The sequence below is a fragment of the Eubalaena glacialis genome, chromosome 2, assembly GCF_028564815.1.
Source record: "Eubalaena glacialis isolate mEubGla1 chromosome 2, mEubGla1.1.hap2.+ XY, whole genome shotgun sequence".
Classification (NCBI taxonomy): Eukaryota; Metazoa; Chordata; class Mammalia; order Artiodactyla; family Balaenidae; genus Eubalaena; species Eubalaena glacialis.
The window spans coordinates 155,450,138-156,026,853 of record NC_083717.1 but is presented as its reverse complement, the minus strand read 5'-3'; the positions used below and the strand labels follow the sequence as shown (position 1 = coordinate 156,026,853).

Here is a 576,716-nt window from a genome sequence, read left to right as displayed (position 1 = left end):
GTCCAGACACTATCAAACTCTTAGAGGAAAACATAGGCAGAACACTCTATGACATAAATCACAGCAAGATACTTTTTGACCCAGCTCCTAGAGAAATGGAAATAAAAACACAAATAAACAAATGGGACCTAATGAAACTTAAAAGCTTTTGCACAGCAAAGGAAACCATAAACAAGACCAAAAGACAACCCTCAGAATGGGAGAAAATATTTGCAAATGAAGCAACTGACAAAGGATTAATCTCCAAGATTTACAAGCAGCTCATGCAGCTCAATAACAAAAAAACAAACAACCCAATCCAAAAATGGGCAGAAGACCTAAATAGACATTTCTCCAAAGAAGATATACAGATTGCCAACAGACACATGAAAGAATGCTCAACATCATTAATCATTAGAGAAATGCAAATCAAAACTACAATGAGGTATCATCTCACACCAGTCAGAATGGCCATCATCAAAAAATCTAGAAACAATAAATGCTGGAGAGGGTGTGGAGAAAAGGGAACTCTTGCACTGTTGGTGGGAATGTAAATTGATACAGCCACTATGGAGAACAGTATGGAGGTTCCTTAAAAAACTAAAAATAGAACTACCATACGACCCAGCAATCCCACTACTGGGCATATACCCTGAGAAAACCATAATTCAAAAAGAGTCATGTACCACAATATTCATTGCAGCTCTATTTACAATAGCCAGGACACGGAAGCAACCTAAGTGTCCATCATCGGATGAATGGATAAAGAAGATGTGGCACATATATACAATGGAATATTACTCAGCCATAAAAAGAAACGAAATTGAGCTATTTGTAGTGAGGTGGATGGAGTTAGAGTCTGTCATACAGAGTGAAGTAAGTCAGAAAGAGAAAAACAAATACAGTATGCTAACACATATATATGGAATCTAAGGAAAAAAAAAAAAAGGTCATGAAGAACCTAGTGGCAACACGGGAATAAAGACCTACTAGAGAATGGACTTGAGGATATGAAGAGGGGGAAGGGTAAGATGTGACAAAGTGAGAGAGTGCCATGGACATATATACACTACCAAACGTAAAATAGATAGCTAGTGGGAAGCAACCGCATAGCACAGGGAGATCAGCTCTGTGCTTTGTGAACACCTAGAGGGGTGGGATAGGGAGGGTGGGAGGAAGGGAGATGCAAGAGGGAAGAGATATGGGAACATATGTATATGTATAACTGATTCCCTTTGTTATAAAGCAGAAACTAAGACACCATTGTAAAGCAATTATACTCCAATAAAGATGTTAAAAAAAAAAAAAGAAATGGACGCTGGGCGAGCAAAAATGTTCTTTCTCTAAACAGTATCGAGTCCATTACAACAAAATTGCAGTAATTTCCTCAGGCCACAAAGTTTTAAACTCTTGGAGGTATATGAGAAGTCCATGCTGTTTTTTGCCCACGTCAATACAAACGAATTAAACAGAGCAGAGTCAGCGTCAAACCATTGAGTTTTAGATCTGAAAGGAACCTCAGAGGTCAACTAGAACAATTCTATCACTTTACAAGTAAGGAACCCAAGGACTTGTGCAAGGTTCTACAAGCTAGTTACTGGCAGAACCAGGAGAACTGAGCTGGCCTCAGTCCCAGGCCAGGCTCTGTGCACTGTGCTGCATCACATGTCATCACAATAAAGTCTCCACACAGGAAAAGAACTTGGTCATCTCCTTGGCATTACATGTGATGCAGTTTAATGGCTCCTGAAGCATATTTTACCCACCAGTGTAGTCTCAAACCGTACTTTGTCTTCATGAAGTTTCCTTTGCATGACCATGCCTCAATTCTGGAGCTAACATAGCAGCTTTAGGATGTCAACATTCACAAAGCACTCTATGTTTTCAGTCATTAGAGAGTTTTCCTCAGGCTGATTTACCAGTTAAAAAAAAAAAAAAAAGAAAACTTAGATGACTAACATTTAATAAGCACTTGCTGATTCGCTGCATACTTTCTTTAAGCCATTTACATCCAGGTGCATGAGAATGTAATTCCAGAATTGTTAAAAAAAAATAGAAACTCAAAAATAATCTAAATGTCAAAGGGTTGAATCAAACCATACTATATCTATATGATTAAAAAGATTATACAATCATTAAAGTTACAGGCATGGAAATATCTCATGATACATAGTTGAATGAAAAATTTAGGCAACAAAATTCCATATTTCTACAGAAACAATAGCAATGCACTTATATGAATGTCTGTATAGATACACATGTATATATGTATACACAAACACATATATAAAAATATACGTATACGTGTGCATGTGCGTGTGTCTGCACATACATACACATATAAAATTTGTACCAAAATGTTGATTGGGGGTATAGGGCAATGAAATACAGGTGATCTTTTTATTTTTCTCCTTAATTTATATTTTTATATCAAAATTTATTTTTTCCTTAACTAGAAAATAAATTTATTTTATAAATTTTATTTTGTAGGATTGCTTCCGATAATCCTAGATGTGCCGGATAACCTAAGCCTCACTGTCCACAGAAGCCCACCCGTACTGAAGAGGCACAAGGCCCCCGGGGTCTGAGGAACTATGCGGTCGCTGCACACAACCCACTGCATTAGCTGGGGAAGGACAACACCCCCAGTGCACGCTCTCCTCAGAGCACAGGCAAGGAAGGGAATGGTGGGACCGCCCACTCTGAAAAGGCTAATTTTGTTTTTCCCAGCACCTCTTTTGTTTCAGAGTCCACAGATGGACCAGAACAGCTCTTGCACCATTGGACTTTCAAGAGAAAATAACGTAACTGCACTCTATATTCCTACGTGGAGGGATGGTGGTGGAGGGGTAGGAAAACAGGATGAAAAAGACAGGTGTGGTGGTTCCAACTGTCAGTGGTTTTCTTTTGTCATTTTAGAGACACTGAGTGATAGCTCTTGCTCCAGATTCAGGTACCTCCTCTCCAAAGCCAGAATCTTGGTGAAAGCAGACAATGAGAAAAGAGCTTTGCAGCTGTCCCCTCACCTTCCCCCAGCTCTCCTCTCTGACAGGCAGCATGGTGATTTAACTGTCAAACACTAGGCAGCACATCTTCTTTCATGAGGCTCCACAGACCACTCCATAAGCCGACAAAGGAATAGAACAAACAAACAAGTGCCTGAAAGCTTTTGTGTTGCTATGGCAACTAGCCTGGCTTTTCCAAACTCACAAGGGAAAAACTCTTCCACCAAAAAAAAGAGAATAACTAACAAACCTGACATTTTATTAATGCTTCTGTACATGCCAGATCAATATTTCTAAAGCAGCCACAGCCAAGGCTAACTACCAACCATATCAAAGCTGACCCGGGCTAGAAAGTCTAGCACTAGGCTTTTTTGCTGGTGATGCTGAGTGAGCAGAGGTGTCAGGCTGGTCCACTCAGCAGACATTTACGGGACTCACACCCCACAACCTAAGGAGGCTTCTACATTACATAACATGCAGCAGCTACTTACATGAGTCATGAGTAGCTCAACTTCATGAGTAAATAAGGTCTGGAGTAAAGATGAGGGTAAGGCAGAGATCAGGGAGATAAGAGGGTCTGTGTGACCCCATAGCAAGTTTCCTTTACAGATTCCTGACAGAGATCAGAAGCCTATAAAAACTGGAGGGGGCTATGATTCTGTGCTTGTTTTCTGGTATTTGGTGTGGTGGGAAGAGGAGGCCAATCGACAGACTTTTCTGAGTAGTAATGGTACCAATTCTCTGGAGGGACGAAAGGAGTATGTCTCAGTTATAACGGAGCTGGGTGTGCTAGTTGCTGACCATGATGCTGTCTGTGTTCAACCGGTGAAAGCCGTGCCCACTTCCAATGTAAAATTACCCTCTTGACACCTTTGATGTCATGCTCTCTAGTCCTCCCATGTATTCAAAAGATGGCAAGAGCATGAAGGTCAGCTGCATGAAAGGACGCTGCTGGTGGGAGTGCAAATTGGCACCGGTTTCCTGGAGGGCACTTTTGTGATATATACCAAACACCATAAAAATTCCAGAGACTTCGACCCAGCTAGTACACTTAAAGAATTTATTCTAAGGAAGTACCCAGAGACACGCACAAAGATACTGCAAAGATATTAATTGCAGTGTTCTTCATAATAGAGAAAAATTGGGAACAATATAAGAGTTTAATAACATGAGAAAGGAGTTCAAAATAAATTTTAGTACAGCCACCCAGAGGAATTCTGTGCAGCCATTAAAAGGGCTATAGAAAAACGTTCACATTATACTATGTAAAAATGAATATATATATATTTTTTAAAGGATCATCTTTCACATACCATTTTGATAACTAATATTTTAACAATAAGTAACTAGGAAACTACACATCAAAATAATAGCAATGGTCATCTCTGAGTGGCTTCATTGTGAGTTTTTTTTTTCATTTATCAAATTGGCTACAGAAAATGCTATTATATAATTTTAAAACAATAGAAGCTAAAAAAAGAAAGGAAGAAGAAGAAGAAGAAAGGACAGAATATATTTTGACTCCATCCTGTTCCCAGAAAGGGATATATAAAATATAATGTAACCAACTGATTTTTAATTTATCTCCTCAAACTAAAAATCATGAATTGGACCAAGGTACTGGAAAATGGGCTCTTTTCTTTATTCATTCAACAGTTATTAATTGGCCCCTATGTATAAAGTACTGAGGTGCTGAGTAGAAGAAGACAATGTAAGGGTTGGGGACCCACCAAAAGGTTTTAAGAACAAGGAAATAACATGAGGTCTGCGTGTGGATTGGGATGGTGGCACACCAGAGGTAGAAAGGCCAGTGCATTATTTTTTTATTGCTGCTGCAACAAATTATCAGAAACTTAGTGACTTAAAACCACACAAATTTATTATCTTATAGTTCTGTAGGTTCAAAGTCCAAAATGGGTCTCAATGGACTGAGATCAAGGTGTCAGCAGAGCCGCATTCCTTTCTGGGGGCTTTAGCAAAGAATCCATTCCCTTGTCTTTTCCTTTTTCTAGAAGTAGCTCAAATTTCTGGGTCCATGGCCTCTTCTTCCATTTTCAAAGTCAACAACAGCTGGTGGAATCCTTCTCCCATCACATCACTCTGACCTCCACTTCTGCTTCCTTCTTCCACTTGCACGGACTTTTGCGATTGTACTGGTCCCACCTGGATAATCCAGGATACTCTCCCTATTTTAAGGTCAGTTAATTAGCAACTTTAATCCATCTGCAACCTTAATTATCCTTTGTCATGTAAGCTAACACATTTACGGCTTCTGGGGATTAGGATATGAACATCTTTGGAGGCCATCATTCTGCCTACTAGAACCAGTTAGAAAATCATTACAGTGATGCAAAGGAGACTCTGAAGGATGGCAACAACCAGGGGAACAGGGTGAAGAAGGCAGCTCCATCAGACATTAGGTTGAGACCTCTAGAATTTGGTGGCTGGACAGATGTGGGGAATGAGTTGGAGCCTAGGTGCCAGGTGGTACCACTCACAGAGACAGGAAACACATGCAGGGGACCAGCTTGGGGAGAAAGAGAATGACATGGTATACATGGAGAACTTGAGATGCCCATGGCACATCTGGGTGTACGTGTCCTGTAGCACTTGGGGACGTTTGGACTGGAGAAAAAGAAGAGTCAGACAGGCATAAAGCTCCTGGGGGAAGCAGAGGAGATGAGCGCACCAAGCTGTCTTGAATCACATGGAAAGATCAGAAAAGGCTTTTTTTTTTTTTTTTACAGATATCCTCATTTTGTACTCCGCATCCACAGGTTGAGAAGGCCTAGGTAAGATGTGAGCAGTACATGGCGTAGGAAGGATTATACTCAAGGTGGATTAACCAAGCTGGCCCCTTCCTCACTCAATTAAAGCCATAGGAAGAAAAGTGCTTTGTGTTTCCAGAAGTTCAAAAGTACTTCTCTAAGTTAACTGTACCCCACAACTGCCTTATATATAATTCAATCTGGTGAGCTGTGTTATATAGAGGCGACAGTGTACTTCCAATAGTCTTAACTACTTTTTCAGTTTAAAAAAAGCAACTGAACAACATTTTAAAACATATTTAAGCCATCAGAAGTTTTAAGTCCCTCTTAGAGCTAATTTGGGGAACTCCTTTGCTAGGGTACTTTTTAGAAGCACTCATGGAGACAAATAAGAAAACCCATTTGATCACCCAAAGTCACATTCAAGCTTCTCACAGCACATATCCTCCAGAGACACAAATGCTCTAGCAATGAAATAGTAACACAAACCCAGGATCTTTTAGACATGCCTTCAACTGTAAATTCAGGGACCAAAGGAAAAAGGAAAAAAGTATTATTGGTTGTATCAATTTGGTTTTTGTCCAATTACTGCTGAAGCAAATATTCTCCCCTGAAGCATTTTAAGTTCAGAAAGAGGGATGAAGGTAGTAGTGAGATCCAGAAGGGTCCTAAAAGATAATCTAGTGAATGTAACCTCCTCTTCAATATGAGGCTGCTGTGTAACAAAGAGAGTTAGTGACATGCCCGAGGCCACGTTACCAACGGCAGCATCAATCCAGGATGCTGAACCCAACTCCCAGGCTACTATTCCTCACCAGGCCCTTTCCAAATCTCTCTTCCTTACCTGCCCAGTACACATTCTCCCCTACATACAATGTACATCCTTTATCTGCCCCTGTCCATCTCTCTGTGTGAAATTATACATGCCTAGAATTTTCTTTTTTCATTTCATGCCTACCACCCAAACCTCCAGCGAGTCCAGCAGTGTTTTTCTAGTCTGCCAAACCTGAGAGGTTAGAGAGGAGGCTTGACGAGCAAACTTCACAGAATCTGCTCCATCAGTTCCTACAGAGATGCACAGAGCAGAACTGGAAGAAATGACTACATAAATAATAACCAGAAGTTTCCTTCCAGAAGTCCCCGGACTACTGTTCCTTTGGGCCTCAGAATGGATGGAAAAGCAGAACTAAGCCAATGCTGAAGAGGCAAAGGAGCAAAAATTTGTTTAGCGTGAGGATTTTTCATTAGATGTTTAGCAATGTTCTTGCTCCATGGTACAGATTGAATTTCCCACACTCACAGGTTGTCACCAATGACTGTGCACAGGAAGTGTCAGGCTTACGTCTATTAAATCACCTTTCTTTCTGCAAGAGCCAGTGCTTTGGGATGCACTTTTACCCTTATTTATGTACTTATCCTCATTATCATGTTCCGGATAACACGCTGTGTACCATGCTCTAGCCCCCGAAGGAAGCAATACTCAGTTCTTAACCCAGGTTATTTTAAAAAATAACCAGATACCTCCAGTGGGCCTTTGAAGAGAGAAGTAGCCAATATCTACAGACATCAGCCAATCTTGTAGCAAAGACACAAGCTTTGTGAAGGAGAACAGAATGTAATTGCCACCACCTGCTCCTGACAATCCCCAGCAGACTGGTCTTCTCACCTACATGTAAAGGAATCAGGTCCACAAACGTCAGACCGTGCTGCCACGGGATTTCTGATGACTACAGATCCTCCTATACATCCCTTCCTACCTAGGTATTTAGACAAACAGATGGGGAAGCTATACACAGTCTCACTCAGCTCAAAGCTCTGTGCCAAGGTCAAAACTAGTTTAAAAATGGACACAAGCATAGGAGAGCAAACTTTGGTTATGTCCTTTCTTCCTGCCAATTGCTACTCAGAGAACAGCTTTTTTTTTTTTTTTTTTTTTTTTTAATTTATTTTTGGCTGTGTTGGGTCTTCGTTTCTGTGCGCGGGCTTTCTCTAGTTGCGGCGAGCGGGGGTCACTCTTCATCGCGGTGCGCGGGCCTCTCACTGTCGTGGCCTCTCGTTGCGGAGTACAAGCTCCAGACGCGCATGCTCAGCAGTTGTGGCTCACGGGCCTAGTTGCTCCGTGGCATGTGGGATCTTCCCAGACCAGGGCTCGAACCCGTGTGCCCTGCATTGGCAGGCAGACTCTCAACCACTGCGCCACCAGGGAAGCCCCAGAGAACAGCTTTCTATCACCTACCTCCCTTAGGGCCCTAAATGTCCGTTCCTATCTCTGGTGATGGGAGGAAAAAACAAAGCAGCTCCATCGAAGCTCTGGTCGACATACCTCCCCCCCTTTCCAGGCACCTGTACCACCTCCAACATCTGTCCACCTCCAACTTTCAACTCCCTCCATTTCCAGTCATGGTCAGATGAACTCATAAGACACAGATCCATAAGGGGTTTAAAAATCCCAGCACTAAAAGATGCTCTAATTAATTTCAAATAAAACAAAGCTTTAATAGGTTAAATATAAAATTTGCACCTATTGTAGTTCTTACACTATTTTCAAAAACTGTGCCCTTCCCTCAGAACACCAAAGTGAGCCCCAGAAATGTTCAAAACCAACATACCTGGCTCTGTCGGACATTCACGACTGCAAAGCAAATTAAATCATGGTATTTCCTCGAGAAAGTTGATTCAATGATTGCTTTATGGTTACCTAAATATTTCCTGAAAAAGCACCTCCACTTCTGCTTCTTCTCCAAATTCTAGATTATTAATTTTTCTCTAACTCCAAGTCATAATGACTTTTTACCCTCCTTAGAGTATGCTCTCCAGTAGATTGCAGTTCCCATCCAAAAGGGGTAAAGGAAAGCTAGCTGCTTACTTAAGTGTGAGACTCATCTAAGGAATGTTTGCTAAACAGGAGGCAGAGGAACTGGTCTTACTCACCACAGTAGCTATTAGAACCTTCTGCCTTAATAACTTAATTTTTTTGGCAAATACATAACCACCTGTTCAGTGGCATTATTAGTTATCTATGGGCAGAATTATCTTCCTGATAAATTTGCTACAAATTATTTTTCATTTGCTATCAAACTGTAAGTAATTATTGCCTTTGGGGAACAGATGTAATTTGCTGCCCTGACCAAACTCAGACTCTGGTCACAAATATTTTGGTTCATCATAAAAGTTCTTCGTTTCTCTTATTTGTACCTACAATGAAAAGCAAGTACAAGATCACAGCTGGGATTCTGATGGAGCAAAATGCCTTGTCTGCCATGAATATTGTAACCTGGAATAAAAATACAGTATTTCCCAAGCATTAATCACTTATTTCTTCGCTGCATAGCACTATAGAGCTTCAGGCTGAGATGAAGCCACACTTCCTGGAATTTAAAATCGGGAGGGTCACAGAAGATCACAGGTAAAACTGTGAAGCCAGGGACAATAGCTAAGCTGTTACTCTTTGAAAACTAAAAATGTGAAGTTTCATGGCATGAAAGACCATTGCTGCTGAGTTGTAACAGATTTTAAAATACTCCTGCTTCATACAAGAGGAGTCACATAGTTACAGCTGAGAAATTGTTATAGAATGTCTAGTCTACTTCCCCTAGGTATAAAAGAAAGAGAACTGGTATTTTATTTTCGTGCATACTTATTTTAAAAAAGCATAGGAACTCAGAGTTATAGAAGACCTTCATATCTCTGGAACTAAGAACTCCCTTTGAAACTGATGAAAGCTTTGAATCCTCTCCCTATGTACAAACAAAGTCTTGTAAATACATTCATAGAATATATTGATGTTCCCTTAAAATCCACCCCAAAAGCACTTTGAGATCCTCAAACTTCAGGTTAAGAATTTCTGCTTCAGAGGTGATATCTGGCCCATGCCTCAGTCCAATTCTCCCATCAAGCCAACAAGAAAAACAATTCCTCTCTCACATTATAGCTCTTCAAAACAACAGAAAGTGCTCTCCTTCCAACTGACCCTGATTAGACATTATTTTTACACTCATTTTTTCTCCTGGTCACACTCATCTTTTCCCAAAGCCATAGAAGCAGAGTGTTCTGGTAAATGGAATAGTATGCCTCAAACTAAATTGAGTTGCCCATCACTGTGGGAATGTACAGAGACTGAACCCTCACTTCTTAGGGGTGTTGCTGTGAAGATCCAAGAATCAGGAGGGAAACGGGAATAAACAGCCTCTGAAGTCCACTCCAATATGAGACTCATAATTAAGTTGTACTCCGATGCCTGTGTGTCTATGTCCTTCACAGGGGTGGTACTAAGAACTAAATAATGTGCTTCCCATGATACTCAACCAGGCCGAGCACATACTCTACTTTGGTTCTGTGCATTAATTTGGGCAGAATCAACCTCAACCTCATTTTACCTCCAAAATAAATTCCTTCTAGCAGCTAATGTCTCAATTTTTTGGAAGTCCCAACTTGACTCCTGTTAAGTTCTAAGTAGATTAAAACCCCTGTGTCTTTTACACATGTGCTGCTAAGTCACATCACTCACCATTGTTGGCAATTCATTTATTCAATTGGTTCATTTAGACAATATATTTTTATTGATAGCCTTCCATGTACCAAGCACATCCTAGAGATACAGCCATGATGGAGGCAGAAAAAGTCCCTGCTCTCACAGAGTTTCCATAGAGCCTTATACAATCTGAACTATGATTCTGGTTGTAGAACGTCTAAGTTGTCCTCTGATTTTCCATTCTTATGAACTATTCACAAGAACAGAGGAAAAATCACAAGTTCATGTGTAGGCCTCATAGAGCTTTCGGATAATTCTTCTGGGACTTCACCTTCAGGATGAGAAATTCTGACTCATTCACTTCAAGTGAAGAGAGAGAGACATAATAATTGCATCACAGGGCTTCCCTGGTGGCGCAGTGGTTAAGAATCCACCTGCCAAAGCAGGAGACACGGGTTCAAGCCCTCGTCCGGGAAGATCCCACAGGCCGCAGAGCAACTAAGCCCGTGCACCACAACTACTGAGCCTGCACTCTAGAGCCCACGAGCCACAACTACTGAGCCCACGTGCCACATCTACTGAAGCCCACGCGCTCTAGAGCCTGTGCTCTGCAACAAGAGAAGCCACCGCAGTGAGAAGCCCGCGCACTGCAACGAAGAGTAGCCCCCGCTCGCTGCAACTAGAGAAAGCCCACACACAGCAACGAAGACCCAACACAGCCAAAATTAATAAATATAAATAAATAAATTTATTAAAAAAAAAATTGCATCACAGAACGTTAGAAGAAAATAAAGCAAAATCATGAAAGACAGCCACATTAAAGCCTAACCTTGATATTTTCCTAAGAAGAGAATACATAATATATATGCACAGGAAAACTGTAATTATACACCTTAAAAATCCTGGATAAGAATCCCTTCTTTTTCATCTATTAATTACAACGGGTCTACACAGTACTAAATAGTTTCTGAAGTAATTTTGGACAGTGTTTGTTTTCCACATTTTTAAATGCTGAGAATATAATTAGGTACTTAAATACAAATGCTAATACATCAGTTTGTGTCCACAGAGAACACTCTTTGCACAACACATGATTTGATACTAATCTATGCCAAGATTTTCTTCCACAATCACAAATTAGCCGAAACTGGCCACAGGAATTCCTCCCTTACTGCCAAAAAGCTTTCTTCTCAGGCTTAACACTTTCCAATCTAAACATGAAGACTCATCCCAGGTGTGAAAAGCTGAGAGAAGGAAAAAGTGGGAAGGAGGGGAAGGGAACAAGCAATTGAAGAACATCTTAGGCCAGACACTATCTTAGGCTGCCAGGCCAGAGACTGCTAGCTGCGCCCAATATCTATTCTCTCCTTCTTCCTTAGGAGTAGAACCACCAATCATTAAGCAAGCAATTGGCCACCCCAGAACAAAGATGGCATGTCTCAGCACCCTCAACAACCTGATGAGGCCATACGATGAAGGGTGGGCTGGCCAAGGAGATGCAGGTGCAAATGTTACAGGCAACTTTGAGATTGTATTGAGGATGGTGATGCAACAAGACAGAAGGAGCCTGAATCCTTAACGATGCAGAAGCCAGGACAATGACCCCTAACTAAACTACCTGCGGACTTGGCTCAGGCGAAGGAGAAATAAACTTCTAACTTGTTTAAGACACTGTAATTTGGGGGTTTCTTTCACTTGTAGCTGAATTTAGGAGACAGCAAACTTATTTAATCCATACACTACTTCTATTAGGTAGGTAATATCATCACCATTTTACACAATAAGAAACTGAAGGCTGTATCTGCTCGGCCCCTCATAAGCAAGAGAATCCCATACGTGAAAAAGAAAGCATGGGGGCGTGAGAAGCAAGCAGCACCTCTTGGTGCAAGACATAGACAAGGGCACTAACTAGATCGTCACAGAAGGTTTTACATAGAATTTTGAGGCTTAATACCCAAACCAAGGTTTAATTAAAGTACGTGATTTTATACTCAAAAGGAAACACGCCCCAGTTCTGAATGCATCACATACTAGTTCTGAATGCATCACATACTAGTCGTTGACACACCAAATTGCTGCTCCTGCTACAGCAACTAACACCTTTACACTTAGGTTAAACTGCAACATAGTTTTCAAGTCTTGCTCTACAGTTTCACCCCACCCCCATGAGTCTCTCTGTGGCCCTAGCACAGTGACAGGTATAACTAAGGTCATCAAAAAAGCCATTCAAAGGAACTAATATGCAAGAATCACCACGTCAACTTTTATGTCAAAATAAATCCATCCTGACCCAGCACGGACAGTGGTGTTTCATAGCTAGCACTGTCTATGTATTAACTTTGCTTGAGTGAAATTTAACTTTTAAGAGAAACTATTCATTTCTCCAAACAAAAAGACTGACAGCAGTTCCAAAATATATTAATTGTAGTCTTAATGAAGAATGTAGTCTTATAATCATTTTTGTCAACATGGTTTGGAAGGAAGGTCAAATTTCCATTAGTAAGGTGTCAATTTTGAATCCTTATAAAGAAGTGATAGCATGACTTTCAAGAACTTTAGAAAACATACCAAATACTAGATAATTAAGTTGTGACAGTTAAATACTTAAGCTGAAAATTCTTTTCCATTTGTTTGGCACAGGCATTAACTGCACTGTGTCCCAATAATTGCATTAGTGGGTTCAGAGGCTGTAAATAATGTTTTCCTCCTGATCTTACTGGGACACCTAGAAGGAGACAACTGCACAACAATTAACCCAAAGTGTTACCCTCACTCATTGGCCAAAACACAAAAGAAGATTGTCATCTAGTGGTGAGGTCAGGAAGTAAGAGATTTGGGGAAGAGAGATTTTGGGTCCCTGGAATGGTTGCTTGACTCTGTGTAATCAACCAGAGCAGTAGAAATCGATACAACTTACCATGTGGCACTTTTAAAAAGAAAAAGGTAAAGATCAATACAATTCAAGCCACATGACAGTTTTTAAAAAGAAAAAGGTAAAGAGATAGCTGTTTGATTTTATCAATATACTGACTATGAATGAGTTTGGTACCATAGTTCCCATAATTTGTGGACCAACTACTTGGAATATTCCCTTGTTATCCTAATAACTTTCTACATAATTAAAAATTCACAAGGACCATTCTCTTCCAGCATGCCAGAATGAGCAGAAAGAATGGTGTACAAATAACCAGTCCACCTTTTTCTAACATTAGTTTCATCACCACCAATAAGAATTTATAAAGCATTTCTTTACTTCTTTACACGTGGCACTAGGAAAGGCCCTAAGTGTGCCCTTTCTTTTGAGACTTGCATTGACTATTCAATATGCACTAGATACTCTCATTTTAGATATAAGAACCCTGGGACAGCTTTGGGGCATGCAAACCCTGGGACAGCAATGGGGCATTTTTTTTTAGTTTAAAATTTTATTTTTAATTTTTTAAAATATTTTTATGTAATAAAAAGTAGAAGTCCTTGTCCAACCATCCTTGTGGGGCATCTGTCTGTGTCTCTCACACAGGTCATTCAAGTTAATGGGGAAGAAAGAACAGGTGGCCCAAGTCTGAGGTTATAAATAATAGAAAATAAAAGATCTTCATCTCCAGCGGGGGAGATAGATGAGAGGATGGAAGGGCAAGATGGGGTGGGGATGGGCAGGGGCAGAGCAGGAACCCCCCACCCCTGCTGGACCCTGGTCCTGCCCACTTTGAGGCCCTTCCCATTCAAGGTGCTTGGCAGGAATTCCCCAACTCCCCCAGAAGGAAAGGGGAATGGGGGGCTGGGACTGGTCTGAGCTGCTAGGGGAAGAGACATAGATCACTCCTCCCTCCACTCATGGAGGTCTCAGGTCTCAGCCAGGACAATCTTCAGTTCCCTGGGGGGTGGGAGGGGAGCTGCTGGGAGGGATGAGATTGAACTTGGCTAAGTCAGGAGACAGTCGGGGTCACTGAGAGGTGGGGAGGCAGTGGGGAGGGGGGCTGCTGGATCACAACTGAGCGACGATGGAGGGAAGCAAAGGGGTAAAGCAGCTAGTATTCTATTGAAGCTAAGACCTGAAACCAGGCCTGTCTCTTCCAAAGTCCTTTCTCATAACTACTCTACTATTACCAACTCTTTCATCTCACTACCAATAGGACATGTGCTTTGAGGTTGTCGCCCCACAGGTGAGATACTGTTATCTCTCCCCTGCTGAGTCCCCATGTAACTAATAACTTGCAGAGTAGCTGGTTTGAGTTAGACAATGTTAAAACAGAAGAGGCCAAGCAAAATGCTTCTTCTATGGCTCTGAGCCCCTTATTCAAATGAACAAAGCTGCCAGGGCTCAGAGAAGCAGCTCACAACCTAAGGTGACACTGCTCAATATAGAACACAGACAGCTAAGGAGAGAACTGAGAATGAATATACAAACAGGGCAGACACGAAATTAAATATTGACACTGCCTACAGAGCAAAGGTTATGCATACAATCGACACAGAAGTTTCCTGTTAGCAAGTATGGAGCTAGGAAAATGGTCCCCCTCACTTCTTATGATTAATTACAGATGGCTTCTCAGAGGAGAATTTCAGGTGCTGTCAGAAAGAGGACGTTGCTAGTGACCTTTGCAATAAAGAGCGATGATGTTGGACCTGATCAAAGGGCAAAGTGACACCTTGTGCAGGAGAAGATGCTAAGAGAACCCACTGCTACAGGAACATGAGTTATGCAATAAGAGTAAAGCAAAACAGGAGCATCTGTTTGGTCCAACAACAAGTTTTCAAATGCTTACTGTGCCTGGCTCTGTGATGGATGCTGAGGGAACAAAGATGAATAAGTTCATGTGTATTCTCCAGAGGGAGACAAAAAACACAGATTTAGCTATCACGTGTTAACTACCAAGCTGGAAGTGAGCACAGAGGGCTGAGGGAACCCAGAGAAGGTGCTCCTAAGTCAGCCTGGAGGTCTGAGGAGAGTTTACTGGAAACAAGCCTGAGACTGGTTAGCTGTCTAACCTAGTCATTGATAGCAGGAAGTCTGCAGACTGTAGAGGTTCAAATCCTAGCTCTATCAGTCCCTGCTCTGTAAATGAGGCAGATAACTTAGCTGGGGCTTCAATTTCTTCATCTGTAAAAATGGAAATAAGAATAGTACTATTTTGTGAGGATGTTCTTCTAAGTTTTTCTGGCACCTGCAGTAATCAGTCAATAAAAGTTCCTGGTTGTACTGCTAAATAGAACAATGAACATTCATTCAACAAATAAGTGAATTATTCAACAAATAAGTGAATGATTCAACAATCTGGGGGTGGTGGGGAATCAAGAGGAAGTCTGCCTTGAATGTCAAACGTCTACAATGCCTATGGGACACACAAGTAAAGGTTTCTAGTTGGCAATTATATATGCTAGTCAAGGGACAGATCTGGTGCTGGAGGTATAAATTTGAGAATCATCCGGTATTTGAAGTCATGAGAATGGATGAGATCATCTAAGGAGAGAGAGAGGACAGAGATGAAGGTTATGAACAAGTTCTGAATAGCTCAAACTTTTAGAATTCAGGAGGGGAAGGGGAGCCAGCAAAGGAAAGTAGGGAGATAGGAGGAAAATCCGATGTATAGGAACCAAATTAATAAAGGGAGGGATCAGCATCAGCAAAGGCACAGGGGTATGAAACAGCAATGTGTGTATGCAAGGCGGGGGGAGAAATTACTGTAAATTTAGTACTATCTGAGCATAAACTGAGAGTCAAGGGGAAGATAAAAACTGAGATAAAAGTAAAGCCAGACCCTGTACGTCTTTGGATGATTAAGAGGTTCGAAGGAGTTTTAATCAGGACAGAGTTCTAGCCAGGTGTGCATACTAGAAGACTTATTCTCATAGCTATGTGGATGATGTCTCTGGGAGGCAGAATAATGCCCCCCAAAGATGTCTATGTCCTCATCCCTGGAACCTGTGAATATGTTAGGTTGCATGGCAAAGGGGCATCAAGGTTGCAGGTGGAATTAAGGTTGCTAATCAGATGACCTTAAAACAGAGATTATCCTGGATTATCTAGATGGGTTTAATGTAATCACACGGGTCCTTAAAAGTAGAAGAGGGAATCAGAAGAGAGAACCACAGAAATGGTAGCTTGAGAAGAACTCAACTGTCTGTTGTTGGCTTGACGATGGAGGAAGTGGACCATGAGCCAAGGAATGTGGGCTGCCTCTAAAGGCTGCAAAGGGCAAGGAAATTCTCCCCTAAAGCCTCCAGAAAAAAACTCAGTGAGATACATTTCAGACTTCTGAACCACAGTACTGAAGGATAATAAAAATCTGTGTACATTTAAGCCACCAAGTTTGTGGTAATTTTTTACAAAAGTGAGAAGAACTAATACAATGTCCTTGAGAAGTAAAAAGATTGGAATCAGATCAGACAAGAAATAAAAGGAATCCAAATTGGAAAGGAAGAAGTAAAACTGTCACTGTTTGCAGATGACATGATACTGTGCACAGAAAATCCTAAAGACACCACCAGAAAACTACTAGAGCTCATCAATGAATTCAGAATTCATTAAGTTGCAGGATACATTAACATACAGAAATGTGCTGCATTTCTATACACTAACAATGAACTATCAGAAGGAGAAATTAAGGAAACAATCCCACTTACCATTGCATCAAAAAGAATAAAATACCTAGGAATAAACCTACCTAAGAAGGTGAAAGGCCTGTACTCGGAAAACTATAAGACACTGATGAAAGAAATTAAAGATGACACAAACAGATGGGAAGATATACCATGTTCATGGATTGGAAGAATATAGTTAAAATGACCATATTACCCAAGGCAATCTACAGATTCAATGCAATCCCTAACAAAATACCAAAGGATTTTTTCACAGAAATAGAACAAATAATTTTAAAATTTGTATGGAAACACAAAAGACCCCGAATAGCCAAAACAATATTGAAAAAGAAGAACAGAGCTGGAGGAATCATGCTCCCTGACTTCAGACTATCCTACAAAGCTACAGTCATCAAAACAGTATGGTAGTGGCACAAAAAACAGACACATGGATAATGGAACAGAATAGAGAGCACAAAAATAAACCCACACACTTATGGTCAATTAGCCTATGACAAAGGAGGCAAGAATATACAATGGAGAAAAGACACTCTCTTCAATAAGTGGTACTGGGAAAACTGGACAGCTACATCTGAAAGCATGAAATTAGAACAACTTCTAACACCATACACAAAAATAAACTCAAAATGGATTAATGACCTAATTGTAAGATTGGAAATCATAAAACTCCTAGAATAAAACACAGGCAGAACACTTTTTGACATAAATCACAGCAATATTTTCTGGATCTGTCTCCTAAAGCAAAAGTAGTAAAAGCAAAAATAAACAAATGGGACCAATTAAACTTAAAAGCTTTTGCACACCAAAGGAAACCATCAACAAAGAAAAAAGACAACTTGCTGAATGGGAGAAAATATTTCAAATGACGTGACTGATAAGGGGTTAATTGCCAAAATATATAAACAGCTCAAATAACTCAACATCAAACAACCCAATTAAAAAATGGGTAGAAGACCTGAATAGACATTTTTGCAAAGAAGACATACAGATGGCCAACAGGCACATGAAAAGATGCTTAAAGTTGTTAATCATCAGAGAAATGCAAATTAAAACCACAATGAGATATCACCTCACACCTGTCAGAATGGCTATCATCAAAAAGAACACAAAGAACAAATGTTGGCAAGGATGTGGAGAAAAGGGAACCCTCATACATTGTTGGTGGGAATGTAAATTGGTGCAGCCACTGTGGAAAACAGCATGGAGGTTTCTCAGAAAACTGAAAATAGAACTACCATATGACCCAGCAATTCTGCTCCTGGGTATATATCCGAAATAAACGAAATCATTGCCAAGATATGAAAGCAACCTAAGTGTTCACCAACAGATGAATGGAAAAAAAAGATGTGGTATATATATACATAGTGGAATACTACTTATACATTAAAAAAGAAAAAAGAATGAAATTTTGCCATTTGCAACAACATGGATGGACTTGGAGGGTATTATGCTAAGTGAAACAAGTCAGACAAAGACAAATACTGTATGATATCATTTACATGTGGAATCTAAAAATTACAACAAACAAGTGAATATAACAAAAAAGAAAGAGACTCACAGATATAGAGAACAAACTAGTGGTTACCAGTGGGGAAAGGGAAGCAGGGAGGAGCAAGATAGGGGTAGGATATTAAGAGGTACAAACTACTACATATAAAATCAATAAGCTACAAGGATATATTGTACAGCACCGAGAATAGAGTCAATATTTTATAACTTTAAATGGATTATAACCTTTAAAAATTGTGAATCACTACATTGTACACCTGTAACTTATTTTTAAAAGACTGGAATGAGAAAAAACAACGAGGAGGCTGTTGCATTAGTGCAGAGGAGAGATGATGATGGTCTGTCTTAGGAAAATGGAAACAGGGTAGGAAAGAAAGTGGTGCTTCTCTGAGCATCCACTGTTTACCTGTTCTTGTGATTATCGACATATTTCTATTAAATGGACAGGGAGGTCTCTTCATGGAACAAGGAAACGTGTATTTCAGCAAAGTTAAGATATATCCCCTTTGAAGAAAACCCTATGTAATAAGCTGAATTGGAAACTACTGCCAAGGGAAGGTTAAAATAGTGGTCACCCAGTGTTCAGTGTCATCTGAACCTTTAAGACTGCACACCAGGATCTGCATTTTCTTCTATGCCTCCTCCCCAAATGTTGAGTTTGGTTTTTTATTATTTCTAAAAGTTAGGAAAATGTTTTTATAACTCTTGATCCTCTCCTTTACATTTCTCTGACACCTAGAAATGCCTTGCCTGCATGCTTGCAATACTAATAATTTTCTCTCTCGGGAGCTACCTTCTGCTTCTGTTTTTTTACACAAGAAATTCATATTCATATTAGAAAAATTAGAACACAAACAAGCAAAATTTTTAAAAAGGTAAATCATTCTAATCCTACCCCCTGAGATAATCATTTTTTGCATTTTCAGAGGTATCTTTGAGAATGTTTTATTAATATTTATACATATTCATGTATTGGGGAGAAAAAAACAAGGGACCATACTCTTCTAAAATGTCATGCTTTTCTTGCCAGGCAATATATTATGAATCTTTCCATGAATATAAACAAACATTTAAAATACAATTCTTAAAGGCTACTAGATATTTCAATATAAGAATATAGCATAATTTATTCACTCCATCTCCTTATCACTGGACACTTGGTTTGGTTTTTCCTTTACCCCGCATCTTCTGTGTTCCCCCCTCTTCATCCTCTTTTCATCCAGATGTTCTTGGACATCACCACCAGTTACCTTTAGGTTAGCCTTGCTACAGTATATGGTTCCTACTCCCATGATTGTCCTGGGTGGCTGCTGTATCTTCCCCATCTGATTGACTACTCAGATCTCCCAGACCTGTCTTACCAGCATGACACTGGCTAATACAGAGACAAAAGTGTGCTTAAGGCAGAACAACAAACTCTACCTTTGTCGATAATATTAACAGTGACTTATGATATATATATCAGTCAGAAAATCCCTCAGTGCCAAAAGTTTGTTTACTAAAACTAAAAAGTTCCCTACTTTATTATTGCTTATGATGTATAGTTCTATATTTGTTTATAATCAGGAAAGACTTGCTATGTAGTAGTCCTGATTCTTCTTTGCAAGTGACAAAAAAGCCAACTCAAGTAGCTTTAAGCAAAAGAACAGGTTGTTACACATAAATTAAAATCTGACGTGATCAGACAGTATCAGGAAGCAGTTCTTCCTGACCTCCTGGCTCTGCTGTCAGTTGTGCGGGCTTCACTTTCAGGTTGGGAGGGGTTCCCCTTAAGGTGGCTGCAGCACTTCCAGGTTTCTATCATTATAGCTCCAAGTCCAGTAGAAGATTGCTTCCTTCCTCAATATCTCCAAAAAAAACTCGTGGAACTGGCTCTGATTGGACCATTAGGGTCATGTTCTTGTCCCTGTGGCCCAGAGGATGGATACCTTCATTGACTTAATTAGAGCTGGGTCACAGGCCTCCCATACTATGTGCTAAGCATAGTCAAAAACATCAGGTACAATTACCAGAAGAGGGAAATGAATGCTGTGTAATCGATACAGTAGACATCCATGCAAGGATGGAACGCTCTAGGACAGTGACCTTCACTTTTAGGATCACAAACCCCTCTGAGAATCTAATATAAGCTCTGCATGGAGGAAAATGAGCAAAAGCACACACAAACACACAACATTTGGCATACAAGGCAGTTGTGGACTGGAAATTTATTTCCTTCACACAAGCAGCCTTACAAAGAGTTATGTTTCTCGCTCATTTTTCATGCAAAAATTAATGGGTATTTCCTGAACAATGATGGAAATAAATCCAAATTTCTCCTCCCCACAGAAAATCTGCTCAAAGGTAAATTTCAACAAAAGCTTGAAGGTTTTTGACTTAAATACGAAGTTGAAAGCATGAGATGGTTCTGAAATAGAATGCAAGTCATCTTTAATATTTAAGCAACTTTTCATTTTGACAGCAACTGTCCCTGAGGGAAATGACTTGTAAAGACACATAGCAGTCAAGAATCAAAGCCCCCATCTTTCACCTTGACAGACAGACAGGCTCGTATCAAGGAACACAAGAATGCTCCAAGATTTGGGTTGAATTCAAGCTGTACCATTTCCTTTGTCCTCAAATCCATGAGATCATCTTTGGCAAAGACTGTATCATTGATGCACTGATGTCAGCAGGGAGAGGATTAATAATCCATGCTTTAATACAAAGGTCTTCCAAGTAGAAGCAACCTTCAAACAAATTCTGCAGTGTTTCCAGAGAGAGGCCTGCAGATTTCTGCCCACAGAAAGATCAAATGACAAGGTATAGTCACACTAGACTCCAGCACACAGGAGAAATTTTTCCAGCCATGGAATTAATATAGATAACTGCTTCCTTTATAGTGGCAGTCTCATCAAAACCATCATCTATCATGGCAAGTTAGGAAATAAAACATATGCCTAATTCATATATATAAATATATATGTGTCTGTGTATATGTATACACACATATTCGAAAAGGAAGCCAATAAAGAACTAGCTTCTCCCTGCCAAATGGTTCCACGTGGGTTTTTTATTTCTCTCAAAATAGTTCAAATGTGTGCCTATGGTTCAATCAGGTGCTTCAAAAATTTGCTGTTTAGAAGCTCAAAGAGTTTCTGGCAATAGGGAATTTCATAGTGTGATCCCATTCCATGGCTATGTATCTCATATATATAAACATATAATACATACATATACACATATATATACACATTAAAAAAAATCTATCATCTTAGAATATAAGTTCCATGAGAAAAGGGTCTCTGTTCTCTTCACTGCTGCATCTCTCTTGACTAAACATCTAAAATCATGTCCATCCATCAGATTTATCATGAAAAAGGCTGACATTTTGTTCACCATCTGACTGTCCTTGACATCCTATTTATAAAATTTAGAACATGACAGGAAAAGAGGGGTATTATTTAACATCTCCCCAAAACCGCAAATGTATGAAGAAAAACTAAGCAGGTGAAGGCACAGAAAGTGACAGAAGTAAAGAGGTTTTTCTTCTAGACTAAGTGATGAGGAGCTCCTAGTAAGGAGAAGAGTGGGAAGAAATGAGGTTGGGCCGGATCATGTATGACTTTCTGGCCCATGGTGAGAATTTGGATCTGATTTTAGATATGAATGAAAGCCAGTAGCGGGTTTTGAATGTAACAAGGCCTGATTTAGAGCTCAAGAGGCTCATTTTGCTGCAGTCTGGAGAATAGGCTAGAAGGAACAAGGGAGAAAGAAGGGAGATTAGTTGGGAGCCTCCCTCAGCAGTTCGAGATGGATAGTGGTGGCCTGTACCTAGGCGAACCGCGGTGGAGGTTGATATATTTTTGAAGGTAGAGTCAAGCCAACAGGTGTGGCTGACAGATTGGACATAGGGTGTGAAGAGAATGGAACAGTCAAGGATAATTGCAAGGTTTTGGCCTCAGCAAACAGATGGCACCACTTCACACAACTGGGGGATGCTTTAGGAGGAATAGGTGGTGGGGAGGAATCAAAAGTCTGTCTTAGACATGTTCAGTCAGAGATGCCTACCGGACACCCAAGTGAAGATGTCACTTGGACAAATGAGTCTGGATTTCAAGTCAAGACTGAAAATAAAAATGGAGAGTCCTAAGAGTATACTAAAATAGGATGTAGGGACTGAACAGGATTCCTTCACACAGAAAGCATGATTCAGTAACAACATAACATGTGGAGCTCTTGCTTCACCAAAACAGCAAGAATAGACGTGTTTCATCTGTGCTTCATCTGGCTACAGAGGCCAAGATTTTCCTTCCAGTTGGAGGGTTGCCTGGCTAAGAAACTTTCCTTGGACCTAGGCTTCAGAAGTCCTGAGGCTCCTCTGACCCTGAAGTGATATAAAAAATTACTACAGAGAGATTAATGCTCTCCCAGACTGAACAAATTATAACTCCCTATATCATTTCAAAGATGTCAACAACTTTTAAAATTTCCATGAAGGACCCCCCAAATAAGAAAAACAGGTGAGGTTATCATGAAACATCCCAGTAATATCATCCATTTGCATGCTAAAGAGATGTGACCTAACTGACTTCTCCAAAACCTGCTTCAAAATATTAGATGTGCCAGTAAATCTGGAGCTTCTCCAATTCTGTATGGCTCCTTTTCCTTGACACTGCAATAAAAAAGTCTGTAGCCAAGGCTGTTGTGTTGAGCAAAGCCAAGTTTTGGCCTCGTCCCCCGAAGAAGAGCCATTTGCCTGGTGTATTTTCAACACACACAAATGTAAGGTCTTTCCTTTAGCTTTACTGTCTCCAAGTTTTCATCAGCCAAAAAGAAAAAAAAAAAAAATGCCGTGCCACAGAAAGAAGGCTCATCTTATTTTCTTCTCTATCATTTTCAGTTGAAGCTAAACCCACAGTCCAGTGGGTTTAAGTCCAGTGTCCATAATCATAACAGAAGGGTATATTTTCTTTAATTTCTACCAACAGGAAATTATTTAATTTCAAAACACAGAAATGGCAATAATTGTGTATTACCTAACAGTATACATCAGCACTCCATGCCACCCTACTCTTAATGTATTATATAACTTTTTTTTTTTAAGGGCAATCTTAAAAGGTTTAAGAAGAAATAATTTAAAAAAAAAATTGGGGGGCCATCCCACCAATCTCTTCAAGGCCATAGACTTAGTCTTTGCAATCTAAAGTGTAAAGTCAGTCCTCATGCTTTCATGATTACAAACCGTATTCCCAGAACCCATCATTCATTCATTCCCTCATCCTTTCAACAAATATTTGGTGAGCATATACCACATGCTGAACACTAAGGCTCTGGGGATACTGCAGCAAGCCAGGCAAAATCCCTACACTCATGAGATCACTGTCTAGTGGTAGAAACAGACAAACTAGGAAACAAATATTTATTATATTTTAAGATAGTGACAAGTACTAAGAAGAAAAATATAGTGAGGTAAGGAGATAGATTTGCGCCGTTTACAGGGTAGGGGTGGGGAGTGGGAGAGGATTTTGAAAGGATGTCACATTTGAGCCAAGATCTGGATGCAATGAGGCAGGACCAAGACTCCAGATTCCCCAATAGAATTCATCACTCCCTACTTCATGCTTCTACTGAACTTTATATCTCCAGTCATTTGACAAATATTTCTTGAGTGCCTATCACATCCCAGGCACTGTTCCCAGAGCTCTATTGTAGCTTTAGTTTATCCTCTTTCTATCTGTCCCTCCCTACCAAGAAATTACAGTGATGAGGACTAGGTCTCTGTAACTCCTTTAGTGCTTTGTATTTGGGAGAATAGAGTATCTGACGGAGAGATGAAGAGACGGATAAACGGATGCATCACCCGAAACTCAAGTACTTCTCAGATTCAACACTGTTCTTTTCCTTGCTGCTCCCCCAAGTCAAAGTTCATCTTTTCTCAGAAGAAAGCCAAGGTTACAGAGGCTCCTCCTAGAGAACTCAGCATAATAAATCAGGTTAGGCCTACTGGGAAATAAAGGATTCGAGTAAAAGGAAATCTTTGATTAAAAATGTAGTTCATTATTCAACACTCTTTGCTAGACAGCAAATATAAAGGCCATAAACCTTGTCTTAATTCAATAATTAACAGAGCTCCCCAAACACAGGGTAATACAAGCTGACTCTTTTGAAATCATACCCAACAAGTGACTCACCGGTCAAAATTACACACAACATCACACCTGTGTGTGATGCTGTCAGTATGACAACAGTATTCAGATGTCAAAAACAAAATGAGTTTAGTAATCCTATCCAATCCTCCAATTTTAAAGAAGCCCACACATTTCTCTTTTTTTTTGCTTAATTCTATGTTTCTCAGTGCTTAGAGAAACGTGTTCAAATTAGAGGTACGTCTGATAAATCCTCAGTTTCCCAGGATGTACCTAGAGAAGTAATACCAAATATTAACTGCTTGCTCAAAATTAGTTATAAAATACCATTAAAGCCTGAAGACATGCCACTCCCATCACTATACTGAAAATATACATGACATTAATAAATTTGCACTTGAATTTTTGCCAGCATCCCTCATAAGGTATGTACCAAATGTCTTCCCAACAATTTCCTGCCTCTACAATCATTTGGTAAATTGCAGCAATAATACACTTGTTTCCCCCTAACTGCACTTTTTGGGCAATGCAGATAATATTCCTCATGTAAACTCCTGTTTCTGTTGTTTTAAAGATCAAACATCCTTTCACCTGAGAAGCACAGAATGGCTGGTTTCCCTGGCAACGTAATTTGCTTCCAGTTCAATGGAATATCAAGTTCTTTTTCATGGGTTCACTGCACTGAGAGGCCAATCCTAGCTTAGAGAGGCCCACTTCCTTTGCAAATCACTATAAAAAAAAAAAAGTCTGTTGCTAAGGTGTTTTGCTATGGTTAAATGAACCTCTTAAATATTGATTTTAATGCTTTCAATGTTTTAAGCTGCTCTGCTTTCCTCTTTTTCACATAGGACACATCTCCTCTGAGTCTCTTGTTCATTTGCTGTGGCTCTTTCACTTCAAGGTTGCAAATCCACTGGCATCTCCTTCTGTAGATGTTTCTAGTGAAAACAGCAATCATTTGACTGAATGAGGATGGGCTTGGGAGAGCACCTGATTTTCCAACTCTGGTGTGAACAACCTAGAACTATAACAATGTGAATGCCCCTCTAAATTGTCCAAATCTTGACTTCTAGACCTAATGTACTTAAAGGTACATTTATGGGGCTTGAGTCTGGATTAAAGGTAATGGCCTTGAACCATTCTGGCAAATGTCCGGTTCTGATAGCAGCTCTTCAAACCTGGTTAGGTTCTAGTGTGTGGCCAGACCTTCAAAATCCAACCTCTGCATCCATTTCAGGGGCATCTAGTTACCCAGTTGGAATTCCTGTGAAATGTCTGTCCAACAGGACAAAGGAAATCTGTCTAAGGGAATACCTTACAAATTTTATTCAGAAAAGTTCAGATAGGTCAATTAAAAGTGCTGCCCGCATAGTTAGTAAATAGGCAAGAAACTAATCAATAACAAAATTCCAGTGAAACAGCATGTTGTTACCAAAGGACACACAGCAGCTCAGGGTAACATATGACAATGAAATACAGAAAACAAACACAGGAAAACAGCTTCTGAAAAGTGGTGGAAAGCTATCTAATACTCCACATGGGGGTTTACGACCTCATCTCACCAAAGCTAACTTCAAGTTTCAGAACATACTTAAAGACAGTGGACATTTTATAGAAAGTGTTAAGATAATATGGTATCATACTGGAAAAAAGTAATATAGAATTGGAGTGCCTGTATTTATATGGATATACAGGATAACAAGGAGGAATAGAAATAGATATCATAATGGAAATACAGTTGTCATATTTGGGGCAGAAATTTCCTGTTCTTTAAGACTGAACTTTAAATGAAAACAAACAGAACCTGAAGACTAATTGTATAAAAATCACTGTGTCAGAAAGAAACAAAACCAGTGTTCAGCATGGAGTGTGGAAATGGACAAGGCACATCAGAGAATGGTGCAGAGGCAGCTTAGAAGTAAAAGAGACCTAAGTACGGACAAGGCCAAGGACATAGCTAAATCCTGCCTTAGCCATTCTTGATTAAAGGCTCCACAAATATTCAGTAAAAAAAAAAAAAAAAAAAAAAAAGAAAATTGATAGTTAACTCCAGACGTTACAACTTTATATTATACAGTTTGCTTTCATTTTTACAGTAGAGTAGTATAGCGGTTGAATGGTGGCGCCCCAAAAGATATGTCCATATCCTAACTCCCAGGACCTGTGAATATGACCTTACTTAAAAAAAAAAAAAAGTCTTTGCAGATATAGTTAAAGTGAGGATCTCAAAATAAGATCATCCTGGATTCTCCAGGTGAGCCCTAAATCTAATGACAAGTGTCCTTCCAAGGGACCCAGAGGAGAGACACAAGAAGAAAGGAAGGCCACGTAAAGACAGAGATAGAAGTCATACAGCCACAAGCCAAAGAACACCGGGAGCCATCCAAAGCTGGAAGGGGCTAGGAAAGATTCTCCCCTAGAACTTTCAGAGGGATCACAGCCCTGTCAACACCTCAGTTTTGGACTTCTGGCCTCCATAACTGTGAGAGAATAAATTTCTGTTGTTGTAAGCCACTAAGGCTGTGGTATTACGGTGGTCACAGGAAACTAAACAAGTAATCCATATACACCATGAAAAAATGCAGTATTCTCTCTTACGGGACTTTAAAGTTAGCAATATGAAGTAATAATTGCATATAGTCCAGATTACCTTGAAAATTCCTTGTATTACTCTGAAAGTACTCTCAAAAATATCCAAAATGGCTCATTTTGATTTCAGTGTTTGTAATGGATTGCTACGTCTTAGCTGAACACCAAGCTGGCTTGAATTTCAGGAACACTTACATTTAAAAACTCCGGTATCTCTAAGCACTAGATTTTCAATCAGGGAGAGAGGCTCACAGCCCAGAAGGCACTATGGAGCCCAGGCTACCAAGAGAGCATCACCCATCCCTGCTCAGTTTAGAGCAAATGTTCATTGAAATTTGGAAGCCAAACTGTCTGCCTATTAAAATTGTTCTCTTTCTGTATTTTATTCCAAATTGCAACTTATATTCGAACTCCAAGAAGTCTGATGCGCACTTGACTGGGCCCACTGTGATCTAACACAGTGTTTTTTTAATCTTATAGCAGGGGTCCCCAACCCCTGGGCAGCGGGCCGGTACTGTTAGGAACCGGGCCGCACAGCAGGAGGTGACTGGCCAGCGAGCCAGCAAAGCTTCATCTGCAGCTCCCCATCACTCACATTACCACCTGAACTGTCTCCACCCTGGTCCGTGGAAAGACTGTCTTCCATGAAACGGGTCCCTGGTGCCAAAAAGGTTGGGGACCGCTGTCTTACAGGACCTAAAAATTACCTGAAGTGCTTTTATTTTTAAAAACCATAGGCCTCTTCCTCAGAAGACCCTAATGCAATAGGTCTGGCCCATGCTGAGAATCGCACTTCAAACAAGTGGCAGGATCCGGCGAGTCACTGGTTTAGCCCATGTCATATGCTTGCCTCTCCTTGGCTTGGTTTTGTTGTCTTTAAACGTTTCAAATTAAAGGATTTGATTTACGACTTCACTAAGCAGCTAAACCTGGGACACCCAAATCAAATCTGCCATCGGTATGCTGGGGGAGAAACTGGGAAGGAAGGAAAGGCATGTAAGGAGTAGCCTTTCAAGACCAAAAGCTGGTCTTGTCCTACAGGGGTGTCCCACCACCTTTCTCATGTGGGGATCATGAAACAAGGGAACCCACATTACGTGGTCAACAAGGTTTTAAAGTTGCAACGTATTTGAAAAAAGAGGCTATAAAATCAAAACTGTATGGTTACCCACACAGCTCCACCTAAGACTAAAGGAGTCTCTCATATTCTGTGTCCTTTGGATGTGGCCCTAAAAGCCCTAACATGGCCTGAATCTCTTTGTAGGAACATAGTCGTATGCTCACGTGATTAAAGTGGTATTTCTAAGAGTGAAAAAAGCGTTATGGAGAAAGGATATTATGTAGCTGGCCAACCTTCAAGATGGCACCCAACGACCTCTGCCTCCTGGTATCCAGGCCCTTCTGCAGTCTCTCCCACATTGGGCAGGGTCATCTGTGTGACCGACAGAATATGGGAAAAGGGACGGTATGTCACTTCTGAGGCCAGGTCCTAAAGGATACTGCGGCCTTGCTCTCTCTTTTGGAGAGCACACTGTGGGGAGAGGGAGGAGCCAGGTCATGAGCAGCCCTAAGGAGAGGGGAGGAGCTGCGAGTGAGCCTTCATGGAAGCGTATCTTCTAGCCCCTGACAGGCCCCTGCCGACTTTCTAACTGCAGCCTCAGGAGACAGCCCGAGCAAGCACCACACAGCCAAGTCACTCCTGGGTTCCCGACATCACCAGCTATGAAATAATGTTTGTTGTTTTAAGCTGCCAACTTGTGGGGTAATTTGCTACATGCCAAAAGATAACTAATGCAGATGTCATTTGTAAACAAATTTTCATTGGTAATAATCACTCATGAGAACGTGATCTCTAGTTAATGTAGAGATCTCACTCAGGAAACACAAACCAGAAAAAGCCAGCACTCAAGACTCTTCATGATAGTTTGACCTAAACGTGAAGCAATTATTAACAAACACAGACCTTATAACGTGTTTTACTGAAAATACTCAGTACTGTCAGCTATAACCAAGAATAAAATGGTCAGTACTTAAAAGCCATTCAAGTTCCCATGAGCCAAGTGGCCACTGAGGGAACTGAGCCACTGTGTTCAGCTCTCCTCACCCTTAACGCAGTTCCGTTAGTTTTAAGAGCAAAGGGGTAGTCGGGCCCACCTTTGCTTCAAACAGCCTTTTAGAGCAGAAATTCTATGTACTGATGCCTACCGCAACTTCTTGCACAGGGTGTAGATGATAGGCATTTAAAATACTAATTCACTTCTAAAACGATTTCTAACTTTTAGAATGTGAGCTCTGTAAGACCAGGTGATGTGTGTCTCATTTATCACTGTGTTCTCAGAGGCTCACAGAGCTCCTGGTACGTAATAGGTGGTGAGTATAAGTGATGGATGGATGGATGGATGGATGGATGGATGCATGGATGGATGGATGGACGGACAGACAGATGAACAATACATCCTGAGCTACTTAGTGTAACTGCTTATTTGTGTAAGTTTGAAATTTTGACATGGGAGCCAGTAGTGAGGGGAAACTAAAACAATTATGCTCTACTGCTTAAGACTATAGGAGAGGATTTACAAATAGTCACTGCAGATTATGAAAATAAGAGAAGGAAAACTTTATGCTTAAGAAAGCTGAAGAGTAGGAGAAAAAATCTTAGATGTTAACTCAGTGAAAAATCCACCAATATGCTACAAGCAGTACACAGTCTTCACAAGAAGGATTAGGTAAGAAAATCTATTTTGGGGCCCACTGCTTGCTGTTCTACATCCTTCCTACCTTTACCCTTAGCCATAACCCCTTCTTCCTCTACCCTGAGGAATTAGCTGTCTAAAATTATCTCTCAAAACATATTTTTAATAAAACGTTTTACCACTTCGTTAGGGTAGCACTAGATGAGGTAATAGATAAACTCCAATTCTCGGTGGCTTAACACAGTAGAATTTTAATAGCAGCAGGAGGTATGGGTAGAGGGGAGATGTTCCACATAGTTATTCAGGGGCCTAGACTGATGAAGACCCTGCTGTCATCAACTCTTGACCTCCAAGGAGACCCGGGGCATGGACAATCTGCTAGCAGGTATAAGAAGAGGGCAAGTAAATAATTACACAGAAGGTTGTCACAGGCTAGCAGCTAACATCACTTCCATTCACATTCTGCTGGCCAGAACTCAGTCATATGGCCCCAGATAGATTCAAAAAGGGCTGGGAAATGTAGTTTCTGCCTAGACGGCCACTTTCCAGCAACAACACTACACTACAAAGTGAAAGCATGAATCTTCGCAAGATGGTTAACATCCATACTCACAAAACTCATTGACACAAATGTGTTAATACTTGATAACAAACTGAAAGCTTCCCAAAGAAGATTTGTTAGCAGAAATCAAGATGGATGATTTGGATGGGATTTCAGGCATATGAGAAGAGTACTGGGTTTGTCTCATTTGTAATGGCCCTAGGGTATAAATTGGTGCTGGTAGATTGTTGAAGGAACAAGGAAGAAATGTAAGGGAGAGGTTTTCAAAGTGGGTGATAAGTAAATGCATGATACTCTTATTTTGACTCCCACTATAATAGAAGCAATTAGATGGCCTTACTAACCTTAGGCTACCTAAGAAAATCTGTTCATGATTATTCCTTCATCTTCCCTAAGTGAGTTTTAATGATCTCCCTCTTTCAATAATTGCTATGTTTCTAACCTCCCAGTGGTCCCACAAATTCAATTATGATTAGGAGCTACTAATTATAGTAATGAGATATAGGAAAGAAAAGACAAAGGGAAAAATTTATAAATATAATACATGTGACAAAAGTGGGCCAAGCTTCAGCCGACCGGCCTTCAGAGGCCCAGGGAGAAGAGGGCAGTATGTCAGTAAGCATTCCACCCGCTCATGCCCCGACACTCAAAGTCACACAGATTTCCTTTCTCTGGCAGCTTCTCTTTATCTCAGACCATTACACTGTGGCTCGTGCTGTCCAGCTGGTCACACAGCAGATGGAAAGAGTATGTTTTAGTGACAGAGACATACTCCAAACGTGCACCTCTGAAAAGAGGCAAGGCAGAGGTTTATATTCTTCATCCAGAGATAATAAGTAGCTCTACAAACTAAACTTTCAAGACTCAAACCAGAAAAAGCCAGCACTCAAGACTCTTCATAATAGTTTGACCTAAACATGAAGCAATTATTAACAAACACAGACCTTATAACATCATGGAAACTCAAAAACTGACTCTACATTGTCTCCAGGGCATAGGGAATCCCAGATTTGCATTTCCCATCATACTGAGTTGCTCCCAAGGGAGCCCTAGAAAGAAGCTGCACCCTGCCCTTTGTGATTTGCTGTGGTGTGGGGCAGCTGAGCACACATCTAAGGAAAGGAGTCCACGGGGAAAGCAGGGAAGTGAAGGAAACAAGGCAAATGTTGCCCTCCTCAGAGCTGATAGTCCTAAATCAGGACCCAAACGTGGCATAAATGGGAGCATCCATGGTACAAAACTCCCTGGGAAACGCTGACAGAAGCCAGGGATGGGCGGTTCCAGTGGGACCAGACAACTATCAGTTAATGCCAGCTAATGAATGGGGATTGAGCTAAACATCCAGTTTGGGCAGCACACAGGATCAAAATTGGGTTCCAGTCTCCTGTGATTGGGAGTTTGCAGGAATAGACTGAAAATCAGAGTCAATTTTTCTCAGGAGTTATTGGCAAAACTTCCCTCCTTGCCAGGCTGGCACCCTTGAAGGACATGAAGGAACCCACCAAGACTTCAGGAGGTTGCTGATCTACAGACAAACAAACAAACAAAAAAAACAAATTCTAATGCCTTTAGCACCCCAGCAGTGGTTACCTTTATACCAGCCTCCTACCCTCTGGCTAGCAGCTGGCAAGAGTCAGCTTTACTTGCTAAAGCTTATGAATTCATCGAAACAACTACAGCAAAGACCTGGCCAGGGCAAAGACCAGCAAAGTGTTTCTAAAATTATCTATAATTTATTTCCTATCATCTTAATCCATTCATTCAATAGTTTCCATCCAACTAAAAATGTATGAATATTTAGTAAATATTTACTTATCACCTACTCTGAGTCAGGCATGTTCTGAGCACTAAGGATATGTTAGTCACCGAACAGGCAGAGTCACTTCTCTCGTAGGATTTATGAGATAGCAAGAAGAAATCCGAATCCACCTCTGCTTCATTCATAACCTAATGAAAAAAGCACAACTCCTCTCCTTCCTTCACACAATTTACTACCTCACGAAGGGAGATAAACATATACTGAACATTTTATGAGGGCCCACTATGGGACAGAGCACGTGGCACAAAGACGAATAAGGTGTGATCCAGTCTAGTGGGGAAGACCACATATTCACAAAAGGTTACAGTATAGACAGGTGTTAAGGGTTTAATTGTGGTCCCACCCCCAAAAAGACATGCTGGCATCCTAAACTCCAGTTCCTCAAAATGTGAGTTTATTTGGAATTAGGGTTATTGCAAACGTAAATAGTTAAGATGTGGTCATACTGGAGTAGAGTAGACTCTTAATTCAATACAATTGGTGTCCTTATAGGAAAACAGCCACGTGAGGACAGAGACAGGGAGAACGCCCTGTGACTGCAAAGGCAGATATTGGAGTTATGCAACCACAAGCCAAGGAATGCCAAAAACTACCAGCAAACCACCAGAAGCTAGGTTTCAGAGAGAAAGCATGGCTCCGTGACACCTTATTTCAGACTTGTAGCCTCCAGAACCATGAGACAATAAATTTCTGTTGTTCTAAGCCATCCAGTGTGTGGTTCTTTGTTACAGCAGCCCTAGGAAACTAATCCACCAGGTAAGTGTTATAGCTAAGAACAGACTATGACAGAAACAGAGGAGGAAGTAACTTGACTGTACCTGTGATGGGTGAGGAAAGCTTCCCACAGGAGATGCTATTTGCACAGTGCCTTAGAATAGAAACAGGACTTTGGCCAGACAGGTGGGAGAAGTCAAGACACCAAGGCCCTCTCCTAAGCCATATATAGAGGATGCATGGAGGTAGAAGACTACAGGCAAGAGTGTAAATGGTAGACGATGCCACTGGAAAGTAAAGTTAGACCCAAATTATGTTGGCACAGTAGGTAATAGGAAAACTTTAATTATAAGCAGATGAACAATAGGATCAAGTTTAATTTTTGGTGAGATATCTTTGGCAACAGGGTGCTGAATATACTTGAGGAATGAGAACCAGGTAACACGTTACTCAAACAGATCATGAAGGAGTCAACTTAAGCAGGTGTGATATTGTGATATTATAAGAAACACATATTTGGTCTTTGTTCCAGTTCCTGGCACAGAGCTTCTAAAGCCCTTGGAAATTTCCTGAGTGCCTGGAATGAGGAGAATGTCTTTTGTTATTCATAATAAGCCCCTTTCAACCATACCTGAGTTTATGCTAATGAGGGGACTCGGAGAATAGGGGCTGGTATCAAGGCAGTGGGAATAGAGGGGGAAAAGCAGAATTATTAAGACGTAGAACAGATGTCTGATGGGTGTGGAGGGTGTAGGAGGCATGAAAAAAAAAAAAGCAAGACTAGTTAAGGGCACAGACTCTTCTGCTACAATGCAGAGTTAAAATTCTGTCCCAGCTATTTGACCTTGGACAAGTTCTTTAACTTCCCTTGCACTGTCCTTACCTGTAAAATGAAGACATTAGCAGCATAAGGTGATGGGAAGGATGTAATGGCTTTTTATACAGACAGTGCTTAGGAAAGGCCGAGGACATATTAAGTGCTTTGTCCACATTTGCCATAGCAGCAGCGACATGTACTGGGGAGTTCTTGGGCCAGGAAAATGAGGATTATAAGAACATCTCCAAAAACAAAAAGTTTTGTGAGAGCACAAAAAAGGAAGAGATTTGGGCTTCCCTGGTGGCGCAGTGGTTGAGAATCTGCCTGCCAATGCAGGGGACACGGGTTCGAGCCCTGGTCTGGGAAGATCCCACATGCCGCGGAGCGGCTGGGCCCGTGAGCCACAGCTGCTGAGCCTGCGCGTCTGGAGCCTGTGCTCCGCAACAAGAGAGGCCGCGACAGTGAGAGGCCCGCGCACCGCGATGAAGAGTGGCCCCCGCTGGCCACAACTGGAGAAAGCCCTCGCACAGAAACGAAGACCCAACACAGCCAAAAATAAATAAATAATAAAAATAAAGGAATTCCTTTAAAAAAAAAAAAAAAGGAAGAGATTAGTTCCTGGTGAAGAGAAGCTGATATTAGAGTAGATGGAGCAAAGACACCCAGGTCGGAAACGGAAAGTTAGATGGGGGTAAACTGAAGGTGCGGGAAGGTGGCAGGTTCCCAGGGAACTGCTCTCACAGGCACATCCAGAGACAGAAGGAGAGCAATATCACAAAAGCCTTTCAATACCACGTCTCGGAACTTACGCCAAGGTCAACAGAGTTTCGGGAAGCTGAACCTTCCAACTAAGGTGCTCCAGGGGCTGCCTGGCACTCACTCCACCTTCTTTTTTTTTTTTTTTTTAATATTTATTTATTTATTTGTTTGTTTGGCTGCGCCGGGTCTTAGTTGCAGCACACGGGATCTTCGGTTCGGCATGCGGGCTCTTAATTGCAGCATGCGGGATCTAGCTCCCTGACCAGGGATCGAACTTGGGTCCCCAGCACTGGGAGCACAGAGTCTTAACCACTGGACCACCAGGGAAGTCCCCCGCTCCACCTTCTTATGGTAACCTTCCTCCTATTTCCTTGAGGAATTACCACTTCTCCATTGGATTACTCTTTGGGATTAAATCAAGAGGCTTTGCCTTCCCCTGACCAGGAGGTGGGTACCAAGTCCAGGCCAGGCCAGAAAGACCCTGCCTCTCTGGGATCGAATTGGGAGGGGAGTGAAGAAAAGACCGAATAAGGCTGGGGTTCACAGACTCCAGCGGTGGTGCTGTGGAGCAATTCCTGCCTCGAGACCTTCAGAGCTACCTGGTTCCTGCCCTTTCTGAGCTGCTGCTTCTACCCTGTGAGCTCTCTACATTGTTTCTGTTAATTCCCTTTTGACTTGAATTAACCAGAGCCAGTGTCTATGGCTAACCATCAAAGATCCCCAATACCCTAATGCAACTTCAACAAATGGGCCTTCCTGATCATTTGCTTTCAGAATAGAGGTATCAACAAGAAAATAGCAGAAAGTTGGAGGATGCCGCCCACTGCCTGGCAACCAAAAATCACTACCTGTGTCTGCCAAAGGTAGGATGTTGGAACCGACTTTCTTCTTTCCCTTAGAGAAACCTGAGCCTTGTCTATCCTGTATTCAACAGAGTGTGTGATATGTGACATCAGAAGTTATAATATGACCTAGATTTCCTACCTACATCTATCAGTTCATTAATCTCTTTTTTAGTTTTGTGGACACCAAGAAAGGGGTGCTGTTTCCAAAAACAAGTTCTCCCTTCTGAACACAGTTCCACCCTAGGAGACCCACTGATTGATTTCCCTCATCAGCACCTCACTGATGTTAAGAATAAAGGAATCTTCTCAGATCAGATCAGCCCATCTCTTTGCTCTGAGCCCAATTGTTCCCCAGGGCTTTGTTCAGCGAGGATTAGGTTTCTAACCAACAGGCCCTCCTGTTGGAGGCCTAAGGCAGAGACCATTCTAAAATCACATCTATTTACAGCAGAATCAGTGTTCTGATTCTTTCAAGTTCTCTTTCTATGGGCATGGTTGCAATATTCTTGTTACTACATCTGAGATTTGACATTCTTTCCCTTACTGATGCTTTGTACCTTTCAAATTTATTCACTCAACCAGTCCATACTGAGTCCTTTCCATGTGTTAGAACCAAATGTAGGCAGATTGTTCCATCCCTGGAGGGAAGTGAATGTTATTCATTTTGTATCCCATGCCTAGCTGAGCACCTGGCACATGAAAAAAGGCCCAGAAAGGTTTCCTTGTCAAAGGAGAAGTTTGCTTCACAAACAGCTTTGTGCAAAGTAGATTTCAGTGTCCTATCATAGGATCCCATCTGACCCTCAGCTATTAGGGTATGTGGAGAGGGTGGGACTCCAGAGTCATTACTGCCTGACCCAAATCCTAGCTCCTTCCCTTCTGACTATGTGACCTCAGGCTAACAAATGCACTCTTGAAAGCCTTAGATGCCTTTGTAGAATGGGATTAGTAATACATGCCTCACAAAATCATTAAAAGCATTAAAGGAAAAAATGCATGAAAATCATTTCATAGATTACCTGGCACATCATATTTAATAAATGTGACTATATCTGGTACAAATTTTATAATCAACAATTCTGGTGTGTAAGAAATATAACTTAATTTCCTATAACTCATTTTAATTTCTGATTTGGGGCCCCTATTCTGCCCTATATGAAAAATAAAACTCAGTTAAATAGAAAATGTTCTCTTGGTCCCTCTCCTCTCTGAAGTTATCCCTTAGTTCCAGCCAGTGCCAGCTTAGTGGTTGTGAGAATGGAGGCTTACAGCCTCCTTCTCAGGACAGAACTCATCTCATCCAGTCCTCGACACAGGCAATGAGCAGTGCTATCTAGAATAGCTCTCTGGAGCTAGTGATCCACTGAGATGTTGGCACACCGTGGGCAGAGTCTACCCATGTCCTGTCTTACCAAAGCACATCCCCCTGTGCTGTCTGCAAGACCCTTTCAGGCCTCTGGCATACACTCTCACTTGGTGTCTGTGCCATAGGAACTTTCGGATGCCCTGCAGTACTGCTGAGCATCTGCAGAGATCTCCAAGGCCTTCTCCAGCCTAGGCACACCTAGCAACTGGTTCTACTGTACAATAGTACCATGAGGACAACCAGAATTCCTCCATGAGATCAGCCACCTCCCTGAATCTCCCCTGTGATGTCAGGCAAGAATTAACTCAGTTTGAGGTGGGGAGCGAGAAGAACAGGGCACAAACACAGAGTGGTAAGGGGCGGACAGGAGAGAGGAAGAGAGGTGGGAGGGAGTGAGGGGGAGGGGGAGAAGGGAGGGAAGGGAGAGGGGAAAGAAGGAGGAAGAGAGGGGAGGGAAGGAGGGGGAAGGGAGAGGAGAGACAGGAAAGGAAGAGAAAAGACAGGGTACAGGGGGAGAGAGCACAGAGAGGAGATAAAGAGAGAAAGGCAGGAGAGGAAAAGAGGTATTCCTTGCTTCTTCTCTACCGCTCCCCTCTCTTCCTGGTCAAAAGGTCTTTTTCTACTCAAGGAGAAACACTGGGAGGGGATGAGAGAGGAAGAATGTCAGGGAGAAACTCAATTAGGATGGTTCTGACTCATCACACTGACTTCCTCAATCCTTGTTTCACGCTTCTATTTTACATTTAGAAGCTAAGAATTGCTACATTTTCTGCAATTTACTTCTGACACTTTCTCTGGGGTAAATGGTGGCTGGGAATGTTTAGGGCAAGGAAGAAAACCAAGAAGCTTAATCCAATCATTAACCTGTGACATCATTAAAACGAATGCACCATAAAAATGGGACTTGAGTGTAGATGTTGAAACCCTCTCCGATTTGGGTATCTCCTGGAAGAGCCCCCAGGGCAGCAGGTGCAGCCCCATGAGAGGTCGAGTCCCATGACTGTTAAGAAAGCCTGCCAGGTTCTAGGAGGAGAGAAGACCCCAGAGCTCCAGGGCACAGGGGATTCAGGATGAGAAGCCTAGCTCTGGCCCAGTCTCTTATCCAAGTGTGCCCATGGGTTTCAAATGGCTTTTATTTTCCCATTCTCTTCCAGACGGCTCACACCTGCCTCCCTTATCTTGTCAATACTGACATCTCTTTAGTAGCTTCTTGACTTGGGGAGCCAATCAGCCGACTGACTCTTGTGCTGTGTGCTAGCTCCCTCAATCACATATTCCAGGACTGTTGGCTGCTCTCTATTTTTCATCTACAGATGGCTTCATAAAAGCCATTCTCCTTATTCTGAGAAAAGTCCAAGTGGTAGCTGGATATTCATTTAAGATGCAAATCAGGTTATGCAGGTGGCATAAAATAACAGCAGGCTTTAAGAATCACGGATGAGGGGTGGAACTGACACAAACAGCGTGATGAAAGCACAACTTCTCCCGCCTGCTCTCCTAAGGATCAACGCCTTCGCAATGGGGCTGATTGCTCTTACATGTAGACCGTATAAATAAGATTCTAAACAGAATGCTCTTCCTGAATTTCTCTTCATGTTCATCCACATCTTAGACCAGAAGCCAGCAAACTCTTCCCCGTAAAGGGTCAAATACTAAGTATTTTTGGCTTTGCAGGCAATCCAGTCTCTGTTGGAACTACTCGATTCTGCAAATGTAGTGTGACAATACGTAATTGAATGAGCATGGCTGTGTGCCAATAAAACTTTATTTATAGACACCGAAATTTGAATTTCTGGAATGCTCACATATCGTGAAATATTATTTTTCTCTTGATTTTTTTTCTAACTATTTGAAACTGTAAAAACTATTCTTATGCTCTCCAGTCATACAAAGCAGGCAGCGGACTGGGTTTGGCCCACAGGGTGTACTTTGTTACCCTCTGACTTAGATCATCATAATCTAATAGGATAAATCTCAATTCTAACAAACAATTCTGGTCCCAAGTAATACAGGAAACTTTACTAATCCATCTCTTTTTTGAGTATATGATACAGGAGGAGGGGGCTAGAGTTTACATATTTCTTTAGAAATAATGCAAAATTATAAGATTCCCATAAACTTCATAAAACAAACTACTTTCAAAGTCTATACTGGAAACGCATTCTTATTTATTCTTTGAAAGTGTGACAGTGTCCATTATTGGCAGTATTTTATTGGCCTATGTTGAATAGGCCTGTATTCAGTCAAAGAAATTGTATTTCTTTGTGTTTAGTCTATAGTCCAGAATTTTCATTTGTCCATTCTAGCCTTACCACTACCACCTATTTTCAGTTTGAATTAGTGAGTTGTCCATATCCAGGAATTTTGTTCCAGAACAACTGTTACGGCACATGTTGCTCATGGTTGACAACGTACTTGACCCCTCACTGGACACCTCCATGCTATGATTTCAGAGGCATTGCTCAAGAACCTATACTCCTCCCAATAGCCTTTCCACCAATATAAAATTTTTCAAAAAAGCACTTCCCCGCTCCACACTCAGATTTCCTCCACGAATGATGAGTTTTGATTTGAGGAATTGGGAAAGACAAAAAGAATAAATTTTGAAGGGTGCTATATTTGTACTGGGGGAGGCAGGGGGTAGAAATACAGAGATAAAGCAGGAAATTATAGGACATCCCTTAAGTTTGGGGAGCCCAGGACAAGGAGGCTTGTGCCTCATTTCCTGAAGTATAGCCCAGGGAGCCTATTGGCTTTGCAAGAAGTCCTCTTGTCCAGTTTGGTCTCCAAAAGTGCTGGGGCAAGAATCCTGAGCTCAGCCTCACAAAGCATATGGCCAGACAACATCTCAAAATTTCTCACTGGTGTCTGTCAATCCCACCCCCACCAGGCCCAAAAATGGCTCAGAAGAGGCCAGCCCAGACCTCAGAGATGTGTGAAGACAGAGGCCAAAGAACAAAATACAGCAAAGACAAGGTAGTCCCATGCAGATGGAGGATAATTATGGACCACATGGCCCTGCCCCCACTGATGGTTAGCTCACCCTCTGAGGAAAAGAAAACTGGTGGGAAGGGGAGTTTTCCAAATAACTATTTACCTAAAATCCAGAAGAGAATAAATTCACCTTAAATTGACATGGTTAGATATTTTCTGCAATTAGGAGAAATACCGGCTCAAAAATCTAAATTAAAAGTAGAAATAATACAGCAGTAGGTAATGGTAGTAGTAGTAGTACAGTGGTAATAATAACAGTGATAACAGTAATATACAGTAGTAGCAGTTATAGTCATGGTAACAGCAGTAGTAACGTAGTGGTAGCAGCAGTAATAACAGTAGTAGGCAGTGGTGGTGGTACTAAACAGTGGCGAACATTTGAGTGCTTTCTATTTGCCAGGACTTGTTTTAAGTATTTTACTTAAAAGTGCTCATTTAATCCTTACAACAATCCTAAGAGATAGGTATTTATCCCCATTTTACAGATGAAAAAAACTGAGACACAAGAAAAAGATAAAAACTTGAACAAACAAAGACTCGATGAATATTTGTTCAGTGGATGAATGGGTTCATTTAGGAACTCTATTATAAACAGGAAGTGGTTCCCACATAAAATCAGAAGGATGTGGGTATCCCAAAATCACGGACAAAGCTCTGGATTTAGAAACCAAAGTTAGGGGAGGAACCTTTAAAAAAAATCAATCAGTAAGAGAACAGAGATAATGACAGGTAACCAATACAGGCTAACTTGTTATCAACTCACCTTCTCTCTCTTATAATTTCCTCTATCCCTTCACACCAGTTCCCAACGGATTCCTTTATTCTTCCTCTGAAATAATGTTATTAGTGGTATCAACTTCCAAAATGAAGTTTCTAGAGCGAGTTTTTCCTGCTATTCTGCAAGCAGTGGGCAAGGCTGAGGAGGGAAGGAGCTGGCAGGAAGAACATATCTTTAAGCCCAGATGGGCCAATGATTGAAAGATGACTGGAGCCCACAGCTACTCCTGATGCAGATACTGCCCCCGCTCTCAGCCATGGCCTCATCTCTTTAGTGATTTAATACCCTGTCATGTGATTGCTTTCTCTCCATGCAAAAGTCCTTAGTGATATATTTATACTTTAAACTTAAAGTGATTTTAAGTCTTTTAAAAATGGTGGCTTCCTACTCAGCCACAGGGAAGGTTTGTAGTCCCAATTAGGAAACGAACTGAAGGGATTCTTGGGCGTGTGTGCAACCCGGCCTCCCTTTCCGAGAGCAGACAACACGGACCCTGGCTGATCATGCCACCTAGCGGCACACTCGTTCTCCCGCGAGCCTCCTTCAATCTGAAATGAGGGTGCCCAGCCATCAGTTAAATTATCCCACCTCACAGCCTATGAATTTCAATAAATCTACCATCTGTTCACCTTCTGTGTGGGAGTTCAATCATCTTCTTGGCAGGGGGATTATTCTACAGCAATTACCTAGGTCTTTATCACCTCTCATTGAGCTGCAGCAGCATCTCTGTAAATCCGACAGGTTTTCAACCACTGTTTTGTAGATAGGACAGTCTCTAGGGTTAGAGCACAGAAGAATATCTTAACTGGGAGGGGGACCCACAATGTAATGAAGTGAGCAGGTTTTCCTTTGAGCCGTGGAGCAGGACCACAGAGCTTTCATTTCGAGCTCGTTGAAGGGTCAGGACTAGAAAAAGGGAAAAGCCACACTGGAGAGGGGAGCCTCAAGCTGAGAGACGCTGTCAGGAGATGTGGGGGCCACCTCCAACTCTGCCACCAGCCCACTGCGTGACTGCGTGCAGTCAAGGCTACTCTCTGGGCCTCAGTTTCCTCTTCTGTAAAATGAGGAGGAATGGGTGACCCCTGAAGTGTCCTTTAGCTCTGAAACTGTAAGATCCTTGTGAGTGGAGAACTGGAGCGTGCCAAGCAGCCCCCTCCTGCAGGCACCACCCACTTGCTGAGCTCCACTGAGTTGCGAAGTAAAATCATAGCTAGAAAAAGAAAACGTCGCGACTACCAAGGTGATCTGAATGCCTTTTTTTTTTTTTTTTAAGATATAACTGACATACAGCTTCCTATTAGTATCAGGTGAACGCTTTTTAAATTTGGATTATTATTAATGATATTTTCTTGCACAAAATAGGCATATCTCATTTCACTGTGCTTCACTTTACTGCACTTCGCAGAGGCTGCAGTTTTTACAGATTGAAGGTTTGTGGAAACTCTGTGTCAGGCAAGACTGTCAGCACGGTTTTTCCAAAAGCATTTGTTCACTTCGTGTCTCTGTGTCACATTTTGGCGATTCTCGCAATATTTCAAACTTTTTCATTAGTATTGTATTTGTTATGGTGATTGGTGATCAGTGATCTTTGATGTTACTATTGTAAAAAGATTATGACTCACTGCAGGCTCAAATACTGATTAGCCTTTTTAGCAATAAAGTAATTTTTAATTAAGGTATGTACTTTGTGTTTTTAGACATAATGCTGTTGTACACTTAATAGATTACAGTAGAGTGTAAGCAAACTTTTATATGCACGGGGAAATGAAAAACTTCTTGTGGCTCACCTTATCACAATATTGGCTTTATTGCGGTGGTCTAGAACCGAGCCCGCAATATCTCCAAGGTATGCTTGTATATGAAAGAGGAAACAAAGGCTTAGGGAGGCTAATTTGTTCAAGATTACCCCTAGAAAATGGGAAGCTGGGATTTAACTCATGCCGTTTGGTTCCAAAGTGCAAGCTCTTAAGTACAGTGCTATATTGGAAGGCTTCATGGAAAAGCAGAATTTTAGGACAAGGTGTAGATCCAAAGAAAGGACGGAAGCGTTCCAGAGGAGAGCGTATACGTATATCTCATAAATGTCCAGCATTACCTTTATACTGGTTCAGTTCTGATGACTTGCCATCTAATCACATATCCAAACAAGCTGACTGTAGCCCTAAGGTCCTCAAGCCCTGTTCATTTCATAAGAACACTAAATTCCTAGCACCCTTTCAGTTAGAGTGAGAACAAGGGATTGGATTCCGGCCAATGTGATGTGGGCAGAAATCCTGTACACTATCTGAGAGTGGCCATAAAACCCTGTGCGTTTCACACTCTTTCCCTCCCATTCAGGCAGCTGGAAGTGAAGGACTCCAATATAGCAGCACCACATGATGAGAAAGCCTCCATCCCTGCATCGTCACTTCGAGGGAAGCCTTATGAAGGTTGCCCCACCTGCACTGGGCTGTGGTAAAGTGAGAAACAAATCTTTATTTTGTGTCCTATTGATATTTGGGGGTCACTTGTTACAGCTTTCTAAATTTTGATTATTATTAATGATAGTTTCTTGTAGAAAAGTAGTCAGCAGACCACTAGTCGGTAGACTGGCCAATAGTAATGGCACCTTATTTCCTGCCTGCCCAGGATCCAATACCGTTTCTTCTCTCTTCTGAATCCAGTCCCAATTCCCCTCCTCTAGTACCTTGATTTTTCCTGAACTTCAGTCCACAGGGTTCGGAAAGGGACACCAGCACCTCTCCCCAGCTCTAAGGCCTGGCAGCATATTCCAGTCCCCACATCAGCCAAATAAGAGGCAATCTTGGGACTGTTTGTGAAATTTACTGTGAAAGAGAAACTTTCTCTATCCGGAAGGCTAAGCTGGACAATATAAGCCTGGAGGTGCTGGGAGGTCCCTGTAGAAGACAGCTTGCCCTAGAACAAAGTTAGCATGTGGGGCAACATACTATGAGAGAGGCAGAGAATAAGGAGAAAGGGGAGTAGAGAGGGGGAGGAGGCAAAGGGGGGGTGGGGGGCAAAAGGGAACAGAGCGGGGAGAAGAAAGGAAGGGGTGTGAGGTATGAAGGACAGGGGGATGGCGAGTAGGAGCAGAGGGGGAGGGCTTGGGAGGTACACAGACTGTGGGATCAGACGGAGAAATTGGCGGGCAGAGGGGGGAGGGGAGCAGGGGGGAGATTTGGGGGGAGGGTGGGAAAGGTGGAGGGAGGGGCAGAGTTAGAGAGAAAAGTCCAAGCGAAAGACAGAGGAGGAAGAGAGAAAGGGAGAAAGAGGAGAGGATTAATGGTTGGGGGGTGGGAGCTAAGGAGAAGGAGCAGAAATGCAGAAGGAAAGAGAAAGGGGGAGAGGGAGGGAGGAATGGAAAGAGGGAAGGAAGAGAGATCCTTATTGGGGTCCAGGCTGGGCCCTGGGTCCAGCCATACCTAGTCAGCCTCACCCCTGGACTTCTCTGTTTATGAGTCAAATTTTCTTTTGCATTTTATCCATTTTAATTGGGGTCCTGCCACATTCTAGAGGGATTATTTTTTATATTCTCCAGAACAACCTTAAAAATAGATGAAGGCAACCTGTAAGTATCAAAACATGGACACATTGTTATGTAAGACAATCAACAAAAACTATCTTCTACCAAAATAAGAATTTTCAATATTCAAAGTATCTCTATCAATTTAGCCTTTTAGTCTTTCCCAGATGAGTTATTCAGTCCTCTCCTAGCCTCACATTCTATTACATTATCTGATTGGATTCTTCTCTCTCTCTCCCTTATTGTTCCCTATTCTAATAAGTTGTTCTGTGTTTACCGCCTTTTCCTGACGCAACTTGCATTGTTTCCATCTTTTACATAATCATTTAGAATTCTGTAAGGGTCCCGGGTGTCGGCCCCTTCAGTCCCACATCTACTCTCAGCACTGCGATGGTTGCTACTAAGGCCCATGAACTTGATCCCACAGGCTGCCGGCCCTAGGTGCTGCAGCTCAAATCATCCAACATGAGTCAACAGTGAGCCGAGATTCATTATTCTGAATGTCCCTAACGTCACAATCTCAAGAGCAGAAATCTGAAATGCTCAAATTCCCCAGGGTAAAAAAAAAAAAAAAAATGGTGAAAATGTGCTTGCCACAAAAAACAAATGCAAGAGAGACAGACAAAGAGACAGAGAAAAAGATTCTGTGTGTGTCCACAGGGGCACATAGCCTAGAAGGAAAGGGTAGAAGATAAATTCCAAGGGTCTAGTTCACAAATGCTCATCAGGGAATAAAACACTCTGGCATTCTCCAGAGACTGAAAAAAAAATGACATGATGTGTGGAATTTTAAAAGGCAAAAGAAGGAAAGCACGTTAGCCAAAGCCAAGGGAGCCATTTTACAAACTGGGGGCAAACATCACCTGCTGTCTCAGTGCCAGCACCTGCAGGAGAGTGGCCAGCAGGGAGCCCTGCACACCAGGGACTTACTTATTTTCCCAGCATATTTCATAGTCATTCAAGCAAGTTCAAGCAAAACGATATATGTGACATTTGGGCACGGGTCTTTTTCAAAGAGAAAAATCAACCCAGCCAAGCTAATTGTCCTCATGCATCAGCCACCCTGCCCACCCCTCCACCGCCAGGTTTCCACCATTCACACACAGAACCGCAGCCAGGAGACTGCTCAGTACAATCCCAGAGGATACTCTTAGGACTAGTTTACTAACATACGCAATTCCTGTCAACAGTGGCCTCAGTTTTTCATGTATCAATGAATTTCAAGGCTCCGTAAAATTCTGGATCCAGATAAAAGGACACTGTAGACAAAGAGCTCAGTTTTTTTCTAAAAAGAAATAGAAATTGTATTTCATACAATTAAGTTTTGTTTGTTTGTTTTTGGTTTTGCAGGGTGGGGAAGAAGTTATCATGATGAAAACACTCTTGATTCCATTTAAAACCACCCAACTCCTTCCTTCATCTGCACCTCCACGCTCAGGAGCTCCAGGGACAAAGGGAGCCCCTCCACTTTGGACAGGGCAGTGAACCTGACTCCTCATCCCTCTTACTAGCCTGTGAAATGAGATGAGCAACTTGAAAGGAAACCCAAAGCACCTTCTCTCTCATTCCCCGGGGCCTGCTCGGCATCCACAGCTCCAAGACCTGCCCTCACCCCCCTTCTATCCAGGGCAGCAACCCAACCCAAACTGCTCACAGCCGCGGCCCCCCGACCCCAACTACCCTCCACACTTCCACCAAAGGTACCCACCCAGTCTTGTAACAACTGAAACTAAAGGTAGGAGGAGGAGAGGGAAGTTTGCCCGGGCTCCTCCTAATCCAAGGTAGAGCAATATCCTACCTCTTCCCCATCTTTCTCCACTTGTCAAAGGTTACAGTCATTCCCCAATGGCTATCCTGAGTTATATGACCCTGGGGGCTGCAAAGCCCTGTTTCTCTGCAGGGACTACCAGAACCTCTCCCTGGACCTCCTAGTGTGAATACGATTCTATGCCTTGTACCAACACCAGCAAAAACTCAAATGTGAAAGTAGATTATAAGATGTGGCATTATAGAGAGAGCTATCAGCTTTATCCCCATCGTTGTAGCTTTTTAGGAAAAAATAGGCAGAAATAAGATCTGTCTTTCTATTAAGACAACATAAAACATGGATTCCATTTTTTTATTTCCAAATATCTTGCTTTGCCAAGCCTCAAATGACCATTTATAAAGATTAACCTGGCTATATGTGCAAGGATTCATCCATCCACAGATGTGAATGCCAGGTTGAATCTACCTTCAGTGACCCCTGAAAGACCAGAAAAGAACTTTTGGCCACTTCCTTGCAACCTCAATCATCACAGTGACATTAGTAATGGTCATCACTATCTGCCACACATTTTACATAAATAAATTTAATTATCACAAAAATGCTCTGTGGGAGGTACTCTTATCTTCCCCCATTTTATAGATAAAGAAACTGAGGCAAAGATTAAGTTACTCACCGAAAGTCACACAACCAGCTGAGTCAAGATTTGAATTCAGATCTCTGGTTCAAGACCCCAAGATCTAAAGCATTCTACTCCGCTACCTCCTTGTGCCCATTTAAAATAAGGTACTTTGTTACACAATATTAGACAGATAACTCATTGCTAGCGCTACTGCCTGAAACAACAGGACCTAAGAAGAAAAGAAAGCTGGGTGTGACTCAACCAAAGAAATCAGTAGATATTATTTTGCTCAAATCTTTCATGGGAGAAATCATTCCATTATGTTTATGGCCTTATGTCAAAAGAGGACAGTTTGACTTTATTTCCTGGAGTCCTCTGGTTTTTAGTGGGTCCCATGTGAGAAATCTACTGGAGCCTTTTCAATGTTGCACAAAGCTGCCAATCACATTTATTGACTTTCTGCCCTACCAGCAGTGGGAAGAGTGACATCATCCCTCAATCCACATAACAGATCTTGACAATGAATGAGCAAATCTTTTTGCACTCCAGAAAAGCAAATATTTTCTGGGGAAAAAAAGAACCAACTTCTTAGGCACAATGAACCCACATATTAATGTCATTCTGCTACTCTTGCTAATTCTGGAAACAGGAAAGTAGTCACGCCATGTCGCTCTCAAATTTTAAAACCATGCGCATCATCAAAACCAAACGACTTTTCAACTTTGTCCTTTGATTGGTTGTGCTTTTCTGCAAGCAACTACTTAGACACCAACTGATGGAGAAGAGAAGCTGTTTAATGTCACCTTAAACTTACGTTGTGGTTTTTGTTGCAGGTATCTAGTTATCATCGAAGCAACAGAGCCCTTTAGTAATTACAAAATGCACTTCATTAACTAGTTGAAAATCTATGTCTAACTAAGTAAGGAAAGCAATAATAAATTGACTTTGGATCGCTAAGAATCCTTAATATTAATGTAGGGAGGTGGTAAAGGTCTCTTTTAATGTTTTTACAAGACTGTTGTTGACAAATGAATCGCCAGGTAGTGCCTCAACCCCAGATAACTAGTTTTGCTTATACATTTCCTTCTAATGAGGAATGAAATCTGCCCTCTGTTACTGAAAAAGAGCCTATAGAACTCAATTCTAAGAAAAGGTAGGTGCAGAAATAGAAAAGCACCTGATGGGTCAATAGTTGTAGAAGATAAAAAAGTTGTACAAAAATTCAGAGGATGCTTTCAAGATTTGGAAAAATACTGATACTGAAATTAAGTACAAATGACTTGATAAGTGCAGTCCTGCACTGTTTTGCTTACCCCATGTAAATTTTATTTCTGTATTTCAGAGGACAGAATATGACACAATGTCTGCTATGTGAAGGTGATTTAACTAGACTTGTATTTTTAAAAGGACCACTTTGGCTGCCATGTAGAGAACCAATTGGAGGGACGCAATACCAGAGTTCAGAACAGTTTAGAACAAAAACAGTTCAGAAGCTGTTGCAGTAATTCAACATGGTAGCATCCGGAAGGATGAAGATGGAAATAAAGGGAAGTAAACAGATCTGGAAAAGGTACTTAGGCAGGGGTATGGTCAGGTATTAGAGATGGGTTGGATGTGGAGATGAGAAGAGGAACTAGTTAAGGTTTCTGATTCAATGGGTGGTAGTGATGTGTACTGAAAGAGGGAACACTAGTAGAGTGAAGAGTTTGTGATATGATAAACTTATTTTGGACCTGTTGAATTTGAGGTACCTGCAAGACATCCAAGTAGACATGAGACAAAAGTGATTGACTGGATATGCACGGTAATCTCTAAGGCCCAGGCAACAATCTACTATCTATCAGACACCAGACTAGATGCTGGGGATGGAGCAGTGAAAAAGTTAGACATCACCCCTGCCCTGTGGAACATGGAGTCTTGGTGAAGAGAAGGGCTGTAAACAAGCAATCACTTAAGTGAATAAATGGAAGCCATGAAAGGAAGTATTTCAAGACAGGCAAGGGCCAATCACATCAGATGATGCTAGGAGATGGAAAAGGACACTGACAGAGCTCTCTATTGGATTTGGTAACATGAAGGTCACAGTAATCTTGACAAGAGCTATTTCAGTAGAATTCCAAAGACGGAAGCCAGAATCAAGTGAGTTGAAAAGAAAACTGCAAAGTAAGGAAACAGAGACAGTGACTATAGAACATTTGTTCAAAACGTTTCTCTGAGAAGGGGAGTAGCAAAATGGAGTAGTGACTAGAAAGGGACATTGGTTAAGGAAGAGTTATTTAAGATGGATGATTGTAAAGCCATGCTTGTATGTTAGGCAATAGTCCAGCAGAAAAGGAGAAAGTGATACACTGCATGAGCCAAGTCAAGAAAACCAGAAAAAATATTAAAAGCACAAGAGTTATTCTTTGGGGAGGTTGTGATAGAAGGGCGCACTGGTGGCGGCGGGGGGGGGGACTTCCAAGGTACAAATAATGTTCTGTTTCCTGATTTAGGTACTAGTTAAATAAGTGTGTACATTTTGTGAAAATGTTTCAAGAGGTAAGCTTATGTGTGCTCCTTCCTGTGTGTATACTGTATGTCAGTAAAAGGTTTTTATAAGTGGAAGTACTGGAAAGGAGAAAACAAAAACCATCGTTTTTTTTGCAAGTGATATGATTGTCTGTATAGAAAACCCTGACAAATTTATAAATTTATAAATAAAAAGTAATTTTAGCAAAGCGGCTGCATATGAGAATATACAAGTCAACTGTACCACAACAAAAAAATAGAAGAAATAATCTTTTAAATACAACATTTACAATAGAAACAAAAACTATAAAATACCTAGTAAGAAATTGACAAGATATACATTCAACCTGGATACAGAAAATTGTGACATTTTACTGAAAGATATTCAGGAAAAAACAAACAGAGCACTACATTTGTTGATGAATAGGAAGATTTGATTTTGTAATGATGTCAGTTCTCCCCCAAACTGATCTAGACACTCAATGAAGCTCCAGTCAAAACCCCAACAGGATTTTGTGGAACTTTATAAACTGATTCTAAAATTCAGATGAAATAGTAAAGGGCCAGAAAGAGCCAATACACTTCCAGCAAAGAAAGGAAGGGAGGACTTGCCCCACCATGTGTTGGGACTTATTATAAAGCTAGGTAACTACCTGTAAAGTAACTAGGACAGTGTGAGAGCAGCATAGAGCTGATCTGAACAGATCACCCCATGTATGGAACTCTGTTATATAACTGAGGGGCCCATATAATTTATCATCCAAACTGTAACACTATACAGGAACTACTGATTCATAATTATGTCAGGCCAACAAACATAAACCATTACTGAACTGGACAAGTGAGGGTGCAGACTCAGTACATCTATGACACAGTTGGAAGAGAACAAGTAGAAACAGCCTTTCATGGGAACAAAGACACTTCATCTGCAGATACAAGTGGGAAATGGAGAATGGATCAAGATATAAGAGGGTTGTTAGATTTGACGATGGGTATTTGGCCTGCCTTTTACTTTTATTTCCTCAATAAATTCTGAGGCAAGGTCATCAGTTGAAGGTAAATGGGAAAGGAGCCTCAGAGTTGAGAGTGAGAGAAGACAGTCTAAGTGTTCCAGAGAGTAGGACGAATATACTAAGTAGGTGGAGTAGGATTGCCAAGCAGTGTCAAGGGTTAATTTTAGATTTCTGTCACATGTTTATAAATAAAAGAGCACAACAGTGCATTTTCCTCCTGCAACGTGTAGCTGCTTAACTAACAAAAATGACAAATGGTGTAATCTAAACTAGGTAAAAGAAAAAAAAAAAAAAGAATATAAAAAGGGGGATGGTAGACAATGGAAATGCAGTCGGGCAATGGATTAGAAGTCTGCCGGGTGATAGGACTAAAGAAGGTGAGCTGGGAGGATGGGATGGGTGTCAGAGAGCAGGTTCCTCAAAACCAAGATGTTTTAAGTGATACTGCCATTTCTTGGTGATAATAATGGTCAAGGAACCATGGGAATGGGGGATCTGGAAATACTATTATTTGAGTCACAAAATCATGGATCATAAAATGTTAGTACTGAGGTCCAGAGAGGTGAAGTGACCTGCCAAAAGCGGTAAGGGAGAACACATACTGAACTCTCATTATTTGCCATGAGCCCAAGGGCAAAGGTATGACAAGCGTCATACATTAATCAAAGGGAATCGTTACTTCTTGGCAGTTGCAATCTCTCTGCCACTCATTTTATTAACTTGGAGGTCAAGTAGGAGAGGCAAGAAAAGGCACACTTTCACTTTTATTTTTACATCATTATGGGAGCCAACTAGGAAAATGATTAATAATAAAGTTACTAAGTATTTGCTATGTGTGAACACTGGTAGCTATTCTGGTGGTGGTCTGAGGTGGGGCGTGACTGACCTCCTCCTTACAGGCCTTCCTTATCGGTCCTATAGGCCTATTGGGAAAAATGGACTCACACAAAGAAACCGAAGTAATAGCAGGAGATGGTCGGGGAGAGGGGCCCAAGTCTGCAGGGATGGTCTGGGGGCTGCGAGCCAGCACTCTCATCATCCTAAGTAAGCATTATAAAGTAAGTGTGCTTGCTAGATACACACAGCTTCTAGAGAAATCCTCTGCAGCTCCTAGACTGCAGTCCAAGCCCCTCCCATTCAGCAGCTCTGCATCTCCCACGGCAGGCTGGCTAAAATCTCTCTAATGTCCTCTTGGGCTGTTCCTAGCCCACATCATCAGAAGAGGGAGAGTTTCAGTTCATTTTTGGATTCTGCACTAATATGAAGGGAGTAAGTGGGGCAGGGGGCCAAAACAAAAAAGAATCAAAAATCCATATTACTTCAAAACCCAGGTTTCACTGTGAATCTGGTTGAAATGCTTTCCTTTTCTTCTTTCTCAAATCCGCAATCCTTAGGCTTTGGCAAGCCAGTGTAAGAGATGCGAGTCTGTCTCCAGTGCGACCGTGAAGCACTGAGATTGATTTCATGGCCAGGTGCCCCTGAGAATCAGACCCATTATGGTTTAGTCACATGCCTGCATTCGGGAATCATGCAAATTAGAGCTGCCCACGGAGCTTCCTTTCCTGCACGTGATAGCTCTCTTTAAGATGAGATTTCTGGATAAACTCTGGTGTTTCCACAGATGGCCATTTACATAACTGAGCAAAAAAGAGCCAAGTAATAACTGCCTTCGGCTTGTGGCTTTCTAGGAGAAATGGTCAACACTTCTTTTATTATTATACTGAGGATATTTTAAAGATTATATAATCACCTTCATTTTCAGGGTAACAATAATCACTGACTTCCTTCTTTTGAAGACAAAAAGAGGAAAATGGGAACTACATCTCGTTCCCTTTTAAAATTATTTGCTGCTACAACAATAATGCTCTTAATTAAGCTATTCAATTTTCCTTGAACCCCTAGAGAAGGGTGCATAGAATTAAGAGGTGTTCACACCCTCCAGGGCCTTTCTCAGGCCTGATATATTTATGATGTGTGCCTATGTGCCTAGAAGGTTCTACTCTTACCACTCTTCCAGGTCAGAAACACCTGGGGATCAGGGCTCTTCTAATCAGTTTCCTATAGCCTAGTCACCTTCTAGATATTTCCACTATGTTTCTACCCAACTACAAGCCTCAATTCTCCTTCTGAGTGCTCCTTTGAGAGTAACTCTTCCCACTTAAACTATGAAGACCAAGGAATTCATCCTTGAACAAATCATGTGACCATGAGTCCACAGAGCTTCCTAGGGAAGACACAGGGCAAGCAAGCAAATCTGAGGAAGCCCAAGAACTCCATGTCCAGGCCTTTCTGTCCCCGGCCTGGTTCTGGGCATCCAACACTCTTCAGCAGGGGCTGAGCAAGGAGAAACGGGACTGAGTTTTAAGTTGTAAATACCTGGGAAAATTTTATACCAGCCCGGGCTGTATCAAAGACTCAATGAATCAGAATTTGGGGGAGTAAGTCTCAGGAACATACATTTTGTAAAGCTCCAAAAGAGATTCATGTACACAGGTAAGGTTGCCAATCTTTGCCCTGCCTTCTTAGTACCAGAAAGTGGGGCCCTCAGACTTCACAAAAGATCAGTGTTCCTGCCTCCCTCCTTGACTTCAGACCTAAACGTGGGAGTGTCTGTGTGACAACCTTCCCTCCTTGAGGTGCAGGTGAGGATGCCAACAAGATACCAAACATCACATGCCGTTCAGATGAAGGACAGCTCTACGCCCCACTCACATGGGGTTCCATTTGCTTTCTGGTTGAGAAAAGTACCCAAAGGCTAGCTCCTGAAGAAAATCTATTGTTTTTACCCCCAGTTAATAAACTTTTGATTGGCACAGTTTTGAGACAATGCATTAGGAATGGCAGAGAAATTTGCTGAATGGAAGAAAGCCGGGGGGTCTAATGACCCACCACCCTGCAAAGCCAAGATGAAAAGAAGGCTCACTTCAGCTCTGTTTGAATAGGAGATAGGTGAGCTCTGAAAGTAAATTACCTGGTTCCTCCAGCTGTAGCAAAGGCACAAGATATTTCTGTTCCTAAGCAACAGACAGAAGCCTTTATTTCCCATCATTGCTCAGGCTGGAAAAATTCCATTCCCTGTTTCCCTTACATAACACCCCCTACTTCCTACCTACCTGCAGAACAGAAGCTTGAAATAGTGCCCTGCCCCTTCCCTGATGCTATCTCATACACAGGCAAAATTCTCAGAAAGACCCAGCCCTGTTCTTTTTGGGCATGAGGAAAGGAACACAATCTAGAACGCCATCTGTCATCCTGAAATAGCCAATAGTGGCACTATTTTTACCCAGCAATTATCAAACAAATGGAGTCATTTGAAAGAGTCACAGCTGTTCCCCTGTGTTATCTCAGTACAAATATGACACCGTGCATGCTGATTTTGTTTCTGCTTTGTGTCTCATGTACACCAAGCAAGTGATCATTTCTCAACCTCCCAGCAGAACACAAGTCAAAGTGTGTACTCCAAAACTGAGTCATCCGGGCAAATTAAAAATCCCTCGTTATCTTGATTATGTGGGTCAGGGTTTCACTAAATGTGATTCTCATTTAGAAAATGAATGCAACGAACTCCCTATTTCAGAGTGAGTGCTAGGAAGTTTTTTAATCTCACAGAAACATCAAGTTTTCTCCTGGTTAAATGTGACCTAAAAGAATGAAATGTGTGTCAGCCCTTTTAACAAAAAAGCAAAATCCTGCAAAATCAATTCTATTTCCCTATGATCAACCATCATCATAAAGTCAAAAAGGTGTCCTACTGAAATAAATGTCTCTAGTAAACTGAACACACACACTCGTTCACACACGCATGTGTGCACACACGCACTCACACACCCAGGCAACCCTATCCAACATTTGTCGTGCTTTTTGTCCACCTGCATCCCAACCCTCTGCCTATGGATGGAGAATTCCCAGCCTAAGGGGCAGTGCTCACCTCCCACAGTAACAGTGAACACGCCAAAGACTTGCTTTCCCAGCTTCTTTGCAACTGGGACAAAGACGACACATGATGTGGGCACCACCACTCAGACGAACCCACCCAAGAGTACAGAGCGCACTCAGAGCTGCCTCTGGGCACAGAGATGCTACAAGGAACATAGAGTCACTGCAGTAGCAGGGCTGGTGTGGGCATGCAGTGTTTGGTACCAATGGCATCGGGATGCAAGTTGCATCCTCCAATGCTGTGCAGTAAAGAGGAGTGTCCACCAGACCAGCCCTGAGGGCTGACTCAGGTTCCGTCCCTGACTCCCCAGCCCACCCAGAGACCCTGTGAATCAGGCAACACCCTTTCAAACAATTCATTTGCTGCTTAAATCAACCAGCAGTGTTTAATTGCTACAACCAAGAACCTTAAGTCAAAAAGTATTTTTTCAATGGTTTTAACCATGTGAATATCAATAATATGCTTGGAGTTGTTATTCTTCAAAATTGTCCAGCTCTTTCCCAATTCCTGAGTCTCTTTATTTTCTGTACACCTAATTCAAAGACATTTCTCTAACTCCTGAGAATCCCCTGATTCCTCACTTTCAGCTAGGAATGTAACCGAAAGCAGGAAGACATAAGTCATAGGAAGAAGATACACTTTAATGCATAAAGTGATGATGCACTGGCAGACCTCATCATTTTTGAGCAGTGCCTCTTAAACTTGACTGTGCTTATGAATCTCTTGGGGACTGTGTTAAAATGCAGACACATTCAGTAGGCCTGAGATTCCACAGCCCTCCCAAGCTCCCAGTGAAGCCCATCCACAGCTGCTAGTCTACAACTGCACTGGGTATAGCAAGGCTGTCAGAGATCCGGACACTCTTCCTAAGTCCCCAAAATGAAACCGTCCCAGGCCCCAAAAAAAATTCAATGTGTTCTCTGTTCATTTTCTAGAGCTCATCTCCTTTACCTCTCTTTTTAATTTTATATTTAGAATAATTAGACTTAAAGTGGCAATACACTCCATCATTTGGCACGCAACTCACACCAAATGAAAACTTCCCATGTGCAAAGTGTTGTAATATATGAAACACATTAGATCTTGCCTCACTGGTTCTCAAAATGTTAAATTCTATAAAACTAGCCTATTTAATACAAAAGCCACTTAGGTTTTCTGTTTGGATCCTCCAGATTAAATGGTATTAGGGACCTCTACTGTTTTATAGCTTCCAAGATTCTCACTTGGGTGGCCTTTAATTTTTTTCAAATGTGAATTAAAAGTATAAACGCTTATCTTTGAAGCATAGTAACCCTGTAGTAACAGAGGTGTAGGGACACAAAGAAGAAATATTCTCTGTACCTCACCCTGATGTAAAAATATATTTTGTATGTATTGTCTCACTTTCCCTCATGCACTTGATGGAGTTTTAAACAGCAATGTCTTTAAAAAGGGAAGGCCTGTTTCTCTTCAATATCAACAAAATTGTCTTGCAAAGTGTTGTGCATTTAGAGTTCATATCCACCATCCTCTATAGAGCTCAGATACCACTTCAGCAGCTTTTACCCTGAAAATTGGTCGTCATATTTTTCTCATCATAAATCAATATCATTTCTGAAGGCAGGCCGTACTCTACTTACTTGTAACACTGATAACTCCCCATTAAACATGTCCAAAATTTCATAATACGTAAGAAAATTAAGAGGGGGCCACAACCTTTTTTCACACATTGAGAAACAACGTAGTCAGCCAATAATTTCCTAGAAAACCGCAGGGTAGCTAGGAACATCATCTTTTAACTCTCCTAATATGAAATTCTATCTTTTTTATATTATGATGGACAGCTGGGATTAAGGTTCAAAAATAGGAAAAAAAATAGGAAAAATTAGGGACATTTTATCACTTCTATTATGAATATTAATCCTTCCTGTGTTACAAGGGGATTCTCTGCTCCCTTTGCCCTCTTTGTAGAAGGCAGGCGTGCCAATCTTGGACCTGGCTGCAGACCTAGAAGCAGCCTCACCTCCCTGTGGACTCAGCTCCAGCCCAGCTCATCCGTAATCCTACCACTAGCCCCACGTGCCCACAATCCTAGAAACGGGTCTACTGACTGGACCCACTGCAGATGTGGAAGCGGCCCCATGACCCAGCTCTAACCTCGCTCAACCATGGTCTCAGAAGCAGTCCTGGACACCTGGGCACCCAGAAGGAGCCATGCTTGCCTGTGCCCCAGGGTGCTGGCCCACCAAGCCCAGGCCTGACAGTAGACCCCAAGCCAGCCTCTTGACTGAGATTCAGCCCCACTCAACTGTGGTCCCAGAGGCAGCTCCCTCAGCCTGGGGACCCAGCAGGATATAGTTACCTGCTGAAACCAATCTGTAAAAACTGGAAGAGGTGACTGCTCCTTCAAATGCACAGACACCAATGCAGCACTACAAGGATCATGAAAAATCAGGCAAACATGATACCACTAAAGGAAACTAATAAAGCTCTAGTAATTGACCTTAAAGAAATGGAGATCCATAAACTGCTTGATAAAGAATTCAAAATAATCATCTTAAAGCTCAATGAACTACAACAGAACACAAATAACTAAATGAAATCAGGAAAACAATATACAAATAAATGAGAAGTTCAACAAAGTAAAAGAAACTATAGAAGTTTAGAAGACAAACTGAAGGACATCCTGTGTTCATGGATTCGAAGAATTAATATTGTTTAAATGTCCATCTTTCCCAAAGCAATCTACAGGTTCAATGCAATCTCTATAAAAATACCAATGGCATTTTCTCCAGAAATAGAAAAAGCAATCCTAAAACTCATTTGGACCACAAAAGACCCTGAATAGCCAAAACAGTCTTGAGTAAGAAGAACAAAGCTGGAGATATCACACTCTCTGATTTCAAAATATATTATAAAGCTACAGTAATCAAAACAGCATGGTACTGGCATAAAAACAAACACATAGACCAATGGAACAGAATAGAGAGCCAGAAATGAACCCATGCATATACTGTCAACTGATCTTCAAGAAGGGTTCCAAGAATACACAATGGGGAAAAGACAGTCTCTTCAATAAATGGTACTGGGAAAACTGGATATCCACAAGCAAAAGAATGAAATTGGACCCTTATTTCACACCATATACAAAAAATCAAACCAAAATGATTAAAGACTTAAACACAAAGCTTGAAACAATAAAACTCTTAGGAGAAAATATAGGGAAGAAGCTTCTAGACATTGGACTGGGCAAAGATTTCTTGGATATGGCACCAAAAGCACAAGCAACAAACTAAAACACTTTTGCACAGCAAAGGAAGCAATTAACAAAACGAAAAGGCAACCTAAGGAAAAGGAGAAAATACTGTAAACCACATATCAGATTAATATCCAAATATATAAGGAACTCATACAGCTCAATAGCAAAAAGCAAATAACCTGATTAAATATAGGCTAAGGGCCTAAATAGACATTATTCCAAAGAAGACATACAAATGGCCCAAAGGTATATGAAAAAGTGCTCAACACCACTAATCATCAGGAGAATACAAATCACCTCACACCTGCTAGGATGGCTAGTATCATTAAAAAAGGACAAGTATTGGTGAGGATGTGGAGAAAAGGGAACCCTTGTACACTGTTGGTGGAATGTAAACTGGTGCAGCCACTATTGAACACAATATGGAGGTTCCTCAAAAAATTAAAATTACAATTATCATTTTATCTACCAACCCCACTTCTGTGTATATATCCAAAGGAATTGAACTCTAGATCTCAAAGAGATATCTGCATTCCCATGTTCACTGCAGCATTATTCACAATAAACAAGATACAGCAATAGACAAGATATGATGGAACAATGTCCATCAATGGATGAACAGATAAAGAAAATGTGGCATATACATATATACAATTGATTATTATTCAGACTTAAAAAAGAAAGAAATCCTGCCGTTTGCAACAACATAGATGGACCTGGAGAACATTATGCTAAGTGAAATAAGCCAGTCACAAAAAGACAGATACTACACAATCTCACTTACATGTGGAATCTAAAATAGTCAAACACAGAGAATGGATGGTGGTTGCCAAGGGCTGGGGGAGAGGGAAATGGGGAGATGTTGGTCACAGGGTACAGAGTTTTAGTTACACAAAATAAATAAGTTCTGGAGATTTACTGTGCAACGTAGGGCATATGATTAATAATACAGTACTGTATACTTACAATTTTGTTAAGACGGGAAAACTTATGTTAAGTGTTCTTACCACATAAGGAAAAATATCTACAGCTTTTTGTATGCAAAAAAAGAAAAAGAAAAAAGAGAAACAAATAATCCAAAATGCCCTCATATCTATTAAAGAAATTGAATTTGTAGTTTAAAAAAAAAAAAACCTCCAGGACTGGATGGCTTCACTAGGAAATTGTACTAAACATTAAAAGAAGAAAGAATACCAGTTTTGCACAAACACTTCAAGAAAATGGAAGACAAAGAAACATCTCCCAACCTATTTTATGAGGCCAGAATTATCTTGATAAAAAGACTGGGCAAAAACATTAAGAAAACTTAGACCAGTATTTTTCATGAAGAACACAGACATAAAATTTCTCAAATTTTTACCCAAAGAAATCCAACAATACATTAAAAAAGGATAATACATAAGTCCAAGTGGTCTTTATCCCAGGAATGCAAGAATGGGTCAACATTCAAAATCAATGCAATTCAACATACTAACAGACTAAGGAAGAAAAATCATATGATCTTCTCAATAGATGCAGAAAAAGCAGTCGACAAACTTCCACATCCATTCTTTTTTTTTTTTTTAACATCTTTATTGGAGTATAATTGCTTTACAATGGTGTGTTAGTTTCTGCTGTATAACAAAGTGAATCAGCTATACATATACATACATCCCCATATCGCCTCCCTCTTGCATCTCCCTCCCACCCTCCCTATCCCACCCCTCTAGGTGGACACAAAGCACGGAGCCGATCTCCCTTCCACATCCATTCTTGATCAAAGTGCTCAGCAAACTAAGAATAGAAGGCAATTGCCTCAACCTGACAAAGGGCAACTACAAAAAAATCTACAGGTAACACCAGACTTAATGATAAAAGACTAGATGTTTTCCCCCTAAGACTGGGAGCAACGCCTTTCTCTTCAACAGTATCATCTTTAGTTACATTGTTGCCTAAGTATTTCACATTTTTTATGCCAGTGTACATAGTATTGTTTCTTAATTGTAAATAGCACTGTGTTTTAAGTTAATTGCTAGAATAAAGAAAAAGATTGTGGAGTGGTTTTTTTTTTTTTGTATATTTTACCCTGCAACCTGTGAAACTGCTAGCCTCACTTAACAGTTCTAGTAACTTTAATGTAGACTACAATTGACAGCTCAGGGCATATAGATCTTCTAGGTATTGAGTACAGGGGTAACCCTCAAATGAAGATGAACTAGCAAAATTCTCACCAAACACATGAGGAAATGAATCACCATGAGAATAAAAACTGCAAATAAAGAGAGTTTTACTTCTTCCTTTTCAATCTGTATGTCTTGTCTTTTTCTCCCCATACTGCAATATACAATATAACAAGAAAATCCAGGAGAACTTATTCATAGAAATTGACACACTGATTCTAAAATTTATATGGAAATACAAATGACTTCAATTACCCCAAACCCAAAGCGTTGGAAAAAAAAAAAGGAGAACAAAGTGGAAGGACTTACACTACCTGATCACAACACTTATTTTTCTTTTTGTATAATACATAATATACAGCATACTGTCTATAATATACAATAAGTATCTGGTGTAAAGACAGAAATATAGACCAATGAAAGAGAACAGACACTCCAGAAATAATCCCACACATATATGGTCAATTAATTTCCAATAAAAGTGTCAAAGCAATTCAATGGGGAAAGGATAATCTTTTTCAACAAGTGGTGCTAAAACAATTAGATGTCCATGTGCAAAAAAAAAAAATGAACCTTGACCCTTTGTTAACAACTTGAACAAAAATATAAAATGGATCATTAGACCTAAATGTAATATCTAAAACTATAAAACTTCTAGAAAAAAAAACATTGGAAAAATTACTTGAGGCTTTGGTTTAGGCAAAGATTTCTTAAGTAGAATACAGTAAGCACAAAACATAAAATTTGTTTAAAGGAAAATTAGATTTTATCAAAATTTAAAACTTGCTCTTCAAAATACACTGTTAGGAAAATGAAAAGGCAAGCGACAGACTACAAGAAAATATTTGTAAAACATATCTGACAACAAACTTGTGTTGATTCCATCTACCTGAAATTTTAGAAAAGGCAAAACTATAGAGATGGAAAACAAATCACAGTTGCCAGGGTCTCCAGAGGGGCACAAGCAAAATCTGGGGGTGAGGAAAATGTTCTATATTACGAATGTGATGGCGGTTACAAAATTGTCCACAGTTTTCAAAACTTACAGACTGCTGCACCTAAAACTGGTGAGTTTTATTTCATGTAAATTGTATGTCAATAAAGCTATAAGAATATAGCAATAACGTATGATCAAATATCATTAAACAGAAAGTAAAAAGCACCTGTGATTCAGCCATCCAGACACCTCCATGGTTAAGACTTCTGTGCACTAAAATGCTTATATTTTTACCGTAAAAATGATCGTTGTAAATTTTGCAACTTAACTTTTCAATTGTTTTGTAACCCACCTTTTTTTTTTCACTCAACATATCCTGTGTCCACAAAGAAACAGGACAACCACATGACTTCCAGTGGCTTCAAAATTATCCATTGTATTCGTGCAAAATAACTCATTTGGTTTCTTTCCCAGTGTTTATTATTGTGAGCAGTGTTGTCAAGAATCCTGCTCTCTGATCACCATCTCCCTTATTTCTAGTTCACTCCTCTTAGAACTCCCAATCTCACCATCTGATTCTTCCATGACTGGCATGCCCTCAATCCCACTACCTTCTCAGAATCTCTCACCCTCCTCAAGATTTGCTGCCTTCTTTCCCCAGCTCCCAACACCATGGTCGGTCACCACACATCTCACTGGACACTCCCTACACTCACTGCATCTTCCCACTGCATCAGACCCACTTAGCAAAACCACCCTCCATAAAATCCAACTCTGCCCCACAGATGAACGAGGCAGGAGGAAACCAGTGGGCGAGCTGAGTGGCCTCACACTGTACTCTGGGCCCCTCAGTGCTGTGCAGCCATCAGGCTGTATCCCTGGTCCCTTCTCTCCCAGCCCAGTGCCTCTCAAACTATCTGTTGTGAAGGACCAGATGTTCTTATTTCCAATCCATTATAGACCAACATTCTTGTAAAATACGATAAAAGCGTTACAGCAATGCCAACTGCTATAGATGTTTCTAAATGCTGACTCTCACTTTCTGTGCTGGTGTCTTCACAGGTGCACCCGTGCCCTGCAATCCCAGATGACCCTCCCACACCTTCTGCTCTCCTCAAACCACCAGCACGCCCACCCCTTCTTCTCTCTCAGTGATGACCTTGTTTCCTCCTTCTCAGGGAGGGAATGAAGACGATCAGAAGGGGCCAGGCTTCCCATACACTCTCTCTCTCCCTTTACTACAGATGAACTGTTTACAAATGAGGGATCCACGTTCCCATCTGAGGCCAAATCCTCCATTTATGCACTGGGCCGCACCCTTCTCATCCACTCAAGAACACTCTTCTTTCTCTCCCATCCAAGATTCTTCCCTTTCCACTGGATCACTCCCATCCATCTAAACGCTGTTGTTTCTCCCATCTTAAAAAAAAAATTAGCCTCCCTTTATCCCACTTCCCTGCTGCCTCTGGATTCCACTTTCCTTCGGTGCTGTTATACTTTCTCCAGTCTCTCTTCCCCTCTCCTCAACCTACACCGATCAGGCTTGCCCCACCGCTCCATTCAACTGCTTTCTCAAGGTCAAAGACATCCACTCGGTAAAATCCAACAGTCAACTGTCAGTCTTTGAAGCAAACACGTGTGATGGTCCACATCTCGTTCCCTGGGCCCACCTGTGATCTCAGCCGCAGCTGTAGCAGAATGTCCCATGCTCACTCGCAGCCTTCCTCATCAAGCACCCACCTCACCTCTCTGCTTTTCTGCCTCAAGGCCTTCTCCCACAGCAGCCTGCAAAGCGCAGAAGCAGAGGGGAGTTAACACTCCCAGGAAAACCCTCAACCAATGGGGGACTGGATAAATGTCCCAGCTTCCCATCACTTGTACAGACAAGTCTGGGGGCACTCTGGCTCCTTCTGAGATGTCTCAGTGGAGCTGACCCTATAATCTAGAGCAGCAACCTCAATCACACACCCTTTAATGGCTTTCTTCCACAATCTCACCTCTCATTCCTGTTCCTTGGATCACCTCCAAATAAATACCTGTACCAAAGACCTTGTTCACAGACCCTGCTTTTAAACGAACTGACACTAAGGCAAACCTTATCTAACTTACCAACCACATTTGACATGGTTGATCATTCTCTCTCCCTTGAACAGATTCTCACTTGGCTTCTAGGACATGAGCTCTCCTGTTTTTCCTCCCACCTCGCTGCTTGCTCCCTGTAAGACTCTGCTAGCCCTCCCTGACCCCTGAGTCCTTCGCCACTTCTCTTCCATGCCTATGCTTACTCCTTGGGGGATGTGAGCCAGTATCATGGCTTTAAGTATCACCCAAATGCTGAAGACTCTCAAATTTCTATATTGAGACCAGATCCTTCCCTCGAACTCCAAACTCAGGCATCCAACTACCTACTCAATATCTTTATTAGGATGTTTAAAAGACATCTCAGACTTGATGGTCCCAACACTAGACTCCTGATGCCCACTCCAGTGCCAACCTTCACCTGCCCAAACCTATTCCTTCCACTGCCTTCTCTCAAAGTTCATGGCAACTCCTTCCTTCCGGTGCTCAGGCCAAAATCCTTCCAATGACCCTTGATACCTCTCTCTCATACTCCATGCAATGAGTGAATTCTGTCAGTTCTGTCCTCAGAAGAGTACCTATGTCATACTGGAGATGAGTGAGTGTGTGTGCGTCTCTCCAAATTCTGACTAGCTCTCACTGCTTCCACTGCTACTCTCCTGAATCAAGCTACCATCATTTGTGGCCAACATTCTACTTAACTGGGGTCACCCTTTACCCACCTTTCATCAATTCTCAAAAAAGCAGCCAGAGTAATACTGTTAAAATGTATGTTAGATCACATTGCGTGTGCCATCAAAATCCTTCGCAGCTTCAAATCCCACACAAAGTAAAATGCAGTCTTCACACCAGGTCTCAGGACTACCCCACCTGACCCTGCAGCACCTCCCTCACCTCACCTCCTCTTGCTCCCCTTCTCTCACCCTGTTCCAGGTACACTGGCCTCCTTGCCATTCTCACCTACACCAGGCACATTCCTGGCTCTTCCTTTTCAAATCCTTTGTGGACTTTAGGGATAACATTTGAGTGGGAAGATATAAAATTCGTGTGTTGATTTGATGTGTTAGTTATGAGCGTTTTTTTGCCAGCTGTGTCCTTTTTAGACTTCTTCAAACCACTCACATTTATTACAAAAGGACTGGATCCCCTTTCATGGGATCTGCTGGATTCTGTTCCAAACACACTAAGAAGTATAAAAACCTTGCCTGGATATTATAATTGATAAATAAATAAATAACAACATAATTACCACTCTACTCTCATGGTAAACTATTTTGCAGAATAGTTTTGAATTTCTTAATAATCATCCTACTATATACATCTGTAGTTCCATCCAAAATTATAGCTTAATTAATCTACCAATGGGCATAAGATAGGCTTGTTCCTTTAACTATACTTAGGAAACGAACTTGGATTCAGATAGCGCTGAACAGAGTCTGGCAGTGCACACCTTCCCTCTACCTGCGTCACCTCTGAGCTTCAAGGACTTCGTCTGTGATCTGTAATTAATGAAGTATAAAAAGAGAAAAGGTTTCTGGACACCAAGCTATCAATAAATTTATCCAGGTCCTTTCAGAAGGAGAATATTTATTCAATCAAGCACTCAGTTCAGCTAACCTAGCCTCCTCTGTTTCCTATAAACGCAAGTGTGATGAGAGAAAAATCCAAGAAAAAGTCTTTAAGAAGATGCTAGAATTTTCACTACTATGAGACAAACAGAAATAAGATCCCAAAGTCCTTTCTATATACAAGGGAGGTGTGAGCAGGGAGGTGTTCGCTGCCTATGCCATGGCTGTGCAAGTGGAAAAAAAAAAAAAGAAAAAGCAACAGTTTTGATAAACTTTAGGTAAATTCCGAAATAACTCTTTTGTTCTCTATGCTTGAGTTTCCTAATATGCAAAATGTAGGCTTTCCACTGTGGATTGAAACCTGACCCTGAATAAATAATCCAACAGAGATAGCCTGTAAAGGGCCCAGTACCCCGAGGGCCCAAAATGATTTCAATTCTGCCTTTAAAACTGTGTTTGTTTGGGACAAGTGAAGAACAATGAAAAGTCAAACTCTATACACTTTAAGTTGTCAGTAAGTCAACAGGCAATAAAACTCTGTGTTTATGGTGTCAACATGACTCAAAAAAAAAAAAAAATTCTAGTTAACTTTCTTTCAAGTAAAAAAAGATGTCTTGCATTTTTACATAATCCTTCAGAGCAACAGTCATTTTCACAACAGCCAGTTCAGCCCCTTAACCCTGCCAGAGAGCCAAAAAGAAAACATAATGTCGGCCGCCAGAGTAATGAAAAGAACATTCAGTTTCACTAATTATCACCAACACATACGATGGTGAACAGAAGAAGGAGAGGCATGTCTCATTCCAACCAAAGCAATCAATTTTTGTCAAATGCATCTGATGTAGAGAACACCAAAGGGATAAACAGACGAGAATCCCTTTCTTCAAAATGTTTACAATCTAGTTACTGGGTAGATATAATAAAATCAGGGAAAAAAAATGTTTTTCTTTTTAAAGCTAATCAGTTAAAATTAAAGAATTTCGGACTTCCCTGGTGGCGCAGTGGTTAAGTATCCGCCTGCCAATGCAGGGGATACGGGTTCGAGCCCTGGTCCGGGAAGATCCCACATGCCATGGAGCAACTAAGCCTGTGCGCCACAACTACTGAGCCTGCGCTCTAGAGCCCACGTGCCACAACTAGTGAAGCCTGCGCGCCTAGAGCCCGTGCTCCGCAACAAGAGAAGCCACCGCAATGAGAAGCCCGCTCACCGCAACGAAGAGTAGCCCCCCGCTCACCGCAGCTAGAGAAAGCCCATGCGAAGCAACGAAGACCCAACGCAGCCAGAAATAAATTAATTAATTTTTTACAAATTAAAGAATTTCAAATTAATAAGACTCAGATATTCCAAAAGACTTTTAAATAAAAACTGCTAATCTGGGAACGCCCCACTGCTTCTAATTACATGTTATTGAATCCAAAGGCAATGACACAAGATGAAGTCATTCCTTTTTCCTAAAACCAAACAGGGTTAGCTGGGGAGCTGCCAAGCATCCTCTGAGACAGGAAACAAAAGCCTGGGATGTAGCTATAAGTGTGTCCCAACACAATGACTACTAAGAGTGGATGCTCTGAGATATTTTTTAACCTGAATTACATGTGGGTCCCTCCAAAAGGATCCCAGATAGTTCCGGGAGGCCACATCACCATCTCGAGATAAGCCTAGGGAACCTTTGGTTACTTCCTACACTGGCTATCATTTAGCCCAGGGAGATCCCAGGGGATTTCTATCCCATTTCAGTGGATTCTCAAGCCAGTTTGGTCCCTAGTCCCCAAAATTGGTTCCTAACGACAGAGAACCACTGGCCTAACCTAATCCCACTGCCTCCCTCTCGCCTGGGTGACAGCCCATTAATTATCCCTTGTTTGTCACATCTTCAATCTCTCCCCCTCCATTGGCTTCCCGACCCCCCCCCACCCCCGCCAAGCCTTTCAGTACACTCAAGTCTCCTCTCAAATCCTCTAATGGAATTCTAAGCTGCCCTCTCATCTCCTTACCTTCTCCTACAAACTCAACAGAACAGCCCATATTCACTAGCCCTACCTCTTCACCTCCCTTTACACCGTAATTCCTCCGATCCAGCTGCTTCAGCTGCCTTCACCCCACGTGGCTAAACCACCTCGCAAGTCACCAGCCACCTTGTCACGGCCGTTTGAAGACTGTGCTCACTCCTTATCCTGTTGGATCTCTTGGCTTTATAACATGGGAAGTGTCCTCCTTTGCCTCTGTGACCACACTCTCCCTGGGCTTTGCTCCTAACTCTGGCTCCCCTTTCCTGCCCTCACTTGGGATGCTCTAGTTATCCACCCTCATCAACAGCTGTACCCCTCCAGCTTCGGCCGTCCCACTTTTTCTCACTCCACTCACTCTCCCTGGGCGATCTATTCACTGTATGGCTTCTCTTAAGCCTATTCACCAGTCTCCCAAATCTAAAACCACCAACTCTCTCTCAAGCTCTAGACTCCTATTTCCAATAGCCTGTCTTGCTTCTCTATCCAGAAGTCCCACATGCATCTTTTTTTTTAATTTTTATTTTATATTGAAGTATAGTTGATTAACAATATTGTATTAGTTTCAGGTGTACAGCAAAGTGATTCAGCTATACATATACATGTATCTACTCTCTTTCAAATTCTTTTCCCAGTTAGGTTACTACAGAATACTGCTTTGATTACTGTAATTTTGCAGCAAGTTATAATATAAAATCAGGAAGTGTGAATGCTCCAGGTTTGTTCTTCCTTTTCAAGATTGTTTTGGCTATCTGGGGTCCCTTGAGATTCCACATGAATTTTAGGGTAGGTCTTTTTACTTATGCAAAAAAAGTCATTGAGATTTTTTTAAATCTGTAGTATTGACATCTTAACAATATTAAGGCTTCTAATCCATGAACCTCTCCATGAATATCTTCTTTAATATTTTTCAGCAATGTATTGTAGTTTTCATTGTATAAGTCTTTCACCTCTTTGATTAAGTTAATTCTTAGGTATTTTATTCTTTTGATTCTATTGTACTAAAATTGTTTTCTTAATTTCCCTTTTGGATTGTTCATTGTTAGTTTACAGAAACGCAACTGATTTTTGTGTTGCCTTTGTATCCTGCTACTTTGCTGAAAATGTTTATACATCAATTTTTTTGTGGAATCTTTAGGGGGTCTCTCTACATATAAGATTATATAATCTATGAACAGACAGAATTTTACTTCTAAACTTTTAAAATTTCCAAAACTATGACCCAGATTTTTTTTTTTTATTATTTTTTTTTTTTTTATTTTTGGCTGCATTGGGTCTTCGTTGCTGCGTGCGGGCTTTCTCTAGTTGCGGCGAGCAGGGGCTACTCTTCGTTGCAGTGCGTGGGCTGCTCATTGCAGTGGCTTCTCTTGTTGCAGAGCACGGGGTCTAGGCACGCGGGCTTCAGTAGTTGTAGCTTGCAGGCTCTACAGTGCAGGCTCAGTAGTTGTGGCACACGGGCTTAGTTGCTTCACTGCATGTGGGATCTTCCCAGACCAGGGATCCAACCCGTGTTCCCTGCATTGGCAGGTGGATTCTTAACCACTGCCCCACCAGGGAAGTCCCCTAGATTTTTTTCTCTTTTTCAATTCTCATGTACTCCATTTTATTGCAGAAGTCCCACATGCATCTTAAATGTGTCCCCAAACAACTCATCGTCTTGGCCTCCAAATGCGCTTTTTCTCTTACCTTCTGTTTTAAACAGTGGGAGTTTCATTGAACCAGCTGCCTAATCTTGAAAACTCTATAATCTTTTATTTCTCCTTTACCCTCTATATCTAAGATCTCTAAGCCATGGATTCTATCTCCAAATTGTCTCTTACATCTGTATGTTCCGCACACACTGCCTGAGCTCAGCCCCTGAACACCTCCTGCTTGGCTTCATCCAACAACTGCTAACTCATCTCTCCCTCCCCCTCCCCCCTCCCCTTCCTCTCTCTCCCTTGTCTACATTTCACAGGGCTCCCTCCCAGGTTAATTACAGTTTCTCTGAACAGGAGAGAAGAAGGTAGAAGTACAGTTAGCCCTGAGGCACTGGCTCGTCTCCCTAAGTAAGCCCATAGGAATCTAATGCAGCAGCCAGAGGACAGTGACTTGCTGGCCTAAAAGGTAAATTAAATCTTTCCTAGTACAGTAAATGAGGTGCTCCGGGATGAGGCTCCAGTCCAGCTCACCTGTACTCACTCCCCCAAATAATTCCCACATGCGCATCCCCCATCACCCCTGCACCCCCAGTGCTCCAGACCTGTGCTCTTGCAGCCCTGCCGTCTTGGAGGTATTGTGCCTCACTTCTTTCCCACCATGCAGATGCTTTCTCATATGTCCAGGCCCAGCTCAAATGTCATCTCCTGTCGATAACTCATCCTGCCCCATCAAGTGGAGTCATTATCATCATTATCTTCCAGCACCTCCACACAATTCTGAATGTGCCCCTCTCCTAGCACTTGGTATCCATTTCCATTATGTAATAACCATGAGGTCACCTCCATATTGAGAGAACCCAGTAAGTGCTTGGCCTACAGTAGAAATTCAATAAACAAACACCTTCTCAGCAGTGAGTGCTGACTCAAGTGAAACACAGCCAAACACAGGATGATTTACTGAGGTGTTCATTTGTGCTTTCTTCCGGCTGCTATTGCTGTCAGCATTTTTCCTTTCCCTCCCAAGAAGGTAGACAACTGTAGGTTTGGAGTTCTGGTCTCCCTGGCCAGAGTCACCGGAGGATGTCATGGTTTTTTATATTGCAGGGTCGTAAATAGAAGTTGCAAGGTATCCTAGAAAGTTCCCATCCAGTGGTTTGTGGAAGGAAGCCAATGCCAAAGGGTATAGGACATGGATATTCCTCAAGACCAGGAAAGGAATGAGTCTGAGGGATTGTACTCTGTCAGTAACTGAGACCTTATTTCCAGTGTGCTTGGATGGGTGGGTGAGTGGGGAAGCTACCCCAGAAAGCCTACAGTGGATGGACACTATTCACTGTCTCCCAGAGTGGTCAGTGGTGCAAAAGCTGGGAGGGTCAGCTGACTCGGCCTAACTGCTCTTCCAGTCTTCAGCTGCAGCATGTCAAACTGTGCAACTATCTTTATGGAGCCAACTGTGGACAGCAGACTGAGCCCCACCCAAAATTTGTGGCCCTGCTAGTCTGGGATTCTTATATGCTCCCTGGGAGTGGGCAAAGTTACTTCAGTAATGATTGAGATTGAATTTTCCCTCCAATGGGCCACTGATTCAATGTAATTTAGAGAAATAAAGCAATGTGACCTAAAGTAATATTGCGATCTAAAATTAATACCGACTACACAATGCTCATTCAAATCCCCAGGAAAATCACAGGATCCCTCAAAAGCATGCTTGAAACAGCTTTGGGACAGAACATTGGCCCATTCTTACTTTGAACACACATTATCTAATATGCCAAGATGCTATTACACAGAAATGAAATTGCTTGCACATATACATCTGTTTAAAACTATTAAAAAGTCTTCTTTTGGTATGTGCTGTGACATATCTCTTCAAATCATATCGGTTCGCAAAGCCAAAGGCAGAAACAATCCAGGATGACCAATTCCAGTTTTGCAAGATACTAGGATCTAGGAAGGAAGCTGACATCTAGGGAAGTGCAGTTCTCGAAAATGGCCACAAGATGGCAGAGTAGCCCTGTACACCAGAAGCCTATTGTCAGCATTTCACAGTGCTGGAACCTAGGGTTTGTTAGACAATCTGGGAGACAATTAACATAGGACAGTTGGAAAGCCTGTTCCTAGGGGACTTTTCTGCTTAGGAATTTATCCTCATATTATTAATATCCCCGTTTTATAGAGGCAGGCCCTCCACGAGCCTTTGTGAGGCCTGAGCGCGTTCAGATATTGAGTCCCCAGCACAAGGATCGGCCTCCCACGCCAGTGGAGGATCAATACCTGTGACCAAGGTATTGATCACTAACACACTAGCACACCCGCTAGTGTGCTAGCGATCACCCGCTCACTAGCACAAAGTTACCACCAAGCAGAGGGCTCATTTGAAGCCCCCTTAATCTCAAGGCCCTGATCAAACCTCCCAAGAGGAAGAAAGGAAAGACGAGCTCAATGTAAAACATTTCAGCAAAGGCAGGCTCAGTTGCCTCGTGATGGGACCCTAGCCTTTCGTTGACATGAGCCCATGGTCTTCAAACCACTTCCCTCACTCCCATCAGTGTGGGTCAGTGCAGCTTCTGCAGGGGACATGGGAAAATCCAGACGGCAACTGGAAAATTGCTCTGAACTCATGAGAGAATATAAACACCTAACTGGATATTAATTTGAGGCAACAAGAAAATTTATTCAAAGAAATTTAGAAGATCCTAAAGAAAGAAATAAGGACAGACATAAGTAAATGGAGATGTGTGTTACCTGTGACTGAGCAGCTAACAAGCTGGTTTCCCCAGCACCCTCACATAATTCTGTAAGCTGCCCTACACTCTAGAGTTAAATCCCTTATCTTACAAAAAGTAGGTCTCACTAAGCTGGGGCATATGATAAGCTGAGACAGGTAGGACACATGTCTCACTAAGCTGGGGCATATGATATGTGAGCCAGGTAGAGAATATTTTTGTTAGGTTATCTACCATCTGCAATTTATTTTTGTAGAAGTTTTGTTAGATTTTGTTATCTATGCACTGCTGGTGAGAGTGCAAATTGGTGCAATCTCCCCAAAGGGAAATTTGGCAACATCAAAATATCAAATGAGTATATCCCTTGTAAGCTCCTTCACCTCAGAGACCTTTGTCTGTTTTGTTCACTGATATATCCCAAGCAACTAGCACAGTATCTGGCACATAGTAGGCGCTGAATAAATGTTTGTTAAATGAAAAAAAAATGAGTACACTCTTTGACTCAGCAGTTCCACATCTAGAAGTAAATAACAAGACAGTATAAAAAGATAAATTCAACTATATTCATGGCAGTATTTTTCTAATCTTTCACTTCTCATGAAAAGGTGATTGACAAAATAAATCATAAAATAATCACCATCCATGAGACAACATTCACAATATACTACTTAGTGAAAAGGCACGTTAGTACAGTACACATTACTGTACTATGTTTTCTGCTACTCAAAGTGCCAGTCTATTAACTGATTTTTAGTATCCATAAATATAAATCAACACACTGCCTCCTTCATTGAAAATCTTTTGTCATAGCAAATAATACAATAATTTCTCTTACTCTCAGTATCTTCATATGCTTAATGCAGATAAAAATCAGGATTTATAAAATGTATGTTTCTTTAAGGCCTTAATGAAACTACAACAAGTTCTTTGAAAACAGAAAGATATTACCAGACACATGTCCAGTTTTGTAGGGATGCTAGGCTATGTGCCATCATATGTTAATACAGGAAACACCATACACCTTTTTCAAATAATGGGTAATTGAAATACAGCAATGTGCTTAATAAATAATTCCAAAAGAGAAAAAAAAGCAGAGCACCAAGTAGTATTTATATACCAATATAACTGGATATATGGATGGTGATCTACATCAAATGTTAATTCAGGCCATGTGGTATATACAGAACTGATATGGATGTGCCCTTCCCACCACAGACACATGGGAGCTCCAGATTAAATATAACCAATGAACTAAATCTAATTACATACATGAGCTCCAAAAGACAAATATACCCCAGATTTCAAAATCAAAGAAAAGCAAAGCCAAAGCCTCAGAAATCCACTGGGGTTTTAGTCTCAGATTTAGGGGTGATGGGCCTACACGAGGATGAATAACAGGCACTAAAGCTCCATCCAGAACTCCCTGCCAAAATGAAGCCCAGACCACCATGAAGAACACTCTTGCAAGCAAAAATTAAGACTATTCAGAGCCTGCTTACTAGCCCAAGAAAGAGCAAAGACATTGCTGAGTGTCCCAGACCTTGAGTTAAAAAAAAAAAAAACACCTGTAAAAAATGGAAATTCTAAGCTCACACAAGATGAGGGTGTCTAAGTTTTTTCTCCATGCATAGTTTAAGAATGCAAATGAATAGTTAATATATAAAGTTATAATATATAAAGTTATATATTATATATATATAATAATTATATATTATTATATATATATAAATATTATATAATAAATATATATATAAGTTATATATTATATATATATTATATTAATATATATATTAATATTATATTAATAATTATATATTATAATATATAATAGTTAATATATAAAGTTTATAATATATAAAGATCCAAGACCACTAAAATCCCTAGGGATCCAGCAAACACAACATTAAAATCTTTACCCTTAGCAACTCTTCCACAGCTCAGGGCTTACAGAAAACTCTAACAATAAACTACCAAAATTAAATATCACAGACCACATAAGGAAACAAATCACCATAAGAGTGAGTAGCAGACCCCAAAATTGACACACCAAGAAGTAAAAACAATAGACTAGAAAAGAATCATGTTTTTAAATAATTTAGAAACCATAATGAAGAAATAAGATACTATAGGAAAAGAACAGATTTTTTTAAGTAATCAAACAATTTTTTAAATAAAAACTTATCACTGGAATGAAAAATGATCAGTAGGTTAAATAGCAGACTAGATCTAAGTTAAAAGAGAACTGCTGAAGTGGAAAACAAATCTGAAGAAATTATGAGATGGGGGAAGGGAGGAAAGAAAAGAGAAAGAATGAGTATCACTGAACGAGTGGTTAATAGATAGGAAACACAGAAAGAGAAGCTGCAACATATGTCAGTCTAATAATGTTTAAGAAGGAAAGAACTGGGGGCAGGGGAAATAGGGGGAGAGGTAATGCTCAAAGAGATAATGACTAAGAACTTTCCAGAATTAGGGAGCTGAGAATTAATATTGAAAATGTCTTGAACAAGATAAATAAAAACAAATCACCAAAAAAAAAAAAAAACTTCAGTATAAATCTAACAAAATATTACAAGATCTATATGAGGAAAACTATAAAACTCTGATAAAGGAAATCAAAGAAGAACTAAATAAATGGACAGATACACTATGTTCATGGATAGGAAGACTCAATATTTTCAAGATGTCAGGTCTTCCCAAATTGATCTATACATGCAAAGCAATCCCAATAAAAATCCCAGCAAGTTATATTGTGGATATCAACAAACTGATTCTAAAGTTTGTACGTTGAGGCAAAAGACCCAAAATAGCCAACACGATATTGAAGGAGAAGAACAAAGTTGGAAGACTGAAGTTACCTGAATACAAGATTAACTAGTAGTTACAGTAATCAAGACAGTGTAGTATTGGAGAAAGAATAAACAGATTAATGGAACAAAATAGCCCAGAAATAGAATCCCATAAATATAGTCAACTGATCTTTGACAAAGGCTCAAAGGCAATACAATGGAGCAAAAACAGTCTCTTCAACAAATGGTACGGAACAACTGGACATCACATGCAAAAAAATTAATCTAGACACAGACCTTACACTCTCCACAAAAATTAATTCAAAATGGATTAAAGACCTAAATGTAAAACACAAAAGTATCAAGCTCCTAGAAGATAACATAGGAGAAAACCCAAATGACCTTGGGTATGGTGATGCCTTTTTAGATACAACACAGGGGCTTCCCTGGTGGCGCAGTGGTTGAGAGTCTGCCTGCCAATGCAGGGGACACGGGTTCGAGCCCTGGTCTGGGAGGATCCCACATGCCCCGGAGCGACTGGGCCTGTGAGCCACAATTACTGAGCCTGCGCGTCTGGAGCCTGTGCTCCGCAACAAGAGAGGCCCCGACAGTGAGAGGCCCCGACAGTGAGAGGCCCGCGCACCGCGATGAAAAGTGGCCCCCACTTGCCGCAACTAGAGAAAGCCCTCGCACAGAAACGAAGACCCAACACAGCCAAAAATAAATAAATAAATAAGTAAATAAAAAATAAAAATAAAGGCATTCCTTTAAAAAAAAAAAAGTAAAATAGATACAACACAAAAGGCAGGATCCATGAAGAATTGATAAACTGGACTTCATTAAAATTAATAACTTCTGCTCTGTGAAAGACAATGTCAAGAGAATTAGAAGACAAGCCATAGACTAGGAGAAAATATTTGCAAAAGATACAGCTGATAAAGGACAGTTATCCAAAATATACAAAGAACTATATAACTCAACAATAAGGAAACAAACCACTCAATTAAAAAAATGGATCAAGACCTTAACAAACACCTTACCAAAAAATATATTCAGATGTCAAATAAGCATATTAAAAGATGCTCCACATCTCATCAGGAATGTGAATTAAAACAATGAGATACCACTACACTCCTAGTATCTAATGGCCAAGCAGAAAGGCTCTGGGTTCAATGAACCAGTCATCTCTGGTGGTAAGGATGAAGTTCTGTACTGAAAACAGGGTCTTTGGGAAGAGCCCCAAAATGAAGGGAAAGACCACTGGACATCTTTACCTCCCAAACTCACGAGAAAAGCTGGGCCTACATCCATGCATGCACAGAGTAAGAGACAGAAAACATTGTTCAAGGGTCACTGAAACATGAAAACATTGTTCATGTTATAAAAGTAGTTTTGACCTTGCTGACCCTCTAAAAGTCTTAGGGACCTTGACCACCCTGGGTTCCCAGGTCCACACTGTGAGAGCTGTGTAAAGGATGGGATCCAGGAAAGAGGAGGCTCACAGTAAAGAAACAGACTGAATTTAGCAAACATTCGAATGGTTACTCTATGCAGGCCACCATGCTTATTCAACAGAATGACAAAGTTGAGGAAATATACCTAAAAGTAGATCTTTTCCTCAAGGGGCATAAAGAATAGACAGAGGTTAAAATAGAAAAATATAACCTAAGAGGTATAGGTTAAATGAATGACGGATTCTGTTTGGGAGAGTTGATAAAAACGTCAAAGACAAAACAGCATGTGATTTGGACCACAATGGGGGAGAGGCACCTTTTTAAGAAATTAATTTCAGACTCTCCCTTTCTATTTATTTTATAAACAATGATTTTATCAGATACAAACAGAAATGCTTGCCTCAGGGAGCTAACTCAATTTCTAAAGACTAGGATAGTCTTATCTCGATTACAAGGAGCTAATGACTCTGGTTACAGCTCTTTTACTATAGAATAGCTTTCAGGTGATAAGTAGCAACCAAAAATGAAAGTGCTCCGAGTTTCAAGAAAGGAACATGAAATCAAAATCAATACTTTCCATTAGGCAAACCTTTTCCAAATAGTTTCATTTTCTAAGCTCTAACTAACTAAGGGTCAATAATTTTAAAGGAAGAATTCAAACGGTAGTTTGTCATTGCACAGAACAATACTATCAGGCAGTAAGGAAATGTCTAGTTTCCAGGTATCTGTCACCTTCTTACTAGGTCCAAAAAAAAAATGATTTGAAATGGATAAAACCGCTTGTAAGAGTATACAGTACAAGCATATAGAGCCTTAAACTTTAAATAGTCTCCTATCCCCATGTGATGCCGCACATGCTAGCAAGGAGCCTTCATAAAATCCATTTGCCCCTGAGAGAGAACAGCTTCTCTTTGACACAATTCTCATCCCCCTTATTGTGCTTACTGTGTCGTTCACCAACTCTCAACTCAAATTTCAGAGCTTCGTCCTGACTTCCTTTACTTTTTAACTTTTCCAAAAAGAATGTGTTTTCATTTTTATAATTTTGTAACAGCTTTCATAAAATGAATTCACAAGGCATGCAGTCTTCTGCTTATTCAAGCTCCCTGCAGCAGCATCTCATTCAGACATGACTTTCCCAGTAACAGTTCAAAGGCCAAACATTACCTTCCCTGCCCCCCTTCCACCACCATCCTTCCTACAGCACATCAGCTCTCTGGTAGGAGGGAGGAGATCAATTTCTTTTCTGAGAAAGGCAATTATCATTTCAGACTTTACCATCTCAATGTTATCTAAAGTTTAAAAGAGAAATGTGATACTCCAAACAAAAATACAATTGAATATGTAGATACAAAAGTCTCATGGGGGGCTTCCCTGGTGGCACAATGGTTGAGAATCTGCCTGTTAATGCAGGTTTGAGCCCTGGTCTGGGAAGATCCCACATGACGCGGAGCAACTAGGCCCGTGAGCCACAACTACTGAGCCTGTGCGTCTGGAGCCTGTGCTCCGCAACAAGAGAGGCCGCAATAGTGAAGAGGCCCACGCACCACAATGAAGAGTGGCCCCTGCTTGCCGCAACTAGAGGAAGCCCTCGCACAGAAACGAAGACCCAACACAGCCAAAAATAAATATAAAAATAAATAAATAAATAAAAGATTACTATTTAAAAAAAAAAGTCTCATGGGAGTATGGCAGACAGAACCTAAGATGGTCTCCAAATGTCCCCATCTCCTAGTAGTCATGCCCTTGTTTAATCCCTTCATTTTGAGTTCAGCCAGAATCTGTAACTTGCTTCTAACCAATGGAATATGACAAAGATTTTAATACCTGTCTTAGTAGGAGACTCTGTCCCTTCCTAGCTTTGATGAAGTAAGTGGCCATACTGGGGAGGCTCACGTCTAAGGATGACCTCCAGCCAAGAGCCAACAAGAGATTGAGGCCCTCAGTCCATCAGCCCACAAGCCCAAGTCTTTTCAGGGCCTGAGTCTTGCCAACACTATGTGAGCTTGGAAGGTGATCCTTCCCCAGTCAAGCCTCAGGCCTTCGGATGAGAACCCAGCCCTGGCTGACAGCTTAATTGCAGCCTTGCAGACTCCTGATTTCCAGAAGCCCTGCCCAGACTCCTAACCTAGAGAGCTGACAAATGTGTGTTGTTTTAACCCACTAAGTTTGTTGTAATTTGTTATTCAGCAATAGATAACAAACACAGGGAGAGCACAAAGAAAAATAACACGCATAGCTATAATTATGATGGTAATTATCACCCCTAAAATCTAACAATTGATTTTATGCCAGTAGACCCATTAGGGAAAACATTGCAATGCACCTCTAAAAAGTCTAAGGAAAGGATGGTAGGGGCTGAGGGGTGAAGGGTTGTCTTCCACCTCCTCCCTGTAGAGAAGCAGGGGCAGGCTGGTTGAAGGCAGCCTAGCTTCTGGGGACTCTACAAACCTGAGATTGACAAAGTCAGTGTGTCTCAGCCAAAACTCAAAGGAATAGGGAAACCAAAGGAAAACAAACAAAAAAACAAAAAAACGATCGGCAGGTACAGAGATTACAGAATGAGCTGGGAAGCAAGAGAAACAGGGACTAACAAGATGGGCAGTGAGAGGGCCTCCCAGGGCAGGAGTGAAACAGAGAAAGGCTACTCTCAGAACCTGGATGGCCAAGGTCAGGACCAGCAGAGACAGCAGGCAGATGAGATCATTATATATGGACATTACTAGATGATTAAGCCTTTTTAGAGCTCAGTAATGGGACCACCAGCAATATCCTCAGGCTTATCATCATCATTGGACAAGCTTTTATAAGACTTCAGAGCCAGCTCTGAGGACACACCCTAAAGCAACCTCCACCCAGTGCTACAGCTACCCATCAGTCATGGCCACACAAGAGGCAGGCCACAAGGCCCAGAGAGATCCCCGAGAGCCAATCAGCAGAGAGGATCCCAGAATGCTCCTGGATCTTCAATAAAAGAGGTAGTTGTTGGAGCCCCTCTAAGAGCCCAGCACTGAAACCTCCCAGGTTGTTAAAGGCTGTAGGTACACATATGCACCACAAGCCCACGTACTCACATGCTGCACCACACTTGCACAAAACAATGAGCACTGGAAAAGAACACATCACAATTAATACTGCTACATAAAATCTGAGTTCTGCACCTTCCGGTGATTTCTCCTGGAGTCTCTTCCCTGCAGTCTTACATTTCTAAACAGATCATTTGGTCTTCATTTTATATTCTTCACAAGGAAAAATGGAATCAATGACTAGGGACCCCATTTCTGAAGGTCGGACCTTTCTTGTAACATAAGGCACATACTATGGGAAGGATGTTGTAGGGAGCGAGGAGACAGACAACTATTCAATGGCTACTGTGTGCATGATCTCAGTTAATTCTTGCAATTCCTCAGAGTGGAAAAAGACAAAGCCTCCAGGAAGTTAAACAACTTCCCTGAGGTTACCCAGCCAGTAAGTGGCAGGGCCAGAGTTCAAAACGTGGGCATCTCTGAAACTAGGCCTGTGCTTTCTTTGACCATCCCACAGAGAGTTCATCAATCTTTTGAAATTTCTATTGAGCTAACTCAATTGAAAATCTAATTTTGATTGGTAACAGATTATGATTAAAGTAGTATATAAATATACTAGTATATAAGCCAGGGAAATTTTCACATAGGGTGGATAAAATCATTATATGTCTCTTAACCTTTGCTCCATTGTAAGTCAAACTATAAAATGTGACTTAGTGCATTCCTAAAATTAGAACTCTCAAAAATATTATACTCTGGTAATAAGAAAATCTAATGTAAAGGGATAGTATCTATGCATAAATTTAAACTGCCTAAAATCAGTTGTGTATAGTCCCTTAATGCAAGGTTGATAACTGCACATAAGAATTTTGTTTGCAATATGTGCTTCAGATACCTCCCTAATTTATTAGAAAGAGCTGTCAATCATTTTACCATCATTTTAACATACAGATAATCATTATCAAATGGCATAATGGGCATGTTTTAAATCAATCCATAATGCTAAATAATAGTAATTAATTACTAAATGATATCCTAGTGACCTAAAAGAATAAATGTCATCCACATCTACCCACACTCAGGAGGTTTACTCCTCCCAAGAGATCTGGCCCATTTCTATTACAAAACATTAGAAAGTCAGCTCAGTTAAAAAAAAAAGCTTCACTGGACTTACCAAATCAAAGATGCCACGCTGAAATTAAAACTTAGGGAATTCTACTCAAATAGTATGAAATTAGTCATTCTAACGTTCAGAAAGTTTCATTAGGATAACATCAAATGAATAAATTGGTCCAGAACACTGTCTCCTTACCCATCTTTATGTTTTCTTCAGGAATTTAATTCTTGGTTTAAAAACAGAAGGAGGAGTTTGGAAAACAAAACAAAAACAAGCAGCTTCTCAGACTCTTTCTTCTACACCATTTATAATTACCCAGGCTTCATCAGCTTTTCAAACGTAGAACAAGTGCACAACCTGTATTTGTCAAATCAGTGCATTTCTCAGAACTCTGGTTACTATCCTGCAACACTAACAAGTTCTAAATGCTATCACCTTGTATTACAGAATTGTTACTTTTCTTAAGTGCAATAGCAGCATGAGGGTTATGGGAGAAAAAAAAATGTACACAGAAGCACACTGAACATCAGTGGTTAAAATAACATGATGCCTTGGAATTGCTTTCAAAATACCACCTAAAAACGGGGGAGGGGGAGAGCGGGTATGTAAATACAAAATGCTGATGATTTTTACAGCTGGGTTACCTGAGTACATGGGGTTCATTATACTATTCTCTCTTCTTTCATATGTACATGAAATTTTCCATAATAAAAAGTTTTGTGACCATCATCACCTCAAACCAGAATTAGGGGTCCAGAATTGAGTCTTTCAATATTATTTCTTTCAAAAAGTAAACTAAATAGTATTAGACCACAATGCCTAGAATTACAGATCAGCATCCCAGTGCTGTCATTTATGGGTTTTTTTTTAAATTAAAGTAAAGTTGATTTACAATGTTGTGTTAATTTCTGCTATACAGCAAAGTGATTCAGTTATACATATGTATCAGACAGGGAATGTAAAAAAAAAAAATACCTTTTAAAAATCTCACTAAAAAAAGAAAAATACTTAGGAATAAACCTGACCAAGGAGGCAAAGACTTATATGCTGAGAACTATAAAACATTAATAAAGGAAACTGAAGATAATTCAAAGAAATGGAAAGATATCCCATGCTCTTGGATTGGAAGAATTAATATTGTTAAAATGGCCATACTACCCAAAGCAATCTACAGATTTAATGTGATCCCTATCAAATTACCCATGACATTTTTCACAGAACTAGAATAAATAATCCTAAAATTTACATGGAACCATATGCTTTGTTTTGTTTTTCAAATTTACAGAAGAGTTGCAAGAACAGTACAAAGAACTCCTAGATTCACCAAATGTTAAGATTTGGCATATTTTATCTCCTTCTTTCTTGTATAACACACATATACATAAATATGCACACATATACACAAACATTTTTCTCCTAAACCATTTGAGATTTAGTTGCAGACATCATGCCCCCTTACCCTTAAGGAATCCAGTTTCCCCTAAGGAAGACAGTCCCTTCCAAACTGCAGTAAAAACATCCTATTTAGGGAATCTAACATTGATACAAGGCTATTATCCAACATACAATCCATATTCAAATTTCCCCAATTATTACAATCTGTCCTTTGTAGCATTTTTTCCTGATTTGGGTCAGATCCAAAACCATCTATTGCATTTACTTATCTCTTTAGTCTCCTTCAATCTGGAACAGTGCCTCGGGCATCTTTCATGACACTGACTTTTGTGGAATGTCTCCAAATGTGGGCTTGTCTGATATTTCCTCCTGATTAGAACCAGGTTATGTGTTTTTGGCATAAGTGTCGCTGTATCCTTCTCAGAGCTTCAGATCAGGAAGCACAGGATACCAGTTTGCCCCATTACTAGTGATGCTAACTTTGATGGTTTGGTTAAGGTAGTGAACCCCACGTTTCTGCACTGTAACATTACCCTTTTCCCCTTTACAATTAATAAGAAATCTGTGAGGAAATTCCCCAAAAATGTAAATATTCTGGCCTTCAAGTTTTCACACAATACTTTAGCATCCATGGATGATTACTGTATGAACCAAGTGTTACTATGATGGTTGCAAAGTAGTTTTTGCATTTTCTAACTTTTTGTCTATATTTTTTCGTTGGCATCATTTCCCATCATAATAAATATTAAAAACTTACAAACAAGTTTACTCAAGAATTTGAGTACTTTTTCACTCAAAGTCATGCAATTTTCTTTTAAATCCTCAACATCCTAAGTCCTGAACACCTCAAGTGTAACTGTTTAGCAGAGACCCCTAACCTTTACCTGCTTAGAGCCTAAATTTGATTTTTCCCTCCCCTGCTTTCTCTTACTTCTGTCCTCCAGGACTAAGCAGAGTGGAAATTGCTGCTGGGATAAGTAGGATGGGGAAGAAGGAAATTCCAGGTTGTCGACCAGTAAGCGGAGGGAAGAATGGCCTGTGGGGTAGCAACTTGTGGATGGACCCGGCCAAAATGACACACTACCAACCAGTAAACCAGGAGCAACCAGATGGGGACTAGATATTTCCCTGATGAAGCCAAATATTCATCCACAACAGCCTCAAAGACCCATCCACCCAAGAATGCCCCGAGATTTCCAGGGCATAATACAATTACATATTTCCAACATTGCCCAAACATGCCTGGCAGTTCCTGAGAAATTATGCTTATAAACAGACTACAGTGACTTTAACAATAAAGACTCATAAGGGGAAGTATTAGTAATGGAAAGAACGACATAAATGGAAGAAAAAGAGAAAAATACTTCACTATGATCTGGAAAGACAAAACTATCTGCAACACTGTAACCGAAAGTGGGGTCTGGCAGCTTGCCACTCAAAAGCCAATTAAAAAAAAAAAAAAAAGCCAATAAAGAGGCAAGGTTGGTGGAAAGGAAAGTTTGCTTTATTTTGGATGCCGACAAACTGGGGGGGGGGGGCAGGGGGAGGGGCGGGGGAGGCAGACTTCTGTCCAAAGCCCGCCCCCCACCCGACAATCAGTGGGCAAGAGCTTTTATAGGTGAAGGGAGGGGGCTACATGCAGAAACAGTACAGTCAGCTCTGCCAGTCATCTTGAAATTGGTCATGTGGTGGTCTGACCAGCATCATCTTGATTGTTTTAAATACGATTAATCTTCAGTTCCAGAGTCAGTTTGTTCCCATTTCCTTGAGGTCAATTCTTGGAATTGTGGCAGCTTATGTCACGGCTACAGCCTGGTCATCATGTAGTTAACTTCTTCCACCTGGTGGAGGTTTTAGTATCCACAAGACAGCTCACAGGATAGGGCTCAGAATATTATCTATAGCCCTTGAGGAGGAACTAAAGGTCCTTAACTATGCTTAATGACTAAACTATTATTATTTACTCTTGTTGGACTGTTTTCCTTTGTTTCTGCATTTTCTCACTTCTCTGATTAAACTTATTCTATGGCTAAAGTTTTCCCACAGACAAAAAGCAGGTGGAGGACATGGGGGGCAAGGACCATAGGGGGTCCTGCTCCATTTCAATACTTATTACTGAGAAACTCAAGAAACATAGGCCAAATACCTATGTACCACCACTTTATATGATAACCAGGCTGCTCATATTAACAGGGTTTTGGGGTTTTTTTCTCTACTAGTCTCACCTGTTTTATATTACAATTCCTCCCAACTGTTTCAACCTTTTAAAGATCTTATAAACCTGAGTTATACAAATAAAAACATGCATAGCCCAAGGGGAATTTAGTTTGAAGGTCTCAAAGATCCTTATCATTTCACCATAACTCTCTGAAAACCAAGGTGAGGCTCTCAGATTCTCCATTCTTCCTCTGGAATCTGCCCTCAGACAGCATGCTGTCCGAACACAAGGACATTTTCGTTCTATTTGTTACATTCTTTTTGGTGAACATTATAAGTTGCCAGGCAAATATTTTTTAAATATCTCTATTTTATACACATTTACATACCACATTCATAAAGGAGGTCCTTCTGGATTCCTTCCAGAAATGACCGGAGAGGATTCAGGTTTTGCTCGGCTTTAGAACTAATTTTCCTCTCAAGGGGAAATTTCTTGGGGGACAAAAATAGAGAAAGCAGTCAGCTATAGCCCTAAGGCGACAGTGCCCAGGTTTGATTTATGTTCATGGGGCCATGTACCCACCACACAGTGACAGGACTGAAGAAGGGACTGTCATTCTGTGCTCCTACTTGCCTCTCACCTGTCATTCCCACACTTACAGATGAAAGAAGGACAGGGAGCACGGCTGCTTCACCTGGAACTTGATAGAAACATAAAATTCTCGGACTACAACCCAGACTTACTGAATCACAGACTCTGGGAGGGCCAGCAATCTGTTTTAACAAGCCCTCCAGGTGATTCTGATACAGATTAAAATCTGAGATGTATTACTTAAAAAAATAATGATGTCAAAGTATTTTTGAAAGCTCTTGGAGTAATTCTAATAAGCAACCAAGCTGAGATCACCTTTATGCTAACTGTAAGAGAACTGTGGGACTGTAAGCTGTAGATATGGTCAAGATTTGGAGAGAATTTTTCAAGACACTGGCTGAGAATACTTCCCTTCTTTTCATTTCCCTAGTAGGGACACATAGTAAGTCTCTCACTCTACTTCTGAATGAGAACAAAGACAAACTAATTATCCTCTACCTCTGGAAACCTTTCATAGTTTCAGCTCCATGCCAGCTGAGAACGAACATAATTAAGATTGCACCTAAAAAAAGGCTCAAGAGCTAAGCTGGTTGAATATCATTACCATAAACCATGTTTTTTCCATAAACAAAACAAATGGGCTAAAGTTTGATTCTTCAGTAGAGTTGAATATAGCTTGTAAGGAAGTCGAAGAAATATTTCTCTAAATAAATTGGGCAGAGCACGGCCAATTTTTTTTCTAGGATACCAAATGTATCAACTTTACCCTAAATATAAGAAAATGAATAATGGTACACTGTCCCACAGCATTTGTGGGATGCAAAAAATTGCCTATAGATACTTCAGGCCCCTTTGCCTTTGTTTTTAAGAAATACAAGATTAAGGCCAAATCTAATTATCTTCCTCTTTTTTGAGTATTACTTTGTTAATAAAAGGTTAAATCCATAATTTCTTTTCCTAGACAAAAAAAAAAAAAATAGTGAGCTAAACTACACTTTTTTTTGTTTTGTTTTTGTTTTGTTTTTGTTTTTTTTTGTTTTTTTAAAACATCTTTATTGAAGTATAATTGCTTTACAATGGTGTGTTAGTTTCTGCTTTATAACAAAGTGAATCAGTTATACATATAAAACTACACTTTTTATAAATGAGCAGAGAAAAAGAGAGGCTTGGCCCAGATGAGCCAATTTTATTATAAACACCTGATCTAGATTTTTTCATTTAAAAAGGGGGAGAGCATGTTGGTATCTCCACACATATAAACTGATGGCAAAGAAAGAGGGCAACCACCCTGTACTAAGAGCCTACCATGTGCTCATCACCATGCAGGAGATGTGACAGATTTGTCCTGACTTTAAAGATAAAGAAACTGAGGTCATTTGGAACCTTCCATGGTCCCATGGAAGTGAATTTCAGAGGTTTCAAATACAGGTCTGTTTGGCTACAGAAACCCATGTTCTCTGCACTATAGCGAAGCTGTGTTCTTGGTTGGGATAATAGTTTGTTTAAAAGAAAAATAATAATAAACTATTGCAGAAATGCTGACCCCCATCTTCCCATCTTTGTCCCTTCTCACCTTTCAAAGATGCCTACCAAAGGGCCTCTCCAGCCAGTACACCATTCATTCATTCATTCATTTAAGCCCCTAACATGTGCCAGGTCTGTACTAAGGGCTCAGACACAACACCTCCTGCGTGCTAGGTACGCGGCAGGTGTGACCAGTGGTTTTACTCGGACCTCCCTTTGAGGTTCCACCAACACGCACCCAGCTTCCGACACAGCTAACTTAACCAGCTTTCATAGATGTGATTCCATTTGCAAAAGCACTGAGCAATAAAGCAGTGGTGCCAAGATGCCAAAAGCAGGCCAACCCAGCGCCTTCCAACACTTCCGTTCAGTAGTTTTAACCTGACACGTCCACGCGCTCACCTCGTTCACTGTCCATGGTGACCAGGTACGGTCTCTGGCCGCTGGGGCCACTGGGCAGCCGATCGGTCAGGCCACCCTTATGCCCAGAAGGCGAGCACGCAAACCCAGCCCAGAACTCGGGGCGAACCTTGAATTCAGCGCCAAGAGCTCGCGGCGCCTGGGTGGCAGGGCTCCCCAAAGGTCGGCTCTAGCCCGGGGACACCCCCCAAAGGGCTGCGTTGGCAAGGCCCGCTGCCCCGCGGCATCGAGCGTCCCCTCCACCTGGGCGTCCGTCGCACGCCCTTCTGCCACATCCCTCCGGGACGGGCTGCCAGGGCCGCCTGCGCCTCTCCAGTCCTGCCCGGCCGCAGAGGGTGACGGGCTGAGGGGCGAGAGGGCACCCGGCCGCGGCTCCCGCGAGCCCTGCACAAAAGCGGGCGTCGGAAACAGGAGGACTTCCCACCCCCGGGCCCCGCGGCCTCCCACCCGCGGCCTCCGCCGCCCGAGCGCACTTACTGTCGGTCGCCATGGTCCGGCCTGGGGCTGCGGGGCGGCCGCCGGCGCCTTGGGTACCGGCGCCGAGCCGGGCCGGCGCGCTCCTCGCCAGGCCCCGCGCGCTAGGGGGCCGCGCCGCGCACAGCCCCTCCCGCCGCGCGCCCCCGCCGCGCTGCCCCGCGCCCCGAGAGCCCAGGCCCGCGGGCACAGCCGGCCGAGCCCCGGAGCCCGGCGGCTGACTCACCCCTCCCCGCCTCGAAGCGTGTGTCCTCCTTCCCCGACCCTCCCCCTAACACAATGAACGCAGCCACTTGGAAGAACGCTCCTGGCCGCGCTCCTTTCCCACCACGTTCCCCGCTACGTTCTCGTTTCCGTCTCACCTTTTCCAATGTCCACCTCATCCTTGCCTCGACCTTCCTGCCTGCGGCTTGTCACCTCCAACCACTGCAAGGAGCAAAGCAGGAAAAGAGAGTTGAGAGTGGGAGGCGACGCTCAGCCAGGTGCAGGACACTAATCTCCTGGCCCGAGAACTCCTGGGAAACCCGCCCAACACCACCCTGGTAGGTTGCAAGGGTCCCGTGCTTCTCGTGTTACCATCTGTTTTGTCTCCAGTGTGAAATCAGTGTCTGGCACATAGTAGGCTCTCAGTAAATATCTGTTGGGTGGGTGGGTGAACGGAGGCCTGCGTGAATAAATGGAGGATTGAATAAATGGCCAGCTAACTGGATGCCACCTGGATGAGCAACTGATTAACAGATGACCACCGGCCCAACCCAGCCCTACCAGCTGACTGTGAGTGGATCCTTGAGTACCCTGAATCAGACTGAATGAGGGAGCCAATGAATGAGTTTTGTGCCTCCCAGGCCCTTCATGATTCAGGAGGGCTCCAAGCTGAAGTCATCTGTGAGAGATGTATGAATGTTCCTGAAGTCCAGAAACCAATTTCTTATGGGCTCTTGGTATATCAGGGGGAGTGAGACCCCCTGATGAGACCCCCCATGTCCCTGATGTAAACAATCAAATGACTCAAACATGTGTCCTGAAGCATATGGTGGCTATTTACTTCTTACAGATACATCTGTTTGATGCATTTGGGGAAGCACCTTCCACCCAATCAGTGGGGATCCCAGTAGGGATCATCCCAGCCCTGGGCTAGACACTGAGAAGACACTGAAGTAAGGCAGGGGCAGAAGCAGCTCCTATTTGGCTGGGCAGACACAGAAAGCAACCAGGGGACAAGCCAGGACTCCTTTCTGATCCGTCCACAGAGCACAGATGAGGGAGACATGGATATTCTGATTGGGCCACATATCCAGAGCCAGTACATCTGAAGTGGGACTGAGGGCATCATTTTTTTGTTGTTTGTTTTTGATCTTTTTGTGTTTAACACAGGTGATCCTGAAGCACACTTATAATTAACCTCAGAGATCTGACTCATTTGGCTTTCACACCAACCGTCTGTGGTAGGCCCCAATGCAGAAAGACTTGAAATGGGTTAGATGGAGAACAGGGGGGGAAAAAAAGGATTAAATATGACCCTGGAGTTTTGACCTTGTTGGAGGCTCACAAACCAGGAGGTTAAGCTGATTTGAGGGGGAAGATGGTGATTTGGGTTTGAAGTCATTTGAAGGGTCAGTAGAACATCGGTGAGGTTCTTTATTCATTAATTGAGCCTACCTGTGTAAGTCAGAAAGAGGAAATATCATAACTCAAAGTATAAGTTCAATAACTGTTTTCTGAATGACCGGTTCGAAAGCAAGTTTATTAGCCTGGAGCCAGATGTCAGATGAGGAGGGTTAAGGAATAAGTAGACCTCAAAGAGGTAGAGGCCCTGGTATAGATAATTCTCTCCAAAAGTTTGGCAGTACAGGGAATGAGGAATGGAGAGCTTCAGAGGAGAACAGCCTTGAGGTGAGATTGGTTTTTTGTTTTGTTTTTTAAGATAGAGGATTGTTCAGAAGGAAAGATACTTCTGCCCTTATATTCAAATATGTAAAAGAAAAAAATTCGCTTTTCTACAACTAAGTTAACTTTCTGGCCCAAGTCTGAATTCCACCTATTGTTAAGAACCTTGATTTGAGTCAGTTCTCGATAAACTCCATCAATTCAGAGGCAATTCAGAGATTTCCCTCCCCACTTTTTCTTGCAGTTGTGGAAACGTTTGGAGGAAAGGGTTATAAAGCATCAGGAATGTGAAGAGGTATTTGGCCCTCGGGCACCGTCTCCTCCCTGTGAGGGACCACTTGTCTGAATTTCAGAGCTCATCAGACCTCCTCCGTCAGGAATGGCCCCCTGTTGTCTGTCCACGAGTGCGGCATCCATTGCTCTGTCCTCTTACCCACACCCAAAGCCTCTCCGGGTCTGACTTTTTCTCCTTGACCTTCCCATTGCTTTTGAGGGGAAGGAGGATGACGTGCCCATGCCATTCTGGGGAAACAGGGAAACCTGGGAAGGAGTCTCAGGCCTTTTCTAACAAGCCACACACACAATCACTTTTTTCTTATCATTCTTTTACTGTAGTGATGAAGAGGAACTCTGCATGGTTTGCCAACAAACAAGACGTGTTTAATATGGTGTTAGACAAAGGTCCCCCTAAGTCTCAATTGCCCCAATCTATCTGTAAGTTCTACCATCCCCCACCGGTCATTAGCAATAAGACTTTTCTCTAAGAAAGTAAAAGGAATGAGTACGGGATGTTTTCAACTACATACAATGCATAAGGGTGGCTTAAACAGTAAGAACGTTGTATTGTCTCCTATAATGAGGAATCCAAAGGTGGGTGGTCCCATGGTTAGTTTGGCATCTCAACAGTGTCAGTGGAAAGTCAGACTCCTTCCCTCTTCCTCCTCGGCCATCCTGAGTCTGTTGGCAGCAGTCCCCCCTCATCACAGTAAGATGAAACCTCATGTCCTCACAGGACAACTTTCCAGAAGGAGGGGGAGGGCATTCCTTCTCATCTCTCTCTGCAGTCAGGGAAGGCAATCTTTGTAAAAAGCTCCCTCCATCAACTCTAGCTGCAGTGGAGGCTGGGAAAGCAAATGTCTGTTATTTTTAGCTTCTCTGACATGAGGTAGGTTCTGTCAACAAGGAAGAAGGGAGTAGGGAAGGGCTGTTAAGAATCTCTCCTCAGTTCTCTCCTTGATGACCCTTCCTCTCTCCATGGCCGAGGAAATCTGTCTCCTAATAAGAGGCTGGAAAAATGACTGTTAAAACATCCTGTTTCCTTGCAAATCTGTGTCTTGTATGTGGACCTTAGCTTTTGAAATTCAAAAGCCAAGGTTTTGGCCCATTTGAGTTCTCTACACAAACTAAGGCCACAGATGCCAAGGTCTACGAGCCACAACTACTGAGCCCACGTGCCACAACTACTGAAACCCGTGCACCTAGAGCCCGTGCTCCGCAACAAGAGAGGCCACCGCAATGAGAAGCTCGCGCACCGCAACGAAGAGTGTCCCCTGCTCGCCGCAACTAGAGAAAGCCTGTGTGCAGCAACAAAGACCCAACACAGCCAAAAATAAATACATTTTTTTAAAAAGAGACATGGTAAATAAAGTTACATATCAGGAGTGAAAACTACCTAAGTCCATATCAAGCTAGGATTCCAACACACTTCCAAGGGAAGAAGAAGGAGCCACCGCAGAGAAAGGATCTGAAATATAGAGAAAGGCGGGAATAGGTTTTGGATGAAAAAGTGGCTGGCATCACCAGTGTACAGAGTTCCACCTTGGAGAGAAAGACTCATTTTTAGTCTCAGAAACTTAAGTTGAGGAAAACAGGCTGATGAAGTTCCTCTTTGTGGTTGGAAGAGGGAGGTTGAAGGAGTGCAGGTGTGCTCTGTGGCCCCAGAGTTCTCTGTAACGTAGGACGCATGCTGAGTTGCCAGGAAGGAAGGGAGCAGAGAGAAGGTTGAGGGCTTAGGACAGTGGGAACGGTTTAAACTGCCTCTGTTAGGAAGGTGAAAGGGAATCCAAGGGATGAATAGAAGAAAAGGACTTCCGGTCCACAGCGAGGACCCACCTGGAATTAGACCTCGGGAGCCCAGGAAGCAAGGCAGCCATGTGGAAGCTTTCTCCAGCATCACTGGGGAAAGCAGGGGATGGAAGGAGATGGGACTTGAAGGAAGGCTGAAAGACAGAGGAATTCAAGGTCACCGTGTCCCCATAGCTACTAGCCACAGGGCTCAGCGGGTTGGAAGGATAAGTGAAGCCACAGCAGGAGTGAGGAGGGACTGGGAGAATGCAGAGGCCCAGGGCCTGGAGCCCCTGAAGACCTAAGTAGGAGGACAGGCTCGAATGGCCTGGGAGAACGTTTGCCCTTGGGGCTGTGTATCCATAAGGGGAGTCGGGACAGGGAAAAGACTGGACCAACCACGTGTTCATAAAATGCTTTAGCTAAGGTGATTACTGAAGTATGATTGCTGCAGGGCTTTTCTGACTTTGCCATAATTGTGACTCAAATGTCACCATCCATGTTGCTTGAGTTCATTTCCAGAATAAGAAAGGACAAATACCTCTTATACACGCGGCATACACGCGGCGTGGAAATCACCATATAGGCCCTCTGAACCTTGACCTGTGACCACATCCTGTTGACTTTATCAGCACTCTGGCTATAAACAAGCCTGAGAGCAGGGAGCGGGGAGGGGCTGCAGCCACTTTCTGTGGGTCTGCGTCATGGCAGAGACTATTTTTGGTTGAAAAAGCTATTGCTTTGTCTCTTTGTTAAAGTAGGTGAAAATAGAAAAATTACTTTAACTATGATTTGTGCATGTAGCCCGCAAGCTTCTGAGCAATTTATCTGACAAGAGGAGAGAGGAGTTTTTGTTTGTTTTATGTAAAACTTGCCTTTGATTTTCATTTGGACTCTCTATCTGTCCTAAGCATCTGAACTCAAATACTTCAGAACATTCAGATATAATATGGATGATGGTAATAGACAGAGAGTAAGATTAAGAACCCCTGGTGGTTCCAAGATCAAGGCAATGGCACATTCAGTGTCTGATGAGAACTTGCTTCCTGGTTCACAGAGGGCCATCTTCTCACATGTGTCCTCACAGAGAGGAAAGGGAATAAGAACTCACTGGGGCCTCTTTTATAAGGGCACTCATTCATGAGAGCTCCACTCTCATGACCTAATCACCTCCCAAAGGCCCCACCCACCTCCAAATACCATCACGTTGGGGATTAAGTTTTAACATGAATTTTGTGGGGACAGAAACATTCAACATTCAGTCTATAGCACCCTCAATAAAGGCAGTGACTCTCTAATTGCCAAACTCAAAAAGATAATTTTTGGTCTTTATCATATCATACTGCTGCATATGACGACTAACTTACCACTCCCTCCTTGAAATTCTGTTCCCTCAACTTGTGTGACACTGTTTTCTTACACTTCCTCCTGCATTTCATATCGTTATCAATAGTTCTTCTCCAAGGTCCTCTTCCCCTCAAATTTTCCTTATATTGGTGCTCCACCCTCAGTTCATTGCTCTATCCTCCACACTCCCTTGGTATCCTATCATCTCTCATGGTCTCAACAACCAATTCTTTGTAATATGTGTGCAATCTCCCCTGAGATTCAGACTCGTATGTGGTGGTTAAAGTGTAGGTTCTGGAGCCAGACCACATGGGTTCCAACAATGGCTTTATCACTCAGCAGCTCTGTGATCTTGGGCAAGTTACTTAACATCTCTGTGCCTTTGTTTCCTCTTCTCTGAAGTGATGATAAATTAATAACTCCTGGGACTCCCACTTCTGGCAGTATGACAGATCAGATACTTTCAAAGGCTATTCTAACTCTTCCCGAATATATTACTATAAAATTATTCATGCATTCCTGTGCTCACTAAAAAGTAAGGAAAATTTCCAAGGGGAAGATGAAAACAATGGGCTAAAATTAGAGCAGTGGCAGTAAGTCGTAAGCAAATGGGATGGAGACCAGTGAAGCAGAGGTGAACTGCTAACTCTTGCAATCAAGAACCCAAACTTTGGGCTTCCCTGGTGGCGCAGTGGTTGAGAGTCTGCCTGCCAATGCAGGGGACACGGGTTCGAGCCCTGGTCTGGGAAGATCCCACATGCCGCGGAGCAACTGGGCCCGTGAGCCACAACTACTGAGCCTGCACATCTGGAGCTTGTGCTCCGCAACGAGAGAGGCCGCGATAGTGAGAGGCCTGCGCACCGCGATGAAGAGTGGCCCCCGCTTGCCACAATTAGAGAAAGCCCTCGCACAGAAATGAAGACCCAACACAGCCATAAATAAATAAATTTAAAAAAAAAAATTAACCTATCTTTAAAAAAAAAAAAAGAACCCAAACTTTGAGCCCAAACTTGAGACTCCAAGGATTTTAGAGGTACCAGAATATTACTATTCCTGCCTCACAGTAGTGTTCCTGACGTTTTTTAAAACTATAAAACTTAAATCATTTATTGATCATTCACTTTTCTCAAAAACACAAACGTGAGAATAAAGATAAACATACCCAAGACTCACCAGCCCTTGCAGAATAGGAAGAAGGCCTGGACAGACAGCATGCAAATGTTTTTCCTTATACCTAATGTCTGCACTTCCTCACACATTCTAGAGTCCCATGTTTTGTCACCTCTTGCAGGAGAAAGGAAACTGAAGCTACAAGAATCATGTATAAGAGGGTCAAAACAACTTTAAAGCTTTTGATGCTAATGGCTGGTACATTCTAGTTTGCAACTCTGATAAACGATATTAAACAAGAACTGTCAAATACCTACTCCCAGCTAACCTCCACTGTCATTCTTTGAAACTGCATCTCTGGTACTATTTATGTTCCTTCATTGTAGCTGTTGTTTCTCCCAAAGCACAAACCCTAAAAGCCAGCAAAAAACAGCAAACATTAAGTCCTCTTTAAAGGGAAGCATCCCAAATTAGGCCCACCAGCTTCCACGTGTTAGGTTCAAGAAAAATATGAGCTCCAAATGAAAATTACCAAATACAGCAAGGATAGAACCACCATGAGAGAGAGTTAGCAGAAACAACAAATAATAGACTGATTAGTTGAATTTCAGATATTGAAATTATCAAGTACAGAATGTAAAATAATTGTTTGAAATATCTCATGAAATAAATTACGAACTTAAAAAACTGATCAAAGAATGAGAAAATATCAAAAATATCTAGGCAGATATAAATAAAACTCTCAGAAATGAAAAAACAAAGTGAAAATTTAAAACTCAGTGGATGGAGCCATGGCCTGGCTAGGACTTAACTCCCCTTGGCACTAAGAATTCCAGCCTAAAGAGGCCTGCCTCGAAGGCCACGCCTCACTGGTTTTATTTCATGTAGTCACCCAGACTGTACAAATCGCTAGAGATACTCTCCTCCTTTGATCAAAACTTGATGTCAGAAAGTGTGTAAATCCACCAAAGGACAAAGAGATATCTGACTATACAGCCCTGAGGAGACAGGCTACATTTTTCATTTTCTTCACTGAAGCATTAAGTCCCAATTATGTGGAGTGCAGTTCTGTGAATGAATTATACTTGTAAATATAAGGGATTTTCAGAAAGAAAGCTAATAGAGTTATTTACTGGTATAGTATGTATATGGGTAATTTTGTTGGTAATTCAATTTTTTTTTCCTTTACTTAGCACCATTTAATGTATCCAAAAAAGCTTTTTTTTTAAAATTCAAAATAGATAAGATCACAGTCTCTTAAAAGCAATACATTTAATACATTCATAAGATTTCAAATGAGTACATACATGCTATAGGTTTTCAATCTTCCTTGGACAACACAAAAAACACAGTATTCAAATTGCAAGTTTTGACAGGAACATGAAATCTCATTTTGACACAAAGACAGGTTTAAAAAATAATAAAACCAACACTGAACTAATCGAGCACCAGCAGGCTTCCTTAAATCTTCCATCCTATCCCACTTTTGAAATCATATGGCTGCCTTCTATACCAGCATTTCTTCTTCCCTACCCAACAATTCGACAAAAAAATTATAGATGTGTCACTGAATGAGTACCACAACAGGCTAAAGAAAAAAAAAAAAGCCCACTTATTTGTTGAATGTTGAAAGAGGAGAATAAGATTAGGTGGGAAAACTGTAAGGCGTTTGATTCATTCACTTCACTCTGCTATCAGAGCACAGGAATTGTGCTCAAAGGACCTAATAAAGATGCCAAGAAATATCCCAACATTATTTATAAAAGGAAGGCTGCACTCATGTCTATGAAGAGCTTATAATACCATGGAAAAATATTTAAGTTATAAAGTTAAATGAGAAAGTAGAATACAAAACTGTATACTCAGTATGATCTCAACTACGTAAAACCAAGCCAAAAAAAGGCTAAAAGTTCAAAATGTTAAGTTAGTGGTTGTATTTAAGTAGTGTACCTAATTGGATCTTTTCTCTTCCTTTATTTTTCTGTCTCTTCCAACACTTTCTCTACTGGGGAGTTTTGTTTTTTGGTTTTTTTAACGATTAGCTACCAAAAAAGGATGCCTGATAGAAGTATTGAATTTGAGTTAATGAATTTAAGTCCAGCCTATAGGAAAGGATCTGTACATGGATAAAATTAGAAAACATTCCAGGCTACCCTCTGAATCCACGGTGTGTTAGCAGTAACTTCCGAGAGGCTGGAGGGCTTTGTCCTCTCCTCCAGCCAGGTGCAAAGTGTCACCAGATCCTGCCTGATGAAAAACTGCTGAATCGAACGAAAATGTCATGGATTTACAAAAAGGAACAGAAGTACCCACATTTGGCAAAAACCTATTTATAGTACAGGAGTAGCTCTTTAATAATATGACAAGGGGACGGCTATTTTCTCCTATCTTCTGTGCAGATAGCAAGTTTCAAAAAAGCTATCATCAATAAGAACTGTAGAAAGCTAATCCTGGCTTAGAAATAAAACAGCCCTGAGACAACAGTGGATGGAGACAAGCCACGATTTAGAAAATTATAAAAACTGCTTTGTATAAAATTGATGCCCTTGAAAACATTCATTTACTGTATATACTTTAAGGTCCCCACTACCACCCGCCCTCAAAAAAAAGGGTGAAAACCTCTAACACTTTCTACCAAAGTAGCCACTGGTTTGTTCATTCAACAAACACTGAGGGAAGGCTCATAACGTGCGAGGCACTGGAGTCTCAAAGAGCCGACGGCTATGCCCCTGCCCCAAGGACACCTTGGTCTCTCAGAGTGGGACATGGGCACATCACCAACCATGATACAGGAATGAAAAGCAGACGCCACTGCTTTCCTACAACTCAAGAATAAGCTACAATTCTCACTGAATTACTTACACAAAAGTCCTTACACAGAAACTTTCCTGACTCACTAGGAGACAAAAATGCAACTCCTTTCCCTTGATAAATACTTCTAGAAGGGACAGGCATTAAATTACATTTTGTGATATTTGCCCTTAAACATCACAGTGCCCAGTAGTGAGGTCAGTTAACTTTCTTTTAAGCTATGGAGCATTTTTACTCAAAGAATGAGACACTTTGAAGCCGAGAAAAAGTGACCAGCCCTAGATCTAGATGGAGACTTGTCAGGACTGTCAAAAGCCGAGACCCAGGAGTGTACATTTCAATTAAAATCTTCAGTCTCCTCTGCCATCCACTGATTTTCAATATGCTCCTGGGGCAACCGCTCCAGGTCCTTCCACACATTTGGGTGGTCTTCCAAATCTTCGTAGAGGGATCCTCACGATGTCCAATCTCCTGTAATCCTCAGGCTTGACTAGGCTTCGCACAACCTGGAGGCACCGCTCTTTCAGGGTGTACACTGGCAGTGTGATGTTTGCAAAAATAGGCTGTCCATCAACATTGAGAGACGGCACAAACAGCTCGGTTTGGTTAACTAGAAGCCCATCAGATGTCCCAGCATCTCGGAAGAGCCAAAGATGACCCCGGCAGCTATGGATGCGGCGGCCCGTGCCGGCGGGCAGCCTCGGGTAGGGCTGCAGCTCGCCGTCGAAGTTGAGCCACACGGGCAGCACCACGCGCGGGCGGTGGTTGCAGAAGATGACCTGGGACGGCTCGCGCGTGTTCACTGAGTGCAGCATCGGCCGCGGCCGCCCTGCCTCCATCTCCTGCTGGGAGCCGGGCTCCTCCGGGTGGGACTCTTCCGGGCCGGACTCCTCCGCGTCCCCCTCCTCCGCGCCGGCCTCGGCCTCTTCCGCGTTCCCCGCCTTCCGGGGCATTACCTCCCGGAGCCTAAAACACGGTAATTCGATATTTTGTCGGGTGTCAATGGTAACAGTAAAGAAAACAAGCTATGTCTTTTGATTGATTGATTAATCTTTATACACAGAATGACTTTCTAGACATATGGCCTCTAAAGGACAAGGTATTTCATTTTTAAATGTAATACCATTAGTTTCTGCTGAGAAAATTTTATAGGCAACTAGTTGAAGTTTACAGAGAGAATACCTTCCGTTAACCAAGTATAATAATATAGACAATGTATCAATTACGCTGCAAGAGACTAGGAAACTATGAGATAATCAACTATTTAAAACATTTAACAAAGGCAGAAGAGTTAACAAATTTGAGACTATAGCAAAATTCATTTCAGTTAAATCATTTACACTATATGAAGTTCAGCAAATTATGTGGGTTAACTGAAAATAGTTAACTGAAGCTAACGTAGCCCAATTCATTAAGTACTATGGTGATAAGGTATCTGAAATCAACCCGTAGATAATTATATGAAAGCTTTTTTGTTGTCATTTATCTTAAATAAGACTTTTTAAAGCCTCATATTGAAGTGCTTGTAAGAAAAGCACTTTTTTATGTGCAGGGAGAAGCTGGGAAACATGAGTAAGAGTAGGCACATGATGACTACAGAGCAGTGGACGTCCACAGCTATCAGAGCTGCTGTGCCCACTACAAGACAAAGTGCCATTTTACCAGCCATGTCTCCGATGAGGCGGTCGCCTTCCTGTCCTCTGTATTCTTAAAATAAGCCTCCAGCATTTAAGATAACGTGAATGTGCCTTTGTTCCTTGCAGCTAAATAGGAGCCTGTCCAGACTGTTCTTAAAAAATCCAGACCCACCGTATACAGCATATTAAACCAAATAATTCAAGCATAAGAAACACCACATAAAAGGGGGTTATACAGCCTGAGACTTTGGCATTTACTTTAATTCAGGAAATTTTTTTAATGTGCAATGAAAATTACTACATAGTTGTTCAAAAGATAAATGAAAATGTGAGAAGTTAAGCACCCACAGAGTCTTCTCAATGCCATTTTAAAAAGCAAGCATTCTTCAAACTGTACTTTAATTCAAGAATCAAGTGTAGGTTGGGAAGGCATTAATAACTCTTATTTTCCTAGGTTCTTTATCTCAAAGCAAGAGTAATTTTCAGCCCATAGAGTTCATTTTTAAAGATACCTCAATTATATTTTTTTCTATATATACACGTGTGAATCTTCTTGTCATAACTGAAATAGGTTATTAGAAGAGGCTATATAGTGTACCTAATTCAACTTGATAAAAACAGACGCTGTCAATTGAACCATGAGAGCTTTGTCTCTCATCAATCTGAGGATCTGTGTAAACACAAGCTTTCAATTATTACTCAAGAAAATCACCTCAAAAATCACATTAACCACTAATAATCACTTCTGTTTCCTTGACATCCAAGTACTTTTTAAAAGCTTACACTTTCCAGCTGTAATTATTTTGAAGCTTAGCATTCATATCTTTGCATTTTTAAAGCAATATGCAGTTCTTAATATTTTTGAAAAGTCAGTAAATGGTTCTGTATTATCTTGAATTTACAGCTGACAAAAGGATTTAGACAAAAAGAGATGAATTTCTCAAGGATACACAATGAATCAGTGACAGAACTAGGATAGAAATTTTTTACTTTCTAGCTTCTAGGTCAGAAAGCTACAAGTATTCAAACCATTTGGATAAAGTTTTTTAATGCATTTCCGTATCATATCACTGTTCTGGAAATCCCTGTAGAAGACAAAAGTCTTTGCCTAAAAGTTGGTTCAGTATCTCCTCTGGCAGTACAAAATAATTTGCAGATGGTACAACTGTATCTGTTTCAGGGAACAAGCACTTTAACAGGCTGTTAAGGAGACTGGGAATGTTTCCTCACATTTAATACATCCACTCACAGTTAGGAAACCTTTGAGGCATTAAGAGAAAGGGGTTATAAACCCAGATGGGATCTTAGGTGAGCTTACAACCACGTAAACTGTTAACAGTACCAGAAAACAAAGACAACACGCTATGATTTCTTATAGAGAAGTGCACATTTCCAGGGTAGTTTTCTTCTGAAGAAATAAACTATAATAAATTATTTTATTTTCCAAGTGAAAAATATTCCCCTAATAAGCATCCATACAAGCTCCATTTTCTTTATGGTTACACTTCTTTTATTTATTGTTTGTTTTTTTTTTAGATACCCCCAAGTAAACCTGGTATCTAACACTAAAACTACCATAATGACAGTTTTCTACTCTGAACAATACTTTCATACATTAAGATTTCTGAAAGTAAAGTGGTATGGTTTTAAAATGTAGCTTGTGTTTATGAACACTGCCACAACCCCTCTTCTCCCACAAAACATTAATTTCATAAATATTTAATATTAAAATCATGTATTTACAACTTGGTGCCATTTTATTATAATCAAGTTGACAATACAAATAGCTTACTTTAATAGGTAACCAGTATTTGGACACCATATTTTAATTCTGAAAACCCACTGTTAAACACAAATATTTTCTATTTTAACTCTGCCCAGTAAGCTTCAATTTCACATCTAAAGCAAATCTATCAAGTGCTTCACACCCTATCTTCAAAATGTATTCATGAAAAATTTGCTATCAGCTAAAGCACTACATTGTCAGATGTAACCATATAGCAAGTCACGTCAGCTTAATTCAATTTTGTTACTTTTTGTCTATCTTTCTACATTTTCTGCTCTTAAGATTCTGGCTGTATTCAACTGTCAACAATTACAAAGACTGATAACCAGTGTAATGGAGGGTCCCTTGCAAATACTGTTAGTAGGAATGTAAATTGGCAGGCTTTTTGGAGTTCAGTTTGGCAGTAATTAACAAAATTTTATATATACACAGCGTTTAACAAATTTATGTGTAGATTAGGTTTATTCAACAGAAATACCAACCTGAGTGAGACAAGATATACACACAAAGATCAATGCAGCATTGTTTGAAATAGTGAAAAATGAAACGAAACTGTGCAGAAGTTAACAGAGCAGGCCTGAGACTGCTGTCCTAAAAAGGCTTTCTTTGCAAGGTTGGTCCTAGGCAAGAGTCTGAGAACTTGGCAAGTAAACAGTTCTCCACACTGATATAAAGCCTTCCCTAAAGACCCACACCTGGGTAAATGAAGGCATCATGGAACTGATGTACTAGATAACCCAGACTGCCCCGCACCTGAGGCTCAACTGGTTTCAAATAAACTTTCCTTACTGTTTAAGCCATTTTGAAGTGAGGTTTTACTTCTTGCAGCCAGTCTGGATCTCCATCTCTGTTGGCTTACAAAAAACGACTCTGTAATTATAGGCCAGAGCCCTGTATCTGTACCCCAGATGCATTACTAACTCTGTGAATGTGGACAAGGCACTTACCATCCGGAGGTAGAGTTTCTTCACTGTACAAGTGAAATGATACCTTTTAAAAGTACTGTTGTGAAAAAATAAGAGGGCAACTCACTGTGTTAGTTGTACAATGTCTGTAAACTTTAATGTTTATACAAATCCTAGCAAATAACCTGGTATGCAAGTGGCCAATGATGGATCCCAACGTTAGAATATTTAAACCCCAATGTTAGAATATTTAAACCCCAGAAGATCTGCCCAATATCCACATCATGAAAACTGCCCTATCTGTTACCAGAAACATCTGAAGTCAAGGAAAACAAGGGAAACAGTCAAGGGAAACAATTATGTTTCACGGCTAATGTGACAGCACAGATTCTAATAAGTGAAAGTTTTGTCTGGGCTAGTGTTAGTATTTTGATTTTAAAAGATTACACACGTTTTCACTCACAGGGCATTTGTAGAATTCCTGAATATACCACACTGGAAAACAACATGGAGTTTAATCAATTTTAAGACAGGCTGAGCCAGCCACATGATGTGAGATGGTCTGCTATCGGCAGCAATTCAAACACCATGGCTAAAGCAATCTCCGTTTAAATCTCTCAAATGAGAAATTAACAGAGAGGCACAGTCATGAAGCTATAGAATTTTTTTCTTTAAGTACCAACTTTCTGTACCAGACACATTCTGAAATTTACATTACTACTCTTAAAGCTTTTATTAGAAATAATCAGTATTTAAATGTTGTACCTAAACAATGTATTGAGTAATCATATTGTATGTATAAATGGACAAATACATACATATATCTATAACTACACAAATATACATGTATACATACAGACGTGTTAGGCCAAAGAGAGCTTTAAAACAAGCACAAAAGAATACTTAATTGATTACAGAAGTAGAAACTGAGCTTCCTAAGTTATCAATCACATAAGTTACTGACCATATAAGTTTCAAATATTAAAAAAATAAAGCAAACAAGGCAAAAACTTTATTGCACTTAACAACGTAATATATAAAATAGTTAATATACATCATAAACAAACATTACCAAACTAGATATAATTAGCCCTTTACATATAATAAACATTAATATTTCAAGAAAAAAGATTTTAAATAGAATAGTTAACACTTCCAGAACTGTACTAAGATAGTATAATAGCACAAAAAAGTTGTAGGAAATAGCAATAATCTGCAAATAACAGAATTATTTCTATTACATTCTAAATCCAAATTTTATCATTTATGCATATTTCACAAAAGATGTTAAAATTAAATTTTAGAATAATACTCTAATTTTTTTGTACTTTTATTCTAGAACTATATTAAAGTATTGACATTTCAAAGAAATACCTACAGCTTCCCAGAAGAATTATTTTTAATATTGGCAGTCTTCCTGTTCAATACACAAAATATGAATCTTTTCTTCTGTCAGAAAGCTCAAAATTAAGTACTCTACACCAGGCTCTTTGTTCTGTGTTTTCTTCTCCTCTTGGGTGCAGTGAACTCTAAAGACAAAAAATTAAGAAGCCTGTCAGGTCTAAAGAATATAATACTTAATTGATAACACAATTAAACTATATAGGTTGGCATAATAGTAAGAATGCCTTCACAGCAAAGATACAAGAAATCTTAAACCTGACATATACATGATTTTTATCCTTCAAAATGATACTGCAGTTGTAAACTTACTACTGGAGATCCTAATCATCCTAAATGCTACTTGATAATAAGCTACTCTGAGGTTGTTTCATATGGGTATGCCCTCCCTATAGTTAGCATGGGCCCAGTATGCCAGATCTGAAAGGTATCTGGGCCAGTGCTAAGAGAAAGTGACTAAGATTTCAATTGCTTTCCAATTAAACCTGAAAATGTAACCCAAAACAGCAGTACCATACATCTTTTTGGCTACCATGGCAGATGCCATGACCAACACTCAAGTAAGTGTCCATCTAGAAACAGCTGTGAACCTAAAAGTTACTGATCATTAAAAACAAAGCAAATAACAGAAGACACAAAAACATGAAAATTATGGAAGATGTAAAAGAAAGGAACATTCCCCACCAATGAAAACTGAAAGGAGAGTGACAGGAAAAGGAATGAGAAAAGACAAAGAAAAAATTAAGAAGAAAAAGAAAATAGATTCCTGGAAAGAAGCGGCAGCAGGCCAAGAGAATGATGTCCAGAGTAAAGCAAGTCAGAGGCCTGGAGGAGACTTCTTTTAAGAAGATGACACTGATAAAATGCCTAATGTGCTCGAGTGTTTCAAGGGGAGATTTATACACTGAGGAAGAGTTTGGGGGTAAATTAGTGATAAATACATAAAGAAACAAATTAATAAGGCAAAAAAATTAGTAACTCTTTAAGGCAAACAATAAGTGTTCCGATTAAGGGAGAATCATAGTATATATCACATGGCCCTGCTGCTAATAATGTTTTGTAAAATGCTGAATACTGATATAACTAAAATAATAACCATATTGAGAGGGTGGGTGATAGGAAGTATCATGTGTTTGGATTGGGAGGTAAAGAATACATAAAATTATTATATTGTATCATCTTTGTATGGTGACAGACATAACTAGACCTGTCATGGTGATCTTTTTGTAATGTATAGAAATATCATATCACTAAGTTGTGCACCTGGAACTAACATAGTGATGTAGGTGAACTATACTTCAAATAAGAAAAAAAAGAATATATTAAGGAGAACTAAATCCTTGCCTCCCTCGATAGATAATTCATAGAACTGAAACATGAATAAGTGACAATATAAACATGTTATTTAGAAACATGGAGATCCATACCAAAATAATTATGAAAGAGTTGTCTCTAGGGAATAAAAAATGGGAGTCAGAGTCAGAAGTCTGTGGTTTCCTATAATGAGTATTATAAAACTGTTAACTGTTAAATTATGTGCTTATGTAATTATGATTTAATAAAAACTAAATTTTTAAAACTCACAAGCTGATAGATTTTAGAATGGGACTGGTCAGGCAGCCATAAAGGTATACATGTGTTTGATTGTTTACTCACAATGAAAGCTACCAGACAAAACTAGAAAGCAACTACAGTCTGAAACTCACAAGATTATAAAGGACCGTTTTATGCCGACATAAGCAAATCACAGAAGCAACTCAGATTTCTGAAGGAACAAATACTCTCTTTTAATTCTTTGTCTTCTATATGTTTCCATAGCACCCTGTTTCTCTTTACTATAAGGTACTGTGTTGTTTTTCTGCACACTAAACTGTAAGGTCTTCTGGGGCACAGACTGATCTGATTCATTAAACAGTAGTTACTTAGGTCCACTATGAACCACTCACTGTGCTCAGATCTACACTCACTGTGATCAAAATAAAATGGTTCTTAAACTCTTCTACTATATACCTTTATATTCCCATACCTACCTAAGCACTTGAAACAAAATAGGCACTCAATAAATGCTTGCTGAATGAATATAGCGCCAAAATGAAAAAAAAGTCATTAGGCAGATTCTTAATATACATTATGTTCATTATCATTGATGGATTACCAATTATCAAGCCTAGTCTGCTATGTATAACTTATTCTGTACATTACTGTAATTATTACTAGAGATAATAATTATTTAAACTATTGTTTAACAAATACTACAAATTAAGATCACAGCAATGCAAAAAGATATAGCTATTTTAATTCATGTTGTGCAATTTACCACTTAGTTACAATCATCTCATAGGTGAAAATTTTACATTTACTAGAATTTGAAATTAAGTATTTTTTAACAATAAAATCTTTAAAAAGTTATATCCAGAAATTCACATTTTGTGACCTTTGCCCTTTGTTAGAAATACACTTCAGACACCATCACGATTATGGATATTCATTTACTAATAACGATATTTTCCCTATCCTTCACCTCTCACCTGGACTGACCCCTGCCTCTCCATATCCATTCATTTACTGTATTATCACTTACTTTTAAGTGTCATGATTAATGGTCTGATTAACGCTAAAATTCTCCAATGTACCAAAGTTAAAGCATCACAGGAACACACAGCCAACCGTCATGCTCTTCAAGGGTCCTAAACCTTGATGCTCTGCAAGTAGTTTGATAAAATTTCATCTGTACCTGTTTCACTAAAACTTTCATTCTCCTCTTCCTCTTCTGTAATTACAGGCATACTCAGACTTAAAGATTTATCTTCCCTCTGTACATTTTGCATGTCACCTGGAAATAGTTGAAAAAATGATTTTATATGAAAACAAAGAATGCTAATCTTTGAGGAAAAATTTTATACAAATAATGACATTATTATAATAACAAAAATTAGATATTTAAACTAAAAGCTAAAATTGTAATGGTAAACAGAAATATGCATATAAAACTACCTATCTTTTTTAAAAGTGTTAATAAATTTATAATATATTTATACCTATGTTTTGAAAACAGTCTCTAATCCTTCCATTAAAGTAAAGAAAATAGAGGAAAAGGGAAGAAACAAAATTAGCCAAACATAGATATTTTATTCAATCTTTATCACACACAGCATAGGTTATATATGCAGACATCAGGGAATAATCATGTGTATTACTTCAATTTTATTAATTAATCACCAATGTAATTCTAAAGTTAATAGCCTTGGTTTTTTTTTTAAAGACTGATATGGATTTAATGACAAATATTCCATATTGGTTGCTGAACACCAGAATGCTGTCCAAGGAACCATCATTAAATAAAACAACCTGAAAATAAGGCAATTCTCACATACACAAGCGCACACACACACACACACACACACAAAACCTGTTACTTTTAGGATCATTAAATTATTCACTATTTTAACAAACAGCTGTAAAATCACATTACAGTGAAGGAAAATGTGCACAAACTTCAGAAACACAGTTCAGATTGTCTATGAACACAGGTTCTTAATTTGTACTTTTTCACATATGTACAGCCTCCTGATCTTGAAGAGGCCACGTAATAGCCTTGTTTTTGAATGCAGACACACTTTCTTGTATCACCACATATGCTCTACAAGATATATTTCTCTTAGTCATAATTTGCCAGTAACTTTCCATTTTCCAAAACATTGGAGGTTTTCTACATCAACTTTCTGTTGCTTGAAGAAATATCCTAATCAAATTATCAAACACCATTGTCCTATCAGGTCTCACTGAGCACATAACTTCCTTGTCCCAGTAGCAACCGCCCCCCACAGCCACTCTTTGTTCCTTATGCTTCTCCACAACACTTACACCACCTCATATCTTAATATATAATACATAGTAAATGTAAGCTTCACAAGGATAGACTCTGGTTTGTTTAGGTTGATGTATCCCCAGTACTTAGAAAAGTGCCTGCCATATACTAGAGCCTCAATAAACTATAAATCATCAAATATGGATTCAACTATCTTATAACACAGTATTTCAGAGTATATATGTTAATAAGTACCTGCCAGCACAGGAGGAAAGAAATTAAATGAAGATGAGTTTAAGCTTTCTGCTCTGAACACATGTATTCTGGGATCTTAATGGGATGCAGATTTTATGGAATGAATAGATTGCTCTAGACACAGTTGAGTAAACTGTAGCAATAAGCTCCCATTTTAATCGCAATTCAAACTTAATAAAATAATACCAATTTCCCATTAAGTTATTAAAATAGAATTTTACCTTTACTTGGAAGTCCTAAGTATTAGATACAATAATTTTTTTACATGATTTTTAAGATGATAGATAATCTTTTAGGAAATCTATTTCCATATCTAATCACATTTTTGGCAGTGGAGGGGGGTGGATTTTGAACCTATAAAATTTTTCAGTTGTTCACAAGATTATAATCAGTACAATCTACCTCAAATTACTAATATTGTTCTTTATAATCTTGTACCATGGCCATCCATATCAACTATTAATGATTTTTTAAAATCCACATTTACAACCTAACAGAATCTATCCAACAATGTCAAGGGAAGGATTTCTGAGTTAAAAACTGTCGCTGTGAAAAAAAAACCTTCATCTAGTCACATGATGATTAATTACATTTTGAGATCTATTTCTACATTAAATGAGTAAGTTTAAAAAAGAAAATCAATGTTCTCTAAAAGCTCTGAAAAACAAAATACAATGCTTCACCCACTTATCATGCAGCCAGGAACCAAGAAGTGAACACAGAACTTCAGGATGTTTATCTCAAAGTCCACATATTAAATAAAAGCTCATGAACTTCAGTCACAGATACGTTCCTCAGGCCTTTATCCAGAACCTAATTACATTTATTTATGTATGAATGATGGCAAACCCGTTTCTTAAAACCACTACAGTTAAGAAGCAGCAAAAATAAATTACATTTATTTATGTAGGAATAATGGCAAACCCATTTCTTAAAACCAGTACAGTTAAGAAGCAGCAAAAAGGGAAAAAAATTGCTACAAGCCTGCACACTGAGAACAGAATGAAGACACCTACCACAACAAATGTGACAGAATAAGAACTGACGAAGTCCTGCAGCACAAAGCCGTAAGTATAAAGGTCAACTGCCCCACACACTTAAGCTATTTGATAGTATCATTATATTACAAAACCCAGTAAAATAACATGCTAATGATGATAACCTTGAATCATAAAGAGAAAACTAAATTATGTTCAGGATACATTGTTCTAGAAAATAGGAGAGCATAAAATACATGTAAAAAATAATAAACGCACATTGTAGAAAACAAGAAACATACAGAGAAGAATGTAGTATGTTTTAGAAAGATGTCAACCAGAATAGTTAACCATTTAAAAAGTAAATTTTGACATTTAAATAATTAACCTCAGTTATCCACGCAACTAATTCCTCAGAGGCTGTCAGGTCGATAGTTTTACTCTGCCCGAAGCTAATCATGTGGAATGCAATGATAAGTAATAGACAATTGCTCAATCTCAATACATACAATTATAGGACATGCAGCTAGAATACAACAATTACTTAAGTGCGTGTCTAACTGGAGCTCCAGACCCACATTTCCAATTACCTGAGAGACAGCAAATATGGCAGTTAAAGATTCAGACTTGGATTCAAACAGACTGCCATTCAAGTCTCAGCTCTATTTTAGTTAGGTGACCTTGGACGTGTGAAAAAAGTTTGGCAGATAATAAGCGTTACATAAATAATAGTTATCATCTTCACCATCATGTATCACCATTACTATTACTGATGTTCTTCCAGAAGCATGCATGTTATGTTCTAGGAATGGTGAACAGGTATAGCTGAAGCTTAAATAATACAAACTTGGGTAAATCCTATCAATATACTTGAGCACCTATTTATGTGCTAGACAGCTGTTACAGAAATTGAGCCTAAAAAGGCAGATTGCGGCAAATTCTTCCCCCAAATGAAATCTTCATTCTGTGATCCTTATTCTGTTAAAGTCACAACATCCCCCAGTTGCTTAGGCATTAAGCATCCTTGTCTCATCCCTCTCCACCAGCCTAAATATTTGGTTACCTGTAGATATCCATTGGCTTTCCTAACTGTTAATCTGCTTGTCTAATTCCTACAGCCACCTGGCCAGATTCTCATTACTCCTTAACAGCCTTTTATTTAGTGTTCCTATTTTCAGTTTGTTCCCACCTACCTTCCATACTACTCCCAGATTGATTTTCTTCAAAGAAAACTGGTCATACCATTTGCTTGCTCAGAAGTCTCACATGACTCCCCTCTGCCTACTGAATGAAGTCCAAACTTCTTGGTTCCACATTTAAGGCCTGGTCACAATATAATCCTCAACATATCTTTCCACGTTAACAGTAACTCTTCAACACATCCTTTACGCTCCAGGCAAAATGGGCCCCTCACACGCTATACTTCCAACTGCCTCGCCTCTTTTCATGCCAATCCCTCTACTTGCCTTAGTCTAAGGAATTATTGTTACATTTGTTTGTTTTTTAATCTTTGGATTTTTCCTGATTACAAAACATATGGTTATCACATAAAAGTCAAACACAGAAATTTATGGACTTAGAAATTTCCCATCCCTGAGAATTAATCATTGTTATATGCGTCTAGATTTCTTCAATGATATATAGTGTACTTCTGTCTGCATTTTTTTAATTGAAGTATAGTTGATTTACAATGTTATGGTGTACAGCAAAGTGATTCAGTTTATTTATATATATATATATACATACACACACACACTCACACATATATACATACACACATATATACATATACATATATATACACACATATTGTTCTTTTTCAGATTCTTTTCCGTTACAGTTTACTACAAGATACTGAATATATTTCCCTGTGCTATACACAGCAGAACCTTGTGGTTTATCTATTTTATATTATAGTAGTTTTGCGTCTACATATATATTTATTAACAACTTAATCATACTCTTCTTTAAAAAAACATTTTCACTAAGCAATGGATCAACATATTTTGGACATATTTTCATGTCAGTATATATAGAACTTTCTCCAGCTTTTTTTTTTTTTTTTTTTTTTTTTGTATTTCAATAATTTATAACATTTATTCTGTAGTGAGTTAACACTTGAAGAACTAAAAAAAAAGTTAACTTCCACTTACATTTTTTTGTTGGCAAGAAGATAGGGCCAATGGAAAGAAAATTTCAAGCATAAAAACATTACATTATGATAGCATAAAAATATGGAACGCTTCACGAATTTGCGTGTCATCCTTGCGCAGGGGCCATGCTAATCTTCTCTGTATCGTTCCAATTTTAGTATATGTGCTGCCGAAGCGAGCACTCTCCAGCTTTTTAATAACTGTAAAATATTCCTTTATATGGATTTTTCAACGTTAAACAGTTTTTCAATGTTAAACATTTGAGTTGTTAACAGTCTTTGTCAATAATCCTGCAATGAATGTCCTGTGTGTTTTTGTTACTTGTAAAGGATAAATTCCTAGAAACTGAATTGCTAAGTTAGAAGGCATGTACATTTAAAACTGATTAAAATCAACTGACAGATGATTTCAAATTGCTCTCTAAAAAGGATGTGCTAATTCACTCTCCCACTTAAATTCAGATTTTACCTCCTCACACTTTCACTATCAATGGGTATTCAGTTATCTTTAATCTTTGCCAATATAACAAATTACATGAAAATCATGTTTTAATTTACATTTCTTTCATTATTAATGAAATTAAATATCTCTTCATATGCATGGTAACCACATTTTGTTCATGAATTGCCTGTTCATGTCCTAAGCCCATTTTTCTAAAGGGTGGTGGTCCTTTTCTTGCTAATTATTACAGCTCTCCTAAAATTAAAAAGTTTAGCATTATCTTATGTGCTGCAAATGGTTTTACAAGATCTTTTGCATTTTATGGAATATAAGACACCTATTTTTGAAAAAACTATGAAATCAAAAATACTTTTCTACTTTGAGGAAATGAACTTTTAATTAAAGAGAAACTTTTTAGTAAGCACTTGAATCTTTATTAAGGTGCAGAATAACAAATTACCTCTGCTTCAGAGGAGCTACAAAGCTGGTTAGCTGGAATAGTTGAGTTACAATTAAGGATCTAATTCAGATAATATTTTAGTGTACTTTCTTTCTCATGGGTTAAACCCTCCCTAATACACCTAGGTAAATTCAATAACAAACCTCAGCCATCCTTAAAAGTTAATTTCAGAGTTTATGAAAATGTTTTCGGTAACTACATTAAGTAAAAAATTACGGCTAGTGAAAGAAGTGATATTTCATAAGTTACATGTGTCAAACATTTCAGATGAAAAGGAACTTTCATTTAAGTTCTTTCCTAGCTTGCATTTGGCTCCTCCTTTCCAACCGCATTAAAAAAACTGTTTTCCAGACATTTAAGAAAGCAGCTTGACCAACTTACCTCTCAGCTGCACTTGTAAGAAATAAGGTTGATAATTAATAAAAAATGCTTGTGCAGGTTTCGAAACCTAAGTATCTTTGATAACTTAGAAAAAACATTCTAATCTACCAGAAGTTACTTTTTCAAGTATAATCAAACTAATCAATCTTTTCCTCATGTCCTCTGTTTTGGTTTGGTTTTGGATGAATTAATATTGAATATAGAACAATTCCATCACACCAAAAATTTCCCTTGTGCCCTTTTGCAGTCAACACCTCCCTCCACCCCCAGTTCCTAGCAACCAATGATCTTTTTTATGTCTCTGTAGATTCACCTTTTCCAGAATGTCTTATAAATGGAATCATATCGTATATAGCCTTTTTTGTGTCTCATTTCTGTCACTTAGCACAGTGCACTGAGATTCATCCATGTTATTACATGTATCAGTAGCGCCTTATTCCTGAGTAGTATCGCACTGTATGGTTACACCACGGTTTGTTATACAATGACCAGTTGAAGATATTTAGGCTGATTGCAATTTTTCACAATTATGAATAAAACTGCTATAAACTTTTGCATAGAAATTTTTGTGTGAATATAAGTTTTCATCTCTCTTGGGTAAATACCAAGGAATAGGACTGCTGTGTTATTTGGTAAGTATATGTTTAACTTTATTAGAAACTACCAGTTTTCCAGAGTGACTATACCTTTCTGTATTCCCACCAGAAATGTATGAAGGTTCCACTTGGACCTAAAACATTTACTATCTGGCCCTTTACAGAAAGTTTGCTGACTCCCTACATCTGGAGGATATTTTTTTAAATCAAGAATGGATGCTGGATTTTATCAAATGTGTTCTTGGGTAACTATTAAAATGAATTCACATTTTCCCCTTTAACCTATTTATATGGCAAATTATATTGATAGATTCCTAACTGCACCATCCCTGCATCTCAGAATGAATGTACACAGTCAAGTTGTTTTGTATCTGAGATCCTTTTGATACATAAAACTTAGAATTTTTTCATTAATACTTATAAGTGAGATTAGTCTAACAGTTCTCTTCACAATATCTGCTAGTTCTGTAAAGAAAACTAAAAACATTCTCCTTCTGAAGTATTTCTTGATTATCCTTAACAAATGTGGTATCTCCTCCTCTGAATTCTCAATGCACTTCAAGCGTTAAGTTACGGAACTGATCATATCTGGACCGTATTAAAGGTATTTAACTTCAATTCTCCCTCTGCTGCCTCAATATAGGAAAAAAATATGTTACAAGGCTATAACATATCTTCATATACTGCTACAGTGGCTCTGTGTTTCTTATATTAGGCACTAAATATTCACTATGTTTCTAATGCTCCTTTTTTTCCCCCTGAGCCTGCTAATCAGATTCCAACTTTATGTATGGTGAACATATACTATTTGTGCAATGCTTAAAAATTAAACTTTTTGAGTATATAGTCATTTTTTTTAAAAACCAAATACCAAAGGTAATTTTATAGATAAACTATTTCAAGAGAAAAGCAGGTACAGCTTAGCTAGTGAAGCGAATGGAAAATACGGTTTATAGAATGTATTACTTATCATGCCTTATTCTACACATAAGTTTGATTCACACACAAAAATTACTAATAAAGTATGCTCTGGATAATTCTGGATTGATTCTATAACTATCTAACTATATCACTTTGGACAAGTTATTTAATCTGTATGGGCCTAAATTTCATCATCTATGAAATGATGAATTTGATGACTCCTAGAGTCCCTTTCAGTAGTAAGATTCCAAGAATCTAAGATAATTTATTTTTAATATTAAATCTCACAAGGTTTTTAAACAAGTAATCCTTTTTAATAAAGAAAACATGGTGAGAGGAGGTTGTAAATAAGATCTGTTTTCCCTTTTTAAGTCTCAAAAAGTTACCTCTGTTTCTGGAAGACATCTTCCTTCCTGCTGGTTTCAATGTCTCTTTGTTTCTTCTTTTCCTAGTTGCTTTGGTTTGTCCTTGACTAGATGCAGAATCAGAGTCAGAAGAATCAAGTTTGACCTGACGATGCCTTCTTGACTTGGATGCCTAAATAGTTGCAAATCCAATTAATTACAATGAATCGCAAAATGAACCCAACTGACAGGTGATTTAGGGAACAACAAAACAGACAATCAAAGATGAGGAAAGATTCACAGAAATACTTGTCATAAAGTACTTTACCATGATACTCGCTTGGTTAATACCTGTTACCTGTATATACTCTTTTAGCTTTACAACAGGAAGAGTTCCCTGCAGCTGTCATCCTCATCTGCTCAAACGGGGTTAAAATATCCTCGTTGGGTTAAACTGTTGCAGTTGCATGGCTGGGAAATGGAGGTGTAAAGGACAAGTACCGCCATTTTACCGCCTGATAACCTATTCTCCTTTTCTTCTAACATTTTATTTTCCTTAGTTAGCACCATGTATTTCAAGTGGAACTACTTTATGCCTGGCTCTACGTATGGCCATGTGGCCCCGATCTAGTCAAAATGAGTTTCACATTCCCAGGGCCACCATGATTGTTCAGGGGTGGGTATGTGATCTGTGTCATAGCTGATATAACTCAATTTTAGAATTTTGTTTAACTATTAGAAAGGAAAATTCTCCCTTTCCACTAAACCTAAAGCTGGGAACATGCAAGGCTGGAGCTGTCACAAATCGCACTTGAAGGCAATGAAAGCAACATAAGAGGTGAGAAACGGAGGGACAGTCCAAGGACTTTTTAGTTACATCAGTCAATAAATTCCCTTATTTGCTTAAGTAGAGCCCTGACTACAGGAGTTTTCAGTGAATGTCATATATGTGGTGCAGGTATTAACAACAGTTTAAAAGCTATCATGCACTGTATGTTAATTATACCTCAATAATTAAAAAAACTACAACTATGAAATAACACACTCTTATAACAATTTATGGGGATTATAATTTAATTGTTTAATAATTTTTTAAAGTATTTCATAATGTCTTAAGAAATACATTAAACAACAATTAGCCTATATAATATGGAAATAGTTCTGGTTTAAAAGAATTTGGAATAATTAACTTATTGTCCTTGATGCTTTCATTCAACAATATTTTGTACTCAATTTACTGTAGTACAGCAAATATATAACACTTAACTAATCTATAGTCACTTTTAATTTTTTCATTTATTCCTTTTTATTTCTACAACCAGAGAATGATAGTAGATTCCCACAGAATAAAGTCATTTTTAGATTCATAAAAAAAAAAACAACAGAAAAAAATATGAGTTTATTGGTGCTCCTTCCTGAAACCCCACTAAAATGAGAGGAAAGGAATAAAAATGAACAAACTCACAAAATAGAGATAATAGGGAACAATGAAGCTGTAAACAAAACAACAAAATTTTCAAGTGTAAAAGTGATGGCTGACTTAGAATGAAGAAAGCTGAAACCTAATTGCCTGTATTGAGGAAGTTACTACAAGGAAAGCTGGTCCAAATGGATCAGGAATTGGGGTCATCAGAAGTGGGACTAAAAAAATGGGTAGATATATGGAAAATCTACATAGGGAATAGTATCCCATTTAGCAGCCTCAAAGCTGAACAACTGACCTTTTCCTGTAGAAAACAGGAGGTTTGCTCTCTGGAGAGGCTAAATCAGAGAAGCTGAAGGCTTGAGGAAACCAGTATAGCTAAGGAAGGGGATAAAGCCTCTTACTAGAAATAGGCGGGTTGAGTGAAGCCTCCAGAAGGAACAGTGAGCCTGCTGGCAGATTCTCTGTAGGCACCCAAAACATTGGCAGCTGGGCTTATTTACCACTTTCCTCCCCCAGGCAAGGGAATGGAAGCCTGCTCTCTGGTAAAAATGACTAGATCCAAGAAAAGCATGGAGGCTAAAAAGCTGTTATCTCCACATGACCACTCTTAATGATCTGAGGATCTTCAAACATTTGAAAAAAGCCAACAAAATGAATGACAGAGAACGGAATAAACAAAAATAAAAACTCTGGGGAAAAAGGAGGAAACTTCAAAAAACTAATAAACATCCTCAAGCAGATAAGCATATTGCATCCAGAAAAACAAAAAGATAAGGAACACATTTTTTAAGTAAGAAAAGATTCAGAGAACAAGAAAAAAAATCTTAGTAATCAAAACATGTCAGCAGAAATAATAAAAATTCAATATAATGGTTCAGAAGATAAAGTTTAAGAAATCTCTCTGAAAATAGATAAAAACAGAAAAGAAAAATAAGAAAATAAAAAGAGCAAAAATGCAGCAAAGAATTCGATCAAAGAAACAATACAAAAATCCCTCAGAACTGAAGGCTATCGGATCAAAAGGATGTCCACCATGCGAGCCAAGGACAATGATGGAAAAAAGACCTACACCAAGGTACATTATCATGAAACTCCAGAGCTCCAGGGATAAAGAGAAAATCCTAAAACCTTCCATGATCAGGAATACTAGAAGCTGGAAGACAATAAAGAACAATGGCATCAAAATTCCAGGTAAATACCAGAAGAAATAAAAGAGAAAAAGGTGAAGATGGTTGCCTCTTGAGATCAGAAGTACAGGGGCAGGAAGTGGTAGAGCAGGAAACTGCTGGATTATATAAACTTTACAGTATTATTAGTTAAAACTATGCACAAGTGTTACTTTGATGAAAAAATTAAAATGTGACTAAAAAAGCATCACATAAATTTCTAAATTACCTTATTAAAGAAATAACTTACCTGAACAAAAACTGAAAAGGCCTTTGATTTTATTTTCGCTAATGATTCTGCCCTTTCACTTCTCTGGAAGTAAAAATAAACAGGAAAGGGAAAAAGTTAAAACACAAAAACATTGAGTGAAATTATGAATTCCCAAGTATTTTTTTATCAGAAATAAGATTTGAGACAGAAGGTAGGGTAAAAGGAACTAACATTTATTGGACATATATTAAGTAAAGGCATATAAACATGCACTACTTTCTAACAGGTGCCATGATAACATCCCCATGGCTGTGGATTGTTTTCATTCAGGATTTAAGGAGGATATGAATGAAATTCCTGGTGACCAGGCCATTCCCTCCTCATCTTGCTATGCCCAAAGATGGCTCCTTGCCTCATCCACTAAGATGGATGAAAACTCTGGAGACAGAAAGCAGTAAATAGTAGCTTGTGCTCCACACTGGCTGAAAGGCTGAAAAGACATAGTATTACAAAAGCCTTACTCTGCCCCTGTCAGGACTGAGGACACCTTCCACCACCATCCTTCCCTCTCCCTGCTGAAAACTGTGAACATCCCACTCCCAATCTATAACTGATGTGGTCTTTCACAAGGTTTCCAGCAGAGAACAGGCTAGCCCTTTATAGAACCCATGTTACAGAATTTTCTGAGATATGTATTAGAATACTGACCATGGGACATTATGGTTAATATACAGAATCACAGCCACACATAAAATGAAAAGAAGCTAACCAAACTATTGCCCCATAAGCAATCATATAGTGAATTTTTCTGACCTCTGATTGTTGTGAATTTCCTTCACTCTTTTCTTCTCCATCTTTAGCTTTCGATTTTAAGGATAGATTCTGAAAGATCAAAAAAGTTATATTTACACATTTACAATTCAAACCAACTAAAAATTAACTGAAAGTCAATTTCAGAACAATGCAAATCATTTACTTTAATTACTAAAAAACTAAAAGAATATTTCACAGTATCAAAACATGGTTCACCACCTGACATTAAGATCATGGTTAGGTTAAAGAAGAGTTACAAAATTCATCAAGAAAATACCTAAATCCTCCTAACTAATGAAAGATGACATGCACTTTATGTGGTAGTGAGAAAACTGGTTTATTCTCCTTTCCTTCAGGTTTTCAAAGGTCTTAGTAATGCTCATTAAATAGAGTTGTTAAAAGACAGTGCTACAATAGATGTTTACATTAAGTGCCTAGGTCATTTGTGCAACCCATTTGTAGCACTTAAAGTAATCAAACATTCTAAAATGTGCTCTCATTAAAATAAATGTCCGTAGAGGAAGCAAATTATTTCCTTCTTCCCAAGGCTGTTATCTCCTCATCACTTTCCTTGTTTATCTTTTCTAAAATTGAGTTTTGAGCCATCTCCCTTTATATAATCCAAAAAGTAGCAACAAATCTCTCTGAAAAATGCTATATAATAATGCCTATCTAGCATTTGTGAAAACACAAACACATTATCAAACACATAGTAAGTAATCAGAAATTACTTATTTTTTCCTAGAAGTATTTAGTAAAATTAGATGGAGTAGTGGTTTCAAAAGTAAATTTAGCAAGGCTGGTCTTCAGGTTTCCAGAGTAAAAAAGTTTCTCTAGCTGAAAAGGCTAATATGGAATATGGGCAGTTCTAGCATCAGTATTTGGATCAGAAAACTAAATGGAAGACTTGTGTTGATGCAATTTGTAAATGGATAAAGGAAGGCAGGTAGAGCACGTGAGAAACAGAAAGCACATGCTCTGTCACAATGGGAGAAGCCATCACTCAAGTCTAGCTGTCCACTGCCATGCAGCAAAGTAGGACCAGTGTTACCAAACCTCTCACTTTTAACAGAAGTTGGATGTCTGGAATTTTAAGTTAAGTCCACAAATATTTAAATGTTGGTAATTAATTCAAATTTTTTAAATATTAGGAACAATGTTATGCAAAGAAAAAAAAAAGTATGTGCAGGATTTGGCCCAAAGACTGCCAATGTTTAACCTCTGGAGAATGCTAAATTATAAAGATTGTAATAAATCCATGGTACACCAAGACTATTTATTCCTCTATAATTATGTATACTACATAGTGTACGTGTGTGTGTGTATAATGGATATTATTTAGCTATATATTATATAATTACAATTATTAATTGTAATTATTTAATAATATGCTATATAATTACATATAAAATCCATTTGTAAGATTAAATAAGATCACATGGCTAATAACTGGCAAAGCTGATACTAAAAAAGCACTCCAGATCTTAGCTTCACAGGAGGTAGCCACTAAGCAAGGCTGCCTCTCAACGTCCTCACCCACGTCTAGCCAGTCACGTATGATGCAAGTGCAAAGGTGACATATCAAACAGTTACAAACCTTTCTGTCTTTGTGCCATTGCTGATGCTCCAAAACTATGTTCTTGATGTTGTCAAAAAAATCATCCTTTATCAAGCTGAGGGCTTTGTCTGGATTGGATCTATCAGCTGAAATTATATGTTTCATTCTCTGATAATGGTCATGAACATTCAGCATTTCCTAAAAGTGAAACGATGAGTCCTTTAATTCAATTTTCAAGGAGAAACTTAAAGGCAAAACCAGAACAAAATAAAATCACCTTCCAAAGTGACAGAGTTGAGAAGGAATAACATACCACAGTACATTGAAAATGACATAATTATGCAAACTAGTACAACATTATTAAAGAAGAGTCTGCTTTCCAGTAGTATGGAATCATTGAGTTCAACTCAACAAACATTAGGTAATACACACTGTATGCAGAAACGATGGGGAGAGACTAGTTAACATAAGATTGCATACCTGGATGTAACAAAAATTATTTATAGTATAGCATACCTTTAAGTATTACTCCTGATAACTAAGATCACATTTTGATTCCATATTGTCACACGAAGGACATTTACACAGTTCTTTATGCTCAGCTGGAAATTCCTACCTAACGACTCTCTCCCAATCCTCCACAGAGGTGGGCTGCCGTTCACAAATCTCAAAGCTCTGTGCCTGTCCCCATAAGCTTCCTCATTACCTCAGTGAAAAGACACAAGATTAAATGAAATAGTGATTTATGACACCATTTGAGGCATCATTTATTAGACCTTCCTCCCCCAGAAAACTCCAGACAAATGGGCAGGTATACAGGGTAAAGAGAAAGGGAGCATAAATACGGCAGGCGGACTTAAGAATCACATAAAACCAGCACTGGGACTTGGCTCAGAGACCATCAGAGAACTATCCATCACAGATGGTCACTACAACCTCTGAGTCATCCCCAAGATAGGCTACTCAATGCATTTCTAGGGGATTTTGACGGACTCAATCGATATCTGTTCAAGGAATTCAAAACTGCTCAGGAGTGGTGAGTGCTCACATATGCAGGATCTTCAACGGGGAAGAGTGTCCAGACATGGGAAGCCCCTAACTTTTTACACGGTACAATGTGCTATATTCCCATTATTTTACATGCACTACAATACAGGGCAAAGACCGCTAGCTGGACCTGGTTTTGAGCCTGAATTCTGTCACTTGCTAGATTGTGACCTTGAGCAAATCCCTCAAGAATCACGTTCCACATTTGTACAAGATGAAGTAACGACGCCTAATGCACTATAAAAGTATTAAGTGAGCTTATACAAGTGGAAGTATTCTGTATGATGTAAACCACTATACAAAATCAAAGGATTAAGAAATAAAAGACAGTGTATGGGCTTTGGAGCTTTACACACCTGGACATTCAAATCCAGTGTCTGTATCTTACTTTACGCAAATTACTCAACTTCTTGATCTTCAGTTTCCTTGTTTTTATTTTTATTTATTTATTATTCTTTTGGCCATGCCATGCAGCATGTGGGATCCTAGTTCCCTGACCAGGGATCGAACTCGCGCCCCCTGCAATGGAAGTGCGGAGTCTTAACCACTGGATTGCCAGGGAAGTCCCTCAGTTTCCTTGTTTTTAAAACTGGGAAAACACTATCTCCTCTGCAGGGTTATTATGATGATTGGTGAGATAACATACAAAAAACATTCAGCATAGTTCCTGGCACACGGTGAATACTCAACATGTAATGCCATTATTATAATTGTAAATATAAATGAAGAAACAGATTCAAAAGTGAAATGATTTGCTAAAGGTCATATTTAAGTAGCAGAGTTGGAATTAGAAGGCAGATGCCTTAAAAAAATTGTAATTATGTATGGTGATGGATGTTAACTAGATTTACTGTGGTCATCATTTAGCAATATATACAAATATCAAATCATTATGTTATACACCTGAAACTAATATAATGTTATATCAATTATACCTCAATTTTTTTAAAAAATCAGATAATTTGATTCAATATCCTATTCTCTCATTTTATTATACCTCCTTAACCACAAAAGAGAACTAATGAGTGGCAGAATCATGACCAGAATTCAAGTATGCTGACATGAAGACTTAATAGCATTTGTAGGCAGTAGAAGGAAAATAGAAAAGTATTAAATTTAGGGATTATCAATGAAAATGGGTCATGGGCTATGCTAGGACAGGACAAATAAAGCCAACAGAAGTATTGAAGGAAAAGGCTACCAAAGATAAAGATGCCAGATAAAGTCAGGATGACTTCACACAGACTACTCCATTCCTAGAAGTTTCTAGGAATAGGCATTTCATAGCCTGGCCCTTCTGACCCTCCTCTCAAATCACCCTAAAAGAATATGGCTTTGTGCATCACCCCAGCTCTGTTCTCTAAAATCTCCCATACCTGCTTGCTGTCATATACAATTTATTTAACAGAGGAATCTTTAATTCAACACATTGTAGTAAAAGAGCTTAAAGTGAAAAAAAAAAAAGTTTAGCAATGTATGTTGAAAAAAATGAACATTCTACCACTAAATTAGTCAACAATCAAAAATTACAACCAACTGGGTTCAAATCATCTTTTTTTCATTTGGAGAATACTGATAAGAACAACATCTTACTGTTATAGAACATTCTCTGCCTCTCTCTTTATAATTCACATCAGTACTTCTTGGCAAATCCTTTCTGGTATCCCAACATCTTTCACTCTCCGCGACGGCTATTCCAAACTTTCTCAATTCTTGGTTCTGGCAGGAGGCCTCTTAAAGTTCAGGCTATCGGGTCTGTTTGCCTTCTGCTTCTCTTCTTCACAACCAATTATAGGAATCCATTTTCACCTCCTTCCCTAAGGTTTCAAAGGAGGAAGTGCCTTCTCCTGCTCAAGGCTAATCTCTCCACCAGGCCTTGGTCACAGACCCACGACCTCACAGCAGGGACTGTGCTGCTTCTCTTCTACACAAACCCTCCTTCTAACTGGCTCCTTACCCCAAACCTAAATATACACTCTGTCTCTCCCATCTCTAAAACTTCTAAATGATTCCCCTCTGCCAAAAAGACAAAATACAAATTCCCTCTATTATACAAAGTTCTTTTCTCACATTTATTTTTCTACATAATCTCTCCCACCTCTTTCTTGCTCAGCTGCTAGAGGGCAAAGATCCTAATTCTTGTTATACTTCACGAGATGTCTGCAAATGATATATTTCCAACCCCAGTCCCAGCTCAGACAAGGCCTTTGCTATCCAACAAATAGGCACTGCAGCCATACAGAACCTTAGCTCCATCACCTCCTAACTTAATGTCTCTGTGCCTCAGTTTCCTCAACTTTAAATCAGGGATAAAAACACCTACTTTAAAAAAATTAACAAAAAATTTTAAATTGTTTAAAACACGTAATTTGCAGGGATGCTGTTAAGGAGTAAAATAATATACACAAAACATCTTGTAGAGCTCCTGCACTATACCATGTCTTTAGATATTTAGCAAACAATTTCCCTCTAACTGAGTAATTCTTAACATTTTGGGGGACATGAATACCTTTGCGAATCTGAGGATAGAGTACCTCACCCTAACCAAGCGTCCATATGTATAATAATTTTCAATACAATTTAGGGGGGAAAGGGATCCATGAAACTTTCAAGGCCATCCATGGACCCCAGATTAGCAATTCTTGCTCAAAAATAAAGTCAGTATACAGAGCAGACCCAGAGCACTTTCAAAAATCAATTTGCTATCTGAATTAGAAAATCATAGATGCAACCTAACAGCTAAAGTTATTAGAACATGGCAGCACCCAGAACACAGAGAAACATCTGAGCAAATCAAAGATCTGATCCCTCTTTCGTTCCTGATATAGGAAAAGACTGAATAGGGTTCGGGGGAAAAGCAGTAACATTTACTAAGAAGAGTCTACTATGTGCTATAGGCCACACTCAGCACTCTTCAGGTACAAGTTGGTCTCGATTCTTACAACTGGATGAAATAAGGGTTGCAATCCTAATATTAAAGAGGGGGAAACTAAGGCTCAAAGAAATGAAAAACACATGACTAAGGCCCCCACCTGCTCGAGCTCGCTCTACGCACTCTCTGTGTACGTATGAATCCATTCTTTTGAAAAGAGAATGGATCACTGATTAGAAGGCTGCAGCCCTTTAGTGAGGTTTTGTTTTAACCTCAGGGCAACATTTCCACTCAGGTAAAACTCTGTATCACTACTTATCAATGCAAAAGAAGATTTTTCTCAACACTGCACAACTCAAATAAAATACCAAAATATATTAGATGGAAAAGCTGTTTTAAGACCGTACCCCTTATCCATTATTCTTGACTTCAAATTTTCGTTTCATCGAAATAGCTTTACTGTTTTCAGTGGTGGGTTTTTACACAAGCATTGTAAAAAGGAACTTAGGAAATGAACACATATTGTTAAAAAAATAATGTCACTAAGTTCTTGTTTTATGACCTATCTAAAGTCAAATACAAATGGTGGTTTCAGTATTTGAATCTAAATATCCTTAGTCCAAGACAAGTCTTCTACATCTTTCTGTTTCTCACTGTGTTTCAAGATTTACTCCAGAAATTTTGATATATTTAGGATGTAATATTCCTGACACTTTAGAGAAGGTAATAGCATTCTATGATTGGTTAAAAGCATTAGAAAAATTTTCAGTATCCAGTAGATGAAGGTATAACCTCAATACGTAGTTAATAAAACAATTTTTTAAAAAAATTCAAGAACATAAGAACAAATTTACCTCTAATACATCAGAAGTGATAAGTTTCATTACATGATCATTTGGGTCCTTAAAGTCTTCAGTAACTTCAGCTCGTTGAATTTTTTTCTTCATTCTGTATGACAGCTAAATAATAAAGAATGTCTTTAAAATAGATGTCTTTTAAAAGATATATTTTAAGTACTGAAATAAGTAAGCCAGCAGCAAAAACTGTCTATCAGTAAACATGGATAAAAAAAAAAGCAGCTCTAAGTATATATTTATTAAATAATTCATGTTTCAAAGACTGTTAGACTTTTGAAATAACGCAACTTGTGGGATTTTAGTTCACCGACCAGGGATTGAACCCAAGCCCTCGGCAGTGAGAGCGCGGGGTCCTAAACAATGGACTGCCAGGAATCCCCAACACTGTTTCCTATTTTAAGAAGCCTTTCTTTGAGTATTGGAAACTATATAATAGTTTTTCCACTTTCTGGAGACTTGGGTACTTTATGGACAATAAAGCATAATTTCTCATTTTGAGAAACAATCTATTTTAGATAACATACCAATGTAGGCATTGCTGTAAAGTGAAATGCTCTGTCTAGTCGTAGCTTCCTAAAAATATAAGCTGCATCAAAATGTTGTGCATTTATCAAATCTTGCTGAAATTTTAAAATTTCATCCCAATCCTTCACGGCAACTCTAATCTGCAAACAAGAGGAATAAAAAAGTTGTTAGTAAATGTAAATCTTTTTTCACAAATGTATTATAATTTTGAAGCACTTGGCATTTCTATTTAAATCAGTTGGTTGTGAAAATATTGTACCTGTTTCATATTTCTGCTGGAAGAAAACAACTCACCGAATATTACCTTTTGTTTTGGTTGACACAGTTGGGTGTTATATAATCCATATAGCAGATACAAAGCACAAACTCTGATTTGGAAGGTGTATGGAGGTAAAAAATATCGCCAAGCCAAAGCCAAAGCTTCCTTTGTAAACGTGTTCTTTTCTAAATTTCTCATTCTACCACTAGAAAACAAAGAGAAAATATATTATGGCTGTGAAAAAAAATAACAGAAGAGGTATATACTTGTTTAAATAGCAGCTGCTAGAAAGTGGATGGGCATTCCACATCTGATCCTTTCATGAGTTAAGCATGAAGACCTAATTTTCTGCTGTGCTTCTTACACTGAGACACTAGGTAAACATGATGCATCTTCCTAAAGCATCAAATTTATTGCTGAATTGGGAGCAAAAGGAGTGGGGTTATGAATTATCACCGGTTAATAATTTAAAATATTTAATATATAAAATAACCATGGTAGGGGACTTCCCTGGTGGCGTAGTGGTTAAGAATCCGTCTGCCAATGCAGGCGACACGGGTTCGATCCCTGGTCCGGGAAGATCCCGCATGCCGTGAAGCAACTAAGCCCATGCGCCACAACTACTGAGCCTGCGCTCTAGAGCCCACGAGCCACAACTACTGAGTCCACATGCCACAACTACTGAAGCCTGCGCGCCTAGAGCCCGTGCTCCGCAACAAGAGAAGCCAACGCAATGAGAAGCCCGCGCACCACAACAAAAATTAGCCCCCGCTCACCGCAACTAAAGCCCGCACATAGTAATGAAGACCCGACGCAGCCAAAAATAAATTAATTAATTAATTAATTTTTTTAAAAAAAAGGAAAGAAAGAATTGGGGTAACCCCAGAAAATTTTTTCTAAACTACCACTTTTCCCAAAAGGGATACAGTGAAAGGTCATGGGTTTCAGAAACAGTAAGACATACTGGTTTCAATATCTACTCTTCCACCTAGTTGCGTGATCATGGAGAAATTACTTAACCTTCTTAAACCTCAATTTCCTCATCTATAAAACAAGGATAATTACTGATCTCAGAGTTGTTCTATGGATTAAATACAGCTATAAATGCATTACATTTACTACCATTAAAAAAAATTAGTTCCTCTCCTTTCATTAACTGTACAACAAACGGTTCTCCATTCTCCATCCCCTACAATGTACAAACTACACAGGTAGTTATTTTACATCAACTACGAGAAAAGAGAGAACGTCTACACTTTATTCAGCAAAACATAGAGTTTTAATCACAAGGACTCATTCATTCAGTCAATTATTTAGCCTTTTCAATATTGTAAGCATTACGCTAATGGAATACCAGATTCATCCAGTCACTGTTCTCACAGAGCTCAATCTAGTGGAAGGTAAATTTACAAATAATAATAACAGTGAATATCTATTGAGCACTTAGAGTGCACTTACCATATAATCACAGTTAGTAGACTCTGATCAAATTCAGGCAGTTGGACTCCATAATCTATGCTCTTAACCACTACACTATACTGCCTTCTGAACTACACACTTATAATAAAACGTGGTTAAGAGATAAAATAAGCACAAAGTGCTACAGGAGAAAGAGAGCATGAACACCTTATTTAGTCTAGAAGGGCAAAGGAAGCCTTCCCTGAGGAACTGTCACGTGAGCTTAAACCTGAGTGAAGAATAAGGTAGCCAGGCAAAGGGAGCTGGGGGTAAAGCTCTAGGCTGAGGAAACGCCTGTAGAGAGCCGCGTGCAGACGCTGCAGCAAGAAAGCAAGTGCGTGGAGTGACTGGTAGATGAAGGTGCAGCGATGGGCAGAGGCCAGTCACGAAAGGTCTTGCCAGCCATGTTAGGGAATTTGAGCTGCACCCCAAAGGCAATGGAAACCACTGAAGGGTGGGAAGCAAGGATGTGACGTGAGCAAATTTGCACTTCAGAACTTCGGCGGTTGTGTGAAAAATGAATTCAATCATGCAGGGTTTTGTCTTTGCTTGTGTGTTTGTTTTGTTTTTAAACATGGAGTTCTAAGAAAACGAGACTAGAGGAGGGCAAAGGATGGTGACCTAGGTCCGGGTGAAGCAGTGGAGGTAGAAGAGTTTAGAAGGGCGGCCAAGTAGAGGTATACGTATTAGGGAGGAGGCCGCAAATGGAAGGAACCCAAGCCAACGAAATCGCCCAGGGGAACCGCGCGCGGCCAAGCACAGGTGAGAGCTCAGGGGAGATGGAGGCAGTGCTCAGAAACTGCCACTTTTCTCAGGCCTTCCCAGGTGCGGCGAAGCGAAGGGGAAGGAAGAAACTCGTCACGCCGCCTCTGAGCGGGGAGGTAGCGGACAAGAAACACCCACCAGAAGATGGTCCCGAACTTCATACTCCTCCAGAGGTCGGTGAAGTCCTCGAAGCGCACGCTGTCCATCTCCTGGAAGCGGCTGAGCAGCGTCTCATAGTCTGCCTGCAAACCTGCAGGAGCCCCCATAGCTGCAAAGCTGGCACGCCACGCCCGGTCCAGCAGCCGATGGTAGCCGAGGAAACCAGGCTCTGAGCCCCGCCCCTTACGACAGGACGCACACACCCTCCGTGATATCCGGCCCCGTGACGCTTCATCCGGCCCCGTGACGCTTCATCCGGCCCCGTGACGCTTCATCCGGCCCCGGCAGCTCCACTTCCAGCCGGGTCCGCCCACGACAGCGCGATGTTTACTGCGCCTGCGTTGTTGCATTTGCTTTTAGCAGCTCAGCTGACTTAGAGGAGTAAGATGGACGTGTTTAATTTCAGTAAAGAAGTTTACATCTCAAGTAGCCTGTGAGCCCAAGAAGGATTTTAGGTCAACATGAGGCTAGCTTATACAAATCGATATGACCCTTACTGTCCCTCTCCTTTAAAGAGATCCTAGAGTGACAGAAGTCAAGTTTTACAGCTAAGGAGGAAAAATTCCTAACCTCAAACCACCCTCACGGGGAAAGAGGATCTAAAGAGGGTTTACTGAGAAGCAGACTGGACTAATTCTCTTACAGTCTGTACCCACATAATGCGGTGCTTAATGTGTGGCTCTCTCGTTGTAGCGCTAACAGTCTTCTGCAGCCACTCTTGAGAAGCTCTTGTAAACACCTCCCCAGCACCACCACAATCTAGCACAGTACTTAGCAGAAAGTACTGTATCGGCTTTATATATACTTAATTGATTATTTGGTTGAATTGGTCTTGTGTGTACACACCATCTCCTAGCTTCTCTCAGGAGCTAGCTATCAAGTAGTATTTTGTACCTTTCACTATTTCTCTGATTGCATGTCATGCTATTCTTATTCTTTAGGAAAGATATCCAAAAAGCACAAGGGCTTTCTGTCTGTAGATGAGATTCAACTCACTTAACTTTCCTGATATTGATCTTTTTAAAAAAATTTTTTATGTAATATGCATTACAGGAAAACTTACGTAACATGTCTGAGTAAAAAGCATAGCAGGAATACGAACACGTATGTACCTTCTACCTGTATAGGAACCAGAACATGACCAACACCCATCACATCAATCTCTGAATTCCTCCTCTAACCTATTCTCCTGCCTCTGCCATTAGTTTGGTAATGACCACCTTATTTTGTTTCTCATTCTCTTATAAATATTTTATCACACGTGTATGGATCTCTAAACAATATATTGTTTAGTTGTGGTTGATTTTGAACTTTATTAAAATGGTATTGCAATTTCTAACATATAGTCTTTGAATTGCTTTTTAAGTTTAATAATGTTTCTAAGATTCATTTATGTTACTTCTCGTAGCTTTAATTCATTTATTTTCACTGCTGCCTAATATTCCATTGTGTGAATAAACAGTTTATCCATTATTTCCTCAATGCAAATTTAGGTGGGTTCCAGATATTGCTGTTATAAACAATGTTACTATGAACACTTTTGTACCTGTCTCCTCTGATGTGTAGGATTGCCAGATAAAATAAATGAGACCAAATTAAATTGAATTTCAGACTGTTTCTGGGGTTACTATTTACCTCCAAAGGTCAATTTAGATTTTGATACACTAATACCATACCCTGATTACTACAGCTTTTTTTTTTTCTTTTCAAAAATCTTATCTAGGAAGGAAAATCCTTTCATCTTATTCTTCTTCAGGAGTATCTTTTTTTTTGTCTGCTTTTCTTTTCTTTTTTTTTTTAACATCTTTATTGGAGTATAATTGCTTTACAATGTTGTGTTAGCTTCTGCTGTATAACAAAGTGAATCAGCTATATGTATACATATATCCCCATATCTCCTCCCTCTTGGGTCTCCCTCCCATCCTCCCTATCCTCCTCTGGGTGGTCAGAAAGCACCGAGCTGATCTCCTTGTGCTATGCAGCTGCTTCCCGCTAGCTACCTATTTTACAATTGGTAGTGTATATATGTCCATGCCACTTTCTCACTTAGTCCCAGTTTACCCTTCCCCTCCCCATGTCCTCAAGTCGATTCTCTACGTCTGCATCTTTATTCCTGTCCTGCCCCTAGGTTCTTCAGAACCTTTTTTTTTTTTTTAGATTCCATATATATGTGTTAGCATACGGTATTTGCTTTTCTCTTTCTGACTTAATTCACTCTGTAAGACAGACTCTAGGTCCATCCACCTCACTACAAATAACTCACTTTTGTTTCTTTTTATGGCTGAGTAATATTCCATTGTATACATGTGCCACATCTTCTTTATCCATTCATCTGTCGATGGACACTTAGGTTGCTTCCATGTCCTGGCTAGTGTAAATAGAGCTGCAATGAACATTGTGGTACATGACTCTTTTTGAATTATGGTTTTCTCAGGGTATATGCCCAGTAGTAGGATTGCTGGGTCGTATGGTAGTTGTATTTTTAGTTTTTAAAGGAACCTCCATACTGTTCTCCATAGTGGCTGTATCAGTTTACATTCCCACCAATAGTGCAAGAGGATTCCCTTTTCTCCACACCCTCTCCAGCATTTATTGTTTGTAGATTTTTTGATGATGGCCATTCTGACTGGTGTGAGGTGATACCTCATTGTAGTTTTGATTTGCATTTCTCTAATGATTGGTGATGTTGAGCATCCTTTCATGTGTTTGTTGGCAATCTGTATATCTTCTTTGGAGAAATGTCTATTTAGGTCTTCTGCCCATTTTTGGATTGGGTTATTTGTTTTTTTGATATTGAGCTGCATGAGCTTCTTGTAAATTTTGGAGATTAATCCTTTGTCCGTTGCTTCGTTTGCAAATATTTTCTCCCATTCTGAGGGTTGTCTTTTGGTCTTGTTTATGGTTTCCTTTGCTGTGCAAAAGCTTTTAAGTTTCATTAGGTCCCATTTGTTTATTTTTATTTCCATTTCTCTAGGAGGTGGGTCAAAAAGGATCTTGCTGTGATTTATGTCATAGAGTGTTCTGCCTATGTTTTCATCTAAGAGTTTTATAGTGTCTGGCCTTACATTTAGGTCTTTAATCCATTTTGAGTTTATTTTTGTGTATGGTGTCAGCGAGTGTTCTAATTTCATACTTTTACATGTACCTGTCCAGTTTTCCCAGCACCACTTATTGAAGAGGTTGTCTTTTCTCCATTGTATATTCTTGCCTCCTTTATCAAAAATAAGGTGACCATATGTGAGTGGGTTTATCTCTGGGCTTTCTATCCTGTTCCATTAATCTATATTTCTGTTTTTGTGCCAGTACCATACTGTCTTGATTACTGTAGCTTTGTAGTAGAGTCTGAAGTCCTGGAGCCTGATTCCTCCAGCTCCACTTTTTTTTCTCAAGATTGCTTTGGCTATTCGGGGTCTTTTGTGTCTCCATACAATTTGTGAAATTTTTTGTTCTAGTTCTGCGAAAAATGCCATTGGTAGTTTGATAGGGATTGCATTGAATCTGTAGATTGCTTTGGGTAGGATAGTCATTTTCACAATGTTGATTCTTCCCATCCAAGAACATGGTATATCTCTCCATCTGTTTGTATCATCTTTAATTTCTTTCATCAGTGTCTTATAGTTTTCTGCATACAGTTCTTTTGTCTCCTTAGGTAGGTTTATTCCTAGGTATTTTATTCTTTTTGTTGCAGTGGTAAATGGGAGTGTTTCCTTAATTTCTCTTTCAGATTTTTCATCATTAGTGTATAGGAATGCAAGAGATTTCTGTGCATTAATTTTGTATCCTGCTACTTTACCAAATTCATTGATTAGCCGTAGAATTTTTCTGGTAGCATCTTTAGGATTCTCTATGTATAGTATCATGTCATCTGCAAACAGTGACAGCTTTACTTCTTCTTTTCTGATTTGGATTCCTTTTATTTCTTTTCCTTATCTGATTGCTGTGGCTAAAACTTCCAAAACTATGTTGAATAATAGTGGTGAGAGTGGACATCCTTGTCTTGTTCCTGATCTTAGAGGAAATGGTTTCAGTTTTTCACCAGTGAGAACGATGTTGGCTGTGGGTTTGTCATATATGGCTTTTATTATGTTGAGGTAAGTTCCCTCTATGCCTACTTTCTGGAGGGGTTTTATCATAAATGGGTGTTGAATTTTGTCAAAAGCTTTTTCTGCATCTATTGAGATGATCATATGGTTTTTCTCCTTCAATTTGTTAAAATGGTTTATCACATTGATTGATTTGTGTATATTGAAGAATCCTTGCATTCCTGGGATAAACCCCACTTGATCATGATGTATGATCCTTTTAATGTGCTGTTGGATTCTGTTTGCTAGTATTTTGTTGAGGATTTTTGCATCTATGTTCAGCAGTGGTATTGCCCTGTAGTTTCCTTTCTTTGTGACATCTTTGTCTGGTTTTGGTATCAGGGTGATGGTAGCCTCGTGGAATGAGTTTGGGAGTGTTCCTCCCTCTGCTATATTTCTTCCAGAGTATCTTGACTGTTCTTGGACCTTTGCTTTTTCATATAAATTTTAAATTGAACTTGTCAAATTTCTCTAATAGTACCATTGGGATTTTGATTGAATTGCATTAAATCCATGTCACTTTGAGAAGGATAACATTTTTATCATATTGAGTCTCCCTATCCTATAAGTATTTAAGTAATCTTTAGCATCATCATTAAAGTTTTATAATTTTTCCTGCATGTGGATCAATTCCCTGAGGCTATGCACACAGCCACAGTGTGATGATAGTAGTTTTAGAAGGGCTCTCTTTGACTGTCTCTTTCCCTGGTCTCTCCGTTAAGCTGTCTGCCTCTTTTGGTATCACACCCAGCTAGTAGAGTCCACTAAATGCCAGCTGATTGTTCTACTGCTTTTGACAACGATGTCCTGGGGCATGAACTGCTTCATAGTCCAATTATATTTAGGTTCCTTCGCAGAGATAGCCATTGAATGCAGTCTTGAGGTTTGTTCTGATCCCAGAGGGCTCTTCTTAGTTGTCTCTTTCTCAGGCTCTCTCTGTTAAACTAGCTGGTCTGCAGTTTAGCTTCTTGCTGCATGGAGCTACCAGCCTCCTCTTAATTACTTGCCACCAAAATATGCATTGTTTTCAAGAGCACCTTGAAGTTTGAATTTTCTCACACTCTTCCAAATAAAATCAGTTCCTCTGGGGAGAACTTCAGAGTTCTCTGTTCTAGTGGACTTTTCTCTCCCCCTGGGCAAAATCTCTGAGCCAATGCTCAAGCTGGGAATGGGGACTGTGTGCCATGTCTTTCAGAGTGATACCCCTGCTTTATAAGCAGGGTTCTGGAAGGGGGCATTAGCTTCTGCCTCTCAAGCTGCCTCTCCTGGCATGGAACCCCCATGTGAGCTGTGTGAGCTGGGGTGAGGGTGACTGGGGTCCCAGCACTCATAGCCTCCTGAATCTGGGATAGGGCCTCTGTCCTATGAATAGTGTCTGAAAGGAAGAAAGGAGTTCCTAATCTCTCCAATCTGTAGGACATACTTATCTGGAATTTAACGTTTGCAACATGAAGCTAAGGAGGATGAGAAATGCTGGCAGCTTGGCTCTCCCAGGGAGATCCATAGCATTTTTACTGAGATCTGGGGGAAGCGTGAGCCCCACCTTCTTGGCCATGCCCGCCCAGAGTGGAGCTTTTGTCATACTGAGCAGGGTGGGGGAGGCAGCAGGTCATGGCTCAGGTGCCACTGATTCTTGCTGTTCCTACCAAGATTTAGTAGGTTTTCTTGAATAAATGTTTCTTCATCTGCTGTATTCCCTTCAAACAATTTCAAGAAACTTTAAATTGTTGTTGTCTAAAATTTTCACCAGTTATAGTTGTTTCACAGGGTAGTAAGTCCATAGGGCTCCTCATACTGCCATTTTCCTGGGGATGCATTTAAAGGCAACTCAGGTTTTCAACCATCTAATGTAGAACAACTCACCTCAAGAAGATAATTAAAATTTTAGTGTGATAAATATGAAAGAGGTGAGCACAGCACAACATGGGAACACCTAGGAGAAACTCCTAACCAATCCCTGAGAGGATAAGCTTTCTAAAGTAGAACTGAATTGTGAAAAATCAGGGAAAGAATTAAGAAGATGAAGATGAAAATAGGAAGAGTGCTGCTGATGCAGAAAAAAAGCAAGTGCAAATGCGCAAAGAGGAAGAGAGAATGTTAGGAAGTTTTATCACTGCAGCACTGGATGCAAAAGAAAGAAGTTGTAATATTTGGAAAAATAGGCAGGAGATCCCAAGGTCTGGAGTGCTTTATGCTGGGAGATTCCCCCCCCCACCCCCCGAAATTCTTAGTGTTCTTGTACATTCTGAGCCTTCTGAGTGAAGATGCTTGAATATAAGTCCTAAAGACAGAAAACTCTGAAGAGGTTTAGAGACTTATCTCCCCTGGAGCCATTTGCTTGCATTCCAAGGCTGTAAAGGAAAGACAGAGACCCTCCTTTCTCCCCTCCCCACAGAGAAATTTGTTTACATTCCTTAGATGGGCAGATGTGCCAGCTGCTGCATGTAAGCTCCAAGTCTCATAATTTGAGGGTTCCTCTCTTGTGGTACAAACCCTGCTGCACATACAGGTGAATATCTGGCCCTCACTGTGTAGCCTGTGGGGAATTGGGGCACCAGGGAACCAGAATTAACATGCTGTATGAATAATAAATGGTCTGTTCTCTGGTCTAGAGGTCTGGTGTTTCTGTGTGTGTGTGTGTGTGTGTATATATATATCAGATCCTCACAGTTTTGGACTTAACACCAAATATAAAAGCATTTGAACTATCAGCTAAAGACAATCAATAGCTATGAATATTTTAAAAAATGTTTTTTCTGTTAACAGAAGTAATCATATTTCCTATACAATATTATAAAGATACAGAAATGTATTATTAGTAAAAGTCTTCTGATACTCCACTCCTCAAGGACAATTACTATTTTACATTTGGAATTTTTAAGTATGGAAATAACATAACCATAGTTTTGTTTTAGGAAGATTGGTTTAGCAACAGTGCAGTGCAGCAGGGATGGGGCAGATAACAGGGGAGGTATAGGAAACCCAGGCAAGAAAGGATGAGGCTGTATTAGTGGACATGTAGAGAATGGTGTAAATTAAATACCTAGAAAAAAAAAAACAACTGTGTGTCACTGACTTTGACGATTTGATAACACTAAAGCATTACTGTTAAAGTTTTAGGTGTAATAATAGTATTGAGGGTATGTCAAAAAAAGAATATAATTTTTAGAGATACACACTGAATTATTTACAAATGAAATTATATGATGTCTAGAATTTGCTTCAAAATAATGGGTGGGGAAGGGAGGGATGCGTAAAGGTACTGATGAAAAAAGCCACGAGTTGAGATTTTTGAAGCTGGTACTGTGGCTGATGCTGGATAAGGCACCCAGATGTCTCAGGAATGACTTACTCTTCTGGCTGCTGGGAGTGCAGCAGCAGGTGGTCCTCAGCTGTCAGTCCTCCTTGGGGATTGTCTCAGTGGAAGAAAAGCGCCCTCATTAAAGGTCATTTGTTCTGAGGGCAGCCCACATTCAATGACTGATCACTGTAGGGGCCTCAGCCCTCTTTGTAACTTGGTACCCCTCTCAAGGGCTATCCCAGGTCCACAGCTCCCATGTGGCTGCTGAAAGACTCTGTTGGGACTGCATCTCAGCTCAGTTTCTCCCTCTGCCCACTTCTGTTTTTTCCTGTCCGCGTGTTTTTCCTTAAAACACTCCCTGATAAATGTCCTGCAATCTCCATCTTGGAGTCTACTTCCCCAAGAACCCAAACTGCAGAGACACTTTTTTTTTTTTTTTTAAGTATTTGTTTATTTATTTATTTATGGCTGTGTTGGGTCTTCGTTTTGTGTGCGGGGGCTTTCTCTAGTTGTGGCAAGCGGGGGCCACTCTTCATCGCGGTGCGCGGGCCTCTCACTATCGCGGCCTCTCTTGTTGCAGAGCACAGGCTCCAGACGCGCAGGCTCAGTAATTGTGGCTCACGGGCCCAGCTGCTCCGCGGCATGTGGGATCTTCCCAGACTAGGGCTCGAACCTGTGTCCCCTGCATTGGCAGGCAGACTCTCAACCACTGCGCCACCAGGGAAGCCCTGCAGAGACACTTTGACATAATTATACTATTCTCTTTACTTTTGTACATGTTCAAAAGTTTCCATAATGAATATTTAAGAAAAGGACAGCATCAGACTGGATGTGGTGGATAAGGGTAAAAGTGACAAGTTTTGTCTAGGGCTCTGATTTTGGAGACTGGGTGGTGCCATTCACTGAGCAGGTGATGCAGGAGGAAGAGCCATTTGGAGGGCATATGAAGAATTAGTTTTTGTTTTTGTTTTTTTTAGGATTTTACTTTTTTTCATCATTTTATAACATCTTTATTGGAGTATAATTGCTTTACAGTTGTCTGTTAGTTTCTGCTTTATAACAAAGTGAATCAGCTATACATATACATACATCCGCACATCTCCCTCTTGCGTCTCCTTCCCACCCTCCCTATCCCACCCCTCTAGGTGGTCACAAAGCACCGAGCTGATCTCCCTGTGCTATGTGGCTGCTTCCCACTAGCTATCTATTTTACATTTGGTAGTGTATATATATATCAATGCCACTCTCTCACTTTGTCCCACCTTACCCTTCCCCCTCCCCATGTCAAGTCCATTCTCTACGTCTGCGTCTTTATTCCTGTCCTGCCCCTAGGTTCTTCAGAACCTTTTTTTTTTTTTTTTAGATTCCATATATATGTGTTAGCATACGGTATTTGTTTTTCTCTTTCTGACTTACTTCACTCTGTATGACAGACTCTAGGTCCATCCACCTCACTACAAATAACTCAATTTCGTTTCTTTTTATGGCTGAGTAATATGAGGAGTTAGTTTTTCAGAGGCCAAACTTGATGTGCCTGTGGGGAGCAGTCTGGCCTGGACATGGATTATCAAGCTAGAGATAACTCTAGGTAATGATGATGATAATGAGTTATTACCTTGGTAATAACTCTGGGTAAGGTAATGATGACTTACAACATTTTTAATGACCAATACAAAATTCACTTGTGTTTGCCCAATTATAGCTGAACGTGTTAGAACCTCGTAGAATGGGAATTAACCCATTGATAGCAGGCACCACATTCTAGAATATTTCTATCACCTACAGGTCTCAGAATAACCCTGTCTTAGTCTGTTCAAGCTGATAAAACAAAACACCATAAACTGGGTAGTTTATTCCTCATGGTTCTAGAGTCTGGAAGTCCAAGACCAGAATACTATCATGGTTAGTGCTAGCTGGTGAGAGCCCTATTCCTGGTTGCAGATTCCTAACTTCTCATTGTATACTCACTTGGCCAAAGGGGCGATGGAGCTCTCTGGAGCCTCTTCAACAAGGGCACAAATCCCATTCATGAAGGCTCCACCCTCATGACCTAATTACCTCCCAAAGTCCCCACTTCCGAATACTGTATCATCTTGCAGGTAAGATTTCTACATATGAATTCTGAGGGACCACAAACATTCAAAACATCACAAACATCTTAGACTCAGTCAACCCTCAGTAATTGTTCTTTGAATAAATGGATTTAATTGGAAGAGCTAGAAAATGGTCCTGTTTTCCCCATTCCATTCCTCTGATCATTTCTTCTCTGGTCTCTGTCACACAAGATCCTCTCCTACCTTCAATCATGAGTTGTCCTTGTGCAAGCAGAGTGCAAGGTTTCAGGAACAATCAAAGATGAATCAGATGGGAACCTCGCTCTGAAGGAACTAAGAGTTTGGTAGGGGAGATAAGACATGCATAAATGATCACAGAAGGTTGAAAAAAAGAAAGAGAAGTAAGAAAGCAGAAGGACTAAAGGTGAAGTTCACAGGGATGGCAAATACTTGCAGTTGAATACAAAGAGGAAGTTGCCTACAAAGAGGAAAAGCACCTACCCAGGCTGTGCTGGCTCCCCTCTAATTTGCGATGTTAGTAGCTTACTTCAGTTAGGTTTCTGCTTTAAATACTCTACCAGTAGGCTGGAGAATTAGGCAACAGCTTATAATGGCTTACCCCAAAGCTTGTCCAGTACTCCTATTAGAGTATGTCATAAGCAGTTGTGTGTGGAACCATTAAAAAAAAAAGCCATTTTAAAGAGTCAGTAATATTATCCAGAAATATATGGAAAGGATCTCTACATAAAAGTGTTTCTTAATGTTTTAATATTTCAAAGATCTCTAAAAAATATTTGACTTAACAGCGTCCTAGCCTACTTGTCAGGCTATATATGATGTTTCTCAATTTTAAAAAATGCTTTTGTGATAAACATTAAAGAACCCCACTCCTCCAATCCCCCGGCCTGCTCTCCTCCGTGAAGAATCACCAGTTTACAATGATTTATTAAGCATCCATAAGATCAAAAGAGTTGTAGTATTCTCCCTAAATGACACCTCTCTAATTAAGCACAAACACGGTGACTGAGGCTACAGTTCAGTTTTTGTTAGGAAAAAAATATTTAGAACACCTCGGCTACTTGTTTTAAATGTTAAAATTAAAAGAGAATTTTTAATGTCCTACTTTTTAGGAAATTCTATTTGAGAAAACATGAACAATGAATTTTCCTGAAAAAAACAATTTAAAATAAAATATAAAATGTAGTCAGCTGTGTATATACAAAAGCGAGGTTATTTATTCTAAACAATACCTGGCTCCGTACTTTACAACAAACTGCGCAATCGTAACCTAATTACAGGAGATTAAATTTAATGCCCCAAGCTTTTCTGTTTTCCACAAACTCACCTCCCTCTTTCCAAAAAGATTATCTTCTCCCAAAGGATTCTCAGGGTGCAGACACACAATAAATTAAAAAAACACGACAAGCAAAACAAAACAGACCAACAACAATAAAAACCCACCCGGGGCAGCTAAAGTTTCCATTTAATTACTTAAGCATATCTCAAAGTGCTTTATTTAAAATAAACGAAGCCTTTGAGTGCCTTAGGGGTAATATGTTGAAATGAACACACAACTTCTCTGGTTTTGATAAGATTAGTAGATAGGACTAATCTTTTTAAACTGTTGCATAGCTACGCAATCTGTTAGGCGACCCCTCGGCATTTCTCTGTTCTACAGAGCACAGCTTAACACTCCAAAGCATCTGCTTGGGAGATCGGAAGACAGCTCTACCTACAGCAACACTTGACTTCTCCTTCCCTCAAATCTCCCCCCGCCCCCCAAACTCCAACATCCAAAACGGCCAAGTTTCAGGAAGGGCTGGCAGCCGAAGCGAGCAAGTCACAGAAAACAAAGGGTAGCGCGGGGCGCACGAGCCCCCGCCGGCCCTTCCGTCCGCTCGCGCGCGCGCGCATCCTAAGGCCGGGCGGGGCGGTGCCACCACATGCGCTCCCACACGTAGGCGGGAGCCCGGAGCAGCAGCCACACGCGCCGCTCCTGCCGCCTCGCGCGGGGCCCCAGTCCCGGGCCGCGGGCGGGGCCGGGGCTGCGGTGCTGAGCCCCAGCACGTACTGGGGCGTGGCCTGCAGCGCGGCGGGCGGGTTTTGGAGAAGTTTCTCCGGGCGGCTCACATTTCACATCGTCATCATGTAGGCACCAGGGCGCCAGGGACAGAAGTGGAGCCGGTCCCTTCCGCATCCTTGCTGTTCTCCTCGCTGAGGGTCTGATCACTGCCGCTCTCAGGCACCTGTCTTCCCTCTCCGTGCCGGAATGGAGCCAAGACAAGGGAATAAAAGAAATTAAATAGTACAAGGAGATCGGGTGTCTGAGCAGCGTCTTGGATAATACCGTCCACTACAGGTAAGAATAAAAATTATGTCCAAACCTCTGAAAGATGTGAACACAACAAAGCTCCGGAAGGTGTTCATAGGAGGGTAGAGGTAAGGTGTAGTTTTTGTCTTACAGGGAGACTATTTCATTTCACATCCTACAGATTGAACTAATTCTCTGTAAAATGATCTGGGACAACAGGCTCAGCGCTATTTAAAAGGAGGAAATATGAGCGAAGTGGTTAGTGGCAGACTTAAAAAACACCCCAGTAAAATTTTTTTTTCATTTTTGTTGGTTCCACATAGCAACGTGTTTGCAAAGGTTTTATTTAACCAAACACCGTTTAAAAAAAAAAAAGATTTTGTATTATTTGCAACTTGTTTTTGACGTTGCTACATTGGAAATTTGAACTTTTGGAATGTTGAGGTTTCTGCAAAGCCAGTAACTTTATCATTTTTGCATTTTAGAGGTTGTAGGGGGAAATCAAACTTTAGAATGGTAGTTGTGAGGTTAATACAAACTTAAAAGAAAATAAACGTGTCTAGCATGCTATTAAACAGCGCTGACAGAACCATACCATATATTCATCTGGCCTTTTATAGTTTATCAACGTGCATTTCATATACCACCTCATTTACCTGAGTTAATGTCTCCATAACCAGACACCGAAATCTCTAGCTCAAACTCAAAACCCACTAAACAGCACCAGAACACCACTTTTATTCATTTCCATTTGCCTTGCCATTCCTCTCATACAACATCCCCTCAGTGTCCTCTATGATTTCATTACCGTCAAGGGACACCCACCCTCAGTTCCCTACACCCCCGTTGCTTTCTATTTGCCATTTAAACAGTTAATGGGAAAAGGGGTAAGGTTCTGCTGGACTGGCTAGCACCTCACCAGCTCAGACACTCTGAATCATAGGCCATCTCTCCAAGATTGTTTTCTCATCTACAAAATGAGATACAGGTACTATTTCATAGTGTTTTTTTTTTAAGATTGTGAGATAACATGCAAAATGCTTAGCACAAAGTCTAGCATATAGCACTTAAAGACATTAGATTCATTTTAACTCCTGATCTAAAAGAAGTACCTAGCAGAGGTAGGCTCCCTGGGGAACTCTTTTTCAGTTCCAGAGTTAATAGTGAGGCTTAGAACAAATGAACAAAATACACTAAACTCCTTTGCCATACTTTTTTCAGATGTGAAAATAATACTGTGGTCATTCACTCACAGCACGACCAGAGGAAGAAGTATAGGCATTCATCAGGAAGGGAGACAATACAGGACTGTAGCTGCTGGTGTAGAGCTATACTTGGCTAAAGGCATTATAAAGACATTTGTTACGGTCTCAAAGAGGCTGGCACAATGCTGGGAGGAAGGCCTGGTTCTGCTATTTAAAACAGCTTCAAGCACTCCAGGGGGCTTATTTTCTGAATGACCAAGGGGTGGATACTTGTTTTCTCCCAGCTTTACCATCCTTTAAAGTGGCTTTCTCATCTAAATCATTGCTCCACAAGTCATCTTCCTACTCTTGGTCATTACAGATCTGACCATTAACTAATATTTGAAAACGATAAACTTCTAGATTTCAGCTTAAGTTAATTTGCTCACAAAATGAGCAGAATTTTAAATTTCAACCCGGGAATATTAGGCAACTACTTTATTCTAAAATACTACCTCTAGTACTATCTGTAATTAAATGCAGAAGCACTTTGGATCATAGTATTTGCAGTGAAATATGCATATGCCTCTAAAAACTTAGATTGAGTCTTAATATTGTAAACTTTTGTTCCCATATTTTCATGTAATTGTAATTAGATTTTCTTCATTCAAAGATAAAAACAGCCTCCTAAGATCTGTGGCTTAATTTTGTCCAGGATATTTTGTTCCTGTAACCTCAGGATACAGGGCCTAAGGCTCTGGCACTGCCTATGTAATTTGTCCATAAAAATAATTTGCTGTTACTTCTAGGAGCAGGGATTCACTGTTTCTTATTATATCTTTTTGTGCTGTCTGATTTTTTAAATTTTAAGTGGGAATGTATTACTTTTACAATCATAAAAGAAATAATGCTATTTCATTTTAAAAATGTAGGAAAAAAAATAAAGCTATTTAAAAAATTTAAAATATACAGTATCATTAAGACAAAAACAAAGCAACGTTTTTCTAGTTTCATATTAGAGTCAGAAGACCTAAGTATAAATCTTTGGTCTGCCATTTATTACCTTTAAGGCTTGGACAAATCCTTTATCATTTGAGGTCTAAATTTCTTCATCTGTGAGTGACAATATTTTGGAAATCTTTAGAGCAGGGGTCCCCAACCCCCGGGCCACAAACCGGTACCAGTCCGTGGCCTGTTAGGAACCGGGCCCACAACAGGAGGTGAGCGGCAGGTGAGCGAGCAAAGCTTCATCTGTATTTACAGCTGCTCCCCATCGCTCGCATTACCGCCTGAGCTCCTCCTCCTGTCAGCATTATGGTGAGTTGCATAATTATTTCATTATATATTACAATTTAATAATAATAGAAATAAAGGGCACAATAAATGTAATGTGCTTGAATCGTCCGAAACCATCCCCCACCCCCCATCCGTGGAATAACTGTCTTCCACGAAACCGTTCCCTGGTGCCAAAAAGGTTGGGGACCGCTGCTTTAGAGGAACTTTCTAGCCCTTACAACATTATGTAACTATAATGTTCAGGATTTGCTTCATTCGTCCCATTCATATTAGAACATTAAAATTTTCTTTTACTTTAATAAATTAAAGGTTCATAAATGACAAGTTTCTTTTCTAAAAGTATACTTTTTACAGTGGAACGTTATGGTTTGTTATTATTTAACATTACATTTAGGGACACAGTATAACTTAAGGTGATGGCAATAAGATAAATGTAGAAATAAACAAGAGTAATGTAATATTCATAAAATACTTAAACTGTTGGTAAACAATACTATGAGTTGGAGGTGTTAAAGCAAATATTATTTTAACATAAAAGCTGATCAAAGGGGGCCTGGTCCACAGAAGATGTTTATTTGATGTAACAAAACAATACAGTTAGTGTTAGATCCAACCACAAAGAGCGAAAGGAATGAAAAATTTGTACAATGCACATAGAAAAACAAGATGTTTACTGTGACAACTATATATTTCTAAAATAATGCTTTTCTAAAATTACTCAATTATTGAAATCTATATGAAAACAGAATGATGTTAATAGCGACAAAGTGCATAAAACCAAACATCAAATTTTGAGCAAATTAACATACTAGGCAATTTTGCTAACAAAGCATGATTTTTTTCTTGTTCACAATCTGCTCAAAATACCTTTATACCAACAGGGTGGGCAGAACATTTAGGTTTAATATCAATTACACAATATTAGCATAAACTTCCACAACTACAGATAGGGTATTGTTTTCTTTTGAGCTGGCAAAGTGACTACAGAAACATCAGATCATTTCTCTGAATTGAGAATTTTATCCAAATAAATGCCACATACCTTCCAGATATATGCATATCTTTCTATATCATGTAAATGGCTTTACCCATTTAAATAATAAACCATACAAGCATTTAAGAATCATTATTATATGATTAACAATGTCATGTTCCAGGTTTAATAATTTCATAGGCCAAAAAAAATTTCTTCTTAAAAACTAGTTTTATAAATGCAGAATATATTGCATGAGTAACTGCTGGTATTTTTTTAAGAAAATATATTGTGCAATTGTGGCTACCATGTACTGCTGGCAAATCATTACTGTTTATGTAAAATGTGAAAAAACTGAGTAAAAATTTTTCAAACTCATCATGATGAAAGGTTACTTGCCCTCTTAAAAAAAAATTACATTGGCATCTTATTAAAAATAATTCGATAAGGGACAAACTCCCTAGCCCAAAATAAATAAATAAAAAGGTGCATTTTAAAAATGATGCTACTGCAATGCAATGGTTTAAATACCAAAGAACTGTGAAAATGTGCTGTGTGTGATCTGGCATTAAGGAACATACTAAAAAAGAGCATTAATGTAAATTAAGTAGAAAGGGGATCAAAATTGAACTAACCAAGTTTGTGCAGTATTTGTAGCCAGGCTTCTAAAATTAGATATAGAAAATATAAATAGACTGCTTTAGGTAATGAGCCACCAGTGTCCAAAAAAAGGAATGAGATTATGAAAAAGCTCAGTTAACTTGATCCAAAGCTCTGAGTAATTCTTCACCCTGCAGTAGGTTTCTGCTGCCTTGTACAGGAGCATTAACTTCACAATCATAACTGGTCAGCTGTGGTAATCCACTCTCATCCATTGATTGCCCCAGCAGTCTACACGCTAAATCTGAAAAACAAAGAGATACTTAAGTATTTATTCATCTAATCAATGAATATTATTAAACAGCCACTATGCACTAGGTATTGGGGAAAATAAGGCAAATAAGCGCTAGAAGGGTTTTAGTCTATTAGGCAAAACCACAATCGTGTAAACAAGAAAGTGCAAAAAAGTGTTACTGGTGCTATGTCACAAATGTTTAAAGGATACCTTGAAGGCACAAAGGCATGATAAACCAATTTAGAAAAAGGCATTAAAATGTGCAAGTTTCAGCTTCTATTCAATATTGATAGCACACAGACACAGATCAAAGATAATTACTAAAAATTCATAGTTCCATCTTGAAATAGCTATTACTGATCAAATAAAATGCAACCTTACTTTTTAATCCTGCTAAGGAGTGAAAATCAGTCTCACTTGGAGTAAAGCTCCTAAATAAAAGTTTCATATATTTTAATTCTCTTTGTGATGTTCAAGGGCAGAAAGAATAAACTAACCAGAGGGTATTAAAATAATTGTCTTTTGCTCCATTCCATTCTGTTCACTAGATTTGCATCCTTTTACGCGTTTCCAAGAAAGTGATGTAGTAGTTGCACGGTCATCTGGTTGCTGTAATAATGTTCCCTAAAAACAGTAAAGTTATTTCAATTTTACTATGTTGAATTTTTTTTAAGTCAAAAACTTTGAAATCAGTGTAAGTTTGCTAACAATATGTGGGCAAGATTCTTAAATACTGCCCTAAGTTATTTTAAATTCTTTTTCTTCATACTACTATGGTGAATTCATTTGCCGCTCATTATGACAGCTACGTGTGTAAATGCTTTCCAGTTAATTTGGTCTGAAAATATCAGTATGGATTATACCAGCACTGACTGTTCTGTGGGTAAGAAGGGAAAGTAACCTAAAGGGAAGAGAAAGAGACTTGGTGGTGATACTGGGTGTGGAATGAGGGGAGAACTATACTTACTCAAAATACATCTCTAGTGTTTGGAATTTTTACACCAAGACTGGATTCATTAAATGTTTGTATTTTTAAGAAAGAGTGTGTACAGGTGAAAAAAAACAATGTATAACTTCTGAAAATGTAACATTAGTATTTGGGAGATACAAGGAGTTACCTATATATCTAACTTAGAAATAGATATTAGGTAGAATAGAAAAGCAAACATACTGTCACACTTACAATTCCTACTGCTTGAAAAAGGGAACCATCATGTTCTATTTTTCGCTTTCTCTGAGCATTCTGCAAAGCTAGTATCTTTGGACTTAGTTCTTCCTCAGGAACAGCAGTTCTGAAAAATATTTTTTAATAAAAATATGGTTTTATTTATATAAAAAATATCCAGTTAGCTTTTTAAAAATGAGATATATAATGCCTATTTTCCAACATTAAGGAATATAATGTTATACATAAGAGAACCGTCCTGATTACTAAAGTTTATTACCTTGAAAGCCGAAGTTCATTTTTTAAAACAAAATTTCCTAAAATATGCATTTCCCTATTTAGAAAATAGAACTGAACAGAACTAAATTGATGTCAAAGAGTTAAATATTGGCCTTTCATCCCACCTAATACACAGATATTCTTGGGACTACTGTAATAAAAGATTAATTTCACATTTGTTTTACGCTTTCAGTTTATAAAACATTGCATGTTCATTAGTTCACTGTAGCTTCACTCCAATCCCCAAGATAATACAGGTAATACAATACACATTCTATAAATGAGAAACCTGAGGCCTGTTAGGTAACTTGCTCTGTTGCTAATTAGTTGCAGATATGGAAGTACACTGCAGGTCTCCTGATACCCAGTCTCCTTCCCAGTGATCCTCCCACTAAGCCATTTTGCCCTCAGTATTGATCTGGTTATCAAACTTGAACTATCTGCATCTAAAATTAATACTAAATAGTGAAGAACTGTTTTATGTGTCAAGTACATCGATTTTGTTATATCTGTTTCGCCTTTTCAAGAACCGCCCACCCACCCCCAACATAATCACAATAGCTCCTGCTGTCCCATCTAGTTGAGAATGGCATATGGGTAAGGGATGTACTACTCTAACGGCTCTCCTACATGCAGTCTTGTTCTGTATTTTTAAAAAATTCTATGAAACCGTCAATATATAGACAGGCAGATTTTAAAATTTTTATATAAATGTTATCTTTATTAAGCGTAACTCAGTCTATCATGTAAATATCATCTTAGTAGTAGTATTTTAATGGTTTATTTTTAATCTTTGCTCTAAAAGCTGCAAATTGTCTGGTTTACCATAGCACTTTGATTTTGCAAATTACCTAGAGAGGTAGTAAAGAAAAAGCCTCCATATAGTTCTGAAAGGTTAAGTTCATAAAGTGTTTAGTGCATACTATATTGGAACTAATGTAAAAAAAATTGCTAAAGTGACTAGATGTTTGTTGGACTTTGGTTTTGACAAGTACATAGTTATTCAGAAAACCAAATATCCCAAATATCCCATGGCTCTCTGTAGCGGTAACTGAAAATTACAGATCACTGCCAATTCTATTGCTATGTTCATTCTTCTCTCCATCCAATAACCATTTATTGAAGCAAGTGCTACATGTTAGGTACTGAGTTAAGTATTAGTAACACAGAAATGTCCGAGGCACTGTCACTGCCCAGAGGAGCTCTAAAGTCGGTTGGTGATAATAGTAAAACAATAATGTTAAATACTTATTTGTTAATCTAAAGCCCTAAGATCTTTTCCTAGCTCTGGGAAAAGGCCTCTCCTAGCATTCTAGGTCAAAGCAGTGATGCAGGGCAGGAGAAAAAAGCCATAAGCTCTGGCTATGGCAGTGCTTTTTCCTATTGCTATTGCTATCTGACTCAGTCTAGGCACTGTAGAGGAATCATTCCTCTCCTCCACACACTGCTCCACTGACTTGTCTCCTCTGACTACAGCCTCAAATTTTAAATGTGTCAAATCCTATTACAAATTATACACAAAAATTTTAACTTAAAATTTGGATAGTGTCCATATGTTTGCTCAAACTAGCTCCATAGAAGCAATGCCATGACACATGCTTAGATTCCTGTTACAGCTTTTAAAAACCTATTTAACCTATGATATAGCTAGTGTTCTATAAATAAAAAGGAAAAATAAAAGCAATTATAACTATACATAAATTTTTTTAAAATGCTTATAAATATCTATATTGAATACTGAGGACTGAAGACCATCAAGTTCAATTTGGATTGGAGAACTGGAAATACCCTTAAGTTGGAAAGGCTTTTTTTCGGGTAAGCTTAAAAAGAGCTCCAAGCTATGGAGGCAAGTAAGGATAGTTAACGAGTCTGATTTAAGCAATTACAAGAAACTGGGCCAATTTTTGTACATTTACAGAACTTACTGGCTGGATTTTATTTTTAGAGGTATTAGAAGACCCTTCTACTCCTACATTTAGATAAGTGATATGACTATAAAGTAATACACAAGCTAATTTAGAAATGGTTTTTTGAGTGCTTGTTTTAAGTTCAGAATTTGTACGTCAATTTTATGTTCCTTAAAGCATATATATCAGAAGGTTTGCTACATTTAGAAATAATTTACCATCATACATGTTTCCTCAAAAATAACAAACTATAACTTTAACGTTACATATAAATACCTTTGACTCAAAGCGACAGATAACACATTAGGGCTTCTTGGATGAGATTTTTCTGTCTGTTCTATGACTCCTTTTCCTGCTCTGTTTGGTGAGGCTGTCCGACTTCCAGTGTCACTATATGGTGATGTTGTGGCACAAGTAGTTTCTTTAGGTACGTGGGGAGGAGATGGAAATGCAATCAATATTTTAATATCTTCCATACCATCTTTTGTCACTGTTTTTAATTCATCAGTGGTGGCTGTGGTAGTGTTGGTGGTTATAGGAGGTTCCTGCATTTGAGTCGGCTGGAATACTGTAATTGTGCTCGCACTTTGAGGAGTAGTAGAACTGCTTTCCAATGGTGACAACTGGTCGAAGGAACGTAACTGGAAGTCATCATCCATTGGGATATAAGGAGCTAACATCTCCAAGTCTAAATCAGTGTCCTTTAAAACAACAAATACATGAGTTTTTACAATGGCCACACCATATAAAAGAAAAACAAGTTAAACCCAAAGCCAGTTTTGAATAATATATATAATAAACAAGTTCATATACCTGAGTGGAAAATGGATTCTTTGCTTCCGTGTCTTCAGCAAAAAGTTTCTCTACCAATTCCAACTTGAATTCATTGACCATATCACTATCCACATCAAAACAATATTCACTGGGACTGTTAGGCTGTAAAAAGAATTAACATATTTACTTTTCCCTGAAGAAGCTTACATAAATGTTTTGCTAGTTGTTAGAATGTGCAAACCTAACCTCAGAGAATACACAACAAAGTCTGTCTCTTCTATCAAATTTGATCTAACTAGTGAGAAATGAGATTTTTGAGCTTACATTTATAATTCTGTCAATACATCCATTTCTAACTGTATGTAATATAACAGCATTTATAAGATTAAAAGATGCATTTATCCGCTTATTCTAAAGAATAAAACTCACCTAATAATTCAACTCCCATATGGTACCTAACTGGCCAATAACCAGATGATATACTCACTGGAATCTAGCTGTGTACTGAGAGGCCATACTGCTGTGGTGATCTACCTAAAAATCTCACAGCTACTCTGGGGGGCAGGCGAGGATAGGGCTGGAGACTTAAGTTCTTTACTTGTATTCACCTTAATGAATGCAGTACTAGTTTAGTTTTCAGCAAGAATTCTAACCAAAAAACTATAGCTATGTATTCTAAGCATAAACTTTTGCTTCCCTCATCTTAACATTTTTGTTAGATTTACTTTTTATGGATTAAAAACAAAATGACTCGAACATTTTTGTGCTAGGCAAACTGAGCAACCAGAGAATAGGATATATTCTCTAGAAGCCTATGAGATGTCAAATCTCCTACTTTTAGCTTGCCAGTTTGAGTCAGTAAATATTTAATGTAAAATAATATACCACTTTTTTTAGGCTTATTTGAGCCTCATTTATCAAGTCGTAATATTCAAATCTGAGCTGCCATACTCATGAGCATGTTTTTAGACATAGGAAGCTCTGAAATCAAATCATTCTACATTGAGAAATAGAGCCCTATATGATACCTTCAGTCTTGGCCCAGCCTAGCCCTTAAAGACTATTTTTATTCTGTTTACAGGAAAACTAATATCAAGACAGAACTTGAATTAAAAAGTTACTAAGTATTTTTTCTGGGTAAGACTTGGTATTTTCATGTTACTCTTATCCAGAATGTCAAAATAGTGATGGAAATTGTACTAAATTGGGCAAAGAGCTTAGAGTCCTTTCCCTTTTAAGCCTTGCTAATAATAAGCCCTTTGCCACTGGATAATTCTCCAACTCAAAGGGTAATATGAATGGGCTTAGATCAATCATAGGCACACAGTATTGTTCTCTGTGGATGTCTAAGTTCAAGACTTTTTTTGTCCTACTGATATAAATACAAAGAGGAGCAACATATGTTTTACCTTTTGCCTTATGTTAAGGCAGCTCATTCCCATGTTCCTGACTGTCTCTGAGCCTAAAACATGGACTGAGGTCTAAGTCAGGCATAGCTTTTGTAGTAATTTTAAAAGTGCTAAAATTCATAGAAACAAAACTATGACATGTGGTTTAAATTTACATATATATCTCTAAACATTAAAATCTGTAAGTTATCCTTTTCTTGTTATATCATGACACCTACCTCAGGTGAACTTTGTCTGGTGCTTCCATCAGAAGGACTAGCTGGCTGATCTTGAATCTGGGGCATGGTGAAAGAAAGTTCCAGTGACTCTGGATTTGGTTCTAACTTTAATGCAACTTCCTGATTGAGTGCAGGGTCAGCACTACTTCTAAGTGGCTTTGGAGTTTCAGAGGCAGGTAATGGAGACATTGCCAAATTTATATTCTGTAATTTCTCATTGGATGAAGGGAGCATTACATCATTATACAATGGAACTTCCTCAAGTTGTTGGTCATCAGTTTCTGTGTCTGTAGGGGAAAAAATTAGTCAATTTAAAGACTATCTAGATTTCAACATATACAGAAATGTATGCCCCCTTTTACAAAAGGTTTATCTAGTTCACTCAAGTAACAAAAATGTTACCAAATTTTACTTAATCCGAAAGTCTGCAGATATTATGGTATAACCATAAGTCTGAGTTATCTTTCCAATCCACTACTGACAACTTCTATAATCTATATAGCATAAAAACCCCTTCAATTCCAACCTTTTCATACCTTTTATTCATTAAAATTTAACCTAGTTTGAAATTACAGTTTTCTTTTTCAATGTTTGATATTCTGGTATGACTGCTTATTTATCCTTTAATGCAACTTATGCCTACTGCAGTATAACTGCTAACTTGTGAAAAAATATGACAGTAGGCTATAGAAATAGCAGAGCTTATTAAAAGTGAACAATTAAAAGTGGGAAGAAGAAATACCTTAAAAACACTTCGAAGCACAATTTCCAACAATGTGCAAAAGCAGGAATGCTGAGAAATTACAGGGGCAAAGACCACAATGTCCAAATGATTACCAACAAAAAATGTTCAAGTTTAGGCAATTAACATAGTTTAGGCAATTAACAAAATAACTAAAGACCCACCATTGCTGCCAAAATCTAAAGATATGATTGTGTCTCCAGCAGCTGGGGCCAGCAAAGTTAAAGCATCAGGTTCCTTCTTAAGTTTATCAAAGAGACTACTTGTATCTTCTGATTCAACTTTGGTGAATAGCTGAGTCATTTTCATGTCTGAAGATTCAACTGGTTTGAGGACACATTCTGTTTGTTGAAGGGAGAAAATCAAGTCGTGCTGAATAATACCACTGTCAAAAAAGAGAGATTAGTAATTCTTAAATGAGCACTTGACACAATGTGGGGGGGAGAAGGACTGAAATGGCCTTGCCTCTCAAAAAAATTCAAAATTCTGTTTTATGGAAAGGAACATTTTAAGATGCCTTAAAACATCTCTCATGCCTACCTGGTCATATTCAGGGTTTAAAATACCAATATGAAATAAAGACCTATTAAAATTCACAATACAAGATAATTCAAGTATTTGACTAATTTCAATTCAGAAACTTCAGCTATTCCTTTGAGAAGATTGGTGGTGACAAAGAAATGTAACAGTCAAGTACATGTAGGACAATAAACAGATCTTTTGTGCCCACATGTAAGGATATTGGCACAGAACTCTTTGACATTCATATATGAAGCATGACCTAAGGATGGCCCTAGAATATAAAGATATATAAATGACGAAGGTCCTTCTAAGAGGGGCACTGTTTGTTCCTTGTTGGTAAGAAAATGATCTGGTGATACCACCTACAGGATAGAGTTGAAGAGAGATGATGAACAACAGCTCCATCTTCATGTTTGGCTTAATTTTATTGCTCCTTTAATCAACAAACATTAAGTGTTTACTATGTGAAATGAACTGAGGATACAAAGTTTAAAATGTCTAACCCTTGCCCTCGGGAAGTTTAAAACCCATTGTGAAAGTATGTGTGCAAACAACTGAAATACAAAGTGATAGTTGCTAAAATGGAGAAGGTTTGTGTCACAGAGGCCAGTAAGCTGAAACTTGGACTCAAGTAGGATTTGTTAGGCAGACTGGGATAGGGGAAAAGAAGGACATTCCAAGTGGGTGATTCTTATATAATGGGAAGGTCACAAAAGAACTCTTTTGCCTAATTTTAAAACATTAAAGGATGGTGTCAGAAGTGGCAAAAATAAAAACCAAATGATGAAAGTCTTCCTAAGAGAGGTGGCCACAGATTTTAGAAAGAAGGCTAAATCTACAAAAGCATGGGAGTACAGAAAATAATAACAAATGATGCTACGCAAGTAGGCAAGGGTTTATCTTGGGGGTGATAAAGGGATCTTTAAAACAACTCTAAGGAAAATGAGATGATCAGATATCCATGCAAGAAAACTCAGCCTGGTGGTAATGTAGAAGATGGACTAGAAGTGGGCATTTGCTTACTGAAATAGATCAAATGAAAGATTAGTTTATGATACCCATAATATTCACAAACCAATCAACTAAGAGAAGAGTTCATGAATACACACGAGCCATGTGTCACACATACAGCCTTTTACAGTAATTTCACATAGAATTTCACTTAATCCTCATTTTAACCTTTTGAGGCAAGTATTCCTAAATGGATGAAATTCAGAGAAATGAGGAGACTTCCCCAAGTCATGGAGCTAATAAGGGACAGAGGTATGATACAAACCTAACTATCCAGGGCCAGAATTCTTCTTATAAAAATAACATAGCTGCCTTGAGATAGTTTATGCTGATAGCTATATGACTAGAACAAACTAATCCATAGGAGATCTGGTATTTTTTTCAAGGTCTTTTAAAAAATGGGAATAAAAAGGATGGGGATGAATAGCTACTGATGGTAATTAGTGGAATCACTAAAATAGCTGGCCTAGAAACTCAGGTCAGAGTACTGAAAACCATAATTAGGTAGAAATGTGAAAATAAAATAAAATTCAGTGAACATTTATAATCTTTCTATAAAAGAAAAGAGAGTATTCAAAGACTTACTACTTGCTCCCCCCAAATATTTATTTTCCAAGCTTACCTCACAACATAATTTACACAAACAATGCACTGTGGTTGAGAGTTCTTAGTGTTATATATGACAGTTGCTTGAGTTTCAACCCAGACATAGCCACCTCTTTTGGCAAGCATCCTGTACTGTCCTGTGGTGACTTGTCCTTTAGTAAACACTAGGAGTGAAAAGGAAAAGAGTCATGTAGAGAAAATAACTTTGAATTTTTAATCGAATGAATAGATGCTGAATGTTGATCATTGTTTTAGAAAAAAGGAGAAATGTTTATTTTAATAGAACCAGTTTTAACTGTTTAAATTGAGAGACAGAGAAAACACCCCAGGATAGCTGAAAATGTACCTATTTCATTCTTCTAATCCCCCAAATAAACTCCTTTCCTGCCAACCTTCACTTTAAATAAGATGAAAGCCAGGAATGAGGGACAGCAGTGACTAAAATTCCTTTAACTACTTACATGTTGAAAGTATCAGAAAACAGAGTGAAAAACCCTGACTCCACAGAGAACATTCAACAAAGTGGCACTGCTATCATTCCCTTAAATTCCTGCTGTAGTTTCCAGAGAACCAAAGATGCTTCAAATAGATGTGCTAGCATATTTGAATCTCAGTTGATATCATGCTGAAGTTTTCTGGCAATTTAGGCAATCTTAATTATTGATTTGGGAGAAAGTACTAGATAAATAGTAACGATGATATCATCATGAGTATTGGGACCCTGACTGTGGACTTAGGCCCATTTTGCAGTTCAAGGCTAATCATGCTAACTCAGTGACATTCAGGCATTGCCCAATCACACTGGGAAGTCATGTTTAGGTACAGATTAAACAGGCAAGTGAGAAATTCCAAAGTTTTACTTATCATGGGATCCTCAAGTAACATTCATATGAGTAAAACTGAGCATTATGTCTTACGTCAAGTGTACCTGTTTCCACTAACTAGTGCATGGTGTTGATCATATTCGCATTCATTGATTCACTGAACAGTTATTTTCTCAGTGCATTCTTTGTGCTAACTGTTCTGAATACTTAGGTATGAATTCTGAAAATGATGCTATATTCTATGATACATATTTTTTAGTTTTTGTAAAATGCCAGGGTAGTTTTATATATCATTAAATGATTCTGCTTTAACTGGTATTGGTTATAATAAATACAAAACAAAGATTTAATGACCCAGATCACTTATGAAGAGGTTTATTAAAATGTGTGGTCTAGGAAGACTGGTTAATTTTAACCAAAAAGTTAGATATATAACCAAACAGTAGAAATTGCAAGAGTTAAATAATTAGAATATCTATACTTACTATCATGATGAGTTTTGGTCAGATGATCGGAGTCCAAAGCATGATAATATTCATAAATTGAGCGGCCCAAAAGTTCTTCTGGCTCGTATCCCATCAACTCTGTAATTCTGTTAAATAAAAAAATGTAAGTAAGAATAAAAATGACAGAAACTAACTAATGAAGAACATTTTGCTTCTCCAGAGTAACTGATATGCCTTGATCTTATGGACAATTGAATTTTCAAAAATAAAGAGCATTCTTCTTTCTTTAGATAAACTTATATCTCACCTTTAGTAACTCTACAGTTACTAAATGCAGCACCATGCATTTCTTTAAGCCCTAAGGGTTCATCCTGCTATTTAACCCTTTTATCTCCTTGTTACCTATTTTTATCATATTTTATTGTACACACTTTTGGTAATAAGACAGTTAATGTAATAGATAGATATGAAGGACTGCTAAATTAAATGATAAAAGCTTTATAAGTAGTTAATGACATTTGATTTAAATTATAGACTAAACCCAAAACATTATTCTACCATAAAACCAGATTCTTTTTGTGTGTGTGTATACAAAATCAGATTCTTTTTATAACAGTTCCTCTAGGCAAGGCTTCACACTTTGGGGGTTCAATATCTACTACAAAATTTTAATATAGGAACTAAATAAATTCATATTATGTTGGTTTGGGGAGATACTCTTGTACTTAGTTTTTGAAATTACATAAAATTATAGGAATTCATTTCAGATGAAGCAGTGATATCAAACTGAAAATGAATTGGAAAATAATCCATTTACCCATTCTGGTTCCCTGGCAGTTCCTTTAGAACAGAGACTAGATCTTTATGACTTTCTCTAACCACAGTCTGAAATGGAGCCCATTTCATGAGAAAGAGAAAGCTGTCTTCTTAGCACCATGCTAAACAGAAATATTCTCTCCTTTTCTGGGAGCAAAACATGAGTTAAGTTCTTTGATTTCTCAGACTTTAGAATTCAAAGGACTTTCTAACTGAGGCACAAGCAAAAGTTATATAATGCACTGTATCCAAAAAACCAGCTAACTCCAGAAAACACACAGGGGAGATATCCTTCTCCTAAAAAATGTATAAAAGTACTACTCTTTGTGTTGTCACACCTTAAGGCAAGATCTGCCATAGTTTATTCCAAAATAAATAAACAGATAAATAGCTGATTTGTATAAAAACAAAAACTAAATGAAACTAAGCCAAAATCCAGAATTCTTTACTAAGGGATATCTCTAAACACATCTACACTAGGTGGCAGCATTACAAAGGAAACTACTGTTAAAAAAAAAAAAATCCTATTTCTTTAAATTATGCTTTAAAAATGATTTTAATTGGTCTCATATAGGTTATATGTTTGAATAAAACTCTCATGGAATTAAATTTTTTTCATTATTTAAACCTTTATATTCCCATATGTGCCTGGCGTTGTTCTAGATGTGAAAATGCAAAGGCAAAACTCAAAGCATGGTGAATTTTCTGGTGCACTTACCACAGTACTTATGAAATTATGTGGCAAGTGCAGTGATAGGAATCTTGCAGGAATCAGAGGAACCAGCCCTATCCATGATAAGGAATGGTGGGGGTGAGGGACAGCTTCTTATAGGAGACTTATGAGTTGAGTATAAAAGAGAGTCAGAGAGCAAAACCATTTCGGGAAGAAGGTACACTACAAGCAAAGCCAGAGATGAGAAAATGGTCGACCCTGTACAGGCAACAAAGACTCTGATGTGGTTCGCAGGGGCAAGTGGGGAGGTGAGGCTGGAGAGGTAGGCAGGAGGATCAGATTAACGAGAGCTTTGGTGTATCACGTTAAGGAGCTCTGATTTAATCAGATGTCAATCAGTGCTTCTCAATCTGAGCTGAGGTACGTCTATCACTAAAATATAAACATCAAAATATAAACAGCATTATTTTCCTAGAAGGTCAATTGTATTCATATTTGAGGGAGAAAGGTCAAGATAATTTAACGTTAGAGAATTACATAGCTTTTTGTACCAAAAAGGGGAGGAGTGATCCAGAAAGTTTAATCAAGAAGTGTTTTTAATGGACTAGGAAACCTGTAATCTAAAGCAACTATGCAGTACAGGATTCATTTGTTCTAAATATCATGGGGCGGGAATTAAACTTCATTTCTACTTTAGTGCCAGTTGTCGTGCCACAAACATAGTAAATGCTCAAATGTTTGAATGATTATAAGTGGAAATTAGTATAATAAATAATAGCCATTTGTGGGACATTTTGGATATAAGAAGTTTGATATTCTCAAAATTGAGTAAAATTTTTTCTATATCTTGGTTCTTAGGGGTTATAGCTGTGAGAAGTTCCTAGAAAGAGCTCTAACCAGAAAACAACAATCTCCTGGTCAGACTCAAAACCTTACTTGGTTGGTCTCTAAGCAGGCTGCCTTTACCCCTCTGTCACGACCATTTTGCTAATTTTCTAATATAACCAGAAGGGGAATGCCACTCCCTTTCTTGTTTTCTCATTGTAGCTCCATCACTTTTCTTTCTCCCCAGCCCACCCCTATACTTCATACTGAGTTCAAAAAATAAAAAATAACTCCTAAAAAAACGATGGGCCATCTCTGTTCTATCATACATTGACATAAATACAGGCAGTAAACACCATAAAATACTTCTTAGCTCTTTTGTCTTCATTTTTCTTAAAGCTAACCCCAGTGGTGAAGCGGTCACTATGCGTACTAGGCACTCAACAAACTCCTTACAACAGCCTTTTGAAGCATGACCCTTATTTAACAGATAAGGAACACGAGGTTTAGAACAGTTAAGTTCTAACACCCAGGCCACACTATAAGTACCAGGACTGCAAGCCAGGACTGAATCAAGAATTATGTGATTCCAAAGCCAGTGCTCTGTCACATTTTCTTGTCCAGTAGGGCTGGGGCTTCTTATCCACTTCATGTTAGAGCTAAGGGCTTCAAATCGGTTTTCTCACATAATGTTCAAGTTGAAGATAATACATATACATGTATTATACTCTAAACAAACTGATGCTCAAAGAAAAGTAGTAATGTGTCTAAGATCATCTGGATATAGGCAACAAAGTCAGGATTTAGTAGTCTGGGTACAGAACCTATGGCTTCAGCCACTGTGTTACACAGTCTTATAGTAAAAAATGGGACAACCAAGCAAATAATTACAAAAGCTGAAAAAAGGCTATGACAGAATATGTACAAGGAACGGTAGTATTTTAAAGAAACAAGGAAAGCTCTACAAGTAGATGCAGTAGGTGGCTCTTGGAAGCTAAGTACATGTTTGGAGTTGAGGAAACCATCATTGCACTAAGACAATAAAAACAGCATGTGGAGTTCTCTGGCTGTAGGGTGTTGGGGGCCACATCAGAAGGGGTCTTCCCCTCCTCCTGATTAATTTGGAGAAGTCAGCAGGGGCCAGATCATGAATATTTTTGCTTGCCATGCTAAGAAGTTTAGATTTATTACATAGGTCTGTTTTTCTTTCAGCTTTTCAAAATGTATGTCTTCTTTTGATAAATAAAAATCTCCTGCTCTTATAATATTTTTTATAAACAAAAGTTTGTGTGTGAAGATGAAGGGAAGCAACTGAGGCATTTTCACATGACATGATATGATTTTCACATTAGGAAGTCCACTTCTTGGAAACCTGGATGAGATTAAAAGGGCACAAATCTGTTGGCAGAGATGCAGTTAGGACACTATGGCAACAGTTCAAGCCAAAGGTAATAATAAGCTGAAGAACTCAATGGCAGGAAAGCAAGAGTGGAAGGAGGGAATGGATCAGGAGATATATGTAGATAGATGTAGATAGATGTAAATCTATTAAGATTTAGGAACCAACTGAGTGTAGATAATGAAAGCAAAAGAAAAGTTAAGGATGACTTCCCAATGTTTGCTGGAGTCATGTGTCTACAGTGGTATATTAATCGTGATAGGCACTAAAAGAGGAAAAGCTGTTTTTGAAGTTGTTGTTTAGGGGTAGGAGTGTTTCAGTCAAGTACAGAAATATTTAGTTTATAATACAGAAGAATATCCAGATAAAAATATCAAATTGGCAATTAAATGGAAATAGTTATGAATAGAAATTTGAGAAACAGCAATAGAAACCATGGGCAAGGATGAAGCTGCTCAGGAAAAATATGCAGGATGAGGAGATGACCAAAGACTTTCCTTTCTAATCCACAAACAGAAGTAATCCTTCCTCAAATTATGCACTGTATGTCTCTGAAATATATTTGTTTTTTCTTTAAATAAATTAGAACCCCTAAAGGAAAAAGACCTCATCTTAATAATGTCTGGATAGCACCTGCTAGAGTAAGTATGTATGGTACATAGTAAATGTGCAATAAATGTGGCTGAATTAATCTATAAAGTTAATTTTACTAAATTCTAGGATATATGGTTGTATTCAACTTAAGTGGAAGAAAGCATACATAGTCTTTATTACAGTTAATAGTTAAAAAAAGTTCTGTGGACTAATTAAAAATTTCAAGTTATATTTTATATTTCATTTACCTTTCATCACAATAAGAAAACTTCATATCCAGACTGTGACGACTGAGAAACGTCTTGCTGTCTAAAGGAATTTCAATATTTGATGGATGAGGAATGGGTTCACAAATCAGCACCAAGCACGTCATAGGTGGTTTCTTATACCCACACTGAGATTGGTTACTGTTGGTATCATATACATGAATATGGCCTGTGCAGTGAAGTACCTATGTATGAAGAAAAACAAAGCAGTTTTTAAAAAAATTTATGCTAGTATAAAACAAAATGCAGAGACAGTTGAGTCTGACGTGGAAGTAAGCTTTGATAAAATTTACTGTCATTAGTAGATTACTACAATACATTTTTGAAAATCAATAAATGTTTTCCCTACAACACCACCCATGACCTACTCCTCAGGCACCATAAGATTACTCTTTAAAAAAATTTGCCTTCATACAAATCTGAGCTGATTTTTCACTTATCTGGTCACTGTTTGATGGTTATTTCTTGATCTGATGACTGTGTTTCAACACTGAGCAAAGAAATGATACAACAATGAATAGAAAATTAATCTCTATCAAGATTCAAACACTGGGTGGTTGGCAAAGCCAGTAGTGTCACAATGCACATAACTTAAGTTCATGCCTCAAACTGGTGAATTACTACACTGTTTGGATGTTAAATCTATAAATGCCAAGGAACAGTAAGTTTTTCCCTCATAGTTCTAATAGTGTCTTAATTTTATTTATTTATTTATTTATTTTTGGCCACACTGGGTCTTCGTTGCTGCGCACGGGCTTTCTCTAGTTGTGGCGAGTGGGGGCTACTCTTCGTTGCGGTGCGCAGGCTTCTCATTGCGGTGGCTTCTCTTGTTGCAGAGCACAGGCTCTAGGCATGCAGGCTTCAGTAGTTGTGGCACATGGGCTCAGTAGTTGCGGCTCACAGGCTCTAGAGCGCAGGCTCAGTAGTCGTGGCACACGGGCTTAGTTGCTCCGCGGTATGTGGGATCTTCCCAGACCAGGGCTCGAACCCGTGTCCCCTGCATTGGCAGGCGGATTCTTAACCACTGCGCCATCAGGGAAGTCCTCTAATGCTGTCTTAATACTAGAAATGTCAAGATGTATTAATTTATCTATAAATCAAGTGCATTCACAGATCATTTTTACTTACTTTCCATGTTGCAGACTTTATGTTCATAGTTCTCCCCCGGCTAGTTAGGGTACACTTCATTCTGAGAAAAAAGCTCCGCTGTGTATTTTGCTCTTTACCCTTTTTCACAAGGCCTAATGAAAACATGAAATAAAGTTAAAAAACATAATTAAACACACAAATTTATTACAGTAAGAGTAGCACAGTCCCCAGCACCTAGGTGCTATTCAATGAAAAGTGTCAACATGAGCACAACTGCTTTGCGCATTCCAACACACCCAAGGGATTTAACACACTTCTAGTAAGTAATGGGTTCACAGTAGTAGTGATTCCCTGAGTTGGTGAGATGAGAATCCATATTTGGGATAGCACCTAATCATTTCACATTCAAGCCAGTAAGGTTGGTCAAATTACAAAGAAATATAAACTTGGTATGAATTTGCCCTGTAACTGTGTTATCAGTGTACAAAGCCCACCCAAAAAAAGAACTTCAGCAAACTCCTCCAAACTTTTACTAGATGTGCTAGCTCAATTTATAATAAATATTCTGTATATTTATAGAACTTTTGAAACAGAAAATTTCTTTTCAATAGCAAGTAACATTTTTATATATCTGATTTTTCTTAAATCTTCCTGTAAAGCAAGCAGGAAATTATCTCTACTTTGTTACTAGGAAAAAAAGAAAAAAGAAAACCATGCTGAATGACTTTTCAAAGCAAAGTTAGATTTAAATAAACTCAAGTCTATTTACTCCCATTCCAAGCCTCAGATAACTAAAAAAATGAGATTAGACTCAGGTGACTAAACAAACAGCAACTTGATTTCTCCTCTTCGTTGATCAGTCTGATTCAAAACAAATACAAAAATATTCATTATTCAGGATCTGGACTAGATACTTCAGGCAGTATAAAGATGAACAAGACACAATGCCTGTCCTGAAGAAGTTAAAAATTGAGTATACGTAGTGAGGCCAATGACAACAATACGATGTAGAGTAAGCGCCCAAGGCTTACAAGAACTCTTTAAAGGAGTACAGAGAGAGATTAGAAGATAACTTCTAGTCAAGGGGAAATCTAGTCAAGGGGAAACCAAAAAGTCCTTCTTAGAAAAATAGACATTAGAATTTCAGTAAGTAGAGATGAATAAGAAGAGTATTCCAGGCAGAAAGAAGAGAACGAAAAACAGAGAGGTGAGAAAAAACAGCACATATTTGGGGAACAGTGCATAGTCCAGTTTGACTATAATATAAAGTACATGCAGAGGAGAAATGAGACAAACTTAGAAGGGATGGTTAGGGCTATAACTAGAGGGCCATGGATGCCACAATGAGGAGTTCTAAAAAATTTGAGTTGGGAAGCACAATAGGAACTTAAGGAACATTAATCTAGCAGTAATATATATGATGTGTTAGAATTAGAATACAATGATGGTAATGAGGGGCTGAGCAGCAGGCAGTAGAAGTGAAAAGAAGGGTGACAAAAGACAAATGAAGAGGTAGAATCTATAAAAACTCAAAGATTAATGGAAATAAGGGAGAAGAGAACTTTTTAAAAAAGACCTGGAGATTTTAAGGCTAGTGTATTGAAAGAAAAGTAACATGTGGAAAAGAAACAAGATAATATGTTTAAATTTAGGCTGCTTAGCTAGAAATACTGGACTATTGAGAAAGAAGAGTTCTAGTTCATACTCACAATTATGGAATATAGGCAAGTTGGGGCAGTCTTGGTGCTGATACAAGTTATTTGGATTTACTTAAATAGGACTGAATTTGCCCTCCCTAGAAGCATTTGAAAGTGGATTTTAAAAAGACACCACAAGAACCATAATGGTCTTGGTGATGGTATTAGGGATGTGTGTGTGGGGGGTGGGTGTTGTGGTAGCAGCAGAGATCCACATGTAAATTCTCTGGGGTGTTTTCAGTCCTTCAAAATCTAAACTTGAATTGGACTGACCTTTGGGAACCCAAAGCCTTTGAACTGGGACATGAAGATATTAATAAATTTAAAAACTATGGTAAGTGAAAAGTACTAGCATTTTCCTAATGAAAAAAAGTTTTTAAACAACTAAGTTTTTAGCCCTATAAAAATAAATATTTTATAATAATTTAATGAACTCTAAATCTTATTTTTAGAATTTAAATGAAATAGGACTATGCTGTATAAACAATACCTCAGGCTTAGTGTATCATCAAAATGTGATGCATTGCAGCAGCCCCACTTTGCTAAAAGTGAAAATCTGCATTTTTCTTTCCCAACAAAATATCAAAAATTCATTAACATTAGGAATGATTTTTTTAAATGTTCATAATTAAATCACAAATTTATTATAATAAGAGAGCACATGTGCTTTGAATGTTCATGTGCTTTAAAAAAACATTTGGTTAAAAACATACATTTAAGCTATAATAAGTAGACTACATCTGATTTAGAATAATGCATTAGCATCATTACCAAATCAAAACAAGACTTCCATATATCCATGCACTTATAGTCTAGCCCAAGGGAAGCACTGAGCTGCCAATACAAACCTCAAAGTGTAAACACACTATATTAAACTCATCAACAGCCCACTTAGGTCCTTGCTTAGAGTATATTTACTCCTCCTTTACACAGAATTCTAAAAAGTATTCATTTGCTTTCCAAGTTCACAGTAAGAACACGGCATGAAATTAAATAACAGAAGAGGGCTCCAAGGTGAGAAATGGCAGTAGAGTGTAGTGAGAGTTGGTGAACATGAAAAGAGCTCTAAAGTACTAAGGAGTGTGGACTTGAGCCAGTCTACCTTAGTTTAACCCTTACTCTGCTGTTTACTAACCAAGTAATCTTCAGCCAGTTATTCAATAACTCTGTAACTCAGTTTCCTCAGTAAAATAGAAATAGTTAACCTCACAGGGTTTTTAAAGGAGTTAAAGCACATAAAATTGAGAAAACAGTGTCCTGGCACAGAGTAATCTCTCAATAAAGGTTAGCTATTAGTATAAATGAGGTGAGATTAAACAGAAAACCATAAAAAATGATTAACAAAGAAATATAAATGAGGTTGTTTAATGTAGAAGCAAACAAACTTACACTTAAATGGGAGAGCTGCAAAGAACAACCACAGAGCAAAATGACAAATTTTCAGTGTGGTAACTTTTGAGTCATGAAAGAAAGATCAAATTATGATCCATATACTCTGTTTAAGAAGGCACAGGTGTGAAAAGACTTTAATTCAGTTTTTGTAATTCACAAGGTACTTTTCTCCCAAATCTTGGAACATTTGATTATTTTTAACAATTCATTCCTGAGTTTAAAGGTCTGAGCAGGTCTTTTTTGTTACTGCTAATGTGGAGGCATCCATAATGTAATACTTTCTAACTGAACTGCATAGTCTCAAATTATTGTGAACAACCTGAGGGGTCAGACAGCAGTTATGCTCTTTAAAATTGGGGAAACCTTTTCTTTTTCTTGGGCATTTAGAAGCTTGAACCCAAACTGGCACCTCAACTTTAATAACTGTCTAAAATCCTATTATTTGTATTATGACTTCCCCTTGCCTTAAAGTTACATTCTAAATTAACTTCCTTGGTCCTGATTTTTATTTATTTTCCCATTTTATCAATTCTTATATTTGTATAATTATTTACAGATTAGGTGGGCTTTTTTAAAAACTTAGGTATTTTTATGAAATTCCTAAAAAATAGAATAACATGGACTTAAAGAATAGAGTAACATTTTATTAAGCATGAAATGAGGTTTGGCCTTAGGTTACAACAGCAAAATTTTAAAATTAGTGACAGTATCCAATTAGGTAAAACCACCTGTCACAATAAATCAAACAATAAACTTTTCTTCTCACCATTTCTGTGTGTAAGCATTTCTCTCATTTCCTCATGGTCACACGGATGAGTAAAATCAAACACACTGTGTCCGGTTAGTTCAAACTGTAAAAACATTAAAAAAAAAATTAGACCTATAACATAAAATCATAAACTCATACAGAAGCGCTCTTAATATGTGGGTATTTTACCTGAGTTAATCCCATGTATTTGTTCACATTATCAGAAATGTAAATCATGTCACCATCATCTGTGAGAACCATAACAAAACCGTCCAAGGCTTTCAAATAAAAGCAATTCATCTGTGCCTTCATTTCATCTTCAATATCCAAATCACCTAAAAAAAGCACAAGAAGAAAAAAATAATTAGTTAAAAAGTTATACTTAAATGATAGTAATATTCAGATGTTTTTATAAAGTTTTCCCCAGATACTTTATTTAATGCATGCAGCATATATTTTTTCTATATATTTAAATTTTTTCTCCTGTCATTCTTTCAACACAAAACAGTCAAGGCCAGAGGACAGGAAGACTAAAATTAGATCTGCCAGGGGCTTTTAATGATTATTTAAACTAATGAAGCAAGGCAAACCACTGAAAAGAGAAGGGTCACGTCATTAAAAGTAAGATAGATACAGGTAGGTAGGTAGGTAAGTGCAGCAAGAGAAAAAGAGGGGGAGGGAGGCCAATATCTTAAAATTCCTTAATGAAGCTTTAAAAGCAGGTAATAAAAAGGACATCATGTTACAAAGGAAGTGAGAGTATGACCACCTTCTAAAAGTAATTTCCAATTACTTCTGATTTCTAATTTTTAGACCTATCATGTCCTTGTAAAACAACTCACCAGCATCCAGAAGTTTCCTCACACGCAAATAGCTGATCGTAAGCCTCATAACAGAAGCCTTATCAAGATGTGAGCTCACGTTATGGGGAAGTGGCAACTGATGAGCAAGCTCATAAAAAACTTCAGACTCTTTACTTCGTCGAGATCTGGCTGCATCTCTAGACTTCTCTTTTCGACGTTCAGAACTTATCCTATTTAACAAAAGGGGAGGAGGAGGAGGAGGAGGAGAGAAAAAAGACAGAATACGTTAGTTTGCGTTTGCTTGAATAAAACTCATTTTACATTTTTCTGCTTACCATGAAAGGATAAGAAGATGCCATGTAGTTAAATTATATAGAGATTTATCCTACTACATAAATGTATTTTTTTAAAGACAGCTATACAAATTTTTGGATTACTGCAGACAAAAGGAACTCTCACAAGAAGTCCAAGGTGAAGCTTCACACCTGTCCAAAGCAAGTGTTTCCTCCCTGGCACATCAAATTGGAGAGGATGTTTTTGATTTGGCCAAAATCTGAAAAGTAGCCTGTATATCTAAGGCTGCACTTTCATAGCCATTCAAAAGTAGGCTCAACTTAGAGACTTTTTACCCTCTATGCTACCACATGAGCAATACTGACTATAAGCTACAGGAATTTATATCAGCATCTATAATCAGCTACTGTTTTCAGCTTGCTTACTCCTTTAGCAACCCCTTATCTATTCAGTATTACTGGCACAAAAGGTACCAAATAAATGCAGGCGTATGGAAGAAAAAAAAGATGTGGCATAATACTAAGAATTTAAGAGAACAGTTTAATAAAAACTAATAAGGGTGTCAATATAATCATACATCTTTAGGGAACTCTTCCAAGAATAAAATCAGTCAGAAAGATTTTCATAAGTCATCCAAGCAGAGCCATCTTCCTTTGCTTCACTGTGTAGCACTACCTATTCCTCCTGACTCAGCTGAAGGTAAACAAGGCTAACCTGGTTCTATCCTTAGCTTCTTCTTTAATAGCTATTGTTTATTAAAACCTACTATGTGTCAAACACTATCCTGTACTAGTTCTCTCATAACAACCTGTAAACAGGTTAAATATTATCCCTATTTTACGGATGAGGAAACTGGGATTCAGTAGGTTAAAAATAGCCATGCTGTAGCAGACAGGATTTCAACACAGGTGGTTTTTTTTTTTTTACTTAAGTCTCTGCTCTTCCACAAGGCTTTATCTTCTTAATGGAGAATGCTGCTTCTACCTCAAATACTCAGCTGCTCTCCTATGACCCTCAACCTAATCCAGTTAAATCAATTATTTATTAAATGTTGAAAATAGCCATTACCATTTATTGAGCACTTAGCACTGTGCTAAGAACCTTGCCAGCATTATTTCACTTAATCTTCCTTATATTCTGTGAATTAAGTACATGATTGTCTCCACCTTAAATCTCTCCTCCCTCCAATGATCTACAAAGTTATGAGGTTCAATCATAGAAGTAACATTCTCAAAAACAAGCAAGGCTCTTCATTCTCAGAGTATGCTCCTGTTATGCTGTATAATTACAAAGTGAAATTCCAGCAGCGGTGTTGTGACAATAGTGATGATATAGTTTTAGCACTTGCTCAAGTCTGTGTGCTCATCTGACTTTTATACTTTAATAAGGAATGTGAACATTTGCTATTATTAGTCAACTTTGATACAAAAATTTCAATTCAAGCAACTAGATCAATTTAACTTGAGTATCTTGAGATTTAAGGTGAGCTATTAAAAATTATTACTACTTATAACTACTGATCTATGTGAATCAGGATTTTGTCAATGCTGTAGAATTTTTTAAAAACACAAAAATATATTCGATGCTATAAGTGTAACATGAAAATGCAAGTGTCCTCAGTCTACAACTTCATTTTTTATTTGCATTAGAACTTCATTGTTCTCATTGATTTTAAGTAAATGTATTAAATTTGAACTTTAAAATGTACAATAAGAAAAGTTTAAAAAACCTATCTTATACATATACTGAAGTTCTTGGGGGTGGGGGAGACATCTAGTGTGTCCCCATTGGCCCTAGCATCTCAGATACTGTTTCTCTCACTTCTTTTCCCTTTTGAATTGGCAGGTAAGAGGCAGCAGTGGAGTGGGAAACAGATTTCTATCTGGTTCAAGTAAACTCACCAAAAAAACAGTGATGATCAATGATCTCATGATAAACCTGAATATTGGTTCAAATGCCACAATTAGTCCAGGTGATCAGAATTTAATCAGCAACTTTCATCAGATTTACTAAGCCCTCTTTCTTTTAATTACTCAACCAAATCTAAGCTACCAACAAATTACTACCCAACTGAAACACCTGGTGAAAAACTTAAATCCTTATATTACATGCTATATGCTTTTAAAGGGCATCTGATAAAGCTAACCATGCTGATGGATTATCTCTATATCTTTAGGAATAGTTGTATTGTTCAGAACTTTGAAGATAATGAATGTCCAAGATATGGCAACCAAGTTTTATAAGACAAATCCATTAGAAATGTGAGCTTGGATAGAACATTTAAAGGATAATATATTTAAGCTAGTGAAGACTGTGAGAATAAGAATTTGAGCATGAGCCAGGATTTTGGAAAAAAAGTAAGCCTCAATAAAACAAGTAATATGATATCTCAAGAGTTGACAAACCTAAATTAGATGAAGAAGGTGATGAAAATCAGTATGTCTTCTATTCATAATCAATCTAGACATAAAGCAATCAGGAGACCTGTAATAAAGATTTAATGAAGAAATTTATCTGATGTTCTTCACATGTGACTACAGGAGCTCTTAAAACATTTCTCAGCTAAAAGCTATAACTTCCAAAATTCTTAATAATTTTAGCATCTGAACTGCCCAGCTTCTTGTCTACTCACAGGAAGGCTCTTTTTATCAGTTCATACCCCACAGAATTACAGTACTATTGACCACGAATTATTTCTGGTAGAGCATGGAATCTAGGTCCCACAAAGATGAATCCTGTACTATTTATTTACTTACTATTTAGATGGCACAATAAAAGTTTTGTAGACCAGAACAGGCAGATTTTTAGCATGCAAATAAGGGCACTGTTATTCTCTAACTTATCAATTCCATTGATGTTGTTTTATTAAGTACAGATCAAATAAAGATAGTCACACTAGAAATCAGTCAAGAGTACAGTAAAAATTGTCTTTTGAATAGTTTGCTTACCCATTTCCATAACCATTTTAGAATCAATGTTTGAGTAAACTAGCAGTATAGCTTAATCTTTGTGGTACTATAGTTTTCACATACTTACTATTTCATTATTATTTAGCATACAGTACTGGACAAGAAGCTAGTAGTTATATCTTCATATGATTTTGTATAGGAAATACATTTAGAGCTGCTGTCTTATTAAGCTTCTTGTGTACAGAGTTCATGAATAAGCAATAGCCATTTTACAGAGAAAGCCTATTATTCTTCAGATTAATAAGAACACAAAATAATTGCATATATGTTAATTCATCTAACTGTGTTGTCTACTAATTGCACAAGAAAAGCCTGTTGGCATTCCTAATTGTAAATATTGGTGACTTTAAGAACTGAAGTTAGATCATAATCATTCGAAATGTTAACAGATGATCAGACATTTCTAATAAAGTTAAGGTATAATTTTAAAACAATCTCTCAGCTCTATTATTTGTGGCTTTAAAAATTCTTTCTGGCCTTGAAGGTACAAGTTGTTGTTGTTTTGCACTTCCTGTGTATTTCTATAAGATAGACATTCTGAAGTGAAATTCCATTATCTAAAGGATGTGGCATTTAAGTTATCCTTTCCAAAAAGATCTGTTTCCATTTTTGTCTCTGCCAACCCATGAATGTGTATTTATTTGCCCATGTGTTCTGTGGTAATATATATTATGGGTCATTTTTATTGTTTTAATTTTTGCCAAGCTGAGAGATGAAATTTGTATATCTCATTGTTTTAACTGCCCTGTACTTCCTAATGTCTCAGGTCAGAGGAAATTCCAAGGAAATTTTCATTCTTTAGTTGGCATTTTGGCCTGCAGCTTTAAATCTAAACATCTATACATGGTGCTTACTATGTACACAGAATACAGTGGTATTCTAAACGTTTTTCACCTATTAACTTATTTAAATCATTATATCATCACCATGTTACAGATAATGGAACCTGGATAAATAGTTTACCCAAGTTTACACAGTTAATAAATGGTAAGCCTATATTCAAACTTAAGCAGTCTGGCTCTAGAAACCATGCTATTAACACTAGACTATGCTGCCTCTCAGAAACTCATTTTAATAACCAAGATAAGTATTTATAAGTCCAGGCCATTATTATAAAGTTCAAAATTGGTCTACTTTACATCTCCAAAGACATAAAAGAGAGGTATAGGGGTTGGCTTTGGAATTTAGGACCTGACCCTAAGCTATTCAGAGGAACTCATGGCCAGGGTCTTTCCTGGAGCCTGCTTATAAATCCAAAATTCTAACTGAAAGGCATCTAACAATGGCAATACTTTCTGCCCCACTGACTACCTGTTCAAGGCAAAGCACCCTTTAATGGGTACTGCCAGCCACTAAGGGGAGAGAATCAGTAATCCAATCAACTCATATACTCCCACAAGACTTCATTTTTAATTTGTGCAGAGGAGCATCTCTGTACTTAATTTGAACATCTTAAGCTCACTATTGTTGGTGTTTTTTTATTTGCTTAACATCCAGATCCCCAAAGTAAAACCAATCTGCATACTTACTTCAGGAGCTCTGGTCAGGCATAAACCAATTGCCAAGATACCTATTTACGCAAAGTACCATGAGAGAAAAGATGAAGAGAATTTTCCCCCTTCTAACATTTATTGAGCACTTACTATGTGCTAGGCACTGTGTATTGCTTTCACATAAATATAATGCTTTCATGTATTAGCTCATTTAATTATCATAACTCTTTAGAGAACCAAAACACTAGATGGGAAGTGGCCTTCCTGAACCTCAGAATAACCATCTTCATTCAAGAACTATTCATTCAATAAATATTTATTGAGCATTTATCAAGTACCATGCACTGTGTAAGTACTAGGAATATAGTGATAAGCAGAACAGCCCTCATGGAGCATAGCCAGCCTCCCACTTAGTCTACTGAAATAGTTACCTAATGCGATATTCCCAAATGCTGATCTAGCTGCATTGTAATTACTTGGGGACAGTCAATATTTCAGACTTCTGGGCCTTACCTTTGTAAATCTGATTCAGTAGATCTGAAGTAGGGCCCCCAAATCTGGATTTTTTAAAACTCCCAAAATGTATATGATACACAGATTTAGGAACCACTGACTGAACTAATCTGCACTGTCATTTTCATTCAATTTCAAATTACTCAAATTACTACCACAATGTACCACAATACTTCCAAACTAAGAACTCCGACATTATGTCCTGCTTAAAATCCCATCAAAGGTACACAGGACAAAGTCTAATTATTTTCAGATGAAACCCTCCTTTAGCTAGTTTCCTGCCCATCTCTTCATCCTCATCATTTCCCACATTTCTTCGGCCACATTGTAGTTACTCAAAAGCATAGTATTTTATTCATTTATGGCTCACTCACGCCACTCTCTCTGCTGGGGTATCCTTCTCAATATGTAACTTGGTAAATTTATGTGAGAAACTTTCAAGATTCAATTCCATCATCACTTTGTCTCTGTTTTGTCTTCCAAAAACTGCTCCTCTCCCCTAGATCCGACCACTCTGGTTATTTTGCTATATTTATGTTCCTCTACAGTCCTTAAAGCTTCCTGGAGGCAGGAGACTGCCTCGTTCATTTTTGTGTTCTTAGTAGGCATGTGCATAAGTGGCTTTAAGTATTTGGCCCAAATCTGCCAACTTCAGTCCATGGAAGGTTAACTGCCCCTTCAACATTCTTTTTTGGTATCGCTAAATTTGTGATTCACCAGCATTCCTGTGATCCTATAGATTACGATCATAGTTAAACAGCATAACGATGTCAGTACTGTGAACAAGGCATACTATTTGGATTTACTGCGATTATCTGGATATGCACTTTCAAATATAAGTAACCATACTCGATGTTAGAATGGAAAAAAAAAAAAGTTAAAAATAAAAAAAATTCACCAAGCGGTGTAACAGTGAATAGCACCGATACCATCACCAAGGAGAGTAAGTGATCTTGACAGAGAAGAGATTTAGAGCATAGGGAGAGAGCTGAGAAACTAGAATACCTATCTGCTAAAAAGAAGCTTGAAGTTTAAGATTACTTCCCTTATCACTGCAATCTATGTCAGGAAAATGCATGAGTTATAGTTAATGTTGTTAACCAATTAAATCAATACCTTTATCACATTTATGTCTTCCTAGCCCAGCTGGAAACATGACAGTTGATTCCTTTTGTTTTCTATAATCTTTTCCTAGAAAGTGTTGTAATTATTATCATAAGACACAAAAGTTTTCAGTAAGTTGATTTCTAATCTTATTGGCTTTTTTTCCAAGGGGGGTTAGCCTTAGACAAGTATTTTGTATTTATTATTAGGAGTATTCTCATCATAAATAGGATTTGTTGTTATATTTTCCATCTGGTAATTGCTGCAAAACCAGAATACTTCAGATAATGTTTAATTTTTAAAAATCCCTCTTCATGGACAAATCAACAAAAATTTGACATTTCAAATTAAATTTTCAGGACAGTTAGCTAGCTATTATTTATAATTAATTTCTCCAGAAAAATGTCTCTGAACTCTAATCAATAAATTTAAAAATGAACCTTTAGGATACTCATGTTAGAGAATGTATTCATTTATTCCACAAATGTTTCTTGGTCATCTCCTATGAGACAGATGCTGTTCTCAGCATGGGACATAGTACAATAAACAAAACAGACCAAGTTCCTACCCCCATGGAGCTTATATTCTGGGACAAATATGTCTTTGTTTCTTGTCTTTATTCAATAGTCGTTACCAGGGTCAATCCCTAACTGACAAAACATTAGCCATAGAAATAATCTTCCCACAAAACCAAGTAACATAAAATTTTAGGAGACAAGGCAAAGTCTACAAAAATTAATCTGTGCTTATATAAGATGTTACAATACAGTAGTATGCAAAAACAGCAGGCTCTACAACAAAATCTGAGTATTAATCCATTTCTGTGTCTATGTAATGCATATTTATGTATATAAATAAATGTATAACTTATAAATGCACAGATAAAACCAGAAAGATACAATGTATAAAGTGTTAGCAAAGTTTACACATGTTAACAATAGCAGTTTCAAGATGGCAGGATCACAGATTATTTTGTTCTTTAAGAAAATCCACCACTGAACTAACACTGACACTATCAGTGCACCTGCACTTGTCAGAAAAATCTGAAAGAAGTAGTCATCTTTTAAACTTGTTTTCCAAAAAGACTAACTGGAAACAGGTTAAATTTTTTCTTCATTTTGGAATAAAGCAAGAGCAATCATATTTCTTCCAGGGAATGGAAAGTAAAACTGAGTAAGCAATATAATTCAGTATTTTCAGTTTCTCATTCTAATCTAATTTTCAGATTTTGAAAATTCATCATTTCGTAACTAATTTGAAATTCCAAAAGACAGGTGAAATGGTTTATAACAAAAAATATTAAGAATACATATACTTGTATTATTTTTGAAAGCAGCTTAAAAATTTCTTGGTTTAGATAATTATCTTACTAACTAACTTAAGATCTCTTAGATGTCCACAATTAGAGAAAGATGGATTATTCACTTTCCAATAACCTCACAAACATGCTTAGTTTTAACACTCGATATTCTAATGTTGCAGTAAAATAAATAGGGGGAAAAAAGAATCACTTTTAAATTAGAGGGTACATTCAGAAAATGAAATCTGTATCACATCTGAGATAGCATTAGTATGTAAATGTTCTATCTATGCACTAATTAAATTAATTAGCTAATAAATTTACATCTGTTTAATGATTGTGTATTGAAGTTCTGTTTGGAAAAAGAATATGCTTTTGTTTTTAGATTATTCTTAACTAGTGATTTAAAAATCAACTCTCTCAGTTCAGAATTGGTATTAAGCCTCTCAAAAAATCTTTGATCCCCCTACAATATATAAAGTACTAGATAAATTTTAAAAATGTGAAGCTATTACTCTAAGATGGAGGTTCTCAAACTTTAGCTTCCCTCACAATCAGAGTTTCCAATTTGAAGGGCTGGATGGGGCCTGAGAATCTGCAATGCTAATAAATTAGCAGATAATACCAAAGATGCTGGTCTGGAGAATACCTTGAGCCCCTCTGCTCTAAGAAAATACTTCATTATGTGTCCTTCAAAAATGCCCAGAGAAGTAAAAGATTGTTCATCAACACTCAAAAATTGTCTACTAAATACCTTCTCTTTAAAAATCTGCCCAAATGCTTTACAAACAGAGAAAATATATCCAGACTCTAAGACATTAACATAGCCACATACTTAGAACTCAGTAACTATAAAATACCATATGGACTTACACAAAATTAATCAATGGTTGACCTGTGGTCTGCATCACAATCACCAATAGAACTTTTCCCCCCAGATGTTTGTACCTAGATCCCAATCCTGGAAATTCAACTTGTAGGCTTGGCATGTCAGTTTAAAATACAGTCTTCTGTGTACAACATGATTAATAAATTGGCACTGCTGTATGTTATATATGAAAGTTTGTAAGAGAGTAAATCCTAAGAGTTCTCATCACAAGAAAAAACTTTTTTTCTTTTTAAAAAATTTTGTATGTATGTGAAATGATGGATGTTCGATAAACTTATTGTGGTAATCATTACATGATGTATATAAGTCAAATCATTATGCTGTCCACCTTAAACTTATACAGTGCTTTACATGAATTATATCTCAAGAAAACTGGAAGAAAAAAATAGACGAAGTCCAATTAAAAAATACTAATAAAAAAGAATCTTCCAGATGATTCTGATGAGCAATCCTAGCTGTTCAAGGTTTGTGTTTCATCTATAGGTGCTTGTAAAGTTTACAGATTCCTGAGTCCCATCCTAAATTTACCAAATCAGAACCTCTGCGGATGGGTACCTGGGAATCCTTATATTAATTAAACACCCAGGTGATTCTTAAGCCACAGAAGTTTGAGAACCATCAGCAGATCTTATAGCAGAAGTTTAACAGGTTAGCCAGCAAATTTGAAAACTGAGAAAAATTTATTTGTAGCTGCAGCTACCTACACATACCATGATAACTGTGTTTGTCAGGCAGAACACTGAACTGAGTGGATTGGGCAATACTATGAACGAAGTACAATTGCTGGGAATAAGAAGCTAGAGGTACCACTCAGTAACAAGCCAGTAATAAAGTATGTGCTTAGTAAAAACCAGTAATTTTCCTCAAAAAGATCAGAGCATGATTAGGCTTTAAAGATGACCAAATAATGGTGCGACGTTTTTTCAATTCTCTGAAATAATTTTTTATAAATCACCTTTTAAACTCTTTATGAATGCCACAAACATCAAAGGATTGAGACTCACTGTCCGTGAGTAACAGCTGTGTGTTAATGGCTTTCCCGAAATCACGTCACCTACTCTACTACTCCTCTCCCTTAGCATTACCTCCCCCTCAGCTTGTAAATGCCTGTTTCCCTTATCATATGCTTTCCGATAGTAGTAGAACTGAGACTGGAAATCAAGATCAGTGACATTAAACTTTGTGCATGTGTATATTCAGAAAAATGTATTCTTAATTATTTGCTTAAACATAACAAGATACGTAAGTTATAATAATCAAGTTCTTTCTTATATAGTAGGAAAAAAATCACATGGAATGAAGGTATACACACAGAAATCACACCCTGAAGATTTTTCCTGTTTAGTTCTAAGCCCTGACCATGATGAAGTTTCTGGAAACGATGACAAAAGAGAAGCTCTTCTGAAGCAAATGTCTTGATTTTCCACATACACCAATCCATCCTATCCAATGTTACCAAATAAAATTTCAACTAACCCTCTGATCCCGTTTCTTTGTCTGTAAAAAGAGGATAAGTAATACTATTATTAAGTGGCAGCTCTCAGATTCCACCTAGGAATGATGCCTCTGTATTTAATACGGCCGATGCCTTTCCACATTTCAGATGCTTAACATAAGTTTTAAATTTAAATTAAAAGATTAAAGAAATTTAAGGATGTTTTTACTTAGGAATAGAAGGAAGAGACATGATAACTACCTTCAGATATTTGAAAAGGATGTCACACAGAAGGCAGATTTCGTAATTTATGCAATTCCAGAGAGTAATAAGTGGGAGTTACAACATGGCAGGGTTTGCTCAATAGAGTTAAAGCAGTGCTGAAGGTAAGCTATAAGAATTTTTAAATCTTATTCTCATTTTGGTGGCAATGTAAGAAAAAGAAAAGCAAAAAAGCATGGATCATCTAGAAGATCTCTATATAGATCTCTATCATTGTTAGAAACGTTCTGTGTTTGAAGTTGCATTTGTTTATGATCAAATTGGTACCAAATGATCACTAAAAGGAACAGGGTTACATTTTTAAATGTGGTACACACAGATTGAGGTCACTGGGCACATCTCAAAGGTTCACAAGGATTACTTTGCTCCAGAAGAGATCTAAACATTAGTCAGGGTTGAGAAATACTGGGATAAAGAACTTTCTAACATTTAAAGCTGCAAAAATGAATAGACTGTTTTGTGAGAGTGCTTTTTGTGTGTGTCTAAGAAAATTCTCACAGCAGACTGGCAAATTTGTAAACACAATTATAGAAGATACTCCTGTGATGGTTGATATTAAAATAAATAATAAAACAAATAAATAAAAAAACTTCAATCCTAAAGTCAGTTATTTTGCAAGAACCTCAAACTTAAAATCACACTGCACTAAATAATAAAAGATGGAACACATAATGGATGAATCAATTAACACCAAAAACTGAATGTTCAACTATGGCCTGAGCCATCAACAATTCACTGCTCTGCTTGACAAATTAGATGCACAAGTATCTGCTGAATAAATGAATATGCAATAATATGTTACAGGCCATGGTGGTTAGGTGCTAGAGTAGTGGTCTAGGGTTGAAAAAAATTTTTGAATCATTGAGATAAATCAACTTCATATTATCCAAGAAAATATCCCTTCCTCCACTCACAATGAAGGTTCTATTGATTTGACACATAACTCATTTAAACATTTTAGCTATGTTACCTGCAAAGGTAGGCAATTTCCAACTCTCCTCTGCAAACAGACTAAATAGACATTTAATGAAGTTTTGACATCAAAAGAGCATGGAAAAGTAGGCTTTCTTAATTTCCCATCCTGTAACAGCCAAACAAATATCCTTGAGAATATTCTTCTTCCTTTACTATTATCACTGTAGAAAATGATTATTTTAGAATAAGCTGTCTACACAAAAAAACAAGTATCTTCACTTAATTTTCAAAGGCCAGACATTCATGGAAAAATAGCAATGTAGAGGAAAAGCAGCACCAACTATTATACTACTATTATAAGTTCACTGATGGTTTGGCTCAAAAGGACATCAGCCTTTGTCAGATTGTCCTAAAGAAGGTTTGAAGGATTCTAAATAATACCATGAGACTTCAAGGGAGTGAAACTCTTCTGAAAACAACTTAATAAATATAATAATAATATGGATATAATTGGTTTCTAGTTTATTAAGCCCTTACTTTGTGCCAAGAACTGTTATGAGTGTTCCACATGGATTAATATCTCTTTTGTCCTCACAACAATACTATAAGGCAATTACTCTTACCCTAATTTATGGATAAACAAAGTGAGACCTAGAGAGGTAAAGCAACTTGTGCAAGATTACACAGCTTAAGTGGAAAAGTAAGCAGCCAGCCTCTAGAGCCAAACCTCTTAGCCATTAGTCATTCGTTACTACATCTTTCTTAAAGAAATGAAAGCCTTAGTCCAGAGAAGAGATTTTAAGCTTTCCCAAAGGCACAGCAAGAACAGTTGTAGACCAACTAGACTTGATAGAGAACTCTGCAGAATATGAATTCTGGTGATTTGCAACAAAAACCTATAGCCCAGCATTGATCAAGAGTCTTGTATAAGGAGATAAATAATAATCTACATCAAGACAATCAAATAATCTACAAAAAGACATTTGACTCATGTAATAAGGGAACCCCACTGACATTTAAAAATGAATAGTCCAATCAGGGAAACTGGCATTCATCCAAGAGACTGATATGTGGATACTAGAAGACAGAGGGAGTTTCTTTTTTTTTTATCATCACAAACTGTATGGATGCAGACATGGGAATGCTTAGTGGCCATAATACATACCATATTAATAGCTTGTCAATGGCAGAATGAGGCCAACATGCAAATCAAGCAAAATATAAACCAAGTAATATTAAAGAGAAAGCCTGAGATTACACTTTAAGGACATCACTTAAGACTCTGGGTCTAACTGTCCCTTAAACCAAAGCTAGATTGTGTGAGCTAGTAACAGCCTCCCAGCCCACAACCCCCAAGCTAGTTTGAGCTGTGTTTCATCACTTGCAATAAAAAGAATCCTAATACACTTACAAACTGCCAGTGTTTCATATTAAAAACAAACTTTAATGATGATAAAGTACAAAAAAAGGGCACTCTCAAATACTGCTAGAGAATATAAACTGGTCTAAACTTTCTGGAAGTTTAGAGTAGATTTAAGAAATGTTTGCTAAAGATGAAACAGGGGTAAAGATATTTTCCACATTTGCCTAGCTGATTTTTCCCAGCCATACACGCCTCTTAGTAAACTTTTTACTCGGTGTTCTAAATACATAGAATTGGCAGGCACTAACCTTTAACATACCTTAAAATAGGGTATTGAGATCTTTTCAAGGCCACTACATGTTACCTAGCTATATTTATTAACAAAAGTGTTTTCTGACCTGGTTTTAATAGATACTATAAATGTTTTTAAGTGATGAAAAATTAAAATTTGAGATTCAAGAAAGTTCTAAAGTAGCACAAGAGATGCCCCAGCATAAGAAAAATTCCTATCAAAAGTGCAACATAGAAGAGCAATAATGACTTCCAAAAAATCCTTTTAAAAATCTTAAAACCTTCCTCTGCTTTCTTTGTTCATTCAGTTATCCTTTCATTGTTCATTTATTCATTCAAATACTTAAGAGGTCACTGTATGCCAGTAATCTCTTTTACATCACAAGTTTCAAATTCAGTCTATTTGTGATCTTGCTCATTGAAACATGTTTCAATTTTATAACAGAAAAAAGGGGAAGGGGTCACTTTAAATAAATTTGCTTAGCATCTGAATTCACGAGAAAAGATCTATATATAAGAACAGAAATATATTCCAACTCAAAGACTTAAACGTTCTGCCTTTAAACCTTCTGTTTATTTTTACCATACTATTATTCAGTTGGAAAAAGAAATTCTCATAAACTATTAGGAAAAGTGGAGAAGCATAGGGAACTGTCACTAATGAGTGAAAACTGCAATATTAGCTAGTAGACACTTTAAATATATTGTGACTTTCAAAACAACTGGTAGAACTACAAGAACTACAGTAAGTTATGTTCCATCACTAATTTTTGTCCCATTTACAAAACAATAAATTTTGAAAATCATATTTGGAAATAATCTTTATGTTTAATATTATAACCAAGTGAAAATTTTAAATGAAGACCCTCATAAATAACAGGTGAGATCACCAGAACAACTAAAAGATAACATCTTGGGAACAGTTTTTTTATAAAAATAAGTCATTTCAATTATAGTTTTAAGTTCTTTAAAACAAAGTTACTAATGAAATGGGACTTTATCAACAATAGAACAGGTAGAGACCATTTTAAACAGTAAGTTATTTTTCTGAAGAAGTACTGGCACATCAAATCTTTCTAAGTCACTAGAAAAACTTAATTCTCATTTTAGAGTTGCTTAACCTCACTTCTGATAAAGCTTCCAGTGGCAACTGTTCTCTGCTGTTAGTTTTAAGTTGGTTAATTATTCACAAACAAACCCTTAAAAACAAAACCACTTCAACAAATCTATTATGATGCCTACTACCATAAGAACAGAAAATAACAAGTGTTGGGAAGGATGTGGAGAAATAGGAACCCGTGTGCACCGTTGGTGGAAATGTAAAATGGTGCAGCCACTATGGAAAACAGTATGGGCAGTTCCTTAAAAAATTAAGTTACCATATGATTCCGCAATCCATTTCTGGGTATACATCCAAAATAACTGAAAGCAAGATCTCAACGAGATATTTGCATACCCATGTTCATAGAATCACTATTCACAATAGTCAACAAGTGGAAGCAACTGACAAAAGAAATGTTCACATGTTGAGGTGTGGGGAAATCATTCTGGCTTATACATAAGTTAACTTGAATTTTATGCTAACTAGAACAGACTGTGGCCTACCAAATATACACTGTACATCTGCTTTAATTATTACAGAAAAGGGCACACTGACCAGAAGTAAAGAATGTCCATGTTAAAAATAAAGATTAAATGCCTCCCTTTCTGGGACGCCAAAGCTGGTACTCCTTCGATGATAAGACTCCCATCCCAGGTGCCAAGGCCATACTCGCTGTGTACTTGCTGATCTGCTTTTTTTTGAAACCTTGAAGGAATGTATCTCTGACTTGTTTTTGATGTGTTTTGTTCTGACAAGACATAAAACTATGCTAAAACCATGCTTCTCCAGAGCAGTTTCTCAGAGTAATCTGGGAGGCTGTCTTCTGGGCTATAGTCCTCAGTTTGGTTCAAAGAAAACCCTTTCCTATTTCTATTATAGATTGTCTATTGATTATTTTTGTCAACACAACCTAAGTGTCCATCGAAAGATGAATGGATAGATAAAATCTAGTATACATTATTCAGCCTTAAAAAGGAAGAAAATTTTCACATATGCTACAACATGGGTGAATCTTGAGGACATTATACTAAGTGAAATAAACCAGTCACAAAAAGACAAAAATTGTATGATTCTACTTACATGAGGTATTTAGTAGTCAAACTCATAGAAACAAAGTAGAATGATGGTTGCCAGAGGATAGGGAGAGCGGTAAATTGGAGGTAGTTGTTTAATAGTTACAGAGTTTCAAATTTACAAGGTGAAAAGCTCTGGAGATAGGTTACACAACAATGTGAATATACTTAACACTACTGAACTGTACAGTTATTAATAGTTAAGATGGGAGATTTTATGTTGTTTTTTAAAACCACAACTTAAAAACCCCCCACAATCACTTCAAAAGCTATGGAGGAAAAAAAAGTCATGAGGTAATCATTAAAGTTTGTTTTTATAGATTTAGATTTTATACATTATATTTTCCTAAAAGGGTCATGTCTGGCAAACAGATATGGGTTTATTACTTTTTACTGCAGAAAATACAAGTTTTAATATAAAAATCAATGCACATACAAAATAGTTAATTTTTGATGCGCCAAGAGACATGGATACAATTATCTTTAAAATTCCAAGGCCTGTAGTAGACTTAAAAATTATCACTATACTTTCACCGAAAATACTGAGCAACAAGAAAATTGGCTTATCTTAGTTTCAAATTCTTTTTCTAACCCTCTAGTTAAGCAGAAAACATACACAACACATACATCATACATACATACATACATACATCACAAATAGCAGAAGGCCGGGTAAAATCCACCAACTGGATAATTAGTCCCAATGTTAAAAAAAAAAAAAAGAAAGGAAGAAACAAGAAAAAAAGAGAGCATTCTTCTTATGAATTAAAATCAGTATCTTAATAGAAACCTAATCCAACAACATATTTAAGTCAGATTATTTTCTCCTACTTGAAAAACAGACCTATGTTAACAATCTCAGACAAGAAAAGAATATAGTATTTTAAATATGTAAATTTTTAAAAATTATATTTTAAGAGGACATGTCTATAAATAAGCACAGTAATCTAACCCAAATCTTTAACATCCATGCATGGTAAGTTTTTTATTTCACCACCAAACACAATAAACTATTATGAGTTCTTCTGAAAAAAATCAGTCAAGAGACTAATCCCCCTCAGCCTCCTATACACCATTCTTAACATAAAACAATAGAATGTAACCACAAAATCTTTACCTTGAGCCCAAACACCATTAGAGCTGCAAAGACGACGGAAGTCAATAGGTAGAAAGATTGGATGTTATCTAAACTGCACAAAATGCTTTGCAGTGGACCGCAGGAATGAACTACCACACATAATCTAAAACAACATGATAATTCAGTAAACACGTACACATGGAAGAGTGCACTAATATAAATTTTATACAAATCGAGCTACAAAAATCAGACAAACAGTACAGGCTTGAAGCCTTGCCTTGAGATAAAAGCCTAAGATCTTACCTCTGGAGAAATTCATAAGTAAAGGACAGTTTTTCTACTATGTAGGCTCATATGTTTTACCACAAGTATTTTATCAAGTCATCATATTTAGCAAAGATTAATATTTATAAAATTGTCTACTCCAAACTGTGGCATCAAGACAAAAAAAAAATGTTTTAAGTTACTGCCATTCCTAAGACTGCAGTGCCTTGCACATACCCTGCTAAAATGAACTGACTAGTATATGTGTTTATGACTCTAGTCTCTAAAGTCCAGAGTAAATTTTTAGTAGCCTGTTTGGGGAGGAAACAAGGGGGTAAGGAAATGTGAAAAAGGGGGCCTAAGGTAGACAGTAAATCAGATGCTCAAGAATAATTGATGCTAGATGCCAACATAATCCAGGGATGTACTGTTTTAACTGAAAAGAATCCCCTTTAAAGTTGTGGATCCAATGATAGTCTTTTCATTTTTAGGAGATATAGAAAAGAAAGTGGGGAGAAGGGGAACTAACACAAAGAAATATTTGGAAGGACTTGCAAAAAAGAGTTTTTAAGTGTTGTGGAAGTTTAAACTAAAACTTTAACAGGTAACACCTATTTTCAAGTATATAATGTCACCAAGACTCCTAAACCAAGCACTAGGCATTATCACATTTAATCTTCATAATAACCACTAAGATGGATGCTATTATTATCATCATTTCAAAAGGAGGAAATAGGTACAAGCATTCAGTAACTTGCCCAAGCTCACAAGGCTAACAAGTGAAAAGGCTAGACTCAGAGGTGTCAGGTTCAAATCTTATGCTCTTAACCACCAGGCAACCTCTTCAAGAGTTTCAAGAGGAAATCAAAGTAAAATTGTAACAAGAAAAAAGTTTACTAGTAAATGAGAGCTTCTTGATTTTTAATGACCAAAGTTAAAGAAGTTAAGGAAAGTCCATTCTCTGAGATTTTACTTTAATGATCCAATAACTATGTTTTGGAAAACACTGAAGGAGTCTGGCCTGAAACCTGAAAGCGAACAATGAACCTCTTGACATTCCACTGAAATCTAAAAATCAACATTAATGTGCTATTAATTAAGTCCAATCCCTACTACTAAGGAATCAACACGAAATTCCCTATGTTAAATCTATTATAACTATACCCAACCTCTGTTCTGATTTTTTCCAGTCCTTCAGCTTTTGAATTTCCTAACCCTCCTTTAAAAAAGACAAATTTGTCTCCCCACCTGCACTCTACAGGCTCACTTAAAATGGAAAAATTCTAAGGAGAAAAATCTCTGCCCCTCAATCTTTCAGTTATCTTTTCAAAAAGTTTTAAAATTATTAGTTAGAAAAGGATAAAAAAACAGACATCTTTAACAAACAACATCTAAAAGTTGATGAGTAGCTACCATTTATTGTTTAACTTAATTTTTCAGTTATAAGAACCTCTGTATTAAGAAACATTAAATCTGATCCAAGTTTGCTAAATTTTCAAATGAGAATATTTTGAAAATAACAAATGTGACTGAGAAAAATCTAAGAACTAGTTTAGACTTGGGAGTGAAGCACAGTAGCTAATTAATTCATTTATATTAAAGCTGCTTATGTGCCTCTCAACTGATGAACTGCAAAGGAGAAATAAGTAGAACATTGCATACAAAAAGGGAGTGACTGGTGCATAACTTCATGCACAATATTAAATATGATTCAGCATATAAGGACAGAATATTGGCAATACATGGAGATGATGTGCCTTAGGTTTACAATATAGCAGCCTCATGATTTCATCAAAAACCTTGTAATCACTTCTGCAAAATTAATTGCAATTAATTCCTGGCAACCCTTGGAATGGAAATCTAGACCTGTTTACTCACTTTTTGAATTTTATACGTGCTTTCTCTGGTGTATACAAACTGCAAACTTATCATTCCATTAGATAAAGACCAAAAAGGAATCCACAAAATAGCAAGAACATAAACAAGTTTATCTTCTGCTGATACTGATTAGGGCAGTTAATCTCTCCCAGACGAGTGGGAGGACTTAACAGTAAAGCCAGCCTACTAACCAGAACTCTTACCATAAATCTTCAATTCCTTAAAATAATTTCCTCAAAGGTTAAAATACCAGAGTGGACCAAAAGGTGGGAGTGGAGGTGGGTCACTTAATTCCACTGGTTGGACTCACAATTCTTAATCCTATAATGTACCACTTAAGACTCAAAATTCAAGGTGTTTTAAAACTTGCATTAAGTTCTAACAGGATGATTATTTACTTCGAGTATATTTTAATATACTTCAATTTCAGGAAAATGAGGCAGGTCTGTCCAAAAACTTTGCAACATTTTACTGCTGCATTTCATTTGCTCTGATCATATACTTTTCTTTCAATCTCATTAAAAGTGTTTGCCTGAATTTAGCCAGCCGCTACGTTTTCACTAAAATATTTCCAAGAATGAATGAAGCATATAATTCGCTTATAAAGTCTGGGCTCTCTTGACAGGTGATAGAAAGTATCCAATTCTGATGTTCTCATTAAAATGTTGCCATTCCCCTAATTTCCCGTTACTCCGACTCTCGCTCTAGGCAAGTTTTTCAAGGCGATTAAAACCAAACCAAACCAAACCAAACCTGCACGTGCAAACTAAAAAGTTAGCATCCCAGGCCATCGCGGCAAATCCCTAATGCACAAAGGCAAAGACACGCCTGGCCGGACAACCACGGGGCAAGATCGCATCCAACCACGCGAGCCCCTGGGTCGGAAACCCAGGGCCCCGAGCCCACAGGGAAGCCAGGACCTGCGTGCAGGGGCCGCCCCGGGGCCGAGTTTTCAATGGAACCTGAGAGGATGGGGGCGGGAAGGAGCGGAAGCTCGGGTGCAAGCGGCGGCGACCAAGCTGCGGCTCATTTCTCTTCCCGGGGTTTTCAGGCTCGGGGAAGTCCACCCGGAGTGGGGCACGGGGCAGGCTGGGGGTTTGAGGCGGGTAAGGAGGGCGGTGCGAGGCCCGGGCGGCTGGGAGCGGGGGGCGAGCAGGGCCCAGCCCCCGGCCCCCGGCCCCTGAGAGCACTTTCGACGCGTCTCCCACCCCCCACGACAAGATGGCGACGTGGACAGTGGGGGAGCCCGGCCGGCGAGGCTGGGGGAGAGAGAGGGGAGGGGAGAGAGGCAGAAACAAAAAGGCGGCCCCCCGGAACGCGGAGGCCGGCCCGCGAGCCCCCGGCGGCGGGCGGGCAGGCGGGAGGGCCGGCGGAGAACGCGGCCGGCTGGGGGAGTGGGCTTACTTTTTCTTGTCGTTCGCGCCGCCGGCGCCCTCCATGGCGAATCGGTCCCCGCGATGCCTTCACTGCCCGCGGCCCCCAGGCTCGCTCCGGCCTAAGCGCTGGCTCCCTCCACACGCGGGGAGGGGAGGAAAGGCAAGTCCAGAGGTGGGGGGTGCGAGGCGGGAAACCCCTCGTGAGACCAGAGGCGGGAGAGCAGACGGCTATCGCAGGGGTCCAGGTCCGGCTCCGAAGAGCCTCCCCTGGGGCAGCTTGTCAGGGCCCGGCCCAACGCACTGGCGAAAGCGGCAGCGAGGGCGATCCTCGCGTCCCCTCAGACGAGGCGGCTCTGTGCACTGAGGAGCTGAGGCAACGGCAGGGGGCGGGCAAAGGCGGAGGCGCGCGGGAGGGGCGCGCGATCGCGCGGGGGTTAGGGGGGAGTGTCGGGGGCGCGCCCGCCCGCGGAGCACAGGGCGCGCACACGCAAGCCCGCCTCACCTGAGGGGTAGGCGGGTTCCCTGAAAGCCAATGGCGAGCGACGCAGGCGGCCAGTCCCCACCCCAGCCCACGTCTGTCTCAGCCAATCAGGAGGCGGTCAGCTGAGGCACAGCTGGGACGCGCTGCCGAGCTCACGTGCTCGTCTGTGTGCCGCTGCGGAGGAAAGAGAAAGGAGATGGGGTGCGGCCAGCCTGGGTATGGGGACTCTGCGCCTTCTCCTAGGGGAAGCACTGGCTGGCTTTGGGAGGCGCTGCTGAGAAGGGATTTCGGTTTTTGGGTCCCAAGCCTGCATCACACTTCCTGCTCTCGGGGCAGCAAGTCTCCCGCTGTCTTTTTCTCCGGCAGCTGTGCTGTGCAGGGTTGCCGCGCGCTCTGCCAAGTCTCAGTTTGAAAAAGCAGACTTTTCGCTTCGTGGCAGCAAACCCTTGGTCCCTTTGCTCAGCTGTGTTACGGTGGGGTCTTTCTTCCCAGGTTACCCAGCCATGGGCCATGTCACCGACCGCAGCCTTTGCCATAGAACACTAGGCTACTCTCTTTGTCCCCTAAGTTTCTCAGTGATGAAGTTTGATTGCTGAGTAAATACGAATAAAAATATAAAATAAACTCCTCTTGCTGTAAACCTCTCAAGGGAAGTAGTTAAGGTAGCAGGAACTCTTAAAATCTGAAATGATTTTAAGCATTACAAATAGATATAAATGACTTTAATAAAAGAGCATAAACCCGAATTTCAGAAAAAAAGTAGGAAAAATGGTTTTAGGTTGACATTTATTTTCTTGTTACTTTTCAAAGAGTGGAAAATAATCTTAGATGGATTTAGAAAAAGGGGAAGACGACCCTTAGTTCGAGACTTACCACCTTGAATTGAGTTCACTGTGTAGACAGGAAAGAGGAAGGAGACTCCAAAACCCACACCGAGACCTGAGCAGGGGACCTCAACTCGATATGGTGGCAGCCACTATTGCCTGTTTGCTAGCATGACTTTGCAAGCTCCTGGATAAGACTTAATCACTTTTTGGCTTTTGAAGCATACATTTCAAGCCTGTCAGTCTTTTAAATGAAAAAGAAACGTGTTTTGAGCCAAACAAAGAAGCACTGCACACATATCTCCAGTTGGCACTAGATTATTTTACTTCTCACCTTTGCCTTAGTAGTTATATTGTTACAATCTAGCTTTGGGTTATAAATTAATGTGGCTGTCTGTAGTAGATTTCAATTATATTGTCATGTAAAAACAATGGTCCACGTAGCATAAGCATTAAACTCTGATAAGACAAAAATCAATTCACATAACACCTCTTCTTAACTGGTCAGCAGATCCAGAGATATGGTTAAAGATTGATCTTAATGCTACTTTTTTTTTTTCCAGATCTACAACACTGAATGATACGTCTTCTTGAAAAGTAACATGGGAAATGCCTGAAAAGAGGAAAGGACCAAAAATAATTATTCATGTTTTTCTTTTTTTAATTGTGGAAAGAATAATTCTGTAAATTACAAACCTTTTAATTTAAAATTCTGAAAACTCAGTGTTAAGAACACTGATGCCAGAGTCAAGAGTGAGCTTGAGTACAGGCTCTGACACTTTCTAACAAGTCATTTAACCTCTCTGTGCCTCAGTTTACTAATTTATGTCTATGCCATAGAATCCGGGCATGATTAAATGAGATAATACATGTAAAGTACTTAGAACAATACCTGGCACATAGTAAACTATCAATAAATGTTAGCCATTAGTATTGTTGGTGGTCTTGTTTTCATTATTCTTATCTTTATTATTACCCCCAAACTTGTGCCTCTGCTCGTGATAATTACTTGGGCTTCTACCGCAGTTCAGCCAGTTTTAACTTCCTAAGAATGCCAATTATGTTAATGTAAATTCACATATATTCTCTGTTTTCAACTGTGGAAGTGCCCATAGTGTTCCCACCCTTGTATATGAGCATGATTGCAGAGATCTTCAATCATTTCCTCTCTCATTATGCTGGTGAGAAATTCTCTCTGGCCAGTGATTATAGCCAACGGGTATAGTGTTTATTACAACAACAACAAAAAGTGAGCCTTTTGTAATACCAAATCTAAGTCATTTTTAAAAGTTTAAAGCAGAATGATAATCCAATCAGCAAAAGATATTTTTGAATAGTCATTACATTTGCTTCAAAGTTCAATTTTCCTTTCAGAAAAATGTATAAAATATGGTATTTTATGTGTGTATGTATACATATATATGTGTATACTCACACATATGAACATGGAAAGCGGTAATATTCAACTTGTTTTCATATAATTACAAAGTAGCTAAATAGTGTTCCCTAATTCAATCAATCCTGTTAAATAACAGAATTCTAAAAAGCAAAACTTTCTATGGGGTAAAATTTTAAATTATCCTCTTTATAAACACCCATTAATAAATGCATTTAAGTTATTATAATGTGAATAAACCTTAACGAACAATCTTACTTAATTACTTTCTAATCTTTGTAAGTGTCCAAATTTCATTCCAAGCCACTTTGCAGAACTTTCTAAGTAGACTGAAAGATTACTTGCGAATGACTCAATTGACCCTTAACCCATATTTATAGTAGTAAGTTAGTTAGGCAGTGACTCAGGAAGAGGCAGGGTAAAACTTGAAATCTAGATTAGTACTAAATAACATAGAGCGTTGAGCCTTTTAAAGAGTGAAACACATCAGATTCAGATAATTTAGAATGTATCAAACTATATAAGAAGACCTAGTGGTCAATAAGTGATTCTTGACTCATTATTATCCTTAGTGTTCCTCCTCTCCTCCACCTTGATCTATTCTAAGAACAACGAAAAAGCATATCATTTGGAAGGAAGTGCTTAGCAGATAATAGACATTAAAAGTCTTTTTTTTTTCTTTCAAGGATCAAAACAGAAAATAAATATGTATATTTGTCTGAATTTCTGGAGAATAAGAACAGACGGAAATTTTGACACTAGCACTTTTCAGTTATGATAGACATTTTAAGCGTAAATTTACAAAGGAATGCCAAAGGATTTTCAGTTTCTGGTCCAACATTTAAAGAGCTTGGAAGCATCCATCCTTGCAATAAGAAAAAACAGCTTAACAAACTGAAAACCAACAACTCTTCTTAGATCCACCAGGGAAATGAGGTCACAGGGCAAACTGCTGCCCTGAAACCTGGAGAGACAGATAGACAGATAGAGAGAATCATAGCTTACCAGAGGATCACAGTTTACCAGGAGCGGAAGCCAGAAGCTGAAGTCAACATCACAGTTGGAGCCAATATCAGTAGGAACACTTTAAACTGCAAGTGAGGAACTGCTGGGGGCTCTGTGTGGACCAGCTTGAGAGTTAAAAACTACAAAGGGGTTTCAGCCTTAGAGGGGCCCCACAGCTTTCTTGAGTTTCAACTCCAGGAGCCTAACAGATAATCACTGTGAAGATCTGAGGAAAATCTCTTGCTTTTTGCACAGCTAGAGAAGAAATTACCTTTTTGAAATACTTTCAGAGCACTCTGTTCTTAATAAGATCTGTCCTCAAGGGAAGCTATTTTACCAGAGCCTAACCTACCTTAGGGAAGGGGAACACTAAACTCCAGCCCCTTCTAGCCTTCAACATGAGAGAAGGGAAATACTCAACTCAGGCTCACAAAAAGGCTGAGCCCTAATCATAGGATTATAGAATGCTTTCCCTCTGCCCACACCTTACCATACCATACCACCACATCAGTAGGGCTCCTGGGTAATAACAGGGGATTAGAGCTAAAAGAACTGCAAACCTCAGACCCTATTTAAAGAATCACTATGGATATCCGAAAACAACAAGAGAAACAAAAACAAGGACACTAGAGAAAATTTTAGCTTCAGACACCACAACTACAGCAAAAAGTAGCATAGCCTATCTCCTTGCCAGACAAACATAAAGCTTCATCATAAAAGCCTATCTACCTAAGTTCCTTTTACCTAATATACCATGTCTGGTTTTCAACAACAAAATTATAAGACATGCTAAGAGACAAAAAACATAATCTGAAGAGATAAACCAAACATTAGAACCAGACTCAGATATAGCAGAGATTTTGTAATTATCAGACCAGGAATTTAAAATAACTGTGATTAATATGCTATGGGTGCTAATGGAAAAAGAACAACATGAAAGAACAGATGAGTAAAGTAAACAGAGCTATGGAAACTCTAAGGAAGAATCAAAAGAAAATACTAGAAACTGAAAACAATGTAACAGAAATAAAGAATGCTTTTGATGGGCTCATCAATAGACTGGACATAGCTGAGGAAAGAATGAATGAGCTTGAAGATATGTCAATACAAATTTCTAAAACTGAAATGCAAAGAAAACAAATTAATGAAAAAGATGGAACAGAATAAGATCTGTGGGACAATTACAAAAGATGTAATCTAACTGTAATAGGAATACTGGAGAGGGAAGAGAGAGAGAGGAGCAAAGAAATATTTGAAGAAATAATGGCTGAAAGTTACCCAAAATTAATGACAGACACTAAACCACAGATCCAGGAAGCTTAGAGAATACCAAGTAGGAAAAATATCAAAAAGTCTGTTCAAACTGCAGAAAATCAAAGAGAAACTCTTGAAAGAAGTCATGGGGCAGAGGGCTGTAGTGGAAATACCTTACCTGTAGAGGAGGAAGGATAAGAATTACATTGGATTTCTCTTCAGAGACCATGTAAGCAAGAAAAGATGGGTGAAATATTTAAACTGTTGAAAGAAAAAAACCACCAACCTAGAATTCTGTACCCAGTGAAATTATCCTTCAAAAATGAAAGAGAAATAAAATTGAGAAAATTTGTTGCCAGTAGATCTGCCTTACGAGAAATGTTAAAAGAAGTTTTTCAGAGAGAAGGAAAGTAATATAGGTTAGAAACTCAAATTTGCATAAAAACCAGAAGAGTGTTATGGAACGAATAAATGAGGGTAAAATAAATTTTTTAAAAGTTTTCTTATTTTTGGTTGATCCAGCAAATAATAGTTTGTTCAGAAAGATAATAGTAAAAGTATAGTTGATGATTATACTTTATAGATAAGTGAAATGAATGACAGCACTATTAAAAGGAATGGGGGGAAGAATTGGGAAAACCCTATTAAAAGACATTTGCACTACTGGTGAAGCAGTATAATGTTATTTGAAAGTGGACTTGGATTAGTCATAAAAGTATATTGCAAACTCTAGAGCAACAAGTAAAATTTTTTAAAGTATAATTGATATGCCAAGAGAGGAGAGAAAATGTAATCATATAGAATGAATCATATGGAAAGCCTCTTTTTAAAACCAAAGAAGGCAGAAAGAGAGTGGAAGACAAAAAAGAAACAAAGAACAAAGGCAATAAATAGAATTCCACAGAATCAACAACAACACAAACAGAAAAAGTCCTAGAATGAATAAGTAATGATAGCAAGATTGTGGGATATAAGGTTAATATACAAAAGTCAATTGCTTTCCTAAATAAAGAAATGAGCAATTGGAATTTGAATTAAAAACACACAACACTATGAACTATAGTTAATAATACTGTATTGTATACTTGAATGTTGCTATGAGAGTAGAGCTTTAATGTTCTCACCATAAGAATAACAACAACAACAAAATGGTAATTATGGGACGTAAAGGATGTGTTAACCAACCTTACTGCTGTAAGAATTTTGCAGTATATACATGTATCAAATCATTACATTGTACACCTTAAACTTACATAATATTATAAGTCAATTATATCTCAATAAAATGGGGCAGGGAGGCTGTGGGGACACAAGACTGTTTACATTAGCTCCAAAAAAAAAAAAAAAGAAAGAAAGAAAGAAAAAGAAAAAAAAAGAAATACTTAGGTACAAATCTAACTTACTATGTACAAGACCTATGTGAGGAAAACTATAAAACTCTAACGAAAGAGATCAAAGGTCTAAATAAATAGAGATTTCACGTTCATGGATAGGAAAACTCAAAACTGTTAAGATGTCAGTTCTTCCTGCAATTGATCTATAGACCCAATGCAATCCAAATCCCCAGCAAGTTACTTTGCAACATCAACGGACTGATTGTAAAGTTTATACGGGAAGGCAAAAGATCAGAACAGCAAACACAATATTGAAGAAGAACAAAGTAGGAGGACTGACACTACCAAAATTCAAGATTTACTATAGAGCTACAGTAATCCAGACAGAGTGGTATTGTCAAAAGAGAAGACAAATAGAACAATGAAATAGAATAGAGACCTCAGAAATAAACCCACACAAAAATAACCAAATGATCTTTCACAAAGGAGCAAAGGCAATCCAATGGAGAAAGAATAGCCATTTCAACAAATGGTGCTGGAATAACTGGACATCCACATTCAAAAAAATGAATCTAGACTCCAACCTTATTACACCTTTCATAAAAATTAACTCAAGATGGATCCTAGAGAGACTTCCCTGGTGGTCCAGTGGTAAAGAATCCGCCTTACAATGCAGGGGATGCAGGTTTGATCCCTGGTCGGGAAACTAAGATCCCACATGCTGCAGGGCAACTACGCCCACGCGCCACAACTACTGAGCTCACGCGCCTCAATGAGAAAGCCCAACTGCCGCAAACTACAGAGCCCACATGCTCTGGAGCCCATGTGCCACAACTAGAGAGAGAAAAACCCTCACGCCACAACTAGAGAGAAGCTGGCACGCCTCAAAAAAAGAGCCCGCGTGCCACCATGAAGATCCCACGTGCTGCAACTAAGACCTGCCGCAGCCAAATAAATAAATAAATATTTTAAAAAAATAGATGGATCCTAGACCTGGATGTAATATGAAAACTATAAAATTTCTTGATGATAACATAGGAGAAAATCTAGGTGACCTTTGCTTCAGTACAAAAAGTGTGATCCATGAAAGAAAAATAACTAAATTGGACTCCATTAAGTTAAAAACTTCTACTCTGCAAAAGACACTGCTAGGAGAATGAAAAGTGAAGCCACATACCAGGAGAAAATATTTGCAGAACACCTATCTCATAGAGGACTTCTATCCAAAATATACAAAGAGCTCTTAAAAATCAACAATAAGAAAATAGATAACTCAATTAAAAACTGCATAAAAGTTCTGAACAGATACTTCACTGAAGAATATATACAAATGGCAAACAAGCCTATAAAAAGATGCTCAACATCATATATCATTAGGGAATTTCACATTAAATAGCAATGACATACCACTACACACTTAAAATGTCTAAGATCCGGAATACTGACAACACCAAATGCTGTTGAGTGCATGGAGCACTAGGAACGCTCATTCATTGCAGGTAGGAATGCACAATGGTAGAGCCATGCTGGAATACAGTTTGCTTGTTTATTACAAAGCACACATAGTCTTACCATACAATCCAGCAATCATGCTCCTAGATATTTACCCAAATGAGTTGAAAACTTATGTTCACACTAAAACCTGCACATGAATATTTATAGCAACTTTATTCAAAATTGCCAAGAATTGGAAGCAACTAAAACTTGCCAATAAGTGAATGGATAAATAAACTAGGCCACATCCAGACAATGGAATATTATTCAGTGCTAAAAAGAAATGAGCTATCAAGCCACCGAAAGACATTAAATGCATGTTTAAGGAAGACCTTAAATGCATATTGCTAAGTGAAAGAAGCCAATCTGGAACAGCTTCATTCTGTATGATTCTAGCTATTGATATATGACATTCTAGAAAAGGCAAAACTATGGAGACAGAAAAAATATCAGTGGCTTCCAGGGATTAGGGGGAGGAGAGGAGGGATGCATAGGTGCAGCACAGAGGATTTTTAGGGCAGTGAAACTATTTTGTATGATACTCTAATGGTGGTTACATGACATTATGCATTAGGCAAAACCCATAGAAATCTACAGCGCAAAGTGTGAACCCTAATGTAAACTGTGGACTTTAGTTAATAATGTGTCAATATTGGTTCATCAATTATAACAAATGTACCACACCAATACAAGATGTCAATAATAGAGGAAAGTGGGTTTGTAGGTGGAGGAAGAGGGAGTATATGGGAACTTTCTGTTTAATTTTTCTGTAAACCTAAAACTACTATAAGAAATAGTCTATTAATTATAAGAGAAAAAGGGAATACTCTTCCAAAGTCAAGTTTTCATATATTCCTGAACAAAGCAAAAGGCTTTAATTTGTAGCAATGAACCTTGATGAAGCATCCCTTTGAATAGAAAGGAAAGTGATATTTGGATATTTTTCCAACATCAAAGTTAGTTGAAAGATTCTGAAAAGCCACAGCTTCATAAGGTTTTTCATTTCTAGAAAGGAAAGACATAAGAGAAAAAAGAACAGTCTCGTCTTTGAAAATTAATGGTACTACTACCTCCTGATCCAAATAACTACTTAAAGGATTTCAACTTTTTTTCATCTGTATATAAGTTGGTACCTTAATAAACCGAAGAAAGATGTTTATTAAGAATCTGTCTTGCCCACTTCCTAGCCCCCATCCCAGACCACACCAATATGTTAGCATAGTTAAAATATATCATTGTTTCATTCATTGATTCAATATATATTGTAGCCATTCTATTATGGGCCAGACATATACTTTTTGCTTAATATGCAGGTTTGTGTGCCATTATAGAGTATAGAGAGGTTTTGATGGACAGAAACTTTCATCTTGGCAGCCCCAGAATGTAGGATGCTAACCAGTACACAAGAACAACCATCTCTTGAACAGCAGCCATATTCTAAGCACTGTGCTAAGGATTTTTAGGTGTGCTCTTTCATTTAAGCACTAGGACAGCCCTATGAGATAGAAATTGTGGTGGTCCTATTATGGCTCAGTAAGCTTATGGTCAAAGAGCTAAAAATACAAAGTCACAAAGTTAGGAATCAGTGGAACCATGCCACTCCTTTATGCTATTCAAACTGTGATACCCGTGTGGCAAAGAATGCTCAAAGCTGTGGAAGTCAGGGGTGGGGAGGACAAAAACATAGCGTCAATTTTAGAATGAGGAAAAGTTGAGTAATATAACTATGTGTGTGTTTGTGGATATGTTATGCATTTGGCTAGAAAAAAAATCAAATACAGCAAATGAGCAAATACAAAAAAGTTCTCCTGACTTCTCTTCCCTCTTCTTTCTCTGTAGAGGGAACTGCTGTTACCAATTATTTTTTTCTACCCAGAAATATTCAATTCATATACCAAAAATTCTGTCTTGTGTCCTTTCCTTTTTGTACAAATGATAGACTAGTATAGACTTTGTCCATCCGTTGAATTTACTTCATGTGACAAAATTGTTTGTAGGTTATTTTTTATCCATTTGTATAGATCTAATAATTTCAATATTTACAATAAACAGATGTACAACGAAGCAGAATGCAAAATCACAAGAATTTTAAAGTAAAACTAATGTAACGTTAATATCTATGAAAAAGATCTTTTACATTTGATTACAAATAAAATTGGGTTTCTCTATGTTAGCAGAGACATTCAACAGCTAGAAAGACAAACTTTTATATTATAGTTTGCTTTGGGAAAACCCTACCATGGCAATTTCTGTTTGTGAAAGCTATCAACCTTAAATGAATTACAAATAGAGAAAATTGCTTTCTACCTATACTCACTATTCTAACCAGTTAAAAAATTATTTTTTCTTTCCTTTGTCCTTACTATCTCTACAGCAACTACTCTGATTTTGCATATCATACATTCTATTTTTCAGCTTCAAGGATATGAAACCTCTTCGTTGTAAATAACTAACAATTTCAAAATCTGGTTCAAACCAGCTTAGCTGCATCTGATTTTTATGAAAATGAAGGGTGAAAAGTACACTATGAATCTAAGCATTCTAAAGTAGGAGTTTTAAGAATTCGCTTACTAGATTTTGAGCATTTATAGTTGTGATATGAATTAATATTATATAATTATTCCTTATTTGGGGCCAAAATTCAGATTTGCTCACACATCTCTAGAGGAGAAAATCTTCAAGTTCTATATACAGTCTGCTGAAGTTCTGCCAAAACCCTGCTAAACGATAGCTCCTGCTAGACTGTGATGTTCCAGAATTTCTGTGCAACTCCATCCAACTCTGTTTCAATGCTACAAGGAAAACTTTTTTTATATATATATAGTAATTCAGGCAGTCAGATGACTGAAGGTAGGTGAGAGAATCCCAAAATAAGTCTTATGACAGAAGTGCTTACTTTTATAAACTGTGCAATATAGTCATCCTCTCCAAAACAACTGTGGTTTCTATCAGGAGGAAAACACTACCAGAACATTAAAGATGCCAGTGAACACGCCATTTAAAAGGTATTTTTCTTCCAGATAATAATTTCCACTACAAGTTGTAACTTTTTTAATACAGGGATTTAAAAAAATAGGCATTTTAATTAATTAATTTATTTATTTTGGAATAGGCATTTTTTTTTAACATCTTTATTGGAGTATAATTGCTTTACAATGGTGGGTTAGTTTCTGCTGTATAACAAAGTGAATCAGCTATACATATACATATATCACCATATCTCCTCCCTCTTGCATCTCCCTCCCACCCTCCCTATCCCACCCCTCTAGGTGGTCACAAAGCACCTAGCTGATCTCCCTGAGCTATGCGGCTGCTTCCCACTAGCTACCTATTTTACATTTGGTAACGTATGTTTGTCCACGCCACTCTCTCACTTCATCCCAGCTTACCCTTCCCCCTCCCCGTGTCCTCAAGTCCATTCTCTACATCTGCGTCTTTATTCCTGTCCTGCCCCTAGGTTCTTCAGAACCTTTTTTTTTTTTTTTTTTTTAGATAAAATAGGCATTTTTAATTGAAAAACTGTGACAGAAAAATTAAAGCAGAAAGAAAAGAAGGATCTTACATTGACTAATATTTATTCTAGCTTGGTTTTCTTTCCATGTGCGCTAAGACACTGGCAACTCATATTTTCCAAACTTTGGGTGGATGATGTTTTCCCTTTGATTCTTTGTGGGTAATGCAGAAACATTAGCTGTTTGGCTCTCATATTGGAAAACTTATAAAGGTTCTTTGGTTAAGTGTGTCAGAACTTGCCTATGAAGAAGCAGAGGCAGTCACAAGAAATTGGTTTTTATATAATGCATGGACTTGCAAAGACAGGTTAGCTACTCTCCTGTGTGAGTGTGAATTACAAGGCAATACCAAGGAAGACAAAGCTTCACAGCATTGTCTTATTATCAGGACTCAGGATACTGAACATGTACTATGTGCCAAGGTTTGGGGTGGATCTTGAGAATTACAGACATTGTCTCTCATTATTTCAATCAACACCTTCTAGCCCCGACCCTCACTTCCATTCTCATTTCCTGTCCACTCTTCCAGGATTGTGAGGGACAACAGGAAAACAATCCAATTAGTTGTTAAAAGTTTTTGTATTTGGACAGATAAGCATCTGGATCCATGACCTGACTGTTCCCTCCACACTCCCCATGTGACCAAGCAGCAGAACATCTATGATACTTGCTTCATGGATGTTCTCCAAGCCCTTTCCCAATCCTGTTAGCAACATCTGTGGCAACTAGCTTCAGGGACAAGAGTTTATCTCAAGGTCTTGTTGACCTGGTACTTCCTTGATACTTTCTGTTGGAGCAAAGACAATCCCAGAGCTTGGCTATCCTAGGACCTGCAGGAGGACATAGCTGAGAAGATTATGTGGTGGGAAAACAGGAGTCCATACTGAAAACTATTATATTGGTGTCGTGGTGGATACACAAGTAGATCCATATTTCAAAACACATCAAACTCACATAAAATGGATTTATATTACTGTTTGTAAATTATATCTCAGTAAAGTTGATTAAAGTTTATACTGTCATAACGAGGCTCACCACCTGTCCACTGATCCACTCTTCTAACTTCTGACCCTTTACTTGGTATCATTCTCACCAGGCTATATTTCACCCATCAATTCGTTGATCACCAGAATGTTGTCTACACCCTAGCCTTTGGTTGTTCATCTCAGCTCTGTCTATGGCCCATTGGCTCCTGGCTCCCAGCTCCATTTCTCAGAGCTTTACACACCCTGCTTTCACTATTCCAACCAGAAGAATATATATAGCAGCTAATGGTCAGCTGGCGCAAAGGAGAAGAATCCAGAGGATAAAATAGCTGAATGAATTCTGTCTGCTCCAAAATGTGGAGGGAAAATAAAATGGCCAGACGCAGATGTTAAAAGCTGGCTCTTTTCCCCTTCTGCTCTACCAAGTGCTGCTGCATGTTTAGGAGATGAATGCCGCCAAGGGTATAAGCAAAATATGTGTTTCATTCAATACAAGGTAGATGTGAAACATAAAGGTGGTTCTCATATTGCATGTGGGCTTCCACAGACATATTCTTTTTTTTTTTAACATCTTTATTGGAGTATAATTGCTTTACAGTGTTGTGTTAGTTTCTGCTGTATAACAAAGTAAATCAGCTATATGCATACGTATATCCCCATATCCCCTCCCTCTTGAGCCTCCCTCCCACCCTCACTATCCCACCCCTCTAGGTCATCGAAAAGCACCGAGCTGATCTCCCTGTGCTATGCTGCTGCTTCCCACTAGCTATCTACTTTACATTTGGTAGTGTATATAAGTCCATGCTACTCTCACTTTGCCCCAGCTTCCCTCCCACCCCCATGTCCTCAAGTCCATTCTCTATGTCTACGTTCTTTATTCCTGTCCTGCCACTAGGTTCATCAGTACTTTTTTTTTTTTTAGATTCCATATGTATGTGTTAGCATATGGTATTTGTTTTTCTCTTTCTGACTTACTTCACTCTGTATGACAGACTCTAGGTCCATCCACCTTACTACAACAGATAACTCAATTTCGCTGCTTTTTTATGGCTGAGTAACATTCCATTGTACATATGTGCCACATCTTCTTTATCCATTCACCTGTCGATGGACATTTAGGTTGGTTCCATGTCCTGGCTATTGTAAATAGTGCTGCAATGAGCATTGTGGTACATGTCTCTTTTTGAATTACGGTTTTCTCGGGGTACATGCCCAGTAGTGGGATTGCTGGGTAATATGGTAGTTCTATTTTTAGTTTTTTAAGGAACCTCCATACTGTTCTCCATAGTGGTTGTATCAATTTACATTCCCACCAACAGTGTAGGAGGGTTCCCTTTTCTCCACACCCTTTCCAGCATTTATTATTTCTAGCTTTTTTCTTAATGGCCATTCTGACTGGCAAGAGGTGATACCTCATTGTAGTTTTGATTTGTATTTCTCTAGTAATTAGTGATGTTGAGCATCTTTTCATGTGCCTCTTGGCCATCTGTATGTCTTCCTTCGTGAAATGTCTATTTAGGTCTTCTGCCCATGTTTTAATTGGGCTGTTTGTGTTTTTGATATTGAGCTCCATGAGCTCTTTGTATATTTTGGAGATTAATCCTTTGTCAGTTGCTTCATTTGCAAATATTTTCTCCCATTCTGAGGGTTGTCGTTTGGTCTTGTTTATGGTTTCCTTTGCTGTGCAAAAGCTTTTAAGTTTCATTAGGTCCCATTTGTTTATTTTTGTTTTTATTTCCATTTCTCTAGGAGGTGGGTCAAAAAGGATCTTGCTGTGATTTATGTCATAGAGTTTTCTGCCTATGTTTTCCTCTAAGAGTTTGATAGTGTCTGGCCTTACATTTAGGTCTTTAATCCATTTTGAGTTTATTTTTGTGTATGGTGTTAGGGAGTGTTCTAATTTCATTCTTTTACATGTACCTGTCCAGTTTTCCCAGCACCACTTATTGAAGAGGTTGTCTCTTCTCCATTGTATATTCTTGCCTCCTTTATCAAAAATAAGGTGACCATATGTGCGTGGGTTTATCTCTGGACTTTCTGTCCTGTTCCATTGATCTATATTTCTGTTTTTGTGTCAGTATCATACTGTCTTGATTACTGTAGCTTTGTAGTATAGTCTGAAGTCAGGGAGCCTGCCTGATTCCTCCAGCTTCGTTTTCCTTTCTCAAGATTGCTTTGTCTATTCGAGGTCTTTTGTGTTTCCATACAAATTGTGAAATTTTTTGTTCTAGTTCTGTGAAAAATGCCATTGGTAGTTTGATAGGGATTTCATTGAATCTGTAGATTGCTTTGGGTAGTATAGTCATTTTCACAATGTTGATTCTTCCCATCCAAGAACATGGTATATCTCTTCATCTGTTTGTATCATCTTTAATTTCTTTCATCAGTGTCTTATAGTTTTCTGCATACAGGTCTTTTGTCTACTTAGGTAGGTTTATTCCTAGGTATTTTATTCTTTTTGTTGCAATGGTAAACGGGAGTGTTTCCTTAATTTCTCTTTCAGATTTTTCATCATTAGTGTATAGGAATGCAAGAGATTTCTGTGCATTAATTTTGTATCCTGCTACTTTACCAAATTCATTGATTAGCTCTAGTAGTTTTCTGGTAGCGTTTTTAGAATTCTCTATGTATAGTATCATGTCATCTGCAAACAGTGACAGCTTTACTTCTTCTTTTCCAATTTGGATTCTTTTTATTTCTTTTTCTTCTCTGATTGCTGTGACTAAAACTTCCAAAACTATGCCAAATAATAGTGGTGAGAGTGGACAACCTTGTCTTGTTCCTGATCTTAGAGGAAATGGTTTCAGTCTTTCACCATTGAGGACAACGTTGGCTGTGGGTTTGTCATATATGGCCTTTATTATGTTGAGGTAAGTTCTCTCTCTGCCTACTTTCTGGAGGGTTTTTATCATAAATGGGCATAGACATATTCTTAACAGTCTTAAGGACTTGGAAACTACCTCTAGGAAGATTGAAACTTGAGTATTAATCCAATATGGAGAAGCAGTGCTTCAACGGAGTCTTCCAACTAAAGGAATACACTGCCAAAAAGAGTATTAGCTGTGTCTCCTACAAGCTTGAGAGAACAGGTTACTTTTAACACATGTATCGTTTTTATGCCTAGTATTTCAGTGGAATATAATCTCTGGAAGTGGTTTACTGTCTTGTTAAATGCTAAATCTTCAGTGCCTTGACTAGTGCCCAGAACAGAAAAGGAAGTCAATAAATACCAATTTGTTGGCCTCCTAAAAACTGGGCTCCATGAGCACTAGTCTGTAAAAGCTCTGGGAATAAGGAGTGGTGTGAATAAATATCATATATCTTACTTGGAGGTCTGGGCAATAAGCATGGTGGACAACTGTTCACTGAATAATTTCTGAAAAGGAAGACATAATGTCTGGAGAGCACTCTTCTTTGATGTGATGAAATCAGTACTACATGCATCAGTGTCTTGGGTGCCTGACGTTTTACCCCATCTGCTATCTAGATAATCTGCCCTTCTTTGGACTCAATTTCCTCATCCGAAAAATGAGGGATTTGAGCTATAGAATCTCAAAAGTCCCTCCTTCCAGCTCTAACATTTTATGACAAAGCTTATCTAAAATAATTTATCTCACAGCTTCAAAGGAATAAAACTGAGAAACACAGAGTGAATGTCATAACTTAGTAGGTGGACAATTAAAGTCAGAGACCAAAGTTTTAATTAATAAGAATAAGAATACTTCATCTTTCACTAGTACATTTAATATTTTCAAAGCACTTTCACATCCATCATCCTATTTGATAGTCAAAGCCACCTTACGAAACTAATTTAATTCACTAAGAAATAGGTTCACGGCATGAGATCAGAAAGAAAATTAGTGACAGAGATAAGATTATAATCCAGATATCCTGAATCCTAGTTTTAGTTTTTTCCACATATATATGTAAAATGTTGTCCAGAAAAATCTTTTACATTTCCTTTGAGAAGGTGATAGGGCATCCTAGCTGGGCCAAAACTGAAATTCGAATATAGCTATGGGCAGAGATAGGCAACTTCCTTTCTACCTGCATCTATTTGTGCCTATTTTGTTTGATTTGATTTAAACAGGTGCTGATAAACCTTTTGGAAAAATAATTTGGATGAGTGTTAATATTGGATTTCAGGCATATATACGCACCTATAGATTATGAAGAAATGGGAGCAAATTACAATAAAGGGACACCTGAATCTCAAATACAATTTACCCTATAGGGAGAAAGGTCTGGTGTGGGTTGGATTTAGCAATATAAGCTAAGGGATTGAAGAGAGCTTTTCTAGATTTTTAGAAAACACATTAGAGTTTAAGAATGTTGCTTTGAGACCCTCAAATAGCATAATACAGAGGAGAGAAAATTGTTTTCCTTCTCACTTTGCAGCTCACTGCTGCTGTACTATCACACTCAGCAAGGGTTGAGGGCACTGGTAGCTGGAGTGTTGGCAAGGATCTGGTATAGAACATCAACGTGGCAGATTTAAGCAACAGCATTTAAGCAGATCTCCAGCTGGTATTTAACCACAGCAGAGCTCCAGCATGGCAGAGGACAGCCATAGTATGGAAAGTGAACGACCTGAACTAATTAGTTAATGCATGTGAGATATTCCTCTGGGATTCTCAGAAATACTTTGGAGAATTGGAGTTCCTACCTAAACAAGTGGAGAATTTTACTAACAAAATGTCATGTGGGATTATAAAACAATGGATTTTTTTCCCCTGGATTTTGGCCCTTGAGTCGTGCTGCTCTAGCTTGCTTTCTGGTAAGAAGTTTGACTTCTTAAACTATCTGAAAAACACTAAGCTTATTCTCAGTGAGTAATCCATCTATTTCAATCAACTCCTGCATACCGTGGAATCATTTCCTCATTCAACCAACTAAAAGTACTTCCAGTTTTGGGAATTTCCTGGAGGTCCAGTGGTTAGGGCTCTGTACTTCCACTGCAGTGGGGCACAGGTTCCATCCCTGGTCGGAGAACTAAGATCACGCAAGCCACATGGTGCAGTCAAAAATTTTTAAAAATAAAAATAAAAAAAATAAAATATTTCCAGTTTTTCAGTAAAGGTTGCTAAATTTGCATATTTATCACAATTTCACTTGAAGTTGAAATGAGACTTCATAAAGTTACTGAAAAATTCATACCATAGTACATAAGCTGTTTTTTGTGTTTGCTGATCTTCTTTGCTAAATTTGTCTCCTTTGCTTTCTGAAAAATGAATTATATAAGAAAAGGTGTACAAATCTTGTTAGTTTATTTCAGAAAGCCATCTAGAAGGCTCACATACTGTTCCTTATCAACATTACATTTTCTGAAAAGGTAATCATATTTGCTATGATATTATGGGTGGTTCGAATTATAATAGTGAGAAAAAGAACTGCACTAACATTTGTTCCAACTAGTTGATGTCAATGCACAATGCAGTTTATTGCGAGAACTTCAGGACGTATTTCCTTTAGGTGGGCTCTAAACCTTTGTGTCTTCCAACCCTGCAATTTGCTCCATCAGAAGCACTGGGCACCTAATTCTCCTATGGTATTGGTGTTTCATCAAACCAAAATTTTAGAGCAGCAAAAATACATACCCTAGTATAGTCAGTTTCTAAAAAATTTACAAACATCACTTCTTACAATTTAAAATAATCATAGATACAACAAATAGAAGGGTCTTATTTTCAGTAACTGTGTTTCATCAACCTAAATAAAAATTTTTATTGTTTTTAATGTACCAAGTAATTGCTTTTCAATGTTAACAGACAATTCATAGATACATCTTTGAATTGAATCATTACTCAATGGCAGTTCTTTTTAAATACTGTATTTTGCTGCATCACAATTGAAATTGCAGACTCTACATTTATATACGCTCAACAAGTGTATGAGAACTACCAGATTTTTCAGTGATTTCTGCAACTTTATAAGACCCAATGATTCCATTGTTATTTGTGTGTTCTTTTTTTCCTTTACATTTTAAAATTGAGTTTTGAGCGGTAGCATAGAAAAACTTATATTTTCAATGTATCATGTTCAACCAGAAGTTCACATATTAATTTTTTTATTGAGGTGGAATTGGTATATAGCATTATATAAGTTTCAGTTATACAACATTATGATGCCACATCTGTGCTCATTACAAAATGATCATTACCAAATGTGTGTTCTTCTTAACTAGAAATTATCTGTTACATAACTCAAAATTCTCTTTCAAAATTTTGAAATATTTTAAACTCTTACCTGCTTTATTAAGATGTTTTCTTTTCAAGTGATCCAAAAGCCTTATTGGTTTCATAGCCTCAGTTGCAAAAGAACTATCACAATATATGACATAGAGACTGTCTTGAGTTGAATTGGCTTTCAGTAGAACCATAGGCTGATATTCAGTAAGATATTGCTGACCATCTTTTCTTTTTAGCACTTGACATAATTAATGATGGGTTGAAGGACTTTTGTAGAATTAAATAATAAAATGTAAATTATTTTAATTTAATTCTCAAAGTCCAAGTCACACACATAAACACTGAGGATCAAACATAGACAACATCCACAAGGTAGTCAATGCAACCCATAGGAACATGCAGTCCAGTCTCGCTATATGACTTTAAGATAGAGAATCCATCAAGAGAAAACCTGCCAATCACAGCCATTGTTCACCATAGTTTTGTAGCACTCACCTTATATACCTTTTGTGTATTTCCATGATGTCAATGTCAATGCTGTTCCTGTGATGCTCACGAAAATTCAATAGAGAAATGAAACATTAAAGAATAATGATTTTGGTCAGGTAGAGTTGAGCTTTGGAGAACTACCAACCATTGCAATTGTCTAAGAGGTTTTTTCCATCCAATAATCAATTTTTGCCCTTGTTCAAACTGCATGTACTAGAGGTATTTGTGGTGGGAAATGAGATCATTTGCAGTTCATGGGAAGTCTCAAAAGGAGAATCATAATGTATACCTCTGGTGTTCTGGCACAAGGCCATGCCTTCTGCTGCAAAGAACTATAAACCATTCAAAAACTACTTGGTGGGCTATTGGGTCACAAAAGAGACAGAGCTTATGACCATGAGACATCAAGTAGCCATCCAGCTAGTGCTGCCCATTATGACTTACCTAGGGACCCACTTTACAGCAAAGGAGTGTAGCAGTGGAACATGGCCATGGGGTCCATTGGTCCTTTCTTGCTGTATCCCGCAGAGGCCATCAGCCAGATAGAGTGGTAAAACAGCCTCTTAAAGATGCATCTGAGGCTCCATCTTGGAGATGTTACCCTGTGAGGTTGCCACCATCTCCCAGGATGTTGTGTACATCCTAAATAACAAAGATTATATGGTACTCCTGTATTCCTAATAGGTAAGCTGCAAGTTTGGAAACCAAGGAATGGAATGGAACTGTCCCTTTATATCATCATCTCAGAGACCCATTTGAGAAATCTGTACGTCTCATCCCTGCTTTGGGCACCATGGGCCTGGAGGCCCTGTTATTAGAGGACATAATGAGTCCCATTGCATTTTAAGCTTCAACATTCACTTGGTCACTTTGGGCTCCATGTGCCAAAAGACTAGCAGGCAAGAAAAGGAATCACCATCTAGGCAAGAAAAGGAATCACCATCCTGGCAAGAGTAATTACCCCTAATCATCAGGAGGAGGCAGGGTTACTGCTCCACAGTAGGGGCAGGAAAGATGATGTTTGGCACGCAGGTGATCCACTGGAGCCTCTCTTGGTTTTCTCATGCCCTCTTGTTAAGAGTAAATGGATACCATCAGCAGCCACCACCTGAGAAGAGCAATGGTAAGTACAGGCTCGGATTTCTCAGGCTGCCTGGATCACAGAGGTGCTAAATGAGGGTGGATAGTGGAGGAGGATAATGAGTATCAGTTATGGCCCTAAGATCAAATGCAGCTTTGGGAGCTGTACTTCATCCCACTAACCTCTCTAAGTTGCTCAGAAAACATGAGGTTTTCCAACCAAACTCCTGAAGAAGCTACTCCGAGATGGAACAAACTTGTAAGAAACAAATGGACTGCTCTGTGTGATGGTGGGCTCTAATGGATTCCATGGGCTCCACCCAGATCCCCTCTTCAGGGCTGGCTCATCCAACCCACGCTGCTGTGAATATCAACTGACAGCTTGCAGCTGTGTCTCTCCCAAGGCATTGCCCTCAGCCACAGAGAACAGCCTTGCCACGTGCTGTATCCTTTCCTATGGAGTGGTCTGTAGCCAAAGCTTGGTTGATGTATGGGCACAAAGGCACATCCCAACTGCCTTAGTTTGAGGCAACTCTGAAAGGCCATCTCAGCTCCAGGGCTCACTATTGGATTAACTAAAGTCTCAGTTGCACATGCATTGTGGACTGGCTTCTTCCTCTCCCCAGTTCTATTTTCCTCTCTTCCTTGTAGGTATATTTCCTTAAGAGGTCTCCCCAATAAGCCTCCTGCATGCAACTTTTGGTTTCAAAGTATGTTTCCAGGAAACCCAATCTCATACAACTATCTGGGCATGCAACCAAAAGTTTCCCAACATATTAACCCTAGCAGTTATACCCAGCTGCAACCAGGTGGTCAAAATTGTTGGGTTCAGAGAAACTAGAGGTGGTTGAACAAGAACTCACTCAACTTCCTGCATCCCCTTGACAAAATTACCTGCATCTATTCCCATCCTTATCTCTTTGTCTTTGGGAAGAGATATCTCTCCTGCTGTGAGCAGCTAATTTCTGCTCTTGTGTTTGGATTTCATCACCTGTCCTTTCTTCAGGGATCTGGAACATGCTTTATCTCCTCTCTCACTTGTATTGGGTTGGCCAGAAACTTCGTTCAGGTTTTGCCATAGGATGTTACAGAAAAACCCGAATGAACTTCTTGGCCGACCCAATATCTTCACCCTCCACCCTGATTCTTTCTCCTCAGAGTACTGACTCTTTCCCCTCATGGTACAAACAAGGTCAGATGCCTCCCATCTCAAAAAAAGACTCTTGCCATTGTCCCCTCTACCTGGCACCTGACACTGCTTTCCCTTCACAGCCAAATTTTCTAAAGAAAGTAGTTTACAGTCATTGTCTCCCCTTTTTACTTCCTGATCACTGCTTATTCCCATTGTCTTATACTCCCATCACTCTAAGAAACTGCCTTTCCCTAGGTTTCAAATTGCTTAGTTCAATAAATGATTTAGAATTCTTATCTCACTTTACTGATCTGCAGAATTCGACTGTTAGTTACTTCCTCCTTGAAACACTTCCCTTGATTTCTAGAATACCACCCTTTGCTGGTTTGCCATCTGCCTCTTGAGTTGCAGCTTCTTTATTTAATTAATTTATTTCATTTTTATTCTGTTCTATTTTTCTTTGTTTCCTTCAGCCTCTTCTCATTTTTTCTCAATGCTTTTTAATGAAAAATTTCAAATTGGAGAAAGTTGGAAGAATTGTTCAGTGAACACCCATATACGAATCCTTTTCTCACTTACCTTCTCACACTCACAGCCATTTCTATCTCATATGTCCACTTTAGACCATTTCTGAGTTCAGACCTGTCTGGTCCAAATAGACATTTCTACCTCGATGGCCCAGAGGCATCTCAACCCCAACATGGTGAAATTCAACTCGTCATTCTAGATTCACCCTTTATTTTTCCTTTTTCCTTATCAATCAAGCCAAGTCCTGTTAATTCTATTTCTTTAATATCTCTTCACTCTGTCCAAGTTCCAGCTCTAGCCATTTCTTGTCTCAACTGCTCTTCCTGCAGCCAGCCTTGCTGTCTCCAATTCACTCCCCACATAGCTGTCAGTGCATTCTAAATGCAAGTGTGATCATCTCATTTCTTGTTTAACATCTTGCAGAGATTTCAGTTTAAGCTCTTAACGCTTTAGCAAGTCTTTCATTATCCTTGTTAGCCTCATCTTTCACTATCTTTCCTCTCAAACTTTACGAACTGGGCTATATAAAGCTACCTGAAGTTCTGGAGTGTGCCTCTGTGTTCATATCATGTTAACTTTTCTCACACTTTCCCTTACTTTTTCAACTACTTGTTTTCCTTCCAACTTCCAACAATTTTCCAAGTTGTCCTTCAAAATTCAGTTTAGATAATACCTTCTTTGGGAAAACTTCCCCAGCCTTCCCTTCCTACCATTCTATCATCCCCTTATGGGGCACCCCCTTACAGGGCACCTTCCCAGAGCACCTTGTGCTTATTAGTTAATTAGATGATTCTTTCAATAAAGATTCGAAGGCCTACAATGTAGTGTTCACTGTGTTAGGCAATAGGAGTAAAACAGTGAATAAAATAGACCTCCTGTGCTCAAAGAATTTAGCGCAATTTGAGAATTTCGATCAGTAAAGGGACAATCATGATAGTGTGATTAGCTAATGAAAGAAGTATGCACAAGGCACTCTGCGGATACTTAGAAGGGACACAAGTTGGACTTGGAGAATGAGGGGTGGCTGCTTAGAGGAAGATTCATCTAAGATATGAAGGAAGAATATGAATGAGGGAAAGGGAATGGGTGAAGGAGGGAGTGGCTGAGGAAGAGGAAGGAGAGAGGGAACGTGATTTCAGGGTGCTGGTTAGTGAGAGCCTGGATCATTCACTGTAGGGAATGTCCCCAGGGCTTGGCCCAGGGCCTGACAGAGAGTAGGCAACTCAATGAACATTTATTGCTTGAGTGAATGCATGCAGGCGTGAATGAATGAATGAATGAACACATGGGGCTGAAAACAGAAGGGGCCAGATTAGAAGGACCTCATATGAAAAGGAATTTAGATTTTATTCTGAGGACACCCCATTGGGACTCCACAGAAGAAAGGGTTTAAGCAGGAGGTTGACATAATCAGATTTATACCGTAAAGATTAGTCTGGGTGAAATGAAATGGAAGGAGAGCAAAAGGCAAGTGTAGCAGCAGGAGGTCAGTTAGGAGGCTGGTGTGGTCACTGATGTTAGATGGTGGTGACCTGAAAGAAGAATGTGCAGTTGGGATGGAGAAGAATGACTCTTTTGAGAGATGAAGCAGACAGAGATCAACGGACTTGGCGATTGATTGTCAGAATGAGGATGAGAAAGGAATCGAGGATGATATCCAAATTGTTGGCTTGGGCAATAATTGGCGGCCATGAAGGCAGGAAAACAGAGGAGGATGAAGAGGCTCTGGGGATAGGGTTGGGCTGTGAGGGAAATGAAAACTTTCATTTTGAAGGTTGGAGTGAGTTGGAGTCATGCGTTGGTCCTGGGCCTGTTTGCCCACAGATCATTTTCCTTGCTCTTTCTTTCCCTGCTCTGTGGTGTGTCACCAGGAGCTGACTTGCTGGCTACAATCCCTGGGCTCTCATGTTAGCTGGTTTCTGGTTTGGTTTGGGCATGGGAGGCACTGGCAAGGGATTAGAGAACAAGAGGAGGGGAAAAGCCAGGATAGATATTGTTTCTCTTCCCTTCCAACCACCGGCGTGTCTCTAGCCGTGGCTGCGTCTGCTCTGCGGCCGCAGCTCCCTCCAGACAGTCTTGTTCCACTTTCCTCCAATAACCCCACACCTTGTGTTCTAGTGACACATTGCCTCCTTTGTCCCTCCAATCTAGGGTGGCGGTGGCTTCCTGTTGTTGCCAGACTCAGGGTTCCCTCAGAGTCTCCTGTTTGGCCTCTCAGCTTTTCACTTCCATGTAGCATTAAACTCTCTGTTTTAAGTACTCAGAATGTGTTCTGTTTTTCTGAGGAAGATCCAAGTGGAGATATGCAAAAAACAGCTGAGTCCGTAGAAGAAAGATATGGGCCCAGAGTCACCAACACACAGAAAACTGGAGTTTTTATCATAGCGCTTACTTCCCTGGAGGGCAATTGTCTCCTTACCTGCCTGTGTCCTCCACCAGCCTGAAAGATGCTTAAGTGTAGAAAGCCCAGCTTTTTTTCTCCATATTCCCAGGGCCAACTCAATACCTGGTAAAGAATAGGCACTCAGTAATGTAGGTTTATTGAATGAAGAAATGAATGCGTAACGCCTACACACTATTGTTGAGTGATATTAATTGGTGGATCCATTTTTACAGTAAAACTGAACCAATCGACCTGAGGAGTGCCCCAATCTGAATTAATAAGAAATCTGAATCATTGAATATTGTTAGCATAGGCAGTTTTATTGCCCTCAGGATTTTTGTCATGATACAAATGAATGAACAGCAATAAGTTGCCCCAGTTGTTAAAGTCATTTATCGAGTAGATAAGAATAGTTAGAAATCATTGCAGTTGTGCATACAACTGTGTGTATAAAGCGTATTGCTAAATAAACTGAAGATAGCAGGTTTGTTTAAATGCATTAAACATTTCTCTGAAACCTCAAACCTTGGATACACAATTGGTTTCCCAGAAAATGATCTGCAGAGGTAACCTCAGCCAGGGTTCATATTACCAACTTGGAGCCGTGGCTGAACATATCGGAAGTTACAAACAGGCATTACAAAGTGTAAATGTTGATATGGCATTAGTGGTTTTGACAGTAAGAGCAAAGAAATGCTATTAAGATAGGACATTTCATAATTCAGTAAAATAAGAGCCAGTTACATTGATTGAAATCACATATTGTTCAATTTACCAGTTCTACGACTATATCTTCTTACACACACAAGCACACACACACAGACACACACACACAAAGGGGAAATCAGTTGTTTGAGGCCTTTGAGAGTTTTTATTTCATTATTTTAGAACATGCGAATAAGGGTATCAGAGCAGCCACTTGAATGGCAAGACTAGTCAAATCAAGGAGCAGTAATGCTCAGAGTTTAGTAAAATTTTCAAGTAAAGAAAGGGAATTTTGGCAACAGTACATAATTCAAAAAGACAAATTGTTTTCATAGTAGGAAGGTTCCCATTTAAAGTTATTGATGCCTATATATGATAATTTCTTTTAAGAGCAAGGATTCTCTTATTCAGAGGAGAGTCAAGTCTGTCTTTGAGAGCTATGGTTCGTGGGCTTTGCTTCTGTCACCAGGGGGAGGGACCACGCTGGGCTCCAGGGGCTTTGCATGCTGCATGATCTGTGGTTGGGAGGAAAGGAATGAGGCCAGTGACAGCTTCAGTTTGTCCCCTGTCTTCTGGTGGCGGAGAACCCATCAGAAATATTTCCTCCTGCTTTCTACATCAAAAACAGAAGCAGCAGTGAGAAGCTAGAGAAAGTGAGTCCTTGATCTCATACTTTGAGTATGAAACTTGTATTTTAGAATCATTTTAATTTTGCAGAAAAACAACAACATGGGTTTATCACAAAAATAAAAAATAAAAATAAGAAAAAAATAAGAAATTAAGTCATGCCTAATTCGCTTCGTAGGGGCTATCTCTCCTTACAATTCGGAATAAATTCTTCTAAAACTATTGCCATGCAAATTGCTACAGACTGTTTGTTTCCTTCAGAATTCATTTGTTGAAGCCTAATCCCCAATGCGATGGTATTTGGAAGTGGGGCCTTTGGGTCATGAAGGTGGAGTCCTTAAGGATAGTTATGGTGTTATAAAAGAGACTCCAGATTGCTCCTTTGCTCTTTCTCCCTTGTAAAGGCACAGCAGGAAGACAGCCATCTATGAACCAGGAGGCCATCTCTCACCAGACACCGAATCTGCCGGCACCTTGATCTTGGATTTCCCAGCTTTCAGATTTGTGAGAAATAAATGTTGTTTATAAGCCACCCAGTCTGTGGTATTCTGTTAAAGCAGCCTGAACAGAGTAAGACATGATTATGTATATTTAAAAGTGTCTTCATATTATACATACTGCTCTGCAGTCCACTTTTTCCATGCAAATATATGTGAACAATCTTCCATGCCAGTATCTGGTTGCACTTTTGATGGTTGTATGGTATTCCATTTCATCAATTCACCATAATTTATTTAACCAATAGCCCCCCAAGAGATAGTTGGCTAACCTCCAATTTTTCACTATTGCATACCTAAGATGAGCCATCAGCAACAGATTTTTTTTAAAAAATAAATTTATTTATTTATATATTTATTTATTTTTGGCTGTGTTGGTTCTTCGTTTCTGTGCGAGGGCTTTCTCCAGTTGTGGCCAGCGGGGGCCGCTCTTCATCGCGGTGCATGGGCCTCTCACTGTCGCGGCCTCTCTTGTTGCGGACCACAGGCTCCAGACGCGCAGGCTCAGTAATTGTGGCTCACGGGCCTAGTTGCTCCACGGCATGTGGGATCTTCCCAGACCAGGGCTCGAACCCGTGTCCCCTGCATTGGCAGGCAGACTCTCAACCACTGCGCCACCAGGGAAGCCCTCAGCAACAGATTTTTAAGGTGAATCTTCAAGCACCTGTAATAAGATATTTTGGGGTAGATTGTGAGAAAGATGGAGTAGGAAGAAAAAGGGGCTCATGGGAGGGGGCAGGGAGGTGTTTATGAATTGATATTGTTCTTGATATGTAAAAGACATCAGTTAACAGGAGTGGGGTAGAGGAGGATAGTGTGGGGGGGGGGGGGAGAAAGTAAAAGAGAGTGAAATGACAGGTATGGAGAGAGAGAGAGAAACACAGAGTCAGAAAACAGATTGAGAGATAGACAGATGGACAAAGGGAAAGAAAGAATGCCACTAGAACAAGTAGAAAGGATCAAATAATTATCAAGGCTGCTAAAAAAAGTTTTGTGATGATTGCAAAAAGGACAGTGGTATTTACACCATTCAAGTAATCATATATTATTATTATTTTTTAAACATCTTTATTGGAGTATAATTGCTCTACAATGGTGTGTTAGTTTCTGCTTTATAACAAAGTGAATCAGCTATACATATACATATATCCTCATATCTCCTCCCTCTTGCGTCTCCCTCCCTCCCACCCTCCCTATCCCACCCCTCTAGGTGGTCACAAAGCACTGAGCTGATCTCCCTGTGCTATGCAGCTGCTTCCCACTAGCTATCTATTTTACGTTTGGTGGTGTATATATGTCCATGCCACTCTCTCACTTCGTCCCAGCTTACCCTTCCCCCCCGTCCCGTGTCCTCAAGTCCATTCTCTAGGTCTGCGTCTTTATTTCTGTCCTGCCCCTAGGTTCTTCAGAACCATTTTTTTTTTTTAGATTCCATATATATGTGTTAGCATACAGTATTTGTTTTTCTCTTTCTGACTTACTTCACTCTGTATGACAGACTCTAGGTCCATCCACCTCACTACAAATAACTCACTTTCGTTTCTCTTTATGGCTGAGTAATATTCCATTGTATATATGTGCCACATCTTCTTTGTCCATTCATCTGTTGATGGACACTTAGGTTGCTTCCATGTCCTGGCTATTGTAAATAGAGCTGCAATGAACATTGTGGTGCATGACTCTTTTTGGATTATGGTTTTCTCAGGGTATATGCCCAATAGTGGGATTGCTGGGTCGTATGGTAGTTCTAATTTTAGTTTTTTAAGGAACCTCCATACTGTTCTCCATGGTGGCTGTATCAATTTACATTCCCACCAACAGTGCAACAGGGTTCCCTTTTCTCCACACCCTCTCCAGCATTTATTGTCTGTAGATTTTTTGATGATGGCCATTCTGATATGTGTGAGGTGACACCTCATTGTAGTTTTGATTTGCATTTCTCTAAAATCATGTATTATTGAATGAATGAAAAGGGGGCCAAATTGCTAAAAAATTGTGGGGAACTTTATTTGGTTATCAGAGTAGATACGCAGTAACCTTTTAAAAACTAAAAATAGTAGGAGATGCAAACTATTATATATAGAATTGGTAACCAACAAGTTTCTACTGTATAGCACAAGAAACTATTTTCAATATCCTATGATAAACCATAATGGAAAAGAATACAAAAAAGAATGTATATATATGTATAACTGAATCACTTTGCTGTGCAACAGAAATTAACACAACATTGTAAATCAACTATACTTCAATAAAGAAATTTAAAAACTCTGAAACAAAGATAAATAATAACTAAAAATTCTCATTCTATTTGACTTAATTCACTAACCCACATGCACATAACAAGTTGAAGATTGTCATTTAAAAAAAAAGCTTTCTTTGACTCTTGTTTATTTCAACTCTGATACTTTTAATTATGTTTTCTCTTATGGTGATTAACTGGTGTTAAAATATTTTGCATCACTGCTTTGCCTCACAGCCCCAGAAAGAATGAAAGAGGAAGGTTAGCTTCCCTTTTCTCCTACTGTGGTGCCTACTTCCTGTTTTAGAAAAAATAAAATAAGATGTGAACACTTTCTCTTGAAAATCATTCTACAGTATGTTTTAGGGTAGGGTGGGGTGTGTATCTGTGGATGCTGGAGGATGGCCTCTATTGTGAAACTTTCTACATACGCTTGTAGGGAAAATTGAAAAAGCACCTGTATGAACATCACTTGTATACATATTACAGTGCATTCAAAGTTTTAAAAAATCAACTTATATAAAGAGAACAATGCTGACATCTCATGGGAAGCTGTGAGACACAAATGAAATTATTTACGTGAAAGTGTTTGGCAAACTCTAAAAGTCTGTACAAGATATTCTAAATCATTGGAGCTTTTTTATATTCTGCCATCTGCAGAATCTTCTCAAAGACAGAAATTTCTGCTCCTTTCCCACACCCAGGGGTTGGAATGGGGGAATAGATCCACAAATAGCCTTTCTCTTCATTCTCCCCCAGTATGATCATCTGCATGGACAGAAAAATTGAGAAAATGCCTTTTCCTTTGTCACATCTGTAAGAAGTGGTCAGGTTTACATTCTTTTAACTGGAAAAAAAAATCTACTCATGACTGGCTCATATTAATTACATTGTGTGTGGAACTCTGTCCTGTGTCACTGACACACCCCAAGCAAAGGGAAAGGGTGGTCATTATTTCCCAATGCTCGTAAGGGCACTTTAATTAAAACACTGATGCTACTTGCCCCACAAGTATAGCATGACTCAGCAAGGTTAGTCACACCATCCCACCTCTGGAGTATCGGAACATGTCTAGTCACATGACCTTGGAGCACAGGGGGCACCAAACCAGACTGATTTAGCAGAACTGTTCACCTAAGTCAGTCCTGTTACTGAGCGACCACGGAGTAGGGCAGAGCAAGGGCAGCGCAGACCACTGTGGATCCTCAGCACAACATTTCTCTATCACGTTACTTTGTGTCTAGCTAAGTGTGTGCCAACCATCTCTACAGAGGGGGTGGAGGCAAACCTCCTCAAAGATTCTGATTTGTAGCTTCCATTTGGAGAGAACTTTTGTTCTGTTCATATTTGTGGCTTTTCTTTGTTCCATTAGGGGTTGAGGCATTGCACACATGAATGAGCCCAAAGTATTTTAAGTGAAAAAAAGCTCCAAATCTCACCCTCAACCAGCTACATCCCACCTCATCATTTTTTCATAGTACCCACATGTAATTTAGTTCTTTCTGAGCATCCGCGTTTTCTGGAAGCATAAGCACTGCATGTATAATTTGCTTGCCGTGTCATTCTGAAATCTTTAATGCATGTGGTTCAGACATCCTGTTTGCTTTTTTGTTTGATTAATGCAATGCCAACTTAGTTACTGCAAAAAATCTACTTCTTTATTCTCCTGGAAAAAAAAGTTAAATACAATACACATTTAAGGAGTTCTGGTGTTCCAGTCTAACACAGAGGATGCTGCTGAAATACTTTAACACAATGTCAGGGAATTCCACAATTCTGTTTACTTTTTGGTTTTATTTTTATATGTTTTTTTAAAATATGGTGTATTGTTTAACTGCTACAGTACAAGTCAGAAAGACATTTTTAATGTCAATGATGCAGTTTCTTCACTCTGGAGTTTTAAAATTGGCCAGTTCTAAAAGTGAAGAAAACTAACATATGTGGTCAACTGTACTTTTTGTGGCTCAGCTGTGTGTTTCAGAGATGTTAGGGACTCCAATTAAAAACAAACAAACATATCTGCAACTGATCCAGCAACTCTGGTGTATAATTTTGTTTGCTGGTTTTGTGTAAGAGCTTCAAAATCAACATGATATCAACTCACGCAGCGTCTAGTTTTGGATTTAGGAAGGATGCCACTTGGTAAATTTTTTTTTGCTTTTGCTTCTTGGAATTTTTGAATTCTGCTCACAAATGACAAATATCTGCTCCTTTGAGCTTCAGGTATCCATCAGACTCTACATTTATATTTCTGTCCTTTTTTTTTCAGTTACCTTGATGGATGTTTTGGAATGTCCTCTGCAAAAATTCACACTACCGTGTAGCAGAGAGATTTGCTTCTTTCTCCTAGCAGCTCATCCTGTGACATGTTTAGGCCTCAGAGTATAGCCACTATGGTAGATAATATCTGAAACTCCATTTCTGACCTCTTGGAAAATGTGGTCCTTGAGAAGCTGAGTTGAAACTCACACAGGCTTTCAAATGCTAGATGGTTTCAAATTCAACATCATTTCCTTTGAAGTTGTTAGGAAATAATTTGAGTAACAAGTCTAATCATCACCATATCCTGATAACCCACCAGGCAGATAAATTACTTCCTGTAAGTTATGACATTTTTTCTCCACCCATGGCAGTTTGCTATATTAACCAGTTGACTTCTAAGTAAATTGTGTCTCTGAAAATAGTTATAAGGAATCCAATGTAAAATATACTCACAAATATTTACCTAAGTACAAAGGTATATAGTATTTAAAAATAAGTAAACACAGTCTTTTCACTCTCTAAATGTGTCAATTACTGAAATTTTCTATGGCACCTTGATCCTAAAAGGAGCCCCAGAAAGTAATCTAATCCATTCCCAGACATCTGGACAGACTAGCTAGCATTATCTTAGTCTTCCACAAATGTGGCCAAGGCTCCTTGTAGCCCTTAACAGTTTTGCTTTTTATGTGGCTTGTTTTTTTCCTCTCTCAGTTGAATATACCTGCTTCAGAGTATTGAGTCAATGTCTGGTCCCATCTAAAGGAGTAGAAAAGAGAAAAATTTGCCAGGAAAAACTTAATGGGAGCAATCACTATATTTTAATTTGGAAGTTGTTCTCAGACCACACAGTATACAAGCAGACAATGACATGCACATTATTATGAAATGATATGTGTGGCCCTAAAAATACTTTCTAATGGTTCCAGCCTAGCTGTTGCTCCCTTTCCACCTGCTCAGAATGGAGCTTTTACAACTCCCTTTTGACAGCTATGCATTGATTCCACTTGAGGAGTAAACTGACCTTCGATCCATGTCACAATGACCCAGCTGGTGTGTGTGTTTTAGAAATGGAAATATATAGCAAAAATTTGTTCCTTCCCTGGTCCAATGAGTTGGGCAGTATTATGGCTACAACACAACTGTGTGTGCTTCTTATCTTGTATAGTTTTTTTTTTTGTCTGCTTGAGTTCTTTCATGGCTTTTCAGTGTTCAAATGTAATTTAGTACTTCCCAACAATTATACTTTTTAAAAAAGCATATCTTTTGTACTTGTTATTTTCTGTAATTTCATTGCTTGGTCATTCAGAAACTCTTTTAGCCAGATATCTTATTTAGGATATACAATTTATTCACTCTGGTAATACTTGTTGTTGTTATCATAAAAAGCACTGCATTTTTACCCTAAGGGGAATATATCTAATCTGTTTCTCTCATTTCAGGGTTAAAAAACTGAGCCCAGAGAAACCAAGTGAGCTCTTCAAAGTCCATAGACACTGGGATAGTTGACTGAGCTGAGACTAGCACCTAGAGCCTTCTGGTTTCTAGCCCAGGGCTTTTTTCAGGGTAGGGGGAGGAGTTTTTTTTATCACTATATGTGTTTTGTCATATGGATTTCAAAAATCCTACAGATAATTTAAATGAGTGACTAGTTTCGCCTCTGATTATTTAGATTATATCAATAGTTCTTTAATGATTTAAAATGTGGTGCAAGTGGGGCTTTCTTCTCTGTGAAAGTGGGTACATCATTTCCCAACTCTTGTCTTCCAGAGTCACTAAAAAATGGAGCAAAATATTTACACTTAGATGGATATGGTGTTGTACCATTTAACTCACTGGTGATCAGCCCGGACCTCTACATGGAACAGCTCAGTTCACGTTTTATTTTCTCCTTCCAGAGAGTGCCAAGAATACAGAGCAACCCCCACCCATCTCCTTCTTAAATCTCACTAGAAAGAATTTCAGAAAAAAACATTCAAATATACAGTACTGAGGCATTCAAACTGCATCATTAAGTAAGTAGAACACAGCCTTCTAAACCATAGTTCCCCCAAAGTATCTTTTTGTTTGTGAAAGTACTTCATTTAAGAAAAACTTCCATCTAAATTAGTATCGGGACTTCCCTGGTGACACAGTGGTTAAGAATCCGCCTGCTAATGCAGGGGACACGGGTTCGAGCCCTGGTCCGGGAAGATCCCACGTGCCGCGGAACAACTAAGCCCTTGCGCCACAATTACCGAGCCTGCACTCTGGAGCCCACGAGCCACAACTACTGAGCCTGCATGCCACAACTACTGAGGCTGCATGCCACAACTACTGAAGCCTGCATGCCTAGAGCCCGCCCACCACAACGAACAGTAGCCCCCACTCGCCGCAACTAGAGAAAGCCCGTGTGCAGCAACAAAGACCCAACACAGCCAAAAATAAATAATAAATAAATAAATAAATAAAATAAAAAAAATTAGTATCAATCTAAAAATAAACTAGCACATAAATCCAGAAACAACTAGGGAGAACAGTCAATAAAATCATCTAGGTAATGTAAATGGGAAATCACTTTCAGAACTCTCTGCCCAATTTTTGCACTAGCCATGATACCTTGATATATCTTCCAAAGAGAATATTTGAATTAAAGTTCTCAAAAAGCGCTATTTTAACTCGGGGGTGGGAGTATCACTGACTAGAGCATCTGGATTAATTTATACCTAGATTCACTACGTCATAATCATTTTAGCAGAAGCAGAGTTCAGTGGATTTGGATCCATCTTTAGGGAGTTCGGGTGCAGGTGGGATAGACTAGAACCGTGTTTCCCAAACTTTAGTCCTTTGCCAGTCATATTTACGACTTTTGCCATTTCTGACTACATACCCCTTGTCCATATCTTATGTCATATATTTTCTTGAAGTTGAGTTAATTGAAAACTTAAATACGTTTATTTAAAAAGACAATTTTATCACTCTTATAAACGGGAAACCAGGGCACTTGCCATAATAGATAATAAATGTGAAAGTAAATAAAATACAAACCAACACTATTATTATATTTTAGTTAAATATTGTCACAGCAGAAGGCTGTGATCCCTTAAACTGTCATCTTTTTGTTAGAAGTTAGAGTAACAAATTTTGCATGAGAGGAGTGTTAAGTACGAACTTGCATCAAACTGAGACCTTTTCCTTGCAGTAATCAGAAAGATTGAAAGAAACTTGGGAAAGGGAAAAACCTGCTTCTGCAACATCATCTCCCCCAGGATTAACCCACGCCGTGATTCTGGGGGCCTCTGAGCTGTTCTGCCGATGCACAGAGTTCACATCTGCCTCAACACCTTCACACTTGCTAGTCCCTTCCGCTGGGTGGACTTCCCCCCAGAACCTTACAGAGCTCTGTCTCTCTCTCTCTCTCTCTCTCTCTCTCTCACTGGCTTCTACTCAAATCCGCTTTATCAGAAAGGTCTCCCTTGACTGACTCCAGTCAGTAAAATACAGGCATATCTCATTTTATTGCACTTTGCTTTATTGGGCATCACAGATATTGCCTTTTTAATTTTCTTTTCTAAAAGTTAATTAATTAATTTTATTTTTTGCTGCTTTGGGTCTTCGTTGCTGTGTGTGGGCTTTCTCTGGTTGCAGTGAGCGGGGGCTACTCTTCATTGTGGTGTGCGGGCTTCCCATTGTGGTGGCTTCTCTTGCTGCGGAGCATGGGCTCTAGGTGTGCGGGCTTCAGTAGTTGCAGCACGTGAGCTCAGTAGTTGTGGCTTGTGGGCTCTAGAGTGCAGGCTCAGTAGGTGTGACGCACGGGCTTAGTTGCTCCACGGCCTGTGGGATCTTCCCAGACCAGGGCTCAAACCCATGTCCCCTGCACTGGCAGGTGGGTTCTTAACCACTGCGTCACGAGGGAAGTCCCTTGCCTTTTTTATTTTCTTAAAAACTGAAGGTGTGTGGCAGCCCTGCATCCAGAAGTCTCTCGGCACCATTTTTCTAACAGCATTTGCTCACTTAGTGTCTCTGTGTCACATTTTGTTAATTCTCAAAATATTCCAAACTTTTTAATTATTATTATATTTGTTATGGTGATCTGTGACCAATAATCTTTGATGTCACTATTGTAATTGTTTTGGGGCACCATAAACTGTGCCCATACAAGATGGTGAACTTAATTGTTGAAATGACAACACAGGATTTCGAATATTACATAAACTTAGTTGATAAAGCAGAGGCAGGGTTTGAGAGGATTGACTCCAATTTTAATAGAAGTTCTACTGTGGGTAAAATGCTCTCAAATAGCACTGCATGCTACAGAGCAATCATTTGTGAAAGGAAGAGTCAATTGATGGGGCAAACTCATTGCTGTCTTATTTTAAGAAGTTGTCACGGCCACTCCACCCTTCCACAACCACCACCCTGATCAGTCAGCAGCCGTCAACATGGAGGCAAGATCCTCCACCAGCAAAAAGATTAGGACTTGCAGAAGGCTCAGATGAGGGTTAGCATTTTTTTTAGCAACAAAGCATTTTTTAGTTAAGGCATATACTTTTTTTTTAGATATAATGTTATTGCAAACTTAATAGACTACAGTACAGTATAAACATAACTTTTATATACACTGGGAAACCAAAAAATTCTTGTGACTTGCTTAATTAAGATATTCACTTTATTGCAGTGGGCTGGAACTGAACCTGCAATATCTCCGAGGCATGCTTGTAGCTCCCCTTCCATCCATCCATTCATTCCGTCAATCAGTCATTCAGTTGCTCTGTGTTAACGTTCACTGCAGTCTAACTATCTTGATCCTTCCTTTTCTGACTCTATTCCTCTCTGAATGGCTGGGTTCTCTTTGATATACAACCAACCCCGAAAATGTAATTTATTCTCATGTTATTAGCTAAATAATATTGTTTGGCGTGCATGGTAGCATTGATTTTTGTAAAAAAAGAGATGTGCATATGTAAAAAATACAGAATCTGCAGAACATATTAACCACTTAACATGCAGGTTATGGAAGTCATGGTGATTTTCACTTCCTTTGTTATACTTTAATTTGCTGACTGATTTTATTTCCAGTAAATCCAGTCAGTGATTACAAAACTCTGTTTTTGTAATCACACAAAACAATAGTGCTAGTTCCATGTGGAAAAATGAGTGGTGTTTAACATAAACCCTCAGCACGTTAAAGTAGGGAGCCAGTAACAATGAGGGTGCTGAATCAAGCCTTGTTTAGGTGAGTAAATTTAGTGAGAGAAATTCTAGTCTACAGAGCTACAGTTTTAATCCTTAACTCCAGGAAGTCATTTCATAAATGGTCTCCTTTGGTCATATAAAGTGACTGTGGGTCACATGGGTGATGTTAGAAAAACAAATCAGGGCTTCTGTCCCACTAATGGTGGATGAGATACCTTTCTCTCCCAGGGAGAAAGACCATATTCTATAATGCCAATAAACTTATCAAGCCCTCAGGAATTAATGCTTTCCCCACCCCCCAATTCTGCTTAGAGCATTATAGGGCAGGCTAACGCTCCAAACAAAATTAAGATCTGTTAAATTAATAATTCCATTTTCCCATTAAGAATTTATTTTGCACTTACTAAATTGAACTATAGCCTTGTGTTTATTTTTAAAACAAGAAAATATTAGTGAAGCAAATTTGTCTTCCTCATTTATTGTATTTTGGAGCAAGGTTTATTTATACTCAGTGAAATGATTGCTTTTCTGGTAATTTCTCCTTTTCCCAGCAAAGAAACCTTAATCTTCTTTCTGAAAATGATTCTATTTGCTGAAATGCAGCAAATCCTAGGTTGAAAATTGTTCCAGATCTCAAGTTACGTAACGTGAACAGATGGCAGTCGCATGGCTTTGACACGTCAGGCTGCAATCCTAGGACGTGCTGAAGAACCAGCTCTGGAGCCTTCCCGTGGACAAGCAGGAAGATCCCGTGAGCAAACAGACACGCGTGACCGTGGGGTCAGGTTAAGAACTGCGCTCTGGCTCAGCTTCCCATGTTCATGACTCAGAAGCAAATTCCTCAAGATCCTGAAAGAGGTACCAATAGTCCTAGAGAAACTAGTGGTAAATTTGGTTGAATCATAAAAATAAACAAATCTCTCCTGTGGGAGAAAACAGTCTCTCAGGGAATGCTGTACCAGAAGAGTGATTTAGTTTATGGTAAGAGTTGCAGTGTCATAGGCAGTTGGGCATTGAATGGATGCATTCTAATTGTGCCTTGGGCCTTGGAGCACAAAGGGACAAAACAGATAAAAATGCCTGACTTCACAGAGCTTGTAATTTAGTCGGGGAGAAGGACAATCAGTCAATCCATAAACAAATGGACAAACAAACATACACATATGAGGGTGATAAGGGCCAGGGAGGAAGAAAAATCATGCAGAGAAGAGGGATAAGGAGAGATGTGTATGGAGTTTTAGACAGGATGGCACAGAAGTCCTCTTTTAAAAAAGATGACATTGGAGTAAAGAACTGAAGAAAATAAAAATGCATATCATGTGTACATTGGGGCAAGAGCATTCTAGAGAGAGGAAACAGCTAGTGCAAATGCCCAGAGTCAGGGGAATAGCTGACTGACTAAAGAACTACAAAAAATCCAGGGTGGCTGAAGCAGAGAACACCAGGGGAGCGGTGCGTGAGATGAGGTTTGAGAGAGAATGTGAGGTCAAATTATACAGAGTTGTGTAGATCATACTTTGGAATTTGTCTTTTATTCTGAGTGAGGTGGAATTCATTAGGAGGGTTTGGAGCTGACAAAGGACATGATTTGAATTATTATTTATCAGGATCCTTTGTGTAGGAAATCAACTGTAGGGCAGTAAGTGCAGAGGCAAGGGGTGGGGGCAAAAGGGAAGAATTTAGGAGGTTATTGAGAGAGAATGAAGTAAGAAATAATGATGATATGAACCAGGATGGCAGCAGTGGAAGTGATAAGAAGTGGGCAAATTCTGGCTGTATTTTAAAGGTAAAACTAACAGTTCTGATTTAAGGTAGGTGTATTGTGTAAGAAAAAGAGAAGAGTCTAGGGTCATTCCAAGATTTGGGGGGCTGTGTAATCGGAAGGATGGAGTAGAGCCGAGAAGCTTAGTGAAAAGGAGAAGAATGTGGGCAGAGCAGATTTGGGGGATATCAGGAGTTCAGTTCAAGACACCTATTAGACATCCAAATGGAGATGTTGAGTAAGCAGTGAGATATACAAGTGGGGTGTGCCAAGGAGAGATTTGGGCGAAAGATATATAAATTGGGGAGTCATAAAGATGTACATAGTATTTAAAGCTATGTGGCTTGATGAGTTTACCTTGAGAGTGAGAGTGAGTATAGAACCAGGTGACTATGGAGAGTAATCTTTTGTATGGAATGCTGCTGATTAGTAACATGAGGCAAGTCGGCAATGGATTTAGCCATTTACAAGTCATCATTAATCTTCATAAGAGGAGCTCTAGGGAGTCTAGGGCAAAAGCCTTGTCGCAGCGGATCCAAGAGAGGATGGAGACATTGAAGAAAGACAAGTCTTTCAAAAACATTTGCTTTGCTTTAAAGAGGAGAGGAATGAAGTGGTAGCTGGATAGGGAGGTGGGATCAAGAGAGGATTAGAAAAACCGTTTTATTAAAGCATATTGTACATGATAAAATACATATTGCCTAAGTGTATAGCTCTAGCATTATCACAGCCGAACACACCGAGCAGCCCATTACCATTTGCCAGTCCCCTGGAAGCCTCATGCCTTTCCTCCCAGTCACTGCCCCCACCCCATTCAAGAGTCACAACTATCCTGACTTCTAAAACCACAGACTTGTTTTGCCTGCTTTTTTACTTCTCATAAATTGAACCACACCATTCACACTCTTTTGTATTTGGCTGTAATTATGGCTTAATCATTCTTATTGCCGTATAATTATTCATTGTGTGATCTATTCTACTACTGCTGGGCAATTGGCTATTTTCCAATTTTACAAATGGTGCCGTTATGTACATTCTAGCGTATGTCGTTTGGTGAATACGTGTGTACACATTTTATTGGTTATATTTCTACGAGTGGAATTGCTAGGGTATAAAGTATACATATGTTCAGCTTTAATTTTCCGTAATGGTTGGACCAATTTACACTCTCACCAGCACTGTAAGAGAAATTTTATTGGTCATAGGAGTGATTTTATCTCCATCTCACTCCTTTGTCTTATATCTCAGTTTGTTGAGAATTAAGGTAGTAAAGAGGGGTGGTATTTACTGGGCCCCCTCAGAACCTTAAGGATAAGACTCTACTGCCCACAGTGTTGTTGGGAGAACTGATCAACGGTGAAGTGCCTGGCACCGTGCCTCGCACAGGATGTATATCCAATATGTGTTAGTTGTTGCTTTTATCTTGTCCTCCTCTCAGACCTACCTCCAGGCAAAGGTAGGGTAAAACAGTGATAACTGCACATGTCTTCTCTCCAACTCACACTTATCCATCTGATCTTGCTTTACTGGGCTGGGAAAGGGTGAAGACTCAGGATTCTTCACTGACCGTATTGTAGGGCCAAGAACAATACAGAGGCTCAAACACTCCGTTCCATAACTTCTGTTGCATCCTTCCATCAGACTAGGCATTTCACCAGGTTGTTGGAGGGGCCGAGGAACAGTAATGCCCTGGCTGTGTTAGGTTTCATTGTAAAATAAATCATCTAATAAACCATCTCTAGGAAAAGGATACTCCAGTCAGGCACTGAACTTCTAATGGTAGCAATTCTGAGGACGGCCAGTTACACAACTAGATGTAGTACCTTGCCCCTTGCAACTGTCTGAAAATGATTATTGTTTATTTAGCTAATAAATTAAATATACATCTGCATTAAAAAAATCCCTTTCCATTATCTATATCCATCTGTAAGAAGTAGTTGTGACTAATATCATTACATCCAAGGAGATAAATTGATTTTTTTTTTACTGGATTGTGTCTGATTACATCTTTTATCCTCACATTGAAATATTATTTATGGAGTTGGTGAGAAGCAATATTTTTCAGTAATGTGGTCTTCTAGGTAAAACCAAAGTCTGCCCTTTTAAAAAAAATACTGCATATTTTAGAGCAGTTTTATATTTACATAAAAAACACAAAGATAGTACAGAGAGTTCTCATATACTCCATACCCAGTTTCTCGTATTATTATCATCTTATTTAGTATGGTACATTTGTTGTAATTAATGGATCAATATAGATATCTTATTATTAACTAAAGTCCTTAATTTACTCAGATTTCCTTGGTATTTACCTAATGTCTTTTTTCTATTCTATTTTCTATAGAATAATGTCTTTATTCTATTCTCATCCAGGGTACCACATTACATTTACTTGTTGGGTCTTCTCAGGTTTCTTTCGGTTGTGACAATTTCTCAGAGTTAATTTGTTCTTGAAGAGTACTGGTCCAGTATTTTGTAGAACGTGCCTTAATTTGGATTCATCTGATGTTTTTCTAATGATTAGACTGGGTTATTGATTTTTGAGGAAGACCGCAAAGATAATGAACATTTTTATCACATTGTATCAAGGGTCCATTCTATCAACATGACCTATTACTGTTGATCTTGACCTTGATCACCTGGTTTGTTTGATTAGTTTGTAAGCCCCTTCCATACTGTACTCTTTGTAAGGAAGTCATTATGTACAGCCAACGCTAAAGGGGTGGGGAGATAGGTTCCACCTCCTTGAGGGTGTGGTATCTACGTAAATTATTTGCAATTCATCTGCGTGGAAGATTTGTCTCTTTGCCCTCATTTATTTATTTATTCAATTATTTATTTATATTAGTGTGGACTCATAGGTGTTTCTACTTTAAGTGATAGTCCAAGACTATGTTTTTATTTTATTGCTCAAATCATTCCAGGTTTGGCCATTGGGAGCTCTTTCAGTTGGCTCTTGTACCCCTTTGACATCTCCCTATCATTGTGTGTGTGTGTGTGTGTGTATGTGTGTGTGTGTGTTGGTGTGTGTGTTAATACTTCCTAACTTTCTGGAACTACAAGTTGCTCCAGGACCATCTTGTGTATTTCCTAGTCCTAGAGTCAGCCATTTCTCCAAAGAGCTCTGGTTCCTTTTCTTGGTGCATGGTATTAGAAACCAAGATCTGGGCACTAGGAGTGCCCCTTGCTACTGGGATGTCATTACTTCTAGGCTCTCTCAGCTGAAAACAAGGACATATACTTGTGTATACTAACCCCTGTATATACACATACTTATAAATATTTCTGTATGTAATCATATGGATCTATGTTAAAGTAAACATGAGTTCCTACTGATAGCGCCAAATCTAATCCATTACCACGTTGGCCATTCTAGCCTACTCATTGCTTATCTGTGAATTCCCACTCTAACAGTGAGAAATCTGGCTTTCCCGCTATCCACCATCCATTTACTTAACTGTCCATTTCCAGTGTACATGTATAACGGTATCAGGATTATTAACCTGAAACCCCATGGGAAACAACTTTATCCAAGAGTACAGTTTGATATACATTTTGATATACAGTTTGATATACATTTTCTAGAGTACAGTTTGATATACATTTTCTTTTGCCTTTAGTCACCAGACTCCACCTATTTCCAAAAGTACTTAAGTGAGCACTTATCTCCCTATCTCCTTCAGTGAAGTTGTTTCATATTTTTTTTTAAAAACATCTTTATTGGAGTATAATTGCTTTACAATGGTGTGTTAGTTTCTGTTATATAACAAAGTGAATCAGTTATACATATACATATATTCCCATATCTCCTCCCTCTTGTGTCTCCCTCTCTCCCACCCTCCCTATCCCACCCCTCTAGGTGGTCACAAAGCACCGAGCTGATCTCCCTGTGCTATGCGGCTGCTTCCCACTAGCTATCTATTTGACATTTGGTAGTGTATATAAGTCCATGCCACTCTCTCACTTCGTCCCAGCTTACCCTTACCCCACCCCGTGTCCTCAAGTCCATTCTCTACATCTGCATCTTTATTCCTTTCCTGCCCCTAGGTTCTTCATAACCATTTTTTTTTTTTTTAGATTCCATAGATATGTGTTAGCATATGGTATTTGTTTTTCTCTTTCTGACTTACTTCACTCTGTATGACAGACTCTAAGTCCATCCACCTCACTACAAATAACTCAATTTCATTTCTTTTTATTGCTGAGTAATATTCCATTGTATATATGTGCCACATCTTCTTTATCCATTCATCTGTCAATGGACACTTAGGTTGTTTCCATGTCCTGTCTATTGTAAATAGAGCTGCAATGAACATTGTGGTACATGACTCTTTTTGAATTATGGTTTTCTCAGGGTATATGCCCAGTAGTGGGATTGCTGTGTCATATGGTAGTTCTATTTTTAGTTTTTTAAGGAACCTCTGTTCCTTAAAACATACTGTTCTCCATAGTGGCTGTATCAATTTGCATTCCCACCAACAGTGCAGGAGGGTTCCCTTTTCTCCACACCCTCTCCAGCATTTATTGTTTGTAGATTTTTTGATGATGGCCATTCTGACTGGTGTGAGGTGATACCTCATTGTAGTTTTGATTTGCATTTCTCTAATGATTAGTGATGTTGAGCATTCTTTCATGTGTTTGTTGGCTATCTGTATATCTTTTTTGGAGAAATGTCTATTTAGGTCTTCTGCCCATTTTTTAATTGGGTTGTTTGTTTTTTTGATATTGAGCTGCATGAGCTGCTTGTAAATTTTGGAGATTAATCCTTTGTCAGTTGCTTCATTTGTGTTTCATATATTTTTAATCTAGTTAGATTGTTCTGTCACTTCCTGAATGCCTTCCCAGGATCCCTCAACTTCCTAAATCAGTTTTTAAGTTTGCATACATTAAGGTTCAGGCTTTGCGCTGTGAAGATCTTTGGATTTTGACATATGCATAGTGTCATGTATATATAATTACAGTATCATACAGAATAGTTTCACCACCTCAAGAAATCTCCTGTGCTTAATCTACTTAACTCTTCCTCCCCTCTCCCTGAGCCCTTGGAAATCACTGATCTTTTTTTTCTATCTCTATAGTTTTGCCTTTTCCAGAATGTCAGAAAATTGGAATCACATAGGGTATAGCCTTTTCACTTAGCACTATACATTTAAAATTTATCCGTGCATTCGTGACTTGATAGCTCATTTCATGTTATCTCTGAATAATATTGCATTGCATGGACATACCACAGTTTGTTTATCCATTCACCTATTGGAAGGCATTTTTTTGCTTCCAGTTTTTGGTAATTATAAATAAAGTCAGTATAAATATTCTTGAGCATGTTTTTCCTTGGACATAAATTCTCAGATCAGTTGAGCGAATACCTAGGAGTGCAATTGTTGAATTATATGGTAAGTTTATGTTTAGCTTAGCTGCCCTATTTAACTAACATGTGCCACTCCTCAAAATCAAGTGGTGACTACCCCTAAAATCATCCATAGCCATCACCATCAGCTATCTATTCCTTCCATACCCATTCCAATTTTCAGCACATGAATATGGTTACTGAGCTTCCCTCCTATGTCAAAATAATCATTTTTTATATTTTTCACAGTCCTTTTATGTACATGATTACAGTATCAGTATAGCAGCCAACCTGTTCAAGGGAGAGTGCTGACTCTGCCCCTAACCTACAACCTGACTCTGGGGAAGTATCTAAATCCTTTCACCTGTAATAGGGGATACTAGTAGTGCTTATCTAAACCTACCTCAACATGCTGTGAGAATTTAATGAGTGCTTAGAGCAGTGTCCTTCTTTGACCAAGTTATGCTGCTGTTTGAAGGCTCAGCCAAGATTAGATGCAAATCTGTTGATTCCTATTTCCATGCTTCTTCCACTAGAGATGAGTTAACCCCCCAACTTTATTTTCCTGCTACCTAGCCAATATGTGGACCTCATTGACACCAAAGCCATTGATCTAACCAGGTCAATTTAGGACAGCCCTTGGAAAATTTTGTGTATATGCATGGTAGGCAAGGAATCTGTTTTTAGTTAAATGGGATGATCCAATAGCCATCAGCAGAAATAGTTATTTCTCATCTTTAAATGAAAGAAAAAGAACATTTTAAGGTATAAGCTCTCAGATCAATGAATGTACTAAGCACTGAAGTAGTTTAATGATCCATGAATTAAACTGTATGAACATGAATTAGTGGATTAAAACGCTGTGAACAAACCAAAAAAAAAGTCTTAAAAAAAACCCCTCTATGGACATAAAACAGATCTGTTCAGAAACAAGTTTGGGCAGTTCACATCTGATACATAGTGTTTTAAGAGTAAGGTTTAATTATTTCAAGAGGTTTTAGAGCTCTGTATCCCAGCCAGAGAATGCTTATCTGCTTTATGCTAGTTTTTACCTGCAGAGTTTTTGTCTCTGTGACATCATTTATTTGCTCCTGTATTTTAAAATGCATTGCACAATGGTGAGAACTGAGCTAAGACAGTTACTCATACCCTGGCAATCCCTGAGCGTGATGGGAGTTACTGAGAAAATTTGAAGAAGAATGTTATTTCAAGATACACCAAGGTCTCTTCTATATGGCCAGGTTGACTTTCTATGATTATCTGTTTGCTTATGTAAACAATGAATGTACCAAATTCCTCTAGGACTGACAGGCAGAGATTAATATTGTGTTAGCAAAATAAGCAAACACAAAAAAATCCACAAGTGCTTTCACACACACACACACACGCACAAACATACCTTTGCTGCAATCTGTTTGGCTTGTACTAGATGTATGTGTGGGACGTGACTAGAACTATCAAAGAGTATCATCAAATTTCCAAATCACTTGCAATGATTGATATCAGTTAAAAATGCTTTAATTATCCAGTTGACCAGTGTCACACTCTAGTTTGGAAACCATTTATAAATAAAGTCACATTCTACACACAACAGAAAAATTTAAATATGCAGGTATTTTTATAATGATATAAGTATTTCAACTAAATGTTAATTACATCATAGTGTCATTAGCAAGGGAGAATAATGATCAAATCATCCAGTGTTCTGTTTATAATTACAATGTGAAGGATAGCTTTCTGTTGGGTGGGCCAAACGTTTGTCCCTGGAATATTGGTGTCCGAACTTAGAAGTGTTTACTGACCTGTATACTGCTATCGGGAAAAGCAGGAAGTGTAGAATTTTTTGTTCATTACTTCACTTAGTTTATTCATTCTACAAATCTTCAGCACTCACTATGTACCTGGCATTGGACTTGACACTGGGGAACAGACAATCCAATGGCGTTTGGGGAATTGAAACCGTTATAGAGCCAAGTGCTTTGACTGACTAAATGTTTTAATTCACAGTTGAAGACTCAGGCAAATTAAAACAACCAAAAAGTTTTGACTAGTTTTACCGTGCACACCTAATATGCCCATACCAACCTTTCACTAAATCTTTCTTGGTATCCTTGCCTGCTTTCTAACCATGGCCTATTGGCTATAACTCCAACAGATATATTGGCTATAACTGGCAAATTTAATGGCTTATAAATGTAAATAATCTTCATTTATTCACTTCAACTACTCAAAGTACAATGAGAGTCAAATATAGGTGTCATTTCATACCAAAAAAATGAGGTATAAGGTTTTAAATTTTTACTTAAAAACATCAAAATGGACCCAGAAATGACCACAACAGAGGTGGGTGATCATTCCTTAGAACCTCTTTCTACTGTCCATTTGCTGGCACTGTTTTCCTATAGTTTATTCCTTCATTTTGGATCACAGATGACTATTTGGTAAGTGTGTTTAATTCCCCTGCAATTAGATTTGCAGAACATATTATTTCATTTTAATGAAAAAGTTTTTGAACTGCAGCCAAATTGCTGTAGGACAAGCAGATTTTGTTTTCTTACAATTTCATTAGTAAAAAATGAGGATACCAATATTGAAATGTCACAAATAGGGAGTTTTAAGTCAAACATCTGTGTTCCCTTAAAGGAGAATATCCTTTAGCTTGGGAGCTTCATTAGTGAACAAATTAGAAATAAACCTGCAATAAAATAAAAAGAATTCAACCAAAGTAATGGGAATTTTCTTTCATTACAAATATTCCATTAGTTTGGTTGAATTCTTTTTGTTCTATTGCAGGTTTATTTCATTATTATAAAAATAGAAAAAACACATAAAACTATAGAAGAATAAGAAAAAAAAATAATCAACTTTGGCTCCACTGTGTAAATGACTCTGATGTGCTTCACTGAACACAAGATGTAACCTGAGCCCCCAAGAAGCTGGCTCTTCTCCCTGGCTTGACACAGCATCTGTTTCTCACAGATGACTGAAAAAATACCCAGCCCCTCTGGATTGCTGGAGTTCATTTCCATTTATTGCACTACCATAACACAGAGTGTAATCATATATTCCGTATGCAAGAGGTGAAGGCTCTAGTGTTGAATGTTGAGTGTACTTCAAATTCTATGTATGAATGAATGTTTGGATCTCCCCAAAATTCATATGTTGAACTCCTCATCTCCAATATGATGATATTTGGAGGTGGGACCTTGAGGAGGTAATTAAGTCATGAGGTTAGAGCCCTTGTGAGTGGGATTAGTGCCATTATAAGAATAGACATGAGAAGGATGATCTCTGTCTCTGCCATGCAAGGAAGGGGCAACAAGGTAGATCAGGAAGTGGAACCTCACCAGAAACCAACCATGCTGGCATGCTGATCACAAACTTCACAGCATCCAAAACTAACAGAACTACATTGCTGTTGTTTAAGCGACTCAGTCTATGGTATTTTGTTATAGTAGTCCCTGCAGACTAAGACATCCTCATACCAAAAAGAAAAATCACTTAATTCATGGCCCACGGTTGTACAAACAATAGGGAACATCATGTCTAGTGCTGCAAAAAAGTAAATGAAAGAAAATAACAATCTCTTGTTTAGATACAGTAGTAAAAAGCACATATCCAGTGCAAAGGAAGCAGTATCTATTCCTCTTAGCTCTGGGGATTGCTATCTTTAATAACTTCAGAGAGATCCTTATGAACTGGAATGTGAGTGCACGACTGCTGTGTTCCGTACTGACTATACATTCCTGGTACAGAGCACTCAGTGGACACTCATAAATAGTCGAGTAAATGAAAGGAGAACAACCAGAACGTGATAGAGTTCTAAAACAGGCCTAAACAGGCTGTGTGGCCAAAGAAGATGAACACATTTAGCCGAGGAGAGTCTCAGGGGACACAAAAGTTCTCTTCGAAGTATTTGAAAGAAATCTTCATGTAGAAGAAGTCTTAGGCTCAATTTGGGGAACAAAATAAGTGACTACATACAGAGGAATTTACAAGTACAGCTGCCCCAAATTGAAGAGTAGCCACTGTCATAGCTCTTCATTAGTCTTGCCCATGCTAATTCTTAGTTAGTCCCCACATCTTGCCGTCACTGGAGTTGTTCATTCATTCATCTGTCCCTTCAAAAACACGTATTGAGCATCTTCAATATGCCAGACACTCAATTAGGTGCTGGGGAAACAACAGTGAGCCCAACAATCACGGCCTCTTCACGCATTCAGTTTATGAGCTAGTGAAGGAAACAGTCAACAATGAAATCAGACATTGCAAAGTAAATTGCTCAAACAGAAGCTGCATGATTGTTTGTTAAAGGAAACAAAAAGGGAAATTCTGAATCACATGTAAGGGCTGGACAAATGATTTTACTAGTCCTTAGAAGCCTGGAGATTGCTGGGATTCTACATTTTCTGTCTGTATTCCCATCTTTTAGGGACCCCGTGATGACACCTGGGAGTCATTACGTTCATCTTCATCCTCCTCGCCTCCACTCCTGACCATGCTAATTCTAGTTCCCACACCCATACCACAAGGTCATCCTTATGGTTGCTGACATCTCCTAACTGGGCGCACTTCTCCAGTCCAGCAGTGTGCAAAAGACAGAGGGCAGCATTCCCGGAGATCCTAACGCAGCTTGTCTGCTGATCATAGGTTGAGAAATAGAATTCTTCTGTGTAGTGGGTTGAATGGTGGCTCCCCCAAAGATATGTCTATGTCCAAATTCCTGGAACCTGTGAATGTTATCTTATTTGGAAAAAAGAGTCTTTGCAGACATAACTGAGTTAAGGATCTTAAGGTGAGATCAGCCTGAATTCCCCAGGTGGGGCCTAAATGCAATGACAAGTGTCCTTAGAAGAGACAGAAGAGGAAAAGACAGAGAGGGGAGAAGGTGATGTGAAGATGGAAGCAGAGATTGAAGTCATATAGCCACAAGCCAAGGAAGCCAAGGAGGCTGGAAGAGGCCAAGAAGGATTCTCCCAGACAGCCTCCAGAGGGAGTGCAGCCCTGCTGACACCTTGATTTCGGACTTCCAGCCTCCAGAACTTTGAGAAAATAATTTACTATTTGTGGTATTTGTTACACCAGCCTTAGGAATCTAATACTTTGCGCCTCCCACCATCCAAAACAACCAATTCTCCACAATGCTGTCAGGGGGATCTTGCTAAATGCAAATGTGACCATCTCACACCCCTGCTTTAAATAACCCTTTGCTGTCTCTGTGCAGCCTGGTAGCAGCACTTCCTTTCCTTGTCACGACTCTAGGAAAGACAGTGTTCTCCTGAGTGACACAGTCCCCTGGGGGCACACAGGTGATGGTCAACTCACAACATGATGAAATCAGTGCCACTTTCCATCCCCTCAAGAATTCAGATCAGAATGGAACTGAGTGAGATGAAACTTTTATAGGGATAGACGCTCTGATTTATTTATTAAACATAAAAAAACAGAAAAGAAACCATTTGCAAACTGCCTCATGCCGTTAGATTACTTGACATGCACCCCTGCTGATCATACTTTGCCGACTGCCTGGTGTCTCTCTGCCGTCCTCCTCAGCTTCTCCCCTGAGCAGGTTAGGTTCAGCAGTGCCAACGTGCTTCTAGTGCTGAAGACACACCTTGCTCGTTCGGGCCTCTTAGCCTTTGCACAACCTCTTCCCTTTGCTTGGAATGCCCTTCCATACTTAGTTACCTCCTAACTCCTATTCATCTTTTTTTTTTCTATTCATCTTTTAAAGCCAGATTCATACATTTAATCCATGAAGGCTCTTTGCCCTTATAAGTTTTGATCATTCCCTCTCTTATGCAATGATCTCACTTTTTATAAAATACAAAGTCTTAGTTTACTTATTATACTATACTATAATTGTTTATGTGTCCATTTCCTTGAAGGTCAAGCCATTTAAAACTCATCTTAGTATTCTGAGTGTCTAATGCACAGAAGAAACTCAAAACCAGTCTATTGAATTATTTTGGTTCAGAATTTACACTCTGGAATTGGTGATCATGTTTGAGGCTTGTGATATTTCTTTTGTGACGAAAATAGAACAAATATCAATATTTAATGGAATTTTTCATTATTTTCAGGGAGCAGTTGTGAGAGGTTGGTAAAGATAGTGAAGAAAATGCATTTATTCCTTAGGCAGCCACACTGGATATCATAGAATGAATCTGAGAACTGAAAACATGATGATCTACTTTACAAAGACCTGGGGATAAAATTGAGATAGTTTTATGCTCCACAAAAAGAAACAGAAGGAGTTTTGAGAGTGAGACAGCATTTTCTCTTAACGTTTCTCGTGTTTCACATGCAGATTTGCCCTGGACCCTGGTCCTTGTAAACTGTCATCTGCTGTGTCCCTCCACGTAGCTTTCTCCACTCTACCAATACAGTCCTGTTTCCCCCAGAGACACAGAAGGGCATTGTGGCTCAGGGTTCCTTTGGGAATGGATGTTTGGAATAAAAATAACACAACAATACCATTTCCACGAGTTCTCTAAATGGCTTAAAAGGACATCTCTTAGTAAAAGCACTGTTTTATCCCTGTCCTGAAGCTAGGATTCTGCCTGAGCTATTTTCAGCCTTGTTTCCAGTTGCCGCTGGCCAGTGGCAGGATTTCACACTCGGCTGCCACTTCTCATTACTGCCCACAGCTCCCTTTCTTGGGAAGGCTTCTCCTCCCAGGCAGACACATGCAGACACACGGGAGGCAGACTGCAGATGGGTGGGGCGCTGCCCCTGTCTTGCTGGAACAAGAAGGATGCTCTGGGACGTCTGGTGTATTTGCATCTTGGCTAGGTAGGACCTGCATCTCACCTTCCAGATAGACTGTGCTTTCTCCCGCAAAGCTGTGAGAGCAGGAAGTTTAACTACTTTCTTAGGAAGTTGCAATCAGAAGTTCATCCAGATAAATGTAGCTGAAGCAGACATCTCTACCCTGGGACGGTGAGCTATGCGGACAACAGGGATAGGTTTCCTTGCACTCTGGCTTCAGCTGGAGCTTGGCCAACAGGGAGCCCCAGGAGGATCTGGAGGCAGAAAAGTGAGGTCAGCATCCATTTGCCCTGATTCCCTTTCTGAGAGGTTGCCTCAGGCTAGCTATGTTCCTTGACCAAGTCACTGTCCCTCTCAAGGTGTTTCTCTGCATAGGACTCTCTCCTTCTGAGTTCCAGTAACTGTTGCCTTCCTTTGTGCTTTCAGGCGCAGGCACGGTAAATGCTGTGCAGTTAGTAACCTTGGGTTTCTGCACTATCCCCTGTGGCTCTACTAATCCCCTGTACCTTTGTAAATCTTCAAGTTGAGTGTGCCATCTGTTTGCTATTGGGACTCTTACTGATACACTCACCTAGACTGGAATTATACTAAAAAGTCTAATGAATGGGGACTTTTGTGGTCTCGAGGGATTATTTGGTTTCGAGGAACAGAGACTCACTCAGACTTTAAATGAAAAGAGGCCTGATTGAAAAGATACAGGAGAACTGAAAAACAAAGGATGTATGACAAGGTCAAATCATGCCCTTTGAGAACTAGAAAGACTCTTATTTCTTGACTTTTGTAGTTTCTTGTCTCTGTCATCTGTTCCATTTTCTCTATAGAGCATCCTCCTCTGTTTTTTCCTGATTCTTCCTTCATATCCTATCCCAAAACTTCATCTTGTGTGTGATTTTGTCTTGCCAAGATACTGACTTTATTTTTCACCTCCGACCTGGCAGTTGCCCTTAGTAATTAAGTAGAAATTATTGGATCATAAAGAAAATTAATAAACAACGAATAATATTGTAGTTATCAGTGAGGAGATGAAAGCAAACTCAAATACTTTTTGGAAGAGGTAGAGTGCAAAATGAATGTTTGCAAATGATGGGAAGTTGGGTTGGTTGAGGTATGCGCCTACCTATTTCTATAGAATCATAAATGGTGACGTATGTCTACTATGCACCCGTATTTCTCAGAAACGAGAGTCAAGTCCTCCAGGCAGTTAAAGAGAACATCATTGTTCTCAGGCATGATATTTTAAGGACAACATGAAATGGGAGGCCAGAGTTTTCTGTAAACAGTGGCCTAGGAGCCCTGCCTCCCTCAAGTTGGTCTGAATGCTTCTGGGAGCTCAGAATATGTTTGTTTGAATCTTAGAATGGTGGTAAAGAACCCACAGCAGCTTCATAATGGTTGAGTTTATTAGCCTTCAACAGAGACTTCGAGTTGACAGGACGCTTTACTTTTCCATCTGGTGTGCCCAGGTCCTAGGAGTGAATTGGAGAAAAGAGTAGAGGACTAAAACTCGGTTGGTTTCAGCCAAGGTGACATTTATTGCTAAAAAGATCATTTACTTTAACACCATTATTTTACATGAGGAAATTAAGGCCAGGAAATGTAATTGACCTAGTCACACAGAGAGTTGATGTATCCTGTCCCAGTTACTCTTTAGTTAATTACCTGTAGTATCCAAGATGTCTTCAAATCTAGGGTGGCCAGGATAGAGGCAGACTTCAGTGTTCATGGAAAACCCTTGAGAGACTGACTTCCACAGTAGGTTGATAAGACATGAGGTGACCATATAATTTATTGTTCTAATTGGGGCCATTTTTAGAGTGAAAACAAGTGCTGTTAATAATTGGGCCAGAACATCAGGCAAAATCTGAGACTGTCTCTCTATGTAAGAGGCCATTCCAGAGAAGTGGTAAAGAGGAAACTTTATGCTAATCCATGAAACCAGTGAAGCCTGAAGAATAGGTGCCAATGTAATTAGGTCCTTGTCAGTGAAGTTTGTCAAGGTTCTAAGCCTCCACTTCCTGAAATCAAGAAGATGGACTCATCTTAAACACAGAGCTTTGGGTTGAGGTTCTTTATATAATTGGGGGTTTACTGTTTCCTTTGATGGGAAAGGAGAACCATTTATCTGTCAAATTATAGGCCACTAGTTTGAACAAAGATGTTATGGTATCAATTCCACCACTGATTTTGCTCTGTTCTCTTTTACTTCGTTTAAAAAATAAAAAATAAGTAGGAGTAATGTAAGTCCTTTAGTGCAGATCAATTCTCTCATTTATCTCACTCCATAAACAGTGGACCAAGCTACATAATGTTTCCAGGTCACTGGCCATTAATGCTTCTTCCATGTCTGTATCATGGCACCAGTGTTAAAGTCTAGTGTTAATTGAACTCCAGCCCTAAATTGTAGAAAATAGGGCTGTATACCAAGTCCTTTGTCTCTCCTTTCCAATGTATATTCAAATAACGTGTTACTGTTATGCAAAAGAATAGGATCCTATGCCTTCCAGACAGAGCAAAAAGGAAGACAAGTTTCTGCTCAGGAGTTGGTTTTATTTTTTTCAAAATACAAGCAAATGAACCTATTAACTAATAATTTCCAGAAAGAGCAAGATGGCTGAAAAATACCAAAAGTATAATTTCTCAATTGATAGACAACCTTCCTCAATTAATTGAAACAACTCCATCAGATTGATTATTTATTCATTCATTTGTTCTTTCTTTCCATCAATAACCCTTGAGTTCCTTTGGTCTGGCCCTAAGCTGAATACTAGGTGGTAGTTTATTTCATCATGTTAATTTTTGGTATATTTTTCTTCTAATCTATCCTGCCTAACCTATCAATGAAAAATATTATGGAAAATTACATATTTTTTAGCGGACTTAGTAAAGTTTTTTCACGATCAAGGCAGTCAACTGTTAACACCTATTTTTAGTAGTTTTTTCACCTCAAAATCATATTTTCCATGTTGGCACAGAACTCTGCAGTGTCAGCCAAATATCTGTCTATATGCATGGATAGATTCAAAGGTTTTCTTTTGGAAAAATATTAGCCTAACTGCCGGGAAACATCATAGCTTTGGCCAACATTGAAGAGGAATGACTTTCTCTCTGGCCATCTCTGAATGACAACTTTTCTTCCCTCATTCCAGCTTTGTCAAGTCCTGGCTAAATCTCCCTGCAGTCAAAAATAGTGTCTCATGCTTTCCAATGTCAGAAAATGCCCTTTGACATTTTCCAAGGTTTCCCTTCAGACATCTGATATTTGAAAGAGACAGTCCAGAGATGCTACCTGGTTCTTCTTCCAGCTTGCCTAAGTTCTGTTGAGCTAAAGCAGCTTCACAGCCAAAGGATCTACACATCGTTGCATGCCCTTTGGGAAACTCTCAGAATTATATACGTTGGAAGACATTCCAGAACCTTATTTTTAAGGACCTTATTTAATAAAACATGCTGTACACAGATGAAATTTAATGTTTAAACACAAAATTATATTTATATATAATTTTACACCCCTTTATATGTAATAAAAGGAATCTTATTTCCGTCATTTACCTTTCAACTTAGGAAAAAGGCATTACTCCCTGCTAATCCTCCCAAATTTAATATGAGTTCAGGCTGTTTCATATTTGACACCACTGGGAAAATATCAAAAGGAAGAAATTGTGGCAAAGCCATGGATTTAGGATTTGTTTGTTTGTTTGTGATACTACAAAATTGTAGTGTTTCCTGAGTTATTCTCTCCACTCCTCCTAATTTGGGGAAAAGGGGGGTGTTGCTGGACTACTCTTTGTGTCTTAACTCCCACAAAATCCAAGTAGAGGATTCTACAAAGCTTCTGCTATCAACTCCACTGTAACTAGTGGATCAGTTAAAGTTCAAAGACAAGAACACAATCAAGGTATGGAGTTTCTTGAAGGTCATGCTTTCTATTTCTTTTTAGGAGAAAATGTTGTACTAAGAAATTAAATTGTCAGTTTATTTTGAACCTCATTAATACATAGTAAATAATTCTATTTGGTACATGTTCATCACTTAAAAACTAAACATAGAATCTAAACAATCCAATACTTAAGTTGAGAGGGATCATGGGAATGGAAGAAAGGAAAAGGACCATTTTGGAAAAGAGCTCATGTAAGTAAGTTGATATTAATACCGGTTAGACAGTTGAATTTTGCAAATTATTTACCTTCTTTTCTAAGTTAAAACAGTATTAAGTTTATACCCATGGCAATGTCCCCAGAATTTGCATCCAGATGTTCTTTCTTGAATGGAAGAGAAAGAGACGAAAGGGATGCATAAGGAATTAATTATCCAGAACTGTGGAAGTTTCACAATATGTTACATTTGTAAGCATGTATAAACTTCTGTTTTGGGTAGAACTACAGAATTAGATCATCAAAAAATAATTTCTTATACAATTTCACACGATCTTTCCATAAAATGTTTTCACTGAGTTACAATTTAATTTTATACCTTCAAGGCTTTTTATAGAATCAATACACGAAAGTTCTCTCGAACACTTTCATAATTTCATAAAATGTCATAAAAACATTGTTTTATTTTACAAAATTTTTGTTTACTTCCTTTTATTAGACAAAGTTACAATATAGCCAAATATGTTTCTCTTTTTGTCAAAGCTGCTAAAAATCTCCAAATTAGATTTATCGCCCAGCTGTAGCAATTCATTTAGCTCAAGTGCCTGGTGACTTTCATTTCTCTTATTTTAAAAGTTGGGCATATACATTTAGGTATGATAATTTGTATTTACCATATTAAAATGAAAAAGGTACAAATATGAAATAGATTAGGCATTTACATTCATAAATTCTATTTGATGGCTTTTTAAAAATTCTCATTATCCAAGAGTCACACGGTTTTTGTTTTGTTTTTGAGAACATTTATAAGGCTGAAATATAATAATCTAATTGATATTATAAGTGGGAATCATTATAAATAGCAAGTTTGTTAAAAAATATACACACATGTTTTCTCTGACACAACAGTTATTAGAGGTGATAATAAAATTAACTTCCAGTGGTTTGCCAAATTGGCCAATGGTTGGGAATAAATACTGGTTGCTTTGTTAATATGTTTATTTTCACATTTTGCTAATGTGTTTATTTCATATTTTACCAATATGGTCTTCCTGGTTATTGGCCTTAAAAATAATTATGGATATAGATTTTGCTCAACACTTCCGAGTTCACCTTGGTAAATAAATACATTCTTTCTTTAACCATGTCTTGATGGAAAAAAGGAGTATATTTACATGAAGTAAGTAGCATATTACTCTGGGGAGAGATGAGCCTTGACTGAAAAGACGGAATTTTAGTTTTACGTGACAGCAGCTGTTCTGCAATATGTGCAGCAATATTGACTAATTTTGATTCTTGGAATAAGTATCTCACATTTCCTCCTTACTTCCAACAAAAGTCATGCTTAGGTAGGGACTACAGTTCCTAAGGATATTCACTTCATCAATATTAGATGTAATAACTATAACTAGATATATGTTTGATTTTATGGCTTACAATATTAGTAAATAGGCAGGCAGCCAAAAATTTTGTCAACTTCTGTATCATTTAGGATCAAATTTGGCCACCTAGACAACAATAATAAAAGAAAACACAGACACACACAAATATAAAAATAAGTGGAAGGATAATTCTCTCTTAGCCTGAAAGAAGATCTGAGGTAGGCTACCTATGGTTCACATAGTGGCTCCACAACATCTCGCTGTTCTCTTATCCTTATGATGTCATTTTATGGCCCATAATAGCTGCTTGCACTCCAGCCTTTGTGTCTACATTCCAGTCAGAAGAAAGGAGGAACAAGAGAAAGGCCTGCCTCCCTCCATTTTAAGGAAACTCCTCAGAAGTACCACATAACAGTTTCACTTACACACATTGGTCAGAATTTAGTCATATGATCACATCTCATTGCAAGGAAGCCTTTATCTTTGGTAAGTTAATTGGACACGTTGCTACCCCAAATAAATGCTACTAAGGAGGAGGGAGAGAATGGATATTGTACCAGGCACTGCTTTGTTCACTGGATGAAGTGTATCATGCAATGGTTAAGGGCATAGGTTTGGAGTCAGGCTGCTTGGTTTCAGATTTTGGCTCCACCCATATTAGTTTTATAACTTTAAGCAAGTAACTTCACCTTTCAGTGCCTTGGTTTGTCAAGTGGAGTTGACAATGGAACCTAACCCATAGGGTTAGTGAAAAGAATATAAATCACTTAATACAGTGCCTAACAGAAAGAAAATGATCATTGATAGATATTAATGTGCTTTTTATGTATATTATCTCATTGAATCTTCAGAACTCTGAAGTACAAATTCTTATCCTCATTTTGCAGATGAAGAATCCGAAAGCTGTAGAGGTTCAATAATCCCTACATGGCATTCAGTTAGCAAATGGCAGAAACTAGACCAGAGCCCAAGTCCCTTGACTTCAAATCTTTACTCTTTCTATAACGCGGACTGCTTCATTCCCAGATGTTGGAAATATGATATCGTAGCCTGGGTTTTCCAGAAAGCAAGTCCCAAGGCAAAATCTGGGCACCACTTGGTATCAAATGCAACTGATTCCTTAATCCCCAAGGACTGTCGTATGAAAGTTCAAATGAACTGCTCCATCTCAGAACAGCCAGTGCTGGAGGAGGAAGAGAAAAAACTATTCACCAGCTCCCGTCTCCCATTTCTGAAAATATTCCTCCACACGTAGGTAGCAAGTGGGTCTCACGGTATCACATTTCAGCACAATATGAAGGCCCCAGGGCAGAAGGTCAGATGCATGTATTATGGGTATGAGGCAAGGCATTGTGGGGTTGTTCCCGTGCAAAACTGATTGAAGCCCACCCAGAGTTGGTACCACAGAATTGGCTGGAGCAGAACCAGTGTCCACAGACTGTGGAGACAGGTGAGGTCAAAAGGATATGGGGAGTTCATTAGAAGAGTTCAACAAATCTGACAACCGATACTCCCTTAATAAATCTTTTATAGCTCTTAGCTTGCAGCTAGGTCAAACAGGATATTGCTTGGAGTAACTGTTTAGTTTGTGCTTATCCTTACAGGTTTAATAGCAGTTAAATATAAATAGCAGTAAAAGCACTGTCGACTAAGGCACCATGTAGGTGGGGTTGCCAGGTAAAATAGAAGATGCCCAGTTAAATTTGAACTTCAGACAAACAATGTGTATGTTTGTTTCCAATATTTCATGGGTATCTAGTTAAATTTGGCTTTCAGGTAAACAATGAATAACTTTTTGCTGCAAATATGTCCCAAATATTACATAGGACATACTTATATTTAAAAAGCTGTTTGTTGTTTATCTGACAGTCAACCCTAATGTTAGCTCACGTGATCATTCCGGATCCTAACTAAGCACCCAGAACTGACTCCACATAAAAGTAACCAGATAGGGTGGGAGGGAGGGAGATGCAAGAGGGAAGAGATATGGCAACATATGTATATGTGTAACTGACTCACTTTGTTGTAAAGCAGAAGCTAGCACACCATTGTAAAGCAATTATACTTCAATAAAGATGTTTAAAAAAAAAAAAAAAAAAAAAAAAAAAGTAACCAGATACATGTGATTGAAGAGGGTAACAGACGTTTTCTACTTAAAAAATCTTAGTGAGTTTGCAACATAGGAACTGAAATTTCTACCATTCGAATAGTAATTTCTATGATGTTTTGTCTGCAGAGATTTTAATTGAAATGTAAATAAAGTAACCCAGAAGGGTTCCTCCCATCTACTACCTACTACCAGGTTAGAATGGCTTAGTTATTATCCTGTGGCTAACACAAGTAATGTCTTTCTCATAGAACACCGAAGGATTAGGAGAAACCCTGGAAAGTTAGATTTCAATTGGAGAGAATACTGGAGAAAATGATAATCTCTTCTATCATACAACTCCATAATTGGTGGTATTTTATTTGCACATTGCAGAATCCTAGAAGTTATGCAAATATAAATAGTCCCATTTTACAGATAGAAAATTTGAGACTGAAACATTAAGTGACTTGGCCAAGGTAGCATAGAGACTGAACATACATTTTGTGACTCGAGATTTCCTGCAATTTCTACATTAGGAGAGCTCATATTTATTCAAGTGACAGAGCCTCTAAATGTTATGATATTCTTTGGGTAACATCTACTTAATTCACAAGACTATATTATATGTACACAATATTAAAATCAGAATCATGAGCAAATATGTCCACATTTATAAACTGTCCGCAAAAATAAAAACGAGCCATCTACAAGTCTTTCCAAGAATATTACTCTAGCAACTAATAAGCAATTTACAACCACCTTTTGAGAGAGGTACCGGTATTACCGTCACTTTGCACGTGAGAAAATGGAATAGAAAAGTTAAGTAACGGGCCTACAGTCACACAGCGACCCGACCCACTCTCCTTAGAAGCTGGACCACCTGTCACTACTGCAGTAGGGCTCATGGAGGAAAGGGTGTCTCATCCTCTTTCCTTCCTCCCCCCAACGACTCATGGAAATATGTCTACCAACCACATACAGTATTCTTCTTGAAAGGATTTCTGAGTAATATTGTTTTCTTTGTCCTGTTATATTTCTTGTGATGTTTCAATGTGCCTCATTGGTTAGCAGCTTCCCCAGGGTGGCTCTTTTATCCAGCTTAATGGGAGCAAGTGTCCTAGTTCTGAAGCAGATGAGTGCCTCCCTCCTGGATTATTGTAGTTCCTCCTATGGTGGAAACTACACAGAGAGACAGCAAACCAAAATTTTGCAGCTGACCACCCCAAAATATGGTTTTGTTGCTATTATTAGGACTCTTTTGTACCCATGGGTGGATGTGGTTTGAGCAAACGAAGACGGATGATGGTATAAACAGAGTAATCCTCCTTGCTCCCCTGAACACCCTGATCATATGATTTGGCAGGGTTCAAGTGGCAGACAGGTGGCATTCAAACCAGATGAACAGAGTTCAGTGAAGGGAATATATACAAGGGTGAGGGCAGGGTTGAGGGAAACCAACAGGGGATAGTGAAACCCTCCTGTGCTAGAAACACCAGGGTGCTGCTACAATCTCTATGACCTCTAAGAGGAGGGGGAAGTTACAGGAACCTGGAGAGGTCCACCCAACAGGGGCTGTGGCATTTGATTGAGGAAAGCGGTCACTGTCAAACCATGACCTGGCAGAGTAGAAATAATCTCTGTCTCTTTCTCCTTCCTTCTGAGCTTTTGCTGGGGATGCTCATCAGCCAAACCCAAGCAGAAATCAGACAGCCAAGGAGCCAAATAGATGCAGTCCACAGAGGTCAGCCTCTTGGAGGCACGAAGCAGGGTAGAGGAGGGTAGAGAATATATCTAAATCAGGGAAATGGAGACGATCCAGTACAATTGTACTGCAATCTATGATAACCATATCTTTGAAATGACTCAATTTGCTCACGTTAGGTTAAACACAGTGAGTACACTGTGTCTAACAATTATGGGGAGTTACTTATAACCGGATCTTAAGGGTACAGCATGATTAAAGTTATCCCTCCTGTCTATACATATTGCAGATGCAGTCCATAAAATTTCTGAATTGATCTTTGAAGAAGAACTGTACTTTTTACACAAGGTTCTTAAAGGAATCACTACCATATCAAAAACATTATAGTATGTTCACTAAAGGCTATAATTAATTTTGTACAACCTATAGACTTTGAAATGCCTTGTTGAGAGGCCAAAATTTCTGATGTTTTCTGGAAGGAAACTTACCTGACAGGCAAGACAGGGATGTTATTGTGGGTTAATAGCTGTCCATGTGATTCACCAGTGTAAGCAAATTCCTCACCATTGGACTCTCAGATGGTATATCAAATAATTAGAAATTCCTTTTTATGGCTTAGTGGTTTATTGTTGCTTTTTTTTTTTTTGTAAAATGCAAATGCCCTGAGAATTAGAACATCATTCTTTCATTTAATTCTTCGGTCATTAAACACTTACTTATTGTTGCTGTTAGTAGTTAGACATTAGAGTAAAAGCATGAACAAGACAGTCCTTATTCTCAAGGTGCTCAGAATCTAGTGGAGATTGGGCAAAGTCATCAATGACTCCAGAACTGGTTGACAGATGTGATGGTAGAAGTATCACAAGATACTATGGGGGAATATCTAACTTTCTTGGAGGATGGAAGAGGGAAGAAGGGTGGTGAAGATAAAGAAAGACTCTTCACAGCTGAAGTAAGACGTGAACTGAAGATAAATGAGAGTGCATCAGGTGGATAAAGTAGAGGTGAGGGTAGAAATTAGATTTTGCAAGAAAAAAATGGGCCCTTCATCAGATCATACGCAGAGGATATGAAACTAGAGAGTACTCCGAGGTCAAATGATGAAGGACCTCTAATGCCATTCTAAGGAGTCAAGGAGGGATTAAGTGGAGGAGTGTCTCTTTAATATTTGAACCACAGAAAAATCATCCTTGAGACAGTGCAGAGGGTTGAGTGGAGGAGGCAAAACTAGAGAAAGAGTCAGTTAAGAGGGCCTTGCAATGGTTTTAGAGAGAGATGAGAACATGTGAGCTAATGAGGTGGCAGTGAGAGTGGAGAGGACAGAGGGATTCTTAAAGCATTTAGGAGGTTATTGGACATGACTTTGTAACTCATTTGCTGTGGTGAAGACTAGGAGAAGTATGAATAATTGACGAAGAAAGAATCATGATTAGAATCATGCCCATGTTATTGTCTTGGGTGACTGGGAAGAGGCTGTAGCATCAGCTGAGATGAGAAATACAGGAGGAAGAGATTGTCTGCAAAGGAAATTGGTTGAATTTGTTTTTAAACATCTTGAGATCGAGCCCGGGACTGGGGTCTGAGGGACTTGTCAGAGTATGGGTGTTAATAAAAGAAGTGGGTCCAGGGCTTCCCTGGTGGCGCAGTGGTTGAGAATCTGCCTGCCAATGCAGGGGACACGGGTTTGAGCCCTGGTCTGGGAAGATTCCACATGCCGCGGAGCAACTGGGCCCGTGAGCCACAACTACCGAGCCTGCGCGTCTGGAGCCTGTGCTCCGCAACAAGAGAGGCCGCGATAGTGAGAGGCCCGCGCACCGCGATGAAGAGTGGCCCCCACTCTCTGCAACTAGAGAAAGCCCTCGCACAGCAACGAAGACCCAACACAGCCAAAAATAAATAAATAATTAATTAATTAAAAAAAAAAAAAAAAAAAAAGAAGTGCGTCCAGAAGGACTCTCCTCAAAAGACTACGTGGGGTAAGCACAGAAGAAGTTTAAAGATTAATCGTTGCGGAAGCACCTCTATTTGAGGAACATGTGAAGAAAGAGGAGTACATAGATGAGAACAAGAGTTGACTGGGGTCATGGAGAGAAGAGTTTTTAAGGGAAAAGTGGTCTACAATATCAAATGCTACAGAGAGAGGGTGTATTAATTAGGATCCATTTGGCTGCAAGTAACGGCATAAAAGTGAGTTATGTTATTACAAATGATTTATCCAGAAGTCTGAGGTGGGCGGTCTCTGGCTTTGTGACCACTTTCCATCCTTCTGCTCTGCCACTGTCAGTGTGTCAAAAATGTCTCCCTAAGGGTCATAGGCTGGACACTCCAAGCAGCTGAGAGCATCCCAAGCAGAAAGCAAGGGGGGTGGGGACAATAAAGCATTCTCTTCGTGCACCTCATTCTCTTCCAGGAGGAAAGTCTTTCCCAGGGGACACATCAGACTTCTTATGTCTCATTGACCAAGGCTCATTCCCACTCCTGGATTAATCATTGACAAAGTGGAAGGAATTGCTGTGACTGGTTAGATCAATCGTGACTCATCCCCGAGGGCTGGGCCAATAAAATCGTTCTGTGAGTGAGAAGGGTGGGAAAATGACAGTTTTCATCGTCTCTCTCCTACAGGAGTTTAGGAAGAAAAGTACTGAGAAGGGGCTTCCCTGGTGGCGCAGTGGTTGAGAATCTGCCTGCCAATGCAGGGGACACGGGTTCGAGCCCTGGTCTGGGAAGATCCCACAATCCCACATTGTGGCCCATGAGCCACAATTACTGAGCCTGAGCCTCTGGAGCCTGTGCTCCGCAACAAGAGAGGCCGCGATAGTGAGAGGCCCGCGCGCCGCGATGAAGAGTGGTCCCCGCTTGCCACAACTAGAGAAAGCCCTCACACAGAAATGAAGACCCAACACAGCCATAAAAAAAAATAAATTAAAAAAAAAAAGTACTGAGGAGAATCCACCGGATTCAGCAATTAGGAGCTTATTGGTGGGCTCAGAAAGAGAAGTTTCTGTGGGGGGCTGGGTTAGGGATTGGCACCGGAGCCAGATTACAGTGGGTTGAGCAGTGCATGGAAGTAGGCTGTGGACTACTCTTCAACTAAATGTAAATAAGTTTATCAATCCTTTCTGAAAACATATCTTTATGAATGGAGAGATGGCAGAAATTATCTAAGGGTTCAAGGAAGGAGAAACCAAGAAAGAAGAAGTTGGAACATGGAAGACAAGTTTTGCCCAATTCATCATTTGAACAAGGACCTCTCTTTGGCAAGGAACATGGTTTTCTCCAAATTTCTCCAAATTTAAATTTCTCCTCATTGCTAAGCTCAGCCACAGACTGTAATTTTTGGAAATCTGAGTCAGCAACGAGAAAGAGAGGTTGTTCTTAGCTCTGAATAGAGCCACACTATTCCCCAGCTGTGTACTATTTGGGGGGGAAATGTGACTAAAATGTTGCTACAAAGCACTTAAATTAGCTAGGAGGAGATTCAATTTTGAACTCTTTCCAGGATTTTTAATAGAGAGATTATATATTTCATTAAAAATATAAGGATAAGGCAGAGGGTGGAGTGATACATCTTATTGAATAAAAGCATAGATTTTCTACTAATGCAAGGCACTGCATTTTTTTCCCCTCTGGCACTTAAGAATAGTTTGTGTGTGTCTGTATCAGCCTCAAAATGAATTTTTTCCTCTGTCTGCCCATCACTGAGTAGAGTAGTAGGTAGTCTCTTCTTCATATCAGTCAACCTGAGAACATATACATAATCAGCTAATTTTTTTGGTTGGTGAATCCCTTTTTTTGGTCTCTTTTGTTTGTTTTTTATGGCTTTATTTTTATAGCAGTTTTAGGTTCACAGCAATATTGAGCAGAAGATGAGGAGATTTCCCATACATATACTCCCTGCCCCTGTACACACACAGTCTTCCCTATTATCAACATCCCCTACAACAGTGGTACATTTGTTATAATTGATGAGTCTACATTGACAGATTATCACTCAGAGTCCATATTTTACACTAGGGTTCATTCTTGGTGTTGTACATTCCTTGGATTTGGACAAGTGTATAAAGACATGTATCCATCATTATAGTATCATACAGAATATTTCTGCCCTGAAAATCCTCTGTGCTCCCCGTATTCATCCTGCCCTTCTGGCTCCACTGATTTTTTTACTGTCTCCAGACTTTTGCCTTTCCTAGAATGCCATGTAGTTGAAATCATACAATCATATGCAGCCTTTTTAGATTGGCTTCTTTCACTTAGTAATATGCATTATAGGCTCCTCCATATCTCTTCATGGCTTGATAGCTCAATTCTTTCTAGTGCTGAGTAATATCCCAGTATCTGGATATACCACAGTTTATCTATCCATTCACCTACTGAAGGACATCTTGGTTGCGTCCATGTTTTGCAATTATAAATAAAGCTGCAGACATAAAACAAACATAAGGAGCTAATCTTCTTGGTTGATGAGTTGTCTCATGCAGCTCTGGTCACTAGAGTCTTAGCTTTTGAGCTTAAGAAAATATAAAGCAGTAGGAGAAAAGTTGTGTCTTGTAGATAAATTTACTGGTCAAAGTACACAAAAGATAACAGATGACCTCTTTTCCCGGTTGCACGGCACTATGTCTAAACATGTGTTTTAGTGAAAGAATCTTAAGTACAGAGACGTTAAATACAGACTAATTCAGTCTGATTCTATCTGGCTGGTGCCTTTTTGAGCTGCATTAACCAATTTGGAACAGAATTCACTCTGGGCTTTAACAATTTAGAAGCATAAAGTATCAGAGATGAAGGAATCTAAGCAATCATCTGATTAATATGAGAAAACAGATCTAGTAATCTTTGTCAGATACAGCCCCAAACTAGAATCTGGGTCTCCTGACTTCAATTCAGCTTTTACTCTATTTTACCTGGTGTCCTCACTTTCCCAATATCTTATCTAATTAAGACAAAATCCTAAGAAAATCTTAGAATCTAAATTGTTGTCAAGCTCACTTTAATTCTCAGGTGCTTCAAGTAGCTTAAAACCCACGTTGCTCTGCAGCTCTTGTTCTAGGCAATGACAAGCAGGCAGCTCAGAAAAGCTTTATTCACGTAGAATTGCTAAAGGAAGGTTAAGTTGCTATTTACTTACTTACTTATCCAGTCCCTTGAATTTCGTTTTTTAAACTGAAAGTTAAAGAGGACTTCATCTAGTTCTTATAATTATTCTTTCTTGCAATAACAGGCCAGAAGCTAGGCACTGTAGCAGTCAGGCTTTTGGCTGCAAGTAACAGATGTCAAACTCTGGCTAATTTGAGCGGAAAGTAGAATATAGTAAAAAGATATTGGAAAGCTCCTAAACTCTCCAGAAGGAGTAGGAATCAAGTTTAGAGGATACACATCAAAAGAAAAGCTGAAAATCATGCCATGGAACTAGTTCTATGAGCACACCCTGCTGCTGCTGCTGGGTGGGAGACATTGTTGATGGCTTTCCCTGAATCACCAGAATTGAAACCTTGGGTGTTGCTGCTTTCCCTGATGACTCTGGAAATTGGATGTAGCTGCCGTTCCAGCTACCACCCATCACCATGAGGTATTTGGTTCAGTCCCTTCTCGTATCTCTAGTCTCCAATTTAAAGTCTGGGGCACCTGCATCTGATTGGCAGAAACTTGATCATGTGCCAATGTCCTAGCAGCAAAGGAGGCAGGAAAAGCTAGTGTCTGGCGTATTCAGTTTCTACAGTGAGAGGTTAACTCTTCCTCGTAAAGTGAGTGGTTCAGGTGCTGGGCAGCCAAAAAGAAGGACAAATGTTGACTATAGGGACCTATCACAGTAGTTTCATTAAAGTTTTTTAAAAATTTAATTTAAAAATTAAAAAATATTTTTAAAAATTAAAAATTTAAACATAATGTTGACATACAACATATCAGTTTCAAGTGTATCATTTTAACTCTTATTTATTGTTTTGAGTAGGCAATATATTTAATAGGTTGCAAAATTCAAAAGAGAGGAAAAGAAATATAGTAAAAAACAAGTCTTCCTCTCACCTGGCTCTCAGACATCCACTTCACCTGCCTTGCATGTTTTACTGTCACCAAAATTCACTTCCCCTCCCTGGAGAATTATATCTCCCCACTGCTGCCCCATCCTTTGAAGTCAGGCTTGGCTATGTGATTTGCATAGGTCAATGAAATGTAAGCCTAAGTGGCCAGAGCACTTCTGGGCTGAAGTTTAAAAGCCAGTCTAGGTTTTTTCCTCATTTTCTTCCCTTCTACCATGTTGACTGTCAATATTCAAGGTGGCGCCAGCCTGGGTTCCAGAGTGTGCTAGATATTTTATACTTGCCTCTATAGATTCCACCCTATCCATGATACTCTGTGTCCTGGGAGGCTGCCTTTTATGGACTATAGCAGCAGACCCCCTGTCCTCTGTCTTCTGGTTGGGTTTGACTAATGAGAGGTACTGGCCAGACATCAGAGGGCAGAAGGAGAGTGGTGATGGGATATTTATTCTCTCACTCCCTCCCTTCCAGGTCTGCACGGGCTGGTTGCATTCCTCTACCAAATATCTCCAGCTCCTCTTGGGTAGCGCCTACTCTCCTGAGGTTTTGGGAGCTGCTGTCATTGGCCCTAGGGTTAGTACCTTCTTTTGTTGATTTCCCTCAACCTTATCCCTTACCTTTTGTAAATAGTCTGTTTATTAAGCTGTCCTTAATTAATTATTTGAGTATGTCATCTGTTTCCTACAGAACTCTGACTGATACACAGAGTGAAAGACAGCTATCATGAACAGAAGACCCTTCCACCAACCAGCGTTGGTCATGTAGCATGAACACTGAGATTTCTGAGTTGTTTGTTTGTTACCACAGCACAACCTTATCTACCTTGACTAATACCCCATGTTTCTAGTTTCATATAATGCAGTTATATTTTAACCAGAAATTGATGTCACAATCAGTGTGGAGCTTAATAAAAATAGACGTGCTCGGGTTCTATTCCTAGAGAGTCTAATTCAGTAAGTCTTAGGTGGGGCCCAGGCTTTGTATTTTTAATCAGCTCTAAACCACTGGTTTTGAGGATTTCCAATATTAAGAATATTTCTCACATTGGCCTGTGGTTGTTTAGATATACATTATGACTTATGGCATATGGGGGTATATTAGTCAGGGTTCTCCAGAGAAACAGAATCAATAAAAATGTACATCTATATATATAGAGAGATTATTTCAAGAAATTGGCTCATGCAATTATGGAGGCTGCTGGTCCAAAATCTGAAGTCCAAGTCTGAAAGCTGCCTGCTGGTGGAATTTCCTCTTGTTCAGAGGTCAGTCTATTGTTTTATTCAGGCCTTCAACTGATTGGTTGAGAACCACTCACATTATGGAGGGAAATCTGCTTTACTCAAAGTCCATTGATTTGAATGTTAATCTCGTCTAAAAACACCCTCATGGAAACATCCAGAATAATGTTGGATCAGATATCTGGGCATCGTGGCCCAGCCAAGTGGACACATAAAATTAACCACCACAGGGAGTCATGTGACACATGCATAGGATTAAATGCAAATAATAGAAGGGACTGGTAACCTGATTCCATTGGCAGAAATGGTAAAAAAAATTGGATACATGTCGGCATCTGTATCTGTCAGTGTCAGTCAGATTAGACACTGGCTAAAGTCTAAGTAGAAATTCTACATTCACTATGTGTATATAATTTCCCTTAAATCTATACAGAGCAATTCTAACTGTGTAGCTAGATCTGTCTGTTTGGCATCAGACAGACTTAGTTTTGAGCCCTTGATTCCACTCTTTGTTTGCTGTGTGGATTTGGACCAGCTCCTTGAACTCTTTTGGCTTTGGTTTTTCTCATCTATAAAATATTTTCTTTAATGTGAAGATTAAATTAGAAAATGTATATAAAGCATTTAGTACAGTACCTGAAACATAGTTGATGCCCAATATGGGTATTATTAAATATATAGCTTTAAAAAAGATTGAGTGCAAAATTGCATTATAGTTCATAGTCATGTGAAAAGAGACAAACCACTGTGAAGTCATTCAGATATTTTTTCTTTGAAAAATTGAGAAATGGTGGTAATGTAACTCATCACTTCCAGACTTTTATCTGATGTGCACACACCATGATAGGGCTCCTGGAAGTGAGGCAGAAAAAGGGGGCTTGGCTAGGTGGGTGGGAGAACAGCTCAGATGTCTTAGCCTTCACAAACCTTATGTCTGGGAACAGTTTCAGATTTGGGATAGTTACATGAATGTATTGGCAAAGAATCCTTCTCTCCTTTAACTAAGTACAAATGACTCATTCCTAACCTTAATGAGAAAAATGAGAAAGGAAATGTGAGCCCAGCGTTGGCAGGAAGAGTCTATGTACATTGTTTTCTGCCTTTCAGCAATCAAGAGTGTGTTGTATTGTATAAATCCAGCCTCAGCTTCCCCTCATCTGCAAGGCAGAGAAAAACCGATGCTCTTGAACCAGGGATACATTCAGTTCAACACAAACAAGAGCCAGGGAAGAGATTAGCAGCAATCTTGTAGTTTTGATAGGTAGAGGTAACCAGAGCTAGCCATGTGCTCCCCTGGATCATAATCTTGACTTTGCCTCATCATCTTCATTATTTGCAGCACATCTTATGGGCAGCTACTAACATTCTGAGATCATCAGTTTGTGATCATCACAATGTCCTTGTTATACTGGTTTAATCCCATGCTGCTTAAAAGACAGGGGACCCAAAACAGCAATCTTAAAACTTTTTGTGTAAAATTCCATAGCTTCCTACAGTACTCTGCTACTGTTCCTAAGAAAGTTTTTGGATAGAACAGCAGATAAATATTTCCGCCTTTGTGTAATGCTCTTAGCTCTTTCTTTACTCATCACATTTTGCTTTGCTCTATTGATTACCTAGGTGCCAGGATATTGGTATCAAGGTTGTGGTGAGAACGACTTTGGATCTTTTAAATGTCTGGTCACCTTCTAAATACTGATGAGGATTTTTCAGAAACACTCCTCTGTTTCATGTTTTCCTGTTCTTAAAAGTAGAAACACAAAAAATTGTGCCATGAACTAAGTGCAAGATAATGTCAGCTGGGGGGGGGGGGTGTAAATATTTCACAACTATACACCATTCTATCATCTTTTAGAAGGTAACTGATTATGTTTTTGAGAGAAACCTCCCTCTAGAAGCATCAACACATCGTTTGCTCTTATTGTTTTCAGGGGTCTTTCTTCCTCTGTTCCTTCCTTTCCTCCACTACCCATTCCTTCAGTAAAGATAATGTGGTACAGGAAAAAGGAAGAGCTGGTGGATAGATCGGGAAGGAAATCAGTAGGACTCAATCCTCCTCAGTCACATGGTCTAACATTTGGACCCTGCAACTCCAATGGACTTTTGTGAGACACAATGAAATAGAACTACATCATCTCTAAGTTTTTCCAGCTCTGTAATTCCATGAACCCCAAGAAGTATTTAAACAAGGATGTTACCTTCTTCAAATGAGGAAATGCCAGGGTTACATAATATGCTGCTTCATCCAAGGTTATCCAAGGCTATCCCTTAGTGCGACATAATTGTATCCCTGTTTTTGAAGAACTGGGTATTAATGGACATTTGAAAATTAAGACTATTCAAAATATTGATATACAACTTGTTACTGTCTTAAAGGGTTATCTTTTTGTTTTGCAGTTTTCACCGTTTCATGTACTTTTTAAAATTGAATATAGTTCACTGTGTGATACAGTAGGACCTTGTTTATTCACTTTATATATACTAGTTTACATCTGCTAACCACAAACTCCCACTCCATCCATCCCCCACCTCCCCTCCCTCTTGTGTTTTGCATTTTTTTTTATTGTGGAAAAAAACACACGATGAAAAATTTACCATCTTAACCATTTTTAAGTGTACAGTTCTGTGATGTGAAGTATATTCACGTTGTTGTGAAACAAGTCTCCAGAACTTTTCCACCTTGCAAAACTGAAATTCTATATTCATTAAATGATAATTCCCCTTTCCCCCCCTCACCTCAGCCCCTGGTAGCCATCATTCTACTTTCTATTTCTATGAATTTCACTAATTTAGATACCTCATAGAAAGGAAATCACACTGTACTTGTCTTTTTTGTGACTGGCTTATTTCAATTAGCATAATGTCCTCAAGACTCATTCAAGCTGTAATATGTGATGAGATTTCCTTCCTTTTAAAGGCTGAATGATATTCCATTACATTTATATATCACGTTTTGTTTACCTATTCATCAGCTGATTTGGGTTGCTTCCACCTCTTGGCTATTGTAATATTGTTGTTTCCGAAATATTGAAATTTAATTTAAATTTCACTTTCTGATTCACTCTGGTGGATTTAATAAACACGATACCATCTGCAAGGCACATCTGACAATCAGAGAGAGTGTGTATCATGAGAAGAGAGCTGAAGGCAGAACCCTAGGGAACCCAACCCCTTTAAGATGCCAGCAGATGAAGAAGAATGATGCTGAGAAGGAAGGATCATTGAGAAAGAAGAAGCCCAGGGGATGCGGGCATTTCCAAGGGGAAGCAGACAAATGTCAGAGATTGCAGGGAAGCCAAGTACGATAATGACAAAAGGGGGTTGGTAACAAGAAAGCTGTGAGGATTGTTTGCAATTTCAGAAGAGGTGAGAAGCTTGACAAAAGTGGGCAGGGTAGTGAGTGGGAAAGGAGAAGGTAGAGAAATCTGTTGAAGACCACTCAACATTTAGGCATGAAGAAAGGGGAAGAGATTTAGAGTAGCTAAAGAAGATGTAGTGTTTTTTGTTTGTTTGTTTTGTTATTGTTGTTTCTTAAGCTACAAGAGACTTGAGAATGTTTACATGCTGGTTTCAGTATAACTGTTGTTACATGAAAAACTATCCCCGAACTGAACAGTTTAAAATAACTTTTTATTTTGCCCCATAATTTTGTTGGTCAAGAATTCAAGAAGGGTTTGGCTGGATGGTTTGGCTTTGCGTTAGGCGGTGTCTGAGACTGGAGGGTCCACTTCCAAGATGGCCATTTCACCCACACGTGTGGTGGCTGGTGCTCCTTGGAACCTTTCTCTCCTCCAGAGCCTCTCAATGTGGGTTGGGCTTCTCACAGAATAATCACACTCATTACATGATAACTCCCTTTCAAGAGCGATTATTCCAAGAGATGCAGATGGAAGCAGCAAGGTTTCTTTTGACCTAGACTTGAAAGTCAGAGAACATCATTTCCACTGCTTTCTATTGGTCATGCAAGTCATTAAGGCCCACTTATATTTAAGAGTGAAGGAATAGACTCTACCTCTCTGAGGGGATGGGATGAACCCAAAGAGAGGGAAGGACATGATGGTGGCCATCTTGGAAACAAGTAGAGAAAGAGGGTTTGAAGTTATCCAGGGACCTGAGGTTGCAGAAGTGGATGAGACTTTTGAGATTGGATACCCGAAGATGGGTACATTGAAAAGTGTTTGTCAAGAGGAGGGAGCTCCTTTCATGACACTATAATCCTTTATAAAGCACACACTGGAAGGTAACCTAAGGATGTTTTTCAGTGTGTTGCAAAGTCTCAGAGTTCAACCTACTTTTTTCAAGCAGCTGGGCCTCCCTGAGAGGAAGTTCAGGTACTTAGGGAGCCCTTTGTTAAGCCAAAGGGTACTATGGAGAGTCACAGAGTAAATACACTAAATGGTCTACTGCCATTCTTTGATCTTCTGAACCCTCCCATCTTAAGTGCATGCTGATGTAACCTCTGTGCTGAAAGGTCTTCCTTTGACCACACAGGAAGTAACGCTTCTAATAAAGCCAGTGTTCTTTCTCTTTGAGAGGAAGTGTAGTTACAGAGTTAAGATAACTACTCCATTTACTAGCAATGTGATCTTGGGGCAAATTGCTTGACCTCCCTGATCATCAGTTTTCCCATCTGTACAATAGGTACCAATAACCTCACAATAACCTCAAAGCATTGTTGTGGGAATAAAATAATCCACGTTAAGAGGCACTTAGTAAGCTCTCAGCAAAGGAGAGGTATTTTTATTATTAAAACTGTATGTCTTCAGATGAGCTCCTCAGTTTCCTCTTTGGGTGGGAAACAGAAGTTTAGATCATTTAACAGCCAAGGGCATTTGCTGGAAAAGCTGGAAATCACTCTGACTTACTCTCCACAAACGCTGCACTTTGAACAGAGTGGAATTTTACCTCGTGTGCCACAAAAGCTTTACAAGCTTCTCCAAGGGCTAGTTTACAAGGAGAAAGTATCTTGGGCACTTGTATTAGATAATAAAGCCTACTGAATCAGAAGGGTAAGAAAGGGACTTTGAGAGTCTGTCTAGTTTGCTACTACTTCAGCTCCAAACGTTGTAAGAATATGCTTTTGTGCAATAGCTCCCTCCTCCCGCAGCCAGCCCTGCCTTCCCTGGATCCAGCTGAGCTCCTGGAGCCCAGTCTGGCCTGGGTGAGAGCCCCGGGCCTCCTTCTTACCCAGGAGCAAAGTTGGAACAATGATGTTCACCAATCTTTGGCCTTATTTTAAAATGAGATATGACAATAGAGCACTTTGACTAGCATTTTTATAAATACTATAAAAGAAAATCTTCCTTGGGCCAGTTTCAAGAATGTAGGGCCTTGTGCTGGTGATTAATGATGTGGAACTGACTTGATCTCTTTGCTTTGGCTGCCAAATACCCATGGCTGGTTGTAACCACGTTATTGGTTCCTCAGCCTTCCCCAAGCCCTTCACAATATTCAGGTTTCTGCAGCTAGAGTCTTTCTACACATGACACTGAGCACTCCCAGAGCATGCCATTACCCTCCGGAGTCCAGACTAGACACAGCCTGCCCTCCAAGCTTCCCCAGTGCCTGCTTCATCTCCTGCCCTTGCCGTGAAAGTGCAGGGGACTCAGGCAGATCCTCCATGGCTTCCCTCCAGCCTGGGCATGACCAGGGCCTCTTCCTTCCTCACCTGCTAGGTAGGGTTTCCTGACCCTTTCTTCCATTCTCACACTCTTCATACCCCTGTTAACTCTCAGAAAGACAGAGCTTCTATGTACGCTTAGCCTTTTTTTCTTCTTGCTGGAAAAAAACAAAAGGAAGAAACTCTGATTCTACCTCTTAATCCAAAATGATTCTGCCCAGAATGTCAGGAAAGGGAGAGGAAATGATGGGGGGGTGGGGATGGGGACAGGAAGTAGGTGGTTAGCTAATTCTAAGTAGCAGCAAAAAGATTGAGGTCAACAGGGCTCACCAGTCATGTGACAGTAGGTGCTTATCTCCAGGTCAGAAGGCCAGGCCCTTGTAGGCCAGGCCCATGTGTTTTTCTGTTTTTTTAAACTATTATTTTATTATTATTATTGTACATATCACATAACTATTTGAAGTAAAAAAGAATTAGAGGTCAAAATTTATATTTGATCCATCATTCTAAGAAATGTTTCCATTTGTCTTAGCTTGGGTTCCCCCCATTCACAGTGTTCCTCAGGCTTTTTAAAAAAATTTTTTTTATTAACCCCCAAAGGAATTCTTGAGACATTTTTTCCTAATCACCCACTTCCCCATGAATTTTTTTGTATTTTTTAATACATATATTTTTATTGAAGTATAGTTGATGTATACTATTATATAAATTACACTTGTACAATATAGTGATTCAAAATTTTTAAAGGTTATACTCCATTTATAGTTACTATAAAATATTTACTATATTCCCTGTGTTGTACAATATATCCTTGAAGCTTATTTTATTTTATTTTATTTTTTTAGGGGGAAAATAGGATAGGCTCTCTTTTTTTTTTTTATAACATCTTTATTGGAGTATAATTGCTTTACAATGTCGTGTTAGTTTCTGCTGCATAACAAAGTGAATCAGCTATATGTATACATATATCCCCATATCCCCTCCCTCTTGTGTCTCCCTCCCACCCTCCCTATCCCACCCCTCTAGGTGGTCACAAAGCACTGAGCTGATCTCCCTGTGCTATGCAGCTGCTTGAAGCTTACTTTAAACCTAATAGTTTGTACCACTTAATCCTCTACCTCTATATTGCCCCTCCCCCCTTCCCTCTCCACACTGGTAACCACTAGTTTGCTCTCTACATCTGTGAGTCTGTTTCTCTTTTGTTATATTTACTAGTGTGTTGTATTTTTTAGATTCCACAAATAAGTGATATCATACGGTATTTGTCTTTCTCTGTCTGACTTATTCTAATTACCATAATGCCCCCCAAGTCCATCCATGATGCTGCAAATGGCAACATTTCATTCTTTTTTATAGCTGAGTAGTATTCCATTGTACATATATATACCACATCTTTATCTATTCATCGGTTGATGGATACTTAGGTTGCCCCCATATCTTGTCAATTGTAAATAAGGTTGCTATGACCATTGGGGTACATGTATCTTTTTGAATTAGTGTTTTTGTTTTTTTCAGATATATATCCAGGAGTGGAATTACTGGGTCATATGGTAGTTCTATTTTTAGTTTTTTAGAGAAATGTCCATACTTTTTTTCACAGTGGCTGCACCAAATTACCTTCCCACCAACAGTGTACGAGGGTTCCCTTTTTTCCACGTCCTCACCAACATTTGGTTTTTGTGTTCGGACAATAGCCTTTCTGACAGGTGGGAGGTGATATCTCACTGTGGTTTTGACCTGCATTTCCCTGATGATTAGTGATGTTGAACATCTTTTCATGTGCCTGTTGCCCATCTGCAGTTCCTCTTTGGAAAAATGTCTATTCGGTTCTTTGGTGCATTTTTAAATGTTTGTTCTTTGATGTTGAGTTTTATGAGCTGTTTATATATGTTGGCTATTAACCCCTTATTGGTCATATCACTTGCATATACTTTCTCCCATTCAGTATGTTGTCTTTTTGTTTTGTCAGTGGTTTCCTTTACTTTGCAAAACCTTTTAAGTTTAATTAGGTCCCATTTGTTTATTTTTGCTTTTATTTCCTTTGTTTTAGGAGATAGATCCCCAAACATATTGCTACAATTTATGTCAGAGTGTTCTGCTATGTTTTCCTCTAGGAGTTTTATGGTATCCGATCTTATAGGTAGGTCTTTAATCCATTTTGAGTTTATTTTTGTATATGGTGTTAGAGAATGTTCTAATTCCATTCTTTTATGTTTAGCTGTCCAGTTTCCCAGCACCACTTATTGAAGAGACTGTCTTTTCTCCATTGTATATTCTTGCCTCCTTTGTTGTAGATTTTTTTTTAAAATTTTTATTTATTTATTTTTGGCTGTGTTGGGTCTTCGTTTTTGTGCGAGGGCTTTCTGTAGTTGTGGCAAGCGGGGGCCACTCTTCATCGCGGTGCGCGGGCCTCTCACTATCGCGGCCTCTCTTGTTGCGGAGCACAGGCTCCAGACGCGCAGGCTCGGTAGTTGTGGCTCACGGGCCTAGTTGCTCTGCGGCATGTGGGATCTTCCCAGACCAGGGCTCGAACCCGTGTCCCCTGCATTGGCAGGCAGATTCTCAACCACTGCGCCACCAGTGAAGCCCCTTTGTTGTAGATTAATTGACCTTAAGTACATGGTTTATTTCTGGGCTCCCCCAAGAATTTTTAATACCTGAGGTATATTGTAAATTTGTTAGTGTACTGTGTGTATATCTGTACATTTTCGGTATAATGTACACTTTATGTATAAAGCATAGATACACACACAGCACACTAACATCTTCACCCAGATAACCAAGTCTCACCCCTTTGGAACTCTATCACCCCTGTTGAACACGTATGCCCCAGAACCAAACCAAGACAAGGCAAGTAGTTAATTTAGGAGATGAGGAAACCTCAGTGAAGTGGGACAGTGAGACAGGAAGGAAGGAAGCCAAAAGGGCATGAATTAGAGCAGGTTGCCGCTGGCCTGTCATCTGACAGGGGTGCTCTGCGAACCAGGGTGCAACTCCCACCTCCAGGATATCTTGCCTGAGGGGCCAGGTATATACCCAGCCACTTTCATCAGTTGTTGGTTGAGGATTGTTCCCAGGAGGATGATAATTCTCCAGCAATTTAATTTTGCCCCTTGCTCGGGCAGAATGGCTGTAGAGGACAGAGAAAGTCCCCAGGCAGAGTCGTGGGTGCTGGCAGCAGTCTGAGGTGGTCATTCAGGGCACATAAAATCGTTACGTACTGGCGGGATCTGGGGTGGGCACTGACATTTGCTGTGTTATTATTCTTGTAATAGACTTTATTTTTTAGAGTAGTTTTAGGTTCACAGTAAAACTGAGCAGAAAGTACAGAGAGTTCTCATATACTCCCTGCCCCCCACACATGCATAACCTCCTCTGTTATCAACATCCACCACCAGAGTGGTACATTTGTTACAATAAATAAACCTACACTAACACATCATTACTGCCCAAAGTCCGTAGTTTACATTATATAGTTACATATGTTACCTTACATAGTTTGCTCTTGGTGTTATACATTCTATGGGTTTTGACAAATATATAATGATATAGATCTACCATTATAGTATCATACAGAATAGTTTCACTTCCCTAAAAATCCTCTATGCTCTGCCAATTCATCCCTCCCTCCCCGCTGCATCATTTTTTGTTTCCTTCTAGTTCAAGTTACCATGTTTCACAATTTTTACATAGTTGTAATCACAATCAGGGTGGGGATATAATTTTGTACTGTGCTTTTTTCACTTGAAGTATTTTTTCAGGTTGATACAGTTTTCATAACTATAACTTTTAAAGACTGCATAATTTTGCTTCATATGCATATACTATAATTCCCATGACTATTCCCTTATTGTTAAGCATTTCATTTATTTCCATTTTTTCCTGCTATTATAAATGAATAAATTGCTAGAAAGACAAAACTAGAAGGCATTCATTAAAACACAGCAAAGTGTTAACAGTGGTTGTCTGTATGTAGAATTCTAGGCAATTTTTTTTTGTTCTGCATATTTTTCTATAATTATTTTTATAACAGGAAAAATAACAGTTTTATGTATTAACTTGGTTAGGTTAAACCTAGTTGTTAAATCAAATGCTATTCTAGGTGTTGCTGTGAAAGTATTTTGTAGACATGCTTAACACCTAACAATCAGTTAACTTTATGTAAAAGAGATTATCCTCAATAATCTGGGTATTTCTTATGCAATCAGATAATTTGAAAGGCCTTAAGAGCAAAACTGAGGTTTCTGTGAAGAAGAAGGAATTCTGCCTTGAACTGCAGCCTCAGTTCCTGCCTGAGTTTCCAGCCTGCCCTTCCTGATAGACTGCCCTTACTCACAGCCTGCCCTATGTATTTTAGACTTGCCTAGCCAGCTCCCACAGTTATAGCTGATTCCTTGCTATAAATGTATTCCCTCACCCTCAGGGGGAACCCTTAATGATCAAGTAATCTCTCACTGCCCCCCCCCAAAAAAAGACACTGCAAAGAACATCTTAAGGCATACAGATTTTTCTCCCTTATTTGTACTTTTTGTCTTCCCAGGATTGAGATTTCTGGCTGTGGCATGAACATATTTAACTAACACACACATTCTTTATTATGAATCCCAAATAATTGGTATAATGAACCCAGGAGCCAAATTAAAGAGTGAGCCAGATGGGCATGTAATGAGGTGTCAGTCTAAAATGGGTCCTGAAGCATCTCTAGAAATGTAATAAGATGGAAAAAATTATGTTCACCAGGAGCCCTCTCAGGGAGATTACCGTGTGTGATTAGAAGGAATAATTTGGTAAATTGTTTGGGCTGGGGCAATGAGGCTTCCAAGGAGAATAATCAAAGAAAAGCTGATGGTCTCTAAACTGCCTTCTAAAAGTGGTGGTTCTGTTTAATTGTAAGAATTTTTTTGTGGGCTGCAGTATGTTAGTTTGGGACCAGAGTTGAACTGCAAGGTGAGGCAGAGCTCTTTCCAGTGGTCAGTGGGCCCCCATGAAGTCCTCGGCCTCCCCTCTAGGATATTTGAACAAATATTTAAACAAATATCTGTTGAATGAAGTGCCAAAATATTCGTCTGAGTCCACTTATCTAGGCCATCCCTTATGGACTTCAAGTTGGAACCTGAATTAAGTTGATTAACTACATGCAGTGTATGTTTACTGCCCTGGAACGATAGGGGCAAATGTTGACATTTTTAGGGTTTAGAGAGAGTTGCATAGAGGAGGGACTATGGAGAGCCTGAATCCCAGAAGATTCTGTAAAGATGTGGGGTTTCAAGAGCTGTTTTCCATTTATTCAAGCAATATATTTCAGGTACCAGGCATTATACTAAGAGCTATGGGTACAGAAGTCAGAGAGACAGTGATGGACCCTCTTCCCAATGGACTCTGGGGGTAAATCAGGCAGTAATTGCATAGTGATTACAGACATAATTATTTAGTAGTAAGCATAGTGAAGGAAACACACATGATGCCATGAGGACATACAATGAATGAACAGATCTAGATGAGTCAGAATGGTGGAGGCCGCTTTGCAGAAGCGGGAGGTGTTTGCTGGGACTGACAGACGGAGCTGACTTTTCCTAAGCCGGAGTCCCTGAATTAGAGGTGAGCGAGTGAGTGTGTGTGTGTGTGTGTGCGTGTGCTCGCGTGTGCATGCCTGCACAAGGGAAGAGCAGATGAGAGATAGGCTGAGGAATCCGGTACTTGTGGCTATTCATCCTGGTATTTAGAAAGACCATCACATCTTAGCAAGTAGCAGAAGGAAGACAGCAAATACAATAGGAGCATGAGGAGTTTTCTGATACCTCAAATAGTTCTTGGTCCTTAGCAGGTGCTTACTGAAGGCTGAGGGAATGTACTATGTGACAGGCACTGTATTAGGTGCTTTACCGAAACTTCCTCAATCTTCCCAAGAGGATATCGCCATCCCAATAGAAAAAGGAGGGAACCTCAGTCTAGAGATTTTTAAGAACTTACTCAAAGTCATAGAACCTAATACAGAAGCTAGGTGTTTGCTGTAACTACAGTGGATATAAGAAGAGAATCAATACTATTGGAAATGAGTAGATGTTGAAATGGATTCTTATACTGAATGTCACCCATTCCTGTAGTATGTTTTGGAATTAACATTTATCTGCAGCTTACTGAGGAGATTTCCATTGCTTTGATCCAAGAGCATTCAGAGCAGAACAAACAATTAACAAAAATAAATGGTTGGATGAGACATTTTTAACTTTGCTTTCAGACTTTTGTTGACAAGGTACCTTCTGTTCCTCTATTATTTCTACTTTATTTTTTGCCTTAACCATAACTCTTATCTAGATGTTTTTTAAATGGTTTTTGCCTTTATTTATTTTAAATGGAGTAAGCTCTATGAAAATCTCTCTAATCAAAGAGAGCCTCTGGATTTTGTCTTGCTGGATCTACTAAGATCTGGCCAGGGTAGTTAGGGACAGTTGGTGTGATTTATGGTCTTTGACAAGTTGATGCTTTGACATTTCTAGTAAGGCCACTGCTCTACATTTTTAGGGCTCTTTTTTGTCTGCTGTACACAATTATCCTGGGCTTCAAAGTTCATCCTCAACTTATTCTTCTGAATTAGGAATACCAGTAAGAGTTTTTGACTGCAAATAACACACTGACTCTGGTTAACTTAAGCAGAGAAGGAATTCACTAGAAGGATATCAGGGAGCTCAGAGAGTCAACTGCAAGCCCAGCTGACAAACAGGCAGAAACCAGGGTATGTAAGAAGGCCAGACTTACAGACAAAATCACTGTCTGGTTAGACATCTCTGCTGCTGGGCACCAGATACCACTCCTGGCACCATCACCACTTCTACAAGGATGGATTCCAAACTATCCTTCCATCTTTGAGTTACTTGCTCCAGATTCAACATTCCAGGTGGAATGCTGCTGTACCTGGTAGGCCAAGCTTAGGTTAGGTGTCAGTGCCTCAGATGCTGCAGCTCAGGGTGTAAGCAGGTGTGTTTTTGGATTTCCCCATAGCTTACTAGGCACAGCCGGAAGTAGGGTGAGGCACAAAATTGAAGGAGACACTCTCTCTCAGGGTCTTTAGTTTTCAAACAATTAACAATTTTCATCAAGAATAAACTTTAATCTTGGAGATCTTTGAATTCAGTAAAATATTTCAGGTATGAACTGAAATTTGCACATAAACAAAAATATTACACCATGTAGTTTGCAATCTGTTCCATTGTCTTAAATTTCAAACACAAATGAAAACTCCTCGTGATCAAATAGAATTGAAATCACACATTTTCTGTTTCTTTGTCTAGACAATCGCTGTGCTATCTTTGCTTATTTCAAATCTGTTTAAATTCAGGAATGTGTTGTATCACAGGAGTCGAAGACACAAAACGTGCGGAAGGGACCTTGGATGATTTTAAGCTGTCGCAAACATTCTTTCAAAAGGAACACCTGTGGCTGAGTCCACCTGTGTCAGGGGTCACAACAATAGAAACAATTGTTCAGAGCTTGTAGGGAGGAGTATTTTATTACCGACACTGTTTAAATTGTCAGCATGGGTGATGATAAGCAGCAGACTGGCTTGTCAGTTTTATTATTGTTTTTATACTCTCTGAAGCAGCGGACCCCCTAATTGCCTGTACCCTCTCTCTCCCATCACCCTGCCATTGTACGCCACTGAGTGGACCACCACACAGGAAGCTGATAATAGATGCTGATTCTGGGGAGGAACAGTGGATACAGTGGAAGGAAGGAGACCTGGTTTGTACCAGGTCCATATATTAACTACCCCAAAGACAAAGATAAAACAAGATGGCTTCGTAGGGCTGTCTTAGCTCTAGCCCCTTCTTAAGCCGAAGCCCAGTGTGCATGAACCAGCCAGCAGGTTGTGAGCCCGGGGCTGTGTGGCCCAGTTAGCTGCCCCCAGCTCGGCGCTAGCCAGCTGCCTCCATCCGAAGTGAATGACTCTGGCCCTGCTGGCAACAGGGCAAGGGGATCCACAGTTCAGTTCACATGCATTGCTACTGCGAGAAAGACAAGAAAAAATACACAGTCTGCCCAAGATGTGCCCTCATCTCTGAAAGATGGGACTCTACTGATTAAAATCAGATTCCTATCCTAGAAGCAGATCTTCCGCTAATTAGGCACATTAGCTTTGTGCAAGGTCGGGTGTAAAATAACTTTCATTTCACTCGTTTCAGAAGACGGGGCTGATGAGGGCAAGAGGATCTGGCCCACAAAGCAAGAGCTATTGTTCAGTTCTTCAGGAAGGCATTCCCAGTGCAAGATGGTGGGATTTGCACAGCTGGACTCACCCCCAAAGATGATTTTATAGTGTTCTTTTCCTTTTTTTATCTTTTCAACTTCATTAGAAAATACAAGAGTTGCCTAACCTTACCCCTAACCCCAGACGAACAGACATAACGAATTAGACTTGGCAATGACTGCTTCACCCCTGAAAGGTTGCTTTGCACTAAGCGCTTCTGACACTAATGTTCATGCTTAAGCAAACACATTACTTAGAGAGAAGAATGGCTCTGTCAGCCTGCCTGGGCTGCTCTGCACCATGGGAGCTGCAGCTGCGCTGAGTCTCATTCAAACAAGCTCGGAGACCCTGTCCCAGAGACACACGTGGAGACCCTCAGGTTTGCACACCCTGGCTTACACATCACACACAATCGGCATCAAACAGCTGACTTCAAGCAGTTCCTAAGGATAGAGAGACAACTTGACTGATTATTAATAAGCCTGACATGTTTGTGTCTCTAAATTCTCTGCCATTCTTTTTCTTTCTCTTTTCTTTTTTTCTTTACATGAAAATATTCACATTTGTGAAAAAAGGCCCTGTTGGAGAATCAAATGATTTCTAGAGAGAATTCTATTTGGGACCATCTCTTAATCTTTTCCACTGTAGTTGGTTCCTTGGAGCGTCTGTGTTCACATTAGCATTTCTGTCTGGGGCTATGAATTATGCTGTCAGAAGGAGTTTCAAACTGGGTTTGTTACCTGGATACCCACAAATATGCTTGGTCTGTTTGTCTAAATCTCAAAAACCTTCCTTGTCCTTAGGAAACCAGGCCATTCTACATATTAGGAAGGGGCCAGTGAATCCAAGCTCCTGTTGGTGTTCTGGGCCGTTAGGGGAACGGTGCCTGGATAAATAACCGTAGAAGGGACCCCAGTCCATTCTTGACTGGGGTGGCTGTATTCCATTCACAAAGAGGTAGACTTCTCTGCCTGGAGAGGCAGGGTTGAGAATGCCATTAGACATGCCTAAGGACAAGCTTAAGACTAAGTCATGTCTGCCTACAATCACAGCCATCGCTGTTAAAAAGTTCCTGCAAGTGGTGCACATGACGCCAGAAAACGGTCCAGCTGTTGATGTACAGACGAGAAGCAGGGACCAAAGGAGACAAGGGCAAAGCAGGCACTGGAGGGATGACAGCATTTTACGGCTATAATCCTGGACCATCTGCACTCTGAGGGGGGCTACCAGGAGATTTGCTGAGAGATGATTCCATCCATTCTTCTCTCATCGGGTCAGACTCCAGCATGTGCTTCTGGTAATGTCCCACATATGTCATCTTCACTCTCTTCATAGCCCACTTCCTCCCAACATGCAGCCCAACCCCAGGAAGCTGACTGGGAGTTAGGGCGATCACATCAAGCTCAGGACCATGGGAGGCATCACACTCCCAGCACCCTTGTAAAGAAGATGCCTCTGGGGGCTTCCTGTCCACAGATGCACTCCCCAGATGGCTGTTGTCAATCTCCATCACCAGTTCCTCAGGGTTAAGCCCCCAGGGATTGGCTCACACAAGAGGGAGGGGAAGAAAGGCAGCCCATGCTGACGAGGCCAGCTGCTTGAGTGTCATTTCCTTGCTGCTCGTGCTGGACAGATGTTCTACTGCTGTTGTCCCCACTCATTCATTTCCTTTCTCTCTCCCAGAAGCTTGATTTTATCTAGTTCAAGGTGTCTCCAAGTATGACCCATGGTCCACTGACAGGAAGGTCATCTAGGGTGTGTATTTAAAATGCAGGTTCAGAATCTCTGTGTGCGGGGCCCACACATTTGTCCTTTTAGCAGGTACTTCAGATGATTCTCATGCACTTTAAAATTTGAGAACCACTGGAGTTATTTGGCCACTGGCCCTATGTATTTCTATTTTGGTTTTTAAAAATTAATTAATTAATTATTTTAAACATCTTTATTGGAGTATAATTGCTTTACAATGGTGTGTTAGTTTCTGCTGTATAACAAAGTGAATCAGCTATACATATACATATATCCCCATATCCCCTCCCTCTTGTGTCTCCCTCCCTCCCACCCTCCCTATCCCACCCCTCTAGGTGGACACAAAGCACCGAGCTGATCTCCCTGTGCTATGCGGTTACTTCCCACCAGCTATCTCTTTTACATTTGGTAGTGTATATATGTCCATGCCACTCTCTCACTTCGTCCCAGCTTACCCTTCCCCCTCCCCGTGTCCTCAAGTCCATTCTCTACGTCTGCGTCTTTATTTCTGTCCTGCCCCTAGGTTCTTCAGAACCATTTTTTTTTTAGATTCCATATTAATTAATTTTTAATTTATTTTATTGAAGTGTAGTTGACTTACAATGTTGTGTTAATTTCTGCTGAACAGCAAAGTGATTCAGTTATACATATATATACATTCTTTTTCGTATTCTTTTCCATTATGGTTTATCATAGGATATTGAAAATAATTCCTGGCGCTATACAGGAGGATCTTGTTGTTTATCCATTCTATGTATAATAGCTTGCATCTGCTAACCTCAAACTCCCACTCCATCCTTCCCCCACCCCTCCCCCTTGGCAACTACAAGTCTGTTCTCTATGTCTGTGAGTCTGTTTCTGTTTCATGGATAAGTTCTTGTCATATTTTAGACTCCCTATGTAAGTGATGTCATATGGTATTTGTCTTTCTCTTTCTGATTAACTTCACTTAGTATGATAATCTCTAGGTCCATCCATGTTGCTGCAAATGGCATTATTTCATTTTTTATGGCTGAGTAATATTCCATTATATACATGTCTATTTGGACTCCAGGAGAATAGAATAATCATTCGTCAGTTTACACACCACTGTCATCATCCATTTACACTCTGTACTGAAGTGTAATTGACATACAAAAAACTGTTTATGTTTAAAGTATATATTTGATAATTTTTGACATATATATATATACACACACTTGTGAAACTATCACCACAATCAAGATAAACATTTCTCATCCCCATTCCCTTCTCCAACATAGGTACTGACCTGAACTTCTATATATACTTCCAATCAACCTCCACATGTTAGACATATATTCTTAAAAATACACTATGTGTTCCCATTTTGTGTGTGCATGTGTGTGTTCTTACTTCACCAATGTGGTCCTGTGCTATGGAACTCATTCTGCTTCTTACCTATTTTCTTCATCGTTAGGCTTTGGTGACCCATTCTTATTACTCTGTGTAAATCTCCTTTACTACCTCTCACTAGCCTAGTGGCCCATCCTGTTTATGTTTATGCTTAACTAAGTCACTGCTTTATTAATAAACACCAGGTTGCCTCCAAGTCCTTGCTAACACACACACAGGTGCATGCGCCATGATGAACACCCTTAATGTGTATCCTTATGACCTGCACATTGAAGTTGTACTGGGCACATACTCAGGGCTGAGTCTGCATCTTTGAATCCTTTAGGGACTGACTGCCTTGCAGAATGGCTCCACCAGTTCACACTCCACTAGCAGTGCACCTTGGCTGTACTTGATAGTGTCTAACTTTCCGGGAAGTGACCTCTCATTGAGGTTTTAATTTGCATTCTTCTGATGGCTAGTGATGGTGGGAATCTCTTTCTAAACTTATTGGCCATTCAGAGGTTTCCCCTCCTATGAACTGCCTATTCATCTATCTTGCCAGTTTCTTCTGTTGTTTTCCCTGTCTTTTTCTAACTGTTCTGTAGGATTTCCTAGATATGGATCCTTTGGTTTAGGATGTGAATAACAAGTCCACTATCTACCTGTTGACTTTGGGGTGATTTTTGTTGGAATAAATCTTTAATTTTGTTCTGTAGACAAATCTATCCATTTTTATCTGCTTATGGTTTGTACTTTTAAGGTTTTCTTTAAGTTAGAAGTCTCCACTTAAAAGTCACAGAGATATTCACCCATATTTTTCTTCTATATCTACAGTTTTCCATTTAACATTGAGACCTATAATACATTTGGGGTTTCTTTTTAGATCGTCTGAGGTAGTGTTGAATGGACTCAACTTTCCCAACATTAAATAATCTGTTGCTTTCCCAGTGATTCGTGATGCCCCCTCTCACCATGCACCAAGTTCCCATCAATAGCTAGGTCTATTTCTGGGTTCTCTATTCTGTTCCACTGATTAACTTGCCTTTTTTCCTTCTTAAAATCATGCCTTTGTGATATGCCTTAATATCTAGTAAGGCATCTTTTTGCTCTTTTTTTAAAATTAGCTGTTTGTGAATGTTTATTCTTCTACATACATTTTAAAACTGTTTTTTCAAAGTCCCCCCAGTTGTAGGGAGGACATTTTACTGAAATTACACTGGATTTGTAGTTTAATTTGTGAAGAAGTGATATTCTTAAAATATTAAATCATCCCATATAATTGAAGTATCATCACTCCATTTTTTCAGGTCTTTGTTTATGCCCATTCTTGGAATTTAAATTTTCTACAAAAAAAGGTCTTGTGCAATTTTGTTAGATGATTTCCTAGTCAATTAAGAAATTAAAATTTTCCATTCCCAATTCCTCTGTTATTCTTATTTCTGACTATTTGATTGTACTTTTCCTTCACCTCAGTCTTTTAACTTCTTTGGTTTTTACGGCTTCTTGGTTTCTCTCTGCATTCCTGGCTTCAGCCTTCAGTGCTCTGCCTCTTCAATTCTACTTCCTTATCCCATTCCATTCACGTGTAGCTACCTGGTCACCAGGTGTGACAATTTAGAAATTCTTTGTTCAGAGGGATTTAGAGGTATTACCTAAAGCCAAATGTGACATGTAGCCCAGGACGTCAGTGAGGCTTATGTCTGAGGTAGACTGTAACTTATATGGGGGTAAAAACAGGATTCCTGATCTGCTTACCCAGCTCTAGGTCATGAAATGGACATGAAATTGGATTTGTTCCACAGTGTCTCAGAAAAAAAAAATTTGGCTCCTATAATACAAAATTCAAATAATAGTCGCCTAAATAATGAAGGTGTTTATGATCTCTTATAACAAGAAATCTGGAGGTAGTTCCAGGCTTGGTACAGAAATTCAATGAGGTCATTCTGGCATTTCTTCAGGCCTTTCTTTCATGGTTGCAAGATAGTTGCCGTGGTTCCAAACATAACAGCCTCACCCTACCACATCTAAGAAGTGAGGGGTTGGGAGTAGAGGAGGCTAAAGAGAGCTCTCTCCTCATACTTTTCTTTCCTTCCATCAGGGACAAAAAATCTTTCCCAGAAGCCCCCAGACATCTCTTTCTAGCTCATTAGCCAGAACAACTTGGCAATCCATGCTGACAAAATGGAATGGGATTGCCATGTTTAGTTTAGATCAATTTATGATTTCATCCCCAGGCTGGGCATTTTCCAACCAAACAAAATTAATATTCTCATAGTAAAGAACACATGGGGAATGGCTATTGGGTAGAAAACTAACAAAGGTTTGTGCTGTGGATGGGAAAAGATTTGAGGCAAGATCATCCATGTTCTTCCATCTTAGGGCCCTGAAGTTGGAGTTTCTCATTTATGGATTTAGCAGTTTTGATCAAGTACCTGTTATGGTAGGCACTGGAAATACAATGATGAGCAACACTGGACAGGAATTGTAATGTTGCAATGTTGTGTGGGAGGAAATGTGAAATGAATGTTCCCACCAAAATATAAAGTTATCAATTTAGTAAAGTGCTATGAAGGACAGGAACAGGGAACGAAGGGCGTAGATAACGAGGGCACCTGTTCAGAAGCAGCAATCATTCTTTCACATCCCATTGAGGAGACATAGATGCTAAGAAGGTTAGGGGCCTAGGAGAAGCCTAAGGTTGCTGTGAAAGGAGAGGAGTCTGGAGGCAAGTGGCTGGGGCTCTGAAGTTCAATGGTGGGCACCAGCCCATTGAGACCAAATAGCCAGATGGGACCAAGGGCACATTACTGCTTACCAGCCTGCTAGCAGACTTGCCCAGCTACTCCACAGCAGAGATCAAAGGGATCCAGGGGACACTGGATGGGTTTAAGGACCTTGCCTCTCCTCTGCTGCTACAGGGTCCCTGACCCATAGACCTCTCCTCATGTACCCAGATACCATCTTGGAGGAAAGAAGCAAAGGCCTAACATTTATTCCGAAAGAACTGAGATCTCTAAAGAAATATTCCAGGTATTAGGTCAATATAAAATGAATGGATTGGACAAAAATTAAAGTTGTTTCTACGCTGCTCAGCAGAAGCTGTTTGTGAGGAAAACTAGAGCACATAACTAAAACATTAAACACATTTTCACTGCAACTGAGTTAGTGTGAGTATATTTGAATTCCTCAAGACAACCTTGTAAGGAAAGTACTATTATTGACTCCATTTTATAGACAAGGAAATTGAGGCTTAAATAAGATAAGTAACTTATCCAAGGGCATGTTGTTAACAAGTGGCTGATCCCAAGTTTGAACCCAATGTGACTTCAAACCTTCTTGCTTTTAACCACTTATAAGATACTATTTTATAAGGTGGTATGTGCAAAAAGAAGTACAGGTAAACTTTCAGGATTATGTGGAGGAGGAAAAGATGACTTCTAGAAATGGAGGACAAAAGAAAACTTACGGAAGAGGTAGCGATTGATTCCACCTTTTCATCACTGTTGTCCATCTTTCCCTTTTTAAAATCCAATAGTAGTGAGATGTCAGTGCTTGTCGGCTAACTTCAACATCTGAATCACCTGTCTGTTTCTACTGTCTCTTTTTCCTTGGGTTTTCAGTCATGTGATCCTGTCTTTTCGTAGCCCTAGTACATTTGAACTGAGTGCAGGACATTATGTATAATAAGTCATAGAGACTTCAGATGATCTCTTCTTTCAGAGAGGGTTTACCATCTCCATGCTGTCCAGATGGAATGGTAGCTGATCATGTTATTCCAATTAGGGATTTGTTGAGTCAAGGTTGAATTATAGCTCTGGTAAGTCTCAGTCTTCCACTGGTTCATCTCTGACTTCCTGGACTTTCAACAAAAAGCCTATTGTGTTCTGCAAGGCCCCACACCCACTGTGGGTACTAAACTCTGATCTTAGTCTTACAGGACTGCTGAAAAACTTCACTCAGCTTTTCAGGGGCAGGTTTTCCACTTGCATTTTAAAACCCCTTCTCTGAACAGCCCCAGTATTTGGCAAAAGTTCTCAGAGGAAAACAGGCTGTATGCTTGAAGGCTTCCCAAGTCTTTCACCAGAACTCTGGTTTCTCTCGCTCCTTTGCAGCCCTCTGCCAGACTTTGCACCACATCCTGCCCTGGGATTCTCAGCCTCCTGCAAAAGCCCTGAGTATAAAAATGGTTGCAGAAGCAGCTCTTTCCTCTCATTTTTCCCTTTCCAGTGCCTTAGCTTTTCCAGTATTCCTTGCTTCAGCAGCTCTTAGCTTCCTTCAAAGAGATAATTTCTATATTTCATTTATTTGCCTTTTCTAATTCTTCTATTGGGAGTGCTGTTCTGCTGACAGCAATTCTATCCACCCAGAAGCGGAAGTAATTGAGATTGAAAAGGTGGATGGATTTGAATATGGGAAGTGACCTGCTCTAAAGAGCAGCAATGATCTTCCCGTCACCAAATCCACTGTTTTTGCTTTTTCCTTATCCTTAACCTCATTGATCTTTCTGTATTATTTGTCTCCTCCTCAGACTCTGCACTCTTCATCTTTTATTCTTCCATTGCTTCCCCTGTAGTTCCTCTTCTAGCTCCTCCTTCACACTTTTCTTTGTGTAATAAAACGTTTGCAACCCATCACTCTTCTTCACCTACATACTCTTCCCTGTAAATCAGCATTCTCTGGACTTCAGCAGCCACCTCTGTGTTGATAACCCCTGATTCTATGCTAAGAGCCCTGTCTTGTCTCTGAAACTCCAGTCTTACCTTAATAGCCACTCACCTATAACCACCTGGATGAGAGTAAGGATTTATGGTGGGGGTGGGGAAGAAGGGGAGCAATTTGCAATCTCTTCTTAAAAGGGAAGAAGAGGCACAAATAATCCTAAAAGTAGGGGTAATATCTGTCTGGGAAAGCAGAAACGCTGATGCTAAGAATGTGAGAGAGGTTTAGAGGAGACATTGGCCTGCAGAGTATAACTTTTTTTTTGGTATAAAGACAGTTTTTTTTAGAGCAGTTTTAGATTCACAGCAAAGTTGAGAAGAAGGTACAGAGATCGCCCATACACTTCCTGTCGCTGTCTATGCATAGCCTCTTCCATTATCAACATCCCCACCAGAGTGGTACATTGTTATAATTGGTGAACCTATACTGACACATCATAATCACCCAAAGTTTACATCAGAATTCATTCTTGGTGTACATTCTATGGGTTTGGACAAATGTATAATGACATGTATCTGCCATTATAGTATCATACACTGCTCTGGAAGTCCTCTGTGCTTCTCCTATTCATCGCTCCCCACAGCACCCAGCAAACAGTGATATTTTTACTATCTCTATAGTTTTGCTTTTCCAGAATGCCATACAGCTGGGATCATACAATATGTAACATTTTCAAATTGGTTTCTTTCACTTAATAATAACTACTTGAGATTCTTCCATGTCTTTTCACAGCTTGACAGCTCATTTCTTCTTAGCACTGAATAACATTTCATTGTCTAGATGTGCCATTGTTTATTTACCCATTCACCTACTAAAGGACATCTTGGTGGCTTCCAAGTTTTGGCAATTATGAATAAAGCTGCTATAAACATCTGTGCGCAGGTGTTTGTGTGGATGTGAGTTTTCAACACCTTTGGGTAAATGCCAATGTGAGAAATTGCTGGATGATATGGTAAAAGTATGTTTAGTTTTGTAAGAAACTACCAAACTGATTGCCAAAGTGGCTGTACCATTTTGCATTCCCACCAGCAATGTATGAGAGTTCCTGTTGCTCCACATCCTTGCCAGCATTTGGTGTTGTCAGTGTTCTGAATTTTGGCTATTCTAATAGGAGTGAAGTGATATCTCATTATTGTTTTAATTTGCATCTCCTTGATGACATATGATGTGGAGTACCTTTTCATATACTTATTTGCTATCTGTATATCTTCCTTGGTGAGGAATCTGTTAAGGTTTTTAGCCCATTTTAAAAATTGTTTCTTTATTGTTTGTATACTTTGAATAACAGTCCTTCATTAGATGTGTCTTTTGCAAATATTTTCCCCTCTCTGTGGCTTGTTTTCTCATTCTCTTGACATCATCTTTTGTGAAGTTTTTAATTTTAGTGAAGTCTAAATTATCAATTATTCCTTTCATGGATTATGGCTTTGGTGTTACACCTAAAAAGTCATTGTCATACTCAAGGTCATCTAGGTTTTCCCCTATGTTATCTTCTAGTTTTGCATTTTACATTGAGGTCTATGATATGTTTTGAATTAATTTTTGTGAAGGGCATAAGATCTGTGTTTAGAATCTTTTTTTTTTTGTATGTGGGTGTCCAGTTGTTCCAGCACTATCGCTGAAAAGAATATTTTTGCTCCATTGTATTGCCTTTGTCAAAGAGCAGTTGACTAGATTTATGTGGGTCTATTTCTAGGCTGTCTATTCTTTCCTCAGTGCCACACTCTTTTGACTACTATAGCTTTATAGTAAGTCTTGAAGTCAGGTAGTGCCAGTCCTCTAATTTTGTTCTTCTCCTTTAATATTGTGTTGGCTATTCTGAGTCTTTTGCCTTTCCATATAAACTTTTCCAGTTTGTCAATATCTACAAAATAACTTGCTGGGATTTTTATTGCAATTGTGTTGAATCTACAGATCAAGTGAGAAGACCTGACATCTTGACAATATTTGAGTCTTCCTATTTGTGAACATGGAATATCTCTCCATTTATTTAGTTCTTTGATTTCATTCATCAGAGTTTTGTAGCTTTCCTCATAAAGTTCTTGCACATGTTAGATTTATACCTATATATTTAATTTTGGGAGGTGTTAATGTAAGTGGCATTCTGTTTTAAATATCAAATTCCACTTGCTCATTGTTGGTATATAGGAAGGCAATTGACTTTTGTATATTAACCTTATATTCTGCAACCTTGCTATATAATCACTTACTAGTTCCAGGAGGTTTTTTTTTTATTGTTGTTGTGGTTGTTGATTCTTTCAGATTTTCTACATAGATGTTCATGTCATCTGTGAACAAAGACAATTTTATTTCTTCCTTCCCAATCTGGATACCTTTTGTTCCCTTTCCTCATCTTACTGCATTAGCTAGGACTTCCAGTACGGTGCTGAAAAGGAGTGGTGAGAGGGGACATTCTTGCCTTTTTCCTGATCTTGGTTGGAAAGTTTTTAGTTTTTCATCATAAGTATGATGTTAATTGTAGGTTTTTGTAGATATTCTTTATCAAGTTGGGGAAGTTCTCCTCTATTCCTGGTCCACTGGGGACTTTTATCATAACAAAGTGTAATATTTTAAAGCAAAAAGAGAGAGAAAATAAAGGGAAGAAAATTATGAAAATGTGATTTTTCCAGTGATTGTAAGAGACTGATATGAAATCATTATAAGATTTATAAAGATTTTGAGGAGAGTTGTTACAAGGGAAAAGTTTTTTGATAAATTATAACATGTGAATACCTTGAAAATACAGATATTATAAAGATAGTATTTCAAATTAGTAGAAAAAATAAAAATTATTTAATAAATAGTGTTGGAATAACTGGTTAGACATCTGGGAAAAAAATGTATCCAAACCTAAAACGTCAGACCAGGATAAATTTCAGATAGATCAAATATTTAAAAGTAAAAAATAAACCATAAATTTGTAAAAAGAAGCCATAAGGTATTTTTTAACAATCTTAGACAGGGAAAGCCTGACAGAAAACACAGAACCCATAAAATAAAAGGATTTATAAATGCCAATAGTTTAGTTAAAGGACAAGCAACAAACTGGGGAAAATACGTGCAAATAAAATCACAGGTGAATCGCTAGTTGCTCTACTGTATAAAAAGCTCTTACAAATCAATAAAAAAATAAATAAAAATAAGAAGATCAGTAACATACTAGACAAAAAAGACTAATGGTATAAACAGTTTATAGGACAGAAATACAAATTGCCCTCCAAAATATAAAAAGATTCTCAATCTCATTCATAATTAGAGAAATACAAATTAAAGCTATACTGAGACACCAGTGTTCAGTTATCATAGTAACAAAGGTTAAAGTTGGTAATACACTATATATAGCAAAGATGTGAGAAAACAGGCACTTTCAACACTACTGGGAGGGCTTTAAATTGGTACAGTCTCTAAAGGGGGAAATTTAGCAATTTTTGTCAAAATTACAAATGCTCATCTCCTTGTATCTCATATTTCCCCTTCTAGGACGTTATTCTTGATATAAATTGTTGACGTGTAAAATAATAGAGACTTCCCTGGTGGCACAGTGGTTGAGAGTCTGCCTCAATGCAGGGGACATGGGTGTGATCCCTGGTCCGGGAGGGTCCCACATGCCTCAGAGCAGCTAGGCCCACGGGCCACAGCTGTAGAGCCTGTGCTCTAGAGCCAGCAAGCCACACACACACACACACACACACACACACACACACACACACACAAAGTAATAATAATATATTAACTGCAGCATTGTGTGTGATGGCAAAATCTGGAAAATAAATATCTTTCTATTTATGCAATAGAGTGTAAAGAAATGCGGCTATGACAAGGAATGAGGTAGCTTTTTATGTACAGAACCAAACATCCCCAGGATGTATTAAGTAAAATTGTCAAGGTGCAAAACAGTATGTGTAGGATGCTACCCTTTGTGTAAAAATTCTCACAGAATAATATATGTGTGTACTTACGTATTTGAATATGTTGAAAACAACTCCGGAAGTGTATATAAGAAAATAGAACTTAGTTTTCCCTAGACAGGGAGCTGGGTAGCTGAAGACCACAGGTGGGAGGGAGATTTCTCACTATATATCCTTTTGTGCCTCTTGCATTTTAAATCATATGGCTATATTTTCCTGATAAAAATTAAAGTAGAGAACATCTTTAAAAAACTAAACTTTTTTTTTTTTAACTAAACATATTTTTAAAACTTCATTGATGTCAGATAGAAGGTGGTTTGCTAGAGAACGGATTTTCACCAGATGGGAGGTAGGAGGGGACCTGGATGGCTTTTATAGAACACAGTTCAACAAACTAAGTGGTTACAGAGGGGAGAGAGGTGGGGGAAGGGCAGGATAGCAGAAGGGGATTAAACTACTAAGTATAAAATAAGTTACAAGGATGTAATGTACAGCACGGGGAATATAGCCAATATTTTATAACAACTTTACATGGAATATAATCTGTAAAAATATCAAATCACTGTGTTGTACATCTGAAACTAATATTGTAACTCAATTATGCTCCAATAATAAAATAAAAGAAAGAGCACAGTTTGAGAGTTTTCTCGCCAGAGAAAAGAAAACACAACATACACACAGCCCTCCTCACATTATCAGTGTTTCCTCCCATGCCTTGGCTACAAAAAGCTTTTCTCCTTTGCTGTGCTCACAGAGCCCCATACATTTCCTGCCTCTCCGCTGCTGGCTTTTGCTGGCGTCTGACCTAAATGACCTTCACAGAGTCAACCATGGTGAGAGTGGCACTCTTGAGAAATGCCTGAAACTTTTGTCTGAAAGCTCAAAGCTGGGTAAGCTGCTCCTATTGACTGTGCATGTGTGATTGTGTGCTCACTCTGGTGCGTCTGTGATGTCCCCTTTTTATGCTGAATTTTCTAAGGACGCAGTCAGGTAACGGCAGGGGCTCCTATACATTTAACTCCCTTCTCAAAGGTGGTGCTCCAGAAACCTCCCATTTCCCTCCAAGTTCCTGGAGATGTAGAAAAGAAAGGCTCATCCTTTTATTGATTCTGCTTTTCCTGTCCTTGATAGACCCTCACTCCATCCATCTTCCTCCAGCATGGTTTTAGGGGAATACGCCTTGGTTCTAGTCTCAGCTTGGCACTGCTAGCTATGTTAACCATAAACAAGTCAATTAATATTTCTAGCACTCACCTGTAAAATTAGGGCTTTGGAACAGACAGTCTATGTCTTTCCATTTTGAAACTCTATGACCCAGGAGGAAAACTCTCTCCTTTCCCATAGCTCCTAAGGACGGAAATAGACCTTGTTCTTTCTATTAAAAGTAGCATCCATTATTCAACCACCTTACGGAGTCTATGGAATAAGAACTTTCAATCTAGATAGTTAAAATGATAGATAGTTCTAAAAGACTTAACATACATGGATTTAGGGCTTAAGAAGACTACAAAAAGCAAGTAACAGAAGACCTCAGGTGTCTGTAAGAATTTAGAGTATGGTAAACAAGATATTTCAAATCAATAGGAAAAATATGGACTCTTTAGTCCGAGTGTTAATGAAACAACTCATTAGCAAGTTAGGAAAAAAACTTAGATCCCTGCCTCATGCTACAAATCAAATCAATTCCAGGTGACTTAAAAATATAAATGTAAAAAACAAAAGAGGACAGAAAAAACACAGGTTAGAAAAATACATATAATCTTGGAATGAGGGATACTCCTCTAACCATGAATCAAAATTAAGAAACAAGAGAATTATAGGTATATTGGTTCCTTAAAAGAAAACAAAACCTCTGTATGTCTTAATTACATAGTCAAAGTTATGAAAAACTGAAAAAAGAATTCACAACATATATGGCAGGAAAGGGTTAATATTTTTGAGTTATGAAGAACTCAGAAATTAAGGAAAAGACAAAAAATGCATTAGAAAAATACAGCTGAAACATGGTCAGGCAAGTTACACAAAAAAGGAGAAATGCAAATAGCCAAAAAACTGTGAAAATTATTTTACTTCACTAGTAATAAATGAAATGCCAATTAAAATTAAAATGAAAATACCTTTTAACCTATAAAACTGGAAAAGTTTGAAAAGAACGATAATAACTAGCGTTGATGAGGGCGTGAGATAACAGGTGCTTTCATACACTTTAAAGGGAATATAAATTGGTTCAAAGTTTTCTGGAGGGCAATTTGGCAAATTGATATAGCATTTTAAAATGTACATATTGACATTTAAATGCTCACATCTAAGAATATATCCTAAGGAAATAACTGGATAAATGCACAAAAATGCCTGTATAAGAATGTTTTTTAGTGTGTCATTTATAATAACCAAAGATTGGCAAACCTAAATATTTGTCCATAGGGGAACAGAAAGCTGTGTAATAACATAAAAAAAATGGACAGAGATGTCCTCAACATATTAAGTGAGACAAAAGATTATGTAACAGAGTATATATATGATCATATATATATATATATATTTTTTTTATATTAAAAATAAAATCTGGAACACCAAATGTTAATAACTATCATCTCTGGATATTTTGACTAATAGGTAATCTTTATTTTCTTGTTTATACTTATCTGATGATTCAAAAATAATGAACATTTAAAAAATTTTATCATTAGGAGAAACAATAAAACCCTATCCTTCCTTCCAAAATTCACTTATGATCTTTAGAGATGAAAAGAAAACAATTTAGATGGGTGATGCATGTATTTCCGTGACATGGTTTTTGTTACCATGGCAAAGTGCATGTCCAAGACTAAACAATTGTGTGTCTGTCAAATGTCTCAGCAAGATTTGCTTCCTCTAGCAGATGGAAAGCTGAATTTTCCATGAATATCCTACAAAATTGCCACTTCACCAGGTGGGTTCCAGCAATAATATTTTGAACAAGATACGTCATGGAAATGGTCTTTGATTTCCATTTTCCATAAGGAAAGACATCTAAGGCAGACACAATATACAGTTGTTCTTTCTGTCTGTCTCATTCACTCTCTTTATCTGCCCCACTCACGGCTCATTCCCTCCCCTTCTTCCTTTACCTTTCTCTCTCTTCTTTTTTCTTTTTCTCTTTTCCTCTTCCCCCTGCCTCTCCCGCTTTTTCCTTTTCAGCCACTCTCTCACCAGACATTTCCTAAGAGCTTCCCAGATGCCAAGCACTGGGCAAGGCGCTGAAAGCAGCTTCAGAATCGTCATGGGGGCATGAGAACCAGTACTCTCTCCAGCTCCTTGTGGGTGATGGCAATTCCAAGGCAAAATGGTGATACCAGGATTTCGCGATTTACTTCACTTCGTGGTGAAATACTGGGATTGATACTGTTATTATAGTTGAAAATATTCAGAATTCATAAAACTTAAAACATCAGTGAAACATGTTCAGTACTTTTCAAAAGCACACATTTATAAGTCTCTTTCAAAACATTAAGGAAATGTGTAAGTTATTAAAGATATAAACATTAATATAGTGTTAAGCGATTACAAACTAGTAGAAAAATTAATAGAACATTAAAAATGAGCACTCATAAAGTGAAAATGTAATTAAAGTTGAAAAAAATTATAATTGAAACACCATATAATATTATTTGATTTTTTAAAAAGAGTACCATTTGGAAAAACAAAGTGCTTCAGTGGTGTCATTGTTGAAGTGTCAGTGTGTGTGGGGTCTGTGTGTGCGCGTGCGTGTTGTGTGGGATGTATGCAGTATATGGTGAGTGTGTGTGTGTGTGTACACAAGGTATGCATACATGTGTAAAGTGTGTGTGGGGTCTGTGTGCATGTGTGGTGTGTATGGTGAGTGCGTGTGGACAACCATGTGGGGTGTATGTGCATGAGTAAGGTGCGTGGTATGTATGCGGTGTGTGTGGTGTGTGGGCATCTGGGCTGGGAGATGGCAGAGACTGGCCAAGTTCTCTAGCTCAGCAGTTTGAATATAGATCTTTCTCCACCAGATCGCAGCTGTCTGGGACCAGAAGGCCATGTTCCGTGTTTTGTTTATCCATGCAGGGATAGAATTCCACAAGGCCAATGCTCCTTTGTGAGGCCGAAGAACTCCAAGTCACCAGTGGAGCTACCAGGTCCGGGGAGAGCTAGCCACTTACCTTACTAGGAAGAAACCTCACAGAGGCTCTGGGCAGCCCTGAGGAATGTCAGGGAACTAGGGCCGGAAGGTGCCTCAGAGGGTATCCAGTCCAGAGTTTGTCAACCTGAGGATTTCAAACTCTAGTGGGTAGTAACATCAATTTAGGGTATTGCAAAGACCTTTTTCTTGAAAAAGTAGAATAGAAAAGCTTACATTGTTCTATTGGGTTGGCCAAAAAGTTTGTTTGGGTTTTTCAATGTTACAGAAAAACCCAAATGAACTTTTTTGGCCAACCCAATAGTAAGGCTAAGTACAGATTCTTGGAACTTTTGTTTCAGTTGTGTGTGTGTGTGTGTGTGCTGGGTTATGATGTAAGATGATTTGTTATCATCAGCTGTAGTCACTTTATGTTTTTAGTTTATAGTGAGAAAACAGAAGGTACCCGAGGAAAGTGATGCGCCTTCTAAGGTCACAGCTACCTAGTGATGGGAGCAGAGTCTTTCTGTTGCATGGTGTGTGCTAGGGAGCCAACGGTGAGTCACTAGACAGAACCAGGTAATGACTTCCCTCTTCCTTTAGTGGAATATACCACTTTTAGTCTTTTTCTGAAATATTATGCCTTCTCATATTTTTCAAACTTCCTGCAATTTCCAAATGAGAGAATTCAACAGGTTGGTTGATGGTCAAGTTTCACTTCAACTTGGAAAATTCTAGAGTTCTATGACATTAAGGAGGTCAGAGAGAGTTCGTAGGTGACTCAGTGGTGGGCTGTGGGAAAAACCGTGTCAATCTAGAAGCAGTGAATGTGGATTCAAGTGTCCCCTCTGTGTCTATGGGATGTGAGTCAAGTCATTGGACATCTTCCCCACTGTTAAAATGCTTCTGTGGGAGTCAAGAGTGATCACTGTGTGAGATGCGTGGGAAAGCACAAGAGTGAGACAAGAGTTGTTAATAGTGAGCTTCCATAGTATCTGGTCTGGTCTTTGCATCCGGTCTTGGAGCCAGTTTGCAGGGTACCCTTCATGTACCTACATAAGGTGACTTAATATGCCTCTATTATCCTAGTGAGAATTATGTAATTTATTATTACATATTTAAAGGATTTTTCAGGTTATGGAAATGCAATGATAGCATACTCCTGGAAACATTAAAATAAAAACAAAACCTGGAACTTGGTAAAACACTATGTCTTGAGTTTGTCAGTCACCATGTGTGCCCACATAATGACCCCTGTGGCTGGAACTACCCTTCCCAGCTCTCTAGTCTATATGCTGACCACTGTACCTTTCACTCACAGAGTCCAGCCATGCTGGCCTTCTCTTAGGTCTTCATGCTTCCTCATCCCATGCTTCCTCTTTGCCTTGGTGCACACTGTTCCCTCAGCCTGGGAAACTCTTCCCTTCATTTTCCTCTAAACACACTTGCTCAGCCTTCCGATCTCAGCTCAACTGTTACCTTTTGGAGGCCAAGTTAGGACCCTCATGGTAAGCTCCCCTGGCACCATGAACCTTGCCTTGGAGGAGTTTTGGTTGTACTTTTACATTCGTTTGTGGAAGTGTTTGATTAATGTTCATTTCCTCAACTTACAAGCTCCATGAGGGCAGGGAGGTTTTCTGTCTTTACCTCCCACTCTGTCCCCAGCACCAAGGAAGAGTGTTTTGTGCATCGTTCAGAGCTCAGAAATGGTGTGCTGAATAAATATTTGTGGGTCTATAGCCTACACTCAGGAAGCATGTATTTCATGCCCATTTCTAACCAAGTGCTATGCTCATGGTTAGGTAATAGGTGCTGAATGAATAAGGCAGCTCTTGAGTCACTTATTTTAACGTCTAAAACATGACCAGAGATGATTCTTCCAGAAAAAGTCAGCCTCAACCTAAACCTGTTCATTGCAGGAAGATTCTATATCCTCAATAGGCATACTTTGCATTTTCCTGAATAACCATTTTAGATGCCATAGTCTTCCTGCTGCCTTTGGGCCCCTCAGTAGCTGAGGGGAGAGGGAAGAGAGAGGCCCTTATTTACGACCTCCTATTCATTTCTCTTTCACTTCATACAGTGGAGATTCAAAACCTGTTGGCATTGGTCTGACAGGTACGTCCCTGTTACCTGGATTCATCGTGCATCGAGGAAGAAGTATTTGGGTGGCTGCCTGTGCAATATTTAACAAACAACATTTGTGTAGCATTTCACAAAGAGCCACTGCTAATGTTACTTAATTTAAATTCTACAATAATGTTAATGAGAAGATAGCATTTTCCAAATTTTATACACAATAAAACCCAAAGATATTAAGTGACTTGTTCAAGGTAACAGCAAGTATTTTGGAGAGCAGAACTCAAACCCAGCTCTTTTAATTCCAGTGTTTTATATTAATATATAACATTGCTTTGTACCCATGTTTCATAGGCTTGGTAATACTTCATAATTACCCTTTATATTTTATGGCATGTCTTATTTTTCCGAATATGCTACCTTAATTCACGTGATACTCACAACAACTTCTTGAGGTGGATGCGGCAAGTATTCATCCTATTTTTACAGCAAGTAAACAGACCCACAGTAGTTAAATGACACATCCAACTAGTAGAATGGCTTGGGCCAGATTTCATTCTCTGCTCTCTAGGTGACTACCTGTGATAGACAGAATGGCTCCCCAAAGATGTGTAAATCCTAATCCCTCACACCTGTGAGTATGTTACCTTACATAGCAAAACGTAATTTTTCAATTGCAGATGTGATTAACTAAAGCACCTTGAGATAGGGAGATTATCCTGAATGATCTGGCTGGGCCCAATATAATCACAAGGGTCCTTATAAGAGGAGGAGAAACAGAGTCAGAGAATGAGCTGCGATGGTAGAAGTAGGGGTCACAGAGAGAGAGATTTGAAGGTGCTATGCTGTCAGCTTTGAAGATAGAGGAAGGGGCCACAAGCCAAGGAATGCAGGTGGCCTCTAAAAGAAACAGATACATCCAGAAGAAACAGATTCTGCCTCAAAAGGAACACAGTCCTGCTGACATCTTGATTTTAGGATTTCTGACCTCCACCACCGTAATAAAAAGGTGCTGTTTTAAGCTACTAAGTTATGGCTTTTGTACAGCAGCAATAGGAAACTAACACACGCTTCTAAACAATGATTGGCCTTAGCAGGTAAGGAGAAGATCAGGCTATTTCTGGTGTATCCTAAACCCCAGGCCTGAAGGGAAGGGCTGCAGCAAGTAAGACAGGCCTTGGTATGCAGAGAGACGTCAATAAGCTGCACACCTCTGCTGTCTCAGGGGAGATCTTCTAATCGCCTCCAGGACACGGGGAACAAAACCCAGACTCCCTGACCCAGCCTACCTCTCTGACCTCGTCTTGGCCCATCTCACTCTCACTCACCTCACTGCAGAGACATGCACCTTCTTCCTGTTTCTAGAAGCCTTGGCACTTCCTGTTTGATCTGCTCAAAGTACTCTCACCCCAGAATTTCACATGGCACTTTCTCATCACCTCCTTGGAGAGGGTGTAACTGACCATCTCTCCAAAATGGTACCTCCTCCCCCAGTCATTCTCTACTCCATCAACTACCTTTACTTTCTTTATAACACCCGTCACTACCCAAGACTATCTTCTTTATTGTTCACTCACATTGTGTGGGCCTCTCACTAATGTGGACACTCCAGGAGGACTCTCTGGCTCACAGCTCTGTCTCAAGTGCCCAAGTATATTAGCTGTTCAGTAACTGTTTGTCGACTGCTGAATGAATGGACTAGGGGCAGCCTTACAACATGAGCATCTGGCTTCCCAGGCCTCTCCTCCAGCCCTCCAGGAGGAGCTTCTGCTTAGACATGAGCATTGTGAGCCCTCAGATTCTTTTCTCTCCAGGGTTCCTGGCTGCCTTTAGACATGGGCCTTGTTTCTTATTGAGAAAGAGAAAGCAACTCCCAAGAGCCAGGACCCAGCCTGGCACTCACAGCGGGGTCATGGTGTTCTCCTACTAAACATAAATGTTTCCACAGGACATCAGACAAGGCCACTCTGTGACCACGAGGGAGCAAAACAAAAATAGGACTACTTCATAATCACGCCTGAACCCAGACAAAAATAAGAACATTGTCTAAACCACAAAAATGACCAAAGATGCCCCTTTCCTGGCTAGTATGAGTGACTGCTATTTCTTTACTATTTATAGCCTGAGGCTTGTCTCATTCCTCCTTGCCTTCTAGGTAAGAATGATTAAGATACCCCATCATAAAATTACCCCTGCTTCTTGATAACACCCATTCCAGAGCAAGTCGCCCTTCTTTGAACCCTCCCCCAAATCACCAAACCCGAGCCTAAATCCTTTTTTCCAATCAATATTTTTTATTGAAGTATAGTTGATTTACAATGTTGTGTTAATTACTGCTATACAGCAAAGTGATTCAGTTATACATATATATACATTCTTTTTTAAAATATTCTTTTCCATTATGGTTTATCAGAGGATATTGAATATAGTTCCCTGTGCTATACAGTATGACCTTGTTGTTTATCCATTCTCTATATAAAAGTTTACATCTGCTAATCCCAAACTCCCACTCCATCTTTCCCCCAACCCCTTCCCCCTTGGCAACCAGCAGTCTGTTCTCTATGTCCGTGATTCTGTTTCTGTTTCATAGACAGGTTCATTTGTGTCATATTTTAGATTCCACATATAAGTGATATATGGTATTTGTCTTTCTCTGTCCTCTTACTGAGATGCCCCATGGCTCCCCTGGCATGTGCCCTCCCCCACTGCAACGAATCTGTGGACCGAACATTGTTCGACCCCAGTGATCCTGGTGGCCTCTGCCTGGAGGGCACTGACACTGAGGACTGGAAGGCAGGCCCAGCTGTTTTGCCATCTTGGAGCAAGAAATACTAGTCGGGCCAGCTGGACAGCTAGAACATCCTGAACCAGTCTGCCAGTGAAATAATTACACTGGCTGCAGCGTGGGCGCCTCTTACCCAGCCTGCACAAGAGAGGGGCTGGTGAGGTCCCTGATGGAGCTGCTCCCTTCCCGGTGTAGGGAGTGAATGGGCCCAGCAGGTGCAGCTGTGGCCTGCCTGGCTTTCTTCAGGGATGCCTCTGCCCAAGGCACAGCTCCTCCCTGTTGATCTATCCAAGTCAATCTCCTCAACGGAGGTTCAGAAGTCTCTCACACCTCCACTCTTTTCCCTGCCCGTTCCCCAGGCTTCCACCTTGAGCTCTCCTTCCTGCCTGAATTAATCTCCTTATTGATCTCCTTCACCTCTCTATTGATCAGCCTGCACCTCTGCCACAGGTATGTGCATCTGAGCCGCCAGGGGCTCTGACTTCTGGGCCTCCTTTCCTCTTTTAAAGCCCTGCTTGATGATTAACTCGCTTCTTCCCCAGTCTTCTCGGTTGAGCCCGGCTGGATACCCAAGCTTACAGCAGCTGCTCTCAACATTTACCAAGCGAGCTCAGGTTACAGTAGCTGGGTGGGCTGATTGATGGGTTTGGGATAATCACGTGGACAGTGGATATGTTTGATTTAGGTGGGGTGGTGGGAGTGAGATTCATAGCGTTCATCTCCCCATCTAGAGCTTAAACTCGCCCAGGGTAGAGGCCACACCTGCTGGCTTCCTTTTTGGACCATTTTCTCTCTAATACCTGAGGCCAAAACGGTAAGTGCCCAGCACCCCACAGTCTCTCAATGCTCCAGGAGAAGGCCAGTCAAGGAACCGATTCTCTGTGGGGTTGCAGATGATACCTGCTTCTTAGACAGTCTCCCCCATCCCATCCCCAGCCCTGCAGATGCCAGGAAGGGGTCAGAGGGAGCTTTCATCAGGGATCCTAGAAGCTTATCGACCATCCTGACAGGCCTAAGTTGTTTGCTGTGACTCTGAGCTTCATCAGTTTCTACCCACAAAACATTGATCCCGAATATTTTTCTTTCTAGGACCGGACATTTTTCAGCCTGACTACTCCAGAGCCCAGCTGACTCCAGTTGGGGGTGAGTTACTCCTGATGCCCTTCTCATCAACCACCTCTTATAAACACCTGATGACACTTTACAGTGCAAGGTCAGAGATACATCCAAACACATTTTTTTTTTTAAAGAGAGCATTGGGGTAAAGGATACTCTGCTGCTTTAAACAGAGCCAAGTTAATTTAAAGGCAAGACATGGGGAAATGGCCAAAATATGATGTTAAGTGAAAAAAGTGAAGGTTGCAAAATAGTATACACACCATAAGCTCGTATATAAAATATATATTTAGTGTGTTTTTATGCACAGAAGGAGTTATATAAAGTCATATTTGATATTTTTGTAATCAGTAAAAAATAAATTAAAAAAAGGACTTGGGATAGCAACTCTTGCTTTCAGCCCATTTAATTATATTTTTAGTGTTTCCTACAAAAAAATATACAATTTTGCTTCACCATTAAAAGAATTCTACTTAATTAAATTAGGCTTATCTATATCTTTAAGCTTTTATTATCTGTCATTTCTAGTTTATCATTTCCCTTCTTTTAACATGTCAAAGCACTTCAGATTTCTCACAAGCTTCGTACTGACACTGGCCTGGGAGAAGCAGGGACCATTCTACAACCCCTCAGAAAAACATTTTCCTTGGGGAAATGGTTGAGGGGCAGTTATTTGCTGTATTCATTCAACATACATTATTGAGTGCTGCTGAGTACCAGGCTGTGCGCTTGATGCCAGGGCCGAATAGTTGACAAAAGGGATTAAAATTTCAAGGAAACTCTCTAGGCTATTGGGTTGCCCTAGGCCCACAGGCTTGCCCCAACAGTGGATAAGAATGTGGGTTGGAGAGTCAGGCTGCTTGAGTTTAGATCCCAGCACCACCACCTAATAGCCCCAGGGCCACATGCCAGTTCGGGACTCGGTCAGATGCTAGTAACAGTGACCAAAAACAACACAGGCTTAAATAAGATAAAAGTTTGTTTTGCCTTCCTTTAAACAAACAAGTCTGGATGGAGACAGTCTGAGGCTGGGACAGCAAGTCATGGTCATCAGGGACTTGGGCTCCTTCTGTCCTCCTGCCCTGCCATCTTTAGCTTGAGGCTTCCTTTCTCAAGATCACAAGTTAGTGTTGGAGCCTTAGCCATCAAATCTGTACTCTAGGCAGGAAGCAGGGGAAAAGAGCAAGAAAAAGCCGATGTAAGCAGCCTTTACCCTTTCTAAGAAGCCTTTTTGGAGGTCTAACCCAATGACCTCTGCTTCCATTTAATGGGCCAGAGCTGCCTGCAAAGGAGTCTGGAAAAAGTAGACTTGGAGCTGGCCATATTGCCTACCCAAGGCAGTCAGGGTTCTCTTCATAAGTACGAAGGGGCTTTAGATCCTGGTAACTAGCTGTCCCTGCCCCAGGGTAATAATATTGCCCACCTGCCCAAGTACGAGGGGGAGTGAATAAGATAATAATTGTAAAGCCGTCAAATGTCACCTCCCTTTGAAACCTTCCTCAGATAAAGTTGGTCATTTTTCACTTAGGGATCCAATAGCACATTCTTCACACCTAAATCCTAACACTGGCTGGTGTTTATTGTAGTTTTACTTTGACTGTCTCCCCCACTGGGCATTAAGGTCAGGGGTGAGGCCTTAGTCACCTCTGTAACTGGAGTGCCAGCACACTGTAGATTCTCACAAATCTTTGTGAAATAAATAAAAGAATTTCCCTTCCTTCTTTCCTTGATGTAACTTCCTGAACCAGTTTTACTTTCAAATCCCACAACCCTCCAGGCCCTAAGCCATCATCTTTGAAGTCACTTTCAGGCTTTGGTCTCCTCAGGCCTGAGACAGAGTGGAAAGAGCCATAACACTGGCCTCAGATATCTGCTTTGCCCCTTATCTGCTGTGTGACATTAGGAAAATTGCTTAACCTCTCTGAACTTTAGTTTCCATTGAGAAGTAGGGATAACATTAGTGCCTTCATGTGTGAGAGACATATAGATTGAATAAAAGCATGTACCTGGCATAGACCAGCACCCAGTAGACATAAGCATCTTTGGTCTTTTGATTTTTTTCTCTCCTATCTGACTAGAGCTAAACCAGGCAGTTTAAAAATAGCTAATACTTTATGAGCACTTACTGTCTGCTAGGTGCTACCTTGAGGTAGGTACTATGATATCGCCCCATTCTACAGATGAGGATACTGAGGTTGAGGCAGTCACCCAGCTAGAGGACAGGGGCAGAGGCAGAGCAGTCTGGCCACAGAGCTTATGATTCTATCCATTACACCACACTGCTGTTCTTGTTGCATTTGGCAACATTTAGCCTCAGCGTGTCCCCCATCGACTCTTCCAACGTCCAATCATTGACAATTTTTCTGGGTACCCCAGAGTCCACATCAGTCTGGAGGTAGGCCAGGAGGATTCTGGGTTAGCTTACCCACAGGAATGATTTTCTCAGCTAAAATTTCCCGTAGAACCTTGGTAGCTGCTCATACTCCTCAGAGAGCATTATGAAAAGTTGTTTCGGGCTTCCCTGGTGGCGCAGTGGTTGAGAATCTGCCTGCCAATGCAGGGGACACGGGTTTGAGCCCTGGTCTGGGAAGATCCCACATGCCGCGGAGCAACTGGGCCCGTGAGCCACAGCTACTGAGCCTGCACGTCTGGAGCCTGTGCTCCGCAACAAGAGAGGCCGCGATAGTGAGAGGCCCGCGCACCGCGATGAAGAGTGGCCCCCACTTGCCGCAACTAGAGAAAGCTCTCGCACAGAAACGAAGACCCAACACAGCCATAAATAAATAAAAACCCAAAGTTTAAAAAAGAAAAGAAAAGTTGTTTCAGAGAACAGCTGTGACCTCAGGCCAGTCATCATTATAAGTAACAGGCACCCCTACCTCATGAAAATCCAGCTTGCGAGAAATTGCAAGCTTATAAAAAATATCAGTGTATATGCGTGGGAGGGATTATATGCATTATGTAAAGATCATTCACTTTATATAGCATGGCCCTTTGGGCTTCCTTTATTTAGCAATCTTTCCTATGCACTTACAATGATTTAATTTTTAAAAAATTCCATTTATGTGAAACTTTACAGGGACAGGGCTATTACGCCAAGTGAGATACACCCACAGGATTCCATGATCTTGATATTACCAGGAAATTGTCGCAAACTTTGCCTTATCTGATCCTTTCCCTTGTATTTTTCTCTTCCAAATTTGCCTCTGAGGAGGTAGGTTTTGAATCCAATTATAAGAAGAACATCCCTGAAAATCATTCACTTATCACAATAGAAAGAAGTTAATTTTGGCTATGTGGGGAGCTCCCATCAACCACTCCCATCTTTTCCCAGCACTGGAAAATTACAAAGTTTCTTTCCCTGGTGTTTTAAAACTTTCAGAGCCTCTGGGAATCAGCAGTTAAGGATATGCCCATCAGCCAGTAACAATGAGGCAGGGGCAGAGCACTCATGACATCACAGAACTCAGAGGCCAGTGAAGGAAGAGACAGGTCCAGAGCTGTCCTAGTGCTGCCTCCTGTGAGGATTAACGATGTGCCTTTGTGACCAGACTGCCAGGGATGGGGTGTGAAATCACTGACAAAAAAGCAGAAAGCAAGGAGGAGGAGGGAGAGTGAGTGGGGATGAGCATCTGTAAAACCTTGGAGAGAAAAGTGAAGCGTATACTTTCATTACATTTTCAGAAAGTTAAAACAATTCTTGGGTACGAAACAGTTGCCAGGGACTAGCCGCTACTCAAACATCACCAGCCTGGACTGAAAAAGAATGAGGAACCCAAGCATTTTGTAACTTTTGGGAGTGGCCTTCTAGAGGAAACTAGAGTCAGCTGCAAGTTTACATTTCAGGAAAACCTGGCCTGGTGAAGCCTCTCCTGACTCATGCTTATGGGCTGGAGCTCATGTCCAATTGCTCAAAAATGTTGACATTTCCTTGTAAAGCAACATGATGTGGAGATGGGCCTCAGGGCAGCTCAGAACCCCCCTGCAAGCTCTTCTCCACAATCCTGCACCTACTTCTTTTAACAGGGTCTGACTGGGGTGAGGCCAGCAGGGGTTGTGCAGGTACAGGGTCAGCCCTGAGAGTGAAGGCCACCTTAAATCTTGCTCCCTGGAGGCCCCATTTGCCTCACTTTCCCCCTGGTCCTGCCTTTCAAACTCCCCACTCAGCAACCCCCCCAATTCTCAGTCACTTGGTTTGGGATGGGGTGTAGGTATTTTTTTAAGTCTCCTCAACTGATTCTAATATGCAGCCAGGATGGAAAGACACTGCTTTAAGGGAACAAGGGTTGGTGGCAAATTGAAGGAATCCAAGTGAAAGCCAAGAATCGACCTTGACTTCAGCCTTTCCAAGTATGTTAACTGGAGAAAAAAATTCTTATCAAATTCATTTTGGTTCAGTCTGTGCACCGTATAATAGGTCACAAAGGGTTCTGTATAGGATTGCCAGACAAAATACAAGACACCCAGTTAATTTGAATTTCAGGTAAACAACAAATAATTTTTTAGACTTATCTGAAATTCAAATTCAACGAGGCATCCTGTATTTTTGTTTGGTAAATCTGGTGGCCCATCAGCTCCGTGCTTTGTGACCACCTAGAGGGGTGGGATAGGGAGGGTGGGATAGGGAGGGTGGGAGGGAGACGCAAGGGGGAGGAGATATGGGGATATATGTATATATATAGCTGATTCACTTTGTTATACAGCAGAAACTAACACACCACTGTAAAGCAATTATACTCCAATAAAGATGTTAAAAAATAATAATAAATAAATCTGGTGGCCCTCATTCTGCATGACATGCCAAAGTATTGATTGTATAGGGCAGCATTTCCTAGTTTGTATTATAGAACACAAGTTGCAGTGGATATAATGGGTATTATATCAAGAAAAACATTTCCATAGTCAAATAAATCTGGCAAACACTGGGTTAAACCAAGTTAACCAGGTTTTTTGACTATAAAACGTCTCAGAGCCTTTAACATATTGGGTTGGCCAAAAAGTTCGTTCGGTGTTTTGTTAGCATAAGGAAAAACCTGAATGAACTTTTTGGCCAACCCAATACAAATGTACATTGACTCCTCAAGCTGGGGACTTGCAGAGTTCCCAAACTTACACAACTTACACAATATAGAACTATTGTTCCAGAAAACTTAATGCGGAAAACACTAAGTGAGAGGCGAGGTGCTACTGAAGGATTTTAGCAGGCAAGTGACAGTCAGGCTAGTGATTGAGATAGATAATTCCACTTTAAGAAGTGTCGACTTGAGAGGGAACCCAGACAGAAAGCTATATTGGTTTGCTAGGGCTGCCATAACAAAATAACACAGACTGAGTGGCTTAAACAACAGAAGTTAATTTTCTCACAGTTCTGGAGGCTAGAAGTTAGAGATCAAGGTGTCAGCAGGGTTGGTTTCTTCCGAAGCCTCTTTCCTTGGCTTGTAGGTAGCTGTCATCTCCCTCTGTCTTCACGGGGTCTTCTCTCTGTGCATGTCATATTCTCATCTCCTCTTCTTATAAGGACACCAGTCATATTGGATTAGGGATCACTGATGTGACCTCATTTTACCTCAGTTGCCCCTTTGAGGGCCCTATCTCCAAATACAGTCACATTCTGCAGTACTGGATGTTAAGACTTCAATGTATAAATCTGGGGGGAGGACACAAGTCAGCCCATAACAGAGGCTTTTACAATAACCAATTGGAAGATGATGAGGTTACAAATTAAGGTAGTGGCAGTGGGAATGCAGAGAAGGGATTGGATCCTAGAAATATCAAAGAGTCAGAACTGAAAGGACAGGGGAGTTGATTAGATGTGGTGAATGAGCAAAAATAAAGCATAGTGTCTAGAGCAGGGTAGCACTCAAATATATTTGTTTCCATCTCTTCACCGTTCCCTGAGTTCAGAATAGAATCCATCATGTAACAAAAATCCATACGCATAATGCAGCATTGGATTGAATTCATTTCAGGGATAAAAGTATGAATAACACAGTTGTTAAATATTTCCCGTTTATTTCCAAAAATGTTCACTAGTATTTGTATTAGGATGATTGACTAATCTCTGCATCATCTGTCTCCACCCTTGGTAAAAACATTGAGCATTATGGGAATGCCTGGCTTACCTGTGCCAGATTCATTTTGCTCCAGTGGGTGGAGTTCTAGTGGTTTCCAAAGAGAACAAAAGCTTGGTGAGGAGCAACAGGTTGGATAGAACTGGCTCCCTTGGTGGGCCGTGGTCCTCAGGCCCTTTAAGACACATTGAAGACCAGCCCACGTCCTGCCTTCAACCTAAGAATTAGTCAGAAAAGCCAATAACTTTTGGGAATCAAAGTTTGAGTTGAATTTTGAAAGCCTGAAGAAAATCACTGGGTGGTGTAGACAGATGAAAAAGTGGCCAAAGGACATTTTCAGTGGTGGCCTTAAGTTCTATAGAACACGCTAATTCCACAAAAAAGAAACTCTTGGGATTTCTGGAGTCAGGGACTAAGGACCCACAGGTCAATGCCCTCTGAGCACCAGTCATTGGGCTTTCTTCCTGGCCTCATTTGGCCTGGGCACTGAGAACACCAACAATCGGATGGCTATGGTATGAAGGGGGTGTCTTGCTAACACCCTGAAAATCTGCCAGAGCTACCACAAGCTAGGACCCATCTTTGCTGAGGTGTACAGAATTCTTGTTGATACAAGTATTCTTTAAATTAAAAGCAATAAATTCCTTCTGGTTTAACTTAAAAAAAAGAATTAGTTGGGAGAACTTGGATTCTTTTTCTTTTTTCCTTTGTTTCCTGAGGATTGATGCATTTCTTAGCTTTTTGGCCTCTACCAGTTAAATAAGGGTGCTGGCCAAAGTGCAACCACTGCCTATAATCTTTGTCTCTTTTGAGTCTTTAATCTTTCCATAGCTTCCTGCTCTCAGCCTACACTTGAAGTCTACCTCATTCCAAAGATTTCCCTTGTCCAGTCATCTATTACTATTCTGCCTTGTTATAGAGCTGGAGGTTTGCCCTGCACTCCTTATTCAAGTAATCACTACTTGAAAAGCAGGAAGCACTTCCTCTGTGACTCTCCCATGGCTCCCAGCTCAAACCTTGATTATGGCAAATACTCAACTGGTTGTCCTGAATCCGATGCAGAGCCTCTACCACTACCTCCTCTACCCTCAGAAATCACTCGTATGCTCTACTGTTGATGTATTTTCTCCTTATATCTAACCAAAATTAATCCCACAATAATTTCTTTTCATACTCCATTGGTAGTACATTGTTTGCAAAAATGGCCAAAATCTTTCTCTTCCTTGTATCCATGCTCCTTTGCAATGTGGCTTAACACCTCCTCCCATTAAGAGATGGAATCCGTTTTCCCACCCTTTAAGTGTGGGCTGACCATGTGACCAGCTTTGACCAATAAATCACAGCAGAAGTGATGTTGTGCCCTTCCTAAGCCTAGCCCTTAAGAGGTTTGTGAGTTTCTATTCTCTCTCTTAGATCTCTGCTCAGCTACCAGCGAACAACCTTGAGCAAGCCTGCTAGATAGTGAATGACCACATGGCCAAGTCAACCCTGTCAGCCCTGTTGGCGTTAGCTGACAACCAGTTACTTCCTCAGGTGCAGAGCTCCTTAGCTGACCTGTAGCTGACCACGGATGCATGAAAGAACCAAGCAAAGACTGGAAGAATGTACAGCTGATCCACCCTAAATTGCTGATTTGCAGAATCATGAGTTAAGTAAACAGTTGCTGTTTTAATCCATTAAGTTTTGGGATGGTTGGTCCCATAGAAATAACTAACACACCATCCAAAATGTTCAGATGTTTGAAGAGTGTAAGGAGCTTCCAGTCAATCAATATGGCTCTACAAATTTATGCTTTGATACAATTTTTTTTTTAATATATTTTGAGTGAATTAATTAATCTTTCGATAAAGTGTTGCACTTTATTTATTTTTTTTTAATTTTTACACTTTATTTATTTTATTTATTTATGGCTGTGTTGGGTCTTCGTTTCTGTGCGAGGGCTTTCTCCAGCTGCGGCGAGTGGGGGCCACTCTTCATCGCGGTGCGCGGGCCTCTCACTGTCGCGGCCTCTCTTGTTGCGGAGCACAGGCTCCAGACGCGCAGGCTCAGTACTTGCGGCTCACAGGCGTAGTTGCTCCGCGGCATGTGGGATCTTCCCAGACCAGGGCTCAAACCCGTGTCCCCTGCATTGGCAGGCAGATTCTCAACCACTGCGCCACCAGGGAAGCCCTTTGATACAATTTTGGTGCTTTAAACTCATAGTAATAAGAGATGAAACAGAAAATTAAAACTGTAAAGCTGGCTCATGGATAAACATCTCCGCAACCAGAAATCTACATTGCTCTCAGAATGAAAGCAGGGAGAGGTCACTGGGAGCTGGGTGTCTGCAGAGTAAAGGGAATTAAAGAGTTCCACCTGAAGCAGGGAATAAAAGCCAGTTTACTGCTTGAAGCCAGGAGTTGGTGGGGGTAGATAATGCCCTCACTTTTGCCAGCTCATGAAAGGAGGCTTATACATACTTGCTAAGTATTATCACTCAGGCATCTCCCCCCACCCCGCCTCCCCTACTGACTTTGCTAAAACCAATGGTCAGTTCTCAGTCCTTATTTTACTAAGCAGACTTTGGTAGGGGTGATCCCCTTAGACTGGTTTCCCTCCTACTTCACTGGCCACTTTTCTGTTTCCTTTCTAAAGGTTTCCCTCTTCTTCCCAAACTCTTAATATTGGAGGATGTTTAGATTCAGTCCTTGGTCCTGTTCTCTGTCCATATTCACTCCTTTGTGATCTTATCAGGGCTCATGGCTTTAAATGTCATCCAAATTCTGACCACTTCCAGTTTAACTCTCTAGCTCAGATCTCTCTCCAAACTCCAGGCGCAGATATCTAACAGCCTACTTAATATCTCCATATGGATGTCTAACAGAAATCTCAAACTCAGATGAACTCCTGATTTTCCCTGTCCCAATATCTGCCCAACCCTCAATCTTCCCCATCTCAGGTGATAGTAACTCCATCCTTTGGTTCCTGAGGCCCCCAAACCTTGATACAACCATTTTCTCATCTCTCTCAACAAATGTACCTGGAAATAATTTTGGATTTACCTTCATCATTTAACTAGAATCTGCATTTGGGATCATAGCTTTTGGCAAAGCCTGAGCCTGGGGGAATGAGAAGACTTGGACACAGTCTCATGAATGGAAAAGGAGTAAAGCTACCTGCTGGCTCAGTGCCCAGATCTAATGTGTCTAAATCTCTCCAAAAGACGGGGGCCCCATCTGCTTCCAGGCCCAGGTGAGGCAACTGCAAAACTACTATTGGAAGGAGGTGGGAAAGAGAAAAAAAGTAAAACTCGCTTTAAATAAAATTTAGAAAGCTTGCAAACCAAAATTCTAAATCCCACCTCAAAAATCTAATGTTAATAGTCAGTCAACAAATTACTTACTCCAAATAAAATTATTTTATAGAATAGTCTGAAAAATATTTTTAAAATAAACATGTTTTCGAGTATTCAAAGCAATAAAATGGACTGGCTTCTTTTTTTGAAGAGCAAGATGAGAAACACAAGTAGGCAGAAATGAAATAAGATTATGTGAATATGAAAATAAACAATTTGAAATCTTGGAACTAAAAATTACAATAATTTGAATTAAAAATTCAAAGATAGGATAAACACTAGACTGAACACAATTACATAGATAATTAATGGAACTGGAAAACAGCCCTGAGGAATCTACCCCTACATATCCAAAGATAAAGATAAAAAAAATACAAAAAGGACAAGGAACATAGTTTGAATAGCTCCAACACGTGGTAAATAGAAGTTCTGAAGAAGGCAATAAGGGAAGCAACATTTGAAGAGATAGATAGTAGAGACTTTTCCAACATTGAAAATAGAGAAGAGTCCTCACACCAAAGGAGTGCTTTAAGATGGACAGCTAAAAAACCCATGCCTACCAGACAGATTGAAGTAAAACTGCACAGCACTAACATTAAGGAGAAGAGCTCAGAAATTTCAAGAGAGGAAATATATATTATCTTATCTAGAAAGAAGTGACAACTGCATTGACAGATTTCTTATCAACAAGAACAGAGTCAAAAACCCCACTAAAAGAAATATTAAAGGATGTTATTCACGAAGAAAAGTCAGCCCAAGTCATGAAATATAAGAAATCAGGGTAAAATAGAAATTGACTACATTTATCAGTAAGTTTAATTAATTATTGACCATAAGGGCACGCATATTAAGCTTTTTTTGGGGGGGGTATTTAAAAGGGGTAAAATTCAAGTTCTATACTGCAAAACTAAGATAGAAAGAAAGGAATACCATGCTCAATCTATGAGGGCTATGCAATAGTAAAGAGAGGGATAGAAATTCTGAATAACTTTAGCCTTTGTTAGAAAAGTTTAGGGTTAAATATGTATGTTTAAAAAATTAAAGGGAATCACCTAAATCAACAAATAAATTTGTATTTATTAAAGTACTCTAAGTATATGGAAACCTTATTAGTAGAGTACAAGACAGAAAAGGAGAAATTTACAAAGCTAAAAAAATTATGGTAAGGAGAAAACCCAAAATAACAGGGCAGAAGTTCAAATATATTGCAATAAACTATGTATCTACTAACATGGTTATCACAGTGGATTTTTGAAAAAATCCAGCTATATGCCTCTTATAGGAGACATAATTAAAACAACACTAAAAGAGAAAGTGTGACTATAAAGGAATTAAAAAGGTGTACCATGTAATAATAATAATAAAAAGAAACCTGGTACATCAACATTATATCAGACTAAATAGAATTTAAGACAAAAACACTACATAATCATAGAAGGGACAATCCACCAAAATGTAGCATTCATGAACCTGCAGGTACCTAACAGCATATCTCTGAAAACTACAAAGCCTAAGTGAAAGAATTATAAGCAGAAATCAACAAGTCAACAATCATAGTATAGATTACTGAGATCAAGTAAGATGAAAAGTTTGAAAGAATTTTAAAAGTTTGAACAACAAATCTACTAGACATGCAGGAAAAAGTCTTTATTCCCAACAGCACATATTTACATATCTTACCTCCTATGAAAATCACAAAGGACGTCTCAACAAATGTAAAGGGATATGATAGAGGCCATGTTCTCTGACAATAGTGCAATTAAATTTGAAATCAACAATGAAAAGAAGTTTAAAACAATAATAACTATAACATATGTTTGGAAACTAGTAAAGCAATCTTATAAATAACTCACGGGTTAAAGAGGAATTCACAATTGAAATGATAAAATATTTAAGAAGTAAATGACAACAAAAGTACCTCACATCACAATAAGAACAAAAGTACCTCATGAGAGCTCGTCCAAAAAAAAAAAGTGCTGTTTTGGATATTTTGGGAATAACTGGAAAAATGCGAATAAGGTCTATAGATTAGATAATACTACTGTATCAAATTTCTTGATTTTGATAATTATACTGTGTTGTGAATGAACGTCTTTGTTCTTAAGAAATATGCACTAAAATATTTAGGGATTCAGGCATATGAAACATTCTCAAATGCATCAGATGATGATGATGATGATGATGGTGGTGGTGATATCCAGAGAGAAATAACAAAATGTTATCCCACAAATGGTGAATCTGGGTGAAGCGCATACAGGAGGTTTTTTTTTTTTAACACTATTTTTGTAATTTTTTTAAGCTTGAAAATTATTTCAAAATAAAAAGTTAAAAAAAGAAAAAAACCTGTAAGATGCAGTTAACGCTAAAGGAGACTTTATCTTTAAATCTAAATAGCTGTGTCTTTTAAGAGGGATAGTGATTTGCCAGACACGATTTCCCTTCTGAGGATTCTCTGTTTCACTGATTGGATAAAACAAAAAACCTGTTGTGCGAGAACACTGCATGTTCTGCACATGAGCAAAGTAGACCATGATGCCTGTTGTATATGAAACAGCATCTCATGGTTGGCGGCACCATTCGTCAGGAATTGCCTTGGGGGTAAACATAGACTAGTGACTAAACAGTGATGTCACACAATTGTTTTAAATAAATGAGCCAGAAGGGCAACTTGTGCCACGTTCCAACTAGGTCATCAGATCTATTTAAGAAGTTTTGACCCTACGATTTCTCTCAGCCTTTTATAATACTTTGTATTCCTCTTTCCACATAATTCAAAACAGTGGAACCCAATCTCCTTTTAAATGTTTCCTGAGAAATCTGCCTCTTAACTTCAGAAGAGCACTGAAGTGTCAACACATTGCTGAGAGATTGTTTCCAGATGCTCAGCATTCTTAGAAAGGTCTTCTGATGGAGGATAAGAGCAGGAATATGTGAAACACGGTGGGGCTCCCGAGGAGTAAGCGTGAGGGTGGACAGAGGAGGAAGGAGAAGAGGGAAGAGAGGGTCAACGCGTGGTTTTGAGAGGAGCTTTAAGGATGGTTTGGGAAAGTCTACCAGCCCCTACATGTTCACAAGGTCTCTCTGTCGCCAGATAAAACTTTTTGGTGAACAAGGAGAAAGTTCTAGACTGAGGGCCTCGGGTACTTCCATGGTGGAGAGTACTTGGCAGAGATGAACGAGGAGAATGCAGGTTCTAGATGCATGGTGTCACTGTTTTCTCAGTTGGTAGATTATGGTGGATCTGATGGGGTAGGCCATCTGTATGGTTTGGGCACATTACTCGTTTTGCAGCAGATTCACTTTGGGGGCCTTGTTTGGGACACCACTCTCTCTGGCCCATTGGACTCATGGTCTTGGCTCTGCTTTATCTGACAAAGTCATAGCAACCTTTGGGTCAACGGCACTCACAGCGTCTCGACAGCCGGAAGGGGACTAGCAAATGCTGCCACCTCTAACAGACAGCACAGTTTAGGTTTTCTACGAATTCTCTATCTTTTCCTTTTATGTCAGAGTCTGTCTGTTTTAATTAAAATTACTTCAGAAGGCAGAACATGGGACCAGTCCCAGAAGTGCACATTTCATTACTGGCGAGTGTCGAGGGTCAGGAACAACTTGCAGATTTCTAAGCTGTGCCTAAGTATCATCGTGTCTTGGAAGATGACCATGCTATGGGGGTTTCAGCCCTGGCTCCTATTTCACCTGACCACACCCCTATAACAGCCGTTCACTACAGAAAACCTTTCCAGACTGGATGGGCTAAGCTGAGAATTCCTAATCGCCCAGACATAAGTGTGAGGACCGTGTCTAACCACTGCTCCCTGACAATTATTATCTTTGAAGAAAAAAAGAAGAAAATTATGACTGGATGAAAATAAATATCTCATAGGAACAATCAGTGAGCTTTCTGGTGGAATTTTTCAGGCCATAGAAAGTTAGTTCTAGAAGATGGCAGTGTTCAACATTTTCCTATTAGCCAAAAGTTTATAAAGATGCTCCAAATGCTAAAAAATAAGAAGAATAATAGAGCCTGTCTCTACCCCTCCCCCACCAATGGGTTTCACTGAACACCAGTTGAAAACCTCCAGCTTAAGAAAATGAGGCCCAGGGCTTCCCTGGAGGCGCAATAGTTAAGAATCCGCCTGCCAATGCCGGGGACACGGATTTCAGCCCTGGTCCGGGAAGATCCCACATGTCGCGGAGCACCTAAACCCGTGCGCCACAACTACCGAAACCCGCGCGCCTAGAGCCCGTGCTCCGCAACACGAGAAGCCACCACAGTGAGGAGACCGTGCACCACAACAAAGAGTAGCCCCTGATCGCCACAACTAGAGAAAGCCCGCGCACAGCAACGAAGACCCAACGCAGCCAAAAATAAATAAATAAATTAATAAAAAGAAAAGAAAATGAGCCCCAGAGAAATTGAAAGCCATACCCCAGGCACGCCAGCTAATTGGTGACAGTGCTGGGACCAGAGCCCTTTCACCCACAGAAGCATTTACTCATTGCCTAGAAGTCAGTGCATCATGAAAAATGGATGGCAGAGACCAGTCTCTGCCCCCAGTAATTTTCAGTGTGAGAAAGGCATTGTCAGAGTTAGCACACACACAAAAATATTTTCTTCAAGTCCTCCAAATATGGGCAGGCAGGCTAAAAGTCTTTGAGGCATTTATATTAATATGCAACAGACTATGCCTCCAGGAACTCGTATGACTTCTCCTCCACCCCAGCATGAGGCCCAGGCCATAAAGACAGTAAAGCAAGAAAGCAAACAAAGCAGAGATGCAGGGTATGTGCATTCTTGGGAACCCATGGATGAATCCCACAGCAGTGCCAGCCTTTTCCACTCTGGCCAGGACTTAAATTAGGCATGCCATCACATAGTTTGGCAAGGATTTTGTTTCTTTGTTTTTGGTTTGTTTTTTTCCAGGGGGAATAGGGAGAAAGGATAAGAAAACACTACTTCACATAATAGCATGGTTATATTAATACACTATTTTAAAACTTGTCACGGTTCACCCACATACTACAAATTAAATGTTTCATAATAACTCTATGAGAGCATAAGAGCAGCATTCTCCTTATTCTACAATGAAGGAAAGAGGAGAAAGAGGTCATGTGGTTTGCCCAAGGCCACTCCATCGGTTGGTGACAGATGGGATGATCGGTGACTGAGGGAGGAACACGCCTTTCTAGACTGGGTTCAGACTCTGCCCTTCAGTAAACATGTCACAGACACAAACAGAGGGACTGTTCTAATTTGGAGGAACAGAACAGAGAAGACATTCCAATGGTGCATGAATCAGAAAGAAAAAAAAATAGAAAGATGATAGCAGACATCATAGAATTCTCTCTGACCTGTGTGTTCTTCAGAATTGTTTGTAGATGATTTATATCCAAATGTAGATTTGCATTTGGTGGATAAGGTCTGGCACCGGAGATTTATATATCTTTCAGAACCTCTATTAGCTGGTTGAAACTACCTTTTCTTATGAAGAGTTTTAGATCAATTTAATTCACCCCTGAAGTAAGGCTGAAGAAACTGTGAGGAAATGAAGGGTGGACTTTGAAAGGAAAGATCTGTAGCGGTGCCAAAGCAAGCCCCAGGAGTGAGGGACTAATTTGGCAGCTGTCAGGACAGATCAGCTCATGGAGTGAGAAGTGGGTTGATGGGAGGGAGCTCTGGCTGCAAGGACAAAGCTGGACATGTAAGTCCAATTTTTCAAGCTGCTTCTCTTCCGGGGGGAACCCCCCAAAAACCCCACATGCCTTGTCACCTCTTCTGATGGAGGTAGAATGCGACCTCTGGCCAAAAGAGTCATCTCTAATTTCAGGGGCCTGAAACATCCAGGCTCACAAGTCCTGAAATAACACAGGTTTTTCAGAGGCTTGTCTGAGCTCTCCTGGAATTCCTTTAAAATGCAGAAGGATGAGTCACCCTGGGTTCATATCTGCACAGAAGGCTGGGGAAAGGCCCAGACACAACGTGCCGACAGTGCAAAATTTGTAAAGCAAATCTAGTGAATAAGCAACTACTTTTCAGATCCTCAAAACCTGTTGAGGATTAAGATGTCTTTCTGGCAACCCAGGGGGTGTTCATATGCCTGTTTCAACTTTACCAGGAGCTTCAGGAAATGGTAAGGTGGGACAGCCAGCAAGAAAGCTAGCATCATCCACGAAGGATGGGCATGGTTTTCAAATAAGGAATCACTTTCCCCTCAAAGAGAATTTCTGACCACCCTTAGAAGGTGATCCTGGGAACTTCAGAATCTTAGAATAAACATGAACATCAAAGAACAAATGTCTGGGGAACACACATTCTTTCTTTCTCTTTCTAAGTGACCCATATTATAAGCCCCCGACAATACTCCCGAGGAGCACATCTGCCTGGGGTGTAGGGAGCTGGAAAGCTGTCCTTGGTGTGGCAGCTGACTAGTACACTGACCTTGGGCTAATCATTTGATTTGGGATTGGGAATTCACAGTCAAAGCCATGATTACTGTGATCCAACAGAAGTGAGCCTGCCTGGGCATGGGAACCCAAGGGTTCTAATGTTAAGGATTCATTCCTTGGGAGTGGAGGCCAAAGGCTCATGGAAATAAAGCAGCCCATATTGGAATGCCTTAGCAGTGAGTTTTAGCAGGACTCCCACACATTTCAACAAGCCCTCTAGGCTTCTCAGTGGGTCTGGGGAGGCATCACACACTTGGGCTTAGAGGTTAAGAAGCAGGACTTGGGCAGTTCATTAGACTCTTCATGGGAGGGTTGGAAGAGATGTGAGTGACGACGTTCTTGCTCACCATTGTCTCACCAGACCAATCTTCTGGAAGCACAAATTTAATGTTCTCATCGCCTGCTTGAAATGGCTTTCCATTGTTCTAAAATAAAAGCCAGCCTCCTCCATACTGTTTACACATCCCCACCTGTCCCAGTCCCTGTCTACCTCTCCTGATCCCTGCTTTCTTCATTCCCTTTAATCCAGACACAAGGACTTTATTTTAGTTCCTCCAATGCTCAGGCTCTAATCTCAAGCACTCCCTTACCCCTCTTTTTTTTTTTTTTTAAATTAATTAATTAATTAATTTATTTATGGCTGTGTTGGGTCTTCGTTTCTGTGCAAGGTCTTTCTCTAGTTGCGGCAAGCGGGGGCCACTCTTCATCGCGATGTGCGGGTCTCTCATTATCGCGGCCTCTCTTGTTGTGGAGCACAGGCTCTAGACGCGCAGGCTCAGTAATTGTGGCTCACGGGCCTAGTTGCTCCGCGGCATGTGGGATCTTCCCAGACCAGGGCTCGAACCCGTGTCCCCTGCATTGGCAGGCAGATTCTCAACCACTGCGCCACCAGGGAAGCCCCCTCTTTACTTTTTAATTTCTATTTCTCTTTCGGTGTTCCGCTCAAATGTCACTTCCTCTGAGAAGCCCTCCCTGAATCTTCCCCTCCCCACCCCCATTAGATCAGATAAAAGTGCTTGTATGTTCTTGCGGAGCATCCTATTCTTTCCCTTTAGGGCCTTTGATAGTTGATAGTTATATACACAGTTGTGTATATACAGTTATATACACAGTGTATACACAGTTATATACACAGTATATACACAGTATAACTGTGTACACAGTCATATACACAGTTGATAATTATATACTTACTTGTTTACTTATTGGATCGATTCCAGTTCTCTCCCACTAGATTCTAAGCAGTGTCTATTCACCACTGTACCTCTAATGCCTACACAGTGCCTTGAACATAGCAGACACACAATACAGTGATCTCATTAGGATGAAGGTGATGTGAAGTAGAAGACAGTGACATTCCTATAGAAATCCAGAGCTCTGCTCTGATCCACACCTGCAGACCTTATTGGTCAATGGCCACCAACACCCCAGCTAGCCAAACAAATACTTTTGGAGGAGTGTTAACACCTGTGAATAAAACAAATCCATTCTTTTCATTAGTTTTGGCTGTTCAGAACACGGGGAATTCGAGAAGACAGGAAATCTCAAACTACCCTGCTCACTTTCCTGGTTGGTAGACCTGGTTTGAACACATATTCCACCAGCTGCCCCATCTCTGGGGATGGGAGCAACAGGGCAGAGTGAGGGGATCTGTGTGTAGGGCCTCTGGCCTGACAGTGGGATCCAACACAAGCAGATACTTAAAAATATGCTGACAGTGGGGGTTATGTCTCTTCAATGCACTGGAGGCAAAACCCCTTGTTTTAAAAACAAAGCATTCATACAGAGCCAAGAATGTCCCTGAGTCAATAGTCCTAACCCTTTCTCAGTCTGCCGATGAGGCCCTGGGTGAGGCTTATCAGATGGATGGGCCAAGGACCTGCCACTTAGAGGTTACCGTCTCCGTACACCCAACTGATATTGGTCAAGCACAGACTGGGTATAGTAAGAGCTTGGGAGACAATAGGAGATGAAGAACATGGAAGGCTGCTACTGACAGATCAGTTACATAGACAAGAACAGAGCGTAATTCCAAGGTTACACAAAAACAAGGGGGTAGACTCTGCTCCTGGGCAGTGAATGTCCTCTACATTAGGGATGAGATCCTTGTGAGTTGAGATCATTCAGGAAGTCTTCCTGGAGAAGGTAAGTTTGAGCTTTCAAGAAAAAAAAATTGGACTGGCAGGGAGAACTGAGCTGTGAAAAGCTGGGTCCACAGTTACGAGGCTGCCTGGAGCTAAGAGTCTGTTTGAGTTTTGATTTGAGATGCCTCCAATCAACTGTTTTGGGAAAAATAAATCCCTTTGTAGCATCTATAATAAACTGCCCAACATCGATGTGATGGGGTGAAGTTTTGTTTTTCTTTTCAATTGGATGTTGGCATGTAAAGCAGTTCCTCTCTGATTCTCTCACTAACCCAGGATCCCAATTAATAATCACTTTGTTCCACCAGCTGAATCAGCCTCCCGCCTCCCCTAAATTTTATAACTTGGACTGTGCACTTTTGCTTACTGTTGGTTATCTCTCCTGTTGTCTGAATCATTCTCCATGGAAATATTTAAGTCCCGTATTTTAAGCAGCTGTGTCCACTTAGCTACTGTTCACCTAAGCAAAAATGTAAGAATAAAAGGCACAGGGCATACCACAGCAGCCATTACTTTCCACAAGGAATCAGAGATTGGAAGTGAAGCTAAAACATCTTCAGCTATAATAGCATCTCTTTTAAGGTAAGCCATTTCCCCAGGGAGAGTTTGCTGCTCTGAGCAAAGGCAGGATAATAAAAGATCAAGGATGTCTTTCTAAGGCTGCAAACAGAGCGGCTGACACCTTGAAGTTGGTTTGCTTTTGACCGCTTTAAAAGCCAGGACAGCAAAGTGCCCACATTACATTTTCTATAAGCTGGCCAAACATCTTTTTTTTTTAACCGCATAAGCCCCCTACTATTTGTAGAGAACAGGCAGGGAGGGATGTCCTGTGAGATCAGGTTTCTGTTTCAGCAGGTGTCACTGAAGCCTGCCTTCCCCTGAGCAATTTTCTGCACTTCTCTTCCATTTTCCCCTGTCGGACCCACTCTGGAAGTCACCGGTCTGTGTCCTCCTCACCGTCCATGGTTTCTGCACCTTCCTTTTCAAAGGCAAGTGAAAATAGTGCTAGATGGTACAAATGGGCAATTGCAGAGAGTTACCTTCCTCCCATTTCCCCTGAAGTATTTGGTAGTTAGACCTTGGAACTGGTTCCAGCAGCAATGGGGTTAGAGCTACTGCCAAAGCTAAAGCCAAATTGGATTTTATTTAGGAGGTAGTCGCTTGTCATTTTCATCTCCAGATAGAAGACTTCTCTGTTTTCCCAGAAGATAAAATCATAGAATAGCAGTAACAAGGTGGGTGACTCTGCCAACAGGTGGGTGAGGTTTCTGGTTGAGGGAGGGGGTAGAGGTGGGTACTGGGTCTCCTTGTAAGCATGGCCATCATCTGCAAGCAGAGCTTGGAGGAATTTCATCTACCTCTTGTGGTTTTCCCAGGTGGGAGCAGGGGATGACTGGGACTAATAATGACCACTATCAGCCGACTTTGGGTGGGGTCTCTCAAACTTTAACCCACATGCAGATCACCTCAAAATCTCTTTAAAACGCAGATCTCCTAGTGGGTCTGGGACAGAGCCTGCATTTCTACCAAGCTCCTGGTGACGTCGATGCCACTGGTGCCATGCACACTTTGAGTGGCAAGAGCTTAGGTTTTTATTTACTGCCTTCCTACCCCCTGCTGGGCTACGTTATTTTATCGAAACTATGCGGTAGGAGTGAAGGCCAATTATAGCCTCCTGAATCATCCATTGGTAGAGCTGTTTCTCGCAGTACATTCAAAAGGGCACTCCCAGGAGTTCCCCATTGTACAGGAAGCCCATTTGTACCGGATACTTCTGGGCAAGCAAGCCACCGTGCAAAGCTGCTTTGGCGCTTGTTGCTTACTACCACGCAGCTGCTGGTTGGTGCTGGAGCGGGAAGTTTTATGTGATAGTGTTGATGGTGCTGATTCTGAAGGGGGTGGGGACTTCTTTGCTGCGGCAGCTTCAGCTCCCTCTAGCTGCACCCCCTCCCCAGGCTCACGGGAAGGATGAGTGGAAGCTGCGAGAGAAGCATCAGGCGAAGTTCTGCAGACCTGGGGGTGTTATTTTTCACTTTCTCTGCTTCAGGACATTCCACGCATTTTATGAATATTTATGGGACAGTTTCCCTCTTGAGAGTGCCCAAGTGTGGAGGGTCGGTGAGGAGGGTGGTTGAAGGAGGAAAGGAGGAAAAAAGCGGTGCTCATGGTGCAGGAGGATCGGGAGTTGGGGGAAAACCCTGAGGGCTTGTTTCAGGCCAGTCTCCTCACCGGCAAGAGGAGGAGTTGGACTAGACTGTTAAACCAGGGGTCTGTGATTTACGCCACTAACTCCCTGCAGTTATAAGCAATGTTTGATCGGTGTGTAAATTTTTCTAGGACGAGAGCTCCTAGATTTCAACACTCTCTCAGGGTTCACAAAACGTTCATCAGCACCTTTTCGATCAGGATCATCTTCTCGTCCCTCCCAGAGTGGATATTTGGAGCGCTGGGCTTCTAGAAGCGGCGAACATCAAGTTCAGGCCACGGGATTAGGAGGGACAAGGCAGCCACTCAGAATCATTTTCAACAGAGGCGGAAGGGGGTCAGCTATCAACAACAGAGGGAAGGCTGAGCGGCAGCCAATTCAAGTGACTCCACTAAACCGAGCTGGGAGCTGAATCCGGACTCAGAGAACAGATCTGCACTGCGGAAAAGCCCCTTCAATCAGCCCGTCGTTTCGGAAGGGCAAGACATTTGTGACCACAGCGCCAGGAGCCCAGCTGGTTATTTCTAGCTCGCTGAATGTCAAAAATCCAGGCCGCTTCTCACAGCAGCCTCCACTTGTCAGACCAAATCAAGGCATCAGAGCGTCAAGCAGGCGAATCAGCTGCCTCCAGCGCCGGCCTAGCGGCGCCCGCGCCGCCCGCGCGCAGCCCCGCCCCGCGCCCCGCCCACCTGCAGCCACGCGTCACGCCTGTGCAGCCGCTGGGGTTTCCTCAGCGTGGAGCCTCTTGGCAGTCTGCGTTGGCCAAGTGTGTCCACGGGAGATGGTCTCCCACAGCCTTTGACCTCAGCGTCGGATTGCGCACGCTCCCTTCTCTCTGGTTGTATTTTTTATTTTTTGATCCTCCCACCTGCCCTTGCTTTTCTCCTTCTCAACACAACTCCCATCTCCCAGTTCCTCTCTAGATCCAAATCAATGAGCTGGTTTGTGTCTGCAGAATCCAGTTTTACAGCAACACAAGCAAACGCCAATCCTGAGTGTCTGCTGTCGGTTTCCCTTCCCAATTTCCTTTCATTGAAATATTAACACAACAGCTGGCTAGGCTTTGGACACAGCAGGCTAACCTCGACCCTCAGGGAGCTGGCAGTCTCCTGGGGGAAGAGAAGGTGATGTTTAAAACTGTGATTTGAAAGCGTATATAAGTCTATGCCATGCAAAATAGATAGCTAGTGGGAAGCAGCCGCATAGCACAGGGAGATCAGCTCGGCCCTTTGGGACCACCTAGAGGGGTGGGATAGGGAGGGTGGGAGGGAGACGCAAGAGGGAGGCGATATGGGGATATATGTATATGTATATCTGATTCACTTTGTTATAAAGCAGAAACTAACACACCATTGTAGAGCAATTATACTCCAATACAGATGTTAAAAAAATAAATTAAAAAAACAAACAAAAAACCCAGTCCCGATGGTCTCGGGACCAGGAATGAGCATCGCAGGCAGAGAGAACAGGCAGAGTGTACGACTTGAGACTTGTAAGGGTGGCTGTATATGTAAAGAGGTGGGAGCCAGTACCGTGTGATGAGTGAGGCAGGAGCTAGGAAAGGACTCTGAGTCAGAGAAAAGAGTGTAGAATTTATCCTGACAATACAGGCCTTTGGAGGGTTTTTCGGTGGTTTCATTTTGCTTTGGAGGGTTTTAACCAGGGAAGTCATCCATCAGATTTGCTTTCTTAAGTGGGAGGGGAGGCAGAACTCCTGTAAGTCCCAGAATAGAGGCAGCAGCATCTTTAAAGATTGTAGCATATTCCAGAGCAGGGGCCATGTTCTCCCACATGGGGCTCAAATTACCCATTTTCTTCTGCTTACGCCCACCACTGCCCTGCTGCTTTCTTCCTATCCCTAGCCCCACTCTGACTGGTTTGGCCTTCTGCATCCCACTGGCTCTTGCCTAACCTTTAGGTAAGATGCTAGGTTGACTCTACTTCCAAGCCACCACCGTGTTTTCAGCATTCAAGTGATTCAATGAATGCAAGTGGTCGCTCTGTGCCAGATGCTGTGCTAGTCATTGCGGGCATACAGAAGGGTAGATTCACATCTTTCTTGATCTCAAAGAGCTTAGAATTTGTCCAGTGGTTCCCAAATTTGCTCATGCATCAGAATCATTAAAATACAGCTGATTGAACATCACCTGGCCTGACTAAATTGGAATCTTTGAGGGTAAGTGCCAGGGAGCCATATTCTGGAAACTCTCCCCCAGGTAATACTGCTAAGCAGTCAGAACCACTGATCCTTAGAGGAATGCGGAACTGGAATTTCTCTGGTGGCCGTTCCTCTGCATGGCTGATGGGGAGAACAAACCCAGAGTCTGGCTGTTGGCCACAAGACAGAAACCATCAGAGGAAGACAGGGAAAGCTCAGTCTAACTGGGCTGTAAGTCTGGGACCTGCTCACATGACTTCAATGAAGCAGGAGGGACGGGGGGGATGGATGAATGGAAAGGTAGAGTAGAATGTATTGGGATGGTGGGCTGGGCTATGCCTGCCTAGAGTGGATGGTGCCTCCTTCTTGACCTAAATTGTATAAATCATCCATTAGAAAGCAGGAGACTAGCTCTCTGACTTGTTGACTCCTTTTCAGGACCACCTTGATTATCATGGTCAAGAGCTAGGGATGATTGCACCAGGTAGTTTCCAATGGTGTCTGTGATTAATAACTAATAAAAAAGAAACATCAAGTACATTGTACACAAACCCATAAATCTCCACCAATTAAGTCTGAGTACTGGGGCAAGCTGAAGCAAAGGGAGGCTGTTAACTCACTGTTCCCAGAAATATCCCCCATGTGCTTATGGCTGCCCTCTGAGGGATTCCAGGAAGGGGTGATCCTGTCTGATCATGCCTGGAATCTCACACCCTGGGGGATGGATCTTCATGGGGTTTGAGAGGATTAGATTTCCAGTTCTACTTTTTGCCTCTTGGTGAAGACTGTTCTGAGACATCTAATAGTTAAGTATTTATTTGTTGAGAGCTAATTATGGACCAGGCACTGAGAAGCCTCAAACATGAAAATATGTACAACCCACTTGGGAAGATAGGACATAATTGTGTATAAAAGTAAATATAAGGCTTAGATATTTTCAGACCACAGGAGAAGAACTGATTTTGTTGTTGTTTGAAGTTCTGTATCCTAACCACTTATCCACACAGCATGTATTTGAGAGCAATGTATTTTGGGTGATATACAGGCATGTAAGGCATAGTCTTTGCCCTCAAGAAGCTCATAGTCCAATAGGGAAGATAGGACATATCAGTATAAACTACAATAGAATATAGTATAGGCTGGGACAAGTGAGTGATTCCATGTCAGCTTTAGCATCAGTAGGGTCTGTTCTGAAACTTATTTTTTTTCTAATACCTCTTTATTGGAGTATAACTGCTTCACAATACTGTATTAGTTTGTGTTGTACAACAAAGTGAATCAGCCATATGCATACATATATCCCCACATCCCCTCCCTCTTGAGCCTCCCTCCCACCCTCACTATCCCACCCCTCTAGGTCATCGAAGAGCACCGAGCTGATCTCCCTGTGCTATGCTGCTGCTTCCCACTAGCTATCTATTTTACATTTGGTAGTGTATATATGTCCATGCTACTCTCACTTTGCCCCAGCTTCCTCCCCACCCCCGTGTCCTCAAGTCCATTCTCTATGTCTACATCTTTATTCCTGTCCTGCCACTAGGTTCATCAGTACCATTTTTTTTTTTTTTTTAGATTCCATATGTATGTGTTAGCATATGGTATTTGTTTTTCTCTTTCTGACTTACTTCACTCTGTATGACAGACTCTAGGTCCATCCACCTCACTACAAATAACTCAATTTCGTTTCTTTTTTATGGCTGAGTAACATTCCATTGTATATATGTGCCACATCTTCTTTATCCATTCACCTGTCGATGGACATTTAGGTTGGTTCCATGTCCTGGCTATTGTAAATAGTGCTGCAATGAACATTGTGGTACATGACTCTTTTTGAATTACGGTTTTCTCGGGGTATATGCTCAGTAGTGGGATTGCTGGGTAATATGGTAGTTCTATTTTTAGTTTTTTAAGGAACCTCCATACTGTTCTCCATAGTGGTTGTATCAATTTACATTCCCACCAACAGTGTACCCTTTTCTCCACACCCTTTCCAGCATTTATTGTTTCTAGCTTTTTTGATAATGGCCATTCTGACCGGCAAGAAGTGATACCTCATTGTAGTTTTGATTTGCATTTCTCTAGTAATTAGTGATGTTGAGCATCTTTTCATGTGCCTCTTGGCCATCTGTATGTCTTCCTCGGTGAAATGTCTATTTAGGTCTTCTGCCCATTTTTTAATTGGGTTGTTCGTGTTTTTGATATTGAGCTCCATGAGCTGTTTTTATATTTTGGAGATTAATCCTTTGTCTGTTGTTTCATTTGCAAATATTTTCTCCCATTCTGAGGGTTGTCTTTCTGTCTTGTTTATGGTTTCCTTTGCTGTGCAAAAGCTTTTAAGCTTAATCAAGTCCCATTTATTTACTTTTGTTTTTATTTCCATTTCTCTAGGAGGTGGGTCAAAAAAGATCTTGCTGCGGTTTATGTCAAAGAGTGTGTTTCCTATGTTTTCCCCTAGAAGTTTTATAGTGTCTGGTCTTACATTTCAGTCTTTAATTCATTTGGGGCTTATTTTTGTGTATGGTGTTAGGTAGTGTTCTAATTTCATTCTTTTACATATAGCTGTCCAGTTTTCCCAGCACCACTTATTGAAGAGGCTGTCTTTTCTCCATTGTATGTTTTTGCCTCCTTTGCCATAAATTAGGTGCCCATATGTGCGTGGGTTTATCTCTGGGCATTCAATCCTGTACGATTGATCTATATTTCTGTTTCTGTGCCAGTACCATACCATCTTGATTACTGTAGCTTTGTAGTATAGATTGAAGTTGGGGAGCCTGATTCCTCCAACTCTGTTTCTCTTTCTCAAGATTGCTTTGGCTATTCGGGGTCGTTTGTGCTTCCATACAAATTGTAAAATATTTTTTTCTAATTCTGTGAAGAATGCCATTGGTAGTTTAATAGGGATTGCATTGAATCTGTAGATTTCTTTGAGTAGTATAGTCATTTTCACAATATTGATTCTTCCAATCCAAGAACATGGTGTATTTCTCCATCTGTTGATGTCATCTTTGCTTTCTTTCATCAGTGCTTGTTTTATAGTTTTCTGAGTACAAGTCTTTCACCTCCTTAGGCAGGTTTATTCCTAGGTATTTTATTCTTTTTGTTGCAGTGGTAAATGGGAGTGTTTCCTTAATTTCTCTTTCTGATTTTTTGTTGTTGGTGTATAGGAATGCCAGAGATTTCTGTGCATTAATTTTGTATCCTGCAACCTTACCAAATTCATTGATTAGTTCTACTAGTTTTCTGGTGGCATTTTTAGAATTTTCTATGGATAGTATCATGTCATTGGCAAACAGTGACAGTTTTACTTCTTTTCCAATTTGTATTCCTTTTATTTCTTTTTCTTCTCTGATTGCTGTGGCTAGGACTTCCAAAACTATGTTGAATAAGAGTGGCGAGAGTGGACATCCTTGTCTTGTTCCTGATCTTAGTGGAAATGCTTTCAGTTTTTCACCATTGAGAACGATGTTGGCTGTGGGTTTGTCGTATATGGCCTTTATTAGGTTGAGGTAGGTTCCCTCTATGCCCATTTTCTGGAGAGTTTTTATCATAAATGGGTGTTGAATTTTGTCAAAAGCTTTTTCTGCATCTATTGAGATGATCATATGGTTTTTATTCCTTCATTTGTTAATATGGTGTATCACATTGATTGATTTGCATGTATTGAAGAATCCTTGCGTCCTGGGATAAATCCCACTTGATCGTGGTGTATGTTCCTTTTAATATGTTGTTGGATTCTGTTTGCTAGTATTTTGTTCAGGATTTTTGCATCTGTGTTCATCAGTGATATTGGTCTATAATTTTCTTTTTTTTGTGGTATCTTTTTCTGGTTTTGGTATCAGGGTGATGGTGGCTTCATAGAATGAATTTGGGAGTGTTCCTCCCTCTGCAATTTTTTGGAAGAGTTTGAGGACTGGTCTTAGGTCTTCTCTAAATGTTTGATAGAATTCGCCTGTGAAGCCATCTGGTCCTGGACTTTTGTTTGTTGGAAGATTTTTAATTACAGTTTCAATTTCATTACTTGTGATAGGTCTGTTTATATTTTCTAATTCTTCCTGGTTCAGTCTTGGAAAATTGTACCTTTCCAAGAATTTGTCCATTTCTTCATGGTTGTCCATTTTATTGGCATAGAGTTGTTTGTAGTAGTCTCTTGTAATCCTTTGTATTTCTGCGGTGTCAGTTGTGATTTCTCCTTTTTCATTTCTAATTTTATTGATTTGTGTCCTCTCCCTTCTTTTCTTGATGAGTCTGGCTAAGGGTTTATCAATTTTGTTTATCTTCTCAAAGAACCAGGTTTGCTATTGTTTTCTTTGTTTCTATTTCATTTATTTCTGCTCTGATCTCTATGATTTCTTTCCTTTGAAACATCTTTTTCCCACACCCTAGACATCTTTCAGGAAGACAGTTCTGGTGGCTTTGGGATTCATCTTAGAGTCTTATTTGTGTCAATAATGTGAACTTTTCATTAGAGTTTGCACTTAGTTCTCTCAATTATTTCCCAGAGATACTTGTGATTTAAAATGACAGAAACCAAGAGGTTCAAGCCTAGAAAAGTGGGTGAAAAGTGATTTTCACCTGGAGAAAGTCATGGCATCTCTATGCAGAGCCATGTGCCCTGATCCTTGCTTGAAAGCTGGAGGAGTTGACTCAGAAGAGGCAGGTGGGAGCAGAGGCCTCTTAATGTCTCCCTGGGAGGAGGTGAGGAGTCTGGCTCCTGGTTAAAAACCTGTGGGTGATTTGTGTGATTTTTCAGGTCTGACCATCAGCAATTACAAAGGCTTTGCCTGGCAGGCCTGCAGGCAGCTTCTTGTGCTTTGGTGCATAGCCCGAGAGGTGCAGTTAAGGACTTAGGCCCCACTCGCTGGTCATGCCCTTCGCATATTTACATTCCTAGCTCAGAAGCGCCTACGTTCCTAGGTTTCTATGACTGAGGCCTTGGGCAGAGGTCCTCTTCAGGTGCTGTCTCTCCTGAGGCCCCCTTATTGGGGGCAGGAGGAGGAAACTGTGAAGACTCTTCCCTTCCTCTGACTCATTACTTTTCCACTCCTAGCCCTTCCCCTCCCCCCACCCAACTTCAGGATCCATAAAACTGCCTTTTTCTCAGGGGCTCCCTCAACAGAGAGATGACCCCCACGTCTACGCTGGTCCACCCGACCTTGGGCCGGTGTGCAGTTCCACGAGGGAAAATGGAACAGGGGGATGTGTACTTTCTCCAGTTGTAGACTTTCATTTATGCCATCACAGTGAGTGATTAAAAGCTTGTTGCTTTAATTGGCTACATGGACCCCTGACAGCATAGCCCGCTCACTTTTTCCCAGCTGAGCTCCCAACAGGGGGAACCCCTCCAGCTCCCTCCCTTCTGGGAGCCCACAGTCAAAGCATGGCCCCATTTCTGTTGGAGGCTATGACCTCTCCTACATGTGTTTCTATTTTATTTCTAGATTGGATTTCTCTGTCTCTCTCACAAACAGTAATTGACCAAGGACAAGACAAAACTCAGGATTGCCATGAGGGCTGGGCAGGGAGTCAGCAGAAAAAAGAAGAATAATGAAGCAGGCGCTGGCCAGACCAGGACTTACAGACGTGAGAACAACCCAACCTCAGAGACTAACTTCTTCCTGTCTGCACTTCTGAAGAGGAACCTAAGAGTCCAAGAGGTGAGAACCCAGGTTCTGATTATTTCCAGGTTTCCTTCTTGATCTTCTTTCTACTTCCTACTACAGGTTCTGTGCAGGGCTGTGCCCCCGGTTCCCAGGACCACGCTAAGCCCTGTGTGGTCAGAGCCCTCCAGGAGCCTGCAGCCTAACTGGGGAAGAAGAGACTAGAGCAGGGTTCTCAAATAGAGTGCTTAGAATCCCCTGGAGGGCTGGTTAAAACACAGATTGCCAGCCCCTCCCCCAGGGTTTCTAATTCAGTAGGCCTGTGGTGGGGTCTGAGAATTTGCATTTCTAACAAGTGTCTGGGTGTAGCTGATGAGAACCACTGGACCAGCCTATATATGACCAAAAAGCAACAGAGAAAGAAAGAATGGAAGCTGAGTAAAGGAAAGTAGGAAGAAGGAAAGGAGTAGGAGTGGCATGGTTTATTAGGGCAAGAAATGAGCTCCAGGGGATGGTCTTTGGGAGGTTTGTTTTTCTCTTCCTCGCCCATCCTGACTTCAGGCTTATCTAGAAGTCTTCACAGTATCCTTTAAATCCCTCCCCTGACTGCTGAGGGAACCTGGCCCACAGGTGAGGTAATCTAACCCCCACTTAGATTATTAGATCCCCTAGAGCTGGAGCTAAAAAGCCCTGAGCTGGCTGATCTCCCAACATGCCTCACGGCTGCTTCCCTGTTCAGGTAGCTACAGGCTGCACAGCTACCTGCCTCCCCTGAAGCCCGAGGGCTCATGTCCCAAAGGCCATGAGAATGAAGAGTCTTGGAAGGTGGTTGCGGACAACTCAGCCACCGCTCTCTGGCTTCCGTGGTGCGCTCACATGAGCCCTGGAAGATCAAGGCTGCTGACTCTGAGAAAGGTAAGGAGGTGCGCACTTGGCAAGGAAATGGGTTGGAGGGATTAAGTAAACTCCACAGCTACATTGACTCAGCTCATCTTTCAAGTTCTTCTGAATCATCAGTGAACATGGACTTGCTTTCTTAATCATTGGATCTGAATGTGGGTCACTGAGGTCTCAACCTGTGTTTGAATGTAATAGCATGGAGAAGAGCCAGATGTACACACAGGAAAAAAAAAAATTAGTTCTCATGTGGGTGTGAAAACCCAGGAGCGACCCTCCTCTCCAAATCTGTTCACTGTTTGCCGAGCTCCACTGGGCTGTGGGAAAAATAAGGCACAAATGTTATGTCCAGTGGCCCAAAGCTGTTCCAGGGTTAGCAGTAACCTCAGGAGGAGGCCAGAGATTGGCCAATGCAAAGGCAGAGAGCAGGAACCCTCCACTTGGGGTAGAGGCACGAGAGGGCCCAGGGTGATGACAGTGGGAGCTGTGCCCCCCCCCTTCTTTTCCTAAGCCCTGTCCAGCTGCTTAGTGACCCACAGAGGACCAACCAACAAGCTTCTGGGAGCTTCGCAGACCCTGGCTGGCTCTGTAGTTAAGAGACTGATAACACATTGAGGCAAAACACACCATGCCACTCAGAATGCAGAGACTTCTACGTAGTTTCTGTGTTGTGATGAACTCCAGAAGAGAGAATCAGAAATCTGGAATAGATTTTCTATAGCAAAAGCCTGAGAATGTTTTCAAAAGACTCAGGTAGGGCTTCCCTGGTGGCGCAGTGGTTGAGAATCTGCCTGCCAATGCAGGGGACACGGGTTCGAGCCCTGGTCTGGGAAGATCCCACATACCGCGGAGCAACTAGGCCCGTGAGCCACAATTACTGAGCCTGCGCGTCTGGAGCCTGTGCTCCACAACAAGAGAGGCCGCGATAATGAGAGGCTCTCGCACCGCGATGAAGAGTGGCCCCCGCTTGCCACAACTAGAGAGAGCCCTCGCACAGAAACGAAGACCCAACACAGCCATAAAATAAATAAATTAAAAATAATAATAATAAAAAAAAGACTCAGGTAGGGTCTGGAGCTGTGTGGTCCCTCATGTCATCCCTGTTCCTCCAGCTTTAGGGGTGGGGAGCTGCCATGGAGCCCCCCTTTCAGTCCCTTCCAGAAAAGCCCGTGTGTGCCTGGCGGGCATTTCTCTTCCTGGAGAGGAGATGGGTGAGGCCCTGGATGAGCTTCCTGAAACCACAGGAAAAGAAGAGGCTGCTGATTCACCAACAGCTGCTTCCTGGAATTGCAGTGTCAGGCTGGCAAATGAGCGATATTTTCCCAAGGTGATCCAGAGCTGTTACAACATTCCTGCTCTATCCCCATCAGACCTTCCTGTAAGTCAGACCAGAAAGCTACCCAAACCACACATTCATGAGCAGTCAAGGACACGAGATTCCAGACACACTGTTTCCAACATGCCTTAATATCCCTCTTGAGACCTGGTCCAATCATCCCCATGCCTCTGGACTTTCTTAGCGGGGCCATGCCGTTGTCTGGCTGGCCCTGGAGTCATGTGGAAGTCCATGTGTGGTTCCAGGTCATCCAGGAAGTGCAGGACTGGCCTGATTCCCAAAATGGGACTGTCAGCTGAGAAAAGAGCAGGGCCTTGAGCTGGCTTTGCCTAGCCTTTCACAAAGATCCATTCTCTGTCTGGTCCTGCCCAGCTCTCCAGCTTGTCTGAATAGAAAGCTACCATGTCTCATGCTGGATCAGTCTTGGCCTTTCCTCAGAAATAAGAACTGGTTGGGAAGTGCCCCTGCTTGACCCTGGTGTCTGTTTCTCACATAAAAGAGATACAAAAGAGAATCCAAGTCTCTCTCCTGCTTTTGGAGTGTCCTGGCTTCCACTTGGCATGAAATCCCTATGGGTGCAGCTGTGGAGGTGCAGAGAGGGGCGAGGAGAAATTCTGGGCTTCTCACGTTCTGCCTCTGAGACAGATTGCAGTGGGAAACAAAAAATAAAGCTCCTTGGTTCCACTTCACTTATCCCTTCCTCGGCAAGTGGAGAGCTAACGAGAGTGGAGGTATCTGGGGAATAAGACAGATGGAGCTGAGAACTAGGCCCTGCTCTTAGCAGCAGTGACTGAACTCCATACGTCTTCTAGGATGAGCTGGGACATGATTCTTCCTCCTTCCCTCCCCCCTCCCTCCCTTCCCCCTCCCTCCCCTCCCTCCTCCCTCCCCTCCCTCCTCCCTCCCCTCCCTCCTCTCCCTCCTCCTCGGCTGATGCTTATGGAGCCTTTAGATGGGGAAATGCTGACTGAGCTAAAGGTCTCTGCTTTTTTTAAAAAATAAATTTATTGATTGATTGATTTTTGGCTGCATTGGGTCTTCGTTGCTTCCCACGGGCTTTTCTCTAGTTGCGGCAAGTGGGGGCTACTCTTTGTTGCGGTGTGCGGGCTTCTCATTGCGGTGGCTTCTCTTGTTGCGGAGCACGGGCTCTAGGCGCACGGGCCTCAGTAGTTGCGGCTTGCGGGCTCTAGAGCGCGGGCTCAGTAGTTGTGGCGCACGGGCTTAGTTGCTCCGCGGCATGTGGGATCTTCCCAGACCAGGGATCAAACCCGTGTCCCCTGCGTTGGCAGGCGGATTCTCAACCACTGCGCCACCAGGGAAGCTCCTAAAGGTCTCTGCTTTTAAACCTAATTCCTCAGTTATGCTAAAGGTAACTATAATTTGTATGGAGAGGTAAGAGTTTAAGTCGTCCTTTTTTAAAATCCTCTTCACAGTCATATAAAGTGGGTATTGTTGCTGCTTAATCAGTGAAGGGAGCGAGGTTTGGGAAAGTTTAACAACTGGCCCAGGGAGAACGCAGGGTCAAGTTTCACGTCCATGTCTCCTGACTCAAAGTCCATATTCTTCAAGATCCATAGTATAGACTCAGCAGTTACTGTTGGCAGCCCCTTGGAGTCCAGGAGACAGCTCTGAGCCTCAGAAAGTCAGTCCCTAGAATCACACTTGGGGCCTGTCAAATGATAAAACTAAAACAATCTAGTAACATGTTTGCTGTGCTTTGTTCAAGGGAAAACCATCCATAGATTGGAGGACAGTGCCTCAAGTGCTCCTCTTGAGGGATTTTGGGCAAGAGGGAGTTCTTTAGTGCATTAGAAGAGGCAACGCTGAAGCAAGGCATGGTTGGCTAGGAGGTCAGGGACTTCCTTATAAGGCTAATGGATCCTATTTTTCTAGGCTCAGGTGAGCTAGCTACAGCTGAGTTGGGGGATTATGATTGGTGTAGTTAGGTTTCCTTGACAGGTGTTTCCCATAAGTGCCGGCTCACTTAGGTTTAGATTTGTGATGTAGGCTGGCCCCCGGGGCAGCCTCCATTTGGGGGGGTCCTGATACATGAATTAACTTTATTAGGGCCCCAACATTCTGAGAAGATACAGACCAAGCGGAAAATTCTGCTGTGCCTGTGGCTCTGTCTCAGTGTCGGTCTGCAAGAAGCACATGTGGTTGTGATATTGTGATTTATAATAAGAAATATATATTTGGTCTTGGACCCTATTCCTGGCACAGAGCTCCTAAGACCCTTGGGATTTCCTATGATGAGAATGATAAAGATGTCTTGTTAATGAAACAAATTTAGAAAGCACCTAAGGATGGGGTTGGTTGCCAGTGGAGCCATCATGTGATTAGAGGCCTGGAACTTCCAGTCCCACCCCTTCCCCTGCACCCCTCCCTCTGCACCCCTCCCTCTGCACTGAGAGGAGAGGGGCTGGAGATTAAGTTCAGTAACCGAAGGCAATGATGTAATCGACCATGCTTATGTAATAATGCCTCCATAAAAACCCAAAAGGACTGGGTTCAGAGAGCTTCCAGGTTGGTGAACACCCAGAGATTTGGGCAGAGTAGTGTGCTCTGAGACGCGTGGAAGCTCCGTGCCCTTTCTCCACACCTTGCCCTATGTACCTCTTCCAGCTGGCTGTTCCTGAGTTACATTCTTTTTATAATAAACCGGTAATCTAGTAAGTAGATGTTTCTCTGAGTTCTGTAAGCTGCGTTAGCAAATTAATTGAACCCCAGGAGGAGGTTACGGGAACCTCCTATAATCTATAACTGGTTGGTCAGAAGCACAGGTGATCATCTGAATTGTAGGACTTAACCTGAGGGATCTGCCACTATCTCCAGGTAGGTGTCAGAATTGAGTTGAATTATAAGACACAGCTGGAGTGAGGGACTTGCTGGTTGTGGGGAACTTACCCCTCCCACCCCGCTTCACTGAATTGGTGACCAGAATCTTAGTGGTGCTCACAGGGCTCGCCCCAGGGCTGTAACACAGGACGAACAGAATGAACAGAGCAGCATGTCTTACCCTCTCAGGATAAGTTGCCTAAGCTTTCTTTTCTTTTTTTTCTTTTAAAGAATATTTTTAATTTGAGAAGTATTTGGTAATTTAAAAGGTTATTGTCTATTGATCATTTTCCTATATATTATTGAGATATAATTGACATATGACATTGTATTAGTTTCAGGTGTACAACATAATGATTTGACACACGTGTGTATTGTAAAGTGATCACCACAATAAGTTAAGATCTGTCACCTCACATAGTTACAACTTTTTTCTTATGAGGAGAACTTTTATAATTTACTCCTAGCAACTTTTAAATATACAATACACTATGGTTTACTATAGTCACCATGCTGTATATTACATCCTCAGAATTTATTTACCTTATAACTGGAAGTTTGTACCTTTTCACTCTCTTCACCCATTCCACTGCCACTCCCCCATCTGTTCCCTGTATCTGTGAGTTGTTTTTTTTTTAAGATTACACATATATTTGAGATCATACAGTATTTGTCTTTCTCTGTCTGACTTATTTCACTTTGTATAACACCCTCTAGGTCCATCCATGTTATTTCATATTGGAGAATTTCCTTCTTTTTATGACTGAATAATATTGCCTCCTCATATGTGTATACCACATCTTCTTTCTCCATTCATCCACCAGTGGACTATTAGGTTAAATTCATGTCTTGGCTATTGTAATAATGCTGCAATGAATTAACATGGAATGTATATATTTTTCAAGATAGTAACTTTGTTTCTTTTGGATAAATACCCAGAAGTGGAATTGCAGGATCACATATGGTAGTTCTGTTTTTAAATTTTTTTAAGGAATCTCCATAATGTTTCCATAGTGGCTGCACCAATTTACATTCCCACCAACAGTGCACAAAGGTTCTCTTTTCTTCACATCCTTGCCAACACTTGTTTCCTCTTGTTTTTATAATAGCCATTCTAATGGGTGTGAGGTGATATCTTACTGTTTTTTTTTTACCACTTATTTTAATTGAAGTATAGTTAATATACAATGTGTTAGTTTCGGCTGTGCAGCAAAGTGATTCACTTACATAATGTATATATAAGTGAATATATATACATATTCTTTTTGAGATTCTTTTCCACTATAGGCTATTATAAGATATTGAGTATAGTGCCCTGTGCTATATAGTAGGTCCTTGTTGTTTACCTATTTTATACATAGTAGTGTGTATATGTTAATCCCAAACACCTAATTTATCTCCTGCCCTGCCCCAGGCTATCCCCTTTGGTAACCATAAGTTTGTTTTCTATGTCTGTGAGTATTTCTGTTTTGTAAAGTTCATTTCTATAATTTTTTTAGATTCCACATATAAGTGACATCATATGATATTTGTCTTTCTCTGCCTTAACTTCACTCAATGTGGTAATCTCTAGGCCCATCAATGTTGCTGAATGGCATTATTTCATTCTTTTTTTATGGCTGAGTAATATTCCATTGTGTGTATATGTGTGTGTGTGTGTGTGTGTGTATATATATATATATATATATACACACACACACACACACACACACACATACCACATCTTCTTTATTCATTTGTCAATGGACATTTAGGTTGCTTCTACGTCTTGGCTATTGTAAATAGTACTGCTATGAACATAGGAGTGCATATATCTTTTTGAATTATAGTTTTGTCTGGATATATATACCCAGGAGTGGGATTGCTGGATGTTTTAAGGAACTTCCATACATTTCTCCATAGTGGCTGCACCAATTTACATTCCTACCAATAGTGTAGGAGTGTTCCCTTTTCTCCACACCCTCTCCAGCATTTGTTATTTGTAGACTTTTTAATGATGGCCGTTCTGAGTAGTGTGAGGTGATACCTCATTGTAGTTTTGATTTGCATTTCTCAAATAATTAGCCATATTGAGCATCTTTTCATGTGTCTATTGGCCATCTATATGTCTTCTTTGGAGAAATGACTATTTAGATCTTCTGCCCATTTTTTGATTGGGTTGTTTGGGTTTTTTTGATATTAAACAGTATGAGCTGTATATTTTGGAAATTAATCCCTTGTCAGTAGCATCATTTGCAAATATTTTCTGCCAGTCTGTAGGTTGTCTTTTTATTTGGTTTATGGTTTCCTTTGCTGTGCAAAAGCTTCTAAGTTTAATTTAATTTTTGTTTTTATTTCCATTACTCTAGGAGACAGATCCAAAAAGATATTGCTGCGATTCATGTCAAAAGAATGTTCTGCCTATGTTTTGCTCTAGGAGTTTTATAGTATCCAGTCTTATATTTAGGTCTTTAGTACATTTTGGGTTTATATTTGTACATGGTATTAGAGAATGTTCTAATTTCATTCTTTTACATGTAGCAGCACCACTTATTGAAGAGACTGTGTTTTCTCCACATCCTTGCCAACATTCTCTTGTCTTTTTGATAATAGCCATTGTAAGGGGTGTGAGGTGTATCTCACTGTGGTTTTGATTTGCATTTCCCTGATTAAGGATATTGAGCAACTTTTTAATATACTTGTTGGCCATTTGTATGTATTCTTTGGGAAAAAGTCTATTCAGATCCTCTGCCCATTTTTCAGTCAGACTTTTTTTGTGTGCTATGGAGTTGTATGAGTTTTTATATTTTGGATATTAACTTCTTATCAGATATATGATTTGCAAATATGTTCTCCCATTCTGTAGGTTGCCTTTTCATTTTGTTGATGATTTCCTTTGCTATACAGAACTTTTCGTTTGATGTAGTCCCGCTTGTTTGTTTTCACTTGTATTGCCTTTGTTTTTGGTTGTCAAATAAAAACAAATTATTGCCAATACTTATGCAAAGGAGCTTGCCCCCTTTGTCTCCTTCTAGGAGTTCTGTGATTTCAGGTTTTATGTTCAAGTCTTTAATCCATTTTGAATTGATTTTTGTGTATGGTGAAGATAGGGATCCAGTTTCATTCTTTTGCATGTGGCTGTCCAGGTTCCCAACACCATTTATTGAAGAGACTGACCTTTTTCTATTGTATGTTCTTGACTCCTTTATAGTAAATTAACTGACCATATATGCACTCTCTGTTATGGTCCATTGAGCTATGTGTCTGTTTTTGTGCCGGTACTACACTTTAAAAATATATATATATTTATTGCAGTATAATTGCTTTACAATGCTGCGTTAGTTTATGCTGTACAACAAACAAAGTGAATCAGCTATATGTATACATATATCTCCATATGCCCTCCCTCTTGAGCCTCCCTCCCACCCTCCCTATCCCACCCCTCTAGGTCATCACAAAGTATCAAGCTGATCTCCCTGTGTTATTCAGCAGCTTCCCACTAGCCATCCATTTTTACATTTGTAGTGTATATATGTCAATGCTACTCTCTCATTTCGTCCCAGCTTTCCCATCCCCCACCCCATGTCCTCAAGTCCGTTCTGTACGTCTGTGTCTTTATTCCTGCCCTGCCACTAGGTTCATCAGTACCATTTTTAAAAATTCCATATATGTGAGTTAGCATACAGTATTTGTTTTTCTGACTTACTTCACTCTGTATGACAGACTCTAGGTCCATCCACCTCATTACAAATAACTCAATTTCGTTCCTTTTTATGGCTGAGTAACAATTCCATTGTATATATGTGCCACATCTTCTTTATCCATTCATCTGTCAATGGACATTTAGGTTGTTTTCATGTCCTGGCTATTGTAAATAGTGCTGCAGTGAACATTGCGGTACATGTATGTTTTTGAATTATGGTTTTCTCAGGGTATATGCCCAGTAGTGGGATTGCTGGGTCATATGGTAGTTCTGTTTTTAGTTGTTTAAGGAACCTCCATACTGTTCTCCACAGTGGCTGTATCAATTTACATTCCCACCAACAGTGCAAGAGGGTTCCCTTTTCTCCACACCCTCTCCAACATTTATTGTTTGTAGATTTTTTGATGATGAACATTCTGACTAGTGTGAGGTGATACCTCATTGTAGTTTTGATTTGCATTTCTCTAATGATTAGTGATGTTGAGCATCTTTTCATGTCTTTTCATGTGTTTGTTGGCAATCTGTATGTCTTCTTCGGAGAAATGTCTATTTAGGTCTTCTGCCCAATTTTGGATTGGGTTGTTTGTTTTTTTTAACATTGAGCTGTATGAGCTGCTTGTATTTTTTGGAGATTAATCCTGTGTCAGTTGCTTCGTTTGCAAATATTTTCTCCCATTCTGAGGGTTGTCTTTTCGTCTTGTTTATGGTTTCCTTTGCTGAGCAAAAGCTTTTAAGTTTCGTTACGTTCCATTTGTTTATTTTTTATTTTATTTCCATTACTCTAGGAGGTGGGTCAAAAAGTTCTTGCTGTGATTTATGTCATAGAGTGTTCTGCCTATGTTTTCCTCTAAGAGTGTTATAGTGTCTGGCCTTACATTTAGGTCTTTGATCCATTTTGAGTTTATTTTTGTATATGGTGTTAGGAAGTGTTCTAATTTCATTCTTTTACACATAGCTGTCCAGTTTTCCCAGCACCACTTATTGAAGAGGCTGTCTTTTCTCCATTGTATATTCTTGCCTCCTTTGTCAAAGATAAGGTGACCATAGGTGCATGGGTTTATCTCTGGACTTTCTATCCTGTTCCACTGATCTATATTTCTGTTTTTCTGCCAGTACCAGACTATCTTCACTACTGTAGCTTTGTAGTATAGTCTGAAGTCAGGGAGCCTGATTCCTCCAGCTCCATTTTTCTTTCTCAAGATTGCTTTAGCTATTCAGGGTCTTTTGTGTTTCCATACAAATTGTAAAAATTTTTGTTCTAGTTCTGTGAAAAATGCCATTGGTAATTTGATAGAGAGTGCATTGAATCTGTGGATTGCTTTGGGTAGTATAGTCATTTTCACAATGTTGATTCTTCCAATCCAAGAACATGGTATATCTCTCCATCTGTTTGTGTCATCTTTGATTTCTTTCATCAGTGTCTTATAGTTTGTGGAGCACAGGTCTTTTGCTTCCTTAGGTAGATTTATTCCTAGGTATTTTATTCTTTTTGTTGCAGTGGTAAATGGGAGTGTTTCCTTAATTTCTCTTTCAGATTTTTCATCATTAGTGTATAGGAATGCAAGAGATTTCTGTGTATTAATTTTGTATCCTGCTACTTTACCAAATTCATTGATTAGCTCTAGTAGTATTCTGGTGGCATCTTTAGGATTTTCTATGTATAGTATCATGTCATCTGCAAACAGTGACAGTTTTACTTCTTCTTTTCCGATTTGGATTCCTTTTATTTATTTTTCTTCTCTGATTGCTGTGGCTAAAACTATGTTGAATAATAGTGGTGAGAGTGGGCACCCTTGTCTTGTTCCTGATCTTAGAGGAACTGCTTTCAGTTTTTCACCATTGAGAATGATGTTGGCTGTGGGTTTGTCATATATGGCTTTTATTATGTTGAGGTAGGTTCCCTCTATGCCCACTTTCTGGAGAGTTTTTATCATAAATGGGTGTTGAATTTTGTCAAAAGTTCTTTCTGCATCTATTGACATGATCATATAGTTTTATCCTTCAGTTTGTTAATATGGCGTATCACATTGATTGATTTGTATATATTGAAGAATCCTGGCATTCCTGGGATAAACCTCAGTTGATCATGTGTATGATCCTTCTAATGTGCTGTTGGATTCTGTTTGCTAGTATTTTGTTGAGAATTTTTGCATCTACATTCATCAGTGATATTGGCCTGTAATTTTCTTTTTTTGTGACACCTTTGTCTGGTTTTGGTATCAGGGTGATGGTGGCCTCATAGAATGAGTTTGGGAGTGTTCCTCCCTCTATAATTTGGAAGAGTTTGAGAAGGATAGGTGTTAGCTCTTGTTTAAATGTTTAATAGAATTCGCCTGTGAAGCCTTCTGGCCCTGGGCTTTTGTTTGTTGAAAGATTTTAAATCACGGTTTCAATTTCAGTGCATGTGATTGGTCTGTTTATATTTTCTATTTATTCCTGTTTCAGTCTAGTAAGATTGTGCTTTTCTAAGAATTTGTCCATTTCTTTCAGGTTGTCCATTTTATTGGCATATAGTTGCTTGTAATAATCTCTTATGATTCTTTGTATTTCTGCAGTGTCAGTTGTTACTTCTCCTTTTTCATTTCTAATTCTATTGATTTGAGTCTTCTCCCTTCTTTTCTTGATGAGTCTGGCTAGTGGTTTATCAATTTTGTTCATCTTCTCAAAGAACCAGATTTTAGTTTTATTGATCTTCGCTATTGTTTCGTTCATTTCTTTTTCATTTATTTCTGATCTGATCTTTATGATTTCTTTCCTTCTGCTAACTTTGGGTTTTTTTTGTTCTTCTTTCTCTAATTGCTTTAGGTGTAAGGTTAGGTTGTTTATTTGAGATTTTTCTTGTTTCTTGAGGTAGGATTTTATTGCTGTAAACTTCCCTCTTAGAACTGCTTTTGCTGCAACCCATAGGTTTTGGGTCGTCATGTTTTCATTGTCATTTGTTTCTAGGTATTTTTTGATTTCTTCTTTGATTTCTTCAGTGATCTCTTGGTTGTTTAGTAGCGTATTGTTTAGCCTCCATGTGTTTTTATTTTTACAGTTTTTTCCCTGTAATTGATATCTAGTCTCATAGCATTGTGGTTGGAAAAGATGCTTGATACCATTTCAATTTTCTTAAATTTACCGAGGTTTGATTTGTGACCTAAGATATGATCTATCCTGTAGAGTGTTCCATGGGCACTTGAGAAGAAAGTGTATTCTGTTGTTTTTTGATGGAATGTCCTATAAATATCAATTAAGTCCACCTTGTTTAATATGTCATTTAAAGCTTGTTTCCTTATTTATTTTCATTTTGGTTGATCTGTCCATTGGTTAAAGTGGGGTGTTAAAGTCCCCTACTATGATTGTGTTACTGTCGATTTCCCCTTTTATGGCTGTTAGCATTTGCCTTATATATTGAGGTGCTCCTATGTTGGGTGCATAAATATTTACAATTGTTATATCTTCTTCTTGGATTGATCCCTTGATCATTGTGTAGTGTCCTTCTTTGTCTCTTGTAATAGTCTTTATTTTAAAGTCTATTTTGTCTGATATGAGAATTGCTACTCCAGCTTTCTTCTGCTTTCCATTTGCATGGAATATCTTTTTCCATCCCCTCACTTTCACTCTGTATGTGTCCCTAGGTCTGAAGTGGGTCTCTTGTAGACAGCATATATATGGGCCTTGTTTTTGTATCCATTCAGCCAGTCTATGTCTTTTGGTTGGAACATTTAATCCATTTATATTTAAGGTAATTATTGATATGTATGTTCCTATCACCATTTTCTTAATTGTTTTGGGTTTGTTTTTGTAGGTCTTTTCCTTCTCTTGTGTTTCCTGCCTAGAGAAGTTCTTTGGCATTTGTTGTCAAGCTGGTTTGGTGGTGCTGAATTCTCTTAACTTTTGTTTGTCTGTAAAGGTTTAAATTTCTCCATCGAATCTGAATGAGATCCTTGCTGGGTAGAGTAATCTTGGTTGTAGGTTTTTCCCTTTCCTCACTTTAAATATGTCCTGCCACTCCCTTCTGGCTTGCAGAGTTTCTGCTGAAAGATCAACTCTTATCCTTATGGGGATTCCCTTGTATGTTATTTGGTGCTTTTTCTTTGATGCTTTTAGTATTTTTTCTTTCTTTTTAATTTTTGATAGTTTGATTAATATGTGTCTTGGCATGTTTCTCCTTGGATCTATCCTGTATGGGACTCTCTGCGCTTCCTGGACTTGACTATTTCCCTTCCCATGTTAGGGAAGTTTTCAAGTATAATCTCTTAAAATATTTTCTCAGACCCTTTCTTTTCCTCTTCTTCTTCTGGGACCCCTATAATTTGAATGTTCGTGCGTTTAATGTTGTCCCAGAGGTCTCTGAGACTGTCCTCAATTCTTTTCATTCTTTTTTCTTTATTATTCTCTGTGGTAGTTATTTCCACTATTTTATCTTCCAGGTCACTTATGCGTTCTTCTGCCTCAGTTACTCTGCTATTGATTCTTTCTAGAGAATTTTTACTTTCACTTATTGTGTTGTTCATCATCGTTTGTTTGCTCTTTAGTTCTTTTAGGTCCTTGTTAAACCTTTCTTGTATTTTCTCCATTCTATTTCCAAGATTTTGGATCATCTTTACTCTGAATTCTTTTTCAGGTAGACTGCCTATTTCCTCTTCATTTGTTTGCTCTGGTGGGTTTTTACCTTGCTCCTTCATCTGCTGTGTATTTCTCTGTCTTCTCATTTTGCTTAACTTACTGTGTTTGGGGTCTCCATTTCACAGCCTGCAGGTTCGTAGTTCCTGTTGTTTTTGGTGTCTGCCCCCCGTGGGTAAGGTTGTTTCAGTGGCTTGTGTAGGCTTCCTGGTGACAGGGACTGGTGCCTGTATTCTGGTGGGTGGGGCTGGATCTTGTCTTTCTGATGGGCAGGGCCACATCCGGCCATGTGTTTTGGGGTGTCTGTGAACTTAGTATGATTTTAGGCAGCCTCTCTGCTAATGGGTGGGGTTGTGTTCCTGTCTTGCTAGTTGTTTGGCATGGGGCGTCCAGCACTGGAGCTTGCTGGCCGTTGGGTGGAGCTGGGTCTTAGTGTTTAGATGGAGATCTCTTGGAGAGCTCTCACCAACTGATATTACATGGTGCTGGGAGGTCTCTGGTGGTCCAGTGTCCTGAACTTGGCTCTCCCACCTCAGAGGCTCAGGCCTGACATCAGGCCGGAGCACCAAGACCCTCTCAGCCACACGGCTCAGAAGAAAAGGGAGGAAAAAAGGAAGAAAAATAATAATAATAAGAAAAAAATAATAAAATAAAAATATTAAAATAAAAAAATTTTTTAATTGTTAAAATTTAAAAATTTTCTTTAAATTATTAAAATAAAAAAATTTTTTTAAAAAGAAGAGAGCAACCAAACCAATAAACAAATCCACCAATGATGACACATGCTAAAAACTATTATAAGATAAACATAAAAATCAGAAACAAGTCAGTCACAGAAAGTAAACCCCAAGGCTATAGTTACTCCCAAAATTGAGACAGTGGGCTGCCTCAATTTTGGGTTGATTCGTTGTCTATTCAGGTATTCCACAGATGCAGGGTACCTCAAGTTGATTGTGGGGATTTAATCCACTGTTCCTGAGGCTGCCTGGAGAAATTTCCCTTTCTCTTCTTTGTTCACACAGCTCCTGGGGTTCAGCTTTGGCTTTGGCCCACCTCTGTGTGTAGATTGCCCTCAGGCTTTTGTTCCAGCCCAGAGAGGATGAGGTTAAAGCAGTGGCTGATTATGGGGCTCTGGCTCACTCATGCCAGGGGGGAGGGAGGGGTAAGGTAGTTATAATTGGAATGCAGGTCAAGCCTGCAGGGGCAGAGGCCGGCATGACGTTGCAACAGCCTGAGGCATGCCGTGTGTTACCCCGAGGAAGTTGTCCCTGAATCACGGGACCCTGGCAGTGGCGGGCTGCACAGGCTCCTGGGTCAGGGGGGCAGTGTGGATCGTGACCTGTGCTTGCACACAGGATTCTTGGTGGCTGCAGCAGCAGCGTTAGTGTTTCATGCCCATCTCTGGGGTCTGTAGCCGTGGCTTGCGCCTGTCTCTGGAGCTCGTTTAGGCAGTGCTCTGCCTTCTGTGAGCAGACAGGGAAGCAATCCCCTCTCTTCATGCACCCCGAAAACAGTGGTCTCTTGACTCTTAGGCAGTTCCAGGCTTTTTCCTGGACTCCCTCCTGGCTAGCTGTGGCGCAATAGCCCCCTTCGGGCTGTGTTCATGCAGCCAACCCCAGTCCTCTCCCTGGGATCTGACCTCCGAAGCCCAAGCATCAGATCCCAGCCCTCACCCACCCCGGCGGGTGAGCAGACTAGCCTCTCGGCTGGTGAGTGCTGGTCAACACCAATCCTCTGTGCGGGAATCTCTCTGCTTTGCCCTCTGCACCCCTGTTGCTGCACTCTCCTCCATGGCTCCGAAGCTTCCTGCCCGCCCCCTCCCGTCTCTGCCAGTGAAGGGGCTTCCTAGTGTGTGGAAACTTCCTCCTTCACAGCTCCCTCCCAGAGGTGCAGGTCCCCTCCTTATTCTTTTGTCTCTGTTTTTTCTTTTTTCTTTTGCCCTACCCAGATATGTGGGGAGTTACTTGCCTTTTGGGAAGTCTGAAGTCTTCTGCCAGCGTTCAGTAGGTGTTCTGTAGGAATTGTTCCACATGTAGATGTATTTCTGATGTATTTGTGGGGAGGAAGGTGATCTCCACTTCCTACTCCTCTGCCATCTTGAAGGTCCCCCCTCTATTCTGTTGCTTTTGAATGGAATGTTCTATATATGTCTGTTAATTCCATCTGATCTAACATGTTATTTAAGGCCAATGTTTCCATATTGATTCTCTGTCTGGATGAATTATCCATTGATGAAAGTGAGATATAGAAGTCCCCTACTACTATTGTATTGCCGTCTATTTCTTCCTTTAGGTCTGTTAATATTTGCTTTATATATTTAGATGCTCCTATTTGGGTGCATAAATCTTTACAAATGTTATAACCTCTTGTTGGATTAACTCCTTTATCATTATATAATGATCTTATTTACCTCTTATTACAGTTTTTGTCTTAAAGTCTATTTTGTTTATGTAAGTGTAGTTACCCCAGCTTTCTTTTGGTTTCCATTTGCATGGAATATCTTTTTCCACCCCATCACTTTCTGTCTGTGTGTGTCCTTCAAAGTGAGTCTCTTATAGACAGCATATAGTTGGGACTTTTTTTTTTAATATTATTAATCCATTAAGCCACTCTGTTTTGATTGGTGAATGTAATACATTTACATTTAAAGTAATTATTAATGGGCCTGGACTTATTGCCATTTTGTTGATTGTTTTCTGGGTATTTTGTATTTCCTTTGTTCCTTTTTTTCTCTTGCTCTCTTCCTTTGTGACTTGATGATTTTCTGTAGTGATATGCTTATATTCTTTTATCTTTTGTGTATCTACTATAGGTTTTTGCTTGTGGTAACCATGGAGCTCATATAAAATATCTTATATTTGTAACTGTCTATTTTATATTGATACGTTCAAGTGCATTCTAAATCTCTACATTTTTACTCTCCCCCTCTATCCATTTTATGTTTTTGACATCACAATTTACATCTTTTTATCTTGTGTATTCCTTAACACATTATTGTATAGTTATTTTTGCTTGTTTTGTCTTTTAACTTTCATACTAGATTTACAAGTGATTAACCCACCAACATTACAACATTAGGGTATTCTGAATTTAACTATATGTTTACATTTACCAGCGAGATTTATACTTTCATATGTTTTCCTGCTACTAATTAACACAATTTTGGTTAGCTTAAAGAAGTCCGTTTAACATCTCTGTAACGCTGGTGTATTGGTGATGAAACCCTTCAGCTTTTGCTCGTCTGGGGAATTCTTTATCTCTCCTTCAATTCTGATAGACAATTTTGCTGGGTAGAGTATTCTTAGTTAGTAGCTTTATTTTTTCTTTTTTTTCCAGCACTTTGCAGGCCAGAAGAGAGTGGCATCATGTATTCGAAGTTTCTGCTGAAAAATCTCCTCATAGTCTTATGGGGGTTCCCTTGTACATAAGTTGTTCTCTCCTTGTCTCTAACTTTTGGCAATTTATTGTGTATCTTGGTGCAGATCTCTTTGGGTTCATCTTATTTGGAACTCTCTGGGCTTTCTGGATACAGATGTCTGTTTCCTTCCCCAGGTTTCCTTCTGTTTTAGCCATTATTGCTTCAAATAAGTTTTCTGACCCTTTCTCTCTCTCTTTTCCTTCTGGGATCTCTATAACATGCCTACTGGTTCACTTGATATATGCAATAAGTCCCTTAAGCTATCTTCACTCTCTTCACTCTTTCTTTCTTTTTAACTCCTCTGATTGGGTGATTTCCACTGCCATGTCTTTGGATACGCTGATGCTTTTTTTCCTTTCATACAGTCTGCTATTGAACAGTTCTGTTGAATTTTTTAGTTCAGTTATTTTATTCTTCAGCTCTGTAATTTTTGTTTGGTACTTTCTTATATTTTCTGTCTCTTTGTTGAAGTTCTCACTTTGTTCATGCGTTGTTCTCCTGACCTTGGTGTGCATATTTATGACCATTATTTGGAACTCTTCTTAAAAATTTTTAATTTTATATTGGACTATAGTTGATTTACAATGTTGTGTTAGTTTCAGGTGTACAGCAAAGTGATTCAGTTATACATTTACATATATCTATTCTTTTTCAAATTCTTTTCACATTTAGGTTATTACAGAATATTGAGCAGAGTTCCCTGTGCTATACAGTAGGTCCTTGTTGGTTACCTATTTTAAATATAGTAATGTGTATATATCAATCCCAAACTCCCAATTTACCCCTTCCCCCCACCTTTCCTGTTTGGTAACCATAAGTTTGTTTTCTAAGTCTGTGAGTCTGTTTCTGTTTTGTAAATAAATTCATTTGTATTCTTTTTTTTAGATTCCACATATAAGCAATATCATATGATATTTGTCTTTCTCTGTCTGACTTACTTCACTTAGTATAATAATCTCCAGGTCCATTCATGATGCTGCAAATGGCATTATTTCATTCTTTTTTATGGCTGAATAATATTCCATTGTATATGTGTACCACATCTTCTTTATCCCTCTGTTGATGGACATTAAGGTTGCTTACATGTCCTGGCGATTGTAAACAGTGCTGCAATGAACATTGGGGTACATGTATCCTTTTGAACCATGGTTTTCTCTGGATATATGCCCAGGACTGGGATTTCTGGATCATATGGTAGCTCTATTTTTAATTTTTTAAGGAACCTCCATACTGTTCTCCACAGTGGCTGTACCAGTTTACATTCCCACCAACAGCATAGGAGGGTTCCCTTTTCTCCACACCCTCTCCAGCATTTATTGTTTGTTTGTAGACTTTCTGATGCTGGCCATTCTGACTGGTGTGAACTGATACCTCATTATAGTTTTGATTCGCATTTCTCTAATAATTAGCAGTGTTGAGCATATTTTCACGTGTGTCTTGGCCATCTGTATGTCTTCTTTGGAGAAATGTTTATTTAGGTCTTCTACCCATCTTTTGATTGAGTTGTTTGTTTTTTTAAGTATTGAGCTCATGTGCTGTTTGTAAATTTTGGATATTAATCCCTTGTCGATCACATTGTTTGCAAATACTTTCTTCCATTCTGTGGGTTGTCTTTTCATTTTGTTTATGGTTTCCTTTGCTGTGCAAAAGCTTTTGAGTTTAATTAGTTCCCATTTGTTTCTTTTTGTTTTTATTTCCATTACTGTAGGAGATGCCTTGAAAAAGATATTGCTGCAATTTATGTTAGAGTGTTCTGCCTATGTTTTCCTCTAAGAGTTTTATAGTATCCAGTCTTATATTTAGGTCTTTAATCCATTTTGAGTTTATTTTTGTGTATGGTGTGAGAGAATGTTCTAATTTCACTCTTTTACAATAGCTGTCCAGTTTTCCCAGCACCAGTCATCGAAGAGACTGTCTTTTTTCCATTGTATAGTCTTGCCTCCTTTGTCATAGATTAACTGACCACAGGTGTGTGGGTTTATCTCTGATATTTCTAGCCTGTTCCATTGATCTATATTTCTGGTTCTGTGCCAGTACAATAATGTTTTGATTACTGTAGCTTTGTAGTATAGTCTGAAGTCAGGGAGTCTGATTCCACCAGCTCTGTTTTTCTTTCTCAGGATTGCTTTGGCTATTCAGGGTCTTTTGTATCTCCATACAAATTTAAAAAATTTTTTTGTTCTAGTTCTGTGAAAAATGCAGTTGGCAATTTGATGGGGATTGCATTGAATCTGTAGATTGTCTTGGGTAGAATAGTCATTTTGACAGTGTTAATTATTCCAATCCAAGAACATGGTATATCTTTCCATCTGTGTCATCTTCAATTTCTTTCACCAGTGTTTTATAGTTTTTGGAGTACAGGTCTTTTGCCTCCTTAGGTAGGTTTATCTCTAGGTATTTTATTCTTTTTGTTTCAGTGGTGAATGGGATTGTTTCCTTAATTTCTCTTTCTGATCTTTTGTTGTTAGTGTATAGAAATGCAAGAGATTTCTGTGTATTAATTATGTATCCTGCAACTTTGCCGAATTCATTGATGAGCTCTATTAGCTCTCTAGTAGCATCTTTAGGATTTTTTATGTATAGTATCATGTCATCTGCAAGCAGTGACAGTTTTATTTCTTTTTCTTCTCTGATTGCTGTGGCTAGGACTTCCAAAACTTTGTTGCATGAAAGTGTCAAGAGTGGACATCCTTGTCTTCTTCCTGATCTTAGAGGAAATGTTTTCAGCTTTTCACCATTGAGTATGATGTTGGCTATAGATTTGTCATATATGGCCTTTATTATGTTGAAGTATGTTCCCTCTGTGCCCACTTTCTGGAGCATTTTCATCATAAATAGGTGTTGAATTTTGTCAAAAGCTTTTTCTGCGTCTACTGAGATGATCGTATGGTTTTTATTCTTCAGTTTGTTAATGTGGTGTATCACACTGACTGATTTGCATATACTGAAAAATCTTTGCATCCCTGGAATAAATCCCACTTGATCATTGTGTATGACTCTTTTAATGCATTGTTGGATTCAGTTTGCTAGTATTTTGTTGAGAATTTTTGCATCTGTGTTCATCAGTGATATTGGCCTGTAATTTTCTTTTTTTGTAGTATCTTTGTCTGGTTTTGGTATCAGGGTGTTGGTGGCCTCACAGAATGAGGTTAGCAGTGTTTCTTTCTCTGCAATTTTTTGGAAGCGTTTCAGAAGGATAGGTGGTAACTCATCTCTAAATGTTTGATAGAATTCACCTGTGAAGCCATCTCGTCCTGAAATTTTGTTTGGGAGTTTTTTAATCAGTTTCAGTTTCAGTACTTGTGATTCGTCTGTTCATATTTTCTATTTTTTCCTGGTTCAGTTTTGGGAGATTGTATCTCAGAACTTGTCCATTTCTTCTAGGTTGCCCATTTTATTGGCATATAGTTTCTTGTAACAGTCTCTTATGATTCTTTGTATTTCTGTGGTGTCTGTTGTAACTTCTCCTCTTTCATTTTTAATTTTATTGATTTGAGCCCTCTCCTTTTTTTTGTTGATGAGTCTGGCTAAAGGTTTATCAATTTTGTTTATCTTTTCAAAGAATCACCTTTTAGTTTCATTGACCTTTTTTATTGTTTTCTTCATCTCTATTTCATTTATTTCTGCTCTGATCTTTATGATTTCTTTCCTTCTACTAACTTTGGGTTTTGTTTGTTCTTCTTTCTCTAGTTGCTTTACATGTAAGGTTAGGTTGTTTATTTGAGATGTTTCTTGTTTCCTGAGGTAAGATTCTATTGCTATAAACTTCCCTGTTAGAACTGCCTTTGCTGTGTCCCATAGGTTTTGGATTGTTGTGCTTTTGTTTTCATTTGTCTCTAGGTATTTTTTAATTTCCTCTTTGATTTCTTCAGTGACCCATTGGTTGTTCAGTAGCATATTGTTTAGCCTCCACGTGTTTGTGTTTTTTATAGTTTTTTTCTTGTAGTTGATTTCTAATCTCATAGCATTGTGGTCGGAAAAGATGCCTGATATGATTTCAACTTTCTTAAATTTACCAAGGCTCGCTTTGTGGCCCAGCATGTGATCAATCCTGGGGAATGTTCCATGTGCACTTAAGAAGCAAGTGTATTCTGCTGCTTTTGGATGGAATGCTCTATAAATACAAATTACATCCACCTGATCTAATGTGTCATTTAAAGCCTGTGTTTCCCTATTGATTTTTTGTCTGGATGATCTGTCCATTGATGCAAGTGGGGTGTTAAAGTCCACCACTATTATTGTGTTACTGTCAATCTCTCCTTTCATGGATTTTAGCATTTGCCTTATTTATTGAGGTGCTCCTATGTTGAGTGCATATGTATTTAAAATTGTTATATCTTCTTGGAGTTGTCCCTTGATCATTATGTACTGTCTTTCTTTGTCTCTTAACAGTCTTTATTTTAAAGTCAATTTTGTCTGATACAAGTATTGCTAGTCCAGCTTTCTTTTGATTTCCTTTTGCATGGAATATCTTTTTCCATCCCCTCACTTTCAGTCTGTATGTGTCCCTAGATCTGAAGTTCATCTCTTGTAGACAGCATATATATGGGTCTTGTTTTCATATCTATTCAGCCAGTCTATGTCTTTTGGTTGGAGCATTTAATCCGTTTACTTTTAAGGTAATTATTGATACGTATGTTTTATTGCCATTTTGTTAATTGTTTTGGAATTTTTCTTGTAAGTCTAGTCCCTTCCTCTTTTGTTCTCTTCTCTTGTGATTTGATGACTAACTTTACTCTTGTGTTTGGATTCTTTATTCTTTTTTTGTGTGTGTATCTGTTGAAGATTTTTGTTTTGCAGTTGCCATGAGGTTTTGATATAGCAGTCTATATATAAACAAGATTGTTTTAAGTTGCTGGTCTTTTCATTTCAAATACATTTCCAATATCCTTCATTTGTGCTCTCCTCTTCTCACGATTGCTAGTTTTGATATCATATTTGTGTGTGGATGATTTACTACCTTTACTGTATATTTGCCTTTACTGGTGATTTCTTCCATTTGTAATTTTATTGTTTCTAGTTGTGGCCTTTTCTGCCTAGAGAAGTTCCTTTAGCATCTGTTGCAAAGTTGGTCTGGTGGTGCTGAATTCTCTTAGCTTTTGCTTATCTGTAAAGCTTTTGATTTCTCTGTCAAATCTGAATGAGAGTCTTGCTGGGTAGAGTATTCTTGGTTGTAGGTTTTTCCCTTTCATCACTTTAAATATATCATGCCACTCCTTCTGGCCTGTAGAATTTCTGCTGAAAAATCAGCTGATAACCTTTTGGGAATTCCCTTGTATGTCATTTCTTGCTTTTCCCATGTTGCTTTTAATATTTTCTCTTTGTCTTTAATTTTTTCAATTTGATTACTATGTGTCTCAGCATGTTCCTACGTCGGTTTATCCTGCCTGGGACTCTCTGCACTTCCTGGACTTGGGTCACTGCTTCCTTTCTCATATTAAGGAAGTTTTCAGCTATTATCTCTTCAAATATTTTCTCAGGTCCTTTCTCTCTCTCTTCTCCTTCTGGGATGCCTATAATGCAAATGTTGTTGCATTTAATGTTGTCCCAGAGGTCTCTTAGACTGTCCTTATTTCTTTTCATTCTTTTTTCTTTATTCTGTTCCAATGCTGTGAGTCCCACCATGAAATTTTTAGTTCAGTTATTGTATTCTTCAGTTCTGTAAATTCTGTTTGGTACTTTCTTATATTTTCTTATACTTTCTCTTTGTTGAAATTCTCACTTTGTTCATACATTGTTCTCCTGACCTTAGTGTGCATCTTTATTACCATTATTTTTAACTCCTTATCAGGTAAATCACTTATCTCCATTTCATTAAGGTCTTTTTCTGGGTTTTTATCTTGTTCTTTTGTTTTGAACATATTCCTGTGTTTTTCATTTCTCTTGACTCTCTGTGTTGGTTTCTGTGCATTAGATAAAAGAGCTAGCTCTCAGTCTGGAAGTGGCCTTGTGTAGGAGGTGAAACTTACTGTTCAACCCTGCCCTAGCTCTTGATTGTCTCTCAAACATTTGTGATTGTCCAAGCAGCCATCTTTAATCTTGGTGACTCCCAGTCAGCGAGGGGTGTGCCAAGACCTGTCAGTGTCACAAATGGGGGATCTCAGTCAACCCCAGATGTAAGCTGATAGGAAACCAAACCCACAGGAAGCAGCATTTAAATATGCAAATATGCCACTTTCAGGGGGAATACTGGATATGGGCATTTCTGTCTGTTCCCTCTGTACTGAACCCTGGGGGATAGCCAGTTAAGAACTGTTTATTTTTGGCTACCATCCCATTGAACCTCTTAACACAAGCCCCACTGGCCACCAAACTCTCAGGGATGTACCCTTTGGGTGGCAGCCACAAAACCCAGGGTACCAGATGTAGGCACAAGCTTCGTTATCAGAGACACTGGTTACCTGGGGTGGGACAGAGGGAGACTGCAAAGATGGCACCCACTGGCCTCCCTGGTCACTGGAGAGGATAGCAGTTAGCCCCTAGAGATGTGTTAAGTTAGAAGCCCGACCTTCAGGCTGCAGCTTTTAAGATATGTAGATAGACCTCTTTCATGGGAAGACTGGGCATTTCAGTCTGTTGCCTCTGTGCTGTGCCTTGGGTGGATAGCTAGTTAAGAACTGTTTTTCCGTCTGTTACAGTGCTGTTGAACCCACAAATATAAGCTCTGCTGGTCACCGGAGTCAGGTTATCAAGGGTTTCATCCCCTTGGTGGCAGCTGGTAATGCTGGGGTGCCAGATGTATGCACAAGCTCCTTTCTGTGAGATACCTGTGACCTGGAGTGAGACACAAGCAGAGTGTGAAAATGGCATCTGCCAGCCACCCCAGTCTCTGGAGATGACTGTAGTTGACCCTTAGATGCCTTAGAAGCCTACCCCTCAGGCCATAGCTTTTAAGATAAGCAAATAGGCCTCTTTCCCAGAAAACCTGGGCATTTAGTTCTGCTGCCTGGGGTCATAGTCATGATGAATCCATGGGAATAAGTTAAGAACTGTTTCTTAGTTTGTTATAGCCTTGTGGGTCTCATGGACGCAAGCCCAATTGCCTTTCAGAGCTAGATATTTTGGGGGCTCATCTCTCAGGTGGAAGTCTTAATAGTTGTTACACCAGATATGAAGACTAAACCCTTCACTCCTCAGAGAGAAGTTGAGAGTTGTGAGTTCCCTCCTGGTTGTGTGTTACTGAGCTGGGGGTGGGGTTTATGGTGAGATTGTCTCAACCTCTCCTATATGTTTTGATGTGGGTTTTTTTCTCATTTGCCCATTGTGTACAAGTCACTCGGCTAGTGTCTGGATTTCTTTCAGAGGAACTTGTTCCATATGTAGCTATAGATTTGGTGTGTCCATAGGAGGAGGGGAGTTCAGGAGCCTCTTCTGATGCCATTTTGAACCAAAACTGCAAACACTTTCTTAACCTTCTCCCTCCCACACCTTATTTTCTCAAATCTTAATCTAAGACTTCATTTCTGTTTTTCAAACAGTTGAGTGTCTTGACTCTAAGAACAACCATTTCTTAATGCCTCTGGTTTTCCCCACTGAACTCTTTGCCCCTGAAAGGTCCAGTAGCTGGGAATGCAGACTGGGGCCAATACTGCTGGTTACCTGATACACAGCCTCCTTTATCCCTTTCACGCTCCTAGAACCCCGATTGTGTCCTCCATTCTTGCCCTCCAGGAGGAAATGAATCCCTCTCTAGGCCCAGTGGCTAAGTCATAATTTGTCCAAGACTTAGCCTCTAATCCACTGGTTTTGTATTCTAACTGCACATTGAAACCATGTGGGGAGCTTTAAAAATCCCACCAATCCCACCTGGGACTCCTGGGCACACTCAGGAGCTGTAGTTCGGCTTCTATTACCCTTGTCAAGTATTGGTTTTAGGTATAGTCATGTGTGATGGTAAACTGGCTGATGGGATATGAGGATGTAAGGCTGGGACACTTCTGGGACTGTTTTACACTTTAAAAAAAGAAGGAGTCATGATTCAGAGGTGTTCTTTTTCTGTCTCTGGAGGTTGTTGTCTGTATGTGCCCCGAGGTGAAGGAGCGTTGTTTAGTTTAGTAAGGGATATGTGGACGTTATCACATTTGATCCTCATACTACCCTATGAGGTACTTAATAGCTTGATTTTCATTATTATACCCATTTTAGACAAGGAAACTAAGGTTCACAGAAATTTTAGTACTTTCTCCCTAATGACAACAAGTAGAGCAGAGCCAGAATGAACCAGATCATCCTGGTTCTGAAGACCATGATTTTCTTGTTATTTCTTACCAGGGGGTGTGCTGGTAAGTGGTCAAAATAGTGCTGCAAAACAAAACAGAACCTTGATTTGTACCATTTACCAGTTTTCGTGGTGTAAATATTCCCACCAGGCCCAATTTTAAGCTGACATTGTGAGCTCACTCAACACTGACTTGGGAAGAGATGTGTTTGATTGGTTCCCGTGAGCCAGTACGAGCCAGCTCCAGCAGAGCGCGAGAAGATGGGACAAGTGCTCAAAGGCAGCCTTTTTTTTTTTTTAATTGGGGTATAGTTGTTTTACAATGTTGTGTTAGTTTCTACTGTACAGTGAAATGAAGTAGAGTTCCCTGTACTATACAGCAGGTTCTCATTAGTTATCTGTTTTATACATATTAGTGTATATATGTTAATCCCAATCTCCCAATTCATCCCACCTCCCCTTTACCCCCTTGGTATCCATACATTTGTTCTCTACATCTGGGTCTCTATTTCTGCCTTGCAAACTGGTTCATCTGTACCATTTTTTCTAGATTCCACAAATATGCGTTAATATATGATATTTGTTTTTCTCTTTCTGACTTACTTCACTCTGTATGACAGTCTCTAGGTCCATCCACGTCTATACAAATGACCCAATTTCGTTCCTCGTTATGGCTGAGTAATATTCCATTGTTTATATGTACTACACCTTCTTTATCCATTAGTCTGTCGATGGACATTTAGGTTGCTTCCATGACCTGGCTATTGTAAATAGTGCTGCAATGAACATTGGGGTGCATGTGTCTTTTTGAATTATGGTTTTCTCAGGGTATATGCCCAGTAGTGGGATTGCTGGGTCATATGGTAATTCTATTTTTATTTTTTAAAGGAACCTCCATACTGTTCTCCATAATGGCTGTATCAATTTACATTCCCCCCAAGAGTGCAAGAGGGTTCCCTATTCTCCACATCCTCTCCAGCATTTATTGTCTGTAGATTTTCTGATGATGCCCATCCTAACCGGTGTGAGGTAATACCTCATTGTAGTTTTGATTTGCATTTCTCTAATGATTAGTGATGTTGAACAGCTTTTCATGTGTCTCTTGGCCATCTGTATGTCTTCTTTGGAGAAATGTCTATTTAGGTCTTCCATCCATTTTTGATTGGGCTGTTTGTTTTTTTGATATTGAGCTGCATGAGCTGCTTGTAAATTTTGGAGATTAATCCTTTGTCCATTTTGATTCGTTTGCAAATATTTTCTCCCATTCTGAGGGTTGTCTTTTCATCTCGTTTATGGTTTCCTTTGCTGTGCAAAAGCTTTTAAGTTTAATTAGGTCCCATATGTTTATTTTTGTTTTTATTTCCATTACTCTAGTAGGTGGGTCAAAAGAGATCTTGCTGTGATTTATGTCCAAGAGTGTTCTTCCTATGTTTTCCTCTAAGTTTTATAGTGTCCAGTCTTACATTTAGGTCTTTAATCCATTTTGAGTTTATTTTTGTATATGGTGTGCAAGTGTTCTAATTTCATTCTTTTACACGTAGCTGTCCAGTTTTCCCAGCACCATTTATTGAAGAGACTGTCTTTTCTCCATTGTATATCCTTGCCTCCTTTGTCATAGATTAGTTGACCATAGGTGCATGGGTTTATCTCTGGGCTTTCTATCTTGTTCCATTGATCTATATTTCTGTTTTTGTGCCAGTACCATATTGTCTTGATTACTGTAGCTTTGTAGTATAGTCTGAAGTCAGGGAGTCTGATTCCTCCAGCTCCATTTTTTTTTTCTCAAAATTGCTTTGGCTATTTGGGGTCTTTTGTGTCTCCATACAAATTTTAAGGTTTTTTGTTCTAGTTCTGCAAAAAATGCCATTAGTAGTTTGATAGGGATTGCATTGAATCTGTAGATTGCTTTGGCTAGTATAGTCATTTTCACAATACTGATTCTTCCAATCCAAGAACATGGTATATCTCTCCAACTGTTTGTGTCATCTTTGATTTCTTTCATCAATGTCTTATAGTTTTCTGCACACAGGTCTTTTACCTCCTTAGGTAGGTTTATTCCTAGGTATTTTATTCTTTTTGTTGCAATGGTGAATGGGAGTGTTTCCTTAATTTCTCTTTCTGATCTTTCATTGTTAGTGTATAGGAATGCAAGAGATTTCTGTTGCAGGTTGTATCCTGCAACCTTACCAAATTCATTGATTAGCTCTAGTAGTATTCTGGTGGCATCTTTAGGATTTTCTATGTATAGTATCATGTCATCTGCAAACAGTGACAGTTTTACTTCTTCTTTTCCAGTTTGGATTCCTTTTCTTTCTTTTTCTTCTCTGATTGCCGTGGCTAGGACTTCCAAAACTGTGTTGTATAATAGTGGTGAGAATGGACAGCTTGTCTTGTTCCTGATCTTAGAGGAAATGCTTTCAGTTTTTCACCATTGAGAATGATGTTTGCTGTGGGTTTGTCATATATGGCCTATATTATGTTGAGGTAGGTTCCCTCTATGCCCACTTTCTGGAGAGTTTTCATCATAAATAGGTGTTGAATTTTATCAAAAGCTTTTTCTGCATCCATTGAGATGATCATATGGTTTTAATTCTTCAATTTGTTAATACGGTGTATCGCATTGATTGATTTGTGTATATTGAAGAATCCTTGCATCCCTGGGGTAATTCCCACTTGATCATGGTGTATGATCCTTTTAATGTGTTGTTGGATTCTGTTTGCTAGTATTTTGTTGAGTTTTGCATCTATTTTCATCAGTGATACTGGTCTGTAATTTTCTTTTTATTGTAGTATGGTTGTCTGGTTTTGGTATCAGGGTGATGGTGGCTTCATAGAATGAGTTTGGGAGTGTTCCTTCCTCTGAAATTTTTTGGAAGAGTGTGAGGAGGATGGGTGTTAGCTCTTCTCTAAATGTTTGATAGAATTCACCTGTGAAGCCGTCTGGTCCTGGACTTCTGTTTGTTGGAAGATTTTTAATCACAGTTTCAATTTCATTACTTGTGATTGGTCTGTTCATATTTCCTGTTTCTTCCTGGTTCAGTCTTGGAAGCTTATACCTTTCTAAGAATTTGTCCATTTCTTTGAGGTTGTCCATTTTATTGGCATAGAGTTGCTTGTAGTAGTCTCTTAGGATGCTTTGTATTTCTGTGGTGTCCATTGTAAGTTCTTTTTCATTTCTAATTTTTTTGGTTTGAGTCCTTTCCCTCCTTTTCTTGATGAGTCTGGCTAAAGGTTTATCAGTTTTGTTTATCTTCTCAAAAAACCAGCTTTTAGTTTTATTCATCTTTGCTATTGTTTTCTTTGTTTCTATTCCATTTATTTCTGCTCTGATCTTTATGATTTATTTCCTTCTACTAACTTTGGGTTTTCTTTGTTCTTCTTTCTCTAGTTCCTTTAGGTGTAAGGTTAGATTGTTTATTTGAGATTTTTCTTGTTTCTTGAGGGATGATTGTATTGCTATAAACTTCCCTCTTAGAACTGCTTTTGCTGTGTCCCATAGGTTTTGGGTCATTGTGTTTTCATTGTCATTTGGCCTGGTATTTTTTGATTTCCTCTTTGATTTCTTTAGTGATCTCTTGGTTATTTAGTAGTATATTGTTTAGCCTCCATGTGTTTGTGTTTTTTACAGTTTTTTTTCCTGTAATTGATATCTAGTCCCATAGTGTTGTGGTTGGAAAAGATGCTTGATACGATTTCAATTTTCTTAAATTTACTGAGGCTTGATTTCTGACCCAAGATGTGATCTATCCTGGAGAATGTTCTGTGTGCACTTGTCAAACCCAGCCTTTGATGGTAAGATCCATATTTCTCCTTAGCCTTACTCTCAACACATATCTCTCCAGAGCAGATCTCTATGCTGGAGTTCTGCCTGGTTAGGGAGGATGTTTAGCTCTTCTTCCTAGAAAGCAGATAAGCATGATGAGGGACAAATCAATAGGGGTGAATTCAGAGGTTTCCTAATGCCCCCAGGATGCCAATGATGCAGACAGGAGTCCCAGAGGACTATTTATCATTCTGCATGATGGTGAGTCAAGAGAGCCTTTATCATCTGCTTTACCTCTTGGTCACCTGAGCTGCTGTGCAGTTTGTACACACTTCCTGAGCCCGTCAGCAGTGCTGAGCAAAGGTGCAGGACTGTGTGGTATAGTGAAAGCAGCAGGGGCCAGGGCATGTGGCCACTGGAGACATTATGGTGAGCCAGCCCCAGGCCTCCCCCGGTGGGCCCAGAGAAGCAGCACAGTTTCAGTGTGCTCGCTAAGCCCATTCAGTGTGTGTCATGATGGTCTCCCAGGGTTGAAAGAAGCCTCTCTGAGATGGTCCATTCTGACCTCCTGTCCACCATCCCACCAAAGATTGTAGAGTCCTTGAAGATGTCCAGTGATGGTGAACTCTTTCTTTCCCAAGGAAGCTGATTACACGTTTGAGTACCTTTGTGAAAAAAAGTTCACTTTTATGCTAAAACAAATTCTGTAACCCTTGTTGCAGCCTGACATGATCCTAGTTTTAACCCTGGGGGCTCTAAATTACCAGACTCTCTCCATATAGTAAGCATTAGGATGGACTAGGTTATGCCGCAGTGACAAACAACCACCACAATCTTAGCAGTAATGAAAATATGAATAATTATTGCTGATCTTGTAAAATGTCCATCAAGGGTTGGTCGAGGGCTTGGCTGGAGGGGAAAGAGAGTCTGTCCCAGCACTGAATGTTCAAGGTTACACGCATTATACACCATTCTGCTCTTAACTTATTGGCTAAAACTCTTCATGTGGTCTCACCTGTCCATAACAGGGCCAAAAAGGGGCTCTTACTCAATGTCCAGGAGGCAGAGAGCTGGAAACACTTGAAGAGCAGCCTTAATGATCACCACAGTAGTTTTTGTATACTTGAAGGTAGTTACCATGTCATCCCTCATTTTCTTCTTGGGCTCACGCCCAGTTTACCCTCTCATTGCTGTGTTACATACTTTTTCTCCCTTCATCACCCAGTTCACTCTTCTCTGAATGTGATTGAGCTTTGTATCTCTGTACTGGTGTCTGCAGCTGAGTGCAGTTTTCCGGGCATAGTCTAATCATGGCAAGCTCAGTGGGGCTCATCATCCCCCTCATCTGAAACACGACAGTGGGAACTCTGGGGCCTCAGTTGCATTTTTATTTTTTGGGCAGCCACAGCACCCTGTGGTTGTCTATTCACTGTCCCATAACTTAGCAAAAGGTCTGATAAATCCTAATAAACATTCGTTGGAGGAATACATACATTGAATTTATTCTCTTTGCCTCTGCCTACTTTTTTGCTCCTGCTATCATCTCATCTTGCCCTGATATAATCAGCTTTTTCAGACCCAAGTACAAGTTTCATTTATTTCTTAAATTTGTTCCAGGTAGAGCTGAGAAAGTGTATTATCTTTGTAGTCAAAAAGTGGGTGTTTGACCCCCAGCTCTGATGGTGTCATTCAAGAGCACATATTTCTGAAGCACCTATAATGGCTCAGGTGCCACAGGACCACAAGCCTGCCTTACCATTCAGTGGGTTCATTAGGGTGAACACTATCACATCTCTAGATTAGAATGCAGGAATCTTTGGGTGTGTTTGTTTGTTTGTTTGTTTGTTTTCGCTTTAGTGTTTTCCAGCCACAAAAGCATGCCAGGCATATAGTTCGTGCTTAATAAATACTAGCTTCATGAGTGAATGGATCTCTAAGCTCCACTTTGCTTTTATGTATCAGAATCTCCTGGGAGGGCATGTGTAGTTTGAAAACAAAGTAGCACTTTGTCTCATTATCAGATTTTTGTGGTTGGTCATGATGTTTGAACTCTAAAACAAGACTAACAGAAGATGTGAAATTTGTCTGTTAATCTCCAGGAAGCAAGGGTTACCCAAGGTTGCAGAACACTGTTTCAGATTGATACTAATCTATTAATCATCATACTTTGGGTACCATTGTTCATTGAATCCTGCTGGGCCACAAGGAAGTAAGACTTTGTCATGTATGTTGTTGAAGCTCAGCTATGTGAAACTGATCATACAAACCTGATCCACCAGTCTAGTAAACATCAAAGAAGAAAACAAGATTAGACTTTCAAGACTTGTTTTTTATGAGCCCCGGTACAGTCTTAATGATCAATAACCCTTCTGGTGCTCATAAATTACTGCTTAAATAATTCTGCAATTTTGCCTGTACTTACCTAAATAATTGATATCATCTCTTCATCTACCTTGGCCTACGATTCATTTTCTCAATAACTATTGTATCCTTGAAAATCATTTTCTTTGAGAAAATAGAGAGGGAGCTGAGTTGAGGAATATTGCTTTCTCTTTCATTTTTTTTTTTTAAAGGAATTCTTTTATTTTATTTATTTATTTATTTATTTATTTATTTATTTATTTTTTAGCTGTGTTGGGTCTTCGTTTCTGTGCGAGGGTTTTCTCTAGTTACGGCAAGCGGGGGCCACTCTTCATCGCGGTGCGCGGGCCTCTCACTATCGCGGCCTCTCTTGTTGCGGAGCACAGGCTCCAGACGCGCAGGCTCAGTAGTTGTGGCTCACGGGACCAGTTGCTGCGCGGCATATGGGATCTTCCCAGACCAGGGCTCGAACCCGCGTCCCCTGCATTGGCAGGCAGACTCTCAACCACTGCGCCACCAGGGAAGCCCCTCTCTTTCATTCTTAAGTGCTTGATTATCAGTTGCTAGAAGGGGGCTTATCCTTCTTGTGATCTTGGGCTGATCATAATTTTAGAAAGCCTTTTTCCTTTCCATGTATGGACAAGCATGAGAAATATGAAGGGCAACCACATATGACATATGGATATGTGATTTTGGGCACAAGCGATCTGTGTGAGCCTCAGGGGGATTCGGATGGAGAGAGCTAGCAGAGAGGGTGTGTGGGTGTGCCAGGGTGTGAAGTTTGCACAGAGACGGACGGGGAGGAAATGTGAGTGATGGAGGTTTTGTGTGTGGTGAGTAGTATGGAGTCGATGTCTACTGGTGGAGGCTGATGGACCACATCCCTCTGTTCATCTCTAGTCTTGAGAGCACAAGGCTGGAAGCACTTCAGAGATCATCCTGTAATTTCTCACACTGTCAGATCAAATGACTACTAGACTAGCCCTGGTCTCTAATTTGAAATGTTTCCAAAGAAGATTCCTCTTTCAACCTTTACAACCACTTGAATGTTGGGCTGTACTCAGTGCCTGCACAATCTTCACTTTGTCTAGCCCAAATTCTCCCAGCTGTGGTCCGAGCCCTTAGAAGAATGAAACCTCTGTGAGGTAAGAACTGCCTTGTTGGCATGAGAAAGGCAGCTCTGGGTGGTCTTTGAGTGTTACATGAGGACATGGGTGCTATGGCCCGGGGTTCTGGTGAGAATACATAGGACTACGGGGTCTCTGGTTTTACCAGAAACCTTCGTAGGTATCTTAATCCAGGAAGAACAGGCCCTGTATACTACGATGGGCTTCAAACCCTTAGGCATGCTAGGACTCAGTGGACATCTTGAGCACACGTGTTCTCTTTTCCGAACTGGTCCACAGGCGTGCTGAGGGTCCAGAGGGTACCCGGCAGGTATTGGTGTTGAGGTGTGGTTCCTGTGTTATTTGGTCAGACGTCAGTTAAATGTACCTTCAGATTAAATCCAGCAGAACGAAAGAATTCCTGAAAGGCTTGAGAGAAGAGCTATTTTAGGGGAAAACCATGGGTACCTCTTAGTCTCTTTTTTTAGGGTGAGCAGCACAGTTTCAAGCTTAATGCTGACTCTGCATGTCACTCAGGGCAGCATGGACTCAAAACATCCTAGGAGAAGTTTTTAAAAGAGTCTCCTGAGAAATCTCAGCAGCCAACTAGTTAGCAAAGTACAAACCCCTCCAACTTGGAGCTGGCAGGCATCCCCATAGGTGAGATGGGCAGGATGGAGAACATGGGGGTCCCACTCTGCCCATTTTCTGGGGGGCGTCACATGCAACCTTCCCTTGGTCCTCTGGAATAGCTCACAGTAATAATTGTTATTACTGACTGAGCATTTTCTGTGTCCCACCCTGTAGTATGGGCTTCACGTAGAGTATCACAGCTAAGCCCTGCAGTAATAGGATGGGCCAGGCAGGTGTCATTCTCACTCCCACTTCACAGATGAGCCCTGTGGTCACAGGTTCTTCTGAACTGAGTTGCGGATTGGACCGAGCAGGCCAGAGTGCAGCGTGTGGGCCAGAAAATGGGAGGCTGGGGAAATGACCCCCTTTCTCCAAGCACACATGTTAAGAGGCAGAGTTAGCACACAGACCTGCGCTCTGCCCAGCTCACTCCTGTGACGGCTCACCTCCAAGAGCCATGGGTGGCACAGGCAGGGCTGCGCTCAGAGGCTATCTATGCCAGGGCAGTAGCTGACACGGGGGGGCTGGGGTTGCGGTGGGGGCGATGCTGGAGATGCAGAAACACAAGGGAAGGACGGCTGCCATTTCTGGGCTCTAAAAGAGCCTATAACGTAGGCAAATCAGGATTTTATGTCATCTTGGTGGTTGGAAAACTGGCTGTACGACCGGTTGGGCTGTAAAAATCAAATGAGAGAGGAAGGGAGAGAGTACAGAACTGACTTATTACACCAGGGAATAAAGAGTGTGGAGGGGGCGGGGAGGAGAGAAAGCACTGACAAGGGAGTGGAGGTGATGGTGGGGGGGCAGCTGGGACAGGAAGAAGCCGACGGTGGCATTCAGCTTTGGTTCTAATTCAACACAGGAAGGAAGGGAGACGACAAAGCCTCATTTATAGCTGCACTTGGACCCGTTCTGTCCAACCCACACCTCAGTTCAGAGCAACATATGACCACAGGGCTCATTTCCACTGCAATGTCTCCGGCTGTATCTGAGTCTTATCCTCAGATGACATAAAATGAGAAGTTGTAGGACACTGAGCCAGGGGCAATCACAGTGGGCTGCCTAGTCATTTTACGTCAACACAGCCAGATTAAGCAATCAGGATGACCAAATCTGGGAATAAAGGGGACCTAAAGCTTTATGACGCTGGCCTGTGGTATGGTCAAGGCCAGATCTGTGGCTGGAATATTTTTATGGCAATGTGAACCTAATTAAGATCAACAAATGATAAATGGGGCGTTTTTATTTTGCTCTTTTCTTTACTACCAAGTTACACCAGCTCTGTAGCTGGAAACATGTAGCTGCCCAGGTAGGACTTGGGCTATATGCCTCTTTCCTGATGATGCCATACTACCAGCAGGGTGGATCACCAGGGTGGGTTACCAAAACACAAAGAAGCTCCTCCAGGAGGGGAGAGGAAGGGAACGGAACCCCTCACCCTGCACCCTCACCCCCAAGGCTCAGAGGTTACCCCAGGGGTTCAGGCAGGGTTTACAGCATCCAGTCTAGGTTTATGACCCAGACTACCAGACTGTTTCCTGTTCCTCGGGGCGGTCCAAGTCATGATTGCGTCATTCTGGCCTGCCCCAGTTCCTTTAAGGGGGGCGGTGAGCAGCTCCAGGCCCTTGACATGCAAATCACACAGTTTCACTGCTGGTAAATGGTTCTGCAGACCGGCTGAGTAATACCATCCTGCCCAGCTGGCAGTTTATCTAGTGCTTTCTGCTAAGTCTGGTTTACACCCTTTTTATTGTTCTCAATACCTTACAAAAGTGGGAAAAATAAAATTGGCCTTAATAGAGGAATTTCAACAAATTGGGCTAAAACTAGGGACTCAGGAGTTAAACTGCCTCGTCCCAATCCTGACCCTACTGCTTCACTTGTGTGACTTTAAACAAGTTACTTAATCTCTCTTAATACCTCAGTTTCCCCAGTTGTACAATGAAGATGAGAGTACCCACCCCTTGGGGCATTGAATGAGTAAATACATTGAAAGTGTTTGCGTCAGGGCTTCATACATAGTAAATGTGCAATAAATGTTAGCCATTAGTAAGTGAAAACCCCTTCTGCAGTCAAAGGATAATCAACATGTCAGAGCAAATGCTTTACAGTTTATTCTGCTTTCAAATACTCAAGGCTGCATGTCTAACTTAGATTGGCGTGGAATAGTTTGGGAGAGTAGGGACAAATGGGTGTCGGGATGAGGGAGTAGGGTGATAAGGCCTGAGGATTTCTCAAGATCCCTGTTCCAAGAGGCGAGACTGTCTTGAGGGAGGGAAGTGTCAGTGTGACCTCGTCTTGACCTCCATGGTACCTGCTGAGCTCAGGGAACCGGGCAGCCCCAGCAGACTCGGCACCTGCTGATCAAATAAATGGCTTGTGGCCAGCCCGCCTCAGGAAGTGTGGGCCTGTGGCCTTGTGAGTCTCAGAAGGGATGTGAGGTTTAGGAGAACTGATGAAAGATGTGAAACAGAGCTCTAACCCTGGAGTCGGAGACTGAGTTTTAGGTCAATATCACGTACCTCCTCTCTCTCCTCACACATAAAAGAGCGATGGGGATGAAGCGCTGGAAATCCCATCATTGCAGGCTTTGGCTGTTGGATAATCTGTCTGATAGGTCTGGAATGATCTTAGAAGAATGGACTGAACCTGAACTGGGGGACCCAGGTAGCAGGCTTGAGACTAGATTGTGACGAGGGAAGCTGCTGAGTCTAGAAGATATTTGAGTCCTCTGCAGGCCTGTGATAATGGATTTTGTAAATGAACACAGGAGGCCTGCTTTATTCTTTGTGGTTCTTTACACTGTGGAGTAAAACCATGTCCAGTAGCTAATCAGCCCCACTGCTCTTCAGAGCTGCAAAGTCACTACAAAGGCCAAAAAAAGTCCTCAAGTCAGAATGAGCCTCCCTTTCCAGAAGTCTGTTGGATCAGAACATCAAAGATTTAGACTCTAGACCGGATCCACTCTTTACCAAGTCTGAAACCTTTGGGTAATCAACTAACTCAGCTTCTCAGAGCTTCTCTTGTTCTCGTGTGTAAAATGTACCATGGTATTCACACCGGAAATAGTGGTAGAATCAGCTGCTTGCCTCACAGGGATATTGGGAAGATCTAGTAAAATTGCATGGGTGAGAGTATCTATGCACTGCTAAGAGCTAAACATAGAGGGCAGCTCCTAGCTACTCTCTTCATTCGAAAGTCATTTTTCACGTTGGGATGCAAAAAAGAATCCCCAACAGAGACGGTCACTTCTGCCCAGATACCCCTTGGCTGCTCTGTAATTCCCAGTCCTGTTTGTAGTTAGAGGGAGGCCACGTTCTGGCCAATCTGGTGTGAGCAGAGGTGATGCGTGTCCCTCCTAGGAGGCGTAGTTAAATAGTAAGCACCACCTCCATCTCTCCCTTCCCTTGCTATGGCAATCTTGGAAGCTGCATTATCCGATGGCATAGTTATGAGTTGGAAGAGGGCCATTGAACTTGCTCTCACTGGATGAGAAATAAGCAATTACTATGGCTAGCTACTAGGAGTTTGAGGGTTACTCTGTGGCAGCAATATTTACCAGTCATTACCCTGACTCACAATGAAAGTTGTTACGAAGAGACAGGCCACATTCATTTAAGTAAGTGACATACACAATGTGATGCCAACCTTTGCTCTCAGGAAGTTGCTTTGAGTCAAGAGTTCTATCCATTCTGCTCAAAGCTTATTTTAATTACATATCTCCTCTCCTAGTGGGGATGGGACAAATCCTTCTAGACAAGAAAAATCCCTTTTGTTACAAAATGCATTTATTTCAGCCAGATAAAATTCTCCAACTGTATACATGGGTACATATTGTAAGGTCCTTCTTTGATACATGTCCTGCTTACAAGAGCCATTTCTAATTATTAAAATGCATACCAAACATCTTTGTCTCTTAAAATATAATTTAAATAAATTGGTAAGGTATAAGCCGTAAGTCTGGGCATGGATGCGAGCAGAGTGCGATTCTTCAGTGATGAGTCCAGAGCAATATTGGCACGTTGCCCCCACGACGAGATTCCACAAGTCAGCGAGCACCTGAGCTCACCTGCTGATTAACCTGCCGATTATGTGGATAGTTGCTGTTGGGGATTGAGCTGCCTTCTGTGAAAAAAGTTATGTGCAAAGTATGACGTAGGCAACGTGGAGAGGCCTTTCACAGAATGCAAACAAACACCATTCACGTAACTTAAGGATGAAAGCTTGGTGAAAGCAAATCTGTTGTTTACACTGCTGGGTATTGTGGCCCCCGTCTCACTGGGCACTCAATAAATATCTATTAAATGAAAGTAAGGATAAAAGAATAAGCTGTAGCAGTTGCCTTGGTGCCCATCTGTTGTCAGGATGGGGCTTTAAGTGATGAGCTTTATGGACACACTTTTTTGTTCAGAGTAAATCGTTCTATTTGGAAGCCATCCCTTTCCTTCTCTTCAAGTTCTTCATTAGCATTTACAGACTTCTTGCAGAAGTCGGCCAGTATTCGGGGCTCAATGGCTTACAGAAGAGCCCGGCACTCCATGCAAAGTCTAGGTTTGTCCCTTGAAGTAAAACGCCTGATTGGCTCAGAAGTTCTAGGATCTGATTTACTCTTCACACCTTTTCTCCTTTTGGCTCCTGTTAATATCCCAAACCCCAAGTAGCTATGGAAACTCAGAGGCTGAGCAGTGTATTTCTTCATGAAATCTCATTTCAGTATCAACTGTTTCCAGGACCGTGGCTCCCTCAGGACTTGAAGTACTGTAGTTGATCTCTTGACGTTCCGTCCTTCACAGAGTTCTCCACTTGCTCCCTGAAGGTAAGGTTCTTGTTCTAAGGCTGATGCTGAGGAGTTCCCCACAAAGGAAATTCCTGGAAAATCTCTATCCCCTTTTGATTCTCATACCATCTCTCCCATTCCCCATAAGGCTATGGATGCAATTCTGGAGAGACAAAGGAAAAGTTTCTAAACTCATCCTGGTTAATCATAGGAAGATGTCCCTCATCAATTGGAGTTAAAACTGGTTCTTCCTTTATGAAGTCGGGGTCAAAATTACTGACGTCTTCTCGGGATTTCTGTCAAAAAGGAAACAAGGACAATTTCAGATTCTATGCACTTGAGGTTTAGTCATCTTCCGTGGGACTGAGCCCATTTCAATGAGTTCGGAGGACTGCCCTGCAGCTCTCTCGGTAGTGTTATTCACAGTTATGACAATTGGTTAAACAGTGCTTTACACTAATTCTACTTCATTGCGTATTACTAGGGCATTTGGTAACCACCAATTCACTAACCCCACAAAAATCTTGCTGAGCAGGCCAGCCTTAGGTTGGGAAACTAAAAAATTAATTTGTTCACCTGACCCAGCCAGCTGGTTCACCCTCCCCATTTCACTGAGGTACCACTTCTCAGCAGGCCTAATGGAGAGGCACATAAACCAACAGAGGCTGAGCAAATTCACGCTTGCCCCACCTCCTGTTCTACAAAGATCTATATGCTTGAAGAGATTTTCTTGAAAGACTTCTTGGAAATGCTGAGTTTAGGGAACAAATGCCTCTCAGTTTACTCAATAGTCAGTCAGATTCATTCTGCCCTGCTGGCAAAGGTTTCCCTCCTCCCAGAGGGGCTGGCAGGGGGATGTCCATTAAAGGACGTGGCTTTGTCTCTGTGTCTCAACCTAGCAGGCTGTTACAGATTAAGCTAATGACGCTTGGAAATGTGTATTTTCCATCTTTATAAACTAATGCTGGAGAGATCATTTTTACCATTGTGAGGCCTCCTACTTCTCTTCCTTGAGTCAATGATATTTTTCTCTCTGCCTTTGAGCACCCCTCGTCCCCCTAACTCTTGATGTACTGCCAGCCCAGCTTCTCTGCTTTCCCATTGTGGGTCTCTTGACCCACCCATGAGAAAGAGCTTAGCTCTCAGACCGAGAGCTGGACCACCCTCAGGAATGCCACCCCACTCAGCTGCCTCACTTCCTAGTGAGGTGCTCCCAGTATTTCCCAGTCAAAGAGGACTCGGCCTGTTCTGCCCTGAGCCCTGTGCTGCAGTAGCTGTTACAGACCTGAGCTCTCCAAGCCAGGGAGCCAGGCTTAGGGCTTTGAGGAGCATTTCATGGCCTCTCTACTTTCTTGGGGGCTTGGGAAAGGCACCCTGACTAAGGAGCGTAAGGAAATCAGCTAGGAACAATGAATTTCTCAACCAAACACTTTTGGGGAAAGCTGGAAAGTTTCAAGGCCTCTTAGACCCCAGGAAATTTTAAATTAAGAGAGGATGGGGCCAGGGCAAGCAAGAGGTAAAAACTTTTTGAGAAGTAACCCTGGCACACAGAGAGACGTTGCCTCGGGGGCAAGGAACCCAGCCTCCTCCTGGGTGAAGTGCCTTGCAAAGCGTCAGGCTGAACTTCCAGTCTGATCATTCCCCAGTGGACCATCTGGCTGCTCAGTGAAACACTGAGACATTTTAAGAAAGAAGAAGGTCTACTAAGGTGGTCTTGGACACTTACAATTCTGGGTCTGAAAGGTGGTTCTACTTGGCGATGGTTCAGCTGGGTCCAGTCGATTTCCTTAAAGAAAGGATGTCTCAAGATGGCATGCTCGCCACCCTGACTCGGGCTGCCCAAGCGCATAGTGGGGTTCTTGGTCATGAACTGAGAGGGGGAGAAAGAGAGTCAATCATTCAATCCTAGACAATAAGTATGTCACAAGATGGTAGGCATTCGCTCTGGCAGAAGAGCCGATGTGAGGCTTTCTGGCTGATCTTGCTTAACCAGCTGAATTTTCCCATCACAGGCGGCACAGCCACCATGAATCATCCCGTAAAGGTGCAATTTTCCTTTACACATGAGGCGCAAATTGCTCATGTGTATTTATGGCCTTCCCCACTTCCATTTCAGATGTGGCAACTAAAATAAAACCGAGGGGCCCGGTTTTCTTTCCTGTAAATACCATGTATATTTTTTTTCCTCTTTAAAGAAAAGAAACGCTTTATAAAATAGTGTGCTTTTCTCCAGCACTGCAGTTGTGGACAGCCGGCATCTTATGAATGGGGCTACTTTTCAGAACAGCTGTGCCATTCTTCTGAGAGACCCAACCAGCCGGCCAGGATTCCCACTCTCTGACAGGACCACAGAGAGAAGAATGAGAGTCATTTTTCTGAAGAGCTGTGTGAAGAAGCCGCAAGGGTGAAAAACTTAAAGTTCTGTGTTCGGGCTCCAGGAAAAACAAAGTTGGCCGCTTTTATTACGCAACAAAGATATCCTAGTTTTGAGTGAAAAGTTTTTTTCTTTGAGATGCTCCCTTCTCTCCTGCCCCTCCATTTTGAAATGTTTCATGACTGAGACTCTTGCCACATAGTCCAAAATTTAAAAGCACTGCCATACATTCAAGGAATGTGTGTATATAAATCCTCTGTATTTATATCAATTGGGCAACTTCCTCATGGCTGAGCTCCTATCAAGATGTTTTGGGCTAACCTTCCTTTCACAGAGTGGTCAACAAAGGCATTCTGATCGTATCCTGACCAAAGACCAGTATAGGATAATTCACTTTTCATGGCCAGAATGTCATTTTCAATTTTAAAGACACATAAGCTAATTTCCCATTATCAAAAGAAAATTGCCTTGGATAAAAACTTTTTAAAAACTTAAATCAAGTTATCTTTAAATGAATTTATAACAGTCCCCAAGCACCCCTTTCCAAGTCTGATTTATGAACACAAGACAGAAGTAATGGTGTGTTCATAGAAGTGGCTTTGGAGTGGAATTTACACAGTATTTTTGAAAAAATCTTGAAGGTGCACACAAGAAAGGGTAGGGTTGGGAGGTGACCAGCCCTGCCATGTCAGGTGTCCAAAGCTGCAAAACCTCCTGGGTTGCTTCAGGTGAACGCGATCAGGTGGAGGGAGGAGGCTGCCAGAGTCCCTAAGCCAATCTGACAGGACAGACCTCATAAAACGCTAAAAAAGCTTCCAAGGGGAGCTAGTAAAAATGGAAGACACGGATGGGGTTTAATGGTTTCTCCTCTTTCCTAGAGACAAGGAATGAAAGGCCTGGTGGTGCTGAATTTGGACGTGGAACTCGAAAGTAAAAGCAGCTTTCAGAGCTCCACAGCAGTTAGCACTCTGGGCACGCACGGTGATCAGCGTAGACTTAGGAAATATATCTCATAAACAACTCCATTCTGAAAGAGCTAGGAGCTCATGCTGCGTGGGCTCTCCCCAGATAAGTCTGTGCAACTCAGAAAGGCAGGGGAAAATAAATACACAAAAGAAATGAGTAGATTCTCTCCTTAGGAAAATCAATGGGATACGATCCCTGATGGAATAGCCGTGTCTATTCTAAGAGCTAATTAACAAAAAACAAACAATGCTGCAAAAAACTCAAGCTACAAGGACAGCAGAACAGACCCAGATGGCTTGTGGGAAACTCCCAGGCCTGCCAACGGTGCGAGCAGAGGACACCTTGTGAATGTGTGAGTACAACTTGTTCTTCTGGGCAAGAGGAACAGTGTGGGGCTCTTGATGCCAGGGTGGCAGAAGCCCTGGTGTCTGAACAACTTTGCCCATTTTTTCCCTGCCCCGGCACGGAAGCCAACCTTCCAAGGGGCACTGTGGAAAAGCACTGCCCAAGGAACAGGAGACCAAATCATGGCTGCTCTCCTCTGTAAACTTCATCCCTGGGAATGGAGTCAGGCAGAATAACCCTTTCACTAGCTTATGCTTAGAATTCTGATAAAGCCTTTCGAATAACCAAGCAGTTTTGTTTTAACTTTGGCTGTATCTAAAGGGCTCAAGATATTCATTCTCCACATAAAAAAAAGAAAAGTTCAATTTACAAAGGTTTGCAGGTGTCTATGCAAAGCAGTGCACTAGGCCTCATAGGGGGTGGGTACACGGATGACAAGGACAGTGTCCCCCCCCATGAAGGAGCTGATCAAGAGCAGGGGCAGAGGCAAGCACACTTTATCTGTAACACAGCTGGATGAAAGGAAGAGAGACACAGCCAAGTGCAGCGGGAGCTTCGGAGAGAGACTGGGAAAATCGCATTGGGGGCTGGTGGTGAGAGGGCAGGCGATGGCCTCCCAGAAGAGGTGACAGTTGATGACATGAGGCAGACATATAGAATTAACAGAGCCAGGAAGAAAGAGGGCAGTCACGCCCGAGAACGCAGCTGGTACGGCTGTAGGCAAGCACCAGCCACGTTGGTGACGGAGCCTGTAGGGTGGTAGGGCTGGCGTGCAAGGACGGCCAAGGAACCGTGGGGCAGCCAGTAGGACCCGACAAAAGCGTACGAAGAGGTGAATAACGAGAGCTGCCCTGTGATTCAGGGATGACTCTAGCCACGATGGGATGGATAAATCCCTAACGGAGGGGTAAGAGATTCGTGGGTAGGGGGCTGACTAGTTAGGAGGCTGAGACGACAGCCGAGAAGACACGACAAGTCTGGAAGCTAGATTTTCTAGTTAGTGGAAAGGAAAAGAGGGGAGCATGTCCTGGAGGGCTTGTGGAAGAAAAATGAGCACATTCCACTCTGCCTGGAGCTGGGGGGAAGGGGCAGGAGGACAGCCAGGTCCCAGGGTCCTCTCCAGCTGTTGAGGGACGGAAAAGGATAACAAAAGAGAAACTGATTATTGTTGGGAGTATTAGTGTTAATAGAAGTATAGTAGTAGTAGCGGTAGTAACTTTTGTCAAAGGGATGAAAACAAAAACATCTATCATTTCTCAAGGTCTTACAGATCTGGGAGGTTGGTGAGCTCAGCTTTGCATCTGAGATGTGCAAACATCCACCAGGAGCTGACTAGCCCTGTAAGCCTGGGGTGCAGGCCAGGGTGAGAGGTCTGACACCCAGGGCCATCACCGTTTGGTGAGAAAGAGCTGATGCTTGGAGGGCAGGCTGGGGTGCGGGGAAGGCAGAGGTGGAGGGAGAGAGAATAGAACTGAGAGCAGCTCCAGGCCACAGACATTTTATTTGGCCCACATAGAGTGTTTTTAAAATAATTTTAACTACTTGTCAAACATTTAAAAAGTAGCAAATGTCACATCACACACATGAAAGTCAAGTTTTCCAAATTCTCTTGGAAGATGGAATATTCTGGAACATTGGACCTGCACTTCTTCTTGGTGAAAATGACCTGGAGTTGAGCAGTGGCTGCCTCATTAGCTGGGGCATGTGATCCCCTGGTCCCACCACTCCCCTCGGCCTCATACCTGGCTGGCTGCCCGCATGCCTGTGCTGGCTCTGAGCCCTGGCATAGGGTGGAAAGAAGGCCGGGGTGGCAGCAGGAGCTCATGAGAAAGCCAGAGCAGGATGAAGACCATGGAATAGAAACCAGCACAGCGACCATTCCGGGCAGGAGGAGGGGTGATCGGTGGTGCTGAGGGCGTGGAAGGCTGGGCGGGGAGGGTTATAGCTCCTCTATGACTAACCCCTCCCCCCTCCAAAGATGCAGAGGTGGGAAGTTCAGGGAACATTGAACATCAGTCCCAGGCCTGGAATCTTTCACAGGACATGTCGGTGGAGGGGTATGGGGTTGGGGACAGGAGGGGTTCACTGCCCTAGGCCAGGCCCAGGACTCGCCTTAAACACCGTGTTCCTGCTGCTGTGATGGTGACGGCACGATCCCGTTGCAGAACACTTCCTCTGTTTACTTATGCCCCTACTGGGACCCGAATGCCAAACAAGTTAACAACCATGGCGTTTAGAGCCATCACTCATCTGTGTCTAAGGTCATACTGAAAACTTGCCTCACCTCAACTGACCTTCTCCCCGACTGTGGTCCCAATGGGGAAGTCAGCCAAAGAGGAAAATAAAGTGACTCCATGGAAGATTCTGGACACATTTACTAAAGGAAGCAGAATGGTTGCTAGGGTCAATGAAAGCATGTTATAAGCCGCAAAGAGGGAGGAGGCCAGGGTGGAAAATCTGATTCCACCCCGAATGTAAGTCTCCAGCTAACTGGAGAGCAGGGGCAAGAATGTGTGGACTCGTTTCATATTCCCCTTCCTCCTGTAGCCCTCGTGAAAGTGGAATTTCTCTAGAGGATCCTGAAGGAATCAGAAGCACACCTGCCCAGATAATGAGAAAGAACAGTTCCTTCAAGGCTGTAGAGAAGGCATGACCACAGAGGAAAGCATTCAGCCAGGCACCTTCCTGAAGAAACATAAGCAATGTAGGCCAGGTCTGTACAGGAATGTCCTGCAAAGCCTCCTGCCAGCCAGGGACGGATTATAAAGGATATAAGAGCTCCTCTGATACGGAGGGCCCAGAGGGGAACTGGTTAGGCTCTGCAGCTTCACTGCTGTGTTTGGATGCCAGTTCTCCCATTGATGAGCTGTGTGACTTTGGACAAATATATTAACTTCCCTGGACCTCAGATTCCTCAACTATAAAATGGAGATTTTTCTGTATATCCTAATATTATGATGAGTAAATGAGATAATCAGTGTAAAATACGTGGCACAAGAGCAAGCCTTCAACCAATGCTAGTGAGTTTCAGCAAGCATCTTGTTAAACCACTTGGAGGGCCATCCCGTCCTACCTAAAGACAGGGGCATGGACTGAAAAGCCTCTGAGAGATGAACATCTGTGGTGAGCCTTGGCCCCGAGGCTTATCTGGCTCTGTCTCTCTCTCTTATACTTTGCAGCCAGGAAAAGGGAACAAGGTCTGTTTCTGCCTTCACAGTCCCAGACTCCAACAGGGGGGTGGTAGTGATGGTCTCAGGAAAAACAATTTTTCTGACAGACAGCAAAGATTTCTAAAGACAATCGAAAATAAGAATACAGATGATACGCAGGTTTTAACGTGCAGTTGTATCTGCTTTAACAACAGAAGGGAAGTGCTGAATGCAGGGTGAACGGTGCAGTGGAACACTTTCCTGTAATTCTGAGGTCAGCTATAGCACTTGTCATGTCTTGTGGGCTCTGCTACGCCTGAGGCGGCTTTGGTTTTGAGTTTTCAGATGTTCCAGAGGATAGAGTTCAAACTCACCCCGTGTTAACAATGTGTCTAGAGATAACAGGGTCCAAATGTACTCTGAAACTCATTCAAATGTAGGCAATGACTAAAAGTATATTTTCTTTCAAAATCTGATTTCATAGGAAGAGGACTAGTTATATAAGTAGGGCAATTAATCTAATGGGATTTTCTTCCAGGAGAGAGAGAACACTGTATTTTCTACTTAACAGATGGATTTGGCTGTTGGGCAAACAAAAGGACCTTTTCCTTTCATTCAACTTCGGACCAAAGGGCAGAGAGTTAGCGGTTAGTGCTGGCAAGCATGCCGTAGGACATCCCCATCAGTATTCCAGGGAGATGGCCCTAGTTAGGAAGAAGGAATTTGATGACTCTACAGAGAGTCCTGAGGAGGGAGTGCAGAGAAAGAACACAGGACACAGAACAGAGTATGGTTCACGGCCATGAAGGCCACCCTGGGGTGGATAAAATGCATGCTTGTGTATGTTGCAGCCTCCTGTGTCTCTGTGTTTTGCCACTATCACAGGTAGAGTCTGACCTCGTTATGAAGACTAGTCAGCAACCTTCTCCTCTCATACCCCTTCCTGCCAGCTGCGGTGGTGGGCATAGAGCTGAGAACCACCTGTGCCAGCCACATTTCTCCAAAGAAGACATAAAAATAGCCAAGAGGCACATGAAAAGATGCTCAACACTGCTAATTATTAGAGAAATGCAAATCAAAACTACAATGAGGTATCACCTCACACCAGTCAGAATGGCCATCGTCAAAAAATCTACAAACAATAAATGCTGGAGAGGGTGTGGAGAAAAGGGAACCCTCTTGCACTGTTGGTGGGAATGTAAATTGATACAGCCACTATGGAGGACAGTATGGAGGTTCCTTAAAAAACTAAAAATAGAGCTACCATATGACCCAATTCCACTACTGGGCATATACCCTGAGAAAACCATAATTTGAGAAGATACATGCACCCTAATGTTCACTGCAGCAGTGTTCACAATAGCCAGCTCATGGAAGCAACCTAAATATCCATCGACAGAGGAATGGATAAAGAAGATGGAATATTACTCAGCCATAAAAAAAGAACAAAATAATGCCATTTGCAGCAACATGGATGGACCTAGAGATTGTCATACTGAGTAAAGTAAGCCAGACAAAGACAAATATCATATGATATTGCTTATATGTGGAATCTAAAAAAATGGTAGAAATGAACTTATTTACAAAACAGAAATAGACTCACAGATGTAAAAACCTAACTTATGGTTAGTTTTTTAGGGAGGGATAAATTGGGAGATTGGGATTGTCACATACACACTATTATATATAAAATAGATAACTAATAAGGACCTACTGTATAGCACAGGGAACTCTACTCAGTATTCTGTAATGACCTATATGGGAAAAGAATCTAAAAAAGAGTGGATATATGTATATGTATAACTGATTCACTTTGCTGTACACCTAAAACTAACACAACATTGTAAATCAACTATACTCCAATAAAAATTAAAAAAAAAAAAAAAAGGGAAACTGAGGAACAGACCCATCTGGAACCTGCCCCAGGCCACCCAGTTTGGGAGTGGTGGAGCTGAGATTTGAAGCCAGGCCTATCTAACAGTAGAAGGCTTTGCCCTCAGTCACTATGCTAAACCTCCTTTTGAGGTTTACCAATCTTCTCATTTGGATTCTGGATGAAAGAGCAGTGACAGGTCAGGAGCAATCCTGGGATGATGCTCAGGACCTCACCTGGAGAAGAATGCACAGCACTGTGTGTGTTTACTTATGTTGTACTTCCTCTGCTGGCCCACAAGCCATTCTTCTTTCTCTGACTCTATGGAGGGAGAAGTGATGGAGATGTACACCCAGAGCAGGTGCTAAGAGAAGGGAGAGAAAAGGAATAGCCTTGAACCCAAGGAATCCTTCATTCTGACCACCTGGTTTTATTTCCAACAACTGGGGTCTTTATATTGGAGAAGAAAAGACAGATGACACTGTTGATAGTTTCAAATAATGGAAGTGCTGTTGGCCAGAAGAGGCGGTTCTAAATGGGAGAAATAAGTATGGGGAGTGGAAGTTAAAGGAGTGTATGTAAGGATGTCATAAGGAAAATTAAAACAAAAATTTCTAATTATCAATGCCCTTAAGTGAGAGAAGGCGCTTTCCTGGGAGGAGCAGGACTGCCTTATTGGAGACACTGAAAGAACCACCTGGATGACCCATCTGTGGTCAGGTGGGAGGGGAGAGCAATGTCCTCCAGGGTCTATGCCTACATCAAGAGTCTACAGTCTTATCCTTTCTTCTCTATTTGGAATGAGAAAAAATTTTGAAGATAACTGTACCTCCCTCAGCTGAAGATGCCATGTTTTCCTTGGGTCTGAAGTGGACTTGCTTTATAAAAATGAAATAAAACATGTTTAAGCTGATCTCCAGGAGCTAGTTACTGAAGGAGTGGGCAGGTGAGTATGTAGGTATATTTGAACACACCAGTGGATCAATGTCTTACCTGAGCCACATCAGAATATTCTGTGAGATATCTCCAGAGACAGTCTACAGTGCACTTTATTCCCTCCTGATGAAAACAAGTACAAAAATGCCCTGTACTGTTTCTCTTTCTGCACTGGGGTTAGGAATAGTGCTAAAATCTGTTGCAGGTTTGTGGGCTATATTTTCCATCCTGTCTCTGATTAGAATCCAGCAGCCTTTTCATGGGCATATACTTATTCCTTATCAACGCTCTTAACACTCTGCCTTGCCTGTGTTTTATACTCATTATAGCTTCCCCTGAAACCCAAGCCATCTCAGTAGCTTCACTAAAGTCATGTGATAACACTGGTTAAGAAAAGGTAAAGATCAGAGGTGAGTCTCAGAGACAGAAGCCCAAGGTCGGGCCCTTGTGCCAGTGCCAGTGTTGTGGGCCAAGATGGTTTTATTCCTGGCAAACCAGTCCAGAGCATCTCTGACTCATGGTGAGGGTTTCACTGCTCTCCAATAACCCCCAAGTGTTGAAGGAAAAGGAAGCTCGCCTGATAGCTGTGATCCCCCAAAGTGCAGCTATTGAAAGGAAGCAAGTGCTAAAGAAGGATCCTCCAGAGGCATACTACACAATGTCTTTATTTCCTCCTGATGAAACCCAGGCCAACACCCTTCTTTATCCTGGATACACATTTTCTTGGGTGTCCAAACCAAACCTAACCACCACCTGCTAAAATTTAATGCTCTTTGATCACTGGAAGGGACAAATGAAAGAAGACAAAGTGTGCTACTTAGAGTTTTTAAGTGTGTTCCTTAGAGTTTTTCCAACTTAAAACAAAAAGCTCTTCTGACCCGCAGACATAGGTTAGCAAACCTCTACATAGAAAAGATTTCCATGCTCGTTTTACAAAACCTGACATCCTTATGCTCCTGTCTGAGATATGAAGATTAAAGAGTCATGTGGTATTAATACTTCATTAAAAAAAAAAAAATCCTTCACACTGCTAGCCACAGATAAAATGTAAGTTTCCTAAGAATAGAGGTCCTAAACAATCTAAAATGGGGGAAGGAAGTTGAGAATAGTAACTTTAATAAAATGATAAAGAATGCCAAAAATGAAGCCTCTAGGAAGATCAGTATTTTTCTGTTTTCTGCCAACACTAGCCTGGCCTATCTGTGAATAAATGGTCCATTTCTGAAGGTGTTAGTTTCAGTAAGAAGCCTGAAGTTCCATTTCCTCATATGGGAACTCCAGTCCCGGCAAAGGGCAAGGGCTGCCAGGCTTCACGTTAACCATCCTCTTTTTAAAGGACCTTTTAGTAACTTACTTTTGGATTTTCCCCGTAACACTATTTGAAAAATTGGCTCTAATGATGGAGAGCTGGATCCTCTGCATGACCCTGGTCCCAGTTTTCCCTCCACTTCCTCAGCCTCCTCCTGGCTGACCACCTTTGGCTGCTGCCTTGAGCATTCCAATCTTTGCCAGGAGGGGAGTAGGAAATGCAGAGGATCAAGCTCAGTGCCGCTCTGGTCAATTGCCTGGTAACAGATGTGAGACACACTCAGGGCTAAAAGAAGATCCCCAAATTACTTGTGGTTCCTTCTCTGTACACAGAGGCAAACGAGACTCCTGCAGACAATGCACAGAGGATGAAATCTGATAGGTGTGGTGACAGATAAGCCCACGTGCAAACACACAGTTTAATTTCTGTAAAGCTTAGGAGCGAAAGCATGCTATAATCTCCTTCTGAGGCCAAGTTTACAATGCCTTCCGAACTGACAAAGGTGACCCAGGAGAATGCACCAAACTCCTTTCAGCACTTATTTAACCTGGCCACCTGTGTGAGCCTGGAGAAAAGGGCGTTGACCTCACCCAAGTCAGCACTGGCGCCTTGTGATCTCTCACCGGAGATGATTTAGCACAAAGGAATGCTCACCTCAGAGACAGAGGGCATCACCTTCCTAAGCTCTGGGGACTCACGAGGACTCCCTCAAGTCTTTCTGGAGCTGATGAGGCCAAAGCTCAGCGCAACCGCAGAAGCTCTAAGCAAACTATACATTTTCGTCTGTGTCATGATTATTCACATTTTGGGATAATTCAGTGCCAGTTTAGGAAACTCGGTAACATGGTGGCCAACAGAAGACGTGTATTTATACCAAAACCAAGTAAAAAAATAAAAAAAAATTAAAAAATCATCTTTAAGGTCAGCAATCTAGAAAGTCTAGGTCTGTTTTTCACACAGGAGTGTGTATCTTTCTTTATCTTTCCTGTGCTACCTTCTGTGGATGTTGCCAGTTTTTATAACCTGTTCTCTGAGAGGGGAGGGGAGGATGGTTTTGCTTTTGGAACATGCACGTGTGAGCATTTAACACACACACACACCTTCACAGCGAAGATGAGACATGAGAGACAAAAGGGCAAGCAAGAAAAATAGTCTTCCGCTGTACATTTTGGGGTGGATACTATGGTTATTTTCAGTTGTCAGGATCACTGGTTAATGACTTGGGAACTTTTTTCAAGAAGAAAACTGGGCTAAAAACTGTGTGCTCCACCTCCCCTCCTCCTGCCGACTCTGTGCTCTGTGGGGAGTGTTCTCACACGCAAGTTCTCAGCTCTCTATCCATGCTTACGTGAAATTTGGGAGGACTTTTGAGTTTTTGGTGTATGGCTACCCAATCTTGGGGGTGGGGGTAAAGATGATGATGGGAATGGTGAGGGGAGGAAAGTAATACTGGGTTAGGAGTTACACTGGGTAAGATGTTGGTGCCCATCCTGTTCAACCCCTCACTCTCCTTGAACGACAGACAAGAACACCCCTCACCCCGAATTCAGAGGACTCACTGACGTTATCATACCATACAAAGCCCCCAGGTCTTGAACTTCTCTGACTCTCTAGTGTTATATAAATGGGTATCCAAACAGCTTCTACAGACATGGAATAATAATAATACCTTCTATTTAAAAAGGTAAGAAGGCATTCAGAAAGCATTTCCTTCTGAAGGGAAAAAACAAAAGGGCAAGTAAAATATCCAGCAGACACCAATTCCAGGAACAGTGCTGACCTAACGTTCCAAAGAAAGGATCATCAGGAAATCTCAGGAAGCCAAGTAGAGATGACCCACCATGCTGATTCGGTGGTGAGAACGGATGTGAAGGGCTGGCTCGGGGATCTTGGCCTTCCTGACTCTCTGGTGGGGAAGGATCGCACACAGAGGCAAGGGCAGCAGCATGGGCAGAGCTCACCAATGGGTGCTTTCTCCTTCTCTGTTTATTTGTTAAAAATCTTTCTTTGGGGTGCACTCAGGTACTCAACTTGGGGGTTGGGGAGTGGGAAGAGGTAAATTAGGAGTTTGGGATTAACAGATACACACTACTGTATATAAAATAGAAAAATAACAGGACCTACTGTATAGCACAAGGAATTATAGTCAATATCTTGGAATAACCTATAATGGAAAAGAATCTGAAAAAGGATATATATATATTATATATATGTATATATATAATATATATATATAACTGAATCACTTTGCTGTACACCTGAAACTAACATAACATTGTAAATCAACTACAATTTTAAAAAGGTATAAGAAAAAAAATGCTTAATTGGAAAAAAAAAAAGGCTCCTGGGAAAACAAATACAACTCTCTCCAAAATAAAAAGCTAACACAGCCTCATGTACAATTAAGCGCTTAATAATCTTGATGATGTTGGTGGATTGTTCAAAGGGAGGATGAAGATAATGACACCTCTCAGCATGCTGTAAAATTACTACTCATAACTTAACAATACTAATAACTTACTCCAGTGTTGTGCATACCACTTTGAAAATGCTTTCATGGGTGCTACCTCATTTGAAGTGGGTACTGTAGGTGTTATCATCATTGTGTTACAGAGGTAAAGACTGAAAAGCAGTGGCAGGAGTAGAATGAGGTCTTGTGATCCTCAGACCAGTGTGTGCTCCTTCCATTCTACTGTGTGAGGTTGGTTCACCTCTCAGCCTCAGCTTCACCTACCAACCAGGGAGTTAGACAAAGTGTTTTTAAAGATCCTCCATCTCTGAAATTCTGTGTTTATGTTTCTAGTAGTCACCAAGCTCCATGACAAATGATTACAATCCAAAACAGCATGCACGACTTCCTGACAGATTTTGGGACTATGTAAGACACTACCCAGTGGAGTCAACATTAGGAACTTTTTTTTTTTTAAATTCTTGATTTACAATGTTATATCAGTTTCAGGTATACAACATAGTGATTCAAAATTTTTATAGATTATTCTCCATTTATAGTTATTATAAAATATTGGCTATATTCCCTGTGTTGTATAATATATTCTTGTAGCTTACTTATTTTATACATAGTAGTTTATACCTCTTAATACTCTACCCCTGTCTTGCCCCCTTCCCTCTCCCCACTGGTAACCACTAGTTTGTTCTCTATATCTGAGTCTGTTTCTTTTTCGTTATATTCACTAGTTTGTTTTATTTTTTAGATTCCACATATAAGTGATATCATACAATATTTGTCTTTCTCTAACTTATTTCCCTAAGCATGATACCCTCCAGGTTCATAACATTAGGAACTCTTGAAGTCACCAAGCTCCCAGAATCACAGGTGGTCACAGAATCCTTGGAAAAGGCCTGAAGTCTATATTTCTAAAGAAAGCAGTGTACCTTACCTTGATCTGGAATTACACAACAAAATGAAACTTGTTCAGGGTCCTTAAAAACATTTCAACTTACCTACCTCCTAACAGATACTTCCCCAAGCCCTCGGTTTTCTGGCCAAGGACCATTTGCTCCTGAACCTGGCTAGCACTACTCAAAAGTTATTGCAAGCATCAGTTTCTGGGGAAATCACACTGTAAAACCACTGGCCTATTTCACCACAAGTAAAACTAGCAGATGAGCTGCAGATTGAGATGTTTACACAACCTGAAGTCATTCCTTCCTGACCTCCTCACTGAATCCTCTTCCACTGTCACCCTTTCAATACTGGTGTCCCCAGGCCTTGTCCTCCTTTTACTCTTCACCCTCTCCCCCAGTCCATGCCTTCTCCCCTGTTCTCACTACCATGCTACAGTGGTCATCTCCTACCTCTCTCCTGAGCTCCAGACCTATGTGACCAACTGCAAGGAACAGACCACTTTCTGAATGTCTCCCCAACCCCTCAGAGGTCCCATTTCCTAAACTCATCTTTCCCAGCCCCTACCCTGCACCTAACACACCAGCGGCGGAACTGGTGACTGCAGTTCTTTGAACACGCAGGCTGCCTCTCCCCTCCGAGGCTTTGCTCCAGTTATTTCCTCTGTCTAGAATACCCTTCTCCCCCTTGTCAACCCTACTGAACCCTTATTTGTTCCTCAACACCCAGCCTACATGCCGCCTCCTCTGCCTTGTCCTTATGTCACTTCCCTGTGCTTGACCCCAGAGAGAGTTTTGATCATTCCTCCTCGGCAGCCAGCTAAGTATCCGTTTACGTGTCCTCATTCCTACTAGGCTGTGAGCAACAGAAGAGGCCGTGTCTTTTCATCTTTGCTTCCCGGCACTTAGCGCAGGCCAAGCCAAGGGAAGGCATCTGACAAGTATTTGCCGAATGGAACCAGACAGGGATCCTAATTCCCTAATGTATCAGTTTCTCCTTCTACGGTCACAGGCTCATCTCGGGTCAAAAGAGAAAGATTCAAATGCACAATCTTTAAATAACACTGTTATCATAAACGTTATATCTTACTTTATGGAAAGTTAAATAGGTGGCAGATTCTTGCTCTGTGGGTATTAAGTACACAGGACCCTGGTAGCTTCCTCCAGTGGCTCATGCTTCTAGGACAAGTGGAAAGAATCACATCAGGGAGTAATCTGGGTGCTAAAACGTGGGGCTCGAAGGGTACAGGACACTTATTAACGAGACGTAGAAGAAAAATGGGGAAAGGCCAGGTGTAGCTAGCTTAGAACCCTGGACTGGGAGTGAGGAAAAGCTGGATTCTGATCCCAGGGTTTTTTCCTTACTGTGGTGTAATATACAGAACATAATATTTACCTTCTTAACCATTTTTAAGTGTACAGTTCAGTGGGATTAAGTCTATTCACATTGTTGTACAACCATCACCACCATCCACCTAAAGAACTTCTTTCATCTTCCCAAACTGAAATTCCACATCCCTTAAACCCTAGCTCTCCACCCACCCAGGCTGCCAGCCCTTGGCAACTACCATTTTGCTTTTGTCTCTATGAATGACTATTCTAGGTACCTCCTGTTAGTGGAATCATACATTTGTCCCTTTGTATTTGGCTTAATTCATTAAGCATAATTCATTCAAGGTTCATCCAGGTTATAACGTGCATCAGAATTTCCTTCCTTTGTAAGGCTGACTAATAATCCATTGTATGCCTATAACACAGTTTGTTTATCCATTCATCTATTGCTGGACACTTGGGTTGCTTCCACCTTTTAGATATTGTGAATAATGCTATGAACATTGATGTACAAATATGTTCGAGCCCCTGCTTTCAATTCTTTGGGATATACAACCAGAAATGGAATTGGTAGGTCATATGGTACTTCTATGTTTAATTTTCTGAGGAACTGCCTGCTATATTACTTTCCGCAGTGCCTGCATCATTTTACATTCCCATGAGAGTTGCGCAAGGGTTCTAATTTATTTGTTTGTTTTAAGTAATGTGCTGAATGGCCTTTGGTGAGTCACAATTTCTCTGGACCTCAGTTTCCTCATCTATTAAATGAAGGAATTTTAATGGATAATCTCTTAGGTTTCTTCTAGCAATTAAAAAAAACCGTATTGGTCTAATTGAATCAAGTTGCAATTACAGCCAGAAAGCAGTTTAAATGGTTTCCTAATACAATAAATAGAGTCATACTTTTTCAGAGAAAAGGGCACAGGATCTAAAAATACACCCAGGGCTTCCCTGGTGGCACAGCAGTTAAGAGTCTGCCTGCCAATGCAGGGGACACGGGTTCGAGCCCTGGTCTGGGAAGATCCCACATGCCACGGAGCAACTAAGCCCATGCGCCACTACTACTGAGCCTGCGCTCTAGAGCCGGTGAGCCTCAACTACCGAAGCCCACATGCCTAGAGCCCGTGCTCCGCAACAAGAGAAGCCACCGCAATGAGAAGCCCGTGCACTGCAACTAAGAGTAGACCCCGCTCGCCGCAACTAGAGAAAGCCCGCGCACAGCAACGAAGACTCAACGCAGCAAATAAATAAATAAATAAATAAATAAATAAATAAATAAATAAATAAATAAATAAATAAATAAATAATAATAATAATAATAAAAAAATAAAAATGCACCCAGCTCTCACTGATGACAGTGGTGGCTGCTTCCTGAGCACCTACTCTGTGCTCAGCACTGTTCCAAGTATCCTCCACGCATTATCTCAGACCCTGAGGGTACAGTTGTGGAAACCGAGGCGTGGCAAAACTGCGCCATCTTCCCGAGGTCCCACAGCCAGCAGGTGAAAGAGCCAATATCTGCCCTCGGACAGCGCTGCTCTGGAGGCAAGATCCTCACCACCACGCCCTGACGCTTCCCTCCTGGGTGCTTCCCCCCAAGTCTTGAGTGCTCTTCATTGTTTTCTTTCTTTTCTTTGATCACACTTCTGTTTAAATGTCTCAGTCCTCTGCCAAGAACGGCTGAATTTCCTCAGCTACAGCATTGAAGCTTTTTATTTTTAGGCCTGGAGGCTGAAATGTACAAAACTGTCTCAGAAATCCTCTTGGTGAATGTTTTTTTAGTAATTTCCTCTGACACCTTTTCCAGTGTTTTCCAGAAAGTCACTTTTAAGGTACACTCCTTGAAGGAGGAAGAAACAGAATGCTTACTGTGTTCCTGTGTGGTTTACATGTATGAATTCACTGAATCTGGCTAGTAACCCTATGATATGGATTTTATTACCTCGATTTTATAGGATTTTATGAGCAAGGACACGGAGATTCAGAGAGGTGTGTTAGCTCGTCAAGGTCACTCAGCCAGAATGTAACAGAGCTGGGAGATAAGACCGCCACGGGGTGAAACCCAAGCTCCTTCCTACGGGGACACTCCCGGCAGAACACAGAGAGCCACTCAGGAAAATCAGTGCTCGGCCAGTGACACACCATGACCCGCTGAGCTGCTAGCATTAGAAAGGGGCCAAAATAAAGGGAAGTGAAGAGGTTCACAGCTTCCCAGAAGGAAGGAGAGGGAACAACTCAGTCTGCACTGAAGAGTAGATTCTCTTTAGGCACCAGAGGCTCTGTTTTCTCCCAGAACAAAGATTGTGGAGGGAGGATATTCCTGGATAACATATATTCTAGTTACCAAAAATATTTCTATATACATCAAAGATATAGTTTAAAGTAATTGGGGGAGGGATAAATTAGGAGCTTGGGATTAACATACACACACTACTACATATAAAATAGATAAACAACAAGAACCTACTGGATAGCACAGGGAACTCTACTCAGTACCCTGTAATAACCTATATGGGAAAAGAATCTGAAAAAGAATGAATACATGTATATATATAACTGAATTACTTTGCTGTACACCTGAAACTAACACAACATTTTAAATCAACTATACTCCAATAAAAGTAAAAAAAAAAAGTAATTGGATTTATCTGGTTAAGAAGAAACCATCTTAATAGTTCCATATGATCTTAACATTGCTTAGTGCCTGTTCTAGGTTTTACAGGGATTGAGTTAAAAGGGGTGAAATCTAGGTCCCAGATTTAGTCGGGAAGAATTCTGTTAAGAGGATTCTAAATGCCAGAAAGAGGTTGAGGACTCCTAAAAATTGTAAATAAAAAAATTGAGAGAAGCAGATGTGGGTTAATGTTCAACTCAAACAATGATGTGGTCTCTAAAGAGTTCTACTGGACCTACATTCAAAAGGTATGAAGTGTTTATCAGAGAAAGACTGAACTGGATTGTTAATCCCTAAATAGAGAACTTTAAAGTTTCTTGAGGCACAGACTGACTTTTATTTCCTACCCTCCATGGTACCTAGCACAGCAACTTTTATACACCAAGGCCAACAATGCATATTTCTTTATGGCTTGAACTAGCATTTTCAGTTGAATTATAAGCTCTGGGGTCCTTCTTTTAAATATTAAAAAAGTTAACTCAGCTATGGTAATTGGACTAAATGTGTGAATCATGAGAAACCATTAGTATTATGACGGTGGTTGTTCCAGGCCACAGGGGATTAGCATGCCTTGGGAGTCGCAAGGACCCAGACTCTAGATGACAGAACTGGGAGAGCAATAATGCAAAGTAAGCCCAACTCTGCAGCACAGTTTTGTTGTGTTATCTTAGATTAGGTCATCAAATGTAGCTGGGGCCAGCTGAGGTGAGTATCTTTCCCTTCCAGAAGTTAAGAAACTTCAAGGCATAAATCTACAAAGGCAAGCCCTTCTCCCTGATTTTTTTATTAAAAAAATTATAAAAGCCACATTCTTGGTTTCCTTAGTCTACATTTTCTACTAAATATACAAATAAAATTTTCTTATGAAAAGAGGCTAGATAGAAGACATTTGGTAGAATCCAAAAGTACTTCACTTCTATTTCTTTTTTTTTTTTTTTTTTTTTTGGCCATGCCACACTGCTTGTGGGATCCCAGTTCCCCGACCAGGGATCGAACCCCGGGCCGTCGGCAGTGAAAGCACAAGTCCTACCCACTGGACTGCCAGGGAATTCCCCACTTTTATTTTCTATATGAAATTAATGCTTCCTCAATATCAGGAGAGCATTTGCACCTGAACTTGAGAATTGAGTTATGAATTATGATTCACTTTGGCAATATCTGCCTGAGAAGGATTTCTGTGATCATTTCTCTTTCAGTAGAGAATTCTCAGGGACAATCATGCCATCAGCCCCAGGACACAGTGATCTGTATACAAAATGTCCTTAAAATGACACTAATTATATGACTGGAGATTTCTTTTTTTTTTTTTTTTAAGATTTTAAATTTTTTGATGTGGACCATTATTAAACCATTCAATAAGACTTTACTGAATTTGTTACAATGTTGCTTCTGTTTTATGCTTTGGGTTTTTGGCCATGAGGCATGTGGGATCTTAGCTCCCTGACGAGGGATCAAACATACACCCCCTGCATTGGAAGGTGAAGTCTTAACCACTGGACCACCAGGGAAGTTCCTATGACTGGCAATTTCTAAAGAGAGACAAGTCTTTCACCAGCATGGCTAATATTTCCCAAATTTAGCTTTTTTTGTCTCAAATCACTGGAAGGGATATGATTTGAGCAAAGTAATTCTTATCCCATAGATACTATCCAGGAGAGAATGGATTGTTCTGATTTTTCCCTATTTGAAGAATATTCATCTTTATTCCTCCTATACATTTAGTAGGAAATAATACATGATTTGCTAATACAGAACTGACCCAAATTATATGTTATTCTCTCATTACATGTTACTTTCTTATTTTCAACATAAAGCAGCAAATCCACTTTCTTCCAGACTTGAAAATAAGGCTTCCAGCACAATGCCTTAAATGCATGAATGAAAGACTTTTTCAATGTGATATTCTACACTGCACCTGAATCCTGGGCCTGGCACCTGACTTGCACAAGGATAACATGGAAGCAAATGAGATCTTGCACAACTTTGGAAAATCTCTCTTCTCCTCTCCCAGCACTATGGGAAAGGCCCCTTCATCCTTCGATGTTGCCGACAGAAACACAATCCGTATCAAAACAACCGGGAATGCTGTTCACATGACCCAATGGCGTTATGTGTCCTGACTGGATGAAGCGGGAGCATCACTTCACCTACACTGAAGCCACAAGTGCTAGAAATACTTGATATATGGCAGACAATGCTATCAACTGCTCATGCATTGGCTCCAAAATAACTATTGCATAAGAGAAAAAAAACAGCCTGAGAAAACTCTGCTTCTTTGATTCTACAGATTAAAACACAGATTTCAGTTAGAGCTGGTAGCTTACTGGTAGGTGGTATTAAAAAACAAACAAACAAACCCAAAGCCCAAGAAGCCCACTCAGCAAGCTGGTTTGCGATAGTTCAAAAGCTGGCTGAGGGCTTCCCTGGTGGCGCAGTGGTTGAGAATCTGCCTGCCAATGCAGGGGACACGGGTTCGAGCCCTGGTCTGGGAAGATCCCACATGCCGCGGAGCAACTAGGCCCGTGAGCCACAACTACTGAGCCTGCGCATCTGGAGCCTGTGCTCCACAACAAGAGAGGCTGCGGCAGTGAGAGGCCCGCGCACCGTGATGAAGAGTGGCCCCCGCTTGCCACAACTAGAGAAAGCCCTCGCACAGAAACGAAGACCCAACAGAGCCATAAATAAATAAAAAAAATAATAATAATAATAAATTAAAAAAAAAAAAAAAAAAAAGCTGGCTGAGTGCACCAAACTTACAGATTTCAGGATCCCTGTGGCATCTTCGTGCAGCCATGTAGGGTAGACCACTTCATCGTTCAGTATGGCTTCAAAGAGGTCATCTTCGTTCTCTGCCTCAAAGGGCGCGTGGCCACAGAGCATCTCGTAGAGCAGCACGCCCATTGCCCACCAATCCACTGCGGGCCCGTAGAGCATCTCCTGGAGGATCTGTGCATAGGGGTAATGTGAGAAGAACTTTGTGCATCTGATGAACAAATGCATCATTAATGACTAAGGAAAACGATGGATTAGGAGATGAAGTAAAACAAGGGAGTTTCCTGCATTGGCATACATGTTTCATTCCATCTCTAGAGAGTGGTCTGTTTTCCCTGGGGTCAATTCAGAGGCCTTGTCATCCAGGTGATCAAACATCTATGGCCTGCTTAGGCCAAAGTAATAGTATATGCAGATCCAAATCAGAAAGGGTTTTGGAACTATATCTGTGGGCTCACTCACTCCTATGGGAAAGATTCAAGAGCTTGTCTTTATTTCTGCTAAATGGGGCTGGGATCAAAGCACTGAGTAGAGGCAAAGAAAACAATTAAATAGCTGTGCCTGGAACGTACTTTGTCCTCATTCAGGGCTAAACCCTAAAGCAACTGCAAAGTTTACAACACTCTTTTTGACTCCAATTTGTATTGGGAGGAACCAAGGACATTTTCAGCCATCATTCACCCAATGAGCCACAAAGGAGTCTGGAGGCGTCAACTTTCAATGCCGCCCACCAAGCTGCAGCACATAAATGCAGCCTGTGTGGCTTTTCTGACGGGGCTGCTAGAGAGCCTGGATTTCCAAAGCTGCTCAAGCAGCGAGCACACTCACCTCTGGAGCAATGTAGTCGGGTGTGCCGCAGAAGGTGGCCGTGGTGACCCCGTTACAGATCCCCTCCTTGCACATTCCAAAGTCTGCCAGTTTACAGTGACCCTCGTGGTCCAAAAGTACGTTGTCCAGTTTCAGATCTCTGCAAGAAACAAAAAGCAGCATGTGGTGGGGCAGCCGGGCCCCAAACCGTCCACCTGGCTGAGCTGGGTCACGGGATGGGAGATCACGCAGCCGGGAGAGCTTTCTGCGCGCACCCTTCAAAGGGAACACACTTCTTTGTGTTATCTGGAGAACAAATTTAGATCTGCTCTTGACATCTGCCTCATGGTTCCTAGACGATGGTTCCATCTGAATGGGCTAACCACATATCAAAACACAGGCTGCCCATTAGAACCTGAGAATGTGACTTCCAGGCTTCCCACTTACCTTAAGCCCATGAGACATCCACCCACCCGCCCCCTGTTCTCTGGCACCTATCTCTGCCCACTGGACTTCACTCGGTGAACATTCCGGAGCAAGTGGCCACTGTGTGGCACAGACTGTGATAGGCATCAAGAGTACAGACGATCCTTCTTCCTAAGGAACTCACAGTATAATGGGGAGACAGATATTTGCTAGACTGTAAGCTCCATGGAGGAGGGACCAGGTGGGTTTGGTTCACCACTGTGCCTAGCATAGTGCACTCAATAAATATTTGTTCAAAATATATACATATAGATGTGTGTGTATAGAGATACATACACATGCACACACACACACAGACACACACACATACACACGGGGGAGGGAGGAGAGGAGAATGAGAAGGGGGTTGGGGAGGGAGACAGAACCAACTGTTGTATAATACAAGTGGCACAAAGGAAGTATGAACCAAGGGCTGTGACAGAAACACAAGAAGGAACAATTAATTCCTTCTAGTGGGAGGAGAGAGGGACATTTCCACAGTAGAAACAGATACTGAGCTGGGTCTTAAAACATGAGTCAGGGTCTTCCAGACAGGGAAGGGGTGTGAGAAGGTGGCTGTGGGCAGGCGGGCAGGGCTATCGCATGCAGCAGGCGCAGAGGTGTGATGTGCAGGTGGGCTCAGGAACCCCACGTGGTGTAGTAAGGATGGAGAGGGGGCTCGCATGGGAACACGGGGGCCATCAAAATGCCAGGGCTAGAAGGCAAAGTTAGGTCCAAACTGTGAAGTGTCCTGAATGCCACACTAAGGAATTCTAATATTTAGATATTAGGCAAAAGTGACCCACTGAAGCTCTCTAATTAAGATTTCCAGCTGATGAGAAAAGATCAGCTAGAGGCAGCTGAAACAGTCCAGGGAAGAGATGACCTGAACTAGGACAGTGACAGATGGAATGAAAACTAGGGGGTCAGTCAGCAGTGCTTTGGTGAAAACACAATTAGTATTAAGGCTCGATGACCATTTAGAGGGAGATGAGGAGAAGCAGCAAAATTGATGACCCCTGGGTTTCTGTCTTAGATTCAGTGGGTCAGTGGGGACGTTAATAACCAGGGAAAAGCATAACAGGGTAAGAAGAGGGTTTGTTTAGGTGTACCCCCAGATACATAGAAGACTCAGATATTATGGTGAGCACAGGACCAAAAGGCACTTACCGTCCCTCCCCCAACCCCTAGGAGCAGAACCCACTTAAGGGAAGTGTGTTTCCAGCAGCAGAACTGTCTGGTAAAAGGCCTCAGTGGAGGCAGGAACATGGGTTGGATGCTAATAAAACTGTCTGCAAACGAAAGGCAGTGCCCCCTGAACACCCCCTCCCCAACACAGGCCTCTGGCACCACCTCTCCCATCGCCATGCATATCCGGGCATCATTACAGAGGGAGGTCTGGCACCATGGCAAACTGGGAAAGAGTCCTACACACCGACACCATTGCCAGCCTCTAAGCTCAGTCTCGGGAGAGGTCCAGAGAAGCAGCTTTGCCTATGGGGCGACACCTTTATGCTTTGCTTTTTGAAGGAATGATGTGCTCAGAGGCAACCACGTGGGCTTATCAGTGAGGAGAGGCTGCCCAGCCAGAAGGCGATGCTAGGTGTCTACGCTGCCCTGGAGGTTTGCAGTCGCCTGCCAGGTGGGAGGCTGCCATGGCCGTGGCCTCCTGGGGCTGTGCTGTTAGGAGTGCTGGTGGCCCCTCACTGGGCATCTTCACAGCGGGGGCCGCTGACTGCTGTTCTGGAGCTTCATGTCCCCAGTGGGCTGTGTCGAGGCACTCATAGCTCTGTTCTCCCATCCCCGCTCTGACAATAAAGGTCTGTTGGGCTGCTTGGCCCGAGGAGAAAGGCTGGTCTCTGTCCAGCCCAGAATCACGCTGCGGCTCAGAGGAAGCAGGTGATGACAGAACTGGCGAGACTGGTTTCCACACTGGGCCCTGTGAGTTGGTCCAGCTGGACCATGCAGGTCTTACAGACAGTGGTCACTGGAAGACACCCAGGAATGGAAACCAAGTCCTGTCTTCCAGGAATCCCCGATAAGCGAGGTGAAAGCAGCAGAGCTTTCTCAGACCAGCCTCCTCTCTGCGCTTGCGCTCCAGGCGTCTCCCGGGTGTCAGGCAAAGATGTGCTGGGTACTTGTGCAGCCACCGCAGGAGAGCGAGGCTCCTCTGCCTCTAACCCAAACCCGGCCTCCGGCCTCCAATCGGGCTCCCGCCCCTTTCCCTGAGCAGAATCCCACTTCCCTCCCAAGCAATGCTTTCAGTGGGCTGTGGGCTGTGGAAACTGTATCCTCCTCCACTGACCCCTAGACACACCCACCCAGCATGAGCAAGATTTGTTTAGCCAACGTGAAGGCGGAATCCCAAAAGCACAGGTTGGGGGTGAGGATGATACTGGTCACGGCCACTGCCAAGAGCACGGTCCCACGCAGTTGTTCTTCCAGAAGTGGTTTCAGACCCGAGGCCCTATTAGCGCCTGGTTGTCTGGCTCCTCTGGGGACTGATGCAAACATTATAATCTCTAACCTCGGCCAGCCACCTCTAGTCTGTGGCTTCAGGAGAGACCAAGGCCGTGGGGGACCCGAGCCTGGGGGCTGGCTTTATCAGCACTGTGTTCCAGCCCAGCGGTCCAGGCTCATGTGGTCCGGCTCCCAGAGCACTCTGACTCTCTCACATTGCCAAACAGGGCGACTGCATTTCAGAATTCTCCTGAAGCCGTTATGCCTGATAAGGGCTCGGAAAGGATCTCCTTGGGTGGCAGAAACAAGTGCTAACAGAAACCCACAAGGGTCTAAAGAGCTGACCTGAGATTGCTCAAGAGAGCTTGTCACTAACGACCCAGGTAAAGAGGTTTGATTGTTTATTGCTCTGCAGCTGTCACAGGTAGCAGGAATTGTTCGGGGAGAGAAAAGTGCTTTGTCATCAGTTTTCTAAGCTGCCTGTCACAATGCCCTCTGCACACAGAAGTCTTGGAACACAGCCCCGATACTCAGGACACAGAACCGAACAGCACTGGGGATGAGACTCAGCCTGGTCATAGGATGCCCCAGGACACAGAGGCAGGTTATATACCTCAGTCCTGACTTTGCCGCCTCATTTTAGGCATTCTCAGAACTGGACCAGCCCTGAGGGAAATGCCATTGCTCGTTTCACACCAGAAGCTACCTAATAGGACAAAACTCTCAAATTGGGATCCTAAGGGGGTTTGATTAAGAGCATAACATAATCCCAGGCTATCAGTTCTGCCCTCAGCCCAAATATCTCAAATCTCCACTGTGGGGTCTGTTCTGATGTCCCCAGCTAGTCAACTCTGCCCCTGGAGCACCCAGTTCAGAGCTCTACGACAGCCCACCTTTCACTGCACTCCAGAAGACTCTGTCTATGTACCTGTCTCCCCACTTGGCTGGGGCTGAACCTTATTCCTCCCTAGCCTCAACTCAGGCCTGGCAGAAGATGCTGACCAAAGAGATAAACAGAAGAATGTCAGATGGATAACAGTGAGTTGTGCTGGTCAGTTCAGAGCCTGTTTTATTTTTAGGGGAAGGAAGGAAGTTCCATAAACTTCACTGGGACTTTTGTTCCAAAGTAATTAAACCTATAAAACTCCATGTGCTTTACCCCTTAGAGAGAGATTCCAGGGGAAAAGAAGAGCCCTGAAATATAAGTTCAAATTCTTTGCTTTAGTGAAGCTGGAGAAAAGAAACTGCTTTAGGAGGGGCAATCATAAAGCAGAGAGGACCCAAGCATAATCCTTTCCCCTGGTTTACACGCAGATGGAAGAGGGTTTTCAAACAGATGCAAAGGTTACAGAACCATTTATGGCCACGGTCAGCTTCCGCCCTAAGGGTAAATAGATATCTTCACTTAAACAACAACAACAACAAAAAAGCAAAAAAGTCACCCTCTGACTCCTGAATTGAATATGAAATATGCAGAGGTCCGTTTTTGGCTTTGGAGTTCTTCAGCCTCCTCTGCCCACATGTAACTCAGCAGCCAAAGTTAACAAGGCTACACAATGAAGACTACAAGTTCATACAGGGCAGAGGCTCAGATCCTAAACCGCTGAGGGCTCATCATGCATTAGCTTATTGAGCACTTGTATTTAATAGCTGTACCTTTGTTATGCAAGCACAGAAGGGTAGAAAGAGTTATTTCATCCTCCCTGATGGTCTGAAGGGTACACTGTTCTTGCTGGGTAATCAGGGTTACTTAAAATGCCCACGGTGGTTTCAGAGAGGAGTCTCAAGTGGTTGACGACAAAGGAAATTCAGAAATTGTATTTATTTTGTTTCCACCATGAGCTATTCTGAGAGTCATAAAACATAATGACAAGAGACTTACTGCTTAGATCACTAGAATCAGTTACTCTTCCAAAAGAAATAAAGGACAGTGAGTTGAGAGCTGGCTCCATGAACAAGAATGCATCTAAGAGGCTATTCAGTAGCTATTTTTAATGTATTTAAAAAATGTTTATCTTGGAAAACTTCAAACTTATACAAAAGTATAGTGAATAACATAACGACTCCCGTAGTGATCTCACAGCAAAAGCCACTATCGATGCCCAATCGTGTTTCAGCTGTGCATTTTCTCCCTTCTTGACCCACCTTTTCCAGATCTGGAAGCAAATCCAAAACATGAAATCATCTCATCTATCCATACGTTAATATCTAAATCTAAATGACAACAATTTTTTAATGAAGTACAACTTTGCTATTGGTTTTCCTAAAATATACAGTCAATAGACTATTGTAAGTATATTGCTTTTTGTCTGTTTGCTCATTTGGGGGTATGTGTGTGTGTCCAGAGAACCTGAAAAAACCTTCTGTGGATGATGATGATGATAATAATAACAACAACAATCAGTGCCATTAGTAGCTAACATACATTGAATTTTCACTAAATGCTAAGTGCTTTATCCATATTCTTATTTTACCTTCAAAACAACCCTATGAAGTAGGCTCTACACCAACATCATTTAGTGAGCCAGGGATAAAGTCAGGATTTGAACTCAGTTTTGCTCACCTCCCTCCAAGGCCTGGGCTCCAAACCCACTACAATAGGCACACTCCCTTCCATGCAGTGCTACTGTGTCACTGGCTAATCCTCCTAGTAGCCTGCTTCCTGAGAGGACTACATCAATTGAGAAACAAGAACCATCTGAAAATCAACAAATATCCTGAGACTGAATTATGTCCAAAGGCCATTTTTGTGCACATTATTAAATGCATAATCAAAATTCTGGAAAAATAATTTTTTTGCTTTGGTTCTTAGCTTTTGCATGGAGGAGCTGATTGGATTTCACACAATCCTTGAAGGTACAGGAGTAAGGAAATGCATAGCAAATCCCTCTCTAGTTGTCAAATATTGAGAAGATAACTTGCTGCCCTCTTCTAAGGAAGAGAGGCTGGCATGTGGGCAAGAGTTAAGAGGTGGCATTTGCCAAGAGAGTGAATTTGGATTATGATCTTAGTTTCAAAACAAAACCATTTAGGGCTGGCTTGGGTTTTGAATATGTGGGTTTATATGAACTTGACATTTTTTCAAAGCAAGACGGACTGTATTAAATTGGTAAAAGAATTTTGAAAAGTCACTGAAATAGCAAAAGCCTAAAATTTGGTTTTATCACAAGTTAGATATAGTAATGCCATTCATGTCACCTCAGAGAAGACATTCAGACATTCATCCACCCAACAAATCTTTGGGTGCCATCTGTGAGCCAGGCAATATGCAAGGGGCTCAGAATATTGAAGGGGGCAGGAAATGGCAGGAGCCTGATATACCAGGGTCCAGGGAGGATTTCAGTCTTTAGCCCAAGAGGTCTTACCTCTTGGTAAGGTCTTACACAGGAGAAAGGTCTTACACAGGAGAAGGATAGCATTAATCTGATTTCACAACAAGCCTCCAGCCACAGGAAGGATAATAGGTCAGAGGGGATGAGAAAGAACATGAAGAGACCAGCTGGGAAGCTACTGAAGGATTCAGAAAAGAACTGACGGTGGCCTGGATCAGGGTGGGGCAGTAAGGTAAAGAGAACTAGATCCATGGAGAACTACTAGGGGAAAAAAAGCAATGGGATTTAGTAATGCAAGGATGTAGAAGGTAAAAGGAAAGAAGGTATGAGAATGTTCTGGCTCAAAGAATTTATTTTGGACATACTGAGGTATTTTTTAGACATCTGAGTGGAGATGTTTAATGGGCAGCTGAATATACATGGCTAGAACTCAGATGAAAGGCCAGGCAAAGGATAGAAATTTGCAAGTCATTAGCTGGGTGTGGATGAGTTCACCTGGGGAGGGAGAATGGAATAAAAAGGAGAGGGCTTGGTACTAAGCTTTGGGAAGTGTATCCTGAGGATAACATCCCTGGTCTTTTTCACACTGAGACCACAAACACTAGAGAGAAATTATAGTCAGAGTGGGTAGCACAGCTGAGTGCCGGGAAGCAGGGATCCAACTCTTTTGGATCATATGTAGTCCTGTTAAGATTTAAAAGGATTAGAAAACATTACCCTTTTACATTCAAAACCATCTTATGGATTCTTTCTAGGTTAAACTGTCAACCTCTGCTACATGAAGTGATGATTTGGAGAGTGTAAACTTAAGTCTTATTTTACAAAGATGTTTGTTGCTGTATTGTACATAACAGCAAATTTTGGAAGCAAGCTAATTTATTTATTAATAGGGGAACAGCTAAATAAATTATGGTATATCCATGACAGAATTTTATGAAAGCTATTAAAATCGTATGAAGGGCAAAAAATGCAGGGAAATGTTTATGACAGAATTTTTGTCTTTTGAAAGTTATTTCTTTTGGGATTATACAAGTACTATTTTCATTACCTAAAATTTGGTCATTCCTGAAGAAATTATGGCGAAAATGACAGGTTCATAATCATCCAATCTTTTCTTCTTAATGCTACACTACCATAGATCATGAATTAACTTGCTTTTCTCACTTAATGAACTTTTGGACACATTTCTATGTCCTGTAGATCTGCCTCATTCTTTGTAATGGTTACAAAAAATTCCATTATAAAGATGTTTCATAATTTAACTAGTCCCCTCTCTATGAACATTTAGATTGTTTCTAATTGTTTGCATCTTCAAACAATGGAGTAATGAACATTATTTACACTCTTGTAGGAGGGTTAAATTTTTAGAAGTGGAAATGCTGTGTCAAAGGGTATAAATATTTAAAATTTAAATAGATGTTGAGCAACGGCCCTCCAAAAAGCTGGCACCAATTTATACTCCCACCAATAGTGTACGAGAGCATCCATTTAGCTTCCTTATTCAGGTTAGATGTAATCATCCTTGTATCCTTGCCAATTTGCTAGGGGAAAATGATCTCATTGCTTTAACTTCATTTCTTGATAATTGAGATTAATCTTTAAAAAATATATATGGTTAATGGCCATTTGTATTTCTTCTGTCTGTTGCCTATTCACAAGTTTTACCTATTTTAAAATTTGAGTTATTTTTTGGATTATTTTTTAGAGGCTCATTATACATTATGGATAGAAGTAATTTGTTATATGGGTTGCAAATATTATTGTTCAGCTTGTTTTTGTTTTGTTTATGGTAACTTTCATATTTTTATATAGTCAAATTTATCAATCTTTTTATAGCTGCTGAGTTTCACGACTTATTTACAGACTGATACAATTCTAAATAAAAAAGCAGAACACGAAACTGTATTTTCAACATTCTCTTATGTTACAATTGTTGGAGTGGGGGACAGAGGGAAGAAAGAAAGACAGGAGGGAAAAGGGAGAGGTGGGAAAAGCTAAAAGAAAAAGATTACAAGTTTATTTCTAGGTGATATGTTTATGAATGATTTTTCCTTTTTTGTATTTTCTAAATTTTATAGGAATTACATATTACTTTGATAACCAGCAAAAAGTCATAAAATATGTATTTACATATTTTGGCTTTAATCCTCTTCTTTGGTCTCTCTACAGTTTAAGGCTGTAATTCCCAAGGAAGATGTGGAGGGAAAGTGATCTACTGGTAGGAACAGAAAGGATTTATTCTGGAACCCAGGCCGTAAGGGAATGTTGAAAAAAATCACCTTACTTGCTTAGGGAATGTGAACATTTATAGACTCAGAATTCTGACCTGTTGTCATAAGCTCATTTTTTTTAACCACTGAAATTACCAATGCTTGTGGATAGCATTGGTATTTTCAATAGCCCTACGACATGTCCCTGTAGTCTTAACCAACTTAAGTACGAAAATGAGGCCCTTGCTAAAAGAAGCAACGTTCCCAATTATTAAATGAGGTCCCCATGCCATTTGTCCTCATGAAGTGACAATCTATCTGGTGTTTGTGAGGCTGATCTATTGCAACATCAGCTTAAGAACAAACACGTGAAGCATGAACATTCATCATTATGAAGGTAAATGCGAAATAACTTACTTTCTGGGAAATTAAAGTCAATAAAACAATTTCCAACCCAGGAAGTGTTAGAGGCTCCTTTGTGGCTCTTTTCCCCCTACCTTTTCATATTTCTTCCCAACAGCGATTTGAGATGGGAAATGATCATAAAAATGACTCTGTGGTGAGTCTGGCTATTATACTCCCTTTAAAACGGGGCCAGGGACTCACAAACTAACCCCCACAGGCCAGGTGCTGGGCTCCATCCTGTGTTGGTGTTTGGTGCACTTGATATGCAGGCCGCCTGTTTCCACCTTCACCCCTGTGTACACACAGGACCAACTTAACTTGAGCAAAGGGACTGAGAGATTGCCCCTTGCCTTGTCTTATGGTAGAAAAAAATAAGTGCAAAGAAAACATTCGTTGACTCTCTGGACAAATGCAAGAGGCAATGAGTCTGGCTAATGTCCACACTGCAGATCACACACCTCCTTAGGACCATCTAATGAGCCATCAAACCTGCAGTTGAGCCTTCGATATATATTTTTTCCTTCCACAACCCCCCCACTCCCAGGAGGGTTGAAATTCCCTGGCTGAAGCGGCACAAATTTATTTAGCACTCCTTACAATACTCTTATTTTATAGTTGCCAAGAAAACCTCTCTCACCGACACTTCTTGCCAAAACGCTTCCTACGTGATACCTGGCAGCATTCGGTGAGAGAGCCGGAGGCAGGGTGGAGGGCTTCAGACAAAGACACCAAGGAGATGATAGCCCCTTGGTGGTCAGGGAACTCCTGGCCATTGGGCCTAGCTCCGACCACACAGAAAAGATGCTGGGCCCAACGGCATACCTGGACTTGATGGTCCAGGGGGCACAAAGTGATCAACAGGCTGAATCCTGCTTTAACTCCGCAGGCCCCCCGACTGCAGAGAGCCGAGCGCAGCTGATCCACGGAAAACTACCTGCCAGGGCAGCGTGGCTTCCCAACCACAGAAATCCAACAAGGAAATGGAGGTTCTCATCTAGCAAGACCACAAATAGCATCAGCGAGTCACAGGGATGCTGAGAGCCTGCAAGCTGGGGTCACGGTAGGCGGGGAGGAGACCCTCACTGGCTGGCCGTCTGCAGGGCACGTGCATGAAGATGAAGGATGGAAAGATTTCCAATAAGGAGGAATCAGAGCATGGCTCCCTCCTAAGGAGAAAGATTTTAATGACAATCAGGGCAGCTGTGGAGGAGGTGGGGGTGGGCAGGGGCAGACGGATCCTACCAGGTTTATGTTGGACACACGGTGCCAATACCAACAAACGGGTTCACAGAGTGAAACTCTGTTAACGTTACTGGGCACACAGCACTAGGGAAATGCTAGCCATGGTTTCTGGAGCCAATGGAGACAGTGTAAGGGACAATGAGACATCTTAACTTGTCTAGCTGCGGCTGGTTCCCTCTAAGGAAACCCAGGGCTCTTCTGACTAATGAGACTAGATCCTGTCACTGGTTCCTGTCACTGGTTCCCTGAAGCCAGTCCACTGAGAAGAAACAGTAATGTCCCTCCTTTGCCAGGGTTACAGCTTGGGGCAAACAAGCAGCAAAAGCTGGTGCAGCCATTTGCAGAAGGAACATGCAGCCTTGCAGACCACGTGAAGGGGGACGTGGCTACTGCTGGGAGGGGGTGAGGAGGAATGTTTTATGACAGGAAGGAGTAGAGTTTATAGCCCCAACTCCAGGAAGGGATATGCAGGCTGCTTTTGGCAAATGGCTAAACACAAATCTTTGCCAGCATTAGTAATACCTTATGCAATAGCAATTTCAGAGGGGAGGGGCGGGGAAGGGAGGGGCGGGAAGAGCAGGGGAGGGGTGGGGAGGGAGGGAGCCCTCGGATGACCTGAACAGGAACTTTTGGCCACATCAACAGGTCTCATCTGGTCACCTGCTCTCCCCATCCGAGCAGAAACCTGAGCCAGCTAAACGAAAGTCTCTGAAAAAACCCAAGGACATCTATCCAGAACCACTCCCAGGCCCTCAGAATTGAATAGGAACCTCACATCTTAGTTCTGGATTATAGTCAGTACTGCTTTGTTTTCTAATTACGTTTTGCATAAAAAGTCTTGCTTTCCCCAATCAGATTACAAACTCCAAGGGTAGGCCTGGAATATTCCACAGGTCATTCCCAGACTACTGATCACAGGCTGGACTCAGGACAGCAACACACATCTGAGTTCCTTTCCAAGAAGGAACTTTACTGATTTCCTCCTAACGCTGCGCATGTCAGAGAAAATGTGCAAAGCATCACATTTTCCCCTAAGATATTCCCTTTGGGAGAAGTCATTGCTACTTCCTGAACACCTACCTAGTCTGTTCCCAGTACTTGGTCTTGTAACCAAAGAGCCCAGGTTTTTCAAAACAGACATTTAAGTTGTTCACTTTGAAATATGTGAGTACTTGTCTGTGGAGACGCTGTCCAAAGACTCGCCAATTTTATGTAGTAGTATTCTTCTTATTAAAGGTAATCTGTTAAATGCGTAAGAGCCATCATAACTTCCTAAGATCTTAAAAGTCAACAGAATTCACAAATCAGGGGGAAAAGTATTTTTAGCTTATGCATCTTATTTTTACTTTAGAAAGTATCACCAAACTTGTAAGCAGAAGTAGCAGATGAACATACCTTTTGAGAGGAGACTAACCTTCTTCTTGCCTAAATGCTAGACTAATCTTGATCCAATAAATAAAGGCTATTTCAGTTTGGTCACTTTCCCCAGCTCCTCAGTTTCTCTGTTAAAACACTGTTAAGGTCACAAGGTGATCAACCTTAGTCTAAACAGTTACTAACCCTGGATTTCATTCCATAAATAATCCATGCCACAACATTACACATATTCCCATATGTATATTACAGAGGCAATTAAAGACCTTTTGCAAATATAAGGTTTCCTGCAGCAATAATAGTGGGGCACATTTTACATTTCCTAGGGAACCACAGCATGCTGATGATCTGGTAACAAATCCAGAGTGACCAATTCTGGAGACAGAGCAAATCTGGACTTGTGGCCAAGAATGACGGATGGGCAAATACTCGATCATGCCCTTATGGAGCAATACAGCCCCCATTTGCCTCTTTCAATCTGCTTCCTTCCCCCTCCCCCAGGCAACCTTAGGGAGGTCATTCGACCGACTTTTGTCTGCCTGTTCCTAAGAAGTAGTGTAGTGTGAGGTTAAGGGACTCTGGAGCCAGGCATCCTGGGTTTGAGTCTTGGCCCTATTCTTTACTAGCTGTGTGATCTTGGGCCATTTACTTAATCACTCTGCGTTTATTTCCTTATCATGAAACGCAGATAATGAGAGTTCCTGCCTCATGGGAATTATGAGTGTTTTAAATATGAATTGCTTAAAACAGTGCCCACAATGCACTGAAGTGCTATGGAAGCATTAGCTATTATTTCCTCATCAACAACAACAACAAAGAAACACATAACAGATAACAGCATGGCCGGTTGCTTAAGATTTTTATGAGAATCAAAACCAATAGAGAGGATACACGGACTTTATAAATTCTAAGTAACTACTGTGAGCTTTTGAGTTTGAGGCAGGGAGGTCTATTGGGTTATTAAGTGACACATCTGGCTTATAAATGGCTCTGCGGGGAAGAGAGCAAGAAGCCAAAGCAGCGTGCCACGCAGTGCCCCAGCCTGGCGCCAACAACGAGGAAAATGTCTCAAGAACTGGTGCAACCCCATCATCCAACACCTTCGTCTCCTTTGCACATCTTTGCTGAGACCACTTTCTGAAGCACAAAGATGTAGGAACAAACATCTCTGTGCAGCATCAGCAGCCCTGCCCAGCACAACGAGAAAAGGTTGGTTTAAGTTGAACAGCCAGGCATTTCACTACAGGTGATCCATTCTTTCAAGCAGAATAAGCTGGAGGAGGAGAGGGAAGTCACTAAATCCTGCCGTTGGCTATCAATACCATCACGGTGGCTGGGGACATTTATTTCCATTCGGGAGAACTAACATGGGATCCACATCCCACAATGCAATCAAATAAAACTCCACTGGTACACCCAGTCCTCGTTTTCTACCCTCTCCCTGCCTAATTATTTAGGACATAAATCCAGTTATGGAGATGGGTCTCATACATTCAATGATGTGATAAAACCCAGGTCCTGCAAGGCCACTTTTGGGAGATGTTGTTTCTAATTGTTAACTGTTTAAACAATATGGTGATAAATGAAGGTATCTTTTCAGTGTGTCTAAATCTATTAATATTTTTTATCATGTGTTTTCACAAATGAGCAGTCAACTCCGGGTACCATGTTTACATTTAAGAATTTCTATCAAGGCCACTGCACTGGTGTTCGCCTTCCTTTACCACAGGAAGCCAACAACGGTCGCAGGTATTCAAAGGAAGGGGCAGGCAGAGAGTACAATTCCAAAATCCTGCCTTGGGCTGCTGCTATTTTATGATTCTTATTTTCCCAACTAAAATGTGATCTCCAAGGCGGTGCCTCCTTGTTTTCATTTTTCTATCTTTGTATTTTTGAGTTCCCTTTGGTGCCTAACACCGTGCTTTGCACCTACTGAGCCCCTAATAAATGGCTGATATTCTTTTTTTTAATAAATCTATCTATCTATTTATTTATTTATTTTTGGCTGCGTTGGGTCTTCATTGCTGCGCAAGGGGTTTCTCTAGTTGCGGCGGGTGGGGGCTACACTTCGTTGCGGTGCCTGGGCTTCTCATTTCGGTGGCTTCTCTTGTTGCAGAGCACGGGCTCTAGGCACGCGGGCTTCAGCAGTTGTGGCACGTGGGCTCAGTAGTTGTGGCTCGCAGGCTCCAGAGCGCAGCCTCAGTAGTTGTGGCTCACGGGCTTAGTTGCTCCGCGGCATGTGGGATCTTCCCAGACCAGGGATCCAACCCGTGTGCCCTGCATTGGCAGGCGGATTCTTAACCACTGCACCACCAGGGAAGTCCCAATGGGTGATGTTCTGAAGAGCACATCCCCTCCACCATCTGGTGTTGGTTTGGTCCTGAGACCCCAGTGAAGCTGGATTAAGGGAGGACGTGGGGGACTCTTAGGAAGCTGGTTGATCCTGGTTTGTGCTGGAACCCTGGCACCCATCTGGGACCTCTGGAGCGGACATGAAGCTGCCATTGCCTGCTGGGGTCCTGTCTTGGAGGTGACCTAGGACCAGGACAGTTCCCCAGGAACTTTTGTGGCTCTGAACACACTTTCAAGTCCACCCCGCTCCAGACATGAATCCTTCCTGTCCCATCTAGAACCAAACCAATTCCATCCAAGAGAGAAAGGAAAACTGGCCCTGCTTGGTGACTGCCTGTTCATGTTTGGCTGATAGGTGAGAGCAACCTGTGTTCCTGTAAAAGGAGGATATTAAAAATTCTGTTGACTTCCTAAACAGGATGTATGTGAATTTAACTGACTACTACAGGACACAGTGAACCTGGGAGTGGATTCTGTCATTAAGACAGTGGCCATGAGCAGAGAGCACAGGCAGTCAGGCCGGCTGGCTGAGTGCTGCTGGGCAGTGTGCGGGCTGGCATCTTGGTGCACCAGAACCTTCTGAGGGACACACATCCTACCTTCTCCTCAGAGGCAGCACAGGGGGTCAGGCGGTCAAGCTGGAATGCAGGTACTATCTGGTGCACTGTCTAGTCAAGGGACAAGGACACTTGTTCCAAGCAAGAAAGCAAGGTTTCTTGCCTCAGCTCTGCCACCTCTCTGGGCCTCAGTTTCCTCATCTGTAAAATGATGGGATGGGATTCAATGACATCCCCTCTCTACTGCTCACATCCAGTCAATCACTAAGAACTGACAATTACGCCTCCTGATTATATTTAGAACTGGATGCCTTCTCTGCACCACACTGCCATGGTCTCTATTCAGCCCATCTCTTCCCAGGTGGATCACTGCATTTCCTAACTGGTCTCGTTCTCCTTTTCTCCCCCATTCTCCATTCTCTACCAGTTATTTTTCAGAACTACAGTTCTGATCTTGTCCCTTGAACGTCTGAAACTTTAAGAGGCTCCTGTCTGGTTGTAGCATCCATAATGCTCCACCACTGGGCCTCTGCCTGCCCTGCCAGCCTTACTTCCTCCCTACACCGTCCTCGCCTGCTTTACATTCCCAGATGAGCACCGTGCTCTCTGGTAGACAAATGCTCCCTGTGCCTAGAGCAGCGCTACTCCAAGTGTGGTCCGCGGACTGGTACTTACCTGCAAACTGCTACTGACCCACAATGCAGTAGAAAATGAATGAAGTAGCAATGAAGTAAATAGAAAACTTGAGAATCAGCATGTAGAAACTTTTATAACTATTCAACAGTAATTTCATGTCTGTTGAATCTAATAAAAATTTGGGCTTCTATTTATGTCTTTTTAAAAGTTCGTTTTTCTAGTAATTTACTTATATTACATTTTATACAAGTATTGGTCCTAAATGGATTGGAAAGGAAGAAAATCCACTGGTTTACCACTGCAGATAGTTTGAGGAGCTCTGGCCAGCATCTTTCTTCCTTCTTCTCTACTGGGCTTGTCTGACCACTTCAGTCTCACTGAAGCCTCTGTGCCTCAGAAACTTCCTGCGTCCCTTCCTTGGACAAGCATGATGTCTCTCCTCTGTGCTCCAGGGGAATTTGCTGCATACTTCTAATTATAGCATTGATTGCACTGACTGTAATTGTTGTTTTCCCTGCAGGTCTTTCCCATGCTTAATTCAGCTCTCTAACCTCAGAGCAAGGTGCCTGGCACAGGGCTGAGTGGGCAATTAAGTGCTGATTAAACTGAACAAGCCCTAGTTTTTTACCCTAAACTCTGGTTACATGCCCTTTACCCATACACCCCTTGAGTATAAAATTCTGCTGGCCAGTGTATCTCCCTCAAATACCTATTTGGTGTTCTGTACATAATGGGTGCTTAGGAAATGAGGAAGAAATAATGGGAGCTACTTTCTGCATTTGGTGGTGACGTCTTTGTGCCACCCAGCCAGTTGTACTCAATACTCTGGCTCTCAATCTAGTCCTAGAGTTAATATAAGAAAGCTGGGGGCTTCCCTGGCGGTGCAGTGGTTGAGAATCTGCCTGCCAATGCAGGGGACACGGGTTCGAGCCCTGGTCTGGGAAGATCCCACATGCCGCAGAGCGACTGGGCCCGTGAGCCACAATTACTGAGCCTGCGCGTCTGGAGCCTGTGCTCCGCAACAAGAGAGGCCGCGATAGTGAGAGGCCCGCGCACCGCGATGAAGAGTGGCCCCCGCTTGCCACAACTAGAGAAAGCCCTCGCGCGGAAACAAAGACCCAACACAGCCATAAATAAATAAAAATAAATAAATTAAAATCATCCAGAATCTTATAAAAAAAAAAAAAGAAAGCTGGGCTTGTAGGTACAACAGCGCATGACTAATGCGTGTGCCTGGTGATTAAGCATCCTTACAACAGTGTAGTATTATAACCAGACAAGACAAATTACCCCTGTACATTTTGCATAAAATTAAAAGGTCAGTCCAGGAAGAAAAGGAATAATGAGATTCCTGAAGTCCTTCATCAAGTTGAAAAGCTCATCTGATTTTTTTTTTTAAAAGGCATCTCATGGAAAACTCCAAAACCAGAAGGGACAGAATATTACAGAAGAATCGACTTAAAATCTCAGAAAATCCTTTAAGCCAAAACTAAAGAACACGATTCCCATCATATGGGACTACTTTCTTTTTGAAAGTTGATAAATCCAAAATTGTCACTGGGAACCAGTGGTTCCCTGCATTTTCCAGAGAAGGCAGTTTGAGAACACATTTCCTGAACCTCAGCCTCTTGGGTTCTACTCCTAGATTTTCCCTTTGAAGCCATGGAAAAATTCTCTCCCCTCCTCTCTGCTTCAGAGACCTTTCTTTTAAAATGGTAATGTAATCGCCCGCGTTTTCAGGATGTAGTGTATGAAATTATCCCAAGACTTCATGAGGGCTTCTGAAGCCAGGGCCCCTAGGTTCACTTATGGTTAGGAGCCAAACAAGCAAGCCCCAGAGACAGAACAAGTGATTTTTTTTTCCCTGTTGGAGAAGGGAGTCTTCCTCATTCAAATTAAAAATAAAGGATCAGCTGATGAAAGAAAAATCACCAACATTTAAGATCTGAAAAAAGTGATTATTTTGAAACAGAACATTCTAACTGACTGATGTAGGTAATGTACAAGCCATCGAGTTCCACCCACTCTGATGAACCCCAGTTTCACTCTGAGTTTTATGGCCATTCTGAACAATGTTTTATCTGCCTATAGGGCCTGGGTCCCGTTGACACAGATGTGAACTCGGAATTTTTTGTCTGGGTTACGTGACACATTCCTGGCCAGGAAGGTGGTGCTCTCCCTCCTCCTGTAACTTTCCATCAATGCAAACGAGGTCACAAATGCCGGGAGGCAGCAGCGACAGGTCTACATGGGAGAGACTCATCAGCCAAGGCAGGGTTCGTGCTTTCTCTTCTGCAAAAAGCGTTCATACCATCCTGCTGGCACACGTCGGGGAGGCTGTGAGCTTGGTGCCACAGATGAGTCGAGACACCCTCCAAGCCATTGCTCTGGGGATGCCTTTTCTTCGTTGCATGGCTCAGGAGGCAAGAAGCTTCCTCTGCCCTGCCAGGCCCTCAGAGGTCAGGACTCAGGGCCATCAGAGAGGTTCTGCCTGTTCTGGGCTGGGAGTGGCCCCAGCAACTCCTGACTTCTGGCTGGCTGGAGCCAAATGTGACAGGGGTGAGTGGCCTGAGGGAGTGTCCTTTCCTAGGGACAGCGAACATGGCCTGCCCTCTTGGAGCCACCAGGGGACGCTCTGGAGTGGGCATTCCAGAGACATCTATTCACTCTGGATTTTGCTCACCTGCCCAGTATTGGCTCTCAGGGAGCAGAGCCACAGAATTGATAATTCTAGGTCCTAACCGGATGGAGATCGTTAACTCTCCCATTGGCTGGGGTGGGGAAAAACCCGTGGGATATGTGAAAAGGGGGACACTCAGGAATACTATTTGCAGAGGCTCCACCTGAATCCTTAAACCGAAGTAAGATGGGAGTTCACTGAGTGGGACTACATTGTCAGGTAAATTCCAAAGCAGCTAATAAACACAGTCTTCTCACGTCTCTAACCACTCCTAAGTGTCTCCTTGCTGGGCTCCTCCTCCTCCACCCTCCCTTGAAGGGTAGGCGGTTCCCTGAGGTTCTGTTCCTGGCCCTTGCCTGGGTTTATTTCCAGCACAGCTGCTAGACCATATGGCAACTTTGTGCAAATTAGAGAAAGGCACCCCTTTCTCAAGACGTGTTACCACCATTGCCTAGGAAATTCATAGTCATCACACACATCATCACAGACCCTGACGGAGGGGCACTCCCTGGAGATGCTCAGCACATGGTCTGCCCGGTTGAGCAGTGGAAGCCCATGGATTCAAATATCACCCTGGACAGATGGCTCCCAAGTTGAAACCTCTACCCTGACACCTCTCTCTGGAGATCCAGAGATGCCTGAGAAGTTAGCCATTAACTGATTTGGGGGCAAAGCTACTAGGGATGTTTCAACCCTTCAAACCTAAAAGGATGAAACTGGACATTACCCACTGCTGTCATCACTCAGTTAAAAGTTATAAAGCAGAAACTAACACACAATTGTAGAGCAATTATACTCCAATAAAGATGTTAAAAAAAAAAAAAAAAGCTTTAGAGTTCTCTGCGGGAAATCTCGGAGTCATCTTGAATGCCTACTCCTTGGTCCCCATATCCAATTCACCAGGGTCCTCTCAGCTTTTCCTCCACTCCATCTCCCATCCCTCTTCTCTTTCCATCACCGGCACTGGCTTGCTTCAAGCCATGACTAGGTCTTGCCTGACTTACTCCAAGGACTCCTACCTGAACTCCTGGCTTCTGGACTCGCTCCTCTGCACTCTATTTCACACAGCACACTTATTTCCTATTAGTCTCTTTTCTCCAAAGCTTCTGATGGTTTCAACTGACAGGCCAATAAAACCCAAACTTCCTAGCCCACATCCAAAACCTTCCATGTTCTCACCCCAACTTACCTCAACTGCCACCCGCCCCCTGCTCTGGTCCCTCAGTCACATTGAGTCCTCATGATTCCCCAGCACAGGACACTTCCTGCCCCCAGGCCTCTGCCCCTACTATTCCAATTACCTGGCAAGTATTTCCATATTTTGCTGCTAACTAAAAACCTATGGCTCAAGTGCCGTCTCTTCTCCAAAGCCTCTGCTGACCTTCTGCATCAGAATTAATAGCTTCCTTTTCTGTGTTCTCATCGCATTCTGTTTTCGTTTCACTTTGACCATTTATGGTATCATGTCTTAAGCTGTCAATTTATGTATGTGTTTGGAGCCCCCAATAGACTAAAGCCTTGAGGGCAAGGACCCTGTTTTATGTATCTTTTGGTTTTCAGAGCCAAACCCAGTACAAAGCAGATGTGCAGGACATACTGAATGAGTAACTGAATGAGTAACTGAATGAGTAACTGAATGGTGGAGACGGCTCCTTCATGGTCAAACAAAGGCCACGGAAAGACTTAACGATGGTCTACTCTGAGCCTGCATGTTGCAAACCCCAGCCGAACAAGGGAAGATGAGTGCACCACAGTATGTCAGGCGGGGTGAAGGGTACTTTCCAAACCAAAAGGTCCATTTAAGACAAACACACATTGATGCCATAACTCACAACCTGCATCAAATGTGATTCCTGGAAACCAAAAGCTCTTGGCAGGGGGCTGAAGCTTGGCACCTTGGAAGGGAGTTGGCAGGGTTTGGGGCTTCTTTCTGAAGTTCCCTTCTGCCTCTGCACAGCTCTCCAGACCCTGGACTGATGCAGCCCCACCGGCCATGTTAATAACACATTACAGGAATCTGGACGTGACTCAGAATAATGCTCACCTTGGGAAGGTGAGAACGTGGATGGGAAAGAAGTGCCACCAAATGGGATGCTTACAAATCTAATTAGTAGCACCGTCTTGAGAGCAGAGCAAAAAAACTGACTATAAGTTCTGAGTGAAGTAATGCCCTCAAGCTCCGCTCTTTGAGATACATTTACAGACATGAGAAATCCATCTAAGAAAGACCATTTACAGCATAGGACCTCATGTGTGAGACAAACCCAACCACCTGACCAGCATTTTTTCACCTTTATCCTATGTAATGCCAAACCTCCTCTTATCTGAGATTGGGTTCCCCCATTTGGGGGAAAGAAATGACCAGGAGCACAAATCTACCAAGACAGAAACTGGGGAGGGGTAGACTGACTTTGCTTTTCTGACACAGTGGAAAATGTGGGTGTTTGCACATACCACTGCCCTTATATTCTGTCCTCATGCAGAAGCCTGACTAGCACAGAAAAAAAAAAGGAAGAGCTTTCAAAGTCAGCTGATCATACACTTTTCTGGCCATCTAGATTTCTGCTTCCTGGATGGATGTCACTAGGATGGCCTTAGTAATATCATTAACCAAGCCATCCTCCATCACTGTGCCTAGAGAGGGGGAAAAAAAACACACCCCTATCAATACCTAGAGAAGAACAAGACTCCAACCTCTGTATTGCCTTGATGCTAAGATCTGTGCCCACTCCATCCCCTTTAATGCTTTTGCAACAGGGGAGTTTCTTGAAACTAACGACAAAAAAACTTGCCAGTTGCCAGTATCCTCATTTTCATCATATCAGGCCATCAGCATCTTGTGATCTTCAGTTACTTGGAATCAAGAATATATAGTAATTTTCAGTATGCATTCCCCTTGTCAATTGCTGTGTTAAAGGCTGGGGGAACCAAAGGGAAGGAGCTACTAACAGGGAAATTACGACTTATGCATATTGATTCACCTTCAAAGAAAACAGAGTCCAGGTAATTCCATTTGAAGACACCAGTGCCTTAAAAGAGGCTTTGAGGAAGGCCACTGGCTGCAGGAACTTTCCTACTGCATTAAACATCTGTTCAGGAGGAGTCACTGTGTGGCCAAAGGGAATAAGAGGCAGTCAGGTTCCTTCTTAGGGGTTGTTTTTTTCTTTCTTTCTTGGTCTGAGAAAGACCATGGAGCCATAGGGCAGGTGACTGATAGCCTCTCCCATCCTTCATGAAAGTCTAGGTTAAGGATAGTGTCTGGTTTTCTAGGAGACTCACTCTTGGCACTGAAGAGAAATTTTCTGGGAGAGTGGCAGGGGGTGGGTGATGGCTAAAGAAGAAGGGAAGATGAGCTTTCCAGAGACAGCCCACTCAAGAAGCCAAGGCGTTCAGACTTGGCTTGGGAGGGTCATCATCGCCCACTCGAAGGAGCCTGCATTCCAGGGCTGGCATGTATGGTAACACCACGTACACTCCCGACACCCCCCAGCTGGGGCTGGGAAACTGCCACAGCCCCTCTGATTTGAGGCCCGGGGCCACAGTGCGGTGGAGTTCCTCCTGCTGACTCACAGGAGCTCCACAGAAGTGTGTAGAAATTCCATGATGAAAGATGATCTTCATGACATTTCTGCTAGTGCTGGGATATTCCATCAGATTTCCTGGAGCAGAGTCTGGCTGCCATCCAAACTGTGGAGGGATGGTTCAACGTTTCCAAAGTGAGGCGGAAAAGCTCCCTGTGGTTGTAACATTCTAATACATACTACCCTCGTTTCCTCTGAGAGACCCACAAGGGGACCTACTGCAATGGAAGACTGAACCAGGCCTGTGGGCACTGATGTGGAGCTAAAGGACATCTGGGAGTTTTGGAGGAAGTGAATGAGTGGCCAGGGCCAAATGTGGTCTGGCCTTGGGTTCCTTGTTTTTCTTTTTTAAACTGAACTTTAGTTGTACAGACACATGAGTTCTATTTGGTTAGAACTGTGGGACTGTAGTGTCCCCTTTGGTCCCTATTCTGAAGCTATTTGAGTTTGAGACCCCGTTCAGCAACGAAAGAAGTGGACAGAGAGGTAGCTGTCTGTCTCTCTCATCTCCCCTTTCTTTAGCTCTATCGAGTAAAACTAAACATGAAAAATGCACTTATTTCCTTCCATGTCATTTTCACGAGTAATTACTTTTACTTTTTTATATGCTTCACTAGAATACATGCTTCCTGTAGGCAGGGTCCTGGCCTATCTTGGTCACTATGATATCCTTAGACACAAAGTAGGTCTCAATGAATATTTGCTGCATGAATAAATGAATGACTTAACAGATGCATAAATAAATAGTTGAATGCGGACCCATAAAGTTATGACTACTGACAAATTTATCTCTCATGCAAATATATTAAAGTATCATGCAAAGGAAATAAAACATGGGACTCAGGGGAAAAGCAATTTTCTTCCATGTGTCTTTCAAATTAAGACAGTGACCAATGCTAAAAAGATACTTTTAAATGGTTAATAACTAAATTTCCAATTCATGGCCTGGGAGAGAATAGTCCATGAAAAGAAAATGATGGGAGAATTCCTTTCCTATGGAAGGGGAACCCTCTAAACTTCTAAAAAATATCCCCTTTTCTTTGGTTCTGCCATTTCACAGAAAAAAAGAAAAAGTTGTAGAATGTGGACACCTCTTTGTAGGGTGACTGTGCAATGTACTGTCCAAAATGGGCCTCTGAGTAAAAGGGGGGCGCTATTAAGGGGGAATCACAGGAGCAAACTGGAACCTCCCTGGGAAAACTAAGACACGGGGCTGACCTACCTCTTCACCATGTAAGCTACCCACTCAGAGTTAAAGCAATTCCTTGAAATTCTTCTCTTGAAAGTGCTTGTTCTTTCCTGAATTCTTCTCATCTTAACTCTTTGCTGAGTTATCATCTTGAGAACTCATTCTTAGGAAGTACAGTATCTTGAGCTTCTCTGCTAAGTTATCAGTTCTAGAGTTAACTCTTTACACACCAAGTGTGACCCAGGCCACCCTTCCTGGATCATGCATCAAGTGAGATACTGTGAAAATGCTCTGCATAGTAAGCCCTCGATGCTCCCTCTTTCTTTTGATGCAAACAGAACATAAAAATATGCCATAGCTGCAGCAAACTGCACAAAGCCCAGCAGCCCCTCAGACAGACTTCAGAGGGAACGTGCTTTTTAACATACTCACTTCCTTTGGTAGTGCCACGGCACAAAGATTACACTCAGCCTTCCCAGCCATAAAAGCTTCAGTTTTTCCCATTCTTGCTGCCAAAGCTGAAATGCCAAGAAATGCTGGGAACTGTGATTATACACACTTCATATTTTACACTCTGAAACCCCAAGGAATAAGCTGTGGAGAACAGAGTCCTATTTCTTAAATGGCAGCTGAATAGATAGGGCACTCAAGCTTTGCGGAGCGCGGCTGAGTATTTGCATGGGGAGAAACGAACAGAGACGTCACAGATTTTTCCCGTCTGTGTGGACCTTCCTGGCATCTGGGGCAGACCTTGGCTAGCTTTTCTCATTTCTTTCTTTTTTGCTATTTTTTAACTTTCTGAATTACTCATCCAGATTCTTACGGGAAAAAAAAAAAAAATCAATGCCACACATATAAGTCAGTCATAAGGAAACTCAGCAACTGCCTCTGACAGGTTTGAACCTGTCTCTTCACAGACAAGAAAACAAAACTTCAGTGTTCTTTAGGCCCAAACTGAATCCCCCCTTTTTTTAGAGTAGCAATAAAGCGGCCAGCCTGACAGCATTTAGATCTCAGGTTCGCTTTGTCAAAATTTTCCTCCCAAGCTGTAAATTAAGTCTTAAGTTAATTTCACCGCTACAGAGTATTTTTCTCAATTCCAGTGTCTAGGGTAGGAATTAGAACAAACACACACAAACCAAAAAAACTGGTCTTCCTTCCTTCCTCCCTCCCTCCCTCCCTTCCTTCAAGAATTAACACAAGAGCCTTGGGTACCTCACTCAGGAAGGGCTCATGATGGCAAGAGCTGTTCTTCTAAAGGGTGAATGTCATGACTCACTATCACCTGCTTTCCTCTATGGCTCTGACCTATTTCTTTGTCAAAGGAGTGTTAAAATCCTCACTAAGGGCAAACTTGGGAGGGGCCAGCTTCTCACTGCTTGGATTAAACAAAGATTTAACACCCTCTCTTGCTTAATTCACAAGATCTGGAAGGCTTCCACATGTTTACAGAGCATAAGAGCTCACATCTGATTTTTTCCTCCCTTTGACAGTGCCTGCTCCAGTGCTTTGCAGAGAAAGGGGTTTGAGAAGCTGCTGGTAAGTGACCACTCTGCACCAAAGCAAAGCAAGCACCATGCAGCCAGCCTGGACGTGTGTGCTGCTACTCTTTAATCCCGTTACAAATGTAACCACTGGTGCAACTGCACGACTTGTAGGGCTGGAAATAAATTTCTCTTTGTAGCTATATAACTGCAATAAACTTTTATAAGCCTGTTGCATGATCTGAACAGACCTGCACAGTTTCTCCAACAAGAGCAGAATTCTTTGCAGGTTTGAACCCTCCCCCACAGACCCTGCTTGGAAAAGAGAAGGAGGCTCAAAACTGCTAGCTTTTTACAGGAGTTTAGAGCTGGTCTTTTCAAAAGGCTTAGGAAATCTTCAAGTGTATCCTATAGCACCATTTGTTTTTCAATAGGAAACACAGAGCTTGTGTATATGTAAACCATTTCTGGCAGGACATACAAGAAATGGGTAACTGGTTGCCTTGAGAAAGAGAAATCAGGAAGCTGGACTTAGCTATCACTGTAATCTTTTTAGAATAGCTCAACATTTCTTTTTTTATCATATGTATGCATTAACTCATCTAATTTACATCGACACTGCTCTTTAGTCAATAACTAATACCCTGTTTATACCCATCTTTGTATCATTTATCTCCCCCAATGTGTTCCCCTGGACAAGCTCAGTAGCCAGAAATAAAACAGAAGTGAAGAGAAGAAAGAAGAAATATTGCTATACCATGTGCCAGAAATGGAGGGATACCAAATGAAAATGAACAAGGAAACCAAAGTTCTGGATGCCAAGCCCTGAGAGAGCCGTGACAAATGAGAGAAAAAGCCTGAGGATCTTGGCTCTTCATCCTGCACCCCCTGGAGAACATCTCTTCCCTTGCTGACAATTCCCTTTCACTCCCTACTGACTGATTTCTCCTCTTCCTCTGCCCATCCCCCACTCCTTTTGCTATTTCATTTAAAAATATTGGTTCTCAAAAATCACAAAGGTAATGCATTCTCACTACAATCACTGTGATACAATATGAAGATACCTAACGAAAAATTAAGAACTGTCCACCCCATCCCAAACTTGTTTTGTATCTGCTCTCCCACAACTTCTTCCATGCACATATCTATGTACAGTTGGATTTTGCTACCTTTTTTTTTTTTAAGCAACAAATGGGACTTAAATGAGCATATGAACCATTTAACTTATTTTTCTCACTGATTTATCTATCAGGAAAAAACCACCCAGGTGAATAAATGTAAATCTAACTCATTCATTCTTTCAATAGTTGTATAATATTCTGCAGGGTATACTGTAATTTATTTAACCTTTCCTTATTAAATCTGTCCACCTCTTAAAGGGGTTCACTGTTCAAGTTTCTTCCCTGGATCATTTTCTTCTTTATAACTGATAACATGTATGGAGAATTAACTGATACCAGATACAGGGATAAACAAGCAGCATGAATTGAATTCTCAAAATAACCTCATGGGATAAGCAGAACTGTCATCCCCATGTTATGGATTAGGAAACTGAGACTTAGAGGAATTAAAGAGTTTATCCAGTATCACAGAGCTAGTACACTGTGGAGGTAAGTTTCAAATCCAAGTTTGATTCCAAAGCCTTGCTCTTAACTGTAAGTCAATACTGCCTCATTTGCACACTGTTGCCACGCAATCAGCCTGGAGCCTATGGCCACTGTCTTCAATGTTAGCCTGGTATTTACAACTTTGAGATGGGTCAGTTGACTAGGCGTTCCACAGGTACCTCTAACTCGAGGTGTTCAGGTCTTCATCTCCCCCATCCCCACACCCGTGCTCATCCTCTGCCTCATCTTTGCAAAAGGAAACTCTGAAGAGCCTATTCTAAAGTCACATCAACAATCAACTTCCCACCAAGCCTGCTACCCCTATAATCAGCATCAACAAAATTCAATTAAAGCCCAAGTCTTATTTAAGAGGAATAACATGAGCTATTAACATCACAACTCAATTAACCAATTACTAGTTATGATGTTGCTGATTTTACTAGAGAAGAAGAATGTAACACATCAAATAGATACTGAATCAAGAATGAAAAATTACATGGATGGCTTATGATTGCTCAGAAATCAGTGATTGCAAAAAGATAACCAGAATGAACAATATCACACTAATCATATTTCCTTCTTTGACAGGTAAACTACATTGGAAGAACCAGATTGCCTCCAAATATCTGAAAGGCTTTCTTTTAGAAGATTTGTTTTTTTTTCAGTTTCCTCCTTATAGGTGGTTCAGAACCAGTGAATGGAAGATACTGAGAGATACTGTTTGAGTCAATACAAAGGTGAAATTTCCAAGTCATTGATGCCTAAAAGTGGAGGGAACAAGTTCCTTTTTGTTTGGAGGTGTTTAAATATAGACAAAATGACCACTCAGCAGGCTATTAGGTATTCATGCTTTGAAAAAGAAGGGTATATAACTGTGAATTTCCTTCCAATCCCAAGGCTCAAAAATTGTGTCAGTGGGACATGGATCAGGGAAGTATCAAGAATGTAGGACAGAGATTCTATATGTGAAAAAGCAGGTTTGGAGGGATATTCTGGAGGTTGGAGGAGCAGTGCCAAGGGAGGAAAGAGAAATGAAAGGTCATACAGTCAAACTGCCACCTTCCCATTTTGAGCACCATGCACACACTTTGGGAACCGGATCCCTCAGTGATGTCATTCTCCAAGGTGTGGGGCAGTCTGCCTGTCAGTTTCACTCACTTTTCTTTGCAGCTGAACCCAGAAATTCATCAATATCTGGGCATTTTTGCCAAATGGTAACAGGGCGCTTGCACCAAGTTATATTTCCTCTTAGGAAGTTTGCTGATAAGTAAAATTTTACATTTGCAAGACAATGGAAAAAATTCCACTTTCAGGCAGACTATTTATCAAAAGGTAAACAGTAATACCACGTTCCACTTAGCTATTTCTCCTGCCAGGCTTAAGTACTGGGATCCAGGAGGAGGATTTGGTCTCAACACAACTGGAAACATACCCTCCAAGACTAACATACATGGCTCAGTGAGCCAAAAGAATGACAATGCCCTCATCTAATCCTCAGCTGTTCTCTCGTGTCAATCCATGGTGTGTTCAACTCCAGCAGGTACTATTCTCCTCAGGGCTGAAATTATTTCCAGGTAGATTTTGTACTATCAAGTAGTTGCAAAGCACCTTGCTTCACATAATAGAAAACGTTGAAAATTGAATAAATGTATGAATGAACCACTGCGATGGACTGAATGGTTGCATACCTCCCAAATTCATATGTTGAAGCCCTGACTACCCCATATTTGGAGATGGGGCCTCTGGGAAGTAATTCAGGTTAGTTAAGGTCATGAGGGTGGGTCCCCCATGATGGGATTTGTGCCTTTATAAGAAGAGACGTTAGAGAGCTTGCTTCTCGTCTCTTCTCCACCAGGCATGTGAAGATACAGCAAGAAGGTGGCTGTCTGCAAACCAGGAAGGCAGGCCACACCAGAAACCAAAATGGCCAGCATCTTGCTCTTGGACTGCCCAGATTCTACAAGTATAGACATAAATTTCTGTTGTTTAAGTCATCCAGTCTATGGTGATCATTATGGAAGCCTTAGTAGACTAGGATGATGACTCACAGACAAGGAGTGATCACAGCCTGAAGGCCAAGGCTTGACAGAACTTAACTGGTACAGCAGCAGCAAGGTACCTATTTTTGATATAATCATATTGAAAAACTCGTATTGGGGTATATTCAATATCATATTTGAGATTCCCTTTTGAAAATAATATTTTTAATGATTAAAAAGACAATGTTTGTTCAATGTAGAACATTTGAAAAGCATTAAAAGGAAAATAAAAACCACCTACATTCCCTCAGATACGCAGACAACCATTGTTGACGTGCTGATGTTTATCCTCCTGGAACTATTTTCTCTACAGAGAGTAAAGCTGACAAGGAATGAGGTCTTCTTCTGGGGGGTTTCTTCTGAACCATGACCATCACTGCACTCACAAAGTCACCTTAAAGAACCCCATCCTCTTATACTCACAAGGACGTTACTGAGAAGTGGTTTTATTTTCAAGATCCTAATATGGATATTCACATCCTATGCTATCTATATAGAATCAACACTGGTTGCCTATAGGGGTGATTAGGGATTAACCGAAAGGAGCACAAGGAAACTTTCTGGGATGATGGAAACGTTCTATCTGTTATTTAGAGAATTGATTACATATTGTGTACACTCATCAAAACAAATTGTACACTTAAGATCTATGGGGGTGGTGGTGGAGTGAAGTGGAAAGACCAATACAACCCACTGGGTAACACCAATACTCATCATTAAAACATGTGCTTTGATGCATTTTTCCAAAGAATGTCCAAAAAGTGAACATTACTGAGCATGTAGTACATACCAGGCGCTGGGCTAAAGGCCTCACATGCACCACTCAGGTGTGCATTTCTAGGATCTGCATTTTATCGATGAAGAAACTGAGGCTTATAGCGGTTACGTAACTTGCTCAAAATTCCACAGCTGGGAAGTGGCCAGGCAGAACTGGAACCCAGGTCTCTCAAACCCCAGGAAAAAAAGTTATAACAACACACATGCCTTTTGACTCAGCAGTAATACCTCCAGGAATCTGTTCCAGGAAAAGAATCAAAGACTGATCCAAATAGATGTGTACAAGGATATAATAAATTCACCATTATTAATAAATCAACTTAAATGTACTATAAATTAAGTAGGTCCATATGGTAGACCACTCTGTATCATGTAATATTAGGTTTAAAAGAGAATGTAAATGACTTTCATGATAGGGGAAAATGGTCATGACAAATTAAGTGAAAAAAAATCAGGTTAAAAATGTATATATAGTATGACCTCAATTTCGTTTCTTTTTTAAAAGTAAATACATTTTAAAACTCTAAGGAAATATATCTGAAGAAAATGATTATCTTTCAGTGGTAGGGTTATAGGTTATTTAATTTTAAATTTTCAACAGTTACTGTATGTTACTTTCGTAATTAGAGAAGAATCAATTTTATTTTAAAAATAAAAAACACAGGGGAAAATCATTGCTCTCACTAACGAATGTATACCTGTATACCCTAGACTGTATATACACATCTTTATGAGAAAAATATCTTTGTACAGCCCCTTAATAATTTTAGGGTATTGATGATATTCGATAACTTACACATAACTGTAAAAAAAGTGAAATCACCAGGATTTCTAACATAGTCATATATGTAAAATATACGATAGGTTTAAGGAACTTAAAAAACAATGTCCGGTTTGTAAAAATGATCTTGAAGAAGTTTTTACCTTTCCTTCTAGCAGAAAGGCATAAAAAAATGGAACAGATTACTGTTGAAGTCCTCTGAACATAGCAGACAGACCTGATGTAAATCTGAGAGGAATTAGCATCACCTAAAGCAGAAAAGTACACCACTTAAATTTGCTACAAATTCTATGGATCTAAGTCATCCAGTGTAGAAGGGTCATGGCAGAGACCACCACTATTTCTCAAACCCAAGTACTGTACAGCTCCTTTTGAAAGAACATGTGAAGAAACACTGATAGACCTGTCTTTTCCTATGAAATATCTTTCACTTGAGAATTACAATCGCAAGGAAGAAATTTTACCTTTATAGTGAGTGAAAGATGTATGTTATCATCAAAATGAAAATCCAAAATTTTAAAATCCATAAGAATTAAAACGATCATTTGAAAAATACTATTATGGATGCTCATTCTTTTCAGTAGGTCAAATTCTCAAAAGGCATTCATTTATTAAAAAAAAACAAAACACTACCTTGATTTCTCAGCAAATCATGGGTTTGGATCAGTATAATAGTGGTGATAGATACTGGGTTAAAGAGGCATGGTCCCTGCTCTCACGAGGCGGCCCATACGCAGAGAGGCATAGGCCAGGAAGGATGCTGAGGGAAGGGTATTACAGGACACCGCGGGAGCAGAGAGGGTGGGCACCCAACCCAGATAGAGGTGGGGGGCAAGGGGGTTCAGGAGAATTTCCCACTAGAGGTGACAACTAAGCAGAGACTGCAGAGATCAGCAGGCATTCCCTTGGGAGAGAGAGGGAGAAGCGTTCCAGGCAAAGGGAAATGCACGTGCCAAGGCCTGGAGGATGGAGGAACTGGCACCTTCATGGATTCACGCCTGAGGTGGGATGACAGAGTTCCACCATAGGCTGCATGACCTTAAACAAGTTACTTCCCAGAGCCTCAAGTTTCCTTATCTGTAAAAGAAGGATGACACCATTTCCTTGGAGAGATGTCATAAGAAGGCAAAATTAAATAGGTACAACTCCTTCCAGAGGTGTTTGTCCTCATGAGATAAATGCTCAGCACACGTGGCTATTATTCTGTGTGGTAGAATCAGGGAGAGAGCTCGGATCACCTCCTCCACTCTGCCGCAGACCTCCCTGTCCAGCCATCCTTGACCTCGCTGAGCACAAGCCCCTCCCACAGTGTCCCTGCCGTTCCTTCCACCCGGAATGCTTTTCCCCCCGTTATTCATAGAGAGCCTGTTTCCTGGCGTCCTTAGGTCTCTGCTCATCTGCCCAAAGAGCCCTTACAAGAGAAGCCTTTCTTAATCCTCTGTGTAAAAAGTAAAACCATTCTCCTCAAACTTTATCTTCCCTGACATAGCTTTTTCTCCACAGAGTTTATCACCCCGACACTCAATATACTTACTTTTTGCTTGTCTGACTACCTGTGCTAGAATTTAAGCTCCTGGAGGGTAGGTGGTTTTGTCAGCTTTATTTCCAGAGCTTTGAACAGTGCCTGGCCCACGATGTGTACCCAACACCTAAGTGTGAAAGGAATGAATAAGTAACCCAAGCTAGAGGGCGAGGCCTTCCTTTATTCTTCTTTTAGTCTCTGAGGGTGTGACATAAAGCTTTGCATTAAGTAGGCATTTCATAGGCATTTGTTTAACTGTACAACTGAATCACTTTTTACAAATGGCAGTGTTCATCTGGTACCTAAAGATCAACGATTATATTTTTAGAGCTTAGCAAATGAATCCAAGATTGTGTTTAATTATAATGAAGCAGTAGATTGCTGGATCAATTTGGTGGGGAATACAGCAAGACTGGTGGTCTGATTTCATTAGCCAGTGGAATCAATTAACACATATATCAATTAGTCCCAAATAACCACAGCCTTTGTTCATGCAAAGGTCAAACACTGATGATGTATGCCAGGATCAGTATTCTGATCTAATAAGTGAAGTACACAAACAATCAAAGTGTTTCAGGGCTGAAATTTCTTTCTGTCATTAATCTGGATCCTTGGAGAAATTGTACCAGGATATTTACTCCAGTGATGGTCCAAAAATGTTCTTGAATCACCCCTCAAATGAACAACAAAAAAATTTGTTTCAATACCAGAAAAAGTAAACTCAAAATGAGTTGGACTGTTTCCCCCATACATTAGAGAGGCAGCTGACATTTAAACAAAATGCAACAGTATAGTCTTCAAGTTTTACAATCTGTCCCCTATGCTCCAGGGCTTCCTAAGGAAACTATCTTAAGGACTTATGATAGGTACATGGTAACTATATTAACTATACATGATATCAAAATATGGCTAAAATGTGAAGAAAATTATTTGGCTTGAAAGGAAAGCATAATCAGATTTAGTTTACTGTAAAAAGATTGGTCTCCTTTCAGCTTTTGGCTCAGAGGAGGCCAGGGTGCAACTTTCTTCATTCATCCCGAATCCCGGTTCATCTGACACCAGCCACCTCCACCATGCTGCCTAAGTTCGACCCCAACGAGATCAAAGTCTTATATCTGAGGTGCACTGATGGGGAATTTGGTGCCACATCTGCTCTTGTCCCCAAGATCGGCCCCCTGGGTCTGTCTCCAAAAAAGGTTGGTAATGACATCACCAAGGCAACTGGTGATTGGAAGGGTCTGAGGATTACAGTGAAACTGACCGTTCAGAACAGACAGGCCCAGATTAAGATGGTACCTTCTGCCTCTGCCTCTGGTCATCAAAGCCCTCAAGGAATCACCAAGAGACAGAAAGAAGCAGAAAAACATCAAACAGAGTGGAAGCATCACTTTTGATGAGATTGTCAACATTGCATGACAGATGTGGCATCCATCTTTCACTAGAGAACTCTTTGGAACCATTAAAGAGATCCTGGGGACTGCCCATCTGTGGGCTGCAATGTTGATGGCTGCCCCCCCTCACAACATCACAGATGACATCAACAGTGGTGTGGTGAAATTCCCAGCTACAAGAACTACAAAGAAAAATAATTTAACAAAGGATTATTTGACGATCCCCACGCCTCCAAAAAAGATTGGTCTTCAGAGGGTTGATTTTTACTAGCCACAACTCCAATTTCTGTGAAGAATTCTCTATTTTTGAGGACGCATCATGAGCAAAATTTCAGCTCAAGCCTACGCTACAGAGAAAGTGCAAATCAGCTGATAGCATGTATGCAAAGAATAACCTCTATCGACGTGGCATGTTTCAAAGAGCTTTCACATTTCCATTTCCACCTGACTGGAGCTTCATCAACACCCTACAGGAAAGCTATGTCAATGGTACCCCCATTGGACAGATGGGCAAACTGACTCAGAGTGTTCAGCAACCCACCCACATCCTCAGGACCAGCATGAAGCAGGGCTGGGACTAGCACCTAGGTCCTTCTGAAAACCATGCCCAGCATTCTTTCAGTTCAAAGAATATATGCTGCCTCTCAAACTTACTTTAAAATAAGTGATGCTTTTCTATTTTTTTGTAGCATTATATTTTAAATGGAATTGTACTCTGGGGACACTTACTCTAAATGATGCAGTATATCAGTATTTTGTTTAACCACAGAGCCAAATTTAGGCAGGTTTCTAATGGGGCCTGGTTCCCTAGGGTTCTGTCTTTGGCTCACTGTTCCATTTAAGACACTGTTGTTGGATGATCTCATCCAGTCCTATGATCTGAACTAACAGCTATGTCCTGATGACTTCCAAATATTTAGTTCCTGCCCACCTTCACTGGGCTTCAGACTCAAACCCATCTGCCCATTTAGCATTTCCACTGGAATGTGTCTCAAGTACCTGACATCCTATGTTTCTAGTTCTCATCTTCATCTTCTGCTAAGATCTCTTCCTAGGCTCATGGTCTCTCCTAGCTAACGGTACCATCCATCACCTATTCAAACTTCTAACTACACACCTAGGAATGACCCCAGGTTTCTCATTCATGCCCTGGGTCCACCTAGTCACTAAGCCCTGTCTGTTCTACTTGCTGGTATCTCATAAATGTATGCCCTTCTCCTCAGCCCTACCATCAATATCTTAGTTCAGAGCCTCATTATCTTCTTACTCAGAGCACCATAACAGCCACAAACTGAACCTTCCCCTGCTGCCCACATGCACATGTCCACACACTCCCCCCACCCCTGCCAAATACATGTAAAATATAAATCCACTCACTCATGTCATGCAACTTGCTGAAAATTCTTCAAAGACTCTCCTTTACCTGCTACATAAAGCCAAATTTCCTGGTATGAAATTTGTACCTGACAGTGCAGGTTTTCTATCAAATAACTATTTTCCTCCTTTTTCCTTAATAAGAGAAACCCAATTTTTAGTTAGAACATACCCATGTAGTAATTTCCTAGCCTTCACTGAAGCTAGGTACAGCCATGTGACCAAGTTCTGGACAATTCCATGGTAAGTATTGTGTCAAAGTTCAGGAAGGATCCTTAAAGAGAGCTGACTCAGCTGGAAGGAGTGCCCTTTGCCCTTCTTACTGCCTGGAACTGGAATACAGAGATGACTTCTGGAGTTGCAGCAACCATCTTAGACCATGAGGTGACCTTGAAGACGGCAGAATAGAAAAGATAGAAATCTGCATCCCTGAGGACTCCATGGAGCTTTAATGGCAGAGCTGGACACCCTACCTCCAGATTCTTTACAGGGAAGAGAAATATATTTCTATTTAGTTTAAGCCACTGTCATTTTATATTTCCTGTGACAGGCAATGGTGCCAAATCCTAAGTGATACAGAATTCAAACTTCTCAAGAATGTTAAGCCTTGCATAACTTCATTTCTGTCAACCCCTCTAGCCTTATCTTCCACCATACTTCAATCTTTAGGCTCTAGTACTACCAAAATTCTAGTAGTTTTCCACTCCACCCACAGATTCACCAGGGACTTTTACACTTCTCAGCTTTTGTTCAAGTCTGCGCCCTACCTAAACACCCTACTTAATTTTATTCAGCTTTTAACTTTCCACACTCAGCTCAGGCATCACCTCCTATAGGAAGTTTGCCTAAATCTCCGTCTTAAGCTAAGTGGCCATTCTCTGTGCTCCCATAATGCCCTGGGCATACTCCAGTTTTGGAGCCCATTTGCTATTATTTATGGGCCATCTCTCCCACCCCACAGAAAGAACCTCAGAGGGCAGACAACACATCTACTCATTTTGTATCTATACCTCCTAACACAAGTGCGAGCTCAGTAATTATGTTCTGAGCTCAACTGCATTTTCCTCACTGAAATGGAGTGAACAATATCACATGCTTCCGAATGTCTTGCTTAGTCCTTCAGGCCAGCAGCACGCTGAAGACTGAAACAAAATTTTCTAATGGCGATATTTTTTTCTGGAGGTGAAAAACAAGCTGCAAGTGAGCCATCCTAAGAAAACATCCATTCTGAGAAGCAATTTATTGTTTGGATGTTTCAGACTTGAATTCTTTCACCTGTAACTGGGAACTCGGCACTAAGTAATCTTGTAGGTCTCATCTGGTTCTGACACTTTATAATTCCATTTTTGAATACAAACACATAGATTCGGACACAAGAAACTCACTGTGAGTGAATGGCTCCTCCAGGGACTGACAACATGACTGGCCTTACCCAACTTTTAAATAAATTATTTACAAGGAGCGCCTAAAAAATCTCAAAGTCATCAGAGGACACTGAGCACATTAGGATATTGAAATGTCAATTGTGGGAAGATATGCCTCCTAAATTCCAACCACACTGGACTTCTTTCTCTAAAAGCCTTTGAGCTTGCCATGCTCCCTCCTGACACTGGGCACTTGCATTTGCTATTCCTTCTGTCTTGAATGCTCTTTCCTTCACTCTTTACTAGTTACCTCAGCTCATGAGTCACTTCCTTAGGAAAATCTTCCACCTTTCCTTGACCAGATTGAATCACCCTATGAGAGGTTCTCATTCATTGCAATGCATTCCTCTTCTTCACAGCACTGGTCACAGTTGTGATTTTCTATTAGTATGATTATGTGATTGATGTCTTTCTCCCTCACTAGACCATACTCTCCACAAGGCAGCACTTTTGTTTTTGCTCATCACTGTATCCATATCCTTGGCAGAGAGTCAATGCTCAATAAATACTTGTCAAAGGTCCCCAAAGGCTGTGCAAGGGAGGAGAATAGGGGCTGATGAGTTTCATTTGGGGGGCATGTCAAGCTATTTTAGTAAGCTGGAAATCCTCAGAGCTCCCCATCACACCTTTGAAAAAAGATCTCAGGAGTTAGGGATTGAAGTCACTTTCTGGTGACGGACGAGCAGGCACTGAATGAGCCCATCATCTGGCAGAACATGCATGACAAGCTAAGAAGAGAGAAGGCAGGAATATGACTAAAAAGTTTGGAGCTCCAGTAATAATCCTGAGTAAGAGCTCACAGCCAAAATCCACAGTGAAAGTTACTCATGTATTGAAAATCCCACGGCTAGCACATCCTGAACAAACAAGGACTATATGAAGATAAAAACACGACAATTTGTGGCTGTCTTTGTAGCATGCAGATCAAGAAAGAGTAGACCTACTTCTTGGAGCAGAAAGAATGATGTTATCACATGGCAAAGGGAAAACAGAGCTCCTAAATTTGACTTTCAACTTTATCTAAATAGACCACCTTTCTCACTAGAGTAAGTAGAATAAATACAAATATAGAATCGAATTCTACTGTAGATAGGAGTCCAGAATTCCAGGCTCAAATGAAAGACATCTGGGGACTCTGAAAGTCTGCTGATAAATACTTAGGAGTAAGAAAGGTCCCAGGAAATGGGAATCAGATAGGTGTTGCCACAATTTTCAAGAGGGGGAAGAGCTAGATATCAGAGAACAATGACTCAAGCACATGATATTCACCACGGACCCAACACACAAGTTGATTTGGAAACAGATGACTTGTTAATTCTTTTTTTTTTTAAAGATTTTTTTTGATGTGGACCATTTTTAAAGTCTTTATTGAATTTGTTACAATATTGCTTCTGTTTTATGTTTTGGTTTTCTGGCTGTGAGGCATTTGGGATCTTTGCTCCCCGACCAGGGGTCAAACCCTCACCCCCTGCGTTGGAAAGCAAAGTCTTAGCCACTGGACCACCAGGGAAGTCCTGACTTGTGAATTCTTAAACATGAAAGCAATGCTCACAGAGGTGGCCTCTCTCAGCATGGCCTCTCTGAGCAAAATGATACTCAGCTAACTTCAGATCACACAGGTATGTGGAGTCAGCAAGGAACCTGATGGTCCCTTATGGTATCTTTGAGAAACAAGAGGCAGATGATATAGAGGTTGGTGTATTCATGCAGATGCAATGTCTCACAGCTGTGCTCAGAGACTAGCTTGATAGATCTCATCTGGCAGGGAGATCGCTAATATTTCCAAATTCTGAATTTATGAAAAAAAAGTCAAATTAGGTAGTGATTGTTCTCTAATTTGAGAAGAAATCAAAAGTGATTTCCTTTAAAAGTTAATGTACTGTATAAGTATATGAGTACAAAACAATATGTCAGGTCTGGCAGTCAGCCTCTGTGGCCAGTTCCACATCTGGACGATGGGATGGCAAATTACCATTGATATCCATGCAGCCCGCATAATGAGAACTGCACAGGGCACAAAGCAGTCAGACGCATGAGTTGAAAAGTGTACGTTGAAATGTGCTGTGTTCAAGTATAACCTGGGAAGGAGGAATCAAAACTTAAACTGGGCTCTTCTATAAATTCTTCCTCACTCAACCTATTTTAGATACATTCCATGCTTTGTCAGAAACAGCAAATCCAATGTGTGCTGGCTGGCTTTGGGAGTTAGGGGTTGACATGTCAAATGATGTCTGAGTTCTCCTCTAACACAGTTTATGAAACATGATAGAAAACGGTGCCCATAATGCTGGCAGGCAGGTAAATGGGATGCGTGCCTCTTTGTTTTCCCCATTTCTGTAGGGCTTGACTCTGGAAAAAAGTCAGTGCCCATGTAAATTATTCATGAGCACTGTCTGGGATTCCAGTCAGCCAATAAGCCCCAGACAAAGGAATGAATAGTCTTTTTTTCCCTTAGCAAAGCGACCGATTGACTGCTTACTTCGCAGCCCTCTCTTTTCTTGGTCTGTGGGCCACAGCAAGGCTCCAGACCTTCCAACCAAAGGCAAAGGGGCAGACTCTTTTCTTGCTGTAACTCCCAAGAGCTGGGCTTCTGTTCCTCCATGGAACGCAAGTGAACACATCTGAGAATCAGGGTCAGAACACAAGCGGAAAAGCGCTTGAAAGTAACTGGCCTGTCTCCTCTCACACAAGGCACAGTCCGCTGAGAGAGAGAAGGGCATAAGGCACTACCTTCTAAAGTCCCATTTGATGATGACTTGCAAATGGTACCATCTTTGTAACTTGCTGCAAAAGAAACACCTCCCCCAGAAAAAAACAAAAACATAAAACAGCCAAACAACAACAGTTCTATTTGGAGAGATCAGAGGCATCATTCATCTTTTTAGCTCTGATAAAGGCCATCCCAGGACATGTATGATAAACAAGGCTGTCCTATGCTCCCACATTTCTCACTGTGCTCTCTGGATCAAATTCACACCCTCTGTGACCCAAATGTGCCCTTTGCTCTCTGTGAATTACAAGGACTTGGTTTTCAAAGGCTTATCCTTAAGACTCTGCTCTCAGGCCAGTACCCTGAATGGAATTAAATTATCCCGTGAAATAAATCCACAGGATAAAAATAGCATTGGAATCTATCCTAATTAAATGTGTTCCCTTCAAAGTCAACCATATCAGTTAGAGCCTGCACATGGAATTCAAGTCAAAGAGTGAATTAAATTCTCAGATTTGAACCGCAATACCAAGAACTGAAATAAAATTTCTCAAGATGTGGGCTGATACTGCTTCACCAGAAACCACATCAGGCTACAATGTCCATCCTCCATATTTCAAGACAAATGAAACAGGGAGATGGAGAGGCAGTCACATCCCACACAGGTCATCTAGTATGTGCCTCGCATCAAGGTAATACAGTGCTTATGAAAAGCCTGAGTATTCAAGAAAATGATTTAGGCCTTACTGCTTTTCCCCACTGCTAGTCTGAATGTTTGTGTCCTCCCTCCCCCACATTATGTTGAAATCCTAACCCTCAAAGGGTGATGGTATTAGTAGGTAGGGCCTTTGACGGGTGCTTAGGTCATGAGGGTGGGGCCCTGATGAATAGGGTTAGTGCCTTATAAAAGGGGTTCCAAAGAGATCCCTGGCCCCTTCCACCACGTGAGGTCACAGTGAGAAGGTACCAGCTAGGAGCCAGGAAGAGGGCCCTCACGGAACATGACCATGCTGGTTCTTTGATCTTGGACTTCTAGTCTCCAGAACTATGAGAAATAAACTTCTGTGGTCTATAAGCCACCTAATCTGTGCTATTTTGTTACAGCAGCCTGAATGGACTAAGACACCCACTCTGCCTCATTTTCACAAATCAAAGTCGCCCTATCACCAAAAGGGGAGTAAGAAACTCACTCTTCAATGGGTTTACATGACAATTTACTTTAAGGTTGTACTCTAAGCCTTCAAGTCTCTCTTGAGGAGACAGTATAGCCCAGTGGTTAAAAACATAATTTGAATTCTGCCTTCACTACCAGTTAATAGTCTGGTTATTAACTCATTTGAAGATTAGTAATTCATCTAAGTAACACAAGTAATATTATTGTTATATAACACCATTGTTGGGAGGATTAAGGGAGAAATTCAGGTCAAGTACTGGGCCTGTAACAAGTACTCCGTTTAGCTCTTGTTGCCATTGTTAATCTTTTTTAATATACAACACAAGTCCCTGTCAAGTAGGGAAGTGATTATTCTTAAAAATTAAATGTGGGGAAGGCTCTCCCTGGGCTAAACAGAGCAGAGATGGGTAGCTAAAGCAAGGAGAGGAGAACAAACGTAGAACACACAGCCCAGAGTCCGATACCACCACCAGGAAGGACCTAGAACTCCCTCCACCACCAGAGATCATGTCAGCAACCACCACCAATCATGCGCTGGGCGGAGGGCTGAGACAGGAGAAATGCCCTGCTGGAGCCGCCAGGAGAACATCATGTCCTGGTCGAGAAAGCTCAAAGCACAGGCCATCTAAAGTGACCTGGGGCCGCCTCACGACTTAGGAATGAGCGGAGATTCCTTATGACCTTCAAGGGACTACCCCACTGCTGGTTATCCAGCCTGGCTCCCCGTGCTGTACCCCCTCTTCTACTTCACAGCGGGGGCTGTGACTGAAGAGCTGTGTCTACTTGAGGTTTCGTGCTCTGCACTGCGAATTCACTAGAAAACATTTCTGCACAGTGCCTGCTCTACCTTCTTGTTTTTCCACTTCTTTCTGGCACCATCGACCAGTCCTACTGCATTCTTTACTGGTCTCACTTCTCTTTTCCTACTTTTTTCTCCCAGGGTACTTAAGAATATTCAGTTTTTAAAGCTCTCTCACACTTTAATAATGATGTTCATGCGGTCATGAGCTCACGAAAGGAACAGCCTTTAGCAAGCTAATAAACATTCAGGAAATTCTTTATTTCAACATTCATGTGCCTAATATGAGACAGAATTTTTCTCAAGGGAAGGAAACAATTGCTTCTCAAGAGGGGGAAAAAAAAGGAGTATATGTGGCAACTAAGTCATAATGTGATGTAAAGAACAGGATGACATTGTCAACAGGGGAAAAAAAGGGAAATGTAAGAATAAAAATTATCTAACACTCACTATTACATTTCCCACCTTCCCCAGCTTTGTGTCTGACTAAAGTTTAATTTGATCTCCCCTGAGCTCTGAGATCTAACAACATCAACCAGATTTCAAGCCCATTTAAAGTATGATATATTACGATCAAAAGATTGTGTGTCATGAAATGGAATCAAACAATATTTGGGAGGGGGCTTCAAGTGATAGGTGTCATCGAGCTGGAGGACACTGCTCATCAACGGGTCACCTCTTGGCTCCTGGACTGGTGAGCCGCAAGCTCATCGGACTGTGATTCCTAATCACAGCAATTTAGGGCAAGAGGTATCCACGCTCTGCAGTTTAGGCATGGATTCTGAAAATGGAACGAATCACTCTCAAGGTTAAAACGGAAAAAAGAGAGTTTTCAGCCCTTGGCAGGGTTTGGCCTTAGAAAACTCCGGCTGAACAAGTTCATGAACAGTCTCTTCTGAGACTCTCAAACCTATTTTACGAATACCACACGGGGGCAAGTTTTAGTTTGCAGGCATTGTTAATTGCTGTGTTATTCATTTATTCTAATGGACACACAAAGCTTTGTGAATTTAATTCCAAAAACATTTCAATTGTTCATCACGAGACATGGAAGGATGGGTTGAACAGGGGAATGAACCAGGGATGAATTATGAGAGGGGTTACCAGCAACCAAAACTCACCTATAGATGATGCCTTTGTCGTGTAGGAACATAAGCGCCGAAATGATTTCTGCAGCATAGAAACGAGCTCGTGCCTCATCAAAACGACGTGACTTCTGAATATGAAACATCAAGTCGCCCCCGTTCACAAACTCCATCACAAAAAACAGACGATCCTGGGTACAAACACAAAAGAGACAAAAGAGGATCCAACGTGGTGTAGCCATTAGCCTAGAATTCAGTCAGCATCACATGACCTTGGGCTCCGGCGTGGGGAGAAGAGGTTGTTAAATGGAGGTACTCAATGGAACATCCTGACAGCAGGTCAGGGCAAAGCAGGAGGGTCTGGTGGATTAAATCCTTGGGATGGTGGGGATGGTGGGGATGGGGGCTAGGTGGTGCTAGTAACACCTGGATCTCCTTTAAGTAATTCCACACAACCTTGAATTTCTGCATTAAATAAAAAGTAGAGAAGGCTTTGATTCTAGTTTTAGTTCTACACTTTAAAGACTATGTAACCTTGAATTTAACTTTTTTTGGATGTTCAACATCAGTAAGGTGATGATGATGCTATCTCTACCAGAATCATTGAGTTTTATAAACTGGAAGAGAGAAGCATAAATCAAAAAGTGCATGCCTTTTTGTCTGGAACATGTAGGGTTAATCACAGCAAGTAAGGGACATCTGATAGGTCCTCACACCTGGGCGGAGAATAATCACAGAGAAAGGAAAACATTTTTGACAAATCAGCCAGACAACAGTCTAATGACAGCCTCAGAGTTGCCTCAATCTTAGAAATTCCATTTGGCCCCTCAGAAGGTTCCTGAATCAGAAAAGGGAACTTAAAGTCAAGTGAGATGCTGTCTCCATCTGGAAGGAACTCTAACCCAGCAGGTGAAATAGGCTCTTAAAAGTCACTGTTGCAGTCAATGGACTAAGTACTGTGCAAGTGTTATGAATAAAGTGCTATGGAAAGTAACACTGCTTAATGGAAGAAGTGTACAAGTCTCGATTAAAAAGTGATTCTCCAAGATGGACAGCATAAAACGCTTTGCTTCAGGAACCTCTGAGATCAATGGACTTCCTCATTCCCTCTCATTAGCATTTATGGAGTCCCAAGTTAGCCAGTGCTGAATTAGGTGATGGGGACCCAACAGAGAGTAAAACAGGCACAAAACAGACACAGTCTCTATCCATAGAGAGTCTAGTGTGGGAGATACACATTACTTTAAAAAAGCCACAAGGTCACATGAACAGGTAAATTTACCAATTCTGGTAAATGCTGTGAAGGAAAAGTGGAGGAAGCAATGACATTGTGTCATCTGCTTGGGGGGTCAGGCGAGGTCTCTCTGAGCAAGTGATGTGGGAGCTGAGACCTTCCGAATGAGTGCAGTTAGGGCCAGTGGTCATCCTTTTGGGGGGTGGGAGGTCATTTTGTAAGGAAACTGGTATTTTACCAATTCACAAAGGATGTGTATATGCACACAGAAGCCATCCTCATTTGTGGTTTCAGGTGCTGTCAGCTCTGCTTGGCATTGCCATGCATTCACAGCTGAATGGTGGGCAGAGATTGTGTATGCTGCTGTTCACCTCCTGATCCATCACTGGTTTAATCATGGTTTAATCAGGCCCTTCCCAATCAGAAGACACTACAACTTATGACCTCCTATTCCCAATTTTAAGACAAACCTTAATTAGAAGGAAAAAAAAATCCTCTGGGTCTATGAAACGTCTCTTTCTGCTAATGAGAAGCAAGAATTTAAGAGTGAAGATGGAATGGCAAGACTCACGCACACAAAACCAAAAACCAAACATCAATAAAACAACTCTTCAGGTTGACCAATATAAGCCAACAGAATACTAAATATATCAAGCCGTCTGACTAAGCTAATGGCCTTCATTTGAGTGTGACTGACCAGGGGGAGAGGCCGAGTTGGGTGGGACGAGCTTGGATGAGCAATGGGGTTCCCTATTTTCTGTATGGGGAGGGCTCGGGTGGAAGGAGCAGGTTAGCAGTGGGCGGGGCAGAGGGTAAGCATGTGATAGAGACGGGTCTAAGAGCTGCATCCGCGTGAGAAATTGTTATGCCGACGCTGTGTTCATTTGGAGGGGCCTCAGGGGCCTGGATGAATCCCCAGGTGGTAAAGCCGCCTCAAACCATCCCTCAGCAAGAAGGTCCATGTGATACATTTTTGTCATCTGACCTGTTCACCTTTGCATGGCTGTGATTGGCAGTCACTGGCAGTCACATGAATTCCAATAGCTCGAAATACCTGGTTACTAGAACTGGGTCAGTAGGTAAGTGGCTACTCCTTAGGCTGCTGGAAATCAGCGGGGGTTAGCAAGAACGTCTAAGACAGTAGGCATCAAGATGAGGGCATTCCAAGGGAAATTGCGTCCATTCCTAGTTCCCCCCTAAAATAATTCTCATAATCTCAAGTCTGAAAAGCCAGACCCTGGGCTAAATTCCAGACCTGGGCAAGGACATACTGCCTTCCCTCCTCAGTCATGTTCCTCTGTCTCAGCCCCACTACCTGCCCTGGCGCCAGATTCTCAGATAATGCACGGGTTCCTGGGAGGCGCGCACACCTGGCATGCACAGCAAGAGGTCATAAGCTTTAGAACTGCGAAAATATGCTTTTTTTTTCACCCAGAGTCTCATTTTTAACTTCCTGTCTGGCACCACCTAGAACAGAGGGTACAGCTCCCAGCCCTCGGGCTACACACAACTCTTTAAGCATGCAGGAAGGGAAAACGAGCCAGGAGACACAAGGACACTTTAATGAAAAGTAATAGTCCATCTTACCAAAGACCTACAATAATGTCACAAGGTAGAAAAACAAAAGCATGTTTATCAGCTAGCAAAATGTGTTTGCTGTGAAGAGACCTTCTGTTTACATACAATTCTGTTCACTCTATTTTAAAATGTTTGCTGCTGAGGCAGTTCAAATTTGGTAGCAATTTCTCCACGATTTCTTTTGTAGAGGTGGAGATAAATGACAAAAATATCCAGCTTTTAGCAAAGATTCACTCATAGTGGGGGTTAGTGAGAAGCCATCCTCAGCAATAAACTTTCATTAAACATGTTCTCAGGTGGGGCTTCTAGAAAGTGTGCAATAAACAGTAGCGGCTGCTGGTGGTGGCTGTAATGGTGAAGATGTTTTCAGTTAGAAAAAAAAAAGATCATACACATGAATGTGCAGAATTATTTCAGTTATAGCCAAAGATGCAGATATGCACAGAAAAGACAAAAAAATACCTATGTATGACAAGTCAGCTTTCAGTTGTGAGATCTGGTATGTCATTTATCTCTTCTTTATACTTTTCAGTATCTCTGAAGTTTTTAAAAAAAAATTTTTTTTATTAAAAAAATTTTTTTTGGCCACACGGTGCAGCTTGTAGGATCTTAGTTCCCCGACCAGAGACTGAACCCGGGCCCTCGGCAGTGAAAGCGTGTAGTCCTAACCACTGGACCGCCAGGAAATTCCCTCTGAAGGTTTCTATGATGAGTGTGCATTATTCTTATAATTAGAAACAAAGCAAAGTCACATATGGCTTCCTCCATATTTCCCTAATTTTCATCTGAAAGATGAGAGACTGGAAAAGTACAATTCTGAGACTGTCTTAGAGCAGGTACTTAGGCAGTGGGAGGTGGGATTAGGAAAGCAGCTACAGGAAGAGGGGTCTTCACATCCCTGGCGGCCCATTATTCAGGGCCCCTAATAACCACCCTCTCCCTTAATAGCCATTCTGATGCCTGATATAACCAGGCCATCAGGCTTGTTGGAATCACATCCAAAATGAAACTCAGCAGGCTCTGGTTTGGGTCCCAGGGCTCCACTGAGAGGAGAGGGTCTGAGTTCTGGTACACAGGCTTCATAGGGTCTACTGAGTCTTTCAAAGACTTTTTTTTTTTTTAAATACCACTCTATTTATTTATTTATTTTTGGCTGCGTTGGGTCCTCCTTGCTGCGCGCAGGCCCTCCCTAGTTGCAGTGCATGGGCTCCTCATCGTGGTGGCTTCTCTTGTTGTGGAGCAGGGGCTCTGGTGTGCGGGCTCAGTAGTTGTGGCTCGCGGGCTCTAGAGCGCAGGCTCAGTAGTTGTGGCGCACGGGCCTAGCTGCTCCGCAGCATGTGGGATCTTCCTGGACCAGGGCTCGAACCCGTGACCTAACCACTGCACCACCAGGGAAGTCCCCTCAGAGACCTTTTATGCTTGCTTTAAGGGTCTCAACAAGGAGGAATACACGTTTACTGAGCACACACTATGCCAGGCCCTGGGTGGGGACCAAGTATCATAAAATGAACGAGAGCCCAGGCCTGCTCTCAGGAAGCTCTTGTAGCCGGAGCACATCAGCCCAGTGTGCTAAGCACAGTAGAGGGGCGCAGGGGGCATCATGCAGAAACAGAGCAGGGACACCGGAGCAGCCTGGAGGCTGGGGTGGGGTTGGGGTAAAGCTTCGAAGAGGAGCCGTTTCACCAGCCTTGAAGGATGAGGAAGCACGAGTCAGGCTGGAGTGGGATGGAGGGGGCAGGAATCAAGGTGAATGAACAGCTGAAGTGTCAGGTGTGAGGCAGGGTGTTGTGAGTGCAAAGGGGGATGTTCCCCAGGTGCCGAGGCTGCTTTCATGATCAAGTGCTGGTACAGAAAGCCAAGGCTAGTTAGGAAGCTTCCCTTCACCCTATCTGCAGGTCACCCACAGCTGAGAACAGGGCCTTAGTCCTATGAATACACACGGTCATTCACTATCGGCCTCTGCCATAATCACAGGCCCAGTGTCTGGGCTAAAGCAGGTGGCAGCTATGCTTTTTAAGGGCTAGGCTTGAAAAAGACTGCAGTAGTGTTGGAACCTGCCACAAATAATAAACATCAGCTACAAAAACCAATGACTCCAGCTGAATTTTACTCCTATGGCATGAATGCCATCAAGCAGGAAACCTTTCACATTGAACAAATGCCCTTTACAAAGCAGCGATGAAGCAACGAGGCAGAAGATCACCTCCTGCCTACAACTCCACTATCTGTGCTGCTTAAGACCTAGTCTCACTGATGACTTGACAAACACTAAGTCATGCTGAAGAAACCCAACTGGGAAGCAACCAGAGGAAGCATCTGCTGGGATCCATGCATTTAGGGAGGCTCTCACTGCACGGTGGATTAAGGCTGCCATGAGTCACTTCTGGGGCAGGGAAGAGTTTCCAAATCCCACCTTGGGCAGTGAGGGCAGACGGCTGTTTCTGTGTTTAAGCCTGTGTAGATAGCATTCCCGTTTTTCTAAAATCCAATTTCCTAGATGCTGAGCCTGGACACCTGCACGGCTTTCCCCGAGGCCTCTGGCTCCTCGAGGGGAAATCTTGCCCTGATCTGCACAGTAGCAAATCTAAGGTCCTGCAGACTGGCTTAACCTCAGTTCTAAAGCCAAGTGGCCCAGCCCTTTGTCTGTCCCTTGCTCCTCTCTTTTGTTCCTGATTCAACCAACCACAAATGCAAGTCATTAACATGGGGTGAGGAACACCTGGGGGAATAAAAGCAACTCAGAAATCCCTTTGTCCCACTCAGCCCAGCCCAGCCCAGCCCAGCGTGAGTTACAGGAGGCCAAGGAGCTGGTGCCTGGTTAGTAATAGAATTCCTGTCGTCACGTGCCTGGTCCCATCGACCGGCTGCAGCCTGGGCCAAGTCTGCCCCTGGCTACTGTCAGTTCAGGGATGTTGCTTCCCCAGGCCAAAGGGGATAAAAATATCTTCTGACCTGAAAGTGGCTGTCAGTATAAGCAGTGTGCATTCCCTAAAGCCCCTCCTAAGGACTGTTTTTTAGGAGGTAAAACTGATGGGCAATTGCATGAGGAGAAGTTAGAGAGAAAACACCAGTATAGATAGAAGTGCTATGGTACCTGTGGCAAGGTGACGTCACCTAAGGAGGGTGAGTGCAGAGTGGGCACGGGCCAGGGATGAGACCCCTTAGGGTCCGTGTGCCAGACACCTTCAGAGGTGTCTGCTCAGCCCATTGAGCCCTTCCTTCCTCAGAGACCTGCCCTGGCACCGTCACATGGGTAAATGCTGGGCATCCTGCACAAAGCAAGTTGGACCAAGTTGCTCCCTGCCTTCCGCTCCAGTCCCCTTCCCAGAAAATTGGAACTGAGATAGACAGGTGTTCATGTAGGCTGTGCTGTGTGCAAGAACTGAGGAAACATGAATTAGGGAGCTGAGGCTGCCGCCTCTGTGGTGTGAACACATGAGATGTCTCGGTACATCAGAGCAGTGAAAGCCGGGATGGACAGATGGAGGAGAAGAATGGGGCAAAGATAAGAAAGCGTGAATGGGCCGAGAAGGAAACTACCTGGGTCCCTCACACCCTTCCAGTTTCAGGTCCCCAGAGAGACCTGGCCATTGTGTGCCCTTGGGTTCCATGAGACACCACTGTACCTCTGATTCTTTATTTTCACTTCTCCCTTTTTGCATGACTCTAGTTAAGTGTTTTTCCATTATTTGCTACCAGGAGAATTGTAACTGAAACATTCACCAATTTTTAAGGGGCAGGAGGTTTCCTGATTTATAAATCTAGGGTAATAACACCTCTAACTACACTGATCGTGTGAGGATTAAACCAGAAGCCGAGTGCCTGGCACAGCACCAGACCCAGAAAAGGATCTCAACAAATAGACTCTATTGTTATTACTACATCACACAAAGAGGACCAAAGCTACATCTGGGAGACCTTGTGCCCAGCACTGAAGTCCCTGGTGTAGCTAAGAGGAAGCACAGTGTAGCGGTCAGGAGTCAGGAAGCCCGAGATGCCAAAGCAGCTCCAGCTGTGCTCTATGTATTTTTTCGCTCTCAAAACTCTCATCGGCAAAATGGGGATAATAAGGTGATTTAACTCACAGGTGTTCGAGGATGAAATGATTTAAGCTTAGAATTTCAAACAGTTATGTGACACATGGTACGTGCGTGATGAATGTTAGCAACCATTAGTGCCAGTATTCTCCTCCTCCTCCTCACCACCTGCGCTAGGCTGCAGCTGCTGGGGCCGTCTGCTCCTGGGGCTCTGGCCCCTGGCGTGGGGGCGACAGTGAACCAGACAGGGAGCCACTGCCTGCCGTGGATGCGGAGATGGTGCCCCACTCACGGAGCACTCGGCCTGGCGCGTACACAGGAGCGAAACGGCAGCCGCAACTGCTACAGCAGTGGCTCCCCGACCCCCAGTTCAGGACAGGAATCTCGAGGGATCAGGGAGTCAGGAGGACCCCAGGGCAGCTGCTGGGTTGCAGGAGCACTTCCTGATACTGCACAGTCATGGCCCTGACCTGATAAAGAGAACTTCTCTTTCTTGGACGTGACTATTTAACAAGGGGTCACGAAACTAGATTTGATAAGCCAAGACACATTAACCAAATAAGTTTTCTCATTTTTCTAATATTAGATAATAATTCATATTCTCTCTTTTAAGAGCTTTATAATTATCATAATTATTATTGCAAGGCAAATGTGCTCCCCTATGAACTGCAAACATTATGGTAAACGAGACTGTTTATAGTAGCTATTCTCCCCTTCTACAAAGCGATTTGTTCTTATAAACAGACTAAGATTTTTCTGTTTAAACCAAGAATCCATGGTCACTGCCATTGACACATGTAAATCTCATTTAAAGATGTATTTACAGTGAGGATGCAGGTTACCTTTTGGAAATAAGACAAAGAATAGAAACAACATTTAAATTTAATGACTAATTTAGTTATTGCTTTAAGGCAATGTTAAGCTGGGAGCCACATCAGTACTTACTTACCCAAGTTCTAAGAATTGCTTTGGAATTACTTCTAAATGAGTAACACATCAACCCTGTATCAAAAGCTGTGGAGTGCTATTGACCGGCTGTGGACAAGGAAAAGGAAATCTCCAGTAATAGACAGCATTGTGTTGTATTTCTCATAAGTGCCTCTGTTTTATAATTTTTCTCTGACAAAGTCATCTACAGGGTGAATAGGGAGTTCAAATCAACAGGAAACCAGTACTGACGTCAAAGAGGTGACAGCAGAAAAGCACCCCCGTGAGGAAATCTGATTGCACCATGCCTGAACTGGAAACAACTTGAACTTAACCACATTAAGAATGATTACAAAGTCTTCAAGAAAGAAACAAGGAGAGGGAATCGAATGGCTTTTTTTTTGGTTTGTTTGTTTTGTTTTTAATTTATCATTTTGTGCAGCCCAGAAGTTATGAGAAGTTAATTCAATCACCCAGCAACTCTTCTGTCAAGCCCACAGGCACGGTACATCCTATCTGAGCTCAGAAACTAGTCTTTGGGAAGGTGAAATATGTCTCCAATATAACAAGCCCTTAGGAGCTTGCATTTTAAACCTGGAGGGACACACAGTTCTTTCCAAAGACCAAGTGTTCTCCTGGCAAACTGGATACATTATGGTCCTCTCTTATAATGAAACTCGACAAGGCTTATTGGCATATGTACCAGATGAGGGAAACGAGGCAATCGAACCTGCAGGTCAACATCCTGTGAAACATCTGGGCCAGGATGTTTTTTTAAAGCATAAATAAGCAGCAAACATATGATCAGGGATATAGCAAAGTTGGAGCACAAGTCCTCCCTTCCTGGTGAAGCCTCCTTTGGCGTCTCTGGTCCACACACATCCTGCCCAGTATCACTGGGCTGGCTGGGTTGGCTTTGTGCACTTGGTCGTGTTTTCTCTGGAGGGCCTGAAACCTTTTAAGGCAGAGCCCAGATGCCAAATGATGTATCTCTAGTACCACCGCCCCTGGTGCCTGCACTATGGTAAGGTTTAATAAACCCTTGAGGAACTAACATAGCAGGAGACCATTTTTGTTTCCTGATAAAATTTAAACTAGATTAGAAAAGTTGGAACAAACTGCCAAGACTAGTTTTACCCGGCCAGTTTGTGGAAGTCAAATGCAAAGAAGTGAAGTGCCTCGCCCACCGTTAAAACAGTTTGTGAAAGAGTTCAAGAGAGGCAGGTCTGCTTGATGCCACTTCATTTCCCTTTATTTATAAAGCTTTGGTTTTTCTGTTTATAAAAGTAATTACATGTTCTTCGTTCAAATGTAATTACAAAGTAAATACATGGAAAATTGAGAAAATAAAATCACCTGTAATCCTGACACCCAGAGAAGTCTAAATACAAGGAGAAACAAAACTATTTATGGCTTTTAGCATCCAAAGAACTGCAGATTTTAGAGCACATAAGATATTTACAAAGCAATTTTAACTACATTTGATTTCCCCCTTATGTCCTAATTATACTTAACACTTTATAGCATGTTTAAAGAACAGAAAAAGAGAAAACAAAAAAACATACCCTTCCTTTTTCACTTACATTACATAATATTTCCTGATGTACTTAGTCATCGAAACCATGATTTTTTTAACAGTTGCATACTATTCCCCATGCCATTTCTATGAAGTCCTACAATTAGCTGGACTTCTGCTTATGTTAATGAGAATAAGAGACATGGTATTAACAGTCTAGTCACTGTTCTATGATAAAGATCATTTTTATTAGCCTGGAAAAACAGGCATCTCTGAAAGCAGATTATTACGAACTGGACATGGTATTTTAATTCTGAATGTAGATTCCCAAAGAAGATACCTTAGGTGATTATTCACTTTAAAAAAAAAAAAAAAAGGTTTGGTCACTTAAAGGTATGCAGGATAGGATTCCTTTAAATCATTATTTCACAGAGTACATTCTTTTTATAAAGATTTTGGTTTCAGCATCAAATAGGAACAAGTCTACTGAAGATATTTATGGATTTAGTTTGTATAGGGCTACAGAATAAAGAGTAAAAATTCCGTTATGCCATTTCACTTTAGATTCTTTTTCATGACAGAGGTTCCTAAACTTCGCAACTTTTTAAAGAAGATTTCATGTCTCCCTTTGATCGGTTGATCAACTAGACATTTCTTCCTCATAGGAGGAGATTCTGGGTTATAGCTTTCTGATTAAACATTTTGCCAATTAGGGAAGTACCAAATCTGGCCAAGAATATTCCATATCTGCCTCAAGATGATGCCTGGAAATCCACTGGCTGAGAGTCTGTTCCTTCCTCTGCTCTATGGTGCTGCATGCTTGCTGAAATTTCTGTCTGGAATGTGCCTTCCATGTGCTATTTTGAGTTTGAGACTTCCAGTTTAGACACAACATCATTCTTCTCTGGCCCTCTGGCTGGGGAATGAGATCCCCTACAATCTCTCCCCAGATCCTTTTTGCAACGTGGGCAAAATATGGATCTCCACTGTCCACTGAGGAAGAAAGATGCAGACCTTACTATAAAGGTAGGGAGACCCAAGTAAAAGAGACATAGCTCTAATAAGATGAGGGGCAAAGTAATCAGAAATAGATGAAAATGTTTACCCAGGGGAGAGGACACTGTGTTACCTTCGTCGAGAAGCTTTAGCTGGTGAAATGAAGTTCGATGGGCCCTTCAGACCCCAAGGATGAGAATGGTGACTAAGATGGCCACACCAGCAACCATATCCCAGATCCAGTGGATAGCTTTGAATCCCTTGGTGAACGGACTTCATCTCGGCACTTGATGGCTCCTCCTAAGAAACCACTTCCTCCTGATTCTTCTTTTTTCCCCCTACCTTTAGCCGCCCTTACTTAGACATCCCTCTTCAGCCTTCCTCTCTTCTCCTTCTATAAACACCTACTGACATATTTTAAATGATAGTTTCTACTATGCCAAGTGGATACTGATGATACTAAAATCTACTCCCCATCTGAACAGTGTTTCTGAGCGACATCTTACCACTGGATTTTCTGCAAAACAAAAACACAACAAAAAAACCCAAAACATTTATTCCGTTCCCCCAGGCTCCCAACTGGTCAGAACTCTGGCCATTCCTCTCACTCTTTTACTCTAAAAAGTCCTATCAATTCCACCTCCTATGTGTTTCCTTGACTCCATTCCTGTGACTGCTGCCTTGGAGCAGGAAGGCTCAGCAGGCCAGTGGTTCAACAGCCTTACCAGGGCTGCCCCCCCCACCCCCACCCCACGCAGTCTCCTCCCTCTGCAGACAGCCACCTGGAGCCCTCCCAAAATGCAAAGCTTAGGTTGCTCCCTGCCAGTTCCTTTCACCTCATGATTGAGTCTAAACTCTTCAGCAAAGGATGTCTTCTTTCCTCCCCATATTTCCTCTCCTGCAATCCTGCTACATCAAGTTATTTGGGGGTTCCTGGGCACATCATACAATTTTAAGCCTCTGTGTCTTTGCACTGCTATTACCTCTGCCTGGGGGGCCCATCCCCCTTCTGTCTCTGTAGGGCTCCTATTCATCCTTAAAACACAGCTCAGACAGCCCCTCCCATGGAAGGCCTTTCCAACCTCCCCAGGCACCAAGCTATGACTGTCTTCTATCACACAGTGATAAGACATATCTGTGTTTAGGAAGACCCTTGCCTGAAAGCAACAAAAGGGCAGGTCCACATTTTGTTCTTCCTTATGCCTTCAGTCTCTGGCACATAATGTCCCTGGCTCAGGAAACATTTCCTGAATTGAATTAAAAATGCAACATAGACACCATATTACCATTCAACATATTAACAGGTAATGTCTCTGGTGGCTAGGATCTACTTTTAATACGTAGAGACCACTCAGTTTTGCAGATAGCCTCTAAGGTATCTGTATCTTAAGCTGAAATGGCATTCCCATACATGGAAACAAAAGAAAGAAAACAGCAAGTCTGCTTTCCCCAAAGCGCACTTGTATTGCTACCAGCACATTTTTCTACACTGGTTGGGAAATATTTCTTAAAGCTTTATCTCTGTTTGTAAATTCCAATCATATGTACCACACACAGGATAGGAATCTGACTCACAGAGAGGCACCCCTTTAAGACCAGAGTGGTGACGATGATTCTCATAAAATGTCACTCATTCAATGCTTTGTTGGTGAAGTGGAAATAGAATCATTAAATGCCAAAACACGAGAAGCTGCACTATTTGCATTGCTTGCTTTCTAACATAACCCATTTTAACTATATGCTCACTGAGCTAATCTTTTGTTCCTTAGATGCCCCAGGCTCTGACAACTCTGCCCTATCCGAACTGCTGGTAGCGTGCTAACTCTTGTTCACGTTCAACAGACCTCTTACTTCCGCCTCCGCTTCCCAGACCAGGGCCCCAGTCCCTGCGAATGCCACAGTGCAGCCACTGACAGGACAGCTGTTAGGAGACCCCAAACAGGAGCTCTGTCTGTCTACAAACTCAGAAAAAAACAGAGATAATGCTTATGTCTTTTTTTTTTTTTTAATAAATTTATTTATTATTTATTTCTGGCTGCGTTGGGTCTTCGTTGCTGCACCTGGGCTTTCTCTAGTTGCGTCAAGCGGAGGCCACTCCTCGTTGTGGTGCGCGGGCTTCTCATTGCAGTGGCCTCCCCCGCTGCAGAGCACGGGCTCTAGGCACGAGGGCTTCAGTAGTTGTGGCACGCGGGCTCAGTAGTTGTGGCTCGCGGGCCCCAGAGCACAGGCTCAGCAGTTGTGGCGCATGGGCTTAGTTGCTCCGTGGCATGTGGGATCCTCCCGGACCAGGGCTCAAACCCGTGTCCCCTGCATTGGCAGGCGGACTCCCAACCACTGCGCCACCAGGGAAGCCCAATGCTTATGTCTTTACAAAGAAGATCTGTCACATTTTCTTTGGCCTCTGTGAAAAGGCTAGTGATCTAGCCTACTTGACTTCCCATATCTAGGCTGGACCACCAGACACTCATGTAAGGCAGTGGTTTTCAACTGGAGAGATTCTTCCCCCAGGGAGCATCTGGTCATGTCTGGAGACTTTTTTGGTTGTCGTAACTAGGGAGGTGCCACCAGCACCTGGTGAGCAGAGGCCGGGGACGTTGCTAATCCTACAACGCACAGGACAGCTCCCTCCCCTCCCGTGACAAACGGTTATCCTGCCCTCAATATTAGTAGTGGGCAAATGATATCACATTGTACAAATACGTGATTTAAATTTTTTTTATTTTTTTTAATCTTTTTTACTGGAAAGTTTGAACATTCACCAGTCATTCACTTCCTTAAACTATTGACCTGTTGGTGAAGGTCAATGTCTTGGAGGTAAAGTTCTGAGCAATGTGGAGGGAACTTCCTGCTACAGATCTGCCCTGAAGCCAAAGTAAGGAGGGACAAACCGAGTTTATGAGCAGCCTCTCAATTCTGCAGGTTTCCAGAAGAGGAACTTGAACCAGTCTCTAAGTCCAGTTCTCTACTTTGTTGGTTGTGTCTCACTTATCTTGAACCACCTTTCACCATTGGTGAGACACGCCAGTGCAGAAGGTCTGGGCTTGCCGTGGGCACAGGCTAGTTCCCACTTCACAAGCAGACTATGGGTCAGTGCTCCCTGGGGGTGAGGAGAGGAAGGACAAAGACGAAGACACTCCCACACGGCCACCGCACAGGAGCAGGAAAACATGTATGGGTGGGAGGGGAGGAGTTCTGCAGGAAGGGCTCTCCTCTTTTGTTTTGGTTGGGAATTATACATTACATCATTTTAACGTTGAAAATATCATATACAATGAGAATGGAATTGAGACTCTGGGAAGAGTTCCAAGACTCCCTTTGTGAGACCTAAGCAATACATCATTACAGACCATCCTAAAGAAACGGGTAGGAGTGAGCTCCAAATACAGCGGGCTCTTTTGCTGTGCAAATATACTAAAAGCTGGACGCCTGCACTGAAAGGAAACAGGAACTCCCTGGGTGGTCCCAAACGGAAGACGGGGCCTGCCAGAGCCCGCCAGCGGAGCGGGACGGTCTGCTGGTGAGACGGAGCCAAGGTACTCTCTGACAGTGGAAAGCTGTAAGAGGAACCTTGCACGAGTCAGACTTGACGGCACGGATAGGGGGGTGGGGGCAGGGAATGAGACCAGTCTTCCCAGCGGGATGAAGAACACTGTACCAGTTGCAACCGTGAGCATGGGAAGTAAGCCGGGCTGCTGCTCTTCCATGACGCCTCCTGCTTTGGGCCCCAAGCCCAGTGGTGCTACAGAACCCATCGCCATCCCTGCCCCCAGGAATCTCCATCAGGTCTTCAATTCACTGCACCACACAGGAATCCACACGCAAATGCAGCTTGAAGACAAGCCCTGCAGACTCTCTTCTAAGCAGATGGCTGCTCTGAGCCTGTCCTAAATAGCAATCCCAGAACTGCTACCATGACCAGCCCACCGTGCAGGGTCAGCAGCTGACTCTATGTTATGAGCAGGCTGCTCAGGCCCCCGAACTCCCCGGGAGGACGCCGGCTCCATGAGGGAAGGGGCTCCCCCTTGCTTTGTCCACTGCTGCATCCTCAGGGCTCAGGGGCTCCGAGGCAAGCCTTCACCCTGAAGGAACTCTGTGCACATCTGCCAAATGAATGAACACCCTTGATCTTCACCTACTGGTGGACAAGTCTCTGTCACTACAAGTCGGCTAAGTTGATAGTGACAGACGGGGCTGATTCTGTCCTGAGAGGCCCCGGATTGTTCTGGGGCCTAGTGGAGATGGGTACAGCTGGGTTCTAACCAGTGATGAAGCAATTATGGAAAACGCAAGTATTTCAAAACTAGAAGACATTATGGTCTGCGGTTTTCACCCAGACCAGTTGGGCTTCTAGACTGCACGATTCTGGGTTCAGAGTAAGGGGGACCCACTCCAGCCACCCACAGGTGTCGCGTCAGGCCCTGGCCCCAAGGTCCCAGTTGGTCCTGGCAGAGGCCAACCCAGCTTCCCAGGGAAACACCCGCAGGCCACCCTCAGGTGCTGCTAATTAGACTGTTAGTTTTACAGTCATTCTGGTTGCCCTTCTGAGGAAAGACTGGTCCGTAGGTAAAATTTTCCCCCAGAGGCCAGTGCTCGTTTTCAGCTACCTTTCCTTTGGTAGCATGGAGTAAACACAGTCATTATACTGTCTATGCCATGTGTGTGACTCTCCTCTTCCCAGCTAGACTGAGGATTAAAAGCACTGCTTCTCCCCTAGCCCTCCATCAGTGTGATCCCGGACTGGCTGACTTTTCACTAAACTATTTGGTAGAAAGCCCATCCCATTCTCATGCCTGGAGCCACTCCTGGCACTTCAAGCCCAGTGCCTTAAAACAGGGCCCTGCTGAGGCGGGAGTATCTATAGTTTGGCAGGTTCCCAGGCACGATCAGGGAAAACCGTAACCAAAACTCACTGCCACAAAGCCTCGCCAGTCATCGGGAAGCACAGGGGCCGCGTCTGACCCTGGTAACTCTCAGATAAGTCAACGGAAGTGACACACAATTCATGAACCGCCTTACAAATACGGAGGTGGGGAGTCCAGGCCATCTCTAGGTCATCGGTGTGGGTGACAGCTAGTGACAAGGTCAGTTACAGCTGAACAACCTCAGAGGGAAACACACGGCAACCCTTTCAAGCCCTTTGGTCACACCAAGTGTTCTGGCAGTCCTCCCTGAGCAGAGACAGCCAAAGGAACAGCAAGAACTCCGCGTCCTCCTATTTCCCATTCATTTTCACGGCCCTATTGAGTCACAGATAGTCGGGAAGCCGGGAAGCCTCCGAGGACAGAAGCAAAGGTCCTAAATCAGCCTCCCAGAAATCCAGAGCCCAGAGACGGCCTATGTGCATTCTGTCCCCAGCTGGAACACGATTAATAAGTTGGGAACATGCCCAACTGGGAAACACCATGGTCTGGCTCATTTTCTATTTTGATCTGAGCCAAAGGCAAACTATACCAAATGACCCATAAGCAGACCAAAGGGTGTTTATGGCACTCACTGCTCAGGGAAAGGAGGAAACCCAGTTCCAAACAGGTAAGAGGAAATGGCCTTTCCTTAGGTATTTTATAAAAGGCCACAAAACTGTATGTTGTGAAAAACTGCCTTTATTCCTGCCTGATGACGCTCTCCTCAGCTGTGCACACTGCAGACAGAGGATACTTCTATTTGTGCGATATTAGAAATGGCGTAGATTATTAAACTGGCCGACCTGGTTAAGAATCCACAGACTGACTCTTGCTTGCTGTGTGATCTGGGGCAAGTTCTTTAACCTCTCTGGACCTCAGTTTCCAGATCTTTAAAATGAGGATAATAGTATCTATACCCCCGTGGACTGTTTTGAGTATTAAATGAGATATTTCATTCAACAGCTATTTATGGAAATACCGAATTGTACACTTGTCTAGACACTGGTAGTGAATATAAGCACCCAGAATATGCTAGGGTCTCGGTGAATAGTACCTGCTGCTGCTACTTCATCCTTCACCCACCCCTTCTGCAAAGCTGGTGCAGTTAGGCTCCAAGAATCGACCAGCTATGTAACGTCTTAACAGAGGGCTCTTCCCCTCGCCCGGGATGTCGCTGTGATTTAGAGCATCGCGGGTAAAGCTGTACCAGGGGCCAAGTGGCCCAGCTGCTGCTGCCAGATGCTCCCTGAACACCGGGAAAGGGAACGAGAGCTGGAGGGGCTGGAGGGCGGTTGGGTGTGCAGGGCTGACTGCACCTCCCACCCCCACCTGAATGAAGTCAGTGGGGGGGTCCCTATTGGGAGGCATTTCTGCCAACAGGTCTGTGACAGAAGGACACAGGAGGTGCTTATCTGGAAGAAAAAAAAATCCAAGGCAGGGGACCTTCCTCAAGACAAGGGGGCTATTAGCTAAGTCAAGATGAGAACTCAGGGCTCTCCTACTGAAGGCTACAGTGTAGTCACCTCCTGATGAGATTCTGAAAGATGCATTCCAGGGCCACATGACCATCCTGCTGCCTATCTCTTCTGTCTGTCTGTCTGTCTGTGTGTCTCTCTCACATGTACACCCCTTTGCTAATATTTAATATTATGATGGAGACAATAACCCAGAGAAAAGACTGTTGCCCTGCACCCACGCTGCCAGGCGATTTTCAGACATATTTTAAGTGTGATTTAAGTGCACCAAAATCAGTTTGCACCGGTTGTGTAAGCTGACAGCACTTAGGTCACAAGATTCCTAGCCGCCCTGCCCTTCAAAGGCTGGATTTCTGCTTTGTTGACCGACACTGTGCGGCAGCTTCTTAGGGAAAGCGATGCCCCTGCCAGGAACCCCAGGCGCACTGCTTTGCGGACGACCCCTGCAGGTGACACCCGAGGACACCCCGTCAGTAGGGAGGTGAGAGCACTGGGCTTCTGTCCCTGTAAAAGGAGGTTTTGTGTAATCTGTCCCCCGCCCCTCCCAGGGCAGCAGCTCACAAATGCAAACAAGTTCTCTCCCGAGAACGGGCTCATGGATCCGACGCGGCCGGGGTCGTGCCGACCAGAGGCAGCACAGTGTCTCTTATGTTTTCCAAATGGAAACCTTTGCTCTAACAAACTGGGTCTCTGAACAAAGGCTAAAGCATCTGACCCGTGTTTACTCTGCCACTCCCCCTCCTGCTGCTGCTGCCTCTTTGTTCTTCCTGGTCTGGCCCTCAGCACTCAGCCAGGGCTCCAGGAGAGCCAAGGAGAGCCCCTGGGAGCTGGGGGTGGGGACACCCGGATACTAGGCCATAAATGCCAGCAGGCTCGGCTGCCAGCACAACAGTCACTGATTAAGATGAAAGGCGTGTGAAGTGAATTTAACCTGAAAGAGTGGGGAAGGTGGCCTACACCAGGCCGGCAGCCCAGACCCTGGGCCCTGCTCGTTTCATAAGGCCTCACTCCTCCCAGCCTCATCGACAAAGAAACAGAAACACATTACAGAAACTGACAAACAGAACAAAGAAGAAAAAGATCATCCCCAATTCCACTACCTTCATAACAGTCCCTGAGAGTTTACTGGCATCATCTCCTTTCAGGCTTTTTTTGGAGGAGGGGCCAGGTTTGCCACATTGCTGTCCTGGGTGAAACCTGATATGGATTCATGCCCCGAATCATCATAAATTCTGTACTATTTCCTGGCTTCCCATCTCTGAGTTCCACCATTTACTCTGTTAGATTTAGGGCAAGTAACTTAACTTCTCCTTCACTTTATCACTCGGCAAAATAAAGATAATAATTGTACCCATCTTCTACGGCTGATGTAAGAATTATATGCAATAAATATTACACGTTAGATGCTTCCAACAGTAACACACAATGATCTAACTACTTAATATTCAATTATTTCTCTACTAGCTGAAAATCTTCATCAAATAGTACATTGTTTAAGTAGACTCCTATTGCTGAAGGCTGAAGTTGTTTCCAATATTTTCCTCATAAATAATGCACTGAAAATTAAACATCTTTATGCGTAACATTTATTTTATTCTTTACGTTGTTTTCTTTGGCTAGATTATCAGGAAGAAAATCAACAGATCCAAGAGTATATGCATTCTTATAAGTCTTGATCCAGATTATCAAATTATTCACAAACTATTAGGATTTACAATGCTTTCAGAAATTTATGAAGATGCCAGTGGAATGATATACATGCAAGTAACAAGCATTATTATGAAAAAATCAGGGGCAATAATTCATGGGCTCATCATTCTATGCAGCAAACGACAAATTATCTAATATTTGAAATTTGCTTATCTTTTTGTTCTGGCCAAGAACAAAAGGAGTTCCAAAATTCCTACTTTGTGGGTATTTACTGTCACCTCCACGTGGGGTCTGTGCTGGCCCCTGGAAAGGCCCAGGACATTTTTTTGGTGTGGGGAAGGAGGCGGTCATCACAACACCGAGTTGCCGCACGTGTAGCAACAGTGTGCCTGCATTCTCGCCTTTGGTCCTCACAGCAATCCTGCTTTCATCTCAACCATGAGAACTTTAAGGCTCAAAGGAATTTTAAGGTAGTTGCAAGCCATTCAGACAGAGGAAAACAGAGCTGGAAGAACTTAGGTCTTTCGTTTCCAAGGGCAGAGCTGTTTCCATATCAGCAGGTTGGAGGTGAGTCAGGGCAGACAGGAGGGGCTTTAAGCAGATGCTGAACCAACAACCTCAACGTTGTATAAGACACCAAGTGGACGGAGCCGGGCTCCAGAGTCAGCCTGACCCAGAGATGAACCTTGTCTCCACCACTCCCAGCCTAAGGGATCCTCAGCAAGTTGCTCCCTTTCTCCTGGGCCTCAGAGACACTCATTCTACAGGGCTGGACGGCAAGAGGACTGCTGTCTCTGCCAGCGTCTTCACAGTGAAGTGACACATTGCAGACGCTGGGGGGTGCTCCCACGCCTCACCTTGGCTCCCTTCTAAACTCGGTGTTACGGTTCAGCACAACACACTGATTAGCATCTCACTTTAGAGGCCAGGGCCTGCCAAACCCAGTAGCTAAAAAGTAGTCATTTACCTGCTTTAATTTCTCATGGTAACTAACATTTTCTGTTCTTTATAGTTATTCAGTAGCAAATAGGGATAGTGACTGAGGATTTCTGACAGATGGACAGATGCAGAGAGCAAATGCTATGCCTATGTGGAGTCTGATACCTTGCAAATCCAAGAGAAGGCTTAAACTACAGCAAAATGGAAACTGTATATCTCTATCTCAGCATGAGAAAAATGCACTTGATTCTTTTAAGTTGGTTCTTACCACTTTATCATCTAGACTTAGGGCAAGGGAAAATTCCCATCATCCTTTGCTTTGGAGGCATCTACTGTAACACACACATTTTAAACCCCAAACTCAGCTCCTCTCTCTCTGGTGCAGAAATAAAAATCACCTTGCGGTAACGACTGCCACCTTGTGGCCATATATGAAACTGTCACTAGGAAAAATAGATGGCCCATGTTAAAATAAAGGCTTCACCGGCTGAACACCATGGAAATAACATGTGGACACTAATATCTGGGGATACTGTATAGTTTATATTTTCCTGGAAAATTTTGCATTGTATATTCTATATTTATTGGTCTCCCAATCTGTTCCAGGTTAAGTTCTTTTCTACTACAACACCCTCTAATTGTTGGTAAGACCTCAAGACTGCTTCTATAGCATCACGGGGATTTCCTTCGGTAGGTAAAACTCCCCTGGAGTTGGGTAGGTGACACTTCTTTATTTGCTCATTAGAGTAACTTGAAGCAGCCACTGCACAACCATGTCAGTCAACTGTTAATATCATCTAACCCAATGTCATAGAAAACCATCTGCACTTTGGTGCAGCCCTGGAAAGACGACCTGAGTATAGCCCTGTTCGGCTCATGGAATGAGGAGGAGGTGCGCCTGAAGCTCAGGCGGGTGACCAGTACCACCCACCAGTCTTGCCTTCTTCACAAGGGTGTTCTCAAGCCCAGAGCTGTCACCCCACTCTTCTCTGGGAAAACAGCTGGATGAGGGCTGATGAAGGGCTTTAGGTGGACAGAGCACAGAGCATGGGAAATAGTGTTTTGGGGATACTCTGGGTAGCAGTGGAGAATGGGCAGAACCGGAGCTCTGAAGGAACCATGGACCCGGAGATGGGAAGCAAGAATCAGGGGCAAGGTGGTAGGGGCGGCATGGACTCCAGGACTCCAGGGCTCCTGGAGCCACCGAGGACTCTGATGAGGAGGGCGTGGCCTCAAAGAGCCTAGACCATGAGGGCGGGAAGCGCTTGGGCTCAGCAGTCAGACTTAAAACGTCTGCCACTTGGAAGCTAAATTTCTTCCTGCCTCAGTTTGTTCATCTGTAAAATGGGAGTGATGTTAACAGAACTTACTTCATGGGATTACTGTAAGGATTACTGAGATAATACACATAAAGCACTTAGAACAGTGCCTGGTATTTAAATGATAAAGTGTTAGCTATCTTTAACCATGATGGGGAGAGAGGGCCAACTAGATAAAATTATAAATGCATCTACTTCTGACCAAGCAATATCACTTCTAGTAGTGTATCATATAGAAATCAAAGCACAAGTACCTAAAGATAAAAGTACAAAGAGACTCACTGCAACTTTGAAATAAAAGTCTAAGTACAGCCTAAATATATAACAATAGGAAACAAGTTAAATAAATTGCATCATGTTCTTAAAATGGAAGAGTATGTAGCCATTAAAAATGAGGCAGCCAGGTACATACAAATATGAGACAATCTCAAGATACATTATTACATTTTTTCAAAAAAATAAGGAGAATGGGGATGCAATGTACAATATGGTGACTACAGTTAATAACATAGTATTGCATATATGAAAGTTGCTAAGAAAGTAGCTCTTTAAGGTTCTCACCACAAGAAAAAAATTCTGTAACTGTGTGATGATGGATGTTAGCTAGACTAATTGTGGTGATCATTTTACCACATATACAAATATCAAATCATTATTTTGTACGCTCAAAACTAATATAATGTTACATGTCAATTATACCTCAATTTTTTTAAATGTGTAAATTTTGCGAGATGCATTACAGAGATTTACTTCCTTAATAAAACCATTTTGGATATTTTTTTCCTTAAAAAAAAGGATACAGAATGGTGGACAAATATATACTACCATTTGTGCTTTTTAGAAAAATAAATATGGATGCATATATGTGGTGTGTGTGTATACTTTTGTGTGCAAAAAAATTCTCTGAAAGGCTACACTTGAAACTAGTAATAACTGTTCCTTTCAAAGAGAGGGTATGGATACTTGGAGGATGCTTACACTACCCATTGCAAAAATAAAATAAAATGGTTTTTAATAGTTAAAAAATGCAATCTGATATGTCATTCCTCTGCTTAAATGTCTTCCATTTGTTCTTAGCACTAAAACCCTAGATCCTTTAACAGCGCCTACAGCGGCCTGGGCTACTTCTGCAGCCTTAGTTCTCAGCAGGCCTCTCCTCAACCTCACATTTTATGCTTGTGAGCTTTATTCACACCTCCTGTTCCCGTTTACTAGTAGATCCATGCCTGAGCTGTTTAACCTTTATTCCATATTCACTTTCATTCTCTTTGCCTGACTAATTCTGACTGGCCCTTCTGGTTCCGGCATAGCTGTCACTTTCCCTAGAAATGCATCGCAGCATCACTGGACCAGGTGGGACGCCCCCATCGTGCTCCCATCACACCCTTTACATCCCTGATGGTAGCACAGACAAGGGACATGTCCTGAATTCTCTTTCAGAATGCCTTTGACAGCAAGAAGATTAAGAAATATCTGTGCCAGACCCCCTTGGTGCCTTCACAGGAGCCCTCTTCCCTCTCCACTGACAACAGGAGCCCTCTTCCCTCTCCACTGACAACACAAGCCCAGTTCTGAGCCCAATGTGAAATGGGCTACAGAGTGTCCTGCCCCAGGGGATAAGTCAAGGTTGATGCGAGCCAATCATGATAAAGCAGCTTATCTTGACTAGATATTTGCTCCTCCAGCCTCCATTGCAGCTCAGGGCGAGCCTGTAACGCAGGTCTAGGAAAGATTTTTCTCTCCTTGATAAAAGGAGAGTGGTCCATGAAGCCCTTCTGCCTCTGTCCCCCGAGCTTCCTGCTTTGGATGCTGTCATATGAGGTGTGATGTTTAGTGCCGTGCCAAATACCTTGAGACCCACGGGGAAGAGATGTCTGATGTCACTGAGCAACTAATCCAACCCTAACATTGCTACTGTCAGACTTCCCAAGAAAAAAGTCTGTACTAATGAACTAAACTCATCCTTTCTGTCTATTGTGTAAACCACTGTCAGTCACATATTCTGTTAACTGCAGCCAAAAGCATTCCTAATTGCACAACATGATGGGATAGACAGAATCCCACAGTCAGTCCATAGAATCAAGCAAAGTGTCCTTGACTGAAGCCAGGGGCAATGCCTTGGGACATTACAAATCAAGGTGCCCCCTTCGGGCCTATCCTGGTCTGAACTCTTTTCCCTGGGTCAGAACCAGTTCAGCATTTAGCAACAGAGCTGAGGTTAAAGTCACCAAAATAAGCAGCCCATGACATTTACTGTATTCTTAGACTTCTGTAACCTTCACTCTGCTAGAGAAGACTTACGTATGAAGACGTTTTCAATCTTAGGACACACAACCCTCAAAGTGATCCTTCTCCAGGACAGCATGAAAGGAAGGAAGCAGTTAGCTCATTGGTTCTGGTCATCAGAAGTCACTGGATATTTCAAATGACCCTACCTTAGGAGTCCATCCCCCAAAAGTTTCCAATACTCTACTTTATGAAACCTTCAATATCTGTGATCTCAGCTTTTGAAGAAAGGAGGCCACTGAGGCAGTGAATGTGGGTCATACTTACGGGGGTCTGAAAGCAGCAAAACAACTGAGTGAGGAAGGGGTGATTGCGGGCCAAAGACAGGATCCTTTTCTCTGTCATGGTGCACTCCACATCATCATCTTGCAGGATCACGTCCTTCTTTAGCACCTTCACGGCATAGAGGTCTCCTGTTTCTTTTATTCTTGCAAGCATCACCTATGGCAAAGCAGGAGGAGGGAGCATGAGAACTCATGCAGCTCTTAGGGTGTGGCCTCGTCTGGGGCAGAAGGGAGATGGCACATGGGAAATGGGCATGTGTATACATACATGCACAGGCAAACAACATACATGCAGCAGGCGTCCTTTAACCACCCAAACACTTGGAGCCAAGACTCACCTTCCCAAAGCTGCCCTTCCCCAGTACTCGGATGAACTCAAAGTTGTTGATCCCAAGTCGGTTGGAAGAATTAACCCCAATGCCATTTCCTTCTTTGATGCTCTCCTTTCCCTGTCGTCTTAGGGTTGATCTGGAAACAAGATTCTGCAAAGAAGAGTAGGAATACATCGAGTCAGAAATCACAGTGCAGCATGAAGCATTTATGGATGAAGAAGACCTTACTTGCAGCTTCAACCCTCAATACAACACATGGGGAAAGATCAATACAGCTTGACATGTGAGATCAGGTTCTGCCACTCAAAACTGCTTCAGCACCAACTCCTGATCTGTGCTTACTGTATTTGGGTCAGAATCATTTGAAATATATCTAAGCCACCGAGTTTCAGTTTGTGCTCAAATGGGAGTATATAGAAAACGTCTCAGTCTGGTCCACCTGATTTCTTGCGGTGGCTTTCTACAGGGTGGGCAAAGTTCCAAGAGCGCCACCTGGTGTCCATGTCCTGCAAATAGCAGCTTTCACAACTGCTCAGAGAATTGAGCGCCACTCCACACCAAGAATGAATGAAGCAACATTTTTATATACAATATTTTAAGTTATAAAAGAGAAACAAAAGTTAATGTAAATATATGAAGGGTAAGATTGACAATACCTATAATCTCATCAGCCCTCCTCAAAAAACAAAAAATAGAAACATACATATACACACATCTATCTTTACACTTAATTGAAAAAAATACAATAAAATTGTTGTTTCATAACACAAGTTTTAATTTAACATTTTCCATGCATATTATCCATATCTCTAAATGTCCTTCAAGAACATGAGTTTCAAAAAGCTGTCCAATATTCCATTTTATGGATATATCGCAATTGATTCACTAATTCCCGGTATTGGAAATATAGATTATCTCCCATCTTTCACTAGTATAGATAACACACAGTGACCATACTTGCATGCAAATCTTCAAATCAGGGTGATTAGGAGTCTAGGCTCTCAAGCAGGCTGCCTGGGTTCAAATCACAGCTCTACAACCTAACCCTGTGACCGTGGACAAGTCACCTACCTCTCTGTGCCTCAGTTTCCTCTTCTAACAAAGGGGATGTTATAGTACCTGCAACATGGGTTGTTATGAGGAGTAAATGAATAACTGCACTTAAAGCACTTAGACCAGTGCCTGGCACATTCCATAAACCTAAGCTGTGTTGTCATCTTTATCAACACGATCCTCACCATCATCGTCTATTTTCTTAAGATAACTTTCTGGAAAGGGAATTCTTTGGGCCAACGTGTTAATTTTGAAGACTTTTGATACATGGTCAACTTGCCCTCCAGAAAGGTTAACCACCAACCCAATGAGAGCTCCCGGTTCACCACATAGAACCAGAAGTAGGTGTGGCCTCTTCGGGGACTTCTCTAGCCCCATCCCACCAGTACAAGACTCATCCCAGGGAGGGTGCTACCTAAAGACAAGGTGACGTGCAGATGTCTACCTTGGGATATTTATAAGACAAGCTACCACCAGATAAGAGACCAAAAGTCTGACATCCTGGAGCATTTGACCTATTTAGCTAAAAAAAAAAGCTTATCTGGGGCAACTTCTAAGCACTGTTTGTAATAAACAGCTGGACAATACCCTGAAACCGCAAGGATTTTTCTTACTCAACCCAGCGAAACAGTGATTGAAGATATAAAATGGATCATCTTTAAAATCCGATTATTTTAATAGTTTCTCCTCTAGATTTCTGATCATAAATTTCTCAAAGATGGAAAAATTTTACCAGCTCGAATCTCACTTCCTCTACTTAAATACTTCCCCTGCCAGAAAACTCTAAATCCAGTGTTTCTCAATCTTTTTTTTTTGTTTGTTTGTTTAACCCATTCTTCTCTTTTGACAGCCTAAAGATGTCTCTCTTTAATGCTGTACTGTCAGCTAACAGGTAATTTGGGTTTTCTCACTATTAAGTATCAGAACATGAAAGATAACTGGGTTCAAGTGACAAGTGGCGCCACCCATTCCTAGAGGTTGTGCCACATGGCTCAGCTTATTTCCATGGTATTTCAGAAGCTCTGGGCCAGGCCGAAATCCCTAACCTACACTCTTCAGGCACAGCTGTCCCATGCACTGGAAATCCCCCTCACGGTATAGCATCTTGCCTGTCTGTCCACAAGAAAGACACACAGACTTGAAGGACTTTGCCAACGCCTTCCTGAAATCAAGAAATGCAATGTCAATCCAAGCCCCTGCTTTACCAGGCGGGGCCCTGTGGTGAAAAGGAAATGGGGTGGTTAGTGATGACATTGTTTGGATAACCAAGAACCTGACAGTGATTGCACTTCCCTTCCTAAGTGCCCAGAGATATTTGACAGTTAAGTCTAGAATTTTCCTGAACCCGGCATCAAGCTACACATTTCAGAAGCCTCAGCCATAACCATGGCTCTTTCCCAATTCTCAGCAGACCACAGCCAGGAAGGTGGCAATAGGATGTGGGCCTGGGATGTGGCTGAAGTGCTAATGGACAACAGCAGGTGGGGGAGGGTCACTCAGGGCGGTGGCAGGACAAAACACGTGCACGGCAACTGACATGCTCCACCTACTCCCGAGAGCCGAGAGGAAGGAACTCCTGTCTGTGGCTGGACTTGAGATAAATTCACGATCCATAAACAAATACTACGCAACTGCTGGATTCCAGGCCTGTGGAGAACATCAGCTCTTTAAGTTCAACCCCTTCAGAGAGAAGGAAGCAAAGGTCCATAGTTACTGGTCAACTGCACTGCCGGGGGTCCCGACAAGAGCAGAACCGAGGACCCTGGATTCCAGGCTTTTCACCAGACCACAATGACAGGAAGCTATTTAAAAAAAAAACAAACCCCTTTTCTGCTTCTTGCTATATCTGCACACTCATTATTTCTTGTTATATAATTGTATATAGAACCTTACTCGTGGAACAAAATGCTCTTTAAAAATGCAATAAATCTGTTTATTGTATTTGCCGAGACTAGGAACTTTGATTATGCCACACACAATACTAGGGCTCGCCACATCTGAACAACTTCTAAGTTACAAAATATGAAAATAGCAAAGTCTCACCGAGGTGGGAGAAATACTTCCGGGTTGGAGGCCCATTCCTGCCAGAGTCTTGGCCAGTTCCACTGCATTCACTCCGCAGTTTGGGGCCACATTCGCCTGACATCGAATGTGTACGTTCATTTTACATACTGGATGGAAGAGGAAAAGGGAATCCACATTCAGAAAGGAGCCACGTCAACATGTGCTGTGAAAGAGAGCTGTGATAACCTGAAAGACCGTGACTGAGGAATCGCACAGGCTGAAAAATGACATCTTCTCATCAAATTCTACTGACACCCACAATGATCCCTGAGTGTGAGTAAATCCCTGATTTTCTCTATTTCTGTTTTGTGCAGAAGCAGTAAGCCTGGCATACGGAAGAATAATACATTTCAAATATCTTTTTGTTTCCACTGTGACTTGATGCAAGACATTCACTTAAATCATATTTTAAAAGTCATCACTGATTTCCCAGCATGATTCAATACAGAGATCAAAACGTGCATCACAGCAGCAGTTCACTCGATTAAATAACAAGGAAACGTGCCAACCGACTTTATGCCATTCCTTGTAACTCTCAATAAAAGGTAGCAACCTAACAGCCACATGTAGATGGCTGTTCAGACAGGATGGAACTGGTGTTTCTGAGAGAAAATCCTCTAAATAAAGCTTTCTTTCTGAGCACTGTCTTTGGGTGGCCCTCACAGCACAGAACGCGGCCTCCTGTGCAGCAGCTGTATTTCTCAGTGCTTGCAGCCTGTGGCTTCATGGGTGACAAAAAGCAACGTTTTTAAAGGTCAAGGCAAGTGGCAGTTGGAAGAGGAGAGCGAAGCAAGCTAAGCTCCTGGTGCACAGGAAGCTGACTTGGGGTGATGAAAGACCCGAGGTTTAATCAGCACAGAGTTCTGACACGGTTTCTTGACACGGGCCCTGCTGATCGGAGGCAGGGATAAAGCAGCGTAAGATGCGTTGAGGTGTGTCAGCCCATCTTTGGAAGCATACACAGAGCCAGGTTTTGTGGTGCCTGAAGTTATGCAATTTAGGGTTGCCTTCTTTAAGAAAAAGAGCACTTCATCAAGTAGAGAACTTGGAAGGTACCTTGCAAGGGAGGAGCTCCAAGGCTTAAGCTTCATTAGATTTCTAGGAAATCCACCTCTCTCAGCAAGGCTGGTACGGAGACATACAAGCCTGTGGTGGCCTTTCTAAAGCTCCACGTGACAATAAAAGCAAAAATGATAGGAGCTGGAACACTGCAGGCGTGCTACCCTCAGCACCACCAGGGACAAGTGCAATGCAGATGAACCCCACCCATGGCTCTGCCTGTCAGCAACAACCATACGAAAGCAGAAAGGGACTTTCACACTAGAAACCCACTCCTGGGTGACACCATCCAGCTAATGATCAAGCAGTGCCTGAAACAAAGCTACATGTGAGCTGGCTGCTGTTTTGGTTGAAAAAGAATTATTTCATGAAATATCTATGAAATAAGAATAATTAAATGGTGCTCTGGAGAAATAAAAGAATTTGCCTTTCTTAAAGACAAGTGACTAGCCCCTTTTTGTTAATAGAAGCAGGTCTGGTTAAGTCCAGACAGCCAGTGGAAGCTGTCCAGTTGTACTGACATGAACTCTGCCTCCCCTGGTGACTCAGAATGTGTCTCAGGTTCAGGCTGAAACTCACATGTATTTCAGCGGAGGACAGTGCACCCCACCACAGCCAGATTGTTACAGCAGCACTCAGTGAGAGATGACTCCAGGCCAACAGCCCCTCAGCTCCTAACAGGACAGGGACCAGCCCCCATATCCTTATCCTCTGCTGAGGCAAAAGCTCCAAACTCAGGCTCCACTGGACATTGTTGTTGAAGTGCATGCCCTCGCACGGCCAAAGCTGAAGTGTCCTTCATCCCACCTACTCTCTGATCTCTATCAAGCTCTCTGAGAAGACGCAGGGCGGCCTGAGTTATGCTTTTATCACTCAATTCCTGCCTATTTCTGGTGAGGTGATCACACCAACTCTCCTGCTAGTTCTTACTCATAACTCAACCTTCTCTGCTGGCCACCTCACCTCCTACCACCTTCCATTTCTGACCAGATCCCATTTTTTCCACTTTCAAATACCTATGGAAATACACGATGACTAGCCTGTACTCAGTACTAAATAGAGGATAGCCAGCAGGCTAGCTAACTAGACGGGCCATTTCATTTAGCAAGTGAGTAAACATTCCATGGTTAGGAAATCTGTGGATCACATGTAGCTCTCTTTACGTGCCTGACAAGGGACACATACATATAGAGAGAGCCACTAAGATGTTCATTTACAAGGTATCTAAAACCATCTGTCCTAGGTCAGATTCTGAACTGCAGAATGCTGAAAGCTCGCAGCAAGGTGTTCTCATGAGAAAGTGGGTACCAAGCACCCCAGAATCTCACTTTTACACTGAAGTCCTTGTCGCATTATCCCCCAGAGCAGGGAGCCACAGTGATCACAGAACGTTGGCACCTTGTAGTTGTGGACGCTGAACTTGTGTGGGATGTTGATTCCGAACCTCTGCTCAGCAATCTGTAGCAAGGAAACAGCAGGACGAGAGCTGAAATTCCATACGCACACCTTTTGTGAAAACTGTAACAGGAGCCCACCAAATGCAAAGTGTTACTATGACACCTGAGATGAGTACACTATTACTGCCCAGCCACGATGAATTACCCAGGCCTTACCACACAGACGAAGCACATTTTCTAGTGAACAAGACTGGACAGAAATGTGTGCTGTACATTAAACTGTCCACCATCTTGGGAGATTAATAGAAATTTAAATATTCATTTCACCTTTTGTATTCAATTGGCCGTGTTTCTCTCCCGGCCAATTCCTCACACCCATGTCTATTTCCTAGAACCTTTTAACTTCAGGATTCAACAAGTCTTTTATAGGCAACATACACTTGCTATCACCACAAGTTCTTCCAGAAATTGTGTCATGAGGGTGGGGTGACACCCAGAGGACAGGGAACCACAGAAGGAATTTATTCCAAAGTGACATTCAACTGGTGATCTTATTCAGCCCTTCCAGCCTCTGCCTGTCTTTGTATTTTGATATCTGAGTGCAAAGATTCTGCTTTTATCTCACAGACGATCACTTCTCAGGATCAGGTGAAATCTCACATACTGTTTCCAGCAAATAGTTAAATTAGGCATATGCTCTATAATCTATATCACAGTTTGAAGCAATAACGACAGAGCCACACATAACAAGTAGTGGGGCAATATTACTCCTCTTGAAACTTTTCTGGCCTCTTTCTCATAAAAGAAAGTACACATGCCTCTGTGTGTACTCTATAGCAATCCTGGGTGTATACCGTAAAAAACCATCAAGTTCCAGAGTCGGACTTTTCAATGCATCTGTAAATCCACTGCTAACTGTTGGTAATACTCCAACTGCCTTCTACCTTTAGAATTTAGAATGTACGCCCACCTCAGCTGGATGCAATGCTAATGGCAAGAGTGATGTTCAAGCCTTTATGTATAGATATAGATCCTCCCTAAAATTCCTCGAGAGGCTGGACGGGGCCAAAAGTCACTTTATTTAGGAAGTGCAATTTACAGTTAACAACATACTTACCATATCAATTCTATCTTGTAGTATTGATACTATTCTAGGTCTGAGGCTGAGAAAGAAGCTAGCTAGCAGAGGCTGGATTCTACATTCAAATCCCAGTCATCTGATGCCAAACTCAGGGAACTTTCCATGTTTCCAAATCTCTCTTCTAATTAGTAGAACTGATCCCTAGAGCTTTTACCCAGCTGATCACTAATGGAGTCATCTCAAGGACAGGTCAAGCTATGCAAGTATAGAAATACAAATGCCATAATATAAAAAGGAGAGAAATTTCAATTCTGATACCACCATTGGCTTCAAGGAATGTGGAAGGGAATTGGGAATGAGAGGGAGGAAGAAAAAGAGGGAAGGAGGGAGGGAGAGAGAGAGAGAAAGAGAGACAGAGGCAGAGAGAGAGGGGGAGAGAGAGCGAGCAAGAGAGAATGTGCACGCATGAGCTCATGCAGGCACTTAATCAGCAAACTGCTATCTTACCTTTGAATCCACTTTGTTAATATTGTTTTGGCAGGTGCAGGCTGTAACAATTAGATGATGGCAGCGCTTGTGGACGACACAGGTGCACACTAGGAAATTAAATCCAGCGATTATACATTTATTGGAGGCACCAGGCCATTGTGGCTTGATTTAGATGGTGGGCCCACATGATGGCAGCCAGTGCTCCCGTTCTTCCTATATTCCTTACCACCACCCTAACTCAGGCCTTTGCTCACGCTTGAACTGTTCATACTCAGGTCCAGAACTAATGTCATCCTTCCTGGCTTTACTCCTTCCTGCCCCAACCTCCAGAGGAATCATCTCACAGTATATGATTCTGGTCACCTCAGGTCCATAATCTAAAGCATTCAATCGTGTCTCACAGTCAGTCAAACTAGAGTTGAAATTTCCCAGATAGGTTTCAGGCTCTCCCAAGCCCACCCCAGGCTCACCTGTCACCTTTCTTCTCCGGGGGCTCTTTGTTCCACTAAAAACTAGACTAGGTGCTCTTCCTGGAGCAAGTCTTCACCCTCCCCAACACACTGTCCATGCCCCTCTCAATCCCTGGGGTATCTTCTTTTCCTATCACTTCACTAAACCTTAAATGTATAACAAGAAACGACTTTAAAAAAATGTCCGTTTTATGAAAATATACTCCCCATGGCTTCCCTTCTAGACTGAAACTCTCTCCCTGTAGAGACTCTGGTCTCCTACAACCTCTAGCTGGCCTCCCTCATTTCAGATCTTCCACATACAGCCTCTAATGTCCTCAGGATTTCCAGCCAGCATGATGACTTGAACAAAGTAGGCATTCATTAAGTATTTGCAGAATGACCCAATCAATTGCTTGAATAGTTAGAACTTTCTAAATAACATTTTTTTCATTTTCATTCAGACAACTGATAGAGTGCAGAGTCCAGTTTCCATTAAAGGATGAACATGTGCAATGAAGCAATATAAAAATACACATCATTTTTAAGATCTTTCAAGACATATGGAAGTTTCTAGGATTAAATACATAAAGACAGATGACATGTCAGCAAGTAGCACTATAATCTAAAACAAATCTAGCTTTCATCAGATTGAATTCTCAGGAGAACCAAATTGAAAGTGTCCAGAGAACTGGTCTTTTTATATGAGGGAATCCTTCACATAGAAAAATCTTATATTCCAAGGCATTTGTTTTTTTCACAGTTAGCTTGGCTACAGGTTTATCAATTTTATTGATCTTTTTGGAGAATTATTGATAGCTTTTGGTTTTGTGGATTTTTTAAATTGTTTTCCTAATTTCAATTTCACTGTTTTCCACTCTATTTTTGTTATTTATTTTCTGCTGCTCACTTTAGGCTTAAATTTCTCTCCTTTTTAAGATGGAAACTTAGATTATTGATTTTAGACCTTTATTCTTTTCTAATATATGCATTTAATACTCTAAATTTTCCTCTGAGCACTGCTTTCACTGCCTCCCACAAATTTTGATAAATTGTATTTTCATTTGATTTAAAATATTTTTTATTTCCTCTTGAGTTTTCTTTGACCCATGTGCTATTTAGAATATGTAGCTTAATCTTCAAATATTTGGAGGTGTTTGAGCTATCTTTTTGTTATTGATTTCTAGTTTAATTCCACTGTGGTCTGAGAAGATACTTTTTATGATTTCTATTCTTTTATATTTGTTATGGTTTGTTTCAATGTCCCAGAATGTGGTCTATGTTGGTAAATGTTCCTAGTAAGCTTGAGAAGAATGTGTGTTCTGCTGCTCTTAGATGGAGAATTCTAAAAATGTCAATTTGATCAAGTTGTGATAGTGCTGTTTAGGTCAACTATATTCTTACTGATTTTCTGCCTGCTGGATCTATCAATTGCTGAGATATTAAATAAAATTAAATCCAACTATAATAGTGGATTTGTTTATATCTCCTTGCAGTTCTAATAGTTTTTGCCTTAAGTATTTTGACGCCCTGTTATTAGGCGCATATACGCTGAAGATTTTTATGTCTTCTTGGAAAACTGACTCCTTTTATCATTACATAATGCCCTTCCTTATCCTTTATAACTTTCCTTGTTCTGAAGTCTGCTTTAATCTGTTTGCTTTTGATTAGTTTTAGCATGATTGGTATATCCTTCCAACTAGGCATGTGGTTTTATATCCCTTTGCAAGATGTGAACGAATTAGTGTCCACATGTCTCCTGACCAGTGTTCTTTCCTGGTCGTTTAACAGGTGGCCCACTGAAAATCAGCTCTTCAAATATCCTGGCACTACAGGCCATGGTAGAAGAAATAAACTAAAAAAACAACAGATACGTCACAAATCATATATTTTTAAACTCAAAAAATATAATCTTGTTTACCAAGAGGTTCTCAAGTTATCTTTGTATGCATGAGATGGACAGAGCATACCCCTGTGCTGGAGAGGTCCAAGCCAAAAAGTGATATTGATTCTGACCTGTGAACTATGCTCTCATTTGGGGCTGAAATTAATAGCATAAGGTCAATTATTGTTGTCACATCAATTCAGTTTTTCCTAAATTTGAGAACTCAGTAGAATTGTTCATACATATTAAAGTCAAAATTACATCCAAATGTATGTCTTATTCCATTCTTCTAAGGGAAGTAATGTTTTACTTCCCCTCCTTCAGAAGAGAAGGTGGGATTTCTTTATTTACCTAGTTTACCATAGGTTACCACTCTAGGATAGGTAGTACTATTTTACCAACGATCTGTAGGGTGTAAATTAAGATAATAGGTACCATACGGACAAACCATGAGATGACGCTCAAGTTAATGATGAGGGAGGCCCAAATAAAAGAAAAGTCCAATCCAGCCTGGCTAAACCTCCAGATTAAGGAGTCTTCTTTTACTCTTTCCTTTTTTATTTCATTCCAATTCTTCTGGAACACTAATTGAGGTTATCTTAGAATTGTGAAAATCAAAATAAATTGAATGGATAATAACTTACAAGACCATTAACAGCCTAACTTTGAACATTCTCACATTTAACTAAATTCAGAAAATCAAAAAAGCAACTTGGATAATAGCTTCTATTTCCAATTCAGGTAAAGAGAAATCAGCACTGTGCTACTTCTCACCCCTATGGACAAGGGGATTGTAAAAAACCAAAAATTTATCTTCAAGACTCAAGGGTCCTGCTCACAAAATCGCATTACCTTTTAGTATGTTCATGATCCTGCAGAGACAAAACTTTAAACAACTAAACTTATATAGGTATCCTGGATTCAGGAATAAAAACAGCCCCTCTACTTTGTCTACAAAAAGACATGGCTAAAATTTAACCAAAACTAAAGGGTTATAATTCTATGGGGGTCTCATTTGACCTACAGAGAGTTATTTATCAAAATATTAATGGAATGTATCCTGTTTCCTCTTGGTATAATCACTTTTTAACACAGGAACAAGATTAAACATAGTTTTAAAATGTTTTCTTACCTTGGCATTGATAACCCTGTTTCCCAAATACACCCCTGTTCAAGACAATAGAGAAAAAAGAAACCATTAGTCAAATATTTCAGCAACAATGTTCCTATAATTACAGTACTTAAGGAAAACAAATTTCATCCTCTGGTCCTTTATAAAAAACACAATTTCAGAGAAGCAGCAGAGATAATGTTCTTTTTGAGCCCTTTTTTGTTACCACAAGACAAGGAGGAGATTGATGAGTTAGAATGCTCCGAATCACAAACAGGTGAGTTTGGCAATTCTCATTCTACCCACCACTGTGGCAATCCCCCAAGTCCTCAGTGAAAATAAACCCTCCTCTGTGTGTATGACTGAGCCTCTGCCTGAAGTGTCACTTTACTGCCTTATTGATCATTCTCTCTCACATACACATAAATACCTGCAGAGGGTGAAGTAAACAGATGCAGATATACATATGGATGTAAACAGGTGAGTCCACTCCAGCTGCCTGACCTGAGGCATCTTCCATCTTCCCTGTGCCCACATCACCCAGAGTCCACTGGGGAGTAGAAGTGCGGCCACAATATGCCCATCATGCCCACAGCTTCCATCTCTGTCTCTCCCTAATACAGTCTCTGGGTGATGGTGATATGATTCTCATTCTTATTAACAAAACCCACATTTTACTAAGCCAGTAGCATATGCCAGGCAATGAGCCAAGCAGCTGACGTGTACCATCTCATTTAATCCTCACAAAAGCCACGTGAGGTAGCACATATAATAGGATAGCCTAGAGCACAGATCCTGAAGCTGGATGGCCTGGATGTGATTTGGGGCAAGTTGTTTTAACTACTTTGAGTCACTGTTTCTTAATATATAAAAAGGTATAATAATAACAGTACCTACTTTATAAGGTTATCATGAAGATAAAAAGTGTTGATAATGTAAAATACTTAGAACAGTACCTGGCACTCTAAGTGCATATAAAAGTTTATTATGTAAATAAAATAAAATTATTGTCTCTGCTTTGCAAATGAGGAGACATTGATGGGTTATATAGCTTGTCTAGGTTCACACATCTAGTTGGTGATGAGATTGAATGCCAGAGTCCATGTGCTTAATCATATATATATATATATATATGTATGTATGTATGTATATATATAAAACACGTATACCACTATTTTAAGTGTGTGTGCATGTGTGTGTGTGTGTGCATGTGTGCATGTGTTTCACAAGGCCAGTTAGGTGGGAGTTAAAGTTTCCTTGGTAGAAAAAAATTTGGTGAAATTATCAAGTAAGTTTCCATTAAGAACGTTAGTTGAGATCACAGGTTGCCACCACAAATGCCTACAGGGGCAGGCAGGTCATGTAAAGGAGGGAAGCCAAATGGTGTGACATGAAATAAAACAGCAACAGACAGTTACCCTTCTGGTCAGGCAAATCCAGTGAGAGGTGGGTCTATGGCTAACTGGAGCATGCAAAGAAGAAAAATGGGCTCAAAGTTGCCAGAGATGCTAATTTTTTCATTAAAAAATGGATTAGGAACTTCCTCCTAAAGACTACAGTTTTAGGCTTCATACATATCGACAGCCAGTTTAGGGCCTTTGGTTTACACAAGACTCTACTTTTTCTTTCTTTCATAATTTTTTTTTTATTGTGTACAAATTTAATGTCTTATTTCTTTTTAAAATTTATTTTATTGAAGTATAGTTGATTTACAATGTTGTGTTAGTTTCTGGTGCATAGCAAAGTGATTCATTTTATATATATATATACATATATATGTATATATATATGTTCTTTTTCAGATTCTTTTCCATTATACGTTATTACAAGATATTGAAGATAGTTGCCTGTGTTATAGAGTAGGTCCTTGTTGTTTATCTATTTTATATATAGTAGTATGTATCTGTTAATCCCAAATCCCTAATTTATCCCTGCCCCCTCCTTCTGCCTTTGGTAAGCATAAATTTGTTTTCTATGTCTGTGAGTCTATTTCTGTTTTGTAAATAAGTTCCTTTGTATCATTTTTTTAGATTCCACATGATATCATATGATATTTGTGAGGGGATGGAAAAAGGTATTCCACGCAAATGGAAATCAAAAGAAAGCTGGAGCAGCAATACTTGTATCAGATAAAATAGACTTTAAAATAAACACTGTTTCAAGAGACAAAGAAGGACACTACATAATGATCAAGGGATCAATCCAAGAAGATACAACAAATGTAAATATATATGCACCCAACATAGGAGCACCTTAATACATAAGGCAAATATTAACAGATATAAAAGGAGATATCAACAGTAACACAATAATAGTAGGGGACTTTAACACCCCACTTACATCAATGGACAGATCATCCAGACAGAAAATCAATAAGGAAACACAGGCCTTAAATGACACATTAGACCAAATGATATTTATTGATATTTATAGAGCATAATTGATATTTATAGAGCATTTCACCCAAAAAGCAGCAGAATACACATTCTTTTCAAGTGCACATGGAACATTCTTCTTGATAGATCACATGCTAGGCCACAAAACAAGCCTCAGTAAATTTAAGAAAAGTGAAATATCAACCATATATTCCAACCACAGCACTATGAAATTAGAAGTCAACTACAAGAAAAAAAACTGCAAAAAACACAAACAGATGGAGGCTAAACAGTATGTTACTAAACAACCAATGGATCACTGAAGAGATCAAAGAGGAAATTAAAAAAATACCTAGAGACAAATGAAAATGAAAACATGACAATCCAAAACCTATGGGACCTGAGACTTCCCTGGTGGCACAGTGGTTGAGAATCCACCTGTCAATGCAGGGGACACGGGTTTGATCCCTGGTCCAGGAAGATCCCACACGCCATGGAGCAGCTAAGCCCGTGCGCCACAACTACTGAGTCTGCGCTCTAGAGTCCGCGAGCCACAACGACTGAGCCCAAGCCACAACTACTGAAGCCTGCGCGCCTAGAGCCCATGCTCCACAACAAGAGAAGCCACCGCAATGAGAAGCCCGCGCACCGCAACGAAGAGTAGCCCCCGCTCACCGCAACTAAAAGAAAGCCCGTGCACAGCAACGAAGACCCAACACAGCCAAAAATAAATAAATATTAAAAAAAAAAAAAACACCTATGGGACACAGCCAAAGCAGTTCTAAGAAGGAAGTTTATAGTGATACAAGCTTACCTCAGAAAACAAGAAAAATCTCAATAAACAACCTAAACTTACACCTAAAACAACTAGAGAAAGAAGAACAAACAAAACCCAAAGTTAGTAGAAGGAAGGAAATCATAAAGATCAGAACAGAAATAAGTGAAATAGAGACTAAAAAAGCAATAGAAAAGATAAATGAAACTAAAAGCTGGTTCTTCAAAAAGATAAAAAAAAATTGATAAACCTTTAGCCAGACTCATCCAGGAAAAATAGACAGAGGGCCCAAATCAATAAAATCAGAAATGAAAAAAGAGAAGTTACCACAGACACCACAGAAATACAAAGGATCATAAGAGACTACTACGAGCAACTATAACGCCAATAAAATGGACAACCTAGAAGAAATGGACAAATTCTTAGAAAGGTACAATTTTTCAAGATGGAACCAGGAAGAAATAGAAAATATGAACAGACCAATTACCAGTACTGAAATTCAATCAGTAATTTAAAAGCTCTCAACAAACAAAAGTTCAGGATCAGATGGCTTCACAGGTGAATTCTACCAAACATTTAGACAAGAGTTAACACCTACCCTTCTGAAACTATTCCAAAAAATTGCAGAGAAAGGAAGACTTCCGAATTCATTCTGTGAGGCCACCATCACCCTGATACCAAAACTAGACAAAGATATCACAAAAAAAGAAAATTACAGGCCAATATCACTGATAAACATAGATGCAAAAATCCTCAATAAAATACTAGCAAACAGATTCCAATAGTACTTTAAAAGGATCATAGACAAGACCATATTCTTGATTAAAAAGGCCAGAAACACAAACTAAGCCTGCATTCTGACTGTTAAAAGGTATAAAATCTAAAGTAATCACAAAAACCCCCACAAAACACAAAGTAATTTATCAATACTCAGAAATGAATCTGAATCAAGTGTTTCTGCCTTAAACAAAATGACTAAAGTTTGCAACAAAAACAAAGATCTCCTTTTATGCTGCAGATATGAGAGTGTGTTTCTTCCTCCTGAGAAGGGTGTGTATGTGTATATTTTGTGCATGTGAGGGTATTTCTTCCTTCTCTCTGCAAATAAGTATGTTTAATGTTGCCTCTAATTGAAGATAACTATTACTTAAATTTATTTTACATTATAGATTTGCCACTTGAGTAACATGTATAGTAAGATACTGCCCCAAATCATCTAGAATTTCTCAACTATTAATTATCTTGATTCTTAAATGCCAGGGATTATAGTATGTGATCACTAAAAGCTATTACCTTTGTCTACATACTATAAGGCTGAAGACTACTGTATGTTTAGTTTACTTGCAACAAGTAATTCCATAAGTCATCATGTGATTCATGCCTTCTTAGAGAAATACTGTTGATATTTCTTTCCTCCTTAGGGATAGATCATTTATTAACTGATTAGCCTCTCTCTCTAATTAGTGCTTTTTAACCAGTTCATGATTCATTAGCACTTTTACCAAAATGATTGGCAAAAGAAATAACAAATAAAACTTAATCTGTAAATTGTGTAATTTTTTTGTTGGGGATTAAAATTTCTAGGTCAACATATTAGAGTAAGAGGAAAAAAATCAGATTCTAAAACAATTCTTAATAATCATGCTTTCTCCTGAAATCACACACAACCAGAGGAAATCTCAGCTCTTGAGAGGAGAGAAGCCAGGGAACCTCTTACCAGATAAACTCCCTGCAGTGAGAGCAGTAGGTGGGCTGCCTCAGGTATGTGGCCATGAACTTATGTCCGTTGATCTGGTGGACTCGCCTTCGCATAGCCCTTTGGCGCTTCCTGGTAAAATGTTTGAAGATTCGGTCTCTCTGGAGAGTAGCTGTATATTAAAAGAAGGGAAAAAAGAATCATGTGTAATGAACCTACCTGCACCTAATGTATGAGAAAGTTTGATAGTTTAAATACTCCCCAAATTACTTTTTTCTTTCTTCAAGATGTAAAACACCCCAGAAAATCATCAGGCTTTGTTAGACATATGTGAACCCTGGGATTCCCAATTGCCTAGTTATAACTGGCTATCTTGGGCCAGTCTCCCCCGGAACAGAGCGTGGGTTCCCCAGAGTTCCGATGCTCCAGTATGTGACAGCAGCATGGTCTTGCCGTCCCTGTCCAGCTGTCTGGGACCTCAGGTTCACCGACTGGCTGCAGTGACCGGCTGGCAAACAGGGCTCCTCATTACTCCCCTTTCACTCTGCTGTCCTCACAAACTTAGTGAGGGGACTGCCCCCAACACAGTGAGAGCCCTGTCCCAAAGCATCAGTTCCAGCACCACCTCTGTTAACTTGGAAGAGGTAGAAATTAACTGGGAATACACTCAGAGTTCCTTTTCTAATTTCATATTTTAAAAGTAGTGGCTCCTAATCTGAAGACTCTAAAAACTGTGCACCATTTAAAGATCATAAATGATATCTTCCACCTAACTGTTCTGGAACTTTTCCAATGTATGCAGAGACTTGTGATTATAAAATAAAGATTCCTTCTTCAATAATGCTTTTAAATGAATCACTGCTCCAAAGGAAACTAAAGGAATCATGCAAGAATAATCTGCTAATAAATTTTAAAACCTGGAAGAAATAGAAGATTTCCATGTAAATACATGGTCAAAATTAGTCACATAAACCAAACAGTTTAATTTTTTAGAAGGAATTGATAACGTTTTTAAAGGACTACCTCTAATTCTGAAGGATTCATTTTATGTAGACTTTTCCCAGTAGCAATATACTCAAATAACCAGAAACTTCTATACTATCCAGAATTATCTTAAAAAGAAAAACTCACTATGACCAAGTGGGAATTTTCTCAGGAGCATAACAATGGGCATATTATTACACAATCGATTATAGCTTATTCTATTAATAGGTGAAAGAATAAGTATGACAGTTTCAATAGATGTTTAAAAGGCACTTGATAAAATTTAACTTGTAATCCAATAAAAAATTCTTTTGAAAAGACTAAAAGATTGTCTCTTTAACATGACCAACACACATTTTCACAGGTCAGAAGCATCAAACTGAATGGTAAATGTTAACAAAATTCCTGTGACAGTTAAGAACGAATAAGACTAATTATCACCACTATTATTTAATATTATTCTGAAAGTACTCGCCAAAGTTGTTAGAAATGAAACAAAAGATCAAACTATTAGGAAAAGGTGGCAAAGAGACCATTATTTGAAGTTGTTTAATGTATGACTAGAAAACTCAGGAGAATTCAGCCTAATCTATTAAAAAAATGAGTTCGGTGTGATGGACAATAATAAATCATTAAAAGTCAAGGTATTTAGTATATCAAAAGAGCCAATTAGAATAAGTTAAAAAATCCCATTCATACAACCAAAAAAACCAAATTATCTAGGAAATAATTTATCAGAAGTGCAAGATTTATATGAAAAAAAGACTATAAAACCAACTGAAGGGTATGAAAAGATAAGTAAAAATGAAGTTCTTAAATTGGAACACTCAATACTACAAAGCTGTCAATTCTATCTAAACTAATGTCTAAATTCAACAAAATTTCAATCAACATTCCCAAAGGATGTTTTTAAATTTGACAATTTTTTCAAGGTTTATTTGGTACCATAAATATTTTAAAACTGTCCCAAAATTTCAATGAGGGAAGACCTGCTCTACATGTTAAAACATATTATAAAATTACAATAATTTAAACAGTGCTCTACCCCCTCAAGAAAAGTCCAAAACTAGAAATCAATTTGGCTGAAAGAGAATATGGTTCAAATCAGTGGGAAAAGATGGATTACTCAATAAGTGGTGTTTAGACAACTAGGTAGCCTTTTGGAAAATATCTTTACCTCACTCCTTACACCCAAATAATCTCAGATAAATGTTGAGGTGGAAATTATAGAAAGAAAGAAAACATGGGGAAAAAAATACACTCCTAGGAATGGGATGAGGATAACAAATTTCTACAGCCATAAAAGATCCACAGATTTGCAATCTATGAAATTTAAAGTCCTACTTGTCAAGAGACACAAAACAAAGTTAAAACAAACTGGGGAGAAAAGGATTTGCAACATGTGACAAAGTGTTACTATTTATAATATGTATAAATCATTAAGAAAAGAGGATAAACAATCTAGTAAAAAAGGGGCAGAGGAAGTGAACAGGCAATTCATAAAATTATAAATGCAAATAGACAATAAACATGCCAAGATGTCCAATCCTATCCAAGACAGACATGTAAGAACTGCAAGGTAAATGACATTTTACCTCTTAAGTTGGCAAATACTTACAAAGGTAGTTAACATGCCCACTCTTACTACAGTGTAGGGAAATCGGCACCTCCAGCCTCTGCTGGTAGGAGCATAAACTGGTCTCTAGTCCTCGCCCCACCATCCTCTGGCTGTATTTACCCTGCTAAGCCTCAGTGTTCCCATCTATAAACCAGGTAGTGCCTTCCTCCTAGGTTTTTTCCAAGGACTGAATGAGATAATGCATTAGAAATGTTTTGCCCAGAGCTAGGCACATGGTCACATTCAACACGTAGTTATTTCAAGAATGATTTCTTTCGGTGACCAATTTGACGAATACCTGTCAAAGTATTTATTCCAGTTTTATTGAGAAATAATTGACATAACTTCACTGTGTAAGTTTAAGGTGTACAAGCATGATGGTCTGATTTACAAATACTGTGAAATGATTACCACAATAGGTTCAGCTAACATTCACCTTCCCATATAGATACAATAAAAAGAAAGAAGAAAAGGAAATATATATTTTCTCCTTGTGATGAGAACCCTTAGGATTTATTCTCAACTTTCCTATATATCATACATCAGTGTTAGCTGTGGTTATCATGTTGTATACATTACATCCCTAGTACTTACTTATCTTATAACCAGAAGTTTATACCTTTTGACCACCTTCCTCCAATTCCTCCTCCCCCTACACTCGGCCTCTGGTAACCACAAATCTGATCTGTTTTTCTGTGAATCGGTTGTTTTGTTTTTCCTGTTTGTTTTTTACATCATACAGTATTTGTTTTTCTCTGACTTATTTCACTTAGCATAATGCCTTCAAGGTCCATCCATGTTGACGTAAACGGTAAGACTTCCTCATTTTTTTATAGCTGACTAATATTCCATTGTGTATATATATCACAACTTCTTTATCCATTCATCCATTGATAGACACAGGTTGTTTCTATATCTTGGCTATTGTAAACAATGCTGCTATGAACATGGGGGTGCAGATATCTTTTCGAGTTAGTGTTTTTGTGACCTTTGTCCAAGTGTTATGTGCATTTCCTTTCATGCAACAATTCAACTTCTAGGATTTGTTTTCTACAAAAAACACCAGAAAGCAGGAATATATGCTATATAGATATCAATCATTATATTCTTTTTAACAGTAAAAATTAGGGTCAATATAAGAAATCTCAAAGAATAAAATGTAGAAATAGTCCAAATAAACGTTGCTAAGATACCAATTCTTCAGAGGCTCTAGCGTGGTTAAAATTGTACCTGCTTCAGGTTTTGTTTTGGGGTGTGTGTGTGTAACATCTTTGGCAAGCAGCCCAATTACTATCATTCTCAGGTTTCCCATCTATCTGAAGAAGATGAAAATATACCTTTGTCCTCAGCGCTATGGGGATAGTGTCATAATCAATATTCCTGAGAGGTTCTTACAATTTTGGATAAGGGTCACATAAGAACAGAAGTCACTCTACTGTACTGCTCTCTTCCACAATACTTCTAGAAGCCATTTAGTAACCACAAAATAAACAGATTTTAATGTTCCTTTGTTGACAGATGATGAAAGTTAGCCTAATGATAACACCCTATACCTGATCTACATTATCACCAACCTAAGACCCAGCTCAGTACTGGCCAAAGCAAAACTTGTATTGAATTACGAAACACTTATCACATCTAAATGCAAATTAAATTCTCCCTGGGGGTCTAATTACCAATAATTTACTTACTTAATCCCTTAATACTATAAAGATTGGTTAAAAGGTCAGCTCACTTGCAGTTTTAATATTTCATGAATTGAGTCTTTTTTTTCCCCCTCAACAGCTATTACCATTGCAGTAATGTGACCTATGAATTTTCCAGGTGATTTGTTATAGCTGGAAGGACACAGGAAGAAACTGCTTGTAGTTGTCTACCAAGTCGGTCATCCCCTAACGCCTTCGCTCCTGCCTTTCACCCCTCCTGGAATGTTCTTCCTTCCTTTTTTTTTTTTTTTTTAACTAGTTAACTTAGACTTTCCTGTGTGCCTCAGAGCCTAAGGCAAATCCTGAATCAGAGTGAAATGCTTCTCCCCTCTGTTTCCACAGCAACCTGGGAGCACACCTCCATCTTTTCCCTTATCCCAGGAAACTAGGGGTTATGTCTCCTTCACCTCCTATACCCAGGTGCCTCATAAGACCTCATACGTGGTCATTTTTAACTAAACGTCACTCTCCCCTTTTCTCTATTCTTTTGCACATGTGCCTCTTTTCGTTTAAAAAGCAAACACACACTCACCCACACCTCAGAATTTGCAAGAAATTTAAGTCATGTAAGTAAACTGGGGCCCCCATGGCTTCATATGGCTTTCCCTATCACCATTCTCTTGCTGGCTGCCCTGACCAGGAAGAAAGAACTCTGGGACTTAACTCTGTTCCCCAGAGCACAGACTCAACCCCCATGTGACAATCAGAGTGCAGAGGGAGCTTCCTCATTGTTTGCATGGCCTCCTGTTGACTTAGGACTGAGTTAGAAGGGCTAAAAAAGACGATTTAATCCTGTTGTGCCTGAAACCACCCTGGGCTTTGAGAAACCTTTCAGATCATGTGTTAGTTGAACACATCACGCAATCCTGACACGCTCTGCAGCCAAAACTTGCATCACAACCTCTGTTTTGCTCTTGAGGTGCTCAATGCCTCTAAGTAAATAGGAAGCTGGCTCAGCGCCCCAGAGTGGAAACTCACATTCCAGTCTCAGGAGGTGGGCAGGTCTGGAGCCCTGATCTGCCTTACCCAGGAGTTGGTTTTGCCAAGCCCTCCCAACCACAGGGTGGAGAATAATTATGTCAAATGTAACGAAGGTTAACTAGTTTGAAATAAAATTATATTTCATAAAATCTGATTGTCATCCCACACACTCTTTCAGAACTTGAGAAGGCACAAGTGAGTAGGAGCCACCCCAGGGTAAGTTTCCATCGCAGAAAGTTGTGCTGGTCTGAAACTTGTGCTGCTGATGTGAGGCTTTGCCAGGGAGGAGTGGCTCTCCGAAGTCTCTGTCAAACTGTCTAAACTTGATCTCAAAAACAGTAAATATTTCATCCTTTTTAGTCTTCTGCTCTCCCTACCTGAATTTAAGGCTTTATATACCAGACATAGACATCTGTATCTGAAAGTACTTCTGAAACATTCTGATGTGAGTCAAAAAAGCATAGTTCCAAGTTTCCAAATGACTGTAAGCATATTAAATCAGAAAGAGAAGTCTATGGCACTTTTTAATATTTAGAATTACTGATATAAAACATATAAAGGAAATACCTCTGATTTAGTGTAGAACGCAATTTAAGTTGAATTTGCTCAGCAGCAAAAGCACTTAGTTTACTAAAATCTGTGGCTGGTCTTCAAGGGGCGGTGCAGAGGAGGTCATGCAGCCTTTATATATGGCAGGCAGGAGTGTGTGGTGGGTGAGCGCTTGGAAGCTGGAGCCCAGCTGTGAATCCTGCTTCTTCCCCTTATAAACTGGGTGACCTTGGGCAATTTGTTTTGTCTCCTATGCCTCAGTTTCCTCATTTGTAGAACATGAAGGGCTAGAGAACTCTCCTCAAAGGGCCATTTTGAGGACTTGCTGAGATAATAAGTGTAACATAATTAGAAAAATACCTAGCAGGTGGCAACTAAGTGTTACCTATTATACTTGTTGTTAAAACTCTTACTTCAGAGTTCAAGAAATAGAAGGGATTTTTAATCCAATCACCTAATTGCCTCGAAGAAGAGTCAATACCTAGGAAACCATTACCTAGAAGTTCAACAACGTGCTCAAGGCTCATCTAGTAGCTAGCTAGCACCAGAACTACCTCTGGAATCCTCCACTCTTGATTTTATCCCAGGACCATATGGTTAACACCATCCTGCACTTTGTCCTTTATTAACATTATTAACATTGGGTCTCCTAGAATCTCCTAGAATCAATTGGGTCTCTCCCCTGGAAAGTAATAAATTTTCTGGTGAGGAAACAGAAACTAACAGGAAGGTTAAGTGAGGTCAGGCAGCCAATGATAGAAGTGGGGACGCCAGACCCTGTTTACTATGTTGAACTACTGAGCAATGTTATCAGACGTCTTTTTTCTTCTTCCTGAGATATTCATTTTATCATGTGTGCACTTGGGAGGGGATAACTGTGGGAAAAACAAACAGGAAAACCTTAGTGTTGACCAAAAGTTACTAGTCAAGAAAGAACCAGAGAGTGTTATGTTGTTAATGTCTCTAAAATACAAAATATCCTTGAAAGGTAATGCAATAAGGTAGTGAGAGAATTTTGCTTAGTATTATCCAACATACTGAATAAGCAACCACATGATCACAGAACTGTGTGATAAAGAATGATGTTTAAGAACTTAAACTTAGATGATTCCTGAGACAATAGTGATAATAAAAGAACAATTAGCACACGTATTAAGCAAATACATAACTTAAATGAGTCTTTACAACAAGTACACACAACCAATGGGTGAGAGCATTTATTGGGTGTTGAGTGAAGAGAGAATCACAGGAGTTGTGTACCTAGTCGTCTGATTAATTAAGGAAGACTTCATAAATGGGTTGAGATTAGCAGTTGTTTGGAAGAGGAAGGAGAACCTGGTGAACCAGGATAGGGAGAGGATTCCAGGAATTTATGCCAGCACCAGTCACAATGGCTGTGACAAACAGTGTTGGTATTAAAAATGGCAAGCAAAAGCCCCCAAATGGCACTGAGCAGAACAGAATCTTCTGTTTTTTGAAAAGAGCTGAATCACATGACTCATAGTTATTTCTAAATTCAGATAGAATGATTCAACTCAATGTAGTATGAGACCTGACTCTTCAGGAGCTATACACAGGTGTTTCTCAGGGACTTGGCTTCCTCTGAGGAAGCCCAGCCTACAAAAACATCTACCATCGTGCAAACTCATGGGAATGACTATCACTGGAAAGAGGAGGAGAGAAAAACAATTTACTAGATTGACCCTCTCGCAGAGGACTCATGGCTCATAGCATCATGGAAGCTGAGCCCATTCTCACCCATCCCCACCTAACCCTCCAGTCTCCTCTGTCAGCAGAAAGAGGAGCAGAACAGAGGTCCTGGATGCGGCCACCAGAAATGGTACCCAAGTTCCATCAGGAGCCTTGGGAAAGGCCTCTCACCCCACTGTTGTAAGAGCCCTGATCTCCCATCGTCCCATAACCTCCTTCTTAACTTCACTCCTTGTATCTACGAGTACTGTCCAAAGTACAAACTCTCTCCTCAGCCCTGAAGAAAGGGACCTTGGCTCCAACAACATCTGGTTCCTCTCACTCCACAGTTTCTTCTTAGTCTCCCTCACCAGCTATTCTCCTCCACCCAACGTTTTAAACATGTGTGTGTCCCAAGGTTCTTTGTACACCATTCTTCTGGTCTTTCAGGGCACTCATCTCCTCCAAGACTTCAAAAGATCTCTTGACTTCCAACAATTGCCTATGCACTGAGGACTCGCAAATCTGCAGGTCTAGCTCTGGCTTCTAACTACTAAACTTGTTTCTAAGTAGCTTCTCAGTAACTCTTCAAGACATCCCCAAAGTACCTAAAACTTGACATTTGTAGGCTGACCCCTCTTCCCCAACCTCTTGAACCCACGTTTCTTCCTAGATAACAGTACCACTATGCTTGGAGTCATCCAGAAAAAGAAGAAAAAAAAAACAAAACAAAACAGCGTAGAGATGTCTTCAGGTCCTTCTTCTCCATCCACAACAAATTGATCGTCAAGTTCTACTAAGCCTTCTATGATCTGACTGGGTCTCTCCCTCCCATGCTCATTGGGTATAGTTAGTTCATGCCTTCTTCCTCTCATCTGGACTGTGAAATAGTTTCCTAACTAGTCTCCCTGCATAAGTTTGCTCCCCTCTGAAATCCATCCTTCATCCAACCAGTTATGTGTATGAAATTCACATAATTCACAGTGTATGTGAATCTCCTGCATGGAAATCAGGCTTACTGTAGTTGTCCTATTTGAACCATAGTAAGTTAGTAGGGGGTATATTTTCTCCAAAGGGTGGTGCTTCCACTGTCCAACATCTGAGAAAAAGTTGAGTCCTCAGACAGCAAAAAGACTTTCAAGTGGGCCTTAGTCAGGTGGGAGACTAGTCTTTTCCCCGGTCCTCAATTTCTGGGGTCTGGACCTGAGGTACCAGGAATGGGGCATCCACAAGGCTCTGCAGAGAAAGACTGAGGTAGGCTAGGAGTAAGCCCAGTAGTAATGGGCTTGGAGGACCAGGATTCCTTTCATTAGGAACCCAGCAGATCTTATACTCCTCCACTAAGCCTGTTTAGTAGATATCGATGTTGACTTCCCTAACCCCACACCCATAGTTTTCAGGAACCCATCAAATCTTCTCCTCCCTTTCATCCTGCCACCTGGGTTCCTTCAGGGATCTCTAAGAGTTGGCAGAACATCCTCAGGGGGCAAAGAAGCTGGGATATTTATCCTCCAGCTCCCATCTGACATTGGTTAATGGCTGCTTCAAGGAAAGGGGAATTCTTAATTAATTCTCCAGCATTTCCAGCCCTTCTTTGTGGGCTGAGAGGAAATAATGGGTGGGTCATTCATAGCATCTACCATAGAATGAATTCATACTTAGCCTGGTCCTGATTTCTTATTTATATTTTGCTGCCATATATATTTCCTAACAAGCTGCTGTGGAATGAGATGAAGTATAACTAGAAAATTCTTACAATAATAATCTTTGACTATTATTGTGCCTACTCTTTTCTGCACATATAATTTAATGACAGAAATTTCCTCTTGTTCCCTATGACAAATGCAAGGATCCTACAATGACTCACTGCAAAAAATGGTAAGGATTTCTACTCTGTGATTCTACAAATATTTTATTTCCCCCCACTGATTTCATCCGTAAATAGACTTCCAGCAGCCACTTCTTCATTCTTCAGTTTTTTAAAATGAAAATTAAACATTGCTCAGTGGATCATTAACCATCAGCTTTCAGGATGAGCAGGAAACATGTTTCTGTTCCATCAAATTTGTACTGGATCCTTGGAGGTATGTCCCTATCATCACTCCGTCATCCTTAACGATCTGGAAAATATCTCAAAATGGCATTATCCACAACTCCAAGCTTAAGTTAGATAAAGTATCTTGGTTTTATACGCTTAAAAATTGAAGCATTTTCCAGTTATCTGGCAATTTTTCTTTTATCTTTCATTACTAAATTTAACTGGAGAGAAAATGCCCCACTCATGGTATCTCCTGTCCCTTTGATAACCTTCTGAACTTAAGAGGGTAATGAAGCCATGATGTGGTTTCACTTGTCAGAGCAGAGGCAGCATATAAAAATGTCTTCTTGCTCTTTCATTATAGTTGTTTACAAAGATAATATATGGTCACTAGAGAAAATGCAAATGATACAGAAAATAAAGAAAAATTTTTTTCTTTTAAAAAGTCATCTTCAATCTTACTATACAAATAATCACTGAAAATTTTGGTGAACATGCCAAATATATACACTGTATAGACATGCAGACTTACGTAAGTGGTGTCATATTCTTTGTGCTACTTTGCCAACCACTTTCCAATTAAAACGTCTTTCCATATATTTTTTAAATTATTTTTTTTAATTTTATTTATTTATTTATTTTTAAATTTTTGGTTGTGTTGGGTCTTCGCTGCTGCACGCGAGCTTTCTCTAGTTGTGGCGAGCGGGGGCTACTCTTCATTGTGGTGCGCGGGCTTCTCACTGCAGTGGCTTCTCTTGTTCTGGAGCACGGACTCTAGGCACGCGGGCTCAGTAGCTGTGGCTTGCGGGCTCTAGAGCACAGGCTCAGTAGCTGTGGCGCACGGGCTTAGCGGCTCCGCGGCATGTGGCATCTTCCCAGACCAGGGCTCAAACCCATGTCCCCTGCATTGGCAGGCGGATTTTTAGCCACTGCGCCACCAGGGAAGCCCCCTTTCCATATATTTTTGAAGACTATATATTTTTAGAGCAGTTTTAGGTTTACAATAAAATTGAGAGGAGGTACAGAGATTTCCCATATACCCCCTGTACCTGCCCTACACATATTTAGCTTCCCCCATTATCAATATCATTCACAGGAATAGGTACATTTGTTGCTAAGGATAAACCTACATTGACACATCATAATCACCCAAAGTCCATAGTTCACCTTAGGGTTCACTCTTGGTGCTATATATTCTATGGGTTTGGACAAATGTATAATGACATATACTCATCATTATTACAACATACAGAGTAGTTTCACTGCCCTAAAAATCCTCTGTGCTCGGCCTATTCATCCCCTTCTCTTCCTCTCACCTCTGGCAACCACTGATCTTTTTGATAGTCTCCAAAGTTTGCCTTTTCCAGAATGTCACAGAGTTCGAATCACACAGTATGTAGCCTTCTCAGATTGGCTTCTTCCACTTACTAATATGCATTTAAGGTTCCTCCGTATCTTTTCATGGATTGATAGCGCATTTCTTTTTAGCACTGAACAATATTTCATTGTCTGGATGCATCACAGTTTATTTATCTTTTCAGCTACTCAGGGATATCTTGGTTGCTTCCAAGTTTTGGCAATAATGAATAAAGATGCTATAAACATTCATGTGCAGGTTTTTGTGTGGACATAAATTTTCCCTATCTTTTTAAAAGTTACTATTTCTGCTTTTATAGCAACTAATACTAAAGTTACCACTTAATCATATCTTATAAAATGAATACACAGCATGGCTGACTTAAAAGTAAGCTAATAGCATTAGCACATCACCCCTATGAAGGTAGGGTTTCTCTATTTGAAATCTGTACTTTTTTTCTCAATCTCATTCTCTAACAGCTTAGAGACTGTTCTCTCCACCGCCGCTGCCAGCCTCCAAGCTCACGTTAGTCTTCCTTCCTCACAAAAAAGATTCTTATACAAACAACCTGTCCAACCAAAATCTTTTCCAGATAAACATGTGTTTCCTGCTGAGAACTAAAAGAATCCTGCCCTTTAGTTTGGCTGATTCCATTTCCCTTTCAATTTTTTTTTCCTTTCTACTAGTAGACTTCTGAGGTCCCTTCTAAGCTCTCAAGTTCTGATTTCATGATTTTAGAAAAACTTCACAGGATATTAGCCATGCGGAGTATGATGTCTAATCATTTCCTTTGCCAACTACATGGCTGGAATGAAAGCAATGCTGCTCCCTCATGTTGCTGATTCAACACGATTTTTAAAACCACTGCGCCATTGCTCATTGTAAATAGACTAATTCAAAACCTAACACTGAAGGTAAAACACCTTTATCACACAACTAAATGTGCTCCAACACTGATGCCAGGGCTTTGAATCTCAGCCAGCTTTATTTGATAGTTTTAAAAAAAAAAAAGGAGAGAGACAGCTGCTTTAATCAAATGTTATTTATATCATATGGTCACTTCCTGTTAGAGGCTAACAACTTAGAAGCATACATCTGGCTATCAGGTTGGCTTTTTTTGTTGTTTGGGGTTTTTTTTGACAATTGCTTTATGCCTTAAATTAAACAGGGACAAATAAAATTTAAAGGCGATAAATTAAACTTTTAAAAATAATGCAAACGAAGGTTTGGTACTGACAGGGATTGAAACCACTGATAAAAGTAGAGTTTGGGATTAGCAATAAATTCCCATCTTAATGATCCAGTGTTGTTATTACTGTGCTACCAGAAAGAACATTCCACTAGTCAAAGACAAATGAAGCCTCTTTTCTTAAAATCCATTCAAAGGATTCCTTCTTTATTACCATAAACAACCCACTCTACATCCTTGAATAAGAGTTCATACCTTTCTAGGAAAAGCAGAAATGTATACAAGAATACACCAAATAGCTGGATAAGGTGTGACAAATGCCTCCATCTTCTGAAGCATTTAGTACTAGCTCAACATATCACATTAACAAAAGTCTGGATATTTTGGTTTTAATTCAGAGCTTTATTGTAACCTAGTAAACATAGTCTAAATATACAACAATTCAACAAACTGCTGGGTTCCGCTGGAAAATGAATAGCAAAAGACCTCTCAACCCTAAAGCTGTCATTCAATGCACAAACCACTTAGAGGGCAAGGAGGTATTCTGTCCCATTTTGGACACTAAAGGGCAGGTCATCTTTTGTTTTAACCTTGGTCCCCACATAGGCTCTAAGGACACCCAACCTCTTCCTTCTCTATCATATGTGCATTCAATCCACAGATTTTGAATCTTTATTAAGTGCTGGACACTGCGATGGGAAGTAGGGGTACAATGGTGAACATGGTACAGTAATGCCTTCAACAACTGGAAGTCTACATTGGAGACAGACTGTAAATGGCTGTTACTGTGCACAGTACACATTTCCATGTGAGTGTGGAAGGGGAGGAGCCTTACCAGGACAGGTGGCAATCAGAGGTGGCTTCTTTTTAAGGACAATGAAGTTACGACTTTCAGAACAAGTGAAGGGGAGGTGGAACAGGAAAAATGGGGAAGAATGTTGCAAGAAGAGGAAACAGTATGTACCCATGTCCAGAGTTGAGAGAATACAAGGTTCAAGCAAATCCTAATATTCACCTTCTGACCTGATCACTTTAATACCTCGTAACTGCAGCACCATCATCAAATATTTACTAAATGTCTACTATTTACTAGGGCCCAGAACACCAAGAAGTAGGGCAAGATTACTCCAAGAAGGTTCTCGAATCATTATGGTGGGATACAGGAAGAAACTACTGCACCTTCCATTTGTTTGTTTCTCACATTCCTCACTTCAATTCTATGATAATTTGTGTTTATAGCAATCATAGTACTATATATATATATATATATATACACACACACACACTATATATATATATATAATTATATATATAATTTAAGAAAATATACATATATGTGGGGTGCATGCTCAAAAATTGTTCACTGATGTCTACTTGATCAAAGAAGTTTGAAGGCCATTTATCCAGATGGGCTTACATTCCAACTGGAGACACAAGCTATAAAGAGATGAAAAGCACCAAGCAGTGAGGCTAAGTGCTATCTACAGGTGTTAAAAGGGTAAGGGGCAGGAAGAGGGCTGGGGTGGTCAGGAGAGGCTCCATGGCAGAGATGGCATTTCATTTAGGCCTTGATGGAACAGCAGAACTTAGACCAAGGCACCCTATAAAGGTTAGGGAGGACGTTCCATCTGGGAAGACTGACATAAGCCCAGGTATATGGGCGCTAGAGAACAATGAGAAAACCAACTTCTCTCATACAAAGGCTTCCCACAGAGAAGCAGGACAGATGGTGGGGATTCTGGAGCAGAGACAATGGGGGCAGGACAGGGGCATCTTCATTATCAGGCTAAGAAATTGTACTTTATTTTGCAGGCAGTAGGGACCCTGGAAAAATTGTGTGCCCAGAGGCAGGCTTTCTCTGGAAATGGAAAAGCTGGGCTACATGGTCACTGAAGTTCCTTCTAACTCTTTAGAGTCTATGTTCCTAATGAAACTTGCTTTCAAGAATGAGGGGAAGAGAAAGATATTTCAGAAAACTGAGATAGTTCACCACCAAACACCTTCACTAAATCAACTTTTAAAGGATGTACTTTAAGAAGGAGGATGTACTTTTAAAGGATGTACTTCAAGAAGGAGGATCCTCAAAGGAAGGTCTGAGCTGCAGAAGAAAATGGTGAGTAAAACATCATAAACATGTTAGGTGAGTATAAACAATGATGGAATAAGCAAGTAATGTCTAGTTAATAGAGCTTCAAAAGAAAAGTAAAAAGACATCTAAAAATAGCAACCAATTAATTACACATCAGCCAGGGGTAAGGGGACTGGAGTTGAAGCATTTAAACATCCTTGTTTGCTCAGTAGAAGGTTAAGGTAGTGGCCAACTTTAGATTTTGTTACATAGATGTATTAAAATTCCAAGTATGGCCAGTTAAAAAAAAAGAGGTTATATCTTCCAAACCATAAGAGCAGGGAAAATGGACTTGGTGGAGATGGTGGTGGGAAGAACCTCTATCAACTTAAAAAAAAAAAAAAAAAGAAATTTAACTACTTGTGGTTTATAAGACACAAACCTAAAACATGGATAGAAAAAAAAAAAAAGAAAGTAAACGAATCAAAGAAGATACAAGGCAAATACTAACCAGAAGAAACAGAGTAGCCACATTAATATCATATTAAATACATTGTAAGAGAAATAGTATCTGTCGTGCTTCTCTGTGGGAAGCCTTTGTATTAGAGAAGTGACCATATAGTGATAAAAGGTTTGTTTCACCAGGAGGATATAAAATTTTATTTTACATATCTAATAGCACAGATTTACAAGAAAGTATTAAGCAGCATTAACTCATTATATACTTATTGCTTACCGAGGAGCTGAGTAGTACAATAGGGTTACATTCCCTTCTCTAGGTGTCCACTCTGAGACCCTCTAATAGAGGAAAGAAAACACGCCAAATGTCAAGCTCAAATATATTCTTGATTCTTTCATTCCTTCAGTTGTTCAAAATCATACTCTAGTTGCAATCTTCTTTCCATTCATGGAGATATACTTTCATGTCTCTTGGATAAATACCTAAGATAAGAATTGCTGGGTCATAGAGTAGATATATGTTTAGTTCTGAAAGACAGTGCCTGCCCATTTTTCAAAGTGGTTGTACCATTTTGCACTCCCACCAATCATTTGAAAAGCTCTAGTGCTCCACGGTCTTAACCATTTAGTGTGGTCGGTGTTTTACATTTTAGTCACTCTAGTGGTATCTTACTGTGGTTTGAATTTGCATTTCCCTACTGCCTCAAAACGTTGAGCATGCTTTCATGTGCTTATTGGCCATCCATATTTCTTCTTTTGGGAAAATGTCTGTCCAAATCTTTCACCTATTTTTTTAAAAATTGAGCTGTTTGTCTTCCATTTGTACTATGGCTTTCTGATACAGCTGTTTACTTTTGGGGAGAAGTTAGCAACTGTTTTTCCTGTTGAGAAAATTCAATTGCATGGAATTCACCTGAGAACTCTCTGCCCAAGATTGTGTCTGGATTGAAGGCAAAGAAGGCTTCAGAAAGGTTAGGGCTCATGTTTACTTTTTTATACATACATATTGGTGGGGAGGAGAGAAAATCTAGACTTATGTTTTAAAATTCCATGTATACAGTATTATCCTGAGCAGCAAGCAAAGTAAAAAATCACTTTTGCCAAGTTTTTTATACCGTCTCTAGCTGAGTAAAACAATCTGGTTAAATTTTAATATTTTTGAATTTTAATAAAATAATCTCAATTACATTGATTCTGCTTCATCACCATTTACAATTCCTAGCATACACACACAGATTTTTTTTTTCTGGCCTCATTAAAATGAGTCTTGTTAATATCTTTGTCAAGTTCTTTACTAACTGAAGTACATTTGATTTTAGCAACTGCCACTGCAACTAGGCAACTTCAGCAGAGTCCAAAGAACACATATTCCAAGACTGCCCAAGGCTCTGAAAGCATCAGCAATGGCTGTGAACGCTCACCTTCTTTATGTGGAAGCAGCGTCCCGAGCTATTGTACAGACTTATTTTTAAAAAAATCCTCATATCCATCTTTGATCACAAAGATCAAAAACAGTGGATGAGAGCATGCCCTCTAACTGCAAAGCATTTATAAACCTCTACCATTTGCCCCTGAGAAACAGAGTGTTCACTCAGTTCTATTTGAGCTCTTGCCCAAAGCTTACAAGTTGGTTCCTTAATATGACATAGTAATTCTGATGAAAGAGGCCTAAAAAGAGTCTACTTTTTCTGTTTCTTACTTGCATTTAATGAGAAGATAGGAACTGGTTTCACTTGATCTGTAAGGAATGAAGCTTTTCATGTTTCCCTCTACTCTCCAGATCAACTGGAAACTCAATGTAAAACTGTAGGAGTGCTCTATAACACTTAAGAGATAAGTCCCTCTTTCTTTAATTTTGCTTCCTTTAAGAACTTTTTTTAAACCTTTGGCCATGAATGTGGAACAGGGGATAAGGGTGGGATGGGAACAATGGCATTCAAAATTCTTTAAACCATCTATGCAAAAAAGGAAAAACTATCGTTACTCAAAGTTTGAGCCACCTCATTCCCTCTCCTCCAAAAAAGGGGTATTTTATTTTTTTATTTTTGGCTCTGTTGGGTCTTCGTTGCTGCACGTGGACTTTCTCTAGTTGCGGCGAGCGGGGGCTACTCTTCATTGAGGTGCGCAGACTTCTCATTGCGGTGGCTTCTCTTGTTGTAGAGCACGGGCTCTATGCACGCGGGCTTCAGTAGTTGTGGCTCTTGGGCTCAGTAGTTGTGGTTCATGGGCTTAGTTGCTCCGCGGCATGTGGGATCTTCCTGGACCAGGGATTGAACCCGTGTCCCCCGCATTGGCAGGTGGATTCTAAACCACTGCACCACCAGGGAAGTCCCAAAAGGGGTATTTTAAAGAGACAATTAGAGAAAAGTCTACCTAGTAAGAACTTTTTTTTTTTTTTAAATTTTTAGGCAATGATTGAATCTCAGAAGCAAACCAATGGGGAATATTTTCTGTGATTGACAGACAGAGAATTTTTCACTTTCCAAAAATAAGACTCCCCACTAACATAAACAAAACATTTTTGGTGTTTAAGTGCCAGGTGAAAGCTCAGTAATTCTCAGCATCTGGTGTTGACCGGTAACAAGGTGGGGATTTCGAGGGGAGAGCCATTACAAACCGACTCTAATCCACTTTGTAAACTGCGTTCCTGAAGCAATAACTCATGAGAGATGAAAGAGTAGAATTTCCTCAAACAAAACTTTCCGCATTTTCTTGTAGTTGTGTGAGAAAATTCCTCTGTGAACACAAGGACAGGGTACCCCAGCTTCACGCTCTAATTGTAGATAAAAGACTCAAAACAGAAACATTTTAAAATAAGCTACAGCCTTTCACTTAAAACTATATAAATAATTGTAACAATAGAAGACTTTCTTCTGCCAGTATTTGTGGCAAACTCTAAAGAAAACAAGAGTCTTCACAGGAGTCCTCTTATACTTCCTTGGGGCAAAACTACCATCTAAGACTATGAAGAAGTTATCCTGGATCAAAGGGTTATTAAGAAGTGACACCTCTGATGAAAACATTCTCAGTGAGGCTGTCTGCCCAGACTTGTGAAAGAGTGAAGAATCTGGCTTCAGCAATGACAGGGTCAGTGTGAACTGAAAACTTTATTCTAGACCACGTGTCTGGAGGCTTTAGCACTGTGTTTTGCATTAATGACTAAGGAAATCATAGTTCTGATTTTTTAAGTGTTTTCATTGAAGGCACTGGAAAACGCATGGCACCATAGGGAACGTGACAGCTCGGTGGTGTGAGCAGGGCACAGGCACGAGGAACAGGCAGGGACATGAGAACACTCCTCCCTAGGGAATGCCAGACAAAACTGTCCCTGGATGCACCCTGGTCTGCTTTCCACTCACCTGGAACTCAAGTGTGGCCACAGCTCTCCAAAAAAAGAAGTATATGGTTGTTCTCTTAGATTCAGAAATGCATGACTTTGTTAAGGTGAATAGAGTTGGAGACAAGGAAAACAGACCTTTAAACAGCTGAATTTGCCTGAAACTGCAAAGTACCCAGATCCCCAGCCTTTCCTTTAAGGCCCACCCGAGGCTGGACCAATATCCCTTTCCAGAGTAACACCCGTGGCCCCTCTACACAAATCTGCTCCAAACTGGTGTCCTTGCCACTCAGAGCCCTTCCTCCAGCCAGACTCTGCCCAGGTCACTCTCCTCAGCATGACTGGCTGTTCACTTTCCCAAAGCCAATCCTCATCCAAGTGCTTCCTCATCCCAAGGTGTCCGGAGACGCCTCTAGCTACCTGCGCTCTCCTCTTCCTCATTATCACTGCGTGGTTCTGATGCTCTTCCATGCACAGCACCCCACCTGGCCTTCACCATCTCACAGAGTCATTCAATTGCCTGTGCATTTTTCCCTTTTACCTCAAGTAGACCAAAGATTTCTTGGAGGCCAGAGCTAGGTTTTGTATCCTCACAGGATCCGTCATAATGAGGGTCTAACACCCATTAGTGGAATCCTTGCAGATTACACTAACACACAACTGAAAATCATGAAATGCAAGTTAAAGATCCCTTGTTCCCATTTCTGGGTCTCTAGGATTCTGTGGCTCAATGGGACTGCCTGCTTCTCCGAGGTCATCACAATGTGGCAGCTATGATATAGTGATCTGTAAAAGAGCCTGGCCTCACAGTCATCCGTGAGCTTTAATTTAGGCTCCCATGCTACTTATATATATATAAATTTGGGCAACTTCTTCCATTAGACCAAACATGTGTAGCATAGCAACTATGTACCGGGCACTCTGTTAAATATGGCTTTAAGTATTGGGTTGGCCAAAAACTTCATTCTGGTTTTTCCGATGTTAGAGGTTATGTAAAAACCCGAATGAACTTTTTGGCCAACCCAGTATGATTAGGACAAAGTGTGTGGGTGTCAGTGTGTGTGTGTGTACAGTGTGTACACACACATGTAAGACATAGGGCCTCATTAAACTCACACTCTGCTAGAATATTTCTGCTTATTAATAAGTGGAGATTCCCAGACTCTATTCCAAACGAAATCAGAATATCTGGGGTAGGAACCAAGAATCTGTATTTTAAACTCAGAGAATCAGTGGTCTAGCAGGAAGGACCCGCAAATCAACAGACAGTTAAAATACAAAAGCAATTGTTGCCTTATTTCTAGGCTGCGTGTCCAGGGTGCTATGAGACAGAGGAGGGAGCCTGGAGAGAGCCCGGGAATCTGAAGCAACGCAGGGGAGGTGTTGACTGCACTGAATCCAAAGCCCGAGCAGCACTGGATCGGGGGAGAAGCAGAAGGAACAGGAAATACCCAAGAAAGTCTTTTTCAGCCATTCCCACCCAGCCAGCTCCTACTGAAACCCTTTCAGCGGCTGCCTTCAGGCCGCAGGGCGAAGTCCTCAAAGCAGCACACTGTGCTGGTTTATCTGCCTGCACTAAACCCTTAACATTCATCCATCCCTGCCTGGCCCTGGGCTCCAGGCTAGCCCTCATCTCTGCCCTCCTCTCTCCTCTCCTTACTCTCCCACCCTACCTCCCAGTAAAACAACTTCCTTAAGGACTTGCTTCGTTGACCCTTATTCAAGTCAGGGTTTGACTGTCCTCCTTGTAGTGTTTCCAGCCCCAACACCAAAGCGCTTATCACACAGACTCACATTTACCTGTTCAGACTGTGAACTAGGGGTAGGGAGACGTATCCCTAGTGTTCGCGTATCAATAGCCATGAATGAATAAATGGGTGAGTGAGTGAATGGATAGAGGAAGAAATGAATTAATGAATAAGTAAACAGAAGTATAAAAGAGACTGCCACACCCTGGTCTGGGAAGATCCCACATGCCGCGGAGCAACTAGGCCCGTGAGCCACAGCTACTGAGCCTGCGCGTCTGGAGCCTGTGCTCCGCAACAAGAGAGGCGGCGATAGTGAGAGGCCCGCGCACCGCGATGAAGAGTGGCCCCCGCTCGCTGCAACTAGAGAAAGCCCTCGCACAGAAACGAAGACCCAACACAGCCAAAAAAATTAATTAATTAATTAATTAATGAAAAAAATAGAGCCTGCCACATTCAGGTACCCACAAGTAGTATACTATAGCTGGAACTACAGTGAGTATGAAGGCCTAGTAGGAGATGAGATTTAGAAGGAAGATGAATACCAGACCTGGGCAGGAAGGAGGAGGTGAGCCTGCACAGATCATAGGAAGGCACCGAGAGGTTTCAGTGTTATCAGATTCCTGAAATTCTCTCAAGATAAGGCCAAGAGAGAACCAAGGTCACAAGGGCTGATCTGTGATGATTAAGGAGGAGAATACACATAAGAACAACGTATACATTTTAAAGTTATGTATAAGTGTAAGAATATTTTCTGCAACTCCTAGCTCTGAAACCCATTCAATCCTATATGTTTAGTTTTCATATCTCAGCAACACCTAAAACTGGTTGCATAGTTAGATGATAAAAGACGACAAAAGTACAGAGGTCAGAAAATGCAGCCACTTGTTAGAGCACTTCGGAGTGGAGTCCTGGGAACTCTACTCCCCTTTCAAAACAAGCCAGTTATATACCTGGGTCACTCATCAAACCACCCACTAGATAACATCTACTATATACTCATATATCAGTGGTAACCTTTGCTGAGCCTCTGTTTTTAGCTCAATGGTTTGTGTACTTACAGCAATAATCCACACCAAAGATTTAAGTAAATAAAATGGATTTCAAACAAGTAGAAACCTTTTTAAGGAGTAGAAACCTTTTAAGCAAGAAGTAGAAACCTTTTTTCTAGATATTCTGGAGCTGGGGGGTCTCAGATCCCTTACCCAATTCCAACCCAAGGCGCCCCCCTGAGCTCCCCTCCTCCAGCCGACGGTGGCAGCAGTGGGAGAGTGCGGGGTGACGGAGAAGCATTACAACTGGCTCTTAACAGCCTCATACAGGAATTCTAAGCAAACTGCTGCCAGACTCCTGCAGGATTTCTGGGAATGGATTTCTCAGAAGGGTTAGAGACCCACAGATGGACATACAGGTAACATGAGTTTTATTCATTCCTTTGTCCCCATAGCTCACTGTAGGGGTCATGCCGTCTTCGAGGAAAACAGAACTTTGCTTCAAGGGCCAAAGACCTTCAACAGCAGCCCAACAGATGGCTGGGACGAGGGGTGAGCCCTCAAGCAAGGCACAGGCTCTCTAGTGATCTAATGCTGGACTCCAGCTGTGGCATGGGGTTAGAAGGAGTTTGCTGGACAGACGGACTGAAGCTGAGCCCTCTAGGCAGACAATTCCCTCCCTCCCTGAGCCCATGTGTCTGCCCACTGGTGAGAATGACTCAGCGGTATTGTTTTTTATACTGACACCCACGTACCTGGGCTACAGAGTCTGCCTCTGGGATAGGCTTCCACATACTTTCCCCACCTGGGTCAGGGAGGAAAAGGTAGGAGCAGCACATGCCAAACTCCCAGAGTCCTCCTCCCACCCCAACTGGTGCTCAGAGTGGCAGGGGACAGGAGGCAATGCTGGGCTCCCTGAAAGTCACTCACACACGTACAAAAGCACGTGTTACTCCCTAAGTACGAAGCACAGAAGTACGAAAATCCATCCAATGGATTTTCAAATCAAAACAACTATCTAAACTGGGATCCAGTTAGCATCTGGCTGAAAGAGGCTGCAGGTACCAGCCCGCACTTCGATCGTACCTCGAGCAGAGCCACCTTGAGGAGAGCTGGTTCTGCTGAGTCTCACGGAAGCTGGGGTCACACAGCGAGGGTGGGCTCTGGCACGGGGCTGAGAGCCACATGCCCCCAGCTGGCATCCCTGGTAAAAGAGGACAAAACGTGGTAGCCAAAGCCCAGTGCATACGGAGTTAGGTGGCTATCATCCAACCATCTCTCTTTCCTTATTCTACAGAGCCAAGTACACCTACAAAGTATACCTTCATACACATGTAACTGTTCAGTGCACATTCAAAATACTTGTAGGTCTAATTTTAGATTTTTTAATTTTAACCAGTTCCCCATGTTCCAGATCTTGAAAATGACAACCTATCCCTCTGGGATGGTGCCTCTGTGTACCTCAGAGCCCCACACCAGTTCCTCAAATACCACCAGCAAGGGTCAGGAACCCTGGGCAGAGTTCAGAAGGAGTTTAATCCCCCTTCCAAAGCATCGGTTCCTTCTTAAAAAAAAAAAAAAAAATCAGTTTTATATACTGTAGTGCATTGGTTCTCAACTGGGTGTGATTTGCCCCCTGGGGACATTTAGCAATGTCTGGAGATATTTTTGGCTATCACAACTGGAGCGAGGGTGGGGTTGCTACTGGCATCTGGAGTGTACAGGCCAGGGATGCTGCTGAACTTCCTATAACGCACAGAACAGTCCCCATGACAAAGAATTATCCCACCCAAAACGCCAATCATGCCAAGGTTGAGAAACCTTATGGTATTTGGATTCTGTAGATTTCATCTGGGGGGGGAAAAAGTATTTTGTTGCTTAAAAATAAGTTTGAAAACTTCTGCTCTTGGACACCTGCCTGGACCTGAACTATTCAACAACTATAAAGACTCTTTTGTATTGGGCTTCAAAGTCCTAAGATAGTACAGATTTTCCCATCAGACATTTGCTTTTAAATTCCCATAATAGGTCTTTTGGAGAATCTCTAGCTGCTAAAAGAGCTAAGACCTTGTCTTTTTATCTTTAAACACAGGGTGGGAATCAAGGCCAGGTAGCCACCTACTAGGACTTAACACAAGACTCCTACCGAGCCAGTTGAGAATCTAAATAACTTCAACCAGAGAGGGGAAGATCAGATGAAGCCTGAGGGTTTGTCCTGCTGGGAAGCCACGGGTGTTGGCTTCATAGAGATCAACCCTCCATCAGTCAGGCAGAAAGCCAGAAGTTAAATATATTGTTGCTTCTTTTAGGAAGGAAAATGAACAATGGCCTCTTCATTTGAAACCACGATGGGAATTTAGGAAGTGGCAGAGCTTAATTCTCAGGATGGAAAATGGCCCGGGCTTCAGGGTTAACGTCCTTGCTCTTGTGAGACAGCCTTCAAGAGGTTTTCAATCTCTGCCAGTGAATTCCCTATTTACTAATTCCAATGCAAAACCCAGGGACTAAGTGGCATCTTTTGATGCCAAGCAAAGGGATAATTCTGATTCTGGGGTCAGAGGAATAAGTACAGTTGCCCAACCTGTCACAACGGCTTCCGGCTGCTCTGAGGGTCTCTGAGACATCTCTCAGTACATGAAACCGACACCCCTGGCTTAGGCTAATCCTAAGATTACAAGATACAAAGACAGAATCCACACAACCCATCACACGTGGCTCTCTTTCTGAGCCCAGCTTCACCTTCTGTCCCCACCCTCTCTCCTGAAGCCATCAGGCCTTCTTCCAGGAGGCACCCTGGCCCCTTGTCCATCAACCATGACGTGTCACGCTGACTGTGTTTATTCCTCTCCAGACTGTAAGCTTTTTGAAAGCAGGGATGCTGTCACATTCCCCTTTTTATCACTAGGACACAGGCTAATGCCTGGCCCGGGACCAACTTAGTATTTAATGAATGACTGAAGGAGCTTGACCTGTCAAACGTGCAACATGCTTCAACGTATGACCTCCCCAAACTGGACCGGCGGGCCAAACCCACCCTCACGCCGTACGTGCGGTTTGCAGGGTAAACGTAAGAGCAGAACTCGCTTTGGTAAACACAGCCAAGGAACAGGATAGACCTGTGCAGATGTTAGATCTTTCTCCAGGAACCATTCCATATGGAAAACAATTGTAGGGTGGATAAATTCAATAAACAGCTGCCCTTTGAGGTGGCAAAAGACACACTCTCCCTTTTCAAGTGTAATCAGCGGGTCAGATGACCTTGCCTCTGCCCTCCCAGCAGAGAAGCAACCCCGGTGTGGCTTCCTCATCAGCTCTTAGAAGCATCCACAAAAAAGCCCTCCCACTCAAACCAGCTGCACACACGAACATACTTTCAACCTAGAGGCTTTCATTTAGACTCTCAAGTTTTGTAAGATAAAGATTCAATCACTCTATAGGCTGTTTTCTTTCTTTTCTTTCTTTTTTTTTTTTTTAAAGAAAACTGGCTACTGGGACCATTCCTAAGCTGTGGGTCCAGAAGAGCTGGGGTGGACTCCTTATAAAGGAAGATGAATCCACAATGCACCAAACACTGTCTCAGACCAAAAAACATGTCTAACATATATACAACTAGTGTTTACACACTTTTGTAAAGAAACAAAATCCAATTAGAGACTTTACTGAATTTAATTTTGCCATTAAATACATTATTGGTCCAAAAAGACACAGAGTCTAACTAGCTACACTTATGTGAGGAGCTGGGAAATTTAGCAAAGGCCTTGCTAACCAACAGGGTTAGTAACCACTAAGCCAGCCCATTTAAAGCTGCTACACTGCACGAACAGCCCTAGAAATAAGGTTCTGATGGTAGATCAGGGAAGGTTACCAAAACAGGAGACACTAATAGGGATTCTATTTGGTAACGCAATCTGGGATGCAGACAGTGGGAGGAAGCCCTTTCAAAGAAGTTCACCTTGAGGAAAAGGTCTCACCTCTGGAGAGACTGAAGTTGCAGTCAATGATCATACAGTCATCTAGAACTAGGTCCCCTTTAATTTTTTAAGTGTAGCAGGATGTTGGGTGGGACTTTTCCTGTTGTCCTAGAATTTTCACTGAGGATGAAAGGTGCTAGATACCCCAAATCTAAGTTCTGAGAGCGTCCCCTGCAGCAGGGCTTCCTAGAGACAGAACCGGTAACCCCATCACCAGGTCTGCACACTCCCTCAAAGTCAGAACCAGTCTGAGAAAGGAAGGGGACTTCAGCATTAGAGGGGGTGAGAGTCTATTCCCTCCCCAACCTGAAGCAGAGGAAGGGAGGCTGGCTCCAAGACACTCACTCTTGGGGGAGAGGAGGGGAGGAAGAGAGGAGAAGAAGGGGAGAGAGGAAGGACAGAAGGGGATGTTGGATCTCAGGACAAGACTGCACCCTCCTCCCAAAAGGTAAAAACTTCCAGTTATAAAATAAACAAGTCATGGGGATGTAATGTGCAACATGGTGATAACAGTTAGTAATACTGTATTGCATATTTAAAAGTTGCTAAGAGAGTAGACCTTAAAAGTTCTCATCACAAGAAAGAAATTTTTTTTTGTAACTATGTATGGTGATGGATGTTAACTAGACTTACCGTGGTGATCATTTCACAATATATACAAGTATCAAATCATTACATTGTACACCTGAAACTAATGTAATGTTATATATCAATTATACCTCAAAAGAAAAAGAGATTTCACCCTCCTCTTCACTCCAAGCAGCTGGGTCACAGTTGCAGGAGGTGAGTCAAGGAGGCCTCAACTGACTGTGAGATTGGAGCTTTTAAAATGAACAGGATTCAGTCTAAAATATTAATGTGAGACTGTTTTAAAACTGAAGGTGAACAATCCAAGAGTCCATTGACAGATGAATGGATAAACAAAATGTGGCATTTACACACAATGGAATATTATGCAGCCTTAAAAAGGAAGGGAATTCTGATACATGCTACAACATGGATGAATCTCGAGGACATTATACTAAGTGAAATAAATCAGTCACAAGGGGACAAATACTGTATGATTCCACTCATAAAAGATACCCAGAGTGGTCAAATTCATAGAGACAGAAAGAATGACGGTTGCCAGGGGCTGGAGAGAGGGGGAGTGGGATTTATTACTTAATGGGTAGAGTTTTAGTTTCACAAGAGTTCTGTTCAGTTTCGAAAAAAGTTCTAGAGATGGACAGTGGTGATGGTTGCGCAGGCAAATGTAATAAATACCACTGAACTGTACAGTTACAATGGTTAAGACGGTAAATTTTTATGTTAAACATATTTTACTACAATTAAAAATAACTTTAAAAACTGAAGGTATTGATGGATGTTAATTAACTGGATGGTGCAAATCCTTTCATGATGTATATGTATCTCAGATCACTATGACGTATACTTTAAACACCTTGTAATTTTATTAGGCAACTGTACCTCAATAAAGCTGTGTCTGCATGCCCCGCCCCCAACATCTGTGAGGGTATAAAGTGAGGCAAAGAGAAGAAAAAAAACTGAAGGTAACAGGAAAGTGACGGAATTGGCCCCATATGGTGTTAAGGAATCCACTACCCAAAGGGAAAGAAGACTGCACATAGCATAGTCTAAAGTAAGTGTTGTTAAAATAATTCCTGCAAACATCCCCAATAAGAATCTTCATTAAACTGATTCCACATCCTCATCTTTCAATGGCTAATCTTCTTCCCTAGCTCTCCTTCTGGTTGGAAATGGAAGTCTGGATGAAACCTCTTCCAAAAACATCACTTCTACTGTGATTACTTAATGTCACAGTTGGAAGGGGATGGGGGCTCTGCAGATGCTTGTTAGAACGGGAAATGGTAGGAGCCGCTTCTCTCTGCCTCACTTCATACCCTCACAGACGTCAGGGGCGGGGCGCACAGACTGAGGTACACAACAGAGCAGGAACTGCACACTGCTTTTGTTTTTAGTTGGAGAGACAAAATACGTAGGTGGGGGAAATATGTCGGTTCGAGCTTGGGTGTCTAGGAGAAGAGAAGTAGCAAGGACAGAAATGGAGTAGGCAGAGGGGGTTGAGAAGGGAGGAAAATGATGACTCGGGTCTGAGTCTAAGGTGTTTGAAAGATATCACTGAACTAAGCCTCATGGGAAGAACTGAGGCTGCAGGTAATAATTGACAGTCTCCCTGAAGATGAAAGACCCTATAAGGATCTTATAGGTGCTCACTTTTAAGATATAGGAGGAGGAATGGAAGAGGAAAGAAAAGAGATGGGAACAGGATCAGACACCTAGCAGAGGGGGGGATGCTTTCTTCCACCATAGCTAACATTTCATATTCAACAGAACATGGGGATAGAAGATGCATGTTTACTAACTGAAAGAATGAATGGACACCGAGGTGGGAGTGCCCAGCATGTGACTGGATACGGGAAGCTGACACTCAGGTGAGAGGGCTGGACTGCAGACATAGATGTCAGGGGGGAGAGCAACAGGCAGAGTGAAATCCCCAGACTAAAACAGATCCCCAGGGATGTGAGTGAGGACAGCAATGTGCTGAACACTGATGCCCAGAGAAGCAAACTGAAGGGGGATGGAGAGAAGTCCAAAGGTACAGAGAAGGAAGAGTCAGGGAGGATGTCAGCCGACTTCAGAGTCATGGAAGTCAAAAAGTGGAGGGCCCTGAGGTGGAGGGAGTGATGGGCATTGTCAAAGGCAACAGAGATGTCCAGTAAGATGAGGACTGAAAACTGCCGCTGGATTTGGCAATACAGATGCCCCTGGTGACCTCATCAAGGGCTCCTTGAGCAGAATGATAATGAAGGAAGCCAGTGAGCTACAGTAGTGGCTGAGGGAGAAAACAGAAGGCAAAGAAGGGGAGACGACCCAGCAATCCCACTACTGGGCATATACCCTGAGAAAACCATAATTCAAAAAGAGTCATGTACCAAAATGTTCATTGCAGCTCTATTTACAATAGCCAGGACATGGAAGCAACCTAAGTGTCCATCATCGGATGAATGGATAAAGAAGATGTGGCACATATATACAATGGAATATTACTCAGCCATAAAAAGAAATGAAATGGAGGTATTTGTAGTGAGGTGGATGGAGTTAGAGTCTGTCATACAGAGTGAAGTAAGTCAGAAAGAGAAAAACAAATACAGTATGCTAACACATATATACGGAATCTAAGGGGAAAAAAATGTCATGAAGAACCTAGTGGCAAGATGGGAATAAAGACACAGACCTACTAGAGAATGGACTTGAGGATATGGGGAGGGGGAGGGGTAAGATGTGACAGGGTGAGAGAGTGGCACGGACATATATACACTACCAAACGTAAAATAGATAGCTAGTGGGAAGCAACTGCATAGCACAGGGAGATCAGCTCTGTGCTTTGTGACCACCTAGAGGGGTGGGATAGGGAGGGTGGGAGGGAGGGAGAGGCAAGAGGGAAGAGATATGGGAACATATGTATATGTATAACTGATTCACTTTGTTATAAAGCAGAAACTAACACACCATTGTAAAGCAATTATACTCCAATAAAGATGTTAAAAAAAAATAAATAAAAAATAAATAAAAAAAAGAAGGGGAGAGAGTGCACACAGGCTATACTCTGAAGACATCTGGATGAAATAGAAGAAACAAATTGGAAAGTACCCAAGGAGGTGCTGGATTTTTAGGATGAGAAGGCTTGGCCATGTTTACAGATTGAGGAAAGAAACCAAGAGAGAGGGAAGTGAAGAATTAGAGGTAGGGAAGCAAAATGCTTGAGGAAGCTCAGGTCTTTGGCAAAAACAAGCACAACTGTCCTCTGGGACACAGGCTAAGGAACAAAGATGGTGGGCATGCAGATAAAGTCATGAGCAGGATGTAGCTGAGGGAGGTCACACCTGCTGCAATTTTCTTAACCACTTAGGAAGCAAGGTCACCTGCTTTGAATGAAGGCACGGGGTAAATGGGGGTCTTGGAGAGGACGAAGGATGAAGGTTATCATTGAAGGGAATGGGAGAAGGGGCTAAAGGTGCTGAGGATCACCACTCAGAACAGAGGGGAAATTTGTAGTGGTGATTTGAGGCTCCCAAAAGAAGAACAGGAAACAGAACCAAATACAACAGCAAGGCCAGAGCGGAAGATTGCTGAGAAAGCCTGGTACATTTTGTAATCAGGAGGTGTCTGAACAAGAGAGAATCGGAGACTGGGGTGAAAGTAGGTGGTCAGGAGTGGATACAGAATATTTGTCAAGATAGCTGGCTATAACAGGGGGAAAGAAACAGGATGGTAGCTGAGGGTCAGGTGAAGAATTTTTTTTTCCATCAGCATGACCAAAGGAGAAGCAACCAAAAGCACAAAGTGTAGTCAGACCAGATACGTGAGCAAGCAAGAATATGTTAAAGAGGCCAGAGAGGATGAATCTTCCCAGGAAAAGGGTGTAGCCTCTGTGAGAAGAGTGGTTTCCCTGGCAACCGGCAGAAAGGAAGAAAGGAGATGGCCACATTGAGGGATAGTGAGCACATAAAGATGGAAGTTATTGCAGGATTTTTTTTAGCAGAGTATTAGAACCAGAATTTGTGTGAAAGGGAAAAAAAAAGAAAACAAAAGCTTGCAAGTGTAAAGGTTTTGGAATTGCTGAAAAAAACAAGCAGCACACTTGGATTTTTGCTGAGTGCCTGGGTTCTACACCAGGAATTCAGATGCATTCTTTGTCCCAGGAGCAGCACTGCAGAATGACTGCTCACGTCTGGCACTGGCACAGCTGGCATGAAGGAAGGTTAAAGGTGCAGCGGACTCCTGGCATCCCTGAGTTAGCACTGCAGTGGTGACCCCAGAGTCTGGGCTCCAGAGAACACTGAGTGGACCAGGATGGGCTTAGCGATCAGATAAGTCAGTAGGGCCCAGGTTTGGGTCATGTGGATTTGGTGGAAGTAACGTTAAGGATTAAATTACATAAGGCTTGATTGTAGGCACATCATGTTTGAGATCCAATTTGTGGTGGGGGGGGGGTTTAATCTTCCTTCTCTGTATTTAACTTTTTTGAACATATGGAATAGTTAGCATAACTGTTTTAATAGCTGGTCTGCTCATCCTAACATCTGTGTTAGCTCTGGACCAGTTTCAACTGATTAACTGATTTTCCATTACAGGTCATATTTTCTTGCTTCTTTGCATGTCTGGTGATTTTTGATAGGATGCCAAACATTGTGAATTTTACCTGTTGAGCACTGGATAGTTTTGTCTTCCCATAAATATTCTTGAGCTTTGTTTGGGGACACAGTTAAGTTACTTGGAAATAGTTTGATCCTATCAGATTTTGATTTTTAGATTTTTTAGGTGGGCCAGAACAGTGCTAAATCTAGGGCTAGTTATTCCTCACTAGGGAGGCAACGCCCTTCTGTATACTCAACTCAAGGCTCCATGAATCTTGAGATATTCCAGTCCAGCTGGTAGGAACAGGCATTATTCCTGGCCCTTTGTTAGTACCAGGCACAGTTCTCTCTAATCCTTTTGGATGACTCTTTCCCCTGCCTCAGGTATTTCCTTATACTGTTTAGTACTCAGTACTAAAGGGGTCACTTTGCATATTTCTGGGGTTCCTTCTCTGGGCAGCTGTCTCCTCTTGGGTATTCTATCCTATCTCTAGTGGCCTTAGTCTTTGTGGACCCTCAAATCCCCATCTCCTCAACTCACGGAGTCCACTGGGCTCCAACTGAGAGAGGGGACGGGGGGGAGCATCCAAGAATACGGTGGGGACTGCAGAAGGAGCAACTTAGCCGCGACAGTGCCCACTGTCACAGTCGACGAGCCAGAAATGGTGCTAGAAGCAGGAAGTAAACACCCAGATCTAGACTCTGTTCACCCTCACAGGCAGCAGCACTTCCCCAAGACCCCTAGAGGAAAAGAGCCCTTAACATACCTTGATGATACCTGTCAGGCTTCCCAGAAGCAGGAGCCTACCTACAGCCCTTTGGATACGTATTACCCTCCCTACAGGCACCACGGGGCAGAGTAAAGAAGCTAACCCAAACCGCCACAAAAATTCCCAGTTTTCTAGCACGTGCTCCTCCTTCGTGCGCAACTAAGTTGTAATTTTGCCTCCAAAATACACAAGAGATATTTTAATTAATAATTAAATACTGGATTTAAAATGGATTTTCACTTGAATATAACACCGTCCTTAACTTAAGAAGGAACTGGGTAGTGCTTAAGCCCTCAACAAAACAAGCCAGTCCACAAACAAACCCTGCTTATGGACTCAAACAAGAGACACCATCTGGCAATACAAAGACAACCAAGCCTGTAAAATTAAAACCACAAAAGTCAACACACACTTTAACTGATAAATGAGGAACTAATTTAATAAACTAAAGTAAATATTTGGGAAAAGACCAAAGGCTACGAAAACATCCACATGGAGTGAACCAACTGTAATGTGTGAATAAATAACAACAACAACAACAACAAAATAAAACAGCTAAGGCTGCTCCGAGTTGATGGACAGCACTTAGGTCATCAGGCTGGTGACCAAACCTAACAAAATCCGGGTACGGGGAAAAGGTAGAGGACAGGAGCCAATGCTGCCTGACAATTTACCATGTGCAACCTGTCACTTAAAATTCAATCCTCTAGGGATAAGAAATTAACAGCAAGCAGCACATGCAATCTGCTTTTAAAACACACCTTTCTGGGACCTAGAAATGTCTTACAAACATTAACTCATTCATCTTAAAATAGCTATGTGAAGAAGGTACTCATTGCATCCATATATCTGCACTAAAGGAACCAGCCAGCCATGGGAGCTGGTTTTCAATATGATCCCAAAGGACAATTCCTGGACCCACTGCTCCTTGGGTCATGCTAGACAGGGGAGTAGACCCTAATGCCTGCCCTGCTGTCCTACCACCATTCCTATGGCAGTTACACACACACACACACACACACACACGCACACACACCATCCGCCCTCACAAGGAGACGCCGTGCAGCAGCAGCAGCAATTCAGGCATTAGCTAGATCCTCAAGGGGTGACTTGGGAAAAGATGTAACATTGGCTTTGGTGGGCAGATTTAGGAAGAGGGGCAACCTATTTTCCTTGGGGCCCAGCACGCAGGAAACTGGCAAAGCAATGCCCCCCTCACAGGGAGTGAATTATTCCTGTACCTTCTCTCACGTCCACGGCTTCATCAATGGCAGCTCCCATCAAAAGCACTTAGACACACAGACTGGAGTGTACCTTGCACCCCTTCCAAAACATGAAATACATGATAGGTTCAAATGCTGTCTAGGATTTGAAACAATGACTGAGAAAGGAGGCTTATGTCATCATATTTTCCCCAGTGCCTTTCAGATGATTCATCACAAAGTACATGGAAATAAACTGGGTACAGATTTCCTTCCCAAATGGGTGGGTACATAATCTGCATCAGGCTGTAATACAACACTCTGTGGGGGTGTGTGTGTGTATAATCTCATATAACCTTCACAACAAACAATCCTGGGGGTAGATACCACCAGCCCTGTACTTTTCATGTAAGGCAACTATTGTTCAAGGTCACACATGGCTGGGAAGTACAGGAAGCAGAGCCAGGTCCATCTGATGGAAAGCTGATGCCCTTCTACCACTGACCCCGCATCTCCAGCACAGTAAGAGATTCCCAACAGCAGTTCCCAGGGGATTGTATCTGTGAGGTTCTGTTAAAGAAAGGATTAACACTAACACCAGAAATGAACATCTTGGGGCATTCAGGAAGCTGGAGACATCACTAAAAGTGACCTATTATCTAAAAGCCTGACATTTCCTGGATTAAAAAACAAACAAACAAACAAACAAAAAACAACGAAGAGAGATTTCTCTCCCTACCCTTCCCTGCAAAACTCCTCTGAACAGTGAGACTCTGCCTGACCCCAAACCGGAAGTGGGAGTGCCACTGGGGTCGGTTGGGATGCTGAATGGTGCAAGAGAGGAACTTTCATGATCTTCAGCGAAAGGAAAGTGTTTTCAGTTGACTCCAGCAAAGAAGTGATCCTTCTCCATACAAGACAATTAAGAGTGCCCCACGGCTACTACACACTGCCAAGAAAAAACAGATTCAGGATTGCAAACTGAGAGGTGGAGCCATGGAGATGTGAAGTCAGAGGGAATTCAGACAACAGGCAGTGCTGGGAACAGGGATGCCCTGGAGAATGCTGCCCGGCCTGAAGAGTTCAAGTTGAAACACTTCAAAAGCACTGTATTGTGCCACAAACAAAACAAAACCCACCTTTGGGCCAATTTCAGCCCGTAAGCAGTTCATGGTTCCTGGTTAGAGGGAGAGACGACCAAACAGACACAGCCAGCATATAGTCAATATCCTACACATTAGAAAAGAAGGCCCATAAGACTGGACTTAGAGTGAACTTGGATCACTCACAGAGGCAAGACCAAGAACCTAGGAATTAGCGTATCCACTAAGGACGTGCAACCCCTGAGGCAGAGGCGTGGAGCAAGACACGACTGGACACAGGTACACTTGAGCAGGACTCAAGAAAGTTTCTTCTGCATCCTGGCTGAGTGTCCCCACAGGGTCCTGAGGGGCCAGCAGGAGGTATCAGCGTCCTACTGAATCGTCACTTATTAATATGTTTAACAAAATCAATGGTTCCCTTTGAGAGTTAAGTTCATTCTTTGTCAATGAATCCTTCCTAAAGTTCACGGCTGGAAAGACCCCTCCAGTTATTGTTAGGTACCCCTTCGGGTGGATTCTAAGTAACCATTCGATGAGATGGTGGTACCCAGATATGCAGTCCCTCTTACACAATGGTATCTGAACGCTACTGACTTATTCAAGAGTTACTACACCCTTCCTAAGAAATAAGTTATTTATTTCACTGAGACACCTAAACTCATCATCTGAGTTTTCATTTCCAAAATCCCCCATAATAGTGAGATTGATATAGGTAAACTAAATGCTCAAAGCATAAAAATAGTCATCAAGGAACAGACTGACCACTTTTAAACTAGTCCCTTCTCTGACATTCCTACCCGCTTAAAACTATCCTATTCTTCCTCACCATGTGAATGGCTGCTCTCATTTTCTGAGTATCAGCTATACTCCACAATACAACTTACACAATTAAAGTCAGGTGCAGGGTCAAAGTGAGATCTTGTAGCTGACGCAGGTCTTGAAATTGATTGACAAGCTGCTCCAATCACAGCTAAGGCCCTGACAAAGTAAATCCAGGTGTCAGGTCCACCACCAATGAATAAGAGATCAACACTGATGGAGCCATGCCCAGCCTTTGGAAAACTTGATCACATCTTCAAATATTTTTGCAAAAATAACCCTCCTCATGACAGTGCTGAGAAAGTCAGCATAAAGTGAAAGATATCAAGCCTTCAAATCAGTCAGAAAAGTACACGCTGAGTTATTTGATCTGTTCTTGGTTCTAAAAATTAGCATACAGGTGCCACTGTAACCCAAACACTGATAAATAAGAGACGAAAGAAACTTTCATAATTTTTGTCATCATTTTTAAAGACAGAGCACCAATCAAATCTTTTAAAACATTTATACTATTTTTTAAATCTTGGCTCCTATTGTAACTGGAATCACTTTAAATTGCCTTTTCCTGACCCCAGTTACTTGAAGAGAAGGGGAAACGCCTAGAGCCTGTCTCAAAGCCAACATTCCCATCCTGATTTTACCATGTTCAATCCTGACTTGAGTCTCAGCATTAGCACCGAGTGTAGACATTAGCAAGGCCCTTTGCCTCTGAGTCTCATTTTCTCCTCCTAAAAGTGAAAAAACTATAACCCGACCATTTTACGTCACAGCATTTTAAAGGCTCTTTAAAACAAATGAACTTGGAGTTCTGTCAACTCTTAAAAGACTATGCATCAAAGTAATACACTCTGCTATGCAGGTTTTTTTTTCTACATATTTTTTTCAACTAGCAAACCTCCCAATCACCAGAATGTTCCAATAATCAAATGAGATATGATTTAAGGTACAACAGGGGCATCCAAACTTGGCCAACTATTAGAACCAGCCTAAGTGCTTATTAGGAATCTGTTTCCCTGGCCTCTTCCCCAGAGATTCTGATTCAGTCTGGGGCCTGAAAATCTGTATTTTTCAAAATTCTCAAGTGATTCCACTTATCTAGAATATAGATCCTCTCTTGACATTTCATACTTTTTGAAGGCCCCATTTTCAGTACTTGGTAATTCCCAATCTAAGGACTCAGGTAAGGGAAATGTCCTCATCTACACGAAAAAAGTATCATCAAAATGCAGTAAGAATTAACCTTCCAAAAGGTATATACTAAGTCTCCTATGTACCCAGACTGACCTTCAACCTATTTACTTTTCCAGATGTTTAGTAGATGTGTCACTAACATTTATTAAAACTTAACAAATGATAGTTCCCACCATGTTCACAGACAGAAGACTAGCTGAACCTAAATTTACTGTGTTTTAGATGGGTGAGGCTCACAAATAAGAGTAATTTCTTAATAACCTATAACTAGAATTGAATTATAGCTAATTATATTTAGCAGTGCATGGACTTGTTATATATCCCCAGATAGTACATTTGAACTTTTAATGCTTATTAAGCTGTGTAATAGATCCTAATGTAGCTTAGAACAATAAGAAACCCTGATGGAACGCACAGAACTTGGGAAAGTCTTCATGATAAATTTAAAAGTTTCTGCTTTAGCAACTTACATTAAATCATTATAAGTGGCTGTAAATATGGTGCTCTTCAAGCCCCTAGCCAAAGGGGAAAGATTATGTTCGATCAGCCAAATGGCAAGCCAGCATCAAATATAGGTGAACTTCAACTTCACTTAATTAACAAAGGTATGTTCCTGAAAAGGGAAGTGACATTAACAGGGTAGAGACCTTGTGTCAAAATGATGCTGGTACCTCCCCTGGACCCCAAGGCTCAGCCACGATCCTCTCCCTACTGCTCTCACTCACCTACCACGCCCCTGCCTTAGGGTCTTTGTATTTCCTGTCCCCTCTTCCCCCAACACAACCTCATGGTCCCTCCCTTCCTTCAGATCTGCAGCTCAAATACCAACCTGATTTGAACAGAACTGCACACACACAGTCCTCATCTCTGTCCCCTTGCTCTGCTCTATTTTTTCCATAGCACTTACCACTTGGCATACAACGTTAATTTGTCTAATTGTTTGCGTCTCCACCTACACACTTTTTGAGTTCTATTAGAATAAACTCAGTGTCACTATTAAGTACTTGCCTACACACATGCATGCATATATACATCACATAATGTTATACACAAATACTCTGTGTGTGTCCAGAGAGAGTTCCCTTGATCCACTGGATCCAAGCGGTGATAATTTAGAAGTATCGCTCAACCCAGTATATTCTGCAACCAAAGTAAATTCACAGAGATAGCAACTGACTTTCTCCAAAACAATGTTAGAACAAAGTTGCCCTTAGAAAATCGAAGGCCATCTCTGACATACACAGAGAATGTGTCTTCAACCCTAGACCACTAAGGCCCCCCTCGCCCACTCTCAAGCTCATGCAGGAAGTCAGCTAGTGTTGAACAGAAATTTCAGACACCAGGATGAAATCTTAATGCTGAAGACAAGTTTCAGGGGGGAAGGAAAGAAACAGGTCTTCCTGCCTCTTTACCTGCCCACTGACACAGGCATTACTGGGGAAAACCTAATAAAAGGGATGTCAATGTAACTGGCCTGGCAAACAGAACCTCTGCTGCCTTGTTCGTTTGAAACAAAAAGAGCAGAGAGCTCTGAGGTTGCTGGAAATGAGATTGAAGCATAATGAAACCAGACTCTGGAGCAATTAATTTTTCTATCACATAATTAAATCATTTCTGTTTTTCCCAAATCTCAGATCCACTGAGAGAACACTGCATGAGTATAATTTCAACTAAAAAAATATGAAGCTTGAGAAAATGAAGATACCAGTCAGACCCTGTTTTGCAAGAACCTTGATTTTAGAGGAACATGCTGGTTAGTAAGTGAGTGTCACATCAGGTGAATCTGCTGATGCTTCTGTCCATAGACTTTTGAGCTATTTTTGCAGTTCAGCTTTTAGTGCTTACAGCTCTGATCACTTGCTCAGAAGTATTGCGACTGCCTTGTTCCGCTCAAATCAAGCAAAGGTTTAGCATCAAGCTACCCATCACACGCATCTCTAAAGTTAGAAACCACCATACGCTTTTGGGTTGTTTGGGCGTCATTTCCTGACCTCCCTATTTTTATGAGAAAGGGCTTATAACAAAAACCGGCTGAAAAAGTACATTGCACAGTAAAAACAGTTAGAGAAAAAGGATTATAGTTTCAAAAAATGTTTGAATTATTCTGTCGTGTTTATCACCTAATTGTCACCTAACACCAGTCCCCAATAGAATGTACACAAATGTTTGTCAGTTCCCTCTCTTTAAATTCTCACTAAAATTAAAAGTGCTGGACTTCTGAAAGAAAGATAAAGGGGAAAAATAACCCAGAAATTCTAAAAATAATTTGGTCTCAGGACCCTTTTATAGTCTTAAAAATCAAGGACTCAGTTTTGGTTTATGTGGGTTCTCTCTACCAATATTTGCCATATTAGAAATTAAAATTGAGACTTTTAAAAATATTTATTCATTTAAAACAAGTCCATTGCATGTTAACAAAAATAATATTTTTATGAAAGATAACTCTATTTTCTAAAGCAAAAAAAGTTAAGTGAGAAGAGTGGCATTGTTTTACAATTTTGCAAATCTCTTTGATGTGTGACTTAGAGGCCAGCTGGATTCTTAGATCTGCTTCTGTATTCAATCTGCTGAAACATTGTTTTAGATGAAATATATGAACAAAATCCAGCCTCACATGGAGATTAGTGGAAAAGAGAGTGTTTTAATAGCTTTTTCAGGTACTTTGATTCTACATCAAAACTTGACAAGTGGTAGTTTCTTAAAAGTTAGTTGCAATGTAGAATCTAAAAACAATCAATGAACTTTTTATAGTGTTGTATTAAATCGATTAGTCTATCTTCAGCTTTCAGTGGATCCTTGACCCATGCATGGTTTTGTAACATTTTGTATTGGTCATTTTGAAAACATGGGTTTACTGAGTTATGCAGATCCTCTTCCAAATGTTGACCTATTTTACAACATTAAAAATCACAGTTGTTAATATCAACAACAAACTCATGTGAAAAGTCTTTTTTAAGTATTGCAAGCTGACAAGCTCATATGGTGGATATAAATTTTCCAAAATTCTACCTATGGCTTGCAGGATCCAATTTTATCACTGGCATCGTACTCACAGTTGCTTGCCTTGAAGTAACAAGCTCATTTCACTCGTTTTTAAGAAGATACCTGATAAAATCCCATGTCTCCATAACTATAGTTTGTCCATCATTCTTTCAAGTAAAAATGGTGCCTCATGGGGAAAAAAAAGTGGCTAGCTCAATCATACAAGTGTTTTTCCTTGAGACACGGTAGTATTGCAGTATGTAGCAGGAGTGCCTTGTGCATAGTTCCCATTTTGTCACACAGAATATTATAAAGATATATAGTCAAGGGATGAGCTTAAGAACACTAATCATGTTTAGTGCTTCATCAAAGATATTCTTAAGTGAAACTCTTCCTCCCTGCAATTGCCACACAATTGCAGGGAGGAAGAATACACTGGCTATATTGACAACTGTACTCTTTGGTGGCTTGATTCATTCTAAGGCACCAGCAGTTTTACCCACCACTTCTTTTGCACCACTGGTGCAAACGTCGACACATTAAAAAAAGAGACAGAACATCTTAGTATTATAAGGAAAATAGTTTTGAACTACAGACCTCTTGAAAATGTCTCTGGAACCTCCAGAGATCTGCAGGACCACATTTTGAGAACCAAATGGAGAATTTTGAACAAAAACACCACTTAAAAGTTTATCATCAATAGGCAATGCAAGTAAGAGAAGTAGTCAGGATGAAGCTAATGATGGTTGAGGTATAACTAGGCAAATATAGCTATCATATCCTAAGCTGAACTCGTTTATTTGACTTTTAATTTCTTCCGAGTTCTAGTTTAATGCCTGCATTAAGAGAAACTACGGATGGTGATGGTAAAACTCAACAAATCTTAAGCTCAGCCTTCCCAGAGCTCTCTGATCCATACCTCGTATCTGAGAAGGTGGAACCTTTCCTAGGTCAATGTCAATCTTTAGGTTTAAGAAGGAGGAATCCAAGGAAAGCCTTGCAAAAATGACATTATCCTAAAAGATGACAAAACTCTGAGGAGGGTGGGATTATACCATCTAAAGGACAGGTTTTTTTTTTCCAAGGTAGAATAAAGATAAAACATGGAAACACCTCCCAGATAGCTAGATGGCCTAGAAAGATCTTGGACCTCAGCATCCCAGTCTGAGCTTGTGTCTGGGCTCTGGCACTCATTATTCAGGAGACCATAGCAAATCAGTGTCTCTGAGCTTGCATACTGAGGATCACATCAGCCTCAGAAGTTTGTTGTGAGGAGCAAATGAAATAACATATAGGATAGCAGGAACATACAGAAGGCATCAATTATGAGGGTAAGAGGCTATCCTGCTACCAGAAGAAAATAAAACAAGGGCTGCTATTGCTACTTGCTCAATTACAGGCCTACCACAGCGTCTGGTCCTCAGAAGGAGTTCAATAAATGAGCCCGCTGTCATGGAAAGGAGGAGCAGGTCAAGTATGACATGGGACGATTAGTCTCAATCCTTTAAAAAGATCATTTCTTCTTTTTCCAGTTCCCCTTCTTTCCCCATTCCCTCAATGCCTTTCTTTCTCTCCTACCCTGTCTCCAACCTGGCAGTCATTTCCAGTGGGAGCCACATAACTGTTTGGACCAGCAGGAGAACGGAAGTAGTCACTCATCCCTCAGGTTGAATGTACAGAAAGAATACATTTAAAAAAATAAAATCTAGGGGCTTCCCTGGTGGTGCAGTGGTGAAGAATCGCCTGCCAATGCAGGGGACATGGGTTTGATCCCTGGTCCGGGAAGATCCCACATGCCTTGGAGCAACTAAGACTGTGCGCCACAACTACTGAGCCCGCACTCTAGAGCCCGCGAGCCACAACTACTGAGCCCGTGAGCCACAACTACTGAAGCCCGTGAGCCTAGAGCCCGTGCTCTGCAACAAGAGAAGCCACCGCAATGAGAAGCCCGCGCACTGCAAGGAAGAGCAGCCCTCGCTCGCCGCAACTAGAGAAAGCCTGCGCGCAGCAACGAAGACCCAATGCAGCCAAAAATAAATAAATAAAATTTAAAAAAAAAATCGAAATTAAGAAAAAGTATATCAACAAGCTGTCACCAGGCTTGAAACATGAGAAAGGAATACTAAAAAACAACTGCCATCAGAGATAACATTTTCCCCTTTAAAAATGACACACATTGAGAGTGTCAGATACAGTGAGAAACTGTGGTTGTAGCCTTCAAGCAGTTAACACGTTTCATCTGCCTTGGTACATGTGGCCACAATGATTTAGCAGAGAACATAATTATGTGTAAACCAGTGGTTTGACACAGGAAATCTGAGTGAAAATGGTTCAAAAAGATCATAATCTTACTCTACATTATAATGCACTGCCTTAGTAGAAAGAATAATCAGATACCAAAATTCAAGCACTTTCCATATTCTTCCCCGGGGGAAATGTGTTATTAGTTCCAAGTAACATAATAAGAGCCTGAAAGAAGGGGGCGATTCAAAGTTTTAGCGAAGTTTTCTCAACCAGCTTCAAATCCGCAAATGACAGGTGCTCTGTCAGGTGGCATTTTTGTTTGTCTTTTAAGAAGTTACTTTTTCCTTCTAAACTGGTGCAGAATACTTTCAAGTTTGCTTTGGGAACTCTGGGGAAGAAACATGTCCACAAAGAACTTTCATCTTACTATCTTCATAAAGATACTTCTACCATTAATTCTTTTGATTTACTTTATTCTTTTAGGAAACTATCTTAAAATTAAACTTTCTAAGGGCAAAATGTTATGTAATTGTTAATAGGAGATGATTCACTTGTCATTCATTATGAGAGAGAACTTTACAACAGAACGAAGGGAATTATCTTACTCATCTCTTCCTACCTGCAGTTTTTGACTCACAGCTTAGTATTTATTTAGAACCTTTAAAATATTTCTGAAATACTTTAGTCATTTAAATTTTTTAACTCACCTCTTTGTAATACATAAAAATTGGGAATTAAGGATAAAATATATACAGACAAAAAACACCAGCTTTAATTTATAAATGAGACTAGGTAGCATGTGTTCAAAGTTAAAGCATCATTTGGATGTTGCAGAGGCAACTCAGATTCTGTTTTTTGTTTAGAAAATAGATTTTTTTAATGTGTAATTTTAATTTCTTATTAAAGAGAATTTCAAACACATGCAAAAGTAGACAGCAACTTATAATAAATCTATATAAACTATATAAAATAAATCTATAATAACTATCACCCAACTTCAACAGCCAGCTTGTGGCTAATCTGGTTTTATCTGTACCCTACTCCCCCCTCCTCCCACCTCTGGAATATTCTGAAGTAAATCTCAGCTATCATTTCATCAGTAAACATTTCAATATGTATCTCTAATAGACGCTCTATTTTAAACAACCAAAATGCCACAATCACTGCTAAATCAGGTTAATAATTCCTTAATATCATCATGTATACAGTTACTGTTCCCATTTTCCCAGCTGTGTCCTCGGAGTTATTGTTTTGCAATCTGTGTTTGATATGTTCTATATGTTGAAACTGGTTAATATGTTTCTCTTCTGTTATTTTGATTTTCCTTCCTTCTCTTTTCTTTTTTTCTTCCAATTTTTAGTCAAAGGAACCAAGTCTCTTGTCCTATCAAATTTTTCCACAGTTTGGGTTTTGCTGATTGCATCTCCTGGTGTCATTTAAAATGTGCCCCTATCCATTGTATTTCATCTACAATGGTGGTTAGATGCAGAAGACTGACCAGATTTGGGCTTGATTTTTGACAAGACTACCCCACAGATGGGGTGGTGTGCTCCCATGAGGAAACACACATTGTCTGGTTCTCGCTCTGTGGGCCAATCATTGAAGTATGAGGTACCATGAATCCAGGCAAACTTCACTTACGCAAACTACATTATCCTCTTCAAATCTTAGACTGTATTTCTTAATAGCATTACAATGCAGCAACATCTTTTTTGATTTGTTCTCACATGAGGGCATATCACTACTTTAACTTAGTTTCTTTGTATTGCTTCTCTTCCAATTATAACAGTTATGAGTTTAGTTTGATGCATTTTCATCAGTACTTCATCTTTTTTTTTTTTTTTTGGCCACTCCACACTTCCAGGTAAGACCTAGTCCAAAATAGTGACAATCGAACAGGGCCACAGTGACAGCATCTAGAGGCTGCATTAAAAATCCAGGTCTATTTCATTGCCTTAATAAATTTCAGCTTGATTAGGTGACCAATCCAGTTGTTAGCTCCAGAAAGGCTTAGCCAGAATGAAATAAAGAGTGACATGAGACAGCCCTTTCAAAATAATAAATCACTTCAACTGTGCCTTGACAGCAGTGCTGAGGGGAATTCTGTATCTGATGGAGAGTGATAACACCTTTCTTAAGATGAACAATGGTGATGGGTTTTTGACCCAGTTGATAATGTTATGCCTTCAGCTCTGTGACAGACTTCCACGAAGAGTTTTCTTGCTCCATCGCAGTTTAATGAAGAGCCCTCACTGTAGGTTTTCAAGCAGGATCATCTTCTTACCTCAGCATTACACATAAACCTACACACAGCACACTTTATCATCAAATTGTGAAGCTACTACTGTTAACGCCAATTCAAGTATGACTTTTCAAAAAGACTTTTATGTTCTGTCCTTTCTCCAAACTTCATTATCACCATTTGGATGCCAATTTCTACCATCTGGCGAAACAGTCCCTGGCACGCAGTAAGCACTGAAATATTATTGAACGAGTATATTAACAAAATGGGTGTTCATTAAGTAAACCTTCGGCAGAGTTTGGGTGAGTTTGACAAATTATAATCTGTGATCCAGGTCCTTAATTACTGGTGTTCCACAGAGTTCTGCTTAGTCAACCTTGGCTTTCTCTCTAAATCTTCTTACTGGGTCCCTTCATCCTTGTGCCTGTCTCCCACTGGCACCCAGAGCTACATCTCAGGCCTCAATCTCTTGCCAAACTCTAGACTCTTTTTTTTTTTCTTTTTTATAAACTTATTTATTTATTTATTTATTTTTGGCTGTGTTGGGTCTTCGTTTCTGTGCGAGGGCTTTCTCTAGTTGCGGCAAGCGGGGTCCACTCTTCATCGTGGCGCGCGGGCCTCTCACTATCGCGGCCTCTCTTGTTGCGGAGCAGAGGCTCCAGATGCGCAGGCTCAGTAGTTGTGGCTCACGGGCCCAGTTGCTCCGTGGCATGTGGGATCTTCCCAGACCAGGGCTCGAACCCGTGTCCCCTGCATTGGCAGGCGGATTCTCAACCACTGCACCACCAGGGTAGCCCCAAACTCTAGACTCTTATTGCTAGTTCTTCCTAAACATCTCCACTTGGGTTTCCCACAAGCTTCTCAAACTCCACCTGTTCAAAGCTGAATTCATCACATTCCATTCCTATGTTTCTGCCCTGGTGAATGACTCCACAACATCCCTCTGAGCATCATCTGGGTCTCATCCTTATGCATCCCTGACACCCTATGAATTGTCAATTCCTGTTGGTTTCCAGATCTATATATTTCTCATAGCTGTCCCCTCCTCTCCATCCATCCTGCGGATTCCAACTGAACTTGGGCTCTACTAACCTCTCCCTCAGACAGCTTTAATTGTCTCTTACTGGCTGTTTACACCCCTGTCTCCTCTTATGATCTGAACAGCCCCCAGCCCCAATCCCCTTGTACCCACAGCTACCAAGTCAGATTTTGTTTCTCATTCCTCAAAACCCTTCACTGGCACCCCATCACGTCTACTAGCCTAGAAGTAGTGTGACCATGCAATTTATCCTCTAACCTGGGACCCTTCTGAGAGTGAAAGGTGACACTGTTAGTAGTTACAGTGGTATAGCAGACAAACTCAGACTGTCCCAGGCAAACCTACACATGAGGCCCTCCCAAGTCTCTGCTACACCTCCCACTGCACTCCCTCACCTTCGGCACCCTTCTCGCTACTTTCAGTCTCTGGAACCCATCACTGTTCTCTCACCCCTGTGCCTGTGAACAAGCTGTCATCCCCTCTTGAACCATCTTTCCCCAGCCTGGGACATTTCTGTTGATCATTCCAACTTGCTTTAAACATCACCTCCCCTGTGAAACTTCTTCTAAAATCTCCTGGCTGATCCAATCACACCATGCCTTGGACTTATTCCTATGCTGGGACCTGGGCCCCTGCACTGCAAACATGGGCTGCATCTGCCTGCCTCCTATGAGCTCCTTCAAGTGTCCGTGGCTTGTTCATCTTTATCTCCCCAACATCTGTGATGGGATCACAGGTCTGCACCCAGCAGGCATTTCTCATGTCATTTCTCAGTCATGTCTTATATTTAATAAAAACTTTTTTGCCTTAACTACTAATTCAGCACAATTAATGAAAGATGAAAAGATGAGACAGGATGAAATAAGGAGTAGTCAGTAGCTCCTAATGCCAGTCCTGTATATCACAGACCACAGCTCCATTTAAGCAACAGCTTTTTAAAGGAGAGCTTTGGGATTATAGCATCTGGGCTAATGGCAGAACCCCTATAGGAGGCCATGAAAGGGAAACAGCCATGGCAATAAGCCAACATCATATTAGAAATTGTCCACTAAATCCTCGAAGCTTCTAGTATAAAATAAAGGCAGTGTCGAAATAAAACACACCTGCTGAGTATACTTGGGGTCCCAGGCAGGGGTGGGGAGAATGACAGGACTCCTGCTGCTGTGACAACAGAAACACGGAGATAAGAACCCACTAGCATGCCTTCATAGAGCACTCTACAGTTTGCAAAGCACTTCCCTACACATTCTACCACCTGACCTTCAAAACAACCCTGTGACGTAGATCAGATGCATGCCGAGGCTCAACCAACACTTTTTTTTTTTTTAATCAGTCATCAATTTTATACACAACAGTGTATACATGTCAATCCCAATCGCCCAATTCAGCACACCACCATCCCCACCCCACCGCAGTTTTCCCCCCTTGGTGTCCATACGTTTGTTCTCTACATCTGTGTCTCAATTTCTGCCTTGCAAACCGGTTCATCTGTACCATTTTTCTAGGTTCCACATACATGCGTTAATATACGATATTTGTTTTTCTCTTTCTGACTTACTTCACTCTGTATGACAGTCTCTAGATCCATCCACGTCTCAACAAATGACCCAATTTCATTCCTTTTTATGGCTGAGTAATATTCCATTGTATATATGTACCACAACTTCTTTATCCATTCGTCTGTCGATGGGCATTTAGGTTGCTTCCATGACCTGGCTATTGTAAATAGTGCTGCAATGAACATTGGGGTGCATGTGTCTTTTTGAATTACGGTTTTCTCTGGGTATATGCCCAGTAGTGGGATTGCTGGATCATATGGTAATTCTATTTTTAGTTTTTTAAGGAACTTCCATATTGTTCTCCATAGCGGCTGTATCAATTTACATTCCCACCAACAGTGCAAGAGGGTCCCCTTTTCTCCACACCCTCTCCAGCATTTGTTGTTTGTTTTTTTAAATTTAACTTTTACTTTATATTGGAGTATAGTTGATTTACAATGTTGTGTTAGTTTCTGCTGTACAGCAAAGTGATTCAGTCATACATATACATATATCCATTCTTTTTCAGATTCTTTTCACATATAGGTTATTACAGAATATTGAGTAGAGTTCCCTGTGCAATACAGTAGGTCCTTTTTATCTATTTTATATGTAGTGGTGTGTATATGTTAATCCCAACCTCCTAATTTATGCCCCTCCCAACCTTTCCCCTTTGGTAACCATAAATTTGTTTTCTAAATCTGTGAATCTGTTTCTGTTTTGTAAATAAGTTCATTTGTATCATTTTTTCAGATTCCACATACAAGTGATATCATATGATATTTGTCTTTCTCTAACTTACTTCACTTAGCATGATAATCTCTAGGTCCATCCATGTGCTGCATGTGGCATTATTTCATTCTTTCATCAACCAACATTTCTTGAGCTTCGACAATCCCTCTGGGATCCCAGGCCAATGCCCCCTTCACAGCCTGAGCTACACCAGGCAAGCCTGACCTCATCTTGCTTCTTTATGTAAAACCCTTCAGCATCTCAGATGGAAACTAGAGCTCCAAATGTTCTATCAGCCTACCTGTCACTTTATGGCCAGGGATGATCTAGGGTGGCTGACAGGTGAGAGGCCAAGCCAGGGACATTCTCACAGTGCCAGGTCCAGGTGCTGCCATAGCTGAGGCAGGTGTGTGTGGGCTGGGAGGCTCCATTCCCTCTTGTGTAACACACACAGAGGCAGCCATCACGTTCTCTGCATGTGACAAGGAAGCTGTGCCCTAAGGCAGCAGCAACATGCCAGCTCAAGCTGAGCCCCGGCCTAGGAGCCAAACTGACAAGGCAAGGCTCCCACAGACAAAGAGAACAGACCTGAGCTTCTAAAATACAGCCCACACCGTGATGCCATAGATCCTGAAATTTCAACGTTAAAAAAATCTATTTCTCATGGATAAAACAGCTCTTTTAGCATCTTTTAAAATACGCAGGCATACCTAAGAGGGGTAGAGTGCTAAGATAGCAATCACTATCATTTTAGTGTGAATTAGTCCATGAATTCACTGTCTTCCTTATTAGCAAGTGTTCCTGGAGAGAGGAGATCACTGGGCATCTTACTGGAGTAAGAGACAGTGGAAGGCAGAGAACAGGAAGGACTAACTTAGAGGGGAGGTGGAATTACCAAAGATGAACTCAGCCTGCCTCACCATTTTACCCAGGGTCACCTCTGAAAGGAATATAATTGCAATGACCTGGTAAGAACTCACCCCAAATAACACTTGACATTCCTTTCTTCTTATCACTATAACTAACAAATTAATATTGGGTTGGCCAAAAAGTTTGTAACACAGAAAACCCGAACAAACTTTTTGGCCAACCCAATACTATGAGAATACTGAGGAGTATTCCGGAGCCATTGTTCTGATGTTTCTAGTTTAAAATTAAGGAAGATAAAAACTTAATAAAATTTAGTCCTAGAGAGCTGGTGTAACTCTAAAAAAAGATGTCATGTAACAACAATGGCACCATCAGACCTGGTCTAACATGCATGGCCTTACTCCACTGGTCCCTTGTCACTCAGTGCAAAAACGTAGTTCAGCACATTCAGAATCTCACTCACTCCTCTCTTCTCACTGCTGGGCTTATCTATACCATGGTTGTACCCATGTTCCGTGTGCTGTAAGAATGTTCTATCAGCAATGTTCTGTAATATTACATTATATTTTATTTGACTGAGTTATGAGCATACTCATTTTTCTCACAAATCCTGTAGGTTCAGGATACCAAGCCAAACCAAAAGACCTGTGAGAAGGCAGAAGACCCCCAAACTGTAATCTGGACAGTTTTTTCATGTTCAAGTATCCCAAGTTTCTGCTCATTTCAAAAGATAAGATGCGACCATTGAGACAACAACTTGAAAAATGTTAACATTAAGACAATTTGCCCACGTGAATGAGAAGGGTTGGCTGAGACGAGAGAAAACCACTTCTCAAAGGTGTCATCAGTTTGCAAAATGTCAACCCTAAACAGACAAACCATGAAGCCACACATTTACAGATCTTTGCAAGGATTTTAGTAACTGTGGAGTAGCTTGTAATGGACTAATCTTCCCACCAAAAACAATTAAAATATTTAGAAATACATTCTAAAACAATTAATTGGAAACACTGGAGGGCCACCAGAAAAGAGAGAGAAATTAGAGGGAATTTGATATGCAAATTAAAACCACAAGATATCATTTCATAGCCACCAGCATGTCTAAAATTAAAGAGAATGACCATACCGAGTGCTGGGGAGGATACAGAGTAATTGGAACTCTCATACATTGCTGGTGGGAATATAAGAACACAACCACTTTGGAAAACCATTTGAGAGTTTCTTGTTAAACACGTATCTACTCTATTATCCAGCAATTCCACTGCTACGTATTTACCCAAGAAAAATCAAAGTGTAATTTATGTACAAGAATGTTTATGGAAGCATTCTTTATAATAACCCCAAACAGGAGAAACTCCAAAATGTCCATCAAGATGAGAATGAGCAAACAAAATTGTGCTACATTTATGTAACAGAATATCCAGCAGTAAAAAGGAACAGAATACTAATATACACAATGACATGAATGGGTCTCACAGAAATTAGGCTGAGCAAAAGAAATCAGACACAAAAGAGAACATGCTATGTAGTTCCATTTATATGAACTTCCAGAATAGACAAAACTAACCTATGGTGAAGAAACAAAGCAAAACATTGCATTTACTGCCTCTGGCAGCAGGGGATTAACTGGGAGAGGACACAGGGAACTTTCAGAGGGATGAAAATGTGCTATGTCTTGGATTGGAGCACTAGTTACACAGTTGTATGCATTTGTCAAAACCAAACTCTTCACTTCTGATCTATTCATTTCTCTGTATATAAATTTTACCTCAATTTTTTAAATATGGGGAATGGGAGATGGAGGTAGCGCAAGGGGAAGAGGGACAGAATACCTTAAAGGACAGAATGAGATAAAGATTATAAGGAAGAGAACACATCCTTAAATTTTTAATACACTCCTGGGGCAAACTAAAAGGTTGGTCCAAAGCCAAAAATCTAAAATACAGTTTAATAGACATGAACCAAAAGAGGCAAGAACCTCTTGAACTAAGAACTAAGATGATGATGAATAAAAACAAAAACTCAGTGAGTACGTTAAACAAAACACAAGATTGCCAGAGTTAGTAAATATATTTAATCCGGCAACCCAAACCAATAGACCATTAGACAACAAAATACCAACTAGCCTGGTTTATACAGTCAATTTTTAAAGCGTCTTTTACGAAATGCTCTTTTTATATGCTCCATGATATAAATTCCTACTGAGTATGAACTAAGAGTACACAAATACCAGAAACCACCCCAAATTCATTCTTACCTTCAGTGAAACTTCCTGTTAGGGTTATTACAACAAATACTTTCCCTTCTGGCTCCAGATCCACCTAGAAAGAGAGAAAAAAATTGTATGTTATATGTTAATATTGAAGTATTTTTGTGTGGGCCTCAAATAATTCTTGACAGAGAGGCCTCAACGCACAAATCACAGCCATAAATCAGATCTATGTCTTTCATTGAACAGTAGAGGGGCAGGAAACAAGTGACAGCAGAAGAAACTGTAAAGGATGAAAAGCAGATCTAAACGAAACCGTTCTTGCAATGTTTTCCCTCTCTCGAATGTTTTCCTCTTCCATTTTGGCTCTTTGTGATATTGATGAGCACCCATACACGTGGTCACTGTTTCTGAGACACCCGTAACTGATGTGCACCATTTGTAAGAACAATATTTTACTAAACCACGTGGCAAGTGTATGAAATAGAGAAATAATGGCAACATAAAGGCAATGAACCAATGTGCCGTGGTCAACTGCGTACCCTTAGTTTGAGAAAGTAAAGAGTTTGAATAGAAGAGTGCTGTCTCTGTCTACACCATTTCCACCTGAGTGCAGTTCATCTTCAGGAAGCAGCAGGGAAGGCAGTACGTGTGCTATGCATTCACTACTCTCGACTGTTCATGGGAACATCAACGTTCCTTCAAGTTCTTATCTACGAGCTGAGAAAACAAGACAGATGTTCTGCCAACGAGGCAGCTGTACGTCTTCTCACTAGAGCCTGTCCTCTGCACACACTCCCATCTCCCAAAGACCTTCACACAGCATGGCCCCAGGATGGGGCGGCACCCTCCATATCTGCTCTGACCACACTGGCCCAGGTAGGCAGGCTCTGCCCTCTTCATGCTAACCTTGAACTACCCATGAACACCTCTAAGCCATGGATTCTGAGGTTCTTTGGGGCTCCGATACATAAATTTACAATTGTCCTTAAATAAAATCTTGTCAGGTTTAGCCTATGGCTTCAGTTCTGCCTTTGACCTTTTGTCTAAGAGAGGGAGGTTCAGAGAAGCTGAGTATAGATATGGATGGTCTTTTGGGCAGAATATGAAATTTAAATAAGCTGCAAATCACATGGTACAGTGTCCAAACTAGACCAGGACACGGACTCCAGTCTGACCGCCGCAGCAGCTCTGCACTCTGGGCAAGGTCCTTAACCATCCCAGCATCACTGCTCCCATCTCCAAGTCCATGATGTCATTTTTCAGCATTTCTGACATGGCTTCTGTCAGACAATCTCAAAGAGCCTTAACAGTACTATTTACTCTTTGTATTGCATCTATAGGTGACCAATACCGAAGAAAAGAAATGCACTGACCTTACCCTAGAGCTCACCACCACCTATTTTTAAGTACTACACCCTGTTTATACTCTTTCAAAATAAAAGATGCCTGTTTTATACTGACTCGGAGAGCTTCATCTACGTAACAGCCAATTCTTATAAACCCTGCCGTTTTATGCATTCAGTCAGTTATCAGTGTGGTTACCACACCGTAACTCACTCCAGTGTTCAAATCAGCTTCTTGCATCACGACTACTATATCCCCTTAACTATCTTAACACTACTTGTGAACCTTTATAGAACAGTTCTGAAAATAGAGCTCTCTGGAGAGATGACTAAACAGGATGTCAGTCTCTAATTGTCTCCACTCTCTGCCTTGACTTGTTTCAAGTCAAAAATATTTTATTTTTAAAAGCCACTCCCTCATCTTCAACATAAAAGCCTGGCAGAGCCACATACATGCATACACATTCGACCTCACCACATCAACTGCTGCTGGCACAGAAGGAGCTGCTGCCAGCCTCCAAACTGCCAGGCCACCTCCGAGATCCAGCCTGTAAACTCCCTCCAACACTGCCCGAGGGCCCATAAAGGAGGCCGCGCCACCCCATGGGCAGGAGCTGCTCTCACAGACAGCAGGAGACTCCAGCACTTAGAATCAGGAGCTCTCACGGTGCAACAGGTTCGATCCTCATTTTTGACCCAAGTCACCATCACGGTGGAAAAGCCAGACTCAAATGCCATCTGTAAGCCTAGTTAGTCCATCTAAGACCTCAGACCTTAGAACAGGGTTTTACCAACTGCAGGTCGAGACTCACTAGTGAGACAGAAAACCATGTAGTGGGTTGCACACAACAGGGATTTTTAAGTAGAATAAAGTGGAACAGAAAATATGAACACGCCAAATAGTAAGGAAAAGTACCACACCATGAAAATTCTGTTTGCAGTTTTACACGCGTGAGAATGGTATACTGGGTTTTAGTGTAAAATGTCTTCCTTAGTGCGTCACAGAGAAACAGTTTGAAAATGTGACCCTCGAGGTTATCTGCTTCACCTATACAGTGCTGATGGTTTGGCATCTATACATGGTGGTGGCTGCTTAGACACCTCCAGTGACAGCCAACTCACTAACACCACAGCTGGCGTCTTTCATTCCTGTACCCCAGAGATGATCCTTCTCTAACAGCAGAAATGCAGTGACCAATAGCTTCCATTCATTGACCCTAGTTTTGTCCCCTGCTGCTGTAGTGCATATTTTAGCTCTACAGATTCTGGGAAGAGCACTTCAGCTTTATTGGAGAACCACCCTGCCCTCATATTAGTCCATGGCTCAGCTGAGAGTCTACCCCTGGTTCCAGAGTGGACATGTGACCCAGGCTTGCCAAACAGAGCACTGAATTCCCTCAGCCAAGATGACGGTCCTGGAGCTGACACATGCCCTACATCTGGCCATCTGAGTAATTTCTCCTCCCTACCCTCGGTCACTGGTGCAGGTTTGGGCACAAAATCCAAGTAGGTCCAATCAGGAATCCTGGATCTACAAGGAAGAAGTACGATCTCACTCCTGCTGAACTGTAATCTGGAAGGACATACACTTGGGAGTGTCTGGCACCATTCTTACTACCACATTGGGCTGGAGAATGAAGTCAATAAAGAAGGGAGAGCTGAGAGACAGAAAGAGACCAGGTCTTGATGTCATTTAAAGCCTTAGATCAAGCCCTGCTTGATTCTTCTGGATTTTCAGTTATTTGAGCCCATAAATTCCTTTTGCTTTAGCCAGTTTGAGTAGGGTTTTCTATCACTTGCACCCCAAAAGGCTTATCCAAGTTGGCAGCCAAAGAGAATAAGTCATTTGTAAAGACAATTATCACCTCCCCTCTACACCTTCTAACGCCCATGCCATCTCCCGCAATCTGCCCCCCTGCCTCTCTCTGGCACTGAAACAGCTCCTGTAACCCTTGTCACATCCCACGGTCAGATCCAAAGATGTGTCCGTCTTCCCCTCAGCTGACCCCTCTGCCAGTATCTGATGCTCTTGCCCACTTCCTCCTTCATGAATCTCTCTTTAAACCCTGCCGCTCCTGAATCCTCTTTTCCTTCCATTGGAAGATTCAGGCTCATGATTTCAAAACCCACCTGAGATTCTTTGGGGGTAGGAGTAGGAGAAAAAACAAACATATCAGAACCTCCAAGAGGGGGTAGTCACATTCATTTCCTAAGTCTCAAGCACACACTTTATTCCCAAACCTATATATGCATCTTTTCTGAAAGTCTCCATCTCAGTGTCTCACTAAGACAAGTCCCTTTAATTCAACATGTCCAGAGTCCAAAGTCTTATCATGTACCCCCAAAAGACTCCCCCATTTCCCCAGCAGCCCAGGCACCTCACTATGTGCATATAATCCTACCAGATCCCACCAAGTCCACTTTCTGAGCCTCTCCTAAACCCTCCCCTTCCTCTCCACTCCTCCTGCCCTGCCTCACCTTGCCTCTTGCAGGGGCCTTCTAGCTGGCTTCCATCTCCAGACTCATAATCCCCCAGCTGCTACAATTTCAAAAATGAAAATCTGACCATGTGACTTTCTAACTTAAAATCCTTCTATGTGTCCTCTCCCTTCTATGATAACAGCCAAACTCCTTAGCAGGGCACACAGCCCCACATGCTGTGTCCTTACCATCCCAAACACATACAATCCGTATCTCAGCATCTATAAATTATTTGTAGACTCTTCAGGGAGGCATATTATTTCATTTATAACCTTAGAGATCAACAAAATGTATTATGGGTCAGACAGCATAATGGAGAATGTAGTCGAAATGATGAAAAATATACATTACCTGTCTGAAACTTATTGCCTAGTGATTTGAGGCATGCAATCTTTATACCTAGAAAATCCTTCTCTTTTTAACCTGTCAAACTCGTATTTGTCTATCGAGAATCAACTCAAAACTCACTTTTTACAGGAAGACCTTCCGAGACCTCTTTTAGACAGGTGGGCAACTCCACACCATTATAGAGACCATTGCTGGAACCCCCTCATGTTGTAGCCACTATGCCCTGGTCCCTTAGGACCCTGACTTGCACATAAGAGGACTGAAATGGTTTTGTGAATGAGTAAATTAACAAACAAGCAAGGATACTCCAAGCAGCTTCATAGAGGACATGGTTTTCTCCTCCTTCACCATTCTGATTGGTTTCCTCCAGATATGCTCCAATTTCTCCACACTCCCATGAAAGAGTGAACATCAGCCCGCAGGTGTACCAGACGTTAACAGGGCAAAGCAAGGTTATCACCAACTTTGATTTCAACAGTGACAGTGCCCTTTAGTGATGCAGCTACAGACTTCATGAACACTTTGAGAAGCCCCAGTGACCCAGCTTGAGTTTGCCATCAACTAAAACCTTTGCATCTTTTCTACATGCTGTAAGGCTCTGCTTCTCACATCCTGTGCAGTGCTTAGGCCCCAAATCCTAAGAGCTCCATATTTTTTCTGCAGAATTTCAGCTTGTTGCTCTGGGCTCCAAGGCTCACTAGATCCCAAATCCAGTCATTCAGTCACTCTCCTTGTCAGCTTTATGGCCTTCCAAATCAGGGCCTGGGTTACCCTGTCATCATCTGAGGCACTTACAGAATGTCCACCATGACAGGGCTGAGGCCAGAGTGCCATGGAGGACCCACATAGAAATGGATGTATTGTGCATTCTTTCTGTAACAGTCATTCAGGGAGAAGTGAATATGTTAAGCCCTCTTTCCTACAGACCACTTCTATTAGTGAGAAGGGCAACTCCTGGGCCCTTGTCAAAACTCAGAAAGCAATGGCCTTTAAAGGTGACATTCTGACACACAGACAGATAAATCACCAAAACTCAGTGTAAACAAATGGTGCTGTAACTGGATGTCCATATACACAATAGTGAACTTCAACTCACACATTGTAACTTATACAAAAATTAACTCAAAATGGATCATAGACCTAAATGTAAAACCTAACACTTTAATACTTCAAGAAAAATACATCAGAGAAAATCTTTGGAACCTTGGATTAGGTAAATATTTCTTAGATATAAAACCAAAAGCACAATCCATGAAAAAACAAGCTGACAAATTGGAGTTCATCTAAATTAAAATTTCTGCTCTTTGAAAGACACTGTCAAGAGAATGAAAGACAGGCCACAGATCAGGAGAAAATAGTGTAATTTTTTTCTCACTTGTATCTGGATAAAGAACTTGCAAAACTCTATAAGAAAACAACCCAACTTTTAAAAAATGGGCTTCATCACTTCATTTCACCAAAGAAGACATAATATAAAGATGGCAAATAAGTATATAAAAACAAGTTCAACCTCATTAGTCATTAGAGAAATGAAAATTAAAACCACAATGCAATAACAATACATACCTATTATGAGGGCTAACACTAAAAAGTCTGACCATGCTAAATGTAAGAATGTGGAGCAACTGGAATTCCCATATGTTGCTGACGGGACTATAAAATGGAACTATCACTTTGGAAACAGTTTGACATTTTCTTAAAATGTTACACATACACCTCCCATTTGATCCAGCCATTCAACTCTTAGGTATTTAACCAAGAATAAAGCAAGCATATGTTCAAAAATATGTATGCAAATGCTCAAGATGCTTTTTAAAGAATATGATATAGTCATACAATGGAATAGTATTCAACAATAAAAAGAATAAACTATTGATGCATGCAACAACATGGAAAAATAGTAAATGAAAGAAGCCAAACACAAAAGAGAACATTCTGCCTAGAAAAAGAGAGACAACATATAGTTTTACCTGACTGTAAACATATAATTTCTATAGTGGCAGAAAACATCAGTGGTTGCCTGGGGATGGGTAATGGAAATAAGACGGGTGGTAGAGAGGGATTAAAAATGGGCAGGAGAGTACCAAGACAATTAAATGGAGAAAGAGTACTCTTTTCAACAAATGGTGCTGGGACAACTGGATTCCACATGCAAAAGAATAAAAGCAGACCCCTACCTCACACCATATATAAATATGAACTCAAAATGGATCATAGACCTAAAAGTAAGAGCTAAAACTATAAAACTCTTAGAAGAAAATAGAGGAATAAATTTTCCTGACTTTGGGTTAGGCAACGGTTTCTTAGATATGACATCAAAATTACAAGTGACAAAAAAATGATAAATTGGACTGCATCAAAATTTAAAACTTCTGTGGTATAAAAACAAACAAGTGTCTACCTCTCTCTGCCCAAATGCCCTTTCCAAAGTGCCACTCTCATCAACTTTCCTCCATCCAAGCCTCCAGAGGCTTCCTAGTGCCTTCAGAAGAAAACTCACTCTCCTTTACTTGGCTTTCCAGGGCACCGTGGGCTCCCCACTAATTAACCCAAACCTGTTTTTCAAATTTCCATTCTTTAAACCCGCTCTTCTAGTCAGGTCCATCTCCTCACTATGTCACAGTCACACCTGTGCTCGTGCTGCTGTCTCTACTTAGAAAGCCTTTCTCTCTTCACCTATCCACTCATTCCAACCTTGACTGAATGACTCCTAGGGTCAGGATCATTGCCAGGTGCTCAGGATTTCCCAGAGAAGCTCCCTGAGGCTGAAGGTGGAAGAAGCAGCTGAGTGTACCTGGCAAAGATGATGTAGCTACAGAAGCTGAAGGAAGAAACTTTTGCCAGGAAGATCTCACATGCACATCGATCCCTCCAGTCTCAAAATTCCTTTCTCGATTATTATCTTAGTATTTATTGATACCCTTAACAATTAGATAAAATTTCATAGACTTACATCTCATCACTGGCAGTTAAGTCTGTAAGCTCCTTTCCAGTGGGATCTGACACTTTTTTATTCTCCGAAGGGCCTAGCAGAGTTCCTTGAACCAAGTAAACACTCAAAAAATATCTGTTGATTTGGTCTAATGAGCTGAATTGGAAGGTCATCTGACCACCTCAATTTCATCACCTATAAAATGGGAATGATAGTATTTTATCCTGTAATAAACACTCTGACAGCACTTTGTAAAATATAAAAGCACTTCAAGATGGCTCCACGGCAAACCAGTAGCGTATGGACTACACAGGTCCCCTGCTTAAGGATCATACTCTGCTCGCTTGACGAGCCACCTGATCGCCAGCCCCCCTCCTCCACCACACACCCTGAGCCAGTGTTTCCTTTCCTTTGGCATCAATTTGCAGAAGTTGGGCAAGTCACCTACATCCCTGACTTGGTCTTCTTGCCCATGAAATAAGAGGATTGTTAAAAAGCCTTTCTAGCTCTAATGTTCCATGATTCTAAACAGGCTTGGATAAAAGCCTGCAGACAGGACTCAACGGAAACACTCATTTAATTAACTGGTAATAATTTACAATCATTTCCCTTCACAGAAGGCATTAGAATTGATCACAGGCAGGAAACTTCTGGCTACTTAATTTTCATCTCAGCCTGGGATAAGCAAAAGGCCCTAGCATATCAAAAGAAAAAAACCCAATCCTTTATTGGGCAAAGGTAGAAGGTTCACCTAAACTCTATGGGCCTTGGGCCAGACATCTGTGATATTCAGATTCTTAGCTAGGTGGATCATTTCTATAACTTTTCTAGGTCTTACTCTAGGGATAAGTAACTAAAGAACTTAAAAACATGATAAAGCATTTCACAATTCTCTTCCAGCTAAAACCATCAGACTTAAAAATGAGAGTTCAAATTCTTAAAGGAAAAAAAATTTCTTTATGGAATTGTACCAATAACCAACAAGGAGACATGTAGCTATGCTCTTTAGTAATAGAAATAACAGTTACTGTGTCTTGAACTCATCAATGTGCAGGAGCCCTGCCAGGTGCCTGACCTACATTATTTCTCACCTTCACCCCCTGCAAGGTATCACCACCGCCATTACAGATGGGAAAATGGAGGCTCCGTGACGTTACGGAATTCACCAGCAGAGAAGGCCAAGCCAAGATCCAGACTCAGGGAAGATCCCGCCCCAGTTCCACACCAGCCTCCCTGTAGGCTGCTGTGCCTGCATCTGCCTGCAGGTTTGCCTGATGCCTTCTGTTCCACCCGAACCAGCCTGCCCAAGCCTTGGCATGTTAGGTCAATCGCATCACCCGTCTCCCTGGGAACTTGGGCTAGACTTGTGCCCTCAGCACCTGAGGGTGCTCCCTGCCAAATGCCAAGCCTCGGTGTTCCAGCCTTGCTTCCTCACTGCCAAGGCCAGTGGGAGTGGCATCAGCCTGATGGTGTCGCCTGATGGCTCTTCACAAGGGCACGTGGCAAGTCTGTGCTGGGGCTAGCAGAGTGCAGCGGGCAGCTCAGGTTCCATTAGTCAGCTGCCTGGAGGACTTGAGTCAGGGTCATGTGCTGCAGACACACAGCGCATCGCCTCGCCATGAGAAGGAGTTTAAAGGAAAAGGGGGTGAATGAGGCAAACCCTATGTCCCTGCTGATTTTCTGTTTTTGCAGTCAGACAAGGTTTATGTGTTAAAAGCACACTAAAAAGCACCACAGATTGAAAACGATCAGAAAAAGAAGATGGCAAAAACTGAACAGAAAGGTGAGACTTATCAAATACGACTGTAGTTTAAAGCGAAGGAAAATACTATCTTTAGTCAGTGATTAAATCCTCATCTTTCTAAGTCTGGACCCTCCATGTGGTCGAAGAGGATGGTGGGGAAAGAGCCCTTGGCTGTGACCACAGCTCTGGTGGCAGGTCATCTGGCTTCTGCACCTAGACAATAAAGGTTGACAACTAGGCTTTTAAGTCCTTTTCATATCTAAGATTCTACAATTCCAAGCCACAAACAGGTTCTGAACTCCACAGAGGAAGTAAAGACTACAGAAGCGTATGCCTCTCAAATGCATAAAGCCTCATGGTAACTCTTCCCCACCCCCAGCTAAACATACCCAATCACTGCAAATTTAAATTTAGAGTTATTTCAATTCAGAGCCCATTACCCCTATGTCCTAGTGTAAATAGTGTAACTCCTGGCAAAAGGGGAATTCTTTTGTATTAAAATTAGTTTTTCAAAGTGTCCCTGCCCAAAATGAAAAACCAGGAATAAATAGTCCAGATTGGATATCTCTGAGGACTAAAATACTTTTTCTTTGCCAAGGAGAAGGCTAAGGATAGATAGAAATGGTCTATTGTACAAGTGTGTGTGTCTCTCAATCTTTGACTTCAATATCCAAGGGACTGAAAATGTCAATTAGATGATGGGATGCCTTAGGCTCTTCAAAACACTCCACTACAATTCCTCCCTCTTTACCTCCTAGGGAGTTCAATTCTGTGCTGCGAGGCCTACCTGACACCTCCTTTGTGAAGGAGGACAGAGGCTCTGAAGGGATCTGCCCAGCCCAGGAGATCCAGAGCTGCTGGTACTCCTGATGGACCAAAAAGGGTGGGCTGAGTTCTTCTGGAGTCAAATGCCCACCCTTGAAACCAGCAGACGACTCTCAGAAAAGCATCCTCCAGAACTAAGAGGGCACTTTCTTTCTCCTCCAATAAGGTGTCTGCCCCTCAAGGACCTCATGCCAGAGCAGACCCTAAACTGAGAGAGGAACCATGGTAATTGTGTTCCCTGCATCAAAGAACACTTTAAAAGGGCACTTTCAACATGATCTCAATCCTTCTCTTTTCTGTTCCATAGACCCTTCCAGAAGAGAACATACTCTGTCCTTGCCAGGATAAGGTATTAAATGAAAGGGACAGGTGGCCTTTGGACTGTGGCTGGAGGTGAGGATTGCCATCCTTGCCCACCCTCCTGCTCAGTGGCCTCACAGCCCCCTTCCTTCTTCACAGCTTCTGTGGGTTGCCTGGGGAGAGCTCCCAGCCCCCCAGTGAGCCTCCTCCTGAGGTGAAGCTCCCACAAGGATGCAGAAATATTAGGAGATGGAGAGTCTAAGTTTTGCCACAGAAGATTTCAGGTTTTTTAAAAAAAAGATTTAAATAAATCCAGAATTATTCTACATTGTAACGGAGGCAGAAAGCAAAACCAAAGCAAGGAGTAAGTCAAACTACATAGCATACTTAAGCATTCAAGAGGTTTGTTTGTTTGTTGTTGTTGTTGTTTTACTATGGCATTCTTTTCAGCATTGAATTGAGGTCTTTTTGTTTCCCAAGCGGCATGCGGGATTAGTTCCCCAACCAGGGATCGAACCCGCTCCCCCTGCAGTGGAAGAACGGAGTCTTAACCACTAGACAGCCAGGGAAGTCCCTCAAGATGTTTTATAGATGTATCTACTTAATTTCTCATTGCTCAGACTCTTGGTCACCTTTAGATAACTGTGAATCTGAAGGAACATTAGAAAATACATCAAGCCCAAGGTCTCTCCCAAGGGTTATCTTGTGAAACTTTCACTCCTTTTGGCCTTCCAGAGGGAAGGAAAGAGGAAAGCTCTGCCAAAATGGACATGTGTGCCCTACCTAGAAATACAGGTAGCAGTTTTCCAGGTGGGCCAGGGAAGGGGAGACAGAGCGGAAGTATGTGCAAATGCACAGAGGACTATTAGGGGTACGTATGGTGGAATGCAGGCTGTGTAAATGAGATGGGTCAGAAACTAGGTTGGAGAGGAAAAGCTATCAGGTCAACAGTGGCCTCCTGGCACCCTGGAAGGCTAGCTCTTATCCCAGGGTAATGGGGAGCTGCTGAGGGGTTTCAATCTGCAAAGTTTCAGGATTATACCAACATGACAGAGCCCTACAGACAGGGTGTTGGGATTATAAGGGGAGAGAAGCTGGTGGTGTGGATACATATTCAAAGGCTATTCTGTTGGTCTTAGCAAAGGTTGCAGGTGACCTGAGCTAAGCCAGCAGCAGAGGGGATGGAGAGGGGGAGGCAGATGGGGGAAGACAGGGGAGGGAGCAGCAGCTGTACTTTGTAATCACAGGTGGGGTAGAAGGTAAAAGAGAAGTGGTCACAGAGAGTCACCAGGGCCAATGACAATCTTGGTGGCATTAAATGAGACAGAGACTCTAAAGGGATAAGCTGATCTGGAGGAAAGATAGAAAGTTCAATGTGTGACCATTACCCAGGTCATCTGAGCATCTACTGGGCCACCCTGAACAGCTTCTTAAAGTTTAGATGGAGAAGTAGGAACACCACAAAGACAGAAAATACAACCCAGTACAGTCTCAGTGGAACAAGCAAGAGCAACATCTAAAGCACTATTCAGATCAAGAAAAGGAGCAATCAGATGACATGATACTATACATAGAAAATCCTAAAGACGCCACCAGAAAAATACTAGAGTTCATCAATGAATTTGGTAAAGTTGCAGGACACAAAATTAATATACAGAAGTCTGTTGCATTTCTACACACTAACAAAATACCAGAATGAGAAATTAAGGAAATAGTTCCATTTACCATCACATCAAAAACAATAAAATACCTAGAAATAACCCTACCTAAGGTGGCAAAAGACCTGGACTCTAAAAACTATAAGATGCTGATGAAAGAAACTGCAGACAACACAAAGAGATGGAAAGATACCAATACTGTTAAAATGACCATACTACCCAAGGCAGTCTACAGATTCAATGCAATCCCTATCAAATTACCAATGGCATTTTTCACAGAAATGAAAATGGAAACACAAAAGACTCCAAATAGACAAAACAATCTTGTGAAAGAAGAATGGAGCCAGAGGAATCACACTCTCTGACTTCAGACTATACTGTAAAGCTACAGTCATCAAACGAGGATGGTGCTGGCACAAAAAAAGAAACACAGATCAAAGGAACAGGATAAAACACCCAGAAATAAACCCGTGCACTTATGGTCAATTAATCTATGACAAAGGCAAGAATATACAATGGAGAAAACACAAGTCTCTTCAATAAATGGTGCTGGTAAAACTGGACAGCTACATGTAAAAAAATGAAATTAGAACATTCTCTAATACCATACACAAAAATAAACTCAAAATGGACTAAACACCTAAATGTAAGACCAGACACTATAAAATTCCTGGAGGAAAACATAGGCAGAACACTCTTTGACATAAATCACAGCAATATTTTTTTGGATCCATCTCCTAGAGTAAGGGAAATAAAAGCAAAAATAAACAAATGGGACCTAATTAAACTTAAAAGCTTTTGCACAGCAAAGGAAACCATAAATAAAACAAAAAGACAACCTACGGAATGGGAGAAAATATTTGCAAACTATGTTACCATTAAGGGCTTAATTTCCAAAATATACAAACAGCCCAATATCAAAAAAACTAAACAACCCAATCAAAAAATGGGCAGAAGACCTAAATAGACATTTCTCCAAAGAAGACATACAGATGACAACAGGCACATGAAAAGATGCTCAACATTGCTAATTATTAGAGAAATGCAAATCAAAACTACAATGAGGTATCACTTCACACTGGCCAAAATGGCCATCATCAAAATGTCTACAAATAATAAAAACTGGAGAAGGTGTAGAGAAAAGGGAAACCTCCTACACTGTTGGTGGGAATGTAAACTGGTGCAGGCACTACGGATGTTCTTTAAAAAACTAAAAACAGAGTTACCATATGATCCAGCAATCCCACTCCTGGGCATATATCTGGAGAAAACAATAATTTGAAAAGATACATGCACCCCAATGTTCACAGTAGCACCGTTAACAATAGCCAAGACATGGAAGCAATGTAAATGTCCACTGACAAATGAATGGATAAAGAAAATGTGGTGTGTGTGTGTGTGTGTGTATGTATGTATACATATATATATATACATACATATATATATATACACACACATACACACAATAGAATATTATTTGGCCATAAAAAGAATGAAATAATGCCATTTACAGCAACATGGATGGACCTAGAGATTATCATACTAAGTGAAGTGAGTCACACAGAGAAAGACGAATACCATATGTTATCACATATGTGGAATCTAAAAAAATGATACAAATGAACTTATTTACAAAACAGAAATGGACTCACATACATAGAAAACAAACTTACGGTTACCAAAGGTGAAAGGGGGGAGAAATAAATTAGGAGTTTGGGATTAACATATGCACATTACTATATATAAAATAGATAAACAACAAGTACCTACTATACAGCACAGGGAACTATATTCAATATCTTTTAATAACCTATAATAGAAAAGAATAAATATGTATATATATATGTATATACATATATTTATATATTTATAACTGAATAACTTTGTTGTACACTTGAAACTAACACAACATTTTAAGTCAACTATACTTCAATTAAAAAAAGAAACAGAGCAGAAGCAAGAAGAACTACAATCCTGCAGCCTGTGGAACAAAAACCACATTCACAGAAAGATACACAAGATGAAAAGGCAGAGGGCTATGTACCAGAGGAAGGAACAAGATAAAACCCCAGAAAAACAACGAAATGAAGTGGAGATAGGCAACCTTCCAGAAAAAGAATTCAGAATAATGATAGTGAAGATGATCCAGGACCTTGGATAAAGAATGGAGGCAAAGATCGAGAAGAAGCAAGAAATGTTTAACAAAGACCTAGAAGAATTAAAGAACAAACAAACAGAGATGAAGAATACAATAACTGAAATGAAAAATACACTAGAAGGAATCAATAGCAGAATAACTGAGGCAGAAGAACGGATAAGTGACCGAGAAGACAGAATGGTGGAATTCACTGCTGTGGAACAGAATAAAGAAAAAAGAATGAAAAGAAATGAAGACAGCTTAAGAGACCTCTGGAACAACATTAAATGCAACAACATTCGCATTATAGGGGTCCCAGAAGGAGAAGAGAGAAAGAAAGGACCCGAGAAAATATTTGAAGAGATTATAGTCAAAAAATTCCCTAACATGGGAAAGGAAATAGCCACCCAAGTCCAGCAAGCGCAGAGAGTCCCATACAGGATAAACCCAAGGATAAAAGAGCCGAGACACATAGTAATCAAATTGGCAAAAATTAAAGACAAAGAAAAATTATTGAAAGCATCAAGGGAAAAAAGACAAATAACATATAAGGGAACTCCCATAAGGTTAACAGCTGATTCCTCAGCAGAAACTCTACAAGCCAGAAGGTAGTGGCATGATATACTTAAAGTGATGAAAGGGAAGAACGTACGACCAAGATTACTCTACCCGGCAAGGCTCTCATTCAGATTCGATGGAGAAATCAAAAGCTTTACAGACAAGCAAAAGCTAAGAGAATTCAGCACCACCAAACCAGCTCTAACAAATGTTAAAGGAACTTCTCTAAGTGGGAAACACAAGAGAAGAAAAGGACCTACAAAAACAAACCCAAAACAATTAAGAAAATGGTCATAGGACCTACATATCAATAATTACCTTAAACATGAATGGAGTAAATGCTCCAACCAAAAGACACAGACTTGCTGAATGGATACACAAACAAGACCCATCTATATGCTGTCTACAAGAGACCCACTTCAGACCTAGGGACACATACAGACTGAAAGTGAGGGGATGGAAAAAGATATTCCATGCAAATGGAAATCAAAAGAAAGCTGGAGTAGCAATACTCATATCAGATAAAATGGACTTTAAAATAAAGAATGTTACAAGAGACAAGGAAGGACACTACATAATGATCAAGGGATCAATCCAAGAAGAAGATATAACAATTACAAATATATATGCACTCAACATAGGAGCACCTCAATACATAAGGCAACTGGTAACAGCTATAAAAGAGGAAATCGACAGTAACACAATAATAGTGGGGGACTTTAACACCTCACTTACACCAATGGATAGATCATCCAAAATGAAAATAAATAAGGAAACAGAAGCTTTAAATGACACAATAGACCAGATAGATTTAATTGATATTTATAGGACATTCCATCCAAAAACAGCAGATTACACGTTCTTCTCAAGTGCGCACGGAACATTCTCCAGGATAGATCACATCTTGGGTCACAAATCAAGCCTCAGTAAATGTAAGAAAATTGAAATCATATCAAGCATCTTTTCTGACCACAATGCTATGAGATTAGAAATCAATTACAGGGAAAAAAATGTAAAAAACACAAACACATGGAGGCTAAACACTAAGTTACTAAATAACCAAGAGATCACTGAAGAAATCAAAGAGGAAATCAAAAAATACCTAGAGACAAATGGCAATGAAAACACGACGCTCCAAAACCTATGGGATGCAGAAAAAGCAGTTCTAACAGGGAAGTTTATAGCTATACAAGCCTACCTCAAGAAACAAGAAAAATCTCAAGTAAACAATCTAACCTTACACCTAAAGCAACTAGAGAAAGAAGAACAAACAAAACCCAAAGTTAGCAGAAGGAAAGAAATCAAAAAGATCAGAGCAGAAATAAATGAAATAGAAACAAAGAAAACAATAGCAAAGATCCATAAAACTAAACGCTGGTTCTTTGAGAAGATAAACAAAACTGATAAACCATTAGCCAGACTCATCAAGAAAAAGAGGGAGAGGACTCAAATCAGTAAAATTAGAAATGAAAAAGGAGAAGTTACAAGAGACACCGCAGAAATACAAAGCATCCTAAGAGACTACTACAAGCAACTCTATGCCAATAAAATGGACAACCTGGAAGAAATGGACAAATTCTTAGAAAGGTATAAGCTTCCAAGACTGAACCAGGAAGAAATAGAAAATATGAACAGACCAATCACAAGTAATGAAATTGAAACTGTGATTAAAAATCTTCCAACAAACAAAAGTCCAGCACCAGATGGCTTCACAGGTGAATTCTATCAAACATTTAGAGAAGAGCTAACACCCATCCTTCTCAAACTCTTCCAAAAAATTGCAGAGGAAGGAACACTCCCAAACTCATGCTATGAGGCCACCATCACCCTGATACCAAAACCAGAAAAAGATACTACAAAAAAAGAAAATTACAGACCAACATCACTGATGAATATAGATGCAAAAATCCTAAACAAAATACTAGCAAAGAGAATCCAACAACACATTAAAAGGATCATACACCATGAACAATGGGATTTATCCCAGGGATGCAAGGATTCTTCATATGCAAATCAATCAATGTGATACACCATATTAACAAATTGAAGAAGAAAAACCATATGATCATCTCAATAGATGCAGAAAAAGCTTTTGACAAAATTCAACACCCATTGATGATAAAAGCTCTCCAGAAAGTGGGCATAGAGGGAAGCTACCTCAACATAATAAAGGCCATATACAACAAACCCACAGCAAACATCATTCTCAATGGTGAAAAACTGAAAGCATTTCCTCTAAGATCAGGAACAAGACAAGTATGTCCACTCTCACCAGTATTATTCAACATAGTTTTGGAAGTCCTAGCCACGGCAATCAGAGAAGAAAAAGAAATAAAAGGAATACAAATTGGAAAAGAAGAAGTAAAACTGTCACTGTTTGCAGATGACATGATACTATACATTGAGAATCCTAAAGATGCCACCAGAAAACTACTAGAGCTAATCAATGAATATGGTAAAGTTGCAGGATACAAAATTAATGCACAGAAATCTCTTGCATTCCTATATACTAATGATTAAAAATCTGAAAGAAAAATTATGGAAACACTCCCATTTACCATTGCAACAAAAAGAATAAAATATCTAGAAATAAACCTACCTAGGGAGACAAAAGACCTGTATGCAAAAAACTATAAGACACTGATGAAAGAAATTAAAGATGATGCCAACAGATGGAGAGATATACCATGTTCTTGGATTGGAAGAATCAATATTGTGAAAATGACTATACTACCCAAAGCAATCTACAGATTCACTGCAATCCCTATCAAATTACCAATGGCATTTTTTATGGAACTAGAACAAAAAATCTTAAAATCTGTATGGAGACACAAAAGACCCCGAAGAGCCAAAGCAGTCTTAAGGGAAAAAAACGGAGCTGGAGGAATCAGACTCCCTGACTTCACACTATACTGTAAAGCTACAGTAATCAAGACAATATGGTACTGGCACAGAAACAGAAACATAGATCAATGAAACAAGATAGAAAGCCCAGAGATAAACCCACGCACCTATGGTCAACTAATCTATGACAAAGGAGGCAAGGATATACAATGGAGAAAAGACAGTCTCTTCAATAAGTGGTGCTGGGAAAACTGGACAGCTACATGTAAAAGAATGAAATTAGAACACTCCCTAACACCATACACAAAAATAAACTCAAAATGGACTAGAGACCTAAATGTAAGACCAGACACTACAAAACTCTTAGAGGAAAATATAGGAAGAACACTCTGACATAAATCACAGCAAGATCTTTCTTGATCCACCTCCTAGAGTAATGGAAATAAAAACAAAAATAAACAAATGGGACCTAATGAAACTTCAAAGCTTTTGCACAGCAAAGGAAACCATAAACAAGACAAAAAGACAACCCTCAGAATGGGAGAAAATATTTGCCAACGAATCAATGGACAAAGGATCAATCTCCAAAATATATGAACAGCTCATGCAGCTCAATATTAAAAAAACAAACAACCCAATCAAAAAATGGGCAGAAGACCTAAATAGACATTTCTCCAAGGAAGACATACAGATGGCCAAGAAGCACATGAAAAGCTGCTCAACATCACTCATTATTAGAGAAATGCAAATCAAAACTACAATGAGGTATCACCGCACACCAGTTAGAATGGGCATCATCATAAAATCTACACACAACAAATGCTGGAGAGGGTGTGGAGAAAGGGGAACCCTCTTGCACTGTTGGTGGGAATGTAAATTGATACAGCCACTATGGAGAACAGTATGGAGGTTCCTTAAAAAATGAAAAATAGAATTACCATATGACCCAGCAATCCCACTACTGGGCATATACCCAGAGAAAACCATAATTCAAAAAGACACATGCACCCCAATGTTCATTGCAGCACTATTTACAATAGCCAGGTCATGGAAGCAACCTAAATGCCCATCGACAGATGAATGGATAAAGAAGTTGTGGTACATATATACAATGGAATATTACTCAGCCATAAAAAGGAATGAAATTGGGTCATTTGTTGAGACGTGGATGGATCCAGAGACTGTCATACACACAGTGAAATAAGTCAGAAAGAGGAAAACAAATATTGTATATTAACGCATATATGTGGAACCTAGAAAAATGGTACAGATGAACTGGTTTGCAGGGCAGAAATTGAGACACAGATGTAGAGAACAAATGTATGGACACCAAAGGGGGAAAGCGGTGGGGGGTGGGGATGGTGGTGTGCTGAATGGGCAATTGGGATTGACATGTATACACTGATGTGTATAAAATTGATGACTAACAAGACCCTGCTGTATAAAAAAATAAATTAAATTAAATTAAAAAAAGAAGCAATCGCTGGGCTAGGGCAGAGCTTCACCTGAGTTGAGGCCCGAAGGCAAGTTTCAACAAGCAGGAAGAGACCCTTGTGAGTCAGGAGCACATCATGAGCAGAGATAGATCCAGTATCAGAACACAAACTAAACCAGCGTGAATGAAGAAGTGTCCATACAGAGGAGCAAGAGAGAAGGTTAGAGGCAAAACTGAAGAAAGAGCTGCACTTAGAGAATTTTAACCTTATTAAAGGTGAGACACTAGAGGTTCTTGATTATGTAAATTTCTGGACAGTAACATGTAAAAGGGGCATTTTGTCTACTAGACCAATGAATGAGGGAGAGTATGGTCTAGAAATATGAAAGGTTTCGTAAGGATGGAATCAGTGGAAATTAAAATCATATGAAGAGAAAAAGCAGTAGGAAGGTCAAAGGAATATTGAGTCTGAGGCCCGGGTGACCTAGATCAGAGGTCAGCAAACTATGGCCCACAGGCCAATTTCAGCCCACTGCCTGTTTTTGTAAGTAAAGCTTTACTGAAACACAGAGACACACATTTTTATTTACATATTGTCTATGGCTGCTGTTATGCTACAAGGGCAGAGACGAGTGGTTGTGACTAAGACCTTATGACCCACGAAGACAAAAATATTTACTGGCTGGCTCTGTACAGAAAAAGTCTGCCAACCTCTGTTGCCATTAATCAAGCAGGGAACTCAGGGGGAAGGAACATGTTTTAGAAGGAAGGAAATGAGTTCAAATTTGGACACAAAGGAACCCAAATAGAAACAACTGGCAAGAAGATAGAACTAAAGACAAACTGTGGAGTGAAGATCAGGCTGGAGTTCTCATTTAGGGATCTTTCTCAAAAGGTGATCACTAAGAGCCTGACATTTTTCAAGAAAGAGCACAGGAAAGGGAGAAATAATAAGAGCCAGAGATGCAATCCGAGGGGTAGAAGAGAGAAATAAGAAGAACCGGAGATGCAATCCGAGGGGTGGGGGGAATTCGCCCAAGTGTGGTATTATGGGACATGGGAGGAAGCAGCTTCAGAAAAGAAGAGACATGCTGCAGAGGTGTAGGAAGATAAAGACTTTAATGGGATCCCCAGGCTTGGGAACTGGGAGGTAACAGCTGGCCTTCCTCCATGATACCCACCCACTCCTTAGCAGCTCTGTTGGAATGGTCCTCCTCATACTTAGCTAAAGTCCATCCATATTGCTGTACCCTCTACCTGCAAGTTTAATTCCCCCTCTAAAATTTACCCTGCCAAGAGAAGGGGGGTGGGGAAAAGGAGAGCAAACAGCACAGAAGCAAGAAGGAATATGTAGTTTAGTTAAATAGTTGAATTAAGCTGGGGGGTAAAGCTAGAAATGCAAGTTGTACCTTGGATGCCAAGTTAAGAGTTTAAATTTAAGAAAAATTAGACTAGCAGTAGTAGAGGAGGCCAGGCTGGGAGACAAGGTAGAGGGGGTGACCGGACTGGGGGAAGAGGACACAGTTAAGGGTTTATTCCAATGGTACAGGTCGGTGGCGGGGGAGACAGGAAGGAAACATTATAGGAGCTCAGTACGGCTTGGGGGCTAAGGGCCAGGGAGGCTGAAAAACCAAGGGCTCCAGGATCTGGAAGCCTGGAAGACTTACCCTGGAAGAAGTAAGAGAATCTAGAAGGTCAGTTGGTTTAGGTTGACTCTAATTTTTAAATATATTGATTTTTTGAGGAGACATTGAGGTAGTAATGCTTGGCAAAAAGATAGATGGGGCCTGCAGCTTGAAACAAAGGGCTAGACAGAGTGGTAGGTGCCATCCATAAACTAAGGACAACTGAACTGCAAGACAGTGACCCCAAGGACAGAGGATGGAGTTCAAAGAGCAGAGTCAAGGGGTAAAGCCTTGTTTAGAGAAAAGGAGAAAGCAGAACCAGCAAAGGAGAAAGAAGAGGGTGCAGAGGGTGCAGGCACTCCATCTACCTTAGGTACCCTAAGCGATTTCACACATTTTTTTCCATTTATCTTCACAGCCACCTTCCGAGTAAGGGAAAGTAAAGTACCATTGTGCCCACTGTGTTGCACAGTCACCCAGGGGTAAATGACTTAATAAATTGGCAGGTTGAAATAAATTGGCAGGTTGAACTAGAGTTGGATTTTAGGTCCTCAAGTACCATTCCCACCACCCTGTGAAGAGAATCCTAATACATGTATGGCTTTCAATAAACTCGATTAATATTTACCACACAGGAAGTTTTCCTAAAGTTCACCTGTCCCATTCTCTCACTTCTTACTAAATTAACTTTGCCTACTCTCAGAAACTAGTTCACAACCACAGCTGAAAGCCAACTAGGGCTTCAGCCGGGGGACAGGTTGACAGCAGACCAGTTTCTGAACATCACTTAGAAGTAAAACCGGAACTGCTTTCAGATGTAACTGATTGGCAGGACTCTAGGCAGGATGTTAAACCAAAGGGTGAGTTGAGGCTACTGTAGGGCTTGGAAAAAAAGAAGAGAGGCCTGAGACAGGATGTCCACCACCCACCTCCCACTTCACATCTAAACCAGAGGTACTTCAACTAGGACTCTTTGGAGGCTTTTTGCTAAAATGAAAAACCCACCCCATATTCTTTTCTCAGTCATGTCACTTGACTCTAACCTAAACACATCCCTGGGCCCTAGGCTCTGCCTTCTCCTAAAGCAGCAAACAAGGCCCCACGAGCCTTTGCCTTTTCATGAGAAGCTGTTTTCTAATATTCATTCCTATTTCTTTCACCTAGCCATACTTTCAAGTTCTTAAAAATGCTTCATTAGCACAGGGGCTTTTTTGAGGGCGGTAAAACTATTCCGTATGATGCTGTAATGATAGATACAGGACACTAAGCATTCACCAAAACCTGTAGAACTTTACAGCACAGTGAACCTGAATGGATGCAATTAAAAAAATAAAAAGCATTCAACGAGTCAAAAGATCCCTGGATGGAACGCAACTGCAACATGAGAATCAAGTGTACTCAAAACTATGTTAACCTCACTGAAGGGAGAGAGGGAAAAGGTGCTGACCTAGTAACTTGGGAAATGAGTGAGGACTCAAGACTAAAGCAAAAGGAACTTCACATAAGCCCTGAACTCTAGCTGGAAAGGTTGAGGGGTGGGGGTGGGGTGGAACCAGTAAACCCTTCTGAAGCCACTACACACATATGTAAATGGATGGCAGATGGTGGGAAGCAGTTCTCACTGTTGGAATCTGCAGACAAGCAAGGGAGAAAGGCTAGAATGATTCATGTAGTAGTGTATTGGAGTTGAAGACATCAGTGCAAACTCACGTTTGGCTTAACACAAATACATACATATAGAGGGAGAAATACTTACATATATGTGTATATATAAGGCTTGGTATAAATACATCTCTCCTTGCTCTGTCAGCTGAGAGGACCTAGAAGCAATGACACTCTAGTAGCAACAAGGACACCCAATGCCCAGAACGTGGTTTCTAATAACATTTTGCAATAAAAGGAACAGCACTCCTTGGGGAAATGGTTGATTCTACGGCTGGGGCAATAAATATACAAAATGAGCCTGGAGCGTCTGTAGTGCCAGAAAGAATAAGGAAGTGCTCAAAAAAAAACCCCCAAAACAAAAAGCCCACAATGATGGGGATATGTCACCAAGGGACACAGGAGCCTACTGAAAGAGCTCCCAAAGGCCGAAGCTGGAACAGTTCGAGCAACCAAATAATGGAGTGTTGGATTATAACCTAAAGTATGAAATAAATATCCACAATTCCACACTGACCTAAATAAAGTGTTGAATAAATAAGTAAATGGGGGGGGGCAAATCTCGTGAGCAGAACATCAAATAATGTACGTATATACTTATCCCCCATCCACCAGCCCAGCAGGTAGAAGCTAACTCTCCAACCTCAAGTGTGGGCTGTGCATAGTGACTTCCTTCCAAAAAGTACAGGACGGAAAGGGAGGAAAGAGCAACCCCATGGGAAAAACCTGACACACATGAGCTCATCCATGCAATCAAGGTTTCCATCAACAGTTTTTTGCTAGTATGTGTGTATGGAATGTGTACTGATGTAATTGATGTAATGTAATGACACACAGCACTTTACTCTGGTCTTCCTCACCACAACCCCATCACCTCAGTCTGACTACAAGGGAAACATCAGACAAACCCAAACTGCAGGATATCCTACAAAATATCTGACTGGTGCTCCTCAAGCTTTTAAGCTCGCCAAAAACAAGGAAAATCTCAGAAACTGTGACAGTCCCAAGGAGCTTCAGGAGACATGACAACTAAATATAATGCAGTATCCTGGATGGGATCCCAACACAGAAAAGGGACATTAGGTAAAAACTAAAGAAATGTGAACAAACTATGGAGTTTAGTTAGTAGTAATGTATCATTACTGGTTCATCAGCTGTGATAAAAGTACGACGCTAATGTAAGATATTAAGAGAGGAAACTGGGTGTGAGGTGTGTGGGAAGTCTCTGTACTATCTTCACAATTTTGCTGTAAATCTGGAACTATTCTAAAAGAAAACGTCTATTTAAGAAAAGTCACTTTTAAATAAAAACTGCCTCCATGGAGCCCTGAATCCAGGTAACCCTTAGAGAAATTTAAAGCTGAATTAGTAACAATACTACAGGTGATAAATGTGAGTTTTTCACTAAATGGATGAAAAGCCAGCCAGAGGCAGCAGTGCAGAAGGAGCCCTGACCCTTTTAGACTGTGTAGGTAGCTTTGCCGTATCAAAGCTAAGTTGGCCCTGTTTCCCGCTTTCCCCTTCTGGTGCGGGTTAGCCCATCCCAGGCAGAGCCAGTTTTCATACTGCAGCCTTTAGCGCTGCTCCACGCTCCTGGAGAAGGTCCTCAGTGAGAACCCAAGACTTTTCTTTTAAGAAGTACTCCCATTGATTCCCTTTTTCCAGACTGTTTTTAGACAAGCTGTTGGTGAATGGTCTTCCATTAAACTAAAAGTAGAAGAAGGAGAGAGAGCAAGAGAAAGAGACAAAGAGAGTCAGAGAGAGACAGAGACAGAGAGACAAAGGGGCAGGGGAAGGAGAGAAATCAGCTATAAACTGCTTCCAACCAGCATCTAACATGAGTATTTTTTTTGGAGCTAACGCTATGTAATGCAAATGATGTCATGCCCATTACACTATCTGATTTCACAAAGAGTTGCAGAAAATCTGAACAGGAACTCCTCTTCCTCCAAAAAAAAAAAAGGATAAAGATTTGGGAAGTTTTTAAGACACCCCCGCTTTTCATTTTTCTCCCCAGTACTAAAGGAGTAAAAGCGCAAGAACTTGTCCCAGGGCCCCTGAGCCAGACTCTCCTGATGTACTTAGTAAAAATGCAGGCCCCAAGCCCAGACCCAGTAAACCAGCACCCCATGTAACAAACCCCTCAGGTGACTGACTCTCATGCACACTAACGCTTGGCAACCCACTTTATTAGTTCTTCCTCCCCTGTTCTCACTACTCCATCCCTTCTCTGCTCATCCTACAATCTAAGAAACTATATAGTTTGCTTTTCTATAGTAAGGTTCTCAAGCAATATAAATTTCTGCTCGAATGTCATATTACCCATGCACCAGTTGTTTAAAAACAAGTCTATAATTTTTTACTGAGAACTTTGTTTCTCACCCTCTTATCCAAGTTTTTATTTTCAATCCACTTTGCTTAGTTGCTATTAATAATTCGACTTTTCTGGAGAAACTACTCCTACAGCTCATATATTAAAGAGTTAAAACATAAAAGCCAAATGCCCAAGAACAGTGACTGCAATCATATTTATCAATATGTACTATATTCCACAAAAGAGTTTACCGGAAGTTATATAATAAAATTGCAAAATATAAACAGGTAAAAAAATCAGAATGGGGAAAATGAAATAGGAGCTGGGGCTAAGTTTAAAAGTAAACAGTTTAACTTTTATTAAAGTGGATCTAAAAATTTCAGTCCGAATTTCTGAAGCAAAGCAAAAAGGGAACCAAGATCATAACCATGATTCACATTAACCACAATGAAACCACACCAATTTCTGAGGAGGAACAGAACTCCCAAGGCCTTTAGGTCTAAAGAAATGTCTAATGTAAGACCACATCCAAGTGTGGTCCCTAGACCAGCAGCATCAGTACCACCTGGGAATTTCTTAGAATGACAAATAGTTAAACACCCGGCTCCCCTTAACCTGTCCATCAGAAACTCTGGGGCTGGGCCCAGCAATCTGTGTTTGAACAAGCCCTCCAGGTGATACTGATGCAGGCTAAAGTTTAAGAACCACTGTTTTAGTGCATCTTCATATAGGATGTACTGAAAGTGGTTACAGACCTGCTCAGAAATATCCCAACAGTAACTCAATGGTGCATTTTGCACAGCAAATTCTAGCAGCATTCTTCTAAAGCTGATTTACAAAACCCAAACCATGTGGCTAAGTACACAGCCTGGGTGTCTAAAGGAAGCATAGGCTGAAGTATGTTTCCAGGGTCTGGCACAGATTAGATAGACTTCTACACATTTTTCTGAATAAATGAATAATGAATAAATGCACGCATGCATTGTTAAATATCCTTCAAACAATGCCCCATAAGTACCAAATATATAATTTCGAAGGCTGCAAAAATGTCTAATGAATTTATTTGCAGGGGGGAAATCACCATTTATAAGCAAACATCTTTCTAAATTTTTGTAAAAATTTCAAGAATGTTCAGACCTCCACAGCACACTCCCCTTGTTGGCTCCACTCGGGAGGTAATTGGTACCAGCCCTAGTTTTACAGATGGAAAATACCTACAAGAGAGTTACAGGAGTTGCCAAAGGGCACATCAGCATTAAGTCCTCTGACCTCTGGCCTAGTTGTTCCTCCTCTGTTACTTCATAAACATCCATCTGTCTGCTGAGCAGAGACTCCATAAAGTCAGCTCTGCCTTTAAGGGCTTTCCTTACAAATCGGTCTGGAGAAGTCTCCTCATCTCCGGCATCAGGCTGAGGACCATCAGCAGGAAGTCTTCTTCCCGGTCAGGACACACATTGGGCTCAAAGGCAAGATCATCTTGGAGGCACGGTTTCTCTTTTTTTTTTTTCATAACAAAAGGCGAAGTGTGGCCTCTGTCAGGAACCTCCAGCAGATGCTGGAACTAGAAGGCGCTGGCATGCCCACGGGAGGGTTAGGCTGGGTTAAAGCACTGCCCCTCAGGAGGCCAGGTTGGGTCATAGACCCCTCTGACTCTCTCCCTAGAAAACCCCAACTTTGCATCCTATTCCTGAGGCCCATGGACACCTGGAGGCTCCTCCAAGGAGCCTGGGTTTAGAGCCTGTAGTCAATCTGAGTAACACATTATTTGCAGTTGTTACAATAAAGTCACAAGCAGGGCACAAATCTCCCCTGGGCTCTCTTGTTCCTTGTAGAATGATTCCAGGTCACAGAATTTCCAACAGGGGTCAGAGTTAGCACCTATTCATCCAGTTAGTCATCCAGCAAGCATTTTTTGAGCACCTACTGTGTGCCAGGCACCAAGGTGGATGCTGAAAACAGGGAAATCGTGGGAGGAGAGCAGCATCAAGGGCAGCTCAGGTGTGCGGTGCCTCTTGCATGTAACCTCGCCCACCATGACCTCACCCACCGTGACCTCAGTGGCAGTTACATCAGGGCTGATCTCTGACACACATGCACGCACACACATTGCAATACCAGAGTCGCACCGTCTCGTATTTGTTTTTCTGGGTGCATGTGCACAGAGGACGTTGAGTCAGACGTGGACGTTTCGACTGGGGAAGGGGCAAATGTCACTTTGAGTACTAGCTGACTCTACCCCTTCCCTGTGGCTGTAATGCATGCTTTCTTCAGCTCCCTGTGTCACCTCTTTCCCCACTGTTCTTTGACATGCTTTTCTAGCTCTAGGTCCCCAATCTGCCAAAGTAGGAGAAAGTCATGTTTATGGCCCTTGGGTTACCAGTACCAGAAGCAGTGAAGGAGTGGAGCAATGGAATATGTAGGCAAGTGGATGTATTCAGGAAAACAGAATTCCCTACTCAAAGTATTTATCTCAGAAATTTCCCTTTTTGTCCATGTTACTACTGCTACCTTAGAGAAGGGAAGACCACAGCAGCATGAGCCACCTCCCTAGACAGAGAGGTACTCTCTGAATACTCAGTGAATTTTAGGCTAAAGTTCCAAGGTCCCATGTTCATCACCATTACGCTAAGAACCCAGGAGCCCTGAATGCCTCAAAGTCTTTGGCAATTGGGGCAAGTATAAATGTTTGCATAAACATGGAATACAGAGATGTTGAAGGATCAATGGATGTATAAGAAGGGTCCACATTAGTTACAGTCTGGGTACAAGCTTCCTTGTCTGATGAATACCATTCATATCCCCAAAGCAATTAACAATAAAGTTGACATGACTAACATCCATGTCCTTATATCCAGGAAACCCATGAATTCTGAGGCCATCGTCTCCAAAATGCCAGGGGTCAGGCTAGGTTCACCCAAAGTTGTCACCAGCCACCCTGCAACTTCCACTGACTTTTTTAAGGATGCCAGGTGAACAAGTGAATTACAAATTATTTACCCCCTAAATTGGAATCTGGCTCCTCTCCTGTTTTGCTTACTACTTATTATCTTTGCTCAAGGAAATAAAGAAATAAAAAAGGATACATGGCCATGGAAACAATTTTTCCAAAGCAGTAATTTGTCTAGTAGTTTTGCATAAAATGTCTTCCGAGTTTTATGAGTCTTTCCTTACTGAAAAAAAAAGGGGGGGGCAAACAAGGCCAAATGTTTAGCAATATGCTAATTCTTTCCATCTCAGTAAATGCGAACAACAGAAACGAAACCCTAGTAACCTAAAACTTCACGCACCTTCCAAAGGTTTGCCATTTGTACCTCCTGCACATTATGGAAGGACCAGGCCTTATTTGCAAACAACTTTGCAATCACTGTCTCACCTCCTGACAGTCTGGGAGGCAACATACCATCATTCCCTTCTACCGATTGGGAAATTGAGGCAAAAGGTAAGCAGAAGCTGTAGAACAAGGCTTCATAATTCCCAAGGTTCAGTCCCTCTACTTAATCCTTTTCTTCTTTCCCTTCATTTTCTGTCATTAACACCCCTTCCTTTACCGTCACTGCCTGAAATGGCCTTTCTTCTGAACTCCTGCAGAACTGCTGCCCAAACCATGTATCCATCTGTCCACTAGTCACGTCATGCCTTGCTGTTTACTTCCTGCATAATTATCTAACTTTTCCTGTGTTTACGTCTTGTTTCTTCAACTACATTCAGATCTCTTCGGATTCAAGAAGCAAGTCTTATGCATCCTCTTGCCCTCACACCACCCAGCACATGGTAGGAGACGAGAAACTACATGCTAATATGATTTGCTTCTATTTTTTCTCATCTTAGAAGACAACTGCAATTTAAAAACTCAAATACAGAAATATAAAAACTTGAAAATGAAACTTAAGGTGGAATTGCATTGAAGTGTATCTAATTCAGCATCAATCTACTGCCTTTCTTAGCACGAGAAAACACTTACTTTAGAGCTTTCAGTTCTTTTTGTTACTCAGTGAAATATATGGGTTATATATTCCTTTCAACCGTCTCTGCAGAAAGTAACAAACTAAAAATTGACTTTTAATGGATTACCCAGAACTACCAAACTAAACTGAATAGCAAACAATATCTTTGAAAAGTATAAAGTATTATCATAAATTATATTCATTGTCTAAGCTTTCTTATTTTCCTCCTTAAAGAGACACAAACCCAGACTTTTTCCCTCACTTTAAATAAATGATGACAATCCCAACAGGTGCCTTCAGAGATGCTGAGGGGAGATGCCCCTGCATCTAGGAAGACTGCTCAAAACATTTAGGACACATACCTATCTACTGTGTTCTTAAACATCCAAATACAGTTTTTTATTCAACACATTCTCTTGTAATTCACAGTGAATCCTACAAGTTTGTGCAAGTGGAATCAAAGTCCCTTTTCTATAGTTTTCCTTGCGGGCCACCCTCCACTGAGCTGGCCTTCACTGCCAGGCCACTTCTGCCACCCACTCTCATGACCACACACTGGAACTGCTCTGAGATCTACACCACCCTACAGCCTCCTGGCTCCTCCCTCTACACCTGTTCTTTGACCACACAGAGCCCTCCAAGGCCATGAACTGTTCCCTTCCAACCTGTGAGGCCCCCTCCTGGTCACATTTCCTTCCCAGTTCTTGCTAGTACCTTCACGTCCTCACACCCTGCTTTTCTACCACCTCTGATTGGCAAAACCCCACCCTGGACCAATCTCCTCATCCGCTGCCTCTGCTCCTGCACACAGGCTGAGGAGCCACATACACTGGGGCCACTGGACATTCAGTTTCTAACCTCAAGCCTCAGCATCTCTTCACATTTCTTTCACTCTTCGTTGGTCAGCTCACCTCCCATTTTCTCCAGTGACTGGATTATTCCAAATAATCTCCATTCTCTCCAAACGCCCAAACCCATTCTACCTTGACTGCTACTTCATCAAATACTTAGGGCGGCCTGGGTTAGCTATCTCAACTACAAACCTCTCAAAAGGCTCCCCCTCCCAGCTTCTATGACAAGCACAGATGCCGCCTGCAGAGCCCTTCTTCTCCGTCTTTTCTAGGAATGTCTTCTTTCATCCATCCTTCCACTTCTGTCTGATATTCCCTAGGACTTTGTCCTCCGTCCACTGCCTTCTGTGTTCTGTGCTCTCCTTGAGCATCAAACTATTCTTATTTGTTCTAACTACCACCTCTATGTGGATGACTCCTAGGTTCCTGTCTCCAGCCATCCATCCTCCCAGAGCTTCAGATTCACATTCAATTGGCTGGTAGACACTTTAAAATCAATACGTCATCTTGGCCCCCACACCAATTCTTTCTCCAACATTCCTCAGATCCATAACAACACCAGAACTGTAGGAGTCATCCTGGTTTCCTCCATCTCATTCATTTCCCATAGCCAATTGATCAAAGTCGTATAAACTTCACATCATGGGAACTTCTCACACCTATCTTCTCTCCAGCCCTAACTTCCATTGCTTACTTGTACGGCTGATCCTCTCTCATCTGGCCAACCATGATAGCTTCCTGCCATTCAGCCTCAAGTCTCTGATCCACCAAGCTGCCATGGCAACCCATCCAAAAGGCAGATCCGACCATTTACACCCCTGGTTAAAATTCAATGGCTCCCCAGCTATAGCATATCTCTAAGCCTTCACATAATAGACCTGGCTCTTCATGGTCTAGCCCCCAACTACACCACTCCCCTGGCAGCCCTTGACCCTCACGCTATGCTTTATACTCAATTGAAAGGCTTGCACTTACCAGCATACACAGGATGTTTAGTGCATTAACACTCATGCTATTCCCTTAGCCTACAAACAGTGGCCCTCTTTCCTGCCCATTCATCACATGACTAAGTCCTACTCATCATTCAAGACTCAGTTCAGGTGACTTCTTCACAAAGACTCACATGGGGTAAGGAGCTGTTTTCTGTCATCTCCCAGCTCCCTGTCGGGGCACTCATCATCTGATACTGACATTGCCTGTGCTCATGTCCACATTCCCTTCTATAGGATATGCACCTCCAAGGCTGGGACCCATCCTTCTACCTCTGGGAATTAGCCCAGTATCGGGTGCAAAGAGGGTCATCAACACACGTTGTAGCTTCAACAGGACACACAACTTCAGTAATGCTGGTCCAAGCAGCCCAGGCATTAAGGAAAAGGGAACTTCATTTCCTTCTGTGATGATCGCTGCATAGTGTTCATGGGAGGAACACTTGATTATTCCACCTCCTCTGTGTCAGAGTCACATGAATCCTGACTTTTGTAAGTCTGTGATAATGTTTGTGATCACTCAAAACTGAGCAGTCTGTCCTCAAAAACTCTCTGGAAGATAAGGCGGATTCTTTATTTCTCTTAGGCTGGACTGAAATCAGTGAACAATGATATTCCTCAAAACAGCAAAAAGTTCAAATAATCAAGGGCTTTTTAAAAAAAATGAACTTCCTTTGAATTTCCTAGTTTTCTCATTTCCCTTGGCCCCTTTGTTTTCTTTTAAATAATACAGATTTGCCTTAAAAGGAACAGATCCTTTTGAGCACATTCAATTTTATTTTCTGATTAATTCCCTAATAGTAGGACAGATTCTGAGACTGTCTAATTTCACTGAGAGCCCTTTCTCCTTATAGTTTTATAACACTAAGTGAATACATGTGGTAAAACTCAAAGAAAATGACCAAACTTAATCATAAAAATGATCAAGAAATATGGCATGTTTATTAATTTTCAAAGGTCTTTCTGAAAATGAGTCAACTTGACTTAATTTTGTGTTCCACATATGAAAATGTCCTTCTCTTGCCTGTGAGGTAAGCATTATTATTCCCATTTTACAGGTTATAAAATTAAGGCTTGGGAATTTAAATAACTCGTCCAAGCAGTGACCATGGGTTTCCATTCCCCATCTATCTGCTGCAAAGCCCACGTTCGTAACACTAGGCTATACTGCCTCTTTTCAAAAGGGGACATAACGGGTATAAAATTGAGCCCCATTGTGATGAAGGGAGACAGAGTTGAAAGTTTTAGAAAAACCATGAACAAAGTCCACAAATAATTAACTGCCGGAAATTCTAATGTTTCACTGGGAAGTAAAAGTTCATTGGTAAAATAAACTTGTAACGTTGGTCAGGAACTCACTTTGCCTATACTATAACCACTGTGATTATTATCTAGGACAAATACCCTTCGCCCTTCACTCTCTTACGAAGTTTTCCACACTTACATGCCCTCTATTTTCTCCCTCAATAATGAGGCACCCTAAGAAGACAAAGGTACAGGAAGGTCAAAGTAGAATCTGGTGCCCTTTATCCTCAAGCTCACATCCCTTCTCTCAAAAAAAGTTAAGCGGAAGGATGTCCCCAGGTACTGTTTTAAACAGGGTGGGGAAAGAAGCTGCTAATATGAAATCACAGCTCTCTGTAATCCAAAAAATATCCCACCAGTTGCAGCCTCTGAACTGGGTGTCAGAAGCCAACCAGATGGGAGTCACCTATGGTCTCCTGGGGTCTTTAATCACGTAATGACTCATACCATACTTCCCTGTGCACGGCAGTCATGCGTGAATCTGTGTGTGTGAGATGAACTGTACAGGTCTGTCACTTTTATTCCTTCTGAACGATCATTCCAATCCCTCCCATCCCTCTACAGTACTGGCATCCAAGGTATTCAGTGTAAAAAGTTGCTGCTCCGTGAAATATTCTAGTGAGTTCCATGGTACTACAAGATAGCTAGAGCTTCCTAGCATGGTTCCAGTTGAACTAAGCCTATGCTTACTTCTTAAATTCCTCAGGCCACCGGAATCCAAGTGGATAAGGCAAATATGGAAGAAAACAAAAGAAAGTAGAAGATCTTGCTTTCATTTTGCTTTTAATTTTTTAAGTGTTTTTGTATTATACAACAATACAGATCATTTGTTTCCCTTTCATCCAACACACACACACACACACACACACACACACACACACACACACACACACACAGCTCTCACAGAGATGGCATTCTTTAAGAAATGTAAATATTTAGTTCCAGGATATATTTTAGCCTGTGTGTTTTTCTGATAATGTGAAGCAAAGAAAAATGATTCCATTTATTCAACCCACATTCTTCATTTTCCCCTTTGAGCTGTATAAGAAAACATTTCCAGACAGACAATATAACGTTTGGTGTCTGAATATTATTGTCCCTGAAGATAAAGACAAGCTCAAATTATAAGGAGATATAATGCTATATATACTATATAAAATGACACAGCAATTATATGGTGTACCCAGTAAAAATTCTTATTTCTTAGCTCTGTAAAACTCCCTCTGTGGTTAGGTCGTTTTGAGATTATCCATCAAGACTTTCACATTCAAAAGCAGTGTGTCCAACAGAACTTTCTGCAATGAAGGAAATGTTTTATATCTGAGATGCCCAATATGGTAGCCACTAGTCATACGTGGCTACTGAGAACTTGAAATGTGGCTAACATGATTGAACATCTGAATATTTTAATTTTAATTCAATTGATACTTAAGCAGCCACATGTGGCTAGTGGTCACTGTATTGGGCAGCAGAGTTCTAAAATGTCCTCAGCTTTTCAGTGTTCGGCTGTCATCTTTTTAAAATAGAAAATTAGGAAACAATCAGCCTCTTAAGTAGGTCAGTCTATTTTCCATCTCTAAAGAAGTTCTGTCTCACAGTATACATGTTCTCTATCTCTATATCGATGGAAAGTAGTTCCACCGTGGTGTAACACTACTCAGAAAACTTTACACCTGTGGTATCTTTCATCAGGGAAGTTCTCATGCAAATAGAAAGTGTTAATATTACCATAGGTTTTAAAATATTAAAGTTTTCTCTGGAAAAAAATTAAGCCAATAATGTGACACATTTTATTCTTCACAGGAATAATTTTCAGGCTCTGACACTAGTGAGTTAACAGTCTCACTCCAGGGCTGTCATCTAGGACGAGGAACTCCAAGGAAGGTATATCAGCATGTCTACTTCTGTAGTGGCTGCCCAGCCATGGCTTGAACTGCTGAAACCCAGTCCTGCCCCAGAACACTGTAGTCCACACAAACCAGAAAAACAAGGTCATCGGGAGGTTTGCTCGTCCTTGAATTCAGTCATTCATCTAACAAACATTTCAGAAGTCCCTACTACATGTCAAGCATCGAGCCAGGTACAAAAAACATAAAGTTGAATGATACATAATGTCTGCCCTTCAGGATTTATGTTGGTAGGAAAGACCAGAAATAGACCGTGATCCAACCTGGTAAGCGCATGATGAGTATAGAGAATGACAGGATTCTGTGGAAGATGACCTAACCTATCCTCGGAGAGTCAGACAGGGAAGGCTTCCTGGAGGAGGTGGCAACTGAGGGGAGTTCTCAGAGGAAGGAGGTAGTAAGGCAAAAGCAGGGAAGGGAGCATTCCAAGTAGTGTGGATAATAAAGGTGAGAAAGAGCCTAAACAGCATGGCATGCGCAGGGAACAGAGCAGGATATTTTTGCTCATGAATAGAGCTGGAGTCAGGGAGTGGGGAGAAATAAGCTAAAAGGCCACCAAGGGCCATGAGACACCAGGGATACCATGTTAAGGAGCTTGGTCTTTGATTTACACGTAACGGGAGTCACCAGAGGGCTTCAACCAGGGGAGAGGTCCTGTTAAACAGAGAGAGGCCACCTGGTAGCAGACTGGACTTGCAGGAACAAAAAGAAAGCAGGAGACTGTGGCCTCATCTTGGGGAGCAATAATGAGGACCTGCATGGAGGCAGTGGTAGTGAGAATCAAGAGAAGAGGAAACTCAGAAATTTCCAGGACTAGGAAATAAATGGTAATTAGAAATCGGCCACACTGGGAGACTGGTTGGATATAGGCGCTAAAGAAAGCAGGTATTAAGGATGACTCAATGGATGAGGGTAACTAAAAGAGAATACCGCCAGTAGAAGCAAACATGTATTGCCCTCTTATTCTGAGCCAGGCACCGTACAGATATATTAGGGTCTACCTCCTAAGAACCTTCTGAGATAGGTACTATTTCTATCCCCATTTTAAAAAGGAAAACTCTGAGTCTTGGGAATTAAATGATACGTTCAAGATCAAATATCAATGAGTGTCAGAATCCAGATCTGTCTGATTCCAGAGCACCAACCTTCACCACCATGCAATATAGTCTCTGAAGATGGGAGAAAGGGGAGACTTTGGAGGAAAGGTGGTGCGTTCAGCCCCCATGCAATTAAGGAGCTTTTCAGATATACATGTGATGACCAGCAGATGCTGCACACCAGGCTGCAGTGTAAGGCAGAGAACTGGGGGGTCACGGCACGTAGATGGTGATGAAAACTCAGTGAGTGGATGAAGCCCTGAAGCCAGAGTATGTGAGAAGAGACGAGCATTACTCCAGAACTGAACTTCAACAGCAAGGGCTGAGTAAAGGAGGGCAATTGCACAAAGGAGATAGAAGATAGAAAAGCAGCAGGAAAACCAGAGGCATGGACCATCCCTTCTAGAAGCCAAGGACTCTTAAGGAGAAGAGAGTGGATAAGCTGCATCAGACACAACAAGGATGTCCAGAGCAATAAGGACTACAGCACGTCCACTGGATTTGACAAATATATATTAGTAAGTACAAGAAGTGCAAACATAGGAAATGCTGAGAGCATTTCATAGCCAAAGGGAAAGAGAGTGTCAAGATGCAAAGGTCGAAAATTAGAGAGGAAGGCATAATGACTAATAGAGTACGGCCTAGGAGGAAGCAGGAGGGGATGGGAGAAACCTACAGGAAAGCACGTGAGGTGACTACACATATGTTTGCAGGCACCAGGACAGGAAATTGGTGGAGATCATTCTAGGAAGTCTCAAGTTTCTTAATGAACTCAGATGTAGTCATTTGAGTGAGGGGTTGGAGAGGCCTTCTGGAGAACCAGCTGCTTGGAGTAAGTGTTCAGTAGAAGGGGGATGAAATGGACAGCATCAACCTGCCCAGGTGCCAGTCTCCCTGCACAACTTGGTAGCCCAGGTACGGGACCTCCACCTTCTCCCAGGTGGAGAAGGCAGTCCTGGCTTTGGTCTGGCCCTGGGGTGCTACCAGGCAAGGATGGCAGAAGCAGAGACAGACCATAGAATTGGGGGACTGACCAGTTTGCAGATGACCCACCATTGCCCTCCTCACCACTGGTTGCCTACTGAACTCCCCAGTGGGTTCTACCCAAAGTAACAAAGAATTAAAGATAACTTTATTTCCCCCCAAAGATGTCCCAAGACAACACTTAATAAATTATCAAAATAACACTCAGGTCTTTTGACTCTTACTATGTAAGCTTCTAAACTGAGACAAAAATCAACTGACACTCAAAACATGTCAGTGGCAAAGCCAGAAATAGCCTGTAAAGAGTCTTTTGGCTCTCAAATTTCACAGAATTTGACATAGAAGAATCTCAGTTCTTAAAATGATGCTAGAATTATCATCATTAGAGTCCCAAGGCTCAGTGTGAGGGGAATAGCAGGGATCACAAGCAATCCAGATTCTGAAGCAACGCAAGGATAAAACGTGTACAAGTTCCTCTCCTTGACAAAAATGGTACAATACATTCCCTTAGACATAGACAATGCGGTACATGATTCCAACTCCTCCCCTCCCCCAGACAACCACTGCACTACAGCTAGCAGCCTGCAAAATAATGGAAATGTCAGGTCACCCTCCTGTTCTGTGCCCCCCTCCACTTCCTCTTTCACCCTGAATGAGCTGTCATCTTTCCATGAAAGAATGCCAAGCGTTCAGTCAGTCTGACTGGCAGTTCCTGCTCTTCAGGTTCTCTGGATACTTCAAAAGGGTGGTGATATGTTACCAGAAAGACTACCCTCCTCGGCAGGCTGTTTTCAGGCTTCCACCCATGGTGAGTCACCTGCCAGTTTCTATTATGTATAAGGAGATTTATGATTAAATCATTTGAGTGTCATGAGCCTGAGGTTGCCTCTCTTGCAAGTGACACTTCTAAATTCAGACTGAATTATACAGGTGTTTTCGTGGAGATCTTCCAGATTCCAGGTCAGCTAGAATGTGGAAGTAGCAACAAATAAAATCATGACATAGCAATACTAACAACACTGGCCCTGAGTAGCAACATTCCAAGCAATGAATTCAGAAGCCACCCGTGAAGCAAATGATAAGTCAAAGCAATAGTAGTCAAGAGATTTCAATCTTGAACACGAGACTACCAAACCTTCCCTTAAAATTATTTAGTGTATGTTTTTAGTAAAAAGGTAAGAATATAAATTTTGGTCCAATTACTTAAATACTTATTTGATGATCATCCTTTTAAAAAAATCCTCCATTTGACCCAAGGGATACATTAAAACATATGTAAGAAAATGAATTTTCTGGTACAACCACTATGGAGAACAGTATGGAGGCTCCTTAAAAAACTAAAAATAGAACTACCATATGATCCAGCAATCCCATTCCTGGGCATATATCCAGAGAAAACCATAATTTGAAATGATACATGCACCTCAATGTTCATAGCAGCACTATTTATAATAGCTAAGACATAGAAGCAACCTAAATGTCCATTGACAGAGGAATGGATAAAGAAGATGTGGTACATATATAGGATGGAATATTACTCAGCCAAGAAAAAGTATGAAATAATGCCATTTGCAACAACATGGACGGACCTAGAGATTATCATACTAAGTGAAATCAGACAGAGAAGACAAATATCACATATCACTTATATGTGGAATCTAAAAAGATGATACAAATAAACTTATTTACAAAACAGAAACAGACTCACAGATTTAGAAAACAAACTTATGGTTAACAAAGGGGAAAGCTGGGAGGGAGGGATAAATCAGGAGCTTGGGATTAACATATACACACTACTATACATAAAGTGAATAACCAACAAGGACCTACTGTATAGCACGGAGAACTCTACTCAGTATTCTGTAATAACCTCTACGGGAAAAGACTATGAAAAGGAATGGATATATGTACATGTATAACTGAACCACTTTGCTGTACACCTAAAACTAACATAACATTGTAAATCTACTATACCCCAATATAAAATAAAAATTAAATTTAAAAAAAAGAAAATGAATTTTCCAAAGTGTCCTATCCAAAGTTTTATTACCAACACTGTTCCACATGAATTTGTATTAGATATTATCGGAGATCAAACCACCCCTTCCCTCCAGGAACTAACAGTTTTTGAAAGGGCATAAAGACCAAAACAAGAATAGCCATCAGATAACACCAGTGAAAGAGGCCCTGAAAAAACTCTTTTTTAAATGAGGAAAACAAGAAAACAAAGATGTCAAAATAAGTCCAAAAGGTGAATGTTATTGGTATACAATGCAATGACAAAGGAGGATTTGTACAGAAAAGCAATAGCTTTAGCAGAAAAGAACTTAAGATGAGCCCACTCCTAGTGCAGAGTATGGGTAAAATCAGGTAAGACATTGTATAACATGCTGGCACTGAGTTCTCCTCCAGGGACTTTGTTGCAAAGGGGAAAAAGTTTATTTTCATAAAGCACTTATATATCGCTGAAATTATCAACCCAATCCATTGGTCACCTCTAATGTTCTAAGTTTCTCAAAGCAGGGAACACATTCAAACATTTAATTCACTTATTCAAGCACTCATTTATTAGAGATATTTGAGTGCCTAGTAAAGTACCAAGAGGAACAAATCAGACATGGGACCTGTTCTCAGAGTTCATAGTCTACTGAGGAAGGCAGAAATAAAACAAATAATCCCAGAATGACCATGTGGTTATAACCATGATTAAATGAGAAGAAAAAGTACAGAAAAACCTAAACTACTTTGGGGGACTCATAGAAGGCCTCCTGGTGAAGTGGAATTCAAATGGAGAATTAACCAGGTGATGGGGAGAGAGTTCCAGGAAATGGACACAGCTCATGCAGAGGTTCTAAAAATTCATCTTTGTATCTCCAAAGCCTCCACACATAGCAGGTGCTCAATAAATGCTTATGGAATAAACTTCAAGTTCTTATTATATTCAGAAAATCTTTCGTAAGAAAACAATCCCTAGATATACGAGGGGAAATAAAAAGGAAGATCTACTGGCACAGAGAGGTGTTATTTGTAAAAAAAAAAAAAAAAAAAAAAATTAGAAATAGCAATAAGTCAGCAAATTATGTAAAGCAGTGACTGAAATATTATGCAGCAACATACAAAGAGTAATTATACAATTAAGTGGGAAAAGGTAACAAATGAGTGATGAGTATATTTTGATTAGAAATATGAAAAAATGTGAAAATTAAGAATAATATAGGTCCTTATGTATGAACTGACAAAATTAAACAATCAACTATCAGCCATCCCACTTATGTTCCATACATAAAACTGCAAGTGCAAGTTCCTTCAATTTTGGAGGAATTCTTTCAGTCCATTTTCAGACAAAGCCCATTCCCACCAACTCCATTCATTCCGGGCCACCAAAGAATTGCAGTGTGACTTCAATAACACCTTTTATTTCTGTAAGGCCTTATATTTCTATAAAGTGTTTTCCCATACATTATATTTTGGCTATCATTATTTGCTTCTTCCATGTGATTTTTATTATTTAATAGGTCACTATAATGTGCTCTACAAACCAGGAAGGAGGAGGTGTCTCCTAACCTCCCACATGAGACTCCAAAGGACTTATTTTTTTTTACCACTGACTTTTTAATTACTATCACATACTCTTTTTATATTTCTTCTAATATTATTATCTAGAAAAAAATTTAAGTATATGTAAACTATAGTCGCACTTCAAAAATCTGAAAAATTGAGGAAAAAAATCATTCAAACCTTAATGTCCTAACAAACAGTGCAATGGATTTGTTAAATGTGTCTCTAGCTATTTTTTATACATATCTTTAGTCATTTTTTCTGATTATAAAATTAGACACGCTCACTAGAAAAATATATATATAATTTGGAAAATAAAAGTCCTCTGTAACTCCACCCCACTTCTCTACCCAAGAAAACCATTGCTAAGAGTTTGATACATAATCTTCCAGATTTTTTCCCCCTTTGGCTATACAGGTCCATAATCCCTTACCTGCAATCCTGATATTCAAAAGGCTCCAAAACATGAAAAACTTTTATAATGTTTGTTGTCAAAAATCTGACCTCAACAAATATAAGGCAATTTGCCATCTTCATTTATCCCACTTAGTGTGAATACTCATGTTTCCCTGCAGAAGCATTAATGCTTTTGATTACAGGGTGCCATCCAGCCCCTAGGGGAAATATTATTTAATAGAGGACACACGGCCCTGTGTAAAACTGAAAAATCCCGAATTCAGGAACACATCTGGCCCCAACAGTTCAAATAAAAGATGTTGACTTATACTAATATAGATATTGCAGAATTCAGAGCCAGAAAAGCCCATAGAGATAACGGTCTGATTCCTCTGTTGAAAGATAATCTCAGTGTAGACAGACGTGATGGTTTCCTTGAGTTCACACTGCTATTTAGCAGCCAACCTGGGACAGTCACCCCAGAGCCCTTCCTACCACAGTCAGTGCTGCTGCTCTAAGACTCTGCACTTCACAGTTGACTGTGAAAAGTGTGAAAGCAACCTTCTCTGCGAGGGAGCAACCGATTGTTCCCAGGGTTAGCCCAAGGCGTCAGCGTAGAAGTCTGCTCACCTGCCCTGGTGAGTAGCAGCCATCCAAACTTAACAGCATGCATTTTTATAGTTTTACAGCTAAACAGAAAGAGATATGGGAAGCCACCTCTTCATTAAATTCATTACTAAGAATTCAAGTTGAAAGCTCAAATTGGGGTCACTTTTTCCTCAATACAAACCACAGCGTGCCAAGAGCATGTCATTTTCTTTACTAATCTTGATTTGTCTTTTGGGCCCCAGAGAGCTACACCTGTACCAGAGAAGAGGGCGCCGACACTATTCTACCAACTGGAAAACCACCAACACCGTGTGGGCCTCCCCCAGAATCTCCCCACCTCTCACTGTGCCTCCAAACACCGTGCAGTTCCCTCGAATATGTCCCTCCCAGCAAGCAAGTATGCTTTCGTTTATGTAGAGCACATCTTAAATGTATACATGCACCCAAATCCTGAAACTCAGGAGACAGAAAGGCAGAGGAGTAGAAAAGACAGACTAAAGCTACCGAATGGCAGCCTGCCTTTCCCTACCCTCTTCCCCAACAGGCCCCCAACCATGACCACGCGCAGTCCCCACTCCCCACGCCCACATGCCCAAAGCAGGAAGTGCAGTGTGGCAGAATGCAACCCTGCAGGACCTTAGCTAGAAGCACCACCTGTGAGAATGAAGATTTAGAAACATATTCTTCCAGAATCCTGGGGCCCTTCAAAGGAACCCTCATCGCATAAAGACAAGGGAAATAAAGGCCAGTGATGCAGCCCTCACTCAACACTCAAGGCTGCAACTCAACATTGCAACTCAATGTTGCGACAGCCCAATCATTTATTTTGGGGAATCAGTAGCTACCTTAAAGTTTTCTAATAGGGTATCATTTCATGCAGCTTCTGCAATGTTTTAAATGAGCACTGCTTAAGCTATGTAAATTGACTGCGAGATTAGAAACACATGTAGCGTACTTCTTACCCTGGGATCCTAACAGGCAAAGCAAAGCGGTGCTTCATCAAAGGTGTGGGGTGAAGAAAAGGCAGCACCAGAGCCTACTGATTTCCTCGGCTGAGGCTGCATGAGGCAGACTGGACTCTTCCAGGGAGAGTCGAAAAAATAACCTACAATCCCTCAACAGAAATGTTTGCCACCCCTGACACTAAAGGACTGGTCTTTGAGCACTGTAAGATCGAAGTCAGCAAGGGTATTTTGGAAAAACCTGAAGGTCTAAGCTAACAGACACAGTCGATACCTCTGCCTCCACAAAGGAGCACTGACTGTATTCCCTTCCTTCCCTCCCCAGGTTGCTGGGGCAAGTGTAGTTATAAAGCACTTTGAGCTCCCCAGTACAGACAGACGTGGGGGATAGGAGACATTCTGACAGTGTCTTTAAGAGGCATGGGACCCTGATGAAGAGGTGAGGACAGAGACTCTACTGCAGTTTCTAGGCTCAGTTTCAGGAACGATTCCGAGGGGCAATGAGATGTTCTTACTCTCCAGAGGAGTATGGAGCCAGCAGCCAAGGCATAAACACTGACCAGATAAAAGTAATCTTTATTTTGTGTACAAGTCCATAGATCTAAATATCTGTCAATTCTCTTCTGTTTTTATACTGTTTGTATACAACACCAGCCAGGAAAATGCATGTGCTGGTGTTCTTCTAGGGCCCAGTAGCCGACAAGTAGCCTTTGGACAGGCTACTGTCTCAACCTCAGCCCTGACTGGAGAGGGAGGGGGTTGGCGGTGCAGGGGGGGAGTGCGGGGGAAGGGGGGAGAAAAAGAATACAAAAAGGGTGACCGTGAAAGCAAGAGACATCATATGAATACAAATGTTGGTTATCTTCCCAGCTCTACACTCCTACAACGCATAGACCTTTTGGGGGTCATTTATAACATATTATATTGTCATAGTTCTCTGTATGGTTACCTTATTCATCTTTGCATGCCAAGCACAGTCCTGGCATCTCATTGACACTTGCTAAATACCGTACAGTATTTCTAACACCACCATGAACATAGGGATGAACATATAGATAGCAACCAGAATTTCTAAAGTGACAAGCACTGCTCCCCATTCCCCACCAGAAGAGTCAACAAGGTTTCAGCTGGCACTCTGTGCCCTCTGTGGCAACAGCTGTGCCCTCCAGCACTGGAGAACTGGGTTTGAACCCAGACTCTTCCTATGCCTTTTACTATGTGTCTCTAGGAAAGTTATTTAACCTCTTGTAGCCTCCATTTCCACATCTGCAAAATGGGCATAATATCTACCTCAACAGAATTGATGAGAGATTAAATAAGGTAACAAATATTGGGCTGGCAAAAAAGTTCTTTTGGGTTTTTCCATAACATCTTGTGGAAAAACCCAAACAAACTTTTTGGCCAACCCAATATTAAGGACTGGTACATAGTAGGTGATCAATAACCATGAGAGTAGGGGGAGGAGCAGCATGAGATAGCAGGAAGGTCACTGGATGTAGAGTCAGAAGACCTGTCATCAAGCCCCAGCTACACCCCTTAAGTTACAGGCCGTGTAACCTCCTATGTCCCCTCAGCTGAAATGGAAATGATGATATACCTGCCTCAGAGAATGACTGTGAGGGTCAAAGTAGGAAACGCATATGAAAGGAAACAGGGAAAACACTGTGAAACCTGTAAAGGGCTAAGCAAACAAACTGCCACGTACAAGTCGCAAGGGCAGACTTGTAAGAGTATAAACTGTTACCCACCATCATTTTAGCAAATTCTCAGAATGATTCCATTTAACGCTTCCAAAGGCTGCCTCCGTGCCAATCTGTCAGTCTACTGGTGGGTTGGACAACCAATACTAACTGGTCACCTACTGTGTGCCAAGCATGTGTTGGGAGCAGAGGATGCTGATGGGCCCTGCCTCATGAAGCTTACAACCTAGGAGGGGATAACTAATCAACTGTCAATTACTGTGTGCAAAGTGCTACAAGGCAGAAGTGCCAACTGCTAGGGAAGTATAAAATGGGGGTGGGGGACTAACCGAGCCTAGAGGATTCATAGGAAAAATGATATTAATCAAGGGCTAATTGGCTTTTGGTGACTGTGACCGGGGAGAAAGAAGAGAAAAAGCTCAGCCACAGAAGTTATGTACTAAGGCTGGTATACAAAGCAGCTCGGCAGAGCTTACTAAAATTAAGAACACCAGTAACAAAGGCCCTTTCTCTTGTATTAGCCCCAGTAAAGAACTAGAGAAGCTTCCCTCCGTCTTAACACAATCAAAGTAGAAAAGTGGCTGACCAAGCCTGCACGCCAGAGGCAGAGTTTTGTTTCCCTCCGTCTGTCAGCAAACCTCGTCCTACCTCCTGCCTCTCCAGAGGCCACACAGGGTTCAAAAGGCCTCATGTGTTGATCCACCCAGCCTTTCCTTCTATTCATTCAAAATCCACTCTCTGGCCACGCACCTCTGGAGCATTCTAATGCAGGGTGAGCCCAGACAACTCGCACTGAACAAACGAGCAGGCGGTCCTCTCCATGGCACGCTGCTCTCACTGTGACACCCTCCCCCGAAAACACCACACTGTACAGTCTGCCATTTAGGAAGATGTAAAAATAGACCAGTGCAGACAAAACTGGAAGGCTGGCCAGTAAATAAACTGGTCTAAGATCATATCAGAAAGAGGAATGGAAAGGAACCGGGGAGTTCCTCTGTGGGTTTCGACAGCTTTCTTGGCACCTGGATGAACCAGCTTTGGAAAGCTAGTGAGATGCTCTCCTCCCCAAGCCTGTTAACTCCCCTCCTCATCCCACTGCCCCAGCCAAGCTCAGTGAAGTGCATCTCAACCCATTCCCTGAAGAACCTGGGTCCTCTCTTCCTTTCTATTTGGGTAAAGATGGTTGCATCCTCCCTCACCCTGAGGACACTTCACTGACTGAGTGAAGTTAACACACATGGCGTAACATGTTTTAATATCTAACACCACAGATCTGCCAATATAAATTACTAAGGAGATTCATTACTAGTTATATTAGGCTTCTGGTGTGTAAAACAGAAGCATTATTAACCAAATTCTGATGAAAATGGACTGAGCACTTCTCTTCAAGGGACATACTTTAGGTGTCTTTCCTCCCATGACCCCTAGTTAACATTGACCACCACTCAGGGGTAATTCAATCTAAGCTGAGAGTACAAACCTCCACAAAATTGGGATTTTGGAATAAATTACAAGTGTTCCAACTGCATTAGGCCCAGAGATACCACTGTTAAGCCCAGCAGGCAAGAGGTACCAGGTGGCTGCCAACCACCTGGATGTGGGCACCAAGGCCTGGGCCAGAAAGCAGGTGACAGTGGAGGAGCACATGGACGGACCTGTGCTAACACTTTCCATACAGTCTTGGAGATCATCAGAAAATTACCATTGGTACAAGGACATCGCTTTACGCTGCAACACCCCATCCCCATGACTCCAAGGAAAACAGTGAAATAAAAAGCAATTGCATTTTTTTAAGTAACTAAATTTCCTCCAAACTTGGCACAAACCAAACCACCTTAAATAAGCAGCACTGTGACAGCTTCTCCTGGATTTTCACCCAAATACCTTCACAGTTTTTGGAATACCTATCATTGGTTCCTCTCCCTACCAGTCTCCACCTCTCACCATCAACTTCAAAGGAACTCAAAGAAACAATGCAATCATTAGTGAACAGACTGTAAAGCAAGGGGCAGCAGACAAGTCCAAGTAAATATATGGCACAATTCCTAAGCCACCCCTAAACTTAAAAATGACTTGGGAGAACTTCATTAGCTAATCATGGCATGAAGAGGCGAATGAGGAAAACCGTAATGCTTAGGAAAAGGAACGCATTTAAATGTTCATCCCTATAATGGCTGTCTGGTTGAAGTCTGGGACAGAATGGTTCACAAAACACAGGCAGCAAGATGTGAAATGTTTGCTCATGCTTGCTTTGCTCATGAAGTTTTATTCCTTTAGAATTCTGCATTAAGGTCATGTTAGACACAAAATAAAATCTGTGGTCCCTAGAAGTATTTAGGTGTCTGTTTCCCCTATGAGGTAAGCTCCTTGAGGGCAGAGAACCTATCCTTTTATTTCTGCACGATCCATGTCTCACAGAACCCCAGACACATAATAATTGCTTGAAGAAAGTGTTGAACTTATTGGCAAAGTAAGAGTTAATCTTAAAATATTTCAAAAGAGGAAAAAAAGGCCATTGGCATAGGCTACAGCCGTAAGCACTGGGAAATTCCCCTGACTACCTCCAGTGACTGTTTGTAGACTGTAGCCAACGCTGTCTGCACCAGGCTTGTGCTGGTAAGTTCCATCATGTCTTTACCTAGTAATTCACTGTTCTATTGAGAGAGCATAAAATTAAAGGTAGAAGAAATGTATAGTGCAGCAAGCACAGGGTTTGAGGGGAGGTAAATTCCAGAGAAAGCCCATCAAATTTGTGCTGTGTGATCATCTGATACTTCACTCACCCCACTGCTAAGACAGGCACCAAGCTGAGGACCTGTCGTCTGCTACAGAAGCACACGTAGTGCATGGAGAATGTTCTCCCTCTCCAGGCCCTGTGAACTCTTAAGCTCTTGATAACGCCACAATATCAGAATTAAGAGACATATACCTTTAAAAGGTAAATACACGGGAGTTCATCTACAGGTTTTACATCTTGCTTCTAATCAATCACCTGAAGCAGGTGAAACGCCACCTAGTGACTCTATACAGGGGTTCAAACTCTAGCTCCATCACTTACCTGGGCAAGTATCTTAACCTCTCTGGGCCTCAGTGGCCTCATAAGGAATGGCTAATAAGAAAATCTATATATCTCAGCGGTATTCTGAGGACTGGATAAGTTAATGTGTGTGAAGCACTCAGCGTGACACCTAATTAACCTTTATTGAGTACCTACTATTATTATACATGACCCCACCCTCACCCAACTCCATTGATCACTTCTCTGCTCCCTCTGGACCCTGCACAGCAGAACTCTTAAGATAGAGGAAACAAGTTGAGACTCACGGTGCAGGATCATTTATCCTCTTCAATATACACAGTTCACATTTGATTTGCACCTCCATCAAATTACTGTTTGAGGCTCTGTCAATCTGGTCTCCAGATACAAATACTAAAAGTTTTGGTCTACGGATGGGGAAAGGATACAAATGACCTACTACTCCTATGTAGTGGTAAATGTTAACTAGAGGCTCTGGGAGGTAAGACACCTAACGTTGGCCCCTCTCTTTTAATGAGAGGTCTTAGTCTGGAATAATTAAATATTAAATGGAGACTCTTAGAAAAGACTTGGTAACACCCTACTCACGGTAGCCTCAAAGGGACTATAGATGACAGAAGACTCTAGAGAGAGACCGTCCTCCATAAATGTGCTCACTGGAGAAGGATTTGAGAAAGGAGGGTATCTATATGTGAGTATCTTAGGATCTGCTACCCTAAAAATAGGGGAAAGGGGACAACGATTTGTGAGGAAATATACTAGAAAAGGGAACTGCGGGAGGGTGAGTGTGCAGCCTAGTATTGTGACAGGAACAGAAAGAGCCCTTTGCAGGCCTGAGAAGGTCATTCTCTCAAAGTGGAAACCAAAAAACTGTCACGTGAAGTAGGAGACTTGGTAAGCAATTCGAGCCTGGCTTCAATCACTCAACTGGGAGTTCAAGGTGGTCATTGGAACAAAAAAAAAAAGAGAGACAGAGAAAAGAAAACTTTGGTCCTAGATGAACTCTAAGATCCCTTTAGCTTGAAGGAGCTAGCAATCTGAACCTGGTGAAAACAGAAGGTCACATAGCCCAACCGTGGGAGGAGCTTTTAGAGTCACACCCAAGCAAAGATCAGCAGGGTCAGTACTTCCATCAGAGCAGACCAGCAGGTGTCCACTCCACCTATCTCATCCACAAGCAAACCTGTTGATTATAGGCCCTGGTGCTGCTCCAGCTGTACCTACAGCTGTTTGACTGCCCCGGGGCTGGCTCTGCCGGCCTGAAAAGAACAGGTCTGGTCCCATGGCAGCCATCCAGCACTCTCCATGGGCTCTTCTCTCAAGTAAGTTACTTCCAAACATTAAGCACTTCATTTAACAAATCACCAAAAAAAAAAAAAATTAAATAGGTCAGTCATTCCAGTTGGCAGTGTGCTACACCTGTCACACAGCAGCTTATTTTCCTGAGAACCCCTGGCACACAATGGACCCGTCAGCCTGCCTCTGTGTGCATCACAAGACACTTCTGCTCTGATGTGGCTGGGAAATGCCAGGCACCGTCTCACTCAACTCCTGACCCACTTCCCACTGGCCCAGCAGAGCTAAGTCTCTCATATTTATTTCCTTTTCTTCTTACACCTCCAGTGTCATGAAGCTGCAACCCTGGCAGTGGATGTGGATAACATCAGAATTCTCAGAGCTGGGGGAACTTTCAGAGATCACCCAGTTCCATCAACAGCGTGAACCAAGGCTACACCTCTTCTTTCTCAAGCCCACAAGAAGCCATGTCCCTCAAATGACAACCTTTATGATGTTCCTAAGGTAAACGGGCATCATTTCAGGATGACGAGGAGAGATTACTAAAGGCAGGAAGTCACTATCCAAAAGAGCCACTATTACAAAATACAGGCCTGGTGTAGCATAAAGAGGACGTGATTCTGGGGGTAGAAGACTGACACTTAAGACTGTAAGATCTAAGAATCACCTAAGAACTCACCTAAGAATCCTGGACCCGAAAGAAAGCCAAGGGGTAAGGCTGTGCTTGTCCACAGAAGACGGAATCCGGAAAAAAACCTGTTCTAAATAATCCAGACCAATTTCCTGGTGCCAAATATAATTCCACCCATCTCACCCTAACAAAGTTATGAACAAGATTCTTTTTAAACATCTTCAGACTCATATAATTTTTTAACCAATGTTTACACTTTCACAGTGTGCCATGTGCTGTTACACAATGAACATTACTCAAAATACTGCTTGATTACAAAAAAAAAAAAAAGGCCAGGTCTTACTCTTGAACCTTAGATAGATGTTCTGTGTTTAAGATAAAAGTCTAAAGAAATCTGTCGCTCTGCCTTTGTATTGTCGAGTCCTTGTTCTATCACAGCTCCAGAACGAATGAAAATTTAAGACCTTTTCCTTCTAGAGCCTAGTCCTTTCATAGTTTTAGAAGAGGAATCAACCAGTCTGAACACAGGTGTCTTCTCTATCTAGCCTAGTGTCTTCTTTTTCAATGAGCTGGTCACTATTTCTCTAAAGAGCCACTCTTTTGGAAGATCTCTCACTTGGGTTATAGTCATTTGAGATTCAGTAATTTCTTAATCAGAGTTACAGTGAACCTTCCTCCAGACAGTACACTAGCCTCCAAGCCATTCCTTTGACTTATCAACGCAAATAACTACTCGATCCCAGTGGCAACTGCTCTGCCATCAACACCAACCGGGCATAACGTGAAGTCCAGTTAACAGCCAACTATTCCAGGTCACCCTGTAAGCACTCAGAAAAAAAGGAAAGCAAGTGACTCAATTAGAACAATATCTGTTGAGCCACTGAGAAACTGAAAGGGACAAAACTGCCTTAGCCAAAGGTAAGTCTTAACTTGGCTTACTTAACGGTGATGTCCTTGGCTGTCTTAACAGTGATGCTACACAGTTCTCGGACCTTAAACAGCAACTTCTACATGGTGTTGTCAAATGTTAGCTGCTAGCGGTACACACTAAATGGCCTTTCTGGATGCTAGTCTTCAACGGATCATTTAGGACATCTAATGATCAGTTCTTATGTGGTAATCAGTAAACCTGGTTTTAAGACTCCACAGTGGACCAGAACACACTGGAAAATTTGCAGTGAGAGATGGAAAGATCTGTGGTATTTTCAGCGAGGGCTAAAACACCTCCGCCCTGTGGGTTCTGCCGTACAGCCACAACAATGACACTGGCAAAGGGCAGAGTTCCTGTGGAAACACTTACGGTGCGATTCTTCTGGTGGAAAAACAAAGGCTTCACACCAATAGTAGGCAGGGACGAAGCCCAGTGGAAAGGGGGTCTGGGGCAGATAATTCCGAGCCCAAACCAGATAATCGTTAACTTCACATATGTGGAGATAAAAATCTGTAATTAACTACAGGACAAAGCCCACAGATATGACATATTCTGGTATTTTGAGATCTTTGAGCAGCTGCTCATTGACTAACTCATAATCCAGGGCATGTCTCCCAGGCTTTTCTGCAGTTGGGAAAGGACAAAGCACCATCATTTACATTTACAGAACTTAGAGTGATCATATTATATGCTAATAAATGAGTTAGCTCCACCTCCATCACCCTTCTGCTTGAATTTAATTACTCGTTTAGCCTTTAAAAGGGCACTCCCTTCAACTGCAAATGAGTTTGGCTCTGGTGTTCAGAACAGAGTTGGACATCTAGCCTACACACTGCCCCTTCCAGGAGCCAGCCCAGTTACACGACACAGGCAGGCCACCATGCTTCGACCTCACAGGCCCACCCCACACTGGCCTCAACTGTCACACTGACTTGTCTCACCTCCAGGGTAAAGAGGAGAGCCCTTTCTCACCCCTCACTCAAGGTGTCCAATTCAACCATTTATTCAGCACCTACCAGGGCCAGGCACTGCGAATCAACAGGGGCCAAGATAGTCCCCTTGCCCTCATGAAGCAAGTTCCTGCCAATGGTCTGAACCAGACATAGTTTGCTTTTGTTTTTTTAATTTTTAAAATGAACTTAGCACTTAAAATTTTTTTTAAATTAATTTTTTAATTGAAGTATACTTGATTTACAACGTTGTGTTAGTTTCAGGTGTACAGCAAAGTGATTCAGATATATCTACATATATATTATATGTATATTACATATATATTATATATATATATCTTTTTCAGATTCTTTTCCCATATAGATTATTACAAAATATTGAGTGTGGTTCCCTGTACTATACAGCAGGTCCATGTTGTTTATCTATTTTCTATATAGTAGACACAGTTTGCTTTTAAAAGGCACTGAAGTGTTGTTAGCCCTGTGTAAAATGACCCACATGGGTAAAATTCTATGGAAAAGATACAAATCCCTAAGGGAGACAAGGCACAGGAGTTTGTGCCACCTTAAATCTGATGAATACTGACTTTCCCTGAAGACTGAACTTGGATATCTCCTCCTCCACGAAGTCCTCCCTGAAGCAGGCTCACAATCCCCTATGTCCCTGCACACACTTCTATTCCAAAGCTACCCTCTGATGAAATAGTAGGCTTGTGCCGTCTCCCTCACTACAGGTGAGCTCCTTGAGCTGTGCACCCGTAGCACCTGATGCGCCTCTGGCTGTAGCAGGTGCTCTGGGAATGCCGTGTGTTGGTATGTGCATGTGCGTGCCCAGGCCTGTTTGTGAGTGTGTGTGTGGTTACATGGAAAGTGACATATTTCTGCTATGTAACCTCCCTCACCCCTCCTATCTTCTCCAGTGTTATGCAACAAGTCCTCTGCACAAATTACAAAGGAATACCTGCTCTCCTCCCCCAGTATGTACTGAAAACAAAGTGAATTAGACATGAGTAGCAGCAAGAAAACCTAATTGGCTCATTTGTACCTAGATCATGAGCTAGGAGACAAGGAGAGGTGGCAGAAGGAGCGGGGGAGGGAGACAAGGGCCAGACTACTGGGAATCTTCCCAAGGAGCCTGAACTTTATAGGAGATGGGAAGCCTTTAAAAGATTTCTAGCAGGAGAGAGGCTAAGGTCGAGTTTTAGAGAGCTCATCTGGGTAGTTCTGTGGAGGATGGATTTGAGGGAGGAGATTCATGGCGACCCGTTCCAAGGCTATTGGAATAATCTATCTACGTGATAAGGGCCTGAACAAGTGTGGTGCTGATGGAAAAGAGAAACTGACTCAAGAATATTTAGCAAGCCACTTCAGCAGGACTTGGCAGTTGGTGAAAATGGGAAAAGAGGTGAAAGAGAGAGAAAACTCCACAATGATGCGTAGGTACCTGAACGATGGTGAGATGAGTTCTGACTGGGAAAGTGGGTGGAGAAGCAGGTAGGGATAAAGGTGGGGTATTTAGTTGTGGACAGTGTTGACTTGGAAATGCCTGAAGGATGCCCACGTAGGTCTTTCAAGCAAGCATATTAGACACAAGGCCTTGGACCTGTTCTTGTACATCCTAAGCCACAGTCTCCTCGGGTAGGAAATGCAGGAACCATGGCACTTCTCATCTCTCATGACTGTTGTATAGACTGAAGGAGACAGAGTATAAACCCCTTTGCCCTGAGCCTACCCCAGTCCTAGAAGCTGTAATCAAGCCCAGGGACAAAGATGGGAGACAGAGCTTTGGAAATTCTTGGCATATGTGCAATATGGTTAAGACCATGAGAGCAGATTAGACCATCTGGAGTGAGAAAGACAACAATATAAGGACAAAACCCCAGGAAACACCAATATTAAAGGAGATTAAGGGATAATGAAAGGGGTACAGTAAGAAACAAACAAAATTCCCAGAAGGTGCTGGAGAAACACAGAAGCAGGGAAGCAAAGAGAAGGTAGCAGTCAACAAGACAAATAAGTACCATGATTACACGGTCATTCCTGGGCTTTGCAGGAGCGGTATTCACACAGTGATGCAGGCAGAAGTCACCCTGCATTGGGAAGAAGAATGAATGGGCTAGGGAGGACAGATGCAGACAGCTCTTTGGGGAGGTGGCCGAGATGGGAAGGGGAGACACTGAGCCTCACCTCAAAAGGGAAACAAGGGCTTCCCTGGTGGCGCAGTGGTTAAGAATCCGCCTGCCAATGCAGGGGACGTAGGTGCGAGCCCTGGTCTGGGAAGATCCCACATGCCGCGGCGCAACTAAGCCCATGCGCCACAACTTCTGAGCCTGTGCTCTAGAGCCCGCGAGCCACAACTACTGAGCCTGCGTGCCACAACTACTGAAGCCCATGCACCTAGAGACCCTGCTCCTCAACAAGAAGCCACTGCAATGAGAAGCCCATGCACCGCAACGAAGAGTAGCCCCCCCTCACCGCAACTAGAGAAAGCCCGCGCGCAGCAACAAAGACCCAACGCAGCCAAAAATAAATAAATAAATAAATTTATATATTAAAAAAAAAAAGGGAAACAAGCAAGGCAAAGAGAGGCCTGGGTGGTTTGTTCTATGGGGTTTGGGGATGCTGAGTGCTTAAGAGATCTGGGTCATTTCTAAAGGAAAGGTGTCGGGAGGAAGGGAGAGGATGAAGGTACAGGAAATGAAACACCTGACCCAGGGTGGACACAGAGGGAGCCCAAACAGCAGGTGTAGGACTGGGCCTCTTCCCAAAACTGCCTGCAGGAGATGCCACAGGCGGGAGCAGGAAGTTCACACCTGTGCACGTCAGTTTTCTTGGAACATTAGGGCCCTTGACTACAGAGAAGAATCTGGGTGCTAGGAAACAAACTTAAATTCTCCCTGATTATAACTCTGACTCTAACCTGAGCTCTACCAACCAATGACCCAAGCAGAAGACAAGTAAGGAGCAAGGATCCTGAGAAGAGTAAGGAGAGGGGGAGTTGGGCGGGGGAGGGGCTTGGGGAGAGTGCTGAGAATTCATTATTTTTCTTCCAATTCTCTCAGTCAGTTTCTTCTTTTTAATGTATGCTTCACTGAAGCCAAACTGTCACTAGGTAATTTGACTTCAAAATACTAACGGAAATGATATTAATGGAAAGACTCATTTAATATCTTGACAGGAACAATTTTTCAGAATCATTATTTTTCCTGTTTTAAAACAAAATTCTACATGCACAAGCCCAACAGGACCAAATTACAGCAGGAGGAGTAGACGATGAGCCATCAGATATTCCGTTCAGAGAGAAAAATGCACACTGGATTCCTAATGAGGCAACTTCAGGGGTCACTCATTTATTTTGCCGTAACAGGATTTTTTTTTTTTAAAAAATAAGCTTAAATGGCAACTATTCCTTCAAGGTCACAGTTAAACCATGATCTAGTTTATGCCCCTTGCTGATGTCCTGTTCTTACCAAGGGCAGGCTGCCATTAATATGGTCCTGACATCTGGTATACCAGAAGATGGTTTGAGTCAGTTTTTCCTCCTTTGAAAACCATCTTTTATCACCCAAACACAAGTTAACATTTTATTTGGGGAACCTGGGATTCAGCTAGTCTTTTCACACACCTTTTACACTTATTAAAATAATCAAGGGAATAAAAATCACACTGGCATATTCATTCCCTCTAAACGACTCCTGAGGCTGCTCTTAACCTCACACACACCAAGTGTGAATGTCTATATCTGAAATAGGAATTTTTTTAAAGAGAAGATCTCTTAGCAAAAGTGAATGACAGTGTTTGAATCCTGAGGAAGACTCAAGACAGGAGAACAAGGAGGGGTTTCTTCATTCTACAAATGTTTCCTGAATCTCTACCATGTGCAGGGCACTTTGCCAGGGACGAGGGAGCCGCTGAGGGTCTCTAGTGCTCACACAGATAGCGGTACAACTGGGCTGAAAGGAGGTCAGCGGACGAAGTCAGGGCAACACCCACGAACAAATTCTCGTTCGCCCCCAGATATCTGCAACAGCAGCGCCCCAGCAAATCAATATGATCACAACCCAGGTACAGGAAGTACATGACAAGAAGGCAAGGAGGCCCAGCAGGGAGACTCAAAAACAATGTATTCTCCGCAGAGCCAAAGAGCTAACCAAGGCTTCTGAACAGCCAAAACCAAGGCTGCTCTGAACATCACTATGAACACTGTTGGCCCTTACTATGGAGCAGATGAAACTTTTGTTCTGAAAAATTAAATATTTTCATATCAGAAAACCTCTAACTTAAAATCACCTGTGAAAGATCTAGGACCCCAAACAAGTATCAAGTCGACAGATAAAACTAGAGGGAATCGATATAGGGGGAAATCATCATATTTTCTGTAAACCAAATCAAAACTGTTGGCATCTTTGATTCCCCCAGAAATCCACAAGTTCAAACTATGCACTTTTAAAACTGTAGTTTTCCTCCTTGAAAGCATGCAAGAACAATTCACATCCAATGCATTACATGTTCAAACTTAAATCAAGGAAATGTCTTTTAATGCCTATTTAAAGAGGCTATTTACCATCTTTTCTCAACTGCAGCAATAAACGTGCTCACTTCAGCTTTTGAAAGGGGGCTCCATCAGACTTTTGCAACTAAAATGTTGCAACTTTACTTCTGATTACTCACCCTAACTCAGAACCTTCTCTCTGTCCAATATTAGATGAGCAAACCAACAGACTCAAACTCAAGGTTTTCCATAAACTAACTTTGGCCAACATTGCAACTATAGTAATTCCAGCTTCATTTCCCCAGATTCCTTGCAAGATCTTTCAGAATGGACATTTGTGCAGCATTTACCCCAAACCCAGGATAAGGAAACCATCTCTTCCACCAGTAACCATCCGCTGATTTACACTTCAGAATCTTAAATAAAAAGCAAACACGGCAAGAAGGCTGGACTCAAAAATCCCTTCTAAAATTCTAAATATTCTAAACTCTAAATTCCTTAAAATTAAAAACTCCAAAATTCTAGGTAAATAAATATCATACTGTTTTCAGAGTTAATTTCAGAAAAGGCTGGGCTCATGACTTCGTATTTAAGTACTGGGGTAGAGTGGTGATGGTGGTGGTAGTAATTGTGACATTGATGATTCTTCTGTAGTGGTATGTGTCATGCACTGTGCTAGATGGTTTACATAAGTCTTCACCATATTGTCACATAACCCTGTGAGGTAGGTACTATGTTACGATGAAAAAGCTGGGGCTAGCAGAGGTTAAATGGCCTCTACAATAAAAGGCAAAACAAATAGCTGAACCCCAATCTGGCTGACACCCAACCATCACACTACGACGCACTGCTAATTATGGTGGTTGTCCAATAAATATTCCTCAAAGCCAGTATTTGTGTGCTATGACTCTCTCATTGTAGATTCTGCATCTTAATATGCAGAATCTTAATATGCATCTTATATGGCTTAGGCAAATGCTAATGTGTCTTTTTACATTGAACACAGACCAAATGGATATTGAAGGGACCGTCAGAAATTCCGGAGATCAGGGAGATGCCAAAATAGGCATGATCCAAAATTATTCAAAATAGACAAAATTATCCAGAATTAATTCACAAAATTATAGTCAATAAGGTAAATGAGCTTTCAGTAGTCAACAAGAATCAACTGTATCCACTTATTCATAATTTTTGAGGTTTTATTTCCTTTATCATTACTGGCACCATGGTTATTAATTCTCATCCATACATTTATACTGATAGTTTCCTAAAAAAAAATAAAACACCTGGGACCCTATCAATTATATCACTGCAGTACAATTATCCTATCCCTCTAAGTATTAAAATTTTCCATTAATACTTATGACTCCATAGAAAATAAATATATCATTCAAAAATTCAAGAATCTTGAATAAACTTTAGTGTCTTTGTTTCCTTTCCCCTACTCTTTTTTTTTTTTTTTTGGAAAATATGGCACTGAAAGAGGTAGAGAGCAGGCAGACGCTATTCCCAGGAAATGTTTACATCGTCACCTTCATTGTCTAAAGTGCAACCATCTGAATGTCTTTCCTTGGCCAATATTATTTTCAGAAGGCCCTTGTCAAAATATCAGTTTCCTTGGGAGATTAAAAGCAGCCAAAGCTACCATTTCTTGAGGGCCTATTTTGTGCTGAGCATGTTTAATGTATTAGATCTAATCTTCACACCAACCCTAAGAGTTATCTAACTTTAGCACCATTTTCCAGAAGGGGCAATAGAGCTGAAGGGACTGGTTCATTGTGGCAGAGCTGAGGTTAACATACTGCACTTGCTAATATGAAGTCTATCCTCTTTCTAATACCTTCTGCCTGTTCCTCCACATGTCAAGCCTGTTGCCACCTTTGGGGCTTTGCCTTAGCTGTCCCCTCTGCCTGGGATGCTCTCTCTAATCTTCACATGGCTGGTTGCTTCTTGCCACTTGGGTCTCAGCCAAAATGTCACCTTCTCTTGAGTCCTCTATCCATTCTAGGTAAAGCAGTCACCTTGTCACACTCCATCACATCACCCTGTTTTAATTCTCCACTTAGCACCTAACCACGATTTGTTATTTTTTTGTGTTTTGTTTGCTTGCTTATTATCTGTCTCTTCATGAGAGGGTAGAAGCCCCGTGAGAGCTGAAATTCTGGATGTTGTGTTCTCTGCCCCATCTGTAACACCTAGAACGGAGTCAGGCACACAGCAGGTGCTCAATAAAGATCTATGAATGACTGAATGGCTTTCCTGCTGCCTCCATCACACACTAAAGTGGCATCAGGAAAGAATCTTGAAGTCCAGAGAGCTAAATTCAAGCTTCACCTTCAACTAGCTAGGGGGCTGCGCCCTGGGTGCCCTCCATTCAGCTCAATTTCTACCACCATCAGGTTGTTTTCCAAGGTCTCAGCAAGGTGAGCTGGAACGCAGGGCAGAATCAGAAAAACTTGTTGGGTCAGAGAGACCCAGGCCATAGGAGACCAGGGGTCACAGGGCAAGAGGAACAGGCAAGCATCACTGATTTCATCATTTTGTCTTGGACTAACACAGTGGTTCACCGTAAGGCCCAGTACAGCTCAAGAAGAGGGTAAATGTTTTAAGTATACAGATAAATCCTATCTCTTTCTACAGGGGAAAAGTGTATATTAACAAAAGACACCAGGCCAAGGTCACTCAAACTGTCCTAGTTTTTATTTTTTTTAACTTTTCATCTATTGCAAACCTCAAAGAAACCCCTTCAACAGTAGGGACTTTTGAAAATACCTATATAACACAACCAAATAGGTCCTAAAATGGGTCATTATCTAGTATATTTCACCAGGAGCCAGAAGTGAGAACACACTTTACATCTTTTTTCTCTAAAATTTATAGCTTCTCTTTTCTACTAGTTAACTGTCTCCTATAATTAGTTGAAGTGAAAATGTCCTCTAATTGCAGGGGAAAATATCAGTACAATGCCCTAGGAATTAGGAATTAATAAAAACCTTATTTTTGACACTTTTCATTGGAATTTCTTTTTTTTTCTTTTTTTTCATTGGAATTTCTTAACCTGAAGCCGTGTGTCCACAGTCAGGCTTCAGGGGACCACTAACCTGATGACACTTTTCCCAGCATGCTGGCAATATGCACATACGTGCATTTTTCTAGAAACAGGGTCCATAGCTTTTAACATCACTAAAACGGTCCAGGGTTCAAAAACAGTTTCAGAAGCACTGCTTCTGCTAAAAATTTGTTCTGAACTCTTCTGTACTGTGATGGAACAAGAGTAATAAAAAATAAAGCACTTAAGAGGTCCACAGCTCACAAATTAATAAATGCATTTTGTTTAGGAAATTCTGCTAATATGGCTTTTGTGTACTCTTTCAAAAATAATTTCAGAGCCTAGAACAAATCTGAGTATCAGCAAAACAATCTCCAGAAGACATTTCAGAAGGGAGCAGAATTTGCATTGTTCAATGGAAAAATGACCAGAACCACATAACTCTGATACTGGAAGGGGCCACAGAGCACTGGCTGCCCAGACCTCAGCATCACAGGCAAGAACACCAAAGCCCAGTGTGAAGACAGAGGCACATCAAATGTAAGTGCTACGAGAGAGATGCAGAAATAGCGACAAGCAAGTACAAGAGATATACATGACTTGCAAATAAAAATTCAGCTTTGTGGTTTTGGTTTAAGCACTTGGAGAACAGGCACTAGGTCTAGAGTATGCTCACACTGGCCCCATGTGACTTATTTCATTAAAGTAATTACAAGGGGCTCATGTTGGCCATGGTTCTATCCTATAGCAAATTTCTTAATTTTTTTTTTTACCGCAGCACAAACTAAACACCTTTGGTTACCTTTTAAGCATTTCTCTCCCTGTAAGGTCAAAGTTGTGCAAGGGTGAAACTTATGTGAAAATCAAAGGAACTTTCCAGAAGGCAACACATAATAAAAGCACAGTTTAGTCTACTAAAACATCCTACGTGCTCTGACAATCACTGCTCTAATTTACAGGTGCTACAGAAACACACTAACGTAATTGTTGATAAATCTCTCTCGATAGTACCACAATTCTCAACAAAAATCTCCCGTCTCATAAAATTCTTCAGTATAGCACTTAAACACTACAATAGCCAATACCTTTGGGCCCATTCCTCCATCTAACTAAAATGTCTGTCCTACAAGTGATTTATAGTATTTGTCATCACCTAGGGTGGATAGATAGACTGGTGGCTACAGACATTTCATGACAACAAAGCATTAATTACCATGCTAGTGAGAATGGCTTCTAGCAAAAGCTCAAATGGTGGGATTCTCAGTCGCTCTCTGATGCGAGAAAACGGGGACATAACTTACCATCCCATAGAACAAGGAGCCCATTAGTGTAAATCAAGAAATATAGGCTTCCCTGGTGGCGCAATGGTTAAGAATCCGCCTGCCAATGCAGGGGACACGGGTTCCAGCCCTGGTCCAGGAGGATCCCACATGCCATGGAGCAACTAAGCCCGTGCACCACAACTACTGAGCCAGCGCTCTAGAGCCCGCGAGCCACAACTACTGAAGCCCACGTGCCTAGAGCCTGTGCTCCGCAACAAGAGAAGCCACCACAATGAGAAGCCCACGCACCGCAATGAAGAGTAGCCCCTGCTCGCCACAACTAGAGAAAGCCCGTGCGCAGCAATGAAGATCCAACGCAGCCAAAAATAAAGTAATTAATAAATAAATTAAAAAAAAAAAAAGAAATATAACTGCATGGCTTGAAATGAGGACCCACTGTAATTCCTTAAGGCTGATTCTAAGCCAAGGAAATAACATCAACATCACTACCAATGCTGAAAGTCATTTGGACATGAGTTAAATCCTGTCCAAGCCTGAGCAATTTAGATTTGGACCAACTGAATTCTTAGGAGTTACTAACTTTGAGAAGATATAAGTCATTTTGACTGCTTAAAACCAAACCAGTTACTCCTAAAGCAAAGAACTGATGTAACTGCCTAACATATGGAGGCAGAAGCTTTAGAGATGGAAGGGTCCTTAGAGAGATTCTAGTGCAACCTCCTCCTGATAGAAACTAGGGAGCCGAGACCCTGATACACAGAGGCTTGCCTGCAGTCACAGCTGACAGATGGCAAAGCCACACCTTGAACCCAGCTCTCCTGACTCTCACAGAACAGTACCTATATATTGCTGGAAGTTGTACAATGAAATACAAAGAGTTTCTTTAACTGGGTAGTTAATACTATACTAATTTACAGTTAAAGTTAACTTCCCATGTATTTACTAATAAGCCAGCTTCCACTAAAATTTTAGGACACAAATATATATATGTAAATAAATATCTAACTTAACGTATTTACAAATTAATAAATTAATACATATCTAAATAAATTGAAATAAGTACATCTTCATATCTGTGTAGATGGTTGAGCGTGTCTGTCTGTCACACATCACACGAGCTAAGGCAACAGTAAAGCTTTGGCTGGACCTTTGGCTTCCACATTCTGAAAACAAAGGATTGAGCTATAGTAGGTTCAAAAACTCAAAAATTTCCCAGGACCAAGCAGGTAATGAGTCAAGGGGACTGAGTATTAGGGGGTGGTGGGGTCTGCGGCAAACTAGAGCACAGAGAACTAAGTGCCTTCAGACTGAATGTTAAAAACATCACTGCCAAATGAATACATCTGTAGCCTGTCCATGGGCCTAAGAGCTGTCAGGCTTTTTGTTGCTGTTCTGAACTAGACCCTCCTGCTTCAACATCAGTGATTCTTTTCTGATCTGTACAAAGCTTGGGGGTATTTGATGGTTCAAAAAGGGTGTTACTGTTTTCTGTCTTGGGGAGTTAAATGTTCTTTTGGGTCATCTGTTCATAGATATTGAAACTTAGTTCCCTCCAAACTTTCGGATGATGGAAAGATTTCTGTGGGTCAGGAACGTTTACCTTTCAAAAGGGATCTGTGATGTCTCTCTGGGAAAGCATTATTAGGTCAGACGTTCCTTATCTTCTTTTGAGGGATGATTTTTCACAGTCCTTTAACTGAAGCAGGCCTGTGGCCATGCTATCTATGCTGGAGCCTTAAAAATCAACTGTTTTTCCTCCAGGAAAATGTTTCTGGTCTCCCCAAAGCAGGCACTCACCAGCATCTTAGTCCTTACTTCTGTTCTGTCATTTCCTGGTTGCTGTCCCCCCTACCTCCCCAATCTCTCTCCCCCTTGGAACTACGAGGCCTGCGAAGAAAAGGGCCATGTCTGTCTTGCCCACTTGCCTCTCCAGGGTAGAGCACAGTGCCTGGTACATAGGACATGCTCAGTGGTGCATGAAAGCTCACCTAGGGCTTGGCATTTCATAGAGAAACATGTAATAGTCTGTTAGAGTAGCTACCCCAGGAGCAGAGGGGATGAATCTCAGTCAATCACCCACACTTTTAAACCCTGAACTCCTCTGACCAATATCATACACTTCCATGAGAGCCCAATCCATTCATATATCCATCCTTTCAGAATAGAGGGGAAGTGGGCAATGGAGATCTTAGGATGCTGAGGGAACACGAAGGAGGAGGAGGAGGACCAAACCCAGACTTGGAATGTCAGGGAAAGTTTCCTGGGTAAAGTGAGGTCTATGGTGAGACCTGAAGCACAAGTAGGAACTAGCATGGTCGCTCTTGAGGAACTGAAAGCTGTTCATTATGGCTGGAGCATGGAGTGTGGGATGGGGTGAGGTAAGCAATAAGGCTGAAGAGGAAATCGGGGTCCAGATCATGCAGAACATTCTATAGCATTTTGAAGAGTTGTGTTTTATCTAAGGGCAGTGGGGAACCACTGAAGGGTTTTAAGTAAAGGAATGACTATCAGCTCGGCAACTGAGAAAGATCATTTTGGATACAGCAATGATGAAAGCGGAAAGAAAGTGGTCAGGAACTGACTTTCAGGCCTCATTTTTATCATATTCTAATAAAATGGAGCAAGCAGCCAACACAAATGGAGTACCAGATCTAGCCAACTGTTTTACAAAATAGAAGAAAGACTACAGAAAATCCAAGGCACTTCTCTGATTCTACATAAATGCTACCCATCTCATTAAAAAGTACTGCACTTTTACTATCACAACTAGTCATCATTCTAAACATTTGCTAGATACCAAAACTGTACTAAGAGTTATAATGATTGACTCTGCCCACCCACCTCATTAGCTCTCCAGGGTTGAAGCACAACCGAATTTAACCTGTCGGGCTCACAAACTACCAGTGAACAAAGTTACACCATATTAACAGGTTTAGAAATCATAGTCTTTTAAAATAAGCAAAAGCAAAGAATTCTCCAAACAGTTTTCCATCCATTATCATATTCAAAGGACACAAGAATCTGGTCCAGTCTTTCAAGTGCAAGTTGGTATGTAATTAATTGATTTTTTACATGGGACACTGCGATCATTGTAATAACTGGTCACTCCCGAATTACTTTCATTTTGTTTTTAGAAAGATGCATAGGGACTTCCCTGGTGGCGCAGTGGTTAAGAATCCGCCTGCCAATGCAGGGAACACGGGTTTGAGCCCTGGTCCGGGAAGATCCCACATGCCGCGGAGCAACGAAGCCCGTGTGCCATAACTACGGAGCCTGCGCTCTAGAGCCCACGAGCCACAACTACTGAGCCCGCTTGCCACAACTACTGAAGCCCACGCGCCTAGAGCCTGTGCTCCACAACAGGAGAAGCCACGGCAATGAGAAGCCTGCGCACCGCAACCAAGAGTAGCCCCCACTCGCCACAACTAGAGAAAGCCCGCGTGTAGCAACGAAGACCCAGTGCAGCCAAAAATAAATAAATTAAATAAATTTTTTTTTAAAAGATGAATAAAATGTTTAAGTCAAGATCCTTCCAAAGTGCTTATACTTTACTTGCTCCAAAATCACATTTCAACAGAGATTTAGTGCCTACTATATACCAGACACTGCTCAAGATGCTGGACTTAGAACAGTGAATAAGAGAGGTGGGGTCCCTGCTCTCAAGGTGTTTATACCCTAAAGGCGGAAGGTAAAATAAGAAAATAAATTAACAGAATGATCTCAGAGAGGGATGAGTGCAATGAAGGGTGACAGATAATAATGTGGTCTGGAAGGTGTTCTCTGAGGGGGGAACATCTGAGCCACAACTTAACCATGATGAGAAACAGAGAGCCCCACTGCAGCAAAATTCTTACCATGAAACTGAAGACACAATATATCCAACACAATTCACATACACTGGGATAAACCTCCCTAGAGACGCTAAAATATGTTTCTTCCCTAAACGCTCCTCACCAATCGGCTCCGAAAAAAATTATTGTGAGAACGAATAACTGTACCACAAAGTACAAAAGAGAATGAACCGCCAGATAATGAATCTAGAAGATTCAATCTGATGCTATAAATTCATATACCTGAATCCAGGAATCAAGGGCAAAGATAATCAACGGTTGCCAAGTGGTAACCTGGCTGCTTCCCTTGACAAGACTACTAAACAGGTAACCAAGACTACTAAATAGGTAACCTCACTGAGTTGAGAGAAAGCAGCCCTCCAGTGCTGTAGGGAACAGAATGTCTTCAGGAGGGTTGAACCAGGAAAACAGCCTGGGATACTGCCAAGCAGGTCCTTCCTTCCTGAGGGGATGCCAAGGCCTTTCCATGACGCAGCCTCCAGCTCCTCCTGCCTCCTGCCATGTCCCTATGCTCTGCACTAAGTATTAAGTGCTGGTCCCCATTTGGAAAGTCAGCGAATACAGAGCAAATCTGTGAAAGGAGAAGATAAGGTTTTAACTTAGACAAACTTTTGGGTTTTAGAAGTTCAAGAAATTATGCAAAATAAACCGGTTCTAGAAGAAACAGAAAAAAAGCTGACAGTGATAATTTAGAAAATGAGACTGTGTCCAAAAGTCAGAAACTGTATTTAATGAATTTGGTTTATTTTAATGCTTCTACTCTGATAATATTTTTTGCACTAAAGAGGCAACGTAGTTTTCAAGAGTCAGCCTTGGCTCAAATCTAATTCAGGCACTTATTTACCTAACATCTTCTTTGGTAAAATAAGGATAATAAATCCTCAACGTTTTTTCCCTACAGCTTTATTGAGTATAACTGTCACACAACAACGTGCACACACCTAACAGTGAACTATCTGATGTGCTTAGACGTAAGTATATAACTGTGAAACCATCAGCACAATCAAAATAATGAATATATTCATCTCGCTCAGAAGTTTCCTTGTGCCTCCTTTGTGATCCATCCCTCCATCACCTTCATTCTCCCATTCCCAGGCAACCACTGATCTGCTTCCTGTCACTACAAACTAGTTTACATTTTCCATAATTTTGTGCAAATGAAATCATATAGTATGTACTCTTTTGTGTCTGGCTTCTTTCAATATGTAAATTACGTATTTTAAGATTCATCCATATTGTTACGTGTATCAATAGCTCATCACTTTTTATTACTGGGTAGTATTCCATTGTATAGATACACAATTTGTTTAAATATTCACCTGTTGGGGACTTCCCTGGTGGCGCAGTGGTTAAGAATCCACCTGCCAATGCAGGGGACATGGGTTCGACCCCTGGTCCAGGAAGATCCCACATGCCGCGGAGCAACCAAGCCCATGTGCCACAACTACTGAGCCTGCGCTCTAGAGCCCGTGAGCCACAACTACTGAAGCCCGTGTGCCTAGAGCCTGTGCTCCTCAACAAGAGAAGCTACCTCAATGAGAAGCAAGTGCACCTCAACAAAGAGTAGCCCCTGCTCGCCGCAACTAGAGAAAGCCCGCACGCAGCAACGAAGACCCAACACAGCCAAAAATAAATAAATAAAATAAATAAATTTAAATATTCACCTGTTGACTGACATTTTCCAGTTTGGGGGCTATTACAAATAAAGCAGCTGTGAATATTCATGTACAAGTCTCTGTATAAATGGTTTAATTTCTCTTGGTAAGTACTTAAGAGTAGCTAGGTCCCATGCTTAGTATATGTCTAACACTTTAAGAAACTGTTAAAGTGTTTTCTAACGTGACTATTGTTTTATATCCTGCACAGTAGTATATGAGAGTTCCAGTTGCACCACTTCCTCACCAACTCTTGGTATGATCAGTCTCTTTAATTTTAGCCTTTCCCATGGGTTTTGGTTTTAATTTACTTTTCCTTGACTAATCTTTTAACGTGCTATTTTCCATGAAGGGTGCCTATTCAAATCTTTGTCCCATTTTTAAATTGAATATTTTTCTCATTGCGTTTTAAGAGTTTTTATATATTCCCGTTAAAAGTCCCTCGTCTGATTTACATGTTGCAAATAATTTCTCCCAGTCAGTGGCTTGTGTTTTCTTTTTCTTAAGTATCTTCTGAAAAGCAATAGTTAATTTTAATAGTCTGATTTGATTTTTTTATAGTACTTGCTTTTTTGTGTCCTGTCTAAAAAATGTTTGCTGAACCCACGGGCACTAAGATCTTTCTTCTATGTTTTCTTATTAAAATTTTATAGCTAAAATCCTTTTTTTAGGTCTATGATCCATTTTGAGTTAATTTTTGTGTATGATATGAGGTAAAGGTCAATGCTCAAGTTTCTGTACATAGCTATTCAATTGTTCACACACCTCTTGTTGAAAAAAATTATTTCCCCATTGAATTGCCTTGACATCTTTGTCAATAAAGAACGTCAATTGATCATATATGTGTGAATCTATTTCTAGACTCTCTTCTACTCCGCTGATCTATATGACTCTCTTTACTCCGATACCACATTATCTTAATTATGGTAATGTTATAGTTATCTTGAAATCAGATAGTTTAAGTCCCCCAACTCATCTTTTTTCAAAATTATTCTTAGATGAGTCTGGGTCCTTCACATGTTCAGATAAACTTTAGAATCAGTCTGTTAATTTCTACAACAAAGCTTGATGGTATTTTAACTAGGATTGCATTAAATCTATTGAACAACTTGGGAAGAATTGTTAAGAATTGAGGTCTTAACAATATTGAATCTTCCCATTTATGGACACAGTATCTCTCTCCATTTATTTAGATCTTTAACTTATTTCAGTGATGGTTTGTCATTTTCAGTGAACAAGCCTTGCATGTTTTATCAGATTTATCCAATTTCATATTTTGATGCTCTTTTAAATGGTATTTTTCTATTTCAGTTTTCGATTGTCCACTGATAATATACAGAAACAATTGATTTTTGTAGATTGGTTTGGATCCTGCAACCTAGCTAAACCTAGCCTGTTGGTTCTAGAAGCCCTTTTGTAGGTGTCTTAGAATTTTCTACAGACAGTTTTACTTCTTCCTTTGCATGTACTTTATTTTTTTAATTGCCTATTGCACTGACTGGGACCTCCAATACACTGCTGAACAGAAGTGGTAAGAGTAGCTATCCTTGTCACTCCTGATCTTAGGGGAATATCATTCTGTTTTTCACCATTAACATGTTACCTGTAGGTTTTTCACAGTTGTCCTTCATCACGTTGAAAAAGTTCTCTTCTATTACTAATTTGTTGAGAGTTTTTATCATGAATGGGTATTGAATTTTGTCAAATACTTTTTCTCTATCTATTGAGATGATCATATGAATCTCCTTTTTTATTCTGTTAATATGAAGAGTTGCACTGGTTGATTATAAATGTTTAATCAACCTTGCAGTCCTGGTTATAACCCCATTTGATAATTTGCTATATTGCTGGGTTTGATTTGCTAAAATTTAAGATTTTTTATATCTATATTCACGAGGGGCACTGGTCTGTAGTTTTATTTATTTGTAATGTTTTCATCAAGTTTTGGTATAAAGGTAATGCTGGCCTCATGAAATGAGCCGGGATGTGTTTCCTTCTCTTCTGTTTTCTGAAATAGTTTGTGTAGTTGGCAATATTTCTTCCTTAAATGTATGATAGAACTCACCACTAAAGCCTTCTGGGACCTTGAGTTTGCATTGTGGAAGGTTTTTAACTACAAACTCAATTGCCTTAATAGACATAATGCTATTCAAGTTATTTGAATGAGTTTGGGTCATTTGTATCTTTCAAAGAATTTGTTCATTTCATCTAATTGTGGAATTTCCTGGCATAAAGTTATTCATAATATTCTTTTTCTTTTTAAATGTCCATAGGATCTATAGTGATGTTCTCTCATTCCTAACATTGGTAATTTGTGTCTTTTTTTCTTGATCATTTGAGGTTTATCAATTTTATTACTTTTTTTTTTTTCAAAGAACAAGCTTTTTGTTTCATTGATTTTTCTCTGCTGTTTCTATTTTCTGCTTCAACTAACCTCTGCTATCTTTACATTTCCTTCTTTTTGCTTACTTAGGATTCAATTTGCTCTTCTCTTCTAGTTTCAGGTGGAAACTCAGGTCTTTGAGATCTTTTCTAATTTAAGTGTTTAATGCTGTGAATTTCCGTTTAAGAATTTCTTCAGTTGTTACATTATATCCCACTACCTCCTTGGATATAATGTAAATTAAATGAAATACTTATAGTTAGGAAAGAAATAGTTGATTGCCTAATCCATGGCAGGCACTGTGCTTCATACTAGGAATATACTGCAGGAAAGAGATCTAACCCTTTCTCTCATCAAGCTTAGAAGGTAATACAGATGAAACTGGCACAAAATCAATGTCAATGATTATCTTCTTAATACTCAGAAAGCATGTTAAACAAAAAAGCATAACAACTTTGTTTTAGTCTAATAATAAAGGTGTCTTCTGTTTTTGTCTCTTCTCATGATCTAGCAAAAACTAAGCTGCTAGTTTTTTTTTTTTTTTAGAGTTTAGCAATTTGTAATTTCAATTGCAACAAATAAGTTTATTGTGGAGTAAATTACTCCATTTGTAACTTTCTGAATAAACTACACATTTCAATTTAATATGCTAAAGATAAATAAGTACTTCTGTAATTCTAAATTTCAAAACCACCTTTAGACCTATAAAGGATCATTTAGAAAACAAACATTCCATATATTTCCAAATATTTTCTTAAAATTATTTTCTTAACAAAAAATGTTAAAAGAAAGGAAACACACTACCCATTCTACCCTATCATCACAGTTTCAAAATACCCAGAACTTTTAAAAACTGCCTCCTAATTGAATGAGTGTCTTGACAAATCACCCATTTCAAGGTCATTTAAATGCTGACCTACCCTACCAAACACTCATATTTTCCGGAACACCACATTAAACATCTAAATATAATTAATTCAGACAATTATAGATATAGAAATTTAATTTACATTTAAATCTATTCAGCCAGTGGGACAACAGGCAGTTCTAAATACCCCCACCTTGTCAGGTAACCTGAATCTTCCTACACTTATGCTTCTTCCAATCCTTATCTTGTGGTCTTCATTTAGGCTACAGGTTCTCAAACTTCACTGCACATTGGAATCACGTGGAGAGCTGAAAAGTACTGTTGCTGGGGTCCACAGCCATAGATTCCTGTCTAGAGTCTTTAAAAGTGGGGATTTTGAAAAGCTCCCCAGGTGATTCAAATGTGCAGACTAGGGGTAAAATGAACCAGTCTAGGATCTCTTTGGGAAAACAGGCTGCTAATGGCCATTGGTCAGTCTGCACCACCATATTTCAGAACCTAGTTCTTTTAGAGCTTTGCCCAACCTAACTCCTAATCAGACACTAATTTAATAATTCCATTCAGATTCCTAGACTCACCTCTATTTCCTGTCCAGAAAGTCACAGGATAAAAAGTCAATCTCTATTTTGGCCATTCCTCTCCAGACCACTTCTAAATTCCACAAAGTAAATTCAGCTGAAGGGAAAGTAACTCAATATAATTTGATGATATGGTTAAACAGTCATTATGGCTTTTTCTCCTATTTAAGAGACTACTCCACAAGCTAGCTGTAAGTTTACAAAGTATATGATAAAATTATCAATTCCTCAAAGTGGAAAATAAATATCTAAGTGAGTCTTCCTTATTATCCATGTGATTCCCCCACTTGTTAATTTCAAACAGGTTTTCAATACTGAGTCACCATTCTGGGCTCAAAACTGACATCCTCCAGAATTTAAATCATTGAACTCCCGAGAGTCTTCCAAGGGCTTACTCCATTTTGCCAGGCCAGACCACTTCATCATAATTATCATTTCATCACGTAAGAGTGGGAAGGATAACACCTGCATCACAAAAACAGTACGAAGATTAAGAAGCAAAAGCATTTTAGCACTGTGTAGAGTGCTCTACACATTTTAATTTATTTGCAGCATAAATTTTGCCTCATGGGAACTTTGTGAAAAGCACAGGCAAGTAGGAAGTTGCGGGTAACTACTTGTCAATATGCAGAAGCACCAGCAGGTGAGGCGAGGGGAGGGGGGCGGTTCACCAACTGCTGAAGAGCCCTCTAAACTCTCAAGACCAATAACAACAGAAACACATACTGCAGGACTCACACCTCTCAGGCTGAAACTGAACTGAAGTTACAAACACACGTAAACCTCATCTCCTTGGAAAACTGCTAAACAAAACTTTGCCAACCGAAGACCCAGGCACTCCAGTCCCTGCCAATGTAGGTTATGTACCTCTGGGATGTAATGGATGTGCATGCTGAAACACGTGTGCACATCTGAGCTGCTGAACCAACACGTATCCATAAACATTATGAATAAGACCTGCGAGAATGTATCGCTTTCTCCTAAGAAGCGCTTAAAAAACTTTACCCAAATCAAGTCACTTTCCTATCTATCACACCTTCTTTGCCTTTCCTGCGTATTACCCTCAAGCTGAGAGTTGGGGGTCCTTACCCAAAGTCTGGGCGGAGGGGGGTGACCGCCCCTACCCCGACTTCCCGTTAGCCCAAGCTGCCATCCCGAAAGGGGACCGTGTCCAGGATGGCTTCCTAGAGACACACCTGTGCCCTCGCGCACCACCAGTGCCGTGGCCACCTGGGCGAGAACCAAAGCGAGGACCGCAGTGGAGGGAATTCCCTGCGCTTGGGAAGATGGGAAAGCGGGCCCCGGGCAAGTTTTGTAAAATGAAGGGGGGGCAGAAGGTGCGGAGTGGACACAAAGGGGTGGGTTCAAGGTACTCACCCAGCCCTCGAAGGTGTCCGAGGCGCCGGCCGTGCGCAGCAGCTCCTGGAACTGCAGGGTGCAGTTGGCCACAAAGTGGTCGTAGCCCAGGGGCGTCTCGTGGAAGACAGCCAGCTCGAGGTGGCCACCGTCGGTGACGTTGGCGCAGAATTCCTCGTTGTACGTGGGTTTGTTGGTCTTCTGCTTGGTGCTCGTCTGGCCCACGCGTACCTGGTCCACGCTCACCGTCAGGTAGGGGTCCAGCAGCTGATAGCCCTTCTTGAAGAGCGAGTGGCGCAGGGACCAGCGGGTGGGCTGCAGCCCCACGGCCTCGCCAATGCGGACCCTCAAGTAGCCATTGAACTTCATGGTGCCGGACGACATGCCGGGGCCGCTGTCCCAGACCAGGGACCGCGCGGTCTCGCAGCGGGAGAGCGGGGAGCCCTCGTTCAGGCCAGCCCTCGCGGCGGCCGCAGGAGTGGAGGCAGCTCCCGGGAAATGCAGAGCCCAAGCCCCCGTCGACCAGCCATTCTGCCTCCCCCGCCGGACCTTCCCTCCCCTCCTTCCCTCCCTCTCTCCCTCCCTCGCGAGGTGGAAAGGAGGGGAGCCGGGCGCCAAGCCCTCAGAGGGCCGGGGTCGCCCGACCGTCCCTCTCGAGCGCGCGGCGCCTCCCGGGGGCTCGCGCGGGACTCGCCCCTTCTCCAGGGCCGGGAAGCGCCTCTCCCCGGAGAGCCGGAGCGACCCGTCCGGTTAGCTCGAGCCTCAAGCGTCTCCTGCCCCCGCCTCCTCCCGCTTCTGCTCCTGCCCCCGCCTCCGCGGGCTCACGCTCTCCCCCACTCGGTGAGCTTCAAACCAGGAAGCAGCTGCCGCCCCATCCCAGGCAGGAGCCTCGCGCCGGCGGGCTCCAAGTTCACGGCAACCCTGCGCGGGGCTGGCGCGCCCTCCGAAGCCCGGGGGCGCGGCGCGCGGCCGGCGCCCGACCCTGCGTTCGGTCAGTAGCGGGCCTGGGGAGCGCGGCGCAGGCCGGTTCGCACCGCTCTGCTCGCGCTCCCTGCAGCGGGGTCTGGCGGGGACCTCTGGGCTGGAAGCTACCCCAGGTGCAGGCCAAAAAGGGAAGGGCTTGCGGCCCAGCCTGAGCGAACACCTGAGGCTTGGGAGACAGACCCAGGGAGCGCCGGAAGGCGGACGAGCAGGGAACCCACGCGGCTGGGAGTCGCCCGCGCCCCCCAGCCCACCCTAGGAGGTGGGCTGGCGACCCAACGTGGCCATCTGGGAGAGGCCCTGGCCGGAGGCGGGTGCGTGACGGGGAGGTTCCTTTACCTAATCTTTACAGGGATGGCTCATCCCGAGTTCAGCTTGGGCCCATCCTGTTTGTGCACCTTTCCTGCGGAGAGTAATTACACGGTTGTTGTGTGTGTGCGTGTGTGTGTGTTTTTAATAGAGCAGTAGTGATGATGGACATCCTGTCCGCCTCCTTCCTCGGAGAGGTGTGTCTTGTTGCACAAAGAGCAGGAAAGTTCAATTCTGAAGACAGACATGGCCGGGACGTAATAAATCTCTTCCTCTGCGGGGTGATTCCCGGTCCACCCAGCCCTGCATGACAAGAGCAGTAGATGTTCACACACACAGTCCCTGGCACATGTGCTCGATCGCCTCTTCTAGGAACATTCGCGGCTGTTGCTCTCTTTATGAGTCAGAGGGAGCAGCCTTCAGTTTTTTCTCCACTCAGGGCTCCTGCAGTTTTTGTCCCCTGGGAGCTCCTTACTCCCTGAGGGCCAGGTCAACCAATTTGTCTCCCATAAAGCCTAGGCCATTCTTAAGATACTTAATTACACTCTCTCTGGCGACTCAGTTTCCTGCTAGCAGGTCAGTCTTTCTAGCCCCCCTACCCACAGTGCCCTATTTGGGGGCTCTCTAACCTAGGTTCTCAACATTTCACTGAGGCACACTATGGAATGAAAACAAATAAGAACAATGGGTCGGTGGGGGAGGGCCTGTCTTAAAATAACAGCAAAATGCCCTTAGAAGAACAGGGCAAGGATGCAACACATCATCCTAATGACACCTTAGCTTTAGACGGGGCTTGTAAAGCAAGCTCTCAACATCCAAGGAGTTTCTGCATGGCCCTGGTGCTCCAGGAGAAAAGGTCAAGGGGACCATTTGGGTCAACTTTGTCATCCTCTCCTCCAAAGAGTGGGACTCTAGCTTTAAGAACCACTAAAGGATTTGCTGCTGTTGGGCTATACTAAAAGAAGACTGTCCCAAATCGTGGCCAGCTATACAGCTGCCCTAGGGTTGTGTGATGAGAGACACAAGATACTCCGTTTTTGCCCTGTCGGTCAGTGCCAGGCATAGGTGAGCAGTGGTGACGGAGCAGTGAGCAGGATAGCCATGGTGCCTGCTCTCCTGGGGCTTACAGTCCCACAAGGGAGGAAAAACAATGAAGAGAGGGTGCAGTGGAGGGACAGGCGAAGGTGCCCTGGGATAATGTAACCTGGGGGGCAGGGGTAGTCAGAGAAGGGCCACCTAAAACAATTGACAGCAGAAGGATCTGTTTATTCAGGGTTCCTGAGAAAAGGGGCAGTTTGACCTGTTTGGGGAACAGGGAGGATTCCATGTGGCTGGAGGGGCAAATGACTGCAATGAGCCTGAAAAGGTGGGTCAGGGTCCGAGACTGACCAGAAGTGGTAGGTTTTTGGACATTAGCTATGAACAGCTGGAAACCTCTGGAAGGCTGTTCAGCAGGGCCAGGACAGGAGGAGATTGGGGTTTGAAAATCCTCTCTGGGGCTGTGTGAAGAATGGACGGCAAGGAGCAAGCGCAGGTGTGGGGGGACCAGAGAGGAGGCTGCTGCGAACTCCAGAGGGGAGGAGATGGTGACCGGGACGCGGGTGGTGTGACGGCAATGAGGACAAGGGGGTGGAACTGACAGGTCTCGGGGATGGATGGAAGGGAGGGAATGAGGAAGAGGAAAGTATCAAGGGGGAACTTGCAGGAAATCAGCCTGAGCAACTGTGTGGATTACAGAGCCATTAGTGATTAGGAAACAGTAGGAGAGGAGCCGCAGATTTGTGGGAGGGTTGGGAGGGGGTGGAGTTCAACTCGAGACAGGTCAGGTTTGATACACCTTTGATACATTTAAGTGTAAATCCAAAGTGGGCAATCGAGGCTATGTGGTTGTGAAGGTCGGAGGTGGAGTCTGAAGTAAAGGCATAAATGTAGGCGCCATTAGTATAGAGATGGCAATCAAAGCCGTCATAGTGGATGAGATCTCTGTTCCAGGAAAAGATAGGAAGAGAATGTAGCTTGAGAAAAGAAGGGGCTTAGGATGCGGCCTTCCAGAAACCCCAACATCTATAGGTGGAGGGGCAGGCAAGGGAGTTGAGAAGCGGCAGGCGAGAGTGAGAGAAAACGCAGGAGGAGGTGGTGTTAAGTTATTGTGGAAACTAACCCAGAAGTTCTCCAGCAGGAAGGAAAGGTCAGCTAGGTCAGAGGATGCTAAGGGATTAAATAGACAAGACTAAAGAAGCCCTGTGGTATTGGCAATGGACAGGTCCTGAGTAATCTTTGAGCCGATTCAGTAGAAGGGTAGACATGAAAGCCTATTTGGAGTAGGTTGAGGTGAAAAATAAGAAGTGGAGAGCGTGAGTTTAGACACTCTTTCAAGACGTTTGGCTGGAGTGAGGAGGAGAGTGAGAGCTGAGGAGCAGGATGCAGTCACCAGATGGAGGGCTTTTTAGTAAAGGGAGCAATGCAGGAGAGGAGAGAGTTCGCACCATTCTGAGACTGCAGGAGGGAATGCCATCTAAGGCACATGTGAAAAAATGGGCCTTAGTTTAAGAAACATCTATGCTTGTGGCTCGTAGCCTGCTGTCTGCCTATAGCCAGGGGAGATGGTCTACAGCAGCCCCAGCTTCCTGGATTTCTAGTTTAACAGGCCCAGCAGAAGGAGGATTTCCTCTACTAGTATCCTTAAGTCAATCTTGAGGAAGACTCTATCTCCAGCCTATGTCATGCGTCATTAGGTGGCTCCTGGGGTACACTAGACAGGTAGAAGACAGCACATAGCACAAAGTCCCTGTAGGGAAGGACTAGCTGCCCATACAGACCTCACCTACATGACAGCTGTTATCCAGAGCTGGTCCTGACTTTTAAGGAAGGCAGGGGAGCAAGAAGTTCCCTCTCTCTACACATCCCACCCTGCTCACTAGTGGCTTGTACATAATACAGTGTAGCAACTTGCATATCTGTATAGACTACTTTGAAATATGTATTATAGGTTCTTTTATAGACTAGAGGTTTGTTTTTTTTTTTTCTTCCGGTATCACTATTACTTTTTCTTGTCTTAGTCACATTATAACTTTGGACTTCTCTATATACAATTCCTAGTACATTGTCTAAATGCTTTTTGATTGATTGCTTGATTGACTAAATCACTGCCACTTTTCTAATTTCTTAAGGAACATTTCACACAACCCCCATTCCACTTTAAAATAGAATTAGAGAATTTAGAGAATAATGCAGCCAGGTCAAAAACTACCCCATGTTACTATAATATGACACAGCCTTTGGAGGGCAGTTTGATACCATACATCAAAATCTTCAAAGAAATCACTTCTTTGCCTGAAGAGGTCCAGTAACAGTGAAATGGCTGAGTAAATTATAGAATAACAACTCAATGGAATATCACATAGTTATTAGAATGACATGATAACATAGAAAAAAGATAGTAAATAGCATTTTAAAAATCTAAAGTAAGAAATATAAATATGCTATGAAGTACATAAAATATGCATACCAAAGGATTAAGATTGGAGTTTAACACAGATAAATGTACACAGTTCTTAGAATGTTGGACTTACAAATGAATAATAAATGTACTTATCTACAAGGGCTCTGAAGATTACATAATTCAATATAAAATATGTGATATATGGCCAAGCACAAGGTACATTTCAGCTGTTACCTCAGCTGCCACATTACCATTTATTAAGTATCCACCAGCATTGTAACAAGGCACTTGACAAACATTTCATTTGAGTCTCATGACAACCGTAGAAGCAAGTGTTATTATCTCTATTTTACACATAGGAAAAGTGAGGGCCAGAATGGTTAAGTGAATTGGGTCACATAGTTAATACATGAAAGAGCTAAGATTTGGTCCATTTATCAAAATATGCACGCCTAACCCCCATCCCAGGTGGTTTTAATGCATAGTAGGAATGAAAACTATTACACACACTGAGTACAAAGAGGAAGAAGATGGAGATTCTCAGCAGTCAGGAGAGAGTGCTACACAGAACAGGGGTTATAGCAGTGCTGTTCCTTATCCATTTCTAAATATGCAAAGGTACGTATGTATAATGGTATATGTATAAAGGTACATATAAAGTGGCAAAGGTGGGCCACAATGTCCTTATACATGTTCCAAAAAGAACAGAAAAAGGTAAGCTATTTCACAGATGTTGTACCATTTCTCAGAATGCAAGGAAGACACGAGTGTCACATGGAGAAGGACATGTTGTATTAGGCAGAATGAATGAAAGAAGACCCAAACCTACACACATCCCTGTGAGGCTTCTGAAACCATGATAAAAGGAGAATCTTCAATGACTTGGAGGAAGAAACAGAGGCAAAGTTGGGAGGTAGGGTGGGGTGGGAGGAGTCTGGGATGAGATCAGAGTAATGAGGTCTTCAGAGAGCCAAAGGGTCCTGACACAACAGTCTGTGAGTCAGTGGATGAACAGCTCACAATGAGAGAGGGAACGAGGGAAAAGAAGGCTGAGGGGCAAAGTCCTAAAGAGCAGATGGGGTAGACTGGCTGAGCTTCTCACCCTTCCTCAAAAGAAGGGCCTTCCAGGGACTGAGGTCAGAACAGAGGAGCAAACATAAAAGTAATACCCCCATAAAAAGCAGTCAAGTTGTCTAGACATAGCCTGGTGATCAGGAGCAATGACTCCATAAGACATTTCTGCCATTGTTTTCTAACAGGAAACTCCAGTGAAGTTAAATATTTTCTGAGTGTGAACAGAACAAACACAAATCTCTCCCATGGCTGATTTACTTTTTTACATAACTCACCTACTTGAATCTACCCATGTTAGAATATTTTCATTTTAAATCCCTTACATCACCTAAGTGCCTTTCTTATTAGTACTATGGAATCCTGGAAAACCTTACAGACATTCTGTTAAGAAACAGATGCATAAAAGTCCTCGGTCTGAATTACAGTTTGGTAGATTTTTTTAAAAGACATACCTCATATACCATAAGAGATAAATAGTTTAGGGGAGCCAAGACTAATTTGCATTTAGTGACCTCCAACATTTCTTCGTCTCCACTTCTATAATCACAACTTACAGAAGCATGTCACCAAATAAGGCAAAAATATCTTTTGAAACTAAAATAATTCAAAATTCCTTAATTCTGAATGCAGAACTTACTGTAACTCTTCATTTTAGTATGTTTCGTAATATCTTAATATTTCTAAAAAACACTAGTGACAGAAGCAAGCGAATATGGTTTAAAATAGTAATAATTTTCTCTAAACCTATTATTAATGTAGTTAATGGTCCAGTTGTTCTATTAACTTTTATCATTTGGTCCTAGTCCATTAACAAGCTGAGTGGTTATTAAGTAGCAACCAAGTTATTAGATTTTATGGCTTGTGTAAGAAACCTGTGAGAGGAAAATGATTATTTTGCTCTAATGGCATCTTTCTTTCGCCCTTTGCTGGATTTTCTCTATGTCTCATTGATGGCATTCTTGGGTTTACTCAGTGGCCATCTAATCCATAATTCCATTCTGGTCATTGGGCATCATACTCAGACTTTTCAAAGTCCTCTGGAATTGCCTTTAGGTCATTTGTAACACCCTCTACATGTTCTTTCAGCCTTGGAATTGAATAGTAGATAGTGATAAATTTAGTACATAAAATGGCTTTTGTCAATTCAAGTAATCTTAATAGAAAGATCACTTGGGCCTTCTTGGCTATGCTTTTTCATAGTTGCACAAAGGGAGAGGGGAGGAGCTTCGCTTTAAATAGAGTATTTTGCCAGAATGTAGCAGTTACTATTTACTATAGTAGCCATTACAGATGTTCACAACATACTGTTAGTGAAAAAAGCAGGCTATCAAACTGTAATTCAGCAGGATCCTATTTGGTGTAAAGTGTGCATGTGTATGTTGTGTGTGTGTGTATGTGTAAATTTGGAAGGGTAGACCCCTAAGTGTGAACAATGGTTATCACAGGTCATAGATTACAGAGCAGAGTCTGGCTAGTGTAGAGGTTGAAAACAGGGACTCTGGAGCCAGATTGCCTCCACGCAAATCCTATCCCCTATAGCTGTGTGACTTTAGGCTCTACCTCTCCTTACTATGCCTTAGTTTTTCATCTATAAAGTGGGTTAATGTGTGTTCTATAGAGTTGTTTGTAAAGCCCTTGAAACAGTGCCAGGCACATAGTAAGCAACTTCATAAATGTTTATTATTGTGGGTGGCTTTTTCTTCTTTTCATTTGTCTGTATTTTGTGATTTTTCTATTTTTTTCTGTAATGAAAATTTCAGCAATTTAAGTTTATTTAGCTAATATTAAAAAACTGCACACCAAATCACAGATAGGTGGACTTTAACCCTTTCAAATTGTAATCATTTCCTGTCATCTTTCTGGTGAAACTTGAACGTCTTCTGGTTCTTGGAAATGAAAAAGCAGTTTGTCCCCTCTTCCCAAGAGCTTATAGTTAGTTCATAATAAGAAGGTATAAAAAAAGCTTTTCCGTCCTTGAAATCTTGGTAATGAAGTGTAAAATTTTCACGTCAACCCCAATCATCTTTCTCAGGCAAGGAGAAAAATTTAACTTTCTACAAAACCAATACATATTTACATATTAAAATCCCCCAAATCCCTTCCCCTCTTCCCTTTTTAGAACTCTGACTTGAGGCATTTGTTTAGAACACAGAAAGTTAGCAATGTTTATTGTAGATACTAGAAGAGCAAAGTAGGTAAATACTTTGTAGTAAAGCAATGTACTGTTTGTTTTCTAACAATTTAGTGAAGTCCCACAATACAGGCAACATAATTTAAGCTCTAGAAGCCAACAAGTGAGAGAAGGGCAATTCAGACTTTCTGGCCATGATTTTGGGGATGGAGTAGGGACTTGGATGGCCCAGGAATTGGCATTTTTGACAAAGTTTGGCAAGCTTAGCTGATTCTTTTATACTTAATTTCAAGAAGCCCAGGCATGAGAGACAATAGCATTCAAAGATTTAGGTTTGCATCCTCTAAAGTCACTAGATGACCTTAAAGAAGTCACGTGATTGCACAGAATTAAATGAAAAACCAACTTTAAAACACGTGGCAAAGTCCTATAGTGTTATATAAATGTTATCAGTTCTTCCTCACCCTGCTGTTCACTTTCCCTTCCCCCACCTCACTCTTGCTGCTTCACACTACGCCACGTGTCCCCCCTCTAGGCTGAGGAATTTGTGCTCAAGACCAGGGACTCTACTCCACCACCCTCAGAGACTCTTCAAATCAGAGGGAGAATTTTTGACACATTGTCTTAGTTCAAATATAATCACTCATATTGAGATTCTAAATATGGAGGAAAACTTGAAAAAAATAACACCAGTAACAAGACAAACAAATATGGAGAAAATAAGCTCATGGGCTAAATGGGCATGGAAACACAAAAACCACTTATAGTACTAAGATGAAACTTGGGCTCAATACAGGAGAAAGGAAACCAACAAAGGAATTTTACACATTTCCCTGACTTACTCATTTTTTTGAGAGTTTGAACAACTGAAATCAGGAAACACCTGTGCTTGTTAACATTAGTTAGGAAATGACTTTAAAAAACTTGGACTCAGCTTGAGATAACTGATGGCAGGCAGTGATATCATTCCAGAGTCTATATTTCCATGTAAATGCACAAGCTACTTCTGTCAGTTTGGGTCCATTTTTGTAATAGCAATCGAAGACTCAATGCATTACATTTATGGGGTAATTGTTTTCTTTTCTTGTTTTAAAATTACCTGGCACTTTGCCACATATTCGTTTCCTTTGTTCCCATTTATAAGTATTCGACGAATATGATAACCACCCAGAAATACAGCTGTCATTACTTTGAGATGAAAATAAATGTATGGAATGAACGTTTTAAGATGAAAGACAAAAATATAGCATTGTAATAAGAAGATGGGTTGGAAAATAAAGATACAAACGCAAAAAGGTTGGGTCCTTTGATCTGCAAGGCATGACTGAGAACTCTAGACCAAAACTATTTTACAGATGAGGAGCCAGAACCAGAAGTTGGCCATTTCTCATGTTGTTTATTACACATTCCCCGGGTCTTCAGAATGTGAGGCTAGAGCTCCCCAGAGCCGGTTCTAGTCTCAAGTAAACTACTGACTCAATATGCCTTATCTCTAATCGATTTATACAAACAGCAGTATCATTTATATTGCTTGGATATGTTTTGTTAAACAATAAAGTAAAACATAAATTATGGTACAGTCGAGGATTTATTTCAGTTTCTTAGAAATTCAGTGTCAGGAAAATTTATTTCTAGCATTTTCCTTTGACATGCCAGTTAAATTATAACCAGTGAGAAATGTTACTTTTGTTGTTTTTAAGAAAACTACAAATAGAATTTTGTGCCAGTGAACAAGGTTTGCGTAGATCATTTTATTATCTCATAATTTTATCACACTTTTTAAAATAGAAGGATATTAGAATACACTTAGTTCTACCCACATTTTGTTTTAAAGTCTTGAAAAATGTCTTTTCAATGTTTGATAAACACTGTAATGAGTCTCACAGATATTAATGTTAATTATTGATCATTGTCATTTAGAAATATTAATTATAATAATTTAAATGAACTTCAACAAACTAACAATTATTGAGGTTAGATTAAGAATACATAATAATCATCAGGAACAGTGCCCTGACACAGAAATGAAACAAAGATCTTTAAGTGGAAAAAAGAAAAGTGATGTTTTGTTTTAGTACTTTATTAAGGTGTATCGGGTTGGTCAAAAAGGGCCTTCGGTTTTTAAGTAAAAATAAAAGACACATTTTTCATTTTCACCAAGAACTTTATTGAACAACATATTCACCCTTTTGTTCCACTACCTTCTACCATTTTCCAGGCAACTTCATATTTCCATCTTCCCAAAACTTTTTATTTTTTTGAGCAAAAGACTGCTCCAGGTGCCCTTTACAGTCTTCCAGGGAATTGAAATTTTTTCCATTAAGAGAATTTTGTAAAGACCTAAATAAATGGAAATCCAAAGGTGCAATGTCTGGTGAATATGGCGGATGAATCAGAACGTCCCAGCCAAGCTGTAACAGCTTTTGCCTGGTCATCAAAGAAACATGTGGTCTTGCGTTATCCTGATGGAAGATTATGTGTTTTCTGTTGACTAATTCTGGACACTTTTCATCAAGGGCTGCTTTCAGTTGGTCTAATTGGGAGCAGTACTTGTTGGAATTAATCATTTGGTTTTCTGGAAGGAGCTCATAATAGAGGACTCCCAATCCCACCATAATACACAACATCACTTCTTTGGATGAAGACCAGCCTTTGGTGTGGTTGGTGGTGGTTCATTTCACTTGCCCCACGATCTCTTCCGTTCCACATTATTGTACAGTATCCACTTTTCATCGCCCGTCACAATTTGTTTTAAAAACAGAACGCTTTCATTACCTTTAAGTAGAGAATTGCATGCGGAAATATGGTCAAGAAAATTTTTTTCACTTAACTTACGTGGAACCCAAACATCAAAGCAATTGACATAACCAAGGTGGTGCAAATGATTTTCAGCGCTTGATTTGGGTATTTTGAGTATGTTGGCTATCTCCTGCGTAGTATAATGTTGATTGTTCTCAATCAATTAATGTC

The 576,716-nt window shown here is 40.8% G+C and overlaps 3 protein-coding genes, 1 non-coding gene and 2 pseudogenes across 4 annotated transcripts; 1 reads left to right on the top strand and 5 right to left on the bottom strand.

Annotated features, from left to right (window-relative positions):
• Positions 1 to 94,622: 94,622 nt before the first annotated feature.
• Positions 94,623 to 100,030, bottom strand: LOC133085542 (von Hippel-Lindau disease tumor suppressor-like; annotated as a pseudogene).
• Positions 99,815 to 123,609, bottom strand: SNAPC1 (small nuclear RNA activating complex polypeptide 1). Its single transcript, XM_061182658.1, has 10 exons — positions 123,446 to 123,609; positions 121,130 to 121,289; positions 120,825 to 120,965; positions 120,298 to 120,402; positions 115,564 to 115,722; positions 113,967 to 114,035; positions 113,193 to 113,255; positions 110,393 to 110,543; positions 102,749 to 102,847; positions 99,815 to 100,142 (listed from the first exon to the last, which is right to left on the bottom strand). The coding sequence occupies exons 1-10, from the start codon at positions 123,571 to 123,573 to the stop codon at positions 100,090 to 100,092; spliced, it is 1,128 nt and encodes a 375-aa protein (XP_061038641.1). The 5' UTR covers positions 123,574 to 123,609; the 3' UTR covers positions 99,815 to 100,089.
• On the bottom strand, positions 107,283 to 107,389 carry LOC133086277 (U6 spliceosomal RNA). The gene has a single exon (XR_009700036.1). It is a non-coding gene; the product is annotated as a U6 spliceosomal RNA (small nuclear RNA).
• A 14,640-nt stretch (positions 123,610 to 138,249) lies between the features above and the next one.
• Positions 138,250 to 179,776, bottom strand: HIF1A (hypoxia inducible factor 1 subunit alpha). The gene is made up of 15 exons (XM_061180883.1): positions 179,415 to 179,776; positions 159,807 to 159,997; positions 159,154 to 159,299; positions 158,983 to 159,067; positions 155,167 to 155,279; positions 154,021 to 154,223; positions 149,505 to 149,611; positions 148,212 to 148,359; positions 146,221 to 146,441; positions 145,315 to 145,601; positions 143,727 to 143,849; positions 143,190 to 143,614; positions 140,746 to 140,854; positions 140,060 to 140,186; positions 138,250 to 139,571 (listed from the first exon to the last, which is right to left on the bottom strand). Exons 1-15 carry the CDS (start codon positions 179,447 to 179,449, stop codon positions 139,420 to 139,422), a joined length of 2,472 nt encoding a protein of 823 aa, XP_061036866.1. The 5' UTR covers positions 179,450 to 179,776; the 3' UTR covers positions 138,250 to 139,419.
• Positions 179,777 to 345,693: 165,917 nt separating this feature from the next.
• Positions 345,694 to 566,559, bottom strand: PRKCH (protein kinase C eta). Its single transcript, XM_061180882.1, has 14 exons — positions 565,831 to 566,559; positions 496,987 to 497,050; positions 448,177 to 448,327; positions 443,331 to 443,365; positions 439,883 to 439,971; positions 438,226 to 438,355; positions 435,818 to 435,945; positions 432,728 to 432,871; positions 432,373 to 432,546; positions 409,284 to 409,438; positions 368,619 to 368,757; positions 367,776 to 367,964; positions 348,424 to 348,567; positions 345,694 to 346,993 (listed from the first exon to the last, which is right to left on the bottom strand). The coding sequence occupies exons 1-14, from the start codon at positions 566,191 to 566,193 to the stop codon at positions 346,847 to 346,849; spliced, it is 2,052 nt and encodes a 683-aa protein (XP_061036865.1). The 5' UTR covers positions 566,194 to 566,559; the 3' UTR covers positions 345,694 to 346,846.
• On the top strand, positions 400,364 to 400,706 carry LOC133085540 (large ribosomal subunit protein uL11-like; annotated as a pseudogene).
• Positions 566,560 to 576,716: the final 10,157 nt, after the last annotated feature.

Excerpts from the sequence above, each read along its gene's own strand:
- HIF1A (XM_061180883.1), bottom strand. The coding sequence starts at position 179,449 with ATGGAGGGCGCCGGCGGCGCGAACGACAAGAAAAA. Across the intron at positions 159,300-159,806 it reads GAGGAAACTTCTGGATGCTG|GTGATTTGGATATTGAAGAT; the intron begins GTGAGTTGTTTT and ends TGCTTTTTTTAG. Across the intron at positions 149,612-154,020 it reads TTTTCTTATTGTGATGAAAG|AATTACAGAGTTGATGGGAT; the intron begins GTAAATGAAATA and ends TTTATTTAACAG.
- PRKCH (XM_061180882.1), bottom strand. The coding sequence starts at position 566,193 with ATGTCGTCCGGCACCATGAAGTTCAATGGCTACTTGAGGGTCCGCATT. Across the intron at positions 497,051-565,830 it reads CGGACACCTTCGAGGGCTGG|GTGGATCTGGAGCCAGAAGG; the intron begins GTGAGTACCTTG and ends CTCTCTTTCTAG. Across the intron at positions 435,946-438,225 it reads ACAAGGACTTCAGTGTAAAA|TATGTAAAATGAACGTACAC; the intron begins GTGAGATTCTGG and ends TCTTCCATCCAG.
- SNAPC1 (XM_061182658.1), bottom strand. The coding sequence starts at position 123,573 with ATGGGGGCTCCTGCAGGTTTGCAGGCAGACTATGAGACGCTGCTCAGC. Across the intron at positions 115,723-120,297 it reads TCACTTCTGATGTATTAGAG|GAAATGCTGAATGTTCATGA; the intron begins GTAAATTTGTTC and ends TTTCACTTTTAG. Across the intron at positions 100,143-102,748 it reads TGAAAGTTTTAGTGAAACAG|AGTTCACTGCACCCAAGAGG; the intron begins GTACAGATGAAA and ends TTTTGTCTTTAG.